General features: G+C 42.3%; 1 protein-coding gene across 16 annotated transcripts; it reads right to left on the bottom strand.

Annotated features, from left to right (window-relative positions):
- Positions 1-254,855: 254,855 nt before the first annotated feature.
- LOC134342508 (sodium/calcium exchanger 1-like) lies at positions 254,856-523,032 on the bottom strand. 16 transcript variants are annotated; one of them, XM_063040733.1, is made up of 12 exons: positions 490,286-490,428; positions 478,034-480,036; positions 330,802-330,908; positions 329,573-329,593; positions 328,028-328,045; positions 327,904-327,918; positions 327,558-327,626; positions 323,063-323,193; positions 311,813-311,912; positions 290,807-291,082; positions 263,281-263,337; positions 254,856-260,296 (listed from the first exon to the last, which is right to left on the bottom strand). In XM_063040733.1, exons 2-12 carry the CDS (start codon positions 480,004-480,006, stop codon positions 260,268-260,270), a joined length of 2,796 nt encoding a protein of 931 aa, XP_062896803.1. In that variant the 5' UTR covers positions 480,007-480,036; positions 490,286-490,428; the 3' UTR covers positions 254,856-260,267. The 16 variants fall into 16 exon arrangements, with proteins under 16 accessions (XP_062896803.1, XP_062896793.1, XP_062896791.1 ...); XM_063040723.1 differs by lacking the exons at positions 254,856-260,296; positions 490,286-490,428 and adding exons at positions 480,590-480,641; positions 491,344-491,359 and having other exon boundaries at positions 260,304-263,337; XM_063040721.1 differs by lacking the exon at positions 254,856-260,296 and adding an exon at positions 480,590-480,641 and having other exon boundaries at positions 260,304-263,337; positions 490,286-490,356.
- Between the last annotated feature and the right edge of the window lie 20,621 nt (positions 523,033-543,653).

The raw sequence follows: 543,653 nt of genomic DNA, 5'->3' as shown, positions 1-543,653 counted from the left end.
GGTGGAAGTTCCAGTTGTCAGGGGTCATGAAGTGCGTGAAGTTACCATAACTAGAGAGAAGATTCTTGGGAAACTGAAAGGTCTGATGTCACCTGGAGCAGATTATGTACACCCCAGGTTCTGAAGAGATTGTGGAGGCATTAGTAATGATCTCTCAAGAATTACTAGATTCTGGAATGGTTCCGGAAGACCGGAAAATTGCAAATTTCACTCCACTCTTCAAGAAGGGAGAGAGGCAGAAGAAAGGAAACTATAGGGCAAATAGTCTGACCTCAGTGGGAAGATGTTGGAGTTGATTGTTAAGGATGTGGTTTCAGGGTACTTGGAGACACAAGATAAAATAAACTGTGGTCAGCATGGTCTCTTCAAGGGAAAATCTCGCTTGTCAAATCTGTTGGAATTCCTTGAAGAAATAACAAGCAGGATAGACAAAGGAGAATTGGTGAATGTTGTGTACTTGGATTTTTAGAAGCCACACATAAGACTGTTTAACAAGCTACAAGTCCATGGTATTTCTGGTAGAAATGGTTAAAACTCGAGTATGATGGGATACTTGACCATTCTGGAGCAGCTGGGCTTAAGATTGCTGACACGTGTCAGGAATAACCTTGAACAATAAGCGCAGTATCAGGAACTCCAATAAACAAGATACAAGGCACCTGGAGTCGGGAGGGAGGATGCCTCTGAAGTCCTGATAACAGGAAGCAGGAAGAATTGTTAGACTCACGCTGAGAGATAATTGACATGTCTTTTAAACGATTGATCATGTACTGACTGTGAGATATCAAACAAAGTTATGTGAAGTTGTTTGTCTTGCTGTATAAATATGAGCTCTGTACAACCTAAAAATCAGAGTTCTGGTGGCGGTGGAGACTGCTGCAGGTTCTCCATGATATCATGTTAATAAACTCTTAAAATGAAATTCGAAGTCACTCTAGGTGTTAATAGTCAGTGTTTTCCATGATAGTATTACAAGAAAGGTTCTAGCATGGATAAAGTAGTGGCTGATTGGCAAATGGCAAAGAGTGGGAATAAAGGGAGATTTTTCTGGCTGCCTGTGACTAGTGGTGTTCCATAGGGGTCTGTGTTGGGACCCATTCTTTTTACATTATACATCAATGATTTAGATGATGGAATTGATGGCTTTGTTGCAAAGTTTGCAGACGATATGAAGATAGGTGGAGGGGCAGGTAGTTTTGAGGAAGTAGAAAGGCTACAGAAGGACTCAGACAGATTAGAAGAATGGGCAAAGAAATAGCAGATGGAATACAATGTTGAGAAGTGTACAGTCATGCACTTTGGTAGAAAAAATGAAATAGAGAGAAAATACAAAAAATTGAGATGCAAAGGTTAATTTGCAGGGTGAGTCTGTCGTGACGAAGGCAAACACAACTGTTAGCATTCATTTCAAGTGAACGATAATATAAAAGCAAGGATGTAATGTTGAGACGTTATAAAGCATTGGTGAGGCCTCATTGGATTATTATGAGTAGTTTTGTGACCGTTACTTTAGAAAGGATATACTGAAACTGGAGAGGGTTCAAAGGAGGTTCACAAAAATGATTCCAGGATTGAATGGCTTGTCATATAAGAACGCTTGATAGCTCTGGGCCTGTAGTCACTAGAGGTCAGAAGAATGAGGGACGACATCATTGAAACCTAACGAATGGTGAAAGGCCTTGATGGAGTAGATGGGGAGAGGATGTTTCCTATGAAAGGAAAATCTAAGACCAGAGGGCAACGCCTCAGAATAGAGGGGTGCCCTTTTAGAATGGAGATGTGGAGGAATTTCTTTAGCCAGAGAGTGGTGAATCTGTGGAATTCTTCGCCACAGGCAGCTGTGGAGGCCAAGTCTTTATATTTAAGACAGATTCTTGATTGATTAGGACATGAGGGGATACGGGGAGAAGATGGGAGATTGGGGCTGAGAGGAAAATTGGATCAGCCGTGATTAAATGGTGCAGCAGACTTAGTGGGGCAAATGGCCTAATTCTGCTCCTATATCTTATGGTCTTATATCTATCAATAACTCTGCTGCCGCTCATTAGGCCCTATTGTGGTACCCAATTTCAATAAATGAGGGGCTTTTCAACCCAACCCAGCTCCTCCCTCTCCAGTAGCAGAAGAACCCTCCACAGTGGTCCTTACCTGCCGAGCCCATGTGTGAGTTGCACTAAGCTCCGGTGTATTTGCAGTTTGTTGTCTTTCGCACACTGGTTGGGCAGTTTTGCCCACTGCCGGCCCCCTAGGCCTGAGTCAACATAGTAGTAGTAATGTGCACCCAAGTTGGTGCAATCTTTCATTTATTCTATTATTGTTATTATTCTATTATGGATTGATTGAGCAAGTTCGCAAGAAGATGAATCTCAGGGTTGTACATGGTGACATAGATGTACTTTGATAATAAATTTACTTTGAATGTTGAGCAGTGAGTCCCTCAGCATATATTCCTGCAGCCTGGAAAGTGAGGTCTGGTGATGAGGCATTTTGACAGATAGTCTGGACAGTCTGCTTAGGGAACCACCCTACTGTGTCCAGCAAGTCCTTCTCCTGCAGGGACTGCATGACTTTCTGTGCCGACCAGTGATGGACGGGTCAAAGGTCAGGAAGAACTTTTCCATGAGGGACAGGTAGAGTGGCAACGTCCAGCTGACTGCAATGTCGCAAGACAATGGGGCCAGACCCATCCTTTGCAACACAGGGGAGAGGTAGAACCTTGGCTCATAGTGGTACTCAGTGCTTACAGATTTAGGGTCCACACACAATCTGATGCAGCCACACATGAACGTGGTCAGCAGAGTGAGGGTGATATTCGGTATGTTTTTGTCCCCGTTGTCCAGGGACTTGTGCATTGTGACCTATTGGGTGATTCCCAAGCTGGAACAGTAGGGGTGAGGCCACTCTTCAACAAGTACAGCAGCTCTGAGAGCACCACACACCTGTTGGCCAGGTTCTTCCCCGTTATTGAGAGGAGAGCTCTCCTCACAGTCCCAATTTCTGTTTTATCTTCCCAATCCACTCCAGCCAATTCTTGTTGCAAGCCTCAGCCCCTCTGAAACAGATCCCCAGCACTTTCACATAATCAGGCCTGATGGTGAAGGGGACACTGGATCGGTTGGGCCAGTTGCTGAAGAGCACGGCCTCAATCTTCATGTGGTCAACCCTGGCCCCTGATACCAACCAACTCAAACTGGTCACATGCTGATCAATCTGTGAACTGACTTCAGGTCTGAGCAGAAGACGGTGATGTTGTCCATATACTGGGAGGTTTCACTTAGGTGCCTCCACAGCTGGGCAGCATCACCTCCTTTGGCTTTCGTCCTTCCTGATGGCTTTGGCAAAGATGGCTACAGCATACAAACCAAACAAGGGAGAGTGGGCAGCCCTGCCTGACTTTAGACTTGATGGTGAAGCTGTTTCCCATCCATTCATTTGAACTGTACTACAGATGTCCCTGTAGAGCAGTTGGATCCAATTCCTGATTTCCTCCCCAAAGCCTAATTTGGAGGGTATGGATAACTTGTCAAAGGTTTTCTCCTGGTCTGCAGAAGTTGCTATAACTCTGGAGTTTACACAGTTCCCTCTGACCCTGCCTTGGTTTCTGAACCATTCTGCGAATGAAGAACCCCTTGTGTCTCCTTGGTCGCTTCTCACCAGTGAACAGGGAAACCAAACTGAGGTTTCAAGGTTCTCCAACCTGCCTAGTCCTTCCCTAGTTCCTTAATGTTCTCTGGGGTCAGCAGTTTAACGTTCAGATTCCGCATATCCCTGTCTGCCTTCTGGATCTCCCGCGGGTGACAGAAGACAGTGGTCAGCGGTCAGAGACACCGACGTGATGTTAATGGATCTGACCATGACGGGCTCTGACACGGAGGGGAAGCTGATTTGGGAGCGGACTGAACCGGCTGATCATGACCGGGTGTGTTGCGGCCGTGCTCCGCCCGCCAGTGTGCCGAGGGCTATTTTAACCGTTTCTAGCAGAAATCTGGAGGCGCTGTCCAGTGTGCAGTCCGCACTATCGGATCGCCCAGCCGCATCGATGGGAACTGCTTGAGGACAGCCAGCCACTCGCCCCGCACGGGTGAGGCGCAGTTGGCCGAAATTAGCCGGAGCGGAGTGTTTTCGTCCATTACATCTGCCACAAGAAGGCGCCCACCAACCACCTCCCTGATGTGGATGATTAAGAAATTGTCTCCCCATCGCGGAATATCCAGGCCGGAACCGCGTCAATCATTATTCAGTAGCCCCCCCCCCCCCCACCACCTCTCCGGCCACACAGACCATCCATGAAGCTACCTCCGGTAGCGGTGGAGGTGTGATACCCCGACCTCCTGTAAAAGTGTCACACCGGCCTTGACCTTGCCCAGGTACAGGTATTGTAAGACGCTGAGACATCGCAGCGTTCTCTTTACAAGTTACAGCCCACTTCACTCATTCTGAGCCGCACAGCCTTGGTGAACTTGTTATGTGGACCCGGGTACTGAGGATGATGTTGGTGGGTGTGCCTGGGAGGAGGCTGGTCACTGCTCCTCCTCCGACATCCTGCTCTTGTGGAGCCGCACCATCCACCTCTCTAAGTTGTGGTGGGGGAGGGTGGGACGGCTCCTGTGCTGACCTGGTCGCCCGGAGCTGGGGAGTGATGCCCCCGCCCTCTCCCCGTCTTCCCGGGCTGGGGTTTTGCTCAGCAGAATTCCTTCCCTATCCGTAATTGGGCCTTGGCAATTTCCCACCATTTTCCTCTCTTGTTCGGCGGTCCTTCTGTCTGCGTGGCTGGTTTCATCCTCTGACGAGAGGGTCGCTGGCCTCTGTCTGCTGCCCGGCCCTTTTCTTCACATTCCATTTATTCTCGGCAGCCCGTTGTCTTTGGGGTGATATCTTCTGGGACTTCGTCCTCTTCACCACTGCCATTTCTCTTCTTGTCCCTCTGCCCTTCCCCTCCTCCGTGGACATCGTCATCTTATGGAGGGGCCTGGGTTGTTTTTGTTTGGTGGGGTGGTCAGCCTTTCCTCAGCCGCAGTCTGTGTTTGGGTGTGTGGTGACCTTCCTGTTTGCACTTAATGCAGATCACTGCACTCCATTGGGCCACAACACGGCCAGACTTGTTGCAGTTATGACACAGACTGGGTTGACTGGCATGCCTGGCGTGATGGTGGTGCCCTCCAATGGCAAAAACTGAGGGAAGGTGGATGATGAACCCAGCCTCAGCTTGACCGCCCCCTGTGGCATCTTGTGCTGCTGGGGCTCATCCACTTCAAGGTTCAAAGTGTTGTGCTCTACTGCACACCACTGTTGTAACGTGTTTTTTTTGAGTTACTGTCACCTTCCTGTCAGCTTGAACCAGTCGGGCCATTCTCCATTCTCTGGTTACCAAAAGCATTTTTGCCTACAGAACTGCCACTCACTGGATTTTTTTTTGTTTTTTTCTGCACCATTCTCTGCAAAGTCCATAAGACCATAAGACATAGGAGCAGAATTAGGCCATTTGGCCGATCGAGTCTGCTCCGCCATTCAATCATGGCTGATCCTTTTTTCTTCTCCTCAACCCCAGTTCCCAGCCTTCTCCCCGTAAAGTCTAGACTAGAGGCTGTTGTGTGTGAAAATCCCAGGGGGTCAGCAGTTTCTGAGATACTCAAACCACCCTGTCTGGCACCAACAATCATTTTACAGTCAAAGTTAGATCAGATTCCTCCCCCCTTCGAATGTTTGGTCTGAACAGCACCTGAACCTCTGACCATGTCTGTGTGTTTTTATGCATTGTGCTGCCACATGATTGGCTGATTATATATTTGTAATAACAAGCAAGTGTAATGGTGTACCTCTGAGTGTACAACCTTGAGACTCATTTCTTGCAGACATTTATAGGTAAAAAAAAATACAGAATTTTGTGAAAAACTATACATAGACAAAGACTGATAAACAACCACGGTACAAAAGAAGACAAACCATGTAAGTAATAAAAAATACTGAGAACCTGAGTTGTAAAGTGTCATTGAAAGTGAGTCTGTGGGTAATAGTATCAGTTAAGAGTAGTTACTCATGCTGGTTCATGAGCCTGTTGGCTGTAGGGCAATAGCTGTTTCTGAACTTGGTGGTGTGGGAACTAAGATTTCTGTACTTCTTGCCCAGTGACATTGCTGGACAAGAGTATGGCCTGATAGTGAGGGTCTTTGATTGATGCTGCTTTCTTGTGAAATCATTCTCTCTAAGTTTACTCAATAGTGGGGAGGGCTTTGTCTGTGGTGGACTGGGCTGGTATCCACCACTCTTATTAACCTTTTCTGTTCCTGGGCATTGGTGTTTCCATATCAGGCTGTGATACAACCAGTTAGGATACTCCCCATGATCGTTAGACAAGATAAGTGAGCTGTCCCCATTGGTAGATTGTTCAAGGAACAGGAGACACTGGTTTAAAATGGTGGGCAAAAAAAGCACGCGGGGGTGGGGTGGGGTTAAAAAGATGCTTTTGAATATGTAGAGCATTTAAGACTTTGGGCGTACAGTATATGAAAAAATAGTACGCAAACCTATTTGGAAAGGGTGATAAAATTTCACTGGCAGGATTGGTTTACAAATTAAAAGGGGTTGATGAGTCAAATGGCTGCCTTTGATTCTGTGACAATTTCATGATGCAGATTCATTCTTATTACACTAATTAGAATTATCTGAAGCTGTTTTTTTTAATGCAGCTAGAAGAGGATGTTGCAACAATGTTGAATTTGAGGCTAATCGATTATTTGGAAAAAGTTTGGAGGTGAATAAATTATTGAGCCCATGTCATGAGACGTGCCCATTACAATGCTGGATACGAGCTCATGAGTACTTTTTAAAAGAAAATGACGAGGGATGAACAGGACAGTACCAGGTCTTTCCACCCATGATATCTGTGCCAAAAATAATGCCAGCTTATACTATTCCTCCTGTCTCCACATGATTTAGATCCTTCCATTCCATATATATTCTCTGGATGACGACCAAGAACTTTACATTTTCAAGGAAATAGGATTGAATAAATAATGAAGTATGACAGGTCCTTAATGTGGTACCAGTTTTTAATAATGGACTTACGAAGGCTGTAAATTTTAAGCCTTTGCGGCTGACATCAATGATAATTAGACTGGTCTGTCAAAGGCAAGGCATTAAAGCTAATAATGTTTATAAGACCATAAGATATAGGAGCAGAACTACGCTATTTCGCCCATTGAGTCTGCTCTGCCATTTCATCATGGCTGATCTATTTTTCCTCTCAGCCCCAGTCTCCTGCCTTCTCTCCATATCCCTTTATGCCCTGACCAGTCAAGAATCTATCAACCTCTGCCTTACATATACATAAAGACTTGGCCTTCACAGCTGCCTGAGGCAAAGAATTCCATAGATTCACCACCCTCTGGCTAAAGAAATTCCTCCTCATCTCCATTCTAAAAGGACACCCATCTATTCTGAGGCTGTGTCCTCTGGTCTTAGACTCTCCTACCATAGGAAACATCCTCTCCACATTCACTCTATCAAGGTCTTACACCATTCGATAGGTTTCGATTAAGTCACCCCTCATTCTTCTGAATTCCAGTAAATACAGGCCCAGAGCCATCAAACACTTTTCGTATGAGAAGCCGTTTAAACATGGAATCATTTTCATGAACCTAGTTTGAACCCTCTCCAGGTTCAGCACATCCTCTCTAAGACAAGGGCCCAAATCTGCTCACAATACTCCAAGTGAGGCCTCACCAGTGCTTTATAAAGTCTCAACATTACATCCTTGTTTTTATATTCTAGTTCTCTATGCTAACATTGCATTTGCCTTCCTCACAACAAATTAACCTTTAGGGAATCCTGTACAAGCACCCCCAAGTCCCTTTGTGTCTCAGTTTTTTTGTATTTTCTCTCCATTTAGAAAATAATCAACTCTGTCATTTCTTCTACCAAAGTGCATGACCATACACTTCCCAACACTATATTCCATCTGTCACTTCTTTGCCCATTCTCCTAATCTGTCTAAATCCTTCTGTAGAAACCCCCTCAACACTACCTGTCCCTCAACCTATCTTCGCATGATTTGCAAACTTTGCAACGAAGCCATCAATTCCATCATCAAAATCATTAACATATAACATAAAAAGAATCGTTCCCAACACAGTCCTCTGTGAAATGCGACCAGTCACCAGCAGCATAGAAGGCTCCCTTTATTCCCATTCTTTGCCTCCTGCCAGTCAATTATTGCTTTATCCATGCTAGAATTTTCTGTGTAACACCATGAGCTCGTAGCTTGGTAAGCAGTCTCATGTCTGGCACTTTGTCAAAGGCCTAATGAAAATCCAAGTACACAACATCAACCAATTCTCCTTCGTCTATCCTGTTTGTTATTTCTTCAAGGAATTCCAACAGATTTGTCAGGCAGAATTTTCCCTTGAGGAGACCACAGTCTATTTTATCATGTGCCGTGAAACCATATCCTTAACAATCAACTCCAACATCTTCCCACTGTGGTCAGACTATTTGGCCTGTAGTTTTCTTTCTTCTGCCTGCCTCCCTTGTTAAAGAGTGGAGTGACATTTTCAATTTTCCAGTCTTCTGGAACCATTCCAGAATCTAGTGATTCTTGAAAGGTCGTTATTAATGCCTCCACAATCTCTTCATCCACCTCTTTCAGAGCCCTGGGGTGTACACCTTCTGGTCCAGATGACTAATCTACCTTCAGACCTTTCAGTTTCCCAGGAACCTTCTCCCTAGTAATGGTAACTTCACACATTCATGACCCCTGATGCCTGGAACTTCCACCATCCTGCTGGTGTCTCCCACAGTGAAGACTGGTGCAAAGTACTTATTCAGTTCGGTTGCAATTTCCTTGACACCCCCATTGCTACCTCCCCGCCATAGTTTTCCAGTGGTTCAATACTCACTCTCGCCTCTCTTTTACACTTAATGTATCTGAAGAAATTTTTGGTATTCTCTTCTATATTATTGGCTATTTTTATCTGAGAGATTGTGCATTATAGTATAGAATTTCTGAGGACGTAGCCAAATAAAAGATGAGGCCATGCAGTTGGTATTATGTACCATGTCTTTTAAAAGGTATTCTACAAAGGCCTGACCGGAGATTGGAAGCAAGCCAAGTAGCATTGAAATTTAATTTAGGACACTCTAGAGCCATTGAGTACGTTACAGCGTGGCCACTGATATCATGTCGGAAACTGACCAGTTGATTTGCACATTGCAAGCTGCCATGAAGAGTAAAATGATTACGTATAGAAAATCTGCTAATGGTGTTCTTCAGTAAAAGATAACTTGGCTTGGACTCGTGGCATAACAAAATGAAATTACAAGATGTTCTATATCCATCTAGAGAGCAAACTTGGCCTTGCTAAGCATCTCCTCAGAAACAGAGCATCTCTGGCAATGCAGCACCTCAGTAAAATTACGTTAGAGAGCGAGCTGAATTTTTGGTTGCACGTCACTTGGATAGATCTCAGAACCTTCTAATACATTTCTTGAGCCATTACGTTTGCTTCACTATTCCCATGGTCTCAGTAATGAATAGAGCCATATTTGATCACTCTCCTGTACCATTCCTCAACTACACTTCCTCGACTATTGGAGGGTCAGACACCCTGAGCCAATAGGCTGGTCCTGGACTTATTTCATAATTTACTGGCGTAATTTACATACTACTATTTAACTAATTATGGTTTTATTACTATTTATTATTTATGGTGCAACTGTAACGAAAACCAATTTCCCCTGGGATCAATAAAGTATGACTATGACTATAAACATTTTCTTCTCTTTCCACCCTAGAGTATGCATGTTAACAATTCATCTACCTCTGTAGTTCCATAATTTCAATTGTCAAGCCTTGGCCTTACAATGACATTAATTTCTCAATTCATCGTGCTCAACTACACCCTTTTACTGCTGGTGTTCCTCTTCAGCTAATTACTCTCTTAACCTGACTACTTCTTCACCACAGCCCTCATTTCCATACTTTTAAGTCCTATGAGTGCATACAAATAGTTCTGACAAACATCTGCTTTAGGCACTCATTTCCATGTTTGGTTGGTGTCATAAATCTCTAATAGGTTCTGCTCTAATTTCCCGTGACAGCACACTAATTTAGGATCGCTTTGGAATACCAAGTTAAATCCTTGTTACTTCTCTCAACAGCAAATCATCTTTTTTAAAACTTGTTACCATATCCTCTACTCTGACAACTTTCACATTCTTGCTGGGGACTTCAATCAGGCTAGCTTGAAGAAATCGCTGCCCAATTACCACCAGCATCAGAGGACCCAACATACTCGACCGTTGCTTCACTACCATCAAGAATGCCTACCGTTTCATCCATTGATCATGTTTCATGAAATCTGACCATCTGGCAGTCTTCCTCCTACCTGCATATGGGCAGATACTAAATATCAAAGCACCAAAGGTAAGGACAACAAAGGAGGCAGTGGAGTGGCTACTGGACCGCTTTGGGTCGGTGGACTTAGCCATGTTCCGGGTCTCATTAGGGACCTGAATGAATACACTACGGTTATCATGGACTTTATAAAGAGATGTGCCCCCACAAAATGATTCTGAATCTTCCCCAACCAGAATCCTGGATGAAATAAGAGAGTCACAATCAGCTAAGAACTAGATTGGTTTTGTTTAAGATTGGTGATCAGGGAAGGTACATGAGATCCAGGTATGACCTCCAGAAGGCCTTCTCATGTGCAAAGTGGTGATTCCAGATTAAACTAGAATCATAGAGGGATGCTTGAAAACTGTGACAGGGCTTGAATGCCATCACCTCCTACAGAGTAAAACTGAGCAATGTAAAAGGCAAAAAGGTTTTGCTCCCAGATGAGCTCAAAAGCTTTTATGCTTGCTTTAATTGAGAGAATGTGGAGAGATCTTCATGAACTCTCACAGTCTCTGATGAACCTGTGACTTCAGTCTCTGAGGCCAACGTGAGAGCATCCTTCAGGGGGATGAATCCATGGAAGTCAACTGGCCCAGAATGTGTACCTGGCCAAGTACTGGACACCTGTGCTAATCAGCTGGCTGGAGTATTTGTGGATATCACCAACCTCTTGTTTCAGCAGTCTGAGGTACCCACCTGCTCCAAGAAGGCATTAATGTTACTGGTGCCCAAGAAGAATGTGGTAACCTACCTAAATGACTCTCATTCAATAGCACTTACATTGACTGTGGTGAAGTGCTTTGAGAACTTGGTCAAGAAGCATATCAACTCATGCCTGAGGATCAACCTGGATCCACTCCAATTTGCCTACCATCACAACAGGTCAACCGCAGATGCCATTTCATTGACTCTTCACTCAGCTCAGGAACATCTGGAATATGAAGATGCATACATCAGGATGCTCTTCATTGACAAAAGCTCAGCACTCAACCCTATCATTGTCTCAAGACTCAACACTAAGCTCCGAGACCTGGGCCCTGATAATTCCCTGTGCAACTGGATATTTAATTTCATCACTGGCAGACCCCTGTTAATGTGGATTGGCAATAGTACTTCCTCCACACTCACCATCAGCACAGGTGCACCACAGGGCTGTGTGCTTAGCCCCCTGCTTTACTCACTTTATGCCTAATATTGGGTGGCTAAGTACAGTTCATCTCATGTTTAAGTTTGCTGATGACATCACTGCTTTTGGCAGAACCTTGCTACTACCACTGGGCAGGAGGTATAGGAGCCTTGGGTCCCGTACCACCAGGTTTAGGACCAGTTATTACCCTTCAACCATCAGGTTTTTGAGCCAGTGTGGATAACTTCATTCACTTCAACACTGAACTGACTCCAAAATTATAGACTCACTTTCAAGGACTCTATAACTCAGTCTTACTTATTTACTTTAAAAAAAGTATTTGCAGGATTTATCTTCTTTTGCACATTGTTTTAGTCAGTCTTAGTTATTATAGTTCTAAAATTTCTACAAGAAAATGAATCTCAAGATAGTATATGGTAAAATACACGTACATTGTTAATAAATTTACTATGAACTCTTGCCTCCACCAGTTAGTGAGAGGAGCAGTTGGACTTCTTTATCACGAGAGCAACCATCAGCTGTTATGCCATTCCCTCCTCTTCCTTGGGACTCCTGGGCCAACACTGTAGGTTCCCCAGTTCCAGATTCAAATTACATCTTTCTCATTTTTGTTTAGCCCTTGTGGAAACCAAGGGGGAATGTTCCACACGTTGGAGTCATAGCCAGCACGATGAAGGATTCTTGTTATCAATTCAATTAGTTCATCTCAGAACACTGCTGAACAATGTCTTCAATCACTTTATTCACTTCATCAGTGACTTGCCCTTTGTCATCAGAGCAGTAGGGCTATTTATTGATGATTGAACATGTTTAATTCCACTCAGAATGCCTCTGATAATGAAACGTGCTTACATGCAGGAAGACCTGGATCATGTTTAAGCTTGGCCTGATTAATGCTAAGTCACATTAGCAGTGAGCAAGAGCCATTCAATGACTGTCTCCAAGACTCAATAATATCATCATCATCATTATGTGCCATGTCGTATGGCATGGGCGATCATGGTCTCCACGACCATCATTGTTCTTGGCAAACTTTTCTACAGAAGTGGTTTGTCATTGTCTTTTTCTGGGCCAGTGTCTTTACAAAACAGGTGACCCCAGCAATTATCAATACTCTTCAGAAATTGTCAGTCTGTCGTCAGTGGTCACATAATCAGGACTTGTGATATGCACCCGCTGCTGATACAACCATCCACCACCTGCTCCCATGGCTTTATGTGGCCCTGATCAGGGAGCTAAGCAGGTACTGCACCTTTCCCAAGGATGACTTGCAGACTAGTGGAGGGAAGGAGTGCCTTACATCTCTTTTGGTAGAGGCATATCTCTACCGGCCACCTGAAATGAAGGATATAAACCTTTAATAACTTAAAAGTCAATTAAATCACCCTTAAACCCTTATTTTCCAGGGAATGCATCTTAAAATTATGCACAACTCCTCCTCTCCTCCTAATGTAATCCTAGCATTGCAGCACTTCATCAAAACTTATTTAACAATGCTTCCCTGAACCGTGGCACCTATCATCCAGAAATCCAAGACACTGGGTGCCTGTAATTGTCAAAGCTTTCAATTTCCTCTGTAAGTCAAATACCATCGTGACTTGGAAATATTTCCCTGATCTTTAATTTTCAAATGGTCAAGATCCTAATGTTCCTTGCCTAACAGCAATGCAGGCTCCACAACTTTCCTGTGATCAGTTAATACAGGGGTATGGATTTAAGTAACTCTGAAATTCTCTGAGTAGAGAATTTCAGTGATTCATCACCCTTTGTGAGAAGAAATGTCAATGGACCTCAGTTTTAAATGACTGCCCCTTGTCTTGCAACTGTCTCGCTTTGCGATTTTCACATTGGTGAAAGTATCTCAACATCTATCCTGTTAGATGTTCATAGGATTTTATATTTCAATAAAATCACCCCTCATTCTTCTAAACTCTGAAAATATTGATCTAGTTTCTTTACTGATAGGATATCCCTTGCTCCTCAGGAATTAGCCTTGTGAATCACTTTAAGATAGCCTCCAATGCCAGTACAGTGGATTCCAGTTAATTGGTCCATCAGTCAATTGTGGCAGCCACTTATTTGAGACAACTCTTAAAGAACAAAAACTAATGGAGAGAATAGGCAGGATTCCCTTCACTTATTTTGAACACTATGCTACTTAACTGGGACAGGAGACTGTAACCGAACAGTTTCTAACTAAAAAAGGATCTAGTGTTTTCCTGGCGTACATGACAAATAAACTCTTCTTGGGCTTCCAGCCAGGTACAGGTATCAATTTTAAGTGACATTTTGATGATGAACTCTGCCACCTTTATCAGGGATGATGCCTGGGTGTGTCTTGTCTGGTGGTACGTATACACCCGTTGTCTGACTCTCCTGATCGGTTAGTCCCCATCCAATCAGGTTTCTGCTGTCCCACCATATTTACAATCAAATTCCAGACCTTCATCTTCGTTAAAATACTTTTTCTCTACTTCAATAGCTTCCTTCACCAGGTGCTCTCAAAAGCCATTGGTGTGGCACGGTAGTTTTGTGCTGTCGAAGAATCCGATGGCCTTGCGAATGCATTGTTCTAATTCTATGGAAACTGGATGGAGATCTCAGATATGGCATCTATCGTAAACCCCTCTCACATGGACTTATACCTCCACAAGAGCAGCCACCATCACGCCTCCCAACATAGAGCAGTTCTTTCCACTTTGATGAACCGTGCAAGAATTATTTAAGACCCAGAGTCTCTGCGAAGTACTAAGATGATTGCGCATGACATTCCTACAGAATGGCTACAAGGTGAAGGAAATCAGTCGGGACCTTAAAAGGGCCGACGGAAAAACCAGGAAACCTAACAACAAGGACGAACCTGTCGCTACCGCTTGTCTCCCCTATATTTCCAAGGTTTCTGGAAGGATCGCCAGGATCCTGAAGAAATACTGGAGTGATACCATCCGCAAACCCGTAAGGAAGCTCAAATTGCAGCGTATGCAGATCAGAGATGACCTGGGACTCAGAACAGCTAGTATTTACGGGATTCCCTGTGAATGCAGAGCAGTATATATTGACCAGACAGGGTGCACAGTGGGAACCTGCAGCAAATAGCACAGGAGGTGTATCCATCTGGGTCACCCAGTGAAATCGGCAGTAGCAGAACACTGCATTCACAATGGCCGTAGGATTGCCTTTGACTGTACAAAACTACTGTGCCACGCCAGTGGTTTTTGCGACCACCTGGCAAATGAAACTATTGAAATAAAACTAGACAAAAAGAATTTTAACAAAGACGAAGGTCTTGCTCTAAGTAAGAGCTGGAATTTGATTACAAACAAGGTGGAACAGCAAAAACCTGTTTGGATGAGGACTAAGCAATCAGGAGGGACGGATGACAGGGGTATATTACCATTGGACTAGACATCCCTGATGAATATGGAAGAGTTTGTCATTGAAACATCAGTTAAAATTGATACCTGTACCTGGCTGGAAGCCAGAGAAAAGTTTACGAGTTTCTAACTAGTGTCGGTCACATGCATTTGTGTGGCCATTAGATACTACACTGTGCTTAGAGTAAACAATTTCTAAATAACATCAGTTGTGTGCTTTTGCTCAAAAAGCGGATTTTTGTCACTGATAGTTGGTGAGAAATAAGAACTAAGACAATTCAGAACTGTTTTTCTCACCACGATTTCAAGCATTTAGGCTTGGAAATGCCAGAAACGGCCAGAGAGTGAAAACAAAGTGATTCCACTACTTCAACAATTTAGGTATCAACAGTCACCTTGAATGTTACAAAGAAAATGAAGATTTGGAGGATGCAATCCAGACAGTCCATTATTTACACTAGGTGTCAGTGCTGATTTTGTTTATTTACAGTCACTCAAAAGAACACAGCTGCATACACTGGATGAACTGGAGAACTGGATGGGTGCCATGTGCGTAGCAGTTAGCACGATGCTATTACAGCTCGGGGCCTTGAATTTTGGAGTTCAATTTCAGCATCCTCTGCAAAGACTGCTCTCACATTGATCGAGTGCGCTAGCACTCCGCTGCACCTGAGAAAACTCTGAGAGAGAAATGCGAGCACCAACTACTACGAGGAGAAGCTCTGAGACGAGATGAGGGACCATGATCGATTACATTTCCCGCCGGTTAAAGTGTCGAGGAAGATTGAAACATCAAGGCAAACGCAGGGGAGAGTGAGCGGTTCTCGGAGAGGCCCCGTCGAAAGTGCTGGTTCGTGCTGCTTTCCTCTGAGAAGCCACTGGTTTGTGTTGCTCCCCTCTGTGAGGCCGCTGGGTCCAGATGCTCTCGGAGATGTTATCGAAATTCTGAGATTTGTGGATTGGACTGTAGTTCAAACCAACTGTGGTTCATTTTGGCTTCTTCCAGTTCTACGTTTTCTTTCATGTTCTCACCCATTCTTTCGTTTTGCTCGCAAACAACAGGAATTCTGCAGATGCTGGAAATTCAAGCAACACACATCAAAGTTGCTGGTGAACGCAGCAGGCCAGGCAGCATCTCTAGGAAGAGGTACAGTCGACGTTTCAGGCCGAGACTCCTGTCAGTCCTGACGAAGGGTCTTGGCCTGAAACGTCGACTGTACCTCTTCCTAGAGATGCTGCCTGGCCTGCTGCGTTCACCAGCAACTTTGATGTGTGTTGCTTTTGTTTTGCTGATTGGCAGGCTGGGGGGTAAGGGGTTTGTTGTTCTGATCTGCTATTTTTTGTGCGAGGGAGGGGTTAAGAGGGTTTGAGGTTTGTGAGTTTTTGTTTCTTTTTCCTTTCATGCCGGGGGGGGGGATTACAACGAGGGGGTGGAGGGTGATTGATGCCTTTCTTCCAACTACTTCTCAGGTTTTCTGTATATTATGGCTATCTGGAGAAGACATAGCTCAGAGTTGTATTCTGCATATCTACTTTGATAATAAACTGAGCCTCTGAACCTTTGAACATCTTCCCCATGGAATGTCTGGGGGTTTTTTTTAATTGACTTTATTTCTTACATCCTTCACATACATGAGGAGTACAAATCTTTATGTTATGTCTCTGTCTAAATGTGCAATCATAGTAATTTATAATAAATAGAACAGTCAATGTAACATAGAAATACACTCAAATCAGTGTGAGTTAATCAGTCTGATGGCCTGGTGAAAGAATCTGTCCCGGAGCCTGTTGGTCCTGGCTTTTATGCTGCAGTACCGTTTCCCGGATGGTAACAGCTGGAATAGATCGTGGTTGGAGTGACCTGGGGCCCCAATGATCCTTCGGGCCCTTTTTTCACACCTGTCTTTGTAAATGTCCTGAATCAAGGGAAGTTCATAACTACAGATGCGCTGGGCTGTCCGCACCACTCTCTGCAGAATCCTGCGATTAAGGCAGGTACAGTTCCCATACCAGGCAGTGATGCAGCCAGTCAGGATGCTCTCAATTGTGCTCCTGTAGAAAACTGTTAGGATCAGCGGCCCCAAACCAAACTTCCTCAACTGTCTGATGTGAAAGAGGCGCTGTTGTGCATTTTTCACCACACAGCTGTGTGTACAGATCACGTGAGGTCCTCAGTGATGTGGATGCCAAGGAACTTAAAGCTGCTCACCCTCTCAACCCCAGATCCATTGATGTCAATAGGGGTTAGCCCGTCTCCATTCTTCCTGTAATCCACAACCACCTCTTTTGTTTTTGCGACATTGAGGGAGAGGCTGTTTTCTTGACACCACTGTGTCAGAGAGATGACTTCTTCCCTGTAAGCCACCTCGTTATTGTTTGAGATTAGGCCAATCAATGTAGTGTTATCAGCAAATTTAATTAAGAGCTGTGGATGGCGACACAGGTATACAAGGAGTAAAGGAGGGGACTTACTACACAGCCCTGAGGGGCTCCTGTATTGAGAGTCAGAGGAGTGGAGGTGAGGGAGCCCTGTCTTACCACCTACCGGCGATCTGACAGGAAGTCCAGGATCCAGCTGCACAAGGCAGGGTCAAGGCCGAAGCCTCTGAGCTTCCTGTCGAGCCTGGGGGAGATTATGGTGTTGAATGCTGAACCGTAGTCCAAGAACAGCATTCTCACATAAGCATCACTCTTCTCCAGATGTGTAAGGACGGTGAGTAGAGCTGTGACTATTGCGTGGTCTGTCGATTGGTTGTGTCAGTAGGTGAATTATAGAGGGCCCAGTTTGGATGGTAGCAAGCTGCAGATGTAGTCCTTGACCAGCCTCTCAAAGCATTTGCTTATTATTGAGGTGAGTGCGACAGGACGCCAGTCTTTCAGATACGTTACCTTGGTCTTTTTTGGTACAAGGACAATGGTGGATGACTTGAAGCAGGCAGGCACTCTACACTGGGAGAGGGAGAGATTAAAAATTTCCCCAGGTTCTCCAGATTCCTCCCACAGCCCAAAGATGTATTCGTAAGTTAATTGGTTAATGTACGTTGGCCTGTGATTAGATTAAGTTTCAGTCAGGGTTGTCCAGTTTGCTGGGGCAGTGTGGCTCGAAGATCCTACTCCGCACTGTATCTCTAAATAAATATTAAAAAAAATTCTCTGTGGATAATTATTAGGAACTAATACGAAGTTTTATAGTATGTAGAGGTGATTGTAGTGTTTTAATTTGTTCTGTATGTCATTTAAATGCATAAATTGTTACTCATTTAAACGATACTTTGCCTTTTTTATATCTTTTAACTATTTTCATGAAACTTCAGTTAACTGGTCCGAAGCATCTGTCTCAATTAAGCAGAATCCATTGTATATCCTTTTGTAAGCAAGGGGATCAAATTACGCGCAGTATCTCAGCTGTGGGTTCATCAACACCTTGTGTAATTGTATTGATTCCTCCCTATTTCTAAACCTTTATTTCAGTCCCCTTGAAATAAAGGTCAGAGTGTTGTTTGTCTTCTTTACTACTTGCGTACTTCCCTGTATTTTTTTGTGACGCATGCACCAGGACACCTAAACCCCTTTGTCCTTTACTCATTTGTAATCTCTCTCCAATGAGAAAATACTTGATTCCTCTTGCCAAAGTGCATGACTTAACTCTTTACTATTTGAAATCCCATTTGCCGAGTTTCAGTGACAATTCATCCAGCCTAATTGTAACATTTTACTTTGCATTCTGTTATGCTTTTCCTTCTACTACCTCACTGTTCTGATATGATGGAATGCTCTATATGGATCCATGCAGAGCAAAATTTTTCACTGCACCCCACCCCAATTCATGTAACAATAATAAACCAGTTTATCACTTTATACCCCTTTGCAAAGTCGTGATATGTCCTTCATCTATGTTTGTACCAGTGGCAAAAACTCATACTTTGCCCCATCTCTAGGTCATTAAAATAAATGCTGTGGATTACGATTAATTGGGGCAGATATTTATTTGGGACAACTCTTAAAGAACAAAAAACTAATCGACAAAATAGTCATGATTCTACATTTATTTGGGACACTATGCCACTTAATTAGGGCAGGAGACTGTTGCTGACCTGTTTCTGACTAGTGTCAGTCATATGTATTTGCGTGGCCATTAGAGACTACATTGTGCTTAAAGTGAACAATTTTTAAATAGAGGTGTGTGTGTGTGCGTATAGAAGTTTTGAGGCCATGATCACCCAGTGTCAGCTGCAGTGGCTGGGGCATGTGATAAGGATGCCCTCATGTCAGCTACCCCACCGAGTGTTATACAGCCAGCTACATCATGGTCGACGCTCAGCTGGAGGGCCGAAGAAGCACTATAAGGGTCAGATGAAGAATGCTTTAAGGAAGTGCAAGATCAGACCCGAGGACCTGGAGGATGCTGCTGCTGACCATACCACTTGGCAACAGCTGTGTAGGGACGGGGATCGTATTCTGGAGATGGGAAGAACAACCAGAAGACAACAGAAAAGAGCCAGGAGAAATGCAGCCATGGTTACCATCACTACCACCACCACAACTACCACATATACATGTCCCACCTGCAATAGAGCTTGTGGGTCCAGGATAGGACTGTATAGTCATCAAAGATCTCACTGTTAAAGGAGTGGACATCGTCATCGGATTTCAATGGACAACCAAAGAAGAAGAAGAGTGTGTGTGTTCAAAAAGCAGGGGTCTTTCTCTCTGATAGTTGGTGAGAAATAAGCAGTAAGTGTGACAAGAATACACATAGATGTTAGCTGTCCTGTGTGATCAGCAGTTGGTCTGCCACCTGTCTTCGGGAGAGAGAGAGATAAGGAAGACAATGGAGCAGCATTTGGAGATGTGTAATGAAGGGACGGGAGAGAGAGCTGTCTAGAGCGGCTCCCCCTTTGAACCCTGAACTGTTTGAAGTGATGGACAGGCGATACCCCAGCAAGGGGGTAAAAAGGGACAGGTTCGCTAAGGCAAAACACACACGACACCACGAGGTAACGAGACCCTGGAAGCGGTGCCCCCCCCCCGCAAGTCGGCGGGAGTCGTTTGGAAGGCTGGTTGCGGAACCAAGCCATAGACGCACAGGGTGGAAAGGTACGATCAGCGGGAACCTGGTGTGTGTCCACCCTCGCTTGGGTGCCAGATTCACTGCAGAGGATCGACCGCATCTGGAGGAGGGGTCACAGTCGGTGACCTCAGGTGACATCACAAAGGACTCGGCCGAAAGCTGTTTGTGAGCAATATCGCAGGTCTGTGTGTGGAAGCCGTTTTGAATGATCATTCGTTCTTGTTCTCTCTCTCCTTCCCCCCCACATTGTCCATCGCCACGGCAATGATTACTGCGAACTGAACTAAATTGGACTGAACTTTGCGTCACTTTAAAATTGGTCATTTACCCCTAGACAACGATAGAGCTTGATTGATCCTGTCATCTTAATTCTGTGCACATGTGTGTTTATCATTGCGGAACTGTTGCATTTATTATCCTTTCGATTACTGTGTTGCTTGTTTCTTTAATAAAACTTTCTTAGTTCTAGTAATCCAGACTCCAACTGAGTGATCCATTTCTGCTGGCTTGGCAACCCAGTTACGGGGTACGTAACTTAAGACAATTCAGAACTGTTTTGCCCCCTGCGTTTTCCAGCTTTCAGACTTGGAAATGCCAGAAATAGCTAGGAGTGTAAAGGAAATAATTTCACTACCGTAGCAAGTTAGGAATAATGAAGAATTTGAAGGTATCAACAATCATCTTGAATGTTACAATGAAAATGAAGATTTGGAGAATGCAATTGTTGAAAGGATTATATGAAGGCAGCCCATTATCTACACTAGGTGTCTGATGTTGTTCATTTACAGTCAATCAAAAGAACACAGCAGTGTTCACCGGATTAATTCCTCTGTTGATAGCTATTAGGAATTAATACACAGTTTTATAGTACTGTAATAGTATTGATAGTGCTCTAATTTGTTCTGTTTTTCATTTAAATATATATTCTGTTACTCAGTTAAATGGTAGTTGGTCTTTTTTATACCTTTTTAACCCTAGCCCTAAACTTCAGCTAACTGTGGCAGTTGCTTAATTGGGAAATTGTACTGGTCTCAATGTATCGCAATTAACTAGAATCCACTGTAATAAGGGTCAAGAACTGATGCTAGATTGATTAAAGGCCCAACTGGTCAACACCAATCAAGATTCCTTTCTAAACTAATCCCATTTCCTTGGACACAGCACCAGCTACATCCTTTCAGCCTGAAAAAGATGTATTGATTCTGAATCCCTGTCTTCTAAGTGATAACCAGTTTCCAATCTATGCTACTCATTTTCCCCAGTACTGTGAGCTTTTATCTTGTGACAATACCACTTACGTGCATTGTCTCAACCAGTTCTTGTCCCATGGAACTTACTTATTCTTCCCTTGACTTTATTCTTTTACCCCCTTGTCCAGATTCTTCCCACTTAGATCCATGATGCCTTTGTTGCTCTCTGATACTTTCCAGTTTCCTAGTTCTAACCAGTACATCTTCACCATCTCTCTACTCCTACATCTCACCAATCTCTCTACTCTTATATCCATACCTGGATAGTCTGAGGGCTATTCACCTCTTTTAACAGACTAGTACCTCACCACCAATTCCTTCATTTTCTCTGCCGAGCTTGCTGTTACATCAAACAAGTTCCTTAATTCCATTCACTTCCTCCAAATTAAGGGATACCTATAGGAATGCATGTAAACTCAGTCATGTCATTTTGTTTGAGGGGTATGTGACTTTGTTTTCATCCTGCTTAGTGCCTCTCCCTCTACTTTTCCAGTGCAAGATGATGATCGTGATGCTGCTCCCTGTTCTCATTCCAGAACTCAACAATTTCATTCCCTTTGTTGCCAGTTTCCATTTGAGATTATGGTCCCACGGTCCAAATTGCATTCTTCCTTCCCTTCTCAATCTTCATTTCAGGAATGTGATAATGACCAACATTCATTACAAGCCCACACACTCCCATGACTATCTAGATTACACCTGCTCAGACTGGTTGTTATTTAACTTTCTTACATGAACCTTTTAACATTTATCCTAAAAAAAATTGCTGAAGTGACTGCATTATTGTGATGTAGAATAGTGAGAATAATTAACCTTATCAAAATGCAGTATAAGGGTCATTTGAAATGTAATTTTAGTGCACATATATGCATTTCCATTTATATAAACTTTAAAGTGTACAATTAAAATTTACATCATAAAGCGTAGTGTGTAATTATCCAGACTAGCTGGGTCTTAACAATAATTACATTCTAAAGTAGTTTGTCTCCAATGAATTATTGCTAAATAAGAACTGGTAATTTTGCAATGGTACAGCAAGCATTTTTTATTTCAGTTTTGGTTTACATTTCGCTCACCGCAGGTCATAATAATTTATTAGGCTATCATATTCATTCGAGAACAGATGTTAATCATTTGGCAATTTATAGTATGCGGATTTTGCTAATAATAGTCAACATTGGACAAGTTAGGTAAATCAGCTTTTCAGGCTACCCTGTTATTCTACAGAATCATAGCTGATCAAACTGATGTCCTTTACATGACTGTTTCCCTTTATTGCAGGGGTTCCCAACATGGGGTCCACAGACCCCTTGGTTAATGGTGGGGGTCTGTGGCTTAAAAGTGGTTAGGAACCCCTACTTTATAGCAATACATAACAAAAATCAAATTTAAAAAATGCTGATTTGGTGAAAGTTGATTGACCTGAAACTTTCTCTGCATCTCTCTACGTGGATGCTACCAGTCCTGCTAAGTATTTCTAGTGTTTTCTATTTTAATTTAAGATTTATAACTAAAAGTACCAATAATATATGGAAAAACTGTTGAGGATAATGAAAGTTATGACAATAGCACTGAAAAATATTGACGTAACTCTAGACTGCAAAAGGTACAATGTTGTGACGGCAGCCGGGGGAAATTAGAATAAGTACTAAATTCTAGGCATAATCTTGGAAGGACTGGAGGTGATCACATTTGTCAGACCTGAAGAGAGAAAGGGAAAAGTGAGTAACAAAAGATCAGTCAGACCAACACTGGTAATGGTATTGATAAAGAAACATACACAAAATGCTGGAGGAACTCAGCAGGTCAGCCAACATCTATGGAATGAACAAACAATCAACGTTCCGGGCCGAGACCCTCCGAAAGGTCCTGAAGAAGGGTCTCAGCCTGAAATGTTGATGAGTCCTGAAGAAGGGTCCCGGCTCAGAACGTCGACTGTTCGTTCATTCCACAGATGCTGCCTGACCTGCTGATTTCCGGCATCATTTTGTGTGTGTTGCTTTGGATTTGCAGCATCTGAAGAATCTATTGTGTTTATGATATTGATAAACTCTGCAGACTATAACAAACTATCAATTAAATACTAGCTTAACAAGATACAGCATTATAATAGGCATATGGATGAACTTATTAAAGGAAAATGTTTAACAAGCTGCTTTAAGCAGTATGGCTTAAGAAATGCCGTGGATCTTACGTACAGGTAAATAGATTTTGACTCAGCTGTGTCATGGCATTGAAGGGGATCTGGCAGCTTAGACAGTTGGCTGAAGAATGGAATTATGTAGCAATAATGGAAATTTTGCAGACAGGAGGAATGTAAACTGGAGAAGCAAATCATAAACAGAAGAGGTGCTGAAGGTGCCGGAAACCCAGATCAACACACAGAAAATGCTGGAGGAATTCAGCAAGAGAGACAGTATCTATGGAGAGGAATAAACAGACAATGCTGAGCTCCTCCAGCTTTTTGTGTGTGTTGTTGCTATGTAAACTGGAGACTTTGTGAGGGACAGTGCTGCAGAAGTAATGCCTTTAAACCCACACTTTTATTGTTGATTGACGGCATTCATCTATGTGAGATCATGCATATTAAACTTCCAAATTTTATTGAGACCACACCATAAACTGTGGGCATATCACCAAATAAGTATCTAATGGAAATACAGAGTCTACCACAATTGCCCCAAGTAATGCTGTTGGCCAGTTAACATTTCCACAGGCTTGTTAAATCATTAAAACCACATTGATCATCATCCCTACCTACAGTCAATGTCTCCATTCTTTTCTATCACCAGCTGTAGTTTCTCACTTCTCAGTTTGAATCATTCAGATCCTTTTGAGTAACATCCTTAAAATGTCACCTTGAGTACTCCATTGACACTTGGCTTGGACCACCTTCTGCTTGGCGATTAGGTGAAGCTATTCATCCTATGAGTATATCTGAACCAGCAATATCTTCATTGCTTGATGAATGCAGTAATACTTAACAGTTTTGCTTTGCAGATTACAGTTGTACTGGAAATTTTTCCCTTCAGCAAGATGCCAAGAATATGGCACAAACATCAGAAGCGGAAATTGCTAAAAAAAAAAATTTTCAAGGAGGCTGATTTTGGTTCTGCTTTAGTGCCAACTTTGGATTTCCGTTACAGTTCATTGTGTGATATACATAGTATGTCCAACCCTTTGCCCCGCCATCCAGGCCATGTCTCTTCTCGCTGCTGCTGTCAGGAAGGAGTTACAGGAGCCTCAGGCCCCGCTCTACCAGGTTCACAAACTGCTATTTCCCCTCAACCATCAGGCTCTTGAACCAGAAGGGATAATTTCACTCAACCCAGATAGGCTGGGGGCTCCTCTGTCCGCAAGACTGCCCCCCCAGCTGCTGTGCTTCATGCCTGTGAACTTTGCATCCGTTTGGTCTGTTAATATGATGAACCAAATACCAAGGCTTTGGGCCTACTTCTGGGCTGCTCCAGGGATTTGGATCGAAGGACTCAATCTGGTTCGGAATATTGCTGCTGGCTTCTATTGTTCGCATGATTTGTTCATTTTCTCTTTCTCTGTGTGCATTGGGGCCTGGTCTTTATGTTTTTTTTAAATTGGGTTCTTTTGGGTTCCTTGCTTTGTGGCTGCCTGTAATCAAACAAATCTCAAGGTGGGATAATTTATACACACTTAGATAATAAATGTCCTTTGAACTTCTCTTACCCCAACACTGAACTGTTTACAGTACCTATGGACTCTTTTTTTAAGGGCTCTGCAGCTCACGTTCTAGATATTTATTGCTTATTTCTTTCTTTATTATAGTTTGTTTCCTTTTTTGTATTTGTACAGTTTGCACATTGGTTGTTTGTCTGTCTTTGTTGTATGTGGGTTTTCGTTGATTCTGTTGAGTTTCTTCGTGTTTACTGTGAATGCTGGCATGAAAATGAATCTCAGTGTCTCAGTATGTGGTAATATATATGTACTTTGATAATAAATTTACTTTGAACTTTAATGAATATAACTCAAAGGAAAGATGTGATTGCACTAGAGGGTGCAGTCATTTACAAGCATTGTGTTATTAATGGGAAATTATTGCCAGCGGCACAGTGGCATTAGTACCGGACTTTGGTCCTGGATTTGAATCCAGCCAGCTCCTTGCACACCTTCCATCCATGCTGGATTGAGAATCAAGCTAGCAACTTGGCCTCGTTCAGAAAAAAACAGACAAATGCGAAGAAAATGGCGTGATTGCCCCCGATGCGCCACAAGGCACAGAGAGGAACAACACTGCTATGAGTAATATTTTGATAAGCATATATTGGTTCCTTTGGACACTGAGAGATTTAATTGAAATGCATCAAATTATGAGCAGTCCGGATAGAATAATTTTTCCTTATCAGCGCAGTCAACGTGAAACAGAGATATGAGGTGGTTCTGTGGAACGGTTAGAGGGGAGATGAGGAAAAATCTTTTCAACTGTGGGGTGCTAGAGGTCTGGAACTGATATAGATAGAGACAATTATTTTATTTAAGAAGTACATGGATACTTATTTGTAGAGTGATGACCTGTAGGGCTGCAGACCTGGTGCTGGAATTTGAGATTAGACTGGGAAACTCTTCTTTGTCTGCCATGGACGTGAGGAATGGACCTCTGTTATAAAGTGTTTATGACTATAATTCTATGAGATACCTTCAAAGTGATAAACACTTTTGTTTTTAATTTTCCAACTATTTGTGTCTGATGTTCCCATAGAAGGTGTTTACGAAACTGGCAACCGTACAATGATGAATCTGTAATCTCAGAAGCTTCATACTTCAAAAGTAAGTGTCTATACCATTTTGTCTTGAACGCATGAATATAGATAAAGGCCAAGTACTTGGCCAATTGTTTGACAGTAGGACTTAATCCACATGGTTTAGTTTTGGTACTTGTATGTTAAAGTGATATTTGTGACTTGACTGTGAAGTATTTAGATACTTTGGATACTATAAGTAATTATGAACCAATTTTCTTTCAGTTGAATACTTGCAGGAGCTGTCTAAAAGTTACTTCTAACATGGACAAAAGGAAGCGCATAACCCAACTAGAATCTGTTAACACCGAATCAAAGGTAGTGACAATTCAGCATCTACTGCAGGAAGGAGATTGAAAATCTGGTTGAATGGTGGCACAGCAACAACCTCTCACTCAACGTCAGGGAAACCAAAGAGCTGATTATCGACTACAGAAAGAGGAGGAGGACTACTGGAGGTCCAGGAACTACTACTCATGAAAGGATCAGAGGTAGAGAGGGTCGTTAACTTTAAATTCCTTGGTGTTATCATACCAGAGGATTTGTCCTGGGACCAGCATGTAAATGCCACTACAAAGAAAGCACAACAGTGCCTCTAGGAGTTTCTTAGAAGTTTGTGCAGATTCAGCATATCATTTAAAACTTTGAGAAACTTCTATAGATGCACAATGGAGAGTATCCTGACTGGTTGCATCCTGACCTGATATGGGAACACTAATGCCCAAAACTGGAAAAACTTGCAAGAAGTGGTGGATACAGCCCAACCCATCACTGGAATACTTCCCCCTCCTCCCATTGATTGAGAACATCTACAAGGACCACTGCCGCAGGAAAGCAGCATCCATCATCAAGGTCCCCTCCCATCCGGGCCATGCTCTCTACTCGCTGCTGCTATCGGGAAGGAGGTACAAGAGCCTTAGCTCCTACACCACCAAATTCAGGCACAGTTATTACCCTACAACCAGCGTGGATATCTACACTCACTTCAGCTGATTTCCACAACCTATGGACTCACATTGAAGACTCTACGACTCATGTTCTCTGTATTATTTATTTATCAATCAATCAATCTATTTATTTGTTTGTTTTATATTTGCACAGATTGTCTTCTTTTGTACGTTGACTGCCAGTCTTTGTGTGTAGTTTTTCATTATCCTATTGTATTTCTTCGTTCACAGTGAATGTCTGCAAGGAAATGAATCTCAAGGTAGTGTATGGCAACTTTATAATTTGAACATAGAGCAAACGTATTTGAAATTCAAGTCCATATTAAGTCTCAGAGAAAATTGCCATTGTTGGTTCTCTGTCTGTCTGTTTCTCTCTCTCTCTCTCTCTCTCCTCTCGACCTCTTTCTACTTCATTCCAACTTCCTAACTCTACCTCTGTGTCTGTCTGTCTGTCTGTCTCTCTGTACTTCTTTCTACTTACATGTAACCTATCCTTTTTCACATACTCTTTAACTCCTGCCCAGCTCTCCTGCTGCCCAGCTACACTGGGGACAATTTACAGTAGCCAATTAATTTGCTATCAAGATATTGGAGGAAACCAGACGACCTAGAGGAAGGCTGCACAGTTGCAAGTAGAGCATGCAAACTCCACACAGTCAGCACCCCATGTCAGGATTGCACCCAGGTTGCTGGTTCTGTGAAACATCCTCAGTAACCGCTGCACTACTCTAAACACTCATGAACGTTTCTCAGGGATATTAGATTTTGGTCAGCACGAGGAGGGCATCACACAGTGCAGTTACTGATAGTTTGTTAGTGAAACGATCCATGGGCTTTTCTGGGTGCCGTGGTAGCATAGTGGTTAGTAGGAAACTACTACAGCCTGTGGCGTTCTGGAGTGCAGAGTTTGAATCCAGCACAGTTCCATAAGGCGTCTCTGTACGTCTTCCTCATGGAATGCGTGAGCTTTCTCCAGGTGCTCCAGTTTCCTCCCACAATTAACGGGTAGGTTAATTGGTCAGTGTAAATTGTGCCGTGATTAGGTCAGGGTTAAATCGGGGTTGTGGGGTTGCTGGGGCGACGGGCTAGAAAGGCCTACTTCGCACTATCGCTAAATAAAATAAATAAATTTGATCAAAAATCCTCTAAAGATGGGTAATCCTTCTTTAAAATTTAAGATGCATGAGTCAAGAGTTTGTATTCAATATCTGACAACGTAATTTAAAGTTAACATTAAGGCATGAACAGCTTTTCCATTATAATGTCATTATGGAATGTCTAATAGCTGAACCTACAGAAATGATGATGATAGATATATAAAAGTCCATAAGTTTACCATGACTGCTTGTGCCTCTTACTGCATTTCCTTGGGCATTATATTGTTGTGGAAGCATTCAAATCATTAATAATTCCTTTTGTTTAAGAGGCAGACACCAATAACTGAAACCCAGATTTCACCAGTGTGTTCTGATTAAGAGTCAGAGGAACTGGAGGGAGCAATAATTCTATCTATCACACTCTCTCCAGCAGGTTTGAGCAGGTCATTTCCATAAATCTCAGAGTAGTCGGGTTTGATTGCAAGAGAAGTGCACCACGTGCAAGGACAATTACCTAGGCCTGGGTGTCCTCTGGAGCTTGGACGTGGATGGATAGTTGAGTGTTTCAGATGGCTATAAGCAAGATGTAAATTTTCAGACTGCTGTAGCTCGCCAGATTTGAAATGACAATTGCTGTCTAAGGCCAGAGAAATGAAATGAGAGAAAAAAAAATAGGTGGGTAGAGCCTTTTTAACCCTTGAAATGCTGGTCTGCTTTAAGAGGTGGAGAGTGAATTCTGGATTCCCATCTGCAGTGAAACAATTGACAGTGGTTCCTTAAGGCTCCTGAATTTTTCAGCGAACTAAGTAAATGCTGTGAATATAAAGCAGTATCGAAATGACAGGTGTGATAAGTAGGTGCTGTTTAGTGAGTAATCTAACAAAGAGCAAAAATAACAATCAATTCCATCAGCCAGATGATACAGAATGTATCTTCTACATCTTCCTAGTTGGATGCGTATAATTAGGCTCAAGAGCAGCTTTTGTCTACTTGTTATAAGACTCGAGAGGGACCTCCTATACAATAGAAATGAATTTCTGATCTCTCAGTCACCCTCATCATAGTCTTTGCCCCTTCTTGCTACCTGCGTTGCACTTGCTCTATAATTGTCACACTATACTCTGCAATCTGCTAATGCCTTCTCCTTTTGTGGTGCTTTGATGTAATAAGGAATGATCTGTGTGGATGACGAACAGACAGAGTTTTTCACTGTATCTCTGTATATGAGAGAATAATAAACCAACCAGCAATTGCTAATTTGTGAGGAGGAGGCAGGTGTATGGGGTTGAGTGGGATCCGGGATCAGCCATGATGGAATGGCGGAGCAAACTTGATGAGCTGAATGGCCTAGTTCTGCTCCTATGTCTTGTGGTCTAATTTTCAAATCAGGACACCACAAATACAGATCGTATGGATTCTGTAACATTGAATGCCCAAGACCTCAGCAACCACAATACAGCAAGCGTTGTAATATCCTTGGCACTTAAACCAAGAAATAAACATGCCCCCTGACCTTTCCCCTCCGCCTGAGACACCTATGGTGCTATGGTCATTTTTGTGGTTGCAGTCCCCAAGCAAACATCACAGAACCAAGCGCTGATCGGAGTGTGAGGCTTCTTATGAACTAACAGCATACTCTTTATTGTGTCTGTCTGATAGTCATCCATTCCCTTTCAATGGGATGAACATCAAATTCTCCAGCTTCATGTAATCCACTCCCATCAGTACATCCAGATTCTTTCTTTTTTCGTTCTCCTTCACTATCCCTCCCCTCTTTGCCATGTGTAGACTCATCATCCTGCTTCACCAGGTTCCATCCCATATACCTGTCTACCTGGGTTTCTTCTCCCTTAGTTCACTCTTCATATCCTCTCTCCTGTTTGCTTCCATCTGCACATCATCTCCCTCTGTTACCTGGTCCCACCTATCACCCACCAACCTCTGTTTCTACCCTTCTTCCACCTGGCTCTATCTACATAAAATTTCTTTTCTGTTTTTTTTTCACCATCTCCAGTGAGCCTCTGTCTCAAAGCACAAAATGACCCCCTTGTTCACTTCACTGGCTCCATCTGCTCATCGTTCCCCCTCATTCTGGTTTCACCCAACAACTCTAACTCATTCTTCCCTCTCACTTCTGTGTACTGGCTATCTAGCCTCTCACACTCAGTCTGGGATCGTGAACCCAAAACATCGATCATCCCTTTGCCTCCACAGACGCTGCTTGACCCAAAACCTTCTGAAGGTGCAAAAACCAACAAAGGACACTCAGATTACATAACATACAGCAACACAGTTGTATAACATGTTAAACTGAGAACAACTGGGGCAGAAAACAATATACCTTTCAATGGAAGTCTTTGTAATAAAGGAATACATCGAGCTGTATGTGGAGTCAGGGAAGTATGATCAGTTATGAATTATTCCAGCAACAAGTTATCACATAGATCATTGATAATCTACTTCCATATTTCTATTCTTGATTCTATAGCCCCCTAGTTAAACTATGAAAACAGGAGATAACTTGAACATTGTACTTCATAGGCTGCTGCATATTGCCACCCATGGGAACCTTTCACATTTCAATGAAGTGCATCTGTCTAAATGTAAATTATAAAAGATGTCAGAGCTGAGACTATTCCAAGTGATTGAGAGGGCAAACTGATCGGGCAAGCAGGGGGGAAATATTTCCTAGTTCAGTTACTGATAAGACAATAAAATTAAAACTTGACCAATGCATTCAAGAGTGTCTTTGATTCTACTTAAAATTTAAATGAATTATATATTACTGAACAGAGTAATTCTAAACCTACCAATATGTCATCATGATCATCGTTGTGTGCTGTGTCATAAGATATGACACAGATCGTGGTCTTTCCATGACCATGATTGTTCTTGGCAAATTTTTCTACAGAAGTGGTTTGCCATTGCCACCATCTGGGCAGTGTCTTTACAAGACGAGGCTCCAGCCACTATCAATACTTCTCAGAGATTGTCTCCCTGCTGTCGGTGGTCGCATAACCAGGACTTGCGATATTAACCAGCTGCTCATACGACAGTCTACCACCTGCTCCCATGGCTTCATGTGACCCTGATCGGGGGAGGGGGGCTAATCAGGTGCTACACCTTGCCCAAGGGTGACCTGCAGGCTATCAGAGGGATGGAGCACCTTACACTTCCTTTGGTAGAGATGTACCCGAAATGTTTATTTATTAACCTAATGGTTTACATGTGTCCGTGTGGGCAAGTGCGTATGTTCAAGACCTGGTGGAATCAATATCACACAAAGTTCAATCATTGCAGGAAGCTGTATTGGCATTGCACAGAACACAGTCAGGTTAACCTCAATAATTGCACCTGATGTTTGACTACACATTCAGCATTCTGAACAGGATAATGAAAAAGCTACTGTGTGTAAAGGGGAGAATTGTGCTTGCATGGAAAGAGATTGGTTTTATGTGAAAAGAGATTACACTACACATTCACTTAAAGCCATGAACATATGTGACTTTGCATTTCTGAACCGTACTACAAGCTGGGAGTTGCAGTGTGCTGAAAATTCAAGTTTAAAGTAAATGTTTGTCAAGGTTCATACATGTTACCAAATACTACCTGGGGATTAATTTTCTTGCAGGCATTTACAGGAAATAAGTACAATAGAATTTCCCAGAAAAGCTATATACTGTGTAAACAAAGACTGACAAATAACCAATGCGCAAACAAAGACAAACTGCAAATGAAGAAATAATACTGAGAACAGGAGTTGTAAGGAGTCCTTGGAAAATATTTCAAACACATGAATGTCTGCAGATGCTGGAAATCCAAAGCAACGCAGACAAGATGCTGGGGGAACTCAGCAGGTCAGGCAGCATCTATGGAAATGAATAAACAGTCAACAAACATTTGTCTTCTTGTGCACATTGGTAGGTTGTCAGTTTTTGGATGTTTAAATATAGTTATTTTGTGCAATTCTATTGTACATTTTTCCTGTAAGTGCCTGCAAATAAATGAATCTCAAGGTAGTATATGGTAACATACAGGTATAGATTTACTTTAAACTCGAATTTTACAACTTATAGTCGCGATGTGCAGGGTCACGTACTGCATGCTGATGGCTTCAAGTGAATATGGAGTGCAATCTCTTTTCACATTCAGCGTCCTCTGTAAAAAAGTTTGTACATCTTCCTGTCCCTGGGTTCTCCAGTTTCCTTCCACAGTCCGAAGGCGTATCAATTAATAGGTTAATTGGTCATTGTAAATTGTCCTGCGATTAGGCAGGGGTTAAATAGGTTGCTGGGGTGGTGCAGCTCATGAATCTAATAACTGGTATTCCTTAGACTGGGAGGAAACCGGAAATCCCAGAGGAAACCCACGTGGTCACGGGGAGAACATACAAACTCCTTACAGATGGCGCTGGAACTGAACTCCAAATTCCGGAACACCCTGAGCTGTAACAGTGTCACCGCTAGTGGGCTCTGGTCTTGGCTGCAGGTCAATGGGATGAGGCAGATTAATAGTTTGGTCTAAATGGGCTGAAGGGCCTGTTTCTGTGCAGTGCTGTTCTTTGGCTCTATGACAGAAATAATTTCACTGAGAGGTTTCTTAGGAGATTCATGAGGAGGTTGCAAGTTCTGAACATCTGTGCTTGCGGTATCAGGAAGGATTAGGTCGACTGTGTTTGTGTTCCTTGCAGGAGAGGAGACTGGGAGAAGACTTAATTGAAGTGAATAAAATTATGTGGGGTGGTGAGGCCCACAGAGCTCATACTCAAGAGGTGGTTCCCAGCATTCACAGTTGAACGGTACTTGCTAGTGAACTTGAAGAGCTGCAATCTACACCTAGTGCCGAAAGGTGGGACTGGTTGCATTATGGTCTGGTAAGAACATTTGAAAGCGCAGGGATGTCAGAAGCCGCAAAGAATAGAGCACTCAGCCCAATACATCACTGCCACAACCCTGCCCACCATTGGTAATACCCTCATGAAGGCAAGAAGACAATACCCAAAGATCTAAAGATCCCAACCCATCCAGCTACCATTGCTCAGAAAGTACAGAAGCCTGAAGCCCGACACTGTCAGATTCAAGAACAGCTGATTCCCTTCAGTTATTCCGCTTTTGAACCAACAGCACGACCTCAGTCATGACTGTACAACAACCCTATGACCACCTTGAGCACTTTGAACTAAAGTGGAGTTCTTTTGTTCGAATTGTAGAAATAATGTATAAAATGAGGGAGGCACGGTAGCATAGTGGTTAGCACAATGCTTTACAGTATTAGCGACCCAAGTTCAATTGCCACCGCTCTCTGTTCAGAGTTTGTACGTTCTCCCTGTGACCATGTGGGTCCTCTCACAGTCCAAAGTCATATCAGTTTGTAAGTTAATTGGTCATTGTAAATCGTCTCGTGATTTGGCTAGGATTAAATCCAGGGTTGCTGGGCAGTATGGCCTGATGGGCCAGAAGGGACTACGTGCTCTATCTCAATCAATCAATCAATAAATAAATAAATAAAATCTATTTTTCTTCTGAATACTTCTTACCCAATGTTGCTGCAAAGTTTTCATTGTCCCTATGCATACATGTACTCATGCGTGTTCAAAGTAAATTTATTATTAAAGTACATACATATCACCATAAACAGCTCTGAGATTCATTTTCTATGACAGATCTGACGATGAACTTGACTTTGACTTTGATTAGGTTGCACTTCTTTGACCAGCATAGAGATGGTGGGCTGAGTATTTTCCTGTGGTCCGTTAGACTTTCTGTGGTGGCAGTGGGGATTCCCAAAGTGTAATGTATCTTAAGGTCCAGTGCAACTTCCAGCCAGTGTTGAATTAAAGATTAAATTAATACTGTGCCGGATCGTGCTGGTGGGTAATTCCATGATTTCAATAAATACTACTTTTAAAGTGTAAACTGGCCAACAAAGTTTAAGGCATGGCAGAATAAACCTTAAAATATTGTAAATGAAAATCAAGAGTAAAAATGGAGGTCTGAAGTAAAGACAGAAAATGTTGCAAACATTGAAGGGATCAGGAATCGGGGGGCCTGTGCAGCCTGCGTTAGCAACTCCACATTGCTGCCTGATCTCCCCCATGCTCCCAGCATTTTCCATTCAAACTCCCAAATTTGTAAATTGACTTACGATGTTTTGCACAAATGGCATCTCATCCTTCGTCATCCCATTGGTTAAAGATTTTCTGCTGCTTTTGTCCATTTGCTGCCTGGTAAGCTCCCTGAGGAGAGTTTGGTAAAAATTTGGCACACTATTAATAGTTCGGTAATTGCCACATAATGTTAGTTGGTCTCTCCAGGTCAGAGGAAGGAAGATGTCACTCAGGCTAATTCCCCTGGGAACAAACAGCTCTTAGAGGTATTCTGAAAAAAGTCGAATTTCAATACTTTTCGATCTTTCTTACCCCTGACCTAAAACACTCCTTTTCTGCTCTTTATTTTTCAGTTCCTGATTGGCTGAATCAAAGGTGGTGACGAATCAGCATATAGGAGGGAGGTTGAAAATCTGGCTGAGTGGTGCCAATTCAACAACCTCTCACTCAATGTCAGCAAGACCAAAGAGCTGATTATTGACTTTAGGAGAAGGAAACCTGAGGTTCATGAGCCAGTCCTCATTGGAGGATCAAAGGTAGAGAGGGTCAGCAACTTAAAATTCCCCAGTGTTATTATTTCAGAGGACCTGTCCTGGGCCCGGCATGTAAGTGGAATTATGAAGAAAGCACAGCATTGCCTCTCCGTCCTTAGGAGAAGATTTGGCATGACATGTAAAACATTGTCTAAATTCTATAGATGTGTAGTGAAGAGAATATTGGCTGGCTCCATCACAGCCTGGTATGGAAACACCAATACCCTTGAACAGAAAATCCTACCAAAAGTAGTGGATATGGCCTCTCCTCCACTGAGCATATCTACATGAAACGTCGTTGCAGGAAAGCAGTATCCATCCCCAGGGACCCCACCACCTAGGACATGTTCTTTTTTTGCTGCTGCCGTCAGGAAGGAGGTCTAGGAGCCTCAGGACTCACACCACCAGGTTCGGGAACAGTTATTACTCCTCAACCATCAGGATCTTGAATCAAAGGGGATAACTTCACTCCACTTCACTTACCCCATCAGTGAAATGTTCCCACAACCAATGGACTCACTTTCAAGGACTCTTCATCTCATGTTCTCAATATTTATTGCTTATTTATTTATTATTATTATTTATCTCTTTTTGTATTTACACAGTTTGTTGCCTTTTGCATGCTGGCTGAAAGCCTATGTTGGTGTGGCCTCTCATTAATTCTGTTATGGTTATGAAACTTCGACTCTCTTGACTATACCCACTCTAATAATCCACATTCTCCATTTTTCACTCTTCCTTCATCCTTAAATCTCTTTTGTGATTCTCCCCATTCAGTAAGGCCCCAGGCACCCTGTTGTCCACACCACGGTTTCCATATGAGGCGTGACCATTCCAACAGGATGTGGTTCAGTATAATTCTTCCTGCCGCCAAACTGAAAGTTGTCATTGTGGATTATTGCTCACTCTTTTGGCATCCGGTACTGATTATCATAAAGTCTGTGATGTCAGTCTCTTTCACCTCTCAGCTCCAGTGGCCTCGAGTGGTGTCGACAGTCAACGGGTGGCAGAGACATTGACAAGTGTTGATAGGCATCTGTGGGAGGTCAGGTTGCATAGAATTAAGACTGACAGAAATGCTGGCATTGACCTGATAGGCTGAATGGCCTCTTCCTGTGCTATGAGAAATATGAGTCAGGGTAACCATTCACCCTTCATACCCTCTTCTCTCTATTCTGTTATTCTCCCAGAAATGTGATCTTCAGCTCATCTGCTCTCCCCAGGAATTAATATATCAGTGTATTGAGCAACCGGGGAAAATGTCCCTGGGACATGAAAAAAATATTGCTTTCATTTCCATTGAGTTCTTCAGCTTATTGGTTATAGAAATGACAGTAATGAGGAATAAAGGTAGTGCAGGCAGCTGGTCACGATACTAAACCAGTGATCCAAAGACAGAAGCTTAAATCCCACTAAACCAGCTGAGGCCAGCTGAGGTACTTAAATTCAAGCAATTAGATCAATCTGGAATTAAAAGCTACTACTAATTATGTTGAATGTAGACCATGGCAAACTTAGGATGGGGAAATCATGAAATAAGAATTAATTTAACATTTCTTTTTACATTCCTCAGAAATTATTAATTTATCCTGAAAAGGCCAAACTGGGAATTTGGAGCAGTGATATTAATTAGTGTTTATCACCAGGCATTTATCAATTTTGAGAGCACTGTATTTCGGTTGTTTTTTTTTTCAAAATAAAATAATTAGAAGTTTTAATGAGTAGGTTTCCCTGAGCTGTTTGATCTCCTACTTCTGGAATGCTCTCTCAGCTTGTCGTAACAGCTAGATGGTTGAATGACCTGTCTGGTCCTTTTAAGAAAGAAAATCTGCCATTATTACTTGATCTGGTGAACTTCTGACTTCTAATTTCTAGCTTCCCTCTCAGATCCATCCGTACATGATCAGGGACCCCCCCGACCATCCAGACTATTCTTCTCAATGTTGCCATCAAGCAGGAGGTCCTGGAGAATTAAGACCCACAACCCAAGGTACATCAACAACTTCTCCCCCACTGCCTTCGGTTTCTTGAACAGACCTGTAAAACCCTAACACTACCCCAAACTATATTTCCAAGCAAGAAAAAAATCTGCAGACGCTGGAAATCCAAGCAACACACACAAGATGCTGGAGGAACTCAGCAGGCCGGGCAGCACCTATGGAAAGGAGTGAATAGTTGATGTTTCGGGCTGGGACCCTTCAGCAGGACTTCTTTTTTCTCCAGTTCTGATGAAGGGTCTCGGTGTGAAACGTCGACTGTTTACTCTTCTCCATAGATGTTGCCTGGCCTTCTGAGTTCCTCCAGCATTTTGTGTGTGTTGCAAAGACGATATTTTTTCTCTTTTAACATGCACTAATGGGCAACATGGTAGCGTAGTGGTTGGTTTAAAGCTTTACAGTGGCAGTGGCTTGGGTTCAGTTCCTGGCTGGCACAGTAGTATTATGGCTAGTGCAATGCTTTACAGTGCCGGCGATCCGGAATTGATTTCCGTTCTGTCTGTAAGGAGTTTGTATGTTCTCCCCGTGACTGCGCGGGTTTCCTCCATGTGCTCTGATTTCCTTCCACATCCCAAAGACACGTGGGTTAGAAAATTAATTGGTCACATGGGTGCAATTGGGCTGCATGGGCTCGTTGGGCTGTTACTAAATTGAGGAAAAACTTTTTCCACCCAGAGAGTGGTGGATATATGGAATGCTCTGTCCCAGAAGGCAGTGGAGGCCAAGTCTCTGGATGTTTTCAAGAAAGAGATGGATAGAGCTCTTAAAGATAGTGGAATCAAAGGTTATGGGGATAGGGCAGGAACTGGATACTGATTGTATATGATCAGCCATGATCACGGTGAATGGCGGTGCTGGCTCAAAGGGCCGAATGGCCTACTCCTGCACCTATTGTCTGTTATCTGTAAATCATGTTTTGACATTTAGTTTACCATCTAAGTATGGATAATGTATTTATAAATACAAATGGTATGTTAATATTACATTTACGTTAATTTATGCCATAATGTTCCGTGCTGCTATTGAAAAAATGCTCATTTTATCTTATTTATCTTAGAAAGGATATGCAGACACCGGAGAGGGTTCAAAGGTTCACGGCTATGATTCTAGGATTGACAGCTTGTCATATGAAGAGTGTTTGGTGGCTTTGGACTATATTCACTGGAATTTAGAAGAATGAGGGGTGACCTAATTGAAAGCAATCAAATGCTGAAAGGCTTTGACAGAGTGGATGTGGAGAAGATGTTTCCTGTTGTGGGAGAGTCTAGGACCAGTGGACATGGCCTTAGAATAGAGAGGTGTCCTCTTAAAACAGAAATGAGGAGGAATTTTCTTTAGCCAGAGGGTGCTGAATCTGTGGAATTCGTTGCTATAGGCAGATACGGAGACCCAGTCTTTACAGATATTTAAGACAGAGGTAGATAGATTCTTGATTGATCAGGGCATGAGGGATATGGGGAGAAGGCGGGAGATTGGGGCTGAGAGGGAAAATGGATCAGCCATGATGAAATGGCAGAGCAGACTCAATGGGCCAAATGGCCTATTTCTGCTGCTATATCTTACAGTCTTATGGTCTTACTTTCTGGAATTTTTGCCATGTATGTCTTTGTTAATAAACAAACTCGAACTTGAAGTGACCTTGTAAGCTACTTGGTTCAGGAGGCAAATCAGGATAGACAATAATATTGGCATTACCAGTGAATAAGTAATTGGAATTTTGGAGGAGAAGGGAGTTCATACAATGAAAATTCCAAGCATGTTGTTGTGTGTTCATTATAATATAGACAGAGGCTATTCAGCCCATCCTGGCTCCCAGCAAAACAATCCTTTCTATCCAATTCCTCTATGCCTTATTCCTCAACAGTCCTGAAAATTATTCTCTCATATGCCAACAACATCCTCTTTTGATTGTTTTTTTGCCGCTAACATATACCAATGGATCATTTATAGCAGCCAATTAATCTACTAGCACGTCATTGAGATGTGGGAGGGAAATGGAACAACCAGCAGGTGTCCACATGGTCACAGGGGGAGTGTGCAAACTCGACACTGGCAGCGTTCAAGGTCAGAATTAAGCCCAGGTCTCTGGAGCTGTGAGACACCAGTACAAACTAGAGTGAGAAACCCTACCATGGAGGACAAACAATATTAGGGAGGATGAACAATGAATTTGATCTGTCTCTTCAATTTTGTTTTAGCAGTAAGAAAAAAGTCATCCTAAGATCATTGCAAAATTCAGAAAGGGATTGCAAGACATTGCAATTAGTTTAGCATGAGCTATTTCTCTATTTATACACCTCAAAAATATTCACTTGCCCTGGGAATTCAGAGCAATGAAAATTAATTAGTGTTACGCATCATCAAGTATTTGCTTATTCAGTAGTGATTTTTAAAAAAAATAATGAGCTAAGTTTGAATGAAGTGTTTCTCTGGGCTATTTGATCTCACTGTTCTGGACTGGTCACTCAGCATCATCCTGTAATAGCTTTAATATCTATTCAAATAATCAGTTTGGACTTTAGCATCAAATCCTAACAACTGTAGAAGCATCAAACTACATATTTGATGGTGAGGTTCAAACCCATGGATTGAGAATTTCCAGGTGAGTTGAGCTAATGCAGGAAGAATAAAGTATTTGACCAGTTCCGTGTAGGTTTCATGAATTGGATGGATTTGACATTATAACCAAGAGTGCAATGGATTACACTTTTTATGTGCCAGTTTGTTTGTTATGTGCCATGACATATGACGTTGGCGTTGTCCTTTGCAAATTTTTCTACAGAAGTGGTTTGCCATTGCCTTCTTCTGGGCAGTGCCTTTACAAGACGGGTGACCCCAGCCATTATCAATACTCTTCAGAGATTGTCTGCCTGGCATCAGTGGTCACATAACCAGGACTGATGATATACATCAGCTGCTCATACGACCATCCACCACCTGCTCCCATGGCTTCCCGTGACCCTGATGGTGGGGAGGATGGGGGGTGGGCTGAGCAGGTGATACACCCTGCCCAAGGGTGACCTGCAGGGTAGTGGAGGGAAGGAGAGCTTATATCACCTTTGGTAGAATCGTTTCACCAGCCCGCCACCCAACATGTGCCAGTAGCCTATTTAAATTAAGGAATTGCGTCCCTTCATAAAGATCATTAATCTTAAAACTGTAAAAGAAACTAGAGAAAATCTACTGATGCTGGAAATAAAAGCAATACACACAAAATGCTGGAGGAACTCAGCAGACCAGGCAGCATCTATGGAAAAGAGTAAACAGTCGATGTTTCCGGCCAAAATATTGACTGTTTACTCTTTTCCATCGATGCTGCCTGGCCTGCTGAGTTCCTCCAGCATTTTGTGTGTAATCTTAAAACGGTGTTTCTTTGAAGAAACTACAGGTTAATTAGATAAGGAAGAACTGGTGGAGGCGCTAATATTTAGACTTCCAAAAGACATTTGATAAGGTGCCTCATCTAAGGTCTTTGCAGAAAATGATTTATGGTGTAGATGATAAATGACTTGTGTGGATAGAATGGGGCAGCATGGGAGCTTAGGGGTTAGTACAACGCTTTACAGTATTAGCGACCCAGATTCATTTCCTGCTGCTTTCTGTAAGGAGTTTGTACGTTCTCCCCGTAACCAAGTGGGTTTCCTCTGTGTGCTCTGATTTCCCCCCATAGTCCAAAGATGTACTGGTTGGTAAGTTGATTGGTCATTGTAAATTGCCCTGTGAATAGGCTAGGATTGAATTGAGGATTGGTGAGTCGTGTGGCTCGAAGGGCCAGGAAGGCCTATTTTGAGCTCTATCTCAATAAATAAGCAAGTAAATAAATAATATTGGCTGACCAAGAGGAAAACAAAGAGTGAGCATAAATAAATCTTTTTTTTTCTCTTTGGCATGATGTAACCAGTGATCTGCCAGAGGTTCTAGGTCTAAAGTTTTTCCAATATCTATGAAAGACTTGGGCAAAGGCACTGAAACCATGGTTATTAAATTTTGCTGATAGCACAAAGATAGTCAAGAAAGTTGTGTAGTGAACAGAAAAGGCTCCAAAGGGTTATAGACAAGTTAAACGAGTGGGCAAAACCTGGTCAATAGAGTATAATGTACGAAAATATAAAAATGTCCAGCTTGGCAAGAAGAACAGGTAGAAGACATAGACCTAAATGTTGAGAAATTTCAGAGCTCAAAGATCCTGAGGGATCTGAATTTCTTAGTGCACAGCTCCAAAAAGACTAGCATGCTTATACAGCAGGTAAGAAGTAAGGTAAACATAATTTGCTAAGGGAATTGGATATTAATTAGATTAGTTTATGAGGACCCGCAGTCCTCTTTTATTGTCATTTAGTAATGCATGCATTAAGAAATGATACAACCTTCCTCCAGAAAGATATCACAGAAACACAAGACAAACCAAGACTGAAAAACTGACAAAAACCACATAATTATAACATATAGTTACAACAGTGCAAATCAATACCGTACTTTGATGAAGAACAGACCATGGGCACGGTAAAAAAAAGTCTCAAAGTCTCTTGAAAGTCCCATCATCTCACGCAGACGGTAGAAGGAAGAGAAACTCTCCTCCTGCCATGAGCTTCCAGCGCCGCAAACTTGCCGATGCAGCATCCTAGAAGCACCCGACCACAGCTGACTCTTGAGTCCGTCCGAAAACTTCGAGCCTCTGACCAGCCCTCCAACACCAAGCACCAAGTACCATCTCTGCTGAACACTTCGAACCCGGCCCTGGCAACAGGCAATAGGCAAAGCCGAGGATTTGGGGCCTTCACCTCCGGAGATTATCGATCGCACAGTAGCAGTGGCAGCAAAGCAGGCATTTCAGAAGTTTCTCCAGATGTTCCTCTGTGCTTCTCACGTCCGTCTCCATCAAATCAGGATTGTGCACGGCATTCAACTTCATAAATACAATATCATTTCGGAGCGGCCGCACGCGCTGCATCACACCGCCATCTTCTCCTCCCCTGCCCCAATGATGCTTCAATCATGAAGGGAATTGGTGAGATCACATCTGGAGTTCCATACATAATGCTGGTTTATGAAAATGTCACCCCTCCCGGTACACCCCCGTCTTACTTGCACAGCTCCTGACTTGGAAATCTGTCACCGATCCTTTAATAAAATATGAAACAACATAATTAAAGGTTTACCAGACTGGTTCCAGGGTTGGCAGGTTTGAGGAGAGATTGAATAGATTGGGACTGCATCCCATAAAAGCCAGAAGAATAAAGCAGAATCTCAGTGAAAACATTCAGAATTCCTAAGGGCTTGACAGACAAGATACAGAGAGCATGCTTCCCTTTGTGATGACAGATTTGGGACCTGGAGCACAGTTTCAGAATAAGAAGTAGGTTATTTCAGATTGAGATGAGGAGGAATTTTTTCATGCAGTAGGAGATAAACCTTTGGAACTCTCTAGTCTGGAGGGCTGTGAAGACTCAGTTGTTGTGCTCATTCAGTAGATTTCTAGGCTTACGGAATATGGTGATTGTGCTGGATAATGAGGTAGAAGCTTAGCCATGACCTTAATAAATTGTGCAGCAAACTCATTGGCCAAAATATCCTAATCCTGGTGCTATTTTGAATGCTCTTGTGTTCTTATGAGAGTAGTTGTGACAGGAACTAGAGTGGGTCAAGAAAGTAGCTCCTTCCTACTAACTTTCCCAGGATAATTGTATAGGGGCAGTAAAAGGTGATCTTGCTGGGGCACCCACATCCATTGAAAAATAAAAATAGTGTATTCCGTTATTTGAGCTGCTTAATATTAATACCAATTGCATTAATACCAGGTGGTAGACAAATATCACCATCATGAAGCTACTTTGGGAAAAAATAATTTAATAAATAGGTTCCTCATCTTCTTTGGATTTGCAAGACAGTGGCTTAAATCTAAAAAGGTAATTGGCTTGTATCTAGTCAAAGGAATTGTCCACAATAAACTCACGTCAGTAATCCCAAGTGATGGAAACATCTTTTCATGTGTTCCCTGATGACACACAGGAGTTTGCAGCTATTTACTTTGGAGGGACACAGTAACTTGGAGAGGTGTTGAGATGTAGCAGCTAGTTGTGCTGGATGCTCAACCTTGATAAATTGGTAAATTGGTTACTTATCAACACATACAGTACCGATATAAAGTGAAAAGCATTGTTTTGCATGTCATCTATACAAATCATTTAATTACATCAGTGCCTTGAGGTAGTACTGGGGAAAACAATAACAGAATCCTCACAATGCGCTGGAGGAACTCAGCAGGTCAGTCAGCATCAGTTGAAAAGATTAGTCGACGTTTCGGGCCGAAACCCTTCGTCAGGACTGAAGGAAGAACTTTGGGGAGGGTTTGAAGAATGCTGGTAGTTGAAAAAAACAGTAATTTTAAAGACAAAGGGGTGGGGCAGGGGAAGCAGGGAGGTGATTGGCAGGAGAACAATGCGAAGTAGTAGAAGGAGGCGCAACTATGAGGGAGGTGATGTGAAATAGGGATGGGGGGGGAGGGAATTACCGGAAGTTGGAGGTGTTGCTCCTCCAACCTGAGTTTAGCCTCATCATGGCAGTAGAGGAGGCTATGTATGGACATATCTGAATGGGAATGGAAAGCAGAGTTGAAGTGGGTGGCTACCGGGAGATCCTGTCTGTTGTGGCAGACAGAATGGAGGTGCTCGACGAAGCGGTCCCCCAATCTGCGTCGGGTTTCACCGATGTAGAGGAGGCCGCACCGAGAGCACCGGATGCTTCCCATTTCCATTCAGATATGTCCATACATGGCCTCCTCTACTGCCATGATGAGGCTAAACTCAGGTTGGCGGAGCAACACCTCATATACCATCTAGGTAGTCTCCAGCCCCTTGGTATGAACATAGAATTCCCCAACTTCCGGTAATTCCCTCCCCCTCCCTTCCTCTATCCCTACTTCACATCACTTCCCTCACAGTTCCGCCTCCTTCTACTACTTCACATTGTTCTCCTGCCAATCACCTCCCTGCTTCCCCTCCCCCAGCCCTTTGTCTTAAAAATTACTGTTTTTTTCAACTACCGGCATTCTTCAAACCCTCCCCAAAGTTCTTCCTTCAGTCCTGACAAAGGGTTTCAGCCCAAAACGTCGACTAATCTTTTCAACTGATGCTGACTGACCTGCTGAGTTCCTCCAGCGCATTGTGAGTGTTCCTTTGACAACAGCATCTGCAGATTATTTTGTGTTAACAATAGCAGAATGCAGAATATAGTGTTATAATTGCCGGACAATAAGATTCAAGGCCATAGTGAGGTAGATTTGTGAGATCCAGAGTCCACCTTATCGTACAAGAGGACCATTCAGTAGTCTTTTAATAGTGGGATAGAAGCTGTCCCTTATACTAGAGGTGCGTGTTTCCAAGATATGTATCTTCTGCCGAATGGGAGGGTGTAGAAGAGAGCATATCCAAGATGGGTGGGGTCTTTGATTACGTTGGCTGCTTTATCAAGGCAGTGAGAAGTGTAGACAGAATCCATGGGTGGAGGGAAACACTGGTTTCCTTGATGTGCTGAGCTGTGCCCACAACTATCTGCCAACTCTTGCAGTCTTGGGCTGAGCAGTTACTATACCAAGTTCTGATGCATTTGGATAGAAAGCTTTATTTTTATTTTATTTAAAGATAGAGCACAGAATAGGCCCATACAGCCCTTCAAACCATGCTGCCCAACAACCTCGATTTAACCTTACCTCAATCATGGTACAACTTACAATGATCAATTAACCTACCTGGTACGTCTTTGGACTACAGGAGGAAAGTGGAACACCTGGGGAAACCCACACATTCCACAGGGAGGACGTACAGAGGCTCCTTGCACAGGATACCTGGATTGAGTTCCAAACTCTGATGCCCCAAACTGTAATAGCATCACGCTAATCACTATGCTACTGGGGTGCCCTTTCTGTGGCATATCTATAAAATATGCTTTTAATAGTTTAATATTGTCTGTTTCATGTATTCTATTCTCAGTAACTGGATGAATGAGATATACTGTATATGAAACAGTCAAATGCAATATTATTATTTTTGCTGGGCTAAGTCTTCTGTTAAGATGATCAGGTAATACATATGCTTTTGGTTTCTGAATTCATTCGGGTGTAAATCTTCAAACTAATGTCATGATGATCAAATCAATTTCTTTAAAAGTGACACTCAACCAGATCGAAGGGCGAGTAGGTGTGTTTGGGATTGACAGGTGAAGAGCTGACTTCAAGATGAAACGGCCAGCTACCGGAGAACTCCATGGGTCAGTCAGAGTCTGTAGAGAGAAATGGGTAGTTGATGTTCTGGCTTGAGACCGTTCATCTGGATCGAAAGTAAAGGGGAGAGCGGAGTACAAAGAGAAGGAGCTGGCAAGAAGATGGCCGAAGAGCCAGAGAGTAGCAGGAATCACAGGCAGGGTAGTGAAAGTGGATCTCACAGATCTTTCAAGAGCCTCTTAGATAGATACATGGAGCTTAGAGAAATAGAGAGCTATGTGCTAGGGAAATTCTAGGCAGGTTCTAGAGTAGGTTACATGGTCGGCACAACATTGTGGGCCGAAGGGCCTGTAATGTGCTGTGGATTTCTATGTTCTATGTTCTATCTCCTGTCGAAAAGAGGAGGACAAGTGGACATACCTTGAATGGACCATGGTAATTCTTAGTCTTAGTCAGAAATGGTTAGATATTGGACTATGCTTTCCAATTTCGTCAGTTTAAAGTTGCATGAAAGCACAGGTATATTTAATTATCACCAAATGAAATGATTACACAGCCAAATGTAGCCTCTTTTATCAAATCAATCTGGTAGAATTATTGAAGCAGTTTAATGGCAATCAATTTAATTGTCCACTCCTTTTTCACTCCAAATGAAAGGTGGATGATCTTAAACACAAGCTGGATCTTTAAACATAAATCATGTGAAGAAAACTGCATCTACATTACCCAGCCTACTGGGCTGGAAATTATTGGCACCCTGGGAGATATGTGAACGTTGAGATGCACAAGCTTCACAGGAGAGTTTTATACAATATCTCCAGTAGTAAATTTCTATTTTGCCCAAGACCCAGAACAGGCGATGGACTGGAATGGTGATTCAGTAGTGCAAGCGGTAAGGAACTCACTGGACAGAGTGGACCTTATACAGGTGTATAAAGTAACGAGGGCATAGATAACGAGGGTCAGATATTACAATCAGGAGCTGGGGGGCATGGCAAGGGAAATTAGTAACAGGTAGTATCAGAGATGCAAGGTGTTGGTTGCAGGTGGTTTATGGGAGTGGACGTTTTGTTGGGGGGGGAGCTTTTAGGAATATTGAGAATACCTGAATATGGGGTGTGGGAGGATTGTTTCACCGGATGGCACTGGGAGTGATTCCAAGAACCTAGCTGGAAGACACTAAACGCCCCTGACTCGGGGTTAGTGGTGGTCCCTTTAAGGATGAAGCATGCCTCATTACGGCCACCCCTCCCTGCTGGAGAACAGAGTGAGCGTCCTCCATTCTCCAACCAAGCCCCGCTAATGCATACAAGTACTTTGCTAATGGTGGCAGGACAAGTATTTCACACTGTTCGGTGTCTTGGGCTGACCATCACTCACCCCTGCAGGTATGTGTTGTATAACCAGGGACTCTGATCCAATATGGACCAGTGCCCTACACTCACACAAGGTCTCTAATTGCTTTTAATGGTTTGCTTCTTTGTGCCAGAAAATTTCCATGCAGGCTAATTTGTTTTACTGATATTAATCAATGGAAATACATGCTCTCTCCATTAAAGACAAAGAGAGCACTGAGCAAAACCAAAAATAAATTAGGTATCAGAAAGGCTATTTGTGTCGAGGTGAATGTCCTGCTGACAAGGTGGATGGAATGTGACCCAGGGTACGTTGCTGAACGTGTTCTTGTTAAACTCCACGGGCACTGAGCAAAATGGCAAATAAAAGATCAGTCAGTGTTATCGAGACATTGACTCTTAGAGCACCACAGCACAGAAACAGGCCCTTTGGTTCATGTAGTCCGTGCCAAATTGTTATTCAGCCCCATCCCATCGACCTGCACCTGGACCATAGTCCTAGGTACCCCTCCTGTCCATGTACCGATCCAAACTGCTCCGAAACGCTTGGACTCTCCCCCTCTGCCATCACATCTCCGAATGGCCTTTCAACTCATGAACACTACCTCACTACTTTTTTTTTGCGCTACTTATTTAATTTAATATATATTCCTTACTGTAACTCATGATTTTTATGATTATATATTGCAATGTACTGCTGTTGCATAACAAGTTTGATTACATATGCTGGTGATATTAAACCTGATTCTGATTCTGAAATGTGTGGAATTATTTATTGGATATATGCACTCCAGTTAGTTATTCCATTTCAGTCCATTTTATCATTGTTATTGTTGATGTAGTGAATTAAATTTTAATTTAAAAATGGATGTTCGAAGATATGACATTTTGATTTAAAAACATCTTACCATGTTAACGCAGTTATTGGCAATTTTTTTTCAAAACGAGTTCTGATCTGCAGCCAATAGAGGGCAATACTATGTCGGCAGTCAAACACAATCTCTTCTGTAAACCTGCAATGTGGAACAACATCCAGGACACAATGCCTCAAAAAGGCAGCATCCATTATTAAGGACCCCCATCACCCAGGACATGTCCTCTTCTCATTGCTACCAGCAGGGAGGAGGTACAGGAGGCTGAAGACATACACTCAATGAGTCAGTAACAGCTTCTTCCCCTCTGACATCAGATTTCTGAATGGACACTCAACCCACAGACAATGCCCCGCTACTTCCTTTCCTCTATTTGTGCACCACTTATTTAATCTAACTTTTTAAAATATATGTATATACTTACAGTAATTTACAGTTTTTATTATTATGTAATGCAAAACAACAAATTTTATGACATATACATATTAAACCTGATTCTGACTCTGAAAACAAAAACACACCAAGATTTGTAACAATATTGGGGGTGGGGGGGCAGCTTGGAACTTCATTCTTTGTTGAATGGGTGTGTGCATCCTATAGTTTAATCCATTCTTCTTCACATTGCATTCATCTGGCAGTTCGTCGTGATCCTTGGACAAATGTGAATGTGCAGATTGAGTACACATCAGGTACCCCTGCAAATGATTAAATGACTAACCTCCTCCCTCAGCTCCATTCAGGGCTCCCAACAGCCCTCCCAGCTGAGGAAACCCTTCACCTGCAAACCTGTTGGGGTTGTTCTTTGTATCCGGTGCTCCCAATGCGACCTCCTCTACATTACTGAGACCCAATATACATTGGAAGTCTGCTTTGTCGAGCACCTCCACTCCATCCGCCAAAAGCGGAACTTCCCAGTGGCCAACCATTTTAATTCCAATCCCCGTTCCTGTTCTGACATGTTGGTCCAGGGCCTTCTCCTTTGCCATGATGAGGCTACTGTGAGGGTAGAGAAGCAACACCTCATGTTCCGGCTAGGTCGTCTGATGAAATGAACATCAATTTCTCCTTCTGGTGATTTCATTTATCTCCATCCCCTTCTATTCCACACTCTGGCCTCTTAACTCTTCATCTCACCTGCCTGTCACCTTCCCTTAGTTCTCCTTCTTCTGCTCTTTCTCCCATGGTCCACTTTCCTCTCCTGTCAGAACCCTCCCTCTCCAGCCATTAACCTTTCCACCATTTTCTGTGTGTTGCTCTGGATTTCGAGCACCTGCAGAATCTCTGATGTGTATACTAATAAATGTACCATTAATGATCGCCCTGTTACAACATCACAGAATGTCAAGCAATTCTTTTACTCTGCCATTTTCTCTGCTGGAGGTGAGGGTATGATTGAAGAACATCAGCAAATTTTAAACTGTCCCTTTCACACACCTTCCTGTCAAAGTGTGGACATCATCAACATCATCATCATGATCTTCATCATCATCAATATCATCATCATCATCATCATTATGTACTGTGTCCTATCACATGGACGATCCTGGTTTTCCATGACTATGATTGTTCTCGGGAAGCTTTTCTACAGAAGTGGTTTGCCATTGCCTTCTTCTGGGCAGTGTCTTTACTAAACGGGTGACCCCAGCCATTATCAAGCCTGGCGTCAGTGGTCACATAATCAGGACTTGCAATATGCACCAGCTGCTCGTATGACCATTTCCACCCCCACCCCATGGCTTCATGTGACCCTGATAGGGTTGGAGGGAGCTAAGCAGGTGCTGGACTTTGTCCAAGGGTGACCTGCAGGCTAGCGGAGGGAAGAAGTGCCTTTCAATTCCTTTGGTAAAGACGTATCTCCAGCCTGCCACCCAACATGCTGTACACAGTCAAATATTCACCATTATTCCTTGAATTATATCTAATTTGAGAAACAGAAATGTTGGGAATACTTTGCAAGTCAGGCAGCACCTTAGGAAAAAAAGCAGATTTAACATTTCAAGTCAATGGTCCTTCATCAGAGCCAGAGAGGGAAGGGAGCAAAGATGTTTTAGGTTGCAGAGATGAGGAGGGGATATCTGAGATGTGACAGAATGGACCAGCATCAGCAGTTAAGGAGAGAAAAGAAATCAAAGGTAATGTTGGAACTGTGAGATGCACAGCAACGAGTAAAAACAAACAAACTGCCAGGGAAACTCAGCAGGTCAGGCAGTGTCTATGGAGGCAAGGGTTTTGCATTGAGACTCCACCGCAGGATGCTGCTAGGCATCTGAAACAGAGGCGGAAGCTGGAAACACACAGCAGGTCAGGCAGCACCTGTGGAGAGAGAAAAACAATGTGTTAACCTAGTGTGAGCTGCCAACTTTCCTACCAATCGGGAAATGAAACTGGCACCAACTTTAGTGAATTATTGTGGGTTTTCAGGTTCCTGGGATTTACAGGATTACTTAACACTCTGCTGTTTAGAATGTACATAAATGACTTTGATGAAATCCTCATTGATTGGGTTAATAAGGTTGCAAATGACACAAAGATAGGTGCATTGAGGATAATGCAGAAGATTGACAAATACTGTAACGTGATACGGATCAGTTGCTGATACGAGCGGATAAATTTATTCCGGAGACACAGAGTCAGGGTTGTACAGAACAGAAATGGCCTTTCAGCACCACTCTCCTGTTGACCAAAGCTAATCCTGTTTGTCTGCATTTGGCCTTTATCCCCCTAAACGTCTCTTTTCCAGGTACTCATCCAAGTACATTTGGACGTCTTTTAAATGTCATTATTGCACCTTCCTTAACGACTTTTTCTGACAGCTCATTGCATAGAGTGAGTGAGTGGAATGAGCTGCCAGCTCAATTGGTGTATGCAAGCTCAATTTCAACATTTAAGAGAAGTTTGGATAGGTACTTGGATAGTAGGGATAGGGAAGGCTATGGTCCAACTGCAGGTCGTTGGGAGTAGGCAGTTTAAATGGTTTTGGCATGGACTAGATGGGCCGAATGGCCTGTTTCTGTGCTGTACTTCTCTATGACTCTATAGAAAGTGTAAGATATTGCACTTTGAAAGATCAAATGTAATAGGGAAAGTACACAGCTAATGGCAGGACCCTGAACTACAATGATGTACAGAAAGATCTGGGATAAATATTTATAGCTCCCTGGAAATGACCACAGAGGGTGATAGGGTGGTAAAAAGACATAGGACATATTGTTTTTTAGTTGAGGCAATGAGTTCAAAAAGTGAGGATGATGTGGCTTTATTAAACTCTGGTTAGGCTGGATCTGGAGAACTGCATTCAGTTCTGAGCACCCCAGTACAGGAAGGGCGTGGAAGCTTTGGAGAGGGTGCAGAAGGGAACTATCAGGATGCTGCCTAGATTAGAGGGTGTGTGCAATAGGGAAAGGTTGGACATGCCTGGGTTGTTTTCCCTGAAGCACTGGGGGCTGAGGGGAGACCAGGTAAAAGTTTATAAAACCATGAGAGTCATGGATAGAGAGCAGGTACCTTTTCCCAGGGTTGAATGTCTAATGATCAAGCAGGTACGTGTTTAAGTTGAGGGGAGAAAGTTCAAAGGAGGTGCACAGGGTAATTTTCTTTCACACAAAGTGGTGGGTTCCTGGAACACACTGTCAGGGTGATGGTGAATCTGGAGAAATGGAACAATATGGACCATGTGAAGGCAGAATGGGTGAGTTTAATTAGGTTGTATTAGTTTAATTAGTTTGGCACAATGTTGTGAGCTGAAGGTCCTGTTCTTGTGCAGTATTTATTTATTTTGTTTATTTACTTATGTATCTGATTATTTATCTCTTTACTTATTGGGATACAGCATATAACAGACCCTTCCAGCCCTTTGTGCCATGTCGTCCAGCATCCCCCAATTTACCATATAACCATATAACAATTACAGCACGGAAACAGGCCATCTCGGCCCTTCTAGTCTGTGCCGAACTCTTATGCTCACCTAGTCCCACCGACCTGTACTCAGCCCATTGCCCTCCATTCCTTTCCTGTCCATATAGCTATGAAGCCGAGCCTAATCACGGGACAATTCCCAATGACCAATTAACCTACTAACCAGTACGTCTTTGGACTGTGGGAGGAAACCGGAGCACCCGGAGGAAATCCATGCAGTCAGAGGAAGAATGTGTAAGCTCCTTACAGGCAGTGGCAGGAGTTGAACCCAGGTCACCTGTACTGTAAAGCCTTGTGCTAACCACTACGCCACCATGCCAGACTTAGGTTGGCACAACGTTGTGGGCCAAAGGGACTGTCCTTGCGCTGTACTGCTCTATGTTCTATGTAAAGACAAGGGATTCTGCAGATGCTGGAAACCCAAAGCAACACACACACACACACACACACACACACAAATGAATAAACACTCGGTGTTTCGGGCCGAGAATCTTCATCAGGACTGGAAAGGAAGGGAGGAGATGCCAGAATAAGAAGGCGGGGGGGGGGGCGGGAGGGAAGGAGGGCAAGCTAGAAGTTGATAGGTGAAACTATCTGGGTGGGGAAGTTGGGGGGGGGGTGATAGGTGGAAAAGGTAAAGGGCTGGAAAAGAAGCAATCTGATAGAAGATGAAAGTGGACCATGGGAGAAAGGGAAGGAGGAGAGGCACCAGGGAGAGGTTGTAGGCAGGTGAGGGGAAGAGATAAAAGCCAGAGAGGGGAATGAAGAAGAGGGAAGGGGGAGGGGAAATGTTACCTGAAGTTGGAGAAATTTCTATCAGATTGGAGGCTACTGAGACGGAATATGAGGTGTTGCTCCTCCAACCTGAGAGTGTCCTCATCATGGCAGAAGAGGAGGCCACGGACTGACATGTCAGAATGGGAATGTGGATAGGAATTAAAGTGGCTGGCCACCGAGAAACCCCCTGGTTTGCACATGGAGCAGAAGTGCTCAACGAAGGATGTAGAGGAGGCCGCATTCAATAGCAACTCACCTGGAAGGACTGTTTAGGGACTTGATCTGAGATGAAGGAGGAGGTGAATGGGCAGGTGTAGCCCATCTGCCGCTTGCAGGGATAAGTGCCAGGAAGGAGCTTACTGGGGAAAGACAGATGGACGGGAATCACGGGGGTGGGGGTGGTGCGATCCCTGTTGACAGTGAAGACTGGCGGGGGAGGGGGAGGGGAAGGCGTGGGAGTCAGTAGGTTTATAAATTGCAAACCTGTGAGAGAAAAAGCCTCTTTCCATCTCCACCGTAAATGAGTGACCTGTTATTCTGAAATCTTCGCCCAAATTTCTAGATAATTTGGTAATACCTCCATGACGTGGAAGGAAAGTGGAGCACTGGGAGTTCTTGGAGGATGGAAGCTTAGAGGAACAGATCGGCAAACAAAGATAAGAATTTTAAAATGAAGCGTATTTTAATCAGGAATCAGTATTGATGAGTGAATACAGAGATGACGGGTGAACTGGACCTGGACTCGTTAGGACATGTGCAGCAGAGTTTTGGATGAGCTTCCTTGCAGAGAGAGTAGAAGATGGAAGGGCTTTGGAATGAAAATAGACCAGATGATTGCTTCTGAGGCAAATGTGCTCAGTCAAGAGCTGATTACAGGAATATTCTATCTTCATTGTTTGCTTCTGTTCTGAAAGTTATTCATGATTTTTTTAAAAAAGAAAGCAGGTGCAAATGCCGGGATTCTGATGTCCCCCCCTAGTGCGGTAACAACGGTTCACCACTATTCCCATTTTCTTCTCCACTTGCCAAAATTGGCTCCATTTCACTGCAATTTCTTTAATCCACTACAACCTTGCTGAGGAGACTATCATGTGGAATTTCCAATACCACTTGAAGCTCCAGATTTACATCAATCAAACTACCTCATTAATCCTTTCCACTGTATCAACAAGGAGCTCAAGTTAATCAAGCAGGTGTCGTTGCTGGTGCAGTAAGAATGCCATACAGTGACATCAGTCCACTGTACCCTCTCCCTCTGAAAGTCACTCCACTGATGTTTGTTGCATGTGGACCAATGACATTGACCATGACTCTCACTTCTCAAGATTCCCTGTGTGGCATACTACTGTTCATAGAATATAGAACATAGAATAGTACAGCACAGTACAGGCCTTTCGGCCCACAATGTTGTCCTCAAACCCTGCCTCCCATATAAGTCCCCACCTTAAATTCCTCCATATACCTGTCTAGTAGTCTCTTAAACTTCTCACACATCGTTCTGCAAAGATTTTTTTTTCACGGATCCTTCTAGTGCGGGGGTTCCTAACCTTTTTTATGCCATGGGCCGATACCATTAAGTGAGGAATCTGTGGACCCCAGGTTGGGAACCTTTGTTCTAGCTGGTTCGTCTTTGCAAACTGGAGTTGTATTTGCTTTCAGCCGTACTCTGGCCAGCACTTCCTAGGGTACAGAAACCCATCCTAAGGTCTGATCTCACTCAATTGCAGCATAAATTGTTAAAATTAAATGAGATCAGATCTCAGGTTGGCCTTCCTGGGGTGTATAGTAGGGAACCATCTTGACTTGGCATTGATTTGAATGTTGCTTGAGCAAAGAAAGGACAACTGTGGATAGTCTGGAGGGTTGTCAGAGGTTAGAGCTGGACATCGATAGGATGCAGATCTGGGCTGAGAAGTGGCAGATGGACATCAACCCAGATAAGTGTTAAGTGGTTCATGTTGGTAGGTTCAATTTGAAGACAGAATATAATATAAATCGTCTGGCTCTTGGCAGTGTGGAAGATCTGAGATATCTTGGGATCCATGTGGATAGGACGCTCAAAGCTGCTGTGCAGGTTGACAGTGTTGTTAAGAAGGTATATGGTGTGTTGGCATTCATCAACCATGGGATAGAGTTCAAGAGCTGTGAGGTAATGTTACAGCTATATAAGACCTTAGTTAGACCCCATTTGGTATACTGTGTTCAGTTTTGGTCACCTCACTACAGGAAGGATGGAGATTCTATAGAGACAGTGCAGAGGAGACTTACAAGGATGTTGCCTGGATTGGAGGGCATACATTATGAGAATAGGTTGAATGTACTTGGCCTTTTATCCTTGGAGTGACAGGGAATGAGAGGTGACCTGATAGAGGTGTATAAGATGATGGGGGGCATTGATCGTGTGGATAGCCAGAGGCTTTTTCCCAGGGCTGAAATGGCTAACATGAGGAGGCATAGTTTTCAGGTGCTTGGAAATAGTTACCAAGGGGATGTCAGAGGCAAGTTTTTCACACAGAGAGTGGTGGGTGCACGAAATGCATTGCCGGGGGCAGTGGTGGAAGCAGATACAATAGGGGCTTTTAAAAGCCTATTAGATAAGTTCATGGAGCTTAGAAAAATAGAGGGCTATGCGCTGGGGAAATTCTAGGCAGTTTCTAGAGTAGGTTACATGGTCGGCACAACATTGTATGTCCTATGTTCTAACAATCCAACCTTCATTTAAGCCAGTGCTTGCTTTCCATTTAGTGGGCATTGCCTACTTTCCTTGCTATCCCTTAACTTTATGGAAGATGCCTGGAAAGTTTTGCTGGGGTGTTGGTGGAAGCGCACATGATAATGGCATTTAAGAGGAATAGTTAAATTTAGGGCATTGACCTGGCCTTCACTGGTGAAAAGAATATAATCAGAGATGATCACGAGATCAAAGTAAGCCTTCCTGGAGTATTGGATGGCCCAGAAGAAATTACAAAGTTGGGAAGAGACAAGCCATGGATAAATAAGATATAAACATACTTGGCAGTAAAGTAATGGGTATTCTGTCTGAGGCAATGTGTTGTAACTTAAATTTATCTTCAGTGAGAATGATCTGACAATAAGAAATGAGACATGGGCCAATATTGAATCCTTAAACCTAATTTTCTCCTTCTGCCTCTCAGAGCATATATTGCTGGAAGGAAGCTAAATCCCAGAAGAGCTTCCTCAGCTACTAGCTCACGTAAAGTTTACACAACTAATTAGAAGTATTTCTTTAACCCTGACAAGTTAAGCTTTGTAATGCCTTTGTTGTTTAAATTTTGACGGCATTTGTGTTGTTGTTTGGCTGGTTTCCATCAAGTCATTCCAAATGTTGTGATTGATCTTATTTTGTGCAATCCATAAATAGTAATAGAGAATATTTGATGTACTATTGTGGAGTTTAAAAGAAAATGTGTTGCCAGAAGGCTTTCAAGGTTTCATCATATTTCTCGTTTTTAATTCATTAGATCATTAACTATTTTAAAACCCCGTTAAATATGCATATGATGATTATATTTAAAGCAACACAAGAAACACTGGCAATGAATGGCAGAAAGCTAGCAGGTTAACGTTATAGGAGTTTTCCATCCACGCACCAGTAAATTAGCCAAGTGTTTCTTTCCACAAATCAAATTATCCTTTCTCTACCTTATAAAATGTGCTATTTTTCCAAAGTAATTTATTGGCTGTGAACCAAAAAATAGGCTGCTGGAGGGTGCAGTGGGTCAAAGGAATGGCTGATGCTTCAAACTGAGACCCTGCATCATGAATGGGAAATGTAGGTGAGAGGTAGTCAGTGTGAAGAGGTGAGAAGGAGGGGCGAGTCAGGGGATGGGCAGATGGAAGCAGGTTCAGGACGGGATTGTTCGATTGTTATATGACCTGGGTGATCGTGGTCTTTCCATTGACTTCTTCTGTTGTGGCAGTTAATTATACTATTCCAATGTCACTCATTTATCCACCCACACATGGGAGGAGTTCTCATACTATCCAAGCAGCATTATCAATACTGAGTGGAGTACCCTGCCCTCTGGCATGCTCATGTGCTCTGCACCATTCCTCAATAGTGAGCATAATACAATGTCCGGTGTGGTTGATCATCGATGAATTGGTGCTACAGACCATATGAGATCCCCAACAAGCAAGAATTTACAGTAAGATTATTCTTTTTCGTATATATTTACGAAAAATATCTATCAACCTAAACCATCTATGCTAGTTGCTAAATGAGGCTGAGCTGGGAACTGGCCAGGGTTGTTAGGCAACAGCTTCAAACTGCACTAGCTTGGGGAAGTACACAGGGACAAAGACACAGCAGAGAACTCATTCAAACTCTCAGGGAGAGACAAGAAGACTTTTGTAGTCCAAATAAATAAAATAGTAAATAGACAAACAAACGGAAAATGAAGCAAATACCTACAGCACCTACATCTACTTACCCAACAAGAGACATTTGATTCCTCTGAACTAGGGGACTTTGAGAGATGGCTCAGAAACTTGAGGAATTTAGGATTACAAGCCATCGCACTCCAGCTTCAGAAGAGCATCAAGTAGGCACACTGATATACTGCGTGGGTGACAAAGCAGATAACATCATGGGTGGATTAGGACTGACAGATACTCAGATAAAGAAGTACAAAACAGTGCAGGACAATTTCAAAGAATATTTCACAGGAAAGCGAAATGCGATATATGAGAGGCCAAAGTTCATCTCCAGAAAACAGGAGCCAGGTGAAAGTGTAAATGACTTCATCACAGCATTGTACGCCGTCAGAGAACTGTACATGTGGAAATCTGAGAGATGAGTTCATTAGAGACTGGATTGTTGTGGGGCTACTAAACATCAAATTGTCAGAGAGACTTCAGTTGCTGGCAAATCTCACGCTAGTGAAAGCTATTGCCATGGTCAGGCAGAGTGAGAATGTTTGTCAGCAACAGGAAAACGATACTGAGGTAAAGCTTGAAGCTGTACAAAAAAGAAGGGTACAAGCAAGGTGCAGTTAGAAAGACTGTGGAAAGAGGTGACAGTAGGGCTCAGCTCAGACAACACAGACAAGCGAATCAAAGAGCAGGTAAAATATCCAACTGCAAGAGATGCAAACAAATCTCCATTCCATGTCAAAGAGCCCTGCCCAGCAAAAGAAGTGAAGTGTCACCAGTGCAATAGAGTTGACCATTATAAAAGCCAGTGTCACTCAAAACCAGTTCTTCAGTAGGTCAAAGAAGACCATTCAGATAATGAGAGAACTTTCCTTGGGGCTCTAGATTCACATAAACAAGGCTGGTGTACTACCGTTCAGTTGCAAAATGAGACAGTGACATTTGAAATGGGCACTGGAGCAGATGCCACAGCCCCGAATGTCTGTTCACAAAACTGGTGAAGAAAACAGGCATTGTGCTAAACCCAACAAAGGAACTGCTGATGGATCCAGGGAAACATAAGCTCAGTGTGAAAGGAATGTTTGCTACTTCCACCCATAAAAATGAGAAATGAGAGGATGTTTATGTTGTTCAGAATCTCTTCTCACCACTACTGGGATGACATGGCATCTAGAAGCTGGAGCTCATCGCAAAGCTGGATTTGCTAAACAATGTTCAGTGGCAGGAGAAGTACTTGGAGTTGTTCACAGACCTGGGGGTTACTGAAAAAAGAGTACCTTATCCAGGAGTGACACCTTACTCTCTGATCACAGCAAGGTGTATACCAGTCCCATTGATGAACAAAGTCAAAGCTGAACTTGAGAGAATGGAGACACTTGACATCATAACTAGAGTGAATGAACATACTGACTGGTGTGCAGGCATTGTTCCTGTTCCCAAGCTAAAGGTCGCAGAGAAGATCCGTGTTGATCTAACAAAACTGAATAATGCAGTGAGGCTGGAGAAGTTTATTTTGTCCTCTGTTAAACACAGATTGGGTATGCTGGGTGGAGCAAAATTCTTCACCAGACTAGATGCAAACTCAGCGTTCTGGCAGATCCATTTAGCTCCTGAGTCTCAGAAGCTCACAACCTTTATCACATCATATAGATGCCATGCCTTCAAGAGACTCCCTTTTGGCATCTCATCAGCCCCAGAGCTCTTTTAGATGAGGATGAACCAAAGTTTGGAAGGACTGGAAGTTTTAGTCTATCACATGGACAATATACACATCTTTGGAAGCTCAGTGAGGAACATGACAAAGGAGTGGAAGCTGCCTTGAGAAACTGAAGCAGGCTGGATTCACTCTGAACAAAAAGAAATGCGAATCTGCAAAGTTGGAGGTGAAGTTCTTAGGCCACCAGCTGTCCTCAGAGGGAGTGCAACCAGATTCAGACAAACTGGCAGGAGTTCGGAACATAGAACAACCTACGAATGTATCAGAGATCTGCAGTTTCCTTAGCATGGTAAACCATCTGGGAAAGTTTATTCCAGATTTGGCAGAGAAAATAAACTCATTATGTGATCTCCTCTCTCAGAGAAATATTTGGACCTGGGACGCATCATAGGAGAAGACATTCTCATCACTTAAAGCTGGGCTTCTCTCTCTACCAATATATTGATGTTCTTTGATCTGAACAAAGCAACCGAGGTCTCAGCAGGTGCCTTTTCCTTTGGTCTAGGGAGAGCTCATGCAAGTCTGCAGTGGTTATGGAATCTGATGGAATATGCACCAAGAGCCCTGACTCCCACTGAACAGCATTACGCACAAATCAAAAAGGAGACACTGGCTCTCGTGTGGGCTTGTGAACACTTCAGCTGCTACTTGTCGACGATGCCACGCAAAAGTGAGTGAATGGAAGCTGAATTTGCCCTCATGGAAGATACCAACATCAACTTAGCTCAGGTACTCGAAAGCTTTGCTGCATCACAGAGTGAACTCTATGAAATTTGTGCTGAGTTGAAGAGGACAACATCTGCAGCAAGGTCATGCAGTACTGTGAGCAAGGATGGCCAGCTGTCCCTAAAGGAGCTCATGAACTCAGACCTTACTGGCTTGAAAGAGACACACTCACCATTCTTGATGGTTTGCCGCTAAAGGACTCCAGACTCATCACTCCTGCTTGTATGCACACCAAAATCATCAGTCAAATCCACCAAGGACACCAAGGCTTCGAAAAAGGGCAAAGCAATTTGTGTGGTGGGCCGGGTCTGAGCACACAGCTGGGAGATTATGTAGAGCAATGCGTAGCATGCGGAAAACTGTACAAAAATCATGCTGAGCCCCTCTGTCCCACAGAATTCCCGGACTTTCCATGGCAAATTGCTCGCACAGACATTCTTGAGCTGAAAAGAGACAAATATCTTCTCACTGTGGATTACTATTCATGAAATGTTGAGGTGCCCAAGCTGCTCTCTACATCCTCAGCAGCAGCTACACAGCACCTGAAAGCTGTGTTCGCTCACCATGGACTACCAGAGACACTTGTGTCAAACAATGGTCCACAATTCAGCTAGTCAGAATTCAAAGCCTTTGCTAGAGACTGTGAGTTCAAACACAAGACAAACAGTCTACTGTACCCACAGATAAATGGAGAAGTGGAAAGAGCACTGCAAACTTTTAAGAGTCTCTTACTGAAGGCAAAAGACCCCTATAGGGAACTGCTAGCTTATCGCCCCACACCTCTTGTGAATGGTTACAGTCCATCAGAGCTGTCAATGGGCCGGAGACTGAGAACAAGCCTGCCTATTCTTCCTTCCCTTCTCCAATCTCACTTACCGGACTTAGACAAAGTGAGAAGTTTTGAGACAACACAGCGTGAGAAAACAAAAAGCATGCATGATCTGAGACACGGAGCAAAATCTTTGTCGCCACTCGGGAGTGGTGAAGCTGTTTGGGTTTTGGACCAACTCGCCAAAGGGACAATCATCCGGCAGCGTGCACCACGATCGGTTGTAATCAGAACATCACAAGGTGTAAACAGGCAGATGATGTGCACGCCTCAGAAGCCCACAAAAGGTAGAGAAAGAAATAGATTGGCATGATCCTTTTGACGAGGTTGATGAATCAATTCAAGAACCTCCATCCGCTCCAACACTTCCAGGAACCTATACTAGATCCGGTCATTTATCTGTCCCACCACTGAGATATACTCCATAGCCTAATAGCTTAGGGCAGGTGACCAAAGAGGCAGAATAATCCTCTCACTTTGTCGGAGTATTCAGGTAGTCTACCCTGACCTCCAATAGATTCAGTGTTTTTTAAAAAGAGTTTTAATGTTGAAAACATTTCACAAATGAGACTGTTCTTAAAAATAAGGAATTGGTGAAAAAAGGAGGAAAACAAAGAGAATGAGAGACCATTAAAAACAAAGAGAAAGGCAGTTATAGTGTTGGCAATTCCTTTTATGTCTATGTAAGAAGCACAAGTTTCGTGCTACGGGTAAAGTGAACTGAATCGTTCAATTTCAGCGACTATAATTTCAATGCTGTTCTATAGACAAGAAGTCTATAACTTTTTTCTTTCTTTCTTTGCAAGAAGAGGAGATATTGCGATAGTTAACTATGTTATCCCTATTCCGCTCAGTTGAGCACTCCCACACGGGACGAATTCACATATTATACAAGTAGCGTTATCAATAACATTCAGTGGAGTATCCTGCGTGGCTGGCCGCCAGGAGTGATCTGCACTATCCCTCTATAACGAACACAACAGTTCTTGTCAATTTCTTCTGCAGAAGTGGTTTGCCATTGCCTTCTTCTGGGCAGTGTCTTTACAAGATGGGTGGCCCCAGCCATTATCAATACTCTTCAGAGATTGTCTGCCTGGCATCAGTGGTCACATAACCAGGACTTGTGATATGCACCATCCACCACCTGCTCCCATAGGTTCACGGGAACGCTGATCAGAGGGCTAAGAAGGTGACACACCTTGTCCAAAGGCGACCTGCAGGCTAGTGGAGGGAAGGAGTGCCCTACATGTCCTTTAGTAGAGACATATCTCCACCCCATCACCCATCAGGAAGGGACAGGAAAGGTAAACTGCGTGAGAATAAACTCAGACAGGTAGTAGGTATGGGGGTGGTGGGCAGATGGAACCAGGTGGGAGAGAGTGATGAGCCCAGGTATCAGAGGGGGCAGGAGGCGAAGAGTGGGTGGAAAGGTAGATAAAGGGAAAGCAAACCTGGGTGCACTGGTGGAGAGTGGGAAAGTGTTAACTGATATTGGTAAAAGCAATGTTAATTGGATGTGAAGTTCTTTGAGAGAATCCTGGTGTTATAATTTTTAATTAAATTCCTATTCTCAAGATAATTTCTTGATTCATGACCAAAGGCAAAGACTTTAACTTTTTCCTCAGTCTTGCCAACTGACGGGAAAGTTTGCTAGAAGTCAGCAATTAGAAATCATAGAAACCATAGAAAAACTACAGCACAGAAACAGGCCTTTTGGCCCTTCTTGGCTGTGCCAAACCATTTTCTGCCTAGTCCTACTGACCTGCACACGGACCATATCCCTCCATACACCTCCCATCCATATATCTGTCCAATTTATTCTTAAATGTTAAAAAATAACCTGCATTTACCACTTCATCTGGTAGCTCAATCCACACTCCCACCACTCTCTGTGTGAAGAAGCCTCCCCTAATGTTCCCTTTAAACTTCTCCCCCTTCACCCTTAACCCATGTCCTCTGGTTTTTTTCTCCCCTAGCCTCAGTGGAAAAAGCCTGCTTGCATTCACTCTATCTATACCCATCAAAATTTTATATACCTCTATCAAATCTCCCCTCATTCTTCTACGCTCCAGGGAATAAAGTCCTAACCTATTTAACCTTTCTCTGTAACTGAGTTTCTCAAGTCCCAGCAACATCCTTGTAACCTTCTTTGCACTCTTTCAACCTTATTTATATCCTTCCTGTAATTTGGTGACCAAAACTGAACACAATACTCCAGATTCGGCCTCACCAATGTCTTATACAACCTCATCATAACATTCCAGCTCTTATACTCAATACTTTGATTAATAAAGGCCAATGTACCAAAAGCTCTCTTTACAACCCTATCTACCTGTGACAGCACTTTTAGGGAATTTTGTATCTGTATTCCCAAATCCCTCTGTTCTACTGCACTCCTCAGTGCCTTACCATTAACCCTGTATGTTCTACCTTGGTTTGTCTTTCCAAAGTACAATACCTCACACTTGTCTGTATTAAACTCCATCTGCCATTTTTCAGCTCATTTTTCCAGCTGGTCCAAATCCCTCTGCAAGCTTTGAAAACCTTCCTCACTGTCCACTACACCTCTAATCTTTGTATCATCAGCAAATTTGCTGATCCAATTTACCACATTATCATCCAGATCATTGATATAGATGACAAATAACAATGGACCCAGCGCTGATCCCTGTGGCACACCACTAGTCACAGGCCTCCACTCTGAGAAGCAATCCTCTACTACCACTCTTTGGCTTCTTCCATTGAGTCAATGTCTAATTCAATTTACCACCTCTCCATGTATACCTAGCGACTGAATTTTCCTAACTAACCTCCCATGCGGGACTTTGTCAAAGGCCTTACTGAGGTCCATGTAGACAACATCCACTGCCTTCCCTTCATCAACTTTCCTGGTAACCTCCTCGGAAAACTCCAATAGATTGGTCAAACATGACCTACCACGCACAAAGCCATGTTGACTCTCCCTAATAAGTCCCTGTCTATCCAAATGCTTGTAGATTCTGTCTCTTAGTACTCCCTCCAATAACTTACCCACTACCGATGTCAAACTTACCGGCCTATAATTTCCCGGATTACTTTTTGATCCTTTTTTAATCAACGGAACAACATGAGCCATTCTCCAATCCTCCGGCACCTCACCCATAGACACCGACATTTTAAATATATCTGCCAGGGCCCCTGCAATTTCAACACTAGTCTCCTTCAAGGTCCGAGGGAATACCCTGTCAGGTCCTGGGGATTTATCCACTTTAATTTGCCTCAAGATAGCAAGCTCCTCCTCCTTTTCAATCTGTACAGTTTCCATGATCTCACTACTTCTTTCCCTTAATTCCATAGACTTCATGCCAGTTTCCTTAGTAAATACAGACGCAAAAAACCCATTTAAGATCTCCCCCATTTCTTTTGGTTCCGCACATAGCCGACCACTCTGATCTTCAAGAGGACCAATTTTATCCCTTACAATCCTTTTACTCTTATTATACCTGTAAAAGCTCTTTGGATTATCCTTCACTTTGACTGCCAAGGCAACCTCATTTCTTCTTTTAGCCCTCCTGATTTCCTTCTTAAGTATTTTCTTGCACTTTTTATACTCCTCAAGCACCTTATTTACTCCCTGGTTCCTATACATGTCATACAACTCTCTCTTCTTCTTTATCAGAGTTGCAATATCCCTTGAGAACCAAGGTACCTTATTCCTATTCACTTTGCCTTTAACCCTGACAGGAACATACAAGCTCTGCACTCTCAAAATTCCTCCTTTGAAGGCTTCCCACTTACCGATCACATCCTTGCCAGAGAACAACCTGTCCCAATCCACGCTTTTTAGATCCTTTCTTATTTCTTCAAATTTGGCCTTCTTCCAGTTTAGAACCTCAACCCTAGGATCAGATCTATCTTTATCCATGATCAAGTTGAAACTAATGGTGTTATGATCACTGGAACCAAAGTGCTCCCCTACACACACTTCCGTCACTTGTCCTAACTCATTTCCTAATAGGAGATCTAATTGTTCTAATCTTATTGTTCTATAAGATTATATTTGTGTGGTCACAGAATTAATTTTGGAAGGAAACCCATGTCAGCTCTCTGCTCGTGCCCCCAAATTAGGTGTTTCTTTTTCACAAGGATAACTTTGGTTACTTTCAGAACGTTTTCAGCCAATATCTTTGGAAATGTGGGACATTAATCTCCTCAGTATCCCCAGCATGCAGCTGTTAAACACATCGATAAAGGTGATTCCTTTACCAATTTGAGTTCAAGAGTGCTGGTAGGTCATTTGGTCACTGTAAGTTGCCTCCCACTTGGGTATGTGGTAGAATCTGTAGGTATTTGATGGGAATGTGCAGGGAATAAAATGGGATTGATGTAAATGAATGCTTGATGGTTGGCATACACTTGATGAGCCTCAGTTCCACACTCAATGACAGGTATAAAGAGTCTTGAAATATTAGGGCAACCTTCATCCAAATGGAGGGGATCAGTTGGTGATTTGGAAGTTGAGTTTGAAGTATAGTATGATTATAAGATTATGAGAGGTATTGGTAGAGTAGAAAGCTGGTATCTTTTTCCCTGGGGATGAACATGAAGGGGGAAAGGTCAAAGGAGATGTGTGGAGTAATTTTTTTATACAGAGATTGTTGGGTGCTTGAATTGGGTTGCAAGGAGTGGTAGAGGAGGCAAATACCAAAGAGGTGTTTGAAAGGCTCTTAGAGAGGTATATAACGTGGACATTTTGTAGGCAGAAGGGATTAGCTTAGTCAGGTGCTTAATTATTAGTTTAATGAAAATAATGGCTGAAGGGCCTGTTCCTGTGCTGTACTGGCAGATGTTTAGTAAGAGATGAATAGCGTGGATGGAAATAGATAGCATCATGTGGTTGGTGCATCTGGAACCAGTGAACAGACATGATTGAATTTAAGAATTTTACAATAGATTTAGGGGAAACATCTTTGTATCGACAGTAATGTGATGGTGGAGTGCTGACTGAAGCAGGAGCCATGATGGTACCCTGACTGACTAATAGAATACAACAGGAATGCATGAATGGATCTTCATTGCTTGGCGAGATCTGACGAGTGGCAGCCATAGTGTTGATGCTGAAGCCACAACTTATTACAGTTTATATAGAGGAACTGAACGCCTGGTTGTTACATGTGCTGACAACACAAAGATGGGCAGAAAAGTAAGTTTGGAAGAGGATAGAAAGTGTCTGCACTGGAAGGAGGGCAGGGCGACTGCACTGGAACGTAGACAGAATGAATAGACCAGGGTCTGGCAATGAGGGAAAATCTGAAATGGCCATTTGGCCAAGAAGATTAAAAAGAAAAGACTGGCTAGGTAGATGCTTGATACGCAAAGGAGGAGGAGTTAAAAACTAGCAGATAAGAATGCAGAGTTGATTCTTTAGTCAAATCACAGACCTTGTTCAAAAATGCAGCAGACTCCATGGGCTGAATGGTATACTCCTGCTATAATTCATATGCTTGTATGCCCACTAACTTTGGTGATTGCTGCATTTTACATATAATTAGAGGTCTGCTGTACTTCAGCAAAGCGGGAGGGAGCAGGCCTCGGGAAGTGAACCCATGATACTGTATATTTCTGCATAATATGGGGACGAATACTGTGGCTGGAGTACGGGGCATAAACACTGCTTACTTGAAGTAAAGGCCACACAGAGCAGAATAAGCAGCCTTGTTTGTATCTCCTAACTGCGAGCGGAATTTGCTGTCATTCCAGCATAATACGTGATCCATCTCAGGATATATTTGAGAACAAACCCTTCTATCAAAATTCAAGAACAGGTTAAAATAGTGGTTACAAGAAAAAGAGATGCACAGAACATATTCCAATGAACCTGGTAGAACTTATTTACTTACTGACGTACAGTGTGGATCAGTCCTTCCCAGCTACGCCAACCAGCAACCCCCGATCTAATCCTAGCCCAATCACGGGACAGCTTACAACGATCAATTAACCTACCAACCGGTACGTCTTTGGACTGTGGGAGGGAACCGGAGCAGCTGAAGGAAACCTACATGTCACCGGGAGAACACACAAGCTCCTTCCCGGCAGCGACGGGAATTGAACCTGGGTCACCTGCACTGTAACGTGTTGTGCTAACTACTACACTGTAGAGTTGAACTACCTCTGTTTGAAATTTCTGTTGTAATCTAATGTAATGAAATTACTCCATGTGACCCACCTCTTTGCACACTGCCAGTTCGCAAAGAGGGTGTGGAGGAGGATGGACGGGCTAGTGTCATGTTTTATCCCCAGCAGCTGCGTAACAGAGGACTCTCTGATCTACGGGATGTTCCCGGGGACGCACACGGAGACCAACATCCGGTGCTGCTGGCAGATCATCAACTCGGTGAAAGATGCTCTTTGGTCGGCCCGAAACTTGATGATCTACCAGCACATGGAGATGTCCGTGGGAGAATGCTGCCGACTGGCACATTCTCGGCTGTGGGAGTACGTGCTGAGGGACGCACTGAAACACGGTGCAACCACCGCAAGGGCCCGGTGGGGAAGGACCACAGTATAGGTTTCTCCACCCGTGGGAGTGGGAGGGGTCGGTGGGCGGGGAGTATACCCCTCAACAATGATATGGTAAGCTGAACTACTGGAGTGCCACGTGGGTGGCTACAAATACGGATATGTACTATAATGGAAACGTATGAAAAGGATGAAAAGTTATTGAATGGTTTATTGTATATATTTATTTTTGAATAAAGTATATTTTGAAATAAAAAAAAATCTAAATCTCATCACAGAAGGTTACAATTCCAGTTTGAGTAGTAATGTGGGGGGACTACGTTGCTAAGCTCGCTGGGACTATAAATGTACAGAAATAAGTGTGAATCCTTCAGTAGTTTGTTTTCTAAGATGTTAACAGCACACACTACAAAGGAAATTGTGGCCTCCGTTAGGTTATAATTTACACCACTGTTTACATGGAACAACAAAGCAAGTGAAGAAGAGAGGTTGATAGCATTCTCAGATCAACGTGGAGCCGGCTGAAGGTGTAGACGGTGGATGGGATGCTGTTCCTGTTTGACCTCCTGGTAAGCACCACATGCTCCGTGCTGATCACCATATGCTGCTCCGATATTTTTATATACTTTTGACACATTTTAATAGGTCAAATACTCATTAAGTAATAGCAAAATGGGTAAGTGTGCTCAGATATTTATAAGATCCCATCTGTTACATCTTCAGAGTGTGGAGCTGGCAGTGAAGTGATGTGCGACAAGCTTCTGACGAACACTGACACTGAAAGACTTTGTAACATCACCCACAGGTGTCCAGAGGTAGGTTTAGAGAAGGACACTGTATGGTGTGATTTGATAGAGGAAGACAGGTGGATCATAGTAACATAAGACATAGAATCAGGTGTAGGTCATTTAATTCCTTGTACCTGCTCCACCAGATATTAAAAGAATTTATCTTGGTCCAGCTACATGAATACTGTGACCAGGAAAACATGCCAATGCCTATACTTCCTCAGGAAATTTAGTATTATCCCCAATAATTCTTACAATTTATTACAGAAGCATTCTAGTATGCACCTGATCTAAGTTCATCAGAGCTTGGTATTACAACTGCTCTGCCTATGTCCATTACAAATTACGGAGTCCATCAGTCCATCATGCAAAACAACCTCCTCTCCATGGACTCTGTCTACACTTCTCGCCGCCTTGGGAAAACAACTAACATAATCAAGGTCTCCTTGAACGCTGGTCTTTCTTCTCCACTGTCCCATTGGGCAGAAGATACAGAGGCCTGAGAACTCTTACCACTCGGCTCAAGGACAGCTTCTATCCTGCTGGTATCAGACTCTTGGACAGACATCTCGTACGCTAGAAGACGAACTCTTGACCTCTGATCTCCCAATCTACCTTGTTGAGGATCTTGAACTTTATTTGTCCACTCACACTGTACTCCCTCTGTAACTGCGACACCTCATTTTGCATTCTGATTTTCTTTCTTTTACCTTGGGTATATTTGGAATGGTCTGTGTGCATAACACACAGGCAAAAACTCTTCACTTTATCCCAGAACACATGACAATAACAGACCAATAGTCAAGGCTGATCTTCTGTCTCAGATTCACTTTCCCTTCACATCTAAGAGTTTTGATCTCAATCTTGTACACATTCGGCAAAAGAGCCTTCACAGTCCTCTTGGTTGGAGAATTCCACAGACACACCAGTCGCTGGGTGAAGGTATTTTTCACATCCTCTATTTCTTAATCCTTCCTTGAGACTATGAATCCTGATTCTAGCGAAAACATCAATTCTACCTCCGTTTGTTCATTATGCGCCATGTCGTAAGACCTGGATGATCATGGTCTATTCTTGGCAAATTTTTCTGCAGAAGAGGTTTTCCATTGCCACCTTCTGGGCAGTGTCTTTACAAGACGGGTGACCCCAGCCATTATCAATACTCTTCAGAGACTGTCTGCCTGGCATAACCAGGACTTGTGATGAGCACCAGCTGCTCACACGACCGTCCACCACCGGCTCCCATGGCTTCGCGTGACCCCGATCAGGGGGCTAAGCAGGTGCTACACCTGGCCTTGCAGGTTGATGGAAGGATGGAGCACCTTCCACCTCCTTTGGCAGAGATGTATCTCCACCCCACTACCCACCAATTCTACCATGCATCGCCCTTAAAGGATTTTGTATGTTTAAATTAGATTTCTGTTGACCATAAAGAAAGGGGATTAATGCAAGGTTTGTGTAAATGAGTGGTTGATGGTTGAAATGGACTCAGTGGGCTTTAGGGCTGTCGCTCTTCTGTGTACCATTCTGATTCTCCAAGTATGGAACAATGGAGCGGGTTCTCAGATTGTGGGTAGATGGTTTACACAAGCAGAGACCACTGATGACATGTGCACTAACAAAGTTAGGACCCTTCTCACCACACACCCACCTAGAGCAGCCTCAGCCAGCAGGGGGCAGTGCTGATCTCCACCAGGGAAATTCCAGCTCAAAGGCTTTCCTACTGTGACTCTGCATTCAGGCACGGGGCTGGAGTTCTATCTCTGACAGAAGCTGCTTGCTCCTGATCCTGGACAGATCTCCTGATAAACCAGGTGAGTGCAGGAATATTTCTCAGTGTATGTGTTCAGTAGACTGGAATTCATACAGCACAGAAACAGGCTCTTTGGTCCAACTTGTCTATGCCGACCATATATGCATCTGAGCTAGTCCCATTTATCCTTGCTAAGTCCATACCTCTTCGAATATTTTCTATGAATTTTCCAGTTTAAATATTATGTTAAACATTGTAATTGTATCCACTTCTACAGTTTCCTCTGGCAGTTCATTCCATATATCCACAACCTTTTGAGTGACAAAGTTTCCTCTCAAGTCCCTTTTAAATATTTCTCCTCTTACCTCAAATATATCTCCACAGGTTTTAGGTCCATTTCTCAGCCTATTCACCAGGGAAAAATGTTCCAGCTTATCTAACTTCTCTTCATAACTTGTACTCTCCAGGACTGTAACATTCCTGGGAACCTTTTCTGCACCTTTTCCTGTCAGGAAATGTAGAGCAGGTTTGACCCAAAGGTAGAGCAGTGGAGAGGATTTAGTGGTGAGCAATAACTAATAGTCAACAAGCCACGAGGGGCCACAAAACAAGAGAGGATAGGTACGAAGTACTACAGGCAACAATAACTGAGGTCTGGGAGTAACTGGTTGAGGCTGGCTGGTTTGCTGAGTGAACAAGGATTGTAAGTGAGAGTTGGGTTTAAATAGGCTGCAGGTGATGTGTTGGAAGTGAGTGGTGGGTGACTCCTTGTTAGCTGGGTGGAGACTGCATGTTCAGGCCTGACACTGTCCAGGTTAATGATTTCCTGTAGTGAGTGACCACATCTATTTTAAGTGGTGGTCTTACCGATGATTTGTACAATTCTTCAGTTGCTTCAGAATCAAGATACAGCAATGATTGAGAGAGGTCATGGGAGGCAGGAAGGGGGAGTTGTTTCAGCGAGAGGAGTAAAAGATTGCAGGGGAGAGTTCGTTGATTGTGAGGGAGGCAGATTTTGCACATGAATCAGCCGATCACCAGGGAGGAGAGGGACTGGTGCAGGTGACATCAAATAAAAGAAAAGCTGTCGATGCTGGAAATCTTAAATAAAATTGGAAGTGCTGGAAACACTAAATGGATCAGGCAGCATCTGTGGAAAGAGAAATGTAGTTAATATTTCAGGTCAAATACCCTTTGTCAAAATTAGGAAGGAGAGAAAAGAATGTGAAACTGGAGTGAGGGTGGGGGAAGGGGAGGACTCAGAGGATAGAGGGATGCAGACCACGTGATGGGATTAATTTAGATTAACACCATATCGTGCAGATATAGTGGGCCAGTGGGCCTGTTCCTCTTCCTGTGTAAAACCAGGCTGACCATGGTGATAAGCTGTGAACGAGGTTATCAGGTCAATGTATACATGGAAGCAGTTATAGCGTGAGGAGATAGGAAAAAATAATCAAAGAATGAAGAAGTTGTAGCAGGTCAAGTTGTGAATGATCTCCTCTTCCAGACAGAAAAAAATAAGAAAGCACAGACAAACATGTTGAGCCAATATCACAATGGATGACTGATACAGATTGAGCAATGTTTCCTGATTACTGTAGAATTCAATATTGACTCCAGAAGGCTGTAAGGTGCCCTCTCACCTGACTTCAGTACTCCTATCCACCTGGATAACACCCTCTGGCAATTCTAGCCTCTATAGATCTATTCATTGCAAATACCAACCTGACTTGATTTTTGCTCTCTGCTCTTGTGCTTAAACCTGGCCTCTTATGAAAATGCTGCACTCCATTCACTAACTACCAGCCTGCATATTGATGTGAGTCGTGCAGTGGCAATCCTGCCTCTACTTCTCAGCGCCCAGGCGCCAGCCCTCGTGCTCCAGCTCGTCCCTTTGAATCACGACCCTACGTTGATCATCAGGCTGTGAGGTCATGGATACCATTTCCTGGAGAGATCTTCCCAGCACAGCTTCCAGTTTTGTAGTGTTTCAACCCCACACAGCCCATTCCTACCTCCTGCCCAAAACCCACAAACAGGACTGCGCTGACAGACCCTGGCAAGTTCCTATCCCACTAAACCGATTTCTTCCTATCCTAACTCTATCATTTCTCCTCTGGTTCCCAATTATATCCATTATATCTCCCCTGCCCTTGCTAGTTTGATGATTTCAATACCTTTATCATCTCTCCTTCATCACTTCTGAGGAGGGGCCTTTGATCTGGAATATGAATTTTCTTTCTCCTACCATGGATGCTGCTTGACTTGCTGAGCCAGGGTGTCAAGGAGCCATATAGCACAGATACAAACACTTCAGCCCAGCCATCTAGTCCCAATATACTGCCCTTGTCCCATATCCCACTGAGCTGTGCCCTGCATTTAACTATACAAGTGCTTTTTAAATAATATGTACCTGCCTCAGCCACTTCCTCTGGCAGCTGGTTCCACATACTCAACACCTGGGCTGTATTACGCCTGTAAAGATGGCCTCTTCAATTTTTTAAATCTTTCCCTTCTCACCATAAATCTACACCCCACTAGATTCTCCTTTGGTCCAAGGAATAAAGACCTGGCCTGGCCCTCCTCTCCCTCTTGTCCTGGCAACATCCTCGCAAATCCTTTCTGCACTCTTTCCTGGTTAACCATAAATCTCCTATCACAGAGTGACCAAAATAGAGGACCAAGCACAGCCTCACTAATGACTTACACAATTTCATCATGAAGTCCCAACTCCTGTTCTCAGTACCATCACTGCTCAAGGACAGTGTGCTAAACACCCTTTTCACCAAACTGTCTATCTGTCATGCCACTTTCTACAAACCGTGCACATGATTCCTAGGTCTTCCTTTGCCAAGACGCTACCATAGTGCATTAACATTTATAGTGTAAGTCCGACACTAGTTCGACTTTCCAAAGTGTATCACTTCACACCTATCTGTATTGAAATCCATTTGCCCCTCTTTGGCCCGATTCCCTAACCGATCAACATCCCCTCGTAATCAATGATAACCTTCTTCATTATCAGCAACAGCTCCTACTTTCATGTCATCCACAAACTTCCTGATCAAGCCCCAGCATTCACATCCAAATCATTTACATTCTGTAAATAACAAATAGATGTTTTGTAGGATATTCTGATTTTATTTTGGACCAGGTGAGATTACTGGTGTGGGGGGGGGGCAGGGGGGGTAGAGATTTTTGACAGAGGGCAGATCTGACAATGACAGGGATTGGGTGAGGGTGCTGCAGGAGGCAGGGGTGGGGATGCCAGCTAATTGGGAATCAAAAAGAGCTTCAGATGCTGGGTATCTGATATAACATCTATTGTATGAAACACTCAACAGGTTTGACAAAAGGGCCCCTAGCCCGAAATGTTATCCCCACATGTCTTCCTGTAGATACAATTTTCCATCCTTCTGTTTGTATTTAATCTAATTGGGGTTGGAGAGGAGGAGACAGGCTGATTGCAGGGTAGGAGGGATTCGGGTCCCAGTGTAATACAGCCCAGAAAAAGACTCTTCGGCTCTTCTCGTCTATGGTGACCTACGTGCCCATCTAAGCTTATCCCATTTCTCTGCTTTTTGGCCCATAACCCTCCAAACCTTTCCTATTGATGTAGTTATCCAAATGTTGTTTAAATGTTGCTGTCCTACCTGCCTGCCTCCACTACTTGCTCTTGAAGCTCGTTCCATTTACTCAGCATCCCAAGTGTGAAGAACCAGCCCTTGGGTCCCTTTTCAATTACCCCTCTGGGCAGAGCTAACAATGATACCAGAGGGCAAGTTCCCAGCTCATCAGTGAAACAGTTAAATTCTCCCTATTCTAATGTCTCTATTTTCCTTTTCAGGGTGGCTGGGGTCCTATCAGGATCTTGATCTGCAGTGGCACTCAAAACTGTGGTTCTGCACGGCAGCGTGTCCCATTCTTGGAGCTCGCCAGCCGGCCGCGTTTCAGTACATCCAGTCAGCCTTTGCGGCCCCTGTGGACATGAATTCTCATCGGTGTCGTAGACTGAAGTGTAGCCGGGAGCCAGAACATCGAAGACAGCGTGAGCGGCTGTCAGATCTCTCTCTCGATGGCGAGGGAGAATTTGCTGCTGATTCTCGAGTTGGGGAACTCATTTGGGAGCGTTGCTGTTGCTTGCATGGTGGGTGGTGGGAATGCTGATGCGTTATGCTAGAATAAGTGGGGGGAGGGGAGGGGTTGATGCTGCTGCTTGTGCGTGAGAGGAGGCGGGGGCTTTGCTGTTCTTGCATTTTTTCTCTTCATTCATTCTTCGGAGGTTTTCTTCTGTTTTGAGGATGTCTGCAGAGAGTAAGAATTTCAGGTTGTACAATGTATACATTCTCTGATATTAAATGGAAACATCGAACCTCAAACCTATGCCCTCTGGTATTTGCTTCCCCTTCTCTGTGAAAATAAGACTGTGTGCATTCACCCACTCCATGACCTTCATGATTTGGCACACCTCTATAAGATCACCCGTCAGTCTCCTACGTTGATGAGAGTGGGGTGGGGAGATAACAGCACGATGTTTGCTTTTGGGCTCCAGTCAATTAATCCTGCTCCACAAGCACAATCCCTCTTGGATCAGCTGCCAGAAGCCCTAAGAATCTGATCTGAAGCTGTTAAATGTCCAAACTTCCTAAATCAAATCCCCTCCTCCCATCACCTTTTTATCCTCTTCTGCCTATTATGGTGGTGCACCTCGACACAGGAGAATGGTTTGGTAATTTAAATACTCCTGCTACCCGCCCCCCCCTCATCAAGTGACACTTGGGTTAAACCTTCACAGACTGCGTTGTGTACTCTGTGACCTCTAGAGTCAAACTCAGTGCCCGTCGATGAAGATGAAACAACATGAAGTAAAGTTTACTACAGCCACACAACACATAAACTCTTCTCCAGCTTCCAGCTGGGCCCAGGTGCTGATTTTAACCAACGTTTTGACGACAAACTCCGCCATCTGCATCAGGGATGATGCCTGGGCATGTCAACTCCAGTGGTATATATACTCACCTCCAATCATCCGTCCCTCCTGGTTAGTCCTCAACCAATCAAGTTTCTGCTGTTCTATCTTGTTTAAAATTGTATTCTAGAAAACAAGAATTTCAACAAAGCAAAAGTCTAGCTCCAAGTAGGAACTGGAATACAATTTTACACAAAGTGGGATAGCGGAAACCTGATTGGTTGAGGACTAACCAATCAGGAGAGATGGACGATGGGAGCTAAGTAACTATAGGACTCAACGTGCCTCGACATCATCCCTGATGAAGATGTCATCGAAATGGTTAAAATTAACACTTGTACCGTGAAGAGTTTATTCATCACATATATGTTGGGAAAGCACTAGATACTTTTATTTTACAGCCACACAACTTTCAGGGGGTCAGCTGGGCGATAATCTTTCCTTCACAACGTGTCCTGTAGGTGACCGAAATCCTGTCTCAATGGAATTGTGGGTGTTCATTCTGCTTCTCCCTGAAAGAGCTAGTGCTGCGTCAGCCCTCAAATTCCTTGTACTTGAAAACCTCCCAGGATGTCAGGTTGTGAGTCGCTGTGAGTTTAAAGCTGGTTTCGATCTGTTAACAGTGTTTGACCATTGCTGGGGCTGACAGTTACGAAAGCAGGTGGACTTTTGTTTGGATTAGACTGTGCACAGATCAAAGTCACAAGTTTAGCGAACAGATTTCCAATTGCTATTATTCAGTTCTAATTTTGAGGGTAGGATATCAGATTCCAAGCATCGGGCCACAGTGGTTTCTGCTTTCTACTAGCTTAACAAGGAGAAAGGGAAAATACATGGCAAATGAGTTTTAATACGGGACAAGAATATTTGAGGTTTTACATCTTGGCAGAAAATTCAATGGCAGAGTTCTAATGGGTATTCATGAAAAAAGAAACCTGGGTGTACAAGTGCATAACGTTTTGAAACTGGTAGAACTTGATTAGTCAAACATCTGAGATCCTGCTCTTGATAAGGTGTGCAAAGGTAAGGAGATAATCTAGATCTTTATAAAACAGGGATATGCAGAACAGGAGTATTGCATTCAATCCTGCTCACTATATTTAGAAAGCATTGGAGGGTACTAGAGAAGTTCTAGCAACTAATGGATTCAAGTTACCAAACGAAATCAAGGTTTTTGTCAGAGGCTCAAGAGGCTGCCGATGCTGGAATCTGGAGCAAGACCCAAGATGCTGGAGGAATTCAATGGATCAGACGGCATCAGTGGAGGGACAGTCCACAGATCTTGGGTCAGGACCAGTCCAGGTAAAGGGCCTCTACCTGAAATGTTGCCCGTCCATGTCCCTCCACAGATCCTGCCTGACCTGCTGAGTACCACCAGCATCTCGTGTGCTGCTGGAGCTTATTGCCATGTGTACAAGTACGGTGAGGTATTGGGACAATGAAAAACCTGCTTGCTGCAGCATCACAGTCAAGTAGATTCAGGCCAGAGAAGCTGGGGTTGTTCTCCCTGCAGCGGTGAATGTGGAGAGGAGGTCTTGTAGAGGCTTTGAAATGATGAAGAGGGAGAAGCTGTTCTCATAAGCAGATGTTTCAAGAACCAGACATCCAATTCGAAATGGAGGGATGCTGGGATTTTATACACTGTGTGGTTATGATGTCAGACTCGTGCAGTGAGTCAAGGCTTTCAGCCGTGAAAGCGATTGAAGTACTTGGCCCCCTCTGTATCCAGACAACTGTATGAATTCCAAGCCAAAACTAAGACCTCACGTTGTTCTGGAACATTCTCTGTCTTAGTCACATGGCCCTCCCATCATGCTCGAGGATCCTCATCGGAGTCAAAGGGCACCCTCACTTTCAAATTGCCTTAACATTTTTTCCAATAAGATACGTTACTCCCAGCGTTTGTGAGTGTCATTATTCGTTGGACTGGATAGAATTTGGGTATAGTTACACAACTACAGAAGATGTATCCTCCAACACTTAAAGCAAAAGCTGCAGATACTGGTAAACCAAAAACAGAAGCAGAAAAATCTGGAAGAACTCAGCATTTTGTATTTCTTATGAAAGTCAATGCAACATTGTGAGCTGGAGGACCTGTACTGACACAACATAGTGAGCTGAAGGACCTGTACTGAGACAGCGTTGTGAGCTGAAGGACCTGTACTGAGACAGCGTTGTGAGCTGAAGGACCTGTACTGTTCTAAGTTCAGATTGGGTGACAAACAGAACAGCTTCCCTGGCAACTTTGGTCTTCACAAAGATACGTCTCTATCAAAGGAGGTATAAGACACTCCTTCCCCCCACGAGCCTGCAGGTCACCCTTGGGCAAGGTTGGCACCTGCTTAGCCCCCCCCCCTCCCCCCAACTGATCAGGGTCACATGAAGCCATGGGAGCAGGTGGTGGATGGTCGTATGAGCAGCTGGTGCATATCACAAGTCCTGGTTATGTGACCACTGACACCAGGCAGACAATCTCTGAAGAGTATTGATATTGGCTGGGGTCACCCATCTTGTAAAGACATAGCCCAGAAGGCAATAGTAAACCACTTATAAGAAAAAATTGCCAAGAACAATCATGGTCATGATAAATCATGATTGTCTATGTCATATGTCAAGGCACATAACAAATGAACGAACTGATGGCCAATCCCAGAATTTACCAATGGACCAGCTTACTGTGAATGCAATTGAAATGGAGATATTGATTTTTTTTGTGTATAGATATGTGACTCCCACAAGGAGGCATACATATATGTACACAAACACAAATGCACATACACATGTATAGATACATGCAGACATACACATGTACACACACATGCGTGCGAGACCCCATGTCTGCATGGACATGTGCAAGTACTATATATCAATGTACACATATACAAATCAAGGGCAATGTTGCGTTCTCCTTAATTGCTGTGCATTTAACATCTCTGTAATATTTGAGTAATTTTGTATATATATAGGTTGATTAAGCATTGTGCTCATTTATATAATTCATTACCTGTTATATGTAAGAATACTTGAATTGCATGCATCATAACGCTACCACATGATAAGTGTGTTCCTCACTTTAAGTAAAGAACGGAGTTAGACTCTCATTCCCAGCTCTCTTGTTTTTCTTCCATTAGTTGAATGTTTTGAAGTTACAAAATATAACATTATTCAGCAGCAAGCTTCCAGAGATGCCTGGCAGAAGGTGATGGCATGTGGGGTAAACAGAGCAAAAACTGGTGCTGCTGAAGTGAGAAAGTTTGTTTCCTTGTGAGTGACCAGCAAACTTCCTTCATCAGAGCCAATTCCTGGCAACACGCAGATGGACCAAACAACACAGTTCAGGCTTCAGGTCGACGATTCAACATTAGAACTGGGAGAATTAAGGGACAAATGATGCTTCAAGGTCCAGGGAAAGAAGATAAGGCTGAGGGTGGGGAAGAAAATGTGGAGGGTGGGGAAGGGAAGTAGCACAGCTGTTGGTGCTGGGTGAAAGAGAGAGGTAAAAGTTAGTGAAATAACAAAGAGTAGATCTGGTGGGGGAGGGGTGTGCGTGGTTAAAACAGAAAGTGGTGGAAATACATAGCAGGTCAGAAAGCATCTGCAGTGATGCTTCCTATCAGTGAAAATAAAAGTGCTGGTCAAACTTGTTCAGTGTACCTGTGATCGGTTTCACTTTCCACACATTGTTCGCTGCCTGGTAAAGGCAGCAGCACTGGCAGTTCAGTCCAGATGGTCGCCCTCATTTACACCTTCCACGTGTCACAGAACTCCTTGTGCTTTGCATAAGTTAGAGGCTGTTCACATTGTCACGGCGTGCGCTGGCAAACGGCTGAACCCAGGTTTGGAGGAACAGCAGACTCCCATGCAGAGACAGAAACAAGAATTTACACATAGGTATTCCAACAGAACATCGGTGGCTCGGCCGAGCGTCCCCGCGCGAAGTAACATTCTCAGAACAAGGACCCCGTGATTAACACTAAACAGGCATCTGCTTGAATAATACAAGAAACACAGAATCACCAAGCCTATCAAAATAAACTTAACAAGCTTAAACAGAACGTACCAGGAGACTGCATTACAAAGAGCGAATCGCTCGAGAAAAACACAAGCAACTCTAAACGATTAAAGAATTGTCATTAAATAACAATTAACCAATTCTGGTGTTCTAAAAACCATGGAGCCCAATGCTCTCTGGCGCCCCACACAGGCCCAAGCAACTCATTACACACATCTTAATGCCCTATAAGACAAGTTTCCTACTCACCGCTACTGTTCCGTACTCCTCCACCTGAAGACTTCCACAGTTCATCATTACAAATAATTGATACACCTGAGCAGGGGCAAACCTTCGGCAACACTCAACTGAGACCATGAGTTAAGGTGACAGATCCGAGACGCTCTGTCAGAAATAGAAATTGGTAATTGCTTATTAATTTATTCTTGTCACATGTACCAAGGCAAATGAAAAACTATTTTGCACATCTTCTGTACGGATCATCTCACAACATCAGTGCATTGAGGTGGGGCAAGGGAAAAGCGACAACAGAATGTAAGCCAATACACTCAAAATGCTGGAGGAACTCAGCAGGTCACACAGCACTTATGGAAATTAATAATCAGTCCAGGTTTTGGGCCGAGACCCTTCATCAGGACTGGAAAGGAAGGGGGAAGACACCAGAATAAAAAGACGGGGAGAAGGGAAGCTAGAAGGTGACAGATGAAGCCAGGTGGGTAGGAAAGATAAAGGGCTGGATGGAAAGGAATCTGATAAGAGAGGAGAATGGACCGTAGGAGAAAGGGAAGCAGGAGGGGACCCAGGGGGAGGTGAGAAGAGGTAAGAGGCCAGAGTGGGGAAGAGAAGAGGGGATGGGGAGGGAAATCTTTTTTAACCAGAAGGAGAAGTCAACATTCATGCCATCAAGTTAGCTAGGCAGATAGAGTATAAAATTTTGCTCTTCCATCCTGAGGGTGGCCTCATCTTGGCACAAGAGACATCGTGGACCGACATGTTGGAATGGGAATGGGAATCGATTGGAGTTGAAATGCTTGGAAGTTCAGTTTTTGGCAGATGGAGCGAAGGTGCTCAGCTAAGTGATTCCCCCAGTTTATGACGGGTCTTCCTGTTGTAGAGGAGGCAGCATCAGGATCGCCAGACACAATGGACAACCCCAGCGGATTTGTAGGTGAAGTGTTGCCTCACCTGGAAAACTGTTTGGGGCCTTGAATGGAGGTGAGAGAGGCGGTGAATGGGCAGGTGTAGCATTTTGGCTGTTTGCAGGGATAAGTGCTGGGAGGGAGAGTAGTGGGGAGGGACATATGGACAAGGGAAACATGGTGGGAGTGACCCCTGCAGAAAATCGAGGGGGCAGGGAGGTAAAGATATGCATAGGTTATGATCTCTTTGGAGATGACGGGAGTTGTGGAGGATGACTTTTCAGACACAGAGGCTCATGGGGTGGTAGGCAAGGACAAGAGGAACTCTCTCACTGTTATGGCGGTGGGAAGATGGGGTGAGTACAGATATTCGGGAAGTGGAGAAGATGTGGGTGAGGGCAGCATCAATGGTGGAGGAAGGGAAACCCCATTCTTTGAAGAAAGAAGACATCTCTGATGTTTTGGAAAGGAAAGCTTCATTCTGGGAACAGATGTACTAGAGCTAAAGGGGCTGGGAAAAGGGAATATTTAACATTTTTACAGGAGACAGGGTGGGAAGAGGTTTAGTCAAGATAACCATGGGAATCGGTAGGTTTATAAAATAAGTCAGTTGACAGTTTGTCTCCACAGATGGAGACAGAGAGATCAAGGAAGGGGAGGGAGGTGTCAGAAATGGACCAAGTAAACTTCAGGGCAGGGTGGAAGTTAGAGACAAAGTTGATGAAATCGATGAGATCTGCATGGGTGCGTGAAGCAGCACCAATGCAGTCATCGATGTAGCACCGAACAGAATGCCAAAGGTGGTGCTGCAGTTACAGCAAGAATGCAGTGCAGGCAGACATTAAGTTGTGAGGCCATGGTGATGTAGATTGTGAAGTTAAGAGTCTATCTTACCATACAAGATACACACTCAATTATCTATAGACCTTAGACGTTTCTCACTCTTATCGTTTTTTATATTCTGTGTTTTTTGGCCAATCTTTCTCCTTTTTTTTTTGTGTGCATAGGGAGGTGGATTTGGGAGTTGATAGGCCTGTATTGATTTTGTTCTTTTTTGTGTGGGGAGTAGAGGTTTGGGGGTTGATGATTGTGCTGCCTTTCTTTTCTTCCTTGGTTTCATGGCTACCTGGAGAAGAATTACAGAGTTGCATATTTTTATATTAAATGAACCTTTGAACCTTTATATCTGCCAGGTAGCTGTCCCTGAGCCTGTGGTATGTTCTTTCAGGCTTATGTATCTTCAGTCCAACGGGAGGGGTGTGGGGCAGAAAGGTCTTTGACTCTTTTAGCTACTTTACTGAGGCAGCAAGGAGTGTAGACAGGGTCCATAAGACTATAAGACATAGGAGGAGAATTAGGCCATTCAGCCCATCGAGTCCGTGGAGGGGAGGCCGGTTTTCGTGCAGACTGAACTCTATTGACAATACTGTGGGGAGAAAAAAATGGGTCAGGGTGGGATTTGTGTAAAAGAGGTTGCTTGATGGTCAGCATGGACTTGCAGTTCTGAAGGACCAGCTTCTGTCTTGCTCTGGGACTCAGTGGAAATTTCCCAGTGCATACACTTGCGAGCTGGTTACTCTCTGTGATCACAGCCGGAAAGAATGGTGAGAACCGGTATTTCTAAAAGTATATTGTCACTCGGACACCAGGAAATTCTCCAGAGGAGGTAGGATTTAGCTATTCATTTGATAATTAACAAGTGTAGTGTCTGGGTTGTGGGCAAGGAATTGGGTTCCTCTACTCCATGGTGCCTCCAGATTCACTTGGCAAGCCTCTCCACCCCACTCAGGCCAAAGAAGGAGCCCAGACTGAGATACTAAGGGGCAGACTCTGCAGAAGACACCTCTCAAACTATGGACTGGAGTATCATTCCAGTGGGGCTGCATGAGTGACAATGCATTATATGAAAAAGGTCTACTGTAAAACTACCACATAGAGCATCAGCAACACTGACTGCATAGACCAAATGACAGAAAGAACATGAAGAGCTTTGCACCGTTACTGCAACTCAGAGAGCCCTCAGTCACGTTACGCTGGTCTGAACAAAGAGGCCACCTTATAATCATAATCCCTCTTCAGCAGCCAACATTAAAAGCACCCAGCAAAATGTCATAAAGTATGTGCTTGATAATTCATTCAATAGTGTTAGACGCTGTTTGATACCCAACACTTAACCCACCAACCCACACATCCCAGAGATCTACCTGTGTGCTAGGAGGTTAATTGCGCATTATAAATTACCAATACTTTTATCTGAGTGGTAGAATCTGGGGGAGTAAATTGGAATGCAGGAAGTTTAAAAAAGTGGGATTTATGTGGTATAAATCAGTGGTTGCTGGTCAGTACGGACATGGTGAGCTGGAAGCCTTGTTTCGATGCGGTATCTCTCTCTGACTCTAAAACATGGTACCTCGTGTGTAAACTTCCCAGCTCCCATACCCCGGGTGTGACCCTAACCTCTATGCTTTCTGCGTGGAGTTTGCACCCTTTTTCCAAGCGACTTTCCACGTTTCCTCCAGGTGTTCTGGTTTCCTCCCAAATCCCAAAATTGTGCAGGATGGGAAGTCAGTTGACCACTATAAGTTGCCCCTGGTGAGTAGGTGAGTGGTGGAATCTTTTGGTGGAGAGTTGATATGAATATGGGTGAATAAAATGGGTAGAATTTGTGTAAAAGGGAGGCTTTCTGGCTAGCACCCTTTTATGAGCTGAAGCATCTGATTCCCTGCTTTGTTTCTTTATGCCTCTATTTGCAACAATATATTACTTCTGTTTTCCTGGTTTGAAGAATACACCTCACGATGCTCTGACACCTCGTTAGAGCTGTAAACTGGGGTCATCGGGTGTTTCAGGCCTTTCAACATCAGACACCGTCGCTCAGACGACCCAGCCATGGTTGATCAATCCACAACTTGTGTTCAGGTAGCGTGAGGAGCAGATCCCCGCGGACTCGCTCTCTTCATCCAGAGCCATCCTGAGGCTTTCTCGGTTGCCCCGGTGATGTTGCCGGTGGCTCTCTGCCTCCTTGTACCAGTGAGAGACTCTGTGAAGAGGCTGCCCAGCGAAGCTCTGGCAGACCACTTCAACGGGCATGCACTTTGCCCTCCAACCCTGCCTCCGACAGTCGTTGACCAGTCCCTCATACTGGCAATCTTCCTCGCGTGGGCCCCTCCAGACACTCCTCCCATGGCGCTGTCAGCTCCAGCAGGATGATGAAGGTCCTTAAATCTGAACCGTGAACTCTTGTCTCTCCGTCCACGGACGCGGCCTGAGCTGCTGAGAGTTAACACCATTCTCAGTTTTCATTTCAGATTTGCAACATCTGCATGTTTTTGACATTCACACTAACTCTCCCTTTGAAAAGGAGATGAGACATTTTCTAAGACTTCCAAGTCTTTTGATGATAGCAGATTAGAGATCAACCCAGCATCATAAAGTGCCTGACGGTACCAAAGGCTTCAAAGATTCAAAGTAAATTTATTATCAAGGTACATATGCAGTACACAAACCTGAGATTCCACTTCACGCTGACAGGCATGAAACAAAGAAACATCACGGATCCCGTCAAAAAAACATCAAACACCCAACGCACAAAAAATGGAACAAATCGCGCAAACGGCAAAACGTGAGTGAATAACACACAGAATATTAAACTTCAAATAGCAGAGTCCTTGAAACAGTCTAGGAATGTCCGTTTAGCTCAGATCAGTTCAATTTAGCACTGCGTCGTTTGTTGACTACAGGCTGCAGAGCTAGTCTGCCCCGATCAGAATTGTGCAAAATAACAATAATAAAAGGTGTAACCAGAAACTAGACACACATATAACATGAACCGCAGAGCCTAATCCACAAACCACACCGATCAAACCCCACCCCCCCAGACCTGAAACGCCCGCGCCTTCCTCCGGCAGAGGTGAGTGAGAGGGAGCGAGAGACCGGTCAAACACAAATAGATGGCGCTGAGCACCCGCTCGTCAGCTTTGTGAGTCTTTATTCTGACGTTTACGCCAAGTGCTGATCTGGCAGCAGCTTCCACCTCGAGGACTACACGATCACTGCAGGCTTTCCTAATTCTGGCGAAGCCTGCACATGTTCCAATCTCACCATGGCATCTGGGGAATTTAAACTCATATCTCTTCATAAAACCGGAGGAAAAAGCCCAGTGATGATTACTATGATTAGCCATCTGGTTCACTTGGGGAAAGGAGATCTGCCTTTTACCTCAAGCAAAAAAACAAAATCTGCTTGCGGAACTCAGTGGGTGAAGTAGCAGCAGGTGATGTTTCTAGGCGAGACCCTTCACCTGGACCAGGGGTTTCTAATGTTTTTCATGCCATGGACCAATACCATTAAGCAAGGGATCAGTGGACCCAGGTGGGGAACCCCTGCTCTAGACCGAAGGAGTAGAGGGGAGATAGTCAATGTCAAGAGGTGGAGCAAGAGCTGGAAAGCAATGGGTGGACCCATTTGAGAAGGAGTGATTGGCAGATGTGGGAGGGAAAAGTAGAGATAGTGATTGAAGCTGGGAGGCATCAAAATGCTGCAGATGATGGAATCTGATTGGTGAGGAAAATGGAGGAATTTGGTGCCTGTTTTGTTCCATTCTCCACCTTCCCTTCCCATCAGATTCACCTGTAGTTTGTCAGCTCCTTCCCTCACCTCCTCTTTATACTGGCTATATGCCCATACTCTTTGAGTCCAGATGTAAGGTTCTCAGCCTGAAATGTGGCCTGGCCGTTCTCCTCCATAGATGCCAGCTGTTCCACTGAGTTCAGATTATTCTTTCACTCCAGAGTCTAGCATTGGCAGCCTCTGGTATCTGCCATCTTACCTATAGCAACACGCACAAAATGGCAGAGGAACTCAGCAAGTCAGGCAGCATCTGTGGAAGTGAATAAACAGTTGATATTTTGGGCCGAGACCCTTCATCAGGACTGGCCTACAGCAATGTTGCTGACTTTAGATTGCCCTTAACAAGCCAAGCAGTTAGAGATGTGCAATAAACAGTGGTCTCGCCACTGACATTCGCATCCCATCCATGAATTAAAAATAATCCTAGCACGACCTCTATCTTTTTGTGTAGACATCATATTAGGAGTGTATTAATTCCATAGTGTTGAAAAAAATTCATTAGGGTGAGCAGTGGTTATACTCACTCCTCATTTCATCAAAGCTTCTTTGCAGTAACCCTCCAAGAGGACCACAACCTTGTCATAGGGTCTGGAGGCTTGCTTGCCTCATTGACCCAGCTATGTGCTTTGGCTCTCGGTAGGGTCACCCATGCTGAACAGGTCAAAGGGTAGAGGTCAGACTAAGAGTGGTCCACCGGTCCTCCAGGTTGGGGGTTTCAGCTCAGGGCTAAGCACCCTAAGTGGTCAAAAAAAACTTGTCACGGGAACAACAATGAAGGATCCTTCTACACCTGTGTGTGATGGTATTCCCGAGTCTCCACCTGGGACTCGCATGGCTGACAGTAGTCAAAATCGAGAAGCTGAAGTGAGGACCCTGAACCACATCCGAGGCACAATAGAGAAGTTGGTCGAGGACAGAGGCTGCCTAAGCACCAGCAGTGTAACGTGCAGCAAACTAAACTTTACAATAATCCTTAGGTTCCGATTCCTGATGAAAAACTGCAGAAAAATTCAAAGAGTACCCCTCTACCAGCTTGAATGACTTTTCCTCTGTGTCTTTGTAACTTACAGTATGTATAGAAATGAATAGGCACCTCTTAGCATTCAACATGTAAGTGTAATTTTGCAATCAGTTTCCTGCCTCTGAAACTGCTATGCGGTGATATTTACACTTGAGCAGTTACATTTCAGAAACATGCATAATATATATTTTTGGGCAATTAATAATTAAGCTGTTCAAAATGCAAAATGTCAGTAGGTGGTTGATGTTAATTTATTTTTCATTTTTACCGTTGCAGCACAAAATATTTGTTTCTGCGTTCTCACTAACCTGTAGCTAATATGCGGAAAGGATTCAATTTATTGTGACGCTAGCAGTTACTGGGGCTGTTGAGCACGCACAGTTGGAGGTCTGAGCCCCTGCTGATCTGAGAGGCCGCTCAGTTAACGCAGCAACGTTGTCCCAGCGGAGGAGAAATCGGAGACAAGTATCAGTATTAGCCCCTTCTTGACTACCTGCAAGGCACCGTCATGTTACTGGGTGGGAGGACCCTTGACAAACGCCACTGTAAGCAGGCATCCAAGATCTTACAGGGATAAGAGAAACTTGTGATGTCCTGCAGATTTAAAGAGGAGCTCGGTCGTGGGCCTTGGGGGATAAGCGTACATTTGATACAGAAAGCTTGAATATTACTTATGTGCACATTACAAAAACAATCACTGCTCTCTGAATACTGTGGATCATCGATTTCAGTCGCAAGACATTAAAAACAATATGTTGATGTACTGTAGAGATTGAGAGATTTGCATTTCTATAATATTTACTGTCACATCCTCATCCTAAAGTGCTTCACAGCCAATGAAATGTTTGACGAAGCATAATGATTGTTACAAAGTGAGAAGTACAACAGCCAAGTTGTGTACGACAAGCGATAATCCAATTATCCTGGACAATATATGTTTAAGTCATACTTGGGGGATAAATATTGGCCTCGGCAAAAAATATAATTCGCCTGGTTTTGGAAATTTTAAAAAAATTGTAGATGTCGGAAATCTAAAACAAAAACTGAAGACGCTAGAAACACTCAGCAGGTCGGGCAGCACCTGTGGGAAGAGAAACAGAGTTAGCGTTCCAGGATGATGATTCATTTTAATGTGTAATTTATACAGAAATAGAGAAGAAGAAACTGACAAAGCATCTCTCAACTGAAACATTAATTTGCTTCTTTCTCTGTGGATGCTGTCTGACTGGGAGGTGGAGCTAAGACGTCACAAGAGGGCGGCTTCTTTGAACTCATCTCTTACTAACTCTTCCTTCAGTGAGTCCTGACGAAGGGTCTCGGCCTGAAACGTCGACTGTACCTCTTCCTAGAGATGCTGCCTGGCCTACTGCGTTCACCAGCAACTTTGATGTGTGTTGCAAGACAGCTTTAATTTTTTTCTCTTTGATGTCTCCTATTTCCTTTTTCAAAGTGGATGGGGTTCTGCCGGGGTCCGTGATCTACAGCTGCACTCAAACTGCGGTTCTTTATGGCGGTGGCTCCTGCTCCCGGAGTTCACTGACTAGCTGTTTTCAAAACCCCCAGGGTGTGGCCTGGAAGACGTGCGCCTTCAGGGTGAGGCTCTGCAGCCTCGTGGACCGGCTGATTCCATGCTGGAGTCATGGAAGAATGGAACGTCAAAGGCCTCTGTACTCGGGCGATCACCTCCTCTCTCTCTCTTTCTCTAGATGGTGGTGGAGAATTTGCTGCCGATTCTCGAGTCAGAGAAACCTGGAATAAAAGCGATGCAGCAGACTGTAACATCGTAACAGTGACCGTTTGTTTCATTGGTCTCCCCTCTCTCGGTGGAAAGGGTGACTCTTCTCTGTCCCTTGGTAGTGAGAGAGAGAGAGAGCCTGTGGTCTGTCAGATTGTCAGGTAAACAGTAGTTTTTGTTTGACAGCAGATCATGTCTTCTCTTTGGGGGTTTGCTATTACTTGCTTGGTGGGTAGTGGGTGCTGATCCTTCCTGCTGAAGCATGTCGATGCTTTGCTGCAGCTTGTGTGAGGGAGGTGGGAGACGGGGCCTCAGGGTTCTAATGCTTTTCTGTCATTCATTCTTTGGGGTTCTCTTCTGTTTTTGTGGATATCTGTGAGGAGTAAGAATTTCAGGTTGTATACAATATGCTTCCTCTGATATTATTAAATGGAACTATTGAACCATTGAACTTTCCGAGTGTTTCCAGCATTTTCTGTTTAAGTTCCCTGCTTTGAAATGGTTTCTTTCCACCCGACAGAGCAGATGCCATCTTTGTGTTTTTTAGTCTCTCCCTGTTTCTGTGACAGTGTAATACAGTTCTTTTTTTATCGCCAATTCTCGGAAGTAGTGTAGTGGAACTGCTTGTTGGAACAATGAAGTACAATTATCTCAAAAGCAACAGCAGCAAATAAGCAGGAATGCATGATAATCTCAATCACAGCAGTTGAGCAATTGTAAGTTAGAAATTTAAAAACAAAATATTTGGACGCCGGAAATCTAAAATAAATACTCAGCAGACCAGGCAACACCTTTGGAAAGAGAAACAGTCCTAATGCTTTCCTTCACCATTAACACTGCCCTCAGCTGCATCTCTTCCATTCCGTGCACGTCTGCCCTCACCCCGTCCTCCCACCACCACACCAGCCTCCGTGTCCAGCACATAATTCTCCACAACTTCCACCATCTCCAATAGGATCCCACCACCAAGCACATCTTTTCTTCCCCTCCCCCCACCACTTTCTGCTTTCCGCAGCGATCACTCCCTACGCATCTCTCTTGTCCATTCGTCCCTCCCCCACCGATCTCCCTCCTGGCACTTATCCTTGCAAGCAGAACAAGTGCCACACCTGTCCCTACACCACCTCCCTCACTACCATTCAGGGCCCCAAGAGTCCTTCCAAGTGAGGCTACATTTCACTCGTGAGTTTGTTGGGGTCATCTACTGTATCTGGTGCTCCCAGTGTGGCCTCCGCTACATCAGTGAGACCCGATGTAGATTGGGAGACCGCTTCACTGTGCACCCAGAAGAAGTGGGATCTCCCAGTGGCCACCACCCCTTTCAATTCTACTTCCCATTCCCATTCCAACATCTCAGTCCATGACCTCCTCGAAGCTGTGATGAGGCCACAATCAGGATGAAGGAGCCACACCTTATGTTCTGTCCTGGTAGCTTTCAACCTGATGGCAAGAACATCGATTTCTCAAACTTTCAGTAATGCCTCCCCCCGCATCTCCTTCCCCATTCCCATTTCCCTCTCTCAACTTAACTCCTTACCTGCCCATCACCTCCGTCCAGTGTTCCTCCCTCTTCCCTTTCTTCCATGGTCTATCATATCAGATTTCCCCTTCTTCAGCCCTATATATCTTTCACCAATTGACTTGCCAGCTCTTGACTTCATCCCTCCCCGCCTCCTGGTTTCACCTATCACCTACCACCTTGCACTTCTTTCTCCCCTCCCCCCCACCTTCTTACTCTGACCCTTCGTCTTTTTTCTCCAGTCCTGATGAAGGGTCTCGGCCTGGACATCGACGGTTTACTCTTTTCCATAGATGCTGCCTGGCCTGCTGAGTTCTTCAAGCATTCTGCGGGTGGTCCTTGGAAAGAGATTATTCTTACCTTCATTTTGTAGCAGTGGGAGAATCTTAAATCTGTGTGCAGCGAGAGCTCTTGCTGCAAGGAACTCCATTTATCACAAGTAGTCAGGTCACAAAGTGCCACAGATCAGTAAAGCTGTCATACAAGCACAGAGATGTGTTAATGTTTCTGTTTAGGAATTTCAATTTACTGCATTACAAAAGACTACTCAGGCATGCATTTGTGATTATAATTTCAGTTTTCTTCTGGGTTTGTTATAAATTTTACATTAATTTTAGTAATGGTTAGCTGCGCAGAAGCAATAAGCGGGTTAATAGTTCAGATCAGGGCTTCTCAACAGGATTTTGAGAAACGTGTTTTGTGAGATCCAGCAAAAACTGAATTGCAATTAAGGCCTGAACTGCTCGTTGCCGGGATCAGTGGGCTGTGATATTCCCCCATTAACTTTAATGGGGTGAAGGAAATTGGACGGCACCCTTCCCATCTTTAACGAGTCAGCAAATCAACATGCTGACAGCAGTATTATGTTCAGTTAGACAGCAGGAACCAAACCTCCACAAAGAGCCGTTCAGGACTCACCCTGAAAACAGGTACAAATCCCTTAACAAATACAGGCAGATTCAAGGCTCCCTTTTCAAAATCCATCCCCACTGAACATCAGTTGTGTTGATTAATATGGAACCTAAACTTCCTGTAAGTTTGCTGTTGTGGTCAAAGACCCCCACCAACTCTTAAAGCCATTCCTTCCTATGCCCCTTCCTCTCTCGATCATCACCCCTCCAGCTCCAAAACTCAACCAGATCTGTCCAGTTTCGGGTTTGGCACTTTCCTTCCCCAATGACCCCCTGCCTTTCTCCCATCACCACTGGTGAGACCTCATTTGGAATACTGTGTGCAGTTTTGGGCCCCTTATCTTAGAAGGATGTACTGATGTTGGAGAGAGTTCAGAGAAGATTTACGAGGATGATTCCTGGAATGCAGGGGCTAACATATGAGGACCGTTTGTCGGCTCTTGGACTGTATTCATTAGAGTATAGAAGAATGAGAGGGGATCTCATAGAAACATTTCGAATGTTGAAATGGGTTGGACAGAGTAGATGTGGAAAGGCTGTTTCCCTTGGTGGGTGAGACCAGGACAAGAGGCCACAGTCTTAGAATTAGAGGGTACACATTTAAAACAGAGATGAGGGGAAATTTTTTTAGCCAGAGGGTCGTGGATTTATGGAATTCGTTGCCACATACAGCTGTGGAGGCCCAATCATTGAGGGTGTTTAAGGAGGAGATTGATAGGTATCTAATTAGTCAGGGTATCAAGGGATATGGGGAAAAAGCTGGAAATTGGAACTAGATGGGAGAATATGTGGCTCATGGTGGAGTGGCGGAGCAAACTCGATGGGCTGAATGGCCTACTTCTGCTCCTTTGTCTTGTGATCTTGTGATGACCTTGACAGATCAGTATCCAACTGAAATCCCTAGTGACTGAATCAGGGCTCACTCTCACTCTCAATTCCCGCTAGTTTCTGGCTGGGCCTTTCTTGCATCAAGGGGATTTTAACCGTGGGTTTTAGAGTGGCAATGCCAGTTAGGTGTTGGGCAGCAGGTTACACTCTCACTACTCCCGTCGGGCAGGAGATTAAGGAGCCTTGGGTCCCACTCTACCAGTTATAACCCTTCAACCATCAGGCTTCTGAACCAGCGTGGATAACGTCACTCACCTCAACACTGTACTAATTCTGCAACCTATGACCTCACTTTCAAGGACTCATTAAATGATTTACTATTATTGTTCTTTATTTGAAAAGTTGTTTTGCACATTACAAACAAGAGAAAATCTGCAGCTGCTGGAAATCCAAGTGAAACCCCTTGGATTCCTTGGCTGTGTCGGTCTAGGGAAAACACTCTCCGGTCCCGCTAAACCCATGAGATTGAGATGGCTTGTCCCCCGCCCCCCCCCACCCAAACCCTGGTTTCTGTGTAATTCGCTACCCTGTTACAAATTAATGCCACGAGATAACAGACGGTACACCGCATACAATTAAAGGAATTATATTTATTAATCTTAACTTAATTAAAGGGTTAGTAAAAAATAACAAAAAGAAAGGGGCTCATTTTAATTAAACAGTGAAATGTGCACAAGTTGGAGCTCATCTTGAACTTCTCTCTCACTCATGCTCTGGGCCCTCGGTCAACGCGAAAGCACACACTACCTTCCAAACGTCGCTCGTAATCCATCTTGAACAAACAGGTCTCCCACCGGATCATATTCTGCAACCGGTTCTCCCCAGCATCTTCTCTCCTCATCTCCCGCCAAACAAAACCCAAGACCAACCTTATTGTCCCTCACCAAGAAAACCTCCGCCTGACTGGATGGCACACATTCCTCATCATCCCTTATCTTCAGCAATAACCCAGACAGGCTGAAAGCAGAACAGACTGCTCTTACAGAGCTGCTAAATGAAATACCTACAGCATGATATTAAAGATGTGAGCCAGGGCATTACACAAACAACACATACAAGATGCTGGAGGAACTCAGCAGGCCAGGCAGCATCTATGGAAAAAAGTACAGTCAGCCTGTCGGGCTGAGACCCTTCGGCAGGACAGGAGAAAAAAAAAAGAGTCCAGTCACGCTGAAGGGTCTCGGCCTGAAACGTCGACTGTACTTTTTTCCACAGATGCTGCCTGGCCTGCTGAGTTCCTCCAGCATCTTGTGTGTGTTCTTTTGCACATTGGTTGTTTATCAGTCTTTTGTTTATGTATAGTTTTTCAGTATTCCTATTGTATTTCTTTGTTTTCCTGTAAATGCTTGCAAGAAAATGAATCTCAAGGTAGTATATGGTGACTTTTATGTACTTTGATGATCAATAGTATTTACTTTGACCTCTGAACTTTGTTCACCAAAGGTGTGTTGAAAGTGCAATTGAAGTGTAGTGATGTAGAGAGAGTCTTCAAGTTTTCTTCAATATCTAAGGAGCAATGCACTGACCATGAAAAGGTTCACAAGAACGATACCAGGAATGTAAGGCTAAACATTAAAGGAAGGTTTGAGGTCTCTAGGCCTCTACTGGATGGAGTTTAGAAGGATGAGGTGAAGCTTCAAAGTCAAAATCTGTCCCAAGCTGGTACCCATTCTCAGCTGGGTGGACTGGAGCAGTGTGTGGTTAAGTGCCTTGCTCAAAGGCACAACACGCAGCCTTGGCCGAGACTTGAACCCACGACCTTCAGATCATGAGCCCAATGCCCTAACCACTTGGCCACGTGCCACACTCTCATTGAAGCCTAATGGATACCAAAAGACCTGACAGAATGGATGTGGAGAGAATGTTTCCATTAGTAGGGAACGACCAGAGAATAAAAAGATATCCCTGTAAAATTGACATAAGGAGGAATTGATTCTGCCAAAGGGCGATAAATCTGGACAGTGGACAGTGGAGTCCAAGTCGTTGTGTGTATTTACGGCAAAGAATGATAGGTTCTTGATTGGTCAGGGGATTAAGAATTACAGGGAGGAAGTGTAAATGGGGCACTCATATGCATTTAGCTGTGCAACCTGTGCATCCTCGATAGTGCGGTTTAGTTTGCAGGTAATTGCCTTTTGTTCTGCAGCCCACCTCCCAGCCCTTGCACCACTCCACTTCATACAGAGTCCTTTGATCATTGTTCAGTCTAAAACAACAGCACTGTGAATACAAAATTCCTAAGTAGCTCAGAGTATGATCCATCCTGGCAGCGTAAAGCTGTTCTGCAGAATTTTGATTAGGTGTTTATCAGTGTAAATCATCCTCATGCACAGATAGTCGAAATAAAGAGCAGTTTTACCTTGTGTCTGAAGGTCAGACACCAATGGCTTGATCCAGTAAAGTTTGTAAAAGTTATTGAAGTCTTCACTGATGTAACGTTCCTGGGAGTGAAAAGCAAAATGGGGAGTGGAGAACTGATAGACCCATAGCTATGCCAACAGTTTCTTTTGGTATAATATCCTGCATTATCAGAGGGAATTCAGCACGATCAGAAAAGGAGATGTTTAGACAGATGACTATAGTGGTCAGTGAGGTAGGTTTACAGCAGAGTCCTACTGGGGACTTAGAGAGGCTTAGGGGGAAGTTACAGAATGTTTAGGCAGCAGGAACTGACATCTACATTTTTTACTCATGGCAAAGAAATGAAATTCAAAGGGTCAAAGGTTCTAAGGTTCATTTTTATTAACAAAGTATGTTCACAGAATACAACTCTTGAGATTCGTCTTATACTTTATACTTTATTGTCGCCAAACAGTTGGTACTAGTACGTACAATCATCACAGCGATATTTGATTCTGCACTTCACACTCCCTGGATTACATTTTCTTCTCCAGATAACCATGAAATACAGAAAAATTATGGAAGTTATTGAAAGAAAAGACATCAAGCTATCCCCCCCAATGAAAAAGGAAAACAAAACTCATAAACCCAAACCTCAAACCCCCAACCCCTGCCTCGCACAAAAACTAACAGATCGCCCACCCAGACACGGCAGCAAAAAACATCAGACCCTTAACCCCAACCCCTCCCATGCAAAAAAACAGTGTCAATAACATGAACAACCCCCCACCCCAACCCCTTTACATGCAAAAATCAAACAGATCACGCATACGGGTAAAACAGCAACAAGAACATCAGAACCGAAATCCCCAACCCATCCCTCACACAAAAAAAAGTAACGTCTCGCCCACCCGCCAATCAGCAACAAAAAGGAAAACACAGAAATCTGAAGGAGACCAGTATAAACTACAGTCCACACCGATAATCATGTATGTCTCGGAATTTCAAAACATCCTCCGTCAGCATCGAGGAGACTGACAGCTCGAACTCAGTCCTTCCGAGGAGAGCGACCGCCAACCCCCGGCCTTCCAAGCTCCGGCCGATGCGGCCTCTTAGTCTACAGCCCGACCTGGCCTCCTCCCATGAAGAGCGACCCGCGGACCCAACTTCCTGTGAAGAGCGACCGCAGACCCAGCCTCCTCCACATCCGCCTCGATATTTCGATCTTGCTTGACGCTCTGATTGGCGAGGAATAGAGTCGACCATGGCCCCGCGCCCCGTCTCTGGTCTTCTGCTCCAGACAGCCTGTGCTCAGGGTCCTCCCCTCGAACTTTCCTGGGGACAGCAGAGTGCTAGATCACTCGATCGTACTCCAAACTGTAAGTCACAGGCTCCAACAGTTTCCGAAACACAATGAAGATGAAAAGAATAAGTAGAAGGAGTAAAAGAAAGTGAAATAATTGACTATCTGGAGTAAAATCAAAATGGACTGGAATTGAGCTGGTAAATATTCTGAATAACTCCACCACGGACAATCCCAAACCCATCTGTGAAAGGAGGAAGGTTGGGCATAGGACTAGCAACCGTGTCCCATAATGCCTAGAAGTACAGAGTTGCCAACAAAAGATCCAATCCCTGGGAGAGGAAGGATCTTCGCCTGGAAGACATATGACATTGTGTGGTGAAGGCCACAGGTTCACGGAAGCCACAGGAGCAATCATCTGGGATCCCCACCACTGGAACGTGGAACATAAAATCCATGTGTGAAAGTGGAGCAGCAGCACAAGTGGTGGCCAGAAATGAAGAACGATGGTCTGGGCTTGCTCGGCATCAGCGACACAAGAGGGACACAGTGTGGGTAGAGGCAGCCAATGCCGGAGGAATTACTGCTGTATTCAGGGCATGAGGAAGATGATGCCCCACACACACAAGGAGTGACACTCACGCTATCAAAAATGGCACAGGAGGCATTGATAGGATGGGAAGCCTTTGGTCCCTGCATCCTTTTGGCATCGTTCAGAAGAAGGAATCAAGATGATCACCAGTGTTAAGCAGCAATTGACAACAGCAATGAAGAAACCAAGGACGCTTTCTACACCAGATTCCAGAGCATCCTAGAAGTGTATCCTGAGAGATTTCATGCAAAAATGGGTCAGATAACACCGGCTATGAAGACGTGATGGGAACACATAGACTGGGTATAATGAACAAAACTGGAGAGCACTTTGACGACATGTGTGCATTGAATGACATGGTCATTGGAGGTAGCATCTTACCCCCACACAAGAATTCACAAGATCACTTAACAGGCCACATAACAGAGAAGCAAATGGAACATACCTGTATATCCAAGAAATTCAGGATGTCAGAGTGAGGAGAGGGGCATCGCCACATCTGACCACCAGCTCTTGATGGGGAGCAGAAACTCAAACTGATGAGGATGAGGAAGAATTGGATGAATCAGCATCAATGAAGCAGAGATTCAATGTTAACCTTTTGACTCCAGAAACATTCTAATTGGTCCTTAGAATGTTCCCTCTAAGGTGTGCGCACGCACACGTCTTTTACTACTAGCACACAAAAGTTCCTCACCCTCTACCTCATTGGCATGTTAAAAATATTTCACAAGTGTACACAATCACATTTCCTTTTCCGGTTTCTGATGTGGACAGTGTTGACAACGTAGAGCTGGCGATGATTTGTCTGCAGATTTTCGAACTGGCTTACTTAGAGTGTTTTTATTGAAGAAATTATTTATTCACTATGTCAAATTCCAAAGAACCCAAGGGCGTGATGCACAAAAGAACTGCTAGTTCATTTAAAGTGGAATGGTTTAACGAAACAGTAGAAACTGCTACACCAAAAGCTCATGAGGTCAGGAACGTGCAGCTACTAGAAATATTTATGTACAATACAGAAACTGGTGTTATCTGTCTGTATTGTCACGATGAAAAAGTTGCTGGAGATTTGGAAGTGGAAGCGGAATAACATTTGGAAACTAGATATCTTAAAGTGTCATTTAGCAAACAAATCACATACTGTGCCGAAGACGCCGCGCCCCAGTGGCCTTAATGACTACAGACCGGTGGCATTGACCTCCCACATAATGAAGACCCTGGAGAGACTTGTTCTGGAGCTGCTCCGGCCTATGGTTAGGCCACACTTAGATCCCCTCCAGTTCGCCCACCAGCCCCGACTAGGAGTTCAGGATGCCATCATCTACCTGCTGAACCATGTCTATGCCCACCTACACAAGCCAGCGAGCACTGTGAGGGTCATGTTTTTTGACTTCTCCAGTGCGTTCAACACCATCCGCCCTGCTCTGCTGAGGGAGAAGCTGACAGCGATGCAGGTGGATGCTTCCCTGGTATCATGGATTCCTGATTACCTGACTGGCAGACCACAGTACGTGTGTTTGCAACACTGTGTGTCCGACAGAGTGATCAGCAGCACTGGGGCTCCATAGGGGACTGTCTTGTCTCCCTTTCTCTTCACCATTTCACCTCGGACTTCAACCACTGCACAGAGTCTTGTCATCTTCAGAAGTTTTCTGATGACTCTGCCATAGTTAGATGCTTCAGCAGGGGAGATGAGGCTGAGTACAGGGTTACGGTAGGAAACTTTGTCACATGGTGTGAGCAGAATTATCTGCAGGTTAATGTGAAAAAGACTAAGGAGCTGGTGGTGGACCTGAGGAGGGCTAGGGCACCAGTCACCCCTGTTTCCATCCAGGGTGTCAGTGTGGACATGGTGGAGGATTACAAATACCTGGGGATACGAATTGACAATAAACTGGACTGGTCAAAGAACACTGAGGCTGTCTACAAGAAGAGTCAGAGCCGTCTCTATTTCCTGAGGAGACTGAGGTCCTTTAACATCTGTCAGACGATGCTGAGGATGTTCTATGAGTCTGTGGTGGCCAGTGCTATCACGTTTGCTGTTGTGTGTGCTGGGGCAGCAGGCTGAGGGTAGCAGACACCAACAGAATCAACAAACCCATTCGTAAGGCCAGTGATGTTGTGGGGATGGAACTGGACTCTCTCACGGTGGTGTCTGAAAAGAGGATGCTGTCCAAGTTGCATGCCATCTTGGACAATGTCTCCCATCCACTACATAATGGACTGGTTGGGCACAGGAGTACATTCAGCCAGAGACTCATTCCACTGAGATGCAACACTGAGCATCATAGGAAATCATTCCTGCCTGTGGCCATCAAACTTTACAACTCCTCCCTTGGAGGGTCAGACACCCTGAGCCGATAGGCTGGTCCTGGACTTATTTCCTGGCATAATTTACATATTACTATTTAATTATTTATGGTTTTATATTGCTTTATTTATACTCTATCCTTGGTTGGTGCAACTGTAACGAAAACCAACTTCCCTCGGGATCAATAAAGTATGACTATGACTATGACTATGACTATACTGACAGCGTGCAAAAGCTCCGGCGAGAAAATCCTTCATTATCTGCTACAGGCCTGCTATGTATGTTTTGTGACAGTGCAGATGAATGAAAGCAAAAACCGTCAAACAGAGGAGATCGAAGTGTTTATTGACAGTGTTTTGCTAGCTGTTAATATGAATACCTCTACACATAAAATTCAGTGCACACATATTGTTGTCACTGGTAAAAATGGCTCAGAACAAGATTATTGTGCACACAGGTCATTACAAATTAGAGGAAACATTGGACCTCAGTAACAAGTTCCAAGTGCTTCAAGAACTGCTTGAGAAAGAGGATCTACACGATGAAGGGCAGAAGGGTAAGGAGCCAATAGTCTCAACATGTCAAGACATACTAGACAATAAGACCATAAGATATAGGAACAGAATTAGGCCATTTGGCCCATCGAGTCTGCTCCACCATTTCATCATGGCTGATCCAATTTCCCTCTCGACCCCAAGCTCCTGCCTTCTCCCCATATCCCTTCATGCCCTGACCAATCAAGAATCTATCAACCTCTGCCTTAATATACATAAAGACTTGGCTCCACAGCTGCCTGGGGCAAAGAATTCTAGAGAATCACCACTCCCTGGCTAAAGATATTCCTTATCTCCATTCTTATCCCTTTATTCATTTTATCTATCTATCTATCTGTCTATTTATTTATGTATGTATGTATGTATGTATGTATTTATTCCGAGGCTGTGCCCTCTGTTTTTAGACACACCCACCATAGGATACATCCTTTCCACATTCACTCTTTGCCAAAAAGAACGAGCAAGAAGAATTGCTCTCTGCTGAGGCAAGATTGAGGTGAGGAGACGGAAGAAGAAGTAGTGGATACAGTCCAGTCCATCACGGGTAGAGCCCTCCCCACCACTGAGCACATCTGCAATGAGTGCTGTCACAGGAAAGCAGCATCCATCATCAAGAACCCCGCCACCATCCGGACTGTGCTGTCTTTTCACTGCTGCCATCAGGAAGGAGACACAGAAGCCTCAGGTCCTGCAGCACCAGATTAAGGAGCAGTTATTACCCCTCAACCTTCAGGCCCTTGAACTAGAGAGGATAACTTCACAAGCCCTATCACTGAGCTTTCCCCACAATCTATGGACTCACTTTCAAGCACTCTTCATCTCATATTCTCAATATTTATTACTTGCCTGTTTGTTTCTTTCTTTCTTTTTTCTCTTTGTTTTTATATCTGTACAGTTTGTTGTTTTTACATGGTGGTGGTTGTCCATCTGGTTGGGTGCGTTCTTTCATTGATTCTGTTGTGTTTCTTGTATTTACTGTGATTGCCTGCACGAAAATTAATCTCAGGATTGTTATTGGTGACATAAATGTATTTTGATAATAAATTTACTGTGAACTTTGAAAGCAGTCACGAATATCAGCAGGACTAGAGCGGGAGAGGCGGACGCACAGGAAGAGCATGCAAAGGCTCGCGGGGCTGTTGGTCCCTGATCTTCTCCGCAGACAAGTGTAGGCAAGTGCAGATATACAGATGACCTGGTAAAAGAGGCAGAACAAGCAGTGGGGTATGGAAACATGAGGAAGCTGTACACCACCAGCAAGAAGCAGGCCTGCAAGTGCAGTGAGCCTCAGAGGATGAGAATGGAAAGACCCGAGTGGAAACACAGTAGCTGCTGAACAGGTGGGCTGAACGCTTTAAAGATCTGCTGAACAGACCCAGACCTCTAAGCCCACCTGACAGTTCTCCAGTCAATGCTGACCTGCCTATAAACTGCGACAAACCCACCAGAGAGGAGATCAAGAAAACAAAAAAGCTGCTAAAGAACGGTAAAGCAGCTGCCGCAGACGGCATTCCTCGGAGAAGCTCTCAAGGCAGACCTGCACACTACAGCAGGGGTGCTGTACCCTCTCTTTCAGAAGATCTGGAAAGCAGAGCAAGTACGAACAGAGTGGAAAGAGAGAGGCCTTAGAAACTGCTCCAACTAGGGAGGCATCCCACTCTTGCCAGTCCCAGGAAGTGTCTTCTATAGGATACTACCACAGAGGATGAAGGATTCTATAGACTCTAAACTGAGTTCGATAAGAAGGTCGGAGACTTTGGCCTTCACCCTACCTTGTGTAGCTGGATCCTGGACTTCCTGTCAAATCGCTGGCAGGTGGCAAGAGTGGGCTCCCTCACCTCTGTCCCTCTGACCCTCAACACAGGTGCCCCTCAGGGCTGTATCCGAAGCCCCCTCCTTTACTCTCTGTATACCCATGACAATGTCACCACCCGCAGCTCCAATCTGCTAATTAAATTTGATGACAATACTACACTGATTGGCCTTATCTCAAACAATAATGAGGCAGCCTACAGAGAAGAAGTCACCACCTTGACACAGTGGTGTCAAGAAAATAACCTCTCCCTCAATGTCGCAAAAACATAGGAGCTAGTTGTGGACTGCAGGAGGAATGGAGACAGGTTAACCTCTATTGACATCAATGGACGCAGGGTTGAGAGGGTGAACAGCTTTAAGTTCCTTGGCATACACAATACCGAAGATCTCACGTGGTCTGTACATACTGGCCATGTGGTGAGAAAAGCACAACAGCGCCTCTTTCACCTCAGACAGTCGAAGAAGTTTGGCATGAGTCCCTAGATCCTAAGGACTTCCCACAGGGACACAATTAAGAGCATCCTGACTGGCTGCATCACTGACTGGTATGGGAACTGTCATCATCATCAGGTGCCGTGCCCAGTTTGAGCTTTGACTGCCATGACCCACACACTCCTGTATCGGGTCAAGTGGATCAATTCATTGGTATTCATTTCCAGTTCTCTGGCTGCTGTCTCTATCATCATTTGTCTTTGTCTTCCTCTTGCTTTCTTCCCTTCAATCTTTCCCATAATTACCGTGCATTCTAACTCCTCTTTCCTAATCACATGTCCAATGCAGTTACGTTGCCTTTTCATGATCTCATACATTATTTCTCTTTTTGTGTTTGCTCTGTTCATGGCATCCTCATTAGATATTCATTTCGTCCATGATATTCTTTGCATCCTCCTCAAAAACCACATCTCTGCTGCTACTATTTGTTTCCTCATGTTACTAGAAATTGTCCAACATTCTGAGCCATATAACATAACTGGATAAACATAACATTTCAGTACTCTGAGGCGGGTTGTCATGCCTAGTTTAGTGTTGGTCAGTATACTCTTCATTCTCGTGAAGGTGTCTTTTGCCATCCCTGTTCTTCTTTTGATGTCCATGTCGCACCTGCCATCTGATGTCACCCAGCTTCCTAAGTAGCAAAATTTCTGTACTTGTTTTATGTCTTCCCCTTTTATTCTCCTTCTTTTTGGATATCACCATACATTCTGTCTTTTTGCAATTGATAGACCCATTTTTGCACTTTCTTCAACAATTATATCAATTGAGTTTTGTAGTTCTTCCTCCGTACTTGCAACTAACACAGTGTCATCCACATATCTGAATTTATTGATGTTTTCACTGCCAACTTTGATTCCCAAGATGTCTCTTATTTTCTGTAATATTGTTTCACTGTACACATTAAATAAATCAGGGGAGAAAACACACCCTTGTCTAACACCTCTCTTGATTTTCGTAAACTGACTCATTTCTCCATCTATTCAACCAGCGGCAGTTTGTTCCCAGTACAGATTTCTGATTAGGCGGAGATCTTTCGAATCTAGATCTAGAGTTTCCTGTAATATTTCAAATAACTTACTGTACTTCACTTTATCAAATGCTTTTGTGTAGTTGATAAAACAAACAAACAAATCTTTTTGCACTTGAATGGCTCGTTCTGATAGTATCCTTAACATCAATATTGCATTTCTTGTACCTTTGTCTTTCACAAAACCACATTGTTCTTTACCTATTTCAGCTTGTATCTTACTTTTAGCTCTTGTCATTAAAATTCTTAGAAGTATCTTGGTGATATGACTCATTAAACTTGTGGTCCTATGTAATTCACATTCTATTGCTCCAGGTTTATTGGGAAGAGTGATAAATACTGATTTTTTTCATCTCTTCTGGTATTATTTCAGTCTCATAAATGTCATTGATTAAATCAGTAAGTTCTTCAATTCCATAATCTTCAAGGGTGATAATTTGTTCTGTTACGAATTCATCAGGACTTGCTGCTTTTCCTTTCATCTTATTTAGTGCATTACGAACTTCAGATTTTAAAATACTTGGAACTTCAGTGTTTTTCTTAATTTCTGGTTTATCGTCTCGATCGTCTTCAAACAATTCCTGAATGTACTCAGTCCATCTGTTCATAATCTGATCTTTTTCCATGATAATGGTACCGTCCTTTGCTTTCAAACATCCACCTGAAAAACAGAGGAGCTTTTTACCAGTGATATTCTTGATTTGTTGATGTAACCTTTTTGGATCAGTAATAGGGATTCTTTCTATTTGTTCACATTTCTGGTTTAACCATTCTTCTTTGGCTTTTTTGACATAAGTTTTTAACTTTTTTATTTAAGGACTTATATTCTATAGGATTTGCTTTCTTCTGTCTCCTTTCTTCCATTAGATTTTTGATTTCATCTGTCATCCATTCATTCTTTGTGCTTTTTTCTTTTTTAGGAATCACTGATTTTGCTGATTCTACCAAGGCATCTTTCAGAGAGTTAAATTTCATTTCTACATAATTGCTATCATTTTCAACAGATTCTATTTCCAGACTTTGAAAACTATTCCTTTCTTCAATTGTAAATCTTTGTCTTAAGTTTTCTTCTTTAATTAATTGCAAGTAGTCAAGGGATTGTTCAGATTTTTGCTTCTTTAGTTTTTTAAGTTTTACTTTTACATGACATACTACTGGGTTATGGTCACTATTACAGTCCGCACCTGGATATGTTTTGCATTGAGTCACTGAGTTTCTAAATCTTTGGTTTATAGTAATAAAGTCAGTTTGATTTCTAGTGTTATCACCTGGACATTTCCAGGTCCACAAGCGTCTTGGATGGTTTTTAAAGCGGGTATTCATAATGACCTGATTATTCATCTTGCACCATTCTACCCATTTCTCACCACTTTCATTTCTTTCCCCTAGTCCAAATTTTCCTGTGGTATTTCCATCAGCACCTTGTCCTACTTCAGCATTTAGATCCCCCATGACAATAATGATATCTTGAGATTTGCATCCATTCTTTGCTTGTTCAAGCTCTTCATAGAATTTATCTATATCTTCATTTGTTCCATCTGTTGTTGGTGCATATACCTGTATAATTACTAAATCAAATGGTTGTCCTCTGAATCTAACAAGAAGCACTCTTTCTGATATTGCCCAATGTCCTATAACACTTTTTGCCATGTTTTCGTCTATAAGAATTCCTACTCCATTAGCATGGGATGTTCCACAAGAATAAATTAGTGTTTTATTTCTGTTCTGACATGTTCCAGCACCTATCCAACGAACTTCGCTAATTCCCATGGTGTTAATCTTTAGTCTTTCCATTTCATTTATCAGATTGTCCAATCTTCCTGCTTGATATAGGGTTCTTACATTCCAAGTAGCAATAATTTTCTTCTGTGTTACTTGAATTTTATGAGCAGTAGCTTGATGACGGTTGGGGATCCCCTGCTGCCCAGAATCAACCCTACCGAGCAAAGCATCTTCAGAGTTGTGTTGAAGATCCTCTTGAAGCTGTTGTTGTGCGATACATTTTGTCAGTTTGACCATGGTTTTCTGAGCAAATCGATTCTAGGAAACCTAGTATCTAGCAACGGTGGTTTGCTGTTGCCTTCTGTTAGACGAACTAAAGAAATCGCCATTTCTCTTCCTAAACGTTCATCCGCTTGTACTATAGCCGTTGACATTTGAGGTTGTAGCTCATCCGCCTTCTCCGTCATAAGTTCAGTTACTGAACCTGCCGGATCTGCCCTTGGCCTTCGCTCGTATCCTGAGCAGGAACCCTTGCAGGTGTTACCATTCCGGGTCAGAGCGGCCCCGGGAGCAACGAATGACTAAGGGGTAACTCCACTTTCCCCAAAGCTCTGAAAATCCCCAATCACAGCCTCATCACCGGTTGCAGTTTAGAGTCATACCCAGGACTTATGGGAACTGTACTTCCCTCAATCGCAGGGCTCTGCAGAGAGTGGTGCGGACAGCCAGCGCATCTGTAGATGTGAACTTTCCACTATTCAGGACGTTTGCAAAGACAGGTGTGTAAAAAGGGCCCGAAGGATCATTGGAGACCCAAGACACCCCAACCACAAACTGTTCCAGATGCTACTATCTGGGAAACAGTACCACAGCATAAAAGCCAGGACCTACAGGCTCCGGGACAGTTTCTTCCACCCAGCCATCAGACTGATTACTTCACGCTGACACAATTGTATTTCTAAGCTATATTGACTGTCCTGTTGTACATACTGCTTATTACAAATTACTATAAATTGTACATTGCACATTTAGATGGAGGCATAACATAAAGATTTTTACTCCTCATGTATGTGAAGGATGTAAGTAATAAAGTCAATTTAATTCAAAGAGATGAACAAGCTGCCTTCCACAAGAACAGATCATGTACGGACCAAATGGCCATAGACGAGCACCTGAGCGGAATTCATCTCTGTATGTCAACTTTGCTGATTATGAAAAAGCCTTCAACAGTGCAGACAGAGGGGCCCTGTGCAAAATCCCAAGGCACTATGGAGTACCAAGCAAGATGATCCAGAACTTGTACAAGGGGATGTCCTGGAGAGTCAGCCGTGGCGAGCAGCTCACCGGCAGCTTTCAGGTGAAGACAGGAGTCAGACAAGCATGCCTGATAGCCCCTTTCCTGTTCCTCCTGGTCATGGACTGGATCATGAGGCCACAAGATATAGGAGCAGAATTAGGCTATTTGGCCCATCTCGTCTGCTCCACCATTTCATCATGGCAGATCCAATTTCCTCTCAACCCCAATCTCCTGCCTTCTCTCCCATATCCCCTCATGCCCCGACCAACAAGAATCTATCAACCTCTACCTTAAATATACATAAAGACTTGACCTCCACAGCTGCCTGTGACAAAGGATTCCACAGATTCACCACTCTTTGGCTAAAGAAATTTCTCCTCATCTGCATTCTAAAAGGACATCCCTTTATTTTGAGGCTGTACCCTCTGGTCTTAGACTCTCCCACTATTGGAAAGACCCTCTCCCCATCCATTCTATCAAGGCCTTTCACTATTTGCTAGGATTCAATGAGTTCACATCTCATTCTTCTGAATTCCAGTGAATACAGCCCTAGAGCCTTCAGATGCTCTTCATATGACAAGCTGTTCAATCCTGGAATCATTTTCGTGAACCTCCTTTGAACCCTCTCTAGTTTCAGCACATCCCTTCTAAGATAAGAGGCCCACAGCTGCTCACAATACTCCAAGTGAGGCTTCACCAGTGCTTTATAAAGCCTCATCATTACATCCTTGATTTTATAGTCTAGTCCTCTTGAAATGAATGCTAACATTACACTCGCCTTCCTCTCTACAGACTCAACCTGCAAATTAACCTTTAGGGAATCCTGCACAAGGACTCCCAAGTTCCTTTGCACCTCAGTTTTTTTTGTATTTTCTCTCCATTTAGAAAATAGTCAACCCTTTCACTTCTTCTACCGAAGTGCATGACCATACACTTCCTGACACTGTACTCCATCTGCCATTTCTTAGCCCATTCTCCTAATCTGTCTAATCCCTTCTGTAGCCTCTCTACTTCTTCAAAACTAGCTCCCCTCCATCTATCTACATATTGTCTGCAAACTTTGCAGCAAGGCTATCAACTCCATCATCCAAGTCGTATAATGTAAAAAGAATTGGTCCCAACACAGACCCCTGTGGAACATCACTAGTCATCGGTAGCCAACCAGAAAAGGCTCCCTTCATTCGCACTCTTTGCCTCCTGCCGAACAGTCACTGCTTCATCCATGCTAGAATCTTTCCTGGAATACCATGGGCTCGCAGCTTGTTAAGCAGCTTATGTGTGGTCTTTTGAAAATCCAAGTACACAACATCAAACAATTCCCCTTTGTCCATCCTGCTTGTTATTTCTTCAAAGAATTCCTTGAGGAAGCCATACTGACTATGGCCTATTTTACCATGTGACTCCAAATACCTATGGACCTCATCCGTAATAATCATGAAGCCATCTACAGTACAGAAAATGAATGGGATCTATTGGACCCTATGGAAACGACTGGAAGACCTGGACTTTGCTGATGATATCGCTCTCCTGTCCCATACCAACAACAAGGTGCAGGGAGAAACAACAGGCCCAGCAACCACATCAGTGCAAGTTGGCCTTAACATCCATAAAGGGAAAACTAAAGTGCTCAAGATCAAGTCAACCTGTGTTGACCCGGTCACTCTTGACGGAAGTCTACTTGAGGAGGTAGAAACTAGGTAGTGATGTTGACAGACGGGACGACACCAATGCTGATGTCAAGACAAGGATTGGCAAAGTTCGTGCAGCTTTTATCTGACTCAAGAACATCTGGTGCTCCAAGGAGCTGTCACCGCACACGGAGATTAGACTTTCAACTCCAACATGAATTCATTTCTTCTGTACAGGGCAGAGACTTGGAGGACAACAAAGACAATCATTAGGAAAGTGTAGACCTTTATTAATGGCTGTCTGAGAAAAAATCCTCTGGAACCACCAGCCAGAAGTTACTAGCAGCACCGATCAATGGCAGAGGACACACCAGCTATCGGCAGAAGAGTAATTAATGGGAAGAAGGCAGGGATGGACAGGACACGTGATGCGTAAGCCCAGTACCAGCACCACTGTGGAAACACCAAGGTGTAATCGCCAGGGAAAGTGGAAGAGATGCCAACCAAAGATACCTGCTGACGCGACCTCGAAGCCGACATCACGAGGGTAGGATACACCTGGGGACAACAGGAAAGACTGACCCCAAGACGGAGGATTCTGCCAAGCTGCTGTTAGCAGTAGGTGAATGGGTCTAACTAACTAACTAACTAACCCAATGATTCAATCACTGAAATGTCATCATAAAGTCTTAGTGCTATTCAGCACAGAAGCAGGCCTTTCCTAAATCACCCAATTATGCTGGCTTTCTGAGCTGGTCCCACTTGCCTGCATTTGACTCATATGCCTCTAAACTGTTTCTATCATCGTATCTCTCCGAATATCTTTTTAACATTGCAGTTTGCCTCCTCTGGTGGCCCTTTCCACACATCCACCATCCTCTGTGTGAAACGATCTCCTTGGGTGCCTTTTAAATCTTTCCCCTCTCACTGTAAGCCTTTACGTTCAGCCTCCCCTGACCTGGGAAAAAATTGTGACCATTCTCCTTATGTTTGCCCCTCGTGTCTCAAAGGTTTCAAAGGTACATTTAATGTCAGAGAAATGTATACAATATACATCCGGAATTGCTTTTTCTTCGCAAACACCCATGAAAACAGAGGAGTGCCCCAAATAATGAATGACAGTTAAACGTTAGAACCCCAAAGTACCCCCCAGCTCCCCTCCCTCCCGCGTGTAAGCAGCAGCAAGCAACGGACCCCCCTACCCCCACCGGCAAAAAAGGCATCGGCACCCTCCACCAAGCACTCAAGCATGAGCAAAGCGACAGCAAAGACACAGACTTGCAGTGCTCCGAACACTTTGCGTTTCACCCGGTATTCGACATACCATCAGCTCTCTTCTCCCTAATGAGGTTTATCATTCTCGCACTTCAAAGTGCTAGCGAACCCCATACTGGCAGCTGGCCTCTCACAATGGGAGAAGATGAGGTTGCAGAGCACCTGAAAAAGGGCCACTGTCGATCACTGATTCTGTTGACAATTTTAATGCAAGAACCTTTTTGAATTTGCGGGTGGCCCAAACGGAGTGGGATTGTCAGCAGAGAGGAGAACTGCAATGAGATTCCACCATAGCACCACACAGTGATGATGCTTGGTGAACATTGGCCTCTCATCCCTCCTTGTGAAAGGAACTCAGCTGGGCGACTGAGTGAACCCATCACCTTGACTGTCTGATGAACGACCCTGCAGCGTATGGGAGACGCAGCAAGCTGTCTGATGCTGCTTGTGTAGTCATTCCCTGGGCTCATCCTCTCTACCTCCTCCACTCCAGCCTCCAGCTCGGACAGAAACTGAGAGAAGTGTCATTCTGGGAGTGCAACCGGTGCTCCTGCTGTGACCTCCTCCTCGTCGGTGAGGCCGGATGCAGACTGGGGATTGCTTTGTTGAACACCTTCACGCAGTCCGCCGTGCTAGCCAGGATCTCCTGGTGGACAACCATATCGGTTCCACCTCCCACTCCCACACTGACATATCTGCCCATAGCTTTCTCCACTGCCAGGCCCTGGTCAAATGAAAATTAGAGGAGCATTACCTCATATTCCACCTGGGTTGTCTCCAACTTCAATTCGATTCCAGTTTAATTGTCTTTTAATCACAGTATATGAATACTCATGAATAGAGCCAAGTGAGACAGTGTTACGATGGGGTTAAGGTGCAAAAACACATTACCAACAGTCACACAGTAAACACACACAAGATCACGATCACGGAATAAGAGTCCCGAGGCCCCACCTCCCTCCTCCCCCGTGCATCGTCGTGGTTCGATACAGATAAGTTAACAAACCCATATCAAAAATCAGTAAAAATACGACGCAGAATATGCCTGTACATATACAGTCCAGGCCCCCAGCCAATCTGTCGCCTGACCCCCGATGCCCACTAGGCAACACCCTGGCATTGAGGTCTAGTCCTCTCCCCAGCACCCGGCACCCGGCACCCGGCTCCCGGCTCCCGCAAGGTAAATCCGTGGCTTTGAGGCCCAGTCACCACAACTGCGCGATGCTCCCCGCCCCCGGTAGAGCGTGATGGCTCGTAGACCTCTCCTCCGGCAGCTGAAAAGCAAGTGTCCTGGCAGCTTGAGGCTGAAGTCTATTGAGTGCTGCTAAAAAATCTGCAGGCGGCCACAACAGAGCTCGTCTTCAGCCGAGCGAAACCCTGGGAGGGCGGATCCGACTCCGTTCTGAATACCGCACCTCACCGCCCCTGGTGAAGTGCCATGGCTTTGTCCCTTTACTCCGGGTGGCTGCAAACAGGCGACACCAGGGCTTCAGGCCTTGTCCTCGCTACGACCAAGGACTTGCTACGCCCCTGCTCACATCCAATAAATCAGCGAGTGGAACTCGTACCAGATTAACAATGTCCAAAGGGGTCCTAGTATCACAAGAAAAGCGGCCAAGATGGCCACTCGCTATTTGACCGTGAGCCTCCATCGACTCGGACAGCAGGACCTTCCACAGCTCCATTGTTATCTCTGCAGGCAAGCAACCCGCTGATTGTGCAGGCCTGCAATCTTTTGAATTCTTAACGTATAGCAGGGTCTTACGATCATCGGATGTACATTTAACTTGGCAGTACGAGAATAGAATTCTCAAACCTCTGATTACTCTTTCCCCTCTGTCCCCTTTCCCCAACTCCTCTTCTTTCTCTCTCCTCCTGATCCAGCTGGCACCCATCACCCTATGTCTTCCATCTATCACCTCCCTATCACCTATCATCTATTACCTATCACCTATCACCTATCACCTCCCTATCACCTATCATCTATCACCTATCACCTATCACCTATCATCTTCCACCTATCACCTCCCAGTTGCTGACATCATTCCTGCCGTTATCTGCCTATCACTCCCCACTCACCTATAACATGCCAGCTCCTCCTGTGCACTCCCCCCTTTATTTCCAGTGCTAATGAAGGCCCCCACCCAAAATGTCAACTGTTTATTTCCATTCCTTCAGAATGTTCCATTTGCCATCACTGTTACTGCGAGTAAAGATCTTATTTGTGTCATGTATGTTTTCTAAAGTTTAATTTGTTAAATATAAATTTTAATTTCAATGCAGACAATGGAGACAAGCGAATGCTGGGGTAAGGAACAAACATCACGAGCAAAGGCTGAACGGAAAATGGAACAGAGACAAGGGAGCAAAGACAGCAGGGCATGAATTAGCCTCCAGCACTGCCACCATTGCCACATTGCAATTTACTTAAAGGTCAAACAAAAAAAAGGTGACACACATGTCCTTCCAAACTGGATTTTATGTCCCAGTGAAAGCAAAATTAATAACCATTTTTCTACAGGAAATGACAGATGCCAAATGTGATTAAGAGGCTTGTTTGCTGTTTGGCTGAAACTAATCCACAGTCTGATGTGATCATTTATAACGTCCCAGGTTCATGATGGGTTTAGCATTGTGGCTGTGGAGGGGGGAATGACCTCTGCCCTATTGTCACTGGCTGGGCCCAGGGTTTCTGCCAGCTGTATGAATTGTGATCTGATCTGAACCATATCAGCTGGTGTAACTCGTCTCCTGATGTGGTTACTGACGATCCCAGATATTGACCATCTATTTCCCTTCACAGATGCTGCCTGACCCTCTTGGGTATTGCTCCAAGTTCCCTTTTGACAGTAGGTCTCCCCAGCAGCCGCTCCTGCCAAAAAGCAAGCAAAGCCAGCTGACAGGAACTGCAGAACTCTGCAGCAAATGAACGCACCCCAGAATAAACGTAAAGACAAGAAGTTTAGAAAGGAATAAGAATTTGACTTCAAGTAACACAGGGACAAATTTGAAAAGGGCAATGAATACAGGACTACAGGTGTTAGATTTAAATGAACATAGTATATGGAGCTTAACATCCAAGGACGTACACTGCATCAAAAGCACAGGCAGGTAGGCAGAGCAGGCTGGGTGGCTCTGGTGGTAGAATATGAAATCGACTCCTTAGAAGGAGGTGGCAGAGGATCAGAAGATTGAGAATCCTTGTGGATAGACTTAAGAAACTGCAAGGGCAAAAAAGTCCTGGTGGGAGTTATACAGAGGCCTCCAAACAGTAGTCAGGATGTGGGTTACAAATTGCCCTGAGAGATTGAAAAGGCCCATAACAAGGACAATGTTATGATCATGATGGAGGATTTCAGTATGCAGGTAGATTGGGAAAATTCAGTTGCTGCTGGATCCCAAGAGAAGGAATTTGTAGAGTGCCTATGAGGTGGCATTTTAGAACAGCTTGTGTGGTCGAGCCCACTAGGGTATCAGCTATTACTCTTCACAGACATCCACAAAACGAGAAGCCCTAAAGAATGAATGATAGAAATATCAGAACACCGAAGCACCCTCCTCTGACCTGTGCCAGCAGGAGCACCGACTTCCCCACACCCCCACCAACCATGCAGGAAATAGCAAAAGCCCCCAAAGAAAGCTTGATCCAGAGCCCATCAGAAACCCAACATTTTGTTATCTAAGACAGGAGAGGGAGGTCACTCCTACAGCAACGTTAGTGGAGACCAGCAACTCACTGTTCTAATCTTACAATCCTTTGTGTCACTACTCAAAGCCCCCTCGTCTTGGGGACCATTAGGCTCTCACTCTCCATCAATGGAGAGGGAGGGAGGGAGAGGGATCGCTCAACTACAGGGACCTTCCTCTGAGAGTAGCACACTCTGCCTGCTGTCTTGACGTTACATTCTCCCATGCAATTCAGTCAGTGAAATTGAAGAGGAACCAAGTCGTCTATGGGTCCACTCCCCGAAGGCACACGTCTTTCAGGCTGAAAACCCTCCGCTTACGAAGAACCATAGTTTGAACCGTAGATCATGGACTCCGACAGAACCCCTACCACCTTGAAAAAAAAGAAAAGGCGTAAGAGAAAAAGAACAAGCTGTTTTGTGGATGAACTGGAAGAAGTCACCTGGGTCTGCCAAAACCTTGTCTTCCAATCAAGATAGCACCTGCACACAAGGTCGTCATCTTCTGGATAGATCAGGAAACCATATATTTCACTTCTTTTATGTCTTTTACATTTGTGTTTCATCTTGGATGTGATTCTGGAACAGTTGGAGCCTGCAATTTGCAATTTGCAGTTTGGAGATCGTTTGGGTGTTTCAATGCTCCTCAGTCTCCAAGGAAATTCTGGGAGGCAGAGGCAGTGTGTGAGAACTTAGTGGCGAGAACATTGTGAGCCGATGTTCAACTCCATTTCACTGATTGAAGATTCCATTGTTCACCAATTAAAGCAACGAAGGAGATTGATACGCCAGCTGCCTGCCTTTTTATCATTGGCGAGATCACTCAGCAATGGAGAGGTGAATCTGCCTTTTTATTGCTGGTGGGATCACTCAGCTATGGACAGGGAGAATGTTGCTCAGGTTTTCTGCGTTTTAGATGTGGACTTGGACTCTAAACTTTTTTTTCTGTCTTATGGGTTTTTTTGTATTCTGTGTTTTTCGCCTAATCAATTTTTTGCGCAGGGGAGGGGAATTTGAGGGTCAATGTGCCTGTTCCTTTTTTGTTTGTTTTCTTTGCGTGGGGGGGGGGGAATTTGGAGGTTGATGATCATGCTGCCATGCTTTTCTTTCGTGGTTTGGTGGTTAAATTGGAGAAGAAAAAATTCAGAGTTGTACACTTTGATAATAAATGGACATTTGAAACCTGTGGTGCCATATTTCCATGCTCCTCTTGGTTCTAGATGGTAGCCTCTCTAACTGGAGGCCTGTGACTAGTGGTATGCCACAGGGATCGGTGCTGGGTCCTTTGTTGTTTGTCACCTATATCAACGATCTGGATGATAATGTAGTTAACTGGATCAGCAAATTTGAGGATGACACCAAGTCTGGGGGTGTAGTGGACAGCGAAGACGACTATTATGGCTTACAGAGGGATCTGGTCCAGCTGGAAGTATGAACTGAATAATGCAGGTAGAATGTAATGCAGACAAATGTGTGGTGTTGTATTTTGGGAGGGCAAATCAAGGTAAGACTTACACAATGAGCGGTAGGGGACTGAGGAGTGTAATAGAACAGGGGGATCTGGGAATACTGATCCATAATTCCTGGAAAGTGGCATCACAGTTATATAGGGTCGTAAAGAAAGCTTTTGGACTTCATAAATCAGTGTATTGAGTACAGGAGTTGGGATGCTATGTTGAAATTATACAAGATATTGGTGAGGCCTAATTTGGATCACTGTGTGCAATTTTGGTCACCTATCTACAGGAAAGTTAAAAATAAGATTGAAGAAGTGCAGAAAAAGGACTTTAGGATCTGAGTTATAGGGAAGAGTTGAATAGGTTAGGACTCAATTCGCTGGAGTGTAGGAGAATGAGGGAAGATTTGATGGAGCTATACAAAATTCTGAAGGGTGTAGATAGGGTAAATGCAAGCAGGCTTTTTCCACTGAGCTTGGGTGGAACTACAACCAGAGGTCATGGGTTAAGGTTAAAAGGTGAAAAGTTTAAGGGGAGCATGAGGGGAAACCTTTTCACTCACAGGGTGGTGAGAGTGTAGAACAAGATGCTGGCACAAGTGTGCATGTGAGGTTATTTACAACATGTAAGAGAAATTTGTGTAGGTACGTGGATGACAGGGGTGTGGAGGGCGAAGGTTTGGATGCAGTTTAATGGGAGGAGGCAGATTAATGTTCCGGCAAAGACAAGATGGGATGGAGGGCCTGTTTCGGTACTAGTGTTCCTTGACTCGATGCTGCGACTTTATAAAGCATTGGTCAGACTGCACTTGGAGTATTGTGAGCAGTTTTGGTCCCCTTATATTAGAAGGATGTGCTGGCATTGGAGAGGGTCCAGAGGAAGTTCACGAGAATGATTCCAGGAATCAAAGCTTTGACGGCTGTGGGCCTGAATTGCTGGAGTTTAGAAAAATGGGAGTGGGAAGGGTCTTATTGAAACCTATCGAATATATGTGGCGAAGATATTTCCTATAGGGGGGAATCTAGGACCGGAGGGCACAGCCTCAAAATAGAGGGACGTCCCTTTAGAACAGAAATGAGGAGGATTTTCTTTCATTAGACAGTGGCGAACCTGTGGAATTTATTGCAGAGACGGCTGTGAAGGCAAAGTTATTGGGTATTGTTATGGACCAGCAGCAATGAATATAAAGTTGAGTCAGGTTTTATAAACAAACCACGAGATTTGTTAACCTCTGCTCAAAAATATCGAAAAGTAAACAAACAACTAACTTAACCAGAAGTTACCAGTTAAGTGGCTATATCTAACAAACAGTCAAACTTAGAAACTGTTCTTAACGAGTTCTCATCCAAGCACAGACTTAAAGTGGTAAATTCAAAAGTCCATGTGACTTATACAGTCATTAAGGAGAGACTTCCCCGTAACAACGATTCCTTTGAAGCAAGGACGAATCTGCCGATCACAGCCGAGAGATGCCTTGTCCGAAGAAATCATGAAGAAATAAAGGAACTGACCTTTTGGCTGGAGGGTGGTCACTGCATAAACCTTCCCAACCTTGCAGGGGTTTAACTCAAATGTGCAAGCCACAATTCCCGAACGAAAACTCAGAAAGGTCGATCATTCCCAAGATGCTGAACGACATTAACTTTACCCAATCCTTTGAGCTCAGATAACTCTGGTAATGCCTTCACTGTCCGATACGGGACTGTAAGGGAAAAATAAACGTGCAACAAACAAAACCGGTGGCGTCTCCAAACATCCGACCGGCAACAACAACGTTGCGCAAAAATAAAAATGAGAACTGCATCACCGTGGCGGGCTTTTTCTTTCATACCATGTCATCACGTGACATCACATCACCCCGCTATCATGAGACTATTACATCATGCCCATCACAAGATAATGACGTAATGCTCACAAGGTAATTACATCATGCTCATGGGATATGTAACAGTATATTTAAAGTGGAGCAGAGGAGCCAAAACACTTGATCTTTGTTACACCACCATCAAGAACGCTTACTGCGCCATGCCTCACCCTTACTTTGGAAAGTCCAGTCACTTGGCTGTACTTCTACTCCCAGCATACAGGCGGAGACTAAAGACCACAGCGCCAGTGCAGAGGAACAAGAAGGTATAGTCAAGGAAGGCAGAACAGTCAATATTCAGGGATTCATCTTCATGTCTGAATGAATATGCCACGGTTGTCACCGGCTTCATCTTGCAGAGTCTGTGGATTTCTGCAGTGATACTGCTGGCATAAGGAATAGATGGAACATCACTTATTCAACACATCCACCAAAGGGACAAGTAGATGATTGGTGTAACACGAATGTACGGAAGGCATCCGTTAGTCTTGCGAGACCATGGATCTGCGCCTGGAAAGTCTTCACTCTCCAGGGCGCAGGCCTGGACAAGGCTGTATGGAAGATCAGCAGTTGCCCATGCTGCAAGTCCCCCCTCTCCACGACACCAATGTTGTCCAAGGGAAGGGCATTAGGACCCATACAGCTTGGCACCAGTGTCATCGCAGAGCGCTGTGTGATTACAACATGTTGCCTCGGCTGGGGCTCGAACTCACGATCTTTAGGTCGCTAGTCCAATGCCTTAACCACTTGGCCACGTGCTCACACAGTAGTTCCAGTGGCTCACATCCACAGGCAGGCCTTATACAAATCTGGCCTCACCTGTTCTGCCAGGAGCCGTATTTCCAGTGCTTCAGTTCCCCAAGTGTCTTTGTGGGCTGATTGTTTTCCTTGCGATTGCCAGGTCCTCTGGATTCTTCCCACATCCCTAAAAGCTGTGGGTTGGTAGATTAGTTGCTCCTAGCATGCGGGTGAGTAGTGGAATCTGGAGGGGGCTGAGAGAGAAAGTGAATCAGCCATGATGAAATGGCAGAGCAGATTTGATGGGCCAAATGGCCCAATTCTGCTCCTATATCTTTTGGTCTTATGGATCCTGGGGAGAATAACAAAAATGGGGATTAAATTAGGATTAGTGTCAGTGAGTGCCTGATAGTACAGACCAGGTGGGCTGAAGGGCCTGGTTCCCTCTTGTATCACTCTATGCCTCTGTGACAGATTGGAGTTACAGATGACTGCCTCAACCGCACCTGTGAGCATTGACCCCCTGCACCACACTGTGCGATATCTAACCCGACATGTGCCCATCCGTAACTGAGGTACTCAGTGGGCAAATCATCTCAGTGGCCTTCAGCAAGCTTGCTGGGTTCAATAAGCTGTCCCCCGTGCTGATTCCGTTCTGCCAGGTGACTATTGGCATAGTGGGCCTTGGAGCACTCTGGGTACATCACTGGTGGATCCATATCCTCTGTTGCTAGACCAAGCTTCATACTCATGCAATATCACTCTTCAAATTCATGACCTTTTGCACTTTGGCTCCATAGCACCTTAACCGGGAATTGTCACTGAATCCAGTTTATCTTTCCATTCTTTGTATCCTGCACTACAATCTGTATCTTCAGCCAAAAAAAGATCAAAGTAGTTTATAAATAACATGATAGCCTGCATTGTTAATTTATTAATCTGGTATGTCTTTAGTGCTTTCAGGAGAGGGAAGGCATCTTTTTTGTACAATTTATTACATATCTTCAAAGAGATTAATCAGCAGCCCACTTCTGACTAAAGATGGCCAACATTTTTGTTTCCATGAAGGACAGCCAATGTGTCAAGGTAACCTTTCCTTTGTCTTACTAAGATGTGAAACAACCGCTCTCCCGTTACACTGAAGTTTATTTCCACATTGCAACAAATGGGTGAAGATGTCAAACCACTGCATCCAAGTACATTGTGATGCCAACTATGCCTATGGTCGATAATAAATAACTTCCCTTCCATTGTTGGAGCAGTACAGATTAATGAAAACTGAGTAAACAGCAACAACATTCTAACTATGTTGATCACTGTATGACTGTCAAAAAAAATGATTGCACCATTTGCCATAACATAGTTGCACAAACAACATAAATTCATTTTAGTGATAAAATTAATCATTTTCTTTGTGGAACAAATTGACCTAAATGATTTACTCTTGTGTAATAATACTGTTGTGTATTTAATATTTCAGTAATATTTGAATAATCTTATAAATATATTGCTTGGTTAAACATTCTTGTTTCTTTAAATAATTCATTACGGGTTATATGTAAAAATACTTGAATTGCATATGTCATCATGCTACCATATGATACACGCATGCCTCGCTTAAAGTAAACACAAAGTTAGACTTACGTTCCTGGATCCTCCTGTCTTCCTTTGAATTAGTTTAATGCTTTGAAGTTACAAATCATAACATTGGCAATGAGGTATTTTTAAAACCAGCCCAAGATTGCTACCGCCCTGTTGAAGTGCAGCAAAACAATCAAGTTTAATAAATTCGGCACCACGAGGAACAGCAAGTAAAAAAATGCATCCCAGCATGTGCATACTCTTGAGTTGAAAAAAAGGAAGTAAATGGAGGAATTCATGGGTTCATAAAGAATGAGTACCGGGTGATAATAATCATCAAAAAGCAGAAATGGCAGGCTACATCAGAAAAATTGACACATTTGATTACATAAAAGATAATTGGAATATGTATACTGAGCTAATTCAACGATATTTTAAAGCAAATGAAATAGCTAATGAGAAATGAGTACCAATTTTGCTAAGTGTATTGGATTTAAAGGCATACAGTTTGCTTCAAAGTTTAACTGCTCCAACCAAACCTGCAGAAATTAACTTTGCTGATATTGTCAAAGTAATGCAGGAACATTTAGAACTGAAGTCATTGTTGATTGCAGAATGCTTTAGGTTTCATAAGCAGAATCAAAAAGAAGGGGAGTCCATTTCAGTGTACATGGCTGAATTGAAGAGATTGTCTGAGAATTGTTAGTTCAGTAATAGGCTTAATTAAGTGCTAAGAGATCATTTTGTTTGTGGAATCTTACAAGACAACATTAAAAAATGTCTCCTATCGGAAGCAAAACATACATTTAAAAGAGCAGTTGAAATTGATGTATCAATGGAAACTGGAGACAGGAATGCAATTGTGTTATAGTCAGGCATGAAAGTGAATGTGTACAAAATTGCAGCGTCTAAACAGAAACCGGCTTGTCTGAACAAATTGTGCTACCATCAAGACAGGGGCTCACATACACCCAACAAATGCAGGTTTAAAGGTGAAACTTGTCGAAAATGCATCAAAGTAGGACACATACAAAGGCAGGCAGACAAAATAAATGGACTGCTCAGGGAAGAGAAAAAGCTAAAAAGTCAAGTTGCAGTTTCAAATAGAGCACTAATCTGCATTTTGTTGATGACAAATCTGATAATGATGACAATGACATAGGACTGTGTAGCCTTAAGATTTACAGTACGAAAATTAACAATAGACAAGTAGTATGGCTTACACCAGAAGTAAACGGCAAGTTAATTAAAATGGAATCAGACACTCCTCAGCTGGTTCAGTCATTTCACAAAATGAGTTTGAAGAGCATTTCAAGGATAGTAAACTGGAATCTGCAGATATTCAGCTGAGAACTTATACTGGAGAAAGGATAACTCCTGTGAGAATGACATTCAAAACTGTGATATACAACAGCCAATAAGCCACATTGTGGTAACAACAGAAGGACCAGCATTGTGTGGTTGTGATTGGCTGAGTCAACTAAAACTTGATTGGAAACACATCCACAAATTTTGCATGCCAACTCTCCTGCAATGAAGCTACATGAAAACGAATTAAGAAGGATAGCGGATGGTGCCAAAGCAATGTTCTTGGATGGCATTGGAAAACTTAAACATATTATGGGTAAAATAGTGTTAAATGAGAATGCCACACCCAAGTTTTGCAAAGCCCATTCGGTTCCATATACCATCTGTGATAAAGTAGCCAATGAGGTAGATGGCATGGAGGCTGAAGGAATGAGGTTCAGTGGAGCCCATGGCCAACGCTAGTGGTGCAAATGGTCAAGAAGAATGGGTCTGTCAGAATCTGTGGTGATTTTGAGGTCACCATCAACCCAATACTGAAAGTAGATCAATACCCTGTGCTCAGGTTAAAAGATATCTTTGCAGACCTTTCTGGAAGAAAGCTCTTCATCAAAGTGGACCTAGCTCTGGCCTACATGCAGACAGAGATGGGAGAAGAATCCAAAGGGTTTCCCACAATAAACACTCACAGAGGGCTTTATCACTATAATAAGCTTATTTCTGAGTGGCATCTACAGCTGCGCTCTGGCAGAAGGTCATGGACCAGGTGTTGCAGGGCTGCCCAAGTGCTCAGTGTTACCGGGATGATGTCATTGTTACCGGTGAGGATGACAAAGAGCATTTCCAAAATTTTAAGACAGCGTTAAAATGATTAGAAGATTATGGGCACAGAGCACAACTCAACAAGTGTGAATTCTTTAAACCAAGCATCACTTAATTTTGTATCTGATGGTTCATGGTTCAAAACAAATTAATAAGCTCCAAGACCTTGGCTTCAATAGCTCCTTGTGCAATTGGGTCCTGGATTTCCTCACTTGTAGACCTTAGTCAGTTCAGATTGGCAACAACACCTCCTCCATGATCTCCCTCAGTACAGGTACACCACAAGGCTCTGTGCTTAGCCCCCTGCTCTACTCATGTTATACTTAAGACTGTGTGACTAAGCACAGCTCCAATATCATATTCAAATTTGGTGATGACACCACTGTCATTGGCCAAATCAAATGTGGTGATGAATCAGCATCTAGGAGGGAGATTGAAAATCTGGCTGAGTGGTGGTGTAACAACAACCTCTTATTCAATATCAGCAAGACCTAGGAATTTTTCCAGTCTATAGAACGCAATGTCAGCAAAACACACCACACTAAGACTGAGCCAGCAGCTCATCAGCTTCCCTGTTGAATACTGCAATGCAAAACAACTCACCAGCTGTTCTGTTCCTGGCTTGTCCCTTGCTCTTGGATCTCCTCAAACTCAATCTCAGGAGGAGTAGGCAGGACAAACAGCTGAGACACTTTGGTAGGAGAAATAAAAGTGAAGACTATTTTCTAAATGGAGAGAAAATTCAAACATCTGAGGTGCAAAGGAACTTCGGAGCCCTCGTGCAGGATTCCCCTAGAGGTTAATTTGCAGGTTGTGGTGAGGAAGGCAGATGTGACGTTAGCATTCATTTTGAGAAGACTAGAATATAAAAGCAAGGATGTAAAGCTTTATAAAGAACTAGAGAGGCCTCACTTGGAGTATTATGAGCAGTTTTGGGCTTCTTATCTAAGAAAGGATGTGCTGATATTGGAGAGGGTTCAAAGGAGGTTCACAAAAATGATTCTGGGATTGAAAGACTTGTCATATGAGGTGTTCTGGGCCTGTACTCACTGGAATTCAGAAGAATGAGGGGAGACCTCATTGAAACCTATCAATTGTTGAAAGGCCTTGATAGAGTGGATATATAAAGGATGTTTCCTATGATGGAGGAGCCTAAGACCAGAGGACACTGCCTCAGAATAGAGGAACATCCATTTAGAACAGAGATTAAGATGTATTTCTTTAGCCAGAGAGTGGTGAATCTATGTGCACAACTAGAAGCTGTCATTGGCCAGAACACCTCAGCTTCTATTAATGACTGGTTAATGGACAGAACTCAGAATAGGAACGGTAAGTAAGTATGATCAGTAAGTTTGTAGATGTCATGAAGATTCCTGTTCTGCTTCTGTCTGAATATTTATCTCTGTTAATGGTTCTGCTCCATCCTTCTTATGTCCCCAGTTTCACATTCCTCTCCAAAAGTATAAACTAGCCCTGCATGCCTCCACTGTAAACTACAAGGCCCCTACAAGATGGCTATGCTGCCACGCCTTTGCCTGACTCTTACTTGTAGTTACACTACCCCTATGTTTTCTAATTTCTTATTACTGTTCTTATTTTTCTATGTTTTATATCTCCATAAGTGCCTAAATAAAATGCATATTACTGTTCTAATCCCATGGAAGGCCAGCCTCTGAGAGATATTTAGTTGCTAGTAGGAAGGTATTTCTTTAACCAGTACTTTAAGAAGCCAACTATAATGATCTTCTATTTTACTAATTAATCAATTGTCTATATCTTCTCATTCCACTGGACTTAATTAATTTCCAAGCCCAGATCTTCATCAACCATTTTAAAAATCATTTTGTTTCCCTACAGTCCCAATTGTGGTACAGTCAATTGTTTTTCTATTTCAGTTCATGGTTCATTGCCCAGGAACACATTCATTGCACCATCCTTCCTGCTGAACATAAAACAGCACTGATTGCAAGGAAATTCAATGCAAGTCTAAGGAAGTCTTGCTACTACTGTACAAGGGTTCATTGCACGTACCTGGCATAATGTATAGCGGTCAATCTAAGGAGGGATATACTTGCCTTGGAGGCAATGCAGTAAAGGTTTGAAGGTTTGGGAAGGAAGGTTTGGGAAGAAAGGTTTGTTTTGTGGGGAAAGCTTGAGCAAATTGGGCCATTACGCATTGGGCTTCACTAAAATAAAAAGTGACCTTTTAAATATATAAGATCCTGACTGGACTTGACAAGACAGATGCTATTACAGTTTTTTACTGGCTGGGGAATCTAGACCTAGGAGCACATTCACGGGGCAATAAATTTTAATTGTAATTGGAATTGGTTTATTATTTTCACATGTACTGATATACAATGAAAACTTGTCTTGCATCCTGCTCATGGAGATCAATGTGCAGGGGCCAGTTACCCTACCAACCCAGGATAAACATCTCTGCTCTTCTTTACAACAGGATCCCTTGAATTCTTTACCACTCTCCTTCCTTCCACATCATACACCATAGTAGCTTTGATAAAGAGATGTCTTTGTCATTAGACTGACTTGAAAATGAAGGCAATGACTCAAGGTGAAGGTAAAATACTGCAGACTGTGCAAGGCCATCTATTTATTGGTAGTTCCAGTACTGCTCAAGAGTGACAGCCATTTAAATTTATCCATGAGCTTTAGGAGAACAATAAATCCAATTAATATTCATCTCCTTCTCCTTCTAATGCTCCTTCTCATTATTTGACTCTCTGACCAGGCCCATTTCATTTTTGTTCTTTTTGCTCTTGGTTAATCGGTACGAGTTGGTTTGAAGCTTATGGACAGCCGATATTCTGAATGAAGTGATGATGTTCCAAGACGTCGTTGCAAGAGGAATTGCAAGGAAGCCTCGTCCACTGTTGCATTTGCAGATACACATTCATTAGCTGCTCTGTTTAGAGTGATTATTATCCACTGCTTGGAGTCAATAATCCATCACAAAGGGCTAAAATAAAAGGAAACAATAACATGACATGATGCTGATTTTCAAACAAGTGCAGAGTGAAGCTGCAAGGGACTTCCTTATTATTACTGTGGACTGTCAAGGCTGTGGATAGTGTTCTTCTAACCCCACCATACTCACTCATCTTTCGGCTCACTGCTCCTTGCACATCCACAAACAACATTTGACTCTCTATCCTGTGGTCAGAAACAGCAGCAGGAAAGGGACCCCCCCAGGGTAAGTCTGTATTCTCTCTGTAATCGAAGTAAGTACCCCTGACCCCTTTTCCTGAGGCCGGCCAATCGTCTTCCTCAAATCTGGACTTCTTTGTTGCAGCTGGTTCCAGGCTTCGGCCAGTGGCCGGCCCCACCCACCTGAGGCTGCACAGACCCGTTGGGACCAGGCCGGTTCATTTGTTTGCTGCACACAGCCCAGCCTCGCCTGAGCCCTGGTGTGCGAGCAGCACAGAGCGACATCCAGGTCTGTGGCCGGTGGGATTGTCCATGTTTGGAATGGGCTGGCACGGATGAACTGCACTCTGCTTGAAGTTGAAACAAGCCCTCATTTCACACAAGAGAACGTGGGGGTGGGGGGTGTGCAGAAAGGAGAACATCCAGGGTGGGTGGGGTCTTTAATCTTGTTAGCTGCTTTACAAAGGCAATGCAAAGTGTAGAGAGAATCCATGAAAGGGAGGTTTGTTTTCATGATTTACTGTGCAGTGTTCACATCTTTCTGCAATTTCCCATGGTCTTGCACAGAGCAGTTGCCATGCCAACCTGTGAAGTATCTGGATAGGATGCCTTCTATGGTATATCCATGAAAGTAGGAGAGAGACATGCCAAATTTCCTTCACCTTCTGAGGAAATAGAGGTGCTGCTGTGCTTTTTTGGCTATGGCGTTGACGTGGTGGGACCAGAACAAGCTATTGGGTTCATATTTACACCTAGGAACTAGAAGCTCTTAACCATCTTAACCTCAGCACCATTGATGAAGACAAGAATATTTCAAGAAGCACCTCTTACCAAAGGCGGGTGCTGATGAAACTCACCAATGACTTGAAGGCACCAGCCCAGCCTTTGGCTGTATGAAGAAGAGGACGTTTGAAGATAAAGACTTGCCACAAAGTTCACATCTATCGAGCAGAAGTAATCTCTGCTCATCTATATGCTTCCAAGACTGAACTACATTCAGCTTCACCTTGAGACATTGCAACAAAAAGATACAGAGTCCTCCTAGTTCACTAGAAGGATGAGTGGAGCCACGACAGTGCCATCTCTCAGGCCAACATCCCCAGTGCTAGGGCCCCAGTTAGTTTCCGTCAGGTTGGGCTTGCCCAGGAAACAAATACCTACTTTGTACTCTAACATAGGAAAAGTTGCCACAGACGGAGTTAAAGACTCTCGGATATGCTCAAAGTATCTGTGGAGAAATGCAACTTCCTCTCTTACTCCTAGCTACCTCTGACCTATAGAACATTACAGCACACTTGAAATGGAGAAGGAGAATTTGGGACAATATTAAGAGCCTTCAGTGCATACATTGGGGACAAACAGAGTTCTACGTGAATGGGAGAAAGAGTGGGCGGGCCACCTCCCAAACGACCCCATCAACCACCGCCTGTCCTGGTGGAAGAGCCAGCAGGGGTCACAGACTCAGAACACACAATGGAACGGAAGGAAGCGATCCATGGTCTCGGAGATCTGCCTGAAAAGCAGAAGCTCCCCTGGGCTCCAGAGGGAGAAACAGTTAGGAGCAGCGCAGTGGTACAGCTGCTGTCTCAGAGATCCAGAGAAATGCATTACGAGCTGGAGGAACAGTGAGTCTGGCAGCATCTGTGGAGAGAAATGACTCGAGACCCTTCTTCTGGTCTCAACCCAAAACATCAACTGTCCATTACCCTCCACAGATGCTGCCTGACTCGTTGTATTCCTACAGCTTTCTTGTGTGTTGGTACAGATTCCAGCATCTGCAGTCTCCATTGACGCAGAGAGCTGGGTTTGATACCAACCTCTGATGCTGTCTGTGTGGAGGTTGCGTCTTCTCCCTGGGACTATGTGGATTTCCTCTGGAGGCTGTGATTTCCTTCTATCTTGTACCAAAAATTGCCCCTAGTGTGCGTAGGATCTCAAAGTCAAAGTCAAATTATTGTCCTCTGCACAAGTATATGTACACTCAAGTGTAATGAGAAACTTACTTGTGGCAGCACCACAGGCATTCACCAAGTACTCACAAGAAAAACATAAATGGAACGTAACTTACATATATTTTAGATAAGAATGAACACCATTCATAGTGGTCACAAGTAGAATGGAAACTCCAACCAATCAAGAACCTATCAATCTACCCAATGACTTGAATTTCACAGCCGTCTGTGGCAACATATTCCAGAGATTCACTATCTCCTGGCTGAAGAAATTCCTTCTCACCTCAGTTTTAGAGGGACATCCCTTTCTTCTGAGACTATGCCCTTGGATTCTAGACTCTTCTATGAATGGAAGTCTCTTCTCCATGTCACCACTACCCAGGCCTTTCAGGGTCTGGTTGGTTTCAATGTATTTTCCTCCCTCATCATTCTGAACTCCATTACGTTACACCAATAACTCAACAGCATACTGGCAAGGGTGTTCAGCGAAAGGAAACATCCGGGGGTAAGGTTAACTATGAAACAACTTACACTTCTGAATTAATTAATTCTAGCACTTTATTTAAAACTCTTCCTAAGTATTAATATTTTCAGATCTTTTAATGTTCCTGAATGACTTCTGTAAGTATCACTGACATCCATAACTTTGGAGAGTTTGACAGCAAGTTAAGCCAAGTGATATGGTTCAGCTTCTTAGCAAGGCCTTTTATGCATCAAGAGGAGGTCTTGCCTGGCTCTTCCCATTCTCTGAAACCTCACGGGGGCTTGCCATTTGCAATCTGGAAGGCTTCAAAGACCATTGTATAGAGCCTGCAGTACATTGCCATGGTTCACCTGTGCCATTTTTACTAAAGACATGCTGATCAACTAGCTGGTGTGTTCACTGAAATCTTTAACTTCTCATTTTGGCAGCCGGAGCCAAGCAGACTTCACTCATACCAGTGTCTAAAGAGAACATGGTGACCTGCCTCAATGATTATCGTCCAGAAGCACTTGCATCCACAGTGATGAAGTGTTTTGAGAGGTTGGTGATGAAACATATCAACTCCTGCCTGAGAAGCGACTTGGGTCCACTCCAATTTGCCTACCATCACAACAGGTCCACAGCAGATGCCATGTTGCTGGTTCTTCATTCAACCCTGGAACATCTGGACAGCAGAGACACATACATCAGGATGCACTTTATTAACTACAGCTCAGCATCCAACGCCATCATCCCCTCAAACCTAATGAATAAGCTTCTTGACCTCGGCTTCAATACCTCCTTGGGTAATTAGATCCTCACTTGCAGACCCCAGTCATTTTGGATTGGCAACAACATCTCCTCCACAACCTCCATCAGCACAGATGCATCACAAGGCTGTGTGCTTAGCCCCTGCTCTACTCTCTTTACACTTATGACTGTGTGGCTAAGCAGAAACGCAATTCCATGTTCAGGTTTGCTGATGCCGTCACTGTTGTAGGCTGAATCAAAGGTGGTGATAAATCGGCATAGAGGAGGGAGATTGAAAATCTGGCTGAGTGGAGCCACAACAACAACCTCTCACTCAATGTCAGCAGGATCAAGGAGCTAATTATTGACTTCAGGAGGAGGAAATTAGAGGTTTATGAGCCAGTCCTCACCGGAGGATCAGAGGTGCAGAGGGTTGGTGTTATCATTTCAGAGGACCCGTCCTGGGCCCACCGTGTCCAATTACAAAGAAAGCATGATAGCGTCTCTACTTCATCAGGAGTTTGTGAAGATTCGAAATGACACCTAAAACTTGGACCAACTTCTACGGATGAGTGGTGGGAAATATATTGACTGGCTGGTCTGGAAACACCAATGCTCTTGAATGGAAAATCCTACAAAAAGTAGTAAATACGGACGAGTCCATCATGGGTAAAACCCTCCCAACCATTGAGCACGTCTACACATAGCCCTGTTGCAGGAAAGCAGCCTCCAGCATCAGGGCATGCTCTCTTCTCTCTGCTGCCATCAGGAAGAAGGTACAGAAGCTTCAAGACTCAGGACCAGTTTCAGAAACAGTTATCAGCCCTCAACTATCAAGCTCTTGAACCAAAGGGGTAACCTTTACTCAACTTCACTAGCCCCATCATTGAAATATTTCCACAATCTATGGGCTCATTTTCAAGGACTCCTCACCTCATGTTCTTGATACTTATTTTATTAATTATTATTATTATTTCTTCCTTTTTGGTATTTGCACAATTTGTTGTCATTTGCACACTGGTTGAATGGCCAATGTTCCACCAATGATTCTATAATGATTGTTATTCCATTATTGATTTAATGTGTATGCCCACAAGAAAATGAATCTCAGAGTTGTACATGGTGACATACATATTTTTCAATTAAAAAATACTTTACTTTGAGCTTTGAATTTCAAAGACTAAGTTCAGAATGATAGATTTCAAACTTCTTTCAATAGTGGGAGAACCCAAACCAAAAGGACATTGCTGCAAAATAAGGTTTTGGTCAATCAGAACTGAGGAGCTTTGAAATTTCTGCCCTCAAAGGATAGTGAACCTCCATAATTCTCCACCTCAAAGATGAAAGAAGTGAAAGTTATGGGGAACATACAGAAAGAGGAGTTGAAGTCAGCATAAATCAGCTGTGGTCATTTTGAATTATAGGGTAGGCTGGAGGGGCCCGGTGGCTGACTCCTACTACTGTTTTGTTGTGTACTCATACAGGTCAGTGGTGAGTGCGAGGACTGAGTGCTGGCCCAGCCTGACGTGAAGAATTAAAATCTACAAATCAGCAAACAGGAATGAGCCGACAGCAGTGAAAGCAGACAAACCAAATGTCTTTGTTCTTGCCATGTGACCGAAGGAATGGAGGCTGCCATTTTGTGAGACTTCTTGTGGCCACCATTTTGTGAACTGGCTCTTGCTCAGGAATGACTCAATCCGAGCAATTGAAAGAGGGCAGAGTACGGTTCCTGTTGTTGATCTGCTAAACCTGAGGCCATTTGTAGATAAGAAGCTGTTTATTTCATTATGTAGAAAATGGTAGGCTTGAAGAAAAAAAAGCCCGTGACCTGAAGTAGCCTGAACCCAGTGTTTGGCTGACCCGGCTAAACTAGTTTGAACTGGTCTGATTTAGGATGAATGAAGAAGTTACTTGAGGCATATGTCTGGGGAACCTCCAGGAGGACCACAACCTTGTGGTAGGGTTTGGGGCCTTGCGTGCCTCAATGACCCAGAGAGCTACACTGGAGTCAGAGCTCTATGCTTTGGTTCTTGGTAGGGTCAAAGGGTAAAGCACAGACTAAGAGTGGTCCATCGGTCCTTCAGGTTCTGGGGTTCAGCTCAGAACTAACAACCCTGGCTGGTAAAACAAAATTGTTACAGAAACAGTAATGAAGAATCCTTCTATATCGGAGTACAACAGTATTCCTGAGTGTCCACCCGGGACTTGCATGAGCAACAGTAGTGAAAACTGAGAGGAAGGCACTGACACGGTGAAGGAAGCCCTGACGGAGGAACTTCATTGTTGCCCCGAACGCCAGCGGTGTAACGGGCAGTAGGTAAATAAGGAAGCCTGGGGAAGGGCCATATTGGGATACTCCTTGTAGCCTTGGGCCAGTTCCAATGAGAAGCTGCTGCCGGTCAGTCAGATGAATCTGAGCCCATGAAATTGAAACATAACGGATCGATCTGATTAGAAAGATGATAAGGATCGAGGATTTCAGGAGTACAAGCAGCAACAACTCCGGAGACCAGCCATCATGGAAGTGGATGACCTCATAGTAAAAAGGTAGCGATTACATTAGGATCAAGAGGAATGCCTGGCCAGTTAGACTCCTATTCCCAGATATTTCATTTTCTATTCTTTGACTGTCCAGGGAAGGTCAGAACAACCTTGTGGGTGGGCACACAAGTACTTAGTTTTGTACCCTTTGCATGCTTGTTCTTAACTGAATCAATATAAAGGTATTTGTCAGTTAATACAAATTCCCTCTGCGCCTCACTGATCATTACTGTTAAGGGTGAATACCTGCAATACTCTGTTTCTGGGTTGTATTTTCTGTCCCTGGATGCTCTTTTCTGTATAGTGAGGGCGCAGTGTCGCTCTCTTGAGCGAGTCGTCATGCCTTCAGAGCCACGATTCAGGTTTTGTGAGAGACTCATGGACAAGGCGGAGAAGCCTGCTTCATTGTAACTCCGGGCTGCTAACTTCACTTCAAAAATATCCTCATCAACCTCAGCAAGCAAACATTCCCGGCAAATTTTATACTCGTCTCTTCCACGTCTCACACAGACGAGCCAAAAAAAATAAATCAGCTGCAGAGAATCCCAATAAACCATTTTTAATACTGCTGATTGGGAATTTTCTGAATGTATCACACCAAAAGCCTTGAATCAATAAAGCAGCAAAGGATATCTTAATGGTAACAATTTAAAACGTGAGCCCTAATTCAAATGATCGTCATTTTTATACCAATTGTTATTAAAATTAATTTGCATATCGATGCCAATTTCGTAATATTGCTGGTTTTCAGTATTATTTCTATTTGACCTATTAGTTGCTGCCCATGGATTCATAGAAACTAATTAACTCACTGGTTAGGTGATGGATTCCACTGACTTTAATAAGAAGCCATGTTTCAATTATCAGAAGCATAAGCAGTGATCTTGTAGAGTGAGGTATTCATCACAGAACAACTGAATCGGAGGATTTGTGGCTGACTCTACAGGTATGTTAGCCGTTATATTAGACATGAGGTACGTCATAGACATTTAAAATATTCAGAGAGGCTGTTGACAGCGGGGATGTACACCTTGCATTTGTCAAACAGATACGTCAAGGTGGAAGACCAGTCAATCCTTTACATTGTGTCAAACAGTCTTGGGATTCTGCACCTTCCAATACAGCCATGTAAAGTAAGGATCAGACTAAAGACAAGGCACAGGCCATTAGAGATTTTTTTAAAAATGGGAACCCTCCACCCCTAACCTTTTAAAGCCATTAAAAACATACCCTGATCAAGTCCCCTGTCTCTCTTCTAAACTCCAGTGACTCAGGCCCACCCTGTTTAATATCTCCGCCAGTGTACAGTTTGGCATGGTTTGGTAGACCTCCAAACTGCCTCCAACTGCACCCTCATGCCCTGATGCAGACCAGTTCTATTTATGAACAGTACTCCAGATATCATCTCACTAACCACGTATAACCTTCCAACTCTGCTATTCAGTTTGCGTCAGGATAGGCAATACTGACCTGTTAGCTTTCCTAAATACTGCATACTTGCCTCCTGTGAATCATGCATGAGGATGTCCTCAGATTCCTCTGCATCTCGGATTCTGCACTGTAGAAAATATGCCACTCGAAAGGACAATTTAACCCTTTCCCAGGTTGCACTCCACCTGCCAGATCCTTGTCCATTTAACCTACTTATATCCTTGACAGTCTCCTTAAGTCCTCTTCACAATTGGCTTCACTATCTTTGTGTCACTGGAAAATTTATCACCCATTGCCTTTGCTGTCCTCATTCAGGTCCTCCTTTAAATGAATGTAGTGGCAATTCTCATGCACCGTGTCCATGCCAACCAGGGAGTGGAGCTGATTAGCCTAGTGCGACTTCCCAGTTCTCTGTCTTTAACCTGGCAGGCCTTCAGATGCTCATCCAGATAGTTTTTGTAAATGTATTTGGACAGTATCATCTGTATCTCACCACCTTTCGTTAAAAAGTGTTTGCCCAATGACCTGCATATCTGCACCCTGAACAATGCCAGGCCTCTCAAGCTTGTGAAATAGGCCCAGATTTTGCAGAACCCCCCGACACACAGAGGTGCAAACACAGTGTGAGCTCAGTACGGAGGGTGATCGACAGGAGCGGATTCCTGTCCACTTTCTCATTGCTGACTCAGTGGAACTGACACGTGAGACTGGAAGTACAGATCATTGTCAGGTTGAGTTTATTGCGACGTGCACGGGTGCAATGGGATGCCGGTCCAGTAAGTAACTTACGTGCAGCAACATCACAGGCACAAATGTTCACACGGCACACAGAGTATCAATTATATGGTGAAAAGGAAAATAAAGCAACGGGGCAAAGTACACAGAACATACAACAGTACAGCACAAATACAGGCCATTCAGCCCATCGAATCCATGCCAAACCATTTAAAGTGCCTTCTCCCTTTGACCTGCACCGGGACTATAGCCCTCCATATCCCTACCATCCATGTACCTACCCAAACTTCTCTTAAACATTGAACTCGAGCTCGCATGCACCACTTGTGCTGACAGCTCGTTCTACACTCTCAAGACCCTTGGAGTGAAGAAGTTTCCTCTCAAGTTCCCCTTATACCTTTCACCTTTCACCCTTAACCTATGGCCTCCAGTTGTAGTTCTACCTAACCTCAGTGGAAAAAGCCTGCTTGCATTTACCCTATCCATACCCCTAATAATTATATATTCCTCTATCAAATCTCCCCTCAATTTTCTATGTTCCAACCTTCCGCAGTTTTCCAACAGTAAGAGAAATGCAGTCACAGACAAGTCCCATGACAGTATAAGAGGTGACCCATAGTGTCCCGTTGCTGAGTTTGGATTAGGGTTATGCTGGTTGGTGCAAGAATCTGATGGTTGCAGGAAGGAAGCTGTTCCTGAACCTGCTGGTGGAGACTTCAGACTTTTGTACATCCTGACTGATGGTTGCGTTGGTTATAACTTAAAAAGTCAGGAACCAGTTAAAGGACGGTGATTGTTTTTGGCTGCTGATAGGTGTGGCTCAAGATTGGCACGCTGTCCTCCGACCTAGAAGGGCACAGCTTCCAACAGCCACTCCCAAAGTTTCAGGATGAGTGTGTCTGTCCCTGAGGACATCAACCAGGAGGTTGCTGGGATGAAGTGCTTTGGCAGTGGGGAGAGACTGGAGAGGCCGAATTTGTTTTTGTCAGAATGAGAAGGCTGAGGGGAAACCGAATTGGAGTCCACGGCATAATGAAGGACATACAGTAGGTGGGGTACATGGTGAGAAATCTTCCCCTCAGTAGTCTATGAGCCAGAGGGCATAGGTTTAAGGCAAGAATTTTAGAAGGCAGTTTAGGAGAAAGCCTGTCACCCAGAGGAATCCAGAACATAACGCCCGAGGGCTGATGAAGGCAGATACCAATAAGCATTTAGGCATCCATGTGAAAATGTCATGGCGCAGGAAGCTATGGAGCAAGTGCTGGCGAAGGGAGCCGGTGCAGGTAGGGGCTCCTTGGCCTGTTTCTGCGCTGTGTGACTCCATTAACCCATCACCGTAGTGAGGCAGTGCTGCAACATCAGTGGCACTTTCAGACCCTGTAGGGGAAGGTATGCCCCCTGCCCATAGATTATTCTATCCTTACCCTTGTCTCATACAGCTGCTTTTGTAATATGTATATACAACGCGTTTTGAGAAGGCCTCTCACTGAAGGCTTCCTCAGATTTGAGTGTCCACATCAAAGTGTCCCAGTGGACTGTTATCTACGAAAGCTAAGCTGTTTTGATGATATGTGTTGGCCTACAGCAATTGCAGTTTTATAATTGACTAATTAAAACAAGAATCAATTGTGGCTTAAATGCCTTCAGGGACTGCCACTTTCTGTTTTATGTTGCTGCTTATTATTGTTCAATTCTAACCCAGCAGCTGAGCCACAAGCACATAAATGCCTCTTACATCAAGTTAAAGCATTTTGTGCCACTCAGATGATAATCAATCTGATCTGAAAAGTTATCCTGAGAAGGCCCAGAAGGATCAGCAAAGGTGTACTGGCAATTGGTTTAAAATTGCCACGTGCACTGTGATACAGAGTGAAAGGCTTTGTTTTGCCTGCCATCCATACTGATCACTTCAAAGCTTGCGGACACTGAGGCAGTACAAGGGAAAACTAATGACAAATGGACAGAATACAGAGCTGCAGTCACAGAGAAAGTGAAATGCAGGCAGGCAATAAGACACAAGGTCCATGACCAGGTAGGTTGTGAGGTCAAGAGTTCACCTCACTAATTTTTATAGATGCACGGTAGAAAGCATTCGTCTGGGGTGCATCACAACCTGGTATGGAAGTTGTCCTGTCCAAGTCTGGAAGACGCTGCAGAAGATCGTGAACAGGGCACAGCACATCACACAAACCAATCTTTCGTCCTTGGACTCACTTCACACCGCACGCTGTCGGAGCAGTGCTGCCAGGATAATCAAGGACACGACCCACCCAGCCAACACACTTATTGACCCTCTTCCCTCCGGGAGAAGGCTCAGGAGCTTGAAGACTCATATGGCCAGATTTGGGAACAGCTTCTTTCCAACTGTGATAAGACTGCTGAACGGATCCTGACCCGGATCTGGGCCGTACCCTCCAAATATCCGGACCTGCCTCTCGGTTTTTTTGCACTACCTTACTTTCCATTTTTCTATTTTCTATTTATGATTTATAATTTAAATGTTTAATATTTACTATCCATTTGTACTCCAGGGAAGGCAAAGCGCAGAATCAAATATCGCTGTGATGATTGTACGCTTTAGTATCAATTGTTTGGGGACAATAAAGTATAAAGCATGAAGTTTTTTTTAAAGTATAAAGTATCTTTGCCAAACAAGGGATCATTCATGAGTGGATAACAGTGGGATAGAAGCTGTCCTGGAGCCTGGTGGTACGCGTTTTCAGGTTTTTGTATCTTTTACCCGATGGAAGGGCAGGGAAGAGAGAATTCCCTTCTGGGATTGTAGATGCCTTTGATTCTGTTGGCTGCTTTACCGAGAGAGCAGGAAGTGTAGACAGAATTCATGGAGGGGTGCTTGATTTGTCATGACGGACAAAGCTGTGTGACTTCTTGTGGAACAGGGCAGAGCAGTTGCTGTACTAGGCTGTGATGCATTGGATAGGATGCCATCTGTGGTGCTCCTATAGAAGTTGGTGTGGGTCAATGGAGACATGCTATTTATGACACCTAGTTTATTCAGAATCAGAATCCGTTTATTATCACCGGCATGTAATGTGAAATTTGTTAACTTAGCAGCAGCAGTTCAATGCAATACATAATCTAGTCGAGGGAGAAAAAAAATAAAGAAAATAAACCATAATAATAAATAAACAAGTAAATCAATTACGTATATTGAATAGATTTTTTAAAATGTGCAAAAATAGAAATACTGTATATTAAAAAAAGTGAGGTAGTGTTCACAAATTCAACGTCCATTTAGGAATCGAATGGCAGAGGGGAGGAAGCTGTTCCTGAATCACTGAGTGTGTGCCTTCAGGCTTCTGTATCTCCTACCTGATGGTAACAGTGAGAAAAGGGCATGCCCTGGGTGCTGGAGGTCCTTAATAATGGACGCTGCCTTTCTGATACACCGCTCCCTAAAGATATCCTGGGTACTTTGTAGTCTAGTACCCAAGATGGAGCTGACTAGATTTACAACCTTCTGCAGCTTCTTTCAGTCCTGTGGAGTAGCCCCTCCATACCAGAATGTCAGAATGCTCTCCACGGTATAACTATAGAAGTTGTTGAGTGTATTTGTTGACATACCAAATCTCTGCAAACTCCTAATAAAGTATAGCTGCTGTCTTGCCTTCTTTATGACTACATTGATATGTTGGGACCAGGTTAGATCCTCAGAGATCTTGACACCCAGGAACTTGAAGCTGCTCACTCTCCCCACTTCTGATCCCTCTCTGAGGATTGGTATGTGTTCCTATTTATTTTTCCTATTTATCGCAATTTGTTCAACAGGGCTTAGTTCCATTCAGTTTTCTGTTGCATTGGCTTGTTGGTGGTGAGAGCAATGTAGGCCAAGCCAGTGACCTGGCTGCCAATCAAATTTGTACATTAATCCAAAGTATCAACCTTTCTGGGCTCTGATCCAATAGGTCATTAATGTGAAAAGCCTCTAATGCAAGTTAATTAATCCCCCTCCCCCAAATGCACAGTTTCAATGAGATAAAAGGTATTTTTTTCCCTACTTCCACTCCTCAAAGAAGATAAATTTCAAGACACTCATATACTGTAGGTATTACAAGTTACTAAATCAGTGCATGGATCTAAGGTCCCAAATGAAGTTTCCATTAGGAGATTACAGTTCCAGTGTGCTGAAAGTGTTGACAGATGTTTGATCTTACACCACTGTGGGACCTGACCTTGGGAATGAAAACAGATTCTTGCTGTGGTCATTGACTGCCACCAATCACGGAGTCATTGAGCTGTACAGCAGAGAAACAGGCCCTTCGGCCCAACTGGTCCATGCTGACAGATACCATTCTAAACTGGTCCTCATTTGGCCCATATCCCTCTAAACATTTCCTATCAATTAGATTAGATTAGATTAGATTATGAGGACACACAGTCCTCGTTTATTGTCATTTAGTAATGCATGTATTAAGAAATGATACAATGTTCCTCCAGAATGATATCACAGAAACACAAGACAGACCAAGACTAAAAAACTGAGAAAAACCACATAATTATAACATATAGTTACAACAGTGCAAAGCAATACCGTAATTTGATAAAGAACAGACCATGGGTACGGTAAAAAAAAAGTCTCAAAGTCTCAAAAGTCCCATCATCTCACAGATGGTAGAAGGAAGAAAACTCTCCCTGCCATGAACCTCCAGCGCCAGCACCCGACCACAGTCCGACTCTGAGTCTGTCCGAAAACTTCGAGCCTCTGACCAGCCCTCCGACACCGAGCACCTTCTCTGCCGAGCGCTTTGACCTCAGCCTCAGCCACCAAGCAACAGGCAAAGCCAAGGATTCGGGGCCTTCCCTCCGGAGATTCTCGATCACACAGTAGCAGCGGCAGCGAAGCGAGCATTCCAGAAGTTTCTCCAGATGTTCCTCTGTGCTCTCACGTCTGTCTCCATCAAATCAGGATTGTGCACGGCCTCCTACTTGACAAATACAGATATCATTCACCGGAGAGGCCGTGCCGCGCCGCCATCTTCTCCTCCCCCTTCTGCACCTGTCCTGGTGAATTTTAGCTGTTGTTTATATACCTACCTTAATCACTTCATCTGGCAGCTGATTTCAATTACTCTCCAATCACTGGGTGAAAACGTTACTCCTCAGGTCCCAATTAAACCTCTCCCCTCTCACTTAAGCCTATGCAATCTTGTTCTTGATTCCCCAAACCTGAGAAAAAGACTGTGAGTATTCACTCCATCTATTCTCCTCTCCTCCAGCGAATAAAGTCACTTTTTCAAATCTCCCCATAACTCAGTCCCCTGAATCCCAGTAGCATCCTTGTAAATGCCTTCCATATTCCTACCAGCCCAACAGCACATTTCCTACAGCAGGACAACCAAAGTTGAACGCACTCGTCCAAATAAGGCTTCTCCAATGATTTGTGCAATCAGCAAGAAACCAGTTGGAATCAGAAATTGCTGAGCTGTTGGAGTGCAGACACTTGCAGGGTCCGAATGGAGCTTAGATCAACATGGAGGTCCACACCAGAACTTTGGTGCTTAGCTCTGATCTAGTGTGGGGACCTTGGGCACCAAAGCTTCTTGCTATTTCCCCAGGTCCAGGGAGCATATTCTGCAGAAGATGAGTCAAATTCAGAAGTGAGAGGAGATAAACTTATTTCAAGTTGTGAACTTTTTGTGCCCTCTCCTCAGAAGGCTGTGAATGCCGATTTGATAAGCATATTAAATCTCCGATCAATGGGATTTAGTGTTAATGGCAGAAATAAAAGGCTGGAGGGGTAGAGCAAAAAATAAAGTTAAAGTGGAAAATCATGGATGACCTTTTTGAAAGCTAAGTCTCCTCTGCTCCTCCTCCTTCTGACCAAAAGCTTGCTAAAAAAGTGAAGATTTCAGGAGTGTTTCAAGGACCAGTAGAAATTCAGAGAGGCTCAACAAGAGATTTCCAGACCCAAGAGACTCAGCAATAGTTTTCAATAATACGAGGAACACTATCAGTCACAACCTCAATACCAAATGGTCACTGTAGGTTTGATGCTAGGCACTAGTAATGTGATGCAAAAAACTGGCTTGACATCTCTTTTTTTCCCTTTTAGGATTCTTTTGAAGACCCTGACCTGGAGTTGCACTCTGACTTTGGTTCTTTGCCGGAATGGGACCCACCCTCAGGGCCTCACGACCAGCCACTTTTCGATATCCCAAGGACATGGTCTGGAAGACTAGCGCACCTTCAGGGTGCCGGATTTTCGTGGCTCCGAAGACGGGCTGATTCAAGGCCGGTGCCCCTGACTGAGGCATCGTGGGAGAACACGGAATATTGGGAGCAGCGGGTTAGCTGCTATGGGTTGTGTGTCCAAAGACCCGAGTTCTTTGGGCACAGAGCTCGGAAAAAGTGACACAACAGACTTTTAACACCATAAATCAGCGAGTTGTTTGTTATGTCTCCCCTCTCGCTGTGAAACAGCGGGCACCTCTTTTTCCCTTATTAGGGAGAGAGAGAGAGAGAGAGAGAGAGAGAGCGCCTGTGGTATGTCGAATTACCGGGTGAACGAGTAGTCTTTGGGGTACTGCAAGTCTGGGTCTTTATTGACGCTTTGCTGTACGCTTTACTACTCGGTGGGGGGCGCCGATGCTTTTTGCTGGTGAGGGGGGGCGGTCGTCTCTTTGCTGTTGAATGTGCGTGGGGGGGGAGCTGGGGTGGGGGCTTTGTGGTTCTAACATTTAACTGTCATTCCTTCTTTGGGGCACTCTTCTGTTTTCATGGATGTTTGCGAAGAAAAAGTATTTCAGGATATATCTTGCATACATTTCTCTGAAATTAAACGTACCTTTGAAACCTATTGAAGGTATGAGCAATTATGTCTGATTGAACGCTCAATTAAAAGTGATGGCTTGCTTCCAGCATATCCTACAATAATGCCTGAATTTATAGGACATAATGAGATGATTAATTCTACTGAATTTCAGCTTATATCTTTATCACCCTATCTGTATTTTGAGAGGTAGCAATACAATTTAATCACTCATATCTATATCTTAATTAAAGTTTTTTATGTCATTGTTGGTACCAGAGGCAACTCTGCCTGTTAAGATTCTATTGGCAGAAAACACCACAGCACATTCAAAATCAAATACTGAATGACATTGCTAATCATAGAAGTGAAAATCTGAGTTAAGTTATATCAGGGAAACAGGCAGAATAGAAAATATGGCTGTTAAACGTGAGTTTCCAGCCAATGCTGTTCGTCAGAGGTTTATCCTTCCAAGAGTTCGGGCAATACCATCATATTCATTAAAATCATTCATTAAGATTTAATTGTTTAAATACATTTTCATCAGAGTCTGAGGGCTGACCTGAGAGAATTCTATGAAATTATGAGGGAATAGACAAGATACAAGGAATAGATCAGGATGTTTTTTCAGACTGGAAATGTCAAACACCAGAGGGAATTGATTTAGGGAGAAAAGGAAAAAATGTAAAGGAGACTTACAAAACCAGATTTTCTTAGAGTGTGGTAGGTATCTGAATAATGCGGCCAGTGGAAGCAGATATAATAGTACTGTTTAAGAGGCAGTTAGATCGACATTTGTACAGACAGGGAACAGGGTGATAGAGCCCATGTGCAGGTAGATATGTTCCTGTGATGTATTGTTTGATATTATGACCAAAGGGCCTGTTCCTGTGATGTATTGTTTGATATTGTGAGTGAAAGGGCCTGTTCCCGTGATGTATTGTTTGATATTGTGAGTGAAAGGGCCTGTTCCTGTGATGTATTGTTTGATATTGTGAGTGAAAGGGCCTGTTCCCGTGATGTATTGTTTGATATTGTGACCAAAGGGCCTGTTCCCGTGATGTATTGTTTGATATTGTGACCAAAGGGCCTGTTCCTGTGATGTATTGTTTGATATTGTGAGTAAAGGGCCTGTTCCTGTGATGTATTGTTTGATATTGTGACTAAAGGGCTTGTTCCTGTGATGTATTGTTTGATACTGTGACCGAAGGACCTGTTCCTGTGATGTATTGTTTGATGTTGTGACCAAAGGGCCTGTTCCTGTATTGTATTGTTTGATGACCAAAGGGCCTGTTCCTGTGATGTATTGTTTGATATTGTGACCAAAGGGCCTGTTCCTGTGATGTATTGTTTGATGTTGTGACCAAAGGGCCTGTTCCTGTATTGTATTGTTTGATATTGTGACCAAAGGGCCTGTTCCTGTGATGTATTGTTTGATATTGTGACCAAAGGGCCTGTTCCTGTGATGTATTTTTCTGGTTTCTGTTTTATTCCATAAACCTACAAACTAGAAGCAGGGAATGACCGAGAAATAAAACGTTAACTTGGAGACAGTCCAGAACAGTGTACCAGAAAGTTCCCACAAATCAAATGGTTAATATTCAAGCAGCATTTGTTGACTCTGGGCCTGTTGTCACAGGATTTTAGAAGAATGAGGGGGATTCTCAATGAAGCCTATCAAATGTTGAAAGGCCTAGATACAGCATATGTGGTGAGGATGTTTCCTATGGTGGGGGAATCTGGGACCAGTGGGCACAGCCTCAGAACAGAGGGCTGTTCATTTAAAATGGAAATGAGGAGTAATTTCCTCAGCCAGGGGGTGGTGAATCAGTGGAACTCATTGCTACAGATGGCTGTTGAGGACGAGTCATTGGATATATTTAAAGCAGAGATTGATAGATTTTTGATAAGTAGGACAATCAAAGGGGACAGATGGAAAGCATGGGAATGGAGTTGAGAGGGTTAATAAATCAGCCGTGGTAGAATGGTGGTGCAGACTTCATGAACCAAAGGACTTAACACTGCTCCCATACCTTCTGGTCTAACATTGTTAAATATCTCAAGGCATGTCAGAGAAGACCCAAAGGGAGGTTACGACATGCCAGCAGACAAGATGGGTTTTAAACAACGACTCAGAGGAAGTGAAAGCCCGGGCTGGTTCGAGGAGAAAGTCCCAGAGCCTAGGGCCAGGATGAATGAAGTTTCCATGCCAAGACAAGGAAAATGGCGAAGCCCATTAGTCCGGCTTGGAAAATCACAGGTGTGGGCGTAATCTTTCAGGTAAGATGGGGAGCATCTTAGCGTGATAAGATTTGAATGGTGGTGTTGTAAAAAGTGGTGTCGGACCACATTAATGAAAGGCATGGGCCAGATTAAAGGGGCTCCACTACCCTATCCACCACAGCCCAACATACCTCACCAGACTGAACTCCACAATCTCATCTCCCCCAGCCCCCCATATACATCCATCAGCCCCACCCTCAAACCTAATCCCAAGGTCCAAGGGAGAACGCAACCCCCTCCCAACCTTAAGTGCACCCCGATAAACGCTGGGCACACCCGCACAAACCCGCTGACGTGTAAGGAGGAGGAAGCTCCAATAAAGGCAAGTGTTGGACATGGTTAATGGAGGTGTGAGCCAGATCAAAGTGGTGGGGTTGCGTGAGTCTGAATCTCGAGTGACGAGATCAAGAAACACAGGAGGGATGATATCCCCAATGCCTGAATAGACTCCCCTCCACTGACCACAGGGACGATGAATGAGCAGGACCTGGTCTGTGTTAAGATGAGGGCAGCAGGACCCACCGTTCCCTCATAGCTGATTTATTATCCCTCTAATTCAGGGGTTCCCAGCCTCGGGCCCATGAACCTCTTGCTTAATGGTATTGGTCCATAGCACAGAAAAGGTTGGGAACCCCAGCTCTAGGTGAACTTGGGTGTATGAACCCAACAGAGGTAGATTAGGCAGCTGCGAGTCGGGATTTCACTTCAGGTTCAGTCAGGACACCAAGGTGTTACCAGAAATGGTGATGTCAGTTGTGTCTGGCGAGCTCGGAATTAGTAAACATGAGTCCTTAAGTTACTCTCTATACCTATCGGGCAGGCTTACAATGGGCTGTGAGACTTCATGGGGAGTTAACGTGAGGCTTTGAGCCCTCCTCAGAAACCAGCGCAGTGGAAATTGTAAAGAAACAGTTAAAATGCATCTCTTCAGCCTTTTGTGCTATTTCTCGGTTGAAGCAGGAGATCAGTGAAAGATCATACAATCAGTTTGGGATAAGTGCAATAAGCTTCAGAAGGGGAAATCTGATAACCAGATTGTAGCTTACTTTAAGTAATATTTTATAAAATAAGGAGGATATTAAAAGCCTTATGGCTCCAGTGCCTGATGCTGAAACTATGATGAGTATTAGGAAAGTGACAGATGTTTTATGAATTCTTAATATCAACCTTCACAAATGAAAGCCGTGGGCAAATCTCAGACTGAACCGGCCTTGTAGCAGAAGGTTTATCTTACAGAAGGTCATTTTTTGTGATGAAGAAATCCAGTAACCAAATAGCAGAAGGTAACTGGGTCAGAACAGATAAAGCTCAGAATCCACAACAAAGTGAGGCCGGGAACAGGCAAGGCTCCAGTTAATGTTCTTAGCAGATCAATGAATACAGGGTTATAGCTAAAGACTGATGGTTAGTTGTGTTATCTGAGTAAGAGGATTCCATGGATGCTTTTAATGTTAGTCCAAAGAGACTTCAGCCTTTAGGGAACAATTCCTTTCAGACTTAGAAACAGTTGGTCCCTTGTGAATGCACCAGATGTCATTTATTTAGATTTTTTGATGCGTTATGATCAAATTTTTTATTGGAGGATTTAAAAGTATTTTAAATTTGAATGAGTGGTATTTTGACTGGCTGATAGTTTGGCAAATTGGCTTGACAACAGTAATGTGTGGACAAGGACAAACATGTATCGTAGAGTCACACAGCAAAGGAAAAGTCCATAAATACAAAAGATTCTGCAGATGCTGGAAATCCAGAGCAACACACACACACAAAATGCTGAAAGAACTCAGCAGGTCAGGCAGCATCTCTGGAGAGGAATGAACAGTCACCGAGACCTTTCATTAGGACTGGAAAGTAATGGGGGAGAAGACAGAATAAGAAATTGGGGTGAGTGGAAGGTGTACAAGCTGGCAGGTGATAGGTGAAATCAGGTGAGGGGGAAGGTTGGTGGGAGGAAGAAGGAGGAAGAAGTGAGAAACTCTGAGGGGATAGGAGGAGGAGGAAAAGGGCAGAAGGGTGGACCATGGAAGAAAAAGAAGAAAGAGGGGTGCTAGAAAGAGGTGATGAGCAGGTGAGGAGAAGAGGTGAACTTAGGAGATAGAGAAATAGAGAGGGGCGCAAAATCACTGCAAGTTAGAGAAATTGATGTTCATGCCATGAGATTCGAAGCTACCTAGACAGAACATAAGGTGTTGCTCCTCCAAACGGAGTGCGGCCTCATCCTGGCAGTAGAAGAGGCCATGAACCGACATGTTGGAATGGGAATGCAAAGTCAAATTGAAATGGGTGGCCACCAGCAAACGTGGTGGACAGAGCAAAGGTGCTCGACAAAATGCACTCCCACCCCCATGTACATCAGGTCTCACCGATACAGAGGAGGCTGCACCAGATGCAGTAGATGACCCCAAAAGACATTGCAGGTGGAGCGTCACCTCAGCTGGAAGGGCTGTTTGAGGCACTGAATGGGAATGAGAGTGAGAATGGGTGAGAGTGGGTGTCGTGGTCGCAGGGATAAATGCCAGGAGGAGGATCAGTGGATCAGGGAGACACGTAGAGTGCAAACCCTGCAGAAAGCGGGGAGTGGGGGTGGAGAGCTAAAGATGTGTTTGGCTGTAGGATCCCATTGGAGATGGTGGAAGTTACAAAGAGTGTTGTGATGGATATGGGAGTTCATGCACTGATAGGTCAGGACAAGAGGAACCCTATCCCCGTTACGGTGGTAGAAAGATGGGGTGCGTGCAGATGTCTGGGACATGGAAGGGATGCGGTGACGACGATAGTGGAAGAGTGACCCCTGGTCTTTGAAGAAGGAGGACATCTCGGATTCTCTGCAATGGAAAACCCTATCCTGAGAACAGATGTGGAACTGAGAAAAGGGAATTGCATTTTTACAAGTGACGGGATAGGACGAAGTACAGTTAAGATTTGTTGTGAGAGTCAGCAGGTTTATAAAAGATATCAGTAAATAGTCTGTCATCAGAGATGGGTTCAGCATGGGTGCAGGGAGCAGCGTAGAAAGCATTGATGTAGCATAGAAAGAGTTGGGGAGTGTAACCACTGTACTTGAACTTGAACTCCAGGACAATCACCTCCTTCCTGCAATGTGGTGACCAAACGGCAAAGAATATTTCAGTGTGGCCACTGGTATTTTATAAAGCTGTACATTTCCTATCCCTTTGCCTCCACAAATGCTGCCTAGCCCGCTGGGTACCCCAACAGCTCTCTTTGTTTGTATAAGTCGAATCCTGACTTCCACATTCTATTCTTCTGAGCCCTGGCTAATGGAGGCAAGCATTCCTTAAACATTTTTCACAACCTTATCTCCCTGGGTGGATGCCTTCATAGACCTTTAGACTTATACCAAGGCCCCTCGGTTCCTCAATAATCCCTTGGCCCTGACCTTCCATGGTGCATGTACTGCCCTTATCAGACCCTCCACAATGCACCTCCTCACATTTTTCAGGACTAAATTCCACCTACCATTGCTCTGCACAACTTACCACTGATTGGTATCACTCAGTGTCCAAAGATTACCCACCTCACAAACAATAACATGGCACCTACAAACACCATTGAATTTAGTGTCTGAGGACCCTGTGTAATAGGTTCTCGATTGGACATGGCATCAAAGGTTATGGGCAGAAGGGAGGGAACTGGGGTTGAGGAGGAGATTAAAAAAAAGGATCAGCCATGATTGAATGGTGGAACAGACTCAGTGGGCCAGATGGCCTAATTCTGCTCCTATGTCTTATGGTCTTATGGTGATTAACTGTTTCCAGTAATTTCACAAGGTGCCAACTCTTGTCTCTAAACCTAAGGGGAGCCCTCCCCATATTGCACACATTTTTTTTTTGTGACTGACACCACATTTGGTTGTCAGGTAACCAATATCAGAGACATTGATAGCAGGCTAGGAGATCTGCACAACTGAAGTAAGCGATCTCAGCTATAGTAGATGGAATTTAATACGAAGAAAGGTAAGGTAATGCGCAGTGGGGTGAGAAATGTGAAGCACGTGCAGACAGAAAGTTCCTCCTGTCTGTGACTGGTCTGGCGTGGGTGAAACATTGACCTCAGGGGTTAGTGATTCAGAGGAGATATGTCTGTTCAGGCCAATGTTAACAAAGCCTGTGCAAGGGGTTAATTTCATGATTCACAACAATCAATATGGGGCTCTTTCTCTTACAGGAGGTATGGTTTCAGAGTTGTTTGTGAAAGAGTTAAACTTCTAACCAATATTCCTTGCTCAGATCTTGTTGAAAACGAGAACCAGTCTTCAGTTCTTAATGTAAATTGCAAACAGTGGTCAGTTTGAAGTTAAAAGTACAGAGGTATCATGAAATTTGTTGTTTTATGGCAATAGAGCAGTGCAGTATATATAACTTAACTTGGGTAGTGGGGTGGAGGCACGCCTCTACGAAAGGAGATGTAAGGCGCTCCTTCCCTCCACTAGCCTAGGTCACCCTAGGGCAAGGTGTAGCACCTGCTTAGTCCCCTGATCAGGGTCACGAGAAGCCATGAGAGCAGATGGTGGATGGTTATATGAGTAACTGGTGCATATCACAAGTCCTGGTCATGCGACCACTGGCACCAGGCAGACAATCTCTGGAGAGTATTGATAATGGCTGGGGTCACCCGTCCTGTAAAGACACTGCCCAGAAAAAGGCAATGGCAAACCACTTCTGTAGAAAAATTTGGCAAAAACAATCATATTGATGGAAAGACTGTGATCAGCTACGTCATACGACACGGCACAGAATGATGACGATGAATACAGCACAAGATATAACGATTACAGTAGGCTACAAAATAAATCAATAATGCAAAAGTAGTGTTTATGGGTTCATGGACCATTGGGAAATCTGATTGCAGGGGGAAAGAAACTGCTCTTAAAACATAGAATGTGGGTCTTCAGGATCCTGTATCTCCTCCCTGATGCTAGCAACGAGACGAGGGCATGGACCAGATGATGGTGTCTTCTTGAAGATGTCCTCAGTGGTGGGGAGGGTTGTGCCCATGGTAGACCCAGCTGAGTCTACAGCCCTCCTTTGATCCCATGCATTGTAGCCTTCGTATCAGACTGTAATGCAGCTGGTCAGAACTCTCCCAACTCTACACCTGTAGAAATTTGCTGGAGTCTTTGGTGACATACCAGATCTCATGTGGTATGTCACCAAAGATCTCACTTTGTCACATGATGTGAGCAGAATTATCTGCAGCTTAACGTGAAAAAGACTCAGGAGCTGGTGGTAGACCTGAGGAGAGCTAAGGTACCGGTGACCCCTGTTTTCATCCAGGGGGTCAGTGTGGACATGGTGGAGGATTACAATTACCTGGGGATACGAATTGATAATAAACTGGACAGGTCAAAGAACACTGAGGCTGTCTACAAGAAGGATCAGAGCCGTCTCTATTTCCTGAGGAGACTGAGGTCCTTTAACATCTGCCGGATGATGCTGAGGATGTTCTACGAGTCTGTGGTGACCAGTGCTATCATGTTTGCTGTTGTGTGCTGGGGCAGCAGGCTGAGGGTAGCAGACACCAACAGAATCAACAAACGCATTCGTAAGGCCAGTGATGTTGTAGGGATGGAACTGGACTCTCTGACGGTGGTGTCTGAAAAGAGGATGCTGTCCAAGTTGCATGCCATCTTGGACAATGTCTCCCATCCACTACGTAATGTACTGGGTGGGCACAAGAGTACATTCAGCCAGAGACTCATTGCACCGGGATGCAACACAGAGCGTCATAGGAAGTCATTCCTGCCTGTGGCCATCAAACTTTACAACTCCTCCCTTGGAGGGTCAGACACCCTGAGCCAATAGGCTGGTCCTGGACTTATTTCATAATTTACTGGCATAATTTACATATTACTATTTAACTATTTATGGTTCTATTACTATTTATTACTTATGGTGCAACTGTAACGAAAACCAGTTTCCGCCGGGATCAATAAAGTATGACTATGACTATGACTATCCTCAAACTCTTAACGAAGTAGAGCTTCTGGCATGCCTTTTTCATGTTCGAATCAATGTGTTAGATCCTCTGAGATGTTGATACCCAAGAACTTGAAGATGCTCACCTTTTCTGTTGCTGACCCCTCAATGAGAACAAATGTGTGTTCTCCTTACGTCCCCTTCCTGAAGTCCTGAGTTTGAGATTATAGTTGTGACACCACTCAACTAGCTCACCTATTTCATTCTTAGATGTTTCCTCGCTCCCATTTGAGATTCCCCGGAAATGCAGAGGTGTCATCAGCAAATATATAGATAACATTTGAGCTGTGCCTGGCTACACAGTCGTGAGTGTAGAGAGAGTAGAGCAGTGGGCTAAGCACACTTCCTTAAGGTGTGCCTGCATTGACTGTCAGTGGAGAGCAGATGTTATCTCCGATCTGCACTTACTGTGGTCTCCTGATAAGAAAGTCATGGATTCAGTTGTAAAACGAGGTACAGCGGCCCAGATTTTGAAGCTTGTTGATTAGCACTGAAGAGATGAAGGTCTTGAATGCCACAGAGCCTGCTGCTGACATTTTTTCTCTCCTAGTTCAGATAGATCTAAACTGGTTACAGTATTCACCAAAAACACTCAATTTAACAGCCTGCTTGATCTTGGCTGAAGTTATAGTTTCAAATTAGTTAGTAATTGGAATTGGATTTGATTCTATGTTAAAGAAGTATTTAAGGTACACACTTAAATAGCCAATTAGAAGGATGTATCCTAATACAGGCAAATAGGATTAGTGTAGGTTGGCTTAAAGGTTATGGTGGTTGTGGCGGGCTGAAGTTCAGAGTCAAATTTATTGTTGTCCTGGGCATACATGCACAAAATATAACTGCCATAAAAATTAGCTTTGTGTAGAGGCATTGCAGGAGGTGGAGAAACATGTTGACATAAAATTAAATTAACATAAATTACACATAATTTATGTGTGTTGTTATGGGCTATTTGTGTTGCACTACCTATGTTGTACTGAAAAAGCTGCAGAGAGTTATAAACTTAGTCGGCTCCATCTTGGGCACTAGCCTCCCCTTCATAGTATCCAGGACATCTTCAAGGAGCGATGCCTCAAAAAGGTGGTGTCCGTCATTAAGGACCCCCATCACCCAGGTCATGCCTTGTTCTCATCGCTACCATCAGGAAGGAGGTACAGAAGCCTGAAGGCACAAGCTCAATGATTCAGGAACAGCTTCTTCCCCTCTGCCATCCGATTTCTGAATGGACATTGAACCCATGAACACTACCTCACTAATTTTCTATATCTATTTTGCACTACTTATTTAATTTAACTATTTAATCTATATGTACTTACTGTAATTCATGTTTTAATATTATTATATATTGCATTGTACTGCTGCTACAAAGATAACAAATTTCACGATGATTCTGATTCTGATATTAAGAACAGGAGACGAATAATCCAGCTTCACTCCCCCTGCAACCAACTTCGGTCTAGAAATCCCTTCCTTATTAAAGCCAGTGAAGTTTTCCATGAGTGGCGGGAATAAACAGGATTATATTACGCTCTGTCCGTCAGAGAAAGCAGGATCTCCCAGTGGCCACACATTTTAATTCCACGTCCCATTCCCATTCTGACATGTCTATCCACGGCCTCCTCTACTGTAAAGATGAAGCCACACTCAGGTTGGAGGAACAACACCTTATATTCCGTCTGGGTAGACTGCAACCTGATGGCATGAACATTGACTTGTCTAACTTCCGTTAATGCCCCTCCTCTCCCTCTTACCCCGTCCCTTATGTATTATTTATTCCCATTTCTTTCTCTTTCTTTTTCCTCCCTCTGTCCCTCTCACTATATCTTCCTCTGGTGCCCCCCTCCCCCTTTCTTTCTCCCTAGGCCTCCCGTCTCATGACCCTCTCCCTTCTCCAGCCTTGTATGCCTTTTGCCAATCAACTGTCCAGCTCTTGGCTCCATCCCTCCCCCTCCTGTCTTCTCCTATCATTTTGGATCTCCCCCTCCCTCTCCCACTTCCAAATCTCTTACTAGCTCTTCCTTCAGTTAGTCCTGACGAAGGGTCTCGGTCCGAAACGTCGCCTGTACCTCTTCCTATGGATACTGCCTAGCCTGCTGCGTTCCACCAGTATTTTTTATGTGTGTTGCTGTATTTCACGGTAGTGATTAGCACAACACTTTTACAGTCCCAGCGACCCTGGGTCATTTCCCACCGCTGCCTGCCACCCCAGGGGTTTCCTCCGGGTGTTCCAGTTTCCTCCCACAGTCCGAAGAGGTACCGATTGGTCATTGTCAACTGTCCCGTTGATTAGGCTCGGGGTAAAACGGGGGTTTGCTGGGCGCACCGACTCGAAGGGCGGAATGGCCTATTCCGCTCTGTGTCTCAATAAAAAAAAAGTCGACTAGTCATAATGTGTTAATGTTTTATTCGGGTGAAGTTATAGATGATTGAGAGGCTGCTTGGGATTATGTGTTGAGCACGGAAGTTTCTGCGGCTGGAGGTATCAAAGCTAACTCTGGCAGGGAGCTTTGTCTTAAACACAAGCCAAAAACCTCCGCTGTCTGAGCTACATTTGGAAAAAAAACCCTCATCTGCAAATTTCTTTATCAGGGGCCGTCTGGCTCCCCAACGGTGACAGTGTATAAGCACCATCGTTCCTCTCATCGTTCCGTCACCGCAGGGATATTGATCCAGACGATTAGCTCACACCCGCCCCCCTCCCCTCCTCCGGATACCCTCCGCGGCCTCCCTTACACCCCACCCCCTCCAGGTACCTGTCCGTTCACCCTCCCCGGCTTCCCCTACACCGACTCCCTGGTATCTGTCCGTTCACCCTCCCCGGCTTCCCCTACACCCCCTCCGGGTACCTGTCCGTTCACCCTCCCCGGCTTCCCCTACACCGACTCCCTGGTATCTATCCGTTCACCCTCCCCGGCTTCCCCTACACCCCCTCCGGGTACCTGTCCGTTCACCCTCCCCGGCTTCCCCTACACCCCCTCCGGGTACCTGTCCGTTCACCTTCCCCGGCTTCCCTTACACCGACCCCTGGGTACCTGTCTGTTCACCCTCTCCGGGTACCTGTCCGTTCACCCTCCCCGGGTACCCTTACACCCCCCCCCGTACCTGTCTGTTCACCCTCCCCGGGTACCCTTACACCCCCTCCGGGTACCTGTCCGTTCACCTTCCCCGGCTTCCCTTACACCGACCCCTGGGTACCTGTCTGTTCACCCTCTCCGGGTACCTGTCCGTTCACAATAATTGAAGCAGACATGTGAGCCACTGGAGGTCATAAATAACATGGATGTACAACAGTGTTCACATGCAAGATGCCAGCACATCCCCTGGTGTAACGGGAAGGTGCCTGAAATCAGATCCTATTATTCCAACAGTTTGACAAGAATATACTCTGGGTCAATGAGTTATGAAGGGCAAGCAGGTGATAATGAATGTGTCAGAAACCTGCAAAATACATAGACATATTTGCATTGGATTTGAAGTCGATGACCTGAGTGCTTCTGATGTTTGAAACAAATGGAGTGAAATATTCAAATAAAAGCTGATGTTGTTGATGGGCTGTGTTGAGTCTGGCAGCAGATGAAACTCATGTCAGGTCCTGTCATTTCTCATTCTGAAGCACAGCGGGTGGAGATTGTCTGCCAGGCTTTGAAGTATCTGCAGCATCCACCTCACTTGTCTGTTAGTAGAATGATTAGCTAGATGGGGAGAGGGAAGTCACTTTCACCGGCACATCCATCTGCGGCAATGATTTCCCTGGACTGCTGCTTCTAATTTACACTCATCAAAGCTTTCACCCAGATCAATGCAGGGGAAGTTGTTGGGAGAGTTAACGTCTTCCAGGCTGTCTGACCGATCGTTTGGCAGCACTGAGCAGCTGAATCTGTCAAGTGCTACCTTTGGTTCAGGTGTACGAGGCTGCGGCTCTCACAATGCAATGCTAGCACCTTTGAACTCTTCCGCTGTTAACTACTATGCCAGCTAATGGAGCGGTGTCGCAGCAACAACCTGGCACTCAACGTCAGTAAGACAGAAGAGCTGATTGTGGACTTCAGGAAGGGTAAGACGAGGGAACACAAACCAATCCTCATGGAGGGATCAGAAATGGAGAGAGTGAGCAGCTTCTAATTCCTGGGTGTCAAGATCTCTGAGGACCTAACCCGGTCCCAACATATCGATGTAGTCATAACGAAGGCAAGACAGCGACTAATTTCATTAGGAGTTTGAAGAGATTTGGCATGCCAACAAGTACACTCAGAAACTTCTATAGTTGTACTGTGGAGAGCATTCTGACAGGCTGCATCACTGTCTGGTATGGAGGGGCAACTGCACAGGACCGAAAGAAGCTGCAGAAGGTTGTAAATTTAGTTAGCTCCATCTTGGGCACTAGCCTACAAAGTACCCAGGACATCTTCAGGGAGCAGTGTCTCAGAAGGCAGCGTCCATTATTAAGGACCTCCAGCACCCAGGGCATGCCCTTTTCTCACTGTTACCATCAGGTAGGAGATACAGAAGCCTGAAGGCACACACTCAGCGATTCAGGAACAGCTTCTTCCCCTCTGCCATCAGATTCCTAAATGGACATTGAACCCATGAACACTACCCCACTTCTTAAAATATATATTATTTCTGCTTTTTGCACAATTTTTAATCTATTTGATATACGTTTACTGTAATTGATTGATTGATTTTTCTTCTTCTTCTATATTGTGTATTGCATTGAACTGCTGCTGCTAAGTTAACAAATTTCACAACACATGCTGGTGATAATAAACCTGATTCTGATTCTGAAGAGATACCCTGAATGTTAAAACTTCATGTTTATTCGCTGTAATGTTTCATAGATAGACTGGGTCATACAGCAGAGAAACAGGCCCTTCAGCCCATCACGTTTATGCCAACCATTTTGCTCATCTGCACTAATTCCTGAAAACATAGAATGTTCTGTTATCTCTATATTAAAGTGTGCCAGAGATTGAGGGACTGACTAAGTTTCCCAGTTGTTTAAAATGGAGCAGGAATCAAGTAACAAAATGTAGTTTTGATAATTTTATTTGAGTTGAGGGCATATCATTGGAACCTGTTCCAAGGCAAATAGAAGCCTCCCACATCAAAGTTGCTGGTAAACGCAGCAGGCCAGGCAGCATCTCTAGGAAGAGGTACAGTTGACGTTTCAGGCCGAGACCCTTCGTCAGGACTAACTGAAGGAAGAGCTAGTAAGAGATTTGAAAGTGGGAGGGGAAGGGGGAGATCCAAAATGAAAGGAGAAGACAGGAGGGGGAGGGATGGAGCCAAGAGCTAGACAGGTGATTGGCAAAGGAGATATGAGAGGATCATGGCCCAGGGAGAAGGAAAAGGGGGAGGGGGGAAAACCCAGAGGATGGGCAAGGGGTATAGTCAGAGGGACAGAGGGAGAAAAAGGAGAGAGAGAGAAAGAATGTGTGAATATAAATAATTAATGGATGGGGTACGAGGGAGAGGTGGGGCATTAGCAGAAGTTAGCGAAGTCAATGTTCATGCCATCAGGTTGGAGGCTACCCAGACGGAATATAAGGTGTTGTTCCTCCAACCTGAGTGTGGCTTCATCTTTACAGTAGAGGAGGCCGTGGATAGACATATCAGAATGGGAATGGGATGTGGAATTAAAATGTGTGGCTACTGGGAGATCCTGCTTTCTCTGGTGGACAGAGTGTAGGTGTTCAGCAAAATGATCTCCCAGTCTGCGTTGGGTCTCGCCAATATATAGAAGGCCACATCGGTACCATCGGACGCAGTATATCACCCCAGCCGACTCACAGGTGAACCCTGTACAATTCGCATGGATGGAATTCTTTGAGAAGGTAACAAAAAGGTTCAAGGAGGGCACTACATTTGATGTGGTATACATAGAATTTTAAAATTAATTTTGATAAGGTTAATTAAAAGTATTAATTTTCCATGGGATCCAAGGAAAAGTGTAAATGGATCCAAAATTTGCTTGGTGATAAAAGGTGATGATTGATGGGTATTCTCTAACTGGAAATTTGTTATGAGTGAGGTTTCACGAGTCTCAAAAGCAGCCCTAGATTTTCTGTTTGGGAGTTTTTAGCATAATTGAAGGGAGCATAATAAAAATAGTACGATGATTGCTTGTGCTTGGCAGTGAAGTGGAAAGCTGCAGATTACATGAGGATCTATGTGGTCTGGTCAGTTGGGCAAGAAAAATTCGGAATGCACCTGTAATATAGAGAAGTGTGAGATAAGACAGTGGGGAGGCTGAATGATAACTGAGTGGTGTGGCGAAACGAAGATACCTTGGAGTATACATTCATCGTCATCATCATCAGCAGCAGCATGGTATGGGTGATCACAGTCTACCCATGACCATGATTGTTCTTGGCAAATTTTTCTACAGAAGTAGTTTTCCATTGCCTTCTTCTGGGCAGTGTCTTTACAAGACAGGTGACCCCAGCCATTATCGATACTCTTCAGAGACTGTCTGCCTGGTGTCAGTGGTCACATAACCAGGACCTGTGATATGCACCAGTTGCTCATACGACCACCCACCACCTGCACCCATGGCTTCACGTGACCCTGGGGGGCTAAGCAGGTGCCACACCTTGCCCAAGGGTGACCTGCAAACTAGCAGAGGGAAGGAGTGCCTTGCACCTCCCTTGGTAGAGACGTATCTCCAGCCATCATCCATCCATAGATTGCTAAAAACAGCGGGACGTATTATTAAGACCAGGTGGGAAGCATAACTTTATTAGTTATGCTTCCCACCTGGTTAATATAAATACAGAGAGGTTGCGCTGGAACCGTGTGCAGCATCAGTCAAAGCACAGATTAGGTACAAAGCAACAGAATGGTCAGCACATTACAGTAAAGATTGGCTGCACTGGACAGGGTGTACAGCAGACTCCTGGGAATGTTGCCAGGATGAAAATGAGGGAATATTAGATAAAGGGGAGAGGGGTGCTTTGTTTGCACAGAGGAGGCTGAGGGGAGTCATAAGTGTATATAGTTCTGAAAGACTAAGTAGGAATTAGGAAAGTAGAAAGGAAGTAAGACCTTTCGCTTTTGCAGAAAGTTTTTAAATGAATGGGCATAAATTTAAAGTAACTGTTCGAAGGAGAAGAGGGGAAATGATGAATGCACTACTGAAAATGGAGGTGGAGCAGAGATCTTGGTCATGCTTAACTAGTACTTGGATGCGATTGGTGATCGATAGACGGCAGAGTTGTGGAGCTAGTTCTGAAAGATGGGGCTGGGCTCGGTAACTTTCTGAGCAGCGGACACAATGGGCTTCCATTATGCAGGAATAGTCATAATGAAAGCAACGGCAAATAGCTTTGTGTTCCAGTTTTGTCTGATCCTGTCTCGTTGGAGAGTAATGTCTGCCTAAACTGTAACCAAAAACCACTTTGCAGTCTGTTTGTAGATCATGTGGACCTTTGTGAAATGGAGAATGACAATTTCCTGATACTGGTTGATAGCTATTCAAGCAGTTTAAGGGAAGCACATGGTTTTGTATTTCACTACTAAACACGGTATAGAGGAGTTAAATTCTATATATGCATATTGTCGTTTCCTTTAAGATCTTCTTGGTGACATTAGTCCCTATTTCAATCTTTTCTGTTCAGAACTTTATGAAGCAGAATGGTATCAAACATGCAGTACCTTCATTCTTCCAAACCGTCTAGCTTCAAATGGAGCAGCCAACAGATTAAAATAGTTTCAGAAGCTCTCAGGAAACAAACATTGCAGGGATATTCAACATACAGCCTGCCAAATCCATGCTGAGCAGAAGGTGCACACCTACCAAGATATCAATTTACAGAAGGTTGAGAAAACACTTGAACTTTGTTCAACCAAATTTGGCATCAAACCTGCAGAGAGGTCACTGGGTAGAATTCTTCGGAAAAAGTAACAAAGAAGTTCAATGAGGGCACTGTATTTGATGTGGTATAGATAGAATTGTTAAATTGATTTCAACCATGTAGATTCAAAGTACTAAAGTCCATTGGATCCAAGGGAGAGTGTAAAGGATCCAAAATTGGCTTGTGACAAAGGGCGATGACTGATGGGTGTTAAGTAATTTGTCACTAGTCAGGCTTCATAGGTCTCAGATGGCAGCTCCCTTTTTGGTGAGCATTTTCAGTATAATTGAAAGAAGCATAATAAAAATAATACCAAGATTGCTTGTGGCTGGCAGTGAAGTACAAAGCTGCAGATTACATGAGGATATCTGTGGTCTGGTCATTTGGGCAAGAAGAAAAAGAACATAATCCAGAGAAGCGTGAGATACGGCAATGTGGAGGATGAGAGAACACAGTTTCAAGCAAAAAAAATAACAACTGTTCATCAAATAACCTCATGAACGATTTCTGATTGATAAACTCTTTCATATTCCCTTCCAATGCTGTCTCTAGAGTATCAAACTCTAGATTCCATCTTCTCCATCGTTGTCACTACAGCATTTCTTTATCCATTTCTTCAGTTTGCAATTCTATATTGTTGTCCTTATTATTGCCATGTACACTGTTTACTCGGTGAGTTTCACATGAACAAGGAATTGCATTGTACTTGTTTGGATTTGCTCCTTTATTCCTGAAGTCTGCAGTCTGGGTCTGAAATGGAGTGCGGACGTCAGGATGTGTAGGAGCATTCCAAGCAAGTCTGACAAAGGAACAGATCCTTGTTAGAGTTCAGATCCAGAGCCCAGACAGTGTTAACATCGATTCAACACTGAAACATGTGAAGGGATCACCAACACTTCAATTCTGACACTAAACTCATTGCTTTTCTTCATTAGATGTGTGCAATGATATATCAGAAAATGAAAAGACTTTTTCTTTGAATAAAAAAGGCTGAGGGCTGAACTAATAGGAAGTCATTAAGATCGTGCAAGATTGAAATAGAACAGATTGAGAAAGAGACTTCCCACTTGTGGGGAAGGGAAGTAGTGACCTTCAATGTTAGGCAGTTACCGTGAACTACGACATGCAATTCAGAATAAAGTGCTGAATATGGAACTCAGCCGTCGGGAACAGACACGGGGAAGAGTACAGAGGCGTCTCAGGGGAAGACTGGCAAGGAACTGAAACAGAAAGGAATGGAGGCACAAGGAATTCTGCTAGTGCTGGAAATCTAGACCAATGCACACAAAATAAATAGAGGGACATCCATTTAGGATGGAGATGAGGAGGAATTTCTTTAGCCATTGGGTGATGTATCTGTGGAATTCGTTGCCACATGGAAGCCAAGTCATTGGGTATATTTAGACAGAGGTTGATAGGCTCTTCAAGGGTTACAGGGACAAGGCAGGAGACTGGGGCTGAGACGGAAATGGATCAGACATGATGAAATGGCAGAGCAGCCTCGATGTGCCAAACGGCCTAATTCTGTTTCTATATCTTATGTGCTATACTCAAAATGCTTGAGGAACTCAGCAGGTCAAGCAGAATCTATGAAGGAAATGAACGGTCAACGTTTCAACCCAAGACACTTCACCAGGGAAAGGGCTACCTTGGCAGAGTTAGATGAGGAGACTTAGACTGAGCATAAACAGCATTATGGGCTGATATTCTGCTGCATATCCCAGGTAATGTGCTGGAGTTTTTGGAAAGCATCAAGTTGGATAAGTCGCCGGGACTGGATGAGATGTACCCCAAGCTACTGTGGGAGGTGAGGGCGGAGATTGCTGAGCCTCTGGCGATGATCTTTGCATCATCAGTGGGGATGGGAGAGGTTCCAGAGGATTGGAGGGTTGCGGATGTCGTTCCTTTATTCAAGATAGCCCTGGAAATGATAGACCAGTGAGTCTTACTTCAGTGGTTGGTAAGTCGATGGAGAAGATCCTGAGAGGCAGGATTTATGAACGTTTGGAGAGGTATAATATAATTAGGAATAGTCAGCATGGCTTTGTCAAGGGCAGGTCGTGCCTTACGAATCTGATTGAATTTTTTGAGGATGTGACTAAACACATTGATGAAGGTAGAGCAGTAGATGTAGTGTATCTGGATTTCATCAAGGCATTTGATAAGGTACCCCATGCAAGGCTTATTGAGAAAGTAAGGAGGCATGGGATCCAAGGGGACATTGCTTTGTGGATCCAGAACTGGCTTGCCCACAGAAGGCAAAGAGTGGTTGTAGATGGGTCATATTCTGCATGGAGGTTGGTCATCAGTGGAGTACCTCAGAGATCTGTTCTGGGACCCTTACTCTTCGTGATTTTTATAAATGACCTGGATGAGGAAGTGGAGGGATGGATTAGTAAGTTTTCTGATGACACAAAGGTTGGAGGTGTTGTGGATAGTGTGGAGGGCTGTCAGAGGTTACAGTAGGACATTGATAGGTTGCAAAACTGGGCTGAAAAGTGACGGATGGAGTTCAACCCAGATAAGTGTGAAGTGGTTCATTTTGGTAGGTCAAATATGATGGCAGAATATAGTATTAATGGTAAGACTCTTGGCAGTGTGGAGGATCAGAAGGATCTTGGGGTCTGAATCCATAGGATACTCAAAGCACCTGTGCAGGTTGAATCTGTGGTTAAGAAGGCATACGGTGTATTGGCCTTCATCAATCATGGAATTGACTTTATGAGCCGAGAGGTAATGTTGCAGCTATATAGGATCCTGGTCAGACCCTACTTGGAGTACTGTGCTCAGTTCTGGTCGCCTCACTACAGGAAGGATGTGGAAACCATAGAAAGGGTGCAGAGGAGATTTACGAGGATGTTGCCTGGATTGGGGAGCATGCCTTATGAGAGCACATTGAGTGAACTCAGCCTTTTCTCCTTGGAGCGACGGAGGATGAGAGGTGACCTGATAGAGGTGTACAAGATGATGACAGGCATTGAGAGGCTTTTCCCCAGAGCTGAAATGGTTGCCACAAGAGGACACAAGTTTAAGGTGCTGGGAGTAGGTACAGAGGAGATGTCAGGGGTAAGTTTTTTACTCAGAGTGGTGAGTGCGTGGAATGGGCTGCCGGTGACAGTGGAGGTGGAGTAAGTCACTGCAGATTTGTCCAAAGCAGGTGAAGGGCTGCAATAAGCCAGAAGACAAAATAAAGTCTGAGTTGACTTTGAGAAAGCCAGAAATGTAGTGTTGTGGAGAAAGAGAGTCCGTGCAATATTCCAGGAGGCTATGCTGGTGAGAGGTAAGAGGCAAGTGTTTGGTATCAGTCACGTGAAAGAGAACTCTGGAAGGACTCAGTGCGCTAAGCAGCATCTGTGAGGAGGAAGTCACTGTTTCAGGTCAACACTCTGCCTCAGGGCTGAGCAGAGAGGGACAGATGCTGGTACAGGAGGTGATAGGTGGAACCATGTGAAGGGGGCAAGGGGAACCAGGCTGGACCAGCATTTATTGCTCATTCCTAATTGCCCTTAACAAGGTGGTATTGAGCAGCCTTCTTGCACTGAGACAGTCCTACTGGCGATGGTTCTCCCAGAGTATTGTTGGACATGGAGCTCCAGGTCTTAGGTTAGCGAAGGCAAAGATATGGTGACATATTTCAGATCTCTCAAGGGGGAAAGAGCAGGTGGTGGTGGGCCTACCCTGCAACTGTTGGAGCTCCCTCCATTGGTTTCCAATGCAGTTACATTCAGAGTATCTGGCAGCAGATCAAATCCAACATGAAGCCAGTTGGAGACATGTCAGGGTGGTGGGGGTGGTGAGTGTGACAGGCAGAACTGTTGCATGCAGTAGAAGAACAGCAGGGGTGAGTGTACCAAGTCAATCTGTTAAGGTAGTAATTACTCCAGCTAATGTATTAGGATGCCGGAGTGTTTACAATATTTTGACATTATGATATATTACCAGCAAACAACAAAAACCAATTGAGCTAATTAATTGGGCATAGACTCAATTTAAGTAGCAAGATATTACAATATTTCAAGTCCATTCCACTATCACTGTTACAAATCACCACCGACAGACTCGCAACACGAAAGTTAGTGTCTCCTTTTTAATAACTGATGGAGTTGCCAATATAATATTAACCCTCAAAACTGAACTATAAAGAATTGATTCAATCCTCAAGGGCTGTTATTGAGATCAGAGTGGACACTGGGCAGATTTATTTACGTTGAGTGCTGACTGGTGATTGGGAAGTGCTGGAGTCAACATTTGAAGGTAGGATTGTTCTGGGCTTGGCTCAGGGATTGGGGTAGGGGGTTATCAGATTTCAGAAGCCTTCTTACAATATTCATAGGATCGGGTAGTCATGGAGCCATACAGAATGGAAACAGGCCATTTGGACCAATTCAGCAGTGTGAGCCAAGCTGCCAAATTCCACTTGCCTGCAACTGGCTCATTTCCTTTCCTATCCATGTTCCAACCTAAATGTCTTTTAAATGTCATAAATATATCCTCTATCACTCCCTCTGAGATTTAGTTCTATATATACGCCACTCTCTGTATGGAAATGTTGCCCTTCAGGTCCCTTTTAGATCTATCTTCTCTCACGTCAAACCTATGCCTTCTCGTTTTGGACTCCCCTGCCCTGGGGAAACACTGTGGCTATTCATCTTACCTACACCTCTCATGATTTTATAAACCTCTACAAGGTCACCCCTCAGTCTCCTTCACTTCATGGAAAACAGTCTCAGCCTATCGAGTCCCTCCTTCTTAACTCAAACCCTTCCGTCTCAGTACCATCCTCGTGAAACTTTACTGCACCCTTTCCAGTTCAGATAAACTCTTTGATTCCTTAATTTCCTTCAGTCAAGGAAATGTGCTCTCCTTACACAACCTGCTTTATATGTGACCGCAGACCCACCAGTGTGGTTCAGAAAACAGGATGCGGGAAGAACTCAGAGGGTCAACCAGCGTCTGAAGAGGTGAGCAGTGTCAGTCAATGTTTCCAGTCAAGGCTCTGTACCACAAACCAAAGGGAAGGGGAAGGATTGCCGGTGTGTCGCAGAATATACGGGGTGGGATAGACGTTGGTGAGTGATAGGTGGAACAAAATGGTGAAGGAATGATGAGTGAGGTATCTTTACCATGGACCTCCAGTCTCAAGCCTTCAATCCCCCGTAAGGCTTCATTTCTTTCTTGAACAAAGATCCACCCAATTTCCTTTCACTAACAATCTCATCCATCTGGTAGAACTGGTCCTTATCTTCAACAACTTCTCTTTTGATTCCTCCTACTTTCTACAGATCAAAGGGGCTGCCATGTGTGTGCCCAAACGTTGACCCCAGCTACACCTGTCCCCTTGTGGTCTCGGTGGAACTGTCCTTGTTCCAAGAGTACTCCGACATACTGTCTTAACTATTTCCCCACTACATTGATGACTGAATTAGTGCACCCATGCAGAATCCATCAATTTCAAAGTTCAAAGTAAATTTATTACCAAAGTATATATACAGTACGTTACCACATACAATGCTGACATTCATCTTCTTGTGGGCATTCGCAGTAACTACATGAAACATGAAACAGGCTTGAATCAATGAAGGACCGTGTCCATGAGGACAGACATACAATGTGCAAAAAGCAACAAACTGTGAAAATACAAAAAGAAATAATAATAATAAATGGAATAAATACTGAGAATGCGAGATGAAGAGTTGTTGAAAGTGATCATCAGCTTCACTGCCAACGTCCACCCATCGCTTTCTCCCAGCATACTCTTTTCTGTTCAGGATTTCAGCATCGGCCCTCTTTCCTGTCTCCACCAATGCAGTTGTCTCTCATCTGCACACCAAGGTGCTCAGCAAGCCACCTCATTCAAGGTTCAATCCAGTTAACAGGAGACCTGGAGCGGGGCTGTGATCTGACGAAGCCCGGGGAGATCGAAGGAGGACCGTCGAAGGGGAAACCGTGAGCTCCAACTTGTGCACTTTAGACTGTTTCATTAAAATGAGCCCTTTTCGTTACTAACCCTTTAGTCAAATTAAGAATTATAAAGCTAAAACGTTTAATTGTATGGGGTGTCCTGTCTGTTATTTTGTGGCGCTCATTTGTAGCAGGGTAACGAATCATGCAGCGTCCACACAAACCGGGGTTTCGGGGTATGCTCGCACCTCATTCTCACACGTTTGGCCGGGCCGGAGATTGTCTTCCCCTAGACTTCCGCAGCCCATGGAACCGGGGTGTTTCACGTACAACAGTGCTGTTGTCACTCGACTTGTATATGGCACTGAAGCTTAGGCACATGGTCACACGTGTATAGAGAGTAGAACAGGGGGCTGCGCATGTAGCCTTGAGGTGCAATGTCGTGATGCAAGGAGGACCATCATCACTTATTGAGGTCTGCTGATGATGAAGTAGAGCATTCAGTTGTAGAGGGAGGTACAGAAGCTGAGGTCTTGAAGTTTGGTGATGAGTTTGGATGGGTGATTCAGTTGCACACAGAGATGTAGTTGATAAAGGACAGCCTCATCTATGAGTTCCTATTGTCCAGATGGTCCAGAGCATCTCAAAAACTCATGACCACTGTTTCACAGCAGGTGTAGGGGAGTAACCTCCACAGCAACACAGAATGGTTACAGCATAGAAGCAGATCATTCAGCCTGTCAAACCCTGCAGGTCACACACCATTCTGATCTGGACGTACATTGATATTTCTTCATTGTAGGGTCAAAATTCTGGAACGCCCTACCCTAATGTACTGTGATTCCAGAGTATCACGGCCAAGTGACACTGTGAGAAGTAACATTCTCAAAACTAGGACCCTGCGATTAGTGCTAATCAGGCGTCCACTTAAATAATACAAGTAAAACAAGATCCTAGAGTCTATCAAAATAAACATAACAAGCTTAAACAGAAGGCATCAGGTGACCGCATTACAAAGAGCGAGTCGCTCGAGAAAAACACAAGCAACTCTAAACGATTAATGACAGTTGCTAAACAACAGTTAACCAACACCTTGGAGCCCAATGCTCTCCAGCGCCCCACATAGGCCAGAAGAACTCACTACACACAGATTCAGAAAATCAGCTCATCACATAAGACTGTAACAACAGCAGCTCAAACCTGCTCCTCCATTCGTCATGACCATGGCTGACCTGGAAGTACAGGTATAGATTTCCCTGAAAAGAGGCATCACAGGTGGACAGGGTGATGAAGAAGACATTTTGTACACTGGCCTTCATCAGTCAGGGCATTCAGCACAGAAGCTGGAAGGTTATATTTCTGTTGTAAAAGTCATGGAAGGGGTCAGACTTGGAGTATAGTGTTCAGTTTTGATGAACCTGTTACAGGAAAGATGTCATTATGATGGAAGAAGTGCAAAAAAAAAAGACTTACGAGAATGTTGCCAGGTTTCAAGGGCCTGAGTTAACAAGAGAGGTTGGGCAGGCTAGGACTTTATTCAATGGAGCATAATAAGAGTGAAGGTTTATAAAATCACAGCAGGCATAGGTAGGGTGAATCATTTTCCTGGGGAAAGGGAATCAAAAACTAGAGGTCATTGGTTAAAGGTGAGAAGGAAAAGACTTGAAAAGGATCTGTGGGGCAACTTCTTCATGCAGAGGGAGGTGCACATATGGAGTGAGCTCAGGCGAAGTAATTGCAGCAAGTACAACAATATTTAAAAGACACTTGGACGGGTACATGGATGACAAAGGTTTAGGCAGTGATGGGCAAATGGGATTGGCCTAGGTAGACATTTTGCTTGGAATGAACAAGTAGGCTCCTCTAAGAATGTCTCCACAACATTTTCCTGGCATGTCTCTGTATCCCACGATTTTCTTGGTGTCCAGAAATCAAGTACCCCTGCTTTGAATGCACTCACACTCTCCAGAGCTGCGTAGTCAAAACTGAGGAATTCAAAAGCAGAGCCCTTGCATGGGATTCTACATAGGTCTGTCCCAGTGAGACCAGGATGGGATGGTAGTGTGGAGGAACCATGGTTAACCAGATAGGTGAACTACTTAATCAAGGAAGAAGCATACTTATGGTTCAGGAAGCTACACACAGGCTGGGCTCCTGACAGCTATAAGGTAGCCAGGAAGGATCATAAGAAGGGACTTAGGAGAGCTAGGAGGGGACAAGAGAAGACCTTGGCCAGTAGGATTAAGGAAAACCCCAAGGTGTTCTACACACAAGTGCAGAACAGGAGGATGACAAGAGTGAGGATAGGAAGGATCAGAGATAAAGGGAGAAACATGTGTCTGGAGTCAGAGGAGGTAGTGGAGGTCCTGAATAAATCTTTTGCTCAGTTTTCACCATTGAGAGAGACCTTGATGTGAGGTCAGCGTAGAACAAGCTATTGTGCTGGAACATGTTGAGGTTAAGAAAGAGGCAGTGTTGGAGCTTTTGAAAAACATTAGGACCTTGGGGCTGGATGGGCTATAATCCAGGTTACTATGGGAAGCTAGGGAAGAAGTAGCTGAGGTATTGACGATGATCTTTTGCATCATCAATGACCACAGGAATAGTACCAGAGGATTGGAAGATGGTAAGTGTTGTTCCTTTGTTCAAGAAAGTTAATCGGGATAATCCTGGGAATTATAGGCCAAAGGGTGAGCCTGTCATCAATAGTGGGACAACTACTGGAGCGTATTCTTAGGGACAGGATTTATGAGTGTATGGAGAAGCATAGTCTGATTAGAAATAGTTAGCATGGCTTTGTGGGGAGAGATTGTGCCTCATGAGCCTGACTGACTTTTTCAAGGACTTTTTAGATTGACATACCATATGGGTGAAAGGAAAATGGAGTATTATGATCATCTAGAAGGAAAGAGTTAGACTGATATTGGAGGAGGCCAAAAGGTTCACCCAAAATCATGGGCCAACAGGCTGTACTGTGCAGTACTCTTCTATGTTTCCTCTGCTCTAATTTCCTCTCTAGCCTCTCATGAAGTCCAAGGATGCATTCAGTTAGACCCTAGGAATTTATTCAAAATAATGTGCTGTAAGGCTGCAAACACCTCTGCCCTGCTAATATGAATTTCCTCCAAAACTTCTCCATTTGGTTCCATTGAACTCTTGAGCATTCATAGTTTTCTCCTCAGTGAACACCAAGGAAAAATATTCATTAAAAATCCCACCCATCTCCTGTGGCTCATCAAGGCATAGGCACCCCTGCTCATCCCTAAGGGGACCTATTCTCTCCCTAGCCACCCTTTCACTCTTAATATAGCCGGAGAACCTCTTGGGACTTCCCTTAACCTTACCCACCAGATTCGTATTCGAATCGCAGTTCCTATCATTTTCTGAAGTACAGACCACCTCCTATGTGAAAATGAAAACAGTATTTAATAGTTACGTAAGCGCTGAATATTCCAGTTGTCACATGTGTGACTTTGGAATGTTAACAAGACACTTAATACATTTCCTGTGTGTTATAAAGCTGCCATTCATCATATCATATTACTAATAGTCTTAGTTTTGTACTCCAAGGTCAGAAACTTACATTTCACCTCCAGACTGCACAACCCTTTGAAGTAAAGATGACTCCTGGTGTCCTTCCTCAACTAACACTCTACAAAGCAGTCCGCGAATATGAGCCCTGCATATGAACAGATACAGTTAGCTGTACAATAGTGTTCCCTATCTATCTCAGAGGTAAGTAATTGGCTGTGAAATCTAATGGAGCATTCTGAGAATGCAATGATGCAAAACGAGTTCTTTATTTCTACACAGCCCCAGTGGGAACGCATTACCGAGAAAGAAATTCTGTCCTTATGATGCCTTAAGCTAAAATGAATGATTCTGAAGTGTTTGCCTTTCACTTGTGGATGTGATGCGTGTCCCTGAAGAGATCCAGATGGAGATGAGGGATTTATGAAGCAATTCCACTGAAGGACATGTTCACAGAAATATGAGTGTTCGTCAGCTGTTTCCCAGCCTTGCAATCCCGGGTGTCCATTGCTCAATGTCCTGGAATCAGAAGGTAGATTCCTAAACATTGAAAACAGCAGAAGTTCTCATTGGCAACAAACCAAGTGCTGGGTGATCTCAGCTGGTCTGGCGTCAGCTGGACGGCCAGATTGAGCGGTCTCGACTGAAATCCCAGCTAACCATTTCCTCTCACAGATACCACTCAACCTGTCGAGTTCCTCCAGAAGATTGTTTGTTGCTTCAGATCCCAGCATCTGCAATCTCTTGTGTCTCTGAAAATTTCAAGAAGACAGGACACACCTTGCTCTCTCACTACCTGAGTCCTAGGCAGTCCAGTCCTTCACATCCACGGCCCCTCCAAAACATTTCCAAATTCCCCATCCATCCCCTCACCCTGGTATTTCCATTCTTTCCCATCAGCTCACATTTTCACCATTGCTCATCCATCTGTTCACTGGGGAGAGCTCTCTCTGATCTCTGTGTCCCAACACAGGAAGTGCTGGATGGACGCAGCCAGTTAAGGAGTAGAATTGGTCTGCTGGTGTCCCTGTCGCTGAGCAGGTGAACCATGTGGAGGCAGACAGGTAAAGAGTGGCTTTGAACTCGTGCTTCATCCTCAAAAATCACTCATAATCTCTCCTTTGTTGTACTTGATTGTTAGAGGCAATTCTATCATATTGTAAACTGGTCCATGGCCTATCTGTCACTTTCCACATTCATTAACATCGCTGGTTAAAAAATGATCTGCCAGTCATTCATTTGTTTTGTGCCATGTTGATGACGTGGGTGATCATGGTCTTTCCATGACCATGATTGTTCTTGGCAAATTCTTCTGCAGAAGTGGTTTGCCGTTGCCTTCTTCTGGGCAGTGTCTTTACTAGACAGGTGACCCCAACCATTATCAATACTCTTCAGAGATTGTCTGCCTGGCATAACCAAGACTTGTGATATGCACCAGCTGCTCATACGACCATCCACCACCTTCTCCCATGGCTTCATTTGACCCTGATCGGGGGAAGGCTAAGCAGGTGCTACACCTTGCCCAAGGGTGACCTGCAGGGTAGTGTCGGGAACGAGCCTCTTACACCTCCTTTGGTAGAGACGTACCTCCACCCCACCACCCAAAAGCTGTGAACCTCCAACAACTGACTGAGTAGCAGTAAACAAACCACTGGAAGACCTCAGCATCTTTGTAGGGAAATGGACAGTCAATGTGTCAGGACAAGAGCCTTCATCTGGACTGAACGATTAGAGTGGAGACAGCCAAGATAATGAGGTGAAGGGGTGGGTGGGCAAGAGCTGGCAGGCGATAGGTAGGTTTAGGTGAAGAGCGGTGAGAGTCAGGTGAAGGAGAGGCAGGAGGAAATAGTGATAGAGGCTACGAGGTAGAGGCAACAAAGAGCTGCAGATGATGGAATCCAATAAAAAAGAAAGATGGAGGGTGAGAGCAAATAATGTATAGGGATTGTCTGGAGGATGAGGAAGGAACTCAGTGACTGGCGGCCAGGGGAGTGGTGGGTTGGGTGCAGAAGGAACTAGGTAGATCAGGAGAGAGAAAGGAAGAAGCAAGGCACCTAAAATTGGAGAAATCAGTGACAATACCACTGTGTTGTGGACCACCCAGGTGGAATATAAAGTGTTGTCCCGCTTGTTCGTGTGTACCCTTAGAGGAGGAGGCCAGGAACAGAGAGGTCGGTGTGGAAAAGGAGAGGAGAATTAAAATAGCTGGCAACTGGGAGCTCCTGACAGTTGTGGGAGATGGAGTGCAAGTGCTCGGTAAAGTGTTCGCCTAGTCTGCATCGAACACCTATGTACAGGAGGTGAGATTCCAGTACCTGCAGTTTCTTCTATCTTCATTGACCTGGTAGTGACAGTAGCTAGGATATGGGGTACAAATTACTAAAGGAGATAGAAAAGGCATGTAACAAGGGCAATGTTACTACGGTCATTGGGCAGGAGTTCCCAACCTGGGATCCTCGGACCCCTTGCTTAATGGTATTGGACCATGGCATAAAAAGAGTTGGGAACCCCTGACTTACAGGACTTCAAAATGCAGGTAGACTGGGAAAACCAGGCTGGTGATGAATCAAGAGAGAGAATTTATAGAATGCCTTCGAGATGGTTTTCCAAAGCAGCTTGTGGTCAAACCCACTTGGGAAAAGTCAGGGCTGGATTGAGTGTTGTATAATGAACCAAATTTGATTAGGGAGCCCTTGGTTGGCAGTGTTCATAATAGGATAGAATTAATCATGAAGTTTGAAAAGGAGAAGCTAAAATCGAACGTGTCAGTATTGCAGTTGAGTAGAAGTAACTACAGTGGAAACATAGAAACATAGAAAACTTACAGCTCAGTACAGGCCCTTTGGCCCACAAAGCTGTAAGAACATGTCTTTATCTTAGAACTACCAAGGCTTACCCATAGCCCTTCATTTTTCTGCGCTCCAAGTATCCATCCAGGAATCTCCTAAAAGACTCTATCGTTTCCGCCTCCACCACTGCCAGCGGCAGCCCATTCCACGCACTCATTACTCTCTGCGCAATAAACTTACCCCTGACATCTCCTCTGTAGCTACTTCCAAGCACCTTAAAACTGTGCCCTCTCGTGCTAGCCATTTCAGCTCTGGGAAAAAGCCTCTGATTATCCACACGATCAATGCCTCTCATCATCTTGTACACCTCTATCAGGTCACCTCTCATCCTCCGTTGCTCCAAGGAGAAAAGGCCGAGTTCACTCAACCTATTCTCATAAGGCATGCTCCCCAATCCAGGCAACATCCTTGTAAATCTCCTCTGCACCCTTTCTATGGTTTCCACATCCTTCCTGTAGTGAGGTAACCAGAACTGAGCACAATACTCCAAGTGGGGCCTAACCAGGGTCCTATATAGCTACAACATCACCTCTCGGTGCAGCAGAGAGATAGGCCCCATGGCCCAGTGAGTCTGCACCAACTACCAAGCCCCCGGTTGCATTCTCCCAACATTCCTCTCAAACTCCCTCCAGGTTCCACCAATCACCTACACACTCGGCTCAACTGAGCAGTCGGCACGTCTTTGGGATGTGGGGGAAATACGGATGCCAGAAGAACACTCAAGTTACACAGAGACAGCACAGAGGTCAGGATCAAATCTGGGTCACTGGAGCTGTGAGCCTGTTGGCCCTGCCGGTCACTATGCACACCCTTGGTCAGAGCATTTCAGTCCAGACTCTCCAACCAGAAGAAATAATCGGCCTTTCTATCCCATTAAGTCCCCTTACCATCTGAACAAGCTTGATCAAATCAACTTTCCCAATTCTAGTCTCCCCTGTAATCATTTTCTCTCAGCCAATATCATAATTAATAGCTTATGCATTTTATTATTTCACTGATGTTTGTGAGATCTTGCTGTGCACACAGTCTCCATTTGCGAAAATGTAAAAAAGCCTCAGTAGCTGAAAATTTAAGACAGCAATGGGAAACGCCGATAAACCCAGCGGGTTAGGCAGAATCTACCCTACAAAAGACCAGAGTTGATGTTTCAGGTCTGGGATCTTAGGGTTGCACATGATCCCTTTATTTCACTGGAAAAATCAGTGATATGTCATGGCATTCGTCACTTTGATAATGATTGGCAGGGTGCCTCTGGCCTCATAATGTTGTTCCCCACCCCTGGCCACATCAACATCAGGCACTGCCTAAAGAAGGCAACAGCTATCATCCAAGATTCTCTGCAGATAGACCATGCCATCATTTTGCAGCTACCGTTGGAGCAGGGAGGTATAGAAGACAAAGCCCCACATCAGCAGATTCAACAACAGCTACTTCCCTTCAACCATTCAGTTCCCGAGCCAGACTGCATAACCCTGATCACTCCCTACACAATGACACTTTGTACTGCAATGGACTTCTTTTTATTGTAATTCTGTCCTTGTAAAAAATGTGTATAATTTATGTTTAATTAAAGATTTTTTTTCCCTGTGAATGATGTTTATCTGATGCTATAAGACCATAGGAGCAGAATTAGTCCATTTGGCCCATCAAGTCTGCTTCATCATTCTATCATGGCTGATTTATTTTCCCTCTCAATTTCATTCTCCTCCCCATAACCTTTGATGTCCCTGTTAATCAAGAACATATCAACCTCTGCCTTAAGTATACCCATTGACTTGGCATCTACAGCCATCTGTGGCAAGGTAAGAGCCCACAGTAGTACAGGAAAGATAGAAGATCTCAGAAGCTGTGCCTCAGCAGTACTTGCCTTGAGTTTTTTTTGGTAAGTACTGGCTCAGGGGCAATGGTGCTATTAAAAAGAATCTGTTAACACAACTGAATCACTGACCTATTGACACCGGGATTGTAAAGTTTTGCACTGCATTTATTCTTTCTGTAAATATATATTTACTATGAAAAAGTTCATCATTGAAATAAAAATAACATTTTAGACCCAAAGCCAGAAATTGATTTTATTTTCAATAAAATCAGTATCAGGCCTCCGGTCAGTAGTGCTAACAGATTTTTTTTTAAAAATAGCACCACTTCCGTCGAACCAGTGTTTCCTAAAGAAGCTGAGGGCAAGTATCTGTGAGGCACAGCCTCTGGGAAACAAAGTGACCGTATGTATACAGCTAATATTCTACTGTACATGTATCTTTCAGAGAATGACAAAAATGAATATAGAAGGCAGTAAATTGAGGCAAATTGTAAGTGTTTCATACACAAAAATAGCTAAAAATTCCACCTAGAATACATTCAATAATTGCCTCTTTCAGCATTTACATTTCATGTCTCTGGAATACAATAGATCAGGAATTTGCAAACGACCTTGCAATGATCACAGCTTCAGTGATTCACATTCATCTAAGCTGCTTGAAATGATTCCAACTGAAGTGTTAGTTCTTCTTATGACTGTATGCTAATTTTTCTTTTCCACTTCACCAGTGATGAAACTCCTCCAGTTTTCTTTGGCTAGACCACGAGAAGTGAATTGTAAATTCTCTCCATCTAACAACAATATCCAAGTTTGGTCTTATGTTCTGGCATCAAGCTCCATCACAAGCAGAGCGTGCTGTATAAGAAACACACATCCATTTACTTTCAACTGAGACTGAACCTGGAATGTTTGATCCACTGCTGATGTTGCTTTTGTTGTTTCAGTGCAGAGTTTGGATCCAAAATGCTTTTTAAGCAACTCTTGTGTGGCGTGTGTTGGCCTGCTTGGAGTTCTTGGCCAAAATGTTTGATGGGCCCTGACAGTTTTGCAATCCATCACTATTGCAGCAACTTTGCACACAGCTTCAGCAAGACCAAGGAATCGTGTATAAATGCAGTCTATAAATTTGCTGACGACCAAGCAATTGGTTGTGCGATCTACAGATGCCAACTATAAATTCGCTGATGATAGAACCATTGTTGGCAGATTCTCAGATGGTGACGAGAGGGCGTACGGGAGCGAGATATACCAGCTAGTTGAGTGGAGTTGCAGCAACAACCTGGCATTAAACGTCATTAAGATGTGTTACAACTTCATAACGTACCAGCAGCAAGAGATAACAAATTGAGTCGGGTTTTAATATTAAAACCACTATAATTATCTACATCGACTCAAAAATATAGAAAATTAAATAAACTACTTTCTTAAACAGAAGTTAACAGTGTTATGCGTCTATAGCTCCCTTACAGTCAAATTTAGAACCCATTCTTAACAAATCTTACTCAAGCACAGTCTTAAAGTGGCAGTTCAGAGAGTCCCAGTAATTCATGAAACAGGTGAGAGGAGAGACTTGTGGATTCACAGTGCAGTGACGAGGCGATCAGGACAAATTCCAAAGATTCCATGGCTAACGAACGAAGAAGCGGTTACCGAAGATCTCGGCCGAGGAATACTGTTCCGAAGACCACTAAGAGCGATTTCACAAAGTAACTGTCATGAAATCCACACTCATGGATCATACGAAGGACAGACATGTCTCCACAATGCACAGTGTGCCGCTGATTAACCCAATCCTTTGGGTATGGGTAGGCATTAGACTTTACCCTTCTTGTTTGTGAGCTGTTCCCAGATAGCTTAAAGTGCAGTCTTCACTCTCTCTCTCTTTCCTTCAACTCCTTCTCAGCACTATGTCCATTTTTCTTTTATACCATCGGCATATGTCATAAGGACATACAAAAACACATAGAAACGAAACTGTGGACTCCCTGTAAAACGAAACTGGGGACATGCGACGCCCACAGTAAATGAAACTATGGACTCCCAGGAGAACGAAACTGTGGACACGTAACAGACGAAAGAGCTGATTGTGGACTTCAGGAAGGGTAAGACGAAGGAACACATACCAATCCTCATAGAGGGATCAGAAGTGGAGAGAGTGAACAGCTTCAAGTTCCTGGGTGTCAAGATCTCTGAGGATCTAACCTGGTCCCAACATATTGATGCAGTTATGAAGAAGGCAAGACAGCGGCTATACTTCAATAGGAGTTTGAAGAGATTTGGTATGACAACAAATACACTCAAAAACTTCTATAGATGTACCCCATGAAGAGCATTCTGACAGGCTGCATCACTATCTGGTATGGAGGGGCTACTGCACAGGACCGAAAAAAAGCTGCAGAGGGTTGTAAAATTAGTCAGCTCCATCTTGGCCGCTAGCCTACAAAGTACCCAGGACATCTCCAAGGAGCAGTGTCTCAGAAAGGCAGCGTCCATTATTAAGGACCCCCAGCACCCAGGGCATGCCCTTTTCTCACTGTTACCATCAGATAGGATGTACAGAAGCCTGAAGGCCCACACTCAGTGATTCAGGAACAGCTCCTTCCCCTCTGCCATCCAATTCCTAAATGGACATTGAACCTGTGAACACTACTTCACTTTTTTAATATATATTATTTCTGGTTTAGCATGATTTTTAATCTATTCAATATGCGTATACTGTAATCTATTTATTTATTTATTATCTTTCTCTCTTCTGCTAGGTTATGTATTGCATTGAACTGCTGCTGCTAAGTTAACAAATTTTACGACTCATGCTGGTGATAATAAACCTGATTCTGATTCTGATTCAGGAACAGCTTCTTCTCCTCTGCCATCTGATTTCGAAATGGACATTGAACCCATGAACACTACCTCACATTTTTTTTCTGTTTTTGCAGTATTTTTAATTTAACTATTTAATATACATATATATACTTACTGTAACTGATTTTTTTCTATATTTATCATGTACTGCTGCTGCTAAGTTAACAAATTTCACAACACATGCTGGCGATAATAAACCTGATTCTGATTCTGACTACAGGTGGGGGAAGTCCGGAGCACCTGTGCCAACACACACCAGAAGCTGGAGGAACTCAGCAAGCGGGGCAGCTTGTCAGGAAGTGAACAATCCTCCTCCCCTTTCTTCCATGGTGTACTGTCACGTCCTATTAGATCTATTCTTCTTTTGTCTTGTATCTCTTCCACCTATCACCTCTCAGCTTCTTGCTTCCACCTATCACCTCCCAGCTTCTTGCTTCCATCTATCACCTCCCAGCTTCTTGTTTCATCTCCCCTCCCCCACCCAGCCACCTTACCCCCTCACCTGGATTCACCTATTACCTGCCAGCTGTTACTCCCTCCCGGCCCTCTCCGTCTCGTTCTGATTTCTTCCCCTTTCCTTTCCGGTCTTGGCCTGAACCATCGACCGCTCATTCCCCTCCGTAGGTGCTGTCTGACTTGCTGAGTTCTTCCCGCATTTTGTGCGTGTTGCTCAAGACATCCAGCATCTGCAGAATCTCTTGTGTTAAGAACTTGCGCCAGTCCTTACTGAGGACTCAGCAGTGGAAAGGGAGAGCGGCTTTGAGATCCTGGGCGTCAACAGCTCCGAGGATCTGTGCTGAGCCCAACACGATGATGTAGTCACAAAGAAGGCACCCCAACGGCTCCAAATGATTAGAAGTTTGAGGAGATTTGGAATGTCACCAAAGACTCTTGCATATTTCCACAGATGTGCATTGGAAATCATTCTCATCAGCTGCATCACAGCCTGGTATGGAGACTTCATTGCACAGGATCACACGAGACGGCAGAGTCAGCCAATTCCATCATGGGCACGGCCATCGAGAATACCTTTAAGAGGTCATGCCCCAAGGAGGCGGCATTTATCACCAAGGACTCGTCATCCAGGATATTCCCTCATCCATTTGCTGCCAGCAAGAGATACAGGAGCCTGAAGACCCACTGAGGAACAGCCTCCTCCCCTCCTCCATCAGATTTAGGAAAGGTCTGTGAACCCAATGAACTACCTCACCTTTCCCTTCAATTTGCACTATCTATTTTGTATGGCACATGGCCAAGTGGTTAAGGCGATCGTCTAGTGATCTGAAAGTCGCTAGTTCGAGCCTTGGCTGAGGCTGCATGTTGTGTCCTTGAGTAAGGCACTTAATCACACATTGCTCTGCGACGACACCGATGTCAAGGTCCTAATGCCCTTCCTGTTGGACAACGTCGGTGGTGTGGAGAGGGGAGACTTGCATAATGGACAACTGCCTGTCTTCCATACAACCTTGCCCATGTCTGCGCCCTGGAAACCTTCCAAGGTGCAAATCCATGGTCTCATGAGACTACGGATGACTATAATAAAAATCTATTTTGTAAATAATCAATGATAGGGCCAGCTGGTGGTGTGATGGCAACAGCAACAGACTTCAAGGCAGATAGCCCTGAGTTCAAATCTGGCTGGGTCCCAACCTGGGTAGCAGCAGTATCTGTGCGGAAGAAAGGCCCATATTTTTGCCAGATAGGCCTGAGTTGAAATCCGGCTGGGTCCCAACCTGGGTAGCAGCAGTATCTGTGTGGAAGAAAGGCCCATATTTTTGCCATGAAAACCCTGTGGACTCTGTGGTCCACGAGGTCACGAAGCGTCATACTCGACTAAACAACTGAACAAAAATATACAGTAATAGTATGCCTTTGCACTGGACTGCTGCTGCAAAACGCCAAATATTATCTCACAAAAGACAGTGATAATAAACCTGATTCAGATTCTAATGGGACAGCACAGCAGAGGCACAAACAACAGGAATTCTGCAGATGCTGGAAATTCGGAGGCCTTGCTCATAACTTTGCCTGATCCTCGAGAATCTGGTCCTTCTATTACTTCTGCTTAGACGGGCTTCCTGCTATGCCCAGATGTTGCATTTCTTCAGCATGTAAATGGTCATAAGTTGCATCTAGAAATTGGGAAAGGTAACAAGCAATTGGGGAAGTAAGTTTACTATAAATGGGTGCAAGATCTGGAGTGAACATATTCTACCATAGGGTCAGTTTCAGCCTTGTATGGCATTAACTGCAATCTTTCTTTCTCTGAGGCTCATGTGATTACTGCTGCTTGGAAAAGTGATAAGATTCCTCCAAGGCAAACACTTTGTGAATGCTGAACTATGCATATACTCAGGCATTCGAGGGTGTCAGGGAGATAGAGAACGAGTGATTCAGCAAGAAAAACAAGAGTGCCAGAAACAAAGAGGAAGTAGGAGAGGGATGGAGGTAGAGAGAGGGAGAGAGGGAGGCAGAGAGAGAGGGATGGAGGTAGAGAGAGGGAGAGAGGGAGGCAAAGAGAGAGGGAGAGAGTAGAGAGAGGGAGAGGGAGGCAGAGAGAGAGGGAGAGAGGAGAGAGAGAGGGAGGCAGAGAGAGGGATGGAGGTAGAGAGAGGGAGAGAGGGAGGCAGAGAGAGAGGGATGGAGGTAGAGAGAGGGAGAGAGGGAGGCAGAGAGAGAGGGATGGAGGTAGAGAGAGGGAGAGAGGGAGGCAGAGAGAGAGGGATTGAGGTAGACAGAGGGAGAGAGGGAGGCAGAGAGAGGAAGAGAGGAGAGAAAGGTTTATATCTCCTACAGGATCAATATCAATTGGGCCAGTAGATCAAGGGATGGCAGATGGATTTTAATTCAATTGCGTCTCCAGAGTGGAGTCATGATTTGAATGATTCTCCAACTCCTGTTCAAAGGTTTCAAAGGTACATTTAATGTCAGAGAAATGTATAGAATGTACATCCTGAAATGTTTTTTCTTTGCAACCATCCATGAAAACAGAGGAATGCCCCAAAGAATGAACGACAGTTAAATGTTAGAACCCCAAAGCCCCCCACAGCTCCCATGTGTAAGTGGCAGCAAGTAACAATCCCCCCTCTCCCCACCGGCAAAAAAAAGCATCAGCACCTGCCACCGAGCACTCAAACGTGAGCAAGGCATCAGGAAGGACACAAACTTGCAGTACTCCAAAGACGACTTGTTCATCCGGTATTCGACATACCACAGGCTCTCTTTCTGTCTCCCTAATAAGGGAGAAAGAGATGTCTCCGTTTCACAGCGAGAGGGGAGACATAACAAACAACTTGCTAGTTTACGATGTTAAAAGTCTGTTGCATCACTTTTACAGAGCTCTGTGCCCAAAGATCTTGGGTTTCTGAGCATACAGCCTTGGATCTTCCATCTCCCACGACACACCAGTCTTCTGCTTGGACACCAACCTCCGATCGTCCCTGTCTCTAGAGCCATGAAAACCCGGCCCTCTGAAGGCAAGCGGAGCTCTTAGGCCAAGCCCTTGGCGTGCCGAACAACAGCCAGTTATGAAACCCCGAGAACGTGTCCCACTCCCACAAAGAACCATAGTCAGTGTGTAACTCCAGGTCAGGGTCTTCAGAAGAACCCTGAAAAGAAAAATAGAGATATTAAAGATGGAAATAGAGCTTTTTCTGAAGATGCAAGTAAAGGAGTTGCCGTTAGGCGCCATTAGCCCTCCTAAGCACTGCCTTCAATGTCATTGTCCCTAGTCATTGTGTCTCTGGGACCAAACTGCATGCGCCTTTTGATATTTGAAAAAGTAGAGTTTTTGGACTTAAGGGCTCTTAAGATAAAGAGTAGGCCAGATGCCCGGAGTATCAAACACAAGAGATTAGAGGTTTAAGGTGAGAGGTGGGAGATTCAAAGGGGAACTGAGAGGTAATATTTTACACAGAGACTGATTGATATCTGGAACATGCTGCCAGGTGATGGAATCAGGCAGAATCACAATATTTAAGAGGCATTTAGACAAAGACTTCAACACATGGCAGGATGTGGTCCTAATGCAGACAACGTCACCAGTGTAGATGGGTGAAAAGATTGACACAGACTCACTTGGCTGATGGTCCAGTTTCTGTGTTGAGCACCTCTATGCTGCTGCCATTTAATAAGACCAGGGTAAGTCCAGCTTATTACTTTCCCACTCGCTGAACAAACCACTCCACTCCCTTGTAGTGCACAGGGTCACAGAGCGATACAGCAGGTGAACAGGTCCTTTGGCCCATGAGTCTGTGCCTTCAACCACCCATTTACATTCATCCCACCCAAACCCAGACTGACTGGTCAGAGGAGGACTGCGCAGCAGGCTAATTATTCCAGATATTATTCTTCCCAACGCTCCCATCAATGCCCCTCATCCCACTCACATACACTGGGACAATTTGCAGTGGTGTTATATCAAGAGTGTCTGCATTCTCAGGTGCAATGTAAACCAGCTGCAAGACACTGCTTTGGGAAAGGGGGGAGTGATAGATTCATAGAGTGTCAAGCTTGGAAAAAGGCCCTTTGCTGACCAAGTCCAGACACACCATCACCCACCCATTGCCATGCAACTCTTAGTTTTTTTATTCTCCCCACATTCCCCTCAACTCCCCCAAGATTCCACACAAACACGAGGAAATCTGCAGATGCTGGACTTTCAAGCAACACACATAAAAATTGCTGGTGAATGCAGCAGGCCAGGCAGCATCTCTCGGAAGAGGTACAGTCGACGTTTCGGGCGAGACCTTCCACCACTCACCTGCACACCAGAGGCTGTTTACATTGGCCAATTAACCCACCAACCCACATGTCTTTAGCATGTGAGAGGAAGCTGAAGCACCCAGAGGGAACCCACAGGGCCACGGGGAGAATGTGCAAACTCCACACAGACAGCACTGGAGGTCAGGGTTGAACCCCAGGTCACTGGAGCTCTGAGGTAGCAGCTCTAGTGGCTGTGCCACGCTGCTGACCCAAGCACCATACTATAGGTCTGCCAGTCTCCACTTCGAATACATTCAATGACTGACAAGTCACTGTGGCCTTATGGCTGACAAGGGGAGTCAAAGACAGCATAAGAGCAAAAGAGAGGGCAAAACTTAGTGGGAACCAACGGAAGGAAACAAAGAGCCGTAAGGAGAGAAAAAATGAAAAATGAAGGTAAACTAGTCAATAATATAACAGAGGATACCAGAATTTTTTGTTTCAGATATATAAAGAGTAAAAGAAAGGAAAGAGTGGATATTGGATATTGGAAAACAGAGATAGTGATGGGAAACAAATAAGTGGCAGACAAACTTAAAAACTTAAAAAGTATTTTGTGTCAGTCTTCACTGTGAAGAGACTAGCAGTATAGCAGAAGTTCAAGAGTGCCAGGGGGCAGAAGTGAGTTTAGTTGCTGGTACTAAGGGAGAAGGTGCACGGGGAGCTGAAAGGTCAGAAGGTAGGTAAATCACCCGGACCAGATGGACTACATCCCAGAGTTCTGAGATGTGGCTGAAGAGATTATGGAGGCATTAGTAATGATCCTTCAAGAATCACTTGATGCTGGAATGGTTCTGGAGGACTGGTAATTGCAAATTTCACTTCATCCTTAAGAAGGGAGAGGAGCATAAGAAAGCAAGTTACAGGTCACTAAGTCTGACTTGAGAAGATGTTGCAGTCCATTATTAAGGATGAGGTTTCGGTATTTAGAGGCACATGATAAAGTAGGCCAAAGTCAGCATGGTTTCCTTGAGGGGAAATATTACCTAACAAATCTGTTAAAATTCTTTGAGAAAATAGCAGGAAGGATAAACAAAGGAGAGTCAGTGGATATGGTTTATTTGGATTTTCAGAAGGTCTTTAACAAGATGCCACACGTGAGGTTGCTCAAGAAGATAAGAGCGCATGGTATTATGGGAAAGATACTGGCATGGATAGAAGATTGGCTGACTGGCAGGAGGCAAAGAGTGGGAATAAAGGGGGCCTATTCTGGTTGGCTGCTGGAAATTATTAGTGTTGCACAGGGGTTGATATTGGGACCACTTCTTTTCACATTATATGTCAATGATTTTGATGTTGGAATTGATGGCCTTGTGGCCAAGTTTGCAGATGATACGAAGACAGGTGGAAGGGCAGGTCGTGTTGGGGAAGCAGAGTCTACAGATGGAGAGACAGGTTAGGAGAATGGACAAGGAAGTGGCAGATGGAATATAATGTAGGGAAATGTATGTCCATACACTTTGGTAGAATGAATAAAGGTATAGGCTATTTTGTAAATGGGGAAAACAATTCAAAAATCTGAGGTGCAAAGGGACTTAGGAGTCCTCGTGCAAGACTCCTTAAAGGTTAACTTGCAGGGATTTATTTAGCCTGGTGGTGAATCTGTGGAATTCATTGCCACACATGGCTGTGGAGGCCAAGTCATTCAGTATATTTAAAGCGGAGGTTCGTAGGCTCTTGACTCATAAGGGTATCAAAGTTTTCAGGGAGAAGGCAGGAGAATGAGATTGATAGGGATAATAAAACAGTCCTGATTGAATGGCGAACAGCCTAATTTTTTTCCTGAGACTTATGATCTCATGGACTCTGGACTCAGCCCCGACAGCTCTCTGGGAAGAGAATTCCAAACAGTGAAAATTCTCTCAGAGAAGAATTCTCTGTCTCAATTCTCTGTTAAAGAGATGACCTATAATTCTGAAACCCTGTTCCTTATTGTGAGATGGCCCTTCATTTGGCAGAATCTCCTTTCAGCATCGATCCATCTCTCCCTTTAGAATCTGACATACTTATAATAGGATTGTCGTTCTTTACCAGGTGGTTCATAAATTGGAATGACTAGTCTTATGCAACTCTCTTCTGATTAACTAGTCTGGATTTCTAACAGAACCACTCAGATCAGAGTAGACTTGCCACTGGTAGCTGGGATTATGCTAGTTAATTTCAGATAACTGTGCTGTTCAAGACATTTATGGAGCTTTGCCTAAGCTCCATACATTAAACCGGGCAGTTGTAGTTGGTTACTTTCCTTTAGTCCTGCCTCTTGAGGCTTTGCCACTCTGCCTCCCTACAGAGAGATTGACTTCTCTAACTTCCGCTAGGCCCCACCTCCCCCTCGTACCCCATCTGTTACTCATTTTTATGCACACATTCTTTCTCTCACTCTCCTTTTTCTCCCTCTGTCCCTCTGAATATACCTCTTGCCCATCCTCTGGGTTCCCCCCCCCCTTGTCTTTCTTCCCGGACCTCCTGTCCCATGATCCTCTCGTATCCCCTTTTGCCTATCACCCGTCCAGCTCTTGGCTCCATCCCTCCCCCTCTTGTCTTCTCCTATCATTTTGCATCTCCCCCTCCCCCTCCAGCTTTCAAATCCCTTACTCACTCTTCCTTCAGTTAGTCCTGACGAAGGGTCTCGGCCTGAAACGTCGACTGCGCCTCTTCCTATAGATGCTGCCTGGCCTGCTGCGTTCACCAGCAACTTTGATGTGTGTTGCTTGAATTTCCAGCATCTGCAGAATTCCTGTTGTTTGAGAGATTTGCTTTACTTGGACTGTCGCGTTCATTCTCTGTTTGAGTTGACAATACCGGACAAAAACTAGGATACACAGAGACTGCAGACGAAGGAATCTGGAGCAGCACATTAAGTGGGGGAGGAACTGAGCAAGTCAGACAGTATGTGGAGGGAAATTAGCAGTTATCATTTTACATTGGGCTGAGAATATATGGATATATTCATTACCCGCCCATTATAGGTTCTGGTTCCAGCAGTGGCATGAAGTGTAAACTGGCTTTGTAAAAAATGTGGATCCTTACCGCCACATTATCACCTTGTAGTGAAAGGCAGCATTTACTCTGTGTAACAATACAACTCCATTCTTGAAATAATGACAGGAGATTATTTCCAGCCCAAATCCACCATATAAGGTTGGTTTGCAAAGTGACATGACCCCAGTGTCCAATTTAATGCAGCACAGCAGTGTAGTGGTCAGCGCAATGCTTTATAGTACTTGCGACCACCACTGTTTGTAAGGAGCTTGTACGTTCTCCTCGTGACGGTGTGGGTTTCCTCCAGGTGCTCTGGTTTCCTCCCACAATCCAAAGACGTACAGGTTAGTAGGTTAATTGGTCATTGTAAATTGTCCCATGATTAGGCTGGGGTTAAATCGAGGGTTGCTGGGCAGTGTGACTCTAACGTCTATTCTGTGCTGTATCTCAATAAAGAGATAAATGCACATTTGTGATGTAAAAACTTGACTCAAATTCAGACAATGTTAAGCTTGTGGGCTAATGGCCGGAGATTACACCATTTCCTGGATTTCTGCATTTTGGGAAATCAGAAATTCTGTGTAAGTTGCCTTAAAGGTTTCTTAACTGGCATTCAATGAAAGGTAGGAATCTGTAGGGATCTCTCATGTGTCATCAACCAATGTGGACCCTGACAAAGTAATCATGGGCAAGGGAAAATGGTTAGTTATACAGCATCTGCAGTTAGCAGCCTAACCATAGAAGCAGAGGAATGTCGCCGAGGGTTGGATATATTAATTTGAAATACCAGCAGCCAGTGGACTGGAAGAATGTTATGAGGGAAAAGTAAACATCACAAGTAGTTAGTTCTATAAATACTGACGTGTAGAAGACAGAATGACGCCACCCCTAAATGCTCAGTGATTTAAGTGATAACTAGCAGCAGGAAAGTGATAGTGTTCTTGTAGCGCTGTGTCAAACTGCAGAGAGGAATTGCTTGATGCCCTGTTTATTAACCACTCCATTCTGAAACAGCCACAAAACCCTCAAACACAGCAACTCCTCCAAGAGAGGGCTTCACTCTGAAATATCCAAGCCCCGAATGGTCTGGGCTTTTTCCCATTACGTTTCATCATTCACTTTGGAAGAGTTGGTGATTATTAGTTGCAGGCTCCAGTACCACACATCAGAGCACATTTTACTGCCAGACCAGAAGTTCAGGGAAATTTGAAGTAATTTTTTCTGTATGCCTGCTTCCAGGACTTTGGGAGATTTGAACATCAAACTAGTCTGACAGTCGGTTTAATGCATTACCCAAATTTTCTTCCAGATGAAGGCAGGGTTTCTGGTGTCCCACACTCCCTCCCTCTCTGTCACATACTTTCTGCTCAACTGAATGGATATGCAACGTGAGAGCTATGGATGGTGGTGAACCCAAGTACAGAGTAGTGTCTAGAATTAATTCAGACGCGGACTGGAAATATACAAGACAACACAAACAAAATCCAAAAGCAAAATCAAAAACAGTAGTACTAGAAATGGAACTCCTATGATTGAGCACTGAGTGCTCAGCCGAACCCTATTAAGTACAGACTTCCCATGAAGAAATGTGGCAAACTGTGTCTCAAAGAGATAGTAGCAGCTAACCATACTCCGGGGAATTGAAGCACCTGAACCTGGATGCCTGCCACTGTTCAGCTGGGACCATGACAGGACATTGGAAAATAAATCTACACTGGTACCTGGGATGTAGCTCAGAGAATTGTTTTGCAAAGGGCTTTTAAGTTACAGACTTGATTAGCAGAAGTATCAAATAAAATCATTCCCCAAAAGTGACTTGAGGAGGTCTCATTAAGAGATGTGGCATAATGAGGTGATAAATGGAACAGTCAGATGGACAGATGGACTAGTTTCAGCTGAGTACGTTCTAGTTGAGAGCTGCAAGGACCAGAGGGAAATCCACGTGGCATTAATTTGTCATTATCTAGAATAGCATTGGTTGATGCCAGAAAGAAACAGCCCAGGAGATACACCAGACCAGAAATGAGGAGATTGTTTCCTGTATTAGCTCTCAGATTCAGGGAGTAAGTGAGAACTGTTTGACTCTGAGTTTTGGAGTTACAAAACAGAACAGTGGCATTGAGGAAGTTTTAAGTGATAGCTACCTATTGAAACACAGCAAGATATTCAAGTTTTTTAAAAAAAACACAGTGAAGTGTTCGAGTTTTTAAAATATTGCAGTGATTTTTTTTTCTTTTCAAGAGGAGAAAGATGTTTGGGTTTTAAAAAACAGGAAAATAATGGACAAATTCATGGGTTCATAAACAGTGAATAAACAGTAAATGAACAGTAAACGAATAGTAAATAAAAAAAGAGCAGAAATGGCTGACTACATTGGAAAGATAGACGCATTCGATTGCAAGGAGATAACTAGATTTTGCATACTGAGCAAATTGAATAGTGTTTTGAAACAAATGAAATAGCCAATGAAAAGTGAGTGCTTATTTTGCTGAGTGTATTGGATTTAAAGGCATATTGATTGCTTAGATGTTTAACTGCTCCAACCAAACCTGCTAAAGTAAGCTTTGCTGATATTGTGAAAATAATGCAGAAACATTTAGAACCAAAACCAATGTGGTTTGCAGAAATTTCAGTGATGGGCTTAATGATGGATTGAAAGATCATTTAGTTTGTTGAATTTGACAAGAAAGCACTCAAAAGTGGCTCCTAACTGGCGCAACTCACATTTAAAAGAGCAGTTGAAAAAGCTGTATCAATGGAAACAGTGGCCAGACTCACAATTAAATTGCAGTCAGGAATGAAAGTGAGCATGAACAAAATTGCAAAGTCTATACCCAGGGTTTCCAACCTGCGGTTCACAGACCTCTCAGTTAATGGTTGGGGCCATGGCAGTTTCAAAAAGAGCACTAATCTGCATGCTGCTGATGGAAAATCAGATAATGGTGAGAGTGACATAGGGCTGCGTACCTTGAGATTTACAATGTGAAAACTAACAAGAGACAAGCAATATAGCTTACACTAGAAGTGAGCTGCAAATTAATTAAAATGGATTTGGACACTGGCTCGGCTGTTTTAGTTATTTCGCTAAACAAATTTGAAATGCATTTCAAAGATACTGAACTGAAGCCTGCAGATACCCAGTTAAGAACCTATAATGGAACAAAAATAACTCCTGTGGGAATGACATTTGTAACAGTGCAACAATCAACAAGCCACATTGGGCATGTACATGGTAAAAACAGGAGGGCCAGCATTATGGGGCTGTGATTGGCTTAGACAACTACAACTTGATTGGAGATTCACCCACCATTTGCATGCCACATCCCCTACAATAGAGCCAGTTGAAAGCAAATTAAGAAAGGTACTGGATGATGCCTCAGCAGTGTTCAAAGGTGGCCTGTAAAACTCAAACATATCAAGGGTAAACTATTGTTAAATGAAAACGCCACACCCAAGTTTCCCAAAGCCTATTCAGTTCCTTATACCATTTGTAATAAAGTAGCCAGTGAGCTAGATCACATGGAGGCTGAAGGAATTCTTTCCAAGGTTGAGTAGAGCTCATGGGCAACACAGTAGAACTAGAAACCAAGAAAAATACCATCAATCAGTTCTTTAGTTTTACTCACGTTGAGCGGGAAGTCACTGTGGTAACACCATTCAATGGCATGTCTTATCTCATCACCACGTGTGACTTGTCCAAGAAGAGTGCTGTCATCAGCAAATTTGCACATGGCAATGGAGCTGTGCATAGCCACACAGTCATGCAAAACCTTATTTATCTTGAAGAAACTCCAGCCTGGATCTTCTCTGTGGAATAATTAATTGCAGCTTACAGAGAAAACTGGATAAGCACTTAGAAGGAAGCAATCCTACCATTACTTAAACTAAAAAAAAGCACTTTGTGTGATGTGAAATACGAGCATGAGTCTTGGTTGGGTTGCCAGAATAGATGCTGGGATTGTCCCCTCAGGTGTGGATCTAGTCTCGGAATACATGGATGACCATGAGTTGAAGATCAGAAGCAACTCTATTGCTCAAACAGTTGTTGCAATGGCTAACTTTTAAGTAATTAATATGCCGATTAGAAGTAATGTAGATTTCATGTAAAATAAAACCAGCAGGCTAAACGTTCAGGAATGGCTAACGAGAGGGTTTAATGACAGTGTAGGAGCCATGTTGTCTGACTGTATGGAATTCGTGTTGCACATCCTCACTCTGGGTGAAGGTCATTTGTCACAAAGGGTTGGGTGGCGGTAGAGATGAATGAACGTGGACTCTTGTTCACCAACAGAGAATATCTTTTGTTGACCACTCGTCTTTCTTTGAATTTGATTCAATTATGCTGGTCTTGCTCATTTTTGTCTTACATGAATTACATAAGAGTCGAATGATTTTATTGTTGGTTTATAATACAGGCTTAAACGTACTTTTTCAACTTGGAATTCAGTTAGTTGGAAGCATGTCAGTCAGTGTGATACTCCCTCACCCAGCGTCTCAGTGACTTTGAGTTTGTTTTCAAGCGGTTGCTGCAGACAGCATTAGATCAAAGGAAAAGGCTTATAATATTGCCATAAAAAACAGTGATTCTAGGATTCAGCAGAGGACCAAGACATTGCTATTGAAAAAGCCAGTAGAAAATAACAGTCATACACCAAGAAAATTATTCAAGGTCCTATTGAAATGTAAAGAAAGGGAGTGGCTAAAGTTTAAAGTTCATAGTTCAAAGTACATTTGAACTATGTATATGTATATGTCGAGAGGTAATGTTGCAGCTCTATAGGACCCTGGTCAGACCCCACTTGGAGTACTATGCTCAGTTCTGGTCACCTCACTACAGGAAGGATGTTGGAAACCATAGAAAGGGTGCAGAGGAGATTTACAAGGATGTTGCCTGGATTGGGGAGCATGCCTTATGAGAATAGGTTGAGTGAACTCAGCCTTTTCTCCTTGGAGCGACGGAGGATGAGAGGTGACCTGACAGAGGTGTATAAGATGATGAGAGGCATTGATCATGTGGATAGTCAGAGGCTTTTTCCCAAGGCTGAAATGGTTTTCACAAGAGGACACAGGTTTAAAGTGCTGGGGAGTAGGTACAGAAGAGATGTCAGGGGTAAGTTTTTTACGCAGAGAGTGGTGAGTCCATGGAATGGGGAAATCTAGTGATTTCTAAAGTAGGGACATGTTCAGCACAACTTTGTGGGCCAAAGGGCCTGTATTCTGCTGTAGGTTTTCTATGTTTCTGTGTCACCATATATACTACCTTGAGATTCACTTTCTTGCAGGCATTCACAGTAGAACGAAGAAGTACAATGAAATCAATGAATAACTACACATAAAGACTGACAACTAACTAATATACAAAAAAGAAAAACTGTGCAAATACAAACAGATAGATAGTTAGTTAAATAAATAAATATCCTTCAGACTGTTCACAAAATTACTTCTTTTATTTCTTTCAAATATGATTCGGTTATTACTGGAGCTGTGATCCATTGTTTGATGGTGTGTTTTCAGACTAATTGACCGCAATCCGGTATTTTGTTGTCTCCGAGGGAGTTCAGTGAGGTTCCAGCCAAACTGTGCAGCCTGGAGGTCAAAAAGCCTGAAGACAGGGCACAAACCCACGATCGACTCCATTTCTTGATGATCTCGTTGATTAAACGTCCAGGTAGGTTGAAAATTAACGAGGACGAGAGTGGAAGGCAAGCTCGTGTTCAGCAACATCTGCCAATGAGTGGCCGGCCTCCATCTCCCTCTCACTCACTGCCACTCTAGGAAGGTGTCTGCATTCGATCGGTCTCTCTCTCCTTCTTGCTTGTTGCTGCAGAAGAACGATGCTGGAATCTTGGGTCTTGGGCAAGGTTTAGTTGATATGGTTTGATTTTTTTTGGAACGGGTTGCATGGTTTTCTCTGTTTTGTGGCTGTCTGTGGGAGGACTAATCTTAGGGTTGAAAACTGCACACATAGAGAACTTTGATGATAAATGTACTTTGAATCTATGAATCTTTGAAATAAATAATGCTGAAAGCATGAGTTGTAGAGCCCATGGAAGTTAATGTAGGTCTCTAGCAGACAAAGACAGGAGAAAAGTCCAGGTAAATTGCACAGAAACGCAAAAAGCATTTTGTGTCTGTCATCACAGAAGGCACAGAAAATCCTCCTGGAAATTGTGGCGAACTGCAGGTCCAGAGTAACAGAAAATTACTGTACCATTGCAGAAATCAATGGCATTAAATCTCTAAAACTTGATAACCCACATTTAATGGCTTTGAAGTGGATGATTATGGAGGCAACAGGTACTCTGGTTATCATCTTTCAAAATTCCATAGATTCTAAAATGGTTCTTATAAACTGAAGAGTAGCAAATGCAATCTCACTAATTAAGAGAGGAAAGAGAAAGGTAACAGGGAGCTACTAGTTATCCTGACATGTGTAGTAGGGGAAATTCTGGAATCAAACACTATGCAAATACAGTGGATTTCAGTTAATTGGGACACAGTGGGAGCAATACATTTTGGCCCAATTAAGTGGCTGCCCACATCAGACGAAGTTTCATGAAAATAGTAGAAAAGATATAAAAAAGACAAATTACTGTTTAACTAAGTAACAGATTATCTATTTAAATGAAATACAGAACAAATTAGAACACCACCAATATTACTACTATACGATAAAACTGTGTATTAGTTCCTAATAGTTATCGAGGGAGGAATTCATCAAGTGTACACTGCCATGCTCCTTAGATTGACTGTAAATGAACAAAATCAATGCAGACACATAGTGTAGATAATGGACTACATTCATACATGCTTTCAATAGCATCGTCCAAATCTTCATTTTCATTGCGACATTCAAGATGATTGTCGATACCTTCAAATTCATTGTAATTCCTAATTTGTTGAAGTAGTGAAATTGTTTCATTTTCACTCCTCGGGCGTTTCTGGCATCTCCAAGCTTGACTGATTGAAGGCACAGTGAGCAAAACAGTTCAGAGTTGCTTACTGCTTATTTCTTGCCAACTATCAGTGACAAAAATCACTGCTTTTTGAACACGAGAGCATGCAGCTGATGCTATTTAAAAACTGTTTGCTCTAAGCACGGTGTAGTGTCTAATGGCCACACGTGCATGCAGCTGACACTAGTTAGAAGCTGGTCGGCAACAGTCTCCTGCCCCAAATAAGCGGCTTAGTGTCCAAATAAACAAAAGGAATCCCGGCTATTTTTTCCATTAGTTTTTGTTCTTTAGGAGTTGTCCCAAATAAGTAACTGCCCCAATTAACCAATGGTCCAATTAACCAGAATCCAGTGTACTTGGAAAATAATAACCAGACTGAACGGGATCAACATGGGCTAATGAAAGAATAATCACACCTGACAAATCTGTGGGAATATTTTAAGGTTAGAACCAATAGAAAAGTTAAATACAAACCTGGTGATGTCAGGTATTTGCAAGTCAGAAGGTCTTCAATGTACACTCGTTTATTCATTATTTGCTGAGTCGTATGAAGTGGGCGATCATGGTCGTTCCGTGACCATGCTTGTTCTTCGCAAACTTTTCCACAGAAGTGGTTTGCCATTGCCTGCTTATGAGCAGTGTCTTTACAAGATGAGTGACCCCAGTCATTATTAATACTCTTCAGAGATTGTCTGCCTGGCATTAGTGGTCGCATAACCAGGACTTGTAGCACCAGCTGCTCATACGACCATCCACCACCTGCTCTCATGGCTTTACCTGACCCTGATAGAGGGCTAAGCAGATGCTACGCCTTGCCCAAGGGTGACCTGCAGGTTAACAGAGGGAAAGAGCACCTTACACTTCCTTAGGTGAGATGTATCTTTACCCCGCCATCTAAATCTACACTAGAGATTATTAAACAGAATTAGAATGCATTATATTGGGAATAACATCATGGTCTTCACTGAGGATAGTTTGACAGAAAGCAAAGTTGGAATAAACGACTTGGAAGCTATGACCACTCGGTGCTGGACCCCTGGAATTCACAATCTACATCAATGACTTGGATGAGACAATTAAGTGTAACATATCCAGGTTTCGTGATGATATAAACTTAGGTAACCATGAGGAGGATGCTGAAAGGCTTCCAGAAGCTAAAGACAGGTGAAGTGAGTGAGTGAGGACATGACAAATGGAACATAATATGGAAAAACATGAGGTTATCCACTTTGGTTAATAAAAATAGAATGGCAGAGTATGTTTCTTTTTAAATTATGAGATTGTAGATGTTGGAATTCAGATGGACCTTGGCATCATTGTAATGTGCACATTCAACTGTTAGGAAAGAAAATGGTATGTTGGCCTTTATTGTAAGAAGGTTTGAGTACAAGAGTAGAAACATGTGGCTCCAATTATATTGAACCTTGGTGATACCACCTCTGGAATATTGTGTACAGGTATGGTCTCTCTTTTTGAAAGAGGAGATGTTTACAGTAGAGAGAGAGTAATCATACAAGGAATGGTGGGTTTGTAGTAGGAGAAGAGATAAAATAATATACTGTAGTGCTGTCCTCCCGTACGTTTAGAAGAAAGAAAGGTGATCTAATCGAAATAAACTGTACAAAATTCATAAGTGACTTGATAGGGTGGATGTGAAGCTAATGTTTTTGCTGACTGGGATGTCTAGAACTAGGATTTACACCTCCCAAAATAGTGGAGATGAAAGGAAATTTCTTCACTGAGAGAGTGGTGAATCTTTGGACTTCTCTACTGAAAAGAGGCAATGGAGGCCACTAGTGGAAGTCACAGCTGAACCACAATACGGGAAAATTATATCAAAAATGGAGCATGGCAATGGATAGATGAATTTGATCCGCATTTTAGATTTTAAGGAAATCAGGGAATATGGGTAATTGTGGGAAACTGGCACTGAGATAAAACATTGCCAGGATTTTGCTGAGTGATGTAGATGGTGGTTCCATTTCAATGTCAAAGTTTGCAACCTCTTACTCCAGAATGTTTTAAGTTCTCAGAAAGTGAGCATATTCAAGATTGAGATAGATGGGTTTTTGGAAATGAAGGAAATCAGGGTGTACAGTCCCCAAGTTATGAACAGGGTCCATTTTTTCAGATGACACTACGTCGACCATATCCTCAAGATGGCAAATACTAAAAAAAAAATCATTTGATACAGTAAACATACCTCTACAGTAAGGTTATGAATGGTGTTGATGAGCAGCAATTACCATAGATATTTATTTATTGATTTTCCCTGTTTAGTTGCAAAATTAGGTTACACTACACTCAGTGGATATTTTCAACAGGCTTGAAGTATCAGAGAATGGGACATTGTTGAAGCAGTACTGTTGTACAAGTATCAATAGAAGTGATTGCTTGTCAATTTCCAAAGCAACTCTCTTAAGTGGCCTCCCACAATGAAACTTGCAGCCTGTATTCTTAAGAAAGGGAGGTTTCTTTTTCCAAAACTAGTTCCCCACTTCAGAATCAGAAACAGATTTTATATCACTGCCATATGTCATGAAATTCGTTGTTTTGTGGCAGCAGTGCATTGCAATACATAATAATAAAAAACTAAATTGTATTAAGTGTATGTATAATATATATATATGTGTGTGTGTGTGTGTGTGTGTGTGTGTGTGTGTGGTGTGCATTTTTCCTTGCCATTCCTAGTAGTGTGCTCTTCTGAACCGAGATCTCAGATGTTGTTCCCGGGATTTGTTGGAGCCATTCTCCCAAGCCAGGTGTCACAGCTCCAAGTACTCCTATCACTACTGGGTTTACTCTGGCTCTAACCTTCCACATCCTTTCCATCTGCTTTTTCAAGCCCTGGTATTTCTCCAGCTTCTTATATTACTCTTCCTGATGTTACTGTCATTCGGGATTGCCCCATCTATTACTGTTGCTTTCTTCTGTTCCTTGTCCAGTATTACTATGTCTGGCTGGTTGGTCAGTACCTGATTACCAGTCAGTTTCTGGAAGTCCCACAGGATCTTGGTTCTGTCATCGTTCACTACCTTCTCAGGAGATTCCCATTTGGATGGGAGTGTCCAATCCACACTCAGTGCAGGTGTTCCCGTACGCAATTCCTGCAACTTGGTTGTGCCATTCAGTGTATGCTGTCCCTACCTGTATCTTGCACCCTGGTACTATGTGCTGGATGGTTTCAGCAGATTCTTTGCACAGTCTGCATCTTGGGTCCTGTCCGATGTGATAGACCCCTGCTTCTATTGCTTTTGTGCTCAGCGTCTGTTCTTGTGCAGCATGAGCAACACCTCTGTGCTGTTCCTCAGCCCAGCCATTTCCAGCCATTGACAGGACTTTCTTATGTCGGCCACCTCTGATATCTGGTGATGGTACATCCCACGCAGTGGCTTATCCTGCCATGGCCTCTGGTCCTCTGACTCTGCTTCACCCACTTCCATTTCCATGTCCCCTGCCTGCTGTCTGAGGTATTCTCCTCGCAGGTCGTCCTCAGGGCCCATCTTCTGGTAGGGGACACAAGATTGAGGGAAAAATACACATACACATCAACCAAAAGGGGTGAGAAAAATATATATATAACGTTAAGTGAAATAAGTAGAGCAAAAAGAGTATAAAGTAGTGAGGTAGTGTTCATGGGTTCAATGTCCATTTAGAAACCTGATGGCAGAGGGGAGGAAGCTGTTCCTGAATCGCTGAGTGTGTGCCTTCTCCTGTACCTCCTCCCTGATGGTAGCAATGAAAAGAGGGCATGTTCTGGGTGATGGGGGGAGGAGTCTTTAACAATGGGTGCCGCCTTTTTGAGGGATCACTCCTTGAAGATGTCCTCGATGCTGGGGAGGCCAATGCCCATGATGGAGCTGACTGAGTTTACAACTCTCCGCAGCCGATTTTTACCCTGTGCGGTCCCCCACCCCCCCATACCAAAGGTAATGCAGCTAGCCAGAGCGCTCTCCATGGGACATTAGAGGGTGTCTTTGGTGACATATAAACCCAACAGTTATGAGGGTTTGCTTGTATGTACGGGGTGTACCAATCCATACAGAGGGATCAGAAGTGGAGAGAGTGAGTAGCTTCAAGTCCCTGGGTGTCGAGATCCCTGAGGACCTAACCTGGTCCAAACATATCGATGTAGTTATAACGAAGACAAGACAGCAGCTATACTTCATTAAGAGTCTGAAGAGATTTGGTATGTCAACAAAAACCCTGAAAAACTTCTACAGATGTATCATGGAGAGCATTCTGACAGGCTGCATCACTGTCTGGTATGGGGGAGGGGGGCTACTGCACAGGACTGAAAGAAGCTGCAGAGGGTGTAAATTTAGTCAGCTCCATCTTGGGTACTGGCCTACAAAGTACCCAAGACATCTTCAAGGAATGGTGTCTCAGAAAGGCAGCGTCCTTTATTAAGTACCTTTAGCACCCAGGGCACGCCCTTTTCTCATTCTAACCATCAGTTAGGAGGTACAGAAGCCTGAAGGCACACACTCAGCGATTCAGGAACATCTTCTTCCCCCTGTCATCCAATTCCTAAATGGACACTGAACCCGTGAACACTCCCTCACTTTTTTAATATACGTAATTCAGACATCCCACCTCTCCCGGAAGTTCCAGGAGTCTCCTGCACATTAATAGTGGCTCCCTGATGCCCGCAAATTATATACAATGTCATGGAAATCGATTTTTTTGAGAGCTAGCGAGCAAGAGAGCGTGAGAGAGAAAGCAAAAGAGAAAGCACGAGAGCGACCACGAGAGAGAGCGAGAGCAAGCAAGTGAGAGAGACAGAGAGAGAAAGAGAGAGAGAAAGAGAGAGGGAGCCAGACAGAGCGAGCGAGAAAGCGCGAGAGCGACCACGAGAGAGAGAGAGAGAGCAAGCAAGTGAGAGAGAGAGAGAGAGAGAAAGAGAGAGGGAGCCAGACAGAGCGAGCGAGAAAGCGCGAGAGCGATCACGAGAGAGAGAGCAAGCAAGTGAGAGAGAGAGAGAGAGAAAGAGAGAGAGAAAGAGAGAGGGAGCCAGACAGAGCGAGCGAGAAAGCGCGAGAGCGACCACGAGAGAGAGAGAGAGCAAGCAAGTGAGAGAGAGAGAGAGAGAAAGAGAGAGAGAAAGAGAGAGGGAGCCAGACAGAGCGAGCGAGAAAGCGCGAGAGCGACCACGAGAGAGAGAGAGAGCAGCGAGAGCAAGCAAGCGAAAGAGAGAGAGAGAGACAGCACGCCATGGAAGAGTGTTCCAAAAGAAGAAAGTATAAATCGTACGTCACCCCAGACTACCCTAAAGTGTACCCCTGCCTAATAGGAGTCAAAAATAATGACAGTGTTGCTCGCTGCACTGTTTGCAACAGTGACTTTTCTATTGCCCATGGTGGGTTAAGACTGTAAAAGACATGTTGAGGTGAGTTTAACAAGTATCATTCATCATTAGCATAGCTAACGTTATTTAAACTAGCTGGCTAGCTGCTGAGGAGCTGTTCTATTGCAGACATCCCACCTCTCCCGGAAGTCTCCCACAAATTAATGGTGCTACCTCCCTGAAATGAGTTTTTGTAGGGTGAGATGTCTGCATAATTTCTGTTTTTTGCACCATTTTTAATCTATTCAACATACATATACTGTAATTGATTTGTTTATTTTATTTATTATTATTATTATTTTTTTTTCTTCTTCTATATTATGTAATGCCTTGAACTGCTGCTGCTAAGTTGACAAATTTCATGACACATGCCGATGATAATAAACCTGATTCTGATTCTGATTCTGAGGTGTTCGTAACCCGGGCAGGATCTATATAAGAACTGGGTGGTAGTGTGAAGTTGATCCTATCGAATTGTGAAGCAAATTTGTGGGGTTTGCAATTTACAGCTGCTCTTCTGTCTTTACTTAACATTAGTTCTGACTTCTTATAGTGTTTGAGTCAACAGTAAAATAGTCATTTTTGGTTTCTGGGAATGTTGGTGCAAATATGTTCTTGATCAATCTTTTGGAGAAATCGAACTAGCATTATGGCGCTAGATTTCAAGCTCGTTGCAATTTAATCACCTTTATCTGCGTGAATACAATGAAGCCCTCTTTACTTCTGAAGTATCACCATCTCAGAGGACCTGTCCTAGACCCATCACATAAACGTAACTGTAAAGAAAGCACAACAGCACCTCTATTTCAATAGAGGGCTGTGGAGGTTTGGCGTAACATCAAAGAGCTTGATAAACTTCTATAGATGTCTGGTGGAAAGTGTACTGACTGGCTGCATTACGGCTGGCATGGGAACACCAATGCCTTTGAGCTGAAAATCCTACAAAGGGTAGTGAATTTTGCCCTGTATATCACGGGTAAAACTCTCCCAACCATTGAACACATCTACATGAAGCATTGCCATAGAAAAGCAGCATCCATCATCAAAGACCCTCACCACCCAGGCGATACTCTTTTCTCACGGCTGCCATCAGGTAGAAGGTACAGGTTCCTCAGGACTCGCATCACCAGCTTCAAGAACAGTTACTACTCCTCAACCATCACCATCAGGCTCTTGAACAAAAGGGGATAACTACAGTCATCTATTGATGTTGTGGTCCGGATCGGGGTCCCTTTAAATTTACCTTGTTTATGTTACGATCCGGACCATTGATTTCCTGTTTTCCCGTGTCCCTTGACTTTGGTGATTAGAGGCAATTAACGCTCGGCTGAACCAGTAGTTTATAGTCTCCGGCTTTCAGCCGTTCGGCGGGGGAGAGTCTGCAAAGTTTGCGAAGTCACCAAGGTACGGCGTGCCAATGTCATCTGGCCGGAGGAAGCCTAGTCTCCACCCGAAGCGAGTGCTGGTAATTCGCCTCTCCCCACCGGAGCAACCTTGCCAAGTTACCCTGCCAAAGCAAGCCTGCAAAGGTTCCTCACTGAGGTGGGTCCATCAGTTAACCCGCCGCAGGGAATCAAGAACCACTGTCTACTGTTCCCGGGCCGATTCGAGAGCTCGCCACTACCCGGAGTCTCCAAGTCAAGTCCTGGTTCCGCGGGCATTCAAGTACCAGGTCAAGCCCTGGCCCTGGCGGCTTCCCAGTTCTGAGTCAAGTCCTGGCCCTGGTGGTCTGTGATTCCTGTCCTACCCCCTTGTCTGAATCCCTTCTCTGCCCCGCTCGCCTCTAGCCCTCGTCTGCAGCCCCCCGTCTGCACTTCGGTCTAGTTCCATCACTGGAGCTAGATAGGTACTGTCTGGTGTTCACTCATGTTGGTCTTGTCTTGTCTGGTCCTCGCCTCCATGGGGTAAGTCTGTCTGTCTTGCCATTGCCCCGTGGGAGTCATGTCTTGTTGTGTCTTGTCCTCGCCTCTGTGGGGTAGGTCAGGCCATCTTGCCGTTGCCCCATGGGGGGTCATGTTCTGTCTTGTCTTGTCCTTGCCTCCGTGGGGTAGGTCAGGTCGTCTTGCCGTTGCCCCGCGGAGGGTCATGAGTCCTAGCCCTATGTCCTGTACCCAAGGAGGGGTCCCGACTCTGTGTTCTGTGTATGTGTCCATGGTTCCATGTACCTGCTCTCCTGAGACCGAGGCTCTGTGTTCCCATGTTCCTGCTCTCCCTAGCCCATGTCATGTCCTTGCCTGGTTCTGGGGTCCGAGCCCAAGGCAAGACCCAGGTACTGGGTCCTTGCCCAGTCTCTGGCTCGGAGTCCATACCCTAGCCTCTTCATGTCTCCTCTAGTTTTGGGAGCCATTTCTGAGTCCTAGCCCAGACCCTTGGTTCCGGCCTAGTCATAGTCCTCAGTCCTTGTCCAGTTCGCTACTCCTGCTCCTGCCTTGCTCTCCTGGTATCGAACAATAAACTAAATTTAATTAACCTCACAAGATGTGTCTTGCATTTGGGTCCACCCTTGCTCCCAATGCTCCATCACTGTGACAGAACGCTCCCGCCAAACATGGACCCAGCAGACACAAACTGTTTTTCCAAACTCTTGTCAGCCTGAAAGTCAAGGTGTTGTTCTGTATTGCCTGCCAGCCAAATCCCCCCCACCCACCCGGGTCATCGATAATACAGGCAAATCTGCCGGTCGCCTGGAGACTCCCATTGGGAGGGGGGTACTGTCATGGTCCGGATCGGGGTCCCTTTAAATTTACTTTGTTTTTGTTATGATCCGAACTGTTGATTCCCTGTTTTCCCGTGTCCCTCGACTTTGGTGATTAGAGGCAATTAACGCTTGGCTGAACCGGTAGTTTATAGTCTCCGGCTTTCAGCCGCTCAGTGCGGGAGCGTCTGCAAAGTCATCTAAGGTATGGTGTGCCAATGTCATCTGGCCGGAGCAAGCCTAGTCTCTGCCGAAGCGAGTGCCGGTAATTCGCCTTTCCTCACCGGAGCAACCCTGTCCAGTTACCTCACCAAAGCGAGCCTGCAAAGTTTCCTCACCGAGGTGGGTCCGTCAGTTAACCCGCCGGAGGGAATCAGGAGCCGCTGTCTACTGTTCCCGGGCCGGGTCAAGAGCTTGCAACTACCCAGAGGCTCCAAGTCAAGTCCTGGCTCCGGTGGCATTCCAGCACCAAGTCAAGTCCTGTCCCTGGCGGTCTGTAATTCCTGTCCTACCCCCTTGTCTGAATCCCTTCTCTGCCCCTCTCGCCTCTAGCCCTCGTCTGCAGCCCCCGCCTGCACTTTGGTCTAGTTCCATCACCGGAGCTAGATAGGTACTGTCTGGTGTTCATTTGTGTTGGCTTTGTCTTGTCTTGTCCTCACCTCCATGGGGTAAGTCAGGCCGTCTTGCCATTGCCCCGCGGGGGGGTCATGAGTCCCGGCCCTATGTCCTGTACCCAAGGAGGGGTCCTGGCTCTCTGTTCTGTCTGTGAGTCCCGGCCCTATGTCCTGTACCCAAGGAGGGGTCCTGGCTCTCTGTTCTGTGTATGTGTCCATGGTTCCATTTACCTGCTCTCCTGAGACCGAGGCTCTGTGTTCCCATGTTCCTCCTCTCCCTAGCCCATGTCATGTCCATGCCTGGTTCTGGGGTCTGAGCCTGAGGCAAGACCCAGGTACTGGGTCCTTGCCCAGTCTCTGGCTCGGAATCCATACCCTAGCCTCTTCATGTCTCCTCTAGTTCTGGGAGCCGATTCCGAGTCCTAGCCCAGACCCTTGGTCCTAGCCTAGTCGTAGTCCTCAGTCCTTGTCCAATTCGCTACTCCTGCTCCTGCCTTGCTCTCCTGCTATCGAACAATAAATTAAATTTAATTAACCTCACAAGATGTGTCTTGCATTTGGGTCCACCTTAGCTCCCAATGCCCCCTGCCAATGTGACAATTGAGGGTTTCCCACAACCAGTGATCTCACTTTTAAGGGCTCTTTATTGTGCCATTTCATGCTTGATATTAATTGCTATTTATTTATATTTGCATTTCAACCAGTTGTTGTCTTCAATGCTCTAGCTCTTTCATTGATCCAGTTTACAGTTACTATTCTATAGATTTGCTGAGTACGCCCGCAGGAGAAAGAAGCTCAGGGTTGTATGTTGTGACATCTATGCACTCTGACAATAAATTTTACCTCAAACTTTGAACTCCACATTGAAATTGGATTGAGGAGTAAAGTGAATGTGGCTTGAAAAAACTGGAAGGTAAAAGGAATGCCAAAGGATGGGCTCTCTCCTGAACGCCTCAGTATGTTGTACAGGACTTCAGTTAAGAAAAAGTATAACACCAGAAGAGGAAGCAACAAAAGCAAAAAAGGTTATAAAAATGGGATGAATGAAGGATTAGTGTAAATTGATTCTTCAGAGTCAGTGCAGATTTGTTGGGTTTGTTTTCATGCTGTCTCCCTCTGTATCTGCAGTATATGAGATTACAGATTTGCCATTTTGCCATGGGATTTATCTCACTCTGGGCTTTGAAGGCAGTAAAATTGTGTTACAATTCTCTGGTATGTTAGTTTCCAGATCTTGGTCACCGGCCAATATCTGACTTATCTTTCTCTATGCAGAGTGAAGCATGGTTGAGTTGTTTCCTCAGTTCAATGATCTGTTGGTTTTTGAATGAAGACTGATCCTTCAAAGCAAAGTGCCAGTGTACAGGTTCTGAATGCACTTCTCACTACTACAGTAAAGCCGCCAACACAACCAAGGACCCCACCCAACCTGGACATTCTCTCGTTGGCCCTTCCCATTGGGCAGAAGATCCAATGGCCTGGAAACATGGCTGGGACAGCTTCCACCCAACAGTTATAAGACTATCAGAAAGTCCTCTTGTATGAACAGATTGACTCTTGACCCCACAACCTGCCTTATTGTCTGCCTGCACTACATTTAATCTGTAACATTATATTCTACATTCTGATTTTCCCTTGTTATGAGCCCTGCAGACCTCTGTGTCTTGCCGTAGAGTGTGGGGCTTCTAGGTTTCTCGAGCTCCTGCACTTACTAATACAAAGTAGTTATCTTCACTAGAGCTGTTAAGCCCTGGTGCTTGCGGTTTAACCTTGTCAAATTCATTGTAACTGGTACAGGTTTCCCTCATTCTGTGTTTTTTTAAAGAGCACTCTCATTTAGCACTGGAGTGGAATTCTGTTTGTGGAGAATGATTTGCTCACTTGTGCCTCCAATGCTCTGTCGGTATCCCTATGTTTTCCATCTCTACATGAGAGTCTGCCATTCCTCTGCTCCTGAGTTGAGCCTTTGCCAGCTCCCACCGTGACACAGTCCAACATTCTTTCACACCTGGGTCCAGTCCTGCCAGCGTACACTGTGACCCTTGTTCTATCTTAATGCATTGATATGATGAAACGATCTGTATGGATGGCATACAAAACAGTTTTTTACTCTACCTCAAAATAAACCAACCTACCAATTTGCAATTTACCAACTGGTTCCAACTACAGACGAAAGCCAGACATACAACAGGAACTTTCACTGACGTGATGTGCAGAGTGATGTTTGGCGACGTGCTTTTGAAAAGCTACCATCTTTCTGATTCGGGAGGACTTGTCCAAACATCGGTTCAATTTCTTCTCAGTTTCTGCAAGCCATAAATTTGGAAGGTTTGTAGCGATTGTTTTGGCCATGTTCCTAACTGTGGATAATTTCATTCTCCTCAGTGTGAGAGTAAGTTGACTGAACCAGTTCTCGCCCTACAGATCCAATACAATTAGCAACTAGCTCAAGTGCAGAAGAAAGCCTTCGAATTATTTTTAATAAGCTCCCTTGCTGGAGTACACTTGTGACCTGGTTCCCATTAAAATCACTGTACACGGAGAAGGAAATGAAAAAGATATCTAGCTGAAAGGATTTATAAGCTCAGAATAAATGACCTTGACCTTCAGAGCACAGTTACTTCGATCTTCATCCTGGTTATTAAATCTAACTGCATGATATACCGCACTTATGCAAAGGTATTGTACTCTGTTTCTGAAGCTCAGTTTCAAAAGCTAAATACAACTCACCAATGTGATTCAATAGTGCATTTAGCACGGAGACATGAACATTTGAACAGGAGCAGGATTAGACCACTTAGCTTATTGCCACCTGTCTGAATAAGTACAGCTTCCAGCAACTCTCAGAAAGTTTTACACCAATTAAAGCAGCTCAAATTCTTGTTCTGCACCCACCACCCAAAATACTTATCCCTCCACTGCAGTGACTGTATTATGCACCTTCTTGATGAACGTCTCTCCAGTAGGTGACTCAAAGGCTAAGAAGGACACAGGCAGCAGGTGCATGTTCACCCCCAATTTCCTGGCCTCTCTGTACCACCATCATTTCTCTGTAGAGGTTTGGAACTCGTTTCCAGCTAATATCCTCCCCTCCAAAACATAAATAACACAGGGGTTATAGCAAAGATCATGGAATTTGAAGACCTCCTCATCCCCCATCCATCTGAAATGAGTGAACCAAGATTCTGGTTAGTATTTCATGAGCAGCACAGAACCTGGTGTCACTCTATGGACAGGGACAAAGGCTGGTGGTTTGGACAGCAGTGGAAGAGGGCTGTACTCACGACCACCTTCGGAATGGAATGGCACTCAAAGGCCCTATTTTCCTTATTCCAATGAATGGAAAACCCCATAATGTTTCTCATCTTGAGTGACTTCTGAGTGTCTTCACCAATATTCCTTCAAAACACCAAGACAACAAGAAATGGAACAACTGGCTTTTTGCCCCCCCCTGCCCCCTTCTGCCAGCCACATCTAACTGTGCATAACTGGACTGACAGGTTGATACACAAATAAACAGAAACTGGAGTTTGGTAATAGTTGTGAAGTTCCTTTGGCCAATCTGCAGATGCGTCCATCAAGTTTGTATATGCCTTGATTTTTCTATTGCCTCCGTTGCTTGATTTAGTGCTTTAAATCCAGGCTCCTAGTTAGCTGCCCATGTTTCCAGTTAATCGCTGTACATGGACATGTCACTGTTGGACCCACTGCCAAGGGCAGGGCTGGAATGCAATGATCATCCTCTCGAACACAGTCAATTCCTTAAAAGGGATTTACTGAAACATTCCCTGAAATGTAATTTACTTTTTCTTATCACGACTTTAATATAGCTGTTTTAAGAAGAAAGATGTTGAAATTTTTGGTGACGTGTCCAATAACGTCTATGTAACATTTTTTAAATAAAAGCTGATGTAAGTCAATTCCAACTAATTTGTTCTATTAACTTTAAATATAAAGCTATGCTCTTCAAATATTCTCTACTCATTTCAGAGCCCTGTTCATTTCAGTCAAGTTTATGGCATCATAAAGATCACAATATTTTCAATTACTGCCAAGTGTGATGAAAAAAGAACCCAGAGTTACGATAAGAAAATGTTTGTAGATAAAGTTACCCCCATATTTGGATTGATGGATTCCAAACTCATTTCTAATATGTGATACAGTTAGTATCTTGTTTTAAAACAGGGCACGTAACTTGCTGGTGAGACACCTGTTTATTATCTTTCCCTAACTATCTCCATCATGGTGAGCAGTCTTCTTGACCACTGCAGTCCCTCTGTTGAAAGTACTTGCAGAGTGCAATAGTGGAGGGAGATTGTCCAGTGCTGTAACAAGAAGCACATGGCACTATGGGTGAGTTGAGTTGTTCTCTGATCTTGGCAATTTACTCGCAAACGTCTCGTCACCATGCGAGGAGATGACGCCAATGTGCCGGTGATTGTGGTGTGTCCTCTGAATGCTTGGCCTTTTTTTTTGATTGAAAAGCATATAAAGGTCAAGCATCTGAATGCCACCAGTGTAGTGAAGTCTTAACTGGCTTACCTAGTCATTCAGTTCAAGGGATAGGCAATAAATGCCAGTATTCCAATAAATAACTTTTTAAAAGTCTCTGAATGCTAGCTCCCTGGGGAGTGATGTGGAACAGAGAGTGCAAATGCATGATTTCTTGAAAATGGCACCACAAGTAGGCAGGGTGGTAACGAAGGCATTTTGCACGCTGGGCTTCATTGTTCTTCCATGGGCTAAAAACCGAAAGGGCATAGTTTAAACGTAAGAGGAGAAAGAATTTAAGAGGACTTGAGGAACACTTTTTCACACAAAGGGTGGCGATTCTAAGAGATAAACTGCCAGAGGAAGTGACAGGGACAGGTACAATTGTGACATTTAAAGACTACTTCCCTTCAACCGTTCAGTTCTTGAACCAACTAGCCACAGCCTTAATCACTAGAATTTAGCACCACAATGTCCACTTCGATCACTTTGTGCTAAAGTGGACTTTGTGCCTTTCTGTTTGAATTGTTTTCTTGTAAAATTATGTATAATTCATGTTTTTCTTGTGAATGCTGCTTATGTAATGTCTGTGATGCTGCTGCAAATAACTTTTTCCAATTAATCTGTCTGTACATGTATCTATGCATAAGCAAATGGGACTAGCTCAGTTGGACTACTTGGTTAGTATGGGCACGTTGGGCCAAAAGGCCTGCTTTTTGTGATCTGATATGAATCTGACAACAACATACAGTTAGCTTAATGTGAAAATCACAGCTGGTTTCCTGCAATATCAGAAACTTCAGGGTTATAGTTTTTTCATTCTGTGATCAAGGGAATTACATGAACTGATGTGACTTTCAGGTCTGGTCCTTTTGGCAGAATATCGTGGAAACCTTAGTTAGTTTCATGAGGCTTCATGCAAGTGCTTTCCATGTTGTACTAAGCCAATTATGAAGCAGCAAACTATCTGTTAGCATTTGAATTCTCTCGTCTTATGTTTTTCAAAACATATGTATTTGTACTTTTTATAATTCTTTAAATATGATTCTTTATTTGATAATGCAGCTTCTACCCTAATGACCCTCATTGCAATCTTTATTTCATGCTCTCCAAATCCAATTAAAGTTTGCGAGTTTGGATATCCGGTTTGCTTTTCTGTCAGACTTGATCAATGTCAATGGCTTGCCGCAGCCACGGGATGCCAGGAGCTGATGTTGTAACACATCAGATGCTGATCAAAGGGATAACTTTGCCTCGAAGATTGGTGGATATCCGAGGACAGCATTCTCTGAGGTTGGCAGAAAGTGCTGAGGAATGGCTGCTAACCACAGTGGTTCCTGAGGCACCACAGATTTTGTGACAAGCATCCACTGCACTTAATCTTTTGTGCACTTTCTCCAGCAGAACGGCTGTAGGAAAAGGTGCCCATAGGAACACAGGAACCGGCAGCTTTGGTACTGTTTGATAGTCACAACTGTAGGGTGAAAATGTCTACACCAGCTTTAAGTAACTCTCTGGTATAGTTCAGACATTCCTTTGTCTGATACAATGTGAAAACAACTATTTGCATAAAGGCAAACACGAGGAAATCTGCAGATGCTGGAAATTCTAGCAACACACACAAAATGCTGGTGAACACAGCAGGCCAGGCAGCAACTATAGGAAAAGGTACAGTTGACGTTTCGGGCCAAGGCCCTTCGTCAGGACTAACTGAAGGAAGAGATAGTAAGAGATTTGAAAGTGGGGTGGGGGGAACCTCCGAAATGATAGGAGAAGACAGGAGGGGGAGGGATGAAGCTAAGAGCTGTGACCTCCTAAGAAAAGAGACCATCACTGCAGCCTTTGTGCTGTCATCACTGGAATGCGTTTTCTTGGGTTGAAGATTGACACGAGATGCTGATGGTCAGTCAACGGGATAAGCTTTTGACCATACAGGTAGTGACTGAATTTCTTGACTCCCCACACAAGGCTTAGGGCTTCTCTGTCAATCTCTGCGTAGTTGCGTTCAGCTGAAATTAGCGTTCCTGAGGCAAAGGCTATTGGTCTTACTGAGCCATCTGGAAACTTGTGCAATAACACAGCTCCTATCCCATGGGTTGAGGCATCACAAACCAGTCGGATTGGTAAGGAGGGGTCAAAGTGCGCGAGCACCTCTTCTGAAGTTATGAGTCTTAGTTTCTTGGAACGCTTTCCCACAGTTCTCAGTCCTGTGTTCCTGTCTGTAATAATGCATTTAGTGGGTGTAGGACTGTGGTTAGGTTAGGCAAGAACTTGTGGTAGTAGTTCACTAGACCAAGATGTTCTCTCAGCTGAGACACATGTTCAAGTGGTGGTGCCGTAAGCACCACTTCTATCTTGTCTTGAGACACGTGTAAGCCATCCTTGTTGATCACATGCCCACAGTATGAAATTTCCTTTTTGAAAAACTCACATTCCTGTTGATTAGCTCTGAGCCCATATTCTCGTAACCTGGTGAGCACTTGTTCAAGGTTAGAAAGATGTTCGTCGTCATCTTTGCCGGTGACAATGATGTCATCCCGGTAACACTGAGTCCCTGGAATCCCTGCAGAACCTGGTCCATTGCCCTTTGCCAGATTGCAGGTGCTGATGCTATCCCAAACGCCAACCTGTTGTACTGATAGTCATTTGTGTGTATTTATTGTCAGGTATTTCTTGGATGCTTCCTTGATTTCCATTTGAAGGTAAGCCTGGGTCAAATCAATTTTTGTGAAATGTTCCCCTCCTGACAGGGAAGCAAAGATGTCCTCAATATGAGGTGGAGGATACTGTACTGTGTGGAGAACTGGGTTAACAGTCACTTTAAAGTCACCACATATGCGCACCTTGCTTGGTTTCCCTGGTTTTGTGCCGGAGGTTTTCTTCATCACTGGAACAATAGGTGTGCCCCATTCACTCCAATCCACCTTTGACAGGACCCCAGTCTGCTCCAGATTTTTCAGCTCTGCCTCTACTTTGGGACAGATTGCATATGGCACTGGCCTGGCTCTGTGAAATTTTGGACATGCATTTTCCTCAATCTCAATCTTTGCTTTCATGCCCCGAAGTGTTCCTATTCCTTTCATGAACACTTCCTCAGAGTCAGCAAGTATTTGTGACAGTCTCTTAGATGTGGCTTGCTGCCCTCCTTTGCTGACATATCTAGTGCCTTGATGGTGTGCTAATCCAACTGAATTTTCCTGAGCCATTCACGTCCCAGCAATGGTGGTCCTCCATTTTTCAGTACATAGAGGTTCAGCTGCTGTGTTTTGTCTCCGTAGGCCACTGTCACTTTAATTTTACCTTTGGGACGCACTCTTTGTCCTATGTAAGTCTTTAGCAGTAGTTTAGTTCGTTTCAGAAGTATGTGAGAAAACAGTCATTTGTAGTCGCGTACAGAGATCACTGTTAAGGCTGAGCCTGTGTCCAACTCCATTTTCAGTCTCACGCTGCCACTTGTGGAGTGATCCATATTACTCTTCGATCATCTGTCTCTTTCATGCTGTGAAGTTGCAGACAAGACAATTCACTTTTGTCTGAGTCATTTTCATCAGAACTGCTTTCTTCTATTTTGTGTACATTGTTGTATTTTCCTTTCTGGGGTTTCTTGTTTCTCTGTATTTTGTTCTTTTTCTGTTGTTTACCAGCTTTGCATACTCTGCCAGTGCGGCCCTGTTTGCCACAGTTTCTGCATTCTTTCTCTTTAAACCAGCAGTCACCCAGGTTATGTGACCTGTTCCCACAACAGTAACATTTCTTTCCTTCATTCCTGTTCAGTGACATTTTATTTGTGGCATATTCCAGAGATTTTTGTTGTATCTGCTATTTCCAATAATTTTGCAATGTTCAGCGCCTTCTCTAATGTAAGGTCTTTTTAACCCATGAGCTTCTTCTGTGTGGTTTCACAGTGCATGCCACACACTAACCTGTCCCTCAATGCGTCCAATAGACCAACTCCAAATTGACAATGTTCTGATAATTTGCACAATTCAGCACAATATTCAGAAATGCTTTCATTTTTGCTCTGATTCGGTTTGTGAAATTTAAATCTTGCAGCAATGACCAGTTGTTTGGGGTTTAAATGCTGTTGGAGAGTGTCTGCTATTTGCTTGAATGTTTTGTCAGCTGGCTTTTCAGGGGTTAACAAACTCCCATAATACAGATTAAGACGCTGGCTTTCTTTTCATCATTAACAACATTAGCACCACAATATAACTCCACTCTTTCAATGTAAATTGCCCCGTCTTCAATGCTACTATCAAATGCTGTAATGGTTCTAAACATTGCCATCTTTGTTATGTTAAGTTAGTCCCATTTTTCCTTGTTTTCTTTTTAGCCAGCTCCTTGCAGTCACTGCACAATCCACTTGACTCACGTGTCCTTTTTGCTAGCGCAACGAACGCACTCCGTCCAGATGCGTGTATCGCGCCTTTTCATCTCCCTTCTCTCTCTTCTCCTCCGAGTGTCGTTATCAACTAAAACATGGCCATTACAGAGACTTGGCTGGCACCAGGGCAGCAATGGATTCTCAATATTCCTGGATTTCAGTGCTTTAAAAGGGATAGAGAGGGGGGAGAAAGGGGAGGAGGGGTGGCATTACTGGTCAGGGATGCTATTACAGCTACAGAAAGGGTGGGTAATGTAGCAGGATCCTCTTTTGAGTCAGTACGGGTGGAAGTCAGGAACAGGAAGGGAGCAGTTACTCTATTGGGGGTATTCTATAGGTCCCCTGGTAGCAGCAGAGATACAGAGGAGCAGATTGGGAGGCAGATTTTGGAAAGGTGAAAAAATAACAGGGTTGGTATCATGGGTGACTTCAACTTCCTTAATATTGACTGGCACCTGATTAGTTCCAAGGGTTTGGATGGGGCAGAGTTTGTTAATTGTGTCCAGGATGGATCCCTGTCACAGTATGTGGACAGGCTGACCAGGGGGATTGCCATACTAGATCTAGTACTTGGTAACGAACCAGGTCAGGTCACAGATCTCTCAGTGGGTGAGCATCTGGGGGACAGTGACCACCACTCCCTGGCCTTCAGCATTATCATGGAAAAGGATAGAATCAGAGAGGACAGGAAAATTTTTAATTGGGGAAGGGCAAATTATGAGGCTATAAGGCTAGAACTTGCAGGTGTGAATTGGGATGATGCTTTTGTAGGGAAATGTACTATGGACATGTGGTCGATGTTTAGAGATCTCTTGCAGGATGTTAGGGATAAATTTGTCCCGGTGAGGAAGATAAAGAATGGTAGGGTGAAGGAACCATGGGTGTCAAGTGAGGTGGAAAATCTAGTCAGGTGGAAGAAGGCAGCATACATGAGGTTTAGGAAGCAAGGATCAGATGGGTCTATTGAGGAATATAGGGAAGCAAGAAAGGAGCTTAAGAAGGGGCTGAGAAGAGCTAGAAGGGGGCATGAGAAGGCCTTGGCGAGTAGGGTAAAGGAAAAACCCCAAGGCGTTCTTCAATTATGTGAAGAACAAAAGGATGACAGGAGTGAAGGTAGGACCGATTAGAGATAAAGGAGGGAAGATGTGCCTGGAGGCTGTGGAAGTGAGAGAGGTCCTCAATGAATACTTCTCCGGTATTCACCAGTGAGAGGGAACTTGATGATGGTGAGGACAATATGAGTGAGGTTGATGTTCTGGAGCATGTTGATATTAAGGCAGAGGAGGTGTTGGAGTTATTAAAATACATTAGGACGGATAAATCCCCGGGGCCTGATGGAATATTCCCCAGGCAGCTCCACGAGGCGAGGGAAGAAATTACTGAGCCTCTGGCTAGGATCTTTATGCCCTCCTTGTCAACAGGAATGGTACCGGAGGATTGGAGGGAGGTGAATGTTGTCCCCTTGTTCAATAAAGGTAGTGGGGTTAGTCCGGGTAATTATAGACCAGTGAGCCTTACGTCTATGGTGGTAAAGCTGTTGGAAAAGATTCTCAGAGATAGGATCTCTGGGCATTTAGAGAATCATGGTCTGATCAGGGACAGTCAGCATGGCTTTGTGAAGGGCAGATCGTGTCTAACAAGCCTGATAGAGTTCTTTGAGGAGGTGACCAGGCTCATAGATGAGGGTAGTGCAGTGGATGTGATCTATATGGATTTTAGTAAGGCATTTAACAAGGTTCCACATGGTAGGCTTATTCAGAAAGTCAGAAGGCATGGGATCCAGGGAAGTTTGGCCAGGTAGATTCAGAAATGGCTTGCCTGCAGAAGGCAGAGGGTGCTGGTGGAGGGAGTACATTCAGATTGGAGGATTGTGACTAGTGGTGTCCCACAAGGATCTGTTCTGGGACCTCTACTTTTCATGATTTTTATTAACGACCAGGATGTGGGGGCAGAAGGGTGAGTTGGCAAGTTTGCAGACGACTCAAAGGTTGGTGGTGCTGTAGATAGTGTAGAGGATTGTTGAAAATTGCAGAGAGACATTGATAGGTTGCAGAAGTGGGCTGAGAAGTGGCAGATGGAGTTCAACCCGGAGAAGTGTGAGGTGGTACACTTTGGAAGGACAAACTCCAAAGCAGAGTACAAAGTAAATGGCAGGATACTTGGTAGTGTGGAGGAGCAGAGGGATCTGGGGGAACATGTCCACAGATCCCTGAAAGTTGCCTCATAGGTAGATAGGGTAGTTAAGAAAGCTTATGGGGTGTTCGCTTTCATAAATCGAGGATAGAGTTTAAGAGTTGTGATGTAACTCTGGTTAGGCTACACTTGGAGTACTGTGTCCAGTTCTGGTCGCCTCACTATAGGAAGGATGTGGAAGCATTGGAAAGGGTACAGAGGAGATTTACCAGGATGCTGCCTGGTTCAGAGAGTATGGATTATGATCAGAGATTAAGGGAGCTAGAGCTTTACTCTTTGGAGAGAAAGAGGATGAGAGGAGACATGATAGAGGTGTACAAGATATTAAGAGGAATAGATAGAGTGGATAGCCAGTGCCTCTTCCCCAGGGCACCACTGCCCAATACAAGGGGACATGGCTTTAAGGTAAGGGGTGGGAAGTTCAAGGAGGATATTAGAAGGAAGGTTTTTTACTCAGAGAGTGGTTGGTGTGTGGAATACACTGCCTGAGTCAGTGGTGGAGGCAGATACACTAGTGAAATTTAAGAGACTACTAGACAGGTATATGGAGGAATTTAAGGTGGGGGCTTATATGGGAGGCAGGGTTTGAGGGTCGGCATAACAATGTGGGCTGAAGGGCCTGTACTGTGCTGTACTATTCTATGTTCTATGGCGTTCTGATAAGATGTAGGGTCATAATTTTCATTGCCAGTTTGTTGTGTATGTGGCCTGTTTGCACAACTATGTTATTAATAAAAACGCTGGAGACGGGAACTAAGTTTCATGGTTCTTTACTGGTAGAGTCTGAACTGACACACACTTACAGATCAATATGGACCTAATAGATCATGCAACAATCTGATACTAAAATATAAAGTAGTCCCTTATTATAATGTAGGCTATATGGTCACAATTGTTTGCAAATCTTGATACAAGAGACTTGCAGACACCAGAAATCTTGAGAAGCACTCACAAGATTCTGGAGGAACTCAGCAGGTTGGGTGTTATTGGCCCAAAATATCAACTGTCCATTCCACTCCAATGAAGAGCCTGGCCTGTTGAGTTCCTCCAGCATTTTGAGTATGTCGTTTGGAAATCCTGCTGGCCCGGAGACTGCCAGTCTCACTGTTAAGGGTTCACATGGCGTCTGCAACCAGAACCAGGGGTCTTGAGTGTAGCTGTGGTCAGGGTCCGGACCATGGGCCAGGAGAGCGCCATGGGTGGGTCAGTTTATGGCTGGAGGTGAGGCCCAGATTACCAATGCATTTCCTGCTTTCTGGGTCCACTGGAAATGTATTGCAGTCCTGTATAATGTGTATAAAAAGGAAATAAAAATGTATTTGAATATTCATTGGAAGTACATCCAATAGTCGAGACAATCTGCTGATCAGTTGCTATAAAATTCCCGAGTGTGCTAGATTATCAGAGTTTGTTCATAAAAGCAGGAGGACTATTTCTGAGTATTTCCCAATATTTTTCAGTTTAGCAGCCTCTGAAGAAGTTGATTGTCCTATCATTTCACCTTGACTCTTTGTGGGATTGTGCTATGCCCCCAGAGGCTGCTGTGCATCTTCCATCACTGAACTGCCTGTACTTCAAAGGTACTTTGCTGGCTGCAGAGTGATTCTGAAGGGCCAGAGGCTGTGACCGGCGCCACAGAAATGCAAGTCTGCCCTTTTCCTTTGCATCGTCCAGAGGAACGAGTGCTTTGGCGGAGACAGCGGAGTTCATCGTTCCGGCTAAAACCTGTTGACTGTCCTCCTCATTGATCACAATATGCATTAAAATCTCTGAAGCAGCGGAGTAATTTAAAGTCATTACTCACAGGAATCTCCCGTCATTTATCATGATCACACATCTTTAATTATAGCCGGCGTAAACTTAAATTGGAATGTGGGCTGTGCGTGACATTTGAGGAATGAAGCTAAGCACCTTCCTCTAGTACTCCAGCAGAAAGCAGTGCTTTTCAGCATTAACATGGGTCAGCATGTCATCTGGAAACCGAATCCATTGACCAGGAGAGACACAGCTAAAGTAGAGCTTCTATCATTTGCCACTCCTGTGCAGTAGGGAAGGACACGTCTAATTTCTACAAAGGAGGCTCCAATAGGCATCTACAGGGTAACTGGCCAGATCAGAGCTTTGATCAACTGGATTGTGCTTTGCACTCTGTTGTGATTTATACCACGTGGGATCTTCTGTCTCCAGCCAAGGAGACGGGCAGAGTCTCATGGACAAGAGGGCACTTCTGAGGGTGCTGTAGCCCTTCAGTAGTGCAGCAAAATATCAGAGCGAGGGAGAGAGGGGTGAGGTTTCTACTTTATACTTATACTTTATTGTTGCCAAACAATTGATACTACAGTGTACAATCATCACAGCGATATTTGATTCTGCGCTTTGCACTCCCTGGATTACAAATTGATAGTAAATATTAAAAATTTAAATTATAAATCATAAGTAAAAAATAGAAAAATGGAAAGTAAGGTAGTGCAAAAAAAACCGAGAGGCAGGTCCAGATATTTGGAGGGTACGGCCCAGATCCGGGTCAGGATCCGTTCAGCAGTCTTATCACTGTTGGAAAGAAGCTGTTCCCAAATCTGGCCGTACGAGTCTTCAAGCTCCTGAGCCTTCTCCCGGAGGGAAGAGGGACGAAAAGTGTTTTGGCTGGGTGGATCATGTTCTTGATTACCCTGGCAGCACTGCTCTGACACAATTTTCTAACACAATTTTCCAACTCAGCGGCAAAGGAGCTATCACTAAGGTAGGGCCATACCAAAGAGATGCTTTTACATACACTTTAAAACCTTTTAATCCTGCTCAGTTTATTGCCAGGGGATTTTATGATACAGATTAAGAAAAAATGGGGCTTCATTTTAACATTCATTCATGCATTCTGCGCCGTGTCATATGACATAGGAGATCATGGTGAGCATGACTGTTCTTGGCATGTGTGGTTTGCCATTGCCTTCTTCTGGACAGTATCTTTACAAGATGGGTGACCCCAACCATGATCAACACTCTTCAGAGACTGTCTGCCTGGCATCAGTGGTCGCACAACCAGGACTTTTGATATGCACCTACTGCTCATACGACCAGCAACCATCTGCTCCCATGGTTTGATGTGACTCTGAAAGGAGGGGCTAAGCAAGTGCTGCACCTTGCCCAAGGGTGACCCGCAGGCTAGTGGAGGGAAGGAGTGTCTTACACCTCCTTTGATAGAGACGCATCTCCACCCTGCCAAATTGCTTAACAACTTATTCAAAAGACCTTTCTGTAAGAACTTTGAACACAGAACAGTACAGCACGGGACAGACCCTTTGGCCCACAGTGTTGTCCCAAACTAATTAAACCAATGACTCAAAGCTAATCAAACCCTTCTTCCTTGCAAACGGACCTTCTGTCCCTTCTCTGCATACCCACCTCCGCGTCTCTCAAACACTCCTGTGCTATCTACTCCTACTGCCACCCTTGGTCTGCACTCTAGGCCCCCTCCTCTCGGTGTTAAAAGAGGGTTGCACCTCTTCTATTGTGCTGGAGAGTCACTCTCCAGCCCCAGCATGTGTATTGCTAACCTCATCTTGTTACCACGGCAGAGGGAAGGTTCAAAGCGCTTATCCTTAAATAAATTCTAACTTTGTTCCTCCTCGTGCCCTGATCTAAAGAAACGATGCAGTCCGCATTGATCCGATTGAAATTGTGACCAGTTCGCGAAAAACATTGCAGCACACACAGAATGCTGGAGGAACTCAGCAAGTCAGGCAGCATCTATGGAAATGAATACAGTCGACATTTTGGGCCGAGACCCCTCATCAGGACTGGAAAGGAAGGGGGAAGAGGCTAGAATTAAAAGGGGGTGGGGAAGGAGGCTAGCTAGAAGGTGATAGGTGAAGCCAAGTGGGCGGGAAAGGTAAATGATGGGAGAGGAAGGAATCTGATAGGAGAGGAGAGTGGACCATAGGAGAAAGGGAAGAAGGAAAAATATTGTCCTGCTAACCTAATCAAGATGCTCACTCCAATTGACCCAATCAATGCAGTTATGAAACCCAGCTTGCTGATGAGGTTGTTACAAGGTGATTGATTAAAAGATTCTGTAGAGCAGGGGTCCCCAGCCGTTTTTGCACTGCGGACTGGTTTAATATTGACAATATTCTTGCGGACTGGCCGACCAGGGGGGTTGGGGGGGGGGACGTGGTGTTCAAGTAGGGTTAAACTCACCTCAACATGTCTTTTACAGTTAGGGTTGCCAACTTTCTCACTCTCAAATAAGGGACAAAAGTAGCAGTCTAATCCTGACGAAGGATCCCGGCCCAAAATGTCGACTGTACCTCTTCCTATAGATGCTGCCTGGCCTGCTGCGTTCACCAGCATTTTTTGTGTGTGTTGATGGGACAGTGTTTACCCTGGGAAAGACTACCATGACCATGAAGCCTTGCACGGGCACCTGTGTGTGCATGCGTGACGCGCGCATGTACATACGTGCCAATTTTTTTCCCACGAGTCAGTTTTGACTTAATCTTTTCGACTACACTGTACATACATTATTTCTACTTTATATAGGCTGTGTGTTTATCATATCATTCCTGTTTTTACTATATGTTAGAGTTATTTTAGGTTTTATGTGTTATTTGGTATGATTTGGTAGGTTAATTTTTGGGTCTGGGAACGCTCAAAAGTTTTTCCCATATAAATTAATGGTAATTGCTTCTTCGCTTTACGTCATTTTGGCATGAAAGGTTTCATAGGAACGCTCTACCTTAGCAGGGGAAATACGGGACAAGGGCGGTCCCATATGGGACAAACCAATCCTGCCCGATATACAGGATGTCCCGGCAAATACGGGACAGTTGGCAACCCTATGTTCAAGTTCAACAGTGCGTGACAGGGAATGAGGAAAGGTGCAGCTGACTCGTATCGTTTCCTCGCGGCCCGATAGCACATGCTTTACGGCCCGGTACTGGTCCGCGGCCCGGTGGTTGGGGACCGCTACTGTAGAGAGTATTGGTGGTTAAAGAATAGATTCTGTAAGGATAAGAGGTGGCTGCAAATTGCCACCAGGAACGGGAGAGTAGTCAGAAGCTCCTGGACAGATTAGTGGAGAACAGTTCTTGTAGCACCATGCTCTTTATGAAGACATCCCAAGGTTATGACAAGGTGCTTCTGGCAAGAGATTGCCAGTGAGACCATAAGACCATAAAATATAGGAACATAATTAGGCCATTTGGCCCATCAAGTTTGCTCTGCCATTTCATCATGTCTGATCCAATTTTCCTCTCAGCCCCAATCTCCTGCTTTCTCCCTGTGTCCCTTCATGCCTTGACCAATCTAGAAACTATCAACCTCTGCCTTAAATAAACATAAGGACTAGGCCTCCACAGCTGCTGGTGGCAATGAATTCCATAGATTCACCATTCTTTGGCTAAAGAAATTCGTCCTCATCCCCATTCTAATAGGACACCCCTCTATTCTGAGGCTGTGCCCTCTGGTCTTAGACTCTTCCACCATAAGAAAGAGCCTCTCCACATCCACTCTTCAAGGCCTTTCACCATTTAATAGGTTTTGATGAGCTCTCTCCTCATTCTTCTGAAATCTAGTGAATCCAGGCCCAGAGCCATCAAACACTCTTCATACGACAAGTCTTTCAATCTTGAAATCATTTTCGCGAACCTCCTTGGAACCCTCTCCAGGTGAGGACTTGGTGATGGTGAGTACAGTCTGTGGAGCAAAGTCAAGATGACTCTAAATGGCAATTCTTTTGCTTGCATTTTTGGAAGCAGCTCTATTTCTATCTTTGATATCTCTTTTTTTTTTCCTTTTCAAGGTTCTTTTGAAGACCCTGACCAGGAGTTACGCTCTGACTTCAGTCCTTTGCTTGAATAGGACCCACTCTCAGGGCCTCATGACCGACTGTTTTTCGACATGCCAAGGACGCGGCCTGGAAGACTAGTGCGCCTTCAGGGTGCCGGAAGTTCATGGTTCTGGAGACAGGCTGATTCTCGGCCGGTGTCCCTCACTGAGGTGTCATGAAAGAACACGGAACATTGGGAGCAGTGTGTTAGCTGCCATGGGTCGTGTGTCCAGAGACTTGAGCCTTTCCGGGGCCGTTTCTCTGGGCACAGAGCTCAGAAAACGTGATGCAACAGACTTTTAGCACCATAAATCGGCGAGTTGTTATGTCTCCCCTCTCGCTGTGAAACAGGGATACCTCTTTTTCCCTAATTAGGGAGATTGGCTGGGGAGGGGTCATTGCTTGCTGCTGCTTGTGCGTGGGAGGGGGGAGCTAGGGGGTGGCTTTGGGGTTCTAACATTTAACCGTCATTCATTCTTTGGGGTACTCCTCTGTTTTCGTGAATGTTTGTGAAGAAAAAGAATTTCAGGATGCATATTGTATACATTTCTCTGACATTAAATATACCTATTGAACTTTATGACTGTCTGCGTGTTGAGGAGGCTGACAATTGTACTCAGTACCTTGCTCCTGTGCACAGAAGGAAAAGGAGAAGTCTTCTCCCCTTGAAGAAATGAGAAGCCTCAATTTAACAACTGATTCAGTAGAGCTTACTGAAAGAACATAGAACACGACAGCACAGTACAGACCCTTCAGCCACTGTTTAAGAAAAGAGTGCGTGAAGTCATTCATCAGACAGATTGGTGTTGGTAGTCGGCAAAATACTACAAACTTTCCTTGAGGATGTGGTTACAGGGGACATAGAAATACTGTAATGGGGAGAGTCAACATGTGTTAATGAAATGGAAACCATGATTAAGACACTTATCAGTGTTTTTCAAAGGTTCAATAGTAGAATAGATCAGGGAAGCAGTGGAAGTGGTGCATGTGGATTTCTGGAAGGGTTTTAATAAATGCCACACAAACAATTATGCAGGCAACCCCAAAATCACAGCAGTTTGAATTGAAATGCGCTCTCTCAGAATTCGTAAATCATTGCCAAAGAATCAGAGATATATTCAGTCTTTCAGAAAGTACTGCATGAGTCATTTCTTCCCAGCTTGAATTTCTCGATGCATGTGCAGATGATACGGCTTCACTTTCATGGAAATTACAATGTGGACAGTTTTCTAGGAACACAAATCCACCTCCCTCTCCATAAACGCGTAAGATTTAGCATGCAGAATGGTGGAGGGAATGCATTGGTACAGATTCAGGATTGGTTACTAACCAAAAAAAGGAAGTAAGAGTAGGGATAAACTGATAATTTCTGGGTTGTGAGGGCATGATTAATGGGATACTGTAGGGAGCAATGCTGGCACTCCACTCATGCAGAATCAACATCTCAACCCATAACATCACCTGTCCATTTCCCTCCTTGGATGCTGAATTACCCAAATACTTGTTGACAATGATGGGAAACTTCCACCTTTGACTGCAGTGGCTATATCAGAGTCCTGATAATCAAAAGATTTGAGTTCAAATCCCAGCATGGCAATTATGGAATTTAGATTCTGTTAGTAATTTTGTTGTTTAATAAGTGTGTAACGTGCAAGGCACATGAAGAAGAAGAAGAAGAAATATCTGGCTTGCACGATGAAATCTGCTATCCTTACCTAGTCTGGTTTAAATGTGACTCCAGGTTCTTTGGTGTAGTGGAGCCTTGACTGACTTACCAGCCACTCAAGATGCTGGTGGAACTCAGCAGGACAGGCAGGAATAAAGAGTCAATGTTTTGGGCTGAGAGCTTTTGTTAGTCCCAAATCTGCCTCTCCTACACTCCGACTTCTCTCCGCTCCACTCACACTGACTCCATCTCAAACATGCCTCTACCTCACTCCAACTTCTCCTCGCACTCCTACGTTTTGACTTTCAACTCGATAATGCAGGGATGAAGTGTCCCCTTGGCTTGGGTGCCTGAAACCAGGTGATTCAGCCTCAAAGGACTGTACATCCAGATCTGGGATGAGAAGAGATTTCCTCTTCCAAACGGCAGCGAATCTTTGGAATTCTATACCCACGAGTTATACATGCACGATCACACGGTGTGTTCAATATTCAGATTGCTAGGTTTTGGATACAAACGCAATTAAAAGAGGTGGGGTTAGTTGGTATAGAACATAGGACATAGAATAATACAGCACAGTACAGGCCCTTCGGCCCACAATGTTATGCCGACCCTCAAACCCTGCCTCCCATATAAGCCCCCACCTTAAATTCCTCCATATACCTGTCTAGTAGTCTCTTAAACTTCACTAGTGTATCTGCCTCCACCACTGACTCAGGCAGTGCATTCCACGCACCAACCACTCTCTGAGTAAAAAACCTTCCTCTAATGTCCCCCTTGAACTTCCCACCCCTTACCTTAAAGCCATGTCCTCTTGTACTGAGCAGTGGCGCCCCGGGGAAGAGGCGCTGGCTATCCACTCTATCTATTCCTCTTATTATCTTGTACACCTCTATCATGTCTCCTCTCATCCTCCTTCTCTCCAAAGGGTAAAGCACTAGCTCCCTTAATCTCTGATCATAATGCATACTCTCTAAACCAGGCGGCATCCTGGTAAATCTCCTCTGTACCCTTTCCAATGCTTCCACATCCCTCCTATAGTGAGGAGACCAGAACTGGACACAGTACTCCAAGTGTGGCCTAACCAGAGTTTTATAGAGCTGCATCATTACATCGCGACTCTTAAACTCTATCCCTCGACTTATGAAAGCTAACACCCCATAAGCTTTCTTAACTACCCTATCCATCTGTGAGGCAACTTTCATGAATCTGTGGACATGTACCCCCAGATCCCTCTGCTGCTCCACACTACCAAGTATCCTGCCATTTACTTTGTACTCTGCCTTGGAGTTTGTCCTTCCAAAGTGTACCACCTCACACTTCTCCATGTTGAACTCCATCTGCCACTTCTCAGCCCACTTCTGCATCCTATCAATGTCTCTCTGCAATCTTTGACAATCCTCTACACTATCTACAACATCACCAACCTTTGTGTCATCTGCAAACATGCCAACCCACCCTTCTACCCCGACATCCAGGTCGTTAATAAAAATCACGAAAAGTATAGGTCCCAGAACAGTTCCTTGTGGGACACCACTAGTCACAATCCTCCAATCTGAATGTACTCCCTCCACTACCACCCTCTGCCTTCTGCAGGCAAGCCAATTCTGAATCTACCTGGCCAAACTTCCCTGGATCCCATGCCTTCCGACTTTCTGAATAAGCCTCCCGTGTGGAACCTTGTCAAATGCCTTACTAAAATCCATATAGATCACATCCACTGCACTACCCTCATCTATATGCCTGGTCACCTCCTCAAAGAACTCTATCAGGCTTGTTAGACACGATCTGCCCTTCACAAAGCCATGCTGACTGTCCCTGATCAGACCATAATTCTCTAAATGCCCAGAGATCCCATCTCTAAGAATCTTTTCCAACAGCTTTCCCACCACAGACATAAGATTCACTGGTCTATAATTACCCGGACTATCCCTACTACCTTTTTTGAACAAGGGGACAACATTCACCTCCCTCCAATCCTCCGGTACCATTCCCGTAGACAACGAGGACATAAAGATCCTAGCCAGAGGCTCAGCAATCTCTTCCCTCGCCTCGTGGAGCAGCCTGGGGAATATTCCGTCAGGCCCTGGGGACTTATCCGTCCTAATGTATTTTAACAACTCCAACACCTCCTCTCCCTTAATATCAACATGCTTCAGAACATCAACCTCATTCATATTGTCCTCACCATCATCAAGTTCCCTCTCATTGGTGAATACCGAAGAGAAGTGCTCATTGAGGACCTCGCTCACTTCCACAGCCTCCAGGCACATCTTCCCACCTTTATCTCTAATCGGTCCTACCTTCACTCCTGTCATCCTTTTTTTCTTCACATAATTGAAGAATGCCTTGGGGTTTTCCTTTACCCTACTCGCCAAGGCCTTCTCATGACTCCTTCTTGCTCTTCTCAGCCCCTTCTTAAGCTCCTTTCTTGCTTCCCTATATTCCTCAATAGACCCATCTGATCCTTGCTTCCTAAACCTCATGTATGCTGCCTTCTTCCACCTGACTAGATTTTCCACCTCACTTGTCACCCATGGTTCCCTCACCCTACCATTCTTTATCTTCCTCACCGGGACAAATTTATCCCTAACATCCTGCAAGAGATCTCTAAACATTGACCACATGTCCATAGTACATTTCCCTGCAAAAACATCATCCCAATTCACAGCCGCAAGTTCTAGCCTTATAGCCTCATACTTTGCCCTTCCCCAATTAAAAATTCTCCTGTCCTCTCTGATTCTATCCTTTTCCATGATAATGCTAAAGGCCAGGGAGCAGTGGTCACTGTCCCCCAAATGCTCACCCACTGAGAGATCTGTGATCTGACCTGGTTCGTTACCAAGTACTAGATCTAGTATGGCATTCCCCTTAGTCGGCCTGTCCACATACTGTGACAGGAATCCATCCTGGACACACTTAACAAACTCTGCCCTGTCTAAACCCTTGGAACTAATCAGGTGCCAATCAATATTAGGGAAGTTAAAGTCACCCATGATAACAACCCTGTTATTTTTGCACCTTTCCAAAATCTGCCTCGCAATCTGCTCCTCTGTACCTCTGCTGCTATCAGGGGGCCTATAGAATACCCCCAGTAGAGTAACTGCTCCCTTCCTGTTCCTGACTTCCACCCATATTGACTCAAAAGAGTATGCTGAGGTAAGAGACCAGCCGTGATCTTGTTGAGTGGATCAGCAGGGGTTAGGAACACAACGGTTCATCTACAACAAACTGCATTGTATCCAATATGAGATAGAACATGGAAGAATACAGCACAGGAAGAGGCCATTTGGCCCACATTGCCTGTGCTGGTCATGATGTCAATTTCAACTAATTTCACGGACCACATCCCTCCATCACTGCCTATTCACAGATGCAGAATCCTCATGCAACTGGCAAAAATGAAAATGAACTCAGTGAAGTGCTGCACGGAATCAGTGTGAAAGGACATTTTTTAGTTTAGTTACATTTATACATAAGGGCTGCACAGTTAGAGGATGATTAGCAGCTGCATCCTCTGAAGATATAGCATTTCGAACAAATGACTGCACATGCAATGATATGAACCTATTTTTGCTGTATGTTTTCGTTACTACTGGTTTGCCTTAAAATATGGGATTACAGTATCAAACTATTATTTAAAGGGCAAGGAGATGGTGTACTGTATGACAATTCATTTAAAGGTTTGTGTAAGAATATCAGTCATTATTTTTGAGCAATTATCATGCAATTGACACTCTCATTCGGTGTGGATGGTGTGCGGTTGAGAGTCAGCGTACTCTGCTTCTTGGTACTGAGGTGTCATTGGAGCTCCCACAAAGGCTGATCCCAGTCCCACTCAGCCCACCATTGCTGCCTTTATACATACAGAAAGCCTCAGAGCAGTTATAGAGGCCACTGCCCCGCTGGTCCACACCCACCAAGATGCCCATCTACTCTAGCCCCATTTGCCTGAATTTGGCCTGTATCCCTCTAAACCAGGGGTTCCCAGCCTTTCTTATGGCATGGACCTCTTACATTAGCCAAGGGGTCCACGCACCCCAGGCTGGAAATCATTGCTCTAACCCTTTCCAATCCATATACCAGTCTAAGTGGCTTTTAACGGCTGTTGTCGGACCTAAACTGCCTCAACCACTTCCTCTGGCAGCTCATTCCTTAGGCGTACAATCCCATGCGTGGAATGGGCTGCCAGCGGCGGTGGTGGAGTTGGATACAATAGGGTCTTTTAAGAGACTCTTGGACAGGTACATGGAGCTCAGAAAAATAGAGGGCTATGGGTAACCCTAGGTAATTTCTCAGGTAAGGACATGTTCAGCACAGCTTTGTGGGCCGAAGGGCCTGTATTGTGCTGTAGGGTTTTCTATGTTTCTAATCCTCTGTGTGAAGAAGTTTCCCCTCAGGTCCCGTTCAAACCTTTCTCCTCCTGCTTTAAACATGTGCCCTCTAGTTTTTTGATTCCTTCTCCCTGAGAAAAAGAATACGCGTTCCCCCTGCCCTGATCCCTCAATCCCCTATGCTCAAGGAACGATATCATAACGTGTCCAACATCTTCTTGGGCCCTCAAGTGCTGGCAATGTTCCTGCAAATTAACCTTCAGAAATTTCCTTCTCACTGACAGAGGGCGTCAGCAGCTGGAGGCAAGTCAGCAGAATGAGATTTAAGCCGTGCTAAGGTGGTTGCAGATGTAATTCCAGCATGAAAATCTGCCAGTGTAAACACTGCCTGGAATTGTACTGTTCAATGCTCCACGCGGGTTTCCCACTAAATGAGCATCGGTATTTGTGCTCGTTGTCAAGAACGGGTGCCTAGAGCTGTGAGGCACTACTGCAGATATCTTGCAACTCCAGTGACCCTAGGTTTTGATCCCAACCTTGGGTTCTGTCTGTGTGGAGTTTGCACGTTCTCCCCGTGGCTGCCTGGGTTTTCCCCTGGGCACTCCAGTTCCCACCAAAAATGAACAGGTTGCCGGACTGCAAATTTCCCCTGGTTGGTAGGTGGGTGGAATCTGGGGAGGGGGGCGGCGGCAGGGGTGGATGTTAAGGGAAAGATGGAGTAAAAACATGAGATTAATATATGTGCAAATAGGTGCCTTGACGGTCAGCACATCAACTCGATGGGCCGATGAGCCTGCGTCTGTGTTGTACGAACACGACAAAGACTTGTTGCTGCTTCCCCACTGCTGACTGTGATCACTGCACTGCATTTCTAGCCTGTGGTTCCTCGCCTGGTAGATTCTGTTCTTGACCCCTGGTAATCGATAGGGCTATTACAGATCCACTTCAGCCGAGGTGCTGATATACAGACGTGTTTCCTTCTGTGTGAGCACTTCACTTGTACGAAGGGAGAAAAACTCATTGCAAGTATGGAAGCTAACAAGCAGACCCGAAGTACTGTCTCGTGCTTAGCCAGCAGAACGCACATAATCAAGGCACTGAACTCCAAGTCAGTATCAGCTGTAACCATGGTAACTTGGGCAAAAATAACAGATTCCGATTTTTCCTATGACAGCAGTTCCATGAATTTTCATGTCACTCCGTCTTCAGTGAGTTTATTTTCATCTTTCCATTGACCTTTTAAAAGAAAAAAAGAGGAAATTTTTCTGGCGTAAAACTCCTGTTACAACCTGGCTTAACATCTCAACCAACTGAGAGCACTCCCTGAAGACGGGACTGGAACATCAGCATTGATCCTTCTACTCTTGTTTCCAGAGTGGGAGCTTACAAACTTTACACACAGATGCCAGTAGAGGTGTATCCTTTCACTCATCTTCTGCAGATTGCTGAGAATGATCTTTGAACAGGGTGCAAGTTTGGTATCGCATGCACCATTTTTCTGGTGAGTGAGCGAGTGCCCACTGAGGTCCTCCACCTTAAGGCCTGTTGTAGCTCATCTGGCCTCATCTCTTTCTGACATGCCTGTAGACATATGACTATAGTAAGCTGCTCCTTAGGATTAAAGACACAAAATCCATTTTTTAAGCTTGTTGAAGATTTTGTTTTATAAAAGACAGAACCATTGGATCCAAGACTGACCTAGCAGGAGGAGACAGAGGCTGGCTGTAGAGGGTTTTTTTTAATGATTGGATGCCTGTGACTAGTGGTTTTCCACAGGGATCAGTGCTGGGACTCTTGCTATTTGTGAATGATTTGGATGTGGGAAGCCTGATCAGATAACATGAAGATTGATGGAGTTTGCAGACAGTGTGGAGGGTATTCTTCAGCTACAGGGTGATATTGAAGTGATGATGAAATGGGCTGAGAAATGGCTGACAGAGCTTAATCTTAAGTAATGTTACATTAAATGAAAATATTGAATAAAAGATCTCCAGGTCTGTTCAAATTTAACTGAAGTATCATAAAGATTACTTCTGATTTTTTCCAAATTTAGACACCGTATCGTTTGAGAGAACCAAAAAAACGTAGTTTGGGCATTAATCTCCTTCCAATGTTGTAGAATACATCTTTTCGCCATTAAAGTAAGAAATGCAATCATTCTATGCGCGGAGGGGGATAAATTACTGGAAGTTTTAGGTAATCCAAAGATAGCAGTAATAGAATGGGGAGAAATATCACTATTCAAAACCTTTGAGATAATATTAAAAATGTCTTTCCAAAAAGTTTCCAGAGTAGGACAAGACCAAAACATATGGGTCAAGGAAGCTATCTCCCCATGACATCTATCACAAAGAGGGTTAATGTGAGAGTGAAAACGAGATGTTTATTTTCTCTCTGATCATATATACTCTCCCTTCATGGATTTTATCTGCTATTTGTGGAGGTCAGGTTTGAGGATGTGATTGTTCAAGCTGTTTAAGTCTACTATGTACCTAGTTAGCCCAATGCTTTGTAGGTTAGTTGCATGGTAGGTTTTTTTGGGGGGTTTTTTTTCTGTTTTTTTTTCTCCTTTATCGATGGAAAATTAGTATACAACTATATTACCTTGTTATTTTATAACTAACTTACGTTGTTTGCGGTTTTTTTTGTATTAATATTACTTGTATATTTATATCGTAACAATGTATTGGTTGCTATATGTTTTACCTTTTGTGTACTAATTCAATAAAAAGATTTAAAAAGAAAGAAAGAAATGTGAGCTGATGCCTTTTGGGAATTCAGGCCTCGGACAAACACCATGAGCAACACAGGGACCCTGGTTTGCAAGTCCACAGATCCTTAAAGGTGGCAGTGCATGCAAGGAAGGTGGTTAAGAAGTTGTATGGGATGGTGGCCCTCATTAGCCACAGCTCAAGAGCAGGGAGATTATATTCCAATCTTATAAAGCGTTGGTCTTTATTTTAGATAGCAGGGTAACATTTGCTACCTTCCAGTCTTTGGAAACTGGCATGTAGTTGATGAAATGCTGCGTGATAACGATTGCTACATTCACTGCATCATTCAGAGCACAACAATGCAGACCGCAGGCCCTAGCGGTTCAGAAACTCAAGAGACTGCAGATGCTGGAGATCCAGAGCAACACAAACAAAGTGCAGGAGAAACTTGTCAGGTCAGGCAGCATCCGTGGAGGGGAATAAGCAGTCACGGTTTCAGGCCGAGACCCTCATCGGACTCTTTCACTCTTACTACTTTCTCCAACATTACTTCACTCTAGATCTGTACACCTCCACTATATCCTGGAGATTTTCTGTCTTGTGGCAGACACCAAATATCCATTTAATTTCTTTCTGTTTCTTGTATAATTTCTCCAGTCTGTGAGGAATCCATATTAACTTTAGCAAACCCTTACCTTTTAGCATAACAAAGAAGCTGTTACCAGGTGTTTTTTCTCTCTGTTTCTTACTTGCCTATTCTTAGATTACTTTCCCTTTCATTATCAATGCCTTTTGATGAATTCCGAAATCTTCCCAATCCTCAAACTTGCTCATTTTTTAGCCAACAATAAGTGGTTTCCATTGATCCAATACTATCTTTAACTTCAGTAGATAGATGCATCTGTAATACCTTTTGTGTTATTTTATTCTTCCCTTAAAAGTGTATGGAACTTAACTTGGGTGGCGGGGTGCAGATACGTCTCTACCAAAGGAGGTGTAAGATGCTCCTTCCTTCCACAAGCCTGCAGGTCACCATTGGACAAGGTATAGCATCTGCTTAGCCCCCCAGTCAGGTCACATGAAGCCAAGGGACCAGGTGGTGGATGGCGTAAGGGCAGCTGGTGCATATCACAAGTACTGGTTATGTGACCACTGACGCCAGGCAGACAATCTCTGAAGAGTATTGATAATGGCTGGGGTCACCCCTCTTGTAAAGACACTGTTTGTGTACTGTTGTAATGTTTGTATTTCCCAATTTACCACTGGAAACTTGTGCTTCTGTGTTCATAGTTTGTTTAATTTAAGTTTAAGATATTGGCTTCAGGTAGAATATTATTTAAAAATTGAAAGTGTTTTAGCTAAGTCAGATTATGATCACTGTTCCCCAAAGATTTTATTTTAACTACCAGATCATCAATTAATCCTTCCTCATTACACGGTACTAAATTTAAAATAGCCTGCTCCCTAGATTGTTCCTCAATGACATCAATTAAAAGGGAAAGATCCCTTGTACACTAAGAGGATCAATAAATCAATTGTTCACTTCAGGAATTTAAATGTTTTAATTAAAAGAAAAACTGGAAAAAAACTACTGTAATAGTATCTATTAGATTAAATAAAACTGTGTTCATTAATAATATTCAAATATAACACTATTTTCACATAAAAAATGATAGCTAATTGGTTCTTGGCCTTAACTCCATTTTTCTGTGGGTTCTCATTAGTTTCTTTATGGGTCAGAAGTTTGGCTCTCTAGGAAATATATATTCATTAACTCAGTCTTCACAGGTCATTAGGTATAACATTTGCCTCAAGGTTTATAATGTCGAGAGAAGAAATTCCTTCTCATTTCTACATTTCCATCTCAATACCTTCTTGTGCAATTGGATCCTCGATTTCCACACTTGCAGACCCCAGTCAGTTCAGATTGGCAACAAGATCTCCTCCACTATCTGCTCACCAGACCTGGAATATCTAACAGTTAAGTGCCGTCCTTTTTACCTACCACGGGAGATCTCCAGGATCAATTTGGCAGTAGTATACATTCCACCTCAGGCCAATGTCAAACAGGCTTTAGATGATCTGAGCAATGGAATCAACTTGCACGAGGCAGCACAGCCTAATGCCTATACCATCGTTTTAACATAGAAACATAGAAAGACCTACAGCACAATACAGGCCCTTCAGCCCACAATGCTCTGCTGAACATGTACTTACTTCAGAAATTACCTTGGGTTACCCATAGTCCTCTATTTCTCTAAGCTCCATGTAACTATCCAGGAGTCTCTGAAAAGACAATATTGTATCTACCTCCACCACCGTTGCCGGCAGTCCATTCCACAGACTCAGCACTCTTGTGTAAAAAACTTAACCCTGACATCTCCTCTGTACCTACTTCCAAGCACCTTAAAACTGTGCCATTTCAGCCCTGGGAAAAAGCCTCTGACTATGATCAATGCCTCTCATCATCTTACACACCTCTATCAGGTCACCTCTCATCCTCCATCGCTCCAAGGAGAAAAGGCTGAGTTCACTCAACCTATTCTCATAAGGCATGCTCCCCAATCCAGGCAACATCCTTGTAAATCTTCTCTGCACCCTTTCTATAGTTTCCACATCCTTCCTGTAGTGAGGTGACTAGAAATGAGCACAGTACTCCAAGTGGGGTCTGACCAGGGTCCTATATAGCTGCAACATTACCTCTCAGCTCTTAAACTCAATCCCACGATTGATGAAGGCCAATGCACCGCATGCCTCCTTAACCACAGAGTCAACCTGCGCAGCAGCTTTGAGTGTCCTATGGACTTGGACCCCAAGATCCCTCTGATCCTCCATACTGCCAAGAGTCTTACCATTAATACTATATTCTACCATCATATTTGACCTACCAAAATGAACCACCTCACACTTATCTGGGCTGAACGCCATCTACCACTTCTCAACCCAATTTTGCATCCCATCAATGTCCCCCTGTAACCTCTGACAGCCTTCCACACTATCCACAACACCCCAACATTTGTGTCATCAGCAAACTTACTAACCCATCCCTCCACTTCCTCATCCAGGTCATTTATAAAAATCACAAAGAGAAGGGGTCCCAGAACAGATCCTTGAGGCACACCACTGGTCATCGACCTCCATGCAGAATATGACCTGTCCACAACCACTCTTTGCCTTCTGTGGGCAAGCCAGTTCTAGATCCACAAAGCAATGTCCCCTTGGATCCCATGTCTCCTTACTTTCTCAATGTCTTGCATAGGGTACCTTATCAAATGCCTTGCTGAAATCCATATATGTTACATCTACTGCTCTACATTCATCAATGTGTTGAGTCACATCCTCAAAAAATTCAATCAGGCTCGTAAGGCACGACCTGCCTTTGACAAAGCCATGCTGACTATTCCTAATCATATTATGCCTCTCTAAATGATCATAAATCCTGCCTCTCAGGATCTTCTCCATCAACCTACTGACCACTGAAGAAGACTCACTGGTCTCTAATTACTTGGGCTATCTCTACTCGCTTTCTTGAATAAGGGAACAACAACTGCAACCCTCCAATCCTCCAGAACCTCCCCCATCCCCATTGATGATGCAAAGATCATTGCCAGAGGCTCAGCAATCTCCTCCCTCGCCTCTCACAGTAGCCTGGGGTACATCTCATCCAGTCCCGGAGACTTATCCAACTTGATGCTTTCCAAAAGCTTTAGCACATCCTCTTTCTTAATGTCAATATGCCCAAGCTTTTCAATCCTCTGTAAGTCGTCCTTACAATTGCCAAGATCCTTTTCTGTAGTGAATACTGAAGCAGAGTATTCATTCTGCTCTCTCCTCTGGTTCCATACACACTTTGCCAATGTCACACTTGATTGGTCCTATTCTCTCATGTCTTATCCTCTTGCTCTTCACATACTTGTAGAATGCTCTGGGGTTTTCCTTAATCCTGCTCGCCAAGGCTTTCTCATGGCCCCTTCTGGCTCTCCTAATTTCATTCTTAAGCTCCTACCTGCTAGCCTTATAATCTTCTAGATCTCTATCATTACCTAGTTTTTTGCACCTTTCGTAAGCTTTTCTTTTCTTCTTGATTAGATTTTCAGCAGTCTGTACACCACGGTTCCTGTACCCTACTATCCTTTCCCTTTCTCATTGGAACGTACCTATGCAGAACGCCACGCAAATATCCTCTGAACATTTCCCACATTTCTGACGTACATTTCCCTGAGAACATCTGTTCCCAATTTATGCTTCCAAGCTCCTGCCTGATAGCTTCATATTTCCCTTTACTCCAATTAAATGCTTTCCTAACTTGTCTGTTCCTATCCCTCTCCAACGCTATGGTAAAGGAGATAGAATTGTGTTCACTATCTCCAAAATGCTCTCCCACTGATTTGGGGGATTTTAACCAGCCCAGTCTGAAAAAAAATTACTAAGCAATTACCATCAACAGGTCACTTGTAATACCAGAGGAATCAACACACTGGACCATTGCTACACCACCATCAAGAATGCCTCCCGTGCTATTCTACGCCCTCACTTCGGGAAGTCCGATCACCTGGCTGTACTTCTACTCCCTGAGCATAGGCAGAGACTGAAGTCTGCAGCACCAGTAGTGAGGACCAAGAAGGTATGGACAAGGGAAGCACAGGAGTGCCTACAGAACTGCTTTGAATGGGTGGACTGGACTGTATTCAGGGATTCATCTTCAAACCTGGATGAGTATGCTGCAGTTGTTACTGACTTCATTAAAACCTGTGTGGAAGAGTGTGTGCCTACAAAGACTTACTGTACATTCCCAAACTAAAAGCCATAGATGAACCAAGAGGTACGTTGCTTGCTGAAGGCTAGATCTGAGGCATTCAAGCCTGGTGATCCAGGCCTGTACCAGAAAACCAGGTATGATTTGCGGAGGGCCATTTCAAGGGCGAAGAGACAACTTTGCATGAGGTTGGAGGTGACAGCGGATGTACGACAACTCTGGCAGGGTTTGCAAGACATTACTTCCTACAAAGCGAAACCCAATAGCATGAATGGCAGTGATGCTTCACTACCAGATGAACTCAATGCCTTCTATGCCAGCTTTGAAAGGGAGAACACAACTACAGCTGTGAAGATCCCTGCTGCACCTGATGACCCTGTGATCTCCATCTCAGAGGCCGATGTTAGGCTGTCTTTAAAGAGAGCGAACATTCACATGGCAGAGATCCTGATGGAGTATCTGGTAAGGCTCTGAAAACTTGTGCCAACCAACTGGCGGGAGAATTCAAGGACATTTTCAACATCTCACTGCTATAGGTGCAAGTTCCCACTTGCTTCAAAAAGGCAACAATTATACCAGTGCCTCAGAAGAATAATGTGAGCTACCTTAATGACTATTGCCTGGTATCTACGATGATGAAATGCTTTGAGAGATTGGTCATGACTAGACTGAACTCCTGCCTCAGCAAGGACCTGGACCCTTTGCAATTTGCCTACCGCTGCAATAGGTCAATGGCAGATGCAATCTCAGTATCTCTCCACCTGGATTTAGACCAACTGGACAACACAAACACCTATGTCATTGACTATAGCTCAGCATTTAACACCATCATACGCACAATCCGGATTGAGAAGATACAGAACCTGAGCCTCTGTACCTCCTTCTGCAATTGGATTCTTGACCACAATCTGTGTGGATTGGTGATAACATCTCCTCCTCACTGACAATCAACACTGGTGCACCTCAGGGGTGTGTGCTTAGCCCACTGCTCTGCTCTCTACATACCATGACTGTGTGGCAAGGCACAGCTCAAATACCATCTACAAATTTGTTGATGATACAACCAGTGTTGGTAGAATCTCAGGTGGTGACGAGAGGGCGTACAGGAGCGAGATATGCCAACTAGTGGAGCGGTGTCGCAGCAACAACCTGGCACTCAACGTCAGTAAGATGAAAGAGCTGATTGTGGACTTCAGGAAGGGTAAGACGAAGAAACACATACCAATCCTCATAGAGGGATCAGAAGTGGAGAGAGTGAGCAGCTTCAAGTTCCTGGGTGTCAAGATCTCTGAGGACCTAACCTGGTCCCAACATATCAATGTAGTTATAAAGAAGGCAAGACAGTGACTATACTTCACTAGGAGTTTGAAGAGATTTGGTATGTAACAAATATACTCAAAAACTTCTATAGATGTACCATGGAGAGCATTCTGACAGGTTGCAACACTGTCTGGTATGGGAGAGGGGGGCTACTGCACACGACCGAAAGAAGCTGCAGAGGGTTGTAAATTTAGTCGGCTCCATCTTGGGCACTAGCCTACAAAATACCCAGGACACCTTCAGGAAGCAGTGTCTCAGAAAGGCAATGTCCCTTACTAAGGTCATCCAGCACCCAGGACATGCCCTTTTCTCACTGTTACCATCAGGTAGGGGGTACAGGAGCCTGAAGGCACACACTCAGTGATTCAGGAACAGCTTCTTCCCCTCTGTCATCCAATTCCTAAATGGACATTGAACCCTTGAATATTACCTCACTTTTTTAATATATATTATCTGTTTTTTGCATGATTTTTGATCTAGTCAATATACATATATTGTAATTGATTGATTTATTTATTACTAGTTTTTGTTCTATATTATGTATTGCATTGAACTGCTGCTGCTAAGTTAACAAATTTCACCACACATAATAAACCTGATTCTGACAATCTCCATTCGCACAGGTGCACCCCATGGCTGTGTGCTTTGCCCCCCTGCGCTACTTGCTTTATACTGAAGACTGTGAGGCTAATTACAGCTCCAATGCCATATTTAAGTTTGCTGCTGAAACTACTGTTGTTGGCCAAATCAAAGGTGGTAACGAATCAGGATATAGGAGGGAAATTGAAAATTGAAAAATAAGTGGTGCCACAACAACAAACTCTCATTCAATGTTAGCAAAACAACAGAACTGATTATTGACTACAGGATGAAGAAACTGGAGGTCCATAAGCCAGTCCTCATTGGGAATTGGAAGTGGAGAGAGTCCATAACTTTAAATTCCTTGACGTTATCACATCAGAGGATCTGTGCTGGGGCCAGCACTTATGTGCCATTACAAAGAAGGCGAACTCTGCCATGGATGGTCCCAAGCCTGGCTGTGAAAGGAGGAGGTTTGGCAATGGGGCCAGCAAACCCATTCTGTAAACACCTAATGCTGCAGAAACACTAAAGGAAGCTCTAATCACCTCAGACCCAGGAGAGGAAGGATGCACCAAGGAGATAAGCTACACCTGGGAACAATTTGAAGGGAACAATCTATCCACCCACACAGCAGTAGAGTATGCATTGCAGAGTTATTAAAGTTCATTGCACCTCACTTAATTCTTTTCAATACACAGTGGGGATCACATGTTCACACTGCCAGGGAAAATGGTGCAGGGAAGGGGGCTTGGGTCCGCAGCAATATATGGTATTTTGAACTATACCTCTGCTGTTTCATATGTATAAACTACTTGGATAGAAACATGAGTGGAAGAATTAGTAGGTTTACAGATGATACAAAGATTGGTCGTGTTATGGATAGTGGCAAAGAAAGATAGAGTTTAATCAATCTAAAGGAATAGTACACATTTAATGACAGTGTTGACGTACAGGGGGATCTTGGGGTTCAAGTCCATAGCTCGCTGGAAGTTGCTACTCAAGGTTGATAGAGTGGTAAAGAAGATGTACTTGCTTTTATTAGTGGACACATTAATTTCAAGAGTGAGATATTTATGTTTCAGTTTTATAAAACTCTGGTTCCATTGCATCTGGAGTATTGCATTCAATTCTGGTCACCCTCCTAGGAAGGACGTGGAAGTTTTGGAGAGGGTGCATAAGAGATTTATCAGGATACTGCCTGGATTAGAGAGCATGTGCCATGGGAAGACTTGGACAGACTTGGGAATGTTTTCTCTGCAGCGTTGGAGGCTGAGGGGAAATGTGATGGACATTTCTAAAGCTATGAGGGTCATAGATGGCGAGCTGGTATTTTCCCCCAATGTCAAAATGTCTAATTAGAGGGCATGCATTTAAGGGGAGAGGGGCTGATTCTAAAGGAGATGTGTGGGGCAAGTTTGTCTTAAACAGAGTGGTGGGTGCCTGGAATGGACTGTCTGAGGCGGCAGTGGAGGCAAATATTACAAAGATGATTAAAAGGCTCTTGGAAAGGCACATGAACTGTCAGAGAATGTGGGGACACGGTCATTGTGTAGGTAGAAGGAACTAAGTTAAATAAGTATTTAATCACTAAATTAATTAGTTTAGCACAACATCTTGAGCTGAATGGCTAGTTCCTGAGCTCTGCTACTCTTTGCACTGTTATAGGACCTCCAACAGGACATAAGTATCCCATGGTTTTCCATGGCAGGGTAGGGGTCCATGGCATAAAAAGGTTGGAAACCCCTGCTTTAGAGGATAGAACTGGGGAAAGGCAGATTAGTCAGAGGATTAGGGGCCGTGGAAGATCTATTCATATGCAATGGGACAAGATTAACATATGATCTCATTTGATACACGAATGATCATATAACAGGAGAAATCCATATTCTTTTTGAGAGCCAGAAACTTTGGTCTATAATCAGCATCTGTGAACCCGAGGACAGTTTTTAAAGTAAGAATGGGAACCTGGGGACATTGGGAGACATCTTTCTCCGTTGCCGGACGGGGTGGGGAGGTGGGTCGATGGGTCTGGTTAAAAAAAAAGAATGGGAACCTGGACTTGGAACGTGAGTCTCAAGTTCTTAAAAGAGGTACAGTGGATCTTGGGATGTGCTGGTGAGTTTCACTGAACAGGACCTTAAAGCAGCACATCTGCAAATTACTGGTTAATGGTTGTTTGGCTAATGAGCTAATTAAGAAGAGCAGACAATAAAAAGAAGGTTTGGATAAGCAGGGCAGTGAAGACAGGAGACTCATTAGTTATGGGGACAGACAGGAGATTCTGTGGTTGTGAAAGTGACGCCAGGATGATGTGTTGCTGGGGTTGAAGATGTCTCAAAGTGGCTGCAGAACATTCTGAAGGGGGAGCCAGAAGGTGTGGTGCACATTGGCACCAATGACATAGGGAAGAGGTCCTGCACAATGAGCATAGGGAGATCGGCTGAAAAGTAGGACCTCAAAGGTCGCAGTCTCTTGATTACTCCCAGTGCCAGGTGCTAGTCAGGACAGGAACAGGTAGGTGGAACAGATGGAATGCATGGCTAAGAACTGTTGCAGAGAGGAGGGTTTCAGGTTCTTGGATAATTGGAAACTCTTCTGGGACAGGATAACCTGTATAAGAGGACCAGGAGAGGAACCAATATCCTGGCCAGGAGGTTCACTCGTGCTACCAGGTCAGGGATTGAGAGGAAGGTGGATGTCTCGATCAGGACAAACTGGCAGAGACAATGGTTGAAGAGTGTGTGTTTTAATACAAGCATTATTATGAGTAAGGGTGATGAATTTGGATTAGTAGGTACATGGAGTTATGATGTTGTGGCCATAACAGTGACGTGATTGAAAGAGGGGCAGGAATAGAGACTTAATTTTCCAGGGTTTTGATGAAAATATAGAGACGGAGTTTTACCAAAAATAAGGGTGATGGAGAGGAATTAGTTGTGCTGTTAATCAGGGGCAATATCACAACGGCACTCAGAGGAGGGTTAATGGAGGACATCTACTAAGTCTATATCGGTGGAACTCAAAATAAGAAAGTTGCAATCACTCTGGGATTATACTACAGATCTCCAATAGCCACGGAAATGTTGAGGAACGGGTATGTCGGCATATTAGGGAAATGTATAAAAACAATAGGTTTATTGTAGTGGGTAACATCAACTTTCCTAATGTAGACTGGGACCTCCTTAGTGCAAGAGTTTTACATGGGGCAGACTGTTAGGTGCATCCAGGAAGGTTTCATAAATCGATATGTAGATAGTCCAAAAAAGTGCCATATTGGACCTGGTTTTGGGTAATAGAATTTGGCAAGGTGACTGATCCTTCTGTAGGGAACAGTGATCTTATCTCCTTAAGTTTTGAGATTGCTATAGATAAAGATAGGTATGAACCTTGCGGGAGAGTATTAAACTGGAGAATAACAGGCTATGAGAGTATTAGGCAGGAATGAGGGAGAGTCAAATGGACACAACTGGTTTTGAGGCAAGTCCACATCTGGCATGTGGAAGGTGTTTACAGACCAACTGCACAGAGTTTAGGATAGCTATGTTCTGTGACGAGAATACACATAAAATTAAGATGTTTGCTGGCCTGGGTTAGCATCAGTGACATCAGCAAGTGGTCTGCCACCTGCCCTCAGGGGAAGGAGAGATAAGGAACAATGGAGCAGCGTCTGGAGATGTGTAATGAAGGGACGTGGGAGAGAGAGCTGTCTGGAGCGGCTCCCCCCTTTGAACCTTGAACTGTTTGAAGTGGTGGACAGGCGATACCCCAGCAGGGGGATAAAAAGGGACAGGTTCGCTAAGGCGACACACACGCCACCCGAGGTAACGAGACCCTGGAAGCGGTACACCTCTCACGACTTGGTGAGAAGTATCGGACAACGCACAGGGTGGAAAGGTACGATCAGCGGGAACCCGGTGTGTGTCCGCCCTTGCCTGGGTGCCGGGTTCACTGCAGAGGATCGGCCGCATCTGGAGGAGGGGTCACAGTCGGTGACCTCAGGTGACATCACCAAGGACCCGCCCAAAAGCTGCTTGTGAGCCATATCGCCGATCTGTGAGTGAAGCCGTTCTGAATGATCAGTTGTTCCTGTTCCCTCTCTCTCTCCCCCCCCACGTTGTCCATCGCCATGGCAACGATTACTGCGAACTGAACTACTAAACTGGACTGAACTTTGAGTCACTTTGAAATTTGGTCATTTACCCCTAGACAACGATAGAGCTTGATTGATGCTGTTATCTTAATTCTGTGCACATGTGTGTTTATCATCACTGAACTGTTGCATTTATTATCCTTTCGATTACTGTGTTGCTTGTTTCTTTAATAAAACTTTCTTAGTTCTAGTAATCCAGACTCCAACTGAGTGATCCATTTCTGCTGGCACCAGTTACGGGGTACATAACATAAGTGGGGTTCTCGTCCGCGATTTTGAACGCTAAATTTGGGACGGAGTAAATTGATTGGATTAAAATTCCCGAAAGAAAGAAAAGACAAACAGCAGAAATGGAGGCTGAGGAATTTATAAAGGCGCCGACCTTGGAGGCATTAGAGGATGCCAGGAAATTGGAATTGGTAGCTGTGGCCAAACGGTTGAATCTTGCGAAGGTGAAGTCGACAATGAGGAGAGAGGAGATACACAGAGCTATTGTAGAGCACTATGTATCTAAAGGTGTGTTTCCCCAAGGTGAGCTGGAGGTGGTGTCTATTGAAAAACCTGTTGGAGACGCAGTACAGGTACAGCTTGAAAAACTGAGACTCGAGCACGAGTTCCGGGTACGGCAGTTAGAACACGAAGAGAAGGAGAGAGAGTTAGAAAGGCAAGAGAGAGAAAGACAGTTGGAGAGGGAAAAGAAAGAGAGGGACAGACAGTTAGAGAGAGAGGAGAAAGAGAGGGACAGACAGTTGGAGAGAGAGGAGAAACAGAGGGAAAGGGAATTTGAGCTGGAGAAGTTAAAGATAAGGGCCGAGCAGGGTCTCGTGCCGAACCAAGGTGGAGGGTTCCGGGCGACCCAGGAGGTTAGGCTGGTTCCCCCATTTGACGATACCGACGTGGATCGGTACTTTCTCCACTTCGAAAAAGTGGCTATAAATCAGGACTGGCAGAGGGATAAGTGGGTTGTTTTACTTCAGAGTGTACTGAAAGGGAAAGCCCAAGAAGCTTACTCAGCTTTGTCCGTGGAAGATGCCCAGAGGTATGAGGTGGTGAAAGAGGCCATCCTCAGGATTTATGAGTTGGTCCCGGAGGCATACCGGCAGAGGTTCCGGAATGCGAGGAAGCAGTGGGACCGCACGTATTTGGAGTTTGCCCGTGAGATGCAAACATATTGTGAGCGTTGGTGCGCCTCGAAGGGGGTAGAGGGGGATTATGACAGACTGCTGCAGCTGATTCTGATTGAGCAGTTTAAAGGTTGTGTCCCTGAGGGTATGAGACCCTACCTCGATGAGAAAGAGGCAGCCACGATAGCCGCAACTGCTAGGTTAGCGGATGAGTATGCGTTGACGCATAAAATGAAGTTTGCCCCGGTAAAGGCTACCAGAAGGGTAGTCAGGACAGCGGGGAGAGTCCGCCGGAAAAGTCAGAAAGTAAGCCGGGGACTAGTGAAAAGGATAAGGTAGACCGGGAGCAGTCTGGTAGGAAGTCTCCTGGGGTCGTCTGTTATAATTGTGGGAAAGTCGGACACTTTGCGTCCAGGTGCTTTGCCCCAAGGAAGGAGACGGGGAAAGGAAAAGCGGAAATTTTGAATGGCTGTATCGAGCTGGTAATCGAACCGCTAGGGAAGGACAGGTCTGAAAAAGTCCAGGAAGGGCGCGAGAGGTTTATCTCGGCCGGACTGGTGTCAGTGAAGGAGAGGTTAAAACCAGTTCCAGTGCGGATCTGGAGAGACACGGGAGCGTGTCAGTCACTAATACTGAAGAGTGTATTAGAGTTTAGCTCCGAGACCCAGACTGGGGAGGTAGACGTCAAAGGTGTTGGTGAAGGGACAGAGTCAGTCCCTTTGCACCAGATACACTTACAGAGCAACCTGGTCTCTGGACTAGTCACGATCGCGGTGAGGTCCGAATTACCGATGAAAGACGTGGAAGTCTTGCTCGGTAATGACATCGCCGGAGGAATCGTGTTCCCAGTCGTGAGATTGACGGGTCAGCCTGCCAGCATTGAGGCCCCGCCCATGGACTCGCGGGTTCATCGCGGGCCCGCGATGGTGAATTTGGCTGAAACGTTTCTGCCAACCTTGTACGAGACGGGGTGTAGTGAGATAAGAGGTAGTGAGGGAGCTGGGACGGACGTAGCAGTAGCCAGGAAAGAATTTGTGCAGACGCAGGAGCGAGACGAGGGGCTGATGGTTTTTGCAGAGACAGCTCTCTCTGACACAGCCTTGACAAGGGAACTAGTAGGCTATTGTGCGGAGGAGGAAGTGCTAAAAGGGAAATCAAGTACAGTATCCGCAGATGAGGAGTGGGGGGTGGTGCAAAAGAGTTATGGGGATGAGGTTTTTAACATGGCCCACGAGGTACCCCCCGGTGGACATTTTGCGGTGCTGGAGGAAACAGTTGGTAGAATCATGAAAGAGATTTACCGGCTGCCCAGGGGGAAAAATGTTATTGATCATGACCGACGCGAACTGAGACGGTCACCGGCTTTTGATATGCTAACAAACCTAGTCGGTGTTAGCGTGGAAATCAATGAAGCTAGGGACCCCCTGATAAGAGGAAAAAACCATTTTGAAAAGATTAGGATGGGATCGGTCAGATGGGAGAAGGCTATTGTTTTGGCCAGGTCTACTGATAAGGTCTCTCCCTTAATCCCCGAACATAGCGACTCTTTAGGAGAAGTAATTAAACGACTCGCGCCCGTGTGTTTGATTGTCCCGAGGAAATGCAAAGAACCGGGACGTTGGGTGATGTCTGTTACAATAGGGCAGCCTAGTAAAGAACACGCATATTTAATGAGTAATTCAGTGACTAAAGGGCTGATGAACACAGAGGTGTGTATTGGCAATTTAATACGGCTGTCTGAAGCCAGCTTGATAGTGAACCTTGAAAAAAATGAATTCGGCCACACGAGGGTCACTTACCTGGGAATTGTGGTGACACGGGCAGCTGGCAGCGATGCAAGCTACAGTGCAGGCTATCGCTGACCTCCCAACCCCGACAGACAAGAGGGCCCTCAGAAGGCTCTTGGAGATGGTGGGGTACTGCAGGAAGTTTTGCAATAACTCTGCGGTCCATACCCGTCCCCCCTCCTACTAAGCCCTGCGAGAGAAAACTGAGTCGGAATGGGACGACCCTTGTTATTGTGGTCCGGGAAAAAACCAAATGAGAGGTTACATTGGTCGCAATTCGTCAGTGTTTTTGGCCACTATGAAGTTTGCTGAGTTGGAGCCTGGTCTAAGGGATTATTAATAACACGTGTAAAAGGAACAGAAAATGTGATGACTGTCTGTCAAGGTGTTGACAGCTTCAAACTCGCTGTGTTAGCCAAATAGCTGATAAAGATGTATATTTGTGTATGTATCAAATAATGTATTCATGTTTGTAATTTTTACCTCCCGGTAAAAATCCTTAAAGGGGGGAAGTGTGACGAGAATACACATAAAATTAAGATGTTTGCTGGCCTGGGTTAGCATCAGTGACATCAGCGAGTGGTCTGCCACCTGCCCTCAGGGGAAGGAGAGATAAGGAACAATGGAGCAGCGTCTGGAGATGTGTAATGAAGGGACGGGAGAGAGAGCTGTCTGGAGCGGCTCCCCCCTTTGAACCTTGAACTGTTTGAAGTGATGGACAGGCGATACCCCAGCAGGGGGATAAAAAGGGACAGGTTCGCTAAGACAGACACACGCCACCCGAGGTAACGAGACCCTGGAAGCGGTACGCTTCTCACGAGTTGGTGAGAAGTACTGGACAACGCACAGGGTGGAAAGGGTACGATCAGCGGGAACCCGGTGTGTGTCCGCCCTTGCCTGGGTGCCGGGTTCACTGCAGAGGATCGACCGCATCTGGAGGAGGGGTCACAGTCGGTGACCTCAGGTGACATCACCAAGGACCCGCCCAAAAGCTGCTTGTGAGCCATCTCGCTGGTCTGTGAGTGAAGCTGTTCTGAATGATCAGTTGTTCCTGTTCCCTCTCTCTCTCCCCCCCCCCACGTTGTCCATCGCCATGGCAACGATTACTGCGAACTGAACTACTAAACTGGACTGAACTTTGAGCCACTTTGAAATTTGGTCATTTACCCCTAGACAACGATAGAGCTTGATTGATGCTGTTATCTTAATTCTGTGCACATTTGTGGTTATCATTGCTGAACTGTTGCATTTATTATCCTTTCGATTACTGTGTTGCTTGTTTCTTTAATAAAACTTTCTTAGTTCTAGTAATCCAGACTCCAACTGAGTGATCCATTTCTGCTGGTTTGGCAACCCAATTACGGGGTACGTAACAGTTCCAATAAGAAAGAAGAACAAAAATGGCAAGGTAAGGGAACCCTGAGAGATGTGAGAGGTGGTGAAGTTAGTCATGAAGAGTAAGGAAATGATTTTATGCTCAGAAAGCATAAAATCAATAGAGTCCTTGTTGGTTAATGAAAAGCCAAAACTGAGCTCAAGAATGGAATTAGAAAAGCCAGAAATGGACATGAAAAGTCCTTGGCAAGCAGGATTACAGAAAATCCCAAGGAATTCTATAGTACCACTTAAGGATCAAGGAGGGAACTTGAGCTTGGAGGCAGAGGGTGTGAGCAAAGTCCTAAATAAGTATTTGTATCAGTATTTACCAACGAGAAGGATGTACACTCCAGGATGTGGAGTGCACTAACTGGCTAGGGCACTTTGAGATGGAAGGAGATAGTGTTAGGTCCTTTAAGAATGTTAAGGTGGTTAAGTCCTCATGGCCTGATGGCATAAACTCCAGTTTATTGAAAGAGGCAAGAGATGTGATTGCTGTGGCCTTGACCAATATTTTCATGTCATCTCTAGCCACAGGCAAGGTTCTGGAGGACTTGCAAGTAGGTAATGTTGCTCTGTTATTCAAGAAGCGAAGTAGCGATAAACTATTTTCCAGTGAACCTTGCATCGGCTGTGAGGAAGTCACTGGAGAGGATCCTTAGGGATAGGATGTATAAACATTTGAAAAACCATGGCTTTGCCTGGGCAAGTTGTGTCTTATGAACCTACTTAAGCTTTTAGAGGAGAGGACAGAGGTCGTTGATGAAGGTAGAGCTGTGGATGTTGTCCACAAGGATTTTAGAAAGGCATTTGACAAGGTCCCTCATGGGGCTCATTGACATGATTAAGATGCACGGGATCCATAGTGAACTGGCTTGCCCACAGCAGATAGAGTGTAGTGGTTGATGGGATTTATTGCGGCTGGAGGTTTGCGACAAGCGGGTCCACAGGGATCCATACTGGGACCTCTGCTGTTAGCTTTATACATAATATATATAGTCTGGACGACAATGTAGATGGGCGTGTTTGCAGGTTATACAAAGATAGGGTGTTGTGGATGGCGTAAAAGACTGAAAAAGGATACAGCATTACATCCTACACCTAACAAAGTGGCCACTGAGTATTTTCTTGTTGTCTTCTGCTGCTGTAGCCCATCCATCCCAAAGTTTGATGTGTTGTGCTTTCAGAGATACCCTTCTGCACACCACTGGTGTAACGTGTGGTTATTTCAGTTACTGCTGCCTTCCTGTCTGTTTGAACCAGTCTGGCCATTCTCCCCTGACCTCTCTCATTCAAAGAACTCCACTCACTGGATTTTTTTTGTGTGTTTTTTTGCACCCTTCTCTGTAAACTCTAGAGACTGTTGTGTATGAAAATCCCAGGAGATCAGCAGTTTGTCAGATACTCAAACCACACCATCAGATACCAACAATCACTCTATGATCAAAGTCACTTAGATCACACTTCTTCCCCATTCTCTTAACAACTGAAACTCTTGACCATGTCTGCATGCTTTAATGCATTGAGTTGCTGCCACCTGATTGGCTGATGAGATATTTGCACTGACAAGCCTGTGTAAAGGTGTACCTAATAAAGTGTAGATCAATTGCCGATATGGGCGGATAAGTGGCAGATAGAGTTTAACACAGCCAGGTATGAAGTGTCGCATCTTTGGAGAGCAAGTGAAAAGAAACTGTGTGCAGAGGCTTTACGATGGGGAAATATATTTGATGCATTTATTGGAGTTCTCTGAGGATACAATAGTCACCTGGATAAAGAGGAATTAGTCAGCTCAAAGTCACTCATAAAGCTGCAATATAAAAAATTATGCACAAACTGAGAGTTCATAACAATGAGTGGATATAAAGATGGTTATTACTGGACAACAGAATCAGTACAAATGGCTCACCTTCAAGTTAGCCAATTATAACTAGTAGCTGTCTAGGTAGCAATCGTGGGGCCTCCGCTACTTACATGCTACACAAATGACATGCACAATGTCCAAGAGAAATGTAGCAAAATTTGATAATACAACAATAGGTGAGAGCACATAATGAGGCGAGGGCAAAAATAAACCAGTAAGGCTAAGCAGAGAATGAAAAACGCCGGTGGATGGAGTGTAATCTGGGCGAGTACTGGATGTGGTTTTCCACATTGATAGAAATACAGAATATCGTTTCATGGGACACAGATTACAGAATTTTGCTGTATTGGGGTATCTGGCGATATTTGTATATAGGACACAGGAAGACAGTACTAGGTATTCAAATAAAAAAATGAATAGAATATTTCCCTTTATTGCAAGGGGGATGAAGGAAGGGGAGTCTTGTTAAAACTGCTCCTTGCAAGAGATCACACTGGAATGCTGCATATTGTCTTGATCTTTGCATCATACTTCACACTTCATTGTTGCCAAACAATTGATACTAAAATGTACAATCATCATAGTGATATTTGATTCTGTGCTTCCCACTCCCTGGATTACAAATATTAAATATTAAAAATTAGTAAATATTAAAAATTTAAATTATAAATCATAAATAGAAAATAGAAAAATGGAAAGTAAGATAGTGCAAAAAAACTGAGAGGCATGTCCGGATATTTGGAGGGTATGGCCCAGATCCGGGTCAGGATCCGTTCAGCAGTCTTATCACTGTTGGAAAGAAGCTGTTCCCAAATCTGTCCGTACGAGTCTTCAAGCTCCTGAGCCTTCTCCTGGAAGGAAGAGGGACGAAAAGTCTGTTGGCTGGGTGGGTCGTGTCCTTGATTACCCTGGCAGCACTGCTCCGACAGCATGCGGTGTAAAGTGAGTCCAAGGACGGAAGATTGGTTTGTGTGATGTGCTGGGCTGTGTTCACAATCTTCTGCAGCTTCTTTCGGCCTTGGACAGGACAGCTTCCATACCAGGTTGTGATGCACCCTAGAAGAATGCTTTCTACGGTGCATCTATAAAAATTAGTGAGGGTTTTAGGGAACAGACCAAATTTCTTTAGTTTTCTCAGGAAGTAAAGGCGCTGGTGGGCCTTCTTGGCAGTGAACTCTGCTTGGTTGGACCAAGTCAGGTCATTTGTGATATTGACCCCGAGGAACTTAAAGCTTTTGACCTGTTCCACTTGCGCACCACCGATGTAAATTGGGTCGTGCGGTTGGCTACTCCTTCTGAAGTCAACAACCAATTCCTTCATCTTGCTGATGTTGAGGGATAGGTTATTGTCTTCGCACCATGCCACCAGATTCTTAATTTCCTCTCTGCACTCAAACTCATCATTACCCGAGATACGGCCTACAATTGTTGTGTCGTCAGCAAACTTTATATATGAGTTTGATGGAAACTTGGCTACACAATCATGGGTGTACAGTGAGTACAGCAGGGGGCTGAGTACACAGCCTTGTGGGGCACCGGTGCTCAGAGTGATTGTAGAGGAGAACTTGTCCCCTGTTTTTACAGCCTGGGTTCTGTCTGTGAGGAAGTTGAAGAGCCAGCTGCAGACCTGAGTGCTAAGGCCCAGGTTCCGGAGTTTAGGAATCAGTGTATTTGAAAGGATGGTATTAAAGGCAGAAATGTAGTAAGGAAATATATTAAATATATTAAGGAAATACATCCTGGCATTGGAGACAACACAGAGATGATTCATGAGTTTGACTCTTGGGATGAAGAGATGAGAAAAACGTTATGCAGCCTGGCCGAGAGAGTCAAACTAAATGTTGAGAGAATATTTCCTCCCCTGCCGAAATCCAAAATATGGGATGTGGAGACGGGAGTAAGTTTTAAAACGACAGAACTGAAGAGATGTTTTTTTCTCCAAGAATCAATGAACATCTCCACCAACAGAGCTGTGGAATCTGAGCAAGAAGCAAAATTGATTTCTGGGCTCTGGAGAATGAAACACCATGTAAAACAGCAAGAAGAGTGCAGGGGCCAAGATCATGTGCAGCTTGATCTTATCGCATGGCAGAGCTGGCTTGATGGGCCATGTGCTTTACTCCTGCTTGAAAAGAATCATAGAACACTACAGCACACAAACAGGTCCTCTGGCCCACCTAGTCGGTGCCGAACTATTGATATGCCTAGTCCCAGTGACCTGCACCGGACCATAACCCTCCATACCCCTCCCATCCATGTACCTGTTCCGATTTCTCTTAAAAGTTGAAATTGAACCCACATCCATTACTTGTGCTGGCATCTCTTTCCACATTCTCACCACCCTCTGAGTGAAGAGGTTTCCCCTCATGTTCCTCTTAAGCATTTCACCTTTCACCCTTAACCCATGACCTCTAGTTATAGTCTTACGCAACCTCAGTGGAAAAAGCCTGCTTGTATTTACCCTATCTATACCGCTCATAATTTTACATACTGTACCTCTATCTCCCCTTAATCTTCTACGTCCTAGGGAGTAAAGACCTAACCTATTCAACCCTTCCCTATAACTCAGGTCCTCAAGTCCTGGCAACACCCTTGTAAACTTCTCTGCACTATTTCAATCTTACTTACATCTTTACTGTAGGTAGGTGACCAAACTGCAATCAATCCTCCAAATTAGGCCTCACCAATGTCTTGTACCACTTCAACATAACATCCCAGCTCCTGAACACATTGATTTATGAGGGCCAATGTGCCAAAAGCTTTCTTTATGCCCCTATCTGCCTGTGAAGCCTCTTTCAAGGAATTATAGATCTGTATTCCAAGATCCCTTTGTTCTACCCCACTTCTCAGTGCTGTACTGTTCACTGTGTAAGACTTACCCTGGTTGGTCCTCTCAAAGTGCAACACCTCACAACTATCTACATTAAATTGCATTTGCCATTTTTCAGCCCATTTTTCCAGTTGGTCCAGATTCCACTGCGAGCTTTCATAGTCTTCCTGGCTGTCTAGTACATTCCCAGTCTTGATATCCTGCACAAACTTGCTGATCCAGTTTACCACATTGTCATTCAGATCATTGATATAGATGACAAACAACCATGGATCCAGCACCGATCCCTGTGGCACTGCACGAGTCAAAGGCCTTCAGTCAGAGGGTGTGCCTTAATCTGATTGTTGAAAGTTGCTTCTGTTGTGATGGGTTAGTTTAGAAGCTGCAGCTGTTCTTCCCATTGGATAGATGCCTCCAGTGGCAACCATCCTGGGTATATAAAATAGCACATGGAAGGGGCTTGCTCTCTCCTTCCTTTGTTTAAGTCAGGGATGCGCACAGTGATCGGGAAGGTATGCTCTGCGTGCACTTTTAATTAAGTATGTTTGTTAAATGTACATATGTTTGTTGAGTCTTCAGCTTTGTAGTGTCTGTAGCTTGGGTAACATGAATTTGCTGAATTTTTACAGTTTGCACATAAATGATTAATATACCAATTTGGGGTCAGTGCATTTCCTGCCTCACTTACTGCACCTGCGAACCTGATTCAATATCACAGAGGGGAAACCATCTCCTACCACTCTCTGGCCTATTCCATGAAGCCAATGTCAAATCCAATTCACTAGCTCATCTTGAATGCCAACGACTAAACCCCCTTGACCAGCCTCCCACCTTGTCAAAGGCCTTGCTAAAGGGCATGTAGACAACATCCACTGCCTTGCCTTCATGAGCTCTCCTGGTAACTTCCTCAGGAAACTCAATAAGATTAGTTAGACATGACCTACCACGCTCAAAGCCATGTTGGCTAAGCCTAATCAGCCCCTGTATATTATCTAGTCCCTTCGAATACCTTCCAATAACTTGCCCACTACTGATGCCAGGCTCACTGACCTATAATTTCCTGGCTTATCCTTAGAGCCTCTCTTAAGCAACAGAACAAAATTATCCATCCTCCCATTCTCAGGCACCTTGCCTGTGGTTAAGGATGTTTTCAATATCTCTGCTATGGCCCCTGCGATTTCTGCACTAGCCTCCCACAGGGTCCGAGGGAATACCTTGTCAGGCCTGGGGGTTTATCCACCCTAATTTATCTCAAGACAGCAAACACTCCTCGGTAATCTGTATAGGGCCCACGACCTTCCTGCTGCTTTGCCTCACATCTATAGTCTCTGTGTTCATCTCTCAAGTAACTACAGATGCAAGAAAAATCTAATTAAGATCTCCCCCATCTCTTACGGCTCCATGCATAGATTACCACTCTGATCTTCCGGAGGACCAATTTTGTCCTTTGCTATCCTGTTGTTCTTAATATACTTGTAGAAGTCCTTAGGATTCTCCTTCACCTTGTTTGCTGGAGTAACCTCATGCCTTCTTTTCGCCCTCCTGATTTCCTGCTTAAGTGTTCTCTTGCATTTCTTACACCCATTAAGTACCTCATTAGCTCTTACCTGCCTATACCTGCTATACACCACCTCCTTTTTCATAACCCAGGCCCCAATATCTCTCAAGATCATGGCTTACAAAACCAGTTAGCTTTGCCTTTTTTTCTGACAGGAGCATACAAACTCTGTAATCTCAAAATTTTACTTTTGAAGTCCTTCCATATACCGAGTACACCTTTCCAGAAAATAACCTGTCCCAATGCACGGTTACCAGATCCTTTCTGATACTATCAAAATTGGCCTTTCTCTCAACCCAAGGACCAGACCTATCCTGCCCGATCATTATCTTGAAACTAATGGCATTGTGATCACTAGCTACAAGTGTTCCCATACACAAACTTCTGTCACCTGCCCTGTATCATTCCCTAATAGGAGATCCAGCATCATACTCTCTCTACTTGGGATTTCTATGTACCGCTTAAGGAAACTTTCCAGAACACATTTGACAAACTCTTTCCCATCCAGTGCTTTTACAGTATGGGAATTCCAGTCAATATGTGGAAGGTTAAACTCAGCTAGTATCACAATCTTATGTTTCTTGCAACAGTCTGTGATCTCTCTACAAATTTGCTCCTCTAAATGCCGCAGACTGTGGGATGGTCTAAACTATAATCCCGTTAACGTGGTCATACCTTTCTTATTTCTCAGTTCCACCCGTAACACTTCACTGGACAAGTTCTCCAGTCTGCGCTGACTGAACACTGCTGTGACATTTTCCCGGACTGCTAATGCCACCCCTCCCCTTTTAATCCCTCCCGCTCTATCACATCTAAAACAATGGAACACTGGGCTGCCAGTCCTGCAACCAAGTCTCACTAATGGTTACAATATCAAAATTCCACATGCTGGTCCATTCCTTAAGCCTTTCCTGCAATAATTGCACTGAAATATATGCTGCTCAAAACATTAATTCCACCATGCTTGACCTTTTGATCCCTGACTTTGTATGTAGGCTTAACAACGTTTTGCTCCACAACCTCCCCACTATCAGATCTGGTGCTCTAGTTTCCATCCCCTGCAACTCCAGTTTAAATTCCCCCACTAGCAAATCTTCCCACAAGGATTTTAATCACAATCCAGTTCAGGTTCCAACTATCCGTTCCACACAGGTCCCACCTTCCCTGGAAGAAAGCCCCATGATCCAAAAATCTAAAGCCCTCCCCCTGCAACATCTCCTTAGCTACGTGTTAATCTGTATGATCTTCCTACTTCTGGCCTCACTAGCATGTGGCATGGTTAGCAAGTCTGACATCACAAACCTGGAGGACCTGTCATTTAACTTAGCACCTAATTCTCTGAACTCACCTTGCAGGACCTCATCACCCCTCCTACCCATGTCATTGGTACTGACATGGACCACGACCTCTGGCTGCTCACCCTCACACTTAGAATGTTGTGGACTTGATTCGAGATGTTGCTGACCCTAGTACCAGGAGGTAATGTACCATCCAGGAATCTCATTCTCGTCCACAGAATCTCCTTTCTGTTCCCCTAACCAACAAATCCCCTGTCACCTCATCCCTGCTCTTCCATTCTGAGCCACAGAGTTAGACTCTGTGCCAGTGACCTGACTGCTGTGGCTATTCCTTTACAAGGTCACCTCCCCCTTCCTTCCCTCCTCCCACCCCACAATAGTGTCCAGTATACCTGTTCATCCTCATCCCTGCTCTTCCATTCTGAGCCACAGAGTTAGACTCTGTGCCAGTGACCTGACTGCTGTGGCTATTCCTTTACAAGGTCACCTCCCCCTTCCTTCCCTCCCCCACCCCACAATAGTGTCCAGTATACCTGTTGAGGGGAATAGCCACAGGGGTACTCTACACTGGCTGCCTGTCCCCTTCCCCGCTCCTAAAGGTCACCCGGTTACCTGTGTTCTGCACCTTGGGTGTAACTATCTCCCTGCAAACCCTGTCTATCAACATCTCAGCCTCCCAAGTGATCCAGAGTTCGTCCATTTCCAGCTCCGACCCCTGAACACTGTCTGTTAGAAACTGCAGCTGGATACACTTCCTGCAGGTATAGTCGTCATGGACACTGGAGATCTCCCCGCCTTCCCGCGTCTTACAAGAGGAGCACTCCACTATCCTGCCTGGCACTCCCATTGCTCCAAATGTGCAGTAAGAATGAAAGATAGATTAAATAACAAAGAAATCTATCTATGGCCTACACCTCTCCTCGCCAAAGCCTCCACTCAATTTTTTGCCCTCACGTAATAGCTGCTCTGCTTAAATGTAACTTCTTTTTATTGGATCTTGTCAAGTGCCTAATTAAGCGCAATCCAGTTCTCCTCAGGAACCGTTTGGCACGCAATATGTGCCGATTTACCCCGCTGGCTTCTTTACAACTCTTTCCCTCTATAGAACCCAATATCTCCTCGGGACTGCGGTGCACAAAATGTGCCGACTTAGCCCGCTGGCTTCTTTTCAACTCCCTCTCCCTTTACGCAGCCCGCTGTCTCCTCGGGACTATGTGCTAACTGCACATTTATGTTCAAACATGCATTATGTTTATGTGGTATGTCGAATACCGGGTGAACAAGTAGTTGTGTCTTTGCTGTTGCTTTGCTCACACTTGAGTGCTCGGTGGCAGGTGCTGACGCGTTTTTTTTTACCAGTGGGGGGAGGAGGGATTGTTGCTCGCTGCCGCTTACACGCGGGAGGGAGGGTAGCTGGTGGGGGGCTTTGGGGTTCTAACATTTAACTGTTGTTCATTCTTTGGGAAACTCCTCTGTTTTTGTGGATGGTTGCGAAGAAAAAGCATTTCAGGATGTATATTGTATCCATTTCTCTGATATTAAATGTACCTTTGAAACTTTTGAAAAATGGAAGGGAACAAGGATAGACCTCGTTTAGAATGGGTGGGACGAGGAATCCAGAGGTAACAGGTTGAATCGGTTATCAGAATCAGTTTTATTATCAGATATATGCCGTGAAATCTGTTCTGCAAAGCAGTGCAATGCAATACATAACATATACTATAGATTATAATAAGAAACATATCAAAATTAAATATGTAGTGCAAAAAGAAAGCAAAAATAGTGAGATTGTGATCTGGATTCATTGACAGTACAGAAATCTGATGGCAGAGGGGAGGGGTCTTTAATGATGGAAGCTGCCTTTCTGTATCTTTAACCCTCCTCTCCCCACTCCATTACTGAACACCTCACAGAGCAGCACCTTAAGGAATAAAGTAGTGATGCAAAACTTTGAGAGCCAAACCTAAAATTCAAACCACATCACGCACTGGAAGTGCTTCTGATACTAACTGCATGTATCATTGCTATATTGAAAGGCACAAGTGCCCAGGCTGAGGCTGCTCCCTCCCAGCAGCTCTTGACTTCCCTCCCAGCCATCCCACTGCTCCAGTCACTAGCCCTCTCGCTGCACTCTTTTAGGCTACTCACTCCAGCTGTGGCTCTCCTTCCTACTTTTCCTGATATTGGCTCACTAGTTGTATACATCAGCACTGTAGTGACACACCTGTGCCCATACTGTACCCCAGTGACAGATCCATGCCACAATTGTCCCCCAATAATCTACAGCAACAAACCTGTGTCCACCTATGCCCTTTCCTAGTGTTATGTATGACACATGAGCAGAATTAGGCCATGGAGCCCATCGAGTCTGCTCCGCCATTTGATCACAGCCGATTTATTTGCCCTCTCAACCCCATTCTCCCGTCAACTTCTGCTTTAAATCTACTCAAAAGACTTGGCCTCCTCAGCCCTCTGTGACAATGAATCATACAGATTGACAATAGACAATAGGTGCAGGAGTAGGCCATTCGGCCCTTTGAGCCAGCACCGCCATTCACTATGATCATGGCTGATCATCCACAATCAGTATCCAGTTCCTGCCTTATCCCCATAACCTTTGATTCTACTATCTTTAAGAGCTCTATCCATCTCTTTCTTGAAAGCATCCAGAGACTTGGCCTCCACAGCCTTCTGGGGCAGAGCATTCCATATATCCACCACTCTCTGGGTGAAAAAGTTTTTCCTCAACTCCGTTCTAAATGGCCTACTGCTAAATCTTAAACTGTGGCCTCTGGTTCTGGACTCACTCATCAGCGGGAATATGCTTCCTGCCTCCAGCGTGTCCAAACCCTTAATAATCTTATATGTTTCAATAAGATCCCCTCTCAGCCTTCTAAATTCCAGAGTATACAAGCCAGTCGCTCCAATCTTTCGACATATGACAGTCCCGCCACCCCGGGAATTAACCTTGTGAACCTACACTGCACTCCCTCAATAGCAAGAATGTCCTTCCTCAAATTTGGAGACCAGAACTGCACACAGTACTCCAGGTGTGGTCTCACAAGGGCCCTGTACAGCTGCAGAAGGACCTCTTTGCTCTTATTCTCAATTTCCCTTGTTATGAAGGCCAGCATGCCATTAGCTCTCTTCACTGCCTGCTGTACTTGCATGCTTGCTTTCAGTGACTGATGTACAAGAACACCTAGATCTTGTTGTGCTTCCCCTTTTCCTAACTTGACTCCATTTAGATAATAATCTGCCTTCCTGTTCTTGCCACCAAAGTGGATAACCTCACATTTATCCACATTAAACTGCATCTGCCCACTCACCCAGCCTGTCCAAGTCACCCTGCATTCTCATAACATCCTCCTCACATTTCACACTGCCACCCAGCTTTGTGTCATCGGCAAATTTGCAAATGTTACTTTTAATTCCCTCATCTAAATCATTAATATATATTGTAAACAGCTGCGGTCCCAGCTCTGAACCCTGTCTAAAGAAATTCCTCCTCATCTCTGTCCTGACTCTACATCCTTCTATTCTGAGGCTGTGGCCTGTAGACCTGGTCTCTCCCACTACTGAAACATCCTCTCTACGTCCATTCTGTCTAGGACGGTAGGTTTCAAAGATATTCTCCCTCATTCTTCTAAACCAGGGGTAGGCAACCTTAAGCACAAATGATTTTCTAGCAGCAATATTCATTAATTTGAGGCCAAACATAACTAGATGTATTTAAATGGATGATTCCCATATTTCAAGTTTTTTATGGCATTTATCTGGCTCACCGTCTGCGCATTAGTACTCGATCCAGCCCACAGAGACAAAAAGGTTGCCGACCCCTGTTCTAAACTTCAGCGGGTACAGGCCTAAAGCCATTAAGCATCCCTTGTAATTAACCCTTTCATACCTGGAATCATTCTCATAAGCCTCCTCTGAGCCATTTCTATGCCCAACACTACACAGCTCTCGAGGTATCTCATCCCTAATTTTCTTTTCATTGCCTGATATCAGGTAGTCCCTGGGTACCACATGGCTTCCTGTCCTGGGTTTTCAGCAGCAGGCTCCATAGGGCTGCATACTTTCTCCATACTTTCACTGATTGCATCAAGTGGTTGGAGCAGGCTAATGGATTCGTTAGAACTGCTGGCAAGCCCGAAGTAAGGCACTAGCATGGATAGATGGGACAGAGATCAAGATACACACCCACACCTGCACCCAATGCAAAATTCACATTATAAAGTGATTATAGTTTGGGTAGGAATAGAAACTCAACCATCCCAGCAAAGGGGACAGGGAATAGAGAAAGCTCCAGTAGAGTACAGAACTAGGGATGAAGCTCATGTAGATTTTATTTATTTAAGGGATGTGGGTTTTGCAGGCTGAGCAGGCATTTAATTGTCCATCCCTATACGCCAGTCCTTGAGGTATGGATGTATCAATGCTGGTCAGGAGAGTTCCAGGATTTTGACCCAGCAGCAATGAAGGGACGGTGATATTTCATCAACTCAGGAAGCGTCCAGGGTTGGTGTTTCCATGCTTTTGTCCTTCAAGTTGGTAAAGCTTGTAGGTAAGTTGCTGCACTGCATTGTGCAGCTGACACTGTATGGCTCTGGTGGAGTAAGCAAATGGTTATGGTGGGTTGTTACATCCAGATCCAATCCCTTCATTGTTTTCTTCTGCCCATTCATCCCAGCTACTGGCTCCACTTGTGACACAGCTGAGTGAATGGGGATTAAGCTATAGAGAACCACTTGCACCATTTGAATGCTATCATTACACACATTAGGTAGCAATAACAATTCAATGAGGATACAAGATTAATGTAAGTAAATGGGTGATTGACAGTCAGCATAAACTCGATGGGCTAAAGGACCCATCCGTGCTCCATGATTGTGATTACCCGAAAAGGATAAGGTAATTTTATTCATCAATGGCACTAAAACAGAACCAAAAGGTGTTTGAGATATCGAAACGTGATTACCCACTCATATTACTGTAATACATTTCATAATTTCGAGCTTTATTTGTCATATGTACACAAAAACATAGTGAAGAGTGTCATTTTCATCAGAGTTTGCGATGTTGCTGGGGCAGCGTGCAAGTGTTGCCATCATAGCGTGCTCACAACTCGTCAACCCTCAACCATGTCATTTGGAATGTGGGACGGGGCACCACAGCACCCAGAGGAAACTCGCATGGTCACAGGGAGAACGTAAACCTTCTCACAGATTGTGGCAGGAATCAAACCCTCATTAGTGACTGCTGGCGCTATAAAGTGATCGCGGTAACCGATAATCTACCGTGCTATATAATAGCAGGATTTTAAGTATGGCATGGGTTCCTACTGGAGAGGGGACAACATCAGCACTGCTATTATTATTACTAAGAAGTACAAGCACAAAGCAAAAAACTAGCAATATTAGAAAAATGAAACAAAGAAATAGCAGATGTTAGCTAGCTACTAATGTTTGCAGTACCATCGATTTAGTGACAGATAAAGGCAGTTGGGGCAAATAGACATTAAAAAAAACATGCAGGAACTGAGAGAGAGGTAGATCGCAATAGCTATCGGAGATCCAAAGTAAAAAATACTGGAAATACACAGGTGATCTACTAGGAGATAGAAGAACTGTTAATATTCTCAGTGAATGGCCTTCAAACAGAACTAGCCAGTTCTAACACTAACTGGTTATCTTAAGTTACAAAATCCAAAATTGTGCATGAGGGTAGTAACATACTGGGTAGACGAACTCTCAACTTGCTGAACTTCATTTATTGCATTGTGTTTCTTTCAGTGTTGGTGCTGTTCTGACAAATGCAGCAAGCAAGGGTGTAACCACCAGCAGCAGACAACATTGGCTCACAGAATAAAGTACATGTTACAGTACAGCAAAGGAATGGTTTTTTCTCTCTGCATATTGGTATTTGCCAGTCTTCCTTTTTTATGGGTTCTTTTGGGTTTCTTTGTTTTGTGGATCCCTGTAAGGAGACGAATCTCAAGGTTGTATAACATATACATACTTTGATAATAAATGTACTTTGATTTTGTGCTGAACTAGTAATTAGCACCTAACTAAATAAATCTCTTCTGCCTAGTCTCCATATCCTTCTGTTCTCTATACATTCATGTTCCTATCTTAAATGCCTCTTTACGTATTTGGTTCCACTATCCACCCCATCCCCCTGATAGTGCATTCCAGACACACACCGCTCTGGCTCTCAAATAAAAACTCACTCCACCCACCTCACCTTAAATGCATGCCCTTAAGTGGACAAAGTGATCATGGTAAAGGGGTCCAATGGGCAGGACCGGCTATTTCCACTGGAGGGCAATTCCGAGTGAGGAGGATTGATCTTAAAATTAAAAGTTTGCTCTGTTTGGGAAGGTCATTAGAAACATAGAAACATAGAAACATAGAAACATAGAAAATAGGTGCAGGAGTAGGCCATTCGGCCCTTCGAGCCTGCACCGCCATTTATTATGATCATGGCTGATCATCCAACTCAGAACCCAGCCTTCCCTCCATACCCCCTGACCCCTGTAGCCACAAGGGCCATATCTAACTTCCTTTTAAACATAGCTAATGAACTGGCCTCAACAGTTTGCTGTGGCAGAGAATTCCACAGATTCACCACTCTCTGTGTGAAGAAGTTTTTCCTAACCTCGGTCCTAAAAGGCTTCCCCTCTATCCTCAAACTGTGACCCCTCGTTCTAGACCTCCCCAACATCGGGAACAATCTTCCTGCATCTAGCCTGTCCAATCCCTTTAGGATCTTATACGTTTCAATCAGATCCCCCCTCAATCTTCTAAATTCCAACGAGTACAAGCCCAGTTCATCCAGTCTTTCTTCATATGAAAGACCTGCCATCCCAGGAATCAATCTGGTGAACCTTCTTTGTACTCCCTCTATGGCAAAGATGTCTTTCCTCAGATTAGGGGACCAAAACTGCACACAATACTCCAGGTGTGGTCTCACCAAGGCCTTGTACAACTGCAGTAGTACCTCCCTGCTCCTGTACTCGAATCCTCTCGCTATAAATGCCAGCATACCGTTCGCCTTTTTCACCGCCTGCTGTACCTGCATGCCCACTTTCAATGACTGGTGTATAATGACACCCAGGTCTCGTTGCACCTCCCCTTTTCCTAATCGGCCACCATTCAGATAATAATCTGTTTTCCTATTTTTGCCACCAAAGTGGATAACTTCACATTTATCCACATTAAATTGCATCTGCCATGAGTTTGCCCACTCACCCAACCTATCCAAGTCACCCTGCATCCTCTTAGCATCCTCCTCACTGCTAACACTGCCACCCAGCTTCGTGTCATCCGCAAACTTGGAGATGCTGCATTTAATTCCCTCATCCAAGTCATTAATATATATTGTAAACAACTGGGGTCCCAGCACTGAGCCTTGCGGTACCCCACTAGTCACCGCCTGCCATTCTGAAAAGGTCCCGTTTATTCCCACTCTTTGCTTCCTGTCTGCTAACCAATTCTCCACCCACACCAATACCTTACCCCCAATACCGTGTGCTTTAAGTTTGCACACTAATCTCCTATGTGGGACCTTGTCAAAAGCCTTTTGAAAATCCAAATATACCACATCCACTGGTTCTCCCCTATCCACTCTACTAGTTACATCCTCAAAAAATTCTATGAGATTCGTCAGACATGATTTTCCTTTCACAAATCCATGCTGACTTTGTCCGATCATTTCACCGCTTTCCAAATGTGCTGTTATCACATCCTTGATAACTGACTCCAGCAGTTTCCCCACCACCGACGTTAGGCTAACCGGCCTATAATTCCCCGGTTTCTCTCTCCCTCCTTTTTTAAAAAGTGGGGTTACATTAGCAAACAATTTCTCACACAATGTGCTAGGGAAACCCAGAACAGTGTCCTCAAAAGGCTGTAAATGATAGCTGAACCAATCTCATCTGCACAGCACAGGCTGGAAGGGCTATGGATGAGTGGCAGGAAATGGCAGTAAAATGGTGGTTAGCTATTATCTGGTTGATTAGTGCTCCATTTGTCCTCACTCACAGGGTCCTATTTCTGCAGTCTGGTTGAATGATCTCATCAAGACCAATTCTAGATTAGATTGTATCGGGAGCTGCTCCTATTTGGAGCACCACAGTAAATTACTCAAAGGCAGAATCTGGTAAAGGTGTGAGCCTGAAGACACACACTCTGTTTTTGGAATAGCTTCTTCTCTCCCACCATCAGATTTCTTGAAGAATAATGAGCCCATCTACACCAACTATTTTCCTCTTTATCTTTTTGTACTACTAATATAAACTATTTACACAGACATACACAAAGTATATATTTGTTATTGTGATTTATAGCTTTTATGATGTATTGCAAGGTACTGCTATGCAAAACAACACACTTCACACCAATTGCCAGGGAAATTAATCCCAGTTCTGATCCTGATACTGATATCACTGCTGCAAGGTTTCAAAGTTCGCAAGGATGCAGGTTATAAACTCCCAAAGCAACCTGGGGCGGGTTTTGGGATTACTGTACTTTATGAATTTCCAGCCTGGGCTGAGTTTAGGTGTAGAATTAATCAAGAAATGTAAACAACCATGAAGAACATCTTAAAGAAAATAAGAATAAGGTTGGATTTTATTCAGTTTACCATCTGGATCTTGTTACTTGAGTGACTATGGTCATTCTCTACCTCTATCCCCCCACCCCACCACCAAACCTTGTTTTGAGCTGGATTCCATTTGTTTAATACTCGTCCAATCATTTGATTTTGAATTTCAGCAATGTGGCGACTCCTAAACAGTGATATTTTTCTTTTTATTTGCTGGACTTGTGAATTTGATCATCAAATGGCACCTCAGTCTGCTCAAAAGCCTACTGCTTCTACATTAAATAATTGCTGTGATGTCAGTAAATTTGTTTGTCATGCTCATTCCTTTTTCAATTTATTTTATTTAGAAATTATTGCCCTTATCCACATAATTACTTCATGTGTAACAGACTTCATACTAGTCCCTTTTTAAACATCTTTTGATTATGAAAAAACTTCAATCTTTCTTTCCTCAGTTCATTTAAGCAACAGATCATTCTGTATAGTCATCAACATAATATAATCTTAAGTGTTCTTATTTTTAGATAATCTAATCATTTCTACACAATATGGGTGCACTGCACAGAATGAAGCATGGTGCAATAGATTGGGGGAGGGGTTAAATGAAGCTCACAGTTGAATTACAACACATTCCTCTGAATTACTTGGAGAAAATTCCAATTTCTTATTTTCAAAAAGCACCACTTGAATAGCTTAACTGGGTCTGTCTCTAATGCTTACACACTTGTACTTTGTGCATTACAGTTGTTAAATTTAAGCAATGAAATGTAAACCATTTTAAAACTCAACTTGTTGCAAAAATTTGTAATATCCCAACAGCAGAAAGGATGACAATCAAAAAAGTCCTAAGATACAAACTATTGCTTTCTTGTCATCATCTCATCTAACTTCACAAGATTTCAAGATATTTAAACATCGTTAATGAGAAGCACTTACTATTAAAGGACCTCTAGCTTTTATCCACCATTCAAAGAGAGCCAAGTGTTCACCTGGCATTGTTGGGGATTCTATCCTAATGATCGCCCCCTTCACTTCTGTGGTAGGAAACTCAAGTTAAGAGAACCGTTTTGAGGACAGACCCGGGACTTAAAATGTAAAATTTCTCTCTCCACAAATACTGCCTAACCTGTTGAGAGTTTTTTTTAGTTTTTCCTTTCAGATTTTCAGTATTTGCAGTTTTTTGGGGGGCTTTCATTAAAATTTGATGCTTCAATTTTTAGGCACCGAGTTTTCTCTCTCTAACATGTCCATAATATACGAGTATTCATGCAGAAAATTGCACAGGATGCTAGTGGGCAATAACTGTTTGCTGCAGTCATGCAGAAGAGGGATTTACATCAGTGAATAAGTACTGATTTACAACAGATTTAAATGTTATTGTTAGATTCCCTTTGGTTAATGTTGCTTTGTTTGGATATTTCCCACTCTATGGCAGAGCAGAGGCTGAAGGGCGTTAGCTGACTTCAAAACTTCATTAGGTATCAGTTAATCCTATCCATGTGGTTATCAGCAACTTCCTTCAAATACAGCATGTCTGAGGAGGAGAAAAACAGAGCAAGACTAATGCCGGAATAAGAGAAGGATGTCATCTGGAGACCAAGTCCATCCATTGAGCAATTCTACCCAGTTCTTCCCCATACCTCTTGGCCTAAGGTCAAGTATATTATGGTGATGGATCTCTGAGCAAGCTGACAGTGAGGGACTCGTGATCAAGGGGCAGATAAGAACTTAACCTGATGATATATGGAAGGATCCTCATGCGGTCTGGGAAACCAACCTAACACCCCTTTCCAGCAATCAATGCCCAGATGGCATCTATCTGTGCATCAACTGGAGGACCTGGGATCCTAAACACCATCAGGGTGGCAGTGAAGGATCTCATTGAGGGAAACACCTTCAACAGTGACGACTTCATTCGGTAGGTCCTGCTCAAGTGCTGCAAGTTTGAGGAGAAGTACATTTATTGCATCCAGATCTTCTCTGGCAATGGTGTTCATAAAGTCTGGATTGACTGGCATACACCATGTAACCATGGTTCCCTTCAATGGCAAAGACTAAGGGAGCACCTTCAAGTACACAGTGGGATAGCAGAAGTTCCTGCAGGATTTTTGAGAGAAGGGGAACAAGGTGGCGCTGTTGCTACTGAAGGCACAGCCACTCTTCACCAACCCCACCCAGAAGAAGTGTGTGCTCACAGTGCACATGTTCATCCCACATGTGCTCGTTGTGGATGTCCTCGCCCTCCTTGACTGCTACATCGAGGGCGCAGGAAACTGGACATTAAGGATATGCTCGTGAACTAGACAAGCAAGTGGCAGGTGAAGTCCAAGCTGCGGGTTGATTCATCACCCATCCTCCCTCCGTCTTTGCCATTGGAGGGAACCGTGGTTATGTGGTGTTTGCTGTCAAGCCAGACTGCACCGTAACTGCAGCAAGTCTGGCCATGTCATGGCCCAATGCAGTAGAGTGATCTGCAAAAACAGCGACAGGAAACACCAGAAAAAGCAAATGTTGCAACCTGTGTGAAGAGGCACGTCACCTATACAAAGCATGCCCTAACTGTGTTGGCACCCACGCACAGGCAGTAACAGGGGAGGCTGGCAGCTAGAATATCCAGACAAATGCCCACATGCCCACCACAGCGCAGGGGCCACGGCCAACACTGAAACAGAGACCATGACACTGACAACCACCTCGAGTTCCCAACCCTCCCCCAGCTGAAAATCCTAGGCCTGTCCATAAAACAAGGAGTCATCCATGGAGCAGGATAGGGCAGAAGGACAAGAAGAAACAACACAGGTGGTGAAGAGGAAGAAGTTCCAGAAGACACCATTCAAGAGACAACAGGCAGCCAACAATAAAAGTAACAGGAAGTAAAGGGCAGAGCAGCAAACGGACACCAGCAACCTCTCCTCGTTGGAGGATAAAGCAAGTGTGGGAAACCGCTGACACGGGCAAAAACAATGCCAAACAGGAAAGGAAAAGCTGGAAAAGCAAAATATGGATGGAGAAGGAATTTTGCTGACAATCCACCAGTCCTAGGAGACTGGGGACAGCACAGCACCCCATCAATACAAGCTGTAAGAAACCAGGAGTTGTGCAGAGACCTCTGACCCCCAGCTCAGGGAAACTGGGAAAAGCACATGAGCCATCATCCCCCAGCTCTGGGAGTTTGGAAGCAGACTAGCATCCGATGCACTCCAACTCAGAAAGCGGAGGGTGCGGGTCAACCAGTTTCCTGATGGAAATGGTTAAAATAGGCAAGCAGCACTATGTCTTCCACCCCTGCAGGCTGAGCACAGCCGTAACCCACCTGGTCCCAATCAGATAACTCAGCCCACTCCTGAATCGACTTCCTCTTTGTGTCGGAGCCCATCACGGTCAGATCCACTCATGTCATGCCGGTGTTCTTTTCTGACCACTGCCTCCTGTCACTTGCAGATCAGAAGGCAGGCAGGGGGACGTGGAAGCTGAACATCCAGGGGCTCACCCCAGAGAACATTGAGCAATAGGAGAGAGAGTATGCAGGTTGGAGAACCTTGAAATTCTTCTTTGATTTCCTTGGCAATTATGGGAAGCAGCCAAGAAGAGCACCTCGAAGTTCACTATCTGCAAAGAGTTTCAGAAAACAAGGCAAGTACAGAGGGAAATGCATAAATTACAGTCGTTCTAACAGTAACTTCTGCAGTCAAAGGTGTTGGATGTAGGGTAGCAGTTACGAGAGGAGAAAAGCCAGCAAGACCAGCTTTTCACTGCTGAATCCTCCAAGATTCATCCAGGCCAGGGTCTGCACCGCAGAACAGGGTAAGACGTACTCGTGTTCCTTCTTCCAAAGGTTCATAGGGTGAGCTCTGTGTTTCACACCCTTAAGGAAGAGGACAGCTCAGTAGCATCAACACAGATGGATATATTGAGAATCTGCAGATCCTTCCAAGTCTGTATGACAGAAAGGCCACAGACACCATAGCCTCCCAGAACTTCCTGTTGTCTATCATGGAGGTGTTTTTCTGACAGCAAATGGCAGAGTCTAGACCAACCACTGACCCTGAAGGAGCTGTCTGATTCCATTCATCCCTTTGACTCGAATAATCAAGTCCCAAAAGCAACAGCTTACTTTCTGAGTTGCACTTGGCTCTGTGGGACTGGATGGGTCCAGACCCGCTGGAAGTATACAATGCTACGCTTCTAGCTGGCAGCATGTCAGACTCCATGATGAAGGGTATCAGTGCCCACATCTACAAGCAGAAGGATGACCACAGGAATTGGAGACCCATTTCACTTTTGAATGTAGACTATAAGAATCTGTCCAAGGCTAATGCCAACAGAGTCAAGTCTGTTCTGGAACAAGTGATCTGCCTGGACCAAACCTGTGCTGTACCTGGCAGGAAGATCTTTGACAGCCTTGTGCAGCTCAGGCACACTATTGCTTACGTGCAGGACTGGGGCACCTGCCACGAGCAGGAGAAAGCCTTTGACAGGATATCGCACACATACATGATGAATGTACTCTCCAAAATGTGCTTTGAGGGATCAGGAATTGGATCCAACTGCTCTACATGGACGTCCGGAGTAAAGTCCAAATCAAAGGATGGGAAAGTGATAGATGCCCAATCATGTCTGGAAACGGGCAGGATTGTACACACTCCACTGTCTTAGACTGTAATATATGAGCAGAATTAGGCCATTTGGACCATCCAGTCTACTCCAACATTTCATCATGGCTGATCCATTTCCCTCTCAGCCCCAATCTCCTGCCTTCTCCCTGTAACCCTTCATGCCCTGATTAATCAAGAACTTATCAACCTCTGTTTTAAATATACTCAATGACTTGGCTTCCTTGCCTGTTTCTATGAATTTCACAGATTCACCACTCTCTGGCTAAAGAAATTCATCTGCATCTCCGTTCTAAATGGACAACTCTCAATTCTGAGTCTGTGCTCTATGGTCCTACACTCCTCCCACCATAGGAAACATCCTCTCCTCATCCAATCTATCAAGGCATTTCAACATTTAATAGGTTTCAATAAAATTCCCCTCTCATTCTTCTGAATTCCAGTGAGTATAGGTACAGAGCCATCAATGGTAACCCTTCCATTCCCAGAATAATTCATGTGAACCTCCTCCAATGTCAGTACATCTTTCATAAATGGCCCAAAATTGCTCACAATAGTCCAAGTGAAGCCTTATTAGGGCCTTAAAAAGCCTCAACATTACATCCTTGCTTTTATATTCTAGTCCTCTTGAAATGAATGCTAACATCGCATTTGCCTTCCTCACTACAGACTCAACCTGCAAATTAACCTTTAGGAAATCATGCCAGGATCCCAGATTTTTGAATTTAGAAAATAGTCTACGCTCATTCAGAAGGGCTGGAGTGGATTGGGAAGGTAAAACAGAAATTGGGACTGTGGGGAGGGCTCTCCTCACCAATAACTGAGAAGCTGGTCCTGAAGTGTGAGGTGCTCTCAGGGTACTGTGCTTGGTGCAGGTATGGCCCATCTGCCACTCCTTCAGCTTGGAACTCACCCAAGCTATCTCCAGGTTCATCTGAGAATACAAGATGGAGCAGCCAGATGGGTCACAATGCTCAAGTCCCAGAACAAAGGGGACAAAAATCATACCCAATGTCATCCACATCCTGATAACCAACTTCTTGTAATGCTGCATGGAACCTAAATACGTAGGTATTATGTGCCAAGCTTCTATCTGGCCCTGGTGTTGTGAGGGATGGGTTTGGCCCTGTTACTGGGCAACATTGCAATCAGCTAGACGTTGCTGCGCTACCTATCCTTTGTGGAAAAGTTCTGGACCAATTACTTTTGACCATGGCAAATCCTTCAGGTGGTGGTAAGCACAAAACATTCTGCAGAACCTAAAGGAGAAGCACTCAGTAGACCCAGGAGGGTGGCTCCCTGAGCAGATTATTCAGACAATCTGGCAAAATGCCTCATCACCAGACTCACCAATAGGCACCAAGACCTTGCCTGGCTGGCAGTGAGAGGGGCTCACCTAATCAGATCCTTACTGCACGTCCAGAACATCCAACTGTGCACTGCCTGCAATGAAGAAGAGATAACAGCTCAGCTCTTTGTGAGCAGTGGGTTAGTGAAGGGAGTGTGGAGAAAGATACAAGGATTGTGTTGTGGTTCGTCCTGAGCAGTGCTCTGATCTATGGGCTGTTCCCAGGGACACATATGGAGATCAAAATCACATGCTGCTGGCAAATCAACTCAGTAAAAGATGCCTTTTGGACAGTCTGAAACTTGTTAGTCTGCTAGCACATCAAGATGTCCATAGAGGAATGCTATCCACTGACATGTTTAAAGCTACAGGAATACATACTGAGGAATGGATGTACTGAAGCTTGGAGCAGCCACTGCAAGGCTTGGTGGAGAATGAGCACAGTGTTGGGTCCTCCTGCTTCTGGAGAGGGAGGAAGCCCCTTAACTATTGTAGTATATCACCCCAAGGAGCTACAAGTGGCACCAGTGCCATGGCTGTGTAAGAATGTAATACAGTACTACTGAAAGTAAAGAATGAAAAGGCATCAGTTTATTCTGTAAATATTTTATTATAAAATTTATTTTGTTCAAGAAAGTTTTTCTGCATACCCCTCTCTGCTCCCACTCCAGCAAAATGGTGCTTTTGAAGGGACGATTTCAACAGTAGATTCAACACAACTACAAATCCAGAGCAGGGCACTTACTAAATTTGCTACAGTCACTTTGACAGCCATTGGCAATGAACATGCACAATTTTGGTTGCTAAGCTGAAGCTGGTGATATTTATAATTTTTCCCAGTTCTGTTACTTTAGGTAGGTTTTGAAGAGCCAGCCTCAATGACCTAAGTGCATTTTATTCTTTTGTCAAAGATTTGCAGGTGGAGAGAACATGGGATCTGCTGGCATTGGACTGGTGCAGGACGAGGTGCTCACTGTCCTGAATGCTGCTGATTCCTATACCATCTGTATCCTGTGAACCAGTCTGGGCTGAGTGGGCAGTATGGAATAAATATTCTGAAAGTGCTGGATAAGATAGATACTGAAACAACATTTTCTCCACCGTGTAGAACAAAGGAGCACTGGCTCAGAGCAAGGGCTCAGCCATTTTCAACCAAAACAGGAAAGAAACTAAGTGAATTGCAAAACTGGCCGTTTTCTATCTCCAGAGAGTGTAATCCTCAAGTTTTTACATCGAAGAAATCCAAAATTCTGTTAATCAAATTATTGGAATCAGGCAGCTGAGAAGCCTGATCTCACCAAATGGCAGAACAGGTACAAGCAGATGCATAGCCTTCTGTTCGAATATTCCTATAGCCAGTGTTAATTACAAGGGAATTGGGGCATGTAGGATTATTTTCAACCCTTTCCTGCCTCAATATTTACTTTTTGCCGGTGATGCAGTAGCTATATGCTACCTAATTAGAGGGAATATAACCTATTGGAATGTTACATTATTTATCTGGTAGCTGCGAAATGTATTCAAGCCAGGTGAAGCAGATGCATGGTAGCTTATGATTTACAGATTCGTGATGAAGACTGGATTCCTGTCCTATATACTTTTGCTATTTACTTACACCATCTTAGTCCGAGCTGCTTCTTCCTTTCTGCTTCTTCATCAAGGTCTCCTGTGCAGCACACAAAACCCTTTTCAGCTGCTAATTCCACCAGCTGTGCCATTCCTTAATGTTTAATCTATTTACGTTGAGTTAAAGCAATTTTTTAAAGCAGGCTATGTTTAACCCTCAGAACAACAGTGACCTGCTGATGTATCCCAGCCATCGAGCAGCATGGACATCAATGGCCGGACTTTGTAGTCATTGCTAGTGACCAGGGAACAAAAAGTTGGCCTCCTCTCTACAGTAATACACAGGTCAATGTACAATGCATTCTTTGTTTAATTCAACAGCTATTGAATGAGCACCCATACGACTCAAATTATTGCTCATCAATGTAGGAACATTTCTCTATAATCTGATGCACACCTGAAAAATTTCACAAGTGCAGGGAATTACAAGTGAAGACAAAAACACAAGACTAAACAACTTTAAGAGGTGAACTAGTAACAAATGTCATTTCATTCTTAAAATATCCTTTCCCCACATAGAATGCGTTTTAGTGATAACATTTAGCAGATGCTTGAATGCTCCAAACACAGACAAGGATGGGTATCACATTTAACATGAATAGAAGCCATACTTCATAGCCTGTGTTTCAAATTATGGTAAATATGTGCCTGACATTAAAATTATATTACTGCTTTTGTTAGAATTTTTAAGGATTGTAACTTTAAAAGCTTGATATTTTCACAACCAAATTCAAGTTCAAGATCGAAGGTATTCTATTGTATTGCAGTAGTTTAATAATTTACATGTGTAAAACAGCTATGATTTAATTACCAATGACAAGCTTGGAATAACAGTGAAATTTACAACACAGTATTGTATGAAATGCCTGTTGGACTTGATATTATTAAGACACGCAGAATGAACGAGAAATTATGGAGAATTTACAAACATCTATATTTAATGTGTTAGGAAATATGGCAAGAGAGGAAACAGCTTATGACATTGATTTATACAAAGCCATTCAGATCGAGCAATGAGAGATACACACCACAGTTTTACAAGATTAGAGGTTCCTTACGAAGTACAGAAATGACAGACAAATCAAGCTGAGTAATATGACATAAAACAGCATAAAGTCCACACATTTGTGATTTTCAGACCAGCTCTGGATAATGTACTAATGAATGTTTGCATAAGGCATTTTAGTCACTGATAATTCTTCTCAAGTCACAACATATGCAACATGCAATCATTTCCTCTGGAACTGCAAAATTTGCAGAAAAATTTCCATTCGCAATGTGTTGTAAAGTTAAAAAAATTAGTTATTATTTTCATATTCTTTACATTTACAAATTATGCAGTTTTTAAATTTTAAACTAAAACTTTTTGACAAATACAACACAGAGCGAACTGAAAAGCTACGCAAACAATTTTTGACAGTGGAGTTGTATCAAGTTGCGTGTGTACACCTTTCAATTCAGGCAAGAGCCTTAAATTCTTTTGTCTCTTAATCTTCATTGTTCTATAATTATCAGATGTACGACCAAATTAATTGGCAGAACCACTGTCACAACATAATTAATCCATACTAGCTTCTAATGTTGCTCTGAGTAATACTGTATTGCATATCCAATTCATGCCAATAGAAATATAAATTCACTTCTGTTTACATACCAAGGACATCATGGCTGTACAAAAATGATCACCATGTTATTTCATGCACTATTAAACATCAATCCAAAAGTGGGAGAGACATTGGGGAAGCTTAAACATTGTCCAATATGCTAGCTCCTTCAAACTTCTAAACATGCTCAGGTCTTTCTTTTTAAAATCACAATGCTTCCTTTCCAAATTACTGTGACATTACCACTAATAAGGTGAGAATGAAATGTTAGTGTGTTTGTATTTAAACGGTGCTCTCAAACTGTAACTCCGAGGCATTAATGATTCAGATCAGGAGGTAGAAAGGTTACTCTTTACCAGCTGTATAGACAGCCTACACAGCCCATTCCAATGGTCTATATTAAATGCTGTAGCTGAAATTATAATGATTGTGCTACCAATTTCAATCCATTTGTTCTCAGTGGTGGTGCTGAGCAAAATCAAGCAGCAAATTGTTATGTTATCAGAAATACATTCTGGCACAATTTTCATATGTGAAGGATGGAGCAAATATTTGCCATCAGGAAATGTTAGCTAATATTAACTATCTTGGTGGGCCCCTGTACAAGACCATTTTAACCAACTAAAGGAAATCCTCAGGTAGGGGGATTTAAAGTAGAGTAGGATACCCATACCTTGGGGGAATTCTCTTCCCCAAAGCTCTTTTTCTAGGGACTATTACCAAAGGTCTGGCATTATCTCTTGCTGCTGAATTTTAAATAGGCAGGGAAGCTGTCCACTTCATCATAATGTGGACATAGTGATTATTGGTGAGGTTTAGTTGAGGAGTCTTCCTCTTGCTGCCTACTCTCAACCCCAAAAAACACTGCAACCCATGCCATCCTCATGCGCTAGTCTCTTTACTATACTAAGTTTCCCTACAGCCAAACTTGGATTCCTGGGCTCCATAATTTGCTTAGAACTTAGAGCTAAGCACAGTGAATCAGTTCAGAAATAATTGTTCACTATATCATAATTATATAAGGTACTTGTGTCCACGTGGGGTCATTCTTTATATTTTGAAGGGCTCAACACTTTTGTTAAAATGATAGATGGGGAAAGAGTGCATGGAGATCAGAATGTAAAGTAACATACCATCACTGAATATGTTATGGTGTGCAATGCTTGACGCACTTGTATTAACCGAAGGAAAAAGTATCTGATCCAGTTTCTCTTTTCTCAAAGCCACTATTTCCTTTATCCTCTATTAGCATTTTATTATCAAAGTTCATACATTTAAAATATGACCTCTATAAATAAATCAAGGGACTGTATGAAGTATTATATCACAGTTAAGTGGGTAAATGCCAAATACTTCTATCTGCATTTGTATGACTGCAAGAGTGTTGTTTAATTTTCCTAGCTGTTTTAGGCATTTAAAAAAGAGACAAATCAATTACACTTTGGTTCAAGTAGGAACAATCTAGCACTAAAGTTACATGCATCAAAACACACCCATTCATTATCAAATCTACCTGAAAGGCTGCCACAATTCCTCTTAATTCACATGCTCTGCTACAACAGGCTAATGACCATCTATGAGTAAAGCACTCATTTGGGCACAACAGTTGAATTACAAATTGATATTCTGCATGAGAAACTACGCACACAAGGTCACAAACCAACTGCCTTAGGGTGCTTTCATCTTATGTAATACTAATGATTATTTAAACCACTAAACATATTTTGGAAAATCCACACAAATTGATACAGCCACTACTGAAACAGCAGCAAAATGTTCGTTTAAGTGCTAGATGTTAACACTGATCAGAATGGTGGATCGATCTGATATTGTAATTACCACATACCATTAAATTTGGATGTCTGAAAGTACTTATATTATCTTCTTTGAGGTTTTAACTAGAAAAATAGAAAATTAGTTTCTATAAAACAGCAGAGCTGCTCTACTTAGCAGCTGATTTAATTTGATGCCAGATGGATAAGTTGTCGTACGACCTCTACAGTTTTAAAGGACTCCTTTTGTGGGTAAATGCAAGAGGTTATTATATAGCAAGTTGATGGTAATTCTGCCCAAAAGAATTATTTCTAACTTTAATTTAACTGAGATTATATCTAATGATCATTTTCAATCTGGGAGATGAAACCTCATATTGATGTAAAAGCAGTAAGTATTGAGAATGGTCTGAATAGAAGCACCAGAAATGACTTCCTTGAGAAACTAATGGTTAAGCTGCTGAGATGTCAGTACCTCATCTAACCCATCGTCATATGAAGAAATCACATTTGTAGTAGTCTGTCACTGGACCACGGTTCACTCAGGAATCATTTAGTATGCTTATGGTAACACCAATGATTAGATTCTTACTTTACAGTTGGCTGAAAATTCAATACATTCTGGAAAAGTAAATAAAATTAAGACAAATATTAACTGAAATAATTGTGCACCTCTGGGACTTTATTATGATTTCTGTTTGAAATGTACTTCCATAACTATTTAACATTAGTCTCTCTGAACAGCTGCAGTGGCAGAGTAAAAGTTTTGCTCTACCACTGTGTAGTATGGACAGCAGGAAAGCAGACTGGCAATTATCTATGAATTCCATGTGGTCAGTGCCTACTTTAAGCTTCATGGTTAAGAGGGATGCTTGCTGAGCACTGGTGGCAATCACTTCCTCACTGAGAATGGGAGAGAGTTGGGAGTGCTTCCTCTCCAGGTCACATCTTCTTGGGCTCCGGTTTCACAACCGGAGGGAAGGATCTGGCAGCTTCTGGTGTCTTAGTTAAGGTGCCCATCCTTCATGTTCTGTGTCTGAATGAACAAAAAGCCTCAACAAAAATATCAGCAAATTTAGTTGCAAAGTAAAACAACAATCCATTAACAAACATGTGAGTACTGTTTTCCCCCGAAAATATTAGTATTTGCCCTTAATCAGGCCAATTATTTTACACCACTGAAAGTGACACTTACACCCTCTATTTGATGAAGCTACGAGAAGTTCACTGTCAACATGATGCAGCGAATAACCAAGGAGGTTTAAGACTGGGTAAATGCAAATTTAACAGATTAAAATTACAAGTGTTGTCAGTAATAGTGTCTTTATATTTAAAGAACTGCAGAGCAGAATGCAAAGTAACATACTGTCACTGAAATAAATAGCTCCCCTTTTAAAACTTCATTCTCAAAACAGAACCATTCATTTCCCGTACTAAAAAGAAATAAACATCTTGTACTGCTCACAAAACTAATCAGCTGCAAAATGTTTTAAGCAGATTTGTATTGCTTGCAATTTTCAACAGCCTATTGTGACGCATGTCAGACCCTGGGAGGAGAACAGATATCTTGAGTGACATTGCTTTGTGCATTAATACTGGTGATCAAGGCCACTGGTTTACAATTGCACTAAAAAATGGATGGAGGCCTGGAATGTGATCCCCAGAACTTATTCAGCTGTCGTAAGTCAGTGGTTGGTTGTCAAATGAACCTAGTCATCAGATGGCTGAAGTGACTTGTACTTCATACAAACTTGAAGAGTAATAAAACACTATTATTCTTTCTTCATCATCCAAGATGGATTTGACCCATTTTGACCCAGCTCTAGACTGAAAATCAACTCCATTGTGGCACCACGGCTTCTTTAATATGCAAAAACTATTCATTTTGTGTGAGTGTGTGTGTGTGTGGTGGGGGGCATTTGATTTAAAAAAAAAATGGAAAATTGAGTATCGCTGTAACAAAGAGAACAGCATTCTTTCCAAGGGAATTTCTCATTTATGTTCTATAGCTAATCTTAAGGGGGGGGATAATTGAGCAGGGGAAGATAGTGAAGTGGTCATTTGAAAAGCAAAACCACAGCACACAGTCTTATGAAGGGTTATGTACCATTTGCATACATATACAATCCATTATAAACGTTATATTGCAGTCTGCCTACTTGTTTCTATGATGAGATTAAACCAATACTGCAAGTTGGGTTTACTTGTAGAGACAAAGTGTTTCCTGGCTCTCAGTGAGTTCAAACTGGAACCAAATGCAAATCTTTGTCTTGCTATTATTATTGTTAGTGTTGATCAAGGAAAACACTTATTGCACTTAACTCTTCATTAATTCAACTACACGAGCTTCTGTTGTGATCACAACTCATGGCTCACAAGAACGATTTTGTTTTTGCTTCAATAGATTCTTTTTCAATTCTACCTTACATATTTTATTGGTTCTAAACACAGCATCTGCAATTTTTCAATCAAGAGCTCCACTGGAGTTTATTTGTAAAACCTAATGCCACATAATGTGACTAAGATCTTGAAACATGCCTTTCTTCTAATAGAGGTTCTAGTACAAGATTGTGAATTGGCATATGAGAGTTCGGACTGTATTTGCAAGAATACACAACATTGAAATGACTCCAAAAGCTGGCAATAATAATGAGCTGTTGATTGCTACAGCAATATTCTCATTGCCTACTTAACAACATTTAACATAAACAATTGTCATCTTTCTGCTTGGGTTAATTTACATGCACCATCCCAATTACACTGTCTTACTGATTTATTGTGCCACAATGCTGACAGCAACAAAAGCAACCAGACAACAGAAATAACTATACTGACGTTCTAAAACAAAAAAAAATGACCCTGAATAGTTTTAATATATCATTCAACTTCTAAGTTTAACAAAAATTCTGTCTTATTTATAGATCAAGTACGTCTTTGTGAATGTGCTAGTTCCAACAGTACCACTTATTTCTGTAAACGTGGCAAATTTCAGTTAAAAGCTACAGCCTTTCCCCCTCAGCATACGCAATCAAGCAATTCCTGATAATAAACAATGCACGGTAGATCTTGAGATTGGTGACGTATTTATATTACATATAGGACAAATGCCTTAACCATGCACAGCATTACAGTATCACATTTAACATTATTGTACAAAAATAACAATGACACGGTGTATGGGTAAATGTCTAGCAGTTACGCATATTCTGTGCATTTTTACTAAGGAACCCAAATTAAATTAAATCAAAACTCCAAATGTTGACACTGAATTTTTAATTGGGAGTTGTCAGCACGCAGTATGTTAAATGAAGTGTAGGGCACGCAGATCCAAAACAAAACTAATTAACGGGTCGAGTCATTTTTCTGTGTAAGCAACTTGATCTCAGTCAGTCAGTCACATTAGCACAGAGGCATCATTCCATGAATGGATGAGGGCATGCTACTGAGGATACAAGTGCCATAAATATTACTTCAGGCTCTCTTGTCTCAATAAAAAATATTTTACCATTTGGTACAACTGATCTGCACAGCAGCAGACCAAGCCCTACATTCATAGCTTTTATTGTTATGATGCCCCTGCAGAATGAACACTAAGATCCACTTCTACCTAGTAAAAAGAATGCTCTCAGAAGTTAGCATTCCATCATCAGGTGAGTGAAATACTAAATGTCCACTTTGTTCATGTTCTGCTGATTCATTTTTAGAAGCCCTTTATGTAACAATAGGCCTCCAGAGATGAGCAAAAGATGTATAATAACCAAAGCAAAGTGAACACTGCTGTGGTTAGAAGCTTGGCAGTCCGTGGTCCACCCAACTCACCACCAACTTCAGGCTTCCTTCGGTACAGTAGCACACCAAAGTTTATAAAAGCAAATATGGTATAGAGAGTGACCGAAAAGGCCAGGTTTCCTGGGTGCACCTCAAAATCCTTTCCCTGAGCATTCCAATAGACTGCTGCAACTGTCCAGGCTACACCTATTCCTAAGAAAATATTCACAGCATTGCTCCCGGTCACATTACCAATAGAAGCATCAGCATACTGATCTTGAATTGCAGCTACTTTGCTGGCAAAGGTATCTGTAAAAGAAAACAAAATATCCTCTTTAGTTGTATTATCCATGGCTCAAATAAAATCTATTAAAAACAACTGTATACTGAAAGATTTAGATCATACAATGGCGTTACCAATTTCTAGGTTGCTGATCTAACAGGTTTTTATTGTAGAAAATCATAATGGAGAATTAATTACTACATTCCAGAGTGAGAGCAGCTATGATTTTATTGGGTTTATGAACACTAATTAACTGACATTATAAACTTTCCAGGAGAAAGTGTGGCATTTCAATATGCAAATTAAAAAGTTTGGAATTTTTTTCAATTCAAAAATAATCAGGTAAATTGAGGTTGCAGAAACTGGCACAAGAGAGTCAATTTGTGGCCAGATCAACCATGAACATATTGGATGGTGGGGCAGGGTTGAGGGGCTAGAACACTCCAAATTCTGCCACAACTTCTAAAAAAAGGTCTTGCTGCTTAAAACAGTGGAGACCAACTTTTATCCCAATCTGTTTAAGCAAAAAAAGAAACACCTAACAGGAGGGAGAGATCAAAAGAGACAATTACCAGTGAATTTACAATACAAAAACTGAGATTCAAGAAGGGAAACTAAAAGGAATTTGAAAAATAAATCCACATTTAAGGTGTATTATTTTGCAATTAGTCACTTCTGTGTAGGACTATAATATTTAATCCTTTGTGTACTTGATCACAGTATCACTGAACTAATTCCATAAAAGATTTGCAATTAAGCACTGAATTTGTCATAGAATTATTTTACACTTCCAATTATTTATGCAGAAACATGAGGAGCCCATTTAGCAAGATTACAAAAAAAAAGATAAATGGTCAACAAGTTCATCTTGTATGTTGACCAAAGAAGAAATGCTAATTTATGGTTCTACAAATAGCATTGTTGGAACACTAATACCCACTTAGAAATCCCCTTAAGCATTAACGTATTCTGATACCAGCATACCATGATTCAATATGCATCAATAAATTGAACTGCATTAAATGAACAAAGCAAATTGGACAGGATTTCCCAAACCTGTCGCACTCATCATTGAAGACCAGTGGGAACCTGAGAATGCAGAAACCTGCAAACCCTACGTCTCATACACTGACCTGATCTTTCTTATTCCTCAGCTCTGCTATTCTGCCTCACCGGATGAGTCCTGCAGGATGTCCTCACTAAGTACCACTGCAACATTCTTTCTGATCAGCAACATGACTTCCTCACCTCTTTTACACCTCCCTCAATCATATCTGAATCCTGCCATTCCACTTCTTCCCTCAACCAAGGCTACGGCCACACTAGGTGTTTTAAAAAATACCTCTGTCCAGATATTTGGGCGAATCTCCTCCTACTGGGCATGTGCAGGACACACAGAAAACAAGCGAAGAGGAAACGGTGTACTTGCTGCACGTTCGTCCAGTTACAGACTAGAAAAACTTAAAATTGCCAAATGAAAGACTTGGTGCACGTTTGTTCAGAAACATTTCCTAGTCTCTTCACCGATGAAAGGGACGACAGCTACAACTAAATGCAATAAGGCTTGTTACTGGGCAAAAGTGAAATCTGCTGTTACCTCATTTGTTTGCCTTTACTTTTGCCATATCTTTGTGTATTATTTTGCTGTATTTAACATGTGCAATAAAACGAGTTACTGGGCAAAAGTGACAATTGCATCAATTGACTGTTTGCACAAGCAATACATTAATAAAGCACCTTGTTAAATGTATAAAACATGTCTGCATCAGAGTTATCTTGTACATTAGGATATTACACATCTATTGTCAGATATTGTTGTGGTGTTGGAGGTTGCGTTCAAGAAAACAATGAAATGCCGTGCTGCCGCCACCATTTGTTCCGGCACGTTATGACAGCGGTTTTATAAATTGCCAGTTACCCCATACACACTACAACGTGCCAGTTACCCCGTACACACTACAACAGATATTAGGCGTTTTCAGATTTATTCACTCTAGAGAGCGTTTCTGAAAATCTCTATTTTCGGAGGAGGAAAACACCGTTTCAGTGTGGACGGAGGGTCAAAACGAAGAGAAATAGCTTCGGTTATGGATTTATCCGGTCTAGTGTGGACGTAGCCCAAGTCTGTGTAATGGCATCATCATATAGTTTACGTACTAATCCAGGCATTAAGTTCATCTGCATTACATGTAAAACTTCTATTAGGTCACCACTCAGCCTGACATTCCAAAGAAAACAATCCACATTCACGCAACCTCTCTTTATATGTAATACACTGCAATCCAGGCAACAACCTAGTGGACCTCTTCTGCACTTTTTTCCAAAGTCTTCGCCTCTTTCCTATGAGTATGACTAGAAATGTACAATACTCCAAATACAATCTGCATGGATATATGGTTTCATAAGGTTGTCATAGCCTATTGAGGATAGAGTGGGGATAAGCTCCCACTATTTATCACATGTTCCCAATGGCATACATCTTAAATAGCATCTAACAACCTGATCTTCACGCGGGGCTTAGCTACTAAGCCTGGTGAAACCGTCCCTACTGACAGAAGAGGCAAAGGCAGTTCACTGGTGCCTTAAAACCAATTGCTTTGGGCAGATAGGGCTCGTCAGCCATGGTTGGCAGCTCATCTACCAGAAGCTCTGATCTCAAACCCCCACTGCCTTGCGGCTATACCCACTCATGGGGAAGGCTTCTGGAGCAAGCCCCGAGGAAAAATCCAGAGCTGGGGTCCCCAAGGCAGTCCTACGTTGAGTTCAACGCTGACTTGCAACTCCAGCAATACCACTGGTGCCAAACAGTATCGGTCTCTGCTATTCCTTTGGATTCATCAACTGCATGGAGAGAGGAAGCCTGCTACATGGGCAACAGTTTGCTCTCCATATCATACAGCCTTGGCTTGTGTTTCACAGACAGCTATGATGCAAAATCCATAGAGGGCCTCACTATATGGATGACTTTCAAAATTCAGTTTTTTCTACTGTATCTCAGAACGTGTGACAATAATACATCAATGTCAATAGTAAGTGGACAACATCAACTGACCTATCCTCATCATTTATGTTAATTCAAAAAAATTCAAATCAAATTTATGAGATGGGTCCTCCTCATGCAGAAAGCAAAGCTGACTATCCCTAACAATTCCATGCTGTTTCCATTTGTAAGATTAAGACTACACGGGTGCTTGAGCCTACTCCAGCAGTAACCTCCATCCTACTCCTACATTCTGATAAAACTGTCTAATGCTTCCATTTTTCAAATACAAAGCCATATTTGTCACTGAACCCCATATTTTAAGTGGAAGTGTGCTCCCATGGAATAGTTTTCTTTCTGTCAACAGTAACGATAGTATTGCAGCTGCTGGCTCATGGCTTTGGAGAGGGGTGTGGTGTAGGAGAAATAAGAGATAGCCTTTTCAGTTTCTAACACAAAAATCTTAAATACCTAGCAGCTACATTAGGAGATACAAGTTGACTGCAAATGTTGTAGTAAATCCCAAACCTTAGCTATGGCAGATTTTCCTACAGTATCAAACCTTTGTAAAATAGAGTTTTACATTCAGTGAAATTCCTTTGTCTGGTCATTAAGGTTTACAATTTACACCACATTAGATGGACCTCTGCTGTGCTGCAGAGAACAAGTGGCATCTAGGAAAAGGAGAGACTAAACAACCAAGATCCAACTGCTGACTACATCTACCACTTACTTGTGTCCATACTGCATATGTGGATCCTGGATTGGCCTCTATAGCCACCTTAGAACCCACCAATAGAGAACCCCTTAGGAGAGCAACATACTCAACTTGACGTGATTCACTACTACAACTTACACTTAAGCTTGCTGACCATTTTACTCGAGGATATCTCAAGGATAATCTGGAAAATGCCAAGCAGTGGTGGAAGAAAAACTGTGAGGCAACAAAATGAGCCCAGTGTGCTAAAAAGGTACATCATCTGTTCAAATGTGAAGACATTAGACAATTTATTTCTTGGGCATTTTGTAATAATCCTGTTAATATCAATCTCTTCCGACAATTCTGGAAGAGCAAATTTTGTTAATGGATGGCTATAATGTAGACGTTGCCTAGACTGAAAAGGGGCAGTTCTGAAGAATGAATATATTTGTAATGTCTTCAGATGACCTGTGGATGGGGGGGTCAGAATAAAATATGGAGATAATACTCATTCAAAACAAAACAATCACAGCTGTGAGAAAGCACAATGTTAGAAGAATAGTCAGATGAGGCTAGACAGACTGAACTAATACAGAGACAATTATACTACTGGAGATTTTACTACAAACTTTCAAACAGTCTGAAGATGAGAACAAATATAGATAAATATACAAGTTGAAAAGCAGTAGAAAAAAATAAAAAGGTGCTTCCATTACCCTAATATCTGTTAGCATAGTTGATGTAAAAAGGTACAGAGGAATTCTGAGTCAGTGCAAGAAGCATAGAGGGAGTGCAGGAACTTTGGATTTAGTTTTAGGGAATGAAGCTGGGCATGCAGTTGTGTAGAGGTGATCATAATTTAATTAGATTTAACTGTTACTGAAAAAGAAAAATAGGGTAAAGGTTATAAATTAGGCTAACATCAATTTTATACAGAGCCAGAGCGGATAAGGTGCAGGTAACTGAAGGTGACTCAGTCCTACAGATAAGGGAGGTATTGAAAGAAGTTAAAATAATTCAGATAAACATTTTCCCAACACAAAGTTAAGCCAATGAGGAATAATTGACGGCTTTCGTCTTTTACTCGGTGGAATTTAAAAGAATGAGAGAGCATCTCACTGAAACTTATCAAATATAGAAAGACCTTGATAGAGTGAATGTTTCTTATATTGGGGAGAGCATAGCCTCAGAATAGAGGAATATCCACTTAGAACAGATGAGGAATAATTCCTATAGCTAGAGGGTGGTAAATCTGTGGAATTCATTGCCATAGGTGGCTGTGGAGGCCAGGTCATTTGAGTGTATTTAAGGCAGAGGTTGATTGGTTCTTGATTAGTCAGGGCATAAAAGGTGATGGGGAGAAGGCAGGAGAATGGGGTTGAAAGGGAAATAGATCAGCCATGGTGAAACAGCAGAGCAGACTCAATGGACTGAATGGTGTAATTCTGCTCCCTATGTCTTATGGACAAATCATAAGCTCCTAAATGAACAATTGCACAGAGGGGAAAATAAATAAAAGTCCTGAGAGAACAGAAAAATCTGGGAAAATATACATACAGGAGAACGATTTAGAGAAAAATTAGGACATTGAAAAAGGTATGAAGAAAGTAGCAACTAAAATTAAAGAAAATTCAATAATGCTTTATAAAAACAGTAAGAAAAAGACATAGTAAAATTAAAAACTGCAGATACCAGAAATGAGCAAAATAATAACTGTTGCTGGAAATATGAGGAAGCTTTATATTCATAAAAAGAATTAATGTTGCATTATTAGTAAAAAGAGTGCAACATGTTTGATGGGATAAACAGAAAGTAAGAGGATGTACAAAGCAAAAATTGCTAGATAGAATATCAAGCTGCTAGGAAGGACCTTGCAGCATAATTTTTTTATTCAATGTTATTTTTCATTCCTTCCATTCACATCTTCTCTGCACAGTTCATCTGATTAATAAGCTTTCACTACTCTCACAGCCAGCATCACGTCAGTCAGTCTGTCTGTCTCCAGCCAATCACAGACATTCCTTAGTTACAATTTGCAAGCAAGAGGAGGGGTGAAGTGAACAAATTTTATTTCCACCAATTTTCAATTCTGATCAAAGGTCATTGGTTCTAGATGTCAACTTTCTGTAGGTGTTGCCTGACCCAAGTATACCCTGAATTGTGATATTTTAATATTTCTAGTTTTACTGCTTTTCAACTCACCTTTACATAACTATAGAAAGCTATCCAAACAGCAATGACTTAGCACTATTGATTAAAAAGGAATAAACTGAATACTGTAATTACAGGAGAGTTAGTTTAATGTAAGTGGGAAAATTAATGGAATCAATTTTGAGCCACAATACATGCCTTCATTAAAAGACACATTGTAAGTATACTTTTCAGGGGAAACTGTCTAATTTGATAAAATTGAAGTAACAACGGAGAACTGATGAGTTCAGTAGACACAAAGTCATCTGTAAGGGTATTACCAAAGATTTTATTAAGATTCCACATGACAGTGTCATCAAAAAAAGCAAAAGCCCATTACATACAAGGGAAAGTGGAAATCTGGCCCAGTGGCAGGCAGCAGTGGGTAATGGATTTATGGATGACTATAAGTTTCTTTCCATTAATTTGGACTTAAATATAGGGGCATGATAAAGAAATTTGCAAATAATGCAAATGTCTGTGGCACAACTGACAGTAATAAGGAAAGCTAAGGTTAAAGGGCAGCAAGTATAAAACACTCAACTTGTTTTCCAGAACATTTTCTATGTAGAAAAGCTGTTCTTCATGAATACAGTAAATATGTTTCTTCAGGATGTAGTCCTTATTAGATGCAAATATGAAACCGATATAGACTCCTTTTAACTGATGGCCAATGCTTGCACTGACTATAAGGTGCCCACTTACACCAATCCAGTTTTATTCTCCCCTATTCACTAAGCTCAAGTTAGTTGACAACCTGCATTTCTCTTTAGGAAGTGGGAGGACAGGCATGTGGTCATAAGGAGAAAGCATAAACTTCACACATACAATCTCAGAAGTCAGGATCAAAATTATATCACCAGAGCTGTGGATTCCACTTAATTGCTACAAACTGTAGAACTACAAAGAATTTGAAGGCATCGACAATCATCTTGAATGTTACAATTGAAATGAAGATTTGGAGAATGCAATCGTTGAAATCACTGCCTGAAGGCAGTCCACTATCTGCACTAGGTGTCAGCATTGATCTTATTCATTTACAGTCAATGAAACGTACATGTCAGCGTACATTGAATGAACTCCAGATAACAATGAGCAACTAGAGTTTTATACTCAGGTAGTAGTTTTGGTAGTGTTCTAACTTATTCTATATTTCATTTAAATACACAATTTGTTACTCAGTTAAACAGTCTTATTTTATTCCTTATTAATTATTTCATGACGATTCAGTCAATTGGGGCAGCTGCTTAATTGAGCCAAAATGTACTGATTCCAATGTGTCCCAATTGACCAGAATCCACTGTATTTAAAACCCAGTAAGAATGAGACAGATCAAACACGTAGCTATGTTAGAATATTAAAGCTTAATCACAGCACAGGAACAGAAGTTTCAGCCAGCACCTAAAATAACCATGATACAAATCTAATGAATCTGCTCTATTTATTTAGTGATAGAGTACAGAGTTGAGCCCTCTGGCCCCTTGAGTCTCACTGCCCCAACAACTTTGATTTAACCTTAATCTAATCATGGGACAATTTACAAAGACCAATTAAGCTACACAGTATGTCTTTGGACTGTGGAAGGAGAGTGTAGCACTCGGGGAAAACTAGATTCAGTGGAAAGGACATAGAGAAACTTACAGATGATGCCAGAAATGAACTTCAAACTCCAACTCCCCAACCTATAAGAGCGTCTGTTAACCGCTATACTACTGTGGTGCCCAATCTGTTTGCACAGGCCTTATGAATTTATAGTCCTTGCCTACTCACTTGGCTGTCTAAATATCTCTTAAACGTTGTATTGCATTTGCTTCAATTACTTCCCCTGGAAGAATGGTCCAGCCACTTACCACAGTAAAAGCAAAGTTTGCTTTATGCATCTCCTTAAAACTTTCTCTCTCTTAATTTAAACCCTATACCCTCTGGATTTTCACTGGGAGGAAGGGAAGGTTAGAAAGGGAGACCATCTACACCATGACTCACAATCTTTTAAACATCCTTCTATCAGGTCTTCTTTCAGCTAGCAACAATTCAAAGGAAACAATATAACATTGTCTAACCTGCCCTTCCATCTAATACACTCCATTTCAAGCGATATCCTGCTGAACCTCTTCTGCACCTTCTCCAAAAGCTCCACATCATTCCTATAGCATGGTAAGCAGAAATGCATGCAATACTCCAAATGTGGCCTAACTGAAGTTTTATACAGCTGCAACATGATTTGTCCAATTTATAATCAACACACTGGCCAATGAAGGCAGCACATATTATGTCTTCTTTACCACCCTTATCCACTTGTATTGCTACTGTCAAAGAGTTGTAAACTTGCACTCCAAGGTCCCTTTGCATATCAGAGCTCTTAACGGTCCGGCCATTTACCATATATTTTCCTCTAGCATTTGACTTCCCAAAATGTCAAATGTCACTTGTCCAGATTAAACTCCATCTGCCATTTCCCCATCAATATCTGCAACTGATCTGTATCCTGCTGTATCTTGTACAATTATGAATTTATTATGAAGTTTCAGTATTGATTTTTGAAGACTACTGGTCAGTCCTCACATCAGAAAATCACTCCTCTACTGTTACCCTTCTTCATCAATGACCAAGCCAAGTTTGCATCTATAATGAACACACCATGGACCCCACGTGACAATCTTCTGAAGCAACCAACCATGAGGACCCTATCAAATTTATGCAAGCACCAACTTCTCTATCCTCAAGCTCATTCTCACCTCCTCATAAAATTTGTCTGAGACAGGACCACTCCCCTAGTGTCATGCTGGCAATCCCTATAAATCCATGTTTTTCCAAATGCACAGAATTTCTACCCCCAAGAAACTTCTCCAATAATTTTCCTAAGACTGCTGGAAGGGTCACCAGCCTATTATTTCCTAGATTACCTCTGTTACCTTTCCTCCAATCTTCTGGGACCTTGCCTGTAGCTAAGAGGATGCAAAGATCTCCGTCAAGGCCTTGGCAATCTCCTTCCTTGCCTCCCTCAGTATTCTTGAGCACTTGTAAAGAGGCATTTGTTAAGGGCAACTGAAGTGCAAATCAGGGTACAATGCAGTGCAGATGGGTGAAGCTGATACAGAAAGAGCAAGTTGTTGTTAATAGCAGGGTCAGGAGATACACACTTTAGAAGGGCTTTAAAACCCAGATTTTGGGGACACCTGCAGAGTGAAATGTATTTGTAGCTTTCAGAATGAACATGGGCAGGTGCTGCCTCAAGAGGTTGCCTAGAAGTAGGAAATTAATTTTTCATATTTGCTTCTCAAATGGGAAATTCAGACAAATTTGGATTGCAGAATGCATCAACTTCTTAGTTTGGGAGTAATAGCAAAAGAAAAACTCCCTAATACCACAGACAAAAATGAAAAATGACCAGTGCTATAACACATGTGAAAATCATTATTTACCTTAAAATTTAAATATAATTTGAATATATGCATCTTTCACTTTGAACTTCTGATAAATGTATCTGAATATAGTCCAAATAATTTTCCTTTGAGTGACAGATGTTGATTAACATGATCTATAATTTGGAGATTATTGATGATACATTTACTGTAATTTCGATAACGTACATCTATTGAAATTCCAAGAGAACCAAATCTAGAGAAATTCAACTTGTGTGCTGTTAGACACTACACCATGCTCAGAGCAAACAACTTTTAAATTGCATCAGGTTTGTGCACTTTGTTCAAAAAGCAGTGATTTTTGTTACTGATAGTTGGCGAGAAATAAGCAATAAGATAATTCAGACTGTTTTGCTCACTGTGGTTTCAAGCATTCATGCCTGGAGATGGCAGAAACAACCGGGAGTGAAAATGAAATGATTTCACTACTTCAACAAGCTAGGACCTACTAAGAATTTGAAGCTATCGAAAATCACTTAGAATGTACAATGAAAATAAAGATTTGGAGAATGTAATCAGCAAAAGCATTGTATGAAGACAGTATATCATCTGCATTAGGTCTCTGCGCTGATTTTGTTCATTTACAGTCAATCAAAAGAACATGGCACTACACTAGATTAAGTCCTCTGTATTTCATTTAAATACATAATTTATTTCTCAGTTAAACGGTAATTCATTTTTTAATACCTTTTTAAACTGTTTACATGAAACTTCGGCTAATTGGGGCAGCCAATTAACAGGAATTCACTGTACTTGATTTCACAGGAGTGTGGGGCTATAGGAATAATCCGGTGCAAAAGGGAAGAGGTGGAGCATTGTAGAGGATAACTTTGAGGAATAAGTCAATGAATTATAATGATCCAGCACAGAAGACGGCCATTAGATTTATTATTTCAGCTCCGTTAAACATCTAATTAGTCCTGATTCCCTGTTCTTTCTACCCTGTGTATTAATCTTATTCCTGTTTGAAAACTATTATTCAATCTGCTATCACCATCCATTCAGACTATAATTTATGTTATTGTCTTGTCATCTGGCTGCCATTTTTCTGACGGTTACTTAAAACGTATCCTTTGGTAACCAATTTTTGTCACCGATAATGGAGCCCCTTTCTTTACTCTTCCCAAAAATCAGAATTAAATCTCCTGTTATTAACTTCCTGCCCAAAACAAACCCAGTTCATCTCACCTCAACTTGTAAGCAGCACATTCTTAATGCTATTCTTTTAAATGTAGTCTTTAACATCTTCAAAGCTTTGACAATTTTCCTGAAGTATAATCCCCAGATTTAGTTACACCACACAGATTAGGGCCTATCCAGCCATTTACAAAGATTTACCATAATTTACTTGTATTTTTAAACTATGCCATTTAAAAGTATCCGCAACATCTTCTGTGGAAAGTTGAAAAACATAGTGGATTCAACCAATTTTGTGCAATTTCTAGCATCTTACCACCGTATGTTTAATTTTGATTAAGAGGGGTTTACTAAATCTCTCCCAAATGATATCAACAGTGATGCAGTACCCAGAATTGATCACCAGCAAGATCAACCACAATGGTCTGTAAACCATCACTGTTTATTCAAGAAACACCAGATTTACTAATACAAAAGGCTCAAAATCAATGTTATGTGAAAAGGTTGATCATAAACATCTATTCATACTCAGACTGCTACACAAGACCATACAGTGCAGCCATGGGCACTCGCATGGGTCCCAGCTATGCCTGCCTTTTTGTTGGATACATTGAACAGTATGTTCCAAGCTTACACCAGTGGCTGTCCCCCACTTCTCCTACATCGACGACTGCTTTGGTGTTGCTTCCTGCACCCATGTGGTGTTCGTCGACTTCATCAACTTTGCCTCCAACTTCGACCCTGCCCTCAAATTTATCTGGTCTATTTCCAACACATCCTTCCCCTTTCTGAATCTCTGTCTCCATTTCAGCTTATCCACTGATGTTTATTATAAACCCACAGACTCTTTCAGGTACCTGGACTATACCTCTTCCCACTGTTACCTGTAAAAACACCATCCCCTTCTTTCAATTCCTCCATCTCCACCACATCTGCTCTCAGCATGAGGCCTTTTATTCCAGAATGAAGGAGATTTCCTCCTTCAAAAATAGCGGCTTCCCTTCCTCCACCATCAACGCTGCCCTCAACCGCAACTCTTCCATTTCATGCACGTCTGCTCTCACCCCATCTTCCCGCCACCCTACCAGGGATAGAGTTCCTCTTGACTTCACTTACCACCCCACCAGCCCCCACGTCCAGAATATAATTCTCCACAACTTCCGCCATCTCCAACGGGATTCCACCACTATCTTTCCTCCTCCCCCCCCCACAACTTCCTGCTTTCCACAGGGATCGCTCCCTACGCGACTCCCACGTCCACTCATTCCTTCCCACTGATCTCCCTCCTGGCACTTAACCTTGCAAGCGGAACAAGTGCTACACCTGCCCCTGCACCTCCTACCTTCACCACCATTCAGGGCATAAACAATCCTTCCAGGTGAGGTGACACTACACCTGTGAGTCTGTTGGGGTCAATAACTGTGTCTGGAGCTCCCGATGTGGCCTCCTGTATATCAGTGAGACCCGATGCAGATTGGGAGATCACTTCACCGAGCACCTTGACTCCTTCCGCCAGAAGCTGGATCTCCCAGTGGCCTCCCATTTTAATTCCACTTCCCATTCATATTCCGATATGTCATTCCATGGCCTCTTCTACTGTTGTATTGAGGCCACACTCAGGTTGGAAGAACAACAACTTATATTCTTGGTGGTATGAACATCAATTTCTCAAACTTCCAGTAAAGGCCCCCAGCCCTCCTTCACCATTCCCCATCCCCTCTTCCCTCTGTCACTTTATCTCCTTGCGTGCCCGTCACCTCCCTCTGGTGCTCCTCGCTCCTTTTCTTTCTTCCATGGCCTTCGGTCCTCTCCTATTAGATTCCCCCTTCTCCAGCACTGTACATCTTTCACCAATCAACTTCCCAACTCTTTATTTCACACCTCCCCTTCCCAGCTTGTTTCTCCTTCCCCCCACCTTTTAACTCTACTACTAATTCTGTGCATTACCATACAGTCACACATTAATTCTTCATAGTACTCACAATGAACCCCAATTCTCTCTTGCAGCTTTGATTATTTTGCTGCAAGCAAAATTGGCCTCAAATGCCTGGAGATAAACATAACAACAGTAGATGCTAGGCATCAAAAGTAAAAAACTTCGAACAAGATTCCTGCACCAGACAGATCCCAATCCCTTCCTTTTGAAAGGGATCCCAGATCTGCTCTGTGATCTCCATCTACCATTTCTTGACCTATGACATTTTCCCATGCAACTCTCAAACCAAACCAAAATCCTGAGTATGATCAACACACACAAAAAATGCTGAATGCAGCAGGCCAGGCAGCATCTCTAGGAAGAGGTACAGTCGACGTTTTGGGCTGGGACCCTTCATCAGGACTAACTGAAAGAAGAGATAGTAAGAGATTTGAAAGTGGGAGGGAGAGGGGGAGATCCAAAATGATAGCAGAAGACAGGAGGGGAGGGGTGGATCTAAGCACTGAAAAGTTGATTGGCAAAAGGGATACCAGGCTGGGAAGGGAGAGGAACCTTACTATAAAACCCGCCGATAAAGGGGGTGCTGTTGTAGTCTGGCGTACTGACCTCTACTTTGTCGAGGCAAAGTGTCAACTTGTGGATACCTCCTCTTATTTACCCCTCGATCATGACCCCACTAAGGAGCACCAAGCCATTGACTCCAACCCCATCACCAACTTTGCTCAGGGGATCTCCCATCCACTGCTACCAACCTTATAGTTCCCACACCCCGCACTTCCTGTTTCTACTTCCTACCCAAGATCCACAAACCTGCCTGCCCAGATAGGCCCATTGTCTCAGCTTGCTCCTGCCCCACCGAACTTATTTCTGCATACCTCGACACTGTTTTATCCCCCCTTGTTCAATCCCTTCCCACCTATGTTTGTGACACTTCTCACGCTCTCAATCTTTTCAATGGTTTTAAGTTCTCTGGCCCCCATTGCTTTATCTTCACCATGGATGTTCAGTCCCTATATACCTTCATCCCCCACCAAGAAGGTCTCAAAGCTCTCCACTTCTTTTTGGATTCCAGACCTAACCAGTTCCCCTCTACCACCACTCTCCTCCGTCTAGCAGAATTAGTCCTTACTCTTAACAATTTCTCCTTTGGCTCCTCCCACTTCCTCCAAACTAAAGGTGTAGCCATGGGCACCAGTATGGGTCCCAGCTATGCCTGCCTTTTTGTTGGCTTTGTGGAACAATCCATGGTCCAAGCCTATACTGGTATCTGTCCCCCTCTTTTCCTTCGCTACATCGATGACTGCATTGATGCTGTTTCCTGCACGCATACTGAGCTCGTTGACTTCATTGAGGCAACTTTCACCCTGCCCTCAAGTTTACCTGGTCCATTTCCAACACCTCCCTCCACTTTCTAGATCTTTCTGTCTCTATCTCTGGAGACAGCTTATCTACTGATGTCTACTATAAGCCTACGGACTCTCACAGCTACCTGCACTACTCCTCTTCCCACCCTGTCTCTTGCAAAAATGCCATCCCCTTCTCGCTATTCCTCCGTCTCCACCGCATCTGCTCTCAGGATGAGGCTTTTCATTCCAGGATGAAAGAGATGTCTTCCTTTTTTAAAGGAAGAGGCTTCCCTTCCTCCACCATCAACTCTGCTCTCAAACGCATCTCTCCCATTTCACGCACATCTGCTCTCACCCCATCCTCCTGCCGCCCCACTAGGAATAGGGTTCCCCTTGTCCTCACCTACCACCCCACCAGCCTCCGGGTACAACATATAATTCTCTGTAACTTCCGCCACCTCCAACAGGATCCCACCACCAAGCACATCTTTCCCTTCCCCTCTCTTTCTGCAGGGATCGCTCCCTACGCGACTCCCTTGTCCATTCGTTCTCCCCCATCCCTTCCCACCAATCTCCCTCCCAGCACTTATCCTTGTAAGCGGAACAAATGCCACACATGCCCTTACACTTCCTCCCTTACCACCATTCAGGGCCCCAGACAGTCCTTCCAGGTGAGGCGACACTTCACCTGTGGGTCGGCTGGGGGTGATATACTGCGTCCGGTGCTCCCAGTGCGGCCTTCTATATATTGGCGAGACCCGACGCAGACTGGGAGACCGTTTCACTGAACACCTACACTCTATCCGCCAGAGAAAGCAACATCTCCCAGTGGCCACAGATTTTAATTCCACGTCCCATTCTGATATGTCCATCCACGGCCTCCTCTACTGTCAACATGAAGTCATACTCAGGTTGGAGGAACAACACCTTATATTCCGTCTGGGTAGCCTCCAACCTGATGGCATGAATATTGACTTCTCTAACTTCCGTTAATGCCCCTCCTTCCCTTCACACCCCATCCCTTATTTATTTATTAAATATATGTTTTATTTTTCCCACTTTTTTACTCTCTCTGTCCCTCTCATTCTAACTCTTTGCCTGCTCTCCACCCTCCGGGCTCCTCTCCCCACTTCTCTTTCTCCCCAGGCTTCCCGTCCCATGATCCTCTCTCTTCTCCAGCTCTTAGATCTCCCCCTCCCACTTTCAAATCTCTTACTATCTCTTCTTTCAGTTAGTCCTGATGAAGGGTCCCAGCCTGAAATGTCAACTGTACCTCTTCCTATAGATACCTCCTGGCCTGCTGCGTTCACCTGCATTTTTTGTGTGTGTTGCTTGAATTTCCAGCATCTGCAGATTTCCTCGTGTCTGTGTCCTTAGTATGATAATTGTTCTTTAATCTTTCAGCTAATCAATTTGCACTATCGAAGTCTTTTCAGGCAAATTAGCCTTCGACTAGCATTTGTTCCAATCTAGTGCACTACATGTGGTATTTACCATGTTGATCTCCTCTACAATGGTGAAACCAAATGCAAATTGAGTTATTTTGTCACAAAGCACTTGCACTCTGTCCATAGGAACAACCTCAATCTTCTGGTTGCCTACCACTAATTCTTCCTTCCACTCCCACTATCCTGCATGTGGCCTCCTGAGCCATTACAATAAGGCCTAGCGCAAGCTTAAAAAATAGCATCCTTTCAGTCAGGCGACACTGTGGCCTGCAGAACTTGATACAGGCAAAAAAAAACTCAATTTCTGCCCATCATTTTAACTGTTCCACAGTCTTACCATTAGACACAATGTTGCACACACAAAAGCTTTTGACCCCAGCCACACCATTAGATCACCTGTCTCACTCTCATATTCTTGTTCCACTCATTTGCCTCTCCCACCTTCTCTGCTTCCTAAAACTATTTTCTTTTCTATTTGTCTTTCTATGGATGTTGCCTGACCTAAGTATTTCCAGCTATTTTTAGACAGACATGACAGGGACCAAAGCCTGAGAATGCTGGAAGTGTACAGCCATCGAAAGAAGCAGAGTCAAATTGTCAGACCAAGGACCCTTCCTCAGAAATAGGAAAAGTAAGTGTGATTCAAGCAGAGGCAAGGGAGGTGAAGAGGATGAAGGGAATGGGTATTAGAGAGTGTAGAGTAAAGCTGTCATGGTAATTTAAAAGTGTCATACCAAACAAATTGATCAAGGCAAACTGAGCCCTTACAAATTGAGATAAAGGCACAGCCATGTGTGAAGAGAACGGAGCTTATCTGCAATTGTTAAGCTCAGTGTTAAACCATGGGAGCCATTATGCACTAGTCAAACGAGGAGATGCTGTTCCTTAAGTCTGCACTGGGCATTACTAAAGACAGATCCACTGAGGAAAGTGATGTGATCTACCAATTTCTCCAGGCTGGTCTCTGTAAACCTGGGCTTATTCTTAATTATCCTTGTGATTCACTGATATTACAAATTAGTAGCATTGTAGCTAGAAGACTGCTACTGGCGGTGTGCCCATGGGTCCTTAAGGGTTGGCTGATAAGCTTTTTAGATATACATCTAAGTGCTGGCAATTGCAGGAAATTCAACTCTACAGCTTTAATGCAATACTAATTATTTGTTGTCTAATTTGTTAACTTAGCAGCAGCAGTTCAATGCAATAAATATAGAAGAAAAAATAAATAATAAATCAATTACAGTATACATATATTGACTAGATTAAAAATTGCGCTAAAAAGATATATATATATTTAAAAATTGAGGTCGTGTTCACAGGTTCAATGTCCATTTAGGAATCAGATGGCAGAGGGGAAGAAGCTGTTCCTGAATCGCTGAGTGTGTGCTTTCAGGCTTCTGTATCTCCTACCTGATGGTAACAGTGAGAAAACGATATGCCCTGGGGTGCTAGAGATCCTTAATAATGGACGCTGCCTTTCTGATACACCGCTCCCTAAAGATATCCTGGGTACTTTGTAGGCTAGTACCCAAGATGGAGCCGACTAAATTTACAACCCTCTGCACCTTCTTTCAGTCCTGTGCAGTAGCCCCTCCCCATACCAGACAGTGATGCAGCCTGTCAGAATGCTCTCCATGATACATCTATAGAAATTTTTGAATGTATTTGTTGACATACCAAATTCCTTCAAACTCCTAATGAAGTACAGCTATCTTGCCTTCTTTATAACTGCATCGAAATGCTGGGACCAAGTTAGCTCCTCAGAGATCTTGACACCCAGAAACTTGAAACTGCTCACTCTCTCCACTTCTGATCCCTCTGTGTGGATTGGCACGTGTCCCTTTGTCTTACCCTTCCTAAAGTCCACAATCAACTCTTTTGTCTTATTGACGTTGTTGCTGCGACACCACTCCACTAGTTGACATATCTTGCTCCTGTACGCCCCCTCGTCTCCATCTGAGATTCTACCAACAATGATTGTATCATCAGCAAATTTATAGACGGTATTTGAGCTATGCCTAGCCACACATTCATGGGAATAGAGAGAGTAGAGCAGTGAACTAAGCACACACCCGAGATGCACCAGTGTTGATTCGACAGCGAGGAGATGTTATCACCAATCCGCACAGATTGTGCTCCTTCGGTTAGGAAGTCGAGGATCCAATTGTAGAGCGGGGGGTACAGAGGCCCAGGTTCTGTAACTTCTTAATCAAGATTGTGGAAATGATAGTGTTAAATGCTGAGCTACGGTTGGTGAACAGCATCCTGACATAGGTGTTTGTGTTGTCCAGATGGTCTAAGGCTATGTAAAGAGCCATTGAGATTGCATCAGCCATTGACCTATTGTGGCAATGGGCAAATTGCAATGGATCCAGCCAGGTCCTTGCTGAGGCAGGAGTTCAGACTAGTCATGACCAACCTTTCAAAGCATTTCATCACTGAAGATGTGAGTGTCACCGGGTGATATTCATTAAGGCAGCTCACATTATTCTTAGGCACTGGCATAATTGTTGCTCTTTTGAAGCAAGTGGGAACTTCCGCCCATAGCATTGAGAGGTTGAGAATGTCCTTGAATACTCCCGCCAGTTGGTTGGCACAAGCTTTCAGAGCCTTACCAGATACTCCATTGGGACCTTCCACCTTGCGAGGGTTCACCCTCTTCAAAGACAGCCCAGCATCAGCCTCTGAGACAGAGATTACATGGTCACCATGTGCAACTGCGATCTTCACAGCTGTAGTTATATTCTCCTTTTCAAAGTGTGCATAGAAGGCATTGAGTTCATCTGGTAGTGAAGCATCACTGCCATTCATGCTATTGGGTTTCGCTTTGTAGGAAGTAATGTCATGCAAACCCTGCCAGAATTGTCGTACATCTGCTTGGGCTTGAGACTTCATCTGTAGTTAGTACAAAATTACCCTAACGTAACATTACCACAACTAGATTCTACCTCCTTAACGTGAACAGTTTTAAGTAGTTTTGGGCATTTACATACTTCAAGAGCAGTTGTCCTAGAATGGCATCGTAGCAATTTCTGTTGTATATCTCTCTAATCTTAAAGTGTTCACCACTCTCATTGCTTTTAACCAATTTTCTTTTAATTAAATCACATTAATATCAATTATGAAGTTGCTCATTAAGTGTCTCAAAATCCATATACAAAAAATCTGGTGCAGCAACATTCTCATAATTTCATGTGAACCTAATCTAGTCATACTGGCCATCAACTATCGACACAAACACGAGGAATTCTGCAGATGCTGGAAATTCAAGCAACACACATCAAAGTTGCTGGTGAACGCAGCAGGCCAGGCAGCATCTCTAGGAAGAGGTACAGTCGACGTTTCAGGCCGAGACCCTTCGTCAGGACTAACTGAAGAAAGAGCTAGTAAGAGATTTAAAAGTGGGAGGGGGAAGGGACATGATAGGAGAAGACAGGAGGGGGAAATGATAGGAGAAGACAGGAGGGGGAGGGATGGAGCCAAGAGCTGGACAGGTGATTGGCAAAAGGAGTATGAGAGGATCATGGGACAGGAGGCCCAGGGAGAAAGAAAAGGGGGGAGGGGAGGTTGGAGGAACAGCACCTTATATTCCGTCTGGGTAGCCCCCAACCTGATGGCATGAACATTGACTTCTCTAACTTCCGCTAATGTCCCACCTCCCCCTTGTACCCCATCCATTATTTATATGCACACATTCTTTCTCTCTCTCTCTCTCCTTTTTCTCCCTCTGTCCCTCTCACTATATCCCTTGCCCATCCTCTGGGCTTTTTCCCCCCCTCCCTCTTTTCCTTCTCCCTGGGCCTCCTGTCCCATGATTCTCTCATATCCCTTTTGCCAAACACTTGACAAGCTCTTGGCTCCATCCCTCCCCCTCCTGTCTTCTCCTATCATTTTGGATCTCCCCCTCTCAAATCTCTTACTAGCTCTTTCTTCAGTTAGTCCTGACGAAGGGTCTCAGCCTGAAACGTCGACTGTACCTCTTCCTAGAGATGCTGCCTGGCCTGCTGCGTTCACCAGCAACTTTGATGTGTGTTGCATCAATTATTGACACTTTTTCCCAACTGTATTAAGACTAGATTAACCACCCCAAAAGTTGTCAAGTTTATGATATCTCATCACTTGAACAATGGTCTACCACCTTCCACCCGATTAATTTTCTGTATTAGTGGAATATTCTCAAGGACTCAACCATGAAGACTTGAAGGTCCTCCCACAACTCCCACTCTATTTTCCTCAACACTGGGTGACATTGATAGTGGGACTTGTTTATTGCAACCTCATTATTTTTCTATCACCTTTTCTTTTGTAACTAGATCATTGTTTCACCAAGCAATATGTGTGACAAGTCAAATGGTTCTCTCTGAATATTCAACCTACCATATTCTATGTATTCATGTCAATTTCTACAATCATATACATTGGACAGAAACTTAACCACATCACCGACTTTCAAATACAAAGGTAGCTTCTATGATTAAAATATTATGACTCTTGATAAAAAGCAACACTTTTGGTACCCAAAAGGCAAATCCATGCACAGCACCATTTACAATAAGTTCTCTTTGAAGGAAGCAAATGTAGTAGTGATGGAAATACAGAATTAAACACATTCCTTTAAAAGAAACCTGCATGGTTCATCAATCAAGCACCTCAAGCAGATTACAATTTATGCCTTCAACCATTTTCTTTCCTGGAGGGTGTCTGCAAAGTTACCCACTTCCTACAATCCTGGTGAGATCCTGTCAATTTCACTCGAGACTGACAATACAGGGAACTCAAAAATAAATCCCATATCTGATTTTTCTTATATACAGCTTATCATAGCCTGTTTGGCTCAGAATTTCTTGTGCTAATATTTGTCTTTCAAAAGTGAATGGATTAACAGACTTATTATTGAGACTGAATTTTTAGCAACCTGTTAAGCCTCATGACTATAGTTTGGAATGAGGATGCACCTGGCTCTGTAACTGATATCTATTCCAGGATATCATGCTTTCACCTATTTAATAAAATAGGCATTGGTTAATCACCATCTTCATGTCTGATTTTGAAACTACTAAAGTTATCTTTTTAACTGTACAGAACAACTCGTTATGGAAAAACAGATCTTGAATGGTATTCAACCCAACTAATCAAAAGAAAAAAAATGCCAGGAGTAGTACCGGCTGCTACTCATTGTCTTTTTTAAACATTGGAAAGGAAGGACTGGTCAGATTCATCTCCATTACACACTTACTCCATGATGGCTACAAATCATACTAAATGATGGGATTACGACAGAAGTAATGTCAATGAAGAATAGTATTAAACAAGGCTGTATTTGATCCAATCTTCCTTGCTGCAATGTTGTACCTCGCCTCTAGTGACCTTTCTCATGCTAGTGCGGCTAATCTTCAGAACTAATGGGGAGCTAGTCAACCTACAACAACCACAGACCAGAACTAGGATTACATTAACCTCTGATTACATACTGCAGTTCAGACAAGATTGAGGCTAATCTGTAGTTCTCACCCTGGTCTCATTGATAACGGGAATAAATTTATATACATTAGTCTACTGAAAATAAGACAAACACTGGGGAGGAACTTCCTTACAGATTTAGATATGACCACAGGCACACTAGTTTGATATTCAGAATCACAAATCTGAGTGAAAAGGGAACCAAATCCTCACTTCAACTATTCAAAGGGCCAATTCTTTCCTGTCCCTTACTACTTGTCCTCCATTTAGCCAAGTTGCAATGAATTCCTTAATCAATCATGAGAAAATGAAACCTGCATTTCGACCAGCTGCAACTTGTCTGCTAATGTCCATCATTCTAATATCATTTTCTCTTCCCTGCTTCTTGCCTTTGACCTCAGTAACCCAACTTTTCTTGTTTCCATTAGTTCAAACTTAATATTTCTCATTAGTCCTTCCACTTTGCTCAAATTACTCCCAGATGGGTGTGCCACCTTCACTAGCAACGTCAAGTTACTGCTGCCTTACAAATCCAATGATAATACTGACCTGTGACTCTAACTGACCCTGTCCATATATAAAGAGATTACCAATAGCATAAGAAAGTTGTGAGTGGATATCAGATCACTGAAAAATGACAATGGAGAGGTAATAATGGGGGACAAAGAAATGACAAACTGAATAAGTGTTTTGTGTCAGTCTTCACTGTGGCAAACACCAGCAGCATGCCAGAAATTTGAGAGTGTCAAGATGGCATAAGTGAGTCACCATCACTAAGGCAAAAGTGCTTGAGAAGCTGAAAGGTATGAAAGATCTGGGCCAGATGAACTACAACCCAGAGTTCCGAAAGAGAAAGGTAAAGAGATTGTGGAAGAATTGGTAGTGATCAAGAATCTCTATATTCTGGAATGGTTCTGGAAGACTGGAGAATCATGAGCATCCCACCTCTCCCGGAAGTTCCGGGAGTCTCCCGCATCTCGGTAGTGGCTCCCTAACGCCCGGAAATTATATACAATATCCTGGAAATAGATTTTTTTGAGGGGGAGAGGGAAAGCGAGCATCCTGATTGGTCTCTCTTCATGCTAAGAGTGGTCCCCAACCACCGGGCTGCGAGGAAACAATATGATTTGGCAATATGAAACAATATGAGTCAGCTGCACCTTTCCTCATTCCCTGTCACGCAGTGTTGAATTTTAACGCACGCGAGGTCATCAGTGACCCAAGACGAGCAAAGGAATGGGTCCGTGACCTATTTGTGAATGTCCCCGGTGAATCATCCATGTCAGTGTGGGAAAAAGATCAACTCCTCGAGCTTGCAAATGACGGTGGGCTGAAAAGTATGTTTGACATAACATTTCTGCCGGCATTCTGGATCAAAGACGAGGCTAAATATCCTGAGATAGCCACGAAAGCACTGAAAACGTTGCTTCCATTTCCAACATATCTCTGCAATGAATGCAACGAAAACTAAATTGCGGAATAGACTGGACATAAGGAACCCCCTTCGAGTATTGCTGTCTCCCCTCACCCCTCGATAGGACCGTGTTGTTGCAGGAAAACAAGCCCAGGGCTCCCAAGGATTCAGCGATATTGGTGTGTTGCAATGACTTTATAGGGTCATACGTGGAAAATATGCGCTGTGTGTTTAATATCCAAACGTTACTTAAAACATTATGATGCGATTGACTTATCACCTATATTCCGGTTGTGATTAACACCCCCGCCCCCCGTCGGCTGTTCCGCAAGAATATTGTCAATATTAAACCGGTCTGCGGTGCAAAAACGATTGCGGACCTCTGCTAAGTAGACCTATAAGTTTTCTCTGTGGGCGGGCTTTACAGTCGACCTCAAAAATAATGACAGTGTTGCTTGCTGCACTATTTGTAACAGTGACTTTTCTATTGCCCATGGTGAGTTAAAATGTAAAAGACATGTTGAGGTGAGTTTAACAGGTGTCATTCGTTCATTAGCATAGCTAACGTTATTTAAACTAGCTGTCTAGCTGCTAACAGAGTGGGAATAAAGGGGGCCATTTCTGGTTGGCTGCTGGTGTCTAGTGGTGTTCTCCAGGGGTCAGTGTTAGGTCTACTTCTCACATTATACTCTATGTTAATATTCTGGATGACTAAACTGATGATTTTGTGATACAAAGATAGGTGGAAGAGCAAGTAGTGTTGAGGAAGTAGAGCGCTTGCAGAAAGATCTGGACAGATTTGGAGAATGGGCAATTAAGTGGAAGATGGAATACAGGGCAGGGAAGTGTATGGTCATACACTTCGGTAGAATGAACAAAGGTATGGACTACTTTCTAAACGGATGGAATTCAGAATTTGAAAGTGCAAAGGGACTTGGGATTTCTAGTGCAGGATTCACTAAAAGTTAAATTGCAGGTTGAGTCAGTAGTAAAGAAGGCAAATGCAATGTTAGCATTCATTTAAAGAGTAGAATACAAAAGCAATGATGTAATGCTGAGATTTTATAACGTATTGGTCAGCCCACATTTGGAATATTGTAAAAAACGCAAACAACAGGAATTCTGCAGATGCTGGAAATTCAAGCAACACACATAAAAGTTGCTGGTGAACGCAGCGGGCCAGGCAGCATCTCTAGGAAGAGATGTAGTCGACGTTTCAGGCCGAGACCCTTCGTCCTTCCTTCAGTTAGTCCTGACGAAGGGTCTCGGCCTGAAACGTCGACTGCACCTCTTCCTAGAGATGCTGCCTGGCCTGCTGCGTTCACCAGCAACTTTTATGTGTGTTGTTTGGAATATTGTGAGCAGTTTTGAGCTCCTTATCTAAGGAAGGATGTGCTATCTTTAGAAAGGGTCCAGAGAAAATTTATGAGAATGTTCCCAGGAATTAAAGGGTTAATGCATGAAAAGTATTTGTTCTGTACTCACTGGAGTTCAGAAGAATGAGTGGAGATCTCATAGAAACATACTGAATACTGAAAGTATTATTGAATTCTAGAAGAGTGGGTTTGGAGAGGATTTTTCAGATAGGACCACAGAGCACCACCTCAAAACAGAAATATGTTCCTTTAGAACAGAGATGAGGAGTTATTTAGTTAGCCAGAGAGTGATGAATCTGTGGAATGCATTGCCACAGAGAACTGTGGAGGCCAAGCCATTGGGTACATTTACAATGGATGTTGATAGGTCCTTGTGTGATATTGATCTAGTGGTTCAAAGTTCAATGTTCAATGTAAATTTCTTATCAAAGAACATATACGTCACCATATGCAACCTTGACATTTGTATTCTTGTGCGCGTACACAGTTCATCCAAGAAACACAGTAAAATTAATGAAAGACAGCACATAACAGGACAGACCACAAACAATAAGCAAAAGATAACAAACTCTGCACACACAAAAGAATAATAATAATAATAATAAATAAGCAATAAGTATCAAGGACTTGAGATGAAGTCCTTGAAAGTGAGTCCATAGGTTGTGGGAGCAGTTCAGTGATGGGGTGTGAAGTTCAGTGAAGTTATACCCTTTGGTTCAAGAGCCTGATGGTTGCGGGGTAATATCTGGTCTTGAGTCTGGTTGTTTGGGTCCTGAGGCTGCTGTGCCTTCTTCCTGATAGCAGCAGGAAGAAGAGAGCATGGTCTGGTTGGTGGGGGTCCTTGATGATGGATGCTGTTTTCCAGCAACAATGCTCCATGTAGATGGGCTCAATGGTGGGCTTTACCTGTGAAGGACTGGGCCATATCCACTACTTTCTGTAAGATTTTCTATTCAAGAGCATTGATTTTCCATACCAGGCTGTAAAATCTCCACTACACATTTATAGATGCTTGTCAAAGTTTTAAAGGTCACGTTGAACAATTGCAAGATTCTAAGGAAGTAGAGGAGCTGCTGTGCTTTCTTTGTAATGGTAGTTGTGTGCTTGGCCGAGGACAGATCCTCTGAAATGATAATACCAAGGAATTTATAGTTGCTGACCCTCCCCGCCTCTATATCCCCAGTGAGGACTGGCTCATGGACATCCAGTTTTTTTTTCTCCCAAGTCAATAATCAGCTCCTTGCTAACATTGAGTGAGAGGTTGTTTTGGCACCACTCAGCCAGATTTTTAATCTTCCTCCTATATGCTGATTTGTCACCACCTTTGTTTGGACCAATGACAGCGGTGTCCTTAGCAAAATTAGATATGGCATTGAAGATATGACTGTGAGGCTAAGCACAAGTATAAAGCAAGTAGAGAAGGGTGGGGGGGGGCTAAGCACATAGCCTTATGGTGCACCTGTGCTGTTGGAGATTTTGCAGGAGATGTTTTTGCCGATCCAAACTGACTGGGGTCTACAAGTGAGGAAATAGAGGATCCAAATGCACAGGTGGTATTCAAGCCAAGGTCTTGAAGCTTATTGATTTGTTTTGAGGAGATAGTATTGAATGTCTATCTGTAATCGATAAAAGCTTCCTGATGTATGCATCTTCACTGTCTAGATGTTCCAGGGTCGAGTGAAGAGCCAACGAAATGGCATCTGTTGTGACAGCAGGTAAACTGGAGCAGATCCAAGTCTCTTTTCAGGCAGGAGTTGATATGTTGCATCACTAATCTCTCAAAGCACTTCATCACAGAGGATGAAAATGCTACTGGACAATAATCATTGAGGAAGCTGTATAATTGAAGCCTGCTTGAAGCAGGTGGGTACCTCAGACTAACTCAGCAAGAGGTTAAAGATATCAGTGAACACTTCTGCCAGATGATCAGCACAAGTCTTTAGTAATTGGCCAGCCCCCCATCTAGGCCAGATACTTTCTATGGGTTCACCCACCTGAAGGATGCTGTTATGTTGGCCTCAGAGACTTAAATCACAGGGTTATCTGGGACTGTGTGTGTCGTGATGGTTCCTCTATGTTTTTACGGCCAAAGCAAACATAGAAGGCATTGAGTTCATCTGAGTACGAGGCTTTATTGTCACATATGTCGCTTGGTTTCACTTTGTAAGAGGCAATAGCATTTAAGCCCTGCCACGGGTGTCAAGCATCATTCAGTGATTCAAGTTTGGTCCAGAATTGCCAACTCACATGTGAGATGGCTTTCTGGAGATCGCACCCAGACCTCTTGTATTTAACTTGATTGCCACACCTGAATGCCACTGACCTGGCACTCAGTGGATTGTGGATCTCATGGTTTATCCAGGGGTTCTGGTTGGGGAAGACTCTGAATGATTTTGTGTGGACATATTTCTCTACAACTGTTTTTATTAAGTCTGTGACAACCATGATGGATTCATTCAGATCCTCTTATGAGTCCTTGAACACAGACATCCCACCTCTCCTGGAAGTTGTGGGAGTCTCCCACATATTTATAGTGGCTCCCTGATCCCTGCAAATTATATATAATATCCCGGAAATCAACTTTTTTGAGAGCGAGAGAGAGGTTCTTCGGAAGTCAAGACTGAGGTATAAATTATGTTGATTATTGCCATTTCATGAGGTGTTACAAGGACTAGAAAAAAAAAGAAAGAAAGACAAAGAAAGAAATCATATTCGTCTCAAGCTCAAGACATTCCAGTGTTAATTAATGTATTAAATAGCCACATTCCAGTGGTGTGACACCAATTTAAAAAAAAGCAACTTCTAGATAATACAAAAGCTACAGACCACTAGAAAATTTACTGAACAATTACATGTATATAGGTGATTACATAAAATTATAATCAACCATAGGAAAGTTAAACTACAGGAAAAATAACAAGTCAACAACCTAACCCAACATTAGTAGAGGTGCTAAAAGTGATGGGGAGAAAGCAAATGAATGGGATTGAGAGGGAAAAGCAATTAGCCATGAACGAATGTTGGAGCAAACTTGATGAGCTGAAAGGCCTAATTCTGCTCCTGTGTCTTACTATTGTCCCAAAACAAATCTGCAGTAGGCATACAGTATAATTAAAAAGAGATAAGCCATTTAGAATTTCAACAGGGATGCATCTCTTACATGGTAACCAGAAGATCTGATGCTTGCTCTTCAACCTTACAAATGCTCAGTCAAATGCAGTTTTCAGGACTGAAATTGATTATCTTCAAAATAAAAATTGAAGCTGTAAAATATTGAAAAAAGGCAATTGCCTACTCCTACATTCCTTGCCCGTAACTGGAGGTCAAAAACTGATCTGTTGTCAAGTGCTCTTTGGTCACAACTTGAAATAGTTTCCAAATTGCTTGTGCCACAAAATATTATCAGAGAATAGACAAAGAACCAAAAATTGGGAGAAACCACAAAGCATAAGCAGGAAATAACAGTGTGAAGCAGCACCGCAAAAACAAAAATCTCTAGTCAACAGCATTAATTGCTACAGTTTTAACTTCCAAACACTTCCAAACAGAGAAGGGTCTAGACAAACATTTGTCAACATACTGCAGAAAACATCCCAGAAATCCAGATGCATATTCTGTAGATTCTGTCATAAAGATGCAATAATAGAATAGATAGCATTCATTGAATTTCTACTTGCTGGTGTTAAACAATTAGACCATTTTCTAAAATATTCATCTGTATCAAGTTATTTGAAATCATGCCCAATCAGCACATAATTGCTCCATGCAGCATATTGATCATAGTACAGAAAAACTCACCTGTTGCATACTTCAATGAGTTTTTCTCATTTTGAATTACCACCATTGTAAATTTAAGGTACTAGCATTCTAACACCTCCATTGCAATTTCAGTTTCAATCTCCAACTGTATTTCCTTAATTTTAAATTTATACTTGTGTAGAGAAAGGTCAGGGGCCAAAAGCCACAGATTTGCAGGTATAACTCTTAAATACCACAGTTGCAAGAATGGTAAAGGATTATAGAAAGTGCTTAAAAATCCAATATCATTTTTATAAAAATTAGGGTGATCTAGTATGTTTCTTTTACCTGGAACCGAAGTCCCCAGTGCAACAAACACTACTGCAGTAACCGAATCCTTCAGTCCAATGGTACAGCCAAAATGCGAAGCCAAGTCACCAATAATAGCAGTTAGGACGCCAATCATTATAATGGACACCACAAAGCAGGCCCAGCCATTCCAGTACTCCGTAGGAGGTACAATTGCAAAAAGAACTTTCCAGAAGACAGTCAGAAAGTGCATTACATAATCAAAACATGAAGGAAGTTTCTCCTCAGCACATTCATCGTCATCATCATCTTCCCCTGCAGAAAATGGCAGAATATTATTAAAAATAGACTAATGCTCCTGTTAACACTGTGAATGCTGTATCATTCCGTATATTAATATTTACATATTAATTCTGGATTTAAATTTAGAGCTTTGCGGGGAAAGGGTAGTGATTATCCCTCCCCCCCACTGTGCTATTTTTAATTACAGTACCATTCTATCAAAATATATAACATTTGTTTTTACAACACATTTACAATTTCTTTGTAAGTATAAATTTTTACGATAGGCGTGATGCATCTGAACATGTAATTTACCTATCACAATTTTCAAAAATCATTGTCCAAAGTACATGTTATTGAAAAAACTGAATGAACAAGGACTTTACTACACCATGTTCAAGTCTTTTTTTTATACAATCAAATAGATATAAATGAGTTAGAGTGTAGGAAATTCAGATTTTCCATGGTTCAGTCATAAAAGGTAGTGGGAATTAAGTACCAAAGAGCAGCATAAACAAAGCACTACAGATTATGTCATTAATTTGATTATGAATAGTCTAATCAGTGTTAGCACAAACACAAAGGAATTAGTTAGTCATCATAAAGGAATTAATTCACATTTCCACAGATCAAAACACTACAAATTTAACATACAAGCTGCAACACAAAGAAATAAAAGTAATCTAGGATTTCTCAAAACCAGAAGCTGTAATGATAAACCTGATGATTAGCTTGAATTATACAGGAAACAATTCTGTAAAATTTCACACTAAATACAAGTTAAGAATCTAACCATGAATTAACATGCAAACAAGCTTATGAATTAATATTCAAAGTTAATTTTGTGGCCCTCAGCCCAAACAAACAACAGAAGTAGTTCTAGGATGCCTTAAAAATTTAGCTATGGGTGAAATTGTAATAGTAGAAAGCTTTTCATAATTCACATGATGGAAAACAATGAAATATGAGACGGACTGAATTTCTAATTGAGATTCAGTATTTACAATAGATCAGAGTTGCTAGAAACAGTTGACAATTCATGGGTGATTTTAAAGGTAAGCCTGATGTAAAAGAAGCAGGACAAGTTTAAAGTTAATTTGGTATCAAAGTACATAGATGTCACCATATGCAACCCTAAGATTCATCTTCTTGCAAGCATGCTCAATTAATCCATAATAGGATCAATGAAAGACTACACCAAGTTAAAGTGGGAGTTGGGCAGACAACAATCATATGGATCCTAATGTACTATTTTATGCAGACAAATATTGGGAAGACTACATAAGTACTGAGGATGTATTGATATAGTTAAATCAGTGAACTAGTAATCAATATCACATGATTGAGCAAATGTTTAGTATTTATACAACATCTTTCACAAGTACAGATGTCCTGAAAAAGACAAAAACCATTGAAGTATCATTGAAATTTAGTCAATATTGTAATTTCACCTGCCAACTTAAACACAGAGATCCAAGAAAGAGCAAAATGGCAATAGTGAAATAGTCTGCTTTAATGATGCGGCTCAAGGAATAAATGTTGGCCAGGATACTAGGGGATCTTACTATTCTTTGAAATTGTGTTAAGTAGGACCTTTGTTTAGTGATCAGTCTGAAATACAGTATCCATAATCAATGTAGCCAATGGCATATCAGCAAATATTGTGATTAAGTCTGAATGGATTTTTAACTTTGGGGCAAGTGCTTTCAAATGAGCCAGACAAAGGCAAGTATGGAAAAAGAAATTAAGATCTTCTGATGGTGGAATAGTTCACTGGTAGCAATCTGCCATTTTATAGAGAACAGTGGCTAGGTTACACTTTTCAGTAATTAGAAAAGTTCCAAAATATATTTGAACTGTAAAACAAAATTCAATGTAAAGCTACAAAAATGATAGTTAATTCATTTAAATTCAATCATGATGAAAGAGATATGGTTGAGGTTTCCATTTTAATAAACCTCTGCCCTTTTTCCCCAGTAAAACTGGGACCAGATATAAATTGAGAATCCCACTTAAAATAAGTATAAAGATACAAATAATTAATGGCAATGTCAATTTTCTGAATAAATACTTGTGGATTGTTAAGTAATCTGCAAGTCAATGTGTCCAAGGACAGAGATCTAAAAATGATCAATTTTATTATTTATCCTCTTTCAGCCTGTTTCACTTTACAGAGAGTAAATTAAGCCCCAATTCCCAACCACCTTCAGTTTCCTAGTTACAACACATGCCAGGCTAATGACATCCAAGGCATTGTAAACAATAGAACAGACTCCACAGGTTTGGTACACTTAAGTCTTTCCTTCGCTACTTCTGACATTGGGAAGATCAATCTTCAGATGGGTGTGGGGGCGTCAGAATGTGAAAGCATAGTTCTGATACGCCAGCCTAATTTCAAATCAACCATCCGTTTGAGAAGGCGTGAGGCAGATGTTGGAGGAAGAGCATCATGTGTGGGATGTTTTTAAAAACTTAGGGTAACCCATCAATAGCCAGATCCCTGGCTGGGAAGCTGGTAAAAAGGACCTTTAATTCATTATCATTACAATAATTTTAACAGCTTCCAGTCTACTTGCTAGGTTGATACCACTAAAAGGCAAGGCATTAGTTCTTATTAAGTGAAGCAAAGGGAAAAGGAACTTGATAAAAACCTGATAAGCAATACAATAGCACCTCCACATGCCAAAAATAAATTAGCTAAATGGATGATATCAGAAAGGTAATTTGTTCTAAAAAAACACAATATTCTGACTTTGCCAATTGCCACATGAGTAAAACACGATAAGCTAATGCTCCATCTGCCTATTCACCTTCTTGCCTACCTCCATTCAGGGCCCAGACTGTCCTTCCAGGTGAGGCAACACTTCACCTGCAAACCTGTTGGGGTCATCTATTGTATCCAGTGCTCTCGATGTAGCCTCCTCTACAATGGTGAGGCCTGGCGCAAGTTGGGGTCTGCTTTGTCCAGCACCTCTACTCCATCTGCCTAAAAGTGGAATTTCCCAAGTGGCTAACCTTTTTAATTCCTACCCCCATTCCTATTCTGACCTGTCAGTTTTAGTCCTCTTTTGCCACAACGAAGCCAGCCTCAGGGTGGAGGAACACCACCTCAAATTTTTTCCATCCATTCCCCTTCCCTCTTGTTCTATTTTCCACACTGGCCTCTTACCTCTTCTCCTCAACTGTCTATCACCCGCCGTGGTACCCCTCCTCTTCCCTTTCTCCCACGGTCCACTATCTTCTATCAGGTTCCTTCTTCTCCTGTCCTTTCCCTTACCCACCTATGGCTTCACCGATCACCTTCTATCTAGTCCCCCTTCCCCTCCCCCACGTTTTTATTGTGGCACCTTCCTCCTTCATTTCCAGTCCTGAAGGGTCTCAGCCTGAAATGTTGATTGTGTATTCATTTCCATAGATGCTGTCTGACCTGCTGAGCTCCTCCAGCATTTTGTGAGTGTTGTTTTGGGTTTCCAGTATCTCTAAAATCCCTCGTGTTTATGATAATCTAATCAATCATGAGACTCATATTAATTGAAGTATTACATAATTAGAACTATTTCTGGTATTTGCTATGATTTACTTCTGCATGGGAATCATTCTGCATTGGAAAATTTGTCTCAATTTAGCACTGAAAATACTATATCCAAGATGAAGTTCTTTATCTGAATTACTAAGGCATGGATTTAAAATGAATGTCCATTATAGTTACATGAAAGGATTAAACTGCATTGCATATTATTCATTATATATCAAATGACATACAAATTTATTGGCATCAAAGATAACAAAGTTTGCCTGAAGCCATGATAAATTAAAATCTGGATTTATAAAATTGTACTAACCGTTTTATGATACACAAAATTACTTTTTATCACTTTGAACAGAAGTATTTTATAGTTTTGTACAAACTAATTAATAAATCAGCTGATTGCAGTATGACAGTGGTACTCTATAATTAGCCATAACACCTCTAGTCTAAGGTTATTCATTGTAATCAAACTGGTCTTAATGTTCTTGAACATCATGTTGTAAATATCATGCAAGTAGACACAAGAAGACAAGACTTTTTCAAAAGCTGTGCAAAACTTTGTGATACTATACCTTCAACAAACTTATACAAAATGATTCAAATGACCATTGCACATAAAGACCACCCATTCAAAACAAACTATTTCTGTCCAAAACTTCTGTCTGAACCAAGCCTGAGCAATTTTGTTTTTTGTTGATGTGTGTAATACAGTGTTCACTTACTGATCTGTTTACAACACTTTTCTCCCAATCCTAGTTTTTATCCACAGGTCCAACTCTGAAGAACTAAATATAAACGTAAAGCATGATACTTCAGTACGATGCTGAATAAAGTGTCTAGTGCCAGAAATGTAACCTTTCAGAGAAATGAATTGCAATTACTCACCCATCCTTCTCTGACAGCACTTCCCAAATGTGTAACTTTACTGAGGATTACAGGTGCATAGAAACATCAACAAGTGCAAGTCCACCGGACTCTCACACGATCCAGATTTGTAAACTTCACTGGTTATTCATTATCACCATACTGAAACTCTGATACTCGCTCCTCAATAGTACCGTGGCTGTACCTTCAGAAGGTATGCAGAGGTTCAAGACAAGAACTCACCAACAAATCCTCAAGGGCAATTAGAGATGGGCAATAAAAGCTGGCTTCAGCAAGGCCCAAATATTACAAAAATACAATAAAAACAAAGACGTAAAGGCTAACATGCAGTATCGAACATGTTAATATTTTGTGAAAGCTTTTAAAATTTAGCTACCTATGGTGTCAAAATGAATAACCTTTGTTACACCATCAGTTACATCAAACAAATTTCTCCATTATGCCGTTCTTTCCACACAATGATACAGCATACAGAATAATATTACGTTCTGGTAATTAACTAGAGTTTCACATTTAACCTAGTATATTGATTCTATTAAATTCCTCAGAAATGGACTGTGATGTCCATTAACACTAGCAAGAGTGCTAAACTGAAAAATTACACAGTAAAACTCCAAGGTATTCCATAGTGACTTAGCACCTACAAGATATATGATTTAGAAATGCAAAGGAACCACAAACGCTTTAATTGTAACATTACTAAAATCTTTCAAAAGATATCGCAACCAATATTCTTTCTATCTTGTGTATAAATTTTCAATCTGACAACAAAATGAATCTGTACCTCTGCCTATGTTCATATAATGGCTGTACTCCTGTTACAAATTTTAGCAACAATTCTTGGATCTATATGCTTGATTTTATGTTTCTGATTAAACAGAAATAAGAAGAGTATATCTCCTCGATACTCCATCTCATCATTGTTGTTAATAAGGCAAGTGACTGTTGTGTCATCTCCAAACCTGATGACACGGTTTGAGCAGGATCCTGCAACAGAGTCATGTGTCAGCAGTGTGAACAGCAGCGGGTTGAGCACACAGCTTTGGGAAGTGCCAGTGCTCAGCATAATGGGATGAGAGACGTTGCTGCCAACATGGTCTGACTGTGGACTTGGTGTTAACAAGTCCAGTATCTAATTGCAGAGGGAGCAGTTGAGCATTGAACTGGAAGTCCCTACAAAGTACAGTGAAAAGAGCTGAGAGGATCATTGGGGTCTCCCTACCATCGATTCATCAGGGACATTTATCAGGAGTGCTGCATATGTAGGGCCTTTAGTATTACTAAGGAGCATACCCATCCGTCCAGCATCCTCTTTGACCTTCTACTATCAGGCAGGAGACTACGATGCATAAAATAGGAACGGTCAGGATGAGAAACAGGCCTTTAGGCTTCTGAACTCCCAGCCACATCATATTCGAACTGTTAAACTGTTCAGTAGCTTACAATATTTTAAAATAACGTGCTTTAGTTTGTTATATATGTGTGATTCATCTGTAGATTTTATCCATACCTTCTTAAAGTTATTGTGTGTTATGTGTATTATTGTGCTTTACACCCTGGTTTGGAAAAACATTGTCTCATTTCTATAAACATTATATAGTGATGTATGTTTTATACATGTATATAGTTAAATGACAATAAACTTGACTTGACATCAGTTAGCTAAATCTTGGAAATAACAATATTGAGTTCCTTCACAGGTGTTGTCTTCTATGAGAATGCTGATAACTGGAGGAAGGAAGACACAAGAAAGTGTGGATGTTGGAACTAACTCAGCAAGTTAGCATACGTAGAGGGAAATGGGTAGTCGATGTTTCGGATATAGACCCTTCCATAAGACTGGAAAGAGGGACACAGCCAGTATAATAATGTGGGATGGGGGGGGGCGGAGTGGTGGAGTAACAGCTGGTAAGTGATAGATGAATCCAAGTTGGGGAGGGGGAGAGGAAAAGAGTGGAAATAATGCAAGGTGCTAGAAGGAAGTGATAAGGGGATGAACAAGTTGGAATCTGATAGGACAGGACAGTGGACCATGATATAAAGGGAAGGAGGTGATAGAAGAATATGTGTGGTAATAAGGGACTCAAGAAGGTGGGGAAAGAGAAAGGATAGAGCCAGTGGGGTTAAGGAAAGCAGAGGAGAGTGGTCAACAGAAGTTTAAAAAAAAATCGATGTTCATGCAATCTGGTGGAATTTAAGGTGCTATTCTTCTAAACTGTGTCTTGCCTCAATCTGGCAATAGAGAAGGCTGTGGGCAGACATGTCAATGTGAATGGGAAGTGGAATTAAAATGGCTGTGGCCACTAGGAAATTCTAGCTATCATGGTGAATGGGGACTAGGATTAAGTAGAGCAAACAAATTTAAAAAAAAAAATTCCCCTAATAGAGTAAAAGAGCCAAGGGATTTCATGAGAAGACAAGCATATACCAATGCCAAATTGCACAAGTTGATAGGCGAGATACATTTTTGGAGCAACATCAAGAAACATTGTCGAGTGTGAATTACATAAATAGGTAGAAGTTATTATTATCCCTCCTCAATCTTTATCTCTTCCTCCATTGCCTTCTGCAGCAAATTAATGGCAATATTTAATAGCATCTTGGTTGCAGGTGTGGTTTAGTAGGCAAAGTTGATAGTGTGAATTATTGCGAAGTTCCCACAGTAGGTTTTGCTTCAAGATAAATTAACTTGATGTTCAAGATCAGAGGCACAGCAACACTGCTTGCCCATTACTGAAAAACCTGAGACATGATTGATTTTGGGTGAGTTTAGGACTCACAATTATTCAGCACGAGATCAGCCAAAGGACATTGCTTAGGTCAGGAAAGGAAATGTGAAAAAAGGTGGCAAGATTAACTGATACCAAGGTGCTGAATGTATTTCCTAAAATTATCTTTGTACATTTCACTCCAAACAAAAATCGATTTTCAGTTGCTTTAATGCTAAACAGAAACAGCATTATACAACTCAATTTGTTGACATATTGAGACATAAGAGACTGCAAATGCTGGAAATCTTGAACAACATACTTAAGGAACTGGAGGAACTCAGCAGGTCAGGTAGCACGTATGGGAGGAACTGTACAGTCTACGGTGCGGGTAAGAACTTTTCATGTTTCCTCTGCAACCTTGTGACTCCACCTCAAACTGCACCCCACCCCCATGCACACTTTTCATTACTTTAGTGAGGCCACTGTGAAATAATAGTCTTTAAACTTAGTAACTTTAATTAATAATTAAGCTTGGAGACAGAATTATCAGTCCTGAAATCATACTAATGATTTTATTCTCCTGTTGCTGTTGGTAATAAGCTTCTGAGAACAAATGAAACATTTTTTCCAGACTTTGTGGCAATGGCTATTGTTCACAGAGGCTCACTCCAATTACTGCCTACTCGGTGTATGGTTAGAAAATCTAGCGCTCCATCTACAATATACAGAACTGACTTGGCAGAACCCTTTGTCTGAATCTGTCAAGTGGAATTAGGAAATTTAATGCAAAAGGTAAAATTATCTACTCTGAAAAAGTTGCCTACAAAGAACCACAAAAACAGTTGCATCATCCCTGTTGAAAGAAAGTTAAATTGCAGTGTACAAAGGGACAAAGGATGTCTTTTGCCTAAATCAAGCTGCTTTATTCACACAGAGCCTCCAGCTACAATAGAAAGAATTAGCTTTTGCATCAGAGAAGCCTTTAATTAGCTGAAGCAATTTTTCTAAGTTAGAAGTAGGCATCATGAACAACAAATAACTGAAGTGAATGGGAGGTGAAAAGCAGAGTTTGTGCACGTAATTGAAAACACTGCTATGGTCAAGCCATTTAGGTTTGCCAAGATTATTAGCTGGAAAATTATCTTTAAGTTATTAGCAGAGGGCAACATGCTTCAATAATTATATATTCATCTTTGAAAAATATGCGCCAAGTTATTATAGTACTTTTGTGGTTTAAAACAATTTGATGGCAGTTTACGCAAGTTAAGTGCCTATAGTTAGAATGTAGGCAATTAAGGACAGCCCAAATGCTTAACAAAGTGGTTAGATGGTGCAGAAATATTTCGGCTTGGGTGGAAAGACAAATGGGCATTAAAGTTAATGCGAGATCACAAGATCACAAGACAAAGGAGCAGAAGTAAGCCATTCGGCCCATCGAGTCTGCTCCGCAGCTCCCCATGAGCTAAACTATTCACCCATCTAGTTCCAATTTCCAGCTTTTTCCCCATATCCCTTGATACCCTGACTAATTAGATACCTGTCAATCTCCTCCTTAAACACCCTCAATGATCGGGCCTCCACAGCCATATGTGGCAACGAATTCCACAAATCCACGACCCTCTGGCTAAAAAAAATTCTCCTCATCTCTGTTTTAACTGGGTACCCTCTACTTCTAAGACTATGGCCTCTTGTCCTGGACTCACCCACCAAGGGAAACAGCCTTTCCACATCTACTCTGTCCAACCCTTTCAACATTCGAAATGTTTCTATGAGATCCCCTCTCATTCTTCTATACTCTAATGAATACAATCCAAGAGCCGACAGACGCTCCTCATATGTTAGCCCCTGAATTCCAGGAATCATCCTCGTAAATCTTCTCTGAACTCTCTCCAACATCAGTATATCCTTTCTAAGATAGGGGGCCCAAAACTGCACACAGTATTCCAAATGAGGTCTCACTAATGCCCCACAGAGCCTCATCAACACCTCCTTACTCTTATACACTATTCCTCTTGAAATGAATGCCAACATAGCATTCGCTTTCCTTACCGCCAATCCAACTGGTGGTTAACCTTTAGGGTATCCTGCACGAGGACCCCCAAGTCCCTTTGCACTTCCGATTTTTGAATTTTCTCCCCATCTAAATAATAATCTGCCCGATTATTTCTTCTTCCAAAATGTACAACCGTACATTTGTCAGCGTTGTATCTCATCTGCCATTTCTTTGCCCACTCTCCTAAACTGACTAAGTCTCTCTACAACCTTTCCATTTCTTCAACATTTCCTGCTCCTCCACCTATCTTGGTATCATCCGCAAACTTGGCCACAAACCCATTTAATCCATAATCCAAATCATTGAGATACATCGTAAAAAGAAGCGGCCCCAACACCGACCGCTGCGGAACACCACTAGTAACCGGCAACCAATCAGAGTAGGATCCCTTTATTCCCACCCTTTGCTTTCTGCCTATCAGCCAATGCTCCACCCATTTCAATATCTTTCCTATAATTCCATGGGCTCTCATCTTATTAAGCAGCCTCATATGCGGCACCTTATCGAAGGCCTTTTGAAAATCCAAATATACAACATCCACAGCCTCTCCCTTGTCAATCTTATTCGAGATTACCTCAAAAAATTCCAATAAGTTGGTAAGGCAGGATCTTCCCTTCATGAAATCATGCTGGCTTCGGCCTATCTTGTCATGCACCTCGAGGTATTTCATAACCTTGTCCTTGAGGATTGACTCCAATATCTTTCCAACCACCGATGTCAGACTAATAGGTCTGTAACTTTCTTTTTGCTGCCTCCTTCCTTTCTTAAATAGCGGAACTACATTTGCGACTTTCCAGTCCTCCGGAACCATGCCAGAGTCTATTGATTCCTGGAAGATCATTTCCAATGCTTCCACAATCTCCAAAGCCACCTCCTTCAGAACCCTTGGGTGCACCTCATCCGGGCCGGGAGACTTATCTATTCTTAGTCCACTTAGCTTCCCAAGCACTTTCTCTCTAGTTATCTTGACTGTACCTAATTCTATTCCCTGATACCTCTGGCTATCAGATATATTGCTCATGTCTTCCACTGTGAAGACTGATGCAAAATACTCATTCAGTTCCTCCTCCATCTCTTTGTTATCCATTATAATTACTCCAGCATCATTTCAATCGGTCCCATATCTACCCTTGTCACTCTTTTACTCTTCATATATTTAAAAAAACTCTTAGTATCCTTTTTTATGTTAATCGCCAACTTCCTTTCATAATTCATCTTCTTTCCTAATGACTTTCTTAGTTTCTTTCTGTAAGTTTTTAAAGGTCTTCCAGTCCTCATTTTTCCCACTAATTTTTGCTTCCTTGTATGCCGTTTCTTTTGCTTTTATTTTTGCCTTAACCTCTCTCGTTAGCCACATTTGTGCCATTTTTCCATTCATGATTTTCTTTTTTCTTGGAATATATTTTTCCTGCATTTTCCTTATTTCTTGTAGGAATTTCATCCAATTCTGCTCTGCCATCCCTCCATTTAGTTTACTTTTCCAATTGACTTGGGTCAGTTCCTCTCTCATACCACTGTAATTTCCCCTGTTCCACTGAAATATCAATACACCTGACACCAGCTTCTCCTTTTCAAATTTGAAACTGAACTCAATCATATTATGATCACTACTTCCAAGAGGTTCCTTTACCTCCAGCTCCCTAATCGCCTCAGGTTTGTTACACAGCACCCAATCCAAAACAGCCGGTCCCCTGGTGGGCTTCTGGACAAGTTGCTCCAAAAAGCCATCCTGTAGGCATTCTACAAACTCCCTCTCCTGAGATCCATTACCTTCCCGACTTTCCCAATCCATTTTCATATTAAAATCCCCCATGATTATCTTGACATTGTCCTTCTGACACGCTCTTTCTATTTCCAGCTGCAACTTGTAGTCCACATCCCGACTGCTGTTTGGAGGCCTGTATATAACTGCTATTAGTGTCTTTTTACCCTTGCCATTTCTTAATTCTACCCATAAGGATTCTACCTCTTCTGATCCTATGTCCCTTCTTTCTATTGATTTGATATCGTTACTTACCATCAGGGCCACGCCACCCCCTTTACCTACCTTCCTATCCTTCCTGTACACTGTGTATCCTTGGATATTCAGCTCCCAATCACATCCATCATTTAGCCATGACTCGGTGATGGCCACAATGTCATACCTTTTAACCTGCAGCTGTGCAGCAAGGTCATCCACTTTATTTCTAATGCTGTGTGCATTTAAGATCACTTGGTGTTTGAATTTAACACCAGGAATGCATTCTTGGACCTCAATACTCCTTTGTGCAACTGGATCCTGGATTTCCTCACTTGTACATCCCAGTCAGTTTGGATTGGCAAAAACATCTCCTTCACAATCTCCAACAGCACAGGAGCACCGAATGTGTACTTGGCCCCCTGCTCTACTCGCTTTACACCTATTGACTGTGTGGTTAAGTATGGCTCCAACACCATGTACAAGTTTGCTGATAACACCGTTTTTGTGGGCTGTAACAAAGGTGGTGATGAATCAGCATATCGGAGTGGGACTGAAAACTTGGCTGAGTGATGTAATAACAACGTCTCACTCAATGTCAATAAGACTAAGGAACTGATAATAAACATCAGGACAGGGAAACCGGAGGTCTATGAGCCAGTAATCATCGGAGGATCAGTAACTTTAAATTCCTGGGTGTCACTACCTCAGAGAACCTGTCCTGCACCCATCATATAAATATAATTGCAAAGGAAGCACAACATCCCCTCTACTTCCTCAGGAGTCTGTGGAGATTCAGCATGACATCAAAAACCTTGACAAACTTCTACAGATATGCAGTGGAAAGCATGCTTACTGCCTGCATTACAGCCTGATATAGAAACATCAATGCCTTTGGGCGGGAGCTCCTACAAAGGGTAGTGGATTCGGCCCAGTACATCATGGATAAAATCCTCCCATCCATGAAACACCACTGTTGACAAGCAGCATCCATTACCAAAGACCCTCACCACCCAGGTCATGCTCTTTCTCACTGCTGCAGGTAGAAGATACAGGTGCTCACAGGACTCACACCACCAGGTTCAAGAATAGTTACTACCCCTCAACCATCAGGCTCCTGAACAAAAGGGGAAAACTATACTAATTTACGGACTCATAGCTTGTTATTTCATGCTCTTTACTTATTGCTATTTATTATTTGCATTTGCACAGTTTATTTAGTTTACAGCTTCTGATGTTTATAGCTTTCAAATCCTGTTCTATAGATTTGCTAAGTATGGCAGCAGAAAAAGAATCTCAGGGTTGTATTTGGTGACGTGTGTACTCTGATAATAAATTTTACTTTGACCTTTGAACATACAAGAGGATATAAGAACCAAGAGAGAAAAAAAAGATGCTGAAGAAACTTGCCAAGCCATATCTGTGGAGGGAAATAGTTGACATTTTGGGACAAGATCTTTCATCTGGATTCCAACCACACCTTAGGAAAAAGTGGGAAGCTACGAGAAATTTAACATTGATTCCTGAGGATTACAATGTCTTGACAAGGCCAAGTTGTTTTTGTCTGTGTCAAGATCAGACACCACTGGAAGAAAATAGATCAAAAGAGGTGGGAGTGAGAGTGCTGCAGAGATCTGAAGTGACAGACAGAGCTCAAGATTATTCTTGCAGACTGAATGAAGTACACTGTAAAGAAATCACTTAAATTGTTTGGTTTTTCTTTTGTAGAGGAGATATTCTGAGCAGTACACTAAATTGGAAGTACAGGTGAGTTGCTGTTTCATTTGGACAGACTGAGTTCTTCCAAGTTAAGGGCAAGAAGGAAAGAGGAAAAAGGTGATGGGGTATGTCACGGATGGATGGGCAAGTATTAATCCACTTTTTCATCTCCATTAACGATAGGGTGCCATGGTAACATAGTGGCTAGCATGACACTCGCGTTAGCATCGGAGCTCAGAGTTCAGTTCCAGCGCCATCTGTATGTTCTTTATAACCACATGGTTTTGCTGCAGTTTCCTTCCATGGTCCAAACACGTATTGGTTAGTAGGTTAATTGGTCATTGTAAATTGTAATTGTGATTAGGTCAGTGTTAAATAGGTGGGTTGCTGGGCGATGCGGTTTGTTGGGCCAGAAGGGCCCGTTCTGTGCTGCATCTCAACAAATTACAGTAGTTGGTTGAAATGAGAATGGTTTGTAATGATACAAGAGACTGCAAATGCTGGAATCTGGAGCAAATAACTGAGTAGATTGTGGTTTTACACAGAAAATGTTTCCTTCCAGATGCTGTGCCACACCGGCCCATTCAACTCCTCCCTCACATCCAATCAGAGCCCCAAAACAATCTTCCAGGTGAGGCAACACATCACCTGCAAGTTTGTTGGATATCCGGTGCTCCCGCTATGACCTCCTCTATCTCAGTGAGACCTGATGTAAAGTGGGGGGACTGCTCCATCCACAATAAGCAGGGTTTCCCAGTGGCCATCTATTTTAATTCCAATCGCCATTCCAATTCCAAGATTTCGGTCCATGGCTCCTCCACTGTCTTGAGGAAGCCACTCTTAGGTTGGAGGAGCAACTCCTCATCCTCAGTCTGTGTAGCCTCCAACCTGACGGCATGAACATCGATTTCTCTAATTTCTGGTAATTTTTCCCCATCCCCTTTCCATCTTTTTCCATTCTGCACTCTGGCCTATGTCATACCTCCCCTTGGGGTCTCTCCTACTTCCCTTTCTCCCACGTCCACTGTCCTCTATCATATTCCTTCTTCAGCCCTTTATCTTTTGCAGTTAACACCTCCCAGCTTTTCACTTAATTCCCCCACTCCCACCCACTTGTCTTCATCACCTTGTAGTTTATACTCCTTCCCTTCGCCACCCCCCCACCCCCCGTTCTTATTTTGGCTTCTTTAACGTTCCTTTACGATGAACGGTCTCAGCACAAATCATCCACTGTTTATGCTTTCCCATATATTGCTGCCTCACCTGGTGAGTTCCTCCATCCTTTTGCGTGTTGCTATGGCAGGAAAGGCTGCAGCAGAAGAGTTGAACATCACAATGGGCTTGGAATTTATTCAGAAAGCAATCAGGGAAATGAAGCTGAGGACTGCTGGTTTAAAATCAGAAGTGGAGGATCAAAAGGGATGGTGAAGCTGTGGTAAGTTTGGGATAGGAAGAGATAAGAAAGGAAAAAGGGATCCTGGGTAAAATATTCCAAGAACTGAAATAAACATCATGTCCCAGGTTTTGAAATATTCAATGGAAGCAGACTTTGCTTAATTCCACAACTAAATACCAATCAATATTGTTTTTGCAGTAGTCAATAAAACATTTTGATTCATTGTAGATGATCTTGCAAGGGTCTCCTTCCTTCAGGAATGCAAATTCTGAATGTTTTGTTAACACTGCAAAACAATCTGATCCCAAAGCCTAGTTACTCCTTCAAACTCTAGAAAGACTTAAGGTACTCTATCCTTATAGAAAACAGATCCAACCACTTACCATATATAACACATCCATCTGGCCCATCAGAACTTGTTCTCACCATGAATTTCTCTTTTGATTTTTCATGTGCGCCAGCTATGCCCATTTTTTGGTTAGCCAGATGGAATATTTCTTGTTTCAAACACACTCTGGTACCACTTCTCAACTCTTTCTCCAATTCGTCAACTACAATCGTTTCCTATACCCAAGTGGAAATGATCAACTGCACCACTAACTTTTAAACCATTAAATTTGCTTGGACTATTTATAACACCTCTCTTTGCTTTCTGAATGTATCCCCATCTCAAGAGACAAACTAATCATTAACATTTACTACAATAAATCCAAGTACCTAGACTACCCAGCTACCTAGACTACACTTCCATCCAATCTCTTGAAGATCTCTCTCCGTTTCAGTCTCTGCTACATTTGTTTGAGGCAAAGCTTTCCATTCCAGGACATCTGCAATTCCTTTTTTCTAGAAGTGTGGCTTTCTCTCTACTGTAGTTGATAGGTTCCACACCTACATCTCCTCTGTTTTTCGCACTTCTGCCCTCAACCATCTCTCCCTAGACAGAACAGAGGTAGCAATTCTTTGGTCCTTGCCTTTCATCCTACCAGCTCTATATTCAGAACATCATTCTTCATTTTCTACCCAATCCCATCACCAGTCACATCTTCCTTGTCTCTTTTAATGACACCCTGGTTCACTCACTCCCCGCCTACTCCTTCCCCAGTTGCACCTTCCCCTGTAACTGTGAGTGGTACGACATCCTCACCCTTACAGTTATTCAGCAACCTAAACAGTCCTTCCAAGTGTAGTGGATATTCATATGCACTTTCTCCAACATTATCTATTGCATCACGTCTGCAATTGGCAGTTTGTTCTCCTAGCTGTATGCCATTTCAAATCCCCTTGCCATTTTCATACTGACTTGTCTGTCTCCACTTCTGGGGTGAGGCCCAACACAAAGAACTAGAAGTATATTGTGTTTCAGCTACAACCCAATGGCCTGAATATTTTCAATATCAGTTAACCTTCACTCCCCTGTTCCTTTCTTTCTGATCCACCCAGATTCTCTCACCCTTCCTCCTTTCCAACACTTCCCAGTCAGCCTCTTAAGATTGTTTCTTTTCTAACGCCCTGTGCCCACACAACTCCTTGCCCTCCCCACTGCCACCTCCATCTGCTCATCACCATTACAGAAGTTCCTAGGTCTCTTATCCCCTTCTTCCCAGCTCGATCTATCCATTATACCCCTCTGAGCTGGTTCCACAGCCATATTTGAAAATGATCTCTTTGGTGTCACAGCCCTACAGCAAAGACAGGCCCTTTGGCCCACTTCATCCATGCCAACATTCAAGTTACTTCCATATGCCCACATTTGGCCAATAGTCTTCTAAACTTATCCTATCCATGTACCTATCTGACTGTCTATTAAAAGTTGTTAATGTATCTGCCTTAACTGCTTCTGCAGGGAGCTTATTCCATATCCTGACCTCCCTCTGAGTGAAAAAGTTGCTCTTCAGATTCCTATTAAATATCTCCCTTCTCACCCTGAAGTTGCACACTCTAGTTCTCAATTCCCTACCCCTGGGAAAAGAACTGAGCACATTCACCCTATCTATCTATGCCCCTCATGACTGTATACACTTCTACGTGGCCACCTCTCAGTCCTCTACACTCCAATAAGTCGTAGTTTGTCCAACTTTTTACTAAAACTCAGTCCCTCAACATCCTTGTAAACCTTTTCTACACTCTTTCCAGTTTAATAACATATTTCTTTTGGCAGGGCATTCAAAACTGAACACATTATTCCAAATGTAACTTCACCAGCATCATACTCAATGCCCTGAAGAATGAAGGCTAGTGTGCCAAAAGCCTTCTTCACAATCCTTGTTCACCTACAACTCCATGGCTGTACTGTTTATTGTGAAAGCCCTACCTTGATTTGACTTTCCAAAATGTAACCTTTCGTACTTATTTGAACTAAGTCTCACTTGCCACTACCTGGCCCACTTACACTGATCTCACTGAAACTCTTGATAACAATATTCATTATCTATGACACCACCTATTTTAGCATCATCTGCAAACTTACTATCCATGCCTTGTACATTCTTATCTAAACTGTTGATGTAGATGACAAACAACGAGTCTAACACTGACCTGAAGCACACCACCAGTCATGAGCCTCCAGTGCAAAAAAAAAACTTTCTTCATCACTTTGTGCTTCCCATCATCAAACTAATTGTGTACCCAAATAGCAAGCTCTCCCACCTTTCAGAGTAACCACCTGTATGGAATCTTAAAAAAGGTTTTATTGAAGTCTATGTAGACCACATCTACTACACTGCTCTCATTGACCTTCTTGGTCACTTCATTAAAAAATTCTCAATCAAGTTCTTAACATGCGAGTTCTCACGTGCACAGCCATGCTGACTATCCCTGATCAATCTGGGATTTTCAAATGCGAACGTATCATATTCCTCAAAGTACACTTCAGTAATTTAACTATCATATATGTCAAGTCCACTTGTCTATATTTCCAGAGTTCTTCTTGAAAAATATGATAGAATTAACCTTGCAGTTTGAGGGGGAGAAGATAAAGTCAAGATATATCAGTTTTACAGTGGAGTAAAGGGAATTACAGAAGTATGAGAGAGGAATGGGTGATGACAGAACAGCAATAGCTAGAGTTTCTGAGGGGAATTTGGAAGGCAGAGGATAGATACATTCCAAGGATGAAGTATTTTAAAGAGAAGCTGAGGCACCATGGCTGACAAGGGAAGTTAAAGACAGCATATAGCAAAAATTATTGGGAAGCTGAGGGATTGGGAAGCTTGTAAACACAAACAGAAGGCAAATAAAAAATCAATAAGGAGAGAAAAGATGAAATATGAAGGTAAGCTAGCCAATAACATCAAAGCACACCAAGAGTATTTTTAGATATCTAAGCATTATAGAAATAGTGGATATTGGACCATTGGAAAAAAAGACACTGAAAAGGTAGTAACGGGGGACAAAGAAATGGCAGATGAACTTAAAAAGTATTTTGCGTCAGTCTTTACTGTGGAATACACCAGCAGTATGCTAGAAATTCGAAAATATCAGGGGACAGAAGTGAGTGTATTACTAGGGAGAAAGTGACACTCTACTCTTTATAAGGGAGGGAGGCAGGAAAAGGAAATTATTGGCCAGTTGGCCTGTCTTAAAAATGTTGGAGTCCATTGTTAAGAATGAGGCCTTGGAGGCGCAGGATAAAGTAGGCCAAAGTCAGCATGGTTTTGCCCAAGAAACTATTTATTTAGTCATTCATTTATTTATTTTGAGATACAGCACGATTAACTGGCTCTTCCAGCCCAACAAACCCATGCCACCCAATTACACCCATGCCACCCAATTAACTTATTAACACATTCATCTTTGAAATGTGGGAGGAAACCAGAGCACCCAGAGGAAACCTACATGGGCACAGAAAGAGTGAACAAACTCGTTACAGACAATGGTAGGAGCTGGACCTAGGTCACTGGCACTCTAATAGTGTTATGCTAACCACTATGCTACCATGCCGCCAATCACAAATTCTACTCGCCTAAACCCTTGAAAGTACGAAACCCCAGTCTAAGCTAAAATCCCCTCCTATGACAAACCTATTATTCTTGTAATTCTCCACAATCTTCCCTGCATATTTGTTCCAAATGCCCGTTGACTATTTGGGGGCCTATTAAACATCACCAAAAAGGTGATCAGTTATTTTTCATCTGGATGATCCCTCAATAATTTCATCTGTCTATTGCAATAGACATCTTTTCTCCATCTCTGCCTAATGCTGCCAATCCTATCCCTCCATGTTTCTGTAATGACTATAATGGCCTAGTCCCAAGTGACTACTCATGCCCAGAGTTCATTCATTCACCCTATCCATCAGAATTGAAGGCAGATTTCAAAGCAAAGTTGCTAGAGTAATAAGCATTGTAAATGGGGAAGGTGCTTGTACAGTTCTTAAAGGGCTGTAGAGCTAGAATAGGTTAGAGTCAAAAGATGAGGAAAGACAGGATTTAAAAGCATGCACTACAAAAAAGGTTTTTTCAATGATTATATTGAAAATACTATATTGAAACATTGGATAGGAAAAAGTAGTATCGGAACTGCTTTCATAAATTATTCAAATTCAAATTCATGCTATCTGTAAAGGCAATTAACTTTTTTTTAAAACGTCACATGTCCTGACTGGATAGTTAATGAAATTCTCTCAAAGGGGTACAAAGTTTAAAAGGGCTTTTGGGGAATGTTCCAACACTGGAAGCCAAACAAATTTCTTTCAGCAGATGGGAGCAATAACCTGTAGAGATAATTTAAAATTAATCAGCAGTTTATAGGATTAAATGTAAATCCTTCTAATTTCCCATAAGAGCTATCAAAACATGGAAGGTCAACATAAGCCAATCAAGGCAATCAAAAGGACAGACAATCTGAAAGACCATATACTGTCTACTCTGCATTAAAACAGGAATTTAAATACATTATAAGAAACTATTAGGACTTTGACCTTGAATGCATGATAGGAACATTCTAGGTTTAAATAATACTATCTTTGCCAAAAACCAGGGAAATATAGTAGATAGGGAAAGATATTACCCCACAGTGTTGTAGTTTTGCTTGATGGTACAGGCAGAAATGATCACTTCAATCACTACCTGGGTATGTATTTGTTTACTTTTTTTTGGCAATTTATAGACCTGGGCTGAATGGCCCCTTCTGTGTGACAAGTTTTCCAGCTTCTCATGATTGAAATGATAGGAAGGTAAAACTCCATAAAGATATTACTATTTGCCTATTTTCTTTATCAATAAGTCATCAGAAAAAAACCAAAAATGATTTTAATTGCTATTAGGCCATTCAGAAAAATTAAAATTACTGCCATGCTGTTGATCTTATTTAACCTACACCAACAGGAATGGTATATTTGAGAGAGACAAATAATTGTTATCACAATGTTACATACACTTAAAATTGTGTTCTTCCCTCTGTGAACATTTCTGTACTTCATATCACATTTGAGGGGAAAGCCAAGACAAATATTACTATTCCAATACTGAACATATTTTCACTCTGAGGATGGGCAGTAGTGAGGAAAGGAATGCAGTGGAGCAGACTGCACTCATCTCTACCGATGCTTTGCAAGTCACTGCCTATATATGTCCGGCAACCACACTAAATCTGTGCTGTCTAATTCTCCAGATGCCCTGTCAACACCATGGCTGCCCCTCAATGGAGGCACAACAGGCTGCAAGCAGCACAGGCTACTGCAGCTGTCTACACATTCTCAGACTGTCTTCTGACTATCATTGTTTTCAAATATCTGATTTTTTTTCAAATGTCTTATGAACTAAAATATTTAGAAAGGTGATGTATATAAAACTGTAAAGAATTAGATGATATATTAAAGATATGAAACCTGTGAACTAACCATTGAAATAATTTAAAAATAAGCCAAAGATCACCCATGGCTGGCTTGAAGCTGAGGGCCTGGTTCCTAGCCTTGGACAGAATACAGAGAAGCACATGCCTTGACCTTCAGGTTCCTGACTTTCATGCTGCTGTGGGCAAGGAGCACAGAACTGAATACTTAATGCAGCAAGCCAGCTCCAGCTGTTCTCCACAGGTACACCAACTAGCTGTGAACCTAGAAAGCATTTGGTTAAAAGCCACCAGTTCAAGACATAAACTAAATTACTGGGTTTGTTATATTACTGGCAATCTCCTGTAGAAGGGTATGGGAGGGAAGAATTTAGTCTCCACTGTATTTTTTGGCTATTTTATACAATCTGATTCCCCCATTTGTATTACCTCTGGAATGATTTTTTAAAACTTCGGAGTGAGAATGGGTAAACTTGCTGGTGGGAAACCAGGAAGTATGATTTTTCCCAAGATACTAACAAATGGTTACAGACAGTAAAAAGATTAGTTGTCAGGTGGTTAGGCCTTAAGGCATCAGGCTAACCGCTTATTACGCAAGAGATCCAAGAAGGGTGGAGCTTTGAGGGGTATGAAGATTAAAATGCACCCTTTCCCTCAATGGTTTATTCAGTATCACAGATAAAAACTCTCAAGCCATACTCAACTTTTTTTTTTAAAACTTACCAGCGCTCACAGTGATAGCTTCAATAAACTGATCCCTCCAACTGTTCGTTCCCACAACCAAGGCTAAGTTAGTCTTTTTGATCAGTTTGTCCACCGTATTCTGTACAACAGAAGAAAAAAAGGAACATTTCAAATGAGGGTAAATGCTGGAAATACTCAGCTCAGGTAGCATTTGAGGAAGTTAACATTTTAGGTTGATGTCTTTGCATTACAAATGGGAAAAGGTAAAAAGGAACAGGTTTAAGCATTGAAGAAAAAGAAACAAGAACAAAAATGTGGTGACCATGTAGAAGTCAAGGGGGATCATTTGACAAAAATGGGAAATCATGCAAGGTGAAATAATGAAAACAATCATTCTGGAGGTGAATACAAATGGGAGAAGCAAATTGTATGAAATAGCCAAAAAAAAACACGCAGGAGACTAAAGTTTACAAATTAATTCAGAAAGTGAACAATATCAGAAAATGAGCAACTTAAACTGGAAGTTTGCAATATGCTTCAGAGTTTGAGATGATGTTTTTGGGATTGTATTGAACTTCTTTGGAGTAGCAGTGTTAAAGGGAAATTAAATAATAAGACAACCAGAAGTATTTTGTCCACAGGTTAACACCAATTATACAGTGTTCACCTAACACACAAAAGTTACTGGTGAACACAGCAGGCCAGGCAGCATCTCTAGGAAGTGGTACAGTCAACGTTTCGGGCCGAGACCCTTCATCAGGACTAACTGAAAGAAGAGCTAGTAAGAGATTTGAAAGTGAGAGGGGGAGGGGGAGATCCAAAATGATAGGAGAAGACAGGAGGGAGAGGGATGGAGCCAAGAGCTGGACAGTTGATTGGCAAAAGGGATATGAGAGGATCATGGGATGGGAGACCTAGGGAGAAAGAAAAGGGGGGAGGGGGGGAAAAACCCAGAGGATGGGCAAGGGGTATAGTGAGAGGGACAGAGGGAGAAAAAGGAGAGAGAGAAAAATATATAAAATAATAAATAAGTAACAGATGGGGTACAAGGGGGAGGTGGGGCATTAACGGAAGTTAGAGAAGTCAATGTTCATGCCATCAGGTTGGAGGCTACCCAGACAGAATATAATGTGTTGTTCCTCCAACCTGAGTGTGGCTTCATCTTTACAGTAGAGGAGGCCATGGATAGACATATCAGGATCGGAATGGGACACGGAATTAAAATGTGTGGCCACTGGGAGATCCTGCTTTCTCACTGTTCACCTATTGTGTTTGGTCTCCGTGGTACAGAAATTGACACATTACATTCAGCAAGTAAGTACAGGTTTCCCCCGCTATCCGAAGGTAGAGCATTGCTATGAAACGGTTCGTAAGCCGGAATGTCGTAAAGTGAATAAGCAATTACCATTTACTAATATGGGAAAAATTTTTGAGTGTTCCCAGACCCAAAGTATAACCTACAAAATCATGCCAAATAACACATAAAACATAAAATAACAGTAACATATAGTAAAATCAGGAATGATATGATAAATACACAGCCTATATAAAGTAGAAATACTTTTCTGCAGCACTGTCTAGTGCAGTGAAAAATCTCGCGGAAGCGCTCTCAGCAGAAACACTCTCTCCAGTAACCTTTAAGTTATGAAGCTGCCAAATCATAGCAAATAACATAAAAATACGCAGCCTAAATAAAGTAGAAATAATGTATGTATGGTGTAGTTTCACTTACCGGAATCTGGAAGAATCCAATAAATTGCAGTTTTGTCACAGTTAAACACTTGCTTATACGAATAAACACTCATAACACGCTGGAGGAACTCAGTGGGTTGGGCAGCATCCGTGATGCTGCCCAACCTGCTGAGTTCCTCCAGCGTGTTGTGAGTGTTGCTTTGACCCCAGCATCTGCAGAGTATTTTGTGCTTATACGAATAACCACCTGACACAATTGGCAATTGCCTCTGATCTGGGCCGACATTTACGTGCCAGGCGGCACCTAATTAATTAGCTTGTTTATTTAGGCTTTTTTCTTAAAGATGTGCTGGGTGCGTTCCGACTACTGCTGCACCACTGCATTCTTCGTGGATTGGTATCGGTTCACAGCCCGGAGGTTGGGGACCACTGCTTAAACTATGAAGCTGCACTTGCCTCAGAAACCAATCAAGCCACCCATGACTACCTTTAAATTACACTTTCGGAACACTTTCATCACCATCGCCCAGTGCTTTCTGTTTCAGCTTATTAAAAAGACTGATTGATTTCTCCTTAAATATAAGAAAACTTAACGGAACACCATGCTTTGTACACCCATCAATCCACTCAAGCAATAGACTTTCTATTTTATCCATTATCAGATGCCGACTAAGAGGGACCACTTTGCTACGAGCAGAACCAACAGTAACATCGGCAGCTTTCAAAATTCTTTCTCTCTGCGTATAAATACTGGAAATGGTAGACGCAGACAAGTTCAACGCGCCGACAATGTCCTTACTTCGTTCACCACGATCGAAACGCTTAATTATGTCTAGTTTTGTGCAAAGTGTAATACCCTTACAAGCTCTTTTAGGCTTTTCTGATACCTTCGAACTCATCTTGCTAACGGATGCACAAAATAAATCCAGATAAAACACGTGTTTAAGCAATGCCAGCTAGAATGCAGTCCCGGGGAAGGAGCTTGGCTGTTCGAGCGTGCGCTGCCTTTTTTCGTAACAGTGAAAACTGCTTCTGTTAGCGAAAACAGGTAACTAGTGTTGGTCTTTCGTAACAGTGAGGTGTCATAAAGCAGACGTTCAGAAAACGGGGGCCACCTGTACAGTAAATTAGTAACAGTAAATTAAATCAGTTTTTGTATGGAAAACTCCTTTGAGACGCTGGATGAATGGAAGATCAAAGGACAGATATTACATCCTATGTAGAAGTTACCATAATAAATGACATTGGTAAAGAAGAGACCCCCATGTTGATAAAGGATATTGATACTGACGAGATCATCAAGGACCCCACCATCCAGGTTATTGTTTTGGAATCGCAATGTTTGCCTTCTTGCTCTCAATTATTCCTCAGTGCTTTAAAATAATGGATTCCTTTTGAAGAATGGTTATTGTTGTTGATCAATTTGCATTTATCGCGATTAATGATTCAATTGTCAATTTTTCTTTGACAATGAGCAAATTGTATGTATTTCTCTGGGAGAACGAATTTGTTTCCTTAATGGGTGCCACAGTATCATTTGTATCCACTCTGTGCAGACGGATTTGGCATATTTTATCTGAAAGATGATACCTCAGCAAAACTAGCTTTCCCTCAGTACTGGCAGGAATAAGATTTAAAATGACTACCTAGTACTGTAAAGAGTACAAGTAACTGAGCCAAGCTGAGTTCACTCATCTTTTTTTTGCACTTTATTAATGGGAAATTATCAAATGGAGTGCAAAATGACTCAAACAAGGAACTGTAAGAATTCAATGGAGCTCCTCAAATACTGGCTTTCAAAGGAAATAAAAGTTGACGTGAGGAAGAAAATAAGTATCACAAAAATTGAATGATGGCGAATAAGGCATGTTTATACACTCAGTGGCTACTTTATTTATGTACCCCCTCCCCCCCACCAAACCTAATAAAGTGGCTACTAAGTGTTTGTTTGCAGTCTTCTGCTGCTGTAAGGTTCAATGTGTTGTGGATTCAAAGATGCTCTTTGACACCCCACTGTTGTAACATGTGGTCACTTGAGTTACTGTCGCCTTCCTGTCAGCTTGAATTAGCCCGACCATTCTTCTGTGACTTCTTATTAACAAGATGTTTTCACCCACAGAACCACTGCTTACTAGATTCTTTTTTGTTTTTCACTATTCTCTGTAAACTCTAGAGGGTGCTGTGCATGAAAGTCCCAGATCAACAATTTCTTAGATACTCAAACCACATGCCTGGTACCAACAATTATTCCATGGGCAAAGTCATTTAGATCACATTTCTTCCCCATTCTTATGTCTGGTCTGAACAACAAATGAACTTATCGACCACGTCTATATGCTTTTATGCATTGAGCAGATGCCAGATGATTCGCTGATTAGATATTTGCAGTAACGAGCAGGTGTTCTTAATAAAGTAGCCACCGAGTGTTTATGTGTAAAGTTTTATAATTCCTTTTCCAGTTAAGAAAGAGGTCACAGGAGACATTTGGAAATATTTTGGAAATCAAGAGCATTCTGCCAGAAGCAGCAACACAGGGATGTGAACAACATTGATGACTAATTATCTTTACGGTCTTAACAGGCAACAAAATCTGCTAAGTTTTGGATAGCATTTAGAAGCAAAGAACAAATAAACCCGCAGGAGTAACCTGTATGCAGAAGGTTAGTATGTTACAGAAGGAAAAGCTTAGGTAACTAAAACTGACAAATGGAATACCCATCTTGAAAAGCACCAAATATATTATAGACAGATACATGTAAAGATATAACAAATTTAACCAGGTTTGATTATATCTAAGATTTGACGAAATAGCAACATAGAACAATGGGGAAGAGAAAACTGAAGTGGTAACATACTCTACAATATAATTAAGTTAGCCTGTCAAACACTTCAATTCATTCATCATGTACATACCAATATGCCATTACTACAGGATCTTTACAAGATTAAAACTTCATGCTTACAAATAGCCTCCTAAGTTTTATTGACTTGCTGCATCTTACTGCATTAAATCAATTTTTAAACGGATTGAATAGAGATGCATCTACCACAATAAATACATTTAAAATGTATTAAGCCAAGTGTTGCAGTTATAGAAAGAACAATGGGGTTTTTATAAAATAAATGAATTATATTTAAGATTATATTTTATAAGTAATGCATCATTCTACATAATCCTTTACATATAAATAGGTTATAGCTGTGAAGCAAATAGTAATGAAATATAGCATAATGGTTGTGAGTTCAGCTTGTCACACAAGTACTTTTTCACTAGCTGTCAAATTAATGATGTTAGTGCAAGATTTTCCCCCAAGACTGTTGTATACATACATGGAAACGAATGCAAGTTATGAAGCAGCCAAAAAAGTAAAATGAAGCTTCAGTGGATCTCAATTGACAAATGATCTCTGTGAAATGTTATCCATTATCAAGCACATCACTGGTCATTTTAGCACAAGGATAGGAGAGAACAGAAGGTCATGAAAGAAAGAAAAAGGGGGAGGAGCACCGGAGAGAGGCAATGGGCAGGCATGGATCAGATTCCCCCTTCTCCAGCCCTGTATCACTTTCACCAATCAACTTCCCAACTCTTTACTTCACCCCTCCCCTCTCTCAGTTACACCTATCACCTTGTGATTTTTCATCCCCTCCTTTTTAACTCGGACTCATCTTTTTCTCCAGTCCCGCTGAAGGGTCTTGGCCCGAAAATCAACTGTACTCCTTTCCAAAGATGCTGCCTGACCTGCTGAGTTCCTCCAGCACTTTGTGTGTTGTCAACACCTATACATTTAATTTCTAGATGCTGCAAGAACAGACGATCAAAGTTTAAAGCGTACTGCCCATTCCAGTACTAGCTCTTACTGAGACTGCTCCAACGCACTAATGTCCCGTATTGTACACAGAATGCCACATAATGTTTAAATAAAGACTGATATGATTACTCTGCAAGCTGGTGTGCCAAGAAACCTCTTTATAATGGAAATACAACATGTTAATGCCTCTAGCAATAAATCACATTGTTTTTTGCTGTACCTGCATCCCAAGATGGCATTGGCAACTTTTTGTGTGCAGCTTCCAAGAGAATCATTAAATAATCCTTTTCAGAACTACTGCAGCTACAGACACTGTAGTAAGCAATGCTATTTCAAGTCGTTTAAAGCTGATCTTTAAAATCAGTGCTGCTCAGACTGCAGACCACCCAAAGAGGGAATGTAGCAGTTGGAAACTGAGGGAGCCTCATGATTGTCTGAGGAAACAGCTGTTGGTGAGGGCTTCTGGTAAAACTATAATGCAGGATTCTAAGCTCCTCCCAGACTGCCACTCCCTCCCCCCCCCACCCGCCCACCCCACCCCACCATTCTCCTGGTGAATGTACAGCTTCTGGAAAATAAAACTGAAGACCTTAGAGCAAGTTTGGAGTAGCAGAGGGATATCAGGGTACTCTACTTCACAGGATCATGGCTCAACCCCAGCTTCAGAACTCTAGCCCAAAGGCTTCACTTTCCACTTCATGGAAGTGGCATCACATACAGGCAGAGGCAGTGGCATTTGCTTCATAATTAGCTTATCGTGCTGCACAGACATGGTGGTCTTGTTTTCAAGTGTCAAGCATTCTATCTGCCAAGGGAGTTCTCCGCTGTCATCCTGGTTGCAGCCCATTCCACCCCAGTAAAGATCAAGATGGCACTAGAAGAGCAGAGCACTGTGATCAACAGTCGCGAGACAACACACTCTGATGCCTTCCCAATCATTGCAGGGGACCTCAACCAGGCCAGCCTAAAGTTTCTGAAAAGCTACCACCAAAATGCCACCTATGGAACAAGATGAGCCAGTACACTTAATCACTGCTACAGGAGCATCAAGAATGCTTATCGTGCCATCCTATTGCCACACTTTGGCAAGTCTGATCATCTGGCTGTACATAGTCAGAGACTGAAGACCACAGCATCGCCGGTGAGGATTATAAAGGTATGATCAAGGGAGGCATTACAGCATTTACAGCACCGCTTTAAATTGGTGCACTGGACCATATTCACATTGTTCTTCAGACCTGAATGAATATGCCATAGTTGTCACTGACTTCATCAAGACCTGTATGGATGTGTATATGCCTTCAAGAGGATGAACCGGAAGATTCACTTTCTGCTGCGGGCTGGATCTGTGACATTCAAGGCTAGCTTAACAAAACCCTACAAGAATTCCAGATACAACCAACAGAGGGCCATCATGAGATCAAAAGGCAATTCCATGTGAAATTAGAGACATAATCACACTGCTGTCAGCTGTGGCAGGGCTTGCATGCCATTACTTCCTATAAGAAAGGACCTAACAGCATAAATGGCAGTGATGCTTCATTCTCTGATGAGTTCAACACCTTTTATGCATGCTTTGAAAGGGAAAATAAAACCACACCTGTGTGAATCATCAGAACACCTGGTGACCCTGTGTTCAAATTATCGATATAAGCTATCTTAAGGAATTATATTTATTATGTTTTTTATTATTATTATTGTGTTATCTTTTTTTTAATACAGAGTAACAATTATTTTGTTCTCCTTTACACTGGTTTAATATTATTTCCTATACACAGTCTTCAATCTTCAGTCTCAGAACCCAAGATCAGAACATCCTTCAAGGTGAACCCTTGCAAGGTGTCAGGCAGGGTACTGAAAACCTGTCTAACCAAATGGCTGGAATGTTTAAGGATATCTTCAACTTCTTCCTGCTGCAGTCAGATGTTCCCACCTGCTTCAAAAAGACATCTTACTGGTGCCCAAGAAGAGCAGGGTGAGCTGCCTCAACAACTATTGCTTGGAAGCACTTGCATCCACTGAAATGAAGTGCTTTAAGAAGTGTCATGCCTAGAATTAACTCCTGCCCACTACAATTTCCCGACTGCCTCAACAGGTCTACAGCCGATGCACTCTCACTGGTTCTCTGCTTGGCTTTGGACCACCTGAACAACAATACTTATGCCAGGCTGTTGTTTACTGATTACAGCTCACCATTCAACACAATCATCCCATTAATAATAATCAACAAGCTTCAAAACGTGGGTCTCTGCACCTCCCTCCGCAACCAGGTCATTAACTTCCTCATTGGGAGTCCACAGTTAGTGCAGATCAGTAATAAAATCTTCTTCTTGTTGACTCAACACAGATGTAGCTCAAGGATGTGTGCTTGGTCAACTACTCTACTCTCTCTACTCATAAGTATGCAGCCTGGCACAAGTCAATTGCCATCTTATAAATTTACTGATGACACTACTATTGCTGGCTGAATTACAAATGGCAACAGGGCAGCATACAGGAGTGAGATGGTCGAGTGGTGTCACAACAACAACCTCGCAATCAACATCAGCAGGACCAAGGAACTGACTGTGGACTTCAGGAAGGGGGAAGTTGGGAGAATACACACCAGTCTTCATTGAAAGGGTGAGCAGCTTCAAGTTGCTGGGCATCAATACCTCAGAGGATCTATCCTGAGCCCAGCATATTAGTGAAATCATGAAAATGGCATGTTAGCAACTATTTTTATTAAGAGTTTGAAAAGTTTTTTTATGTCACCAAAGACTAGCAAATTTCTACATAAGTATTCTGGGAACGTTCTGATCGGTTGCATCACCATCTGGTAAGGAGACACCAATGCACGGGATTGAGAGGGGGTTGTAGACTCAGGTCTGTCACAGGCACATCTCTCCCAACCATCAAGGACATCTTCAAAACGTGGTGTCTCAAAGCAGTATCTATCATTAAAACCATTGATTATCCGGGACATGCCCCATTTGTATCACTACTATCAGAAAGTACAAGAGCCTGAAGACACACACTCAATATTTTAAGAACAGTTTCTTTCCCTCAGTCAGATTTCTTAATGGTCTACACACCCATGAACAACCTCACTCTTGTAGTTTGCACTACTTATGTCATGTCTTATCACTACTTATTTCATGTCTTGCACTGTACTGCTGACACAAAACAAACTTTACAATACACGTCAATGATAACAAACCTGACCCCAAAGTCAATCTTTTATAAATCATATGCTAGCACAATTTGGATAATATCAGTTCTACAATCTCACCATTTAGATAATACAGCAGATTTCAGTTAATTGGGACAAATCAGGACCAGTACATTTTGGCTCATTTAAGTGGCTGTCCCAATTAGCCGAAGTTGTGTGGAAATATTTAAAAAAGGTATTTAAAAAAAGACAAACTGAGTAATAAATTATGGATTTAAATGAAATACAAAACAAATTAGCACACTACTAATACTACTCTAGTACTATAAAAAATGTGTATTAGTTCGTAATTCTTAATTACGGAGGATTTCACCTGCGTTGCGTTCTTTTGACAGTAAATGAACAAAATCAGCACAGACACCTAATGCAGATAGTGGACTGCCTTTGTACAATGCTGTCGATGATTGCATCCTCCAAATCTTCATTTTCACTGTAACATTCAAGATGATTGTTGATATTTTCAAATTCTTTGTAGTTTCTAACTTGAAGTAGTAAAATCATTTCATTTTCACTCTTGGATGATCCTGGTATCTGCAAGCCCGAATGCTTGAAACCGTGGTGAGCAAAACAGTTCTGAATTATCTCACTGCTTATTTATCACCAATTGTTTGTGACAAAAATCACTGTTTTTTGAACACAAACATATGTAACTGATGCCATTTGAAAAACTGTTCGCCCAAAGCACTGCGTTGAGTCTAACAAGTGTACAGTACAGGCGCAAGTTAGAGACTGTTAGCAATAGTGTCCTAAATAAACAAAGGGAAGCCTATTTTCTCGATTAGTTTTTGTTCTTTAAGAGTTGTCACCAAATAAGTGGCTACCCCGATTAACTGATGGCAATTAACTGGTATCCACTGTACTTAATTTTTCTTGCCTACAATGGCAATTTCATATTTTTCGCACATTGACTCAGTCTATTCCACAGTAACCTCCATATCCTCTCTTCAACTTGCTTTCTGAACTATCATATTTTCACCAAATTACGCAATACCTTCATTGCGCTTATTCAAGTTGTTGTTTATAGAAATATATATGATTCCAGGACCAATTCCTCTGGCAGACCACCCCATTACATTTCACTGATTTCACTGACCAGAAAAGGATTCACTTATTCCACCTCTGGCTGGCTAACAGGAAGCAAGTTTGGCATGGACTAGAAGGGCCCAGATAGCCTGTTTCTGTGCTGTAATAGTTATATGGTTAAATCTTCTACCCAAGACAGTGTTTTATTTTCTACACCATGAGCTTCTATTTTCCACAACCAGCAATTCCTCTTCATTAACAATGACATTTAACTTACTGCTCTGATCCTTTTCAAATCTCTTTCAAAATACTGCCATATTTTCAGTGACCTTCAAAAACCTCATTTCATGTGGCCTTGCTTCTCTATAGAACAGATAACGCCACCTCTAACCAGTTCCATGCAAACTGCCTCATCTAAATTTACTTCCTTCTACTATCATACCTTTGAAATTTAACCAAGTTTCTCTAAAATTGCAAAATCCTCTGTTTAATCGTTGGCTCTTATCCATCATATTAGATTAGGTTATGAGGACATGCAGTCCTATTTTATTGTCATTTAGTAATGCATGCATTAAGAAATGATACAATATTCCTCCAGAATGATATCACAGAAACACAAGACAAACCAAGACTGAAAAACTGACAAAAACCACATATAGTTGCAACAGTGCAAAGCAATACCATAATTTGATAAAGAACAGACCATGGGCACGGTAAAAAAAAGTCTCAAAGTCTCTCGAAACTCCCATCATCTCACGCAGACGGTAGAAGGAAGAAAAACTCTCCCTGCCATGAGTTTCCAGTGCCTCAAACTTGCCGATGCAGCACCCTGGAAGCACCCGACCACAGCCGACTCGAGTCCGTCCGAAAACTTTGAGCCTCTGACCAGCCCTCCGACACCGAGCACCATCCCTGCCAAGTGCTTCGACCCCGCCCCCAGCAATAGGCAAAGCCGAGGATTTGAGGCCTTCCCCTCCGGAGATTCTCAATTGCACAGTAGCAGCGGCAGCAAAGCGGGCATTTCAGACGTTTCTCCAGATGTTCTTCCGTGCTTCTCACGTCTGTCTCCATCAAATCAGAATTGTGCACGGTACCTACTCACAAATACGATATCATTTCGGAGCGGCCGCACGCGCTGCATCGCGCCATCATCTTCTCCTCCCTTCATATATCTACACTATTGATCTACCCAATTGCACGCTTGCACCCATCGCTCCTCCCCCACATCCCCATACAAACCATCATCCAAACCATTGCTAATTCACATTATGGCCTACATTGCTATTTGTAATATAGACCTGAGCATTATTTTGCAACTCTATGTTTCACAATCATCACCAGGATTAGCTAGACCATGAAACACTGAGAGTTAGTCAGGAGTTGGAATTCAATAGATAGTCTGGAATGCAAAGGATGTTCATCATTACTACAAAGAATGTAAAGTTGATTGGAAAATATGACCATAATCTCCTTGCTCCATTGGTTTTCCTAGTACTGCCTTCTAAACATAACTTAATGAACATAATCTTTTTTAAAACTGACATTTAGTACCTTAAATTCATAAGATTCTTCAATTACGATTTCTAACTTCGTATTTTCTCCAAGAACCGGGCGGCCCATTTCTGCAATCCGCCGCTCTTCCTCATCTTTGCTTGATATGGCCTTTTTATCTTCAGTATTACCTGCAACATAATTATATAACTAGATAGCAGAAACAAAAACTGTAGATATGTCTTTAAGTTTACACATTGCATGCAATTTTACTGCACTTACCATAACTTTTTAAAAAAATTGTGCCTTACTTCAATTTTTTGCAGGATGACTTTCAAATTACCAAATCCTTGGAATTTTAAGATTTTTACAAATGGCTTGTGCCACAGTACACAGTTATCATTACATTTCTTTCCAATATATATCTATTAATTCACAAAAGATCCAGATCAAGACAGACAATTTTTATATAAAGAGGAATAATTAGTATAGAAATGTCTTGCACAAAAGATCAACAAAGAATGATAAATAATCTCTGAAATGGACAAGTTGGAACATTATGGAAGATGTTTGTTATGGGTGGTAAAAAGATGACTTGTTAAGTCAATAACAAAAAAATTCCACAAATATATTAGTTATCAAAACATATTTTTCCAAAACCAAATTTCCCTTCTTCAGCTTTACTAATACACTGCAAACCACTATACAATTTTGAGTGATTCTATGTGATCTCATAAATAGTAAACAGTAAAACAATGTACTAATTTATAACTATTTCGTAAATTCAGCTTATAGAATCCTTTCTAATACCATCTCATTTAACAGCTAGCCTTGGTACACAGTGTGCTTTGATCTATTTCTGAACACAAGGATTAGGCAAGCTCTTCTAACCTGCTATAACAGGAAAAAAAAATCAGTAAAACAGCAATGCACACAAGACTTTTACATCTAACTTTAATAAGGAAACTAAAGGCACAATTTCAATTATTCAGTTTAAGCCCAGCCACCCAGGTCACTTAAATAGCATAGGATCCAATTTTAAGTTCTACTAGTTGAAATTTATAGGCTAGAGTTGGCCAACTTTGTAGCAAGCTACTGCAGTAATTATGAGAATAATAGTTAGCATCAAGAATAAAATGCAGAACACAAACTGATTTAATATTGTGTACAAATAGAAAAGAGGTAAAATAAAAACAAATTGTTAATTTGAATTCTAATTGCATAAAATATTGTAATACTGATTTTGGGCTGTTTAGAGTGTAAACTTTAGACCGATATCTTAGAGAAAAAATTATAACCTTGCAGTCCTGGTTTGATGATACCTTCAGGGGATGAAGTCACTTATACTATAACAATTATACCACAGTTTTTTGAGTGAGAATTATCCAAAATATAGATATTGATTTCTCAGTGACATGCTGTCAGATGTATAAAATTTCAATTTCAAAACCAGCTGGGTTTAATTTTTTCTGCATATGGTGCAGTGATGGACACTTCATCAGATGCAGGACATCTTTGAATCTGCATACCCACTTGGTGGGTCCAATCTGTTCGGGCAGACAGTTTCAATGTAATAAAACCAAACGGAAAGTACAAGGCAAGTATTGGGAGAGCTGCCACATGGGTATTTGTTTGCATCGCTGTTCAAAATGCAACCATAGGACAGCATGAGCATTGATGGCTCTCATTTGTTGAAGCACTGGAAGAGCAAGCTCACATTTTGTATTTGGAACTAAGTTATTCCTCTTTGTGTCTCCTGTTGTCAAGCATCGACTATCATTGAGATTCTTAATCTGGCGTTCTGCCTTCACTTGAAGATGTAGAAACACAGAAAAACTACAGCACAATACAGGCCCTTCGGCCCACAATGCCATGCTGAACATGTACTTACTTAGAAATTACTTAAGGTTACCCATAGCCCTCTATTTTTCTAAGCTCCATGTACCCATCCCGGAGTCTCCAAAAAGACCCTATTGTATCCGCCTCCACCACTGTCACTGACAACCCATTCCATGCACTCACCACTGTGTAAAAAAAAACTTACCCCTGACATCTCCTCTGTACCTACCTCCAAGCACCTTAAAGCTGTGCCCTCTCGTGCTAACCATTTCAGCCCTGGGAAAAAGTCTGACTATCCACACGATCAATGCCTCTCATCATCTTATACACCTCCATAAAGTCACCTCTCATCTTCTGTCGCTCCAAGGAGAAAAGGCCGAGTACACTCAACCTATTCTCATAAGGCATGCTCCCCAATCCAGGCAACATCCTTGTAAATCTCCTCTACACCCTTTCTATAGTTTCCACATCCTTCCTGTAGTGAGGTGACCAGAACTGAGCACAGCACTCCAAGTAGGGTCTGACCAGGGTCCTGATCACCAGGTGGTGATCGTTGGTTTCAAGAAATAGGTCAAAGCCCAAGTTAAAATAACATTCAAGTATATGAGCATCAAAATTAATTTTGATTACTTTGTATGGAAATCAGAAGTGAACGTTTTGCTTCAGATTTAATACACAACTGTAAACAAATGTGGTTGAAGATACGATCCAGTGTTGGTTGGTTGATCCAATTTGGGATTAAAGTGGGGTTTGGGAAAAGAGTTGATGCTAGCAAAGAGTGAATGGAATATTTCAGAAAGTACTGGATCCTTCTCCTTGTGCATTAAGGCAAGTACAGGGACCTTAATCTTGAAAGGAGCAAGTTCTCATGGTACAGAAGCATCCAACTTTTTCACCAGGTAGGTAATGCTGGAGGTGATTCAGGATTCTACTTACTTCAAATTTTCCTATCAATATCTTATAGAATTTCAGTGGAATGGCTGGAGAGGATGAACCCACCATAAGAACCAGGATAGTAGCCAAAGGGATATAATGGCCACTACATCAGTGGAATTAAAGTTTGAAATAACTGATTTCCATGGAAATATGTATGAAGTGCTTTATTACCTTATATTACAGGAATTATAGGATAACAGGGCATCTATGAGTTTAAATAAAAGCTCAAATGATGCTATTCATCATGCAAAAGCTACCACAAAGTCCTGTGATCTAAATGCCACTGCACAAAGTTACAAGAGTTGCAACACACTTGCATAACCCCTTAGTTTCTAAATTCAAGAAATAATCCAATTCTAGATTTTCCCATTGTGTACAGGCCACTTTCTGAAGACAGCCTAACAATTCTTATGGCATGTCTATCCAGAATAGAGACTTCTTATAAGTTTATTGTATACAAACAATGCCTCATATATAACTGTTGCCCTCATTTCCATCCTGGCTGTTTACACTAGCAACTTCATTTACACATTATTGCCACACGTAAAGTCATGCAGCTAATTAGCAAATCCTAGGTGGCCAAACCCGTATAAAAATGCTATATCTTACTGACCTTTAAAGCATTCTAATTTATCTCATTTTATGAACTCAGCAGGATTAAGTTAATTGAAAAATGCATTAAAGAACCTGAGAACTTCAGGGTTACAAGGAGGATAGGGGAATAGGACTAGCTGCATAATTCTTGCTGAGAGGTAAGACAGACAAGGCCAAATGGGCTTTCTGTGCTGTCACCATTCTGAGATTAATAAAATTATATTAGACTCAAAAAGACTTCTTTTCCTTATTCAAACTGAACTGAAAGTATAAAAAGGTGTAATACACTTTTCAAGAGCAGCACATCATAAGGAATAGAAAGTTTGTGCCAATGAAGTATATGTAATCTGAAATCTGGGTGCACTGAATTTTTCCAATGCTACTCAAGTGATTGGAATATTGGAGGTGGTGGTCGTGGGGATGCAGCTGCTATAGACTGTTTTAAGTACACAATGATTTGAAGTCAATCAACACTAAAAAAAAAGGTCTCAACAATGAATTGAAGGATTACATAGGACAGAAACTGAACACCAACCTAATTAGTACAAGCTAACATATGTACATCACAGAAGTTTGCTTCCAAATCTCTTCATCTAACACTATGAAATATATTACTTTGTATGGGTAAAGGTAAACTTCTTCTTTAAATGCACTACTGTAAACAATGATACAGCTTTTCAAAAACTTATTTTTCCTGGTATTGGCTGAACTGAAAATAAATGAAGAGAAAGTGATTTGGCTCAAGGAAAGATTATACAGTTTGTAGTTACATATTGCAAATAAACTTATTATACAATTTCATTTCAGAATTTGGCATCAAAATGCCATAACAGCAAAACAAATTAAAGTTCAACCAGAAACCAGTCTGTTGGACAAACAGTGCATGTAATGAAGTGAATTGTGAAGTTCATGCTAAATCTTAATGTGGATTTAAAAAAATACTCTGCTGGCATTAGTAAATCTGACTAATAGCTACCTATGTAACAGGATGACAATTATAAAGTGCAAAGCAGCATTTTATATTCACCACAGAATATTATAGTGTAATTATGGTGCTTCATTCCCTTTTGATGGAATATTGTTTCTAATGAGTGAAGTACAGATTGCTGAACGAGTCAAAAATGCCTTAAGTGCAATTCCACTGTGGTAACTGAAGTGCAGTCAGTAATTTACAAAGTGCTAATACCTGCAATGCAGATGACAGTCGATGGAATTGGTCTGTCCCTAAATTGAACCTTCCTGTAGAGAGCATGACCTATAAACATGGGAATGATCCATAGGAAGAAATAATTTACTTGTTCAGATCCTTACCACAATAAAAAAAAATCATTCTGTTAGTCTCAAATAGTGGGTTAATTAAATAGATTGATAGTTTAATTCCTTGATTGCCTTTATTGTTTGAAAGTTAGACACTAATGTGCAAAAAGCTTTGAGCTATTAAAATAACCCAATTCCTGGTGCAATGTTATAAAGTGCTGTGATGTTTATCAAATACTGCCAGTGTAATGGATATTAATTTTAGAAAACCTTACCATTGAAGTACTTTGCTTCAAAAATTGAGCAAAAATGGAAATAAAGTGCAGTTGAATAATTTGTAAATACATAAGCATTAAGTATTTGAAATTGTAGTTAAGTAAAATCTAATAAACAGCATACCTGTCTTTGTGAAGGGTCCTAATAATGACAAAAAAAAGTTATTGTTCAAAATGTGTATGTATTGGAAGAACATTCACATTGAAACTGTGGCAAGAAAGTTAAAAAATGATTCCAACAGAATCTCCCTCTTAGTGGACATTACTCATGCAGTTTACTATCTTCCCCACATTCATAGCAGAAATGGGTATTCACAAAGAATGCAGGTGCCACCAGTTTTTCCTTAAACTTAAGTCATGATGGAAATGTTTCGTCAAGTATAAATGAGTGCTTTAGATTTTTTAAATAAAATCACAAGCCTCATCATATTAAGTGTAGATATTCAGCTGGGAGGTCTCAATGAGAAACTAGATAAAGTACAGCAAAGGACGATTTATAATTGGATTTATTTCTGCCACTAAGAAAAGAAAATAAGTGTTTCACTAACAATTCAAGATAACCTGTTAATATCTATTATGGATTCAATGAAGTCATCATTATCCTTTCAAAAGATTAATACATGCCTCTTTGAAACTTGTAGCAAATTACATCATATATTTGACTTCATATTTGAGTCAAGCAGATATCCTGGGGCTGTGAGGGTGGTACACTGAGCAAGGAGAAAAATACGAAAATGGATTACAAGCCAGAAGGAGCTGTTTGGAAAATTCATTCTACATATGATAGAATTTTTGAAAATTCAATGAGGGGTAAAAAAAGGTCTGAAGGAAGGGGTTCCAGAAGTCAACTCAAGGCACAGAGGATTGGAGGCGCAGGTCCACAAGTACTCAAAGACCAAATGACATTGCAGAGATTATAAAACTAGAAAACGGGTGGGCAGGAGCATATACTGTAGGAGGTTGATCAGAACGAATTAGGGAAACAGCAGTCAGATGGTCAAGGTTGACAGTTGAATGGGACATAGCTATCTGCATTTCACTATGCACTTTGGGCACTTCATGAAGAGTGAAAGACAGCTTTATAAAAAGTGAAAGACAGTTGTTGACAAGGATATCAAAAAAAAACTTCAGAAGAAACTACACAGCAAGGGTCTGGGCTAGCAAGATGATAAACATTACATTAAAGCAAGGTTACCTGGATATGAAAAAAAGGGTTTTAAGCTTAGAGGACCTGCATTGAGATTTGGTCTCAGTTAACATTCAGGAATGAAGATGGAGTCAAATGCTTGGCAGGAGAGTCTGTCGCAGGAGTTAAATATATCACAGTCTAGTCGTCTTCACTTATGGCATCCAGTATTTTCAAAAGTCCAACCTGCCTAATTTTTTCCTTACCTAATCCTGAATATACATACATAACTCAGCTGTGTTTCCTTTTTGCAAGTGGCATACCAACTGCAGGCTTATTTTTATTATGCCCCAGTATCAAACATCTTCGAAAAGGTTATTTTGTTCATTCATCATATGTAACATTGGGGACAGCAGAGGGATATAAAATGTAATCGAAGCATCTTCCTCCAAATCTCAACACTCCTATAATCACACAATTCCATTCCCAGCATGTTACAGCTAAAGTGCATAGCTAAAAGAAACAGAAGACGAGGAAGCTTACCTAGCTCATTCAACAACAAGGCTGTAAAGAGAACAAAATGTATAAAGAAAAGTAAGACAAATAACTTAAAGATGGAACAGTAGAGGGTTACAAAATGAGACTCATTACCATTTCAATCTCAGCGCATTGGCATTAGGTATGAATTGACCACTTCAATCATTAGGGTAATGTGGTGAATTCTAGTAAAGTTAGTACAAGGAACTGTGTAGATAATTCTCTAATGAAAACCCAAAGCAAAATGTTGAGAGCAAGCACTTGTGAACTAGATTGAATGACAGCACCATATTAATCCTTCCTTTGCATTTTTTAGTGGAACATTAATTTAATTGAAATCTAAATTTGAAGTTTTCCTATAATCTTAGAATTTTTGGGCTTGAAAGCAAAAACTAATCTCAATTGAAATAACGCACTATGCATAAAGATAGTAAATGACTTCAGATTAGTTAAAGACAGTTCAACATTCATCATGTGAAAAACACGGGAAAATAAAACACCCAACAGTCAGATATGACAAAGGCTTTAGATAGTAAAGCAAGAGGAGAAAGTCAGTGTGAGAGTAGGACACAAACAGAGAAGAAAAGAATTCTCAAAATGTCTTTTGTTACTCTCACACCTTTCATTCCTCTTCTGATCCACACAGGTTCACCAAGTGCAATGAAGAAACTGTCTTGCTTTTCATACTCCTCACGGTCAATTACATTAATGGTAATGGTTTTCCTGCAAGAACATAAGACAAAGGCAAACAATGGATTGGAGTTGTCCATCACGATCACACATGCTTAAGTAAACCAAGTGATGGTTAGCAGATGTTATGAAAGAAGGGAGCCTGCACCACATTCAGATAATATTATCATGTAATAGGGTAGAAACTTACTGTTTTGATTCATTGAGTTAACCTGATGCTCAAGTTTTATCTACCTTACCAGCAATAAGGTAGATCATGAGACATTTTTTCCCCAACTGAGCATCCATAAAACTTCTCTGGTAATTATTTTCAGCTTTTGATTTTGAAATGCACAGTGATCCATTTGAAAAGTTGCATGTGCTTATTTGAAACTGTAGAAGTGTCAATTCTGCAAGACATATCCAATTTCCTTTTGGTAAATCAGTTTTACTCTATTACACCTATCTAAATGTGTGCATCATATCCTGGGCATCTGATAGTGCCAAGCATCCTGAGTGACATTCAGGTATGGCATTAAGGCCTTAGCTCTCAGCTGGTACCCCACCTTTCTTCTCACTCATCTCCACCAAGCGTGGCTCCCCAATCTCAATGAAGAAGTTCTTGTTTTTTTCATACTCCTCATCATCAATTACTCTGATTTCTATTGTCTTGCTGAAATAGAGAAGAGAGAGGTGGAAAAAAAGCAAGAATTAAGAACAAAGAACAGGAGACAAAGGATGACTGTATCTTAATCCAAAAAAAGTGCTTTTGGTTCTCATGCTTTAAGAATTCAAAAATGCATTTAGAGAATAGAACCTATTTTCTAACCTACAAAAATGAGTGAATAGAAGATTTTTCATAATAAATATGGAAATTACCCTAAAATATTATACCAGATACATATTATAAAACATGAGCTGTAATAAACTTGATCTTTGAAGTTTAGATGCTTTTAGAATGACAAAGGGGAATTGGAATAACATATTCATGGCAGAAGAACAAAAGTTCAGGAAATGGAAGTCACTTCCAGAAAACTATTCAGTCTAACAAACAGGAACCTGCAGAACAGAAAGGGAGGTTAAGTCACCCAGTTAGTAGAAAGTGGTAATCAGCTACAGAAAATAGGCCAAAGATTTGGAAATGTCCAAGACAATAGTACTTGTCGAGTTCACAAGTTTCAGAATATGAGATTTATAACTACTAGCCCACATTAACCAAGGCTTGGCTCAATCTGATGCAACATTAAAGGAAAATACAGTGGATTACAAAGTAATTTATGACCCCCTCACAATACTGTCAATTTTGTCTTTTTCTCTTTAGCGTCATTCCTTATTCCAGTTTCACATGCATAGGATTGCTTAAGAACTCATCTTTAAGTGTGACTTGACAACTTGTTATAAACCAATTATTTAATTTTAAATTAACACGTTATATCTGATAACATTTAAGTCTGATCAATAAGTTAACAGAGTAATGCAAATGAGACAGCTTTGGCAATAGTTCCAACCCCTCAAAAACTAGAGATCTTGGCATCACCCTTCTCAACTGCATGCAGTATAAAGTGTGATAATGGATTTAAGAACCATAAAACACTTATTCCAAAAAGGAAATTACATTAAATACTATGACAAGTAAATAATTATACAAATAAGGTGCTATACAATGGAAAAAATCTTTGATTAAGCCAAACAATACGTAAACATTGCTCTAATCTGAAAATCTAGAATCTAAATAATTTACCATTTATAAACTTCAAAATTGGCTATAAAATGCTTAATAAATTTTAAGCATTGTAATATGTCAACAGTAACCTGTTGGAACAAACTTGCACTATAGTTTCAGTCATGTGATGCCATATACTTCTGATCTCACCTCAATTATCTTTATATAGGGAAGGAGATGATTTGGTGGCTTGCAAAAATAGTTATTATTGCATGTTATACCCACTTACAAAATTCTGTATGTGAAGCATTACACAGAGCTGTTTCTGCGTAACGTATGTGCAAATGGCAGGACAAACTTATTCACTATTCTCTGAAGATGATACAATTTCAGGTCTGGTTTTACTGGATCTTAGTGCTTCTTTTGACACAGTTGAGCCTGGCATATTACTGGACAGACTGGAAAACTGGGTGGGACTTTCTGGCACAGTTCTAAAATGGCTTAAATCGTATTTACAGGGCAGGGACTAATTTGAATCGATTGGTTGCTACATATTTGACCAAACAAAAATGACATGCAGAGTGCCTTAAGGGTCCATACTAGGGCCTCTTCTGTTTAACATACACATGCTCCCTCTAGCTCAAATCATGGTAAGCAACAAAATATCTTACCTTAATTATGCGGATGACACTCCAATTTATATAACAGTGTCATCAAGTGACTATAGTGATTGTATGGGACCAAATAACTGCATTGAATAAGTCACTGATTGAATGAGCTGAAATTTCCTCCAGTTAAACAAACAGAAAACTGAAATAATTTTTGGTGCCAAAAAAAACAAGTCAGTGCTCACTTAGAATCCCTGTTGTTACAGACCACAAACAAAACCAGAAACCTTGGCGATGCAATGGACTCCGACTTAGTTTCGGCAAGATCTAGAAAAGCTCATCCATGCATTTACTTTTAGTAGGTTTGACTATTGTAATGGTGTTTCCAAAGGTATCTGCAAAAAAAAAATCCTTCAGATAGCTGCAGCTCATTCAGAACACTGCTGCTAGGGTCCTCACCAACATTCCCTCTAAATTTTAGTAGTCAGTGTGCGCAAAAATCTTACGTTGTGCAAATTTTTTTCCTGTGACAAAAGTATATGCGCACTGAATGCACACATGGCACAGTTTATGTAGGTTTACAAAATATTTGACATAAAACTGCACAGAATAACAACAAAATAACATACATATTTAAGCACTCGGTTATTTTTTCTCTCTTCTGTCTTTGGCATTTACCCATTCTTTGTAAAATCTATCTAGACTAATAGAACTTCTATTCAATTGATAGCTCTTGATTCTGATTAACGTATCTAAATGACATTCACCTAAACGGTTTCTCAGCTTGTTTTTGAGTTGATTCATTAGGCTAAAACCTCGCTCACAGTCCGCACTAGACGCAAGAAAGGTTCCCCCAATGTCCATCAACTGTGCAAGGTTGCAAAACTGTTCATTTTGAAGTACAAATGCCACCATTTGAGCAAAGTTTGAAACCAGTTTGGATTTAATTTTTTCTTGCACGGAAAATTTGAAATAATTAAACTGTCTAACTATTACAATATTTTCAGCTAGAAAATCATGATATTTTAGACACAAGGCATTAACTTGTTCATTGCCAAAAGTGAGGTCACAATCTGCAATTGTGGAGAAATCAAAAGCTGACCATTCTTGTACCTCAACTTTGATCTCCTCTGGGTTTGATCGTTTTCGCTCTCGCTGATCTGCACTCAACCGTAACATGCGTAGCACTCCTGTAAAGGGTAATGACAGGTTCTGTTCCCTGAGCTTTTGTACACCGTCAAAATGCGATTTACTTGCCAAATGATGCTTCAAAAAGTCAAGTTTCCAAATATCATCCCACTTCTTTCCACTAGCAAATTCTCCAGCAACTTTTGCATCACGACAATACAAACAGATAACTCCAGTTTCCGAATCATACATAAATATTTCTCGTAGCTGAACGTTCATAACCTCATGAGCTTTTGGTGTAGCAGTTTCTACTGTATTGTTAAGCCATTCAACTTTAAACAAATTTGCAGTTCTTTTGCACTTCACACCCTTTGCTTCTTTTGAATTCAACATAGTGAATCAATTTTTTTTCCAAATAAAAACTTAGTAAGCTATCTACAGGAGTTGAAACAGATCTTTGTAAACTTTATGATATGAACACTGTCCGCCAAACAGGGCTGCCGCCATGATGCAGCTTTGCAAACCGGAACAGGATAGGTGAGGTGACGTAAATTAGTGACGTGCATTGTGGTATTTGAAAAACTGACTAACTAGTTAACAGAAACAGTTAGCTAAAAGATTATTTTCAATAAGTATAATTATTAACTACTACATTATTTTAGGTAACTAACCTTTTGTGTGCGCATTAATTTCCTTTGTGCGCTGGTTGAAAAACGCGTGCGCCCGCACATGCGCACAGCTTAGAGGGAACTATGGTCCTCACTAAGACCAAGAAAGTATCACTCCAGTTCTCAGATTGCTACACTGGCTTCCTATCAATCTGAGAATTGACTTTGAAATATTACTACAGTTTTATAAAGTACTGAACTGTCTAGGGCCAAAATAAATCTCTGATCTCTTGCTGCATTATGAACCTTCCTGAGCTCTCAGTTCTTCTGAGGCAGGTCTGCTTACTGTCTCCAGGGTCAAAATTAAACATGGTGAAGCAGCTTTTAGTTACTACGCTCCATATATCTGGAATAACCATCCAGATGATCTGAAGTCTGCCCAAACTTTAAGCTCTTTTAAATCGAGGCTTTTTCTTTTGTTGTAGCTTTGAATTAGAATCTCCTGCATGGTAACTTCTATTTATCATATCTATTTTTGTGTGATTTTCTTCTTTTATGTATTGTCTGAAATTTGATATTCAATTTTTATATCTTGTTCTATGCAAAGCACTTTGAAATGCCTTGTGTTTGAAAAGTGCTATACAAATAAACTTGCTTCTCTTGTAATTAAGTAGCTTGTGGAAGTTGCAGCTTTAATATTTGCCCATGAAAGATGTATAAATTTATAAAATCTTATGTTTCTTAGTGAAATATCTGTGCGACTCCACTCTCCCAGACAGATACTCAGATAGATCAAATCGTTGTTACCTTCCCAGATACTGCATAGAAAAGATAAATTTGAATTCTTAAGAACAGCACTGAAAACACAAGCAGCTGGATGGACTGGGTTTGTTTTCCTGTGAGCAGAGGGGAGTATGAGGGCACAGATATGGCAGATACTTGGAAACTTTGCTTTATAATATAGATATCTAACAGCATAGGTTTATGGTAAAGGTCAAGAGATTGAGAAGATTAGGGGAGGAACTTCTTCATCCAAATGGTAGCTGGAATTGGAAACATCCTGCCTCAAGATGGCAGGTACTCAATATTTAAGCATCTCCACAGACACTCAAATAGCCATGGCGTTCAAGGCTACTAGCTACTGGTGAATGGGATGATTATAGCAAAGCAGGTCAGAGTAAGCCTGTAGCCCATTTTGAACCCCATCTCACTTTCAAAAAAATATTGAGGGAGCATCCAGGGGAAATAAAAAGGAATGAATTGGGGAAAAGCCACATCAGATACATTTCTATAAATATAAATCTGGTTACATATGACAAATCAATTCAGCCACAATTGTAATACTAATGGTGCATCTTCTGGGTTAATTTTCTAAAGTAATACACTGAAACCCAATTATTTCTTCTGTCTATCACCGAAATGAAAAGAGACAAACGTGCTTTTAAACAGGTAAAACATATAGTGCAAATAAATGCTGGAAAACCCCAGTAGAATATGCAGATGAACTAACATCAAACTGCTAAATCTGACAAGAGGATCATTAGCCTGAAAACAAGTTTCTCTTCACAAATACTCAGCAGGTTAAGTATCTTTTTGTTCCTATTTAAGAAAGGCCATATCCTCAATGGGAAAAGAGTAGTGTTGGCCATAATGTACCGCAACTGTTTTGCTGTGCAGATTACATACAGAACGAAGAACCGTTGGACCCAGACTAAAGATCCAAAAGTCAGAATTAAAAGCACAAAACAACTGAATTTAAAGAGCTTCAATCCGTAATAGTGACAGTGAAACTGTTGCTAAAAACCTAAGTGGTTAACCAAAATCCTTCAAAAGATTAAAATTTGCTTTACTGGCTTGGTTTAGCCTGTAGGCCATATCAAACCCACAGTACAGTGGAAAATTCTTAACAACCTTCTCAATCCAGTTTATGAAAATCACACCAAAGCACAGGATTGAAAACTACAAATCCAAAAGTAGTCAACCACACAAAGCCTTCCTCATTAACCTCTTGTACCCTAAATTGAGATTTACCCTACAGGTTAATGAAGGAACAGCCCCGTCACTCAGAATTAGATCACCTAGCCAATGTCACACAGCATTTTTACCAACACTCCACCAGCAGCACATATACAGCAGAGGTAGTAGCAGTAAATGGTTTATAGGTGTTATCCGTCGCCTCATTGCCCTCATCAGTTAAGATACCACATCCTCAACTGATTCATCAGTATTTCATGGTGTTAAATATCGACTGCAAGGAACACTTCATCACACTTTCAATCAGTAAAACATGATTGAAAGCATGATACTGTATTCTTTACAGTATCAAGAATACAGAATTTTCTCTGGCTTTGGAACTTCCATTGCACCTTTATCAGACTGCCTGAATGCAAAAAGTTTAGCTAGGGCTGAAATTGAGGCAAGTGATTAATGGTATCAAGAGGGAAACTACCTGATCCTCTCCCTTACCAATCTACATGGTGCAGATACTATTGCTCTCAAAAAGGAGGAAGTCTTGCTGAGATTGCACATTTGGTGTATTGTGTGCAGTTTCAGACTCTATACAAGCCTTAAAGGGAGATTGATTCCTGGCAAGAATCTATTGTACACTGAGAAGAGATCAAATAACACTAGGCTATGTTGGAGTTTAGAAGTGCAAGAGGAAAGCTCATTGAAAGATATTGATTTTTTGGGGGAATGACAAATAGATGCCAAGAGAGTGGGTAAAAAAGAAAACAGATTCCCTTTTTGAAATATCTACCAAATAAAATAGTACTATAAAACAAAACACTGGAAACATTCAACAGATCAAGGCAGTTCTAATAACAAAATCTTAACTTCTCTGCCATTAAAACCTTTTAAGAGAACTTCAATTTGTTCAAATAAAAGTCAGAATTTTTTTTAAATGACTAATACAGAGGGATAAAAATTGAATTTAGAGATGCACTTCTATTGAACAGTCTTGCTTTGGATCCAAATAATGCCTTAAAAATTTTAAGTTTGGTTTTCCAAGGAAATCTGTAGCAAAAATAATGTTTGAAATATGGAGCTTATTAGATAGTGTTATCAACAGACTTTTTTGACTAACACACTTAATTTGTTGAACAACAATAAATAGAAGCGGATACATTTCAAATATACATATACTGGGTAACTATAAAATAGAAAATGCAGGTGTTCAACAAGGAAAAAGCTACAGAGGGGAAATGGATAAATTCAGCATAAGCAGGAAGCATTGATCTGAAATGTAAACTCCATAGATGTTACCAGACACGCTAGATATTTAAAAGTATCTTGTATTTCTTTCAAATTTCCAGCAACATTGGATAGATCATGTACAGGAAGTGGCTTAGATTATACATAGCAAACACGAGGAAATCTGCAGGTGCTGGAATTTCAAGCAACACACATCAAAGTTGCTGGTGAATGCAGCAGGCCAGGCAGCATTTCTAGGAAGAGGTACAGTCGATGTTTCGGGCTGAGACCCTTCGTCAGGACGAACTGAAAGAAGAGCCAGTAAGAGATTTGAAAGTGGGGGGGGGAGGGGAGATACAAAATGATAGGAGAAGACAGGATGGGGAGGGATGGAGCCAAGAGCTGGACAGGTGATTGGCAAAAGGGATATGAGAGGATCATGGGACAGGAGGCCCAGGGAGAAAGAAAAGGGTGGGGGGGGAACCCAGAGGATGGGCAAGGGGTAAAGTGAGAGGGATAGAGGGAGAAAAAGGAGAGAGAGAGAGAAGAAGAATGTGTGTATATAAATAAATAACGGCTGGGGTATGAGGGGGAGGTGGGGCATTAGAGGAAGTTTGAGAAGTCTGAGAAGTCAATGTTCATGCCATCAGGTGGAGGCTACCCAGACGGAATACAAGGTGTTGTCCTCCAACCTGAGTGTTGCTTCACCTTTACAGTAGGGGAGGCCATGGATAGCCATATCAGAATGGGAATGGGATGTAAAATTAAAATGTGTGGCCACTGGGAGATCCTGCTTTCTCTGGCGGACAGAGCGTAGGTGTTCAGCAAAACGATCTACCAGTCTGCATCGGGTCTCGCTAATGTATAGAAGGCCACATCGGGAGCACCGGACGCAGTATATCACCCCAGCCGACTCACAGGTGAAGTGTCGCCTCACCTGGGAGGACTGTCTGGGGCCCTGAATGGTGGTGAGGGAGGAAGTGTAAGTGCATATGTAGCACTTGTTCCGCTTACAAGGATAAGTGCCAGGAGGGAGATCAGTGGGGAGGGATGGGGGGGACAAATGGACAAGGGAGTCGCATAGGAAGCGATCCCTGCGGAAAGCAGAGGGGGTGGAGGGAAAGATGTGCTTAGTGGTGAGATCCCATTGGAGGTGGTGGAAGTTACGGAGAATATGTTGGACCCGGAGGCTGGTGGGGTGGTAGGTGAGGACAAGGGGAACCCTATTCCTAGTGGGGCGGCAGGAGGATGGGGTGAGAGCAGATGTGCGTGAAATGGGAGAGATGCGTTTGAGAGCAGAGTTGATGGTGGAGGAAGGGAAGCCCCTTTCTTTAAAAAAAGGACATCTCCCTCGTCCTGGAATGAACAGCCTCATCCGTACCCCATCTGTTATTTATATACACACATTCTTTTTCTCTCTCTCTCCTTTTTCTCCCTCTGTCCCTCTCACTATACCCCTTGCCCATCCTCTGGGCTTTTTACCCCCCTTCCCCTTTTCTTTCTCCCTAGGCCTCCTGTCCCATGATCCTCTCATATCCCTTTTGCCAATCAACTGTCCAGCTCTTGGCTCCATCCCTCCCCCTCCTGTCTTCTCCTATCATTTTGGATCTCCCCCTCCCCCACCCACTTTCAAATCTCTTACTAGCTCTTCCTTCAGTTAGTCCTGACGAAGGGTCTCGGCCCGAAACGTCCACTGCACCTCTTCCTAGAGATGCTGCCTGGCCTGCTGCAGCAACCAGCAACTTTGATGTGTGTTGCTGGATTATACGTAGGAGGAGTATGAATATTTCTTCTGAGATTTTATATATAATTTGAAGTTGATGTGGAAAAAATAAGTATTTGATGCTCAGGAACTTTATTTAAATCCTAACATTTAATGCCAGAATTTTGTTCAGCCAGATCGTTGAAATCTTCAAATTTTCCAACCTTCTGAATAGCTTTACATGCATGACCAGTGTTGTCTTCTGTGGTCCCAAATACATCAAGTGGGATTAGTGGAGCAGGATGCAAGGTGTGCCAGCATTCCACTAGTCTTTCCAGACCACACTCCCACCACTCACTTCACCCCTTAGAGGAACTGCTGCTGTTAGCTCTGTCCAAGCCAATTCCTGCCTACTTCTTGCATGCAATTCTTGGGTTCAAAAATTTCCATGTAGTTTTCACCCATCAACCATTTAATTAATGGCTGTAATGGACATTAAGTGTCTGTATTCAAGGGTGGGAAGAATGGTATGCTAACTTCCCCTCTGAAACAGTTCTCAGCATCTTGAATCAGTCAGAGATACAGCACAGAACAGGCACTTTGTCACACACTGACCACCAACCACCCATTTATTATAAATATACCTAATGCTTGCTAACTCATTTATTCCACCTATATTCTTTAAAGTAGGGGCAATTTACAGTGGCCATTTTACTTGCCAACTTGTGCATTTTGGGAATGTGGGAGGAAACACATTATGGGAGGATCATGGTGAAATGCATATACCGCACATACAAGCACCGCATATCAAGACTGACCACAGGTCACTAGAGCTCACAGACAGCAGTTTTACTCACCATTATTCTGCTGTTCCATCCACAGCGGGGGATAGGGTCAACATGACTGCTTGGTGTCAGAAATCTTGCTATTAATCAAATGTGCACTGAAACCATCACAAGCAGCTGAGATTCAATCAAAGCCATTGCTGAACAACTTCAAAGTCAATGAAGCTGGACAATTATAGCCCGTCAGCTGAAGCAATCTATTCTGTTATTAGATTTATACCTACAGCAAGGCAAAATTGACTCAATGAAGAGGAAATTCAATTACCACCAAGGAATGTGAACTAAACTTTTATATTACTCAAAACAAATGGACTTCTGTTCCTTTATTATTCAGTAATTCTCTGATAACTTAATACAAAAAGAAACCAGCTACAGCTGTGCTATAAAGATCATTTCAGGGTAGTCTTTCTAGTGATTCCCCCCCCCCACCCCCGAACACAAAAAACTAATTTCTCAAGCATATTGCCAACTGATTATTGGAATGACTGCATCCTGATGGTGAGCAAAGTTCAAAGTAAATTTACCATTAAAGTACATACACAGTACCTATAAAGAATATTCAGCCCCCCTCCCCCAGAAGTTTTCATGTTTTATTCTTTTATAACATTGACTCACATTGGATTTAACTTGGCTTTTATTGACACTGGATCAACAGAAAAAGACCTGAGTAAAATTTTTTATTTGGCGTGTGCCTGTGTGCGAGTCTGTGCGTGTGCATGATGATGTCTCTTTCACGGCTTTTTACAAGGCGCGGAACACGAGAGAGAGAGAGAGACTGTGTGGCGCGCCACTCCTCACACAGACATTTTCGCAGTATTTTCCCTTTATTTTACGAGGTCGAGTGGCAATCTCGGCACTCAATCCAGCATGGATGGAAAGTGTACTCGGGAGCGGACCTGACTGGTTTCGAACCCGAGAACCTCCGCTCCCGGGTCCGGCGCCGATGTCATTGCGCCACCAGCCGGCCCGTTCAAGTAAAATTGAAAACAGATCACTACAAAGTAATCAAAATTAATTACAAATAAATAACAGAATAATTGATTTCATAAGTATTCACCCCCTTTAATATGACACACCAAATCAACTTCCACCCTAAATGTATGCACGGACTTGGTCTGCACCGCAGTCTGTGGCAGAGCATTTCACAGATTTACTACTCTCTGGCTAAAAAAAATTCCTCCTTACCTCTGTCCTAAAGGTTCACCCTCTAGATCTGGATACCTGGCACATAGGAAACATGCTCTCCACATCCACCCTATTTAGTCCTTTCTACATTCAGTAGATTTCAATGAGATTCTCTTGCATGCTTCTAAATTCCAGTGAGTAACAGGCCCAAAGCTGCGAAATGCTCCTCACCCTTTCATTCTTGGAATCATCCTCACGAACCTCCTCTGGACTCTCTCCAACGACAACACATCCTTTCTGAGATATGGGGCCCAAATCTGCTCACAATACTCTAAGCGCAGCCTGACTAGTGTCTTATAAAGGCTCAACATTATCTCCTTGCTTTTATATTCTATTCCCCATAAAATAAATACCAATATTGCATTTACCTTCTTAACCACACACTCAACCTGTAAATCAACCTTCTCGGAGTCTTACATGAGGACTCCTAAGTCTATCTGCACCTCTGATGTTTGAACGTTCTCCCCACTTAGGTAACAGTCCACACTATTGTTCCTTTACCAAAATTAATTTCATACATCTCCCAACATGGTATTCCATCTGCCACTTCTTTTTGCTCATTCTTCCAATTTGTCTAAGTCCTGCTGCAATTGCATTGCTTCCTCAGCATTACCTACCCCTTCACCCATCTTCATATAATCTGCAAATTTCGCCACAAAGCCATCAATTCTACTATCTAAATCATTGACAAACAAAGCAAAAAGTAGCAGTCCCAATACTGACCCCTGATGAATACCAAGAGTCACCGGCAGCCAGCCAGAAAAAGCCCCTTTTATTCCCACTCACTGCCTCCCTGCCTGTCAGCCATTTCGCTATCCATGCCAGTATCTTTCCTGTAATGCCATAGGATTTTATCTTGTTAAGAAACCTCATGGGTGGCCCCTCATCAAACACCTTCTGCAAATCCAAGTAAACAACATTCACTGCCTCTCCCTTGTCCATCCTGCTTGTTACTTCCTTGAGGACCTCTAATAGATTTGTCAGGCAAGATTTCCCTTCACAGAAACCATGTGACTGACTTATTTTATCACCAGTCTCCAAATACTTCGAAACTTCATCCTTAATAATAGACTCCAACACTTTCCAAATCACTGAGGTCAGGCTATCTGGCCTATAATTTCCTTTCTTGGCCTTCCTCCCTTAAAGAGTGGAGTGACATTTGCAATCTTCCAGTCCTCCAGGACCATGCCAGAATCAAGTGATCCTTGAAAGATCATGACCAATTCATTTGTTATTTCTTCAGCAACCTCTCTCGGCACTCTGACATGTAGTCCATCTGGTCCAGGTGACTTATCCACATCAAGACCTTCGAATTTGCCTAGCACTTGTTCCTTTGTAATAGCAATCACACTCACTCCTGCTCCCTGATACTCAAGGACCTCTGGCACATTGATAATGTCTTCCACAGTGAAGACTGATACAAAATACTCATTAAGTTCATCTGCTATTTCTTTGTCCCTTATTACTACCTCACCAGTATAATCTTTCAGCAGTCCAATATCAACTCTCACCCTCCCTTTACTCTTTATATAACTGAAAAAACGTTTAGTATCCTGCTTTATATTACTGGCTAATTTGCCCTCATATCTCATTCTGTCCCTTCTTATAGCATTTTTAGTTTCCTTTTGTTAGATTTTAAGTTTTCCAATCGTCCAGCTTCCCATTTATTTTTGCTACCTTATAGGCCCTTTCCTTGGCTTTTATGCAGTCCTTAACTTCCCTTCTCAGCCACAGTTGCCTACTCCTGCCATTTGAGAACTTCTTCCTCTATGGGATATATCTATTCTGTGCTTTGTATACTATTTCCAGAAACTTCAGCCACCTCTGCTCTGCCGTCATCCCCGCAAGTATCCTCCTCAGAATCAGAATTGTCCACTGCTCCGATTTAACGGATATCATTTTTCACCGCAGGGCTGCGCACGCGCAGTGCGTTGTTCTCTCTCCTCCCGCCAATTTGTACCCAATCATTGGTTTGTCCTTCTTTATATTCATATTAAAACTATTACTTGTAAACCTGCTGGCTCATCCTCAGCTCTATCATACTGGTTCCCATCCCCCTGCCATATTAGTTTAAACCACTCCCAACAGCTCTAGTAATTGCCCACAAGAATATTGGTCTCCCTTAGATTCAAGTGCAACCCGTCCCTTTTATACAGGTTCCATTTGCCCCAGAAGAGGTCCCAAATATCCAGAAATCTGATTGCCTGTCCCCTACTCCAATTCTTCAGCCACACATTTTTCTGCCACCTTATTCTATTCCTATCCTCACTGTTGTGTGGGCATCAAAGGGTATGGCGAGAAGACAGGTGTATGGGGTTGAGTGGGATCCTGGATCGGCCATGATGGAATGGCAGAGCAGACTCGATGGGCTGAATGGCATAATTCTGCTTCCGTGTCTTTATAGTCTTATCACTGGTGCAGCCAATTGGTTTAAGAAGTCACATAATTAGTCAAGTGGAGATCACCATGTGCAGGCAAGGTGTTTCAACTGATTGTAGTAAAAATATACCTGTAACTGGGAGGTCCAACTGTGAGTCACTATCCTGTAAAAATTACACCATGAAGACAAAAGAACAATCCAAACAACTCCACAAAAAAGTTACTGAAAAATATAGGTCAGGAGACGGACACAAGAAAATTTCCAAGTCACTGAATATCCCTTAGAAGACAGTTAAGTTAATCATCAAGAAATGGAAAGAGTATGGCACAGTTGTAAATCTGCCCGCAGCAGGCTGTCCTCAGAAAGTGAGTGACTGTGCAGGAAGAGGACTAGTGAGGGAGGCCACCAAGAGACCTACGACAACTCTGGAGGAGTTACAAGCTTCAGTGGCTGAGATGGGAGAGACTGTACATACAACTTACCTAGCTGCTTCGCCAGTCACTGCTTTATGGGAGAGTGGCAAAGAGAAAGCCACTGTTGAAATAAAACTCCCATGAAATCTCGGCTAGAGTTTGCCAGAAGGCATGTGGGAGGGAGACTCTGAAGTCAGCTGGAAGATTCTAGGGTCTGATGAAACCAAAATTGAGCTTTCTCGCCATCAGACTAAACGCCATGTTTGGTGTAAGCCAAACACCGCACATCATCAAAAACACACCATCCTACCATGAAGCTTGGTGGTGGCTGCATCATACTGTGGGGGTGCTTCACTGCAGCAGGCCCTGGAAAGCTTGTGAAGGTAGAGGGTAAAATAAATGCAGCAAAATACAGGGAAATCCTGAAGGAAAACCTGATGCAGTCTGCAAGACAACTGTGATTTAGGAGAAGCTTTGTTTTCCAACAAGACAATGACCCCAAGCATAAAGCCAAAGTTACACAGGAATGCCTTAAAAACAACAAAGTTAATGTCTTGGAATGGCCAAGTCAGAGTCCAGACCTCAATCCAATTGATAATTTATGGCTGGACTTGAAAAGGGCTGTTCACTCATGATCCCCATACAACCTGACAGAGTTTGAGCAGTTTTGTAAAGAAGAATGGGGAAAAAAATTGTACGGTCCAGAAGTGCAAAGCTGATAGAGACCTATCCACACAGATTCATGGCTGTAATTGCAGCCAAAAGGTACATCTATTAAATACTGACTTGAAGGGGGTGAATACTTATGCAATCAATTATTTTGTGTTTTATATTTGTAATTAATTTAGATCACTTTGTACAGAATCTATTTCCACTTTGATATGAAAGTGTCTTTTTCTGTTGATCAGTGTCAAAAAACAGCCAAATTAAATCCACTGGGATTCAATGTGTACAACAATAAAACATGAAAGCTTCTGGGGGGGGGGGAAGAGGAGGAATACTTTTTTTATAGGCACTGTATGTTATATACAACCCTCAGATTTGTTTTCTTGCAGGCATACACAGTACATCCAAGAAACACAACAGAATCAATGAAAGACTGCCTCCAACAGGATGAAAAACCAACCAGCGTGCAAAAGACAATGTGCAAATGCAAAATTAATAATAGCAATAATAATAAATAAATAAGCAATAAATATCAAGAACATGAGATGAAGAGTCCTTGAAAGTGAGTCAACCGGTTATGGAACAGTTCCATGATGGGGTGAGTGAAGGAGTGAAGTTATCACCACTGGTTCAAGAGTCTGACAGTTGAAAGTTACTAACTGTTATTGAACCTGATAGTGTGGGTCCTGAGGCTCCAGTACCTTCTTCGTGATGCCAGAGTGAGAAAAGAGCATTGGCTGGGTGGTGGGTATCCTTGATGATGGATGCTGCCTTCCTGTGATAATGCTCTGTGTATGTAGATGTGCTCAATGGTGGGGAGCGCTTTACCCTTAATGGGCTGGGCCATATCCATTAGTTTTGGTAGGATTTTCCATTCAAAGGCATTGATGTTTCCATACCAGGTCATGATGCAACTAGTCAGTATACCTCACATCTATAGAAGTTTGTCAAAGTTTTAGATGTTATGCTGAATCTTCACAAACTTAAGTAGAGGCACTGCCATGTTTTCCTGGTAATTGCATTTACCTGCTGGGCCCAGGACAGATCTTGTGAATTAATTATACCGAAGAATTTAAAGTTGCTGGACCTCTCCAGCTCTGATCCTCCGATGAGGAATGGTTCATGGACCTCTGGTTTCCTTTTCCTGAAGGCAATAGTCAGTTCCTTGGAGTTGATGACATTGAGTGTGAATTTGTCGTTATGGTACCAGACAACCAGATTTTCAATTTCCCTCCTATATGCTGATTTGTCACCACCTTTGATTCAGTCAATGGCAATGAGTCATCAGCAAACTTAAATATGGCATTGGAGCTGTGCTTAGCATCAGAGTCATAAGTGTAAAGCAAGAAGAGCAGGGGGCTAAGAACACAGCCTCATGGTGCACCCATGCAGTTCAAGATTGTGGTGATGTTGCCAATCTGAACTGACCGAGTCTGTCAGTGAGGAAATTGCACAAGTAATAAGGCCATGGTCATGAAGCTTATTGATTAGTTTTGAAAGGATGATAGTATTAAATGCTGAGCTGTAGTCAATAAAGAACATCCTGACGTATGCATCTTCACTATCCAGATGTTCCAGGGTTGAGTGAAGAGCCAATGAAATTGCATCTACTATGGACCTGTTGTACTGATACGCATATTGCATTGGATCCAAGTCACTCTCTGACAGAAGTTGATGTGCTTCAACACCATCCTCTCAAAGCACTTTATTATAGTGGAAGAAAGGTCTATTGGACAATAGTTATGGAGACAGTTTACCACATTCTTTTCAGGCACCGATAAAATTGAAGCCTGCTTAAACCAGGTAGGTACCTCACACTGCTGAAACAAGAGGTTAAAGATACCTGTGAACATTCCAGTGAGTTGATCAGCACAAGTCTTTAGTACTTGGCCAGGTACCCCATGTGGGCCGAATGCTTTCCGTGGGTTAACCCTCCTGAAGGATACTCTCATATCAGCCTTAGAAACTGAAATCACAGGATCATCAGGAGCTGTGGGAGTTTGTGAAGGCTCCTCCATGTTTTGATGGTCAAAGCAAGCATAGAAGGCATTGAGCTTATCTAGGAGTGAAGCCTATTGTCACCTATGTCATTTGGTTTCCCTTTGTAAGAGGTAATAGCATTCAACCCTTGCCACAGCTGTCAAGTATCCTTCAGTGATTCAAAGTTTGGTCTGAAATTGCAACTTTGCACACGAGATGGCTTTCAAGATATCGTATCTGGACCTCTTGCATCTTACATGGTCGCCAGACCTGAATGCCCAAGAGCTGGCCCTTAGCAGATTGTGAATCTCATGGTTCATCTGGAGCTTCTGGTTGGGAAAGACTGAATGATTTTGTGGAGACACATTTATCCGTGACAGATACATTGCAAGGTTCACTGCATGCCTATAAAGAGGAATATTATTCATATTAAACTATGACAAAAACCGAAAGGAAAGACAATGAAATGGCAGACCACATATAATGGAAACTGTCTTTTGTCTGAATTCTTACTCCCTCCCCTCATTTGTGAAGCACAATCCATTGTATGCAGGAATATTTTTTCAATGTAAACCATGGGTGGCATTGACAAATTCAGATCAAAATACTTTGCCAGCTGCAAGTCTCAAAAGGACCCAATAGCAATGGCTAAGATGGAACTATCAGATTGCAGTCAGGAGGGGAAAGAATTCCAGCATGATTATAGGATTATGCTTGGATCAAAAGCTCACTGATGTCAAAATGATTTTGATAAAACCCTAACAGAGGCAATAGGTAGCTAATGTCTAGATTAGCCATAGCCCTGAACATTCTTGATTTTCACCAGTATGGCATGCAGTTTAGGTGAAGCAAGGAAGTTATGTGGAGTCCACACACTGCACACTTAAGCAACCGCAGAACAAACCCTGTCACAACTCATTTGCTATAAGGGATGCAGACTCAGTTGTCACTTTTAAATGCCAGCTCAAAGTCTATTTATTTAATCTTGCCTTTAACTAACATCTTTATCTTTTATTTTCATATTTCAATGGTTTTCTCTCTCAGATGAGCTCAATTGCTTTTATGCTCGGTTCGATGTCGCTAACTCTGAGCCTCCGAGGAAAGCCACCGCTACAACCTGCAACCTGGTCATCTCTGAGGCTGAGGTACGCAGATGTTTCCAACGAGTGGACAGTCGCAAGGCTGCGGGACCGGACGGCATCCCAGGGCGAGTGCTCAGGATGTGTGCAGCACAACTGGCACATGTGTTCACTGACATTTTTAATCTCTCCTTCTCTCGGTGTAGAGTGCCCTCCTGCTTCAAATTATCCACCATTGTCCCTGTACCAAAAAAAGACCAAGGTAACATGTTTGAACGAATGGTGTCCTGTCGCACTCACCTCAATAATAAACAAATGCTTTGAGCTGCTGATTACATCTGCAGCTTGTTACCACCCAAACTGGCCCCCTACAATTCACCTACCGACACAACCGATCGACAGACGACGCAATAACCAATGTTCTACATATCCTCCTTACACATCTGGAAAAGGAGGATGCTTATGTGAAAATGCTGTTCTTGGACTACAGTTCAGCATTCAACACCATAGTACCATCCAGGCTCGACAAGAAACTCAGAGACCTCGGCCTTGAGTCTGCCTTGTGCAGCTGGATCCTGGACTTCCTGTCAGATCGCTGGCAGGTGGTAAGACAGGACTCCCTCACCTCCACTCCTCTGACTCTCAATACAGGAGCCCCTCAGGTCTGTGTACTAAGTCCCCTCCTTTACTCCCCGTATACCCATGACTGTGTTGCCACCCACAGCTCTAATCTGCTAACTAAATTTGCAGATGACACTACATTGATTGGCCTTATCTCAAACAATAAAGAGGTGGCCTACAGGGAAGACGTCATCTCTCTGACACAGTGGTCTCAAGAAACCAACCTCCCCCTCAATGTCGCAAAAACAAAGGAGCTGGTTGTGGATTACAGAAGGCTTGAAGGTAGGCTAACCCCTATCAACATCAATGGATCTGGGATTGAGAGGCACAACAGTACTTCTTTCACCTCAGACGGTTGAGGAAGTTTGGTATGTGCTCCCAAATCCCAAGAACTTTCTACAGGGCGCAATTGAGAACATCCTGACTGGCTGCATCACTGCCTGGTATGGGAACTGTACCTCCCTCAATCGCAGGATTCCACAGAGAGTAGTGTGGACAATCCAGTGCATCTGTAGTTGTGAACTTCCTATGATTCAGGACATTTACAGAGACAGATGTGTAAAAAGGGCCCATAGGCTCATTGGGGACCCGAGTCACCCCAACCACAATCTATTCCCGCTGCTACCATCTGGGAAACAATATCACAGCATAAAAGCCAGGACCAACAGGTTCTGGGACAGCTTCTTCCACCAGGCCATCAGACTGATTAACTCACGCTGATTTGAGTGTATTTCTATGTTACATTGACTGTTCTATTTATTATAAATTACTATGATCGCACATTGCACATTTAGACGGAGACATAACGTCAAGATTTTTACTCCTGTGTGAAGGATGCAAGAAATAAAGTCAATTCAATTGTAGTTCTATCCCATTGTAAAGCACTTTAAAATGCAGCTGTATGAAAAGTACTCTATAAATAAAGTTACTATTATTGTACTAGTAGCACAGGCACACCAATTTCAATTTTAGTGCCACTTAGGAGGATGGCAGAAAAAGTGGGGAACAGATGGGCATCCTTCTGGTATCATTTTAAAGCAAACACCATAGCTTTCAGCACCCTTTGGTATCCTTGTGATTCAACACAATGCAGGTAGATTCCTTGAAAGAACATCTCCCATATAATATAATCATAGTTTTTAAATATCAATGCTCTCTGTTACAGCTAGTCAGGACAGCAAAAATGCTTGGGTGCTTTTAAATCAGGTTTTCCCAACCTGGGGTCCACAGACCTCTCAGTTAATAGTAGGGGTCCATGGCATAAAAAGTTTGGGAACCGTCGTTTTAAATGAAGTGTGAAATATAACAATGAATGCTTTCAAATAATTCTCCACATAAGCTCATCCTGCAGTCCGAATTACTAGGTGTTTCTGTACATTATAACAAACTGTTACATTACAGGTTAAACAAAATAACCAAAACTTTCGGCTATAGGATCTTGACCGAAAATGATCAACACTGTATGGCTCCACAGATGCTGCCTAACCAGAGTGCCACCAGCAGCTTCTGTGCTCTGGACTCCAGTATCTGCAGTCGCATCAACTGAACTTTCTTGTTCAACTGATCATTATTTACCAGAAGGCCACTGCACCCTTCCCCCTTAAACCTGAAACTGGAGCTGAAGTACAGTTTAAGCCATTCAGTAGCAGAATGTTAAGGTAGAGAGTGCATGTTGTGACATCAGAAGAAATTTCGGTAATGACAATGAGGACAAACAACAAGAATGATAGGATTGTGAGGCAAAGTGAGATTTCGGTAGGGAAGGCCAGGGAAACTGGCGGGAATATGCCAGGAAGTGCAAGACAGTAAATCTGTTTGAGAAATCTGTTTAGAAATCTGGCTCCATGTGGCCCAAGTACTACTGACACTGTGACTTCGGGAACACTTCATCAGGCATCCTGTTCGTACATGAAAGCACTTGAAATCTGTTCTAGAAGTGTGCACTTCATGTCTAACAGAGGCCTCTCAGTACAAAAAAAAAATTGTATGCCAAATTTCAATTTTTGGGCTTTTAACTAAAAATGTTTTAGTACTCACTACAATATTTACAATATGCACATAGTCAACATTCCTTCTGAAACACTGCCAAGCACATGAAGACTAGCCCTAGTCCACATCAAAAGCATAGCGAGGAGTGGCAACTTCAGTGATCTTGTGTTCATTCCTAATTGACTGCCATCTGTGTGGCACTCATGTTTTTCTTGTGACATGTGCTTCACAAGTGCTTGTTTCCTTCCTTATTATATGGACTAATTTTCAGTCCTTCATAGATTATGCAAGTAGTACATTGTCAAACCTACAACTTTATTGGAATACGTTAGCTGGTTGACCAAACATGATTTCCCCAATTATACAATTCCTGCTACAGGAAATGCATGCCAGCTTGTAACAATTTGGGTGGTGAAAGGTTTAAGTGTTTTAATCTTTTAATAATTGAACAAATAACAAACCTTGCTACTCAAATGAAAACTGCAAAAAGTCACCCATTATCTTTGTTTCCAGAGTACACTATTACATTAAATTACAAAAAATCAGTAACTTAGGAAAAAATTGCAAGATCAAGAGCAGGTACTGTTTTGCAACTTTTGCTTCCACTGCGCCAAAATCAAAAGTATATGAATTGAGGATCAAGGTTGGAAGTACAGCAGACGGGTGAAAAAGTAGTAGATATTTAAGTTAAAAGACAGACCAATTCCATAGGTTAAAAGTTTGAAGATTAAAAATGAGCAAAGCAGCATAAAAATATATTTTGTCAGAGGCACAACTTTGGACACTGTACATCAAGGATACCAGCTAATGGATCAATTCAGATAGTAAAAGGCCTATTGGCTCTGAATTGTACATCACAAAGCTTTTTGGACCAAATAACATATCTCCATAACTAGGGAACTTTCAATAATGTCCCTTTCCACTCTTTATCCTCCCTTATCTTGCTAATTACCAAAAAGAGAAATTAAATACTTCTATTTCAAATACTTGATACTGAATATACCTTCACCTCCATTTTAGGCTCTGCATCTCAGATCATAACTCACTTCATTAAAAATCCTAATTTATTTCCTGGATTTGTTTGGGTTATTCATTTTAAATGTATTACTATTTGTTGCTAGCTCTCCTCCTATAGAAATAAATCCACTCTGCATTATCAGAAACTTAAAACCCCAGGAATCACTTCCAACATTCCACTAATTTAAAATGAAATCAGATATTGTTTAATTATCTTCAACATTCAAATGCAGCTCGACTTCGGTTGGACAAGATGGTCTAGAGGCAGAAGTTGGACTGATTTTAATTGCCTTTGTCTTTTCTCATAAATTCTTAATGGTAGCTATTCTCTGCTAAAAAAATGGCTTGGGTCTTTGAATATTTACAGCATGTTATTTTTCATAAGCTTAGCATTTAATAAAATCAAAAAGTTTTAAGCTACATTGGAGAGCAGAAAAAGTTACACCTACCCAATAAATAAATTTTTGACACTGAAGCCACCTGAAATGCATGAATTTTTTGATGTGCTGTAAATTATACAAGTATGAATCTCAATTTTACATCAACCCATCTGGCATGGCAGTATTACCAGAATCCATCAGCTGTTAACCAATTAGTTCATTCATTACTCTTCCTAAATGCCCTTTGAATGGAACAGGCTGTTAAGCCATTTGAGAAAATATTTTAGAGTCAACTAGCTGATGGGTCACTGGAAAAAAAATGGCAGATTTCCCTCAAAGGACAGTTCTGAACTAGAGGTTTTATTTTGATGCAAACCTATTTACCAATTCCAACTTTAACTTTTTTACTCATTAAATCCAATATTCAAGCAATCTAACTCATCTTACTCCAACAATTTTGGCCTCTTGATTTTAAATCCAAATTTTAAAATTACTACAAATACAGATGGCTAAACCAACTATCACAGTTCCAAGCTCTATAATTCCTTCAAAAATTTCCACCCCTTTACTTCTCTCCAAAGCAGTATTCTTTAAAGTCTACCTTAAATTCTTATTCGCTCATTTTACCTTTGTGATTTTAAGCCTAGTCACTAAATGTTTATCTTAAGGGAAGAATTATTTAGCACCTTACCACATTTTCGTAGAACACTTCACATGTGATATACTTCATTGGAAAACAGTGACGCATCTGCAAATCTAGCATTTTGTGCAAAAGGGTGTCAACCTAGATTACAGCCTCAGCCTGATTGCATAAGTAGTAGCTCTGCACCTCAGGCAGAATAACTAAACCGACTGTGATGCAAATATTTATTATTAGATAATTTTATTGGAACATGTCTCCCATTGTCCTGAAGATTACTGTCAACCTGACCAGAAGACATGTTCTTTGTTCCAGCATGACCTCTGTAATCTTCCACTGCGAGCCCAGCCCAGAACTTGGGCGTGATTAAGCATGTCACAGGCAGACCTCTGGATCAGCACGATCACTTCAGCTGAAGTGTCTCACCAATACGACCAGGAGCTGTCAGTGTGACTGGGATCTTTGAATGCTCAGATGTCTGACATTTGGTAACCAACAGGGACAAAGTGATAAACAAACTTATCATTTCAAAGTTGGAAATAATTTTATCTGAAATAAAAACTCAACCAAACTTTCATTAATTTCAATGGGGCTGGTTTTCCTTGCCTGCAGATCACAGTCCTATTAGATAGTAGACAGGCACAGGGCACTGCAGAAGACCAGGACTTCTAGAGGGAAACACATGAAATAAAATTCCGACATTAGAATGGAAGATTTCCCGACATATTTCTGTTATTCAGCACATATTTTTGAGAGCTGTGTAATTTCTCCTCCTTAGCGATTCTTCCTTTTTACATGCCTCAAAATGAATTTGTGAAAAATTTAACAATGAAACTGCTAATGAACCCTGGCCCAGGCAGTTGACCCACAAGCTTCAAGATCGCCACCATTGTGCCAGTGCCAAAGCATTCCACTGCCATGGGCCTGAATGGCTTCCACCCAGTTGCTCTCACCCCCATCATTACAAAGTGCTTTGAGAGACTGGTTCTATCACATCTGAAATCCTGTCTGCCCACTACCCTGGACCCCCATCAATTTGCCTATAGCACCAACAGGTCAATTCTGCCCTGACCCACCTGGACAGCCCCAACTCTTACGTCAGAATGCTGTTCATTGACTTTAGTTCAGCATTCAAAACTGTGATCCCCTCCAAGCAGATCGCCAAACTTCGCCAGCTTGGTATCAGCTCATCCCTCTACAATTGGACCTTGGACTTTCTGACTAACAGACTCCAATCAGTTAAGTTAGACAACCTCTCCTCCTCCACTCTCACCCTGAACACCGGCGTACCTCAAGGCTGTGTGCTGAGCCCTCTTTTGTACTCCCTTTTCACCTATGATTACGTTCCTGTACATGGCTCTATCGCCATAATCAAGTTCACAGACGGCGTACAGGGACGAGGTCCAACACCTGGCTGCGTGGTGTGCCGACAACAATCTGGCCCTTAACACCCAGAAGATCAAGGAGATCATTGTGGACTTCAGGCATGCTAGGAGCCACTCTCACGTCCCCATCTACATCAACGGAGCTGTAGTGGAGCATGTATCAAGATTCAATTTCCTTGGTGTTCACATTTGAGGATCTCAGCTGGTCCCTGAACTCCTCCATCCTGATCAAAAAGGCGCAACAGCACCTTTATTTCCTGTGGAGCATCAAGAAAGCTCACCTCTGTCCCTGGATACTGACCGACTTTTACCACTGTACCATTGAGAACATACTCACCAACTGCATCTCAGTGTGGCATGGCAATTGTCCCGTAACGGACCGCAAAGCACTCCAGCGTGTGGTGAAAACTGCTCAGCGGATTATCGGCACCCAATTGCCCACCATTGAGAACATCTACCATAAACATTGCCTAGGCAGGGCGAAAAGCATTATCAAGGATGCATCTCACCCTAACCATGGACTTTTTACTCTCCTCCCATCCAGTAGGCGCTACAGGAGCCTATGCTCCAGCACCAGCAGGCACAGGAAGAGCTTCTTCCCTGAGGCTGTGATCCTGCTGAACCTCACATCACAGCACTAAACAGTATTGCACCCATAATGTACTGTCTCAGTACTTTGAAATTTGTGTGCTGTAGCACTTACTTTTTATTCACAGTTATTTTGTAAAGAACACTATTCTTTGCATTTCTGGTCAGATGCTAACTGCATTTCATTGGCTTTGTATCTGTACTTAGCACAATGACAATAAAGTTGAATCTAATCTAATCTAATCATATTTTAAGAACAAGTGCCCAACGGTGGACAAAACAAAATACATTTGGTGTTGATAATACTTCCAACTTACTTAACCTTGGGTCAGAAGGATAATGAAAACACTCAGTTGTATTCATTAAATCTCACACACACACACACACACAGCTACCGATTACCCAGAAAACACCTTCCAAAAGTGCTGGGATGGGACCAAAAGTGACTTCCTTTACTGGCTTCCTGATTTAAGTACTTTCGCAAGTGCCCACATGCTTAATGGATGCATAAAATCTGTAAGTATTACTGCTTATCAAGGCCTTTTAGCTGGCAGTGTTATATTGTTTTTAAAACTACTATCTTACTTTCTGTTTAAAAGGAATCACTATCAACTTCCTTACAATAACGGCATGATGAAAATAATATCAAAAGAATCAAGTCTAGGGGAGGAAAAAAGTTCACGTCCAATGGGAAATGCTATTTTCTATTTACCCCTTGGCTTTGATTGTTGATTTTAATTTAAATTCATTAATTCCAATGGAGACACAAGGTTACTTTTAAACATTAGGAGAATGAAAAAATTCAAACCTACTACCAAGGACAAGACAACAAGACACTTGGAAAGTATCAACAGTTTTAGACAAAATCAGAATGGATTCCTGCAAGGGAAATCATGCATGGCAAACCCAGGAGATTTTTTTTTCTATTGTTAATGATGCAAATGTAGAATATTTTAAATAAACCTGGTGATGCAGTGTACTTGAGTTTTTCTATAAGTCTTTGATCAAGTCCCACATAGAAGGCTGGTATGTAAAACTATGCATAGGATTGCGGGCAATGTTTGATGAGAGATGAAAATTGGTCAGACTATAAGAGGAATAAATGTGTCGTTTTCAGGATGCCAGAAGGAAACTTATGGAGCACTGCAGGGATCAGTGGTTGGGTCTCGGTTACATTATCAATGACTTAGATGGGTAAAACGTAATTTTTCAAACGCTTTCTCATTACACTAAACTCGATAAGGTTGTGGGGAGGGTAGAAATAGGCTTTATGACAATTGATTGAGTGAGCAAGGTCAGGCAGGTTCAGCATTAAGTGAATACGCATAGATTTAGCCACTTCAGTCGTGGGGGGGGGGGTGGAGAACAAAAAGGTATTGTATTATTTAAATTGAGAGAGACTGGGAAAAGGAGATATGTAAAGGTTGGGGTGTTTTTATACACAAGTCACAAACACTCACATCGAAGCAAACAATTATGGCAGCAAATTGTATGGTGGCTCTGTAGCAAAATGATTTTAGAAAATGGGCTTTAGTTGGACTAGACTTGTTTTATTTTGTAGTTGTGGCTTCCTTATCTGCAGAGGTCTGTGAAAGCCCAAAATCATAAAAATATATTTGAAGAGCAATTCCTAAGGATCAAAGGGTATGGGGAAAACACATGCGTACAGTATGGAGTGAGCTTATTCTGCAATTCTTTGCAATCATGGTTGGTACTCTAAAGAGGTGAAAGACCTACTCCTATTTCTATGTTTTAAATATTTAGATACAATTTCATTAATTTTTAAAATAAAAATATTGGAAAGAGAAAGAGAGACAATCTTACATTATTGTCTATAATAAATAATTGTCCTCCAAGAATTCAAAGATTTTGTTGCTTAATGACCTAAAATGTGATCAGATCTTCATGCAAGTCCTAAACCTAGATAAAGAGAATCCAATTAAGTATATAAACACACAAAAACATTATACTTGCTTATTTTTTTTTGAGAAAATGATCCAGAATTACATGTCTTTGATGAAAAAAATATGAACGTTTGCTTTCAGTAACTGGTGTGACGCCCTTGTACAGCAGTAACTTCAACCAAACATTTCCAGTAACACACATCAAAGTTGCTGGTGAATGCAGCAGGCCAGGCAGCATCTCCAGGAAGAGGTACAGTCGACGTTTTGGGCCGAGACCCTTCGTCAGGACTAACTGAAAGAAGAGCTAGTAAGAGATTTGAAAGTGGGAAGGGGAGGGGGAAATCTAAAATGATAGGAGAAGGCAGGAGGGGGAGGGATGGAGCCAAGAGCTGGACAGGTGATTGGCAAAAGGGGTATGAGAGGATCATGGGACAGGAGGCCAAGGGAGAAAGAAAAGGGTGGGAGGGGGGAACACAGAGGATGGGCAAGGGGTAAAGTGAGAGGGATAGAGGGAGAAAAAGGAGAGAGAGAGAAGAAGAATGTGTGTATATAAATAAATAACGGCTGGGGTACGAGGGGGAGGTGGGGCCTAGCGGAAGTTAGAGAAGTCAATGTTCATGCCATCAGGTTGGAGGCTACCCAGACGGCATATAAGGTGTTGTTCCTCCAACCTGAGTGTGGCCTCATCTTGACAGTAGAGGAGGCCGTAGATAGACATATCAGAATGGGAATAGAATGTGGAATTAAAATGTGTGGCCACTGGGAGATCCTGCTTTCTTTGGCGGACAGAGCATAGGTGTTCAGCGAAACGATCTCTCAGTCTGCGTCGGGTCTTGCCAATGTATAGAAGACCACATCTGGAGCACCGGACACAGTATATCACCCCAGCCGACTCACAGGTGAAGTGTCTCCTCACCTGGAAGGAATGTCTGAGGCCCTGAATGGCGGTAAGGGAGGAAGTGTAAGGGCATGTGTAGCACTTGTTCCGCTTACAAGGATAAGTGCCAGGAGGGAGATCAGTGGGGAGGGATGGGGCCAGGAGGAAGATCGGTGGGGAGGGATGGGGCTAGGAGGGAGATCGGTGGGGAGGTAATTGTTTTAGGCCATTCCTCCTTACAAAGCTGCTTCAACTCTGGGATGTTAGTGGGCTTCTTCACAAGAACTGCTTGCTTCAGGTCTTTCCATAACATTTCTACAGGATTAAGGTCAGAACTTTTGACTCAGCCACTCCAAAACGCAATTTTCTTCTTTTTAAACCATTCTGCTGTTGATTTACTCATCTTTCAGATCATTATCTTGTTGCATTATTCAACTTCTATTAAGCTTCAGGTGATGGACCGTTAACTGATATTCTCCTGTAAAATGTCTTGACATGATTTTGAATCCATTGTTCCCTCAACAACTGCAAGCTGTCCAGGCCCTAAGGCAGCAAAATAGCCCCAAACCATGATGCTCCTTCTACAATGCTTCACTGCTGGGTTGAGGTTTTGGTGTTTGTGTGCAGTGTCCTTTTTCCTCCAAACATAGCAATGTGCATTTCTGCCAAAAAGTTCAACTTTTGTCTCATCTGTCCCCAGAACATTGCCCCAGAAGTGTTGGAAAACATCCAGGTGGTCTTTTGCAAACTTGAGATGTGCAGCCAATTGTCCTTCCATGAACATCATTCTTATTCAATATTTTTCTTATAGTGGACACATGAACAGAGACTTTAGCAAGTTCTGGACATTTCTTCAGGTCTTCTGCTATTACCCTTGGGTTCTTTTTCCACCTCCTTCAGCACTGCACATTGTGTTCTTGGTGTGATCTTTGCAGGATACCCACTAAGGAGAATGCTGAGTTTCCTCCATTTGTAGTTGATTTCTCTTACTGTGGACTGATGAACACTCAGGTCTTTAGAAATGCTTTTGTAGCCTTTTCCAGCTTCATGCATCTCTACAATTCTTCTAAGATCCTCTGAAAGTTGTTTTGATTGAGATACAGTGTGCATAAACAGACGTTCCTTGAGAAGAGCAGGCTGTCAGTAACCTTTGTGTGCCTTTTTTTTAATATAAGGCAGGGCACCTCTACAACCCACATCTCCAGTCTCATCTCATTGATTGGAACACCTGACCCCAAATAGCTTTTGTAGAAGGCATTATTCCAGAGGATCATATACTTTTTCCAAAAAATACATGTAATATTAGATCATTTTTCTCAATAAATAAATGAACATGTTTTTGTGTTATTTATTTAATTGGGTTCTCTTTATCTAGTTTTAGGACTTGCATGAAGATCTGATCATATTTTAGGAGATATTTATGCAGAAATACAGAAAATTCTACTGGGTTTCACAAACTTTCTAGCACCACTATAGCCTTGTGGTTTGCTTGCTTAAGAGACATGACGTTTGTTTGCAATTCCTAATCGCTCCTAATCTGAGGAGACATTAAGTTTGTTACTGTTGCCTTCATTTACAGCATTTCCAGAACAATAATACATTATAGGACAATGACAAGTCCATTAATTTATTCCTGATTGAAGGCGCCATAAACGATTCCTTTTCAATCCCAGTTAAATTGCAAGATGATTGTAATTTACTGCCTTTTTAATAGGATGAGAAATCTGGATTTTGTTTCTAATTTGCATTAATTTTCCCTAGATTCAAAAGGAAAATAAAATACACACGTTACAGGCAAACATCAAATATCATGATATGGTAGATTTATTAAGTCCTTATGTAAGACCATAAGACGTAGGAGCAGAATTAGGCCATCTGGCCCATCGAGTCTGATCTGCCATTCGATCATGGCTGATCCTTTTTTTTTCTCCTCCTCAACCCCAGTTCCTGGCCTCCTCCCCGTCACCTTTGATGCCATGTCCCACCAAGAACATATCAATCTCTGCCTTAAATACACCCAATGACCTAGCCTCCACAGCTGCATGTGGCACTAAATTTCACAATTTCACCACCCTTTGGCTAAAGAAATTTCTCCGCATCTCTGTTTTGAAAGGGTGCCCCTCTATCCTGAGGCTTTGCCCTCTTGTCCTAGACTCTCCCACCATGGGAGACATCCTTTCCACATCTACTCTGTCTAGGCCTTTCAACATTCAAAAGGTTTCAATGAGATCCCCCCCTCATTCTTCCGAGTACAGACCCAGAGCCATCAAACGTTTCTCGTATGATAACCCTTTCATTCCTGGAATCATCCTTATGAACTTCCTCTGCACCCTCTCCAATGTCAGCACATCTTTTCTGAGATGAGGGGCCCAAATCTGTTCACAATACTCAAGGTGAGGCCACAACAGTGCCTTATAAAGCCTCAGCTTCACATCCTTGCTCTCGTATTCTAGATCTCTTGAAATGAACGCGAACATGGCATTTCCCTTGCTCACCACTGCCTCAACCTGCAAGTTAACCTTCAGGGTGTTCTACTCAAGGACTCCCAAGTCCCTCTGCATCTCAGATTCCTGGATTTTCTTCCCGTTTAGAAAGTAATCCGCACATTTATTTCTACTACCCAAGTGCATGAAGATGCATTTCCCAACATTGTATTCCATTTGCCACTTTCTTGCATGTTCTCCTAATCCAAGTCATTTTGCATCTTACTTGATCCCTCAACAATACCTATCCCCTCCACCAATCTTCATATCATATGCAAACTTGGCAACAAAGCTATCTATTTCATCATCTAAATCATTTATATACAGCATAAAAAGTGGTCCCAACACCAACCCCTGCAGAATACCACTAGTCACTGGCAGCCAACCAGAAAGGGATCCTTTTATTCCCACTCACTGCCTCCTACCAATCAGCCAATGCTCTAACCACGTTAGGAGCTTTCCTGTAATACCATGGACTCTTAACTTGGTAAGCAGCCTCATATGTGGCACCTTATTAAAGGCCTTCTGAAAGTCCAAATACACAACATCCACTACATCACCTTTATCTATCCTACTTGTAATCTCCTCAAAGAATTCTAACAGGTTCATCAGGCAGGATTTTTCCTGAAGGAAACCATGCTGACTTTGTTCTATCTTGTCCTGTGTCACTAAGTACTCCATCACCTCATCCTTAACAATTGACTCCAACATCTTTCCAACCACTGAGGTAAGGATAACTGATCTATAATTTCCTTTCTGCTGCCTTCCTCCTTTCTTAAAAGTGGAGTGACATTTGCAATTTTCCAGTCCTCTGGCACTATGCCAGAGTCCAATGATTTCTGAAAGATCATTTCTAATGCCACCAACAATCTCTAATGCTACCTCTTTCAGAACCCCAGGATACAGTTCATCTTGTCTGGGTGACTTATGTACCTTTAGGTCTTTCAGCTTTTTGAGCAATTTCTCTCTTGTAATAGTAACTGCACCCACTTCTCTTCCTTCACACACTACAACATCAGGCATACTGCTAGTGTCCTCCACAGTGAAGACTAATGCAAAATACTCATTTAATTCATCAGCCATCTCCTTGTCCCCCGTTACTTCTCCTGCCTCATTTTCTAGCGGTCCTATATCTACTCTCGTTTCTCTTTTATTTTTAACATACTTGAAAAAACTTTTACTATCCACTTTGATATTATTTGCTAGGTTACTTTCATATTTCATTTTTCCCCTTCTAATGATTTTTTTAGTTGCTCTCTGTAGGTTTTTAAAAACTTCCCAATCCGCTATCTTCCCACTAATTTTTGTTTTGTTGTATGCCCTTTCTTTTGCTTTTACAATGGCTTTGACTTCCCTTGTCAGCCATGGTTGTACTCATTTACCATTTGAGTATTTCTTCATTTTTGGAACTCGTGTCCAGCACCTTCCTCATTTTTTCCCAGAAAAGCACACTATCGCCGCTCTGCTGACGTTCCTGCCAGCAGCTCCTTCCAATTTACTTTGGCCAACTCCTCTCTCATACCACTGTAATTTCCCTTACTCCACTGAAACACTGCTACAACAAGCTTTAGTTTCTCCCCATCAAATTTCAAGTTGAACACAATCATATTGGGATCACTGGTTCCTAAGGGTTCTTTTACCTTAAGCTCCTTAATCACCTCCGGTACATTACATAACACCCAATTGAGTGTAACTGATTCCCTAGCAGGCTTAACGACAAGCTGCTCTAAAAAGCCATCTCTTATGCATTCAACAAACTCAGTCTCTTCAGACCCATTACCAACCTGATTTTCCCAATCGACCTGCATGTTAAAATTTCCTATGACTACCGGGAAACATTGCACTTTTGGCTCACCTTTTCTATTTCCTGTTGTAACCTGCGGTCCACTTCCCAGCCACTGTTGGGAGGCCTGTATATAACTGCCATCAACGTCCTTTTACCATACATCCCACCTCTCCCAGAAGTTCCAGGAGTCTCCCATATATTGATAGCGGCTCCCTGATGCCCAGAAATTATATACAATATCCCCGAAATCGATTTTTTGGGAGGCAAGGGAGAGCAAGGGAGAGCGAGGGCAAGGGCAAGGGCAAGGGCAAGGATCCTGATTGGTCTCTCTTCGTACTAAGTAGATCTATCAATTTTCTCTGTGGGCGGGCTTTACAGTCGACCTCAAAAATAATGACAGCATTGCTCGCTGCACTGTTTGCAACAGTGACTTTTCTATTGCCCATGGTGGGTTAAAATGTAAAAGACATGTTGAGGTGAATTTAACAGGTGTCATTCATTCATTAGCATAGCTAACATTATTTAAACTAGCTGGCTAGCTGCTAAGGAGCTACTCTATTGATGTCCCACGTGATGAAGCCAAACTCCCTGTAGACTTGCTTAAAGTTGTAATAGAATAAAGATGATGATATAAGTACATATTTTAATGTCACATTTTCTGCATATACCCAACTTGGCTTACAGATTAGACAAAATCACTAAACAAAGTATTACATACACCCTTGGAGGTTGACGGGGGGGGGGAGGGGCGGATTATGGGGTTGCGGGGGCAGGGGTGCTACCTCCCTGAAATGAGTTTTTGCAGGGTGGGATGTCTGTTTTACCCTTGCAGTTTCTTAACTCAACCCACAAGGATTCAACATCTTCCAATCCTATGTCACATCTCTCTACTGATTTGATGCCATTCTTTACTAGTAGAGCCACACCACCCCCTCTGCCCATCTTCCTATCCCTCCAATACAATGTGCAACCTTGGATATTCTGCTCCTAACTACAAACATCCTTCAGCCGTGATTCAGTAATGGCCACAACATCATACCTGGCAATCTGTAATATTGCAACAAGATCATCCACCTTATTTCTTTTACTACACTCATTTAGATACAATACCTTGAGTACCGTATTTGATATCCTTTTTGATTCTGCATCCCTATTGATTTGATATTTGGCCTGTTGGCTGCAACTAAGCCCCATCACCTGCCTGCCCTTCCTGACAGTCTGACTGCACGCTACCTTTTCTTTATAACCATCTGTTCTATCCCAAGTCTCTTCTCTCCAGTTCCCAACCCCTTGCCAAATTAGTTTAAACTCTCCCCAACAGCTCTAACCAACCTGTCCACGAGAATATTGTGTTCATGAGCAACCCGTCACTTTTGAACAGGTCATATCCCAGAAGAGATCCCAATGATCCAAGAATCTGAGGCCCTGCCCCCTGCACCAGCTTCTCAGCCACGCATTTATCTGCCAAATCATCCTGTTTTTACCCTCACTGGTGCGTAGCACAGGCAGCAATCCAGAAATTACTACCTTGGAGGTCCTGCTTCTCAGCTTTCTACCTAGCTCTCTAAATTCTTTTTTCAGGACCTCATTGCTTTTCCTTCATATGCCATTGGTACCAATATGTACCAAGTCATCTGGCTGCTCCCCCTCCCTCTCCAAAATGTCGTGGACGTGATCTGAGACGTCCCTGACCCTGGCACCTGGGGGTCAACATACCATCCGGTGTCCCATTCATGTCCACAGAATCTCCTATCGGTTCCCCTCACTATTGAGTCCCCTATCACTACCGCTCCCTTCTTCTCCCTCTTTCCCTTCTGCACCACGGACCCATGGTCAGTGCCTTTAACCCAGTCGCTGTAGCATTCTCCCGGGAGGTCATCTCCCACAAAAGTATTCAAAGCAGTATACTTGTTTTTGAGGGAAATGGCCACAGAAGTGCTGTGCTCTAACTGCCTATTTCCATTTCTCCTGTCACCCAACTACTCCCCTCCTGCAACTTGGGGTGACTACTTCCCTGCAACTTTGATTAATTATGTCCTCGCTCTCCCGTACAAGCCGAAGGTCATGCAGTTGCTGCTCCAGATCCCTACCACAATCTTCAAGGAGCTGCAGCCGGATACACTTCATGCAGATGTAGTTCCCCGGGAGACTCTGGGTCTCCCCGTTCTCCAACAACCGCCATGAAGAGCACACCACAGCCATTTAAATGGTACAGTAAAAGGAATAAAAGCCAAAAAGGAAATCATAAGACAATCGGAGCTGAATTAGGCCATTCAGCCCATCGAGTCTGCTTTGCCATTCCATCATGGCATATCGGATCCCACCAACCTCATACACCTGCCTTCTCGCCAAATCCTTTGAAGCCCTGACCAATCAGGAAACTTGTCAACTTCTGCTTTCAATACATCCACGGACTTGGCTTCCACTGCAGTCTGCAGCAGAGCATCCCACAGATTCACTACTCTCTAGAGGGAAAAAATCCTCCTTACCTCTGTTGCAAAAGGTCACCCCTTAATTTTGAGGCTGTGCCCTCTAGTTCTGAACAGCCCAACCACAGGAAACATCCTCTCCATATCAACCTTATCTAGTCCTTTCAACATTCAGTAGGCTTCAATGAGATCCTCCCACATTCATCTAAATTCTAGTGAGTACAGGCCCAAGGTTGCCAAACATTCCTCATATGTTAACCCCTTCATTCTGAAATCATCCTCATGAACCTCTCCGGACTCTCTCCAATGACAATAGATCCTTTCTGAGATATGGGGCCCAAAACTGTTCACAATACTCCAAATGTGTGCTGGCTAGTGTCTTGTAAAGCCTCAGCATCATCTTCTTGTTCTTATATTCCATTTGCCCTGAAATAAATACCGACATTGCATTTGCCTTCTTTACCACAGGCTCAACCTGTAAATTAACCTTCTGGGAGTCTTGCACGAGGACATTCAAGTCCCTTTGCATCTCTGATATTTGAATTTTCTCCCCATTTAGATAAAAATCTGCACTATTGTTCTTTTTATCAAAATGTATTATCATACATTTTCCAACACTGTATTCCATCTGCCACTTTTTTGTCCAGTCTTCCAATTTGTCTAAGTCCTGCTGCGATCACATTGCTATCTCTGCATTACCTACCCCTCCAACTATCTTCGTATCAAATTTTGCCACAATGCCGTCAATTCCATTGTCTAAATCATTGATAACCAATGTGAAAAGTAGCGGTCCCAATACAGACCCCTGAAGAACACCACTGGCAGCCAAGCAGAAAAGGCCCCTCCCCCCCCACTCAGACATTCCTCTATCCATGTCAGTATATTTCCTGTAACACCATGGGATTTTACCTTGTTAAGCAGCCTCATGTGTGGCACTTTATCAAATGTCTTTTGAATAGGTAAGTAAATAACATCCACTGCCTCTCCTTTATCCACCCTGCTGGTTACTTCCTCAAAGAATTCTAACACATTTGTCAGACAAGATTTCACTTTACAGAAACCATGCTGACTTTGACTTATTTTATCATTAGTCTCAAAGTACCCTGAAAACTCATACTTAATAATAGACTTCAAACATTTTGCCAACCACTGGGGTTCGACTAACTGGCCTATAATTTCCTTTCTATTGCCTTCCTCCCTTCTTAAAGAGTGGAGTGATACTTGCAATTTTCCAGTCCTCCAGGACCATGCCAGAATCAAGTGATTCTTGAAAGATCATGGCTAATGCATCCATTATCTCTTCAGTAACCTGTCTCAGGACTCTGGAATGTAGTTCATCTGGTCCAGGTGACTTATCCACCTCAAGACCTTTGAGTTTACCTTGCACTTTCACTCCTGCTCCCTGATACTCACAGACCTCTGGCACAATGGTAGTATCTTCCACAGTGAAGAGTGATGAAAAATACCCATTGAGTTCATCTGCCATTTCTTTGTTCCCCCATTACTACCTCACTAAAATCATTTTCTAGTGATCCAATATCAACTTTCACCTCTCTTTTCCTCTTTATATAACTGAAAAATCTTTTAGTATCCTGCTTTATATTATTGGCTAGTTTGCCCTCATATTTCATGTTTTCCTTTCTTATAGCTTTTTTAGTTGCCTTTCGGATTTTAAAAGCTTCCCAATCATCCAACTTCCCACTCACTTTTGCCACCTTATATGGCTTTTCATTGACTTTTATGCAGTCCTTAACTTCCCTTGTCAGCCTTGGTTGACTACCCCTGCTATGTGAGAACTTCTTCCTCATTAGGACATATCCATTCTGCATCTTGTGGATTATTCCTAGAAACTGCAGCCACCTCTGCTTTGCTGTCATTCCCACAAGTATCCTCCTCCAATCCACCTGGGCAAGCACCTCTCTCATACCTCTATAATTCCCTTTATTCCATTGTGATACTGATACATGTGACTTGTGCTTCTCCCTCTCAAATTGTAGTACGAATTCAATCACATTATGATCACTGCCTCCTAAGGGTTCCTTTAACATTAAGCTCCCTAATAAGATTTGGGTTATTACACAAGATAGCCTTTCCCTGAGTAGGCTCAAGCACAAGCTGCTCTAAAAAGCCATCTTATAGGCATTCAACAAAGTCCCTCTCTTGCGATTTGTCACCAACCTAATTTTCCCAATCCCCTTGCATATTGAAGTCTTCAACTGTGTCATTACCCTTATTTCACGCCTTTTCCAGCTCCTTTTGCAATCTCAACCCCACAGTATGGCTACTATATGGAAGCCTATGTCTGATTTCCATAATTTTTTAAACCTTTGTAATTCCTCAACTCCACCGACAAAGATTCAACATTCTCTGACCCTATGTCACCTCTTTCTAAAGATGCAACTCCATCTCTTACCAACAGAGCCACACCACTACTTATGATTTTCTGCCTGTCCTTTCGATACGAAGTATATCCTTTGATGTTAAGCTCCCAACTATGGCCTTCTTTCAGCCACAATTTAACGATGCCCACAATGTCATACCAACCATTTTTAATTGCTTCATGAACTTGTTCACCTTATTCCAAATGCTCTGCATATTTAAATGCAGCATCTTCAGTCCTGCATTCTTCAATTTTGTCTCTGTGGTACAATGTAACTCTTTGCTCTGTCTGTACCATATTTGTACCCAATCATTGGCTTGTCCTCCCTTACGTTCATGTTACACCCATCATCTATTTGTAAACCTGCTGGCTCATCCTCAGCTCCATCATACCGGTTCCCATCCCCCTGCCATAGTAGTTTAAACCACTCCCAACAGCTCTAGTAAACCTGCCTGCAAGAATTTTGGCCCCCTTGGATTCAAGTGCAACCCGTCCCTTTTGTTCAGGTCACACCTGCCCCGGAAGAGAACAGTAACTCAAACGACCATGAATTACAACAGTGGTGTGCAGAAGAGCATCTCTGAATGACCAACATGTCAAACCTTGAAGTGGATGGGCAGAAAGTCTGTGACCACTATCAAGTACAACACAATCCTAATAAAGTGGCTACTGAGTGTATTACTTTGCTTTCCTGCAAATGTCTGCAGGAAAATAAACTTCAGGTTATTATGTGGGAACATGTACTGTACATATTTTAATCTACTTTGACTTTAAGAATAGAAGTCTCTTGTCTACAGGAACCAATATTTAGACTATACAAAAGAGTACTGAAATTGCATTAAGCTCATACCTGTGAAATTCAGCTGGTCATCCAGCACTCTGGTGACCTATTTATGGCTGGCAATGTGCATCACAACTATTTAAATAATGGATAGTGTGGCTGGCACAGAGGAAAATACAGGTACTTTAAATGAACACTTTCAAGGTATCAGCTGTAAATGGTAAAGCACCTTTTTCCATATTATATGTTCATTGTGACTTGTTTTTTTTAGAACTTGTATTGGACCAACAAACAGAATGACCTGAAGAGCAGAACAAGCTGTCTGGGGATAAAAGAGAAGCCTTAAATTTTAATGAGTTTGACTTTTGAACTCATTAATAGATGCACTGCTGCTTCACCAGAATCATCACACTGGAACTGAAAACTAATACACGATAATGTTAATATGACAATAAACAGACCGTTTTCCATTCCTTGCAATAAATACATTGATATGACATTCTGCAAGATGATCCTCTGCTTCATCTTCAGTTCACTATTTGTTAGCTTGCTCTCTTCAAAGTGTACAGCCTTAATCCTTTACAACATTGACTGAACTACCACAGATGCAAGACAGTTCAAAAAAAAAATGTAAGTATGTTCGACTCCATAGGAAATGTTCATGAAAGACAAAAGAAATGTTAACATATACAGCAGGCTATCAGAGTATCAGGCCATTCCACCTTGGCAAACAGTACAAACAAGGAAGCTGAGACTGTGCATTATTACCTACAGACTTAATACTACGTAAAGCATTGAAACACCAAACTTTCACCCATTACATCCATTAAATCATCTAATTATACAGGAATTACAGTAATGTGTAAAAGTCTTGGATAAATCGATTATCTCAAGCTGGGTGCGTCACTTTTGCACAGTACTGTAGTAATTTTGTGTATTGCACTGTACTAGTACTGCAAAAAAAAACATGAATTTTATGATAAACCTGATTCTGTTAGGTGCCTCTATCGTAGACTGAGAGCGAGAAGGGGGCAGGGAAGGACAATCATGGTTAGGAAAAGGGGAACGGAGAGGAGAGGGAGCAGGAAGCACCAGAAAGATTCTGTAATCAACAACCAATTTGTTTACCAAATAACCTTGCCTGGTATCTTAGGGCGGGGTGCATCTGCACCCATGTCACCCCATACCCCTGGTACTCCTCTGCCACCTATCCCACACGCCTCACCCATCCCACACCCATCCTCACCATTTCCTACGTCCTTTGCTCCCACTCCACCTTGACAAATACAGTACTATGCAAAAGTCTGAAGCACCCTCTAGATATATCTCTATCTATCTAGTGCTTAAGACACACACTCATATATAGTGCATACCAAACTATTATTCTGCCTAATCCCATCGATTTGCACCCAGCCTACAGTCCTCCATACCCCTCCCATCCATGTACCTTTCCAGTTTTCCCTTAAATGTTGAAACTGAACCTGCATCCAGCACTTCGCCTGGCAGTTTGTTCCACACTCTCACAACCCTCTCAGTGAAATTCCCCTTCACATTCCCCTTAAACATTTCACATTTCATCCTTAATCCAATAATTCTAGTTCTGGTCTCACACCCAACCTCAGTGGGAAAAGCCTGCTTAGATTTATCTGAACTGTACCCCTCATAACTTTGTGTACCTCGATCAAATCACCCTCATTCGCATACACTCCAGGGAATAAAGTCCTAATTTATTCAACCTTTCCCTGTACCTCAGGTCCTCAAGCCCTGGTAACATCCTTATAAGTTCTCTCTTCACTCTTATTGATATATTTCCTGTAGGTAGGTGATCAGGACTACACATTACTCCCTACACTTCTCATCCTTATGTTCCCTTTCAATAAAATCATGGCTGACCTTCAACCTCAGCATCACTTTCCCTGTATTAACCTCCTAACCCTCAACGCCCCTAATACCCAAACATTAATGGGTATTCAGCGATTGAGCCCCAGAGTCTTCTTGAGCAGACAATACCACAAATCCATTACTCTTAGTGTGAAGTTTCTTATCACCCTTGGATCTGAATGAGTGACCGTTTTCTGAGATTGCGACCTTTAGTTTTTGACATCTAAGCCAGGGAAACAAGAATATGCCATCCATCCTGCCAATAAGAATTAATTTCAATGACATCCCTCATTCCACATTCAAGAGCATAGCCCAGAGTTATTCCCTTATTTGACAATCTCATCCCAGCCAGATTTCAGAAACCATTCTGGTGAGCCCACATTGCATTCCCTCAGTGGCATGTAAATCCCTCCTTACCTAGGGACACCAGACATGCACCCAATATTCCAAGTGCAGTTTCATTAAGACCCTACATAATTGAAGCAAGGCCTTGACTAGTGGGATCATTGCTAGAGGACTTGAGTACAGCAAAATTTCCATTCCTAATTGTTTTCTGTACTCACAAGCTTAGGAGTCATAAAAATAAAAGGAGACAAGAACAACTACCTAATCTGATTCATTTAAGTCTTTCAGGGATAAGGATCTGCCAACCCTTATTTTATCTGCCCTATGCCACATGATCTGCCATCAATACCTTCTAAAATGACACTGGAAGCTACTCAATTGCTATATGCAAGGACCAGTATCTTTTCAGAATAATCTGTGATAGAAAAAATAAATGCTATTGCCAAAACCATTTTCATTCGGACAATAACAAAAAAAAAAACTAGGTCTTTAAAATGTTTATCAGGTATATTTAGGTTGGTACAAGCTATTGTAACACTGTGTCCGGGGTGCCTTGGGGCGACTTGCGTAGCAGCAGTACTCTCCATAGATGTGATTAAATATTCTCATTTCAGCCTGATACAGCTAAAAAGCACAACTGCTTCCAAGGTCAGTACAGTCAAAGATGTCTTAATGCTTTTAAACAAACTATCACTGCTTAAAATGGACGGAAACAACACCAATTTGGGATGGATTCATCCTCTTAGGATTCCATGGAGGAAGTGTGGCTATAGATCAGGGGTACAAGTGCATTAAAAGGAAATGGGGTTTTAAACTTCCTGTAATGACCATCTTGCTGGCAAAGAAGCAGTCTCTAGTGAATAAAATTGATGATCTCAGAGCTAGGGTGCTGAATCAGAGGGATATTAGGACCTCATGTCTCCTTTGTTTCACGAAATCCTAGTTTACACTTTCCATATAGGATGCAGCGATTCAGATCGACAGGTTTACTATACACTGTCAGGATAGATCTACAGAGTCTCTTAGAAGCACAGGTGGAGGAGTATGCTTCATGATCAACTCTTCTTGGTACACAAATATATCAGTACGGTCCCAATTTTGCTCACCAGACCTGGAATATCTGGCAGTTAAGTGCTGTCTTTTTTACCTACCCCGGGAGATTTCCAGGATCATTTTGGTAGAGGTATACATTACACCTCAGGCCATTGTCAATCAGGCCTTAGATGAACTAAGCAATGGGATCAACATGTATGAAACAGCGCACCCTAATGCCTTCAGCATTGTTTTAGGGGATTTTAATCAGGCCAGTCTGTAAAAAAAAAAATCACTAAGCAATTACCATCAACAGATTACTTGCAATACTGGAGGAAACAACACACTGGACCATAGTTACAACACCATCAAGAATGCTATTCCACGCCCTCACTTCGGGAAGTCTGATCACCTGGCTGTACTTCTACTCCCTGAGTATAGGCAGAATCTGAAGACTGCAGCACCAGTATTGAGGACCAAGAAGGTATGGACAAGGGAAACACAGGAGTGCTTACAGGACTGCTTTGAAGCAGTGGACTGGACTGTATTCAGGGATTCATCTTTGAATCTGGATGAGCTTGCTGCAGTTGTTACTGATTTCATTAAAACCTATGTGGAAGAGTGTGTGCCTACAAAGACTTGCTGTACATTCCCAAACCAAAAGCCATGGATGAACCAGGAAGTACGTCGAAAGCTAGATCTGTAGCATTCAACTCTGGCAACCCAGACCTGTACCAGAAAAGCAGGTATGACACGTGGAGGGCTATTTCAAAGGCAAAGTGACAATTTCGAATGAGGCTAGAGGCAACATCGGATGTACGACAACTCTAGCAGGGTTTGCACAAGACATTACTTCCTACAAAGTGAAACCCAGTAGCATGAATGGCAGCGATGCTTCACTACCAGATTAACTCAACGCATTCTATGCCCACTTTGAAAGGGAGAATATAATTACAGCTGTGAAGATCCCTGCTGCACCAAATGACCCTGTGATCTCTGTCTCAGAGGCCAATGTCAGGCTGTGTTTAAAGAGGGTAAACCCTCGCAAGGTGGAAGGTCCCAATGAAATACCTGGTAAGGCTCTGAAAACCTCTGTGAACCAACTGGTGAGAGTATTCAAGGACATTTTCAACCTCTCACTACTACGGGCGTAAGTTTCCACTTGCTTCAAAAAGCAGCAATTATACCAGTGCCCAAGAAGAATAATGTGAACTGCCTTAATGCCTGTCGCCTGGTAGCACTCACATCTACAGTGATGAAATGCTTTGAGAGATTGGTCATGACTAGACTGAACTCCTGCCTCAGCAAAGACATGGACCCATTCCAATTTGCCTATCACCACAATAGGTCAGCAGCAGATACAATCTCAATGGCCCTTCACACTGCTTTAGACCACCTGGACAATACAAACACCTATGTCAGGATGCTGTTCATCGACTATAGCTCAGCATTTAACACCATCATTCCCACAATCCTGATTGAGAAGTTATAGAACTGGGCCTCTAACTCATTCTGCAATTGAATCCTCAATTTCCTAACCGCAAGACCAAAACCTGTGTGGATCAGTGATAACAAATCCTCCTTGCTGACAATTAACGTGCACCTCAGGGCTGAGTGCTTAGCCCACTGCTCTACTCTCTCTATATCCATGACTGTGTGGCTAGACATAGCTCAAGTACCATCTATAAATTTGCTGATGATACAACCATTATTGGTAGAATCTCAGATGGTGACGAAAGGGCGTACAGGAGCGAGATATGCCAACTAGTGGAGTGGTGTCGCAGCAACAACCTAGCACTCAAGGTCAGTAAGACAAAAGAGCTGATTATGGACTGCAGGAAGGGCAAGACGAAGGAACACATAACAATCCTCATAGAAGTATCAGAAGTGGAGAGAGTGAGGAGTTTCAGGTTCCTGAGTGAAAAAATCTCTGAGGATCTAACCTGGTCCCAACATATCAATGCACTTATAAAGAAGGCAAGACAGCATCTACACTTGATTAAGAGTTTGAAGAGATTTGGTATGTCAACAAATACACTCAAAAGTTTGTACAGAGGTACCGTGGAGCGCATTCTGACAGGTTGCATCACTGTCTGGTATTTGGAGGGGGGGTGCTACTGCACAGGTCCGAAAGCAGCTGCAGAGGTTTGTAAATCTAGTCAGCTCCATCTTGGGTACTAGCCTACAAAGCACCCAGGACATCTTTAGGGAGCGGTGTCTCAGAAAGACAGCGTCCATTATTAAGGATCTCCAGCACCCAGGGCATGCCCTTTTCTCACTGTTACCATCAGGTAGGAGATACAGAAGCCTGAAGGCACACACCAGCGATTCAGGAACAGCTTCTTCCCCTCTGTATTTCTGATTCTTAAATGGACATTGAAACCTTGAACACTACCTCTCTTCTTTAATATATTTTTCCTGTTTTTTTGCACAATTTTAATCTATTCAATATACATATACTGTAATTGATTTACTTATTTATTTTTTTTTTAGTTTTTTTTCTATTTTATGTGCTATATTGAACTGCTGCTGCTAAGTTAACAAATTTCATGACATATGCCAGTGATAATAAACCTAATTCTGATTCTGATGTCAAAGTATGGAGAGCAAGAAAACCCAAACATCAAACAAATTATGTCTTTTTAATCCATGTTAATTCCTTAGTTGCTTTTATTTAACTTTTAGTGAGAGGTTTTCAACCATTAAAGGTTAGATTGCAGGACCTAGAAGCAAAGGATGGAGAAAAGATTTGACAGAAGTATAAGCTCATGACTGGCTTGTGTAAATAAGGAGAAAAGCTGCTCCCTTAGCAAATGGATCAAGGGAACTTAAATTCAAGTTTTGGTTAAAGGATAAAGAGGAGCTATAGGGGAAAGGAAAGTAAAAAAAAAATGCAGAATCGCCATGGTCTGGTATTTGTTTCTTGTAAGTATAATAGAAAAAGTTAATCAAGGTTTTCAAAAGATAAACATAGAAAACCTACAGCACAATACAGGCCCTTCGGCCCACAGAGTTGTGCCGAACATGTCCCTACCTTGGAAATTACTAGGCTTACTTATAGCCTCTATTTTACTAAGCTCCATGTACCTATCTAAAAGTCTCTTAAAAGACCCTATCGTATCGGCCTCCACCACCACTGATGGCAGCCCATTCCATGTACTCACCACTCTCTGAGTGAAAACTTACCCCTGACATCTTCTGTGGAGAAGTGGACAGGGAAAGGAGGGAAAAAAAATTGCAGGACAAAAATAGGGTACGTGACCGACTGCTTCACTGTGTAACGAGCTGGTAAGATATCATAGGGCTTTACAGATAGTATATATTAAAATCAGACTAAACCTCAGATTTGGGGCCAACTTGAACTCACTTTCCCTATCAATATGGTTAACTAGATTAAACACAGATAATTAGCCAGGATATTCAGCCAGCAAGCCAAGCTTCAGTTACAACGAAAATTTAAAAGTTGGACTCTGAAATAACAGCTGAATTCACTATTAGTCATTTTATGAGTACTTTTGTCTATCAAGTAGTCTCTAAAATTAAATACCAATGAGGACTTGTTCTCTCATCCATGAAGAGTCTACTGCAGGAACTAACTTCCGCTAGTGATAAGAACCATTGAAATGAAATGATGGAAAGAACAAATATCAGTTTTTTAAAAAAAAATTTATGTCTTGCCACAGAGTAGCTTTTGAATAAGCAAATAAAAGCTCAGTGGTCTGAAACTTGGTTGTTGTTCTCCACAGAAGCCCCAAGAATTTCCAGCATTATCTGCTTTTATTTCAGATTTCCAACATCTGCAGGTTTCCTTTCCATTACCAGTTAATGGGAACAACTCCAGTGTGGCTATTATTGCTTTTAATTGGCCAGCTGAGGGCTTTAAAAACAAAACCAAACCAAGCCAGTTACATCATAGTGCATGTACTACATGACAGACTTACTTTCAAAATGAATCGTCCTAGGTTAAATTTCAATACGGATTGATTCAGCTGCTGTGTTAATTCTAACTGTGCATGACCTATTAACATGAATTACAACAGCAGTGCTGGGTGTACAAACTAGAAATTTTGCATTTTGCAGATGATCAGATTCATTCAGGGCCCCAAACAGTCCTTCCAGGTAAGGCGACACTTCACCTGTGAGTCGGCTGGGGTGATATACTGTGTCCAGTGCTCCCGATGTGGCCTTTTATATATTGGCGAGACCCGATGCAGACTGGCAGACAGCTTTGCTGAACACCTACACTCTGTCCGCCAGAGAAAGCAGGATCTCCCAGTGGCCACACATTTTAATTCCACATCCCATTCCCATTCTGACATATCTATCCACGGCCTCCTCTACTGTAAAGATGAAGCCACACTCAGGTTGGAGGAACAACACCTTATATTCCGTCTGGGTAGCCTCCAACCTGATGGCATGAACATCGACTTCTCTAACTTCCGCTAATGCCCCACCTCCCCCTCATACCCCATCTGTTACTTATTTTTATACACACATTCTTTCTCTCACTCTCCTTTTTCTCCCTCTGTCCCTCTGAATATACCCCTTGCCCATCCTCTGGGTTCCCCCCACCTTGTCTTTCTTCCCGGACCTCCTGTCCCATGATCCTCTCATATCCCTTTTGCCAATCACCTGTCCAGCTCTTGGCTCCATCCCTCCCCCTCCTGTCTTCTCCTATCATTTTGGATCTCCCCCTTCCCCTCCAACTTTCAAATCTCTTACTCACTCTTCCTTCAGTTAGTCCTGACGAAGGGTCTCGGCCTGAAACGTCGACTGCACCTCTTCCTACAGATGCTGCCTGGCCTGCTGTGTTCACCAGCAACTTTGATGTGTGTTGCTTGAATTTCCAGCATCTGCAGAATTCCTGTTGTTGGCAGATCAGCTGTAGTTTTTAAGCAAACTACACAGCATAAACATGACAATATTAACAATTCTGAACATTGGCCATAAGCACTTTATCTGCCTAGTATATTTACTATTAAAATTGCTGAGGTCATTGCAAAAGGAATTTACAAGTCTTTATTGCAATGCCCCTGGGCCTGGCCTGAGAAGAAAACATTGTAAACTTGTATTTGGCTCACATTTTGTGGAGCAGCCCAAGAAATTTTAACAAACCCGCTACACAAGGAGGTATGGTATTGCTTTTGGATCAAGTCATTGTTCCAAAAACTTGGTCAAAGGAGTCTTAGAGGAAAGTGATGAAGGATGTTTAGGAACGGATTTCATTAACTTAGGGGCTCGAAGTCAATGCACCCAGTTAAGTGGGAGAAATATGAAAAAAAAAAGAAAAATAAACATTTTATGCAAGATATTAATGGAAGAATTGGAGGAATACTGTGATGACAAGGTTTGGAGATCTGGAATAGACTACAGTCTTAAGAAAAGCAGAGGCTAAAGATGGAGAATTTTAAGAGCCAATATTGAGAGTAAACATAGAACTTAAGAATGAAGTGGACAGTGCAAGGCAGGGTACCAGCCCATTTTTCCACTTATTTAAGATATTGGCCATTGAGTATGCATGAGTCAAGCCAAGACAGGAGTTTGGAGATGAAAACAGAAATAGTCTAATCATGATGCATGGGATAATGAGATAAAGAGTCAATTGATAAGACCATTGGTTGTGGGAACATTTCAATGTTGGAGTAAGTGAGTGTAGTTATCACCTTTTATTCAAAAGCCTGATGGTTGAAGGGCAGAAACTGTTCTTGAACCTGGTGGTGTGAGTGCTGAGGCTCTTGTACCTCCTACCTGATGGCAAAAAGGTAAAGGAGAACATGACCTGGGTGGTGGGGATCCCTGATGATAGATGCCACTTTCTTAAGAAAGTGTTTCATGTGGATGTGCTCAATGGTTGGAAGGTCTTTATCCATAATGTATTACACTGAATCGACTACTTTTTGTTGGATTTTCCATTCAAAGGCATTGATGTTTCCATGCCAGGCTGTGATGCAGCCAGTCAATACACTCTCCACTACACGTTGATTGTCAAAAAGTTTGAGATGTCATGCTGAATCTCTGCAGACTCAGCTCCAGATGGATTCCTGCTCTCTAGTGGCTCTTCACATACTTCCTACAAAAATGTAACACTTATTTCTTAGCATTAAATTTTATTTACCATTTATCTGACAATTCCATTAGCCTATATCATCTTCAGGTCTATTACAATCAGTCTCAGTTCAGTAGGTCTGTGACACCTACAAATGCAGAAATTCTGTTCTGAACTCAGTGTTTAAATACCATTTCACTAGCTCTGTTTTTAGCTAAGGTTCTATGCAGCCACAACCCTCTTATTCTACGGGTTCAATTCTCAATGACAAGCCCATTATGTGGCACCTTTATCAAATGGCTTTTGAACCCCACAGATACAGGTTGAGTACTCTTCATCTGAAATGCTTGGGGCTGGAAGTGTTTTGGATTTCAGAATTTTTTGGATTTTGGAATATATAGTGAGATAGCTTGGGAGAGCCATCATTTCAGGCTTTAAATTTATGTGCTATCGGTGAGCAGTCTTTTTCTTATACTTGTTCATCATATATATCCTAATGTAGCCATTCAGCGTGTAAGATTTACATCAGTGACGATCTTGGAAAACTCAATGAATTCCTCTGCTGCTTTGTGATCAGCAGCTTTATCACAATTCACAATTTTAAAAAAATACTGCCATGCCTTTTCTTAAATTTCTGCAACCAGCCTGCTGAATATTTACAATTACCTTCAATTTTCAGTTTGTGATCTTTGTTCGTTTCGTGATCCACATACAGTTAAGTGGCATATGTTCACTCCGATGCTGATAAATCCATACTTTCAATACACAATTAAGATTTTCATTCTTTGCTTTGTGCAGTGTTTTTCTTTTTTCATTAACTCCTGTTCATTATATATGTATGGTCACTTCTAAGAACTGTCTGTGATGCAGAGACCTGCGCATTACCTGGGAAACTTCCCAGTGCTTTGTGAAATTTTCTATTTGTGATGTCATGTCAGACCTGGACAACGTACTCTATTCTTCTTCTTTTCAAAGTTCAATGTAAATTTATGTGATATACACATATATGTCACAATATAATGCTCTGAGATTCATTTTAGGGCATTCACAGTAAATACAAAGAAAAACAATAAAACCAATGAAAAACCCATGGACAATAAAGGCAAACAAAAAAAACCAACGTGAAAAAGACGATCTGTGCAAATACAAAAATTTAAAATAAATAATAATACATAAACAAATATCAAGAACATGAGTTGTAGAGTCCATAAAGTAAATCCATAGGCTGTGGAATCAGTTCAGTATTAGGATGAGTGAAGTTACCCCCTCTGGTTCAAGAGCCTGATGGTTGAAGGGTAACAACTGCTCCTAGACCTTGTGGTACGGGACTTGAGGTTCCTGTACCTCCTTCCAGATGGCAGCGTCAAGAAGAAAGCATGGTCTAGATGGTGGACCTCCTTAATGATGGATGCTGCTTTCCTGCGCAAGCACATCTTATAAATGTGCTCAATGGTGGGAAGGGCTTTACCTGCACTGGACTGGGCTGTATCCATTACTTTTTGTAGGTTTCTGAGTTCAAGAGCATTGGTGATCCCATACTAAGCCATGATGCAACCAGTCAGTATACTCTCTACCACGCATCTATGGAAGTTTGTCAAAGTTTTAGATGATATGCTGCATCTGCATTAAATTCTAAGAAAGCAGAGATGCTGTTGTGCCTTCTTTGTAATGGCACTTATATGCTGGACCCAGGATAGATACTCTGAAATGATACCATCAAGGAATTTAAAGTTGCTGAGTTTCTCCACCTCTGACTCCCTGATGACGACTGGCTCATGGACCTCCTGTTTCCTCCACCTGTAGTCAATAATCAAGCCCTTTGGTTTTGCTGACATTGAGTGAGAGATTGTTGTTGTGGCACAATTCAACCAATATTTCAATATTCCTCCTAAATGTTGATTTGTCACCACCTTTGAATCAACCCACAACAAAGGTGTTGTCAGCAAACTTAAATATGCATTGGAGCTATACTTAGTCCGACAAATCATAAGTGTAAAGAAAGTAGAGCAAGGGACTAAATACCTAGGCTTGTGATGCATCTGTGCTGTTGGTGATTGTGGAGAGGACGTTGTTGCTAATCCAAAATGACTGGGGTTTGCAGGTGAGGACAACAAGGATCCAACTGTTCAAGGTAATGAGGCCTAGCTCTTGGAACTCATTAGTTAGTTTTGATGGGATGATAGTGTTGAATGGGAAGCTGTTGTCAATGAAGAGCATCCTGATGTATGCACTTTCACTTTCCAGATGTTGCAGGGTAGAGTGAAGAGCCAATGAAATGGCACCTGCTGTTGACTTGTTCTGACAGTACGCAGATTGGAGCAGATCCAAGCCATTCCTCATGCAGCAGTTGATATGTTTCAGCACCAACATCTCAAAGCATTTCATCACTGTGGATGTAAGTGCTACTGGAGAATAGTCACTGAGGCAGGTTACCATGTTCTTCGTGGGCACTGGTATAATGAAAGCCTGCTTGAAGCAGGTAGGTACATCATACTGCAAAAATGAAAGGTTTAAAATATCAGCGAGCACTCCAGCCAGTTGGAGAGCCCAAGTATTCAGTATTCAGTCAGATACTTCATCTGGGCCCAGATGCTTTTTGTGGGTTCTCACTGTCAAATGAGAACAGGTTTTTGATGTATAAAGAAATAGCTAACTAAAACGTTGTTATTCCTTTGCTTTATTTAAGTAGAATGATCGCAAATGAAAATGAAAGTCTAAATTGAAAGTTTCCAGTGCAGGACTTCTGAAATGTCTGTCTGGAAATATCACCCATCACCTCCCCTCCCCTAATAACTGGAGCTGTCACATGGATTTCTATTTCTTGTTTGCCTGCTCTCGCCCTCCTTCTTCCAAGATGGAACAGAGGTGAATTCAGCACTCCTCTCCTTATACTCCAGTGACCTCTGCAATCGACATATCCTTTGCAACATCTACCAGGTCCAATGGATCCCATAAACAGCTGCATCTTCCCTTTTCTCCACTCCCTCTCCCTGCCCACAACGACAGTGATCTGCTGGAGGCTCTTGGAACAGTCCTGCAGAGAAACTGAAAGTCAATGAGATTTTGGTCTCTGCAGTAAGATAGTCTAGGTATGGGTGCAGCCAAAGGCCTTCCTACAGAATATAATAAACCTCAGCAAATGCAACATGGTAAAGCCAATGTCTACGTATACATTAATTAAGAAGGTATTAGTGGTTCATGGCAATCTGAAGACAGAGTAGGCTTTTTATTGTAGGTCATTCTTTGCTTCCTGGCAAACAGTGTCTGCCACACATGCCTGTATCAACAAATCCATCGAGTACCGCCAATAGCATCATGGTAAGTACACATGCAATGAACATCAGCAGTTAAGTGTTGGGGAGTTTAAGTAGACCAAAATCTCTGGGCAAACAAACAATTCTGCTGGCATAGGGAGAGCTGACTGTAACGTTATTTTACATTACGCATAATCCTTTTAAATGAGTAACAGGATTATAGTGCACTGTTCCCAGCTCTACCAAGACTGTTCCACAGGAGATGTAGTTGGAAGACTTGAGCATTGTGAATATGAGGAGAAATGGGCTGCAAATAATGACACTGGATGTGTTCTCAATACTGAAAAGATCTGGTCTGTCACAGAGATCACAGAGTGGTGCTCTGTCCTCACCTCTGGAAATGTACTTTCTCTCCCTGCACTGCACTTTCCTTGTAAGTGCAACATTATATTCTACATTGTTTTCATGCATTGCATGATCTGTCTGGATGGCATTCGAAACAAAAGCTGATCATTGTATCTCAGTATATGCGACAATAATAAAACAGCAGTATGATTGATCATAGGTAAAACACAATTTTAAACAATGCCATAAACCATTGTTCAACTGGTAAGCACATCTTTCCTTCTTTTTAATATAGAAGCTTATTTAGCGAAGAACTTTCACCCAAATTATTATTTCTTTAGAAATTGCAAAGTTAATTTGACAAGTTTGAAATTTCCTTGTTATTTTCCAGATGAACAAATTTAATAGCGATGCCTGTGAATTTTAATTATACCTAAAAGAACCCAAGTTCTTTTATTAGATTTGACATAATTGCACAAATCAGTATGGAAACAACTGTTCAAAATGCAAAGAGTTTTATCGTTACAAATCATCCCAATTCCTCAAGGAAAAACACATTAGCTTACTGGCTAAATTTACCATTCAAACATGAACCTACTGCATAATGAAGCTTACAAAAATTCTGTATCAGATGTGGGAATAAGCTCCATTGATAACATTAATTATAATTTACATTTCTGAAAAATCAAGTAAAATTTAACATTAGTTTTGAACTATAATTTAACCACATGAAGTTTTGACTATAAAGATTAAAAAGCAAAATATGGATTAAATTTTATTATATAGTGGATTCTGATTAATTTAATACATTGGGACCAGTATATTTTGGCCCAATTAAGTGGCTGCCACAATCAGATGAGGTTTCATGGAAATAGTTAAAAAGGTATAAAAAAGACACAGTAACAAATTATGCATTTAAGTTAATACAGAACAAATTAGAACACTATCAATGCTACTACAGTACTATAAAACTGTATTAGCTCCTAATAGTTTTCGGAGGAATTAGTCCAGTATATGCTGCCGTTCTTTTGATTGACTCTAAATAAACAAAATCAGCAACTGCCACCTAGTATAGATAATGGACTGCCTTCATACAATACTTTTGACTACTGCATCCCCTAAATCTTCATTTTCATTGTAACATTTAAGATGATTGTCAATATCTTCATATTCTTCGTAGTTCCTAACTCGTTTCACTTTCACTTCAGTCCGTTTCTAGCATCTCCAAGCCTGAATACTTGAAACCACAGTGAGCAAAGCAGGTCTTAAGTGCCTTAATGCTTATTTCTCGCCAACTATTAGTGACAAAAATCACTGCTTTTTAAACACAAACACACACAACTAATGCTATTAAAAAACTGTTAGCTCCAAGCACTGTGTATTGTCTAACGGCCACACAAGTGCACATGACAGACGCTAGTTAGAAACTGCTCAGCAACAGTCTCCTGCCCCAATTAACTGGCACACCGTCCCAAATAAATGAAGGGTACCATGACAATATCGTTTTTGCTCTATGAGCTGTTTGCTGCTCCAATTAACCAATGGCCCAATTAACCAGTATCCACTGTATTATAAATACAACTTTCATTTAAACAGCATCTGCAGCAGTGTTAAGGAAAGCTTAGGCCATATGATATACTAAAAACTTTGATTAAAAAAACAAATATTAAATATTCAAAGTTAGAGTTTAAAAGAAAATAGAGAAGGAACAATAGCAAAAATTAATGTCCTGTCACCAATGGCAATAAATTCAAAAGAGTATAATTAAAGACATATTTCCACAGTTAGTCTTATAACTCTAAGGCAATTGATTAAATTGACAACAGTTCCAATGTGGTAAATCTTAGTGCATGAGCATTGTGACTAGTTCATTCATTTTTAAAAAAATAAACGTCCATTTAGTCATGAAATTTCCAAGTTATTCCAAGAAATAGCAATTTCTAAGTTAGAACAGGATAGGATGGATTTAGAACATACATTTTGTGAAAGCTGATTGCATTATTTGAATTTTGGCAGTAATAGCCAATGCTGGAATAAATGTTTTAGAATAAATATTCGTAACTTTCAGTATCCAAATGTATGTAAATTGGGTTAAATGGGTTAATATGCAAAATTATTAAGCCTTCTGCTTTTATATTTCAACATGTATTCCCATTGTAAGATATTTCAATTTTGAAATAACACCAATACTCTTCATGCAAAGATCTTACTTAGTTTACATGCTGAACGATTTAAAATTTGTCCCGATCTCCAATAAAGGTCTGAACCATTGATACAAGATTTACAACGGGGAAACATGCCCGTTGACTCAAGTCTTACTTTTTAACCATGCACAAAGGTTCTAATATCATTTATCTGCTCTCTTGGCATATACTTTGTCATCATTCTATTTAATTAACTAATCTAATCCTACTTCAACCATTAACCATATAAATGAATTCCTAGTTTCCAAAATGTCCTTTCCTCATCTAAATCTTAGTCATCCATATACCCAAGTGCTCCCCAGTATTGGAAATCTCTTTCCATTAATCATTTTAAGTGTTATCGTGCCCCATTATCTACAATATGTAAAAATACTTCTTTGTGTTTTCCCTTGTATCTGTATTCCCTTTTGAAAGAGAGCATCACAGACTTTTTTTTATATAATGAAGCTTCAGAAAAGCAAAGTTCTCATGTAGGGCCAATGTTTCCTCAAAGGTTCACATACTACAGACCTTGTAATACACCTTTGAATTGTTTATAAACCCCACAGGAATGAATGGTTTAACTGAGATTATGAAGATTTTTATTTTGAACCTTTCACACAGCAGCATAATATTCTCAGGACTATTATCCTGGTTTTACATGCTTCCAGTATATATTAAGAAGGTGAAAGCTTGAGGAAAAGCTGTTGTGCTGATTCTTCAAATCATGCTCCTTTCAAGTTGGCTCCCCACAGGCAACATCAAACGACTCAATTTAGGTCACTTGTATTATGTATATTAATACAATAGCACCTAAATTAGAGTAATTATTCCTCTAAGACTTTATATAGCATAAACAAATTTAAAACACACCTGTCACCTATTGATGTAACTTGGGATAAAAAAAAAGGATAGTTATTTCAGCTGCAAATAATGCATTAAGTACACAGATAAGTGGCTATATGCACACAGATGACCCCTCAAATAGTTAATAAAAAAATTAATCCTTTCAGGAGGATGTCAAGATCACGGTGAGTTGGAAAAGAGTCTCAGTACAATTTCAAAAAGAAAGCTGCATTTTTACATACAAGGAGAAATCTACTTTTTTTTAAAATTATGAGAGATCTTGCCAACAAAGAATAGTATAGCACAGAAACAAAACTGAATCTACCATGCCTCTGCCAACCATGATGCCACACCAAGCGATTCCCATCTTCTTGCAGTAGTCCTGATTAGTCTACTTGCTGCCTGTCAACACACATGTCTATATGCCTCTTAAAGTCATTATTGTTTCTGCTTTTATGACCATCTCTGGCAGTGTATCCCAGGTCTACAACTATATAAAAAAAATTAGCTCAAATCACTTCTAAGCTTTCCCCTTTTCATTTTAAGCCTGTATCTTCTATGGAACCATTCCACCATGGGGAAAAGATTTTTACATTCAGCATTATCTATGCCTCTCAGTTTTATGTACTTCTCTATCAGCTTGCACCTTGGCCTGATGCTCCAAAAAAAGTGATCCAAAACGAAAACAGTCCAAGTTTGTCCAACCTCTCCTTAAGAGCAAATACACTGCAATTCAGCACTTCTTCAACTTTTTCTAATGTCTCCATTTCCATCCCATTTTGCAGTTACCAAAAATGGTGCACAATACTCCAAACATGTAACTTTTATACCCAATGCCCCAATCAATGAAGGCAAGCGTGCTGTGTCGTTTACATAATCTTGTCAATGCTTTAGTAAACAAAAGTGCCCACAATCCACTGCCCTATTTCCAAACATGCTCATCACCGCCTCAAAAACTATAACCAAATTTCAGAGCCAGGACCTTCCTTGCATGAAGCCAAATTGACTGTACCAAAAAAGCCCATGTTTTACCACAAGTCCTGTTCCTATTCTGGCAACAACCTCTTTTATCCCCTAATGTCAGGCAGGAGATACCGTAGCATCAGGATAAGAACTATTAGGACACGAAATAGCTTCTTTCCCAAAACCATGAGACTACTAACTCCTTGCCACCATGCAGGTCTCACCATACATGAAGCACCAGTAACATTATACTGGGGGAACTCAGCAGGCCAGGCAACATCTACAGAAAAGAGTAAAAAGTCGAAGTTTCAGACCGAGACCCTTCATTAGGATTTGGCCCAAAACACCGACTGTTTATTCTTTTCCACAGATGATGCCTGGCCTGCTGAGCTCCTCCAGCATTTTGAGCGTGTTGCTTTAGATCTCCAGCATCTGCAGAAGTTCTTGTGTTTGTGAATAGTATTATAAGATTTATTTCTTAGCTTGTGACATAAAATACCTTATTTGTTAATTTATCTATAGTATTTAATTGAAGCTTAATTGTCATTCAACCATACATGAATACCCATAAATACAACCAAACAAAGCAGCATTACTCTGGGGCCAAGGTACAAAATGCAGTACCAACAGTCATAAACAACACAAGGCACATACAGCACATACAAGATAGCAAGCACGTATCAGTAAAATACAGTCACACAAAAATACAGTCCAAGACCCTGAGTCCATGAATCTTACAGCAGTCTGCAGTCAAACACAATATATTACTTTATGTGTTGATACGGGTTACATGTCCTGTGTTGGGCACTTTGGCCCAGAGGAACATCGTTTTGTTCGGTGGTTTACATGTCTAAGATTGAAATGACAACAAATCTGAACTTGAACTAAGATTCCTCCAATAATTTTACTACCACTGATACAAAGATCGCTCTCAAAGATCCTTATTTTCCTTACTGTCCTAATCTGAGGATCCAGGCCCTGAGTACTTACCCACCTTAAATGAACAGCAAGGCACCCAAATCTTCCTTCTTAATTATGACATGTCCTAGAATATCAATGTACCACACCCCAATTTCACTATTGTTCATGTATTTCTCTTCAGAAATTATCTCCATTGGTTCCAACTCAATTTACAGAAGGATCTAATTTAAGAGTAACTTGTACATGCACACATGTATTTTATACACAAATCCTTGTAACAAAAATGGCATGTCCTACCTGAAAAATTGCAGAAAGAATGCATAATGGCCTCAAGACTCCTAAATTTTTTTCAAAGAAACAAATGCCCTTGATCAAGCAAGGAATGCTGACTTCATTCACTTACAGAATATTCACTTTAAGATGAACCTCACTGGCAAAATTAGCATTTAGTACCCTTTCCCATTTGCTCTTGAACTGAAAACAGACTATACAAGGTCTGCAGAATTTTTTTCCTAAAGAATGTTGGTGAACCACCACCAGTTCATCTCTAGACCTCTAGATAGCTTGTTCAACAACTTAATTACCATATTTTACAACTATAATTCCAAGTCCCTCACACTACAAATCAGCATTTTTGAAGACGACCGATTTGATTTTCTTCTGAAGATTAGCACTGCAAAGACCGTAGGTTTGCATGTTTGTAAGTTTTGATAATGAACAACTGATCTTCAAATCAATGCCTGACTATACTTTTAAAAAAGAGAAAAAATGCATCAAAAGATTTCTTATACAGTTATATCCACTCCAAGGGTGCCTCACCCCATTCCACATATTCAGCCTTGATTTTCTGTAGTCACAGCTGCATGCTGACAGAGCAAGGAAATAACCATAGCAGCCTCTAGTGACCAACATTAAACACAACATCATCAAATAGCATCACCCTTCAGTTGGAACAGTCCTATGATCCCTAAACAAACCCGACAAGTTGATGGCCTGGGTGCTATTCTTTGATATAATTCTAATGTTATCTTTTATATTATTACAGAAAGGCATACATGGCTTACTGCTAAGTTTCACCATCAGTGAAAATTCCTAGAGCAACACACACAAAATGCTAGAGGAACTCAGCAGGACAAGCAGCATCTATACAAATATAGTAAAAATTCCTTCCAGATCTTGTCCTGCACTTAGTCAAACATCAGTGCATGATGATGGGAAATATTAGCATTTGAACTAATGTCCGTGAACCACAAGAGGAAAAGTTACAGCAATTACTGTGACCTTGCCACAAAGAAAATGCAGATACTAGAAATTGTCTAGAACAAAACAGATCACTGGAAGTACTCAGCGGGTCACCTGTGGAGGCAAAAAATGCAAATTAACATTTTGGATCTAGACCCTACAAGGTCATTGGTCATTTTTGACATTAGAAAAACTTTCTAATTTTCTACCTGTGAGTGACATCTGGGCTGATATTTGAGAATTGAACAAAATCTCATGTGTACCCCTGTTCCATTCCAAACTTTCTCTGCAAGACCTCCATAAATACCTGATCAAACATCTGCTCATCCAGATAATCTGATAGGCTTATTCTCTCACTATATCTTGCTTTCTTCATTGTCTTCTCTGAAGAATGTTTGTCCCAGCTCAACACATTTAACATAATCTTCAATAAAGTTTCCACAACCTCTCCCTTACCTCTATTTCCAAAAGTATTAGAGTCAGAATAGATGCCAACCACTGTCTACCCAGCTAGTCCCAATTTTTTGCTTGTGGCTCATACTCTTCCAAGCCAAATCCCTCCATGCTATCCAAATGCTTCTTAAAGGATATCACTGTACTTGTCTCAACCATTTCCTCTGGCAGCTCATTCAATTTATTCACCACACTCTGTGTGAGAACACTGCCCCTCAAGTCCCTTTTAAATCTTTCCCCTCTCATCCTAAAATCTATGACCCCAGTTTTGGACTCCCCTGCCATAATGAAAGATGTACCACTGTGAAAGACGTACCATCAACCTTATGCTTCTTAATTTTAAGTATTTCTCTAATGTCTTGCCTCATTTTCCTATCCTCCAGGGAACAAAGAACTAGCCTGGCCAACCACTCCCTGGCAACATCTTCAAATCTTTTCTATACTCCTTCCATTAACAGGTTGATCAAAACTATTCTAGTATCCAAATGCAGGCCCACCAATAATCTGTACCACAGCAACATAAATGTTCCAGCTCCCATGCTCAATGCTCATACTGATGAAGATCAGCATTCTATATACATTTTATATCATCCTATCTACCTGTGATAGTGCTTTCAACAAATTATGCACTTTTCCATTAGTACCTCTATTCCATTACCTTACCATTCATCTGAGCCTTTGGTGAAGCTTTTTGCATTCTCACTGGCCACTGTAGTAGTACCAGACGACTGAAGGATGGCAAATGTTACTCCTTTGTTTAAGCAATAGAGAAGATCCTGGGAATTATAGATCAGTGATTCTTACATCAGTGTGACTGAACTACTGAACTGGATTCTTAGAAACAGGATTTATGTGCATTTGCAGAAGTATAATCTGATTAGGGAGAGTCAGCCTGGCTTGAAGGCCAGGTCATGCCTCACAGGCCTGTTTAATTTAGAGGAAGCTACAAAAATTGATGAAGTAAGAGTGGTGGATATGAAATATATGGATTTTATTAAGACATTCAACAACATTCCCTGTGGTAGACTCATTCAGAAAGACAGGAGGGATAGATCCAGGGAAACTTAGCTGTGTGGATCCAGAACTGGCTTGCCCAGAGAAGGAAGAGGGTGGTAGTGGATGGAGAATATTCTGTCTGGATGTCCATGACTAGTGGTCTTCCAATTTTTTTTTAAATCGCAAAGAGCAGGGGTAACAGAACAGATCTGTTACACTGCTCCTTGCAATTTTTATAACCAACTTGGATGAGTAAGTGGAAGGGTGGTTAGTAAGTTTGCAGATGACAAGATTAGTGGTGTTTTGGATAGTGCAGAAGATTGTTGTAGGCTACAACAGGACATTGACAGGATGTACAGCTGGGCTGATTAGTGGCAGATGGAGTTCAATCTGGAGAAGTGTGAAGTTGTATACTTTGGAATGTTGAACTTGAAGGCAGAGTAAAAGGTTAATGGCAGGATTCTTAGCAGTGTTGAATAACAGTGGGATCTTTGGGTTCACATCCACAGATCCTCCAAAGTTACAGTACAAGCTGATAGGGTGGTTAAGGTGTATGGTACGTAGGCCTTCATTAGTTAGGGATTAAGCTCAAAAGTCACAAGGTAATATCACAGCTCTATAAAATTCTAGTTGGACCATACTTGGAATATTGTGTTCAGCTGTGGTCGCCTCTTTATAGGAAGATTGTGGATGCTTTAGAGGGTGCAGAGGAGATTTACCACGAGGCTGCCATGATTAGAGAGCATCTCCTATGAGGAAAGGTTGAGTGAACTAGGGTTTTTCCCCCTTTGGAGAAAAGGAGGACGAGAGGCGACTTGATAGAGGTGTATAAGACATGAGGCATAGTAGTCAGTCAATGTCTCCCCCCACCCCCTGGGCAGCAATGACTAATATGAGAGGGCATAATTTTAAGGTGATTGGAAAAAAACATGGTGGGGGGGGGATCTCAGGTGTAGCTTTATAATTAAACACAGCGTGGTAAGCGTATGGAACACACTGCCAAGGGTGATGGTAGAGGCCGATACATTAGGTATATTTAAGATGCTCAATATGCAAAGGAATAGAAGAAAAATGGAAGGCTGTGTGGGAGAGAAGGGTTAAATTGTCCTTTGAGTAGGTTAAAAAGCTTGGCACAACACTGCAGGCTGAAGGGCCTGTACTGTGCTGTCCTATACTACTTTTAGCTTTACAAAATACCTCACATCTCACATGTACTAAAATGCATTTACTACTCCTCACTTTTAACACAACCTCCTATATTCAAAAACTTAACTTATTCACATCCAAATCATTTATATAAATAATTAATCAACAAAGGTCCGAACGCCTCTAGTCACCAGACTCCATACTGAGAGATAACATTCAACCACCAACCCCTGCTTATTAAGTCTGAGCCAATTTTAAATGTACCTAACCAGCTCTTCCTGGATTTCATGCGACCTCAACTTCCAGATCAGCCTGCTATGCGAGACCTTGAAATCCAAATAGAAAACATTCGCTGCCCTACCCTTATATCTACGTTTTTTGTTACCTCTTCATAGAAATCTGAACGGTTCATTAAGTATGACTTTCCACACACAAAGCCTTGCTGACTCCTCTGTCTTCCCAAATGCTCATAAATCACATCCTTTAGAATTCCCTCTTTACTGATATCAGGATGATTGGTCCATAGTTCCTGGCATATCCTTGCTACCCTTTTTAAAACAATGGAACAACATTAGCCACTTTCCAGTCTTCAGGAACTTGACCAGTGGCTAACAATGAAGCAAATATCTACACAAGACCTCCATAATTTCTTCTCTAGCCTCCCGCAAGATCTGAGGATGCACTGTCATGTCCTGGGGATCTATCCATCTTAATTCATGCAAGGTTATAAATATCTCCTCCCTGGTAATATGAATGCCCTCCAAAACATCTCTACTTGTTTCTTATCTCTTAAGCAACCATGACTTTCTTCTCAGGAAGAACCAAAGAGAAGCATTTGTTAAAAATCCCACCTATCTTCAGTGGCTCAAGACACAAGCAGTCCTGTTCATCTCTAAAGGGACCTACTCTGTACCTAGCTGCCCTTTAACACTTAATATGACTATAGAATTTATTGGAATTTTCCTTAAACCTACTTGCCAGATCCATCTCATACCCTCTTGGCTTCTGTCTTAATCCTTTTATAGCCATTAGCATTAAATTTTCTAACCTATAATTTTTTCTGCACCTTTTCCATTAACAGTGTGACCAAAACTACATGGAGCTCTCCAATGCAGCCTCACTAATAACTTGTACAACTGTAATATAATGTACTCAATGGCCTTGCCTGATAAAGACCATTGTCCTAAGCATAATTTTCACCATTCTTTCTACCTGTGATGCTGCTTGCAACAAATGATGCAGTTGTACTGCCAGGTCCCACTGTTCCATTACACTCTCTCACTCATAGTATAAAAGATACAAATATCTAAAGATAGTTGACATTATAGCAGCACCTAAGTATCTACATATTCCTGATCTGAAAAAGCCTCATCTTTTATGTCCACTATATGTCAATCGATGGCATCCAAATTGAACATGCTTTCTTTACTATCAGCAAATGTATCTAGAATCAAACCCTGGGAAACTCCAGTGTAGCTTCCTCCAAACCAAAGACTTCTTACTTCAATTTGATCCATCTTACTAGCCATTTTTATTCTACCGCCTTCAGTCTTGATGAACCTTCAGACCTTATCAAGTGCCATTCCACATCAACCACATTTACCCAATTGAAGCTCAAAAAGCTCTAGCTAGACACCATCATCCACAAAGACTGGGCCAATAATAGATGAGATGCAAATAGCAACTTTATGAATAAGTGGTAAAGTCGAGGGGCAGGGAGAAAGAAGAGGAAGAAAATTCAGCATGTATATGGCATCTTCTAGAACAGAGGCTCCCAACCTGGGGTCCAGAAATCCCTCAGTTTACAGTAAAGATCCAGGGTATTAAAAAAGTTGGCTACCCCAGCAGCAGAACAATCTAAATAAACCCCACGTACAAAGCACAATTTCTGGTGTCAGATCCAACCAATTCCAACAACCATTTGTCTGCATGTTACACAAAAATTGCCAAATCCTTAAAGCCAAAAGTACCCTCCAGCTCTGAGACTGGCATCTTCTAGAACAGAGGCTCCCAACCTGGGGTCCAGAAATCCCTCAGTTTACAGTAAAGATCCAGGGTATTAAAAAAGTTGGCTACCCCAGCAGCAGAACAATCTAAATAAACCCCACGTACAAAGCACAATTTCTGGTGTCAGATCCAACCAATTCCAACAACCATTTGTCTGCATGTTACACAAAAATTGCCAAATCCTTAAAGCCAAAAGTACCCTCCAGCTCTGAGACTGGACAACAGATTTGTTACTCTGATCATAATTTGAAAAACTGCATCCAAAATAGTCCTTTAACAATTTAGATAAGACTTTCATCACTTGAGGAATCAAGTTAATATTGCTGATATTTACAGCAAAAGGCAAAATGAAAGTGACTAATTCTATTTTAATATATTATGCCCTTTTTATTGCAAATCTAAATGCCAACATCTATAACTGGGCACCAGGTCACTGTATTGTAGAAAAGAATTTTCACAAAGTGACTGCCAACAACACAGCATCAGCCAAGGAGCTGGTGAGGCATTGTATACAAAGGCAATTAACTGAAAACTATGAAGATACAGAAAATGCACAATATACAAAAAAAACTTCCAGGAAGAGCAAGTCAATTTCTCCAGGGAAATGGAATGAAGGATAGATACATTTAATAAGATCATAAATAAGGGGCTATGTCATCCTTTGAGCCTCTTCCCCCTCTTTATCAAGGTCACGGTTGATCCAATTTCTGTGCACAAAATCATGGGTCACTTACGTGTTTGATTGGCAGGTTATTTGCCCAATTTCCATTCTGGCTGACTTAAAGAAATCTACGCAGCGAATAAAGAAACTAAGATTCTGCAAATATACTTTTCTTATCCTGTTTCAATTCTTCCCTCCCAACAATAAGCAACTTTTGGCTCCAAATAGTTTTAAACGATTCAATGTTCACTTTTACAACCTTTATGTTAAGCAGTTCATTGGCAAGCGTCTAGAATGAAAAATCTCAGAGCAACTGGAAGCTTCTTTCAGAAGATGCTTGGATTTTTTTTTAAAGCAGAAGAAAAAGGAAAATTAAAGATGGCTCCATAAGCATGTAATGCTCTATGCCTGCTTATTGAGGAAATATTTTCCATGCTTTAGTGAAGTTCAACAAAAAGAGATTGCTATATTTGATAAAAGATTGTATGTGTTGATCTATAGAATTAAAATAAATGCAGGAGTAAACTCTTCAGTCTCACATTCTATTCCATAATTCAACACATCATAAGTATTTTAAAGTGTCATCTTCCTGTACCTTTCCATGTACATCTACTGTTCAGTAGAGATCAAAGTGTTTTAAATATTGTAATGACTGAGCCTCCAACTTCTCTTGGTAGTGATTTCTTAAGATTCACTACTTGGGGGAAAAAAATTCCTCATCTGCACTGAACAGCAAGTTTCCTTAGTTTGAGATTAACCCTAGCATTGGATAAACTAGTCAGAGGAAAAACCTCTGCACCCACCTTGTCAAACCTCACATTTTTCCACAGTTCAATAAGATCAACTAATTCCTCTAAAATCTTGCATGGAGCTCTATTCGGCTGAGGATGCCCCGAGGAGACAAGCACACCACTCAAAGAATCATTCTGGTGAACTTGATTGCATCACCTCTATTACAAGTGTATCATTTCTTATATTGGGAGACCAGACCTGTAGAGTATTCAAGATTACAGTCTCAGAGTCCTTTATAATTGAAGTAACAGGTCTCAACACTTATTCCTTGCAAAAGAGCCCAAGACATCCATATTCTTAACTACTTACCGACTCTACATATTGGTAATTATTCATGTACAAGGAAATGCAAGTCCCTCTAATATCAACCCAAATTTCCCACATCTCCCCCACCCAGACAGGATGATCTCACACTTTTCCACATTATTCCACCCATCATGCCTTTTCTTTAAAGTCTTTGCATCTTCTCCCCAGCCCACACTGCCAACCAGCTATACATCAATGAATCTGGACAAATTATTTGATCCTCTCAAAAATAACACCACAGAATAATTAGAGGCCTTGCACAGGCCTCTGATACCCCTTAGTCACTGCCTCCTAGTGTGAAAACAGGCAATTTATTCTATTGGTCTGACTATTAACCAATCTTTAATCCATTTTGTGTATCAGTATCATTAATAAATGTGTGTATTTTCTCATATGTTTGAGCTTTAATATTAGAATTATATTACAAGAAATAGCAGATCAATATTCTGCAACATTCTCTTTAAATAATGAACACAAATTAGTTTCTAAAAGTCATGTCAGATTAGGATGTCAACTAATACAAATTATGCTTCATAATAAAAATCAAACTTCCAACGAGAAAGCAACAGTTAACCTAGACTAGGATATTAAATGATTAACCCAACTTGAAGAGAACAGAAACATTTTTTAAAAACATCTTCTGAGGCCATCAGATGTTCCAAACATTCCTATAGAAACCTGTAACACAAAATGTGGTAGGAAAGCTACAGAAGCTGCAGTGTGGTAATGATAAGGCATCTCACGTTCATAACATAAATAGCACCAGGACTCTTTCAAATAGTACCCTGGGATCATTTACATCCAGAAATTATAGGCAAAGCCTCTGTTCAAGAAGTCATCCAAAAGATTGCATTTCTAATATTACTGTACTAAAGCATTAGCCTGGATTTTCCTTTAGAGAAAAGTTCAGCTATGGCTATCACTAGCAAGCCATCATTTATCGTTAACAGAGAGTATCAATGTCTAAAATAGTAATGTCTCCTTTCAGGAATTTCAGATTAAGTGAATCAAAATTCTGTAGTTGCCATGGGAAGATTTCAACACCTTTTCAGATAATTGGTGTTTTAGTAATTTATACCAGATCTTTTACTATCATGCTTATTCCACAAGGCAAACCCATAACTACCAAAATACTTATGCTGCCATTTACCTTGGTGTTGGCAGCTCTGGCCCAATTTATTTTGGTTACTTGGTGAAGGAAACATCAGGAATCCATTTACACTAAGCCCCACTGGAAATAGAAGATCAATACTTAGCTAGGCAGTAATGCTTTTGTCCTGACCAATAATCATTCACTTTGAAAGCTGTACAGTTAAATGATACATAGCCAAAGTATTAAAGTGTAAATCACAAATAGAGCCTTTTAACAGCAATAGGAGAAAAAAGTTGTGGGAAGAAATTATCATCCACCTGGTTGGATTGAAAATAGTTGACTTCTGCAGCTGGGCAGACATGATTCAAGTAAACAAATGTCCTAACATTAAACAATTCTAATATTATCTCCAAAGAACCTGTTAGCTAGTTATCAATATGATATGGTCCTTTATGTAGTGAAACAGAGCCACTTCATAGATTAGTAGATTGAGTAAGCTATAAACATTTAACATCCCAACATTTTGTAAAAAGTCACTTCTCTTGTACCAGCCAAAGTATTCTAAGTCATTACAATAGTCTATTGGAATGTCAGTCTAGCTTACATTCTGGTTGGCAGCACAAATCACAAATGAAGTTACTGAAAAGTCTGATCTTATTTGGTGATAGGTGAACCAAAAAAAAACTCTGTGAACATTCTCCTTCCAGGGAATTACAGCCGTGCTCAAAATATTGACAATGAAATTCACTGTTAACATTTTTTAGGTCACAGCCATTGGCTATGATTGCTAAATCACCCCCAAGAGTATTTATTTCCATAGCAATTAAATAATCCATACACAAAGTTTTCCTAAGGAAGAAAGAACGGAGCATAAAAGCTGTGAAGTCATATTCAAGGATATCCAAAGAGAGATGAATATTTTATTAGATTATAAATGATCTGAAACAAACATACAAAATGCATAGCAACACACACTCAATGCTGGAGGAACTCAACAAGCCAGGAAGCATGTTGCGTGGAAAAGAGTAAATACAGGTCGACCTTCACTAATCCAGAACCATGGGGACCGGAGGAGTGCCAGATTAGTGAAAATGCCGAATTACAGAAGGATCACATTAAGCATAATCAGTGCCGGATTATTAAAGGAACCAGATTACAGGTAGTCGGATTAGTGAAGGTTGACCTGTAGTTGATGTTTCGGGCTGAGGCCCTTCATCAGGACTGGGGGAAAAAAGATGAGAAGTTGGGAATAAGAAAGTGAGGTGGGGGAAGAAGTAGTACAAGGTGGTAGGTGATAGGTGAGACCAGAAAAAAGAGAGGGGGAGAAGTAAAGAGCTGGGAAGTTGATTGGTGAAATAGACAAGGCTGGAGTAGAGGGAATCTGATAAGAGAGGGTAGAAAACCATGGAAGAAAGGAAAAGGGGTGGAATACTTGAGGGAGGTGATGGTAGGTAAACAGGTAAGGCAGGTACAGAGTGCATAGATCACTTACTCCAATCAACCTATGCCAATGTTTTTCTTGCTCAAATCTAGAATTTCTTCTTCAATTTCTCAAGTGTATCAATGCCCTTTTCCTCAATCATTCCATGTTATCAGCACCACATTCCCCCTCTCTGGTCAGAAACGTTTCCTCAAATTCCATATTGCAACTCTTTAACCTCAACTTATGTGTTCAACCAAAGGGAAAATACCTCTGAATCCATTATCAAAATCTATTTATATTGGACCTCAATTTTCTTTTCAAGATGAGACCTGACCTGCTCATTTACTGATAAGTTAGACATATATTGGTTATCCTTATCAACATTCTCTGCACTTCTCCAATACCTTCATTTTTTTTTACTGTAGTAAATGTATGCAGTACTCCAAGTGTGATGTAACTAAGGTTACATACATATAACATATAATTCTCCTTAACTTACGCCACCTCCAATGGGATCCCACCACTAAGCACATCTTTCCCTCCCCCCCCCCGCTTTCCACAGGGATCGCTCCCTAAGCAACTCCCTTGTCCATTCATCCCCCCCATCCCTCCCCACCGATCTCCCTCCTGGCACTTAGCAGAATAAGTGCTACACATGCCCTTACACTTCCTCCCCCACTACCATTCAGAGCCTCAGACAGTCCTTCCAGGTGAGGCGACACTTCACCTATGAGTTGACTGGAGTGATATACTGTGTCCGGTGCTCCCGATGTGACCTTCTATATATTGCCGAGACCCAACACAAAGTGGGAGATCATTTCACTGAACACCTATGCTCTGTCTGCCAGAGAAAGCAGGATCTTCCAGTGGCCACACATTTCACTTCCACGTCCCATTCCCATTCTGATACGTCTATCCACTGCCTCCTCTACTGTAAAGATGAAGCCACACTCAGGTTGGAGGAACAACACCCTATATTCCGTCTGAGTAGTCTCCAACCTGATGGCATGAACATTGACTTCTCTAACTTCCGCTAATGCCCCACCTCCCCCTCGTACCCCAGGTGTTATTTATTTATATACACACATACTTTTTCTCTCTCTCTCCTTTTTCTCCCTCTGTTCCTCTCACTATACCCTTTGCCCATCCTCTGGGCTTTTTCCCCCCCTCCCCCTTTTCCTTCTCCCTGGGCCTCCTGTCCCATGATCCTCTCATATCCCTTTTGCCAATCAACTGTCCAGCTCTTGGCTCCATCCCTCCCTCTCCTGTCTTCTCCTATCATTTTGGATCTCCCCCTCCCCCTCTCAAATCTCTTACTAGCTCTTCTTTCAGTTAGTCGTGACGAAGGGTCTCCGTCCAAAACGTCGACTGTACCTCTTCCTAGAGATGCTGCCTGGCCTGCTGTGTTCACCAGCAACTTATATGTGTGTAACTAAGGTTTAATACAGGTTTAGAATAGTTTCTTAAGATTTAATTCTACAAAAGTAGAATTAAGTGCTTGGTTTGTTTTATGGCCTTGCTAACTTGAGGCATTTTTAATGACTGACATACATAATCATATTCCTTCGCTCTTCTGCCGAGACAAGTCTACCCACGTAATCAATAATCTCCCTATTTTTCCCACCAAAATATACTACTAACATGCAATTGTTAAACTCTGCCAATTATTTCCCTCTTGCACAAATTTTCTGTGTGCTTACAAAGTGATGCTATCCTGCATAATGACTATGCGCAGTGTTCAGAGAGGACATACTGGAGGCAATATGGGTGGAACTGAAGAATAAGTAAGGGATGACCACGTTAATGCGTGTATATTATAGACCTCCCAATTGTTAACAGAATTTAGGGGATGAGACTGGATGAGACAGATATCAATGAAAATTATTGTATGGAAAAAGATAGATCCCAAGATGTGGTGCACAACAACAAATATATAATTAATAGAGAATTGGGGGAAATTTTGTTATCTTTCAAAATTCTTTTCAGTTCTGGAAACACATGCCCAAGAAATCTCTTCACTTAATTTTTCAGAAACATTTGTATAAAGGAATTATTTTGAAATGAATGCAACTCAAGTTTTAAATTTAGTTCTTTATAGGGAGGAGGACTGCACGGAAAAATAAAATCAGGATGGAACAGCAAGAAAACTACAACAGAAACAGCTCTCCTTAGGGATGCAGCAAACTCTGGGATATTTGCATTTAACCAAGCCTGTCACTTCAGGTCTTAATTACTGCTAATCTTTCAACTTCTTACAATGTTGCCCATTTACAGGTGTCCCCCACTTTACAGACATTCGCTTTATGCCACTTCGCTTTTATGAAAGACCTACATTAGTATCTGTTTTCGCTAACCAAAAGAGGATTTTCGCTTTTACAAAAAACACGCCCACTTTAAACGTGTGTTTACCCCGAGAAAGACCACCATGACCGCGAAGCCTTGTGCAGGCAGGTGTGTGCGCATATGTGTACGTGCCGATTTTTTTCTACAAATCGGACAAGTGGGTTACAGTCAGGAGGGGTAAGGAGAAGAGTCAGGTACTAGAGTACCCCTGTGGCTGTACCCCTTGACAATAAGAATTCCTGTTTGAGTACTGCTGGGGGAGAAGGGGGGGAACAGCCTACCTGGGGAAAACAACAGTGGCCGTGCCTCTGGCACAGAGTCTGGCCCTGTGGCTCAGAAGGGTAGGGAAAGGAAGAGGAAGGCAGTAGTGATAGTGGACTCTGTAGTTAGGGGGTCAGACAGGCGATTCTGTGGATGCAGGAAAGAAACTCGGATGGTAGTTTGCCTCCCAGGTGCCAGGGTCTGGGATGTTTCAGATCGTGTCCAAGATATCCTGCAGTGGGAGAAAGAACAGCCAGAGGTCATGGTACATATTGGTACCAATGATATAGGTAGGAAAAGGGAAGAGGTCCTGAAAAAAGAGTACAGGGAGTTAGGAAGGAAGTTGAGAAGCAGGACCGCAAAAGTAGTAATTTTGGAATTACTGTCTATGCCACGCAACAGTGAGAACAGAATAGAATGAGGTGGAGGATAAATGCGTGGCTGAGGGATTGGAGCAGGGGACAGGGATTCAGATTTCTGGATCATTGGGACCTCTTTTGGGGCAGGTGTGACCTGTACAAAAAGGACAGGTTGCACTTGAATCCCAGGGGGACCAATATCCTGGTGGGGAGGTTTGCTAAGGCTACTGGGAAGAGTTTAAACCAGAATTGTTGGGGGGTGGGAACCGAAGAGACTGGGGAAGAGGAGATTGGCTCACAAATAGAGAAAGCTTGTAGACAGCGCGAGAGGGAGGATAGGCAGGTGATAGAGAAGGGACGCGCTCAGACCGAAGGTTTGAGATGCGTCTATTTTAACACAAGGAGTGTCATGAACAAAGCAGATGAGCTTGGAGCGTGGATCAATACTTAGAGATATGATGTGGTGGCCATTACAGAGACTTGGATGGCTCAAGGACAGGAATGGTTACTTCATGTGCCGGGTTTTAAATGTTTGAGAAAGGACAGGGAGGGAGGCAAAAGAGGTGAGGGCGTGGCACTGTTGATCAGAGAGCATCTCGGCTGCAGAAAAAGTGGACGCCATGGAGGGATTGTCTACGGAGTCTCTATGGGTGGAGGTTAGGAACAGGAAGGGGTCAATAACTTTACTGGGTGTTTTTCTTTTTTAAATAGGCTGCCCAATAGTAAGAGGGATATCGAGGAACAGATAGGAAAACAGATCCTGGAAAGGTGTAATAATAACAACAGAGCTGTCGTGATGGGAGATTTAAATTTCCCAAATATCGACTGGCACCTCCCTAGAGCAAGGGGTTTACATGGGGTGGAGTTTGTTAGGTGTGTTCAAGAAGGTTTCTTGACACAATATGCAGATAAGCCTACAAGAGGAGAGGCTGTACTTGATTTGGTATTCGGAAATGAACCTGGTCAGGTGGCAGATCTCTCAGTGGGAGAGCATTTTGGAGATAGTGATCATAATTCTATCTCCTTTGCAATAGCATTGGAGAGAGATAGGAACAGACAAGTTAGAAAAGCATTTAATTGGAGTAAGGGGAATTATGAGGCTATCAGGCAGGAAATTGGAGGCTTAAATTGGAAACAGATGCTCTCTCAGGGAAAAGTACAGAAGAATGTCCGGGGGATATTTGTGTGCAGTTCATAGGTATGTTCCAACGAGACACCGAGTTATGGTAGGGTACAGGAACCGTGGTGTACAAAGGCTATAATAAATCTAGTCAAGAAGAAAAGCTTACAAAAGGTTCAGAGAGCTAGGTAATGTTAGAGATCTAGAAGATTATAAGGCTAATAGGAAGGAGCTTAAGGAGGAAATTAGGAGAGCCAGAAGGGGCCATGAGAAGGCCTTGGCGGGCAGGATTAAGGAAAACCCCAAGGCATTCTACAAGGATGTGAAGAGTAACAGGATAAGACATGAAAGAATAGGACCTATCAAGTGTGACAGTGGGAAAGTATGTATGGAACTGGAAGAAATAGCAGAGATATTTAATGAATACTTTACTTCAGTATTCACTATGGAAAGGGATCTTGGTGATTGCAGTGATGACTTGCAGCAGACTGAAAAGCTCGAGCATGTAGATATTTAGAAAAAGGATGTGCTGGAGCTTTTGGAAAGCATCAAGTTGGATAAGTCGCCGGGACCGGATGAGATGTACTCCAGGCTACTGTGGGAGGCAAGGGAGGAGATTACTGAGCCTCTGGCGATGATCTCTGCATCACCAGTGGGGACTGGAGAGGTTCTGGAGGATTGGAGGGTTGCGGATGTTGTTCCTTTATTCAAGAAAGGGAGTAGAGATAGCCCAGAAAATTATAGACCAGTGAGTCTTACTTCAATGGTTGGTAAGTTGATGGAGAAGATCCTGAGAGGCACGATTTATGAACATTTGGAGAGGTATAATATGATTAGGAATAGTCAGCATGGCTTTGTCAAGGGCAGGTCATGCCTTATGAGCCTGACTGAATTTTTTGAGGATGTGACTAAACACATTGATGAAGGAAGTGCAGTAGATGTAGTGTACATGGATTTCAGCGAGGCATTTGCAAGGCTTATTAAGAAAGTAAGGAGGCAAGGGATCCAGAACTGGCTTGCCCACAGAAAGCAAAGAGTGGTTGTAGATGGGTCATATTCTACATGGAGGTCGGTAATCAGTGGAGTGCCTCGGGGATCTGTTCTGGGACCCTTACTCTTCGTGATTTTTATAAATGACCTGGATGAGGAAGTGGAGGGATGGGTTAGTCAATTTGCTGATGACACAAAGGTTGGAGGTGTTGTGGATAATGTGGAGGGCTGTCAGAGGTTACAGCGGGACATTGATAGGATGCAAAACTGGGTTGAGAAGTGGCAGATGGAGTTCAACCCAGATAAGTGTGAAGTGGTTCATTTTGGTAGGTCAAATATGATGGCAGAGAAATCTTGGGGTCTGAGTCCATAGGACACTCAAAGCAGCTGCACAGGTTGACTCTGTGGTTAAGAAGGCATACGGTGTATTGGTCTTCATCAATCGTGGAACTGAATTTAGGAGCTGAGAGGTAATGTTGCAGCTATATGGGACCCTGGTCAGACCCCACTTGGAGTACTGTGCTCAGTTCTGGTCGCCTCACTACAGGAAGGATGTGGAAGCCATAGAAAGGGTGCAGAGGAAATTTATAAGGATGCTGCCAGGATTGGGGAGCATGCCTTATGAGAAGAGGTTGAGTGAACTCGGCCTTTTCTCCTTGGAGCAACGGAGGATGAGAGGTGACCTGATAGAGGTGTATGAGATGATGAGAGGCATTGATCGTGTGGATAGTCAGAGGCTTTTTCCCGGGGCTGAAATGGTTTCCACAAGAGGACACAGGTTTAAGGTGCCGGGGAGTATCATTCTCACGTACGGATGCGAGACATGGACACTCACCAAGATGATGAGAAAGTCTCTAGATGGTTGCTATAGACGAATGCTCCAGATGGTTCTTGACAGCACATGACCAACATCAATCTCTATAGCAACCTACTGATGCTCACCACTAAAATCGAGGCGAGAAGACTGCAACTGGGGGGGCACTGTCCACGCCACCCCAAGCTACCTGCCAGCCTAGTCATCATATGGGAGCCCAAGCCTGGGCACCCTCCCAAGACTGTAGTCAACACGCTCCTAGAAGACAGCGGTGCAGCTAATGTAGATGAACTGAACACACCGATAAGGGATAGGGAGAAGTGGAGAGTCCGTCATCGTGCCGGACGCCGGCCCCCTACGCCTGAGTCAACGTAGTAGTAGTGGAGTAGGTACAGAGGAGATGTCAGGGGTAAGTTGTTGTTTTTTTTAAAAAACACGGAGTGCTGAGTCTGTGGAATGGGCTGCCAGCAATGGTGATGGAGGCGGATACGACAGGGTCTTTTAAGAGACCTTTGGATAGGTACATGGAGTTTAGAAAAATAGAGGGCTATAGGTAAACCTAGTAATTTCTAAGGTAGGGACATGTTCAGCAAAACTTTGTGGGCTGAAGGGCCTGTATTGTGCTGTAGGTTTTCTACATTTCTATGTTAGATTGGTTTTGGCTAAATCTTTCCGATTCTGTTAAGTGAAACTACACTGTACATACATTATTTCTACTTTATAAAGGCTGTGTATTTATCATATCATTTCTGCTTTTACTATATGTTAGTGCTATTTGGTATGATTTGGTACATTATTTTTTTGGGTCTGGGAACACTCAAAAATTTTTTGCCATATAAATTAATGGTAATTGCTTCTTCACTTTACGCCATTTTGGCTTACGAACGTTTTCATAGGAACGCTCTACCTTCGGATAGCGGGAGGAAACCTGTATCTGTCTTCACAGACGAGCAAATGTGGAAATTTCCTGCAAGCTTATTGTTAATGCCACCTAAACATTGGTACTCAATGAACCTAATGGACACAATGTGGGCCACACTTGCAATGCATAAAGTAAAAACTCCTCACTACCTACTGTCTAATGAGGTTTGAGAAATTACCAGAGATGTTTTTGGTTGGCCAGGAAAAGTAGACGGTTTCAGCCATAAAAGGCCACGTGGAGCTTGGACAATAACCTCAATAACATCTTCAGCGAAGGGGCAGGATAAGCACTTAACAGTTGTTTATTGTTGAAGCAGCAGAAGGAGCTTGAACATAAAGTGGAGGAGAGACAGGCCTTTCCTATTGCTAAATGCTTGTAAATACCAACCACTGAATGGGATTTACTGCTCCTCTTCTAATCGAAGCAACACTTCATTTAATTGTTCTTAATATATTTTCAGAATTATGCAGTGGTCTAAAAACAGGTCTTAACATTTTGTGGTGATGAACATTTAACATTTTTGAATGGTTTAAAAATATGACAGTACTTTCATAGTGCTTGTTCTTCATTGAAGAAACTGAAACAGCAGTTGAGATGAACTGGACTCAAATGAAGAACAAATTATCATTAGGTTGGATATGTAAATCAGACAGCACGCAGAAAATGCAATCATTTTGTATACAGAAGCTGGAAGACAAGCAAAGAGGAAATCACTAGATCACTTCAAATATAATGGAAAAAACCTGATGGGAGTGACAGCTTGTGGTGGAATTGTCACACCACATGCACAACCTTTAATCTTTGGTATGTGCAGTATTATTTTAATAGTTTTTATAACAGAACCATATTAACCTTACAACGTTTTGAACATACTTATTGTTGACTTCAAATACATTCATTCAAGCAAACTAAACTCAAAGTGATTTGCTTCTGAATTTTCTGCCTTTTAAAACCTCATTTTACAATGTGTAACATGCTATCAGAATCAATCTTCAGAAAAACCAGAAGTAATCAGGTTGGTCTCTGCATAAAACTGTAATCCACTGTATTTGACGGTTATAGCATTTTCATTTAAAAGAGATCTTTTTCAAATTTTCAGTCACAATTTAATGATCAATTCAGAATTATCAATTCATAGATTATTCAAGAGAATAAGGAAAATGTCCATGGCTTTAATCTATATACTACTAAAACTCTCATGCTCTGTCTGTCTGTGACCTCCAATTAGCACAAACGGTGCATTATAGTGGCACTTTTTTTGGCTAAATCAACTTAAAAAACGCTAACTTACAGAATGCAGGCAAAGTTCAGATATATTCGTATAAACTCTTTCATTTGCCAAAAACCCAACAGACTGGCTTTCACCCGAGACTGAATCGGCCATCAAGGAAATCGGGACGCAACAGCCCAATGCATGCGCACGGCCAGCCTCAGCAGTGACACCTACCAGAGCAAAAGGGCAGGGCAGCTCTATTTCGAGGGGTCACATTCTGCTAATCACCATCAGCATGTGCAGGATTGGGACAGATCTAACTGCCACCCATCAATAAGAGATAATTACATCTTATTGTAATGATGTACTTCGAGACACCCATAAAACCTTTTACTGAAGTCAAAGGACAGCGGTGACTATATTATGTCCATTTAGGAGAGCGCCAACCACATCATCAAGAATAATCAGCACCTTTTGGTGTTAGTACTTCATATCTTCTATCCAGCATTAGGGTAAAAAAACAAATGGTCAGCCTAATGCCGCATGGAAAGGGAAGGGGGACATTATGGTCAAGAGATGACGCCAAACGTTGTCGGGAAGCGGCAAGGAGAGGAACAGAACAAGAATCAGATGAGGCCAGGGCCGCACGACTCCAGGATCAGAGACAAACAACAATCAGCAGACCAGAAGAGAAGGGGGATGAAAGGACTGCACGTCTCCAGAATGACAATGAGAGGCACAAGGGTGGCAGATAAACTAGAAATGATGCCATCAAAAATGTCCTTCGTTAAATGAGGAGCTACATTTGCCTTGCTGCGCATCGTTCATCTTTAATAAACTGAGGTTTTCTTCAATTTCCAAATCAAAGCGATACCAATAGCATTCAGGAAAATTTAATGTTCATTCTGGTCACATCAGCCTGCACCACCATTCTCTCAAAGGGTGCCCCAATGGGTCACCCCGTTGTCTAGTTCAGTTATGAATTTATCAAATCTTCAGTAAAGTGTTTTTATTTAAATAAAATTGGATTCACCAGCATAGCTGACAGTTGATGCAATAACATTTATTGCACACATTGTATATTAACTTTATTAAGATTGTATAGTAATTTTCAAACCAAATACTTATTTTGATTCATTGTAAACTAGGATATAATGAATAATTTTTGAACTGGGATTCATTTGGTGCAGCAACAGTGTGCAACAGAGCATGTTAAACTGGACATTTAACAACTGCAACTGAATTTATTTGGTTATAGAAATAACATGAAACATAATGCAACTTTTATTAGTTACATGTGTGTCATACAATTGTTTCATGCCCCCCGTTACATCTTGAACTCTGGTGTTACTAACTAGCCTTTTTCTAAAAATTACGAGAAATTTAGGACCAGCTCAGCAGTTCAACTTTAAGGTTCAACATCCCTCAGTTTAGCACACTTGCACTCATTTATTGCTCTGTATCTCTTTCTGCATTCAAGCTACCACCTCTATCCAAAGTCCTAATTTGCTCCATAACTTATCCCTTAACGCTTAATTCTTCATTTAAACCATTTAGAGTATTATGTTACAGGGGTTATAATACATGTTCAATGAAAACATGCTCATGTAAGTGGTTGGAAATATGAACTCTGTCAAATAATTTTCCTTCTATACTAATACATGACCAGCTACTTCAGTTCTTCTGCCGCAGTAAAGACAGGATTTAAATGTAGAAACTTGTCAGGGGAACTGGTAACTAAATATTTGCACCCAAAATGTTAACCCATCAATTATTTCTACAGACTTATCATTTGCAATATTTTCTGTTTTGTCTTGAACCCAAAAACCTCTCCCACACACTAGATCAAAATTAGTCCGCTATGTAGAATGGAAACAGGCTTTTCAAATCAAATTGTCTATGCTGACCAAAATGCTGTCCTGAGACAGTCTCACTTGGCCCATTTTCCTCTAAACCGTTCCTATTCATGTACTTGTGCAAACTTTTAAACACAAATCGCATCTGCCTGTCAGCACATGTATTCACCATCCTCTGAAAACAAATCTTTCCCAGAGGCCCTTTTAAATCTTTCCCTTTTCACTTTAACCCTATGCCTCTAATCTGGGACGCCACTACCCTGGGAGAAATACTGACCATCCACCATACCCATGCCCCTCATGATTTTATGTTCCACTTGAGCTTCTGGGCTCCAAGGAAAACAGTCCCAGTTTATCAAGTCTTTTGCAACTCAAGCCTTCCAGTCATATCAGCATCCACATAATTTTTTGCACCCTATCTAATCTAACTCAATGACGTCCTTCCCATAGTATGGCAACTAGAAATGCACACGATATACCAGGTGATGCCTCACTGACAACTTGCAGAATTGATATTCCAACTCTTGCACTCAATACCCCGACTAATGAATGCAAGCATGTAAATGCCTTCTTTGTACCTTGTCTACCTTTTGTTTTCAGGGAACTTTATTCTTATACTCAGAGATCCCTCTACTACAATATTCCCCAGACCATGTCATTCGCAGTGCAAGTCCTGTTGGGAATTAGTTCCAAAATTGTATTACTTTGCACTTGTTTAAGTTAAATTCCATTTGCCATTCCTTTGCCCACCTTCTCGGTGAATTTAGATCCTGTTATGACCTTACATAACATTCGCCATTGTGCACAATATACCAATTTTGGTGTCATCTGCGAACTTACTAATCACACTCACATTAACTGCACATCAGCAACTACTTTCTGCAAAGGTTAAGGAAGTTCCATATGTTACTGAACATTGATAAACCTCTACACATGTATCGTTGTAAGGATCCTGACTGGTAGCATCATGACCTGGTGCTGCAATTCAAATGTGCAAGAATGTAAAAAAAAAGCTGCAGACAGTGCTCTCAGCCCAATAACCAACTTCCGCAAAGCTATGCTGACTATAATGCTTTGCAGTTTCAAATACAGAAACTCTCTCACAATCCCCTCCAATAACTTTCCCACTGATATTAGGATCACTAGCCTGCAGCTCCCTTTCTCGACCTTGCAGAGCCTCTTAAGTAAAAGCATTATCAAGTAAACAAACTTTCTTGGTTGAGAAATTCCAAGATCATGTAATTACTGATGCTACAAATTTTATGAGTTTCAGAAATTAATGTCTATAACATTCAAACTATTTGTGGCACTCGACAGCATAACAATCTTTGACAAGACAGAATCTAATCACTTTATTTTGAAACCTCGCAGCATTATTATTACATCTTACCTTCGATATTTGGGACAGGAATCCTAGAAAATGGTCCAGCCCCATAAATGTGATAAATACTGTTCAAATCTGCAGCCAGTAACTCAGTTGCTTTTGACCCAAATATACAAGGAGTGTGATGCAGTATCTGCCTGAATGAGTGCAGCTCCATCACTGTTCGAACAGCTCAAAAGCACCCAGCATAAAGCAGTACATTTGATTAACACCCCATATGTTTGCCTGCCTATGATTTCACTCCTTCCACCACTATAGCACTGTTACCTGCAAAAACAAAAAAGCAATTCAGCAGCTTACCAAGAATATTGCAACACTTCTCAAACGTGTATCCTCTAATCACCCAAAAGGCAGCTGGTGTATGGAAACAGTCACCTGAAAGATCCCTCTAGTTAGACACAATGCCAACTTGGAAATGTATTCCCATTTTATTTTTAACAAAACAACTGGAATTCCTTGCCAGGAGGGATTACTTAAGACAGGGCTGGAGTTTCTCAATGTAGCAGCTTGCCTTAAGATGAGCAAAAAAAAATTTGGCCGTACAAGCAGCCCCTAGATTCCATGGGAATTAAAAACAAAATCTACACAAGACACTTTCACTCAATAATAGTTAAGTACTTCATCATATTTTGTTATATTTCACTACCCTTATACAGAAAAACATCCTTAAAGCTAGATGGGGTTGGTGCCAACTCCATATAAAATAACGTTTTATGGATCGTCTGCACCATCCGTTCTAGTTTTCTACATAGAAAACTTAATCCTCTGTAGCAAATTTTGTCTCCATGTTCTGATGGCAGAGAGGGAGAAGCTGTTGCTGAAAAATTGAGTGTGTGTATTCAGGCTCCTGTAACTCCTCCTCCTTGATGGTCCTTAATGACGGCTGCCACCTTTTTGAGGTATTGCCTTTTGAAGGTGTCATGGATGTTGGGGAGACTAATGCCCATGATGAAGCTGGCTGAGTATACAATTTTCTGTAACTTTTTCTGATCCTGTGCAGTGGCCCCTCCATACCAGACAATGATGTAACCAGTTCAAATGTTCTCCAAGGTACATCTGTAGAAATTTGAGAGCGTCTTTGGTGACATATCAATTCTACTCAAACTCTTGATGAAATATAGCTCCCATTATGTCTTCTTTATAATTGCCAGGTACTGTAGATTCCTAGGGAAAGAGAATCAAGGAACAAGATGGCACAGGTTTAAGCTGAGAAGAAAGGTTTAAAATAAACCTAACGGGCAACTTCTTCACACAGATGTTGGTGCATATGTGGAATAAATTGCCACAGAAAGTAGAGAGAGAGGTACAATAACAACATTTAAAGAGACAATCGGAGATGTATATGGATAGGAAATGTTCAGATGGATATGGGTTAAACATAGGCAAATGGGTCCAGTTTAGGTGACCGGCTTGGTTGGCAAGAACCAGCTGGGCTTAAAGGCCTGTTTCTGCACAGTATTTCTCTGTGGCATTCAACACAATTATTCCTTCTTTTCTAATCAACAAGCTTTAAAACTTGGACCTTAGTATGCCCCTCTGCAACTGGATCCCTGACTTCATTGGGAGACCAGTCAGTGCAGATCAGAAATAACATCTCCTCCTCACTGACAGTCAATACTGCCACACATCAACAATGCACAATTACACATTGCTCTACTCTCTCTACATCCATGATTGTGCAGCTTGGTACAGCTCAAACACTATCTATAAATTTGCTTATGATATAACTATTGTTAACAATATTTCAGATGGTGACAAGGAGACATACAGCAGAGAGATAGATCAGCTGTTTGAGTGGTGTCGAAACAACCTTGCACTCAACATCAGTAAAACCAAGGAAATGACTGTGTGTTTCAGGAAGGGGAAGTTGAGGTAACGCACAGTAGTCCTCATCGAGGGTAATCAGTTTCAAGTTCTTGGGTGTCATTATCTCTGAAGATCAATCCTGGGCCCAACATATTAATGCAATTTCAAAGAAGGCAGCTGTATTTTATGAGGAGTTTGGGACTTGGTATGTCACCAAATATGCGAGCAAATTTCTACAGGTATACCATGGAGAGCATTCTAACTGGCTGCATCACCATCTGGCATAGAGGGGCTACTGCACAGGACTGGAAGCAGCTGCAGAAAGTTGTAAACTCAGTCAGCTCCATAATAGGCACCAGCCTTCCCTGTATCAAGGACATCAAGTCTGCTCTGCCATTCCATCATGGAATGGCTGATTTATTATGCTGCTCAACTCCATTCTCCAGCCTTCTCCCCACAATCTTTGATGCCCAGGTTAACCAAGAACCCATCTATCTCCACTTTAAATATATTCACAGCTATCTGTGGCAATGAATTCCACAGATTCACTACTCTCTGGCTAAAGAAATTCCTCCTCATCTGTTCTAAATGGATGTCCCTCTATTCTGAGACTGTGCCCTCTGGTCCTAGACTCCCCCACTATGAAAACATTCTCTCCACGTCCACTCTAATTAGGCCTTTCAACATTCGATAGGTTTCAATGAAATCTCAGATTCTTCTAAACTCCAGAGAGTACAGGCCCAAGCCATCAAACGCTCCTCATACATTAACCCTTTCACTCACAGAATCACTTTTGTGAACTTCCTTTGGGCCCTTACCAATGCTAGCACATCATCTTTTCTGAGATAAACAGCCCAAAACCACTCTCAATACTCAAAATGCAGTCTGAAGAATGCCTTCTAAAGCCTCAGCATTAAATCCTTACTTTTATATTCTAGTCCTCATGAAACGGATGCTAACTTTGCATTTGCGTTCCTTACCACAAACTCAACCTGCAAGTTAATCTTTAGGGAATCCTGCACAGGGAGTCCCAAGTCCCTTTGCATTTCTGATTTCAGAATTTTCTCACTGTTTAGAAAATATTGCTCCTACTACAGTACATGACCATACACCTCCTTACACGATATTCCATCTGCTCTGTCCCAATCTATCCAAGTCCTTCCACAGACTCCCAGCTTGCTCAACACTACGTGACCCCTCCATCTATCTTCATATATTGCGCAAACTTAAACCAAAAACCATCAATTCCATCATCCAGATTGATGATATTTAGCAAAAACTGGGCTCAATACCAGCCCCTGTGGAAGCAACAGAATATGCTCCCTTTATTCCCCCTCCTCGCCTCTTGCCAGTCAGTCAATCTCCTGTCCATTCTAGCATTTTTCCTGTAATACCATGGGCTCTTATTTTGTTAAGCAGCTGCATGCGTAGTACCTTGTAAAAGACTTTCTGAAAATCCAAGTAAACAGTCACTGATTCTTTTTTTCTATTCTGCCTATTCTACTTCCAACAGATTTGTCAGGTAAGATTTTCCCCTTGAGGAAACCATGCTGAAGGAAACCACTTTTGGCCACAAAAGTCAATATTTTTCATTTTCTGTAGTTTACAACTAAATATTATTTGTACCCATTATAAACATGTACTATCAAAAGAAGAAGCAGCCCTTAACTTTGAGTGGGGTCATCGGGACGCCGTCATGACGGCAGTTTTTTAGCAGGCTTTCTTATTTTTACAAGGCTGAGTTGCTAGCTCAACGCTCAACCCAGCACAGATGGAAAGCATGCAAGGGAGCCAGCTGGATTTGAACTCAGGAGCCTTTGCTCCGAAGTCCAGTGCTGATGCCACTACGCCACCTGCCGGCACTATCAAAATATGTTTTCAGATAAATGGGACCTGGTGAACATAAGAAAATCTGAAAGATGAGAAACGGACTAGCTGAATTGCTCTTAGAGCCAGTATCAACTAAATGGAGTAAATGACTTCATTGCACACTAACCATTTTTTGCTAAAATTCTGTAGACACACAAAAACACAATGAAGTGGAGTTCAAGAAAAGCTATGAAGGCATTTAACAGCCAAAACAACTATGTGCATTAGGTTCTTAAATGGAAAAATTGAGTTAATATCCTGCCAATATGAATCTGACAGCATTAATTGCTAGAGTTATTACACTATGGAATAATATACTCTAACCACAAGTTCTGTAACAGAGCTCAAACATATGCAGAATCATTCTCCATACTGTCTGCCTTTAAGCAAATTCTCAATGTGCTGTTCCTTGGAGAAATTGCATTTAGATCCTCCACTCATCGGTTATTTGATTTAGATGTAACAAAACTGATTATTGATCAATAGATTGAATATATTGCCATATTAGCATACTGTATCATTCCAGTCCCTCACATTAAGCGAAGAAAAACCATTGATTCATTTAGTTCTTAACAACTCTTCTCAACTAGCAAAGATAGAAACAGCTAAATGAAGTACATACAAGGAAGTGCACATTGTTCTGCTTTATGTTACTACCTTCAAAATGCCATTCACTCTTAGTGCACAATTTTATAAACATTCTTTTGAAATAAGTGAATATCAAGTTCACAGTAAAGTAAACAAAATAAATGCCTTGTACTTTTACAGTTCTCGCTCTAAAGTGATTCCCACATCAGGGAAATAACTCTGGATCCAACTTTGATAACACAGTTGGATCAAGCAGCAACTCGCAAACTGCAAACAACATTCCAGAAACCTTATATGAAAATAAAAAGGAACAACCACAAGATCACATAGCCACAAATGGTATTGGCTTCAGAAAGTGCTTTCCCAGAAAATATTAGTCTAAAATAGTATGCTTTAAGAATATCCTATTAAAAAACCTAGTTGATAAAATAAGCTTCATTCTTCAAAGATCAATAAAACGTCCTTCTCAGCATTTTTTAAAATTTCAACTTCGCAACATTTTGCTTTTGTGATGAAGAGGGTTGATCTTTATAGTATAACAATACATCAATCTAACCTGGAATTTCTAAGTTTTTAATCTATATCTCACTGGAGTAGCTCTGGTGGTTTACTTACAATAGACTAAGACAATAGACAATAGACTAAGCAAGTTGCAAGGTAGTTATGGAGGGATGTAGGGTTCATCTTTGAACTAAATCTTAGATTAGGGAAGGCAGATTTCAATGGCTTCATGACCAGATCCAAAAGTAGAACTTTGGGAGCAGATGCTTGCTGGTAAATGGTAAAATAGATGGTGTGTGGGGGCAGAAAGGGAGAATCTGAAATGATTTGGTAAGAGTTCTGGGCCAGCATGCACCAGTAAGAGTGCCTTGGATAAAAAACTGGGCAAAAGAGGAAATATATGGCAGATGGCCATATGGCAAATGGCTTTTGGTGAGTCTCCTAAGTATGTAGTTGAGAAATAAAAACTCATAGGAAAGAAGGGCCAGGAAATATTCTTGGCCATCATGAAGATACACAAGACATTCTACACATTTTGTAAAAACAGAGTAATCAGAAGTAGACCAATTCCCTTTTGGAACTAAATATGCAATCTACATGTGCAGACAATGTGGGAGAGGTACTAAATGAATATTTATCAATCTATATTCAGCAAGCAGAAAAACTTGGAATATAGATAGTTTACCAAGGTTAATCCGATCACCCTGCCCTCACCAATACTGTTGGTTACTTCATAAAACACTTAAATTCACAGGATGATTTCCCACACAAAGCCATGTTGACTACCCCTATTCAATCTTTACCTTTCGTAATGCAGACAGATCCTATCAATGAGAAACAAGAGAAAATCTGCAGATGCTGGAAAGTCAAGCAACACACACACACAAAATGCTGGAGGAACTCAGCAGGCCAGGCAGCATCCATGGAAAAGAGTACAGTCAACGTTTCAGGCTGGGACCCTTCGGCAGGATGAAGGGTATTAGCCTGAAATGTTGACTGTACGCTTTTCCACTGATGCTGTCTGGCCTGTTGAGTTCCTCCAGCATTTTGTATGTCCTATCAATGAACATCACTTCCAGCAACTTTTCAACCAGTAAAGTTAGGCTTACTGGCCTGGCTTGCACTTGTAGCCTTTCTTAAATCAAGGGACAAAGTCAAATCAAGTTTAATTATCATTCAATCATACCCGAATACAGCCAAACAATACAGCGCCAGTAAAAAAAAAGTCATTGAAAAAGAAACACATTTAGTCCAAGTCCTGTAAATTAATGGTACAATCTCAGTAGTGGGCAGACACATGCAATCCAGCCTGTCACTCCACCAATCAAACACCAATGGGAGAGGCCAGTCCCCAACCAAGCACATACGCCATGCTACATCGCCTCCAGCGTCTCCTCTCCTGGGCTGCCACAACAGGCAAGCCCACAGCTTGAGGCTTAGTCCTTGCTACAACCAAGGCCACACAGCTCCCCTGTCATCTGTAGCACCACCAAACAAGGGAAACAGGCCGAAAGCATTTTACATTATCAATGTCCAATGTCCAAAAGGGTCTTGCAATCACAAAAACATCCACAACAATAACCCACAGTCATATTGCATGTCACTTTCACGTACCAACTCTTCCTGCAGCAGACAGCGATACATCTGCACCCAGTCCAGCACCTCCACCAGCGAGCAGCTGATGGGATAGACCTGCAGTATTGGAAAATCTTGGAGTCCAACATTGTCTTGCTATTGTAAAAAAAAAGATATTTAACAAAGAAAAAAAAACCTTTGGTTGTTCCGAGAGGCCACTGCATCCGAACGCACCACCATCTTACTGGAAAGGGCAATATTGGCCACTCTCAAGTTCTCCACTATTTCAATCATAGCAAAGATTCAAAACTACCTGCCAGGGCCACAGCAGTTCCATCCCTTGCTCTCCACAATATCCTAGGATGCATTTAGTCAGGCTGCAGGAATTTATCTACCTTTATGCACTTCAAGACCACCAACATCTCTCCTTTCATGTCAGCACATTTCAGTGCATCACTAATTTGTTCCCTGAATTCCCCAAATTCCAAAAATGTATATATCATCATATACTATCCTGAGATTAATTTTCTTGCATTCACAGAAATACAGAATCAATGGAAAAACTAAAAACAGTTACAAACAATTAATGTGCAAAAGGCAAACTATGCAAATACAAAAACAGACAGACAAACAATAACTAAATAAACAGATAGATAGATAGATAGATAAAATTCCCTGTAACATGCATTAGAGTCCTTAAAAGTCAGTTCATAGGTTACGGAATCAGTTGTAAGTTGAGTAAAACAGTTGTAAGTTGAGTAAAATTATCCACACTGTTTCAGGAGCCTCACTGAAAGGCAATAACTGTTCCTGAACCTGGTGGTATGGGTTCTGAGGCTCCTGTACCTTCTTCCTGATGGCAGCAGTGAGAAGAGAGAACCTGAATTCTGCAGTTTCTTAATGACGGATGCTGGTTTTTTGTGGCAGTGCTCTTTGTAGATGTGCTCAAAGGTGGGAAGGGATTTGTCTGTGATGAACTGGGCTATATCCACTATTTTATTAGGCTTTTCCATTGATGGGCAGTGGTGTTTCCATACCAGGCCATCGTACAACCAGTCAAGATACTTTTCACAGTGCATCTATACAAGTTGGTAAGGTTTAAGATGACATTTCAAATCTACGCAACCTTCTAAGATATTAAAGATGCTGCCATGCCTTCTTTGTAATGCCACTTACCTGCTGATCCCAGGACAGATACTCTCAAGTGATCATACCAAGTTATTTAAAGTTACTGACACTATCCAGATCCAATTCCTAATGAGGACTGGCTCATGGACTTCAGTTTCTTCCTCAAAGTCAATAATCAAAACTTTGGTTTACTGACTTTGAGTGAGAGATCGGTGTTGTGACACCATTTGAGGAGATTTTCAATCTCCCCTTCTATACGCCAATTTGTCACCACCTTTGATTCATCCAACAACAGTGGTGTCATCAACAAACTTCAATACTGCATTGGAGCTTACAGTCATAAAGCACATCATGTTATGGTACAACTGTGCTGATAGTGTTTGTAGAAAAGATGTCGTTGCCAACATGAACTGACTGGTGTCTGCAAGTGAAGAAATCAAAGATCCAGTTAAACAAGGAGGTATCACAGAAACACACAAAATGCGAGAGGAACTCAGCAGGCTAGACAGCGTTGAACTGTGCCCAGCCTGCTGAGTTCCTCCAACATTCTGTGTGTGTTGCTTGGATTTCCAGCATCTACAGATTTTCTCTTGTTATGTATCGCGGCCTAGGTATTGGAACTTAATGATTGGATCCAGTTGGCTTGGTGAAAGGAGTCAGTGGGTTGTGATACAAGGATGCTTTTCTGATTGCAAATTTGGGACCAGTGGTATAACATAGAGGCTCATTGTGATATATATTAACAACTTAATTGTAAACTTGGAAGTATGATTAGAAATTTTGCAGATGACAAGAAAAATGGTCATGCTGTAGATAATGAGGAAAGTTTTCTAAGAATAAAGCACAATATAGATTAGTTGGCGAGTTGGGCGGTGTGTCGATAGAAGGAATTTCATCCTAATATGTCCACAGTTATATATTTGGCAAGTTAAAAAAGGGGCAGGACTTTTATGAATGCCGATGAACAGAGTCACCTTGGTGTTCAAGTCCACAATTCCGTAAAAGTGGCAACACAGTGGGAAGGCATGCCCCAACTTTGCTTAGGTTAGACTGCAATAGAGCATGTCATACAGTTCCAGCCACCATAGTACAGGCAGATAGCATTCAAGTCAGGATGTTACATCGAACATGGAACTTCAGTTACAAGCAGCGACTGGACAAGCTGGGTTTATTCTCACTGGAGAGTAGGACACTGAGAAGTTTAAGGGGCAAAGATTGAGTAGATTGTCACAGGCCATTTTTTTCCACCATCACCTTCTCTAACTGCAACCAGCATGAAGTCTGAAACCTAGCAGCATAGGTACAAGGCAAGAGTGAAAAAAAATTCAAAACGAGATCTGTGAGGCAAGTTTTTCCACAAAGTGCGTGGTGTTTATATGGAACAAGCGCCAAGTAAAGGCAGGTAAAATTACAACGTTCAACAGGCATTTAAACAGGTATTTGGAGAGGAAAGGCAAAGAGAAATACAAGCAAATGGCTCATAGTCAGTATGGATGAATTTGACCAAAACACTGTTTCTGTGTTGTGCAGCTCTTACTATGTATTTTACAATTATGAAATGCAATAGTATTAAAATTTATTCCCCAATCCACCCCAAAACCTTCTGAAATATTTTTCATGTTTTTCCTTAATCACCAATTAAAAAATGGTAATAAAGCTACAAGTCTGACATAATGTGAACCATCGGTTTCAATGGACCACAAAAGTAAACACTGAAGCAACAATCTATTCTATTCTCTATGTCAAAAATGCATTGTTTTTTTTTTCCCTCTCTTCCACCACCCCTTTTCCAAATTCCAAGAAATATACAGTTCAAGATATTTTGCAACTAAGTATTTTACTTGAAGTGGAATCAGGTACATGGTAGAACCATGAAATAGGTCAAGATAACTGAAGTACAAGCCTATCACTGGCTTTAGTATCAAGAAACCACTGTACCAAAGCTAACATGTTGTGGCTACTGGAACTCATAAAAACTTCCACCATGTTTCCTATGGTGGGAGAGTCTAAAACAAGAGGACACAACCTCAAAATTTGTTCTTTTAGAACAAAGATGAGGAGAAATTTCTTTAGCCAAAGAATGGTGAATCTGTGGAATCCGTTGCCATGGCAGATGAGGAGGCCAAGTCTTTATGTACATTTTTAAGGCAGAGGTTGATAGATTCTTGATTTGTCAGGGCATGAAGGGATATAGGGGGTAAGGTAGGGGATTGGGGCTGAGAGGAAAAATGGATCAGCCATGATGAAATGGTGGAGCACACTTGATGGCTCAAATGGCCTAATTCTTCTCCTATATCTTATGGTCAACTTATGGTCTTATGGGAAAAAAGGAGAGAAAGATTGGGAGTAATTGTGTAACCCAGCCTCTAGCAGAATTGAAGTGTTTCAGGTAATTGATTTCATTTAAAAACGCAACTTCTCACTTCTTTCCACTGATGTTTTGCCCGGTTGAAATTTTTAAGCATTTCCTCAAACATTACCATATCTGCTTAGTACATTCTCTGCTTCATTCTAGGTAACAATTTTCAGGGCTTCTACTGCACTGACTACCACTTTCTTAAAATGTCAAACAATGGATTAAAAGCATTATAAAATACTCTTTCACTTTAAGCAAGAAGTGGTACTATTGTTACTAGCATTGTTGAAAAATACAAACGTATACTTCAGATAACATTTTCAAAACTTCTCCCTGTAGTCTCAAAGAGAAATAACTTGAGTCTGAAATTTCTTATATCTGCATCCAGATAGTGCAAGCACTGTTCGAAGACAATTCAACACTGTTACAACTATTTATTCTTCACACGGTGCAGAATTTGCTAACATTTTCCAAGATCAAAAGGTTTTAAAGAGAAGGCAGGAGAATGGGATTGAGAGGGAAAATATATCAGCAATGATTGAATGGTAGAGAAGACTCAATAAGTAGTAAATGGCATAAATCTGCTCCTATTTCTTATAATCTTAACTCAATTATATCAACAATTGCCTTAAAACTGAGAAGGTGCTCAGAGTCAACCATGTGTAATTGGAAAACAACCAGGCATGAATAGCATAGTTCCTTCACAAGAAATATTACACTCTGACAAAATACCAGTGTTGCAATGCAAAAATTTTCCAGATGAACTCTGAAAACTTAGAATACTTTTGCCATTAAATAGTTTTAATTCTAAATATACAAAACAATGCACAATAATGGGCATGGTATTATGTTAAATGGTGGAAAACTGGAATTATTTTGTAAAGCTTCAATACAATCTGAGGTTTCTTATGGCATCTTAAAACAAATTTAAGCTAAACTGCAGTATGACATTGTTTATTATTCAAATTCAGCCCAAATGCATATCTGAGGAAAAGGCTGTAACAGAAGATGCTCAATCGAGAGTAATGACTCTAACAGGTAAGGTACTGAAAGATCATAATAGCTAATATACTGAAAAGGACAAAGACATTGTTCTTGCTTGTAAATCATTAATCAGTCATTAATTTATAATTGTGTGTATGCCTTATGTAATCATTAATTAGAATATTTCTGTTGTGACATAATGAGTTTGACAATGTTGATATAATTATTTAAATTGAATACATTGATATTCTAGCTAATAGGTGGTTATTCGCACAATGCTAATGGATTATCTAATTTTGGTAATATGGGTTACAAACATCCAAAATACAATATGAAACCATAATACAATTCAAGTGCATGTGTGTGCAATTACAGTAACGTATCAATTAAATTACTAAATTTAAAATTCACAGTCCGGAAACAAATTAAACCCCAACACTTGCAAGGAAACTTCGATTAAATAAACGTGCACCCTGTTCTCAATCGCCATTCCTATAGATCGTCACAGAATTCACTCTAATCTCTCAGTCTTTGACCTCCAGACATAGCAATGGGATTTATTCCCAAATACCGATCTACCCCCACAACGCTTCCAACCCTACATCTCCCAAATATCCCCGGGAAGCCTGTGATGTCATGACTACATTACAACTCAATAAAATACTCAAACAAGGCAATGAACTTAATAAGATAAAAGCATACTACTATACCACTCAAGGCTGCAAAACATATCATAACAATGGCATCTGAAAATGCTGCCAACAATGTAGGTCTATCCCACAAACTAAAATGCCTGATGAGACTCTCAGAATTGTATACCAGGTCCTCTCATCCACACCTCTATTCTGTTGTCCTCTTATACTTGATGGGTCTGCCCTGATAGTGAAACAAAGTCAGAAGTGCATGATCCTAGAGGATCTCATCATCAACCCCAGAAGTTTGTGCTTAACCTCAAGATTAGTGGCATGAAGATAAACTAGGTAAATCTGTTGATCTCCCTTCAGCTGATGGATCAGTAAACCTGCAGGCAGCCCTGGAGGATCAAGTGCATGAAACATTACCTGAGTGGCTTAGTAGCACAAATGCATGAGGGAAGAACAACACAACAAAGCTGAAGATCACAATCAAATCAAGGTCAAGAGCTGCATAAGAGCAGGACAAATGAACCCAAGCACCAGCAGAAAATCTGGATACAGAACACTGATTTTCCTTCCAACTAAGATGTTGCAAGGTCAACTATAATTACATCAGCTGATTCAAACAAACTACAGAACAAACAAATACTCTGCCATGTTGGGTAGACTTGATGGTTATGTTCAAAGCAGAAAAGCACTTTCACTTTTGATTCAGTAGTGTCAAATTCTCCAAATCCATGGCTTCTGAAATTATATTTCTAACCCCTTCCACAGTCACAGTATTCTGCAATTCTGCATATTTTAAATACTATAAAAGTAAGTTTTCAGATTAAGAATTAATTAGAGAAAATAAATTTCCTAAAAACCCTTTGAGGCACTAATAAAAATTATGAGATTGTGAGTTTTGATACATTTATTAGTTAATTAATTGACTAGTGGCTTTATTGGACCACGAAAACTTAAAAGCTAGTTCTGGTTTCTTGTTCACACCCCATACCAGAAATCAAATCTCTATGTTGATCATTTCAGTCTATCTTCATGATGCAGTTGGCTATTGAATTTATTAATAAATAACTTCACAGTCAAAAGAAATGCAGCTTTCATTTAATGTAACTTGGGCTAATTAAGTTACAATCAAGGCTGGGAATATCAATAACTGTGGCGCTTCTCTTCCTGACGAACTTAACATATTCTACACAAGATTCGAACAGAAGAGGGGTGTCCTGCTCCCTCCGGATGAACTGGACCTGGTGGCATTGAGATTCATCGTCACCGAGGACATTAGAAGGGCCTTCCCGAAGATAAATCCACGGAAGGCGACTGGCCCAGATGGCGTCCTAGGACGGGTTCTCAGGGCCTGTGTAAGCGAGCTAGTTGGAGTGTTTGCTGACATCTTCAACTGCTCCTTGCTTCAGTCTAAGATTCCCTCGTGTTTTAAGAAGGCAATGATAATCCCAGTGCCGAAGAAGAGCAAGGTGGTATGCCTGAATGACTATCGACCTGTGGCTCTGACATCAATTGCTATGAAGTGCTTCGAGAGATTGGTTATGGCACACATCAACCACAGCCTACTGGTCAACCTTGAAGCTCTGGTAGGCGAATTGCAAAGCCGTCTCTCTGGCCCTACATTCCTCCTTAGAACACCTGGAGAATAAAGACACATACATAAGGCTCCTTTTCATTGACTACAGCTCTGCCTTTAATACCATCATTCCAAATAAACTGATTCCTAAGCTCTGGAACCTGGGCCTTAGCACTCAGATCTGCAGCTGGATCTTCAGCTTCCTCACAGACAGGACCCAGGCTGTAAAAATAGGGAACAAGCTCTCCTCTACAATCACTCTGAGCACCGGTGCCCCACAAGGCTGTGTGCTCAGCCCCCTGCTGTACTCACTGTACACCCATGATTGTGTAGCCAAGTTTCCATCAAACTCAATATACAAGTTTGCTGATGACACAACAATTGTAGGCCGTATCCGGGTAATGATGAGTTTGAGTACAGAGAGGAAATTAAGAACCTGGTGGCATGGTGCGAAGACAATAACCTATCCCTCAACATCAGCAAGACGAAGGAATTGGTTGTTGACGTCAGAAGGAGTAGCAGACCACACTACCCAATTTACATCGGTGGTGCACAAGTGGAACAGGTCAAAAGCTTTAAGTTCCTCGGGGTCAATATCACAAATGACCTGACTTGGTCCAACCAAGCAGAGTTCACTGCCAAGAAGGCCCACCAGCGCCTTTATTTCCTGAGAAAACTAAAGAAATTTGTTCTGTCCCCTAAAACCCTCGCTAATTTTTATAGATGCACCATAGAAAGCATTCTTCTGGGGTGCATCACAACCTGGTATGGAAGTTGTCCTGTCTAAGACCAAAAGAAGCTGCAGAAGATCGTGAACATGGCGCACCACATCACATCACATAAACCAATCTTCCGTCCTTGGACTCACTATATACGGCACGCTGTCGGAGCAGTGCTGCCAGGATAATCAAGGACACGACCCACCCGGCCAACACACTTTTCGTCCCTCTTCCTTCCAGTAGAAGGCTCAGGAGCTTGAAGACTCGTACGGCCAGATTTGGGAACAGCTTCTTTCCAACTGTGATAAGACTGCTGAACAGATCCTGACCCGGATCTGGGCCATACCCTCCAACTATCTGGACCTGCCTCTCGGTTTTTTTGCACTACCTCACTTTCCATTTTTCTATTTTCTATTTATGATTTATAATTTAAATTTTTAATACTAATTTTTATTATTTTTAATATTTAATATTTGTAATCCAGGGAGCAGGAACTGCAGAATCAAATATCACTGTGATGATTGTACATTCTAGTATCAATTGTTTGGTGACAATAAAGTATAAAGTAATCACTAAGTATTTATTCAGATAGGGAAGGATCACATAATAGTTACAACATGGAAGGGAACCATTTGGCCCATTGATCCTGTATTGACTCTTTGTAAGAATAATCATGCCAGTTCTATTTCCCCCCATTCTTACCCACCCCCCAGAGCCCTGTAAACCCTTTCCTTTTAATAAGGAAATAAGCTTATTTTGAGTATAACAAAGGAATCTGTCTCCACTGGCTGTATATTCCAAATCTTAATTTATGTGCAAGATTTTCAGTTCATTGTTCTTTTGCCAATCAAGTTTATTCATCTAAATGACTACAAACAAGCCTATTCAAAACCAATGAGCAAATTCAGCTTGTGGCAACAAAAATCAAATTAAATTTTATTTAATAATCCAATTCCATTCAATTAATGAGACATTCATCTCATGGATGTAAATTTTAAATTCTGGAATATGCAAGCTGAACAACAAAACGACGAGATGGTTTGTCAGCACCTCGAGCCTGCTCCACCATTCATCAAGATCAGGGTGGGCCTACTTTGGCCTCATCATTTCACCAGCCACACACTTCCCATAACCTGCAACCCCACAATCTCACTACAGTTTAAATTCCTGTCAATTTCTGCCTTAAACAATCAATATCTCTACCTCAGAACTGCTGAAGGAAATAATTCCTCCTATTTAGAAAACATCCATGGGGTGGGAGAGAACAGCAGCATCTACTCCACATCCATTTGCCAGACCCTCTCAGAAGCAACACAGTAGTGTAAACATTAGCACTTCACCTTATAGCAGGGTTTGCCAACCTGGGGTTCCTGGACCCTTCAGTTAATGGTAGGGGTCCATGGCATAAAAAAAAGGTTGGGAACTCCTGCTTTACAGTAATCACAGATCGAGGTTCAATTCCTGCAGCTGTCTGTAAGGAGTTTGCATGCTCACCTATGATTGTATGGGCTTCCACTAGGTTCTCCAGTTTCTTCCTACATTCCAGAGATGTACAGATTAGGATTTGAGTGGTTTGGGCATGTTATGTTGGTACTGGAAACTTTTGAGATACAGGCTGCCTAGCATAATCCTTGCTGTTATCATTTGATGCAAACACTTTTTATTGCATGTTTCAATGTACATGTGACAAATAAAAACTAATCTAATATCGCCTTATTGTCAACTCCAATGAGTAGATCAGCCTGTTTACATGTCAACTCTTTTTATCTAAGAAATTAACCCAATAAACGTTCTCTATACTGCCTCCATATGCAAGCTCATGCTTAAATATTTGTCTGTCTGTCTAGGTACCGTATCCGATGCGGACTTTGGTGACCATGGTTTTCCATATAGATCTATCCTTCGTTTTTTGGATGACTTCCATTTCCTCAATGTGTAGCCACCTGGCTATGCTTTTGATGTACATGAGCCGAGGTCTTCCTCTAGGTTTACTCCCTTCAATCTTTCCAGAGAGTACGAGTTGTTCTAGTTCATCTTTCCGCATGATGTGTCCTAGGAATCTGAGTTGTCTTTCTCTTATTGTTGGTATGAGTGATCGAACTGCTTGGGCTCTTCTGAGAACTTCTTCATTTGATGTGTGTGTGTGTGTGGGGTCCATGATAATTTTAACATTCTCCTGTAGAACCATAACTCAGCTGCTTCTAGTCTCTTTTCCATTGCTGGAGAAATGGTCCAGCGTTCACTTCTATAAATCAGAATAGAATAAATGTAGCACTGCAGTACTCTGTTTTTAGTGTACGTGCTCATCTTTCTGTCTGTTAATATGGTCTTCATTTTTTGGAAAGCTTCTTTCGCCATTGCTATTCTGTATTTGATATCTGTGTTGCACCTGCCATTACTTGTTATTAGGTTGCCAAGATATTTGAATTTGTTGACTTGTTTGGTGTTTGTATTTCCGATCTTGATCACACATTGTGGGATGTTTGTCTTTCTGGAGATGACCATGCTTTCTGTCTTCTTGGTGTTGATTGACAGGCCTCTGCGATTACTTTCTGCTGCCACTATAGTGAGCAGTTCTTGAAGTTTTGTTTCTGAGTCAGCTATTAGTACGATGTCATCAGCATATCTGATGTTATTTATATTATGGCCTCCAATTGTGAATCCTTTGATGTCTTTGATACTTCTCAAGATATTTTCACTATACAGGTTGAATATGTCTGGCAAAAAGACACAACCTTGCCTGACTCCTCTCATGATATTCACATACTCACTCACTTCTCCTTCTATTCTGACGGATGCTGTCTGGTCCCAGTACAAGTTTCTTAAGAAACGTACATCTTTCCCATCTATGTCAAGATCTTGAAGCATTTCCAGAAGATCCTGCTGTCTTGCTTAAACATAGAGACCAAAATTGCATGCAGTATTCCAGCACACTCTAAAGTAGCACTAAAATTTCCTCAACTTTTATACATCAAGCTTCAATTAAGGCCAGCATTCCATTGCCCTTCCCAAAGTTATCTGATGTATCCAAGGACCAACTGTTAAAACATCTTGTAGACTTAGACAATTTAAATTGCTTTCCCACTCTTTCCAAAGTAGATAATTTTATATTGCACTCCATCTTTTAAATGATTACACATCTATAATATCTTTGCAGGCTCCTTGTCCTCAATTCACTAGCTTGTACTCTCTGTATCACTTTTAAAGTTGTCCACAGTACAATATTCAGTCATCCAAGTCACTAATATAGACTACAAATAGTTAAGCTCTAACACACATAGGACACCTCACTAGGTACAATCTGAAAATGGCCCATTTACCTAGATGGTTTTGTTAGCTGCTCTATGACAATATCAGTGAAGTCAACCAAACGGTGTTTATGCATGGGTTTACAACATTACTTGCTCTCCCAATATAATAACTGAAGAATCATTTCCAAAAATACTGTAAGAAGGCACCAAGTATAAAAATCTATTTGCTGATGGCTATAATTCTGATTAAGCTTCAATATTACATATTTGCAACATAAATGAAAATGAAGCAGCTAAAGGTTTGACAGATGATTTTATGCTCACGGGTGCAGCACATGCCCGGCACACGAGCATGAAGTTTGTGTAGCAGATCAGAACTTTAATCTCTCACTTAACACCTGAAAAAACAGTTGCTCCTAGTCTACTGAATTCATGTCACAACTCTACAATGCTGACAATATCTATGAATCTCCTTTGGCTCTTTATCTTCACCATTTTGCAGTTTGGAACAAAGTTGGTCAGGGCCTGTATTATCAGAATCAGGTTTAATATCACCAGCATGTGTCATGAAACTTGTTAACTTTGCAGCAGCAGTACAATGCATTACATAATAATAGGAAGAAAAAAAAATGAGTATGTATATGTGTGTGTGCGTGGCATGTCCTGGGTGACGAGGGTCCATAATGATGGACGCCTCCTTTTTAAGGCACCGCTCCTTGATGATGACCTGGATGCTACACTGGCTAGTACTCATGATGGAACTGACAAATTTTACAACTCTCTGCAGCTTACTTCGATCCAATGTAGTAGCCCCCCCCCCATACCAGTGATGCAGCCAGTTAGAATGCTCTCCAGGGTACATCTGTAGAAATTTCCAAGTGTTTTTGTGACCCACCAACTCTCCTCAAACTCCTAATGAAATATAGCTGCTGTCTTGCCTTCTTTATGGCTGCATCGATGTGTTGGGTCCAGGTTAAGTCCTCAGAGATATTGAAACCGAGGAACTTGAAATTGCTCACTCTCTCCACTTCTGACCCCTCTACGAGGACTGGTGTGAGTTCCTTCGTCTTACTTTCTTATACAAAAGGTTTGCATTTCTGTAGCCTTAATCACAGCTAATTGAATGTTTTATGCAGTGCTGTAGTGTCAGGAACAAAACAGCCAAATTGCATACATCCACAAATAGAAATGAGAAAAACTTTGCTAGAAATTGAATCAATGTTTATAACAATTCTACACAATTAATGATACACTTACAAAGGTGTCAAATGTTAAAATGACTATCACTTTAAAAATCTGACTACATACACAATTACACATCTCATACACACACCAGGTTGGATAGCAGAATGAACAATTTAAGCTTTGAGTAAGAGTTATTCTGGGAGTTATTATCGATGAGAACTTCCGGGGCAAGTAGCTCTTCAGTGTAGCACAGAGACCATGTTTTGACCCTTTGACCCTTCCTTTTCCTTTCATCCATGCCTTAAAGCACACTGTACCAATAATTCATCTATCCAATGATAAATGAACCCCAGATCCACTTAACCTAGACAGACAGCCATCTTTGCCACATGAACAGCAAATTTCAGAGAACAAAATGTGAAGCACTTTTACAGTCTCAGGCCTCAGATGCTAGTGCAAAACCCTATGGTGTGCTTAGGGCTGTGTGCACTTTGAACCCACAACCATCTAAGTTAGGTTGAGCTCCACACCCAAGTTGAAATTTAAATCAAACCCTAGTTCAGTTTCACAGCCTGCAATTCAGGTGTTGCTTACTCTGGCAACCACATTTTCAAAGTTACCATTGAAAAGACATTAATTTTTTTTATTGTGTATGTGCTGGTATATTTTTCTTCTCACTGTTAAACAAGTGATTTCTTTCGTGTAAGTATTTATACCTTAAACTTTTAGGTAATGGAAAAACCAAATGTACCGTTTGTAGTTTACATAATTTTTCTAAACAAGGACTTGTGCCAAGGTACAAGGAAAAAGCCAAAGAAAGATTGTGCCAGAACACTGACTGATTGGGTATTTCCTAGGATCAAAAATAAAGCAGAGATAAGAGTTATGAAGATCTCAGTTTCTGTCTGGGAACATCAACCAAATATACTTAAATACTATTATTCAAGTCTATTTAAGAAAACTGGTATCTCAATCACTTAATATTGGCCATAAATCATGAAGTAAAATTTCCTTGGAAAGAAATTTATCGCAACAAATGCATTTTGCAGGTGTTGTTTGATGTTTTGGATAGCTAAGGACAGGAATCTATAGATAGCATTTTTGTGGAAAAATAACGTTTATATTGGAGAAGTTCACAAGCAAGCTCTTGGGAAAATTCAGAATTATATATAGAGACATTGAGACATGCCAAAAGCTTCAGAGTCTGCATGTTATCTGAATTTTTAAAAATAGATTAAAATTAGGTCCAAAATAAGTTCAGAAATTAAGCTATGCAAGCTTATTACCTGCAATTACATCCTCCTACCAATGGCAGGACTGCAGCCCACTGCTTCAGCACCTTCAAACGCAATATATAATGCAAAACAACAACCATACTTCAAATAGTAAAAAAAAAATCAGTTGGTTATATATAACAAAAAAAAACCATCAAATACTTTGGGCCCACCCCACAGACACTGATATATACTCCATCAGGTATCAATATTTAGTAATGACTTTAATAGTACATTATAAAGACATATGTAATAATTCAAATAGTGAACTCCAGTGTCAAACAAGTCTCATGATATCTTGGGAGTTTTGATGGAAGAGATCTGCAGATTGACAAGAAAAATCACAAGGGAGTAGAGCTAACTTTCAAAGTTCATGGGAAATTATTCAGTCCACAGCAACAACACTAATATCCTGACCTTCAACAGTCAGGATACAGTAATACAGACAACACCTGCATTTGCACCTGCTGAATAAAAGTCCTGAGGCATGGTCAACTCACCACTTAAGACAAATCTTACACAACATCCACAAGACGAAGATCCTTTACCAACCTACCCTCTACTATAAACCTGTCCCATTGACTGTGTTTCAAGAATCTGGAAAACATGAACCACATCTTACATGTCAAGAAACAAGTCTCAGTGAAGGCAGATACTGAACATTAAACTAACCATCTTTGGATTGGAGACCAACTCCTTAAACCTGGCACAAGTCACCTGGACCACTAACTAGCTGCAAACACTGATGTTCAGAGAACTGAACCCAATATCAGTTGTAGAGATGTTGCCTGGATTGGATGTAATTACCTCTGGAGAAAGTTTGCGTAGGTTGGACTCAATTTCTCTGGAGAAAAACAGCTGAGGGATGACAGATAAAAGAGGCATAGCTGGCCAAAATATTTCCCATGGTAGGGTATTAACAATAAAACTTAAACAATAAGTTTAAGGTGAGAAAGAGTTTTAAGAGGGAATTCACAGGGCAATTTTTAAAAATTTGTATATACTACACACACTGGGTGGTGAATATCAGTAAAGACAAAGGAAACAAATACAATCACTACATTTGAGACATTTAAAGAGACATGTCAACAGGCAGGGCACTCAATGACACAGTCCCAATTTGAGCTGATGGGATGAGTGTAGATGGATAAAAAGTTCAGCAAGGATAAAGACTGTTCCTCTTGTCCTCTCATCCTACTACGTTCCATATCCAATGGACACAGACCTTTTGTCATTTATGCCAGATGCAGCGTTCTCACCATCAGTCATATCAGCTTCCCACCTTTTTCCACTATCTACACTTTGGGAGGACAAGCCACGCTAGGTCTTACTAGTGCACTGAAGAATGCAACTTAAGAGGGATCTGGGAATACAGATCCATAATTTCTTGAAACCAATGTCACATATACAGTGGCATGCAAATGTTTGGGTACCCCGTTCAAAATTTCTGTTACTGTGAATAGTTAAGTGAGTAGAAGATGAACTGATCTCCAAAAGTCATAAAGTTAAAGATGAAACATTCTTTTCAACATTTTAAGCAAGATTAGTGTATTATTTTTATTTTGTACAATTTTAAGAGTGGAAAAAAAGGAGCACCGTGCAAAAGTTTGGGCACCCCAAGAGACTTGAGCTCTCAGATAACTTTTACCAAGTTCTCAGACCTTAATTAGCTTGTTAGGGCTATGGCTTGTTCAGTCATCATTAGGAAAGGCCAGGTAATGCAAATTTCAAAGCTTTATAAATACCCTGACTCCTCAAACCTTGTCTCAACAATCAGCAGCCATGGGCTCCTCTAAGCAGCTACCTAGCACTCTGAAAATTAAAATAAATGATGCCCACAAAGTAGGAGAAGGCTATAAGAAGATAGCAAAGCGTTTTCAGGTAACCATTTCCTCAGTTCATAATGTAATTAAGAAATGGCAGTTAACAGGAACGGTGGAAGTCAAGTTGAGGTGTGGAAGATCAAGAAAACTTTCCAAAAGAACTAGGATTGCTAGAAAGGCAAATCAAAACCCCCGTTTGACTGCAAAAGACCTCAGGAAGATTTAGCAGACTCTGGAGTGGTGGTGCACTGTTCTACCGTGCAGCGACACCTGCACAAATATGACCTCCATGGAAGAGTCATCGGAAGAAAACCTTTCCTGCATCCTCACCACAAAATTCAGCGTCAGAAGTTTGCAAAGGAACATCTAAACAAGCCTGATGCATTTTGGAAACAAGTCCTGTGGAATGATGAAGTTAAAGTAGAACTTTTTGGCTGCAATGAGCAAAGGTATGTTTGGAGAAAAGAGGGTGCAGAATTTCATGAAAAGAACACCTCTCCAACTGTTAAGCACAGGAGTGGATCGATCATGCTTTGAGCTTGTGTTGCAGCCAGAGGCATGGGGAACATTTCACTGGTAGAGGGAAGAATGAATTCAATTAAATACCAGCAAATTCTGGAAGCAAACATCACACCGTCTGTAAAAAAGCTGAGAAGAGGATGGCTTCTACAACAGGATAATGATCCTTAACACACCTCAAAATCCATAATAGACTACCTCAAGAGGCACAAGCTGAAGGTTTTGCCATGATCCTCACAGTCCCCCGACCTAAACATCATCGAAAATCTGTGGATAGACCTCAAAAGAGCACTGCATGCAAGACAGCTCAAAAATCTCACAGAACTAGAAGCCTTTTGCAAAGAAGAATGGGCGAAAATCCCCCAAACAAGAATTGAAAGACTCTTAGCTGGCTACAGAAAGCATTTACAAGTTGTGATACAAGTAACAACTAAGTACTGACCATGCAGGGTGCCCAAACTTTTGCTTCGGGCCCTTTTCCTTTTATGTTATTTTGAAACTGTAAAAGATGGAAATAAAAAAAGTAATCTTGCTTAAAATATTAAAGAAATGTGTCATCTTTAACTTTGCCTTTTGGAAATCAGGTCATCTTTTACTCGCTTAGCTATTCACAGTAACAGAAATTTTGACCGGGGTGCCCAAACTTTTGCATGCCACTGTATATATAGTATCATAAAGAAAACCCCTCATAAATGATACTATTACTACTACATCGACTCAGGCCTAGGGGGCTGGCGTCGGGCACGATGACGGACCCTCCACTTCTCCCTCATCAGTGTGTTCAGTTCATCTACATTAGCTGCGCCGCTGTCTTCTAGGAGCCTGTTGACCATAGTCTTGGGAGGGCGCCCAGGGTTCATCCTCCCGTGCATGGCCTCCCATATGATGACTAGGCTGGCAGATAGTTCGGGGTGGCGTAGACGGTGCCCCACTAGTTGCAGTCTTCTCACCTCGATTTTAGTGGTGAGCATCGGTAGGTTGCTACAGAGCTCGACGTTCGTCGTGTGCTACTGCCAACTCGCATCAAGAGCCATCCTGAGCATTCGTGTATAGCAACCATTTAGAGTCTTGGTGAGTGTCCACATCTCGCATCCATACGTGAGAATGGACTCTATGACTGCTATGAAAATCCTCTTTTTAAGCCCTCTGGTCAGGTTTGACTTCCAGATTTCCTTCATGTCATTCATAGCCCTCCATGTCAGCACCTTCCGTATCTTTATGTCCTTCTCCGAACGCATCATTCTTGACCCAAGGTACTTGCAGTCAAAGACTTTCTTAATGGTATCATTCTCTACGATCTTGAGAGTACCTTCGTCGCAGTTAAACGCCATGTACTCTGTCTTTTTAGCGTTAAGCTGAAGTCGAACTTTATTGCACTCAATTTCCAATTTTGTCAGAAGCTGCTGTGCTTCCTGTATCTGGTCAGAGAGCAGGACTATGTCATCTGCAAAACTGAGATCTGTGAGCGTAACTGGTCTGACCCTTTTGGTTCGCCATAGCTTTATAGTAAAACCAAGCTTGTCATGATCTTTGGTAGCTTGACGCAGAGCGTAATCAAGGACAATTATAAAGATGTAGGGTGCCAGAGTGTCTCCTTGCAGCACACCAGCTAGGAGCTCGAACACTGCTGTTTCGCCATCTGGTGATACAACTTTCGCCATGGTTTTGGTATAGCTGGACTCTACTGCTCTCAGTAAATGGTCTGGCACTCCATAAGCTTTCAGGATCTTCAGTATTTTACCTCAACGAATGGAGTCAAAATCGATGCAGGTAAGCACAGCTGGTAGGTTGTTCTTCTTGACTTCCTCGATGATCCTACGGAGAGCAAGTATTTGCACTACTGTCATGCGCTTCTGCCGAAAACCATTCTGATTGAATCTTAGCTTAGGGTCAAAATGGCGGTAGGAATCCTGTTCAAGATCATCCGATTGTACAACTTTGCTAAGTTGCAGGTCAAGCTGATACCGTGGTAGAGGGATCCAGACTTGGGGACGAAAGTAAACAGAAGTACTGAGTACAGGAGTTGAGATGTTACGTGCCAGTTAATAAGGCATTGGTGAGGACGGATTTAGAGTACTGTGTGCAGTTCAGGTCACTCTTCCTGTAGGAAAGATATCAATAAGACAGAAAGAATACAGAAAATTTACAAAGATGTTGCCAGGACTTGACGATCTGAGTTATAGGGAAAGGCTGAGTAGACTTCGACTTTTTCCCTGGAGCATATGAGATTGAGTTCAGGAGCAGAGAGTTAATGTTGCAGCTATATAGGACTCTGGTCAGACCCCTCGTGGAGTACTGTGTTCAGTTTTGGTCGCCTCACTACAGGAAGCATGTGGAAGCCATAGAAAGGGTGCAGAGGAGATTTTCAAGGATGCTGCCTGGAATGGGGAGCATGCCTATGAGAATAGGTTGATTGAACTTGGCCTTTTCTCCTTGGAGAAACGGAGGATGAGAGGTGACCTGATAGATCTGTATAAGATGAGAGGCATTGTTCACGTGGATAGTCAAAGTTTTTTCTTAGGGCTGAAATGACCAACATGAGAGGGCACAGTTTTAAGGTATTTGGAAGTAGGTACAGAGAGATGTCAGGGATAAGCTGTTGTTTGTTTTTTTTAAATGCAGAGAGTGGTGAGTGCCTGAAATGGGCTGCCAGTGACAGTGGCGGAGGCGGTTACAATGGGGTCTCTTAAGAGGCTCCTGGATAGGTACATGGAACTTAAAAATAGAGGAATATGGGTAACCCTAGGTAATTTCTAAGGCAAGGACATGTTCGATACAGCTTTGTGGGCCGAAGGGCCTGTATTGTGCTATAGGTTTTCTATGTAGGGAGATTTGATAGAGGTATACAAAATTTTGAGGGTATTATAAGTAGGGTTGACGCAAGCAGAATTTTTCCACTAAGGTTGGATGAGATTAGAACTAGAAGTCATAGGATAAGGACGAAAGATGAAATGTTTAAGGGGAACATAAGGGAGAACCTCTCCACTCAGAGTGTAGTGTGAGAGTGGAACAAGCTGCCAGCAGAAGTGGTGGATGTAGGTTTGATTTCAACATTTAAGAGAAATTGGGATGGGGGGGGGGTGGTATAGAAGGCTATGATCCACACACAGTCCAATGAGACAAGGCAGAATAATAGTTTGACACACACTAGATGGGACAAAGTGCTTTATGAATTTACCTCCTGCTTTTGCCTTCAGTTAACTCAAACCCTGCAAAACTGAGGGAAAAGTAACTCATTACTGAGGGAAACAACAGGAATTCTGCAGATGCTGGAAATTCAAGCAACACACATAAAAGTTGCTGGTGAACGCAGCAGGCCAGGCAGCATCTGTAGGAAGAGGTGCAGTCGACGTTTCAGGCCGAGACCCTTCGTCAGGACTAACTGAAGGAAGAGTGAGTAAGGGATTTGAAAGCTGGAGGGGGAGGGGGAGATGCAAAATGATAGGAGAAGACAGGAGGGGGAGGGATGGAGCCGAGAGCTGGACAGGTGATAGGCAGAAGGGGATACGAGAGGATCATGGGACAGGAGGTCCGGGAAGAAAGACGGGGGGGGGTGACCCAGAGGATGGGCAAGAGGTATATTCAGAGGGACAGAGGGAGAAAAAGGAGAGTGAGAGAAAGAATGTGTGCATAAAAAAGAGTAACAGATGGGGTACGAGGGGGAGGTGGGGCCTAGCGGAAGTTAGAGAAGTCAATGTTCATGCCATCAGGTTGAAGCCACACTCAGGTTGGAGGAACAACACCTTATATTCCGTATGGGTGAATCGCAATTCCTCCGTCTCCGCCGCATCTGCTCTCAGGATGAGGCTTTTCATTCTAGGACGAGGGAGATGTCTTCATTTTTTAAAGAAAGGGGCTTCCCTTCCTCCACTATCAACTCTGCTCTTAAATGCATCTCCCCCATTTCACGTACATCTGCTCTCACTCCATCCTCCCACCACCCCACTAGGAATAGGGTTCCCCTGGTCCTCACCTACCACCCCACCAGCCTCCGGGTCCAACATATTATTCTCCGTAACTTCCGCCACCTCCAACGGGATCCCACCACTAAGCATATCTTTCCCTCCCCCCCTCTCTCTGCATTCCGCAGGGATCGCTCCCTACACAACTCCCTTGTCCATTCGTCCCCCCCATCCCTCCCCACTGATCTCCCTCCTGGCACTTATCCGTGTAAGCGGAACAAGTGCTACACATGCCCTTACACTTCCTCCCTTACCACCATTCAGGGCCCCAAACAGTCCTTCCAGGTGAGGCATCACTTCACCTGTGAGTCGACTGGGGTGATATACTGCGTCCGGTGCTCCCGATGTGGCCTTTTATATATTGGTGAGACCCGACGCAGACTGGGAGACCGCTTTGCTGAACATCTACGCTCTGTCCGCCAGAGAAAGCAGGATCTCCCAGTGGCCACACATTTTAATTCCACATCCCATTCCCATTCTGACATGTCTATCCACGGCCTCCTCTACTGTAAAGATGAAGCCACACTCAGGTTGGAGGAACAACACCTTATATTCCGTATGGGTAGCCTCCAACCTGATGGCATGAACATTGACTTCTCTAACTTCCGCTAGGCCCCACCTCCCCCTCGTACCCCATCTGTTACTCTTTTTTATGCACACATTCTTTCTCTCACTCTCCTTTTTCTCCCTCTGTCCCTCTGAATATACCTCTTGCCCATCCTCTGGGTCACCCCGCCCCCCCCGTCTTTCTTCCCGGACCTCCTGTCCCATGATCCTCTCGTATCCCCTTCTGCCTATCACCTGTCCAGCTCTCGGCTCCATCCCTCCCCCTCCTGTCTTCTCCTATCATTTTGCATCTCCCCCTCCCCCTCCAGCTTTCAAATCCCTTACTCACTCTTCCTTCAGTTAGTCCTGACGAAGGGTCTCGGCCTGAAACGTCGACTGCACCTCTTCCTACAGATGCTGCCTGGCCTGCTGCGTTCACCAGCAACTTTCATTACTGAGGGACCTCCTAAGAGGAATTTTACTTAGTGCTCCCAGTATTGATTGTAGTATGATGCAAATAATGCAACTCAAATGACCTCTGCCATTTTGTTCCAGCATTTTCCCAAATTAGGAACATTTACATTGTCAATGTGCTCATTTCCTTTGAATGTTTTTTGTCTTCTTCACCAATTTTAATTTGCATCTTCACCTCACTACAAATCAAGTATTGGTTTAAGTCTAAGAGCCTCAGGAAGCTATATCAGAGCAATGCCCATTTCATAGTCATGTTATTGTTAAACCAAAAACAAAACACACTAAAGTATTACTTTTGTTAAGGAAAAGCCTTAAGTTTCACTCTATCCACAAAACTTTCGACAATTAACATCTACATAGTATCTGTCATGCAGCCCTTCCCTAATCTGATTACTTGCACCCTTTATCATTCATCCAGCATCCCTTAGAGCACTGGGGTGTATGGGGTGTCAGGGAGGGGTAGCACCCCTGGTGAGGGAACATGTTACGTCCTTTTCAAGGCAGTTAGTCCACCTTTGGTCCCCACCTGGCACTCAGCTCTCACTGTGGCTCCCCGTAGCTGTTTGCATGTGACAGCGGCCACATCCCGGGCAATGGCTTCGACAAGCCGGCTAAACCAGGTGAGGGTAGCCGACGGGTCTCAAACCCTCGGTGAGATAGGGAGTTGCCTATCCCAGCATGTGAAGACAGACTCCGACAGATTGAGTGGACGAGACCAATGGAAGGTCCAACGGTCAAGAAGGCAGTCTCTGCAAGCGTCATAGAACCTGTAGAGCAGGACAAGACACAGAAGATGTCCTGATCATCCACTATGCCTAGTCCCATCTCCAGCCGTCTCGACACTGTCTTGCCACTGGATCCAGATGGGAATCGGGAAGAGAGAGTGAGGCTGACGCTGCGCAACTCTCCCTCACTTTAAATCCAAATCACACGCTAGTCTCGACACCATCATAATGGTGTCGAGGTCCTTGTCAACATTGACGATGGACGAACACTCAGAGCATTAATACCCCTAAAAAAAATTCTTCCCCAATCACACACGCAGAATTGATTATACATTTTAAATTCCAACGCTACTTGCCATAAGCAAAGCTGTCGGATTAAAAGCACTAAACAAACTTTTGAACTATAAAAGTATATGGCCCAAAACTTCAATAGAGCAGTGTTTTAGAATGAAAAGTCTGACGTAGCTAGTGTGTACACAAGACGGACGTGTATCAATGTTACTAATCAGTCGTGCTATCCATGAGTAACTTCTTACCACTGGCTGCCTTCTAGCAAACACTGGGGCAGCATTATAGAAAGGAAGTGCTGGCTAAGTTGCTGCCTCCACCCATGCTCATATTTTTAAAATTTATTTAAGAAAATATATTATCTTATGGTAGGATTACTGGAGAGTAGCTGTTAAAAGACCTTAAGCCTCAATGGCCCTGAAAGTTGTTTTTAGCCCATCAAAGTTATCAGAACTAACAGACACTCAGGTCAGACAGCTTCAATTGAAAGAAAAGCAGTTACTACTTCACACCTTTTGTAAGAAAATAGGAGAATTAATGTAAAGTTGCAAAGATAGCAGCAGGGATGGCTAGAAAAAGAATGTCTATGATAGGGAGACATCAGGTCAAATGGGTTAATGGGGCTACTAAAGGGTGATCACATTGCTTTGTCCACATTCTACATCTTAACAGTCAACTTGTGTGACGTGTCCAGCAGGTCAGGCTGTACTAATGTAGGTAAAAATAAAGAAAATCACAGATGACAACTTGTAGCAGAAATGGCCAGTTCTGATATAGAGAATGTTGTGCTAATCAAACTTAAGTCATATTCAGTGCAAAACAAGGTTGCAACTTTCCCAGATGGTAGATGCTGAAGCTTCTATTAGATCTTGCAACAGTGCAGAGACTGCAGACAGCTTAGATTCGGAGTGAGATGGTGGAATAAAGTAGCAATTCAAGGGAAAAGAGGGAATAAAATAAAACGAACAAATTGGATCATCAATACATTGTCTGCCAATTTCCTCTATAACATTTACATTTTCTGCAGTCTTATTCTGGACCAACAGAGCATAATGGGTGATCCATAACACACAGGAAGAGCTACTTGTACACTTTTATCTTCCAAAAACCCACAATAAACTAGCAGTTCTTGCTCAGTGAATCAGAAATGGTGTATTCTAAGGCATAGTTCCTGGGGTGAATACACAATTGACACAGCTGTATAAACACATCTTTATGGAACACATGACTCTATTTGAATTTTCAATATAAACAAATGAGCAGATGTTACACTATCTCTGAATAAAGTATTTTTTTAATTTTTGCTCTGAGATATCACTCTCATTTTCTTGAGCCTATATTCAAATTATTGGAAGTGTTACCATACCCTGTAGAAAGACTGTACCAACTTTCTCTCTTAGCCACCCGCACCACCCCAGAAACAATCAGGACATTAGCCATGCCAGGAAACAAGTATTTTTGAATTACTGATATACAGAAAAAAGGTAATCCAACCAACCTGACTCAGTAAGTTCCTCTTTCAAATGAGTGAATGAAAACATGCAACGGACAATTCATGCACGTTTATTAATAATTCTGATAAAAAACTTAGATGTGCAGATACCCAGTTAAACAGTAAAGCCCAGGATGGTAAGATACTTGGTAGTGTCAATATCTAGTTCTCTACTGAAGTACATTGAATGTATTACATTCTCTATTTAAATGTTGGTTATACTCAGTTTAGACCAAAGTGGCAAGCTCTAACTTTACTATGATCAGAAGGCTCAGCAGCTTCAAGGGCAATGAATAAATAACAACCTTTGCTAGCAACCCAAACCCCATAAACATCTTAATTGCTGTGGTGCAATGCCTCCTCCATAAAAAAAACACCAGGCTAGAATTTCAGGATGCACAAAGATACAGAGGATCAGACTACATAAAAAGCTAAAATTGGCAGATGTATGATACTTAATACAGAGAAACATAAATTGATGCATTTTGAAAAGAGACATTACAATGTTTACAAAGAATACTCTAGCAACTTGCTGACTTTCCTTCTGAAATATTTGAAAGCTTCAAGGCAAATTGCCGAGGATACTACAACTTGGAATGGTGTCCTCAGCATATATATTAAAAAAATGAATGAAGTTAAATTATCTTTGGCATTCTGCCATGGAAGACAATCTTTCTATCTCACTTGTTGGGCTCAAGCAAGACAAGTCCACCCAAATTAGGATGCCAAACATTAGGCAAATGTCAAGACCTTAGGCATGCGTAAAATTACTAGAGTGACAGCATTATGCTGAGAGTCGCCAAACTAAAGAAAATTGAATTTTTGGGGGAAAGATTTTTCATGGTGTAACACTGTAGAAAACAAATCAACATACAGAAAAAAAAGTGATAACAATTTTTAACATTTAAGAATAAATTGGACAGATACATGGATGGGAAGTGTATGGAGGGATATGGTCCATGTGCAGGTCAGTGGGACTAGGCAGAAAATAGTTCGGCACAGCCAAGAAGGGCCAAAAGGCCTGCTTCTGTGCTGTAGTTTTTCTATGGTTTCTAATTAGGAAAATATATATAATTGCATAAAAGATAATTGTCAACAGTACAAAAGGAGTGTCTTGTTAGTGCAATGGGATATTTTACATGCACATGAAAACGAGAATGGTCTTAGCTTATTCTGTCATTTGAAAGTTAGTGTACATCATTCATCAGTTCCCCAGTACCACATCAAGATTTCAGCTCTTTTCCTAGCACACAAAAATCTATCAAGCTCAGTTGTGCAGTTCATTCAAAACTAAAGTTAGTTTTCAATGATGTGCACAAGGATCTTTGAGATGTCTTTAAACCAAGATACGTCAGTTTTAAACATTTTTTGTGAATAACTTCTGTATATTCTGTCATGCTCTTTACAATCATTTGTCATTATTCCTTTGAATCTTTCTCACATTTTCTGGTACAATTCAAACACTTGGAAATTACATTTGTTTCCTTCAGTTAACTTATTGATACAAACTCTGAATTGCTGAGGTCTCTGTAGCATCCTAGTTTGGCCTTCATAAATTCTCCCCCTTTGGAACCCAGATTTACCCGTACTATTTTTTTTAAAACAAAAAAAGTGTAGTCTGTTTTCTTAGAATATTTATCTATCTTCTTTCTGTCAATTTCCTGATCCTCCCTTGCCAATCTATTCTGCCATTTCCAGCAGTTTTAGTATTTAATCAAAGGAGAAGATTTTTCTTTACTTTCTTCCATCAGCCATGGACAGATTACTTGTTTCCTGGTAGATTTTTGTTTAGGTCCTCAAGGAATAAACTTTATTCGCAAACACTTAACTGTCATATAGCCATTGACAGTGGACTAATATTTTTTAAATGTAGTTTCCTGCTCAACCATAACCAAATCACCTTTGCAGTTTACTTTCAGATACAAGTCCCTAATGACAGACTGAACAACATACAAGTTATATCCAACTGATCTCAATCAAAACTTGTCATTCTCCAAACAGGATGCACAAAGTCATAAGAGAAATAAAGCTCATATTTACTGTATTTATTTAAATTGTGTACCTATTTACTTGAGTCCCTGATTTTCTTTTTTGCAACAATGCAAAATTTATCCCCAGGCCAATAAGACTTCAATACATATTGAACAGCACTTTGAACTCTTGGAAACCTAGAAAATCTCAATGGCCAAACTATTTTTAACCAGAATAAGAACTCAGGTTTAGCAGCTTGCAAAAAGACATCTCTTGCTGTAGGGGTTGATACCTCAAACATCAATTCCAGCTAATAAAATTGAGGGGACCCAGATATACTATTCAGTGCAACAGTTTGGCCCAAGGCACCAACACAAGCAACTGTAGATCCAAATCAGGACAAGAGATCAGGTCTGCGTTAAGGAAAACAGCTGGGTATATGGAAAAGTTAAGAGTTAAAACTAACTTCAACCAAGACCCAGCTATCCCAACGTTTCCCAATTGTGGCTGTTCCCCAGACATTTTTCCTTCTACCCCACTACTCTCATCATTCTTCAAAAAGATCAATGCAAGGAATGACATTACTGGATGCACATCTGATGTGGAAAATTCTTTTCATCACATAAATAGGACTTGCGCAAGGAAGTGACAATTTCAATGCTACAGACCTAAAACAATCATTCCACCAGGATGCTGTGCATTTTTGACATTGTGCAACTTTAAAAAAAAATAATGCAACACAATTTCTAAGGTAACTTTTCAAAGCTGGAAAATAAGAGGCTGCCATCTGTTGAAATGTTGATAAAAGTTGAAACAAAACTTGACACTTCAAAGAAAGATTCAAATCTTAAAATGGATCCTTTTCTCTTATCCAGTCATGCAGTGCAAATGTACCTTTTCTGTTAGGAACAGCAACTTAGAAAGTTTCTTTAGCTCAAGTATGGACTGACTGCACTTCTGCATTTTTGAGCCCGTGAAATATTGCGCTTCAAATCAGGCACATGAACTCATATGTTCCACTCTAAATTGAACATTATACTTATAGTTAAGCTTTTTGTTCTTTATCACTGGAAGCATGGAACGGTATCAGTTTTGGAAGGAAAATAAACTTAATGGCATCAGTGGAACACTACATTTCATACCATAACAGCATCTGGTAGGTTCCCCGGTGACAGTTTCAGAACCCTTAATTTTAACTACACTCTTCAGTAGCCATGGCCTCCCACCATCCTCCTTGACAACTAAGAAGGAAGAACCCCTTGGTCAAGAGAGACTCAAATAGAAGTCTATGTTCTAAGTCAATGAGTAACACTATCTGTTGCTTGTGGTTGCACTGGAACATTTTGTTCTAGTACAAACCTAACCAGAGGCACATTGATGTCAAAGTTCAAAGTGAATTTATCAAAGTACATATATGTCACCATATACAATCCTGAGGCATTCTTGCAGGCATTCACAGCAAATCCAAAAAACAATAGAATCAATTGAAAGACTGCACCGAACAGGAGGGACAAACAATGATATTGCAAAATTAAAACTCTGCAAAAAAAAAGGGGAAAAAAATCAAGTAGTAATAATACATGAGCAATAAATAACGAGAAAATGAGATGAGTCCTTAAAAGTGAGTCCATAGGCTGTGGGAACACTTCAATGATGGGGCAAGTAAAGTTGAGTGAAGTTATCCCCTCTGGTTCAAGAGCTTGATGGTTGAGGGACAATGACTATTCCTGAACCTGGTGGAGTGGGCCCTGAGGCTCTTATACCTCCTTCTTGATGGCAGTAGCAAGAAATAAGCATGGCCTGATTGGTGGGGGTCCTTGATGTGGATGATGTTTTCCTGTGACAGCACTCCATATAGATATGCTCAATGATGGGGAGAGCTTTATCTGTGACATACTTGGCCACAACTTTTCGTAGATTTTTCTGTTCAAGGGCACTTATGTTTCCATACCAGGCTATGATGTAGTCAATAAACTTTCCACCACACATTTAAACAAGTTTGTCAAAAGTTTTAGATGACATGCTGGACTTGGCAAACTTCTAAGAAAATAGAGGCATTCAGAGACAGAACCTCTGAAATGATAACACTGGAGAATTTAAAGTGGCTGACCCTCTCCACCTCTGATTTCCCCCACCCCCCAATGACTGACTCACGGACCTCTGGTTTTCTCTTCTCGAAGTTAATAATCAGCTCCTTGGCTTTGCTGACATTGTGTGAGTTGTTGTTATGGCACCACTCATCCAGATTTTCAATCTCCCTCCTATATGCTGATTCGTCACCACCTAACATCCTGCTTGCCAGTTTCTACTTAATCCTCTTAATTTCCTGAAGGATAGTAAAAAAAAATCCTTTTGAACCATCTGTCTCATATTTTTCTAACACTACTCAATAGGACACTGCTATTTCTCCCTCACTGTCATAAAATGCTGTTGTCAAGTGTATATTCTTTTTTATCCTACACTGATTGGAGATTCATTTTGTGTCCTTGCTGCTACTTCACCTTTTTTATTTGATGTTTCATCTCCCCTCAATGATGTTTTGTTTGCCCGAGATCTTGCTACAATCCCTCAACTACAGCCACAAAGAAAATGTACAAAACAGGATGCATTGCCATGTGCAGGTGTAACATCCCCTCCCTTGCTGTTCTCATGCCATGTTCTTTAACCATTATCTACACTCGGTTTGTCATAGCAGCAAATTTAACATGAAATAGAAGTTGGTAAAATCAATTAAGTGTGAAGTGTTGCACTTCGGTAGGACCAACCATGGTAGGCCTTACACTGTGACAACTAGGGCACTGAGGAGTGCGGTGGAACAAAGGAATCTGAGAATACATTATTCATTGAAAGTGATGTCACAAGTGAATAGGGTCACAAAGAAAGCTTTTGGCACATTGGTCTTCATAAACCGAAGTATTGAGTACAAGAGCTGGGATGTTATGTTGAAGTTGCACAAGACACTGGTGAGGCCTAATTTGGAGTACTGTGTGCTGCTTTGGTCACCTACCTACAGTAAAGATGTAAACAAGATTAATAGAGGACAGAGAAAATCTTCAAGGATGCTGCCAGGTCTGGAGCACCTGAGTTATAAGGAAAGATTGAATAGGTTAGGATTTTATTCCTTGGAATGTAGAACATTGAGGGGATGGAAATATACAAAATTATGGGGGTATATATTGGATAAATGCAAGCAGGCTTTTTCCACTGACGTTGGATGGGACTACAACTTGAGGTCATGGGCTAAGGGTGAAAGATGAGAAGTTTAAGGGGAACATGAGGGGAAACTTCTTCACTTTGGGTGTCATGAAAGTGTAGAATGAGCCGCCAGCACAAGTGGTGCACAGGAGCTCGATTTCAACATTTAACAGAAATTTAGATAGGTACATGGATGGTAGGGGTATGGAGGGCTATCGTCTTGATGAGAGTAGACAGTTTAAATAGTTCAGCATGGACTAGATGGGCTGAAGGGCTGGTTTCTGTGTTGTACTTTTGCATGACTAGGACTCCAGGAGTTACAAAACACAAAAAGTATCATTGTTCCTACAGCATTCTGACCTTAAGATTTGGAAAGAACTGGCAAGTTTTTTCACCAGCTCCTATACCTGGGCCTCGAACAACTCCTTTTGCAACTGGATCCTTGACTTCCAGTCCAACAGATCCCAATCAGCAAGGAAAGGCAGCAATATCTCTGCCTAATTACCTTCAGCACTGGTGCCTCACAAGGCCTCGCACTCAGCCCCACACTCTACTTTCTATAAACCTACAAATGCACTGCCAGATTCAGCTCCAACTCAATCTAATAGTTTGCAAATGGCATTGCTGCAGTGAGCCATATTTCAAATAATAATAAGTCTGAGTATGGGAAGGAAATGAAGAGTCCAGAAGCATGGTGTCTTGACAACAACTTTTCCCTCAACATCAGCAAAACAAAAGCTTACCATTGACTTACCAGGAGCGATGCACATGCTCCTGTTTACATCAATGGCACTGAGTTTGAGGGTTCAGAGCTTCAAATTCTTAGGGGTGAACAACACCAGCAACCTCTTCCGGTCAAATCCTGACACCACAGCCAAGAACTCACATCAGCATCTCTACTTCTTCAAGAGGCTAAAGAAATTTGGCATGTACCCTTTGACTTTCAATTTTTAAATCAATACACCATAGAAAGCACCCTACCAGGATGCATCACCAGTTGGTAAAGCAATTGCTCTGGTTACGAGTGTGAGAAACTGCAGACGGTGGCAGACACAGCTCAGCACATCACAGAAATAAGCCTCCCTTTCATGGACCATCTACACCTTTTGCTGCCTCAGTAAAGCAGACAACATAATCAAAGTCCTCACCCACTCCAGACCTCCCCTCCTGTTAGGCAGAAGATGCAAAACCCTGGAAGCACATACCTTCAGACTCAAGACAGCTTCTATCCATTCAGACTACTGAATGGTTTCCTACTATGATATGATGGACTCTTCAACTCACAATCTACCTCATTATGACCTACTTATCTGCCTGCACTCTCTGTAACTTCAACACTATTCTGCATTGTTAATGCTTTTCCCTTATACTAATTCAATACTGATCTGAATAATAGATCTGTATTAATAGCATGCCAAAAGGTTTTTCACTGTACCTCAGTACATAATAAACCAATTTACATGCACTTGCCGTCAATATTCATGTTGTTTTGGGAAAGTTGTGTAGGCAAGTTGGACTGAATCTACTTTAGTGCACTAAAACACTTGCACACAACATCAGAACTGATGCCTGTTCATTCTTTCCTCCCCTCGTTTGCCCTCACAACCAGCAAAGTAAAATATTGCTTAATTGTTTGCAAGGGTTACTGGATTTCCTATCAAGGAGCTGTAGATCAAGCAACACGTTTTCTGGTGAGAGCTTCATAAAAACCTTGCAACTACCGTCTTGTTACCATAATCACAGAGGGTCATCAGACCTCAAGAACTCAGTCTAACAGCCAAAAACAGACAAGTTGTATAGAATACTGTCAGGGGGAAGTGGAGGAAATTTCCATCTGTGAGTGGTATCCTGTCCCCATTTGATTATCTGCCTTTTGGAAATAGACATTAGCCACAAAAGTAAAAGCAATTTTGCAAATACATTGAATATTGTAAAATGAAGATAGCTGATGCCATGAAAAATACATTGAAAATACAGACTCGAGTTGTCTTCTTGAAAGTCTGGGTTGTGTCGTTTAAAAAAAAAATTAAACAAGGAGCAAACAGGACACATTTGTGGAATTCCAATTAAATGGCAAGGGCAGAAGGTACAGTGCTGAATTTATTAGATAACTGTGATTGTATCTGATGCTGCAAAAGGTCAGATGTGCTAGCAGGACTCCAATCCTACAAGTCACAACTTCACACAGGTAATTTCTAAAGTTATTCACTCCAAGCTTGAAAATATATAGCATAACACTATTTCAACATTGCACAGTGTAATCCAACTTACAAGCAAGCATATGTAGCTACAGTTTAACTCATTTAATCTAGCAACATTCTACAACTATCTGCTGTCATCTACATCGTTCTACCTAAAAATCTTAAATGGAAAAATTCAATATTTGGTTGCAGTAATGTTTTCAAGTTATGAAATATATATTTAAGAGCAAAGATGTAAATAACAGATCTCTTGGGCAAACTGTGATCAAATTATACCAATCAAATTACATGTGCAACATCCCTACAGTTATCTCAATGTTCCTGATGAAATAAAGTGCCTGCAGTTCTACATTTTTTATTATTGCTAAGTGTCCTATAGATGCCTTTTCGAAGTTCATACACCAATCCAAAGACACTACCTACCTATACAAAGCTCAATTGAATTAGAGGGTATTAGCTGTAAGGAGACTGGGACAAACTAGGATTCTCCCCCCCCCCCCCAAACTGGAGTAGAAGTTTAAAAAGTTTGAGGATAGATAGGGTATACAAGCGGAATGTTTATCCCATAACAGAAATGCCGAATACTGGAGGGCATTGTTTTAATTGGGGGGGGGGGTTAAGAGTTTAAAGGGATGGGCAGGCATTTTTAAGTTAAATGTATGCACAAAGTGCCTGGAATGTGATGCCAAGGGTGGTAGTAGAAACAGATAGTAGCATTCATGATGTGAATTTTATAAATTATGAGACTTAGATATTTACATGTGAATATGCAGAAAATGGAGGGATATGCAGGAAAAGGCATGTTTCATTTGACATCATGCTCAGCACAAAAAACTTGGACTGAGCTGCCTGGTCCAGCACTGTGCTGTTCTACATTGAATAAGGTTCATCAGACAAGATTAACTTTCCATATGTAAAGTATCAGAAAGTGCTGGAAATCCCAAACAGAACACCTGTAGTGAAGAAAATTGCTGGCTGATCAACTTTCAACAAAAGCTGTATGCAAGTTAGGCGTCAGACAGCACGAAGAAGGGGAGAGCAGAGGGAACAGAAATGAAAGTGTCATATGCTGACGATGACTGGGTGACATCAAATGATAGTGCTGGGTGTCAACAGGCATGCTCAAGAGGATAAATCTGTTTATAAGAATGGAGAGGTCATACTCAAAGACAACAGGCATTGCAGTTTCTCTGGCATCTTCCATACACTGGGAGATACACCTCATGGTTGCAGAACAATTACAAGTTTGAAGAATGAAAGCCTTCTTGGTTGATGCAATGTCCAATGATATGGAATTCCTGGATGGCCACAGCTACAGTCAATCACACTTCACACTGTGGGAGACTATAAACCCAAGGCCTCCTTGATGTTCAGTTGCCTTACACGTGTGAAAAGATGCATGTCCTGTAGTAGCAGTGTTCAATATGCACTGATCACCAGGCTATGGGATGTTACAGCATGTTGCAATATCTACCAAACATTAATATAATTTTCAAAAGAACACCATCTCTGCTTACACATCCAATGCAGTCTTCAAACTAGAACTGCATCAGTTCCTACTTCTGGAAACTATAGGGATGAATAGCCGAAGTGCTCAGAGACACTTTTCACCCGTTCTTTGCCTGATCACGTACCAAAACAGTAACAAGCAGCACACACTGTGCTGTAGCCATGCAGGCGTGCAACAAATAAACAGCTCTAAAGTTTGGAAAATTGAATAGCAAAGATAGCGCAGGTTCTTTTTATCAAAACTTAATAAATAATCTCAGCTTCTGTGCAGGAAGTATTTCAATGAGTCACTGAAGACATTGGGATGGTCTGCCAGTATCTGGAAGATGCATGAGAAGCTGTAAAGCCTATTCCTTTTGAGCAATCTGCTCACATCTCAGTTTCATCAACGAACTGTGTTTTGGGAAATTCGGGAAAACTGTACATAGTTAAAACCTTTATCTTATTTTAATGTGTGGGTACTAAATTAAATTTCCCCTTAGGAAGGTCTGTATGAACCCCACTGATAGTTTGAACTGTAGATTAAACATAGAACATGTTTTAAAACAAGCTATTACATTTAACCTCTCCACCAGCTCATCAGTGATGAGCTGAATAACAGAGGTAACATGGACAATGTTAAGAACTTGATATACAGATTAGTGTACATATAACTCTTAGAAGATAGAACAGTATAACACTGGAAAGGCCTTTTGAACCATATCTGTGATCACCATGATGCCAAATTAAACCAAAACCATCTGCTTGCACTCCATTCCCCGCCTAATCTTGGTTTCTCATTGTGCAAGTGCATTGAAAAATAATCACAAAATTTTAATGCACAAAAGATTCACAGATTCAAAGCAGAATTACGTATTATCAAAGTATGTATGCAGTACACAGCTCTGAGGTTCATCTTCCCACAGCCAGCCATGAAAGAAAGAACCAATGGAACTCGTTCAAAGAAGAACAAATCTCCTCCCCCCACATGCAAAAAGAAAAAATCGTGCAAAAAGCAACAAAATTTTAAATGTACAAAAATTCAATTAAGTTGGCTCTAATCAAACTTAGTGAACATGCAGTAACATTGCTCCATCCTGAAGACTACCACATATTTAGACAAATTATAACTAGAATTGTGCAATGTCATGGTTTAAGTTTTATGCAATACATCAACCATTGTTCAAAACACCAACATTAGTTCAAAACTCAAAACAAGCCAGAAAACTTTTTATTTAAGCAAACCCACATTGGTTTTCATTTATTAGTCCTTTATTTTCCACGTTCATCTTTTGGGGACTATAGAGTAATTTTAAATGTTTAACAAAATATCATCTGAAACAAAGCAACATCCTTAATTGTCATCATAAAGGAGGTAAATTGATTATTAACTTTTACTAGAAAAGATAACTGCTATTTGTTCATGTTATTACTGCATTGGGAGCCATCTACATTTTGATTAAGCACTCACTTATTGGTATAACATTACTTCAAAACAATACAAACATTCAAACCATTATTTAAACGGTGTAGCCCAATAAGAAGACTTTAAATAAAGGTGAGAAACAGATTGCTTTGATTACTGGAAACCCCAAGGAAATGTACCAAAAAGAAAAACAAAAATATTTAAGCAAACAGAGACCACAAGACTCCTCAGTCCTCTCTGCTATTCAAATGAGATCATGGCCTCCCCTCAATCACAGCCCACATTCCACTTTCACAGTTTGCTTAGTTCTTCAAAGATCTATCGAGTTGCATCCTGAACAAATGGAACTGCTCAGTAACCAAACATGTCTGGGTTAGGGGATTCCATAAAACCAACAATTAGAATTAGACCATTCAGCCCCTCGAATCTGCTCCATCATAGCTGATTTATTATCCCTATCAACTCCATTAATCCTGCCTTCTCCCCATAACCTTTGAAGCCCTGATTAATCATCAACTGCCAAAGCAGACTCGACAGGCCAAATGGCCAAATTCTGGTCCCACGTCTTATGGTCATAAATATACCCAGTAACTTGGCCTGAACAGCCATCTGTAGGAAAGAATTCCACAGATTCACCACCCTCGTACAAAAGAAATTCCTCATCTCTGTTCTAAATTCTCTCCATTTTTAGGCAGTCCCTCTGGTCTGAGTCTCCCCCACTATAGGAAACATCCTCTCCACATCCACTCTATCCAGACCTTTCAATATTCAATATGCTTCAATGAGATTCCCCCTCATTCTTCTAAACTCCAATAAGTACGGGCCCAGAGACAACACATGAGAAGTATTTGATAACCCTTTCATTACTTTGATTGTTCTCCTGAACCAGCTCTGGACTCTCAAATACCAGCACATTCTTTCTTAGATGTGCAGGGGCCCAAAACAGCTCACAATAACCCAAGTGCAGTCTGACCAATGCCTTATAAAGCCTCAGCATTACAGCCTTACTACTGTATAGTAGTCCTCTTGAAATAAATGCTAACATTGAATTTGCCTTCATCAACTTAAAGCAGCTTTGGACACTACATCACCTTTTAAAAATATACAGTATTTCTGTTTTTGTACATTTTTTAATAATCTATTCAATGTACGTAATTGATTTACTTGCTTGTTTTATTTTTTTCCCTCTCTGCTAGATTATGTATTGCATTGAACTGCTACTGCTAAGTTAACAAATTTCATGCACATGCCAGTGATAATAAACCTGATTCTGAAGCTAACCTTTAGGAAATACAGTATGAGGACTCCCATGTCCCCCTGCACCCCTGATTTTTGAATTTTCTTTCCATTTACATAATAGTCCAGTTCTTTATTCATTTTGCCAAAGTGTGTGACTTTCTTACATTTCACTCCATCTGCCACTTCTTTGCCCATTCCCATAATCCAAGTCTTTCTGCAGACACCCTGCTTCCTCAACACTAGCTGTCCTTCTAGTTATCTTCATATTGTCTGCAACCTTGGCCACAAAGCCATCAAGTCCTTCACCTCAATCACTGACACAATGTGAAAAGAAGCAGCCCCAACACCAACTCCAGTGGCACACCACTAGTCACCAGCAGCCAACCAGTAAAGGCCCCCTTTATTCCCACTTTGCCTCCTGCCCGGCAGACAATCTTCTATTCTTCTGTACATCTCCTGTAAATTTGCTATTTTATCTGCCCATCCTTCCTCACACCCTCACTACACACTGCATCCACTTGCACACCAACTACCCCATCCTTAGCCCTATTGCTCTGGTTCCCAGTCCCCTGTCTAATTAGTTTAAACCCTCAACAGCTCTAGCAAACTTTCCCAGAATGATATTGGTCCCCCTGGGTTCAGCTGTAACCTACCCTTTTTGTATATGTCCTATCTTCTCCAGAAGAGATCCCAATAATCCAGAAACCTGAAACCCTGCTGCCTGCACCAATTCTTCAGCCACACATTCATCTGCCAAATCATCCTATTTTTACCCTCACTGACACATGGCACAGGCAGCAATCCAGAGATTACTACCCTGGAGGTCCTGCTTTTCAGCTTTCTGCCCAACTCCCTATACTAACTCTTCAGGACCTCCTCCCTTTTCCTATCTATATCATTAGTACTAATAAGAAACATGACTTTCAGCTGCTCATCCTCCCCTTTTCAAATGCTGTGGACCCAATCCAATCAAAGACATCCCTGACCCTGGCACCTGGGAGGCAACATAACATTCGGTGTCTCTTTTATGTCCACAGAACCTACTTTCTGTTCCTCTACTTTTGGAATCCCCTATCTCTACTGCACTCCACTTCTTCCCCCCGCCCCTTCCCTTCTGAGCCACAGAGCCAGAAACCTGGTCACTGCAGCTTACCCTGGCAGTCTGCTCCCCACACTCCCCCACCAGTATCCAAAGTGGTATTCTGAAGACTCATACTCAACATTCTAATAACATTAGGGCTATGCTTCACATTTCTAATCAAAAGCAGAAGCCACAACCATTGTATCTCAATTCAATCACTTTACATTCCTCACAGTTGAACATTCTCTAGTGAAAATTCAATCTAGTGAACTTTCCCTGCACATTCTCGGGTCTCAGGTACATTTATAACAGATGCTGCCAGAGCTAAAGACAAAGAACTGGTTAAAATAGTAAATTAAACAAGCTGCCAGGGTGGGAGTGGTAACACTATGATTTGGCAATTAGAGCTTCTGTCTCATTTTCCAGAGTCCTTATCTTCAGTGGTGTAAGGAGTTTACACATTCCAACCCCCACTCCCCCCCCCACCCCGTGTGTTATCATGCAGTTTTCATTGTACTCTGACTTTCTCCCACATGTAAAAGACACATGGATAGCTTAATTGACTACGAAATAGTAGGTAAGCAACAAAAAGAATCAAGAAGAAACTGGCAAGTGAGTGAATAATTGCACTTGGATAAGGGGGGGAAAGGGGACTGAGAGGAGATAGCAGAAACACAAATTGACAAAATAGACTCCACAGCTATACAGACACACAATGCTGGATGACCTGAGCAGGTCAGGCTGCATCTATGGGAAGTAGTAACAGTCATTGTTTTGGGCTACAACCCTTCATCAGGACTGGAAAGGAAGGGGAAAGAGGCCAGAATAAGGTGGTGGTGGGAGAGGAAGGAGTACAAGCTGGCAAGTGATAGGTGAGAGCAGATGGGGTGGGGGGGAAGGAGGATGGGTGGACGGGGCATTGAAGTAAGAAGCTGGGAGGTGATAGAAGGAAAAGGTAAAGGGTTGAAGAAGGAATCTGATAGGTGAGGAGAATGGTTCGTGAGTGAAAGGGAAAAAGGAGGGATACCAGAGTGAGGTGAAGGGTGAAGAGAAGGGAAGAGGGGAGTCAGAATAGGGAATGGGAGAAAGGGGAGGGGGCAGGGTGGAAATTACCAGAAGTTAGAGAAGTCTATGTTCATGTTGTCAGGTTGGAGGCTACCCAGATGGAATACGAGGTATTGCTCCTCCAACTTGAGAGTGGCCTCATCGTGGCAGTAAAGGAAGCCATCAATTGACATGTCAGAAAAGAAATAGGAAGTAGAAATAAAATGAGCTGCCACCAGAAAATCCCATCTATAATGGCAGATGGGGCAAAGGTGCTTGATGAGAAGGTCCTCCAATGTACATCAGGCTTCACCAATGTACTGCAGGCTCACACCAGAGTACTGGAAACAGCAAATTATGTCGACAAACTTGCAACTTGTTGCCACACATGGATGGACTGTTTGGGGCCCTGAATGGTGTTGAGGGAGGAGGTATAGGAGCAGGTGTAGCACTTGTCCTGCTTGCCCGAATAATTGCCAGAAGAAAGGTCAGTTGGGGGGGGGGGAGGAGGAAAAAAAACACATGGACAAGGGAATCACGGAGAAAACAATCTCTATGGAAAACAGTGAGTAGGAATGAGGGAAGGATGTGTTTTAGTGGTAGGATCCTACTGAAGAGGGCAGAAGTTGCACAAAATGATGTCCAGATTGGTGGCTTATGGGGTGGTAGGTAAGGACTTGGAGAACTATCTATGGCAGATCTCCATTCATTCTGGACCCCCTAAAGTTGCTGATGAGACCCACAACTATTAATATGCTCACAGCAGCTAATGTTGATAAACTCTTTGAAACTAGAGCTGCCAGCTGCAGCCCTATCTATATTGAGCTGCTTCTGCATGTCAAAATTCATTAACACTGGGTTGGGGATTGAATTCGACATTTTAAACCAATAGGGAAAAAGGGAACAATTTAGAGTTTAAACAGCCAATTTAACACTTTGTCCTATAACAGAACTCAATTGTCTGCCACTTCCATTCCACCTCCACCAGTCTGTGGCCTCCTGGACTGTCATAAAGAAGTCCAACACAAACTTAAGCAAAACCTCATTTTATTTAGGCACACTGCAGCCTTCCAGATGGTACAGTATTCTATAACTTCAGGAAACATAAGAAACTGCCTTTTCTGATAGAAATCATCCACTTTTGTTATTGACTCAGCTTTCTCTCCATTAGCACAACCCAACTAACTGGGGACATCTAACAGCTCTGCCTTACTACTAGTTATTTCCTTGTATTCCCACCTTTTAACTGCTCTCATCTCAATCTGTTCACTTCCTCTCTAACTGATATTAATTCATAGGCACTATGATCTCTACCATATACTCCCATGGCAATACAGCATATAAACAACACAGGTACAGGCCCTTCAGCCCATTACATTATAATGAACTAATGACATTCATGTATTTAAGGGCTTCTCACTTCGATTGTACTTGCCTCATTACCACCTCTAGCAATATATTCAAGACACTTAATCTTTTAAAAAAACTTGTCCTGGGAATCTCCTTTGAACTTGCTCCCTCTCATCTTAAATGCATGTCCTTAGGTATTTTGACCATAGGATAAAGATACTGGCTGTCAACTGTTTGCCTCTCAATCTTAAAAACTTTTGATATAAACTTCTATCATCTCCCCCCTCAGTCTCCACTACTCAAGTTTGCTAATTTCCTCATAGCACATGCCTTATAGTACAGGCACCGTCCTAGTAAACTGCTTATTCACCCTCTGCACACTTCCTAAACTTTCTAAAATGGGGAAACCAGAATGTGATCTCATACACTTTTCTGATCCGTCCCTCACCTACTTTCTCTGCAACTGAAAACTAAGCTGTTTTCTCTTACTCAGTTCTGACCAATTGTTAACTCTTTTCCATTCCACAGATTTGACCTCACTTACTGAATGCTTTCTTATCAAATAATGTTCTAGGAAAAGTCTGATAGAAGCACATAAAATAACAAGAGGCCAGAGCAAACCATGTATTAGGAGACTATCCCATGACCGTTCGCAGAGGTGTTAAATAACTGGAGATCATGAATGAAAAGGAGAAGAAACCAAATGATCAAGGATTTCTTTTTAAATGCAGCATGTAATTGGAACCTGGAATGTCCTATTTCAAATATGAAGGCAGATTCCATCATGAACTTCAAGAAAAAGTTGTACAAGTACATACCATGGAATAATTTGTAAAGCTACAGGAAAGGGCTTGGAGGCAGGGTAAAGGCTGATTTATACTTGTGCGTACGGGCTACGCCATAGGCCTGATTTATACTTTTGCGTAGCCCTACGCCGTAGCGAGCATGCGTACTTGTGTCTGCGCTGCTCTGCAATTCACCGCCAAAATGCTAGTTGGTGGTGGGGTTTCTATGCCACTGTGTTGAGTTTCTTCGAGAGAGACATGGATGAGGAAATGCATTTCAAATATTTTCGGATGTCGGCAGGTAGATTTGACAATTTGGTTCATCGTCTCCAACCATTTATTTCGCATCAGTGTACAGACATGACGGAGAAAAGCAACCGGAAATGAGTAGGAAGAAATACGATGCTACCAAGCGGACCAATCACAGTTGTTGCGGTCTGCATTGCCGCAACGCGCGATTTACATTTTTGGGAAGGTGCATGTCGCCCTACGGCATAGGGTACGCAGCACCTATGGCATACATTTGACGCAGAAGTATAAATTGGGCTTAACATGGAACTTGTTAGTTGCTCTGGTTGAGAGCTGACAACTCCCTTAACATGTAGCCATGATTGTTTATCTCTAAATAAATAGATTTAATGATTGTCTCAGAGATTGGTGTCAAGAGTAATAGAGATTTGTATCTAGTATTTCCAAAGGTGATAACCCAAATCCAGTGGTTTAATAGCCAAATTTCACTACACAGATTATACTTCAATCACACTGAGGCAGTGTACCCAAGTGTTTAGTGTCAGCTGCAGTTAAAGCATTTGGCAAAACCTGAAGTAATTAAATTCTATGCAAATGGTTACTGTAAAATGAGTTGGACAGAATTAGTAAAAATAATTTTTGTCCATTATTAACACAGTGCATTCAATTATAAGCCTTGTAATGAAAATAATTCTAGTAAAAAAAAATTAGAATACCATATATGAAAAATGACACAGAAATTTTCAACTCTACCCCACTAATATCAGCTTTTTGCTAACAGTTCCTCTCTATTCCAATGAATAGAGATACTGTTTCTGTGCCAGGTTTAAGCTTGTGCTAGCTTTTAGAGCAAAATCCCCAGTGCAAGTGCTGGGAAAATGCCACACTTTTGTATTCTACTACTGAACACCAGAACAGTTTGTGAAACTGCTGGAGAAATGCAGCTAGCACACTTCCACAGTCACACATTTACATGAGAATCTCAAAATTGGTCACACTTACTGGGAAACACCAGTAGTTCCATGTGTAACTGCTGGCAAAATAAAGTCCCATATGTTGTGTTTTCAGCGCCAATCTTGTTTAATAATACTGCCACTAAAGAAGAATGAGGCATTCACACTTTGACAAAGCTATACAAATACAGATTGCTTTTACCTGTTTTTGTAAAATTTTCCTCAAGCGAGGTACAGCACACATTATAGGTGCACACACACTGCTTCCAGAACCACAATCTGAGAAACTCATATTTAGTGTCACATCATGAGCAACAGACGCTAATGCTTTCAACTTACAGCTATGTTAACATTTCTTAAGGCATCAAAGATGTCCAGCAGTGTTTTGGAATAACTAATTACATATGGAGCAAAATTAGACATGCTACCAAGTAGAGGAAAGACAGTGTCATACAGAAATCACAATTTGACAATTAATATTAGTGAGTGAGTGAATCACAAATTTGAAAATGATATTTTTATTTGCATTCAATGTTACCAGACTGAATATCATTTGCAACTTTAGGAGACCATTTCAACATCTCTCAATGAACAGACACAGAACAGGACTGAAAGAAGCTGCAAAGGGTCTTAATTTTAGTCAGCTCCATCTTGGGTACTAGCCTACAAAGTACCCAGGACATCTTCAAGGAGCGGTGTCTCAGAAAGGCAGCATCCATTACTAAGGATTGTCAGCACCCAGGGCATGCCCTTTTCTCACTGTTACCATCAGGTAGGAGGTAGAGAAGCCTGAAGGCACACACTCAGCGATTCAGGAATCGCTTCTTCCCCTCTGCCATCCAGTTCCTAAATGGACATTGAACCCATCAACACCACCTCAATTTCTTAATATATATTATTTCTGTTTTTGCACAATTTTCAATCTATTCAATATACATATACTGTAATTGATTTACTTATTTATTTTTCTTTTTTTCCCTTCTATATTATGTATTGCATTGAACTGGAGCTGCTAAGTTAACGAAGTCCACGACACATGCCGGTGATAATAAACCCGATTCTGATTCAATTAAGTGCAGAAATGTAGAAGATGCAGCCATTACTCTAGTTGTTGTCACACAGTCCATGAAAAAGGTCACCTTCCTTAATATCTGAGACTTATCCACGTACTTCAAAAAAAATTTCAGGGAGTTCTTCAGTCCATCTAAACCAGGGTCCCAACCTGGGGTTCAGTGACCCCCTTGCTTAACGGTATTAGTCTATGGCATGAATAAGATTGGGAACCCCTGATCAAAACCATGATACTTCAAATTTCTTTTCAGCCCACATCACAAGAAGTTCTTGAAATTAAAAATGAATTTTAATGTGTCAAAGTGCAAGTTTCCATTGGTGCTACAAAACAGAAACAATTAACCTTTCAGAGCCCCAGACAGTCCTTCCAGGTGAGGCGACACTTCATCTGTGAGTCAGCTGGGGTGATATACTGCATCCAGTGCTCCCAATGTGGCCTTCTATATATTGGCGAGACCCGACACAGACTGGGAGATCGTTCTGCTGAACACCTACGCTCTGTCTGCCAGAGAAAGCAGAATCTCCCAGTGGCCACACATTTTAATTCTACGTCCCCTTCCCATTCTGATATGTCTATCCACGGCCTCCTCTACTGTAAAGATGAAGCCACACTCAGGTTGGAGGAACAACACCTTATATTCCGTCTGGGTAGCCTCCAACCTGATGGCATGAACATCGACTTCTCTAACTTCCGCTAATACCCCACCTCCCCTTCATACCCCATCCGTTATTTATTTATATACAAACATTCTTCTCTCTCTCTCCTTTTTCTCCCTCTGTCCCTCTCACTATACCCCTTGCCCATCCTCTGGGCTTCTCCCCCCCCCCCGCCTTATCTTTCTCCCTGGACCTCCTGTCCCATCGTCCTCTCATATCCCTTTTGCCAATCACCTGTCCAGCTCTTGGCTCCATCCCTCCCCCTCCTGTCTTCTCCTATCATTTTGGATCTCCCCCTCCCCCTCTCAAATCTCTTACTAGCTTTTCTCTCAGTTAGTCCTGATGAAGGGTCTCGGCCCGAAACGTCGACTGTACCTCTTCCAATAGATGCTGCCTGGCCTGCTGCGTTCACCAGCAACTTTTATGTGTGTTGCAGTTAACCTTTCAAAGTCTTTTTAAAGTTCCCCATATCAGTAATGTTTTTACATAAAGTCTAACTTTATGAAAATTTAAGAAAATTGAGCTTCAAGCTAAACCAAACTATCATCTTGAAAATAATGAATTTTTAAAATTCAGTATGTACCCACAGATTAAAATGTTACTGTCAAAAAGCAAGTCTACACAAGTCTCAATCTTTTGAGCAGTTAGAGTTAATGTCTTATCTGACCTGAAACACTGTGCAGAGCATTTCTGGAATAAAATAAGTACCAATCAATAGTTCAGCTGGTTAGTTCACAAGTATTATTGTCTCAATATACCTTAAAAGCCTCTTGTGACATTTAAGAGTTCATTTTGATCAGCAGCGCATACATTTTGCTCTATCAGAAATAGTGACACATACAGTAAATTTTTTGCTTCATTATGATCAGCCCCAGCTGGGTCACCTGGAGGAGGATGTATGATGTTGAAAGACCCGAAACACCCAATGATTCCAGGAACATCACTAAAGATGTGTCCCGATGCATCAATAGATGTATGTACACAGTTTACACCGAGTTAATCAGTGACCGCCAGGAAAGACTGGGTGACAACCGCGAAAAGAGTGGTGACAACTGGAGAGTCAGTGACAGCCCGGAGAGACGGCAACCAGGGCAGAACGGGCTGGCAACCCAATCTGCATCCTCTGAGAGGAGGACCCCCACAAAAGCTACAAAGAATCTAAGGAAAAGATACCCCCAGGGGAGCACCCCAGTCGGATGGACACAACATCAGACCCAGGCCATGAACAAACGACGATGAGGAAGCAGTGTGCATGTGGCAAAATCTGCAAGAATGAGCACGGCTTGAAGATCCACCAAACGAGGATGAAGTGTTTGGCGGGAGCAGGAGCAGCACAAAGCACAGGTGTCCAACCTGGTGAGACGAAGGAGGGGCCAGGCCCAGAGTCACCCCATATTGCCCGGAACCTCCAAGTGTTGCAAACTAATCCCTCTAACATGAACTCTAACAAGAGGCAGATCAAATGAGCTTCAGCTAACGTGACTTCACTGTGGAAACAGTTTGACGAAGATGTTAATCAAATTCTGGAGGCAATGGCGAAGGGAGGGGTTGACAGGAAGCTGCAAGCCATGACAACAATTATTGTTAGTATCGTAGAGGGGATTCGTAGCCCATTCTTTAGTTAGAGCCTTCAGCATTTTGGGCATCGAGGGAGAGAGGAAGAGGAGAGCCATCCGCAGTACCACTGATTCAGCAGAGAGGGCCTCAAGATGGCTGTGGCTCAAAAGAGGGGAGCCATGGAATCATAAGTAGCTAGCCATCTGGACACAAGCTGGGGTCTGATCAGCCCTGGCTGGGTCACCTGGAGAAGATTGTATGATGACGAAAGATCCGAAACACCCGATGATTCCAGGAACATCACTGAAGATGTGTCCAGAAGCATCAGTAGATGTATGTACACAGTGGGTGGTGATAATCAAGTGAACAATTTTTCTGGTTAGTTATTTTGACAACGTCTTAAGCAGTAAGCATTAACACTTTTTTTACTCTCTAATAGTTAAATTGCAGAATCTAAAGCTGGAGAAATGCTTGTTAAAGCAAAGTGACATATCGTTCCCTATTAGACTACCACAAGAATAGATTTAAAACACAGAACATATTAGAGTACAGCACAGGAATAGGCCATTTTGCACACACTGTTGTGCTGAACCAGCTAAAAGCAAATTTAAAACACCCAAACACTAATCCCTCCGACCTACACCAGGTCCATATCGGTCCATCTTCCTTACACCCATGTGCCTATCCAAATGTCTCTTAAGAGCCACTAATGCACTTGTCTCTTCCACCATACCAGACAGCACATTGCCGGCACCCACCACTGAGTAGAAATCTTACCTTTCACATCCCCTTTGAACCTACCCCCTTTCAGCTTCAATGCATGCTCTCCGGATGAACCTCTTCCGCACCCTCCTCAAAGCCTCAACATCCTTCCTATAGTGGGGTGACCAGAACTGTACGCAATACTCCAGATATGGCCTATTCAGAGTTTAAAGTTGCAACATAACCTCCTGACTTTTGAATTCAATGCCTTGACTAATAAAAGCATTCCATAAGCCCCCTTAACCACCTTACTGACCTATATAGCCACTTTCAATTTGGATTCCAAGACAACTCTGCTCAGCAACACTGCCCTGAATAGTCTACCATCTCCTTGCAGTTGCCTTGCTGAGGTGCAGCACCTCAAACTCTATCTGCCATTTCTCACCTAATCTCACAAACTGGTCTATATCATGCTGTATTCTTTACCAGTCTTCTACACTATCCACAACGCCACCAATCTTGACATCATTCTCAAATTTACTAACCTACCCATCAATATTTTCATCCAGGTCATTTACATACATTAGAAACAGCAGAGGTCCCAGCACAGATCCCTGCGGAACTCCACTAATTACAGACCTCCGGTTCAAATAAGTCCCTTTAACCACTACCCTCTGTCTCCTATTCACTAGCTAGTTCAGAATCCAAACAGCCAATTTGCCTCAGATCTTAATCTTCCGGATTAGCCTCCCATGAGGGACTTTGTCAAACGCCTTACTAAAATCCATGGAGACAGCTTCCACTGTCCTCCCCTCATCAATCTCTCTCGACACCTTGTCAAAAAAAATCAATGAAGGTGGTAAGGAATGACCTGCCATGCACAAAGCCATGTTGGCTCTCTCTAATTAGGCCATGTGTTTCCAAATGCACATACATCCTATAACTGAGAATTTTCTCAAGCAATTTCCATACAACTGATGTGAGACTGACAGTCTACAGTTCCCAGGATTTTTCCTTGTTCCCTTCTTAAAGGTACAACATCAGCCACTCGCCAGTCTTCCGTGACCTCGCCTGTGGCTAGAGATACTGGTCAAAGGCCCAGAAATCTCATCTCTTTCCTCCTTCAATAACCTGGGATAAATCCCATCAGGCCCTAGGTATTTATCCACCTTAATATTCCTTAGGAGGCCCAACAGTTCCTCCTCCTTGTTCCCTTAAAGTATATTTCTGCATAGAACTTCTCGGTAGTGTCATTTCAATGGAATATCTTGCTGAAGCGCACAATTCTTTAAATACTTACTTTGAATTACCTACTGTTATTGACATTTAACAGTTTAAAACTAATGGCCCAAAATTTATAACAGGTACATACTCATAATGCTCACCTTATCTCAAATTATAACTCAGTGATCTTTGGCAAAATGAGGCAACATTTCAAACAATTATAATTGTGATTATGTTAAAGTTAATGTTAAAAAGCTTCATGTTGCAATGTGGAGTACTGAATCTCTTACTTCATGTTTTATAGGCTGATGAAATGAATTTATGGGAAAACAGTGTTGACAGATTTGCAAAATCCCTTAATCACAAGTGGAAAGAAGTTTGGTTACCTCGATGTCTAAAGTGTTACAGTCCTAAAGCTTATTGTTACATTTTTTATAATACACAAGGTCTTAGAAAAAAGGTGGTTCTTTGAACTTCTTTTTCAAGGAAATGAGTGTATACCATGCTAATGGTGAATGAAGATGGTTGACCAATTTTTTTTCATACAAATACATATCGCAGCACGTGTGTAGTAACTTCACATTATCACAACATTGCTTTCCAGATAGCATTTTTCATTGCCCATAAATAATAAATACAATTTGAAACCATCACTGCATATAGTCCACTATCAGCAAGGCTATTGGGGATCCCTGTACCTTTGTAGCTAATATTACCAATTAATGTAAACAAGGCATCAAGTCATAACAGATGAAGTGATTAATCATTTTCCAGGGCAGAAGTGATGAGGGGAACATTATGGCACAGACATTTTTACCTCAGGCAAAGCTATGTGCTGCCTTCGATAACACTGCAAAAACATCCAGCTGATTTTCCCAGACCCGATCCAGAGCCCAATGATAAAATTCAAAATGGCAAGTGGGTACCATTTGCCCCCAAAGTCTTTCATTTGCTACAGGAGGAGTCCGGATAATGACTTTCTTGTATTTGGGAATCTTAAAACATTTTATCACTATGGAAATAAGCAAAACTATAATCTAATCAAAAGATTTTAGGAATTAAAACTGTGACAGAAAAAGTCAAGATATGCCTCAGTTTTATTTCTTTCTTCCCACCCCCACCTGAAAAATTTAACATCACTCTGAAATAAATGCACTGCGATGCTGTGATGATTTGACATATGGCTACAAGGCAGTTTGCTTCGAGTACCAATCTGCTGCACAATTTCTTCAGCTAAGCATTAGATTGGCAGATTTTTAAATTTAACAGATGATTATTCTTCTGACTCCTGTTACTGTTTTGAAAGGGATTTATCAACACATCTTTTTCAAGATCAATATCTACAGCTGGGAACAGAAGGTTTGTCATCTCAAAGTGGTGGTGTTATCAAGCCAAATATTTCCATGGTTGGCTAAAATAATAAACAAAAAACTAGTTAAATTTGCCCTAGTATGGCAGTATTTTCTTACAAGCAGCTGCTTTAAGATCAACAAATTAGTAGCTTTATTTTCACTGCTTTCTTAATTCCTACATCTGGAAAAGCACTGGCTCATTAAGGAATGCCAGCAATGTTTTGTACAGCAAAGGACCTACCTCTCAAATGTGAGAGTTTGAGGAAATGAAGATGAGTGACAATGGTAGGGTAGTAAATTCAGAAAGAAAAGAACAGGAAGGCATTAGATGGATACAGGCTATATGCAGGTAAATACGATAAATTAGATTGGAATAAGGGTCAGTGAAGATATGGTGGGCTCAAGAGCCCATTACTCTGCTGTACTGTACTATATTAATTTAACTACATAGAAAACCTACAGCACAATACAGGCCCTTCAGCCCACAAAGCTGTGCCGAACATGTTCTTATCTGAGAAATTACCTAGGGTTACCCATAGCCCGCTATTTTTCTAAGCTCCACGTACCTCTCCAGGAATCTCTTAGAAGGTTCTATCGTTTCCACCTCCACTGCTGCCGCCGGCAGCCCATTCCACGCACTCACCACTCTGCGTAAAAAATCTTACCCTGACATCTCCTTTGTACCTACTTCCAAGTACCTTAAAACTGTGCCCTCTCATGCTAGCCATTTCAGCCCTGGAGAAAAAAGCCTCTGACTATCAACATGATCAATGCCTCTCATCATCTCGTACACCACTATCAGGTCACCTCTCATCCTCTGTTGCTCCAAGGAGAAAAGGCCGAGTTCACTCAACCTACTCTCATAAGGCATGCTCCCCAATCCAGGCAACATCCTTTTAAATCTCCTCTGTACCCTTTCTATGGTTTCCACATCCTTCCTATAGTGAGGCAACCAGAACTGAGCACAGTACTCCAAGTGGGGTCTGACCAGGGCCCGATATAGGTGCAACATTACCTCTCGGCTCTTATACTCAATCCCACGATTGATGAAGGCCAATGCACCGTATGCCTTCTTACCCACACAGTCAACCTGCGCAGCAGCTTTGAGTGTCTGATGGACTCGGACCCCAAGATCCCTCTGATCCTCCACACTGCCATGAGTACTATATTCTGCCATCATATTTGACCACCAAAAAAAAAATTGGCAATGCTTAGATATGGTACTTGAAAAATTTCTGGAAAACAATTATGTAATGTTGCTAGAAACATATGCCATGCAGGTTCTGCTGAAGGAGCTAATAGTTCAGATCGAAAACCTTTTGAAGGGACTTCAATCCTAACAGTTAACTCTACTTTGCTTTTACAAGTGCCACCTCCTCTGTCCAGTTTCTAGGACTTTGTTTTTTCCCCCCCCCCTTTGATTTTCAAAGCTAATCCCTGTGCAAATCTGTTTATTATCACAGGTACAAAGTGGAACTGGCTCAAAATGCAAAACCAAGGAGATACTCAAAAGACAAGTGTTTTGTTTATTAAGGATAATTTGAATAATTGAAACTGAAGTCAACCAAAGAACCATCTAATAGTAACCTTTAATAAAACTATTAGAGTCGACTGAACATGTACTTTTGCAAAAGTTATTGCCAATGTTAAACCCCTGAAATGCAATTGCAAGCATTTCTATGCCTAGCTTCTATTTAGATTTTATTTTATTTAGCGATATAGCATGCAATAGGCCTGTCTGGCACTTTGAGTTATGCTGTACCAGCAATCCCTGACAAACCTGATTAATCTTAACATAATCACAGAACAATTTACAACGGCCATTTTACCTACCCGGTATGTCTATGGACTGTTGAAGGAAATCAAAGGAACCGGAGAAAACCCCGGCATTCATGCAGAGGATGTAGACAGACTTCTTATAGAATAGCAACAGAATTGAACTCCAAATTCCAGAATGCCTTGAGCTGTAATAGCATGCTTCGTGCTAACCACAATGCTACCGTGGCGCCAGATGTTCTACTTATTTGCAAATGTAAAAGACCTGTGCAAATTAGTTCCATTTGTCACTGTAATAAGCACAGTAATACAGTACAATGATGGAAAATTACAACTGCCAAGGAAAACTGTCACTAATGCAAAAGGTTTCTACAATCACAACAATTAGTCAGCATGGATCTTAGATGTAAAGTAGCACTTCATGGTTTAGTCTAATTGTCTACTCTAACATTTAGTCCCTTGAGCGAGTTCCTGTATTCATTTAGATTTTGGATACTTATTTCTCCAATACTATACTAAATCTGTCACTTTTAGTTTCGAGATTTTCAGTTGATTAAGTCACTAAAGATTTTTAGGAGAGAAAAAGCACACTTTGCTCCCATCTGAAATCGTGCCTCCTGATGAATGACTTGGCTCTAAATTTATGACCCCTTGCTTCGGATATTTGACAAGAAAAAATCTCTTTTCTATTTCTGTCAAATTCCTTTTGCATTTCTATCTAACTAACTCAGTTTGTTTTTTCAACAGTTCATCCTCAAGGTAAAAAAGTTTATGCAACCTTTCCTTAATTAGCATCTGCCTCATGATCTTAGACCGTAAGATATAGGAGCAAAATGAAACCATTTGGCCCATAAAGTCTGCTCCGCTATTTCATCATGGCTGATATAATTTTGCTCTCAGCCCCAATCTTCTACCTTCTCCCCGTATCCTTCATGCCCTAACCAAACAAGAATCTATCAACCTCTGCCTTAAATATACATAAAGTCTTAGCCTCCACACCTGCCTGTGGCAAAGAATTCCACAGATTCACCACACTCTGGCTAAAGAAATTCCTCATGTCTGTTTTAAAAGAACACCCCTCTATTCTGAGGCCATGTCCTCTGATCTTAGACTTTCCCACCATAGCAAACAGCCTCACCTTATCCACTCTATCAAGGCCTTTCACTATTCCTTAGGTTTCAATGAAATCATCCTTCATTCTTCTGAATTCCAGTGAGTACAAGCCCAGAGCCATCAAACACTCTTCATACAACAAGGCATTCAATCCTGGAATCATTTTCGTGAATCTCCTTTAAACTCTCTCCAATTTCAACACATCCTTTCTAAGATAAGGGGCCCAAACCTGCTCCAAGTGAGGCCTCACCAGTGCTTTATAAAGTCTCAACATTACATCCTTGCTTTTATATTCTAGTCCTCTTGAAGTAAATGCTAGCATTGCGTTTGCCTTCCTCCCCACAGACTCAACCTGCAAATTAACCTTTAGAGAATCATGCACAAGAACTCCCAACACCCTTTGCAACTCAGATTTTTTGTATTCTCTCTCCATTTAGAAAATAGTCAACCCTTTCCTTTCTTCTACCAAAATACATGACCATACACTTCCCAAAACTGTATTTTATCTGCCATTTCTTTGCCAATTATCCTAATTTGTCTATGACCTTCTGTAGCCTCTTTACTTCTTCAAAACTACCTGCCCCTCGACTTATCTTCATATCATCTGCAATAAAGTCATCAATTCCATCATCCAAATCATCGATATATAAACAAAAAGACTCAGTCCCAACACAGACCCGTGTGGAACATTACTAGCCACCAGCAGCCAACCAGAAAAGGCTCCCTGTATTCCCATTCTTTGCCTCCTGCTAATCAGCCACTGCTTTATCCATGCTTGAATTTTTCCTGTAATACCATAGGCTCATAGCTTAAGCAGCCTTGTGTGTGGTATCTTGTCTAAAGCCCTTTGAAAATCCAAGTACACAACACTAACCAATTCTCTTTGTCTACCCTGCTTGTTATTTTTTCCAAAGAATTCCTACAGATTTGTCCAGCAAGATTTTTCCTTGAGGAAACCATGCCAACTACCACCTATTTTATCAAATGCCTCCAATGCCCTGACACCCCATCCTTGAATACTGAATCCAACATCTTCCCAACCACTGAAATCAAACTAACTGGCCTATAGTTTCCTTTCCTTTCCCCTACTTCTCGCTCTCTCTCTGCTTGAAGAGTAGAGTGACATTTGCAATTTTCCAGTCTTCTGGAACTATTCCAGGATCTAGTGATTCTTGAAAGATCATGGCTAATGCCTCCAAGATCTCTTCAGCTACCTCTCTTAGAGCCCTGGGGCATACACCATCTGGTCTAGATGACTCATCTACCTTCACATCTTCCAGTTTCCCAAGAACCTTTTCTCTAGTTATGATAATTTTACACACTTCATGCTCTAACACCTGGAACTTCCACAGTGAAGATGATGCAAAAGACTTATTCAGTTCATCCGCCATTTCGTTGTCCCCCCATTACTACCTCTCCAGCATAGTTTTCCAGTGGTTCAATATCCACTCTCACCTCTCTTTTATACTTTATGTATCTGAAGCAGCTTTTGGTATCCTCCAATATTATTAGCTAGCTTAGTTTAGTATTCCATCTTCACTTTTTGGTTGCCTTCTGTTGGTCTTTAAAAGCTTCCAAATCCTCTAACTTCCCACTAATTTTTGCTCTATTATACAACCTATCTTTGGCTTCTCTTGTTAGTCACGGTTGTGTTATCTTTCCTTTAGAATACTTCCTCCTCTTTGGGATATATACAACCCCTTAAACCCTTTCCCATTCCTGACTGTCACCTAATTTCTTGTACCTTGGGTATAACTACCTCTCTCTGTCATATCACGTCTTCAGCCTCCCGAATGACCTGGAGTTCATTCGGTTCCAGCTCCAACTCCTTAATGCGATTTATTAGAAGCTGCAGCTGGATGTACTTCTCACAGTTGTATTGGTTAAGAATACTGGAGGTCCCCCTGCCTTCCTGCCTTCTCTCATCCCGTAAGAGGAGCACTGCACTATCCTGCCTGGCATCTCTACTGTGCTATCTGAGCAGATACAAAAAGAAGGAAAAAAACTTGAGCTTTTCTTTCCTTTGCTTTCTCTGAGTGAAGCCTTGAAGAACTAAAGCCTTTTTATCACCACCCTGACTCTGTCCACTCAGACGACGGCTGCTGCAACAATGGCCACTGTGCTTGCCCCTGCCTACCTTTCATTTGCTCTTACTAATCAATCCCAAATGCCCACTGGTCACTGGTCAATGCTCTATCATGCTGCCTAGAACCACTCCTGCCTTTTGTACTCGGGCAGTGGACCTGATTGAAGTCCGCTCCTCTCCAAACTTCTAACACACCTGAATCCTTCAGTATCATCTCCTGCTAAAGATATGGTGCCCACAAGTAAATTTTTGCAACAAGAGATCTGACCAAAGCTCTGTAGAACTATGCACATTATTATTTTTAAAGGAGACCTTCCATTAACTTTTCTGACAATTTAAGTTATTTTGATGGAGCAAGTATTTAAACTCTTGTGCCTTGTGATGCTTCAGTTAAGTACTCTGAAATGGAAAGGATATTATATAGTCAAGCTGTTCAGTTGTACCCATCAAGATTCAATCAGTAATGTCAAGTCAATGCAATAAATGTCCTTATCATGAAGGACTATTCCAAAAAGGCATAAAAGTCACTCAATTTAAGAAAACCTTACAAGCACTTGAAGGACAAAACCAGACAAACCTGTAGCACTGAAGTCAGATTCAGGCAATGGCACATACAGTCCAATCAATGTTGCAAAGTCTTCGTCAATATTTGCGGATGTGCCAATTATGCCTCCCCCACCCCCAGAGCAATTTGCAGAGCTGGGACCAAGAGAATGGAAGCAGGACTAAACAGACCAAACATGGTTTGATAACCCCATATAGTTAAGCTGCTAACTTAACAGTTTAAGACTTCAAATTATATGCATTCAATCGAAGAACCAGGCACCTCCACCATCTAAGATATATTTGGCCTATGGGCAGGATGGACCTACAAGAGGTATCAATACAGAGATAAAGGGAGGAGTCGCAGCCTTGTGAATCTAGACAAGCTCAAAAACCCCATGGAATCTCATGGCATTGAGAAACCTGTGCAATGATATTTGATTACTATTAGTATCTTCCTTCAGCTGTGAATCAGTACTCAGTTTAAACACTATTTGGAAACGCAAAGTTAAAAGAAATCATTCTTTGTGGGGGGGGGGGAGAAGAATTTTAAAATCCAAGAGTATCTCACTGGCATCACTTCTCGTACAAGAACAGGATGCATCAGATATTGAGGGAAGCAATATGTTCTCGCCCTTATGGCAGATTAATCTGTGATGAGAGTACTAGTTGGTATAATCACTACACACTCCTAATGGGAACAATCCCTACTTCCAAATAAATGACACTTCTGATCTGGCATTCCCAGAAGCTGTATTTCACCACAATAACATATCACACTCCGCTTCACCAGCATGACACGTGATCAATCCCACTTCAGGAAAGTTCTAGAAGCGTGTAAAAACATCTCCAGCCATTACTTAAAAGTGCTAATTCAGCAAATCTACACTCTAGAAATACATGCACGCTAAGTAATAGAAAACAATTGCAACATTTGAAAAGGCATTTGGACATGTATTTGAATGGGAGAATAGAGGGACATGGGCAAAAATGGGACGAACATTGATAGCATCACATTTGCCATGGATGAGTTGGACCAAAGTGCCTGCTTCTGTGCTGACTATGACATCCAATTAATCAAAGCTCTGAATACATGATACATCAAGAAGCAAATGGTCACAAACAATTAAACAGAGATATTTGCATTCTTTCCAATGGTTAGCAGAAGCACCATGAATGCAAAAGACAAAGCTGAGAACTAAACCATCTTCAACCAAAAATGCCAAATAAATCCTGGATTGAAGGAATCACATTAGGTGTGAGATTTCATTCTATATTATGAGTAGCAGCAGCACTGGATACAGCAAAAAAATTAAAATCCCAATGACACTGCAGCTAATAACATTCAGATACCATGCAGTTCCAGCACAGATGGAACAGATCTGCCTAGAGTAGAAAACTACCCCCAGCAAGATACATTAATGACGCCAGTGCTGACCTAGTCTACACTATCAAGTCCCATATAGGAAACTATTTTTAAGGAGATTAGAGCTTATAACTAAGGACAAACTGGGGCCAAAATGCCAATGGAGATAGGAGCTAGAGTGACGGCAGAGAGATGCTTTTGTGATTGGAAACTTAGGACAAATAGAATATCATTGGATTGGTGCTGGAAGATACACCAATTGTGCATTTTAGAAAGGTAATGAAATCAATCAACCATGATCCTGTTCCTACTTCCATTATGTTATGATTAGCATTTACTAAACACTGCTTCCTTCAAAACTGTAGCAGTTCTAGGATCCATGTTTTAGGAAGATACACAGGGCTTAGAGGGATTTAACAACCAATTCCAAGGAAGCATGCATTTGAATTCATGGGAAAATTTGAGTCAGGAGTGCTTCCTGTACCGAAAAGGTTGAGGTTCTTAAAGATGTACTTAAAATAATGAAGGGTGTAGATCGAGGAAACTTTTCCCATTAGCAGAGGAATCTCATGGAAAGAGATGTTGAATGAAAGAAATGTCAAAGAAACCAGGAAAAAATGACACCAGCAAATATTTCACCTTTAAGTGATCAGGGTCAGGAATACATAGCTAGGGGTAATAGGGGTATAGGCAGATTTAATTCAAGAAAACTGGATAAATGCCTGAAAGCAAAGAATTTACTAAACTGATAGAGTCTAGCTGTGGCAAAAACAGAAATAACAGCCCATTAGTCAAACCTTTCATGCAGAAAAGGCATAAATTTCTTCCAACACCAATATTTCAAAATTATTTTAAATTGTCCAAAAAAGGTGATACACTAGAAATGTTAGTGCACATGATAAATGAGTAATTTATAAACCAGTCATGACCTAAAATTAGAAAATAGTATAATCAAGCTAAAAAATCTAGCAATAAAGAAGTTCTATATTGAGGAATAAATTTTAAAATTCAAAAATAATGCAAATAAAAATGCAAACTAGACAAATAAAAGACAAAAGAGAATGTTCCCTGAAAAATACAGAAAACAAGGAAACAAAAGCAGTGGTAGCTTCAATACCCAAGATGATCATGGGAGAAAATGGATGATATCAGGACTGACAATATGTCAGTTGAGCATTCCCTTTCCAAACACTTGGAAACATCTGCCCATAATTAGCTTGGTGGTAGGAGTCAGAGGGTGATAGCAGGGAGTATTGTTCTTCCAGACCGGAAGCCAGTAATCAGCATGCTGCAGAAATCTGTGACAAGTTCATTGCTGTTTATCATTCCTGTTAATGATTGGATGGGAACGTAGATGACATAGTTAGCAAGTTTGTAGATGACTCCAAAATTGGTGCTAAAGTAGATCTAGGATCTAGATGAACTGGAAAAGCGGGCTGAGAAATGGCAGATGGAACTTAACTCGTGCAAACTGTTACACTTCTGTCAGCTAAGCTCGTACAGGATGTAAATGTGGTCCTGAAATGTGTTACAGGACATTTATGGGTACAAGTACATAGAACAAAGTGGCAACAGGTAGATGGTAGGGGCCAGAACAGAAGCATTTGCCACACCTGATTTCCTTACTCTAAGCACTAAGAACAGAAGATGGGATGTTCTGTTAGATCACACTTACAGTATTGTATGTTATTCTGGTCATCCACTTTTAGGAAAGACATCAAGATGGGATGCCACTACTGTAGCAGGGATACCACCATAGCGCAGCAGTTAGTGCGACACCATTACAACTCAGGGTGTCAGAGAGTTCGGAGTTCAATTCTGTGTGCTCTGTAAGCAAGTTGGTACATTCCTTCCCACGTGCAAGTGGATTTCCTCCAAGTGCTCCAGTTTCCTCCACAGTCCAAAGACATACCCAGTTAGCATGTTAATTAGTCATTGTAAATTGTTGTGATTAGGACAGGGTTAAATAGGTAGGTTGCTGGGCAGCACAGCTCTGTGGGCTGGAATGGCCTGTTCCATACTATATCTCTTAAAATATGGAAAGAGTGAAGATTTATGAGGATGCTACTGGCATGGTAGGGACTGAGGTACAAGGAGAGATTGAATAGGCAGTTTCCCCTCACCCCAAGAGCATAGGAGACTGAGGGGTAATAACATGACTGAAGTGATCTAGAAGTTAAAAGTCAATGAGGACTGGACAGTGTTTATGCACAAGCTGATACAGGGGAAAATAACCTCAAAAATAATGGAGGGGAAGTGAATATTGACCTCATCATAAATGCATGTCTTCTATAAATAAATGAACTGGTGTCAACTCAATATCTGTTTGACACTTACAAGTTGTAGCCACAACATCCACCATTGCTTACTTCAACAAGCATCAGAATATCCAGCCAAGTTCAGTAAACCAAATCATGTGCATGCAGAAAACACAACTTACAGAGAAGGTCATATAACTAGCCCATGTACTGATGGCATCCCTCCCTTCAATCTGAAGGCAATTAATCAACAATGTCAGTTGCACAGGAAGTGACAGTGCTGTGGTCAGCAGTCATTAATATGGCATTGGAGCTGTGTTTAACCACACAGTCATAAATATAAAGTGAGTAGAGCACGAAGCTAAGCACACAGCTTTGTGGTGCATGTGTGCCGATGGAGGTTGTAAAGATATTTTTGCTAATCTACACTGAGGTCCGCAAGTGGGGAAATCAAGGATTCATCTGCAAAATTAGGTATTGAGGCCAAAGTCTTGAAGCTTATCGATCAGTTTTGAGGGCACAGTGGTATTGAATGCCACGCTTAGTCAATAAAGAGCACCCTGATGTACGTGGAGTGATTGATAAGGTGAAGGAGTCAATTTTAGAAAACCTAGCACATTTATTTTTCAGCACAGTCCCCTCCTACATTTACACTTAGTCCAGCGGTTGTGGAGCATACAGATCTTGGACCTCCAGAAAGTGTCCACAGCAGGGGTATTGAGTTTGTGGCCTAAGGTAGAAGATGAATTATACGGTTCTCGTTACGTGCACATACAATTCAACTGTGAGTGATTAAGCAGAAAGTTTGAAGTTAATAACTCATCCCCTTCCACCTTAGGCCACGAACTTATCAATCACCCCTGATGAGTTATTAACTTCAAATTTTCTGCATAATCACTTGGAGTTGAACTGCATGTGCATGTAACTAGAGCTATATAACTCATCTCCTTCTACCTTCGGCCACGAACTTATTAATCACTCCTCATATGCACCTTTGCTGTGCAGATATTCCAGAGTTATGTGGATAGCCAATGAAATGGGATCAGATCTAAGTCATTTCTTAGACAGGACTTGATATGCTTCAACACCAACCTCTCAAAGCACTTCAGTTATTGAGGCAGGTTACCATATTCTTTTTAGGCACTGGTATAATTGAAGCCCTAAGACCATAAGAAATAGGAGCAGAATTAGGCTATTCAGCCCACTGAGTCCACTCTGCCATTTCATCAAGGCTCATCCCAGATCCCATTCAACCCCATATACCTGCCCTGTCACCATATCCCTTGATGCCCCAACCAATCAGGAATCTATCAACTTCCATTTTAAATATACCACAGACTTGGCCTCCACCACAGTCTGTGGCAGAGCTTTCCACAGGTTCACCACTCATTGGCTATAAAATTCCTCCTTACTTCATTAATACAAGGTCACTCCTCAATTTTGAAGCTCTGCTCTCTAGTTCTGGATATCCTAACCAGAGGAAACATCCTCTCCACATCAACCTTATCTATTTCTTTCAACATTCGGTAGATAACAGTGAGATCCCCACACATTCTTCTAAATTCCAATGAGTATAGGCCAAAAGCTGCCAAACTCTCCTCATATGTTAACTCTTCCATTCTCAGAATCATCCTTGTGAACATTCTGGACACTCTCCAGTGACAATACATCTTTTCAGAGACATGGGGCCCAAAACAGTTGACAATACACTAAAGAGGCCTGACTAGTGTCTTATAATCTTCAGCATATATTCTATTCCCCTTGAAATAAAGGCCAATATTGCATTTGCCCTCTTTACCAGAGACTCAACCTGCAAATTAACCTACTGGGAGTCTTGTACGATGACTCCTAAGCCCCTATGCACCTCTGATGTTTGAATTTTCTCCCCATTTAGATAATAGTCTGCACTACTGTTCCTTTTACCAAAATGCATAGTCATAGTCATACATTATTGATCCCGGGGGAAATCGGTTTTCGTTACAGTTGCACCATAAATAATAAAAAACCATAAATAGTAATATGTAAATTAAGCCAGTAAATTATGAGATAAGTCCAGGACCAGCCTATTGGCTCAGGGTGTCTGACCTCCAAGGGAGTTGTAAAGTTTGATGGCCACAGGCAGAAATGACTTCCTTATGATGCTCTGTGTTGCATCTCAGTGGAATGAGTCTCTGGCTGAATGTACTCCTGTGCCCACCCAGTACATTATGTAGTGGATGGGAGACATTGTCCAAGATGGCATGCAACTTGGACAGCATCCTCTTTTCAGACACCACCGTGAGAGAGTCCAGTTCCATTCCCACAACATCACTGGTCTTACGAATGAGTTTGTTGATTCTGTTGGTGTCTGCTACCCTCAGCCTGCTGCCCCAGCACACAACGTACATCTGCTACCCTCAGCCTGCTGCACCAGCACTCAACATCATACATTTCCCAAAACTGTATTCCATCTGCCACTTTTTTCCCATTCTTCCAATCTGTTTATGTCCTGCTGCTGGAATTGCATTGCTTCCTGAGTGCTACCTACACAAACTTTGTCACAAAGCCATTAATTCCACTATCTAAATCATTGACAAACAATGTGAAAGGTAGCGGTCCCAATACTGACCCCTGAGGAACACCACTATTCACTGGCAGCCAACCAGAAAAGGCCCCCTTTATTCCCACACACTGCTTCCTGCCCGTCAGTCATTCCTCTATCCATGCCAGTACACTCCCTGTAACACCATAGGATTTTATCTTGTTAAGCAGTCTCGTATGTGGCACCTTATCAAATGCTTTCTGAAAACCTAAGTAAATGACATTCACTGCCTCTCCTTTGTCCACCCTACTTCTTCAAAGAACTCATAACAGATTTGTCAGGCAAGATTTCCCTTTACAGAAACCATGCTGAAGCATGTGGGATACCACAGACTGCCAAAGCGAGAGCATAAAGATATTGGTGAACTCTCCAGCCAGTTGGTCAGCACAGGTCTTTCTGCTCGGCCAAGTATCCAATCTGGGCTGGATGCTTTATGTAGGTTCACTGTCCTGAAAGGTGCTCATGTCAGCCTCAGAAACTGAAATCACAGGGTCATTAGAGGTTGTGAGAGTTTCCTCCAAAGCAAGCACAGGAGGTATTGAGCTGATCTGGGAGTGAAGCTTTGTCACTTGGTTTCACTTTCTAAGAGGTAATAGCATTCAAGGCACTTGCTAAGAATTGTAATGAACTTTGGCAAATTCTGTTCCCATGTTATTATTTACTTAAAGACTCCTAATGCACGGCCATTGTAGCTCTCCAGAATTTCTCCCAATCTTCCACAATTATGGTTTAAAAAGATCAAGAAAAATCTAATTTTCTCAATTTACTTGACTTGAAACATCGTTTAAGCTTTGGCTAAAAGAAACCCTATAAAAGATTGACAGCAAATATTGTCATGTCCTTCAACTTAATTTATTCTTTAACCAAGTCAGTACGATAATCAGAAACTTGCAGCAAAGCAAGCCATTTGGCACATCATATCCATTCTGGGTGTGTGTAAACATATTTTGTTCCACCTCCAAGCCTTGCAACCTACAGTTCTTCCAGTGTTCATTCAGGTATCTTTTAGAACAGGGGTTCTCAGCCTGGGGTCCACTGATCCCTTGGTTATTGCTAGGGTTTCATGGCATAAAGGAGGATGGGAATCCCCATTTTAGAAGACATTTCTGCCTAAACAAACCTTTCTGATAGTCCCCAAAATTTGCCCAGAGTTGTTTCTAATCCTTCACTATCCTGTTCGTTGGGGGTGGGGGTGGGGAATCTTTCTAGACTTCAATCAACTAAATCCATGTTGCTACTTTTCTACTTTTTTTTTAAGTCATGTGAACCCTTGATTTCTTCATTTGTACCTTTAAGTCAGGGCTGAAATATTTTGTTATATATATTGATAACCCTAGACCAGACAATCTAATCTCAAACAAAATACTCAAGCTCAAAACATCCTTGTAAGTGCTCCCTACCCACTTTTACGTCATTTATGTAAACATTCACTGTGTAAATAACAGAAAGAAACAAAAATCAAAACAATTCAAGATGATTGATAGTATGCATAGAATAAACTTATCTTACTGGCAGAATAGGAATGCTAGCACAGTAAATTAATGCCAAATTTAATATGCTTTTTTAAATCTTGCAAATGGTTTAACTGAATGTATAGTACTGTATATGAACACCATATTCATGTACTCTGAAGTACATAAATTATGCCTCAGTGACCACTTCCTTCTACGACCAAGTGTACTGGCCCAACCAGGCAATAAAATGTTCATCACTCAGCTGACACTTCCATGGATAACTGATTGACTGATACTGGTTTAGACAATTGTCTGCCACATTCATTACAATAGTGACCTTAACATCCACTAACCAGGCTACATGTTATCTGCAGGACAACTTGCAGCAGATGGTATGGTTGAGTAGCTGTCTGGTCTTTTGTAGAGATGCCAAAGTTAATTCTGATACCCAAGGGGCTGTCCAAGTCAGCAAATTGCAACTCTGGTCCAAGGAAAGACCACATTTAAACACATGGACAGTCACATCTGTTCTCCATATCTGCCAAGATCTGTCTGTGTTCTTTCAAATTGGAGGGCACCATTGGAACTTCCCATTCTGCCGTTTCTGGCTGATGCAAACAACCTAGCAGCTGGAAAATGGATACTGCAGACTTAAAAACAGCAAAAAATGATAATACTGGTGTACCACATAAAAAACAGTTGAACTCATTTAATACAGCAAGAAAGGAATACTACAAATGCAAGTCGTTTAGAGGGGCCAACTCATGGGGAGGACATGCTTTCTGTAGTATAAGTAGTACTGATGATTAACAGGGCACTAAGCTGATGTCCTTCTCTGCCATAAAATGTACATGCTGCGATTCAGATTCACAGGGTGTGGGCCCGATTCCAATTAATGCACTTACCAGTAGTGCAGCTTCACAAGAGGGGTCATACTATATTAACATCACTATTTGCTGTGGCCATTATGAACAGGGAAATGCAAACAATTAGGCAGTGGGAAGGGAAGAGTTCACAATAAAGTAATCCTTCTGCACAAAAGCCTTGCCTTTTCCTTTTTAAAAAGATTGTCAGTAACCTCTATTTTCTTTTATTGTTCCTGAAAACTTAGTAGATGGTAGTCATTTTTTTCTGCAATACTAATATGCTAAAACTACATTTTCTAATAATCTGGAAGGTCTTTTAAATTACATACTACAATGTATTTCTTTATCCTCTTCCTCTCTGCAACCCTCCAAAGTTCATTTGACCTCTATCAGAAGCTCCTGGTTTAACTCACGTTTGCTCATTAGCCTTTCAGAAGCATCATAGCAAATGGGTCCAAAATAGTACTGCTTTTTTTTTGTGACAGATAGTCAGCTGCATTTTAGTAACCAGCAAATATCTAGATTGTTGATCCAGTTACTTGTTTAAATTGTCTAGCTTCCCTAGTGGGATGCAAACATGTCTGCAAGAAATAAATTGCAAAATCAATTTAGAATAATTAGTATTGACCACAAAACCAGTAGATCATCTGAAAGCCCAACCAACTTACTAATGCTCTTCATGGAAGAAACTTCAAGCTAAGATGTGATCACTTAGTTTCAATTTTCCTTCCATAAACAGCATTTAGTCACTCATAGCCCAACAGGTTTTTATTCAAGGATTTTTAGGGATTGATGATAAACACTGGCTTCCACAACCTGTCAACAATTAAAATCCAATGAAACAGACAATTTAACAATAAATTTGACCCATGAACACCTCAAGTGTGTCAGTTGTAACTGGAAGATACCCATTTTACAATTTTATAATATTCTTTTTCTGCAGCCAAGCGACACAAAAATAACCTAACCCCAGGTGTCCATTAATGCTGGGTGTAAAAGAGCCAATTGTAAAAATGACAGAAGCTCGTGGCCCAATTATTTTTCTTGAACTGGTGAGAAATTACAAAGCACAGAGGTCTTCTTGGACATGTAACTCTGAGATGGAAGGCCAAGTGTCATTGTGCTTTAAAAATTACTTAAATACATCAAAAATTGCATTAAAATTCTGACAGTGTTAATAAGCTATGTAACTTAAGCACAACACTCAAGCACTACGTGTTGATTTGGCTAAACTACAAGGTCAAAGCAATATGCACAACCAGCTGTATTACTTATTCTGCAAATAAATCTGGCACCTCAATTAAAAAAAATTTCAAATACATTAAATGATTGACTTATCAAACATTCAAATGCAAAATAACCATTTTGAATGTCAAATAACTGTCTTTTAATTATACGAAATTTGCCTTTAACCAAATTAGATCATGATGTACATACCAAATAATGAAAAGTTGAAAGATGTATAAATGTATTTTAAAATAGTGGTAAATTTTCATCTGTATTGCATATATTGGACAAGTAGTAAATAAAATGCCTGCTTGATTTCAGTAGAGACCCAAATCTTTGGCCCTTTTTTAAAATCTATTAAGCAATTAACATGCATTAGTGCCATCAATTAGCAACCTTATTGCTTATTTTGTCTTGAAAATACGCAAAATTTTATTCAAACTTTATGACAGACAACTCCTGCGAGGTTGGTTCATTGATAACACAGTGGAGATCTAAAAGGAGCAGTGCTGGTGGTCATATTTAGGAATGAAGTCTATTTAGTGTAGAGTATTTCCATGTGCTCCAGCTTGGGTCCCCGACAATGTCAGAGCATAAATGGAAACCCATTTCCAGTGTGCAATACTAAAACACAAAGTAGTCGAGAACATCAATCGCAGCTCAAAATGATGCAATCTATTCCCAGGCTTCCATATTTCCTGGCTTTGAAAAAAAGCTTGGGTTCATAATACTGAAACTCAACTGAATGTTAAAAAACCTGGCATCTCCTTTCCTGCAGATGGGCTACAGCTAAAAGACATCACTGACAAGTGTTTCAATAAAGAGAACATTAACCCCTCTTGGGACATTCTCAATTAATGCACATAGAAAAAGTTAAAGACAACTACCAAGAAGTGCAAAACCATCTGAACTGCAGACCTGGGTCCCAAGCTTAGCCATCAGACATAGTATCAGCACACCAGTATGCAAGAATTACTCAACTATCTAGGTGCTGTAGTTTATAGCTGGGCCCCATAAGGCCCAGAATCTGCCACCTTAAGCATCCTACTCCCATCTTAGAATTGAAAAAAAGTAAAATTGTAACAGTTGGAATATAAACTACACAAAATGACATATGCAAGTAGCTTCACAAACATGAGCAGATCTGCAGATATGCTGGAAATCCAAAGTAGCACACACAAAATGCTGGAGGAACTCAGCAGGTCAGGCAGCATTTATGTAAAAGAGTAAACCGTCGATTTCTGGACCAAGACCCTTCATCTGACTTTTTTTTCAATCCTGATGAAGAGTCTTGGGCCAAAATATTGACTCTTTATCCTTTTCCATAGCTGCTGCCTGACTTGCTGAGTTCCTCCAGCATCTTGTGTGTGCTACTATGCAAGTAGCTAGGCTATTTGTTAACTTGGTTGAACAGGACACTAATCACTTGATGAGTTACATGCTGTCATCCGTAGTAATACCCCCTTGCAAAAGGTGGTCTATGATTGACAAATTATAGGGTAGAGGTTGTTTTATGTTAGAAGGATTAAATAGAATTATGCAGTAGATCGAAAATTAGGTTGTGTTGGGAAGGAGCAGTGTCACAGATATACACTTGATCTGTAGATAGATATAATCAACCTCATGATACTACTTTATCTATTGATCCTCAGCCTTCTTCACTCACTCACCAAGAGTTCTCCCTCACTGCAGGACAAAGCAGAATGTCACTACTGTCTTGACATGTCTCCAAAACTGCACCTGTTAGAAAATACAAGATTGATCCAAATACCAGGTTTGTTATTTCAGTGCCATGCAATTCCCATCATGGTTGAACTGCTATATCTGATCTTTCATGCCTTTAGGTTTCAGAGCAGACTAATCTACCAAGTCTGCAGAGAATACCGCTCATTCCCTGTCAACCAGCTAGGGCTGTCCCATTCCTCAGCGAACAAAATACTGTATTCTTGAAGGATGAGTGCTCACAAATACAGCCTGGCCAATGAGCACAAACAAATGAATCACTACCAATAGTTGAAGACCAAGTGGGATGTTAGGCAAAAGTGCAAGGCTGACCAGGAGAGGTTACAACAGCCATACTTCCAAGAGAATTCCCCACACTGGCTGAAATTCTACATGCCTTTCTACCATGCACATCAGCGGTGAAATCAGAATATGCTTTCCCCACAGTGGAAATCTGCAACATGTGAGGTCAGTCAGCCTTTTGAACTTGAAGATCAAAATCCGACCCAGGTTTTTATTTAAGTATATCATATGATGCAGAGCAATGAAGAACAGTGAGATAAAGGTCAGCCATGATGTAAATGAATGGAGGGACAGCCTCAAGGTTCAATGTGCTTTCAGGTTCTCACTCTCAAGGCTCTAAAAACACATGGGGATTGTAATGGACATCATAAATCCCAACAACTCATACCTTATTACCCACTTTATCTTCCTGCATAAAGTGAGTAATGTCATGGGCATTTCCAGTTCCAGAATAAATACTTATTGCGCATGTCCATTCATAGCTGCAATAAAGTACAGGCAGTGCAAATTGTGGTTTTTACACCAAACCAGATTGCAACACTACAAGTGCATTAACTTCCACCACACCAAACGCAGTTCCAGCTGCCCCAATCCTGGAAAAAACAGCTGATCACAACAGGCTGCAGAGCTGTTGTGACAAGTGACAACAACAAAACCAGGTGGGGTTTCCCCCCCCAAACAAACAGCTGACCCAGACTGCCTATGGCAGCTATACCCATTCAGCTTTTCTGAAACCAAAAGTTGACTGCTATGAAAATGAATGAAACTGAATAAAATCCACCAGTTCTCCTTCAGCCTTCCAAATATTATCTAAAGGATTTTTTTCTTAAATACCATTAGTAACAAATATTCTAGTCCTTAATGAAGCCTTATCCTACACTTATCCCATAGAGTAAGTGCTAAGAACATGGGTCAACAGGATTCCACCAGGTAGACTTGTAGCTACACTCTCATATCCAAGACACAAATCTGATCCCTAGTAGGGTCAGATGGGCAAAATCCACTCCCAATGATAAAAGCAACACACCTGTCAGCATTCCCTACATTCCACTCTTAGAAAGCTGTGAAGTGTAAGATAAGGCTTCTTTGGACATTTTCACACCTTGATAATAAAATGCTGTAAAAAGCACCAACCACATGGGGAAAAAAAACTACACAAAATTTAGGGACCGTGCAAAAACTATGGTTTCCTTTTTTCAAAAGCTCATGGTACAAAACCTGACAAAAAAAAAACCATTCAGCCTACCTTCCTTTTAAACTAATGCACTAGTTAAAAATTTACCTCCCTTGGTCATATAGAACAGAAAACTTACAAAACAATGATTTATTTTTAATGCCTTGCAAGGAGCCCAAGTGAATCATTTCCCAATTTGTCTCTCAGCTGCCGCCTCAACAGCCATGCCCGGGTATTTGCTCCCCAAATTCATTCTTAAATCAGACCTCTTGTTCCGAAATATTGCGGGTATCTACGGTGTGATATAGAAGCATCATCACATAAGTTAAGGCATTCCTTTGGGAGTAAAAGGGTGAAGGGAAGGGCAACTTTTAGGAGGGCATGGGGGAAGCAGAACTGAAGGTCCCAATCATTACCAACCGAAATCCACTGCGCTATCGCCCCTCCCCAGACCACCACTGCCCTCAGTTGAAGAGAATCATATGGCATCACTGACAAACTGCAGGCACCAGCATATTTCACAGTAGCAGAGAGGGAGAGGGGTAGGGGTAGGCGGGTACCCTCCCCACCCACGCCACACCCTGGCAACCACTTACACGATCTCGTCGTTCTCAAACTGCAGCTCGCCGGTCGTGTCTTCAAAGTCCTCGCCGCCGCCGCGCGCGCTGCCCTCCATGGTGCGGTAAGGCACGAGCACGGTGCCACGCGCCCCCGAGGCGCGCACCACCTTCACCTCCATCACGCCCACGCTCTCGCTCACGTGCATCACCTTTTCCTCGAAGCTGAAGATACCAGCGTGGTCGTCGTCGAAGATGGTGACGTTGGCCGTCCTGGGCGCCACCAGGCACGCGATCTCCGAGACGGCGCAGGCGCCGGACGTCGTTACGTGATTGGCGGCGGCGGTGCTGCTGGTGGTTGTGACGGCAGCGCTGGTAACGGACCCTGCGTCGTTGTTGGTCTCGCCCGTCACTCCGGCCGCCGGCGGCTGCGCTGCCGACACGGCTTTGGGCGACGGCGCGTGCGCAGCTACCGGCGCGGCTACGGCCACGCCGCCCACGCGCAGGTTACTGAGGTGTACACAGAAGTTCTCGTCCTCCTCGAAAATGTCGTCGTCGATAATTCCCACCAGGATCTCCTTCTGGGTCTCGCCCGGCTTGAAGACCAGGCTGCCTTCGGTGAACTCGTAGTCGGAGCCGGCGTTGGCAGTGCCGTCCTCAGTGCGGTAGTCGACCGTCACCGTGTTGGTCAGGTCGCCGCCCCGGCGCACAACAGTCAGCGCCACCGAACCGCAGTTCTCCAGGCACTGGTAACTGCCGGGGTCGAAGTAGATGCGGCTGACCGGCCCTTCGTCCACCTCAGGCCGCACCTCGTGCATGGACACGGCCTTGCGCGCCTGGTCCGCGGCGTGCCGCTTCAGGATATTGCCGGCGCCGATCATGAGGCGGGTGGCCTGGATGCGGTAGAAGGCGCGGCTCTTGGCCTGCTGGCTCAGCACCTGGTAGTTAGCGAGCTCGATCAGCTGCTCCATCTCCTTTTCCGGGTGCTTTTGCTTCAGCTCCTTCAGGATGCGCGCCATTTCCCTGCGGGACTCCTCTTCTTGGTCCTTGGCGCCCCCCGCCACCGTCACCACCGCCTCGGGCATTTCGGCCTCGCCGACGGCAGCGGCGGCGGCTGCTGTTGCTGCTTCGTGCGAGTTGAGCATCTTGCCATCCATCTCGATGTCGGCCTTGCTGGGCGGGTCGGCTTCGGTCTCCACGATGACCCCGCGGTGGCGGCCCGCCCGGTACTTCTTGTAGACGTACTTGTAGAAGAGTAGGCGGCGGTCGGCCACCCAGGCGAAGATAACACAGACCGGGAAGAAGACGAGGGTGAGCAGACCCTCCCACAGCTCCACCACGGCGGGAGAGATGACGGCCAGGATGAGGTAGAGCCAGGCGTAGGCGAAGATGCTCCATGCGGCCGTGACGAAGAAGACACGCAGGTGTTTGATGCGCCGCACCTCGCCGTCGGGCACCACGTACACGCAGATGGCAATGATCACGAAGGTATTGAAGGCGGCGCTACCCACGATGGTGCTGGGCCCCAGTTCGCCGGCGTGGAAGCCGTGACCGCACACTTCGATGACGGAGAGCAGGATCTCGGGCGCCGACGAACCGAGCGCCATCAGCGTGAGGTTGGACACCGTCTCGTTCCACAGGCGCACGGTGGTGGTGCTGGTCTCGCCATTGGCTCTCTTTACCGTGATTTCCCTCTCTTGCGAGGTGATCACCTCGATCGAGGACATGAAACGATCCGCTACGATGGACACACCCAGGAACATGTAGATCAACGCCACGAAGTAGACGATGGCCCGGGCTACCTTGTCTCCGACGGCAGGGTCCTGCGGGTACCACACGGGCAAGATCACGCCCGCTTTGCACTTGTAGGAACCGTCGCAGTTGGACGAGTTGCTCTCGGCTCCGGGCACTTTCTCCGTTTTTACTTCTTGAAGGCAAGTGAACAGGATCGCCAGCGTAAACCCAGCATTCATTACAGGCGAACAAGGCGCCGCTTTCCACGACCTTAGCATGGTGGTTCTCGAAAGGAATCCAGCTTCAATCTAAACACAACCAAACAAAAAAAAATTAGAGAATTTCTGCTATTTGCAGTACAAGGCTATATGGGAATAACTCGCCATCTAATGAATGGTGTTCCGGATTTTACAAAAACACAGATGGGTGAATAACAGGGTTAATCCTTACCCGATGATTGTATTATCACACTAATGTATTTCAACGCAAATCATAACATTTCCCTTTATATTTTCAACAAGCCTGACTAATAAAGCAAGACCCAAGACCCTGTCCCTCCGTATCATGAGGAATGAAAGTCCGACTCCATTCATTAGCCTAACTATGGTGTCATCAAACATTTGCTAAAATATTACTGTACCGTACATTCAAAAATGAGCAAAGCCACATATGTCAGTTACAATGTTACAGCAATAACCATAAAATGCACTGGGTTCCCTTGTCAAAGCCATTCGGTCAATTTAATTTCCCGGGTCACTTTTGTTACACACGCTCTCTTTCCACCCCCTACATTTAAAATAAACGCCACGACATGATGATATTTCCGTGCATGCAATCGTTTTCCCCTTTTATAAGAAATACCTGAAAATTGAGTGGTCGAATTCCAGCCGGGGAACTGGATTTTCAATCTGGTCTGTGATAAAAATCAAAATGATTTGCAAAAGAAAATAAATTACATTAAAAAAATCTACATCCTGTAAAACAAGCCGAACATACCACAGCGTTCAATCGGTGGTTCCTGGATCTGACGTCCACTTGCCTTCGCCTTGCTTGCAAATCAGTAGAACGATTTTACCATTATAGCTTTCGAGAAAAATAAACGAGCTAAATGAAACCCGCTAGATCTCGCGTTTAGTCACAGCTACAGAGGGTACCAATCGGTCTCATACTGGAGAAAATATTAATCGTTATTGAAGAAAGTACGAAGCTGAGATCAAGCCTAGCAGATGTGGAATGGTCAAAGTTTCTCCGCATTATGTTTTCATTATTATGCGTAGAGCATTTCTGCGTAATATAACTGTGTTCACCGAGCACCCGAGTACTGTGCAACCCGAGCACTACGGCTGTCTAAGGCAATTACTATTTTCCGATTTCTGATCGTGAGAAAGCCCAGGCTTGCAGTGCATCATGGGCGCCTTGCCAGTATTCTTATCTCCGACCGACCCACCTACTTCATTGATCATTCTGCTGGCCGTCTTAAAGAGGAACCATCTCCAGCGAGCTCGGGAAGTAGAAGTGGGGGGGGGGGGGCGCCAAGAACTGCTTTAGTAATAAAGCTGATGTATTTTTTAAAAATCTGCCCTTCGGAAAGCCCAGATTAATGCAAACAAATTAGCATATCGCGTTTTCTATTCGTAATTTTACGGAAACACCTTTGGTGTTCTAATCTGCTGTTATTACCTTATTTGGTACTAGGAAGACTCGTCAGGCTATGATATACTGAAATATAGAGCAACCATCCACTGATCGGCTAGTATAAAACTACCTCCATCTCCAAATGTGTGTCTCAACAGTTGTAACACAAGATTGAACCATCAATCGAACTGCTTCATTGAGCCTATTTTTTCATCTGCAGATTTTCAGTGCATTTGCACCTAATATACTTTTTAAAAAATTGTAAATATTGAGTGCATCACACAAATGGCATGCTTGCTATTCTTTGTAACTTTACATGCATCTGGAGGACTTTATTAGGAAGACATGGTTACATTAATGAACAGCAAGTTATAGGAAATGTAGTTGTCAATCAATAACTTGTTGCTATTGCATCTTGATCTGCATTATTTTAATTCCGAAAGTCAATAATTGTGGAAACTAAATTGCACTTTAACTGGCTAACATACTGAAACACTGCAATTGTTTGTCCTTGGAGCAAGTTTCCAAATAATGGTAGGCATAGTTAGATTTTATTAATATCATACATCTTAGATTTGTCTTTATCAATTGAAGATATACTAAAATGGCCGGCACAATTGATAATTATGCATTGTGGAAAGGCAGGGCAAAATATAGGAACTGCCATGAAAGTACACAGTTTGTTTTTGATATATGGTACCCAAGGAATAACAGCCAGCAAGTTGCTTTTTGATAAAAAGCTAACTTGAAATGGCATTGCTTTTGATTATCAGATTCTTTTGAGCAAAAGCAAAAACCCAGTGATTTAACAATGATTTAGAGATTATTTCATTGGTGCATATGTAGTTAATCTATGCAGCTGATGCATTTTTGGGTGATAGGAAGCAAGTGATTGATTGTTTTCTCATTGCTAGTGAAAATCTTTGTTCCATTTTCTATGCATTATGCGATTGTATATAAATACATACATTTAGAGGGTAAACAATGAACAGCAATCACCAGGTCTTGCCCTACTAGATGCCTGTGGAATCAAGCCCCATTCTAGAAATTATAACCACAATCCCTGTATTGGTCAAGCCACATTATTATATCCTGTTGTACTCCTTTTAAGAAAGCAATTTGTAGATCAACCAATATGACTAAATTATCTAGTCAGTACCCCTGTGCTTTGCATATGCTGGCTGCAATGTTTTCCTAAAGACACACTGACACACTTCTGCATTATTTTACCAGTCTTATGTTTAGCATTTTCCACTAACAACTGACCAGAAAAAAGATGATCCATTTTTATTTTGAAGAAATTTTTACAAACTCCTGGTAGAAGTTTAACAAATTAGTTTTCTTTTCTTCGAGGATTGCCTTCACATCACTGTGCCATTATAGTCATCTTACTGAAACTATGATATTCCATGCTGCACCCTCGAAAAATTGACATTCGGACAATGTGGTCTAGCCAATGTCATCAAATAAAGTTAACATTAATTCTTTGACTCTACCTTTAAATATGTCATGTATGCAGCACTCTCTTATTGCCACCTTTGAAGATTGTGTCATAGTTTCTCTGATAGCTCACTTACAAGTACAGATTACTCAGTATACCTCACCCATTCAGCACGGAAGAATTCCTACTAACGCTTTAATTTCACACTTCTGGGATTCTATTTGCCAGATTGTTTTTTTTTCTTATATACTCCTGTCATGCCAAAATCTTTCTCAATGAATCATGTTTACTTCTTTTGATTTTGGTAAACTTTGAGGTTATGCCTTATATCTCTGTCCATGTCATTCATGCATATCAACATGCAACACCTTCATCTAATTAGTTTGGTGTGGAATACAAACACTGAACTTGGCCATAAGTCATTGCTATTTTTACATTCTATCCCTTAAACAGTTTTTTTTTTCATATTCAATATCAGTGCAAGCATCTTCAGTGATGTTTCTTTTGCAGGCCAGAATTGGGGGTGTACACTAATGATTGCACAATATGCAATTGCATTTGGAAATCCTCAAAAAAGTATCCCATGCACCTAAATCTTAAGACTTCAATTTGAGGTGACAAGTAGCACTTAACTTTTAGACATGTGCAAAGCAATGGCCAACATCTCTACACAAGATTTGAAACCATGACTATCATAATATCTCAAGGTCAAATATAGTCCAGGCACCCTGGAAAAGGGAATTCTCCCAACTTCTCAAAATGGTCACACCATCCAAAAGGCACATTAAAAAAATACCCTGCATAATATTAGCTCCAAAAATAAGCCAATAAGAATGGTATCCAATAAATGTTCCAATCATTAAAATATATTGCATTTGCTTGCAAAGATTTTTTTAAATAACAGAACCTACCATATCTTCAATTTAACATTAAAAATAAGACAAAGAAACCAAGTATATTTAAAGCATTACCATCTGCAAGTCATATACTATTGGAATTGGAAATATTTGATTCCTTCATTGTGAATGGGGCTATCTTGCTGGAATTCTGCATCTAACCATCCTTCAACTCAATCACTACCTTCTCAAATGGCATGAGGGGAGACTATTAATCCTAATCTTGTAGTAATATTGACATACAGAAAATTAATAAAAACCGGTCCCTTTGATTTCATGAGCCAACATCTAGATTCAGTGACTTCAAGTGTCTTTCACAAGTACATATACAAATTATATGATTCCTAAGGTTGTCATAGCTGGGAGTAGTAGTGGGGACAAGCTCCTACTACCTATAAAGAACTCAAAATAGCGTGCGACTCTAACAGCCTCTGACAACCATGTCCAACTCTTGGCCTTCACGTGTAGCTTAGTTACTAGACCCGGCGGAACTGTTTCTACTGACAAGAGAAGGAGCAAAGGTGGACCACTGATGCCACAAAACCAGTTGCTTCGGTCAGGTGGGGTTTGTCAGACTTGGACGGCAGCCCATTGGAGAAGGAAAACTCTGATTTTAAACCTCCACTGCCTTGCGGCCATGCTCACCCATGGGAAAGGCTTCGGGAGTAAACCCAAGGAAGAAATCCGGAGCCGGGGTCCCGAAGGCAGTTTGATGTTATTTACAACTTCACCCTGACAACCTCTATGATGACATGGGTGCCAAGCTGCATCAGCACTTGTCCTTCCCTTGGACTACATCAGTGATGTGGTGAGGGAGAACTTGCTGCATGGGCAACAGCCAGTTCTTCAAATCTTCCCTCCCAGGCTTGCACCCTGGGGAGGAGATAGTCCACCAAAGGCACAAACCCATGATCTCCTGGGATCGACAGCTGCCTATACAAATCAACTATACAAATTGGTAATTCTCCTGATGAAGGCTCTTGGCCTGAAATGTTGACTGTTTATTCCCTTTTATAGCAGCTGCCTGACCTGCTGAGTTTCTCCATCATTTTGTGTGTGTTGCTTGGATTTCCAACATCTGCAGATTTTCTCGTATTTGTATTAATTCTCCTATCCCATTTGGATTCTTCATCACTAGGATTAGTGTGAAGACTAGTACCAAACAAAACTTCTGTTTGTTTTTCAGTTCCTTGTAAAGTCACATTGTAGAGCTGTTTGCCTAAACAGCAAGCTACTTATTAAAAAATATGGATGCATGCTGGGAAATTGTGTTTTAATCCCTTAAAACTGCACCCTAACCCATAAAGCACTGTGTGGTTAATTTGCTCCGTCACTAACCAACACTTAATGGTTCATAGATAACATACATCAGTATACAAATACTGGTTTCCATTGCAATAGATCAGTTGTCTGTTCTATTTCTATCTGATATCCCTTTGTTCAAAATGATATGCCTTTCTATTGAGTCAGTAGACAATAGTGAGAAGCAAGTCAAGCAGCTGCAGTCTCTTTAAAAATTTAGTAAAATGATGTAATAGCAATATTTTAGAACATACTTCCGGCACTGTCATCTGAGAAGCTCAGAATTTAAGAGTATTATTTTTATTTACATAAACAAGGACCATGAAGCCTCTCAAACCAATCATACTCATTGAAGCTTCAAGCCCAATAATTAAAGTAATTCACTTGTTTTAAGCTTTAGTCATTGATTAATGAAGTCCAGTTTTTTTGCTCGTCTAGAATTGATAAATAACCCCAGTGCGTGCCCTCAATTTGGCCATATTGGAATGTTATTTCACATTTCGGTGACCAAATTTTTCAAAGAAGAAAGCTAGTTTAATGATCAACAATTCCAGTCAAAGAGGCCAAACAAAATCAGTTGGCTGGCATATTTTGGAAATATATACTGTAGGTTAAAATATGCAACCGTTGTAATGAATCTTTAGTCTGGAAAATATTTGCAAGCTGTATTATTACAAAGTAATCATGGCCATCTACAAGTCCACAAGCTGTTGTATAGTAAATGCTCTGCCTGACCCAATGGCAAAAGCAAGTTTATACCATTTACTACGATGCTGACATTCTCAAAGTTCATTTAAGGAAAGATTAGAAGAGGCAGCTTTGAAGTAATCAACTAAATTAATAGATTTGCTAAATTCTTATTGATAATTATGGTTTTTAGTTCATTTGAATGCCATCTCACTCCTTCCTTGGCAACTAGTGTCATCATCAGTAGAACAATGTTCTGGGCATCACACACAAAATGCTGGAGGAACTAAAGTTAGGGGGCACCTTGAGGGTCGAAGGTCAACTATTAATTTTGCACCCCAGCTAGCTACGTGATATGCTAGACCGTACGCAAGCCAGGGCAGTATGATATGGAGAGCAAGCTGTTGCCCATGTAGCAGCCTCCCCCTCTCTACACAGCTGATGATTCCAAAGGAATGGCAGAGACCAATACAGTTTGGCACCAGTAGCATTGCAGGAGTTGCCAGTCAGTGTTGAATTCAACATAGGACTGGCTTAGAGACTCCAGTTCCAGATTCTTCATTGTGGTTTACACCCAAAGCTTTCCCTAAGAATGGATATAGCCACAAAACAGTGGAGGTTTGAGGTCAGAATTTTCTTTCTCTAAGATAAGCTGCCTACCGCAGCTGATGAGCCCATTTACCCAAAGTGACTGGTTTTAAGGCTCCAGTAACCTACATTTACCCCATTTCCTGTCAGTAGAAATGGTTCCACCGGGCTTAGTAGTGAAGCCACATGTGAAAGCCAGGAGCTGGACAGAGGCTATTTGAGATGTACATCACTGGGAGCATTTAATAGGTAGTGGAAGCTTATCCCCACTACTACTCCCAGCTATAACAACCTTAAGAAACCAACCTATGGAGTGGGGAAAAAAACAGTTAATGTTTCAGACTGGAAAGAAAGGTGGCATTAACCAGAAAAAAAAAGTGCAGGAAGGGGGGAGGGGAAGGAGTACAATTTAGTAGGTGAGAGGTGAGGCAGAAGTAGGGATGAAGTAATATGTTGGGAAGGGCTAGATGGAAGAGATAAAGTGCTGCAGAAGAAATCTAGTTGGAGAGGTTAACGGAGCATGGAAGAATGGGAGGGAGGAGGGTAACCACAGGGAGATGATGGGTAGTTGAGAAGAGGTGACCACTTTATTATTCTTGTTCCTGCTAGCTTGTACTCCCCCTCCTCCATTCCCCCCCCCCCCATTTTCTGGTTTCTACCCCTTTGCTTTCCAAGTCCTGATGAAGGGTCTTGGTCCAAAATATTGACTGTTTATTCCGGTCCTAAATATACAACAAGATGGAGACAAGAGCATCTGAATCTGAAGCAACAAGCTATCTGTTGGAGGAACTCAGCAGGTCAAGCAGCATCAGGAGTGGGGAGGGAATTGTTGATATTTCAAATTGAAACCCTACAACAGCACAAAGTGTCTATTCTTTCCTGTTCAACCCGCTCCCTTTGCAGTAAAGACTCTGCCAGGCATCTAGCTCCAAGAACAATTACTGGATATGTCACAAAGACTCAACTTGCATGAAATCTGGTAGTTCAACAAAGGCTTTCAGTGAGTTTACACACATTCATTGCATATAGAATCATAGGTTACTTTAAGGGATTTTATATTCAGACTCAGACACGTATTTTTGCAATAACAAATTTAAACGTTGCTCTCAATATGATAGTCATATAGTATATACATGACACTTCAGTTCACCTCATCTACGATTTCCATGACGCTTGTAGGCTGCCCCAGCAAATCTTTTAAACTGTGTTAGTTGTTGATGCAAACGATGCAGTTCACACTATGTTTTGAGGTACGTGTGACAAATATAGCTAGTCTAATCTCTGTCTATCACTGTGAAATTTATATACCTCTATCAGGTTACTTCCTGCTTCTTTCAGGCCAAAGAAAACAAACCCAACCCTTCCAGTCTCTCTCCATAACTAAAGATTTCCTCTGCACTTTCTCCAGTGAAACCGCATCTTTCATATTGCATAGAGCCAGGATTGCACAGAATACTCTCAAGTTGAGTCTTAACTAATGCTTTGTAAAGTTGCAACTTACTTCAACTTTTATATATTAGGCCCTTACCTACGAAGACAAGCCCGTCATATCAGTATTCCACCAATGTTGTGTGGGATTACAACCAGAGGTCATGGGTTAAGGGTGAAAGGTACTAAATTTAAGGGGAACATGGGGGGTGGGGTGGGGAAGCTTCTTCACTTAGAGGGTTGTGAAAGTGTGGAATGAGCTCCTAGCACAAGTGGTGCATGCGAGTTCAACTTCAACGTTTAAGTTTAGATAGGGACATGGAGGGCTACGGTCCCTGTGTATGTCGATGGGTGTAGGCAGTTTAAATAGTTTCGGCATGGACTAGATGGGCCGAATGGTCCGTTTCTGTGCTATACTTCTCTATGACCATGTGCCTTTTATTTTTAAACCACCCTACCTACCTATCGTTTGATTATTCCTGGATACTTTTCCGAAAAAAAAATAGAAACGTTAATTGTACTCAACTTAAGCGACACAAGCGAAACTCGATTGATAAATTTGCGCTAGACTCCTATCCAAGCATGATATTGTTGAACATGACCCGAGGTCAAGGCTACTTGCTTAAATGGGTATGAATTTCACTTTCCAACAGCAGCAAATAGCTGTAATATAATTACCTGATAAAAAATAATATTTTGCCAAGGGATGGTTGCACGGTGCTTCGAGGGAATGGCTTAATGCTATGCCCCCTGGCAAACTAGCGAATTACTGCAGTGTCGAACTCCTAAATAAATGAACGCACATTAATTATATCAATGCCTATGTGGATGGAAGCAATTAAATTACCGAAACGGAGCACTTTATGTACAGATAGAACATACATCAGTTTTCAACGCTGGACAGCTAACGCAGAACATCTGCACGGCTGTGTAAAATCTATCGTGTTAGATTGTATATTATTGACGAAACGTTTCCTGCTGAAACTGAAAAGCATTGCTCAAGGTGAATTACTGTACTGAAAGCGAGGAGTCTATACAGTATTGTGACAGTCATCACACACTTTGAAGTTTCATTAAGCGGCTCAGATGATTTTTTTTCAAAATATAGGAATTCAAGCTCCTGTAATGGAGGTTGTGTTATTGCACTGTTCATAATTATTCCGTACCAATGCCTGGATTCAAATCATTCGTCTTCGCTTCTTTTCTCCGAATCTGCACGGCGGCTGGTTATTTCAATTATCACTTGTTTTGAATATTCCAGCTTCGGACAGTTATACTTTTAATTTCTTACGGTGCATACAAGAATGGGATTTTTTTCTAGTTAACCATGACCCCTTGTATAGCCTAACAATACAGTCTAAGGCACACGAATTCCGATACTTTCTCAAATCAAACGAATAACCCTACAAGACCTATTATCATAATATATCATCTCAATGGATTGGCTATTACATTTTCCCCTTTGCATTTAATTTCTTTTTGATGATATTTTATGTTTTGTTAATGTCAATCATTTGAGCTAGATATCAGATTTTCCTGGCACTCTTGGGTTAGGGGAAAATAAGATTGTTCACGTTGTTTGATCGTTAGAGCTTCCCGCTAGCGGTATACGTCGACGGATTTGTGAATGTCACTCGAGGTTGTAATCCTACCCCTTTCTTCCACATTCAAGTTTAAATGTTTATATAACCTTTGACAATTGTCTCAATCAGGCAACTTCACTAACCGGGGAATATCCGGGGAATTGGATCACCTGCAAATAAACACCAAAGCTTTCCGAATGAAGAAGAATCACGTGTTCGTCGAGCTGCACGTTAGGAAAACACAGTTTGCATCTGTACGGCTCACCACATCGCCCACAATCTCTGCAAGTAGCCGTTCAAGAAATATCCTCAAGTGTAGCAGTAGTATTTTGAAGACAAACTGGACAAACCTGATCACTGCAAGATCCCAACAACAGAAACGACCATCTAACCCGTTTATCGTATCGTAAACTAAAGGACGTGGGCCAGGATCCTCTGCTTTTAGATAAAATTGAAGAGTCTATATTCAAAGAATGGTTGAGAAGGCAGAGACTTCTGCTTAATGTCTCTTTGGACAATGCAACATTCCTTCAGTACTCCACCAGGGATGAGAGGATAGCAATTTAAGCATATTAATTTCCATGATTAAAAATGTTGAAAGAATGCCAAGACTCTGGAAGCATCAACTTCCTCAATATGTACTTAATTCTCAGTCCAAAAGAACAAAAGCCACTGCTTTAGTCAGATTTGTTTTCTTCAGAGGGTTTATTACTTGATCTACTTTGGTGAATGGCCACTGAACAACTGCAAAAGTTTATAGAAATGGATCTTTTACATTAAGTATCCTCAAGCACTCTAGATTTTATACACAAGTCATTATGGGATGCCATGTTCATTAAAACCATTAGGTTTGAGTAACTTGGGGAGCAGCATTTGTGTGGCTACTGCCATTGCAGTTACACAACTTCCTACAACTACTTGACATGACTGCAGCTAACAGAGTAAGGAACGCACATTTTGAAAATTGCAGTTAAAGAAATACAGTTGTGAAGCCTACCTCAGAAAAGTCTCTGCAGCTGTTTGGAGCTTTATGGAAAAAGGCAGCATACAATAGCTTCTCTAAATTTAACAGTAAGGCATCAGGGAAGAGTCTTGTCCTTTAAGTGTCTCTAAACATGGTTTGCATAACTCTGTCTGAGCTTATCTGTAGTTTTGTGCTTTTGCTTCCATACATGGATCGGTTCCCAACAGTAACTTAGTGCTGCTGAACTGCATTGTCTGGCAGTCTTTAGTTGGATCCAGCACGTGAACGATAACATTGGATTCAGCAATAACAGTTACATATGGTTAAACAATAAGGGATCTGTCTATCTGTTAGAATCTGGTCACAGCTACATTTAAATTAAACATATAGAAAAGCCTTCTGTCAAAATCTTTTCCATGAGTTACTTATTCAAGTGATTGTGCCTACGTAAAGCACTCTAGGTAGCAGAGGCATTTTCAGGCAGAACAACTCTCTATGCAACCATACACATTGTGTACAATAAATTTAGTGCTACATGTTCAGAAACCGACCAAGTGTCTGTCATTTGTTCAGCAGATTTTAAAACAAAACAAAATAAACCAAACAGGAGAGTGTTAAACATTTTTCAAGAATGTCAGATCTGATCTGGCTGCAAGATTGTTATTACAGCTCCTGGACTGTGTTACAGTACAGAATATTTCAAAGTGCAGTACATATTATAATAAAGTGACCAATTATTTTTTTGGACCCAGATAGTTAAATAATAGTATCAAATTGTACATTAATTTGCTTAATAGGAAATATGATTCATGTGTGTTTGCTTAAATGTAGATTCTGCAAGTAGCATCTAGCAAGAAATCCTACATATGTTTAAATACAGAGATATGCAATGAAGGAAGAAAAGGCTACAAAAATATCGTTAGGTTTATTGATAATTACAGCGGGAAAGGAGGAACAGAATGTTGATGGTGGGAAAATGGAAAACTTCAACACAAAACTAAATTAACCAGAAAGAAAATAACAAGATAAATAACACAAATATACCTAAAGTCAGAAGAAATTAAACATTTGCAAACAAAATTTTTACCTACCAATTTCCAAAACTCCTAGCCTGCAATATGAAGTGGCTATCAGTTAGCTTCAGGATATATCTAACTGCAATTAACTGGTAGTTGACATCAGGGTGTGCTCATTTACAAAAATAAGCTTGCAATAAACCTTAAAGGGATAGAACAATTTTGGACACTGCCCTGATATGCAGCAGAATATTGAAAAAAGCTCCTGTACTCGCTTTTAATTTAGCATGTGCAATCTGCTGACACACTGAAAGATAAGCTTTGTTGTTAGAAAATAAACTAAGAACTGGACAGACACTTGATTGTTACAATTTTACTGAAAGTACTATTAAATCTCGCCTGGACGTGAACACTGATTTATGAGCAGTGTACTCCATCATCAGGTCAGTGGCAGGGACATTCAGTTATGATTCCACAGCATTCAGCTCCACTCACAATGCTTTGTAATTATTGTTGCAGCCAAAATCCATGTGCATCAAAGCCAGAACAATAATTTGGTGTGGGCTACTAAGAAAAGAATCAAAATCAGTTCAGGCAAACATCAAGCAATGAAAACCTGAACAGAAAGCCTTAACCGCTGCCCCTCATCATGGCTTTGTGGCTGACAAATTCTTCATCACCGAGGATACAAGAAACTAAATTGGTACCGCCTCAGAGATTCGTCGGCTGGGAATTAGATGACAAGTGCTTTGCTTCCTGGCTCCCCAAATTTTTTTTTCTATCTATCATATACAAACAATATCAGGCATGAGATGGAGCGTTTTGCATTTGCCTGGATTAAGCAGGTGCAATGACAGTCTTCATCTTCTAGGATAAGGCTGTCATGCACCTAAGTCACTCTCTCCCCATCATTGCTGCACCATAGCTTTATTATAGACCAAGGTATTATCATGAGTTTGGGCCCCATGGCTTATTTTCAAGTCAGAGCAATAAACAATGGGCAAAACTACAGCTGGAACTGACGTCAACCACTCAGGATCTGGACCAACTGCAGTTTGCCTTCCGCCACAACAAGTCTACAGTGGACACAGTCTCACTTGGTAATAATATCTCCTCCTCACTGACAATCAACGTTCACATCTGAAGGGTGTGTGCTTAGCCCACTACTCTACTCTGTCTACACTGATGACTGTGTGGCTAGGCACTGCTCATGTGCCTTCTATCAATTTGCCAGTGGCACCATTGTTGTTGGCAGACTTTCAGGAGACGTTAAGGAGGTGTACAGGAACGAGGTAGATCAGCCGGTTGAGTGGTGTTGCAACAACAACCTTACACTAAATGTCAGTAAGATTGAGGAATTAATTGTGTACATCAGAAAGGCAAAGTCAGGAAAGCATACACCAGTCCTCATGGAGGGATCAGTGGTGGAAAAAGTGAGCAGCTTCAAGTTTCTGGATGTCCACATATTAGAAAATCTGTTCTGCACCCAAAACATTGATGTAATTATGAAAGCAGACCAGTGGTTATACTTCATTAGAAGTTTGAGGAGATTTGGCATGTCAAGAAAGATTGTAGCAAACTTCTACAGATGTATAGCAGAGAACATTGTGATTGGTTGCATCACCTGGTATTGGGACTCCAGTGTGCAGGATTGAAAGAGGCTACACAGGGTTGTAGTGTCCAGCATAGACACAGCCCACCATTAAGGATACCTTCAAAAGGTTGTGCCTCAAGAAGGTGGCATCATCATTAAATGCAGTTACCATCTGGGACAGCCATCAGGGGGGAAATACGGGAGCCTGAAGACCCACGCTCTTCCCCTCTGCATTCATATTTCTGAACAGTCCATGAACATATGAATACTACCTTGCTCTTCCTTTTTTACAGCATCTATATACACACTTGTGTGTTATTTACTTATGCAAGTATTTATGTACTTGTTTCTTTGTTTGTTGCTTGTAACTTGTAGTAATTTTTGTGAGTTCCACTCTACTGTTACTGCAAAGCAACAAGTTTCAAGACATATGTTATTGATACTAAACCAAATTCTGATTCTTATTCCGACCCTGAGGTTATAACAATGCTCATGAAGTACATCAAAAGAACTGGGCAGAGCCAATGTGGATTTATGAAGGGGATATCCAGTTTAACAAACCTTTTGGAATCTTTTGAGATTATAACTAGCAAAGCAGAGAAGGATAAACCAGTTGCTATAGTGTATTTGGACTTTCAGAAGGCCTTTTGATAAGGTGTTCTATAGGACATATGACATATCAAGTCAGAGTATGGATATGTATGAAGTCACCCATACAGTATAAAAAAGTAATTTCTTATATGGTGAAGCTTAGAAAATGTTGGTGCCAAGTTAACTTGTTATCCTCAAGTTCCCTCCAGGTAGCATATCCTGGTGAATTAGAAACAACTAATTGACAATTTACTGTCAATGGGCCAAAAGCCTTGAACTCCATAGTTGGCGCACTATGGGAAAAAATACCACCTTATATACAATACATCAGTTAAAGCGGATGCCCTACAATCATCTTTGCAAGGGCAATTAGAAATGTTAATCAGAGGATAAAAGCTTATGACTGCTGGTATTGCTGTGCCAGTCTTTTTCTGATGGGCTGAATTTATTGGTGTAATTTTAAGAAAGAACACTCCCAAAAGATTAGCAACACATGCAAGCTGCTGGAGGAACTCTGCAGGCCAGGTAGCATCTATGGAAAAGAGTACAGTTGACATTTCAGGCCGAGACCCTTCAGCAAGACTGGAGGAAATAGATGAGGATAAAGTTAAAAGGTGGGGAAGGGGAGGGAGTAACACAAGGTGATGGGTGAAACCAGGAGGGGGAGGGGTGAAGTAAAGAGCTGGGAAGTTGATTGGTGAAAGAGATAAAGGGTTGGACAAAGGGGAGTCTGATAGGAGAGGACGGAAGACAAAGAAGGAAAAGTTGGGGGGGGGAGGAGCACCAGAGGGAGGAAATGGGCAGGTAAGGAGACAAGGTGAGAGAGGGAAAAGGGGATGGGGACCGGGGCCATTACCGGAAGTTCCAGAAATCAATGTTCATGCCATCAGGTTGGAGGCTACCCAGATTGAATATAAGGTGTTGTTCCTCCAACCTGAGTGTGGTGAAGCAGTCTCCCAATCTATGTCGGGTCTCACTGATATACAGGAGGCCACGCCGGGAGCACCAGAGACAGTAGATGACCCCAACAGACTTACAGGTGAAGTGTCGCCTCACCTGGAAGGAATGTTTGGGCCCTGAATGGTAGTGAGAGAGCACCTACGCTCCGTCCACTAGAAAAAGTTGGATCTTCCAGTGGCCACCCATTTTAATTCCACTTCCCATTCCCATTCCAATATGTCCATCCATGGCCTCCTCCACTGTCATGATAAGGCCACACTTATATTCCGTCTGGGTAGCTTCCAACCTGATGGCATGAACATCAATTTCTGGAACTTCCAGTAATGATTTCCCCCCCCCCCCCCACCATTCCCCATCCCCATTTCCCTTTCTCACCTTATCTCCTTGCCTGCCCATCACTTCTCTCTGGTGCTCCTCCCCCCTTTTCTTTCTTCCATGGCCTTCTGCCCTCTCCTCTCAGACCCCCTCCCTCCCAGTTTCACCTATCCTATTGTGTTTCTTCCTCCCCTCCCACCCGCCCCACCTTTTAACTCTACCCCTCATCTTTCTTCTCCAGTCCTGCTGAAAGGTCTCAGCCCGAAATGTCAACTGTGTTTTTTTCCACAGATGCTGCCTGACCTGCTGAGTTCCTCCAGCATTTTGTGTGTGTTGATTTGGATTTCCAGCATCTGCAGATTTTCTCCTGTTTGTGACTGGCTCCCAAATTATCAGTCTGTAATCGTTGAGTGCACTATATATATCAAAAGTAAGGAAGGCCATTCAGTACCTTTTATGGAATAGCTGAGTGTAGCTTTTGCTGTGGTGTGTGGAAATGCTGTTTAGCTCATTCTGCACAGCAAGCACCACCAAACACCAGCTAATATATTTCGTCTGATGAAATAAAGTTCAAGACATTGGGGATACCACTTGTTCCTCTTCAAATAACAACTGAGAATCTTAAATATCAACATGATTGGGGAAACAAAGTCCTTGATTAATTATCTATTTTAACCCCTCTGTTTTAAATCACCCCTCAGCACGGTACTCAAGTATCAACCTAGGTTTTTATGCTCAGATTTCTGCAGTGGAACTGAACTCAACTGCCAAGTCAGAGATGTGAGTGGAACCAGCTAGCAATGATGGGCTCCACATGGTTATATTTTGGACTGTTCATTTGTGTACAGTAATCAGCAGCAATTCATTTGTCTTCTAAGGGCATTCATTAGGTGTACAATCATCCACTAATATCAGCATAAAAATAAAACTAAGATAATTATAAATAAGCATACAAACAGAGTTTGGAATAATGTTAGCTTCCAGATCATCCTGTTAACGACAGTAAAACTGAAATGATTACTTTTCAGAAAACACATATACATATTGTCCAAGACTCTAAGAATTCCAGAGGGGGAAGGTGAACAACTAGAGTTATGGTCTATGCTGTTTCCAGTAATAATGAGAGAACTATGGATGGCAGTGAACCCAAGTTCAGACTCCAGACTCCAAGCTCCAAGATCCAAGATCCAAAGGGAAAACCACAAACAGTAAAACTAGAAATGAAACTCCTGCAGTTGAGCACTGAGTGCTCAGCACAGGGCCTTTAAGTACAGACTTTCCAGTGAAGGAATGTGGCAGGCAGTAATTGGCAGTCTGAGTCTTAAAGGGACAGCAGCAGCTAATCCTACTTCATGGAATTGGAGTGCTGAAACTTGGATGCCAGCTGCTGTTCAGTCAGAACCATGTTACTCATGACATGGCCGGAAGAAATGAGGACCTACAGGCAGAGAAGATAAATTCACAGATAGTTAGGGTAGTAAAGAAGCAATGAGATTTTTTGCCTTTATCATCATCATCAGGTGCCATGCCCAGTTTGAGCTTTGACTGCCATGGTCCACACACTCCTGTTTCGGGTCAAGTGGATCAATTCATTGGTATTCGTTTCCAGTTCTCTGGCTGCTGTCTCCATCATCATTTGTCTTTGCCTTCCTCTTGCTTTCTTCCCTTCAATCTTTCTCATAATTACCGTGCATTCTAACTCCTCTTTCCTAATCACATGTCCAATGAAGTTCATAGGCAGGAGTATTGATTGTAACAGCTGAAACATCATATTGCAGCTGTACAAGACATTGGTTAGGCAAGACCTGGATTACTGTATACAGTTCTTGTCATCAGAATATAGAAAGGATGTGATAGAGACAGCAAAAATACTGAAGAGATTCACAAGGATGTTGCCTGGAATAGAAATTTGATAGCCTGGGTTTGTTCACACTGGGTCATAGGAGGTTGAGAGGTGAACTTACAGAGATTTATACAATCTAGATAGGCACAGTCTTTTTCCGAGGGTAGGGAAGCCATGGGTTTAAGGTGAAAGAGGGAGTATTTAAAAGAGATCTGAGGGCAAGTGTTTCACACGGAGAGTGGTGGCTAAATGGAACAAGCTGCCAGAGGAGGTGATAGAGTTGGGTAAATCATCACATTTAAGAAACATTTGGACACTATGTAGATAGGGAGGGAATAGAGGGGTATTCACCAAATGAAGGCAAATGGGATTGGTGTAGATAGGCATCTCACTTGGCATGAACAAGTCAGGCTAAAGGGCCTGTTTACATATTGCATGACTCTATGACTCCAGGAATGAGATGACATATCAGGACCTCTAATCTTCACTTTACTCCCTACACCTGTGTCAAATGCCCATAGGTACTGAGATAGGAGGATTGCACAGACATATGCTTAGTTGGACAGATGGTGCAGGAAGAAGGGTGTTAGATTCCTTAGGCTCTGGGATTCATCTTGCGGAGGTGAGATCTGTATGGCACACTCATTAACAGAGCTGGGTCCAATAACCTAGCAGGAAAGTTTTGTAGTGCTCTGAGGGGAGCTCTAAATTAATTTGCCGCCCTGCCAGGGAGGGCGTTGGGTTTAGAACAGATGGGAATGTTGAAAATGAGATTAAGGTTTGAGAAAGATTGTGAAATAAATAGAAAGTTCTTAGAAAGGACCAACTTGAGAGACACTGAAAGTCTATGGTACTGTTACAATGTATGTACATACAATTCATCATCATTATCATCATCATCATCATCATCATTATGTGCCATGTTGTAAGACGTGGGCGATCATGGTCTTGACCATAATTGTTCTTGGCAAATTTTTCCACAGAAGTGGTTTGCCATTGCCTTCTCCTGGGCAGTGTCTTTACAAGACAGGTGACCCCAGCCATTATCAATACTCTTCAAAGATTGTCTGCCTGGAATCAGTGGTCACATAACCAGGACTTGTGATGTGCACCAGCTGCTCATGCGACCATCCACCAGCTGCTCCCGTGGCTTCATGTGACCCTGATTGGGGGGGCTAAACAGATGCTACACCTTGCCCAAGGGTGACCTGCAGGCTAGCGGAGGGAAGGAGCACCATACACCTCCTTTGGTGGAGATGTATCTCCACCCCGGCACCCTATGTACACAAAAGCAGCATGTTGTAACAAGTTTGTGAACTGTGGACACAATTAGTCACATGGGATCATGACGCTGTGGCAATGACAGCAGAGACAAGAAGAACACCATAAAGAGGAAGATAGGAATAGATACTATACAGGAACTATATGGAAAACAAGAGCAGGTCTTGATTATAGAGAGTATTGCAGTGCTGGAGAGAAAGGATACGCTGGATTCATCAAGGATATAATCCAAAAGGTACAAGCAATCGAGGTAAAATTTCATGACTGGGACAGCCCTTTCTGCTTTAATCCTGCAGGAAGGACATTGAGGACCAGCTCTGTATAGAAATGGGAAAAGTTATATAGAAATGAATACAGGGGGCTGTAGGTATCTAGATACAGACCAAGGTAGCAGTAGCATAAGAGAAAAGCTTCTGAAATCTACTTCAGAGTCAAAGGGAAAGGGAACATTTCTGGATGGCCAAATGGAGCACGTATCTGTAGGGAAACAGCAGTCACAATGTCACGGTGATTATTATGGCTATGGAAAACAATACAGAGCACTCTAAGGAGAAACTAGACAGTTTGTCAAAGGTATGAGAGCAGATCTGGGCCAGGTAAAATGGAATGGAAGCTTGGTAGGCAAAACTGCAAGCTTCAGCTGTTCAGAGTGGAAATGTTTCAGCTGTAGTGGGAGTTCCATGCAGGAGGAAGGCCAGGAAATTAAAGCCAAGGCTTCATGGAAGATCAAAAAGGAACATGGGTAAAGTAAAGAGAAGGAGCACGTGGCAGACACCCAGCTGTTAATCAAAATGAGAATCAGCTGATTACAGGAAGTTCACAGGGGCAATGAAAAGGTATGAAAGGAAAGTAAATGAGAAAAGCCTGGCAGCAAAAAATGAAAGGGAATCCAAAAATATTTTCCAGGCATGTGACCAGGAAAATGGTCGAAACTAGAGGTGGGTCCAATCAAGGATCAAAAAATAATTACTCCTAGCGGTGGAGGGCATGGTTGAGGAAATGAATGAGTATTTTGCATTAGTCGTTTCTATTTCCTTAAGATATAGATGGAGGCCATTTGGCCCATTGACTCTATGATAGAGCAATCCAATTCCTCCATTTATTTTCCTGTTTCCTTCACATGCCTGTCAACTTCACCCTGACACTCCTACCACCTCCTTACACTCGTTCAGTCGCTATGTGTCATGTTATGTGATGTGGGTGATCATGGTCTTTCCATGACCATGATTGTTCTTGGTAAATTTCTCTACAGAAGTAGTTTGACATTGCCCGCTCCTGGGCAGTGCCTTAACAAGATGGATGACCCCAAGCCATTGTCAATACTATTCAAAGATTGTCTGTCTAGTGTCAGTGGTCACATAACCAAGACTTGTGATATGCACCAATTGCTCATCTGACCATCTGCCACCTGCTCCTATGGCTTCATGTGACTCTGATTTGGTGGGGGGGAGGGTGCTAAGCAGGTGCTACACCTCGTCCGAGGTTGACTTGCAGGCTAGTGGAGGGAAGGAGTGCCTTGCACCTTTTTTGGTAGAGATAAATCTCTAAACTGCCTCCCACTCCTTATACTATGGGCAGGATACAGCAATCAGTGAACCGAACTTTGGAATGTGTGGGAAACTGACACAGCCAATGGTAGAACACGTATGCTGTACACAGACAGCACCACCGGAGTTCAAGATGGAACCTAGATCACTGGGACTATGAGGTAGCTGCACTTCTTGTAGTCAAACTGTGCTACTCTAATCACCGAGGAAGAAAATGCTGCTGAAGTCTCAGCAAAGGTTCAAAGGTTCGTTTATTATCAAGGCATACAACTCTGAAATTCTTTTTCTCCAGATAGCCACGAAACCAAGAGAGAAAAGAAAGACAATCATCAACCCCCAAATCCCCCCCCCTGCACAAAAAACTGAGAAAGGTCGGGTGAAAATCACAGAATATAAAAAACTTTAAGATTGGAAGAAAAAGTCCATGGTCTGTAATAATCATAGTCACAAAGGTTGGGGGTGTTATGGATAGTGTGGAGGGCTGTCAGGGGTTACAGCAGGACATTGATAGAATGCAAAACTGGGCTGAGAAGTGGCAGATGAAGTTCAACCCAGATAAGTTTGAGGTGGTTCATTTTGGTAGGTCAAATATAATGACAGAATATAGTATTAATGGTAAAACTCTTGGCAGTGTGGAGGATTAGAGGGATCTTGGGGTCCGAGTCCATAGGATACTCACAGCTGCTGCGCAGGTTGATTCTGTGGTTAAGAAAGCATACGGTGCATTGGCCTTCATCAATCGTGGGATTGAGTTTAAGAGCCGAGAGGTAATGTTGCTGCTATATAGGACCCTGGTCAGACCCCACTTGGAGTACTGTGCTCAGTTCTGGTCGCCTCACTACAGGAAGGATGTGGAAACCATAGAAAGGGTGCAGAGGAGACTTAAAAGGATGTTGCCTGGATTGGGGAGCATGCCTTATGAGAATAGGTTTAGTGAACTCGGCCTCTTATCCTTGGAGCGACGGAGGATGAGAGGTGACCTGACAGAGGTGTATAAGATGATGAGAGGCATTGATGGTGTGGATAGTTAGAGGCTTTTTCCCAGGGCTGAAATGGCTAGCACAAGAGGATACAGTTTTAAGGTGCTTGGAAGCAGGTACAGAGGAGATGTCAGGGGTAAGTTTTTTTACACAGAGAGTGGTGATTGCGTGGAATGGGCTGCCAGTGACAGTGGTGGAGGCGGATACGATAGGGTCTTTTAAGAGACTCCTGGAGAGGTACATGGAGCTTAGAAAAATAGAGGGCTATGGGTAACCCTAGGTAATTTCTAAGGTAAGGACACGTTTGGCACAGCTTTGTGGGCCGAAGGGCCTGTATTGTGCTGTAGGGTTTTCTATGTTTTTATGTTTCTATGTTTCTATGTAAGTGCACATCCATATCCAAAATGCAGAAAACCTCGGTAACTTACTCCGGCACAGCAGCAGGCCACACAGGCTCCGTTTCCGGCAGCAGAGTGATCCCACCAGTGATCAAAACGCAGGCAGCTTCTGCTCGCCTTCCGCATTTGCCTCGATGTTTCAATTTTCCTTGTCGCTTTAATCGGTGAAATAGAGCCAAACATCGGTTCATCCCCCCCCCCCCACCACAGCCTCCTCACCACGAGGCTCGCGCTCGCAGCCTCTGCCTCCCAGAATCCTCATGGAGACAGCAAAGAACTGGATCCTCCAAGCAATCTCCAAGTTGAAAACCACAGGCTCCAACAGTTCCAGATGTAACTGAGATTCAGAATCAGAATCACCGACATATGTCACTAAATTTGTTGTTTTGCCGCAGCAGTGCCGTTCGAGGTATAAAAGATATAAGATACAAAAAAAAACTACTGCAAAAGATGAATAAGAAGGCAGTGTTCATGGGTTCCATATGAAGGTGGAGGGGAAGAGTCTGTTGGGTGTGGATCTTCAGGGTTTTGTACCTCCTCCTCAATGGTAGTGACACTAAAATGCATATCCCTGATGGCAAGGGTTTTTAATGATGGATGCTGCCTTCTTGAGTTTTGTTTTAGTGAAGAAACTTAAAGGGTTAATGATAGAAATGTAGTTGATGTGCTCTTCCCAGATTTCCAAAGGTGAGAATACAGAAGATGTTTATGAAAATGCTTCCAGAAATGAGGGCTACGGAGAGACTGGATAAGCTGGGGTCGTTCTTCTTGAAATGAGAAGGCTGCCAGGGCTCTGATAGAGATAGTCAACATCAAAAGCACGGCACGGAAGTGCAATGCTTTCCAGTGCCAATGATCTGTGATCGGGGTTCAATTCCTGCCACTGTGTGAAAGGAATTTGTACATCCTCCCCATTACTGCATGGGTTTCCTCCAGGTGCTCTGGTTTCCTCCCACGTTCCAAAGGGTTAGGGCTGTGTTTAGTAAGTTGTGGGGATGCTACGTTGGCACTGGAAATGTGGCAACACTTGCAGGCTGCCCCCAGGACACCTTCGGACTGTGTTGGTTGTTGGTCAAATGATGCATTCCACTGTATGTTCTGAAGTTTTGATGTAGGTGTGACAAATGAAGCAAAATAATCGCTAAGTGTAGAGACAGAGTAGACAGGAAAAAAACATTTGCACTGGCACGTTGTCAAAAATGAGGTGACTTAGAAAGAAAGTTATTGGCAAAAGAACCAAAATCACATGAGGTAAATTACTTTGCACAATGAATGCTTGGGGTCAGAGCCGCAACATCAGCCATAATGGTAGAGGTGGGTACAATTGCTACTAGATGGATACGTGGCTGAAATGAAATAGAAAACATGTAGGTTTATCAGAGGAGATCAGGGGAATGAGCTGAGCTGGATTCATCTTGCCTGGAACATTAATAGACTTGACAGGCCAAGTGCTCTCCTTCTGCGTTGCAATCGTCCTGTGATTTCCTTTACTGTATTCCCTTGTGGGAATATTTCCAATAAAGGTAAGATAGTGAAAAGTGCAGGCAAAGAAATGACAACATGCTGCAGCACATCCAGACTATAGTCGGCAAGTGTTTTAATTGTGATTCCCATATCTGTTCCGACATATCGGTCCATAGCCTCCTCTTGCGCCAAGATGAGGCCACCCTCAGGGTGGAGGAGCAACACCTTATATTCTGGCTGGGTAGCCTCCAACCTGATGGCATCTCCTTCCAGTTAAAAAAATCTGCCCCCCGCCGCCCCCCCCCCCCCGTATTCTCCCCTCTGGCCTCTTTCCTCTTCTCACCTGCCTACCTATCAGCTCTTCCTGGATCCCCTCCTCCTTCCTTTTCTCGTATGGGTCACTCTCCTCTCCTATCAGATTCCTTCCTCTCCAGCCCTTTATCTCTCCTGCCCAGCTGGCTTCTAGCTATCCTCCTTCACCTTCCCCCACCTTTTTTAATTCTGGCATCCTCCCCCTTCCTTCCCAGCCCCTGAGAAAGGGTCTCGGTCTGAATTGACGACTGTTTATTCATTTTCATCGATGCTGCCTGACCTGCTGAGTTCCTCTACCATTTTGTGTGTGTCTATAGTTGGCAGTGCTCATGTGATGACACCATCAAGGTTGTATCGTAATGTGAGCCATTGTTGCCAGAGCTCAGCATTATGGCGTGTTTGGAAGGCTAATGTACATCAGCTGAAGCAACACTGTCCCCAAGTAGACAAGGTCACTTTGTCCACTGGTGACACAGTTCTGCATCTGGCTCCGGGTACTGCTGGGCCCTGTAAAGTCCATTTCTCTTGATCACTGCTGGGTGAAAGTGTAAATTATTAACATCCCCGATTCCTCTTAAATCATTCTCATATGCTCTTTGCTCGAAGTAGGACCATCAGAAATTCTGCTTCTGGTTTGATTCATTTGAATAACCCAGCTTTTTTTGACTTAGGTCTTTATGAACCAGCACCTACTCTGTCCACCAGTGCAAAAGCAAGGAGTATACGTATCTGCCCAAGGAGGTACTAACATTTGCCTGCAGATTGGCTTGACAATTATCTCACAGCCTCTCCATCCCCCTCTATAGGATTCTTAATGGAAAATGCAAACAAAGGATTGTCGGAGAGCCTGCTGAAAACTCAGGTTCAAATGGCCAAAAACTGAGTGAGGACACACTTTTAATTTCATTTCTACAAACCTCAGAATTCTGAAAGTCTGAAGGATCCTTGACTTGTAATATTAACTCTATGTCTTTTGCCACCAATGCTGCCTGACCTCCTGAGTGTCTCTTGCACTTTCTGTTTTGCTTCAAAACCCAATAGCCCTGAGCCCCTGCTCTACAAGTAGCAAGGGAACTGCTGTCCAATGAAACATATTAGTGCTTACATTAATATTACACCAAATAGTCAATTTAAATGGTACAACACTTTGCATTTTAGTTCCTTTTTTCTCAGTGTGAAGATCTGCAGTGACCCGGTTTGATGCAACAGATACCTGACAAGTTTTCTGTTGCTCCTCTCTCCTGCTACATGAGTCATCATAGGGCAGTCTGTAGCACCGGAGCTGGTTCAGCTTTGAAATGTGGCTGCTCTCTTAGTCTCCATGAAATGATACCACAAAGCGAAAAGCAGGAAACCACCAGCTTCGCCCCCCACACCCACTGGGTATGCAGACAGGATATAACCTCTCACATCTACTCTCATGAAATTTAGCGGTAACAATTACCCTTTGAAATACGGTTAGGGAATGGGGAAATGACATACACAACATCTTTCAGAGCTTTAGGCCATTCTAAAACCTCTTAAGTACAGACAAGGTGCATCTCTCCCTAACCGTGGACCTTTTACTCTCCTCCTATCCAGTAGGCACTACAGGAGCCTCCGCTCCCACACCAGCAGGCACAGGAAGAACTTCTTCCCTGAGGCTGTGACCCTGCTGAACCTCAGATCACAGCGCTAAGCATTATTGCACCCATATTGTACTGTCTCAGTACTTTGATTCGCAGTTATTTTGTAAATAACACTATTCTTTGCATTTCTGGTCAGATACTAACTGCATTTCATTGGCTTTGTATCTGTACTCGGCACAATGACAAAAAAGTTGAATCTAATCTAATCTAATCTTCATATTTTGATGAGGGAAAAGGTTTTGGACAGGATTTTTCTTTAGGACTGAACCTCGTGTAACAAGATGGCTCACCTGTATGAGATGATGAAAATAAGAATTCTTAATATTAATGAGGCATTGGTATTGATAAATGAGTGGAGCAGAAAAATATTAAATTGGTTTTGGCAGATAAACAGTTGCAAAGAAAAAAACAAAAGAATTTTAATGGTGGTTAGGACAAGAGAGACAAAATATAATTAAAGGAAGTATATCTCTTCTGAGAGCTTGTGAAGAGTTGTGGAAATAATGAGAACAACTATGTGCAGTGAGTACAAGTATTAATTTGTGGTCATTCGAGTATCTGACAAGCACAGCCACAGGTAAAAAGGAGAGAGAGTTAACAAGGTTGTTGACTTTTCTTCAGATAGGCACAGCTATTCTCCAAATGCCGAGTATTTCTAGCATTTTCTCTTTTATGATAATAAGCAGAAGAGAAACAATCTACTGGAGGAAGTCAGTGGGAAGAAAGAAAGAAAGGTATTGCTGAGGTTTCAGGTCGAAACCTTGTATCAGGACAGAGAGTGGGGAAGTGAGATGGGTGGAGATGCTGGGGTGCAGAACACAGAGGGAAAACCATAGAGGGGAAGAGGGAAATGGATGCCTCCTTCCTCTCCACCCACCTTTTTATTCTAGTGTCTTCCCCTTTCCTTTTCAGTCCTGAAGAAGGGCCTTGGCCCAAAATGTCGACTGTTTATTTATTTCCATTGCTGCTGCCTGACCTACTGAGATCCTCTAGCATTTTGTATGTGCTACCTAAAATCTTGGCTAGGGCCGAAATGGGAGGCCTGCAAATGGAGCTAGAAACTATGTGATTCTTACCAAGAGACATAGGAGTCTAATTTGTACATTCCCTTCCGATTTGAACTCACCCCACTTACTTAACAGCTCAGGCTAAGAAAGTAGTGACTTCATAATGTACATCCAGAAGTACGTTCAGTGACAAAAACCAGACAACATTGATTTACTGCGCGTGGGGCCTACTTGCTTGGTCAGTCAGTGAAACCAAGTGGAAGGATTCTATCCACCAATGACAGCTTCCTTCCTTTTGGTTCCGTGAATGAGTGTGTTAGCTGGTCCAACAGGGCCCTGGAGAATACCTGATCTGCCAGCTCAGCTTCAACTGCTGTTGTTGACAAGTGGATTTTGGCTACACCCACCCCTTACTAAACGGCAGATTTCCCGGCCTGCAGGAGAAGAAAATGATAGAGACTGAACTGGGGAAAATGAATTAGTTTCAAAGAAAAGGAGTGGGAACCTGAGTACAGTAATAATCAATCGATAATATGAAATTAGCATAAATTGAGAAATTGGAATCAGGTTATTATTTCATCTATCATTCACAAGGTAATCTATCCCTCCTAAGCTGAATACACCTTACTTACTTATTTCTTAGGCATAGTTTAAGGCTAGATCCTTCCTTGGGTGTTTGAAAAGATTTAGCTTTTCCGCAAGGGTTCTCCTGAACTTCTACAGATGGGCTTTGAATTTTTTTTTTAATTTAATCCGAATATTTTATGATTTAATCTGAATATTTCTTGTGCTTCCAGAGGTTTGTTCTGCGTCCTCTGCGTATCCACTGCTGGGTTTGGGTACGCTGATGGGCTGCACTTCGGTCTGGTACGGCTCTGCTCTCCTCTTGACTGCTGCAAACAGTGATAACTCTGCTCCAGTCCATTCCACGGTCATCCCTTCCTCGCATCCAGTCCACTTTGGATGGTGAGCTGCATCAGGGAGGCTAATACTGTCTCCAAAGACGCCTGCCACCTTGGCCATTCCCTTCTCTCTGACTAATTCCCGGTCCTGACGAAGGGTCTCGACCCGAAACATCGACTGTACCTCTTCCTAGAGATGCTGCCTGGCCTGCTGCGTTCACCAGCAACTTTGATGTGTGTTGCTTGAATTTCCAGCATCTGCAGAATTCCTGTTGTTTGCCCTTCTCTCTCTTCTACCTTCTGTTAGAAGATACTGGAGATTGAAAGCCCGGATGCTGAGACTCAAGAACAGCTTCTTCCCCATTTTCACAGCCCCTTCCCAATGATTCTCAAGCCATTATTGTCACTTCAGTATTTCTTCTTTCACTGCTTCAGACTGCACACCTGCCTTTGCACTGTTCTATTGCTTTGGGCTCTTCGCTGTACTTATTGTTGAATTTATTATTCCTATGTACACTGCTTAATTTGTGAGCTTCACGTCAGCAAGTAATGTCAAAGCACCCTGGTATATATGACAACAATCTAATCTAATTTAATCGAACTTAATACAACTGCCTGGTTCCACTCCTTCTAATATCATTGCCCTTGCTTACATATTCCCTCATGTTTCACTCAACACTTCTTCCAACTTGAATTGCAATCAGTCCTCTGGTGTTTTGTAAGCACTTACTCTCTCCTGTTCCTGCAGGGGTGTGAGGAGATCTCTCCCCTAAGAAATTCCCTCATTTATTAATCTCAAAAGTCTAAAAAAAACAAATTTCTCACCAGGTTTTGTTACTGTTGTGCTACCTCTTTGAAGAGTCTTGCTATGTTTTAATGGCATAAAAACTATAAAACAGCAAGCTATTGCTATTACTACAGATAAATTAGTAAAAATAAATTAGAAAGAAAACACTATGCATCAGGTTATGGCCTGAATGGCAGTGTATAACCTCTAAAGAGCTTATGGTGAGATGTTACGCTGGACAAGTTAGGCAGTGTTTGGAACACTGTGTACAATTCTAATCAGCACTCTGCAGCAGGGATATATATTCAGGATGCAGAGACAATCAACAAAAAATGATGCTAAGTGTAAAGGAGATAAGCCATGAGGGAAGATTAAGGAAGCTTAAATTTTGCAGTCTGGAGCGAGGAATCTTAGTGAGAGTTTCATTATTCACAGGCGGGATGTGGACATCAAGAGCAAGCATTTACTATCCAAGCTCAGGGTCCCTAAATTAGCTGTCGCATACAACAATGTTTTTAGGCCAGTCACAGGGAGGTTAGGAATGAACTCACATTGGCTTGGGTCTGCATTCACGACTAGGCCTGAGAAGGTGAGGATTGCAGATTTTCTTCCAGAGTGAATGCAAGTGAACTGGCAAGGATTTTTGTCAGTCTGCTAAGCTTTGTGTTCACTTTTAATTTCCATATTCATTCAAATTAAATGTAATATTTTATGAATGTTGAAACTTAAATTTATCCTCTAGGTTTTTAGGCCAAAGTTCTAAACTAATAGAAAATAGGTGCAGGAGTAGGCCTTTCGGCCATAATCATGCCTGTTATGAGGCCACCACCCTACTGAAGAGTAAATAAAAGTGACATTAGAGAAGTTTATACTGGAACATAAAGAAACCTTTTATATGTAAATGATCAATTCAGTACAATAATGGATTTGAAAATGAGGTGAGGTGACCATGGACAAATCCAATAAAGCAAGTGATGATTTCATCCTATGGAAAAGCTGTCGCTGCATCTTAAAGCCTGGTTAAATTAGACAACTGATGTCCAGGGGCGGCCGGGGGTGGTGTGGTGTGGGGGGGGGGGGTGTGGAATAAAGTAACCAGATAGTAATTTGTCTGTCAGCTCATTTGGAATTAATTCATTGATAGAACTGTTTGCAAATGCTGTTGTGTTAACTAGTTGGGAATTGTCTTTTGGGGGAAAAGTTTGCTTGAGTGCAGGTGGTCCATTGGACAAGTAAAAACTGATTAGGTTCAAGTTTCAAAACTACAATTTTTCTATTATATTTAACAATAAAGAGACAGATTACCTTATAAACAGTGCACGTCTAGCATTCTGGTCCAACTGTGAATTTAGAGCAGTGGAAAATAGAGCGGCTGCTTCTTGTCATTAATTATTCTAATTATTTACGTAAACTAGAGGCTATTTTTAAATACTTCCACAGTGCTTTGATGCTCAATGGAAGATGACAAGTTTAAAAAAGTTTCCAACATGCTAAAAAGTAGATAAAAATATAAAACATGGCACAACAGCTCATGTAATTAGACTGCAGTATGTGAGAGCTTGTGGACTGTGAGATTGTCCTAAGGAAATACGTCATACAAATATCCCTGCTGTACACTCTGTAGGTTGGATTCATTCTATCACAATAAAACAGGTCTGAGAATAACTGGTGACACCTTGCAGAGAGGCCCAGAAGCAGGACTGGTTGGCGTGGGACCAATAATATACAGTTTAAGTGGAACTGAAGTATAAGACTCAAAGTTAAAAGTGCATTTATTATCGAATGTCACCATATACAACCCTGAGGTTCATTTTCTTGCTGGCATTCACAGTAAATACAAAGAAACGCAATAGAATCAATGAAAAACCATAAACAACAAGGCAGACAAGCAGCCAATGTGCAGAAGACAGCAAACTGTGCAAATACAAAAAAAATAAAAATATAAGCAATAAATATTGAGAACATGAGATGAAGAGTCCTTGAAAGAGAGTCCATTGGTTGTAGGAACAGTTCCGTTTTGAGGGTGAGGGTAACTGAGTGAAGTTATCCCCTTGGTTCAAGAGCGGATGGCTGAGGGATAATAACTGTTCCTGAACCTGGTGCTGTGCGTCCTGAGGCTCCTGTATTCCCTTCTCAAGAAGCAGCAAGAAGAGAGCATGGCCTAGATGGTGAGGGTCCTTGATGATGGATGCTGCCTTCCTGTGACAGCACTCCATATGGATATACTCAATGTACAGAGGGGCTTACCCATGGTGGAATGGGTTGTATCAGCTACTCTTTGTAGTCTTTTCTGTTCAACGGACATTGACACCAGGCTGTGATGCAACCAGTCAATGTACTCGCCATCGTACAGCTATAGAAGTTTGTGAATGTTTTAGACGACATGCTGAATCTTCGCAAACTTTTAATAAAGCAGAGGGGCTGCTGTGCTTTCTTTGTTATGGGGCTTACGGCTGGACCCAGGACAGGTCCTCTGAAATGACAATGCCAAGGAACTTAAAGTTGCTGAGCCTCCCCATCACTGATCCCCTGATGAAGAATGGCTGATGGACCTCCGGTTTCCTCCTCATAAAGTCAATCATCAGCCCCTTGGTCTTGCTGACGTTGAGTGAGATGTTGTCGTTGTGGCACCACTCCGCCAGATTTTCAACATCCCTCCTATGTGCTGATTTGTCACCATCATTTTTGACTCAGCCAATGACAGTGGTGTCTCAGCAAACTTAAATACGGCATTGGAGCTGTGCTTAGCCTCACAGTCATAAGTGTAAAGTGAGTGGAGCAAGGGGGCTAAGCACACAGCCTTTTGGTGTGCCTTTGCTGATGGTGATTGTGGAGGAGATCTTGTTGCCAATCTGAATGAGCTAATATCATCAATCTCATCTATTACACTTGCTGGCAAATGCTGAGCTATGACATATTAATATGACAGGCTGTCCAGTATGGACAGAGGAGTCATTGAATTATACAGCATATAAAAGGGCCATCAAGCCCAAACCATCCACACCGATCAATGGAACCCTCTCATATTGGTCCCATCTCCCAGCATTTGATTCGTAGCCTTCTATATCAATATACCTTAAGCACACGTCGAGACACTTCTTAAATAGTGTCAGTGAACCAAATTCAACTCTCCAGCTGCGCATTCCAGTTACTCACCAATCTCGCGGAAAATGAGATCCCTATCATATCCCCTCTAAACCTCTCCCCCATTATAAGAACATAAGAAATAGGAGCAGGAGTAGGCCATCCGGCCCATCGAGCCTGCCCCGCCATTCAATAAGATCATGGCTGATCTGTCCATAAATTCAGCTCCATCTACCTGCCTTATCCCCATAACCTTTAATTTCCCTGCTACGTAAAAACCTATCTAACTGTATCTTAAATATATTTAGTGAAGAAGCCTCAACTGCTTCCCTGGGCAGAGAATTCCACAGATTCACCACTCTCTGGGAAAAACGGTTTCTCCTCATCTCCATCCTAAATCTTCTCCCTTGAATTTTGAGGCAATGTCCCCTAGTTCTAGTCTCACCTACCAATGGAAACAACTTTCCTACTTCTATCTTATCTATCCCTTTCAAAATTTTGCATGTTTCTATAAGATCCCCTCTCATTCTTCTGAATTCCAGAGAGTATAGTCCCAGGCGACTCAATCTCTCCTCATAGGTTAACCCCTTCATCCTTGGAATCAACCTGGTGAACCTCCTCTGCACTGCCTCCAAAGCCAGTATATCCTTCCTCAAGTATGGAGACCAGAACTGCACACAGTACTCCAGGTGCAGCCTCACCAGTAACATGTATATTCGAAATCTATCCTCTAGTTTGATTTACCTGAGAAATGGGGATAAATAGGATCCAAAGTTGCATATGCTGAGATGTCAGGGTGACAGACATCTCAATACAAATTAAAAAGGTTTTGCTAAAAGAGGGGAAACAATTATTGTAGTCAACAACCAAGGAAAAATTGGGTGGAGGGTTGTATGTGCAGGCAAGTTTAAGAACAAAATTTCATGAGTTATAGGCAGATGTGTATTATTGAGTTGCATGTAAGTTGACAGAGATAGGTAAAGAGATGGAGTGGAAAGCAGGATTCTATTCAGCTCATGCACTGACACAGGAATAAGTAGGGATGGGTTTCAGCTGGCCTGGAGTAGGACCTGGGTGTCCCAGCACATATTCCATCAAAAACTGTGAATGTGTTGAAAGGGAAACAATTGAAGAGAAACAGAGTGGTCAGTTTCCAATGCCATAGGAAAAGGAAGAACTAAAAACCTTAAATGACTTGATAACGATACATAACATCATGGCTGGTTTATAGAGAGTAAATGGAAGGATACTGTTCCCTGTTCCTTGATGGAGAGGCAGATATTCACAATGTTAGGTACAAGATATAGGGTGATGAAAGATACACAGGGTGTCCCAGCACATATTGGCTGTCATAGTCCCTCAAAAACTGAGAATGTGTTGACAAAGTAGCAAGTCACATTGCAGCTGTAGAAACCCTTGGCTGGGCCATATTTGGAGTATTGGGTGTTGTTCTGGTTGCTTCATTACAGGAAGGATGTGCAATGCAGTTGACACCTGGATTGGTGTGTATCAGCTATTAGGAGAGGGTGGACCATATTGGACTGTCTTCACTGGAGTGCTGGAGGCCGAGAGCTGATCAGATAGAAATATATAAAATTATGAAAGGCACAGATAGGCTAGGCAGATGGAGTCTTTTACCCAGGGTGAAAAGACTAGAGAGCACAGATTTAAGGTTGGGGGGTGGGGAAGGGTTACGTAACAGGATTTTACACAGACAGTGGTAGCCTGGAATGTGCTGCCAGGGGTAAGATGGTGAAGTGAATGCAATAACAATATTTCAAGAACATTAGGACAGATATATTAATTAGCATTGGTTAGAGGGATATGGACTTTATCGAGGCAATGGGCTCAGTGTCGATTGGCATTATGGTCAGCACAGGTATTGTGAGCTGAAGGGACAGTTTCTCTCCTGCACTGTCCTATGATCTTGTTAACTTAAGCTCCAGGAACTGTATCTCATCTTCTTACTAGACACATTACAACTTTCCAGACTCAACAATATCAGCTAATGAGCTTGCAAATCCTGTTTCTAGTCCGATCTGTCCATGACTTGTTTCTTTACTCATTCCCTTCTATTTTGTACTACTATCCTTCTGTAATTTGATCTCTTCTGCTTATCCAAGGCTTCAGTCCAATAATCTTCAGTCAGATATTTTATTAGTATTAAGAATGTTACAAGTGCTCAGTGGTGTAAGCCTTGACCTAGTGAAATCACCTCTTGGTCAGAATCTTGTATGTTTAAATCCAACTATAGAGCTTAAATACATAATCTCGACCAGCACTTCAACTCCAAGGCTGAGCGACTGCTGCTACATGTTTAGAACTGGAGAAGCTGAGGCTGCTTACAAGAGAAAAATAAATACAGGAGATGTGATAAAAATTGTATAATGTTATGGCTGGTTTACACAGCATAGCTTGATGGAAGCTGCTCCCATTTATAGTCGGATCAAAATGGGTCGCTTCTGTTTTGAATTTCAGTTTCAATATGAGGGGTAAAAGAAATTGTTAGTTTTTTTATGATCTGGACTCACTACCTGTACAGGTTGTGGAAATGGAGTCAAGTGAGATCTAAAAAAGGAATTGAAGGTGGCATTTGAGGAATAGTTTAATTGGCTCTGGGAGAATATGAATGACTGGATTGATCCGAAAGGAGCTGATATAGACTTGTCGACTGAGTGACTTCCTTTGAGGATTTCATATTTTCACAATACGGAGGGAGCACAGAGTTCTAGAGCCACTGGCATGTTTGACAAGACATAAAGCCATTTTTCTCCTCAGGCAAGTGTTTCCTTGGCACAGAGGAATTTTCCAGATATGTCCGTCCATATTTACTTTTTAACTCAGTGCGATCATTGGGTCATTTGCAAGATATATTTCTTTAAGTAGCTTGGCTCTTGTGCTTACTGCTGAACTGAAGAGCCACCAGTGTGACTTGTGACCACGGTGATTTCCTCTAGGTGCCGTGGTTTCCTCCCACGTTCCAAAGACATGTGGGTTGGCAGGTTAGCTTGCCCCACTGTGGATGTAGAACAGAGAACAGTACAGCACAGGTGCATGCTCTTCAGCTCGCAATTTCTGCACCAAACGCAAACTTTTCTGCTCCGTTCCTCCTCCCGGCTTGAAACACACCAGCCCACCATACGAGTGGCTGGGGGGAGTTCATGGGAATGTGGGAAGAGTAGGATTAGTATAAATGGGCGCTTTATGGCAGGAATGAACAGTAGGCCGAAGAGCCTGATACCATGCTTTTTGACTCTATGATCTTATGGCTGTCTATTATAATAATTAATTATCATAACCATCGTACATAATATTCATACTCAGGGAGGTAAAAGTAAGAGCTTCTTTCCTTCTTTGGATTTTCAAGGAAGAAATCAGTCTATTCATTAGATTTAAAGGATTTGATAGAAATAAAGAAGAAAGATAATAACCTAACCTGTAGGGGAAGCATTTAGAGCCCAGCCAGCAATTGTCACTGAGCTGGAAGCCACACCAATTCCATGGCTCCCCAGCAGAAATAATCCATTGTGCTCAAAACTCAAGGATGGTAAATGACCAAACAGGTCTCGTGTAGCTGATGTGAGAGTACCTTTTGTCTGTGAGCTCCTGCCACTATGAAGCTCCGGGGGAATTCATTTAATTAGTGGACTGAGTGGGGTCGGGGTTTGGGATAGATAGTTCCTTGGAAGAATGTGCGGGCAGGAGTTGTCATTGGAAAGGACTGGCAATGGGGGGTGGTGGTGCGGTTGAGGGGATAGAAATGGTCAGAGACTCCTAGGACACCAGCAGTGAGGACCCAAGTTGGGGATATGGGAGGAATGGTTAAGAATAAACCTTTAAAGAAGAATCCAATGGACATCTGGGGCTGATCGGACAAGATAATGCATTCCCCCCCCCCCCACTTCTATCCTGCCCAAGGCAGGCACAAATCTCTCAGTTAAGTCTGCTTCACCAAGTGAGGAACACGTTGTTCACGAGCCTCATGTATAATTTTGTGCATTTTACATCAAACAAGCATTGCAATCCTGTTCTCTATTTGATATTACTGGGTTGTAATGACCAGAGAAAAAATCAGAAATGTGCACTAGGTAAACATAGTTGTGTTTTTGATAAAGTCTCATTGAACAGATCTAGAAGGGGTTGCACTAGACCAGGAGTGGCCAACCTTCTACATTCCACACGTCAACTTTTTCACTCACGAGTTCAGATGCGCCATACAACTCTTGTACCCCCATTCAATTCTTGTAATAATATGTTAATATAGAACTCGTGCGTGAAAATCTCGCATCTGAACTTGTGCGTGAAAAAATTGATGCATGGAATGTAAAAGGTTGGCCACCTCTCCACTAGACAATAGATTTTTAAAATTCTTCATATTTGGCATCACTGATGCCAACATTTAATGATGACACACACACACCCTATCAAAACTGGCCCATATTTGCCCTTCTGATGCTTATTAGGTGCTGATATGACAGGTTAATATTTCTGAATGGCTTGCTAAGACATTACATTTAAGAATTCTTCTGGATCTGAAGACAAGCAGGCCTAATGGTAAAGGATAACAGATTTTATTCCCTGAAATGATCAATTAACCAGGTAGGCTTTATAACAATCTGGTAATCCCATGGATAACATTATCAATATCATATCTCTGAAAAAAATCCCGATTTGCTTACTATGGTGGATTTAAATTCCCTAACTCCTTAGTGTGATTTTATCACACTTTGGTTCCAATTATTAATCTGGAAATATAACTAATATGTTACAATTTAAACTCTGAAAGCAAGTTTTGGTTTTAGACTTGAACTTTATGAGAATAATCAGTGCTAAGTGACCTGAGTTTATACAACAATGTCTCATCACACTATTAAATTATTAATACTGTTTTTATTTGGCTGCCTATTTCAGAGAGCTGGTTGATTCAGTTACATGAACACTTTCTGACGCGAGACACGGGATTGTCACATGACAACTAGCACTTCTGACTTCCTCGGCTATGTCATAGAATGAATGATTTAAGGTCTATCAGAGTAAATAAGTAATGAATGAGTATAATGAGGGTAAGCAGTGTTAAATATCAGAGAATGTCAATGCAGCTGATAGCTGAAGTACAAGCCATTACTAAAGTGAGAGGGAGGAAATAGGAGGCGAGGAAACCAAGGAACTGAGAAGGAAAAAGGACTGTTACAAAAGCACTGAATAATATAATCAGATGGTGAGGAAGATTATTGCTCTGGGACAGAAATGACAATGAGGGAGAACTGTATAATCCTGATGAAAGGTTTATAGTGATCAGAAATAAAGTGCATTTGAAATTTCATTGGAGTGCTATGGGGTAGCTATACATTGAACCAATGGGTACAATACAAAGATCTGCCAGTGTATTGGGAGGTAGCATTTAAAGATAAAATTTATTTATCCAGGGAATTTTTTTACTCTCATTACACACCAAAGCAGTCTGCAGCGAGCAGCGAAACGGCACTTGGAAGCATGTTTGCTGTTGTAAAATGCATTGTCAACTTGCACATTCCAGATTTCCCCAGGTGGCAGTGAAAGCTTAAGCTGCTTTGCTGAAGGTGATTGAAGGATTGTGTTGACATGTCTGGTGATAGTTATACCCTCCTCTGTACCAAAGCCTGACATTGGATCTGCTTCATCTACCTGGGTGGATGGGCCATCGATCTGGAAAAGAAGGGGACAGAGGTAGGGTATGGGAAAAGAGCAGTGGGCAGGTCAGGAGAACATTGGTTAATGGGAGAAGGGAGACTGATCAACGGAGAGAAGATCCAACATCACTAGGCCTCAAGTGAGTGCAGCAACAGCACTTCCCTGGGGCTGGAAAGACTGTTTTAAATATTGAGGTTCTCAAGTAAGCAGTGTTTTATAGTTTAGCTGCTCAGCAAGGGCATCCAGTGGTTCCTTTGATTGGGTGAGCCTGCTTGAAGGGTGATACAGAATTGTGCAAATGTCTTAGGCACATATAAATATATTCTCTCTCTACCTCTCTCTCTCTCTCCCCCCCCCCCCACTTTTTCTCTCTTTCTCTCTCTACATCTGATGTGGGTGCAGACACACCCAGCCCTGAGACACCTGGAAAGCTCACTTGATTCCAAACAATTGATTTATTGATCATTGCAGAATGTCCCTCTGGTGTTTCCTGCTCCCTCCCCTCTCCCTTACCCTTCTCCCAGCCATGATTTCCCCTCTCCCTTCCTCCTTCCTACTCACAGTCCACACTAGAGACCCATATCAGAATCAGGTTTATCATCACTCACATATGTCATGAAATGTGTTCTGTTTTTTGCAGCAGCAGCTCAGTGCAATCCATAAAATTACTGCAGTACTGTGCAGAAGTTTCAGTCACCCTAGTTATATGTATATATGCCTAAGACTTTTGCACCATACTGTAAATGAATGGCAAATGAGAGGCGTTTAAGACTGTGATCAGAAATGTCGGGAGCAGCATGTTCCTGTCAGGGTGAAGGGTAAACATGGCAAGTTTAGCAAGCTTCGGCTGATGAGAGATATTGAGGCTCTGAAAGGAAGCAAACAATGGATCTTGGAGGTTGGGATCGAATGAATTCCTTGGTGACTTTAAAAAGTTCAAGAATACTCTTAGGAGGGAAACCAAGAGAGTAAAGTGGGAGTATGAGATGGATCTAGTAGATAAGGTTAAGGAAAAATCTCAAGAAGTACTACAGCTACAGTATATTAAGAGTAAAGATGTGGCTAGGGAGAGAGTAGGTCCCTTTGGAGATGAACAGGATGACCTGTGTTGAGCTGCAGGAAATGGCTGAGGTTTTTAATGAATATCCCTCCTTGGTATTCACTGAGGAGAAGATCGCGATAGCTCAACAGCTAAGGGGAACAAGTGGAGATGATTTGGAGGACACTCAAATTACAAGAGAGGAGGTATTTGCAGCTTACAGCACATCAATGTGGATAAATACCTGGGGCCTGACCAAGGTGCATCATCTGACCTTGTGGGAGGCCAGAGAGGAAACTGTGGAGGCCCTTTGTCGAGATACTTTCTTCATTGCTAGCCACTGGGTGAAGTTCCTGAAGACTGGAAGGTGTCCAATGTTGCTCTCTCTTTTAAGAAGTGTGGAAGGACAAGCCAGGGAACTATGGGCTAGTCGGCCTGACATCGATAGTAGGGACAGGATCTACCAACCTTTGGATAGACACAATCTGAGAAGGCCATAGACCATCAGACCATAAGACAGGAGCAGAATTAGGCCATTAGCCCATCGAGTCTGCTCTGCCATTCCATCATGGCTGATCCCAGATCCCACTCAAACCTACACATCTGCCTTCTCGCTATCTCCTTTGATGCCCTGACCAATCAGGAAACTATCAGCTTCTGCCTTAAATATACCCATGGACTTGGCCTCCACTGTAGCCTGTAGCAGAGCATTGCACAGATTTACTACTCTTTGGCTAAAAAAATCCTCTTTACCTCTGTTTTAAAAGGTCACCCCTTAATCTTGAGGCTGTGCCCTCTAGTTCTGGATACCCCCGCCATAGGAAACATCCTCTCCACATCCACCCTATCTGGTCCTTTCAACATTCAGTAGGTTTCAATGAGATCCCACTGCATTCTTCTAAATTCCAGTGAGTACAGGCCCAAAGCTTCATATGTTAACCCTTTCATTCCTGGAATCATCCTTGTGAATCTCCTCTGGATTCTCTCCCATGACAACACATCCTTTCTGAGACATGGGGCCCAAAACTGTTGACAATACTCCAAGTGCAGCCTGACTAGTGTCTTATAAAGCCTCAGCATTATCTGCTCGCTTTTATATTCTATTCCCCTTGAAATAAATGCCAGCATTGCATTTGCCTTCTTTACCACAGACTCAACCTGTAAATTAACTTTCTGGGAGTCTTGCACGAGGACTCCCAAGTCCCTCTGCACCTCCGATGTTTGAATTTAGATAATAGTCTGCATTATTATTCCTTTTCCAAAATACATTATCATACATTTCCTAAGACTGGATTCCATCTGCCACTTTTTTGTCCATTCTTTCAATTTGTCTAAGTCCTGCTGCAATTGCATTGCTTCCTCAGCACCTCTCCACCTACCCCTCCACCTACCGTTGTATCATCCGCAAACTTTGCCACAAAGCTATCAATTCCATTATCCAAGTCACCGACAAACAATGTGAAATGTAGCAGTCTTAATACCGGCCCCTGAGGAACACCACTAGTCACTGGCAGCTAACCGGAAAAGTCCCCTTCATTCCCGCTCTCTGCCTCCTGTTTGTCAGCCATTCTTCTATCCATGCCAGTATCTTTCCTGTAATGCCATGGGATTTTATCTTGTTAAGCAGCCTGTGTGTGGCACATTATCAAATGCCTTCCGAAAATCCAATAAATGACATTCACTGCCTCTCCTTTGTCCACCCTGCTTGTTAATTCCTCGAAGAACTCTTAACAGATTCGTCAGGCAGATTTACGTTTGACCTTTACCATGCAGACTGACATATTTTTTCATTAGTCCCCAAGTGTCCAAAGCCTCATCCTTAGTAATAGATTACAACACTTTCCCTACCACTGAGGTTAGGCTAACTGGCCTATAATTTCCTTTCTTTTGCCTTCCTCCTTTCTCAAAGAGTGGAATGACATTTTCAACCTTCCAGTCTTCTGGGACCATGTCAGAGTCAAGTGATTCTTGGAAGATCATGAACAATGCATCTGTTATCTCTTCAGCAGCCTGTCTCTGGACTCTGGGATGCCGTCCATCTGGTCTAGATGACTTATCCACTTTAAGGCTTTTGAGTTTGCCTAGCACTTTTGCCTTTGTTATAACTAAGTGATTCAGGTGCAGCTTCTTCCCCTCTGCCATCTGATCCCTAATTGAACATTGAACCTGTGAACACTACCTCACTTTTTAATATACTTGTTACATACACCTGTTAGGGTGCATTCTCCAGTTACCTTATAAGGTAACCATAGCCTTCAGCCAGGAGCAGATGTCATCAAGTGGTTCCCAACCTTCAACGAGTGTTTCGGCCCTTAACCACAACACTCTCATGACATATGCCGATGATAATAAACCTGATTGTGATTGTGATTCTGATTCTGATTCTGACAATGTCACTCACTCCTGCTCCCTGACACTAACGGACCTCTGGCACACTGCTAGTGTCTTCTACAGTGAAGACTGATGCAAAGTACCCATTAAGTTCATCTGCCCTTTCTTTGTCCCCTATTACTACCTCACCAGCAACATTTTCTGGTGGTCCAATATCAACTCTCACCTCCCTTTTACTCTTTATATAACTGAAAAAACTTTTAGTATTCTGCTTTATATTATTGGCTAGTTTGCCTTCATATTTCATCTTTTCCCTTCTTATAGCTTTTTTAGTTGCCTTTTGTTGGATTTTAAAAGCTTCCCAATCATCCAACTTGCCACTCACTTTTGCTCCCCTATAGGCCCTTTCCTTGGTTTTTATGCAGTCCTTAACTTCTCTTGTCAGCCACGGTTGCCTACCCCCTACCATTTCTTCTGTGGGAGATATCTATTCTGCACCTTGTGAACTATTCCCAGAAACTTCAGTCATCACTGATCTGCCATCGTCCCCTCCAGTATCCCTCTCCAATCCACCTGGGCAAGCTCCTCTCTCATGCCTCTGTAATTCTCTTTGCTCCATTGCAATACTGATATGCGTGACTTATGCTTCTCCCATAAGAAGACAGAGTCTGCCTAGTTTTGAGCATGGGAAACTGTGCAGGATGAACTTTTGAAGTTTTTTGAAGGGGTAACCAAAAAGATAGATGAAGGTAGGGTGTCTATTTAGACTTTAGCAAGGCATTTGACAAGATCCCGCATGGTAGGCTGGCCTGGGAGATTAGATCCCATGGTATCCAGAAAGAGCTAATTTGGTGCTTTGACTATTGGCTCAGAGTTAATAAACAGAGAGTGATGTTAAAGGTTGTCTTTTGGAATGGAGACTGGTGACTAGTCATCTGCAGCAGGGTTGGTGTTGGAATCCATGTTATTTGCTATTTCTATAAATAATTTAGATGCCTCTGCACAAGGCTTGATCAGTACGTTTGTAGATTACATGAAATTGAGGGTGTTGTTCCTAGTGAAGAAAGCAATTGTAGATTGGAGGTGGATCTTGACCCATTAGGGAGTGGGCCAGGGACTGGCAAATGAACTTCAATACAACTATATATTAGGTAATAGGTTTTGGACAGTCAAACTGGCATTGGATTTGTACTGAGAATGGTAGGGCATTTGAAAGTGTAATGGGACAGGAGATCTAACAGTACAAGCACATAGTTTACTGGAAGTGCCATTACAGGCTGTTGAAGAAGGCGTTAGGCATGCTGGCCTTCATCAGTGAGGACACTGAATATAGGAGTTGGGACATTATATTGCAGTTGTATAAGTTGTTGGTGAAGCCACACTTGGAGTTCTGTGTGCAGTTTTGGTTACCCTGTTATTGGAAAGATGTTGTTGAAATGGAAAGATTTATGTGGATGTTGCCAGGGCTAGAGGGCTTGAGTTATAGGGAGAGGTTGTTCAGGCCAGGTCTTCATTTCTTCCTTAGAATTTAGGAGAATGAGGAGTGATCTTACAGAAATGTGTAAAATTATGGCAGGCTTAGAAAAGTTGGTGGTAACTCTCTTTTCCCCAGGGTAGGGGAGAGCAGAAGTCATGGGTATAGATTTAAGGTGAGGAGGTGTTGAGTATATGGAATGAGCTGCCAGTGGAAGTGGTTGAGGCATGAACAATAGTATCGTTTATGAAGCACTTATTGTAGGTTCCTGGAGAGGAGGGGCTTAGAGGAATATTTATTTATTTATTTATTTATTGATTGATTGATTAATTGAGATACAGCATGGAATAAGCCCTTCTGGCCCTTTGAGCCATGCCGGCCAGCAATTCCCCATTTAACCCTAGCCTAATCACAGGACAATTTACAATGGCCAATTAACCTACCAACTGGTACATCTTTGGACTGTGGGAGGAAACCGGAGCACCCCGAGGAAACCTATGTGGTCATGGGGAGAATGTACGACCTCTTTACAGGTAGAGGTGGGAATTGAACCCCGGGTCGCATGTACTGTAAAGTGTTGTGCTATCCGCTACATTACTGTGTAGCTGGGCCTACCTGGGTGAGTACACTAGGCTGAAAGGCCCATATCTATGCTGTATTGCTCTGTGACGTAGAGACACTAAGACCCATTTCACTCTTCTAATCTTCAACAGATAACAGGCCGTCCTGTACAGACTCACCTCATAAGACAATCCACCCCATGATGAAATCTGTCTCTATGCTGAAGAGCTATAGCAGCCGTGATAATTAACTACACATGTTAGAACATTTCACTCTATAAAGATATCAATTGTTCCTCTTTGTCCTCACATTCCAGGCTCCCACCTTGGCTCCAACAAGCAAGTCCTTCTTTAATTCAGCTAATAACTGGCTTTCACTCCACAGCTCAGCATCTCCGTCTGCAAGGCCCGATAGTACCCAAAACTATTCAAGCACCAGGCTAAAGAAACCATGAAAGTAATATAAATCCTATCAGTGAAGCATAATGTGCATTTAATTTTAATAGTTTTAATTAAGCACTTTGATGCACTTAATAAATTAGCACTAAATATAATCAGAACGATAGAAGAATCACAGGGTTGGATCTTGTGGATGAAGTGAAAATGGCAATATTTGATGGGGTGGATGTACTTCTGCATCTTTACACAGAAGTACTCTTATGGGGAAAACTGAGGTCTCTCACTGCAGTCAGCGGACTGTATGACTAATAATGGAAACATCGCTTAGGGAGGAGTTCTGTGAGTAGCCTGCTCTAAGAAAAGCCGCAGAAATCTCAGGAAGCAAATGTACCTGTCAAGTGGCTGATTTTTAATTTTTGCACCTTGCTTTGTTCCTTCAAGTGGAGCATGTCCAAAATGTGGTCTACTACAAAGAAGTGTCCTGGATGTAATTGAGGAAAGCTGTGAGATAAACCTTGTATAGTAGAACTAGAGTTAGTTGCAGTAATGAATGAATCCAAATTGTAGAGTAAGAGAAGGCACATGCTGATTTATTTCAAGTGCCTTCCCTAAGCATCCTTTGGCAGTGATGGCATTAGTGAAGGTTTACAGAGACCAAATCATGTGATAGAAATAATGTAGTAAATAGATTTGTCAGGTCTGATGAAAGATGTTAACTTTGTTTCTATTCCTACAACTGCCTGCTGAGTATTAGCAGCTTTTTTCTGTTTATACCAAATAGAAACAAATAGTTTTCAACAATAAAGGTCATTTTATTTATTTTAACCCCACAAAGGGTTTCTAAGGCAGACTAAAGTCACGAAAAGTCCATATGAGTGTGAAGCTTTCTTTTTCATCTGTTTGGCAATATTTGGATTTGCAATGAGCCTTTGAAGAAGAAAGTGGAACCACGTAAGACATTTGGATTTCTTCCCATTTTCCGTGGTATCAGAATAGACCTGTATTCCAGGCTAGAATGGAGTTAGAATTTAACATTACCTAACTTGTTTCATCGGAAACTTCATCTGATGGTCCCTTCTAATCTCTCCTTACACACATATGCAAGATCAACAACAGAGCTGCAAGTCACACACAAAAAAAATCAATACTAACATTTTTGTTTAGTAAGAAATCAAAAGCAAATCAGAGGATGAAAATTGGATATAGATCCTGTCTTTGTAGCAGCCTCCAGTTGCTGTAGCTTTGTTTTACTTGCATGGCAAGAAACCAAAATGCTGCATAAATTAATATTAAATAGAGCTTACATCAGCAGTCTGTAAATTCATGTGGCCTGCTAAACATTTTTCATTGTTACATTATGGAAGATATTTACAAAGAACATTGTTTTTGCATATCATGTTGCTAGGAATATAATGGCGGAGACCCAAAAAAATAAAGCAGAACAAATATCGCTTACTGTGGATGCACTGGAAACATGCTCCGTGCATCAACAAAATTTGCATAGCATACCACATTCAAACAATGCTTTTAATATTCAAATTTTCATGGCTTACCTTTCCTATTATACAAACAAAATACACAAGAGGATGAGATCCGATCTACTTCTAACTACTTGGAACTTCATTGCTTGCAATCAAGGCCGTTGACTTCCAGTTTCCATGGAAAAATGAATGCAATATAACTGACAGAGCAGTGGCAAAATGCCTGAAAAATACTGGCGGCAAGTGTCATGAAAATGGAATTTTACTTATTCAGTAACCATAAACATGTAGACCTTTATTAAATGGATGGAATCCCAGAACACAGCCTCCAAACCTCTAAGCACCTCACAATCATGAACAATGCAAATGGAATATGACTATTTCAGTCCTTACGAACTTGCTCACAGCCTATCAGAGGAACATTGCGCATGGTTTTAATTAGCTGTAACACGACATTTCCCCTGAAGACTTTAGAGTCTTTTTAAAATAATTTTCTAAGAGGCTGATTAGAAATCTCTCCCTTTGTTCCAAGCACACTGGAGGAGCAAGACCAAAAAAACATGTGTGAAATTTTCCGCCTCTGATTCCGGAGATAATGGAGAACTATGGGGCTGTGAATCATTTAGAACGAATCCCCTGTTAATTTGCAGTCCGTTGGAATTTTCCTTCACTTTGGCCATTATTGATACCCCACAGGCGCTTCTCCAAATTCAACCCAATCTGCCTAACATCATTATAATCTTCAAAATATGAAATCCTTCCTTTATAGTTTGGAAAGCATACTTCCAATGTGTTTTGTGCATGGGCACTTTTGTCTCCTCTTACCTTGTCAATCTGATGTAAGTGAGGTTCCTTTTGTTTTATGGGGGTGAAACAAAATTATCAATTTTATCCTTGACATGAACCCAAGAATCTCCTTTTATCTGGCACAGTTATTTTCCCCCTTTGTGTGACTTTATCAAGGAAATCTGTATGATACATCATTAAATATATTCAAGGTTGAGGCAGGTAGAATTTTGGACCAAAGGCTCTTGGGCAGTTATGGAGAACAGACTGAGAAGTACACTTGAGGCCTGTGCTATTTCCCTTTTTCCGTCTGTGTCTTCTTCAGCACTGAAATATTTTACAGCTTTCTGAGCAGGCTAAAGACCTGTATTTCTGTATTGATCAACAGTAGGCAATTACAGTTTACAGTTCAAAGTTTAAAGTTCAAAGTACATTTATTATCAAAGTATGTATTATGCAACCTTGAGATTTGTCTCCTAACAGGCAGCCACAAAACAAGAAACCCAAAAGACCCAGTGTGAAGAGAGAGGATTAAAAAAAAATCGTGCAAACAATTAAAAGAAAGCAAATAACGTTTAAAATGAAAGTGAGTCCTCGGACATGAAACCCAGAGCAGCTGGAGCAGGCCCTCAGCCTCAAACCTTAGTGCAGCGAAGAGTAGTGGAAACGTCACAGAGCTGTGAGCAGAACCAGCCTGATCCTTGTCTCTGGTCCTGACACCCAGTCCTTTCAATCCATCTCTCCCAGTATTTAAGCCATCCAAACATCGGGTCATTCCTCGCTCTCGGACCTGGGTCCTTTTGCTTTCCCGCTCACCATCCTAGACTACTGAGTAACTGGTGCCAATAGTTTTGGCAGACAATCTCTCATGCCCCTAGCTGGAGAAGCAGCCCCATTCTTATAATTACTGTGACCCAGAAATAAAGCTAGTTGAATCTATTATGATGCATAAAGTGGAAATGTGTCAACATTCTCAAGATGCACCAACACTGACTTGACCTGAACTCATGCCCAGTCCCGAGATGCTGCTTGGAGATCTACCCCCATACTCATTAATGAGGAATGGGCAGAAGGATGTAAACAGAGCTCCCCTGCAGCTGTGTACATACATCTATTGATGCTTCTGGACACATCTTCAGTGATGTTCCTGGAATCATCGGGTGTTTCGGGTCTTTCAACATTATACAACCTCCTCCAGGTGACCCAGCCGGGGCTGATCAGACCCCAGCTTGTGTCCAGATGGCTAGCTACTTATGACTCCATGGCTCCCATCTTTTGAGCCACAGCCATCTTGAGGCCCTCTCTGCCGCATCGGTGGTACTGCGGATGGCTCTCCTCTTCCTCTCTTCCTCGATGCCCAAAATGCTGAAGGCTCTAACTAAGGAATGGGCTACGAATCCCCTACAACCAGCCTCCACTGGGAGACACCTCGCTCTCCATCCAGCCATAGACCTCCACCAGAATGCAAAAAAACAGCAACTGTTGACGTAAGAATGATTAGCCTTTCCAAAGCAAAACACCGCAGCTGCTAAAAATGTGAAATGAAGACAGAAACTGCTGAAAATGTTTGACAGGTTAAGCAGGATCTGTAGAGAGGAGAAAAACAGAGTTAAGGTTTTGGGTCAAGGTCTACCCACAATGCTGAAGAAAAATTGTCCACCTGATTCGCAGATGAATATTTCCAGAATTTTCTGTTTTATCTCACTTGCCAGAATTTTATTGCTATGGAATGCAGGTACAAACGTCTGAATACAGAAAGTAAGTTAATCACTGAAACCGATCCCCTCAGTATCCCTTGGCTTTTCGCATCAAACCAGAAACTCATCTTTATCTGGCACAACGAATGCTGAGGCTCCTGGATCCAGTCAGAGGCAAGGTATTGTGCAGAGAGTGACTCACTTCCTGACACCCCCCAAGGTCTGTCCATCAGCTCCGAAGTATGTCAGGAGTGTGATTGAATCATCAGTACAAGACAAGGAAGCCTAGTTGATTAGAATTGCATCCACTAACCTAACCGATAACTCCTTCTACCACTGGCACACAATGGTTGTACCGTCTCTGAAAAGCACAGCAGGCTTCCCTGGGGACACAACCCAAACCTGCGACCTCTACCACCAAGGACAGGGCTGTGGGTACGTGGGAACATCACCCTCTTTTGGTATCCTTCCAAGCAGCACGCATTCCAGACTTGGAAAAGTATTGCTGGTCCTTCATCTAAGCTGGTTTCAAATCCTGGAACTCCCTACTCAACAGCATTGCAGGGACACCTTCACGAAAAGGACTGCAGTGACTGAAGAAGGTGATTCCCATCACCTTCTCAAGGGTAATACGAGCTGGAGACGAGGAATAACTGTTGTTCCGGTGATTCTCACGTCCCAACAATTAATCTATGAAGTTCCCTGAAAGCTTTTTTAATTTTTAATATCCTGCTGAGCACATCATACAACTATTTATCACTCTTTGAATACAAGGACAATAAAAATTTGACTTTAACTCTCAACTATGGACGAAAATAGTTGTTAAAGGTCTGAACACAACTTGCATAATGCCTCCCAGGTTCCGTCAGGGTTGTTGTCAGTGGAAGGGGAAAGGGAGTAGGATATATAACAAGTGGGTGAACTGCTTGTTCTCATTTTCCACCACAGCCAGAAGATCTATTGAGGTCAAAAATGTGTTTGATGCATGTAACATTCAATTGGGGCTTGACAAGGTAGGTGACAAAGTTTTCCCAAGAGGAGAAATCAAGGATCAGGGAGATCTACTGGAAGGTACAGTGGTGCAGTCCTTGTGCACAATTCCAGTGACCTGGGGTTTGATCCTGATTTCAGCTGCAGACTCGATGGAGTTCGTACGTTCTCTCTGTGATCACATGGATTTCTTCTAGATGCTCTGGCTACTTCCTACGTTCTTAAGATAAGACATAGGAGCAGAATGTAGCCATTCGGCCCATCGAGTCTGCTCCACCATTTCATCATGGCTGTTCCATTTCCCTCTAACCCCATAACCTTTTAGGTGTACTATTTGCTGGGTTAGTTAGCTGCTGTATCTTATCACTAGTGCAGAGGGATAGTAGCAGAATTGAGAATGGTGCAGTTATGGATGTGATACATGTGAGAGAGAATAGGTCCCAGGGAAATGTGGGGAATTTCCTTTCATTTAATATCAGCTTGACCAACGAACTGATTGTGGACTTCAGGAAGGGAAAGTTGGGAGAGCACACACTCACCATTATTGATGGGTCAGTGGTGGAAAGAGTAAGAAGTTTTAAGTTCCTGGGTGTCAACGTATCAAAGGAGATATCCTGGCCCCACCATATTGATGCAATCATGATAAAGGCAAGCCAATGGTTATACTCCACTCGGAGTTGAAGGAGGTTTTATGTGTCACCGAAGACTTGCAGAGATGCACTGTGGAGAACATTCTGATTGGTTGTATCACCATGTGGTATGGAGGTTCCAATCCACAGGATACAAAGAAATTGCTCAGAGGGTTGTAGGCACAGCCAGTTCCATCACAGGCACAAACATCCCCATTATCAAGTGCATCTTCAAAGGTGATGGCACAAGGGGTAACACAGTTCATTAAGGACCCTCATTAACTAGGACATGCCCTCTTCTCATTACTATCATCAGGGAGGAGGTACAGAAGCCTGATGACCCACCCTCACTGTTTTCGGATCAGCTTCTTCTCCTCTGCAATCAGATTTCTGAATGGCCCATGAGACCATAAACACTACTTCACTACCTCTTTCGCAATATGTATATATATTTTTTTATTTGTTCAATCTATTTATTAATTTATGTAAGGGGTTTCTTCTTTTATGTTACTGCGTAGGCTAATTAAAATGGCTTCTCTGTGATGTTAACTGCTGAGACAGTGGTTCTCTTTCTAGCAGCTTGTTTGGGTTATATTACTGATAAGGAGGATTGTATCCATTTGTTAATCAATTGGGATAGATATTATTCTTTTTTGTGTGTCTGTAAACTATTGCGATGTGCGGGTTTTTGGGCAGGAGGCACGATGGGGAGAGAGAGAGTGGATGTGGTGCAGTGAGCTGGCTGACGGGACGGACCCCAAAGTCTGGGGTCTTTGGCGAGGAGAGGTGATGAAGACAGACTCGTGTGGAGTGTCTGGTCGACCACCGTGGCTGGTCCCAGGCGGCAGGACGAGGTGGTCAGAGGGGATCGATAGTGAACAGAGGACTGATACTAGAGATCCAACTGTGTGCACGAAGAGCTTGAACTTTGATAAGTTTGGCACCTTTTATTTTCCTTTTATATTTTATCTCTATTAATTACATAGTTCCAGTAATATCTATAACTTGTAATTCATTTAATTGTATCTGGTGTATTGTCTGTTATTTGGTGGGTGGGGTACATCACACAGCATCCACACAAACTTAATTACCCAGTTTGGTGGGACCGAGGGCTGTTTCCCTAGACGACAGCGAGCCGAGCGACCCTGAGGGTGGCCGGGGGCTACATTTATACTTCTAGTCCTTTAGTTATTATTGAAACTTATTGTAATTGTTAAGCCTGCACTGTACCGCTGTCAAAAGGAACAATTTCACAACGTAAGTCAGTGACTTAAACAATGTTGAGTCTGATGGTCTAATGGGATTACTCTGAAAGTTGCATGAACTCAATGGGTCATTGAAAATTGAGGAAATAGTCTCAAAATAAGCTGTCCCCATTTAAGGTGGATATGAGGAAATTCTTCCCTCAGAATTCTGCAAGTCTTTGGAATTCTGTACTTCATACAGCTGTGAATGCTGGTTAGTATATTCAAGATTTGGATAGACAGGTTTTTCTATGTGACTGCAGGATTCCAATGAGTGTTTTAGATGATTTTTTTTATTTGTTGCCAACTCAGCAATGTTCAATCAAATTTGTTAAGTATTTAGCTAACCTGTCTATGAGGATCTTAGTCGTGTCAGTCTAGCTGCAGATACAGCAGAAAATTATTCCATGATATTTACCAGTCTGTTACACTAACCAGACATTGAGAAAGATGCCTACTTCTGATTCTTGTAGCAAGTCTAATTCACACTGGTGTACCATTCTGTCTAAGGGGGCTTTCTGGGACATGGGATTTGATTAACCTTGATTGAGAGACTTAATTTGCCATAACAGTTTATTACAAAGTGCTGGTCTACATTAAACAAGATGATGGTATTATCTCCGTGCATGTAGTACCTTTAACGGCACAAGATGCCCCCAGGCACTTCAGAAGTGCAATATCAAATAAACACATTCGGCACAGAGTCTTACATTGTCTGAAAGAGCAAGAGAGAAGCAAAACAAAACTCCGTAGGTATTGGATTTCTAAACTAAAGTACGTTGGACAATGCTTTAATTGCTCAGCAGATTGGGTAGAGTCCGTGGAGAAGGAGCCCTGGGATTTCTGAAGGGAATACAATTCGAACTCAGATCTTTCTGGATATGGAGGTGATCATAGATAGGGAGGGTGGGGTAAATTAAAAGCAAACCTTTACTTATTTTGGAGCCAACTACGGCAGTTTTTTTCATGTTGTATTGGAGGAAGAGCAACATTTTGGGAAATAGGAGAGACTTCTTAGGGAAACCAGATGAAATATCTGGGGAGCAGTAAGAGAAGTCAAAGCCTGAATCACTGGCTCTAATTAGGTCAAAAAAGAAAAGAAACAATCTTTAGGTTAAGTACGTATGTTTTTAAAGGATCAGCATGAAACAAGTGATTCTAAAGTTCTCTCAACCTGATGAAGAATCTTGAAGGGTCATCCATGTTCTTAAGCTGATGGACTGTTTCGTGGCGTAGTAAATTTGACACACTTGACAGCTGTGAGTTGCTCTGCTACTTTGGAGATCTCTTTGGGGAGATGGAATCATTTGGATTAACGAATGCTCCCTGTTCCTAACCTCCAATGCCAATTTATGCATGGTTTTTCACTGTGACCTCTACTTTATAGTTTCCATAAACAACATGAAGTTTGTTAAAGATACACTTTTATCAATCATAACTGTTATGTTTTACAATTCCAAAACATTAAACAAAATCAAAAGGAAAATATGGAACACACACAAAATGCTGGAGGAACTCAGCAGGCCAGGCAGCATCTATGGAAAAGAGCACAGTCAACGTTTTTTTGGCCGAGACCCTTTGGCAGGACTGGAGAAAAATGCTGATGAGTAGATTTAAAAGTTGGCGGGAGGAGAGAGAGAAACACAAAGTGAGAGGTGAAACTTGATGGGGGAGGGTTGAAGTAAAGAGCCGGGAAGTTGACTGGTGAAAGAGATAGAAGGCCATGGAAGAAAGAAAAGGGGGGAGGAGCACCAGAGGGAGGCGATGGGCAGGCAAGGAGATAAGGTGAGAGAGGGAAAATGGGATGGGAAATGGTGAAGGAGAGAAGGCTGGGGGGCATTACCAGAAGATCAAGAAATCAATGTTCATGCCATCGGTTGGTGTCTACCCAGACAGAATGTAAGGTGTTGTTCCTCCAACCTGAGTGTGGCCTCATCACAACAGTGGAGGAGGCCATGGCTAGACATACAGGAATGGGAATGGGAAGAGGAATTAAAGTGTGTGGCCACTGGGAGATCCCGCTTTTTCTGGCGGATGGAGTATAGGTGCTTGGCAAAGCGGTCTCTCAATCTATGTTGGGTCTCACTGATATACAGGAGGCCACACCAGGAGCACCGGACACAGTTTATGATCCCAACAGACTCTCAGGTGAAGTGTCACATCACTTGGAAGGACTGTTTAGGGGCCTGAATGGTAGTGAGGGTGGAGATGTAGCACTTGTTCTGCTTGCAAGGGTAAGTGTCAGGATGGAGATCAGTGGGGAGGGAGAAATGGACAAGGGAAACTTGTAGGGAGCGATCCCTGCGGAAAGCAGAAAGTGGGGGAGAGGGAGGGAAAGATGTGCTTGGTGGTGGGATCCCGTCGGAGATGGCGGAAGTTTTGGAGAATTATATATTGGACTCAGAGGCTGGTGGGGTGATAGATGACCATGGCCTCCTCCACTGTTATGATGAGGCCACACTTAGGTTCAAGGAACAAAACCTTATACTGTGTCTGAGTAGCTTCCAACCTGATGGCATGAACATCGATTTCTCAAACTTATGATAATAGCCCCCCACCCCCTCTCTCCTTCACCATTTCTCCACCATCTCCCATCTTGATTTCCATCTCTCACCTTATCTCCTTTCCCACTCATCATCTCCCTCTGGTGCTCCTCCCTCCTTTTCTTTCTTCCATGGCCTTCTGTCTCTTTCACTTATCAACTGCCCAGCTCTTTACTTCACCCCTCCCCCTTCAGGTTTCACCTATCACCTGGTGCTTCTCTCTCCCCTTTCCCCACCTTTTAGATCTACTCCTCAGCTTTTTTTCTCCAGTCCTGCTGAAGGGTCTCAGTCCAAAACGTCGATGGTACTCTTTTCCATAGATGCTGCCTGGCCTGCTGAGTTCCTCCAGCATTTTGTGTGTGTTGCTCGGGTTTCCAGCATCTGCAGATCTGTGACAGAAAAACATGGAGTCAGGAATAACATATGTACTCTAGTAATGTATTATGTAAACAACAAAGAATGGTTAATCAAAGATTCAACACACATTTATTATCAAACCATATATAAATTGCACACCTTGAGATTTGTCTGCTTACAGGCAGCCACAAAACAAGAAACCTGAATAACCTAATTAAAGAAAAGACCAAAAACCACTACACAGGGAAGAGATAAAAAATATATTTACAATGTTAGTCATATATTACTGAAATATTAAATACACAACACTCCTTCTGACTATAAACTCCAACTCAATACAAAATGTACCTCAACTTATATACTGTACACACACACACACACACAAATATATATTTATTAAACTGTACATAATATATAAACACATACACACACACACACACACGCACACACACTGTATACTATATAATACAGCTACTAGAGAATATAGGTGTCCACAGCTTATTAAGTTTTAAGTTATCCCACTAAGGCCTAAATATTTAATTGCTGTGAAAGATTTTTTACTCTTGTGAGATAACATCTATCCTGACACAACCTGACATTTCGTATTATTCCAAAACTTTGTTGTTATAGATTTATCATAGCAAGTTGCACTCATATTTATTATCTTTTCTGACAAATATTGTCATATTTTTTTCTGTCCTGAACAACAGGGGAAGAAGCAGCTGTGGTTGGCTTTAGAATTCACTACGACTGTCAAGAAAAATGAGTCTTCTTGTCATATCCATTCAATGGGAATCCTCAAGGAACCATACTGTAACTAGTTCTCATCAGTGGATGGTGACAACCCCCAGATTTAATCTATGTGGACACCAGGTCAAACTGGGATGTCCCTGTAATTATCCCTGTCAGTGTGCAAAAGCAATTAACTGCCTGATGCCATTCCTCTGACGCTGTGTAATATTGCTGAGCGCTCACATCTTCCTTACGCGGCCCTTGCTGGTGATAGGAGGACAGCCAGGGTTCCCTGTGGTGAGCTGCTGGCTTTAACTGGTTCAACTCCACCTTTGGTCACCAGGATCACCCGTGAAATTAGGTGTTGTTCCAAGTTGTCAGGGCCCCTGGCCTTGGGTGAGTAAGGAGTGTTATGTTACACAGCAAAAAGTCCTTCATCGTCACAGGGTCTACTTTCTGGATCTCCCTACCCAATAGCACTGTGGGAGTCAACGTTCCCTCTAATTTTTAGTAGTCAGTGTGCGCAAAAATCTTATGTTGTGCAAATTTTTTTCCTGTGACAAAAGTATGTGTGCACTGAATGCACACATGGGACAGTTTATGTAGCTTTACAAAATATTTGACATAAAACTGCACAGAATAACAACAAAATAACATACATATTTAAGTCACTCGGTTATTTTTTCTCTCTCCTGTCTTTGGCATTTACCCATTCTTTGTAAAATCTATCTAGACTAATAGAACTTCTATCCAATTGATAGCTCTTGATTCTGATTAACATATCTAAATGACATTCACCTAAACGGTTTCTCAGCTTGTTTTTGAGTTGATTCATTAGGCTAAAACTTCACTCACAGTCCACACTAGACACAAGAAAGGATCCCCCAATGTCCATCAACTGTGCAAGGTCGCAAAACTGTTCATTTTGAAGTACAAATGCCACCACTTGAGCAAAGTTTGAAATCAGTTTGGATTTAATTTTTTTCTTGCACAGAAAATTTGAAATCATTAAACTGTCTAACTATTACAGTATTTCCAGTTAGAAAATCATGATATTTTAGACATAAGGCATTAACTTGTTCATTGCCAAATGTGAAGTCACAATCTGCAATTGCAAAGAAATCAAAAGCTGACCATTCTTGTACCTCAACTTCAGGAAACCTTTCTTCTAAATGAACACAGACTATTTATAAAGGTCAACAGCCAACTTGCATCTACTGTGATGTTTTCTTCACGTTGTTGGCTTGGCAAAACTTTAAATTCGTCACTCCACGAAACATTGTCTCCCAGATACTGCTTTCTTATCTTGTTAATTTTGCCTCACACAAAATGAAGTGAATCAATTGTGTCAGGCCACTCTTTTGCAGAATCTTGCACAGTGCAGCTATCTACAGGATTTGAAACAGATCTTTGTAAGCTTTACAATATGAACACTGTCTGCCAAAGATGGCTGCCACCGTGATGCAGCTGTACAAACCGGAACAGGAAAGGGGAGGTGACGTAAATCAGTGACGTGCATTGTGGTATTTGAAAAACTGACTAACTAGTTAACAGCGCAAACAACAGGAATTCTGCAGATGCTGGAAATTCAAGCAACACACATCAAAGTTGCTGGTGAACGCAGCAGGCCAGGCAGCATCTCTAGGAAGAGGTACAGTCGACGTTTCAGGCCGAGACCCTTCGTCAGGACTAACTGAAGGAAGATTGAGTAAGAGATTTGAAAGTTGGAGGGGGAGGAGGAGATCCAAAATGACAGGAGAAGACGGGGGGGGTGGGGGAGGGATGGAGCTAAGAGCTGGACAGGTGATAGGCAAAAGGGATACGAGAGGATCATGGGACAGGAGGTCCAGGAAGAAAGACAAGGGGGGGGGACCCAGAGGATGGGCAAGGGGTATATTCAGAGGGACAGAGGGAGAAAAAGGAGAGTGAGAGAAAGAATGTGTGTATAAAAATAAATAACAGATGGGGTACGAGGGGGAGGTGGGGCATTAACGGAAGTTAGAGAAGTCGATGTTCATACCATCAGGTTGGAGGCTACCCAGACGGAATATAAGGTTATATATTTCTCCTTTTTCTCCCTCTGTCCCTCTGAATATACCCCTTGCCCATCCTCTGGGTTCCCCCCCCCCCGGCTCCTTGTCTTTCTTCTCGGACCTCCTGTCCCATGATCCTCTCATATCCTTTTTGCCAATCACCTGTCCAGCTCTTAGCTCCATCTCTCCCCCTCCTGTCTTCTCCTATCATTTTGGATCTCCCCCTCCCCCTCCAACTTTCAAATCTCTTACTCACTCTTCCTTCAGTTAGTCCTGATGAAGGGTCTCAGCCTGAAACGTCAACTGTACCTATTCCTAGAGATGCTGCCTGGCCTGCTGCATTCACCAGCAACTTTGATGTGTGTAACTAGTTAACAGAAACATTTAGCTAAAAGATTATTTTCAATAAGTATAATTATTAATTACTACATTATTTTAGGTAACTAACCTTTTGTGCGCACATTAATTTCCTTTGTGCACTGGTTGAAAACCGTGTGTGTGCACGCATACCCGCACAGCTTAGAGGGAACATAGGTGGGAGTACTTTCACCAGAAGGACAACTCAGTCTAAGAAGACAGCTTATCATCAATTTCTCAAGGGCAGTAAATAGTGGCCTTGCCAGCGATGTTCATATCCCAGAAACAATCCCTCCTCTTTCTTCACCACCTGTCTGTGGTCTTCCTTCTAACCAGACCATGCTTCGCCAATAGTTCTCCACTGTCAGCCCACATGGGATGGTCTGACCTACACTGCCATGCAGCGGGATCCCTTCAGGCCTCTCTTTCCACTGGTGCCCCCAAAGATCCATCACCGACTTCCCAGCCACATTGTGCCCCTCACCTGAAACACAGAGCCAATTCCCACGATGGTCTGTGGCTCTGACACATCATTCCACTCAACCACTCCACTGACTCGGAATTATCAGTCAACATGCAGACATTTGTTGGAGCTGCAGAATTGTTCTCCAGCTGATCATTTAGTCCCTGGCACTCACTCTGTTTCCTGGTCACCAAGCCCATCCCAGAAACTGGCATTGACTTGAAACTGACCCAGATGGTCTTACCTTGACACACCTTGACACGAGCTTTAGTGTCGTCCATGGCCACATGATAAGACCACCTATTCAATCTCTGCGATGGCCCGAGATCACCCCTGCCTCAGCCCATCTGCATTAGTTTTACCATTTGACCTGGATGAGGAAGTGGAGGGTTGGGTTAGTAAATTTGTTGATGACACAAAGGTTGGGTGTGTTGTGGATAGTGTGGAGGGCTGTCAGAGGTTACAACGGGACATCGATAGGATGCAAAACTGGGCTGAGAAGTGCCAGATGGAGTTCAACCCAGATAAGTGTGAGGTGGTTCATTTTGGGAGGTCAAATATGATGGCAGAATAGAGTATTAATGGTAAGACTCTTGGCAGTGTTTCAGGATCAGAGGGATCTTGGGGTCCGAGTCCGTAGGACATTCAAAGCTGCTATGCAGGTTGACTCTGTGGTTAAGAAGGCATACGGTGCATCAATCGTGGGATTGAGTTTAAGAGCCTAGAGGTAATGTTGCAGCTATATGGGACCCTGGTCAGACCCCACTTGGAGTACTGTGCTCATTTCTGGTCGCCTCACCATAGGAAGGATGTGGAATCCATAGAAAGGGTGTAAAGGAGATTTACAGGGATGTTGCCTGGATTGGGGAGCATGCCTTATGAGAATAGGTTGAGTGAACTTGGCCTTTTCTGTTTGGAGCGACGGATGACGAGAGGTGACCTGATAGAGGTGTACAAGATAATGAGAGTCATTGATCGTGTGGATGGTCAGAGGCTTTTCCCCAGGGCTGAATTGGCTAGCATGAGAGGACATAGTTTTAAGGTGCTTGGAAGTAGGTACAGAGGAGATGTCAGGGGCATGTTTTTTACGCAGAGAGTGGTGAGTGCGTGGAATGGGCTGCCGGCAGTGGAGGCGGAAACGATAGGGTCTTTTAAGAGACTCCTGGATGGCTACATGGAGCTTAGAAAAATAGAGGGTTACGGGTAAAGCCTAGGTAGTTCTAATGTAGGGACATGTTCGGCACAGCTTTGTGGGCCGAAGGGCCTGTATTTTTTCTATGTTTCTATGTTTGACCATGCCACTTACACCATTTCCAAGCTCAAGCTCATCAGAGATATCACCTTTATCCTCTCTATCCCTCCCTCACTCTCTCTGCACCTTGTTTTCTCTCTTTTTTTCATCCCAATTCTGATAAAGGATCTTCAATCTGAAATGCTAACTCTGCTTCTCTTCGCACAGACGCTATCTGATCTGCTCAGTGACTACAGCAATCTCTGCTTTTTGTTTCAGATTTCCAACAAATGTATTTTTCCCCTCCATTTTCATCCTGAGCTCTGCTGCTTGTGTCTGAATCAAGCCAGGTCACCCACATTCTTTGCGGCTGACAGTGATTCCTCATCGCATTGTGATGCCCAGGGTCTCCTCCTCTTCATTCGCCTTGAACACATTTGTAAACCCCGAGCCCCTCTCTAACAACCTATCTCTATTAGCCCCGCCATTTGTGACTAAGCTTCCAGCCTCCAAGTTGCAATTTTGTCCCCAAATGTCCCTTCTCGCCATCTCTCTTTCTTATTTTAAGGCTTTCCATTGAACCTTCATAGAACATAGAACAGTACAGGATAGGAACAGAACCTTTGTCTCATGACGTCTATGCCAACCATGATGCCAACTTAAACTGCACATTGTCAATATCCCTTAATCCCTGCTTGTTTATCCATCCGTTTAAATGCCTCTTAAATATTGTTACTGTAACTGCTTCCACCATCGCTCTGATAGCTCATTCCAGATACCTACCACTTTCTGTGGAAAATCCTTGCCTCACAAATCTCCTTTAAGCTTTCCCCCTCGCCTGTTAAAGCTGTGCTCTCTAGTATTTGGAATTCTACCCAATCTACACATCTCATAATTTTATATTCTTAGATCAGGTCATAACTCAGCATTCGAAGCTCCAGAGAAAACAGTCCAAATTTGTCCATTCTCTCTTTTTAGCCAATGTTCCCTACTCCAGGCAACATCTGATGAGCTTCTCTCTGCATCTTCTCTAAAGCCTCCATACCTTCCTACACACAATGCTGCAAATGCATCCTAAACAAAGTTCTATACAGCTGCAACATGATTTCCTGACTGTTCTATACCCAGTGCCCCAATGGAAGGTGACAAGCCCTACATCTTCCTTCCCACCTTTTCTACGGTACGGACACTTTCAGGGGATTGTGGGTTTACATCCCTTAATCTCCCTGTACATTAATGCTCTGCTGATAACTGTATACATTCCTCTTATAATTGACCTTCCTAAATACATCACTTCACACTTGTGTACATTAAACTTTATCTGCAATTTCCCTCCTCACATTTCCAGCTGGTTTATATTCTGCTGTATCCTTTGGAGAGCATCCTCACAGTGCAGAACTCTGCCAACTTCTCTGTTGTGTGCAACTTATGATTCAGTCCATGTATACTTTTATCCAAAGCATATATTTCTATTACATTCAACAGAGGTCCCAGCACTGATCCTTGCAGGGCACCACTGGTCACAGACCTCCAATCAGAATAATACCCTTCCAGCACTGCCCTCTGTGCTTTTTGGCCAAACCAATTTCGAATCCAATCTACCAAGTCACCATATATCACATATGCTTTAATCTCTGGGTCAGATTATTATACTGACCAGCTCCCAAAATATATCATTATGTGGTTTATAGTCGAATTTTGATTGTTAGTGCCTCCATGGAGTATCTTGTGACGTCTTACTGCATTAAAGGCAGCTAGAAATATAAATTGATGTTGAAGTGAGCTCTGTATTCTAACCACTCAGTGGGTGTTGTTTCCCCGGAGTTTTTTTTCAGTGGTTTAGTTGTAACTATCGTACACTTACATCCATAAGAAGACGAAACATCTACCTGCTTAGACTTTACATAATTTCATTAGACATTGAACAACCTCAAACCGAAGCCTATGCATGCTTTCCTTATAAACAACATTTCTCAGATCCCTAAGAATTTGTTGGACCACTCTAGTGTTTGTGTCCCTTTTCTGAAATATGGGGATGAGCACTGTGCTGGGACACCAAGAAAAGTCTAACCAAGATCCTAAAGGTGTTGGAAGTCCCTTTCCTGCTCCTCTATTTGTCACAGTGAATTATTTTTCCGGCCCTTATCCTAATCTACATCATTGCTTTGGAGGATCCTGATGAAGAGTCTTGGCCTGAAACATTGAATGTTTACTCCTCTCCATAGATTCTGCCTGACCTACTGAGTTCCTCCAGCATTTTGTATGTGTTCCTCTGGATTTAAAGCATCTACTCAATCTCTTGTGTTTATCATTGTTTTGGAGCTTGGCTTCTCTGAGCCTTGGATCCCTTGGCTCATTTACTGCATTCTTCAGTGATGAATATCCAATATTGTTCTTCCTGCTAAAATCCAGCACCTGTGCTTTTCTTTACTGAAATTAATTTCCCAGCTATACTTATGTTCTGCATGCGTTCTTAGCTAAACTGCTGGATGTGGAGTCCTGCATATCTTTTTAAAAGCAGGGTTCCAGTTTCTCTTGGGTGCCGGGGTGGAGATACATTGTGTCTCCTCCAAAGGAGGTGTCAGGCGCTCCGTCCCTCTGCTAGCACGCAGGTCGCCTTCGGACAAGGTGTAGCACCTGCTTCACGTGAAGCCTTGGGAGCTGGCAGTGGACAACCGTGTGAGCAGCTGATGCATATCACAAGTCCTGGTTATGTGACCAAAGATACTAGGCAGACAGTCTCAGAAGAGAATTGATGATTGGGGTCACCTGTCTCATAAAGACACTGCCCAGAAGAAGGCAGTGGCAAACCACTTCTGTAGAAAAGTTTGGCAAGAGCAATGGAAAGACCATTCCATTCAACACAGCACATTCAACTATGTCATTCAACACAGCACATAACTAACGAATGATGCAATTCCTCGATTCATGTGCTTGTGTGACTGAATAGAGGTCCCAGCATCAATTTATCCTCAAGGAGAGCTGATTCACTCTTATTTAGGCAAAGAAAAAGGCTGCTTGGAAGGTGAATTCTCAGTTAAAATATTAGCAGGATTTAGAACGGGTTTATTATCACTGGCGTACAGTGAATTGTGAAATTTGTTGTACAGTGCAGAGCATAACATATTAGGTTACAATTAGAAACGCAGAAGAACACATAAGTAGTACAAAAAGAGTGTAAAATAATAAATTAGTGTCCGTGGGATCATGGACTGTTCAGAAATCTTGATGGCGGAGGGGAAGCAGCTGTTCCTAAAACATCGAGTGTGCATCCTTGGGCTCCTGCAACTCCTCCCTGATGGTGGAGGACATGTCCTGTATGGCGAGGGTCCTTAATGGTGGATGCTGCCTTTTGGAGATGTCCTGGGTGGTGAGGAAGCCGGTGCTCATCATGGAGCTGCCTGAGTCTACAACACTGAGTGTTTTCTTGATCCTCTGCATTGGAGGCTTGATATCAGATGATGATACAACCAGTCAGAGAGCTCAGCATGTAGAAATTTGCTCGAGTCTTTAGTGACATACCAGTTCTCCTTCAGCTCATAATGAAGTATAGCTATCTGAGTGCCTTCTTCATGGTTGTATCAATATGTCGGGCCCAGAATAATTCCTCTGAGACGTTGATGCCCAGGAACTTGATGCTGCCCACTCTTCCCACAGGTAGCCCCTCAGTGAGGACGCTGCGTGCTCTCCAGCCCTCCCCTTCCTGAAGTCCACAACCAGTTCCTTGGCCTTACTGACGCTGAGTGCAAGGTTGTTGTGGCAACATCACTCAACCAGCTGATCTATCTCACTCCTGTACACCCTCTCGTCACCATCTGAAATTCTGCCAACAGCACTTGTGTCATCGGCAAGTTTAATAGATGGCATCTGAGCTGTGCCCAGCCACACAGTCATGAGAGCAGTGGGTGAAGCACGCAGCTTTGAGAAGTGCCTAAGTTGATTGTCAGCGAGGAAGACATGCTATTTCTTATCTGCACTGACTGTGGTCTCTCGATGAAGACGCTAAAGGTCCAGTTGTAGAACAAAGTACAGAGGCCCAGGTATTGAAGCTTGATGATTTGTACTGAGGGAGTGATGGCATTGAACTCTGACTGTAATCAATGAACAGCAACACGCACAAAATTACTGGAAGACTTCAGCAGGCCAGGCAGCATCTATGGAGAAGAGTACAGTCGATGTTTCAGGCCGAGACCCTTACATTAATTAATTAGAAGAGTACAGTAAGGGTCGTGGCCCAACATGTCAACTGTACTCTTTACCATAGATGCAGCCTGGCCTGCTGAGTTCCTCCAGCATTTAGTGTGTGTGTTGCTCAGATTTCCAGCGTCTGCAGATTTTCTCTCTTGTTTGGCAATGAACAGCAGCCTGGCATAGGTATCACTGTTGTCCAGGTGGTCAAGCCCAAGAGGAGAGTCAGTGAGACTGCATCTGCTATAGACTTTTTTGTAGCTGTAGGCAAACTGTAGTAGGTCCAGGTCCTTGGTTAATTTTAGCCATGATCAACTCAAAGTACTCCATCACAGTCGTGAGACAGCTGACCCTGCTCTTCTTGGGCACCGGTATTATTGACGCCCTTTTGAAGCAGATGGGAACCTCCGACTGCGGCAGTGGGGGTTTGAAGATGTCCTTGAATACTTCAGCCAGTGGATTGGCATGGGTTTTCAGTGCCCTGCCAGGTACACCATGCCTTACAAGAATTTTCACCTTCTTGAAAGATGTTCCGAGTCGGCTTCTGAGACAGATATCTGTTGCTACCGATATTAACTTGCCTTGTGTGTGGTTTGGGCTCTGTAGCTTTGTAATCATCAGTAGCTCTTATGGATAGTAGTGGAGTGTGGTGCGCACTCAAAACTTAGTTAATTAATGCAGAAAAATTAGAAGATATTGCTTGATGGTCAGGATACTTGTCATTATGACAGTTGTCTGCTCTTGGAAATTACAGTGAAAGTAAACAGATGGTTAGAAATGGATGTCATGCCTCATTGGCTGGGAGCCTGTCAGCGTTGTTCTTCTTTTTAATGTTTGTGCAATGTGTGTGTGACAAATCATTGGGAGTGGATGTAGAGTTTGTATCCAGCTGAGGGGAATGGTGGTGAACAGGAGCCCGACAAAGGAGAATGTGTGTGTGCGTGTGTGTGTGTTTCTGTGTGCGCGTGTGTGCGTGTGCGTGTGTGTGTGTGTGTGTGTGTGTGTGTGTGTGTGTGTGTGTGTGTGTCTGACTGCAGTCACCTGAAAACCTAAGACTGTTATTCTGTGTCCCTTCACCTGTTCACTGGTGGGTGGAGTGCGTCACTGCGTCACAGGCAGAGGGCTGAGTGTTGGATCGGAACACGAACATTCCTGACCCAGGCCTGATGCTGAGTCCTTGTAGGTAGCAGCACCTCCGTCCTCCTCTCCCAGGGCTGGCCTATGGGGCCAAGGCTTCCAACACTGGGAGTGTCTGCATTCCCAACCAGCAGGGCACAGCATACAGGTGGCAAGCTGTGATAACAGATGCTGCATACCTCCTGACACTCCAAAGTCTTTCCACCATCAACAGAACTGGAGGGAGATCCTGCAAACTCCATCACCCTGTGGGTCCCTGGAGCTGTGAGACAGTGTCCAAAGGGTTCAAGAACAGTTTCTATCCGGTGTTTATAAGACCATAGAATGAACCTTCTTTTTTCTCCCCTGACACCCTCCCCCACTTTCTGGCAGAAAGCACAAAAGGCTGAAAGCACATATCACCAGGGTCAAAGACAGCTTCTGTCCCACTGTTAGAAAATGATTGAACAGTTCCCTAGTATTTCGAGATGGACTGTTGACCTCATAATTTACCTTGTCTGTCCCTGCTCCTACACTGCACTTCTTCTGTAGCACAACTGTACATTCTCAATTCAGATATTACATTTCTTTTGTACTATCTCGATGTGCTGCTGCGACCAAATGATCTGTATGAATGATACGCAAAACAAAGTTTTTGACTGTACCTCAGTATGTGTGATGATAATAAACCAATTTAATGTGATGGATTGGTTTCCAATTGCCGGGGTGGTGCAGTTGCCAACACTTCAGTACTCAGTACACTCAGGACAAAGTTGACCACCTGACTGACACCCCTTCCTAAACATTTATCAGCTCAGCACAGTGACTGCGATATGTGCCATCTACATGCCCTAAAGCACAGTGGATTCTCATACCCATGACCTCTACCACCAGCACTTAGAATGAAACAGTTGGTTGTATCGTGTTAGGTCGAACCTGAAAAGTTAACTATGGGGTAGGTCTCCGTACTATTTATAAGAGGACTTGATAAACTGTGAAGAAGCAGAGGTCTGTAGTGGGTCGCTCTATACTGAATTCAGCTGACAAACATATAGTGATGAGCTGTTGTCTAACATCGCTTGTACCTTCTTAGGTCTTGCAACAATTTAGAATCTTGTGTGAAAGAGAAAGGTCTTGCATTGATCTTCTTGCCACTACTCCTTAAGGGTTCCACAGATTGGACTGGGGATAAGTGTGGGAGCTGTGGTCGAAGGCAGGGATAATCCTGTCCTATTCCTTCACCATCACAGGGTCCATAGCCTGGAATTCTCTTTTGTACAGAATCTGCAACAATTTATAACCAGACATAACATTGAGTCAGCTTATCTGGTGGCTACAATTCTCAGAGTTTTTTGGACTGGTTACAGAATGGCTGCTCAGTTAGTGTATTGCTTTAAGACAAAATATAAATATGTCAAAAAATGTAGTGACTTATTTGCAAGGCTGAACACGAATCACTAAATATTTGTAATGTATGTGGCTTCTGTAATACTGGACGTGTTACACCCAAGCTGCCTATTTCAAGTTAAAATCCTTCACAGACAGCAGCGACTGAGACAATATTTCAAAGGTTGAACCATGCATTGTGCTTTGTGCATAGGAAACCGCATGGCACTAATTTGATTGACTTTTTTGAAGGGGTGACTTAGAGGTCTGATGAGGGTAGGGCACTGGATGTTGTCTACGTGGATTTTAGCAAGGCCTTCGACAAGATCCTGTATGTTAGGCTGGCCCAAAAGATTAGCCCATATCTTATGATCCAGGGTGAGCTTGCCAATTGGATAGAAAGTTGGCATCAAAAGTAGGAGTCAGAGGGTTCTACTGGAGGCTGTTACTCAGACTGGAAGCCTGGGATCAGTGGTCTTTTGCAGGGTTGGTGCTGGGTTCACTGTTGTTTGTCGTTTATTTCAATGACTTGGATAAGAATGAGGATAGTTAGTAAGTTTGTGGGTGACACCAAAACTGGCGCTACAGTGCATAGTGAAGAACGTTGTCTGAGATTACAAGTGAAATCAGGGTGGGACTTACACAGTAAATGGTAGGGCCCTGGCGAGTGTTCTAGAACAGAGACACCAGACAGTACAAGTGCGTAGTTCTTTGAAAGTGGCAACACAGGTAGACATGGAGGTGAAGAAGGCATTTGGCATGTTGCATATACCAATCACCTTCTTTTTGAACAGAGGATGGTGACTACATAGGACCAGCTGCCAGATGAGGTGTCAAAAGTGGTACAATTACAACAAAAAAGATGCTCAGATGGGTAAATGAATAAGAAACATTTAGAGTGATATGGGTCAAATGAAGGCAAATGGGACTAGCTAATGAGAAAGATTTCTCCTTCTGGTACTTTTCTCTTTTCCTGTCCCCCTTCT

This window comes from Mobula hypostoma, chromosome 2, assembly GCF_963921235.1.
Source record: "Mobula hypostoma chromosome 2, sMobHyp1.1, whole genome shotgun sequence".
In the NCBI taxonomy this organism is placed as follows: Eukaryota; Metazoa; Chordata; class Chondrichthyes; order Myliobatiformes; family Myliobatidae; genus Mobula; species Mobula hypostoma.
The sequence above is the reverse complement of the archived record's forward strand: the minus strand, read 5'-3'. Positions and strand labels throughout refer to the sequence as shown.

Coding starts and splice junctions, on each gene's coding strand:
- LOC134342508 (XM_063040725.1), bottom strand. CDS start 480,006: ATGCTAAGGTCGTGGAAAGCGGCGCCTTGTTCGCCTGTAATGAATGCT. Junction 329,594..330,801: donor GGAGATGAGTGAGAAGAAAG/GTGGGGTACCAG, acceptor TTCTCTTTACAG/CCTTGTTGTTGAATGAGCTA. Junction 311,913..323,062: donor AAGAATCTTATGAATTTAAG/GTACTAAATGTC, acceptor TCTGTTGTACAG/AATACGGTGGACAAACTGAT.